The 472,441-nt window shown below is 35.5% G+C and overlaps 20 protein-coding genes across 54 annotated transcripts; 11 read left to right on the top strand and 9 right to left on the bottom strand.

The window, feature by feature from the left end:
• Positions 1-23,514: 23,514 nt before the first annotated feature.
• LOC145940920 (uncharacterized) lies at positions 23,515-29,577 on the bottom strand. The gene is made up of 6 exons (XM_083046569.1): positions 29,452-29,577; positions 27,404-27,679; positions 26,430-26,712; positions 25,771-26,104; positions 25,074-25,440; positions 23,515-24,582 (listed from the first exon to the last, which is right to left on the bottom strand). Exons 1-6 carry the CDS (start codon positions 29,575-29,577, stop codon positions 24,022-24,024), a joined length of 1,947 nt encoding a protein of 648 aa, XP_082902695.1. The 3' UTR covers positions 23,515-24,021.
• A 1,686-nt stretch (positions 29,578-31,263) lies between these two features.
• LOC145940617 (arylsulfatase B) lies at positions 31,264-38,720 on the top strand. Of its 2 annotated transcripts, none has more exons than XM_083045963.1 (8): positions 31,264-31,571; positions 32,112-32,285; positions 33,101-33,313; positions 33,753-34,002; positions 34,196-34,375; positions 37,564-37,833; positions 37,966-38,239; positions 38,356-38,720. In XM_083045963.1, exons 1-8 carry the CDS (start codon positions 31,428-31,430, stop codon positions 38,522-38,524), a joined length of 1,674 nt encoding a protein of 557 aa, XP_082902089.1. In that variant the 5' UTR covers positions 31,264-31,427; the 3' UTR covers positions 38,525-38,720. The 2 variants fall into 2 exon arrangements, with proteins under 2 accessions (XP_082902089.1, XP_082902090.1); XM_083045964.1 differs by having other exon boundaries at positions 31,432-31,590.
• Positions 38,721-38,798: 78 nt separating this feature from the next.
• LOC145940618 (vascular endothelial growth factor A-like) lies at positions 38,799-41,079 on the bottom strand. Its single transcript, XM_083045965.1, has 4 exons — positions 40,832-41,079; positions 39,771-40,026; positions 39,271-39,471; positions 38,799-39,066 (listed from the first exon to the last, which is right to left on the bottom strand). The coding sequence occupies exons 1-4, from the start codon at positions 40,941-40,943 to the stop codon at positions 39,018-39,020; spliced, it is 618 nt and encodes a 205-aa protein (XP_082902091.1). The 5' UTR covers positions 40,944-41,079; the 3' UTR covers positions 38,799-39,017.
• Positions 41,080-41,435: 356 nt separating this feature from the next.
• LOC145940761 (uncharacterized protein KIAA0930 homolog) lies at positions 41,436-49,016 on the bottom strand. Of its 3 annotated transcripts, XM_083046275.1 has the most exons (9): positions 48,370-49,016; positions 46,648-46,967; positions 46,225-46,488; positions 46,040-46,139; positions 45,219-45,521; positions 43,997-44,221; positions 42,965-43,603; positions 41,857-42,006; positions 41,436-41,623 (listed from the first exon to the last, which is right to left on the bottom strand). In XM_083046275.1, the coding sequence occupies exons 1-9, from the start codon at positions 48,491-48,493 to the stop codon at positions 41,583-41,585; spliced, it is 2,166 nt and encodes a 721-aa protein (XP_082902401.1). In that variant the 5' UTR covers positions 48,494-49,016; the 3' UTR covers positions 41,436-41,582. The 3 variants fall into 3 exon arrangements, with proteins under 3 accessions (XP_082902401.1, XP_082902402.1, XP_082902403.1); XM_083046276.1 differs by lacking the exon at positions 42,965-43,603 and having other exon boundaries at positions 41,437-41,623; positions 48,370-49,002; XM_083046277.1 differs by lacking the exons at positions 42,965-43,603; positions 43,997-44,221 and having other exon boundaries at positions 41,438-41,623; positions 48,370-48,954.
• A 449-nt stretch (positions 49,017-49,465) lies between these two features.
• On the top strand, positions 49,466-59,925 carry Fat-spondin (extracellular matrix protein f-spondin). 5 transcript variants are annotated; one of them, XM_083046271.1, is made up of 12 exons: positions 49,466-49,611; positions 55,655-55,842; positions 56,048-56,232; positions 56,340-56,543; positions 56,904-57,190; positions 57,476-57,879; positions 58,090-58,261; positions 58,466-58,715; positions 58,802-58,985; positions 59,197-59,360; positions 59,433-59,615; positions 59,787-59,925. In XM_083046271.1, exons 2-12 carry the CDS (start codon positions 55,665-55,667, stop codon positions 59,871-59,873), a joined length of 2,298 nt encoding a protein of 765 aa, XP_082902397.1. In that variant the 5' UTR covers positions 49,466-49,611; positions 55,655-55,664; the 3' UTR covers positions 59,874-59,925. The 5 variants fall into 5 exon arrangements, with proteins under 5 accessions (XP_082902397.1, XP_082902400.1, XP_082902399.1 ...); XM_083046274.1 differs by lacking the exon at positions 49,466-49,611 and adding an exon at positions 50,343-50,633; XM_083046273.1 differs by lacking the exon at positions 49,466-49,611 and adding an exon at positions 53,229-53,513.
• Positions 59,926-60,990: 1,065 nt separating this feature from the next.
• Positions 60,991-144,777, bottom strand: Trpgamma (Transient receptor potential cation channel gamma). Of its 10 annotated transcripts, XM_083046256.1 has the most exons (22): positions 144,698-144,777; positions 143,488-143,613; positions 142,773-143,169; positions 126,785-126,838; positions 105,623-105,675; positions 87,382-87,671; positions 81,317-81,447; positions 78,871-79,105; positions 77,635-77,783; positions 76,217-76,412; positions 73,644-73,814; positions 72,946-73,180; positions 70,707-70,827; positions 69,635-69,919; positions 68,869-69,002; positions 68,655-68,778; positions 68,189-68,384; positions 67,683-67,877; positions 66,503-66,728; positions 65,148-65,519; positions 64,160-64,657; positions 60,991-63,917 (listed from the first exon to the last, which is right to left on the bottom strand). In XM_083046256.1, exons 5-22 carry the CDS (start codon positions 105,654-105,656, stop codon positions 63,748-63,750), a joined length of 3,762 nt encoding a protein of 1,253 aa, XP_082902382.1. In that variant the 5' UTR covers positions 105,657-105,675; positions 126,785-126,838; positions 142,773-143,169; positions 143,488-143,613; positions 144,698-144,777; the 3' UTR covers positions 60,991-63,747. The 10 variants fall into 10 exon arrangements, with proteins under 10 accessions (XP_082902382.1, XP_082902381.1, XP_082902386.1 ...); XM_083046255.1 differs by lacking the exon at positions 144,698-144,777 and having other exon boundaries at positions 143,488-143,957; XM_083046260.1 differs by lacking the exon at positions 144,698-144,777 and having other exon boundaries at positions 65,148-65,492; positions 143,488-143,957.
• Positions 111,591-114,187, top strand: LOC145940552 (protein THEM6-like). The gene is made up of 3 exons (XM_083045825.1): positions 111,591-111,936; positions 113,024-113,238; positions 113,642-114,187. Exons 1-3 carry the CDS (start codon positions 111,786-111,788, stop codon positions 113,897-113,899), a joined length of 624 nt encoding a protein of 207 aa, XP_082901951.1. The 5' UTR covers positions 111,591-111,785; the 3' UTR covers positions 113,900-114,187.
• On the top strand, positions 143,957-147,064 carry LOC145940762 (uncharacterized). The gene is made up of 7 exons (XM_083046278.1): positions 143,957-144,146; positions 144,551-144,617; positions 144,736-145,219; positions 145,324-146,323; positions 146,426-146,554; positions 146,631-146,855; positions 146,930-147,064. Exons 1-7 carry the CDS (start codon positions 144,103-144,105, stop codon positions 146,958-146,960), a joined length of 1,980 nt encoding a protein of 659 aa, XP_082902404.1. The 5' UTR covers positions 143,957-144,102; the 3' UTR covers positions 146,961-147,064.
• On the bottom strand, positions 146,766-147,881 carry Lsn (vacuolar-sorting protein SNF8). Its single transcript, XM_083046291.1, has one exon. It carries the CDS (start codon positions 147,879-147,881, stop codon positions 147,126-147,128), a length of 756 nt encoding a protein of 251 aa, XP_082902417.1. The 3' UTR covers positions 146,766-147,125.
• A 929-nt stretch (positions 147,882-148,810) lies between these two features.
• On the top strand, positions 148,811-152,005 carry LOC145940771 (ras-related protein Rab-30). The gene is made up of 5 exons (XM_083046293.1): positions 148,811-149,210; positions 149,690-149,773; positions 149,870-150,053; positions 150,141-150,292; positions 150,361-152,005. Exons 1-5 carry the CDS (start codon positions 149,124-149,126, stop codon positions 150,469-150,471), a joined length of 618 nt encoding a protein of 205 aa, XP_082902419.1. The 5' UTR covers positions 148,811-149,123; the 3' UTR covers positions 150,472-152,005.
• Positions 151,903-157,466, bottom strand: LOC145940767 (polyprenol dehydrogenase). Of its 3 annotated transcripts, none has more exons than XM_083046287.1 (8): positions 157,342-157,466; positions 155,033-155,081; positions 154,584-154,904; positions 153,796-153,903; positions 153,430-153,603; positions 153,124-153,337; positions 152,800-152,995; positions 151,903-152,714 (listed from the first exon to the last, which is right to left on the bottom strand). In XM_083046287.1, the coding sequence occupies exons 3-8, from the start codon at positions 154,750-154,752 to the stop codon at positions 152,520-152,522; spliced, it is 1,056 nt and encodes a 351-aa protein (XP_082902413.1). In that variant the 5' UTR covers positions 154,753-154,904; positions 155,033-155,081; positions 157,342-157,466; the 3' UTR covers positions 151,903-152,519. The 3 variants fall into 3 exon arrangements, with proteins under 3 accessions (XP_082902413.1, XP_082902414.1, XP_082902415.1); XM_083046288.1 differs by having other exon boundaries at positions 154,584-154,900; XM_083046289.1 differs by lacking the exon at positions 153,430-153,603.
• Positions 157,465-160,140, top strand: Kr-h2 (transmembrane protein 33-containing Krueppel homolog 2). Its single transcript, XM_083046290.1, has 6 exons — positions 157,465-157,621; positions 158,116-158,295; positions 158,378-158,559; positions 158,667-158,734; positions 158,846-158,979; positions 159,076-160,140. The coding sequence occupies exons 2-6, from the start codon at positions 158,135-158,137 to the stop codon at positions 159,287-159,289; spliced, it is 759 nt and encodes a 252-aa protein (XP_082902416.1). The 5' UTR covers positions 157,465-157,621; positions 158,116-158,134; the 3' UTR covers positions 159,290-160,140.
• A 93-nt stretch (positions 160,141-160,233) lies between these two features.
• On the bottom strand, positions 160,234-161,804 carry Rps3 (ribosomal protein S3). The gene is made up of 4 exons (XM_083046292.1): positions 161,688-161,804; positions 160,877-161,199; positions 160,591-160,778; positions 160,234-160,455 (listed from the first exon to the last, which is right to left on the bottom strand). Exons 1-4 carry the CDS (start codon positions 161,718-161,720, stop codon positions 160,271-160,273), a joined length of 729 nt encoding a protein of 242 aa, XP_082902418.1. The 5' UTR covers positions 161,721-161,804; the 3' UTR covers positions 160,234-160,270.
• Positions 161,805-162,149: 345 nt separating this feature from the next.
• On the top strand, positions 162,150-165,243 carry LOC145940766 (cathepsin O). The gene is made up of 7 exons (XM_083046286.1): positions 162,150-162,368; positions 163,085-163,223; positions 163,548-163,780; positions 164,234-164,379; positions 164,507-164,557; positions 164,762-165,030; positions 165,107-165,243. Exons 1-7 carry the CDS (start codon positions 162,183-162,185, stop codon positions 165,142-165,144), a joined length of 1,062 nt encoding a protein of 353 aa, XP_082902412.1. The 5' UTR covers positions 162,150-162,182; the 3' UTR covers positions 165,145-165,243.
• A 56-nt stretch (positions 165,244-165,299) lies between these two features.
• Positions 165,300-171,158, bottom strand: Vermilion (Tryptophan 2,3-dioxygenase vermilion). 4 transcript variants are annotated; one of them, XM_083046279.1, is made up of 7 exons: positions 170,882-171,158; positions 169,935-170,122; positions 169,354-169,562; positions 167,611-167,970; positions 166,962-167,211; positions 166,397-166,490; positions 165,300-166,056 (listed from the first exon to the last, which is right to left on the bottom strand). In XM_083046279.1, the coding sequence occupies exons 1-7, from the start codon at positions 170,908-170,910 to the stop codon at positions 165,897-165,899; spliced, it is 1,290 nt and encodes a 429-aa protein (XP_082902405.1). In that variant the 5' UTR covers positions 170,911-171,158; the 3' UTR covers positions 165,300-165,896. The 4 variants fall into 4 exon arrangements, with proteins under 4 accessions (XP_082902405.1, XP_082902406.1, XP_082902407.1 ...); XM_083046280.1 differs by having other exon boundaries at positions 169,935-170,113; positions 170,882-171,157; XM_083046281.1 differs by having other exon boundaries at positions 169,935-170,095; positions 170,882-171,157.
• A 9,268-nt stretch (positions 171,159-180,426) lies between these two features.
• Ldd (lipid droplet defective) lies at positions 180,427-215,184 on the top strand. Of its 4 annotated transcripts, none has more exons than XM_083046750.1 (50): positions 180,427-180,922; positions 188,127-188,216; positions 188,297-188,520; positions 188,644-188,786; positions 188,864-188,994; positions 189,176-189,561; positions 189,670-189,990; positions 190,075-190,330; positions 190,461-190,658; positions 190,728-190,942; positions 191,046-191,256; positions 191,372-191,745; positions 191,859-192,147; positions 192,253-192,447; positions 192,570-192,787; positions 193,005-193,189; positions 193,331-193,845; positions 193,966-194,358; positions 194,485-195,117; positions 195,198-195,383; positions 195,514-195,596; positions 195,687-195,849; positions 195,920-196,101; positions 196,189-196,812; positions 197,058-197,188; positions 197,265-197,587; positions 197,661-197,853; positions 197,972-198,112; positions 198,206-198,526; positions 198,618-199,113; positions 199,285-199,405; positions 199,499-199,689; positions 199,801-199,939; positions 200,068-200,275; positions 201,162-201,302; positions 202,241-202,430; positions 202,548-202,748; positions 202,979-203,518; positions 203,901-204,076; positions 204,323-204,590; positions 204,838-204,937; positions 205,047-205,189; positions 205,269-205,472; positions 206,074-206,254; positions 206,361-206,473; positions 206,569-207,394; positions 207,636-207,784; positions 207,934-208,116; positions 209,287-209,530; positions 213,955-215,184. In XM_083046750.1, exons 2-50 carry the CDS (start codon positions 188,154-188,156, stop codon positions 214,084-214,086), a joined length of 12,243 nt encoding a protein of 4,080 aa, XP_082902876.1. In that variant the 5' UTR covers positions 180,427-180,922; positions 188,127-188,153; the 3' UTR covers positions 214,087-215,184. The 4 variants fall into 4 exon arrangements, with proteins under 4 accessions (XP_082902876.1, XP_082902875.1, XP_082902877.1 ...); XM_083046749.1 differs by having other exon boundaries at positions 207,904-208,116; XM_083046751.1 differs by lacking the exon at positions 201,162-201,302 and having other exon boundaries at positions 207,904-208,116.
• Positions 215,185-225,289: 10,105 nt separating this feature from the next.
• Mdr49 (Multi drug resistance 49) lies at positions 225,290-281,937 on the top strand. Of its 6 annotated transcripts, none has more exons than XM_083046250.1 (18): positions 225,290-225,478; positions 234,061-234,185; positions 235,508-235,951; positions 236,847-237,088; positions 261,536-261,672; positions 263,741-263,810; positions 264,438-264,522; positions 265,477-265,670; positions 265,755-266,003; positions 267,174-267,587; positions 268,183-268,606; positions 269,883-270,086; positions 271,676-272,027; positions 272,111-272,338; positions 272,592-273,541; positions 274,769-275,170; positions 275,542-275,688; positions 278,565-281,937. In XM_083046250.1, exons 5-18 carry the CDS (start codon positions 261,558-261,560, stop codon positions 278,766-278,768), a joined length of 4,038 nt encoding a protein of 1,345 aa, XP_082902376.1. In that variant the 5' UTR covers positions 225,290-225,478; positions 234,061-234,185; positions 235,508-235,951; positions 236,847-237,088; positions 261,536-261,557; the 3' UTR covers positions 278,769-281,937. The 6 variants fall into 6 exon arrangements, with proteins under 6 accessions (XP_082902376.1, XP_082902380.1, XP_082902377.1 ...); XM_083046251.1 differs by lacking the exon at positions 225,290-225,478 and adding an exon at positions 230,713-230,846; XM_083046254.1 differs by lacking the exon at positions 263,741-263,810.
• Positions 229,541-455,144, bottom strand: LOC145940774 (uncharacterized). Of its 5 annotated transcripts, none has more exons than XM_083046295.1 (16): positions 454,973-455,144; positions 454,833-454,880; positions 428,624-428,721; positions 418,115-418,194; positions 406,679-406,885; positions 406,037-406,293; positions 404,717-405,122; positions 404,115-404,147; positions 347,332-347,385; positions 327,624-327,780; positions 327,488-327,533; positions 318,658-318,703; positions 301,541-301,697; positions 301,403-301,445; positions 229,688-229,884; positions 229,541-229,585 (listed from the first exon to the last, which is right to left on the bottom strand). In XM_083046295.1, the coding sequence occupies exons 11-15, from the start codon at positions 327,527-327,529 to the stop codon at positions 229,831-229,833; spliced, it is 342 nt and encodes a 113-aa protein (XP_082902421.1). In that variant the 5' UTR covers positions 327,530-327,533; positions 327,624-327,780; positions 347,332-347,385; positions 404,115-404,147; positions 404,717-405,122; positions 406,037-406,293; positions 406,679-406,885; positions 418,115-418,194; positions 428,624-428,721; positions 454,833-454,880; positions 454,973-455,144; the 3' UTR covers positions 229,541-229,585; positions 229,688-229,830. The 5 variants fall into 5 exon arrangements, with proteins under 5 accessions (XP_082902421.1, XP_082902423.1, XP_082902425.1 ...); XM_083046297.1 differs by having other exon boundaries at positions 454,849-454,880; XM_083046299.1 differs by lacking the exon at positions 428,624-428,721 and having other exon boundaries at positions 454,849-454,880.
• Positions 368,710-372,005, top strand: LOC145940911 (uncharacterized). The gene is made up of 2 exons (XM_083046556.1): positions 368,710-368,952; positions 370,566-372,005. Exons 1-2 carry the CDS (start codon positions 368,710-368,712, stop codon positions 372,003-372,005), a joined length of 1,683 nt encoding a protein of 560 aa, XP_082902682.1.
• LOC145940765 (dipeptidase 1) lies at positions 387,217-470,855 on the top strand. 2 transcript variants are annotated; one of them, XM_083046284.1, is made up of 11 exons: positions 387,217-387,367; positions 389,684-391,937; positions 408,442-408,595; positions 418,138-418,270; positions 424,377-424,527; positions 428,639-428,708; positions 445,105-445,281; positions 445,650-445,734; positions 453,512-453,587; positions 464,125-464,260; positions 470,034-470,855. In XM_083046284.1, the coding sequence occupies exons 2-11, from the start codon at positions 391,813-391,815 to the stop codon at positions 470,148-470,150; spliced, it is 1,224 nt and encodes a 407-aa protein (XP_082902410.1). In that variant the 5' UTR covers positions 387,217-387,367; positions 389,684-391,812; the 3' UTR covers positions 470,151-470,855. The 2 variants fall into 2 exon arrangements, with proteins under 2 accessions (XP_082902410.1, XP_082902409.1); XM_083046283.1 differs by having other exon boundaries at positions 387,217-387,444.
• Positions 470,856-472,441: the final 1,586 nt, after the last annotated feature.

Genomic DNA, 472,441 nt, shown 5'->3' with positions numbered 1-472,441 from the left:
CGGAAAATTATATCCGTTTATTTATAGATTTTCTTTCTTTTTTTTTTTAATAAATATTCTTTTTGATGATTTCGAGCTGATCTATGTTCCTGTACAATTTCCAAAGATAAGTGAAGGGTGCTGTTGCTCCGTAGTGCGCTGGCTAAGCAGCACTTAGTTTTGAATAGAAAGTGCTTCTTTTTGTGGTTTTTTTCTAGTTTCTTCTTTTTTCTCACCGTTTGTTTTTTTCTTTTTATAGAGCAAAATGAATGATACACGGAGTTGCGATTTTTGCTATAATTTTATTAAGCTATTATTAATCATCGTTACTGTTATTAATATTATTATTAATATTGATGAGGTATTATTGGCAATTTAACAACTGGCAATGATAATTATTAATTATGAATAATTATTATAATTATTGTATTGATAACAAATAATATAATGATAATAGTAATAGTAACGATGTCACTATTTATACATATATAACACTTATGTTACAAATAATATTGTTATCACATTCTTTTGAGATATTTTTTAATGAGTGAGATAATGCGAAAACACGATGAAGTGAAGCGATGCGTGGAGAAAGAAAATAAAATACGCGCGCCAAAAATGTATATTATTCCTATACTTTCATTACAGAACGAAAGGGTTTCGGGATCGGGCCGATATTGCGTACGCATCTGTAAAGGACCTCGATAGAGAATTTAGTTCGCGCCATTTAATTTAGTCTTCTTAGTCCCTTCCCCCTACCCCCTCTATTACACACCGCTCCGTAACTTGTAAAATATTTATATGTATATATTATTTATATATACATACAATATATATATTGCGTGTATATACATATATATGTTAAAGAGACAAAGCATACACGCACACCCCAAAACGCAATCTTATATATAATTATATGGATTATATCATATATATTATTACATTATTAACAATTACACTGCATTGATAATTATTTTACTATATTGCGTACTATTACTCAATTCTGAATGCAAAAGAAACGTGTTAGCCGCCGCTAAACTCTCCCGTCCATCGCGATTGTGCCAAAAAACAAGAAAATAGAAAAAAATCCGCTTTTAGACAGTCACGGCTATGATACCCGCTATCATTTAGTTGCTTAAAACAAGCCTCTCAGACTAATTAATACGTTATATCTCTTGTCAAAGTCCTCCAAATATACAAGAATAGGTGAGTTCCTTTGATCGCTTTGTCAACGTTGACATTCCGTAAAAGAACTCGGTTTGAAACCTTTCAATTTTTATAATAATAATTTTGTTCAGAAAAAAAATCACAGGTGTAAAATGCCGCGAGAAATGTTACATGTCATTATATATATTTATAAAAATATATAGATTAACTTAATATTATAATTATAATTTATTGGTTAATATTAATCATTAAACCATTATATTTTTTCGATTATTATAATTTAATTATTGTATTATTATTGATTATATTAAATAATATATTGAAAAATTGCATATTTATATTGTGTAATATAAAATTATTGTATTCTTCATTACACCTAATAATTATAAAAATTATGTATTGATGCTATATTTAGATAATTGCGAAAAATTTCACACCGTTCAGCTTTTCCTTGTATTTTCGAGATACATAAAAAAAATCTCTTAAACCGAGCCCATGCAAAAAAAGAAAAATTAAAAAGCAAACCGATGACGCGCGGTGGCTGCAAAGCGAAAGCGAGCGGGCAAAAAAGGGATAGGATAGTTTAACGGCAGCGTATTCCGAAGCAATCGTATCGTTCTGGTTGTAATGAGCAATGCACAAGTAACTCTATTAATTGCGTTGATTGTGTGTGTATATATTTATAACGACGATACGACGACCCATACACGTGGATGACGCGAACTCCGCGTACGACGGCGAGGGTAGAAGCAGCCCCCTTCTCGTCCTCCTAGAAATGATCATTTATCACCTCCGTAGGCTTCCAGACGTGTGCTTGTCACGCTCGGCCTGATTACGAGACGAAATCGAATGACAGTCGCGAGAGACTTTGTTACATGTATATCTTTTTCTAACGTGTTCCGGAGAAAATCTACCCTGCCTTCGTGAAACGTGGAGTTTTAGTCGAGTCGAGCAAGCAATAGATACGCGACAGACGGCCGTCTCTGATTAGCGTTATGACCATACGGTATCATATGTGCTGAGATATATAATATAATATATATATATACATATAGATATATGTATACACAACACATACACAAAACATAGACTTACACATTGACTGACGACATACTTGACGAATTATTTAGTGACAAACTGACATGGAGACGGAAGGATAGATCGGAGAGTTGGGAGGAATATATAATAATCGGCAAGATTAATAAAGGGTCGGAAAAATATATGTGAATGACAAACCGCAGACCAAGGAGAGACCAAATTATATCGCTTAATGAGATATAATTACCTATTTGCTTTTTCTTCTATTTATTTTAATTGTTAATTGTATTTATTGGCGCGGAGGCTGACACATATACACATATGTACTCACAAGAAGATTGATACATGTACACGTAATTTTTGGAATACACACACAAATACATTTAGATACAAAATGAATGTGCTCGGCCGAGTCACACTAGAGATCGATCAGCTGTTTAAAAATAAAAATTACTTGAAACAATTATCGATTTTGCCGGAAATGTAATAAATCGCATTAAAAAGTAACGTGTTAAGATTCAATAACATGTGATTGAAGAAGCATTGTTTTTCGTAGAGTCGTATTAAATACAACTATTGGAAATGTATCAATATTATTGATTGTCGAAATTTTTGCAGCAGAATGCAAATGTTTAATTTATTAATTTGCTGCTGTATGATCGAACTTTACTCGCATATAATTCTATGTATGATTTATGTTAATTACGATAGACATCAACATTTTCGGCCGTGCGTATTATATTATATTCATTGTAGCAATACAACTTCCTCTTAAATTAAATTACGGATTATTAATTTCATCGTTAGTGCACATTTTTTCGATACACATAGCGGAAAGAAGGAAGTACAAAATTTACACGGCGGCCACACACGAAGTGACTTGTAATACTCTCTTATATCCTTCGACGAATGTATCTCGTAAAACGTTCCAGATGCCTCACCTTGTATATCTCAGTGATCAATATAAAAAACGCAAAACTTTATAATAATTACACTATCTCAACCCCTTTTATTACTCACGTTGCCAAAAAGAAGAAAAACCGTGTAAATTGAGATAAAAAAATTAATTTAAACAATACGAATGGTCGTCCTTTAGCCGGCGTGCTCTGTGTTCTCTTTGCTTTCCTTTCGCGTGATCTCGCTTCTTTCATTTTCATCTTTCGATCGCAAGGTGCGAACCGAGGAGCACCTTCATCGGCTTCGTTTTTAATTCTGCCTTTTATGGGACGTTTGATCGGATATGTCTTTCCTCACTTTTTGTGCGCGCTTTGCTTTTCCCCGCAGAAACGCGCCGCGAAACACATGTTTCCTTGACGGATCGACAGCTTTCGACTTACGCTCGTACGCGAGAGGGGTGACAAAACAAAGTAAAAAATAAAAAAAAAAAAAAACGTAAACCACGTGAAAAGATAAAACGGCGACAGGGGAGATAAAACGCGTGGGAGAGAAAGACCCGTGACAATATATACATATACATATATATATCTATATATTTGCGAGATATTTTGTGAAACAGGGCTTTTTTACCTATTTTATAGTAATCTCAGCTTATAAACGGATTGAGGAGAGAGTGGGAGCGAGAGCGCCTTTTATTAAAAATAAAATAAATTAAAGTGAAGTGAGAGAAACGAGGGATGTTGATGAAATGATGTATAAGCGGTTGATTAAGCGGTCTGTAAATGCGTACATACAGTAGCACAAATGCCGTCGTTTAATGGGGACGGTTTCATTATAACGTGTACCCTATATTTTTGTTTATGTTTGCGCCTTATAGATTAGCGTTATTACTATTCTAATTATTTTGATTATTATATTATTATGTTTAGGATTCTTAATTATTATTATTATCATCATTGTGTATATGGTATAAATTGTAAAAAGGAACATATTTACTATATCATATTCATTTTACGGGGAATCTCCCGAATGAACAAATTGTTTAAACTAAAATGAAGGAATAAATAAAATATTGACCAAATTAAGGAGAATATTTTCTCTTCGTACCTCGCTCACATCCCTCCGTCTATTCGTCTCCTGTTTCCTTTTTTCTTTCCTGCTTTTTTCATTTTTGCTTCAATCGATATAACTCCAACTGAAATATAAAGACACCAAAGTTGAAATATAAAAGCCAAATAGCAAGTTATCTTCTTCTTCATCCCACACTCTGAGCAGCGGTATCGGCAATCGCCAATCCGGCCAATCTGAGGTGGGATACACGTTTCACAGGTAAGTTTATCTTTTTTACAGGATGCTACCGAGTGGTGTCTCATTCATCAAAAATTTGTACATGTATTGCGAATTACCGAGAATTCTAAGTAATTCCATGTAATGCGCCATATAATTCTAAGTAATGCGACAGAATGAGCGTAATTCTGTTTAATTTAGTAAGAAAAGTGTAACTAGAATGATTATAAAAAGAAATGTTAAGAAAACTAAATTTATGAGATATTGTAAATCATATAGTACTAATGTATTATATAAAAAATTTTAAATTAATATTGCAAATATTTAGTTGGAACACCTAAATTAAAATATATTATAATACAGATATAACAAAAAGTTACGTGTTCCCAATTATAAGTTTAAAAAGTCTTGTTTTAAACTTTGTGATTAAAAAATTCAGAAATTTTTAAAAATTAACTTAAAAAACCATTTTTAATAAAAATTTCTTTTATATAAACTTGAACACACAAAATACAAATAAAATTAGATTAGATCTGAACAAATTAAATATCAAATATTAATGATTCATAAATTATAATATTAAATAAAATATATGCATATTAAAAAACGTCATAACATTATTTTTACTTTTTAAGACATTTTAATCTTGTCTGGGTTATTATTATTTTATGCTTGTAAATTGTAAATCAATGCGAAGTAATGCGTAATTCCAGAAAAAATGTACATGTATTACTACAGTGAGACACCCCTCGGATGCTACTTACAAGAATTCCGTGGTCCGTCCAGTCTTCTACTCTGCATCCGTACCGCGACCTACCACCGGTCGCATTCCCCCTTCGTTGGCACATGTCGACGCCTCGGCTTCTTCATGCGACGTTCCGCTCGAGAGTTCCGCTGAGTCGACTTTGTTGATGGATTTTTTTGGTTTGCCCGTTTTCGATTTGAATTTGTACTTACGCCTCTTCGCGTTTTTAAATCGACAAACTTCGTCGTCCGAAGTTTCTGAAGATTCTTCTTTGTATGATTGCTTTCCTTTATTTCTAGATAGTTTTGAAATAATTGGAAGACCTTTTGCATCTTTTATTAATTGTTTAAGTTCCTTAGAAACGAATTCCTTGCGAATCTCCTTTTTAATAGGTTTTGATTTTGTTTGTGTTGTTTTTAATTTTTTAATTTGTTGTGTCTGTTTCATTTGCTGTTGTTGTGTCTGTTTTATTTGTTGTTGATTTTTTGTTTGTGTATTTTGCGAATTGCATGATTGTGTTACTTGTGTGTCTTGTGGACTGTATGATTGCGTTATTTGAGTGTTTTGTGCTGGAGTGTGAATTTGTGTGTTTGTGATCCTGTCCATTTGTATTGTTCGATCTTCCGATTGTACTAGATCTTCGGCTTCTTCATTCGTATATCTTTCTGTGGATACAGAATTCGTAGAAAGTTCATCCAAACTTCGGTCTCCGTTGTTTGATGGAATATCTGTTTGATAAGATGTCGAAGGAATATCTACGTTAGGTTGGCTGTTTTCCCTAGCTTTATCATAAATGACGAATTCTTCTCCTTCTTTCTCTCCTGTCATCGGATGCATTACAATCTTCGAAGCCCAGTCCGCACGAATTACTTTATCCGACTGCTGACCAATCACATATTCAATTATTTCGATCGGTTTATAATGTGTCAAGTCCATGCTTTGATTCGATTTGATGTTTGTTGTTGACGTAATTGCAATTCTCGTGCCGTCGGTGTCGTCGTACAGAATGTACTTGCCTGTAAATGATCCGTTCCTTGTTGCATTTTGCATTAAATCGGAAATTTTTTCTTCGCCATCACTGTCCTCGATAACAGGCGCATTACTTAGTAGCTCCACTGTCTCTTCTAGCTTCTTGATGCTCTTCCGTTTTCTCGCGAGGCTTTGAAATGTTTTAACGCGTGTTTTGGCTAGTTCTTCTATTGCATTGTACAGCTCCGCCTCTCTTCTTTCAAGTTCGATTAATTGTGCTTCCATCTCTGGATCCGTGTAGTTGGAGTAGAAAATGTAGTTTTCGGAGCACTACTAATATTGGAGCACTGTACCAATATTGGAGCACTGTATCAATATTGGAGCACTATATCAATATTGGAGCACTGTGCTAATGCTGAAGCACTTTGCAGTGATAAACTTGTCGCTGCGCGTCTCGTTTATATCATCTGCGTTATCCCTTCCTCTTCTGCTCGTTTTTACGGTGGGAGTGTGCACGCAGAGTTGCCAATTTGAGGTCGTGCAACACGCCACTTCGTAGGAGTGAAGGTAGAGTGGGGGGTGTTTCATGGCATCTCGCGCTCATACGTACGCCGCACCATTCCTCTCCAACGACTTGGCGTGTTGCGGGACCTGAAAGTGGCATCACTGGGTTGCGTTTGAAAACATCACACGAGTGTATTTCCTCTCTCTCTCTCTTTCTATCACTTCTCTCTTAGTGTATAGAAAGAGAGGGAGTGTACTCGGGTGACGTTTTCGAACGCAGCCCTGGTCGTATGTCTTTACAATTTTTTGGATTTTTAGATTTATTTTGACCGCCGATTTAGTATGCCGTTCGCTGATGTGAATCTTTCTTCGCTTCTTGACATATAAGGTTCCTCTCGTAGTGTTGCCGAGTTTGAATCTTTTGTGTTAAATATATTTTCGCTTTCTTGATATATTTGCATACGTTATTAAAAAATTTACTCCAGCTCGATTAATTAACTATTTCATATTAGCTATATGTGTCATATTTAAAAAATTATATTATTAAAGCAAATGAGCTGGGAATATTCCAATCGTTTTAATATCTTATTTGGGCAAGAATATATGTAAATTGATTAAAAAATTAACTCCAGCTCGATTATTTAAAAATCTCATATTACCTATATGTGTCATATTTAAAAAATTATGTTATTAAAGCAAATGAGCTGGGATTATTCCAATCGTTTTAATATCTTATTTGGGCAAGAATATATGTATTTTGATTAAAAAATTAACTCCAGCTCGAATATTTATATATCTCATATTTACAATATGTCACATTTAAAACATTTCATTATTAAAACAAATGTGCTGGGATTATTTTATTCATCTTAATTTCTTATTTGAACAAGGATAATGGATTTTGATTCTAAATTAACTCCTGCTTGACTATTTGATTTTTCCATATTTAAGATATGAATCTATCATCTGAATATTTTCAAAATTAAAATAATTAAACTGGTTTTAATCTAATCTTTTTAACTTCTTTTTTGAGCAAAAGTTAATGCATTCTAATTAAAAATTTAACTCCAGCTTAATTATTTGGTTTTTCCATATTTACGATGTGTCACATTTTAATATTTGTATAATTAAAACAAATGAGCTGGAATTATTTTAATCATTTTAATTTCTTATTTGGGCATAAATTAATGCATTTTAATAAAAAATTTAACTCCAGCTGGTCTATTTGATTATTTCATATTTATGATATGTTGTGACCGGACAGATGTCCCAAACGGAAAAGGAAGAGACTTACCGGCCCGCAGACTGCAATACTTTCGCCTTCTTTTGTGGTCGCCAGGTATTTTCACCTCAATAAATATCAAAATAAGTACGATGTACTGTTCCTCTAGTAGTTATCTCGATACTCCTTTTTTCTTTTCAGATCGACCCAGCTGATTGCCGCTGCTGTCCGTCGGGATACGTCGGATAACGCAACATAAAAATTCATCGATTATACATTTTAATAGTACATTGATTACAGAATCTTTTGGTACTAAGCAGACACCAGCGCACAAACTTTTTCATTTGCTATACATAAATTAAGGATGCGTCGCATAGGGTCAGCGGCATAAATGTATCAATTTCTTATATTTTAAGACGAGCCAAAAATTCATCGTTTATACATTTTAATAGTACATTGATTACAGAATCTTTTGGTACCAAGCAGACAACAGCGTACAAACTTCTTCATTTGCTATACATAAATTAAAGATGCGTCGCATAGGGTCAGCGGTAAGAAAGTATAAATTTCTAATATTTCAAGACGAGCCAAAAATTCATCGAATATACATTTTAATAGTACATTGATTACAGAATCTTTTGGTACCATGCAGACACCAGCGTACAAATTTTTTAACTTGATATACATAAAATAAGGTTGCGTCGCATAGGGTCAGCGGTAAAAAAGTATCGATTTCTAATATTTTAAGACGAGCCAAAAATTCATCGATTATACATTTTAATAGTACATTGATTACAGAATTATTTGGTACCATGCAGACACCAGCGTACAAATTTTTTAATACGATAAACATAAAATAAGGATGCGTCGCACAGAGTTCGCGTCAAAAAAGTATCGATTTCTAATATTTTAAGACGAGCCAAAAATTCATCGATTATACATTTTAATAGTACATTGATTACAGAATCTTTTGGTACCAAGCAGACAACAGCGTACAAACTTCTTCATTTGCTATACATAAATAAAGGATGCGTCGCATAGGGTCAGCGGCATAAATGTATCGATTTCTAATATTTAAAGACGAGCCAAAAATTCATCGATAATACATTTTAATAGTACAATGATTACAGAATTATTTGGTACCAAGCAGACACCAGCGTACAAACTTCTTCATTTGCTATACATAAATTAAAGATGCGTCGCATAGGGTCAGCGGTAAGAAAGTATCAATTTCTTATATTTCAAGACGAGCCAAAAATTCATCGATTATACATTTTAATAGTACATTGATTACAGAATATTTTGGTACCATGCAGACACCAGCGTACAAATTTTTTAATATGATATACATAAAATAAGGATGCGTCGCATAGGGTCAGCGGCAAAAAAGTATCCATTTCTAATATTTTAAGACGAGCCAAAAATTCATCGATTATACATTTTAATAGTACATTGATTACAGAATTATTTGGTACCATGCAGACACCAGCGTACAAATTTTTTAATACGATAAACATAGAATAAGGTTGCGTCGCACAGGGTTCGCGTCAAAAAAGTATCGATTTCTAATATTTTAAGACGAGCCAAAAATTCAACGATTATACATTTTACTAATACATTGATTACAGAATCTTTTGGTACCATGCAGACACCAGCGTACAAATTTTTTAATATGATATACATAAAATAAGGATGCGTTGCATAGGGTCAGCGGCAAAATAGTATCCATTTCTAATATTTTAAGACGAGCCAAAAATTCATCGATTATACATTTTACTAATACATTGATTACAGAATCTTTTGGTACCATGCAGACACCAGCGTACAAATATTTTAATATGATATACATAAAATAAGGATGCGTTGCATAGGGTCAGCGGCAAAATAGTATCCATTTCTAATATTTTAAGACGAGCCAAAAATTCATCGATTATACATTTTACTAATACATTGATTACAGAATCTTTTGGTACCATGCAGACACCAGCGTACAAATATTTTAATATGATATACATAAAATGAGGATGCGTCGCATAGGGTCAGCGGCAAAAAAGTATTCATTTCTAATATTTTAAGACGAGCCAAAAATTCATCGATTATACATTTTAATAGTACATTGATTACAGAATCTTTTGGTACGAAGCAGACAACAGCGTACAAACATTTTCATTTGCTATACATAAATTAAGGATGCGTCGCATAGGGTCAGCGGCATAAATGTATCGATTTCTAATATTTAAAGACGAGCCAAAAATTCATCGATAATACATTTTAATAGTACAATGATTACAGAATTATTTGGTACCAAGCAGACACCAGCGTACAAATTTTTTAACTTGATATACATAAAATAAGGTTGCGTCGCATAGGGTCAGCGGTATAAAGGTATCGATTTCTAATATTTTAAGACGAGCCAAAAATTCATCGATTATACATTTTAATAGTACATTGATTACAGAATCATTTGGCACCAAGCAGACACCAGCGTACAAATTTTGTAACTTGATTTACATAAAATAAGGTTGCGTCGCATAGGGTCAGCGGTAAAAAAGTATCGATTTCTAATATTTTAAGACGAGCCAAAAATTCATCGATTATACATTTTAATAGTACATTGATTACAGAATCATTTGGTACCAAACAGACACCAGCGTACAAATTTTGTAACTTGATATACATAAAATAAAGTTGCGTCGCATAGGGTCAGCGGTAAAAAAGTATCGATTTCTAATATTTTAAGACGAGTCAAAAATTCGTCGATTATACATTTTAATAGTACATTGATTACAGAATCATTTGGTACCAAACAGACACCAGCGTACAAATTTTTTAACTTGATATACATAAAATAAGAATGCGTCGCACAGGGTTCGCTTAGAAAAGTATCCATTTCTAATATTTTAAGACGAGCCAAAAATTCATCGATTATACATTTTAATAGTACATTGATTACAGAATCTTTTGGTACCAAGCAGACAACAGCGTACAAACATTTTCATTTGCTATACATAAATTAAGGATGCGTCGCATAGGGTCAGCGGCATAAATGTATCGATTTCTAATATTTAAAGACGAGCCAAAAATTCATCGATAATACATTTTAATAGTACAATGATTACAGAATTATTTGGTACCAAGCAGACACCAGCGTACAAATTTTTTAACTTGATATACATAAAATAAGTTTGCGTCGCATAGGGTCAGCGGTAAAAAAGTATCGATTTCTAATATTTAAAGACGAGCCAAAAATTCATCGATTATACATTTTAATAGTACATTGATTACAGAATCATTTGGTACCAAACAGACAGCAGCGTACAAATTTTTTAACTTGATATACATAAAATGAGGATGCGTCGCACAGGGTTCGCGTCAAAAAAGTATCGATTTCTAATATTTAAAGACGAGCCAAAAATTCATCGATTATACATTTTAATAGTACATTGATTACAGAATCTTTTGGTACCAAGCAGACAACAGCGTACAAACTTCTTCATTTGCTATACATAAATTAAGGATGCGTCGCATAGGGTCAGCGGCATAAATGTATCGATTTCTAATATTTAAAGACGAGCCAAAAATTAATCGATAATACATTTTAATAGTACAATGATTACAGAAATATTTGGTACCAAGCAGACACCAGCGTACAAATTTTTTAACTTGATATACATAAAACAATGTTGCGTCGCATAAGGTCAGCGGTAAAAAAGTATCGATTTCTAATATTTTAAGACGAGCCAAAAATTCATCGATTATACATTTTAATAGTACATTGATTACAGAATCTTTTGGTACCAAGCAGACAACAGCGTACAAACTTCTTCATTTGCTATACATAAATAAAGGATGCGTCGCATAGGGTCAGCGGCATAAATGTATCGATTTCTAATATTTAAAGACGAGCCAAAAATTCATCGATAATACATTTTAATAGTACAATGATTACAGAATCTTTTGGTACCATGCAGACACTAGCGTACAAATTTTTTAACTTGATATACATAAAATAAGGTTGCGTCGCATAGGGTCAGCGGTAAAAAAGTATCGATTTCTAATATTTTAAGACGAGCCAAAAATTCATCGATTATACATTTTAATTGTACATTGATTACAGAATCTTTTGGTACCAAGCAGACAACAGCGTACAAACAATTTCATTTGCTATACATAAATATAGGATGCGTCGCATAGGGTCAGCGGCATAAATGTATCGATTTCTAATATTTAAAGACGAGCCAAAAATTCATCGATAATACATTTTAATAGTACAATGATTACAGAATTATTTGGTACCAAGCAGACACCAGCGTACAAACTTCTTCATTTGCTATACATAAATTAAAGATGCGTCGCATAGGGTCAGCGGTAAGAAAGTATCAATTTCTAATATTTCAAGACGAGCCAAAAATTCATCGATTATACATTTTAATAGTACATTGATTACAGAATTATTTGGTACCATGCAGACACCAGCGTACAAATTTTTTAATACGATAAACATAGAATAAGGTTGTGTCGCACAGGGTTCGCGTCAAAAAAGTATCCATTTCTAATATTTTAAGACGAGCCAAAAATTCAACGATTATACATTTTACTAATACATTGATTACAGAATCTTTTGGTACCATGCAGACACCAGCGTACAAATTTTTTAATATGATATACATAAAATAAGGATGCGTCGCATAGGGTCAGCGGCAAAAAAGTATGCATTTCTAATATTTTAAGACGAGCCAAAAATTCATCGATTATACATTTTAATAGTACATTGATTACAGAATCTTTTGGTACCAAGCAGACAACAGCGTACAAACTTCTTCATTTGCTATACATAAATAAAGGATGCGTCGCATAGGGTCAGCGGCATAAATGTATCGATTTCTAATATTTAAAGACGAGCCAAAAATTCATCGATAATACATTTTAATAGTACAATGATTACAGAATTATTTGGTACCAAGCAGACAACAGCGTACAAACTTCTTCATTTGCTATACATAAATAAAGGATGCGTCGCATAGGGTCAGCGGCATAAATGTATAGATTTCTAATATTTAAAGACGAGCCAAAAATTCATCGATAATACATTTTAATAGTACAATGATTACAGAATTATTTGGTACCAAGCAGACACCAGCGTACACATTTTTAAACTTGATATACATAAAACAATGTTGCGTCGCATAAGGTCAGCGGTAAAAAAGTATCGATTTCTAATATTTTAAGACGAGCCAAAAATTCATCGATTATACATTTTAATAGTACATTGATTACAGAATCTTTTGGTACCAAGCAGACAACAGCGTACAAACTTCTTCATTTGCTATACATAAATAAAGGATGCGTCGCATAGGGTCAGCGGCATAAATGTATCGTTTTCTAATATTTAAAGACGAGCCAAAAATTCATCGATAATACATTTTAATAGTACAATGATTACAGAATCTTTTGGTACCATGCAGACACTAGCGTACAAATTTTTTAACTTGATATACATAAAATAAGGTTGCGTCGCATAGGGTCAGCGGTAAAAAAGTATCGATTTCTAATATTTTAAGACGAGCCAAAAATTCATCGATTATACATTTTAATTGTACATTGATTACAGAATCTTTTGGTACCAAGCAGACAACAGCGTACAAACAATTTCATTTGCTATACATAAATATAGGATGCGTCGCATAGGGTCAGCGGCATAAATGTATCGATTTCTAATATTTAAAGACGAGCCAAAAATTCATCGATTATACATTTTAATAGTACATTGATTACAGAATCATTTGGCACCAAGCAGACACCAGCGTACAAATTTTGTAACTTGATTTACATAAAATAAGGTTGCGTCGCATAGGGTCAGCGGTAAAAAAGTATCGATTTCTAATATTTTAAGACGAGCCAAAAATTCATCGATTATACATTTTAATAGTACATTGATTACAGAATCTTTTGGTACCAAGCAGACAACAGCGTACAAACTTCTTCATTTGCTATACATAAATTAAGGATGCGTCGCATAGGGTCAGCGGCATAAATGTATCGATTTCTAATATTTAAAGACGAGCCAAAAATTAATCGATAATACATTTTAATAGTACAATGATTACAGAAATATTTGGTACCAAGCAGACACCAGCGTACAAATTTTTTAACTTGATATACATAAAACAATGTTGCGTCGCATAAGGTCAGCGGTAAAAAAGTATCGATTTCTAATATTTTAAGACGAGCCAAAAATTCATCGATTATACATTTTAATAGTACATTGATTACAGAATCTTTTGGTACCAAGCAGACAACAGCGTACAAACTTCTTCATTTGCTATACATAAATAAAGGATGCGTCGCATAGGGTCAGCGGCATAAATGTATCGATTTCTAATATTTAAAGACGAGCCAAAAATTCATCGATAATACATTTTAATAGTACAATGATTACAGAATTATTTGGTACCAAGCAGACAACAGCGTACAAACTTCTTCATTTGCTATACATAAATAAAGGATGCGTCGCATAGGGTCAGCGGCATAAATGTATCGATTTCTAATATTTAAAGACGAGCCAAAAATTCATCGATAATACATTTTAATAGTACAATGATTACAGAATTATTTGGTACCAAGCAGACACCAGCGTACAATTTTTTTAACTTGATATACATAAAATAAGGTTGCATCGCATAGGGTCAGCGGTAAAAAAGTATCGATTTCTAATATTTTAAGACGAGCCAAAAATTCATCGATTATACATTTTAATAGTACATTGATTACAAAATCTTTTGGTACCAAGCAGAAAACAGCGTACAAACTTCTTCATTTGCTATACATAAATAAAGGATGCGTCGCATAGGGTCAGCGGTAAGAAAGTATCAATTTCTAATATTTCAAGACGAGCCAAAAATTCATCGATTATACATTTTAATAGTACATTGATTACAGAATCATTTGGTACCAAACAGACAGCAGCGTACAAATTTTTTAACTTGATATACATAAAATAAGTATGCGTCGCACAAGGTTCGCGTCAAAAAAGTATCGATTTCTAATATTTAAAGACGAGCCAAAAATTCATCGATTATACATTTTAATAGTACATTGATTACAGAATCTTTTGGTACCAAGCAGACAACAGCGTACAAACTTCTTCATTTGCTATACATAAATAAAGGATGCGTCGCATAGGGTCAGCGGCATAAATGTTTCGATTTCTAATATTTAAAGACGAGCCAAAAATTCATCGATAATACATTTTAATAGTACAATGATTACAGAATCCTTTGGTACCATGCAGACACCAGCGTACAAATTTTTTAACTTGATATACATAAAATAAGGTTGCGTCGCATAGGGTCAGCGGTAAAAAAGTATCGATTTCTAATATTTTAAGACGAGCCAAAAATTCATCGATTATACATTTTAATTGTACATTGATTACAGAATCTTTTGGTACCAAGCAGACAACAGCGTACAAACAATTTCATTTGCTATACATAAATAAGGGATGCGTCGCATAGGGTCAGCGGCATAAATGTATCGATTTCTAATATTTAAAGACGAGCCAAAAATTCATCGATAATACATTTTAATAGTACATTGATTACAGAAATATTTGGTACCAATCAGACACCAGCGTACAAATTTTTTAACTTGATATACATAAAACAATGTTGCGTCGCATAGGGTCAGCGGTAAAAAAGTATGGATTTCTAATATTTTAAGACGAGCCAAAAATTCATCGATTATACATTTTACTGATACATTGATTACAGAATCTTTTGGTACCATGCAGACACCAGCGTACAAATTTTTTAATATGATATACATAAAATGAGGATGCGTCGCATAGGGTCAGCGGCATAAATGTATCGATTTCTAATATTTAAAGACGAGCCAAAAATTCATCGATTATTCATTTTAATAGTACACTGATTACAGAATCTTTTGGTACCATGCAGACACCAGCGTCCAAATTTTTTAATATGATATACATAAAATAAGGATGCGTCGCATAGGGTCAGCGGCAAAAAAGTATGCATTTCTAATATTTTAAGACGAGCCAAAAATTCATCGATTATACATTTTAATAGTACATTGATTACAGAATCTTTTGGTACCAAGCAGACAACAGCGTACAAACTTCTTCATTTGCTATACATAAATAAAGGATGCGTCGCATAGGGTCAGCGGCATAAATGTATCGATTTCTAATATTTAAAGACGAGCCAAAAATTCATCGATAATACATTTTAATAGTACAATGATTACAGAATTATTTGGTACCAAGCAGACAACAGCGTACAAACTTCTTCATTTGCTATACATAAATAAAGGATGCGTCGCATAGGGTCAGCGGCATAAATGTATCGATTTCTAATATTTAAAGACGAGCCAAAAATTCATCGATAATACATTTTAATAGTACAATGATTACAGAATTATTTGGTACCAAGCAGACACCAGCGTACAATTTTTTTAACTTGATATACATAAAATAAGGTTGCATCGCATAGGATCAGCGGTAAAAAAGTATCGATTTCTAATATTTTAAGACGACCCAAAAATTCATCGATTATACATTTTAATAGTACATTGATTACAGAATCTTTTGGTACCAAGCAGAAAACAGCGTACAAACTTCTTCATTTGCTATACATAAATAAAGGATGCGTCGCATAGGGTCAGCGGCATAAATGTATCGTTTTCCAATATTTAAAGACGAGCCAAAAATTCATCGATAATACATTTTAATAGTACAATGATTACAGAATTATTTGGTACCAAGCAGCCACCAGCGTACAAACTTCTTCATTTGCTATACATAAATTAAAGATGCGTCGCATAGGGTCAGCGGTAAGAAAGTATCAATTTCTAATATTACAAGACGAGCCAAAAATTCATCGATTATACATTTTAATAGTACATTGATTACAGAATCTTTTGGTACCATGCAGACACCAGCGTACAAATTTTTTAATATGATATACATAAAATAGGGATGCGTCGCATAGGGTCAGCGGCAAAACAGTATCCATTTCTAATATTTTGAGACGTGCCAAAAATTCATCGATTATTGATTTTAATAGTACATTGATTACAGAATTATTAGGTACCAAGCAGACACCAGCGTACAAATTTTTTAACTTGATATACATATAATTAGAATGCGTCGCACAGGGTTCGCGTCAAAAAAGTATCGATTTCTAATATTTAAAGACGAGCCAAAAATTCATCGATTATACATTTTAATAGTACATTGATTACAGAATCATTTGGTACCAAACAGACAGCAGCGTACAAATTTTTTAACTTGATATACATAAAATAAGAATGCGTCGCACAGGGTTCGCGTCAAAAAAGTATCGATTTCTAATATTTAAAGACGAGCCAAAAATTCATCGATTATACATTTTAATAGTACATTGATTACAGAATCTTTTGGTACCAAGCAGACAACAGCGTACAAACTTCTTCATTTGCTATACATAAATAAAGGATGCGTCGCATAGGGTCAGCGGCATAAATGTATCGATTTCTAATATTTAAAGACGAGCCAAAAATTCATCGATAATACATTTTAATAGTACAATGATTACAGAATCTTTTGGTACCATGCAGACACCAGCGTACAAATTTTTTAACTTGATATACATAAAATAAGGTTGCGTCGCATAGGGTCAGCGGTAAAAAAGTATCGATTTCTAATATTTTAAGACGAGCCAAAAATTCATCGATTATACATTTTAATTGTACATTGATTACAGAATCTTTTGGTACCAAGCAGACAACAGCGTACAAACAATTTCATTTGCTATACATAAATATAGGATGCGTCGCATAGGGTCAGCGGCATAAATGTATCGATTTCTAATATTTAAAGACGAGCCAAAAATTCATCGATAATACATTTTAATAGTACAATGATTACAGAATTATTTGGTACCAAGCAGACACCAGCGTACAAACTTCTTCATTTGCTATACATAAATTAAAGATGCGTCGCATAGGGTCAGCGGTAAGAAAGTATCAATTTCTAATATTTCAAGACGAGCCAAAAATTCATCGATTATACATTTTAATAGTACATTGATTACAGAATTATTTGGTACCATGCAGACACCAGCGTACAAATTTTTTAATACAATAAACATAGAATAAGGTTGCGTCGCACAGGGTTCGCGTCAAAAAAGTATCGATTTCTAATATTTTAAGACGAGCCAAAAATTCAACGATTATACATTTTACTAATACATTGATTACAGAATCTTTTGGTACCATGCAGATACCAGCGTACAAATTTTTTAATATGATATACATAAAATAAGGATGCGTCGCATAGGGTCAGCGGCAAAAAAGTATGCATTTCTAATATTTTAAGACGAGCCAAAAATTCATCGATTATACATTTTAATAGTACATTGATTACAGAATCTTTTGGTACCAAGCAGACAACAGCGTACAAACTTCTTCATTTGCTATACATAAATAAAGGATGCGTCGCATAGGGTCAGCGGCATAAATGTATCGATTTCTAATATTTAAAGACGAGCCAAAAATTCATCGATAATACATTTTAATAGTACAATGATTACAGAATTATTTGGTACCAAGCAGACAACAGCGTACAAACTTCTTGATTTGCTATACATAAATAAAGGATGCGTCGCATAGGGTCAGCGGTAAAAAAGTATCGATTTCTAATATTTTAAGACGAGCCAAAAATTCATCGATTATACATTTTAATAGTACATTGATTACAGAATCATTTGGTACCAAACAGACACCAGCGTACAAATTTTGTAACTTGATATACATAAAATAAAGTTGCGTCGCATAGGGTCAGCGGTAAAAAAGTATCGATTTCTAATATTTTAAGACGAGCCAAAAATTCATCGATTATACATTTTAATAGTACATTGATTACAGAATCATTTGGCACCAAGCAGACACCAGCGTACAAATTTTGTAACTTGATTTACATAAAATAAGGTTGCGTCGCACAGGGTTCGCTTAGAAAAGTATCCATTTCTAATATTTTAAGACGAGCCAAAAATTCATCGATTATACATTTTAATAGTACATTGATTACAGAATCTTTTGGTACCAAGCAGACAACAGCGTACAAACTTCTTCATTTGCTATACATAAATTAAGGATGCGTCGCATAGGGTCAGCGGCATAAATGTATCGATTTCTAATATTTAAAGACGAGCCAAAAATTAATCGATAATACATTTTAATAGTACAATGATTACAGAAATATTTGGTACCAAGCAGACACCAGCGTACAAACTTCTTCATTTGCTATACATAAATTAAAGATGCGTCGCATAGGGTCAGCGGTAAGAAAGTATCAATTTCTAATATTACAAGACGAGCCAAAAATTCATCGATTATACATTTTAATAGTACATTGATTACAGAATCTTTTGGTACCAAGCAGACAACAGCGTACAAACAATTTCATTTGCTATACATAAATATAGGATGCGTCGCATAGGGTCAGCGGCATAAATGTATCGATTTCTAATATTTAAAGACGAGCCAAAAATTCATCGATAATACATTTTAATAGTACAATGATTACAGAATTATTTGGTACCAAGCAGACACCAGCGTACAAACTTCTTCATTTGCTATACATAAATTAAAGATGCGTCGCATAGGGTCAGCGGTAAGAAAGTATCAATTTCTAATATTTCAAGACGAGCCAAAAATTCATCGATTATACATTTTAATAGTACATTGATTACAGAATTATTTGGTACCATGCAGACACCAGCGTACAAATTTTTTAATACGATAAACATAGAATAAGGTTGTGTCGCACAGGGTTCGCGTCAAAAAAGTATCCATTTCTAATATTTTAAGACGAGCCAAAAATTCAACGATTATACATTTTACTAATACATTGATTACAGAATCTTTTGGTACCATGCAGACACCAGCGTACAAATTTTTTAATATGATATACATAAAATAAGGATGCGTCGCATAGGGTCAGCGGCAAAAAAGTATGCATTTCTAATATTTTAAGACGAGCCAAAAATTCATCGATTATACATTTTAATAGTACATTGATTACAGAATCTTTTGGTACCAAGCAGACAACAGCGTACAAACTTCTTCATTTGCTATACATAAATAAAGGATGCGTCGCATAGGGTCAGCGGCATAAATGTATCGATTTCTAATATTTAAAGACGAGCCAAAAATTCATCGATAATACATTTTAATAGTACAATGATTACAGAATTATTTGGTACCAAGCAGACACCAGCGTACAAATTTTTAAACTTGATATACATAAAACAATGTTGCGTCGCATAAGGTCAGCGGTAAAAAAGTATCGATTTCTAATATTTTAAGACGAGCCAAAAATTCATCGATTATACATTTTAATAGTACATTGATTACATAATCATTTGGCACCAAGCAGACACCAGCGTACAAATTTTGTAACTTGATTTACATAAAATAAGGTTGCGTCGCATAGGGTCAGCGGTAAAAAAGTATCGATTTCTAATATTTTAAGACGAGCCAAAAATTCATCGATTATACATTTTAATAGTACATTGATTACAGAATCATTTGGTACCAAACAGACACCAGCGTACAAATTTTGTAACTTGATATACATAAAATAAAGTTGCGTCGCATAGGGTCAGCGGTAAAAAAGTATCGATTTCTAATATTTTAAGACGAGTCAAAAATTCGTCGATTATACATTTTAATAGTACATTGATTACAGAATCATTTGGTACCAAACAGACACCAGCGTACAAATTTTTTTTAACTTGATATACATAAAATAAGAATGCGTCGCACAGGGTTCGCTTAGAAAAGTATCCATTTCTAATATTTTAAGACGAGCCAAAAATTCATCGATTATACATTTTAATAGTACATTGATTACAGAATCTTTTGGTTCCAAGCAGACAACAGCGTACAAACATTTTCATTTGCTATACATAAATTAAGGATGCGTCGAATAGGGTCAGCGGCATAAATGTATCGATTTCTAATATTTAAAGACGAGCCAAAAATTCATCGATAATACATTTTAATAGTACAATGATTACAGAATTATTTGGTACCAAGCAGACAACAGCGTACAAACTTCTTCATTTGCTATACATAAATAAAGGATGCGTCGCATAGGGTCAGCGGCATAAATGTATCGATTTCTAATATTTAAAGACGAGCCAAAAATTCATCGATAATACATTTTAATAGTACAATGATTACAGAATTATTTGGTACCAAGCAGACACCAGCGTACAATTTTTTTAACTTGATATACATAAAATAAGGTTGCATCGCATAGGGTCAGCGGTAAAAAAGTATCGATTTCTAATATTTTAAGACGACCAAAAAATTCATCGATTATACATTTTAATAGTACATTGATTACAGAATCTTTTGGTACCAAGCAGAAAACAGCGTACAAACTTCTTCATTTGCTATACATAAATAAAGGATGCGTCGCATAGGGTCAGCGGCATAAATGTATCGTTTTCCAATATTTAAAGACGAGCCAAAAATTCATCGATAATACATTTTAATAGTACAATGATTACAGAATTATTTGGTACCAAGCAGCCACCAGCGTACAAACTTCTTCATTTGCTATACATAAATTAAAGATGCGTCGCATAGGGTCAGCGGTAAGAAAGTATCAATTTCTAATATTACAAGACGAGCCAAAAATTCATCGATTATACATTTTAATAGTACATTGATTACAGAATCTTTTGGTACCATGCAGACACCAGCTTACAAATTTTTTAATATGATATACATAAAATAGGGATGCGTCGCATAGGGTCACCGGCAAAACAGTATCCATTTCTAATATTTTGAGACGAGCCAAAAATTCATCGATTATTGATTTTAATAGTACATTGATTACAGAATTATTAGGTACCAAGCAGACACCAGCGTACAAATTTTTTAACTTGATATACATATAATTAGAATGCGTCGCACAGGGTTCGCGTCAAAAAAGTATCGATTTCTAATATTTAAAGACGAGCCAAAAATTCATCGATTATACATTTTAATAGTACATTGATTACAGAATCTTTTGGTACCAAGCAGACAACAGCGTACAAACTTCTTCATTTGCTATACATAAATTAAAGATGCGTCGCATAGGGTCAGCGGTAAGAAAGTATCAATTTCTAATATTTTAAGACGAGCCAAAAATTCATCGATTATACATTTTACTGATACATTGATTACAGAATCTTTTGGTACCATGCAGACACCAGCGTACAAACAATTTCATTTGCTATACATAAATATAGGATGCGTCGCATAGGGTCAGCGGCATAAATGTATCGATTTCTAATATTTAAAGACGAGCCAAAAATTCATCGATAATACATTTTAATAGTACAATGATTACAGAATTATTTGGTACCAAGCAGACACCAGCGTACAAACTTCTTCATTTGCTATACATAAATTAAAGATGCGTCGCATAGAGTCAGCGGTAAGAAAGTATCAATTTCTAATATTTCAAGACGAGCCAAAAATTCATCGATTATACATTTTAATAGTACATTGATTACAGAATCTTTTGGTACCATGCAGACACCAGCGTACAAATTTTTTAATTTGATATACATAAAATAAGGATGCGTCGCATAGGGTCAGCGGCAAAAAAGTATCGATTTCTAATATTTTAAAGCGAGCCAAAAATTCATCGTATATATATTTCAATTGTGTATTGTTTGCAGATTATCTTTGTACCGTAAGCATACCAGCGTACTACCTTTTTGGTTTAATATACGTTATATAAATCTGCGCCGTATGGGATTTGCGGCTTAAAAATTTTAATTTTCGATATTTCAAAACGTGCAAAAAATTAATCTTATATACATTTTAACAGTACATTTTCTGCACATTATTACGAATTATGCGTGACTGCATGCATATATTGCGGTAATATATGTCTAAACTCATTTCTACTGCGCATTCGGAATTCGAATTATATCAAGATTATCGAAAAGTGTCGGACGAAATATATTTGTGATTCTAATTAAGAAAATAATTTTTGTTTTAAAAATTATATCTACGAAACCTTAATTGTAAATTTGTATTCATGTCTCACTTCTATTCTTAACTTAATATATATACTACTTCTTAATTAAATAAATATTTTAGTAAATATTAATATAGTAAGGTAATTAAATTTTAAAATAGTGATATATTATAAAAATTAAAATAGCAATATATTGTAAATAATATGTTGTAATATCTTATCCTCGATTAATATTTTTGTTACAGAAATCAGCTGATTAAAACGTTAATTTTCTAATTAATTTTTAAAATAAGAATATGTTATAACATTTAAAATACTATGTTTTAAATAATGTAATATATAATTCCTTAAACTCGATTAATATTTATAACAGCTATCAGCTGATTTCTGTCAAAAAATATTAATCGAGTTTAAGGAATTATATATTATTTTAATTTTTATAACATATTTTTATTTTAAAATTTAATTGGCAATGTAATGCTTTAATCATCTGATTTCTGTAAAAAAATATTAATGAAGTTTAAACAAACTTTATATAAATACATCATACTTTTTTTAATAAAATCGAGGAATGGCATAACGCGCGCTTGTGTTATTCTAGTTTTTTTTCTAAAAAAGACATATTAAGTCGATTCTCGCAAGTATTGTTGCCTCTTTTCCGCAAAAATATTAATCAAAATTTAAAGTATTATAACATATTATTTAAAACATGTCATTATTTTATTTAATTTTATTTTGGACTAACTGTCAAACTGCTAACTGCTAACCCTCCCGATAACAGCCTCTTCATGCTACAAATATAACACATAAGGCGAATGTCAAAAATATTAATCAAGTTTAAAGTATTATAACATATTATTTAAAACATATTATTATTTTATTTTATTTTATTTTGGACTAACTGTCAAACTGCTAACTGCTAACCCTCGTGATGACAGCCTTTCGATGCTACGAATATAACACACAACGCGAATCGACAGAGAGCCAATCAGCATCGCGGAAAAGCGACAACAATGTCAATAACATGCCTTTTTTAGAAAGGGGAAAATCATTCTTTTATTGTAAAATTGTAAAACGAAAGAATAGCGCGCGCTTGTGTTGTTCTATAGTTTTTTAAATTTTACGCCAAATCGATTTCTTTAATGCCAATAAGTTGATATTGAAAGTTTACTGTTCGTTAGCTTTTTTTTCCTTTCCCGTATCCTTGTCTTTCTGCCTGATCGCTTTCCAATTTTGACATACGGGAACAGAATCACCGATTATCAGCTCCAGCACGAAGATTATAAAGGCGCAAGCGTATCCGAATCCAAGAAAGTAAAAACTAAACGCCAATTGCTTCAGCAGCATCACATTGAAGCTTTTTTTCTTTAAAGCGGTTCTCCTCTTTCTCTCGCGCTGTATCTCCGTGAGAACTTCGTCTCGAGCTTTCCTTATCAAGCCGGCCTGCATCATCTGCTGTATAATATCGTTCACACGTTGATACAGCGGCCAATCCTCGCGGGTGATATACGATTGTATCACTCCACGCAGTATTCTTGATTTAATGAGATCTTGACCTTTGATTCTGTAATACAAGTGATAGCAGTCGCCAACGCATACGGCGGTCGACGAATTTTCGACATGCTCCTTGCAAGCATTGTACGAGGCTATCTTGTAGCGCGATTGAAGTACGGGATCGCCAAGGGTGTCATTGAAGCCCGATGGTCCGTATAAAGTGTAACCAGCATCCTGATAAAAAAAAGGAAGAACTAAATTAATCATGTTTGTCATTCAAAGTATCATTAAATTCATACCATTTCATTATAAACGTGTGATTGGAATTTAAATATAATAACTGCTTTATTTAAAAATAAATATTGTAATTTATATATAATGTAAAGAAGATACTAAGCTTTTCTTAATGACTCTGTGTATTTTGTAAAGTTTATAAAAATATTTTATTTTACTCAATAATATGCAGTATGTCTGATTTAAGTGGATATGGATATTATTTCACAAGCAATATTAAAGATACGAAATATTATAAGTTTATGTGTGCAAGAATTTGTTTGAAAAGTGATGTTATGTGTTAAAAAACTAATACGTATATATATATAATCTCAACTTGTAAATAAAATATTTCTGTATATTTATTTAAATAAGAGTGAAGACACTATACATTTTTATTAATTTAGTGAAACGGTATGAATCTAAGGGAAAAAATGAGACTTTACTATTACCCCGAGACTTTTTATGCTATCGATATCGCGATGATAGACCGGCAAGGTGAGCAAGGATGACAAGTGACTTTGGAAGACAGCATTTATGTTCAGGAACAAAATAAATACCATACATATGAAGATTCTAGTGGAATCGATTTTGGGCAAATGTAAAATTGCTACGCAGATTATGAGTCTTATCACTTCTAGCCCGGCATTTATGTATCCCACGCTTTGCGTAAAAATCACGTAAGTGAGCAGACATATCGCGATTAATCCCACCATTACTTCCGGCGAAAAAAAGATTACTATCTTCATGAACTCAGAGAGCTCTTTCTTTGGTTGCGCAATCACACAGATGCCTGATCTCGTATGGGGATACGTGTATCTGAAAATAAATAAGTATTATTCTTTTTAATTTCGTCTATTCGGTAATTTCGGGTTTTTGTTTATTATGAATATATAGAATAGTTGTTTTTCTTTTTTTTCCTCCCTCTCTCTTTAATTAGATTTATTATTCATATTTTAACATCTAGTTTTTATATAATCTTGTAAAAAGACTTGTGATAAACAATACAATAAGAGATAAGATCTAGCAAATATTATTTTGTAAAAATATTATATTAAGATATCTAGTTTTAAGTCTTTGAAAAATCCTCTTAAAGAATTGGTAGAAATTATTTCTTATTTTCTTAGAAAATAAAAAACCGAGACGTACCTGACCTTCCACAATCCAATCAAATCTCTCGTATTCATGGCTATGTCTATTCTGCCATCGCTCACATGGGCCATCAAACCTTCAAAAGTACCGTTCGGTAGTAGACTACCCAGTTGATAGGTACTGCCATTTGAAAGGCTGACGTGAAGATTGGCATCTAGCTTATATAAGAGTACTTGGATGATCTCACTATTGTCACCGCGAAATTTCTTCTTGTCAGGTAAACTCAAATTGACCTTGACAAACGGTTCCATTTCAATGGCGTTTAATCGAATCTCGTAACCGCTCAGAGTGGTCGTTTTATCGAAATCCAGATTTAAGCATATTTCGCTATCTAAAATATTATAGTGATGATTGTAATTTGATTCAAATCTTGATATTTTTTTTAAGGCTCACGCAAAATTAGTATATTTATATGTTTCATTAGTAATATATTATTGTAACGTTTAAGAAAAGAAAGTATCCCTTTTATGTGTGTGGATGATATTTTATAAAATATTTATACAAATTTTTTTTTTGTATAATAAAACAAAAATAATACTCAAATTAAATTTTTATCTTATATTAAGATAATTGAAAATTAATTCATGCGTTAATTATATGTTTTCTTACATAAAAAAAGGGGAAAGAGAAAAAAAGAGAGAAAAAGAGAAATATACTGTTTATGAATTTCCTCTTCAATATTAACCAAGGATGACCCATTCGTCCGTTGGCATATCCTACTTCGTACCAGTTGTCTGGCGTGCTGTTCGAATACGGATTATACGTGTAAAGAACAGTTTTATCATGCGGATCGAGGCATATAAATATGACCGAGAGCAAGTCATATTCCCAAGCTGTCCAGAGATACGAACGAGCATTTATGCAGCCCCGAGTCTCGGTCTGCCTGTCGATTAGGATATAAAATCCGTCTGAATTTGCCCATGGCGAGTCCTTTATTCTCTATGTAGAAAAAAATAATACGATAAAGTTATGATTTTTATTTAGTAAAAAATTGAGTAATATTATTCAATTAATCATAATATTGATATGTACCGTATTCTTGTAATTTAATCTGTTGTAAACGATAATAAAGTATACGAAGTTTGAAAAACTCTGAGGATCAAAAAATATAATAAACAGAGATTTACATAAATACGTGTTTGAAAAAAATTTTTTTTTTGTATATGATTACAAATAAAAAAGAAACAAAAAAAAACAGTTTTTCAAAGACTAATTTTTATGGCTGCAAATAAATATATAAAAAAATATATATATAAGTTTTTATTTTCCAATTAATTGCCAAGAAATATTAATATTTAATAACCAAGGTATTTAATGTTGGAAATAAAGATATGAAAAAGGAGAACAATAAGTTATTGTCAACAAAGATAAGCTACCAGAACCGATACAAAAGACCAGACATAGTTAAGGGTACGTATCTGATGAATATTCAAAGTTGTTTATTTTAAAAAATAAAATTTCGCGTAACAAGATTTATTCTTTATTTTCGACTTATTTTTTCATTAGAATTATCTTCTTCTCGTTTGTATTATTAGTTCTGAGTCACCCATGGTATCATACATTTAAAAAAAATTAAATTACTTATGTATATATATATGTATATATATAATGCTGTTTTATTATCATTTACCTGTAATAAAGATCGCAGGATAGGTTGAGAAGATGCTACTATCACAAAACGATGTGCCTTTCGAAGAAAATGGACGAAATTGTAACTTTTGAACATTAGATAGGAGTATCTAGTCATGGTAAATTTTTCGAGGGCATTAAATCGAGGATCCGTTTCATTTATCAGCGCTACAGGTACCATATCGAAAAACATTTGTCTAAGAAATTCCTTATAATCTCCGCCCAACACTAAAGTCAATTCGGGCTCCTTTGGTCGACACTTTCGTAAAATTAATACCTATAAAGTTAATATAAGATTCCTATCACTTATAAAAAAAGCGATGTAGACCTGCGCGTTGGAGTCGATATGTATTGCATGTATTGTTGATTCTTTTCCGCGTATGTGATTGGTCGATACCAGCAAAACGAATCTATGGATAATGACAGTTTGTATTGTGTCGACTTCATTTTTCCTCCCATAATTTAAAGCAATAGCGGTGATAATTAATTACTTCATAATTTTAAAGTCGAGTATATCGCTATGTCATGTCATTACTTTTTAAATATTTTTTATTATTGAACGGAGGAACATTTTATCAACATTTACCACCTATATTTTTTAACAGTTAGTTCATTTTTTAAAGAGTTTAAATCATTAGTGACACACAAAATATTATTTGTGTTTAAATAATTATAACATATTATTTGAAACATATTACAATTTTAATTTTTAAAACTTATTATTATTTTAAAATTTAATTTGCTAATTAACGATTTAATCAGCTAATTTCTATCAAAAAAGATTAATAGAATTTAAATAAACGTTATATCACATTATTTAAAAATATTAATTATTTTATATAAAATAAAGAAATCGCGCGCGCAATAGAGCATGTTTGTGTTGTTCTAGTATAAAAAATTGAGCAATATTATTTAATGAATCATGATATTGGTATCTACCGTATTCTTGTAATTTAATCTGTTGTAAATAATTAATAGACTACTTACAATAGAATATTAAAAAAAATTTTTCTATAGTATACTTATAAGTAAAAAAAAATAACTGTTATTAAAATAATATAGTTATGGGATAAACTTTCGAATACGACCCACGCCCGATTGCCATAAATTTTTGTAGAAACACTGTAAATGATGTCAAATGATTGTCCTTAAGCGGATTTTCACGATACAAACATTTAATGCTAAAAATATTAAAATAACTTTCTATATAAATTATTGTCGGTAATTATATAGAATAGGGCTTTTTCACATGAGTATACACACACACACACACGGTGGGGGGTGCAAGGGGGCCTTCGGCCCCCCTCCCGCACCCTCCCTACCGGTAGCCAGGGTGGATCTCGCTTCACGTTGTAAAGTATATGCCTAAACACAGTGAATTCCAATAGACAATCAAGAAAGATATATTCAAATAACATAACACATTTAATACCAAATATATATAAAGCGTCCTAAGATATACAATATACATATATAAAGAGAGAGAATCCTAAGAAATACAAAAATAGAATATCAGAACGAAAACGTCAACAAGAAACAATTTATATTATTCTTTTTTTAGCCAGAATATACATCTTTAATGTCTTCAATTAATTTTTTAAATGGATCTAATTTATATTTTTTTACATCTCGCCTCCACAGAAACTCACATAAATGATCAGCCATATTGTCTTTCGTAATTCGTAAATCGTAAATAGACAATAATTTATACAGAACATTATTTTAATATTTTTAGCATTAAGTGTTTGTATCGGTGAAAATCCACTTAAGGACATTCATTTGACATCATTTACAATGTTTCTACAAAAATTCATAGCAATCGGGCGTGGGTCGTATTCGGAAGTCCACTAGTTATGTTATATATATTCACTGATTTAAAATAATATTGTTATAGAAATGTAATTTGTTATAATAATATAAAACATAATAATATAATAATTAATAATATAAAATAAACGTGTGTGATGCAGGTAGAATCGTTTTTATGATTATAAAAATATATTACATTGGTTTTTATGTCTAATATATATTTTCGGAAAACTAACTTACCGTTGCGAAGACTACATCTTTATAGTAAAACTGTTCGTCCGACAATGTAATATTATCATCAAAAGCAAAAGGAAATACTCCCACGATTAACAACAAAAAGAAAACACAAAGAGACACATTTGACATACTTTCGAAAATTTTACTGTATAATTATACAATGTTGAAGTCTTTAGAATAAAATCTTCCGTACAGAGAGAAAGTCTGTTAACATTGCTGTTTCGTTGAAAAATGATCGAATGTCAGACGTGTCTTACGATCGTACTTTTCAGCATAATTAATCGACTGTTCAGATAAGCGCGCATGTGTATGTGCCACGTTCTAATTTTTATAACACGGTTTTATACTTTCGTCCATTTGGGTAGAAAGATAACGCTCGGGATTGTGTGACATGCTACGATTACAAAAGAAAAGTATTATAATGTCGGAAGAAATATACATATGTGCACTAACATTCTTCTTCGACATATACGACGTGATACGATAAATGAATATGTCGATGTAATAAGCGGGTTAACCATCGATAATAGAGTTTAACACAACGGAACAGACTGAAAGGTATTTGACTTCGCTCGTTATGCACTGTTTTGTTCTGCATTAGTTGCATAATAATATAATTTGCACATTTCTCTTTTTTTTAAATTATTTAATTTTATTTTCTGCGTATATGTACTATTTATTTAATATATATCTAAAAAAGGATTTTACTATTTCTTAACAAAAGTTAGCTTGATTTCAATTTTTCTTCTTTTATAATAAAAAGACTAATTATTTTGTAATACTGTATGCTCAATATTATTAGAGGCAATAATATTTTTATTCAGTTTTATTAACGCTATTGAATATTTTTATGCTTATAAGTAATAATAATTTTTTGAAATATACGTAAATGTATGTATATATGTACATAGATACATACATGTCATATTTTATATATATATATAAATATTATCTTATATATAATGTCTTTTTTCTGAAACAACTGAGTAATCTCGCATTATCGAAAAATTTGTCTTTTTCTGATTAGTTTAGAAGTAAGTATTTCCAACATATTTTTATTAATGATAGTCATTTCTCTTTTTTTTTTACACTAATGTAGTTGTTCCATTATTTTCACAGTAATTGCGTGATAATGTGATGACAAACGCGATTCGCGCATATTGTTGTACTTTCGTATTTTCGTCTATTTCTGATGAAGAAAGATAATGTATATGACATTTTAGTGGGAATATAATTACACATCTGAATGTTATGCTTCCTGAATTATGGGCATGCGAAACGAGATAATATCTTGCTGGAATTAATGGTAACATCATACATATATACATATACATATATACATATATGCATATACATTATATATATATATACACATATATATATATATATATAAAATTCTATATTGTAAACTCGAAAAAGCGTTTGTGGTCTACATTCAAAAAATCGAGAAATTTTTTCTACTAGCGGAAACTTTCGCAAACACCGTTAAATTTTTCTTAGGCACACTCTGTCAAAAATATTTTATCGCCTTACAAATGATTATTAATAAGAGCAATGAACTGATCGTACTTTGCTAGTGCATCAAAGAATTTGCGCAGGATGAGAATCTCTCGTGACGTGACCAATGCATTTCGGAGACGAGCTGATTGCGGAGTTTGCGGAGAAAAGTTCAAAGCGCGACGTATCACGCGGTACCATGCAATTTTAATTCGCAGATAACGCGACCACTTAGCGGCCGGTTGAATGAATTAATGATCGCGGATAAGGAGACGACCGTCGCGCGTTGTGGCGAACGCGCACAAGATGAACGAAGCTGATTGACTTCGAGATGGGAGGAGCGTCCCGCTATCCGCATCATCCCGAAGAAGAAAGACGTCTCGGAAGAGAGAGGAGATCAGTTTGATGCAAGTGGCCGTCGCGTACGCGTCCAAAAAGAGTCCGTTCCGCATTCTCTTGTGAAGGGAACCAGAACTGGTTCCATGGGACACGCTGGTCCAAAAGAATCGAGGAACACGATGCGTCGTTCACTGCAGTGGACATCATCCTTGATCCTGCTACTCGCGGCGGCTCGCGCGACTTCGACGAGGCAACCGCATATCATTTTTATCCTGGCGGACGATTTGGCAAGTTGTCTCCTTCCAGGTTTGCGATAAATTATATCCGGCCAAAAGAGTTCGAAGAAAAAAAAGTATCGAGTAGAAATGCTAAGTTAAGATAAAACACGAGTGCTAAGTTAAGATAAAACACGAGTGCTTCGCGATGAGACAACTTTTGTTCGGTTGTGTATCTTTTTCATGCACTGCTATTTTACATTTTTAAAGATAAAAAAGAACTCTAGATAAAGACTAGAGAATAAAAAATCTGACAGAGATACGTTCGGCATTAAACAAAGTCAAATAATCAAATATATATCTACTCAATAGTGTGAGTTTATATGCAATGGAATATTCTGTAATGTTTTCTACTTTTGTCTACTTTTGTGTTATATAACTTATAACTTGTCGAGAGACGAGCTTTTTTTATATGCAAAATTTATCATGTCACAAAAAACAAGATATAATGGAGAATGTTAATTCAAAATTGAAAAGAATCGTTTTAAAATTCTGTCGAGAGAGAAAAAAAGAGAGAAAGGTTGCATTTAGATTTATTCTTATTCTTATTAGGGGTGGAATGATGTCGGCTTTCATGGTTCCGGTCAGATCCCAACTCCGAATATCGATGCTCTGGCGTACTCCGGATTGCTGCTTGATAGATATTATGTCACTCCGATCTGTACACCATCCAGAAGCGCTCTTATGACCGGCAAATATCCCATTCACACTGGAATGCAGCATGGTGTAAGTGTTGGCGCATCTTACTTTATTAAGTTCTTTTTTATTAATGAAAGAATATAATGAAAGACCAGAAGGGAAGACGCGAACGAATGTCCGCGTATGAATAACAGACAACGAGTGACAATTCTGAAATAAAATTATTATTTAACGGATAATATTTTTTATATTAAATTATATATAGATATATAATATTAAATTATTTAACAACCAAGTTCAATCATTTAAACTTGTGTCTCCTTTAAATATTACTTAAATATTACTTAAAATTGTCATAATCGAGAGATTTATCAGTGTCTTCTAGTTGCTTTTACACCTGTCAATGAATAAATGCAATTGAGAGCTATCAGTTGGCGGAAACGTTATTGTTATATTTGCAGCGGCGTACAAAAGGGAATATTATGCACTTCTGTCGTGTTGACCTGGATAGTTCAATTGGAAATTATCATATCTAGTGATATAGAGAAAGAGAGAGACAGTGTCAGCTTATTTGCGTACACTATGTGTGTGCAAACATATACAAAGCAAACAAAAGACCGTATGGATGATCATATCATGAGTCTCTCTTTTACACAATAGCATCAAATAAAAATATTCTTTTTCACAATTGTTTGACTCGTATATAATGATACATCAAGTGATATCTTTCTTAATAGTGTAAAAATTTCGTAAACTTTTAAAACGTGAGATTAAATGCCTTTATAATGACAATTTAATTAATAAGATAGTAATAAAGTCGATAATTTTTATCGAAAAAATAATAAATAATTATTAATATTTACTATAGCCAATATGATACTCGGATTTTATAAATAATTTAGGTTCTCAAAGGCGCTGAGCCTAGGGGATTGCCACTTCATGAAAAGATTCTACCGGAATATCTGCGAGATCTCGGCTATAGTACGCATATTGTTGGCAAATGGCACTTAGGATTTTACAAAAAGGAGTACACTCCGACTTACAGGGGATTCGACACCCATACTGGCTTCTGGACAGGTCATCACGATTATTACGATCACACAGCCGTTGAAAATGTGAGAGAACATATAGACAGATATAACTCGATTCTCAATATGATAAGAATGACATCTAACATTAAGATAATTCCATAATCCATAATTTTGACGTTTATTCGTTCCAACAAAAAATGCTCTTGTATTGCGAATAAGTAATATGAGAACATTAAATGAAAAGAATATTAAATAAACTAAATATAGAAAATGCAGAAAAAATGTGAAAATATTATCTTTCAAAACTTTCAAATATTACCTTTCAACTTTGGAAAGAATAAAATTAAAAAAAAGTTAAGTTTAAAATATTAAAAATAATATGTTCTGTTTTGCAATTAATTTTTTCCGAAAATGTATGTTATATTATATTAAAAACGTTATACGAAAAATTATTTTATAATCGCTACATGAATGAAAGATTGTATTATAGACAGTGGAAATACATGATCTGAATTTTGTGTAGCCTTATTGGGGCTTAGACATGAGACGGGGTATGGAACCAGCATGGGATCTTCACGGTGAATATTCCACGGACATTTTTACGAAGGAAGCGGTGAGATTGATCGACAATCACAATTCTAGCCAGCCGATGTTCTTGTATCTTGCTCATGCAGCTATGCACTCCGGAAACCCGTATAATCCGCTTCCAGCTCCAGACGAAGAAGTCGCTAAGTTCACTAATATCTTCGATTATAATCGAAGACGGTTCGCAGGTAAAATTTGATAAGTGTGTGAGCAGTTAAACAAAACAAAATTAAAATAAAAATATAAATAATATTGACTCTCCATCGTAGAAAAATATTATGAGATGATTAATTGAGATAATTGAGATTGATTCTTAAAAGATAAATAGAGGAATTATTAACGAGAGGACGGTCAGCCTAATAATTTGAAATTTTGATATAGGTATGCTGAATAAATTGGATGACTCGATAGGTCAAGTAGTTGAGGCTCTGCATAAGAACAACATGTTACGAGATAGTGTCATCGTCTTTTCAACGGACAACGGTGGACCAGCCGCTGGATTTAATTTGAACGCAGCGTCTAATTGGCCGCTGAAAGGCGTCAAAAATACTCTTTGGGAAGGTAATCTTATTCGAGTACGATACTGTGACTATATGTCAGATAATAATGAACATTTTTTAGCCCGATTTTAAGATTTCTTGATGAAGAACGAAAATTTATTGTTATATATTATATATTAATAAGAAAATTATTTATATCTTATATATTAATAAGAAAATTTCTTTGCTATTTTAAGATATCGATGATTGCTACAACGATTTTCTTAATTAGATCCCGTACTTAGTGCTTGCAATTTTCAAACATGAATTATTAGTAACATCTTGTTTTATAATAACATGTTACTTTTTGATAAACCTTATTGCATATATTGTGAGAAAAGGCATATAAACGAAAAGAAATAAAATTAATTTAATAAAAATTAATTTAATAAAATTATATATAATGCAACGTTTATAAATACCAGAACAACACAAGCGCGCGCTACGCGCGCGCCATTCTTCGGTTTTGTATTAAAAAGAATAATATTATTTAAAAAATTAATAATATTTTTTGACAAAATCAGCTGATAACTGTCAAAAAATATTAATCGAGTTTAAAGTACCATAACACATTATTTAAAACATATTATTATTTTAATTTTTAAAACATTATTTAAAAATTTAATTAGCAAATCGACGCTTTCATCAGCTGATATCTGTCAAGAATATTACTAAAGCGTTAATTTACTAATTAAATTTCAAAGTAATAATATATATATGTTATAAAAATTAAAATAGTAATATGTTGTAAATAATATTTTATAATACTATATCCTTGAATAATATTTTTTGACAAAAATCACTTGATAACTGTCAAAAATATTAACCGAGTTTTAAGTAGTTAATTTCTGTTAAAAAATATTAATAAATGTTTTCGTCAATAAAATCATAATTAATCTCGATGTTATGATTTTCTCGATTATCAAAGATTCTTGTAGAAAATACTATTTTTTTGTTTGCACTTTCTGTTTTAGATTTAAATATTAAATTTTTATACATTGCATAATTAATTAATATATTTTTTTATGCACTGATTGCAATGCATGCATAATATGTGAATTAATTATGCAATGCATAAAAATTCATTATTTAAATCTTTAACAGAGAACAAAATAATAAAATTTTCTATAAGAATCTTTGGATCAAAATATCTGCGGTTCTATTATATTCGTGCGTCTGTACACATCCACCACGCTGCACGTCTCGCGCGAGACTGACCGTAAGACTCTGAGCAGCGGTATCACCAAACACAACCTACACGTCCGTCACGTTGCGCGTCTCGCGCGAGACTGAGGATCAGTCTCGCAATCGCAATGTCTCGAGAATCGAGAATCAGTCTCGCGTACGACGCGCAGCGTGGCGGACGTGTAAGCTGCGTTTGGCGATACCGCTGCTCAGAGTCTTGCGGTCAGTCTCGCGCGAGACGTGCAGCGTGGTGGATGTGTACAGACGCACGAATATAATAGAACCGCAGATATTTTGATCCAAAGATTCTTGTAGAAAATTTTATTATTTTGTTCTCTGTTAAAGATTTAAATAATGAATTTTTATGCATTGCATAATTAATTCACATATTATGCATGCATTGCAATCAGTGCATAAAAAAATATATATTAATTAATTATGCAATGCATAAAAATTCAATATTTAAATCTAAAACAAAAAGTGCGAACAAAAAAAATAGAATTTTTTATAAGAATATTTTGATAATCGAGATAATCACAACATCGGGATTAATTATGATGAAAAGATTTATTAATATTTTTTGATAGAAATTAGCTACTTTAAACTCGGTTAATATTTTTGACAGTTATCATATTTCTGTCAAAAAATATTAATCAAGGATAAAGTATTATAACATATTATTTACATGTTACTATTTTAATTTTTATAACATATTATTACTTTGGAATTTAATCAGCAAATTAACGTTTTATTAATATTTCTGTCAACAAATATTAATCAAGTTTAAACAAACTTTATATAAAAATAGCACACTTTTTTATATAAAATCAAGGAATAGCGCGCGCTTGTTTTGTTCTTATTGTTAGTATATAATAAAAATAAATAACTTATATAGAAATTGTATATATACAAGATATATGGTAATAATCGCTCACCCATCATACAGAGTTAGAATATAGAATGGGATAAACCGAGTAAGAAAGAAACCTGTATTGTTTTGCGATCTTCGCAATAAATAATGAAAAATTAATTAAAATTATCAGCGGGCGGATTAATATTATTTTATGTCAATTTTTAACGCTATTTTATTGTCGAAAATTCAAAAAGGATATAAATGATGAATACACATTTATTTTCTAAATTCACACGCACTCGTAGAAAACGTTCGAAATTACATATGACGTAATCGCGTGCGTAACTAAAGAATGAAATAAATGTGTGTGTATGTAAAGCCGAACGATGCCCATTCAAGAGTGCCTTTTAAAAAATAGTAGAGATAAAGTGAGAAGGACGTGAAGAGAATTAGAAAAAGATATGAGAAGAAAGTCTTTTCTATATATTCTTCTCTCTATTTCTCCTTTTTTTCGCATTTTTCTCGCTTTATTTTTAAAAGACATGCTCGAGCGAACACCGCTCGACCGATTGAGATATCATATTACATGTCCGAGTCGCCGACCTTATCGCGATTTAAGATACCATTTAAGACTCACACAAATGTATTTCATTCATTTACTCACATACGCGATTATAACATGTAGTTTCGAGCATTGATTTTCTTCTCGTATTTTTTTTTTAATTTTCTTCGCGCTCACCTTACTTTATCGGTACTTTGATTAAAAAGTACCTTTCTAAAAAAAGGCATATTAAGTCAATTTTCGAAAGTCCCAAAGTATTGTTGCTTCTTTTTTACAATGCTAATTGGCTGTCTCAATTCGCGTTTGCGTTATATTCGTAGCATCGAGATTATCAGCTAATAACTGTCAAAAATATTAACCGAGTTTTAAATATTGTAACATATTATTTAAAACATATTATTATTTTATTTAATTTTATTTTGGACTAACTGTCAAACAGCTAACCCTCGCGATGACAACCTCTCAATGCTGTGAATATAACGTACAACGTAAATCGAGACAGCTAATAATCAACATCGCGAAAAAGAGGCAACAATACTTGCGAGAATCGACTTAACATGCCTTTTTTGGAAAGAAAAAATAATTTTTTTAACTTACGATCAAATCTCAGGCGGCGTCAGGGGTACAGGATTAATATGGTCACCCAGACTAGTGCGTCCTGGCCGAGTTAGCAGACAGATGATGCATATTACTGATTGGCTGCCGACACTTACAACAGCCGCCGGTGGCAATGCGTCGAATTTAACTTCGATCGACGGTATGAATTTATGGGATGCGCTTAGTGAGGACACTGAGTCACCGCGAACAAATATTCTTCACAACATTGACGATATTTACGGCGTGTCCGCTATTACGGTTGGCGACTGGAAACTCATTCAGGGTAAGTGAATTTCAAGAATAAAAAAATCTTTGACATACTACAAATATTTTTTTAAAATTATTTTTTCCTTTCTTAAATTTATTTTAGAACGTAACAAATACCGTTAATTCGATTCAATTTGATTTCTCGTAGGATCTACTTATAACGGAGCATGGGACGGATGGTACGGTCCATCTGGTAGGGAATGGATCTACAATGCGAGTGGTGTGATTAGCAGCATGGCAGCACACGCTGTCTCCAGTGTGGGACTGAGTGTTACCACGGAAATTATCGGGATGTTGCGCGAAAACGCGATGATTAAGTGCCCACCAAGAAACGACAGTCTGCCGATCTGCAAACCGCTAGAAGAGCCGTGTCTCTTCAACGTCTATCAGGATCCTTGCGAGGATAATAATCTCGTCAAGCAGTGAGTGAAATTTTACTTCGTTAAATTTCGATGTTAATTATAAAATTTTATTTTACTTTAATCTGTAAAAATATATGCTCACGCCTAATTACATTTTGTTTCGCGTGTCGTCAAAGGTTCCCCACGATCGTCAGAAAGCTACAGGATGAGCTGAAGAAGTTCAACAACACCGCGATTTTGCCCGGAAATCTTCCGTGGGATAGTAAAGGCGATCCGAATTTGTGGGATCACACTTGGAATAATTTCGGAGATTATATTAATAACGTTATGATGAGCGCTGCTTGATTGATTATAATAAATTTTGTTCTCCTGCTAAATGATATACATGATATAATCCTTACAAGGATTACACTTGAAAATGCTGCCTAATTAGCTTAGATTTTTTTTATTCAAGAAATATCATGTTGCGAAAAAAATTTATAAAATTATAAAAATATAGTTTTTTTATATATGCATTGAATAAAGAAATATATGTCTCAGATATTATAGTAACAATATTTAATTAGGAACGTTATTTTATTTATACAACAGTTGCATGAATTTTTATGTTATTGCTCAATTTGTTAATATTATTTTACAGCAGCGCACGATTTTAATCCAGAAAAAAATTCATGTAAGACTATTACAGACGAGAATGAAATTGAAGTATAAAATGTCTCATGTAAGATATACCTTATGTATTATTTTTACTGCATATTTTTTAAGTCACTATTGAATAATTGTAATATTTAAAAATGTTGAGATAGATTTGCTTCTTATCCTCTACATTATTGTCTTATTATTTTCTGATATCGAAGTACGGTGTTAATTCCATAATCTTGGCGCATCTGAAATGCCAAAGAAAATTTTATATATGTTATTTTAATATATCAATTAAAAAATTAATTACATACTGCACTTTTTCAGTAGCAAATATGTCGTTCATATAATAGATAATTACTGTTCAAAGAAAGGATAAAATAAATAGAAAAGAAAAATAGATAAAGAATTCGATTGCGATTCTCAGCTGCAAATTTGCTTTTCTTGTTTACCCGCAAAGAGAAGGGACCCATTCGAGTCCGCTTGAGCAGATTTCTTCAGGTTTGTTGCAAATGCATTTGCACAATTTTTCGTTCCAAACCATCTGACGTGCTTCATTGCACTTCCTCCTGTTTTTACATTCGCACGCGCAATTATCTTTCGAATATACCTGATAAACGTTGCAATGGCTCTGTTTTACGCTGCATTGGCATCTGAAATTATATTTTCTTAATAAAAGACATGTGAAAAATGCGATATTAATTAGACAATTGCTTCCCTAATCAAAGACGTCCTTTGTTCCTTTAGCCTTTCTGGCCAAATTTATTACGGAATAAAGTAGGACTAAAGTTAGTCGAAATCACAGAATATTTTATCAATAATCGTACGTGTTATTTACAAAATTTTGTATAAAAGCATCTGCATATACAAAATCTTTTTCGAGTGAAGTATTAAGTATATGTACGTCGTATTCGACTGAAGAAAACATAGGTGACACAAAAGGCGATCTTACTTGCACTTGACGTGCTCCTCGACTAATACGTGATAACACTCGGTCGAGTTATAGCCGTCCATTCTTACGACGATCTTTTTGATAGTCTTTCGAATCGGCATACATGACTTGTTAGGGCAAAACCCGCTGCATCTCTTCACGGGAGCGTAATTTGGATAGAAAGTATAGCCCGGTTGCGGTATTAATTTCACCAAGGTATGTCTCGGTACACATGTCACCTCTTTCATCTGATTATACATTCGTTCTCTTCTGCATTCTGTTAACAAATTTGTATAGAATTGGTTTTCGAAGAGAAAATAATTTTATATATTAAAGTGTATACTACACATGTCTCTTACACAAAGTATTTAAAGAAATAATATCAATTGATAAGAAAGTGATGAACACACACAATGCTATTTGCAAGGACAGAAAATGTAAATAGAATTTATCTCAATTCGTCATTAGGTTTTACGTTCAAAATTGCAATAGCATATCTCTATGTACGTTGTGTGAAAAAGTAATTTGCGCAAGTCACAAGAGACAAGCAAGATTTTCCACGTTACATTCATGTTAATGCAGTTCTGATCGTTTGAAAGTACATAATGTATGTCTGGTTTTTTACACCACTTTCATATTTGAAATTCAATTTTCTCAAGAGAATGCAGAATTAAAAAAAAACGTCGATAAAAATGAATGTGTGTTCGCGGAGAAAATATAATAGTAAAAATTATACAATGTAATATTTTTACAATCGTGGAACATATTAACATATAAGAAAAATCACGATATTAATATTCAATAATATTATTTTACAAAGAAGTATTGTAATTATTTGAATATTTTAATGCACAAACAAATGTATAATCGTTAACAAACAATAGAATAAATGCATAATTTAAAATTTTTATAGTAATAAATAACTTAATGTTGTTTTAGTTAAATAATGTTCTAGTTAAATAAATTATAAAAGGGAATATATTTTTCATGTAATTGATACTGTAAAATTTTCTCCGTATCAGAAATTTATACAACAATAAATTTTGGTATATTATTTTGTGAGAGAAGCTTTCAATTAATACCTATCACCTCTCCTTCGTGAGCACGTAGATCATCGTCATCATACCACATGGCCTCGGTGATGTAAATCCTCCAAGCGATCGTTAAAGCACAAATTATCGCGAGAGGTTTCATGATTAGCTTTTGATACACGGTAAACTAGAATCGCTCGTAGCGACACGACGCGTCGTTAAATAATGAGCATAATGAAGTTTCCTTCTCGTTCATTTATAACTGCCGGAGGATGTAGCAGCGACGTGCGGTTTTTAATTTGGCCGCAAACGTTCAACCAAGACGAGGAAGGAAACAGCTGTGCGAAATATTGCGAGTATTTCGCGTAATCATTATTCCGCGAACATGAATACTTAATTTATTGTTGTAATAAAGTGCAAGATCTAATAAGCTTAAATCTCACGTTGAAATTATCAATTTTGATGATTCTCAAAAATGCAAAGAAGAAAAAAATATTCAAATTTCATTTTTGATATATGAAAAAATAGCTTGATTTCAATATTATTTTTCTACTTGTTTTTATATCCGCGTAAACAATCATGCAAATATGATTTGTTTTAACATCGCAAGATGAGACGCAACTGCTTTGCACATACGAGAGAGAGTCATACTGCTGCGTATATGTGTGTAAATAATATTTCTCATTTATTACTTAAACTATACATCATATATTATTCTTTGGGCCACAATCTTAGACGGCATACGTACAAAGTAAAAAAAGGAAAAAGTATCGAAATTAGATAAGATATATTAGATTGTTGGCTAGAACGTTAAAATAGGTCCTTCCCGGTGATCCAAAATATCTGCAATAAAAAATTATCACGATTGAATCCAGCAACTTAAATATCATGATATATTAAGTGTCTCTGAAAATTTAAATCGGCCAAATCGTTGCCAATATATTTATGGATTTATGAGTAGAGACACACAAGAAAAATATGTTTTACATAAATTGGCACAATTTAATTGACAAACTTTCGGACATTATAAATGTGTAGTAGCGAAGATGTGTTACTATAATACTAGAAAATTTTACCTTTGGCTATGCTCCACCATGGCAATGTAATGTATGTCAAAAAAGCATTTAGAGGTACGGACTGTGCTCTCTTCGTCTCTTTCCAGAAATGAAAGGTTTGGGTAAAACCTCGCATCGTCCAGAGCGGATTATACGCTCCATCATCCAGCTCTGAAAGAAAAAGAGTGTTATTAATCTACTATATCGTATCGAACGCTATATTGTAATACATTTTTGATATCCTGTAATGATCATTCAATTGATAGGACGATGAAGTCGTTTTCACGGGACAAACATTCAATCGAGCGATGAAACACAGAATAAGGTACAAGCATAAGATGAAATTAAATGCCATATTTTTATGAAGTTGTTACGAGCCATAGTGGAATGAATGAACGAGTTCGAATGTGATATGATACACAGATCGTGTGTATGTATATGTGTGTGTTTGTGTACAGAGATGCGTGTGCAAGTGCAAACAGAGCGAGGAATACGAGGAAATCTTTTAATTTTCGCTTTTATATTCCAAAGAATGATATATAATGATAAATTTAATTCACGCATTATTTATGCAAGTTACACATAGAAATAGATTCGCAGATTTGCTGAAAGTATAAGAAAAAATTCATATACAGTTGCTTTATATTTACTTTATAAGAAGACTCAGCAACGTTTAATGTATTCTATGAAATTCTGTCGTTGCAGTAAAATTGACACATCGTGTTCATATAAAGCGAACTAGATTAAATCCACCTACTTTCGATGACTATGCTTATTATCGGTGGTGAAATATCCGCGATCAAGAATCGAATTACAAGAATAATTGATCGAAAGTAGCTTTCGAAACAAATATCTCCGATCGTCATCATTTCTCTTCGCAAATCACCACCACTACCATCACTCCCTTCATCGCATCCCCATGCGCGACTCACAGCCATTGTCATTTCACCATCCCATAAACACAGTCATTAATCGCAGTCATGCTTTGGACACACGTCTACATTACACGAATAACGGATCAGTACAATGAAGATGATGATCTCTGGATTGCTTTCGTTGGGAACAGAGGGCATATTTTTTTGGAGATTGATAAACAGGGGGTCGGGGTAGGAGATAGGAAGGAATTTACCCTGTGAGCCGGGGCGGCGCGGGAGCTCGCACCAGTAGTAGATCGCGGTTCCATCAGGTGTGACGCGATGCGGAGGCAGAGGGTTACCCGCGAAGCTGCCCGAGAGCGCCCTTCGACGTCGTCTTCGGGGCAGGGTGGCACTCTGCCGACGAGCGGACGTGATGTCATTGTTGGAGCGCGTCGCGTCATGATGATGGGCGTTCGCGTTTTTGTCCCTGATCTCGTCGTTCTTGTTCTTGATGTTCTGCGTTGTTCCATTGGCGTAGTCCTCGTGATCGGAACCGGCGCTCCGTAGACGACGACGACGTCCGTCGAGCCGTCTCACCCGCAGGAGCTCGTCGTCGCTCAGCCGCCGATGCTCCTCGTCGTCGTTCTCCAAGCCGTTATGATGGTGATTGAACAGATGGCCGGCGCTGTACGGCCGTCGTTTCCGGTTATTGTCCTCCGCCGCGTCGTAGCCCAGCGGCAGTTCCTCCTTTCCGTGGACCAATATCGCGCCCGAGTCTAGCTTCTGCCGGACGTTGTCGTCCGTCAGGCACCGGCCGGCCGGCACTAAGATCTCGCTGCCCACTTCTATGTGTTGGTGCTGGTGGTTTCGCTGATGATGATTGTTGTGCTGATGGTGATTGCGGTGGAAACCTGCCGCGAGAACCACGTCGTCATTTAGACGGCGATTGCACCCGTGTCGCGACTACAAACGATCGTGCTCCCCGGTCTCTTTTCGCGCTTTCTCGTATGTTTTAAATACAAGACTTTACGGAGAAAATATCAATAGATGAGAGACAGCTATTTATATTTCACGCCCCCAAACAAAAACAAAAAAATAAATAAATTGATTGATAATTTGACGTTTCGCTGGAATGTTAGCATACTTTTGTCAAAGCTCATCCCCACAAGAACACGGAACACGATGGCACTTCGGAAAGGAACTACAGAGTTTCTACTAGTCACACAAGAAGCAAGAGCATCGGTCAGAGCAGAGACAGAGGAGAGACCGATCGTTTTTTTCTTAGCGCGAACGAGCACACTCACCGTGTGTCTCGCGATAGATCGCCTCCTTGCGTATCGGCGAGTTCTCATTCGTCCCGGAACGTTCCCGAGCGTTATGTTGTCGTTGCTTGTTGTGGACGGGATGTTGTTGTTGTTGTTGTTGTTGCCGGATCGGCAGATGAGACGATCTTCGTCGACGAGGCGTGCAGGGACTCCTGCGAGTTCCTGGTGAGCCCCGGCCCCCCCAGCTGCTATCCTGTACATCGGCTACAAAGGAAAGAGCCGGCATGGCACGTGTCAATTATTAGAGACAACAAGAAAGAACTCTTTCGTTCGTTAGTTTTTCTCTGTCGGCTTTCTCAATACACGCGACTTCGATCGATCGAACCGGAGAGATTAGTGTGTACTAGTAGTGGTGGTGATGGTGGTAGTGGTGATGGTTGTTAGTGTTGGTGGAGGTAGAGAGAATCTGAATCTGTTCTATTCTCGGTGTATTTCTATTTCTCACACGTTGTTTTAGTTTTTACATAATACTGTGCTATACTAATATTTTAGGAAATTGCGAATCCTGAACGTCGACTAATCTAGATAGAGAAATTAAATAGCGTTCTAATAAGTAATCTAGTATAAATATTAATATTTTATATATTCGAATAAATAAAATCTCGTTATTATACGGCGCACCGAATTGTGCATACACTTTAAACGAAAAAAAAATAAAAATTGTTGAACGTAAATGTGGGACGTGAATTCGTATAGAGAACTCTTTTTAACGTATGCATGCGTTCGTCTTCTAGATCGCGCTAATGCTGTGTTTAAATTCGATCAGGCTCAAGTCTATGCAAAGTTGCCAGCATTAAGAAAGATTTGTCGAGGGACGTCTATATACGCCTCATAACATCAAGACAATTGTGCATCACACAGATACAACGCAGGCGCATGCACAGATCGAGAGTGGATGCGAACGAAATAGGATTGAGAAGAGAAAGATGCTAAGTCCCGCGTCCATATCCCACGTCTAACGCTGTCATAAATACACGTCGTCTGAAATTCAATCAGTTGACATAATAAAAAATAGAAACATATTTAAAAAAAAGTTTAAACTTAAACTGTTGCTTTTAGCGCTGAATGCGGGATATGAATGCCGCAAGTCTAAGAGTGTAAAATTAAAAATCTAGTAAGTATAGCGAGAGAGAAGATCTGTGTTCTTTTTTAGGGGAGGCGGGAGCTTTTTGTGTACGTCGCGCATCATCAAGATAATTACCATCTCGAACGTCACCGGCTTCGATCTCGTTGAGACCATTCGCCATGGAATCGAGACCCTCGTTCTCCGATCTCGCTTTCGTGGCCACCGTGTCCGGTTTCGTTCTCCAGCCGCCGCGCACGAAGTTGTTGAGATTCGCACTAGGATCGGACAGTCTTCGTTGATGGCGATACATAAAGAGCTCTTCAGCATCGTCCCAGTCGGCGTCCCATAAATCGGTCGCGCAGTAACCCGGCTCGGACGTCGGGGTTTCCGCGCCGGAACCCTTTGGTTTCGTGACGGCCATCTCCGCGTGCCCTTTGCCTAAAAGGACCGCGATATTCGTACATACACTGAAATGTCTTGTATCGTGTATTTTTTTCTATTACAACTTTACATCTCGCGTCTTGTACTAATATAGATCTTCTATTTTCCACCTTTCCCGCCTACATCCGCGTTGAATAATAAAGGTGAAACATACCCTCGCATTGACACCTACGTTTGTTGGTTCGTATTGGTCTATTATTACTTTTAATTACTAGATTTTTATAATAAAAAAGCTTTCGATAAAATTATATTTTATAATAATTTCTTTTTGATATCTCTCTTATTTTTGCTTATAAAAATTCTGTCGTATTATTCGTAATTTTTTATTTATTATGTTCAAAAGTTGTTTTATTTGTCAAAACAAAAATTGCGAAAATTAAAATTATAAATAAAAAAAGAAGAAAAAGAAGAAACGCATAAGTCTCGAAAAGAGAGAAAAGAAACAAGTAAAATAATAACTAGATTGATTATTGTTAAAATAATATAAATAAAAAAAAGTAATAAAATTCTCGTACCACGTGGTCCCTTCATTCGTACAAATTCTATTCTTTGGGAGGCCGCGCCGGAGAAGAGGCCGAATGTCATTCGCTGTGCCATTTTGGTGCTCAGGCTCGACTAAAAATAAAAACAATCATTATATATGCATGCAAAGTCTGATGACGCATTTGTGACATCATTATATTTATTATCGGCGACTCACCCTCGCGTCGTAAACCTTTTTTAAAGCGTCATATCTGATCGAGCCGAGAAAAATGACACCCTGGATGGCACCTTCTCGGTCGGAAGCGACTAGTTCCACGCACACCATCTCCCCGTCCCTGACTAAAATATCACAGAAAACTTCGTCGAAATTGTCCACCATGAAGCATATGTGCGGGTATGTCATTTCCTCGAGGTCGCCTTTGGCGTCCATACGCCGTCGACTCGGACTGGCGTATACTTTCTGAGAATGCCTTCGCAGTACCTGAAAAGAATCAAGTTATGTTAATACAGAAATTTAAAGATGAAAAAAATAAATGGCATTATAGCAAATTCTTCAAAAAAATTAACTAAAAAATTTGGAAAGAAAGTATAATCCATCTGAACCACTCTGTATATTTTTGCGATCATCGCCGATTCTCACTTGCAATTCCTTGGGGCTCGTTCTTGTACAGATCGCTAAGGTGAGCGTGTAGTCGAACTGATGAACGACAAGATTCAGGTACACGGTTTCTTCCCAATCGATGTCGGGATCGCCGATCGGCAGTTTTTTGCTGTCCTTACGAAATACGTCGACCTCGGTCTCGAATTTGGGCAGATATCGCGACGAGGTCTTCACATGTTTCTTGCGAACGAAGAAGAGAAGGTCGTCGCCGTCGATAGCGTGCTCCGCTTGAAACAGGAAGTGCCGGACGAACAGGTCTGTCCAGTAAGTTGTGCCTTGAAGTACAACGAATCCAGAATCTAAAAAAGACGAAAAAAAATTACGTGTCTAAAGACGCGGATCGAATATCAAAATTCGGTATGCGGGAACGCGGTTACTTTTTCAAGGACGCCGACTAATATCAAATTCACCCTCAATCGATTCGACATTACGTATGCGAAAGGGTATATTGGGAAGAGGGAGACAATATGATGAGGCGGGAAATATCAAGTAATCGATACTTATATGACGACAGTTATTGATGGAAAAGTCTCACTAAGATATATTTTTAACTGCATCTTTAATATTTTTGTTTTTTTCTTGTTTAAACTTTTAATATTCTAACAAATATGTATATTTTATTTTATGATAATTGTTAATTAATATTTTGACAAATAATAGTTAAGTGTATTTAAATCACGATAACTTCATTTATCTATATAAATACGCTTCAAAGTTTAAAAGAATTAGTGAAATGAAATTATAAGAATGTTTTATGATTAATGAGAATAAATAATGAATGCTATAAAAATATATCAAAAAGCAAAATAATGCAGAACGTAAAGTGACAAAGAGAGTAATAAATAAAGCTTAACATATTATTATTTATTATATTTAACATAAGATAAAAATGACACTGAATGACATTATTTCTGTGTATGATAATTATTTTATAATTTTTATAAATTTTATAAAATATTTTATAAATTTTATTATAATGTGCATATTGTAAACATTTCTTTTGATGAAGTGCTTAATTAAAGTGATTATTAATAATGAGAATCTGTCAATAATGAAAACAAGCGAATAGAATGATTGGCAGTTTCATTATTAAAGTATTTAAAGAACTGAACAATTATTGTATAGCGTCGAACAATTCTCGACATTACAAAAGCAGTTTTCGTATATTGATGAAAGCTGATTTTACATCTCTTCATTTATATTATACGATAAACTTTGAAGGCCAAAGACATTTAAATAAATAGTTATAATAAAATATTTAAATCTATATCTGAATCTATCTTCTTGTATACGCAATACTATTAAAATCTGTAAAAACTAAATGTATAAGTAAAACAAATCAGAAATAGAATATTAAAAGATTCTTTTAATATACCAAAGAAATTCTCATAAAGTCTTATAAAATAATGAAAGACTACAGCAAAAGAAAAAAAAAAGGAAAGAAGATCAGAAACAATTCAGTTTCCTCAAAACACCCTTCAAGCTCAAGCGAGACGGTCCTATTTTTCGGCGGTCAGTTAACTTGATGGAAAGCAAAACCCCTTCATAATTCGTTCGTGTCGAGCACACCCCGAATCGTCCTGCGCACATTCTCACTCCCTTTCCAACGATGCGTGCACGCACACACAGGGGGTGAAAACCCCCTAAGCAAGGAGACAAACAAACAGCCGGCCGCACAGCTTCGGTCGCATATATACAAACCATCCTTGAGCATCTGCCTGAGTTCCTTCGTTCTCTGGAAATTGATCTCCTCGAGTAGCTGCTCTAGCATCGTCGGGGCCCTCGTTAGACCCGCCGATGACGAGCTGCTCGCTAGGCTTGCCATGGCCGACGAATTGCGTGGCCTGGTCTTGACCTTCCTTCCTGGACCGTCCTGTTCCTCTCCTCTTTAACAACCGTCTGTACCGTCTTCCACCTGCGTAGTTGTATTTGACGGGAGCGTCCTTGGCCCCGTCGAATCAGGAGCGGCTTACGCTATGAGTCTGTGATGGTGCCTCTCTCGAGGGACCGGCGCGCTTGAAGAATGCGCTCCAAAGAGATGACGCGGCTCCAAAGAGATGACGGACAGACGGCGACGAGGTCGATGACGAGGTGATTTCACGTCGACTTTCTCATTTCCTAAGTTGAAAGTCACACGAGATCAGGGAAAATGACGAACTGTGCGTCACTTCACAGATGGGCAAGTTGGTTAACAAGCCGACGAGGAGAGAAACGTCAAATCGGAGCTCCTCGCGCGGCGCGGCTCGGCCGCGACTGATCGTGCCAAGTGCGTTTGTCGATAATGCAACGCATGCGTGTCTCTCTTCTTGTATGTGTCGCCGTTGCCAAGGCGCGATATTCGAATGACATTCTACTCTATACAGAAGCTTGCCGACAGGCCGATGTCGGCTCTGGAGTTTGAACTTTCCTATAAAGCGCCTGATCAAAGACAGCGCGACAAAAAAAATATTTTTTCCCAAATATACTTGTTGCCTCTCGTTTTATTTGCCTTCTACTGACATAACTTTTTACATACAATCATATTTATATTTGTCCAACATAGTTTGTGAAGAATAAGAGGCGAATAAGGAAAGTGAAGATCGATTAGTAATCTGGGACGAGAGTCTTGCTTCGAGAAAAGTTGAACTTTCTCCTCGGCGATTATCAAGTCCAACAGAAAAGCGTGGAAAACCGGCAGGAAATTGTACGACTGAAGATTCACTTATATATCTTCAAACTATGAGTGTTTATCGCGAACGTTTCTGCGTTATCTCGAGAACCTGAACCGATATCGAGTGACCTAAAACTGACCCCGTGACTCTCGATAAAACCTCCGGGACCCAGTTGCCAGTCAACTCGAGATCGAGTGTATCGGACGCGTGTAATATGTCAGTCGATCTCCGTTGCTGTCCGTCGAGATTTTATTAGTGAAGATTCGCAGGTATCATCCCGGTGAAGTCGTCAGTGAGTATATCCGCGCGATCTTCATGATCGGTCACGTTCAACGCGTCGCATAAGCGAGTCTGTGTGACTAATCGGTCCATTATTGAAGCTCAGTTGCGTAATTAACTTGTCGAGCGCTCACGCGAACACGTTGATCTTTCTCGTGCATTGAATTCAAATGAGACTCTTGAGACGCCTCGGGCCGATCGCGACATAATTAACTGTGCATTGCGATTAATATAATAATTTTAATATCGTGGTAATTTATTACATATTGCAATTTCGATACGGTTAACATTATGAAATTTGAATTGCAAATCTTCGGGACGCATCCTCTCTAATATCTCTTTAATATACATTCGACCTACTTGCCTCTGAAATGTTTTATATGCAAATAAAATACTTGAATTTATTGTCACAGGTTTTAAAATATTAAAATTTGTATTGCGCTTAATGTTTATTCAATCCTATATTTAATTTTACAGAATTAATACATTTCTATCTATTATAAATATCATAATTTAAAATAAAATAGCGTTATTTTCCTCTCCGGAAACTATCGCCTAATTGCATATGAATAGTTTACCTAATTTGAATAGGATTTAAGGTCGAAGGAAATATCTCACATAAAATCAAATTCAACGGAGATTCTTTTAATTAATTATTAGTTTAATTAGATGATTATCGCGATCGCTCGTTATCGCATTGTGGCTGTTAAGCAATCAGACATAAACTATCAGATTTTGCCTTAGGCGCAAAGCATTCTGAAGTCATAGATAGAGCTCTGTGAAAGGACTAAACGGCGTGATAAAAGAAGCTGCGCTCAGCGATATTCTACCATTCTCTATATGGAATTATGTCCGGCGGAAAATCTACTCGATAATTTGCGCGAGCTTCCGGTTTCCCTTTTGTCGGCAGTACGGATGTAAAGCCTTCTAGAATTTATCATTCGCCTGTGTTTTTCGCGTGTATATTAATCGCACAAAGTGAGCAAATGCGCTTCGTGTCGGACAAACAAGCGGAGGCGGACCGGAAATAACACGGTAAAGTATCCAGCATTGTGATGATGATGAGTTTAATTGACTAACGCTCCAACATAGAGAATTTATTGTTTAAAACAGGCATGTCAAACTCGTTTTGCATTACGGGCCACATGATCTATTTTGTATTAAGCTGAGGGCCGCATGTTTTCAATGTTCCTAGAATAAATAAAATACGATTTTTTAAATTATTATATTTAGTATATTCAATGTATATTATACATAGTCGCTTTATATTTATATCTTATGTTACTTTTTAAAATAAAAATATTTTACGATTTTTTAAATAAAAAAACAAAAATAGAACTATAATAAAAAAGAAACTATAATAAAAAGAAACTATAATAAAAAATATTTTACTTTTTTTTATAAAAAACAAAAATAGAAACTATAATGAAAAATAAACAAAATCACAATTTAATATTATTTTTTAGAAGATATTTGACATCGTTTTTCACAAAACAATTTTTATGAAAAGATTTTCAAGAAGTTTCGGCGGGCCGCAGTTTTTTTGTTGGCGGGCCGCGTGTTTGACATGCCTGGTTTAAAAGAATGAAAGGGAATTATATACGGAGCAACAAAACAAAATAGCTACGGGGCGATATGGATTATCGCCTACCGCGAAATAGTACGAATTAATAAACGCACCGTCAGCAAGCCACGCATATTTGTGTTAAAGCTGCGAATCCAATTTTCACGGTGTCATGTTGACAATAGCTCCCGGACGCTTGGCTAGTTAAAATTTTTAAACTTTGCAAATAAAGGATTAATTTAAATGACTCATTGAATGGCCGTTTCGGTAAATATACGATCACATCGTAACAAAAGCGTACATATTCAAACACAATAAATCAATTGAACCAATCCGATGCAGTCACGCGTGAAAATAATTTCGACGAAATTGCACTGTATAATGAATCATAGGGAGAGTCGCGAGAGCTGTCAAATTATTATGTTTATTTTTATTATGGCTCGTTAAATTTGAAAGATGGCCAAGATGATTATACAGACAGCGAATACAGATGTCACGGAGTAATGGCACATATGCTCACATAATTATTCATAATAACGAGATGTAATTAAATTAAGTACTGTGACTTATGCAAAAAGAACCACCTCAGTTATCACAACAAAATTATAATGATAAAACACAAGAGAGAAAAAACAAAAGAGACAGAGAAAAAGAGAAAAAATCAATATATTAAATATAATTTATATTAATTTTATATTTAATATATTTATAATATAATAATCTGCAAAAGATAAAATGTATTATAGAATTTCTCTAAATGCTTTTAAAAACAACAAAAATATATATTAATTTTATATTTAATATATTTATAATATAATAATCTGCAAAAGATAAAATGTATTATGGAATTTCTCTAAATGCTTTCAAAAACAGCAAAAATTAAAAAGAGAGATGTAAATTAATTATAATTACATATGTTTATAATATATAATTTATATGTTTATAAGATATAATTTGTTAAAGAATTGATGTATTATAAAGCTCCATCGTGCTAATATAGTAAGAAATAAAAATACAAATTCTTTTAATTAAATATGCAGATAAATGTAACTTGTTAAAGATGAGATATGATTGAATGTCATGAAGATAGTAGAAATCTTTCTGCAAATCGTAATCTGTTAATAATTGAGAAGATCTTATCTTGTTAGCGGTACTGTAGAAAATAAAAATTGCGAAGTAATTGACTACACATATTTTTATGATAGACATAATTTGTTAAAGATAAAGTGTAATAAAATCTCCCTGTAAGAAAGAAAAGTACTTTAATTAATCGCATGCATTTTTTGATTTTTTATTGTTTGCTAAGATAGAATACGATAAAGTACGAAGATGCATTGCAAGCCATTTTATCTGCACATTAATTCAGAGAAAATTTCAATGTGCGTTAACAATATATTGCAGGAAATAAAAGTATGGATTATTTTACGATATCCATTTATAGCAAATACACAGCTCACTAAACAAAAATATAATCGAAAAAAATAAATACGCTTCGCTAATCGTTATCTACAAAAATATAGTAATTTAAAAAATCTAATCATACGCTAGAAATACTATATAATAATACTATATAATAAATTATATATAAGTATATATTATAACATATTATATTATTTACAACATATTATTATAATTAAAATAATAATATTTTGTAAGTAATATATGTTATAATACTTTATCCGCGATTAATATCTTTTGACAGAAATCAATTGATTAAATAATTAATTTACTAATTAATTTTTAAAATATAATATGTTATAAAAATTAAAATAATAAGATGTTTAAAATAATATATTATAATTCTTTAAACTCGATTAAAATTTTTGACAATTATCAGCTGATTTCTGTCAAAAAATATTAATCAAGTTTAAACAAACTTTATATAAAAATATCATTCTTTTTTATATAAAATCGAGGAATGGCGCGCGCTTGTGTTGTTCTAGTACATATAATATTAAACATATATAAGAAACAAAAAAAAGTATATGTTAATTAATAAACATATTTTTTAGATTGTTTGACATTTTCTATAGCTAGTTTGCTAAATATGGAATATGATCAAACTGTGCACATATGTATATCGCGGTTTATCGCGTTTAATAACCGAGCTGTTAACAATTAATTATTCCGCTAATTGCGAGCGCGTAAACTCACCCACGCGCGCAATTGTGGGTAGAGGGGTACGATTGAGGATACGAGTTCGACTGTAAGTCGTGTATGCATCAGTTTTCACGCGTGTGTACATGCGAAGCAGCTCTGCCGACTCGGCTCAATAGTTTTCGGGCCAATCGCGTGAAATTTACGATTAATTAATTCGAAACACAAACGTTCGCGGAGTGAAGCCGTGAAAGGTGAACATCGATTACCACATTGATTAAGTGCATGTAAAAGGAAAAAAAAAACAAAAGAGCAATACCGGATACCAGTTGTGATGACTGTTAAATTTTCTTCGGGAAAACACATTCGTCATCGACAAACAAACTTCTTGTCTATTTTTGTATCGCTGAGTAAAACGAAGATCGTATGCGGTAACGATTGATTTTATCGCGAAAATTATATGTTAAGAGCGTACATGATACATGTTTTTTACTTTCGTGATCTTTTTGACGTATCTGTGATCTTTTTACATCGTTTATTATGTTGCGCATCTTCAATCTTTTTTTTTTAGAGAGACATGTACTTTATACTTTTGCACACCCTGTACGTCGCATTTCACGACAGGGTGAACTGCCCCCGCTATCGGAGCGTGATAAATTCACGCCACGTGCCAGAGATGCGTTTTTCGCATTTTGTAATTTCCGTCTCGTTTCTGCCTCGCCAACTAGCGTTCTAGAAACCTATACACCTACCTACGTGCCACCGTAAACGGCGATCTCGAAAGCTGGTTGAAGCGGATTGACAACAGTCTCGACCCAGTTCCCAACTATTCGACCGCATCGGATGCAAATAATGACATCTCGGATGCAGACGTATGGCACGCGTTCCTGTCTTCCCGCATGTGCCTATATTTAATATCTTAAAACTGATTGGGGCAAGACTCGTATATTTCTAAAATTTTTTTTTGATTCTACTAACACGTTTATCACTCGCCAATTTTTCTTCAATTCACTGTTAATTGATTAAACCTTCTTTTTGATTAATTTTAATCTTATAAATTTTGTATTTTATGTGACTTTTCTATATAATTATATTCTTTTATATTTATTACATTCTTTTTTATAATTTTTTTTTTCATATTTATCTTTATGTACGTTCTAACAATTAATAATTAATATGAACTTGTAACAGCTCTATCTTTCTCTAGTGGGGCTTTCTTAGTAACGTTTTTATTGTGAAAGTTCTGTCTAGCATGGCGAAGTCGTTTATTAATTATAGTAATGACAGGTTGTAAACGGTCGTGCATCTTGAGTCGAATCATGAAGTAGATGTTTAATCTCTCACACGCGATCGCATTGATTATCATAAGATTTCACGTCTTATGCGCAGAGATAGTCACGTCGTACGATCGTTAGGTGAGCGAAAAAGAAATGAGAAAAGTTCGTAGAGCGTTGCTCGATTGCAAAGATATCGAAGCGTAATTATGATTATCATTTTTGTTTCGCGGAAATTGGGAGAATCTCGCGAAAAACAATAATTAACATTCCCACGATCTCTTTTCTATCTATCTATTATACGAGATATCAAATAAAAAATTGTTTTTGTTAGCGACGAATTATCTATGCAATTGCTATTATATTATGTCATTAAATTCGCATGATCTTAATTTCTAAACTATCGTGAATGTCAAAGAGCTCTAATCGCGGATCAACTATAAAAAAAAGAACAACGATTTAACTTGTCGGATAAAAATTGTCACCCTTTTTTCAAGTATGAGAATGTCATTTTTATTTTCAAGTGTAAAAAATTCGAATCATATTTTTATTCGAGAAAAATGTAAATTTTCTCCGATTCTTCTTCTCTTGCCGTTCACTCATAATCCGAGGATATTATCGGAGATCGTGAGATTCATTCGTATTATAATCTCCGTTCTCCGTTCTTGTAATTTCGAAATCGCGATTCGCAATCCGTTCGCGATCATTCATCGCCACTTTGTGGCCCTATGTAGCACAAGGTATTCTCCTGCGGCGATCTATCGAATCTAACAATAGTGGTCGAAAGAGATCGCCGGAATTCTCTCATTCATTTTACAACGCGCGCGCTCGTTTTCTACAAACGAATTCCAACAATGATGACACTTAAGAGATCAGCTGGGATTCGCTCGGTTCTCGTCAATTGCAGTAATTCTCTTGGCAGAGCAAGCGAGGCGTGGATTCAAGGACAAGTCGCCGGAATGTCATTTTCGCATTACGAATTTCACGAGGATGTTTTAACTGGCATCATACAATCGTCTAATAATAATGATTAGAGACCAACAGCTTTTATATAATGCTATTATTAAAGACCGAGAATATAAATATGGATCTTACGATATTTATATGTGTGTGTGTTTTAGATTCCTCAAAATGTTATTTTTATTATTCACGGCGTATCTCATCACCGTGACTCATGCCGGATGTCCCATGCGACCGACGGTGGGACAAACTTCCGCAAATAGGACGCAGGGCGATGGTGGTTACAGAATTCTTATCAGCGGTCAGACGGAATACTTTCCCAAAGCGATACATACAATCAGTCTGCAAGGTTTGATTCCCTAAACGATTATTTGAAAGATTAATAAATTGGAAAACCGAAAAGGATACACGATCGCGAAGGATTTCGAAGATCTTTAGCCTTCGATTCTGAAATGCTGTTTTTACGAAAAATTATACTAAATACAATTAAGTGCTGTTTTTGCCAAAAAATATTAAATTATATTAAATAAATAAAAAAGATAAAAAAATTTCAGGATCGCGAACACATGAGAGACTGCAACAATTTACACGTTTCACGCTGACAGTTCACTCTCAACACGCGCCGAATAGTCCTTTGGCGAACGTCGGTTATTTCCAACTGTTCCCGGATTCCCTGACCACCTTTGACGAAGATTGCATTAACACGATCTCCGAATTGACCGACTACCCGAAATCAGAAGTATATACGAGCCTTTTTTTTACAGAGAAATTAATTATTCTTTGATCTAATTACTAATTACCTGTGTGTTTTTATGTTGAAAATCGATAAATATTTTTTCTTGACAGATTCTGGTGATGTGGCGGGCACCGCAGACCGGTTCCGGATGCGTTATCTTCACCGCAATGATTTTGGAGAACAACGTACGATGGTACGCTGAAGATGGTGCCCTTTCTAAGATCGTTTGCGAGTCGAATAGACATGAGTCAGGCACGAATGACGAAAATTCAGATGAGACTGGATGTTGTGCCTGCGATGAAGCCAAGTATTCGGTGAGATATATAAAATCTCTTGAAGAGTTGAATGAAAAGTATGTACTGTAAAAAGCAAAAACTTATACAGTCATGGTTTTAATAGTCAGATATTTGAATTAAAAGATATAATTTTTTGATATTAATTTGCTGATAGATTTGATTTTAGATGTTTCAATTGTCATTTCACTAATAAATAAAAGATATAAAATCCTCTGAAAAAAATTTGAATACCGATATTGAAAATTAATAGTTTTTAAAAGTTCGTAAATAACATTATTCTCTATTTGTTTGTTAAACGGTTCGCGAAAGTTACGATGACAGGCGAATAAAAACGTGTCATCGCAATCACTCGAATCTTGTCGAATCACACTTTTTCAGCTAACTATGGAGGGCATCTGGTCGAACAGAACGCACCCGAAAGACTTCCCCTTTTCCGCTTGGCTGACCCATTTCAGCGACTTAATCGGCGCATCTCACGAGCCCAATTTCTCCTTCTGGGGCAGAGATCACATTGCAACGGATGGTTTTCGACAATTGGCCGAATGGGGCTCCGCGACGGGCGTTGAAGCAGAATTAAGAGATAAATCTAGACACCTCAGAACGCTTATTAAGGCCGCCGGTCTTTGGTATCCTAATGTCAATACCAATACAACGACAAGTTTTAAGTAAATATCTGATATAAATATTTGTAAAATATATATTCCGAAATTTTCCTTGAAATTTTCCTGATGTTGATAATCGATGATATGAGATTTGATCTTTTTTTAATCCTCAGATATTTGAATAAAGACATTACATTTACAACATACTGGATAATCTTTGAATATTTCTACTGAAAAGTAATTTAAAAAAATGTCAATGCGTTATACCTTGTTCTAGGCATATTGTAATCAATAATATAAATCGTTAATAATCCTTTCGTTGAATTTTAATTTTTCATGATTTTTCAGGGTGGACCGAAGACACAATCTTCTCTCGGTAGCTTCCATGCTGGGTCCGTCTCCTGACTGGGTGGTAGGAGTGAGCAAATTGAATCTTTGTCAGAGGGACTGCACATGGACGAAGAGCATGATAATCGATCTTTATCCTTGGGACGCCGGCACCGATAATGGCATTAGTTACATGTCACCGAATTCCGAGACGAAACCGCGCGAGAAGATGAAGCCGATAACGACGCTCTATCCGGAAGACCCGCGATCTCCGTTCTACGATCCGTCTGGTAGACCGATGCATCCGTTGGCCCGATTGTACTTAAATCGAGAAAAGATCATCTCGCGCGGATGTAGCGAGGAACTCCTGCAGCAGCAAGTGGCCGAATTAGAAGTGGCCGAGAACACCGAGGACACATCGAGACGTATGCATTGTTATGCCGTATATAAATATCTTTAATATTTTTTCAAATATTTTTCAAAAGCGTTCTGACATTTAATTACTTAATTCTTTTTAAAGAATTACCGTTCGTGATATTTTAACGATGTCGTCAATCATTAAGGAAAATATTGAGATTACTTGAAGTATATGATTGAAGGATACCAATTAACTTTATCCTGTTCTGATTTTTAAGCCGAGTGTCAAACGACGGATTACTCGCCGTGGTCCTCGTGCTCGGTGACCTGCGGCAAGGGCCTAAGGATGCGCACAAGGTCGTATAGAATGCCGGAAAAAGCCACAATGTTCAATTGCAACAGACAACTGGTCTCGAAGGAGATGTGTGTTGCGTCTATTGCAGAGTGCTCGTGAGTACATTCACAATTTAAGCTAACATTTATATCACCACCTTTGTATAAAGAATTGTATTTTTTTTTAAATGCGAGACTCTCCGTCAAAATTAAGTCACGCGACGAGTTTATCGATACCGACCTTGCATTTTTGCCGCAAAATTTTATCCTTATGCAAATCTAGGCGATCAGAGAAATCTGAGAAATTCTCTTTTTGTTCAGGGGCGAGGAAGAAAATGACGATGACGTGATTTCCTCGCGAAGCAGTGACCCACTTTGCGAGACCACCGAGTGGAGCGAATGGTCCGAGTGTTCCAACACGTGCGGAATAGGGGTGAAAATGCGCACGAGGAGGTTCCGCGATCGTCGTGGCCGTAAACGGTGCCCGCTCGTGTCGCTCATCGAGAAGGACAAGTGTATGGAGCCACCTTGCCAGCCGGGAACGGAAGAGCAGATCGATCCTGTCTGCACAGTACGCGGTTCAAATTCGTCTGCATGTGTCGCGGGACGGATTTTTGCTATAATTTAACAATAACGGCTAATGACGGATGATTTAAGGTTTCGGACTGGACCGACTGGTCACCATGTAGCGCTTCCTGCGGAAAGGGTGTGAAATTGCGGACCAGGTTGCTGATAGTCGATCCGTTTCTGCAGACAGAATGCTCCTCGCGCGTAGAATTGCTTCAGCAACGACCTTGCCTCGTCCAGTCGGACTGTACATTTAACATGGCAACGGCAAAAGGTAAAATATGTTAAAAATATTAAAAAATTTAATATTTTATAAGAGAGAGAAAAAAGGAGGACAAAGAGTCTTTTTTTGATAATATTAATTAAATTATTCCTGTGACATTTGTAATTCTTTTGTTTTATAAGAGAAAGATCTTTCTCTCAAAACGCGATTATTAAATTTTGAAATAGAGATGTTACATTTCCTATCATATTATTCTATACAGTCGTGTGCATGGAGGAGGCAGATCCTGGTCCATGCAGGGGCTACTTCCAGAGATGGGCCTTCATCAAAAGGCAAATGATGTGCGCACCCTTCGCGTACGGCGGATGTCGCGGAAATCGAAATAATTTCTTAACCGCGGACGAGTGCAACAACACGTGTGGCGTCGTAAGCGCAAAAATTTCACGAACACGAACGCAAGATCGAGATGTCATCATGAAATTTTTGTCCCTTGTTTAGGTACAAGCTATTCTTACCGGCAAGTTCCTTAACGGGAGCGTAAACGAAGATCTAATACCTACCGAAACGCTTAATCCACCCCCTGCCCCTCCCGTGGATTGCGTGGTGTCGCGCTGGTCAAATTGGTCACCTTGTAGTGTCACTTGTGGCGTCGGTCACGCAACGAGTTCCCGTTTCATCGAGGTAATGAACTAATGAATCTTGGGTGATTATACAGGCGCGGAATACGTATGTAAATTCGCTGAAATTACATAACTGCTGAGAACAAAATATTCATATTATTATAAAGTTTTAATGACATAATATATATTATAATTTTCTTCCGTTCTGATAATACTTTCTCTTTGTAATTAGCGACTAGCTGCAAATGGAGGTCGTCCTTGTCCGAAGAAATTACATCGCCGTCATCGTTGCGAGCTCGCACCGTGTGAAGAAATATGAATTAAGAAGAAACTATTCTATTGATATACTCGATGGCATTTAATTTAGAATATAGCAAATATTTTAAGGATTAAATATAAAGAAAAGGAATCTATATATCAGAAAGAGATATAATTTTAATTATATCTATAAAGAGATAAATCTCTTTAAATGTTTAATCTTAAAACGTAAATCATACGTATATGTATGAATAGATCATTGTGCCCTGTTTTTGCATGATTGATTTTGCATTTGATTGTGTTTCATGTTTTCTCATTTTCGTGCTATCTTTTTACAACTATAATAAAGAAATACAATTTGATTAAAAAAAAATTGAATTATTAAAATCATTAAATCTCTCTTATCGATTATCGCGTGTATCGAGACTGAAATTATGTTTTTAACAATATTATACAATCTACTGATTCACGTTGAACATTCCAGGATTAATATTAATCAACGCTTTTATGCAAGATCGATGTTACATTATTACGTTTTTGCATGATTGATTTTGCATTTGATTGTTTCATGTTTTCTCATTTTCGTGCTATCTTTTTACAACTATAATAAAGAAATACAATTTGATTAAAAAAAAATTGAATTATTAAAATCATTAAATCTCTCTTATCGATTATCGCGTGTATCGAGACTGAAATTATGTTTTTAACAATATTATACAATCTACTGATTCACGTTGAACATTCCAGGATTAATATTAATCAACGCTTTTATGCAAGATCGATGTTACATTATTACGTTACGGTCCCCATTATTGTGAATTACAGTGCATGCCTGTTTTTAAATTAATCGCGTAATTAAGCTGCGTTTTATATTCGCTATAAAATGTTGGGTGCAAAATAAACGAATTATCAGAATAAATGATATTTTATTAATGGTCATTTCGTGTCGGTGTTGTTCTCTGCTAATTCCCATCGAATTTCAATCGACCCTATAATGCGGCATAATCGCTTTATGTCGGATAATATGTTTGTCTCTCGTAATGCATCTGTTTAATCAAACTCCATCGTTTACATTGCAGCAAATTAATCATCACGCACAAATCAAATGGTTAACCGTAATATATTAAATATTTATGGCATTGCCAGCAAATAGAAAAAAATTAACTTAAAAAAAAACTTTTTTTGCATTCGACATAAAACTTATTCATATTATATCATAAGTATATGTATACATTTGGAAAAAGCAATTAAAATAAAATCCTGAGTTATGAATCTATCCGATTGATCCTCGCTTCTCGCGTTATATTCAATCTTTTTTGCAATCACATTGCGAAACATCGCCTCGAGGAACATACGTTCATTCGAGCTGATTGATAACAAGCGCAATGCTTTAGGTATTGCGTTTGCTATCTTTACGCTTCGATATCATGATTCATGCGCCCATAATTCACTACGGACTTTGAATTGCGATGAGCGCTGTCTTTGGAAAACATCCAAGATTCCGCAGTTTCTCGAGAGATCTTTCGAGACTCTACTACGGTTTTCCATTATCTTTCGCGTAACATGTGCGATTTTACAAGCGAAATCATGGAGGGAACTGTATATGTATGTTCGCGGATAGAAGAATTCCAATATTATATACATCTGCAATCGTGAAAAAATTCGATCGGATTCGCAGGACTAATTATTATTCAAATAATTCTGAGTTTCATCTCGCACTTATTTAAAATCAATTGGTTCCGTGTTGTTCATAGATATTTCTCCTTTTCTTTTCACAATGAACCCTCGCTACTTACCATCAACTGGAGGTCTAGAGCTTCATATAATTACATTAATAATTTCATATGTATATAAATAATACACGTAAGGGGAGGGGAGGGGGAAGGCGATAGGATGACTAAATCACTATACATCTACCAAGAACGTCAAATCGTCCTTTCATGTCCTATTCAAGATCATACAATAGTGTATTCGTTATTAAATAATGTATACCGTTTCATTAAACTTTTTATATCATATACATAATTTTATATTCTTCAAACTCTCTCTTTCTTACTAAAAATTTATATTTCTTTGCCACATTTAATTAATACTATTAATAAATTTGACACTTTATTTAAAATTATTTAAAATAATGTAAATATATAAATGTAATAGTTTTTTGAGATTCTTGGCAGATATATAGCACTTTTTAATAATGACTATATCTCTTTTTGGCGCTATCGAGACCACGGGAAAATCGATGATGAATAGGTAGAGAGAGAGAGAGAGACGAAGCGAGCGATTGGACAGGGCGCTTAAGGCGACTCGCTTCTCGAGAACTTACCTGTGGTACTGATCGCGCGATTCGTTTAACACATTAACAATAGCAATAATAATTATTAACGTACATATAACGTACATCTGTAATATCTAGGAGAAGTAGTAGTACGTAATATCTAGGACTCCCGTTCGTTTAGGCCACTACTCGACTACGTACTACAGTGTGTTTCTTTGGTCGTGCCGTTTGTTCCTGCCTCGTCTGCGAAAAATTTCGATCGGCGAGTCGATTTCGCCCATTTCGATTAACGAAAGATTTCGTAGCTATTATCGTTAGTCTTAAATAGACGGAGAGTACGCACTGGATCATTAAAGATCGCTTTGTTGGCAAACTTGGAATTACGACTGTTTACTGAAACTTTGCAGAAATAAAACTTTTAAGGATCCAACTTTCTCTCTTTCTCACGCAATTCTTTTTATTGCGTATACTTGCGGAAGAATGATTATATAATCATTTCTCTTGACTCATACACTCATACACATAGACACATACACACACATACACATACAGACACGCATTGTTTTCTAAATTATTGTAGAATAAAAAATAATAAAAATCCTCCGTTGGCAATGATTGTATTGATTAGTTCGTGACTAGAGTGAATCTGTGAGGTATATATACAGAAGAAATAAATTGTCGAAGAAACAATCGCTCGAATGGAGCTAGGAGATTATGAGTTTCGTTCTCCAGTAGACCAGCTCTCTGAAGATATGATTTAATTTTATTCACTATATCTGTTTGACGTAATGTAATTCGTCGTCTCTCGAAGTTAACTTAATAATGTAATAATTGTTTTTTTTTTCACCTTTTTGGTTACGATATCTTCTGACTGACTAGTGTTGACTAGGCTATTTGTTGCCGACCCACGTATTTCGCGTTCTGGCAGTAATAGCAATAGTAATAATCCACAGAATACACAATTTACCATCGATCGTCGCTTAAAGTAGTCACGCGAAATCCCACGATCGCGTAAAGAAAAAAATCACGTAGTCTGCTATCAAATTGATATTTCATGTGGTCCTCACTAATTTCAAAATAATTAAACAACAAATGTTGCACATCAAATACGTTTTATGTACAACTGCTATGTTTAATATGTTTAAAATTTTTAAAAATCAGAAATAAAATAAAAAATTTATCCGAATAATCGTTGAAAATCCTTCGCGTCAATAAAATGCATAGAATACGAAAATAAATAAATAAATATGCGTAGATATAATGCAAATAAATTGTTCAATAAATAGAATAATAATTTTTTCAATTCGTTACCTCATCATATCGGACATCGTATGATCAGAAGGAAGCCGCGCTCGTACTAAAAGGATGCTTCGTTCAGATGAAGGAAGGAGAGTGGGTCGACGAGAGAGGATAGGTTTCTCTTCGAGATTCCCGATGTCGCTCTTACGTTTAATCGGCATTGGCGCGTCTTGTCGCGAGAAAGGCATCATTGTGCGTCTGCCGACGTCGAGACGATCGTGTCGCGTGCGTGCGCGATCGTCGTCGGCGTCGTTCTATAGCCTCATGGCCATTGAAAACGAAGCTCGAAGCTGAGTTCCGACTGATGTTTCCTGTGTCAGCTGATCGGCCGCCGCAGCCCGGCGACACGTCGGTTTCCTCAGAGCCAGCCGGTGGACACGTCGTGGCCGGAAATCGGCTCGATGCCGGGAAGACGCAGCTGCGTCGTCGCCGATCCGTTTCGCTTCGCCGTGAACTTCGACGTCGGGACGCTCGTCGCCACGCTCTCCTCGGTGGTCGACGGTGTCAATGGTACTGCGCTGACAACATCTGTAAAATAATCACAACCGTGTCGCAAGAATTTCTCCCTTTCTACATTTCTCTCTAAAAATATCAGAAATTAAAAATTTTAATGCAAAAAAGTCTCAAAATTTTATAAAGAAGTTGAATTAATAAAATTAATAAAAAACTGCACGTAAAACATTCTTTTAAAAATATTGAAGACTCGCCCGCAGCGTTATTCCTGTACACATTCTCGTGAAATAATGTTCTGTGTAATAATATTGACTTACTTTGCTGTTCGCTGATATTGGCGATCTCGACGACGTCGAAGCTGGGCTCCTGGCTCTGCGTAGTTTCGTGCCGTCGAGTCGTTATCGACGATTGCGGAGTTATTTCGGGGCCCCGAGTCGGCACGCTGCTGGCGCGTTGCAGCTGCTTCTTGTAGCAGACCCTGGACGCCAGGACGGTGGCGATCGAGTGCATCGCGCTCGAATCCGGGGGATTCGTGTTGGTGCTGCTGGTCATCGCGGGGGTGGACGATCTCGAGGTCGAGAACTTCTTGCGCTTCCTCCTCAGGGCGGCCAAAGCCGGGCCAAGGCCGTGGCTGAACACGTGATGCGACTCGTGATGGTGCGCGTGATGAGAGTGAGAGTGATGGGGATGCTGCGTACTTTGTACGTCCTGACTTGCCACTTCCAAGGAGGATTTTGAGTCCGACGAGCCCTCGGATCGCGACCCACCGTCCTCGGACGGCGGCGAATACACCGAGTCCTCCGAACGAGATCTACCTGGGGAGAGAAAAAAATTCAAACGTTCGCTTAATTATAAATTGAGCTCTATTATTATCGTTCTATTTTCTATAGAGAAAGTTTCTATTATCTATAGATGAGATAAAATAATAAGTGTTTCTAATAATATCGTCAATCCCTGCAAGATTTATATGAAAAAATGCTAAATTAAGATCCTTATTAACAAACTTAACTAGAATACTTAATTAGAATATCAAATTTCTGAATAAAAAAAGGGGGAAAAGAAAACGAATGATTCGATAAGATATTTTAGCGAATAATAAATAAGTGTTATTTATTTTTTAAAAATATTTTTTCGCAACTTTAATTGAAAAAAATATAATTTTCAATCATATTTCGTACTCTAATAAAGAATCTCGACAATTACATACTCATTCAATGAATGAAAAAGCATGCGAATATTAATCTATGTATTAATTAATTATTATTAATTAGAAACATTAATGCGAAAAAATCTTAATTGACTTACCGATCAGTCTAGAGACTCTTCCGGCTTTCGCAGCCTCAATTAAGGTGCCCCAGCGCTTCTTCCGGGAGCTACCTCTGGTACCGCGACTTTGTTGCGGCCCGGTGACCAGCCCGGGCACGCTATTAGTGCTGGTATGATGTGGGCTCTTCTTCACGCCCGGTCCGAAAATGCCGCTTAGAGTCGAGCCAAATAGATCTTGAGAAGAGTTCTCGTCCTGCGCTTGTTGAAGAGAAGCGATGAACTCGGCCACGGGCGGTAGAGTGCCGCTTCCGCCTGGCTGCGACGCGATGTTGAATCCCTTCATCAAACGCCTCTCCTTCTGGCGATTCTTCTTACCACCCGCACCTAGGGATATCTCTTTAAGGCTACCGTCTACGGAATAAACAGAAAATCGACGAACAGCCTCAAGCAATCTACGAAAAACTTAAAAAAACTTAAACAACTACACAGATAGCTAAGTTCAATAATACGTAATGTAAATAGAGGATAATTAAGGAAATTACAGTGAATAAACAAACCAATGCAATATATACATGTGTTCCGACATAGAATGAAACAGTGTAATAAATACGGAAAAGTAAATAAATAAATATCAGAAAAAAGAACAGAGAAAATGTATATCTTCTAAAATTTGCTGAAGTTTTTAAGCAGCTATAAAGCTTTCAAGAAAGTTTATATAGTATAGTAATAAAAGAGAAATTTTACGTTTACTTTACCAAAAAAACATTAAATAAAATAATAAAATAATTAAAAAAATAAGAAATATATTATAACGCAGGTATTATTTATATTTATTTAAAATTTATGCATTTTTTCGTTTTATAAATAATCGAAGCGGCGCGATACTGAACGGCAGTCGGACAATTACGGTAATTAGCTCTGAAACTCTAGTGATTAATGGCGCCTTCTTTAATTTCAAATTACAGGGAGGGGGATTCCCATTCGGATGACTAATGCGAGCATTACCGCGAGTGAAATAATGATCGGCATTCGCGAGCAGAATCCGCGGGGCTGAATTTAAAGTTTCGACTCTATATACGCGTGACGCGATTAACGATTGTGGATTACCAGAAATTGCACCGTCGCTCATATTGTGATTCCCGTCGTTAATTCGGTAACGCATTCGTTCGTTACCGTGTCGAATGCAATACTTTGTTTTAGAGAATCGAAACGTTGTTTAATTGCACAAAATTAAATCTCGCGATACAATTGCTCCGACTCCATCCCCTAAAAAACGAATTCGTTTATTGAACAAAATTGATCCTCGCGCTCGTACATTCTTTTTACATCGGCGAAAAAAAACACTATCTATGCAAATAAATTGATGCTCATGCGGAATATTTCTCTTTTCTTACCGGTACCGCTGCTCGCTGCGGTAGATGTGTTCATGCCGGAATTCTTAAGTATCTCGATGAGCTCGCAGCGAAATGCGCTGATGTCCTGTTTGATCTCGTTCACGTCGTCCTCCGTGACGCCCTCGTTTTCCGCCTTACGTTGTTCGACGGTGACATATCGTCTTACCAAATTTCTCATGATACTCTGATACCTAAAGTCTCGCTCGGAGGCCTGCTTGACTTTTCGCTGAGACAAGAGAATCAGAAATCGAAACCTTTCAACGTCAGACGTTTTCGTTACAAAGTGCACATTACGCTCTACATAGCGTGTCCCAGATTTGTCAAGCTATTGTATTATTTAGACTCTTTGACTAAAATGCGTATTCTTGAGCTTCTCTTTTAGCGAAAATGTCAAGCGTCACTATAAGTTATTTTCGATTTTGATCAAAAGAAAAGGGTGTATAATATATTAATATTATGCAAAGGGAACATGATACAATCGAAAAGAAGGTGATTCTCTATGCAAAAATTAGTCGAAAGTATAAAATAAAATTTTTTTGTACAAGATTTTTCGAGAAAAAAATGACTTTGAATGTTGTTTGGAAAACTTTTTTATCTTTAATCGTTTATAATTTGAAAAAGTTACGTATCTTTATTATTTTTGTTAAAAATTACCTTTAGACCCTTCGGAGAATCGATAGATAAAAGTTGACGAGTCTGGGAAACTCTGTATATCTAAACCCGAGGTATAAATATGCAGAACGCGTTGTAACTAATAATGACAAAAGTTTTGGATTTAATATCCCCCAAAAGTTCTTAAAAAAATGTGAAAACTTCACTCGTTGGTACTCCAAATATCGGTTTAAAAATATTCTCGCCACTCCTCTCGCATCTAAGAACCGAGTTTTAAAATCTAAAAATGAAGCCGTAGCTTCGAAAAGAAATTCGCAGAAGATCTCTTACGGTAAAATATACATTTTTCAACATCCTTCAATATTCTCTCTGAACTGAATCTCTCGCAATAGTCTATTGACATCTTATTTCACAACTCGCTCTGAATTTCGTGAAGGATTCGGGTTCAAAAGCGATCCTCTCGCGTGCGAGAGGATCGAATCTCCTGAGAATTTTCATCATAAAAAAAAAGAAAAACAAACACTGCTGTTGTTCCAACTATTCGAAAACTCTGCAAACTATCCTTTACCCTAATTGTGCGCATGTGTTCCTTCTTGGCCGCCCTGCTGTGTCCACAGAGCTTCCGATATATCCACTGCACGACATACCAGGCGCTCTTCGGGGTCGCTATGATGTTAAAAGGCGGCGGGACGGTTCCACCCTCTTCGAAATAGCTGATCCAGAGTTTGCTCCTCGCGAATTTCCACTCGACATCGGCGCGTTCCTAATTACGAGCACACCGAATTGTCCCGCTAATTAGCTTTGGCTAATTATAAACGCGAGAAATATGTTTTGCAAAAATTTATTTTTCTCGTTCTAATATTTCCTAGAGAGAGAATCTCGCGTTCATTTTCGTTATATCTCACAAAGTCAAATAAGTATCACTTTTGCTATTTAATGCGACTGAAGTTAACGATTCATTAAAGTTTCTCTCATTTCCTACGTTTCTCTCTAAAGTTCTTGTAACTTGTACGTTCGAAGATCTTGTTATAAATAAAGTTGAAGAGATTCGCGGAGAAGGCGGAATACACTTACCGAGATTAACTGATAGGAATGATTCATCATGGCGATTAGGAGATTCAGGAGAACGACGATGTTGATGACCGAATAAGTGCCGAACATCAACATGCCCCAGAATCTGGTGAACACTTTGATGCCGTCCAATTCGAAGCTTTCGAGGTCCACCAAGCCGAAAACCGCCCAGAAGAGCGTTTGTATTGTCTCAAACAGACTGTCGCGAAAATCATACATCATTCGAAATAAATTTTTAAAAATCTGACAGAGAGAGATAGAATAATAATAAAAAATTCAACTGTAAAATATGAAATACTTTATATAATGTAACTCTAAGATTTAATTTCCGGAGTAAAATATCGATTTTTATCCTTTCTCATCTTTTTTTTTTTACACTTCGAGAATTTGCATGGAAATTGAACTCTTTTGAACTCTACATATTTTTTTTACATGTAAATATTTATCCAAAAAGATTGTCGCTGCATACTTTGCGAATCGGCGCCAAACGACGCACGCGTTGGAGTCGGTAGTCACATTAGCATTGGCCGGATACGCCGTAGGGCATCGTTTCTTCTCCATGTCGGCGTAATACCAGAGAAGTTGATTGAGACCTAACAAGCGTTGTTTTATTTTATTTTTTTTTTTTACATTAATATTTCTTCTGTATACGGACTGTCTTATCATGACTTTATTTTATTTACCGCACGAGAAGGCGAAGAGAACCAGCACGTAGAGAAAAAAGAATTTCATGATGTCCACGACCATTCTCGACAGGGAAACTTGCAGCGGACCGAGGTGAGGATTCACGGAGAATATATAGACGAGCTTTAGCGAACTATAACGTAACATTGTTCGGTATTAGTAGTAGCTTTCTATATTTAACTTTCTTAATTTTTACGTTATATCAAGCAGCACGACTCTCCAATGCAATTCAAAACTCATTCGCATTTTAGACGCGATGCAGTAATTATTCACCCTCAAAATGCATTTTAAATGCAACGCGCTAGTTACATAAATTTCAGAATTGTGAGATCAGAACGCTTCCTCTCTAAAAGGACCATTTTTCCATGAGTTACAATTTTCGACAAAATTTCAGGTAGAACTCTATTTATATTTTTATACGCAACACATCGTAATATATGCGCATTTTATTTCTGCAAATATTTTTTATTTTTATTATACAGAGCATAAAAGTAAAAATAGAATTCTGCGCCGAATTGTATCGCGAGAATTATACATCGTCTAAAGTAAATTTAAAAAATAAAATATCGCATAATACTTATTTATTTATTTTCTTACAAAAAAATTTTAAAAAATCAGACATTTTATACTAAAATTTACTAAAGAAGATTTGCAGAACTAAAAAGCTCAACTTAGTGCTTGCAGTTTATCGCGCGGTCGTTTCGTTCTAAACTTTCCGGCGACAGCAGAGATACACAATCTCCGAGCGCTTGTACGATTTATTACCTGAAGATGTTGGCGGCGGAGAAGAGGCCCTCGGAGATGAGCATCGGATCCCAAGTGTCCCACTGCTCACGCTGAAGCTCGATCAGTGATCCCGGTGCCTGACCCTCGTTCTCCTTTTGCACCCTGTAGTAAGCTACCACTCTGAGCGCGACTGTGGCTACGTACAGCGAGTTCGTTACAAAGTCGATCACATTCCACATGTCGTTCACGTATTCTTCCAGGCCCACGTCCCACAATTGTTTCACCTCCGACCAGATCAACCCCGACACCCAGGCCAATATAATCCTGCGACGCGTCACACACTCTAGTCACCTCGTTTCGATCTTATTAATCTCCTCAAGCGAGAGAAAGAAAAAGGGAGAAAGCGGGAGAGGGTGAGAAGGGGGAGAGAACAAAAAACGCGCATTTCTGTAATTTATTTCATTAACGTCGAGTCTTTTCATTCAATTGATATTGCTCGGAATCGATTTTAGAGTCTCTCTTATAACTAATACCTCTTTAGTTTCTCAATATCTTTTCTCTTTTTACTCATTGTAATTACTTGCGCTTGCCTTTATTTATTATTAATTATTTGCATCGTTAGCGATATCGTATTAACGCGCCAAATTAAATGGAAAATCAATCCTGAAATTTACAATACGACAGGTCTTGATTATCTCATTTCGATCTCGTCACCGTGAGGAAAAGATCCCTCGAGATTGCACGTGTCTCTGGGGCTTTATCTCGTTTACCACCGACTTACTGCATGTAACGCTTCCTGCGTTCCATATTACCGTTTTCCGCACGAACGGAGAGTGTCATAAGCGGTAGATATTAAACGGATTTTACCTGGCTTTTCTTTACTCTTTTCTTATTTCTCGCGTTTCATGGATACTTTTTATTTTCGCAACTTACTATAACGAAAATTGCTTGTACTCTGCGAAGTAAAAGATTTCTCTCAATGATAATTTCTCTCTCTCTCTCGTTCTATTATTCTCAACCGAAATTAAAGAACGCAAACTGCAGCGTTTAAAACTGTGATAACAAACGTGATATAAAAATAATAAAAATGAAATTGAAAAAAGAGTCTTACCATTCCACGATCGTTGGTGCGGCACCGCGTTTCGTCGGCGCTGGTTCATTTTCATCGACGTCGTGTCCCATCCAATTACCGATTACGCTCTCTATCCGCTGACTAGCCAGAATTAACATGACTGCGCAGGCAAAATTATGCGCAATCGTTATTATTAAAAATTCAAAACCTTTTCACGTCGAAGCAGAGACAATAGATGGAATTAATAGATCGTGATTTCTTGATTCAAGTCAAGAAATAGACTTCGGTTCGAGATGAGATTTAATATCTCATTGTCAGACATTTAATGCGGATTAGTTGGAGAGCTGCGAAGAATGAAGAATAGCTTCCCTCTTATGAGACTTATTTCTAAAAATGAAGAACGCATTTCCGAGTTTCGTTCCAAGTTCGTTAAAGAATCTGTTTTGTAATTTTCTCGGATAAGAGAAACTCGGATAGAGAAACATCCGGTATAATTAAGTGGTATTGAATAGCGGAAGCCAAGCTCCGAGGATATATCGTTTGCGGTCTGGCGAACAATTAATCTCGGGGCAATAATGCTTCTTAACCGTCCGAATTCCGTACATTAGTGCACCATTATTATTGGTAGCGGCATCGAAAGGTATTTGTAAACTGTTTGACGTTTACCACGTAGGTGTTTGATCTACCAACGTGCCGGAAAGTTAAATACACCGTAGGAAATGCTGCTCGCGATACGTGTCACTTCCCTTTTTGAACACTTCCGTCGAATGAGTCATACCGAATATCGTTAAACACATGAAATTATTTAGTCATTACATATGAAACATCGAACTTCAAAAGCTCGAAAGATAAACGTCTATTAATAATCAAACGTGTATTACGTACATTTAAAATAACATGGTTCTCTTATAAAAATACGCTTTAATTTTCACCAAATATTTGCAATTCCACAGTTGCACATAATATTGCAAAAACAATTTATGTATTTTACACAAGAGAGAATAAAGAGAATATTAACATAAATAAATGGAGATTAGTAATAAAAATTTAATGCTCGAAATATAAAACTGAAAACATATTTTTTAGGGTTTTTTATCTTTTTCTATTTGATTTTAAAAAATTATTAAAATAATTTTTCTCTTTAAGATACGTGAAAAAATATTGTCTTAATTGCATTTATTTTGTTGCCTTGGAAATTGTGTAAACATTATTAATGCAAAATCGATATTTTATATGCAACGACGCAATAATAATATGTTCGTTCGTGTGCGCACATATACCTACCAGATAAAATTATGTGCTTAATCAAATAATTTCTCTTATTTTCCCTTAATGGAGGAGAAATTTAGCTATACGTAAAAGATTCATATTTCGTTAGCTTCGTGAAAATTTCCCAGCGGAATTATTTGCTCACTATCAGATATTTAGTGTAATCGCGCGAAAATTTGATTGTTTCAGGAAACAAAGTACCGCAGAGAAAAACAGAGCTATTTAAAAAATACAAATGGCCTTGATATTTTACGCATAACTGCTTTAGTAACGTGAATCATCTCGGTAACATGAATCATTTCAAATTGCTTTATTAAGTGGAATGCGCACATATTTCGATTTCCGAATCGATTGTTCCAAGATACGTAGCTAATACGCGAAATCGTATAAATTAAATATATATTGATTGCAATATTGACTTTCCCGGCATCGCGCAAATCGAATAACGTCATTGATTTCGAAATCAGATATTGCGTTGTAACGATTATTTCAGCCAATTTCGATTGGAAATCAGTTATTTCGATTGAGACTAGAAACAATTTCACGCATCAATTTTGGAATCGAATACTGTTTCGGCTGTAAAGCGGACCAAAAATAAGAGGGATGTTTGTAAGAATTGGCGATAGGTATCGAGCTGATTCAACGGTACGACTCTGATATTTCCGGAATGAACCGGATATTTGGGTCACGTTGATCAAGTGTGGCGAACAATCTAGGAAATGGCAGGTTACGGCCAGGATGTCGTGCCAAGTGGATAGATTTAAAGCGCGACATGAAACTACTCCGAGTGTGAAATGATCTGATCTGTTATCGGAGCGTTTCATCTGCTTCGCACGCTTTAGCGTGAAGATTTTTTTTTTATCTTGGCCGCTCCTCTTTATCAGTATAATTAATGGATAAACAGTTGCATAAGCACTTTGCACACAGTATAAAAAAATTGCAACTCATACAACTAGATTTTATCTAAATAAAGTTATGTTGTGCAACTTAATTGTGAAAACGTACTCACATAGAAAAGTGAAATATGATGCGGAGTTACAGATGAATTTGATGAATGGCTTTCTCATAGTCTGACCGACCATGCTATGGGGTGCGATGATATAAGCCACGCTGAAGAACGGGAAAAGAACGCCGATCCTGACAATCTCTAGCGCCTGGAGGAACATGTTCTTCCTTCGAAATCCTGGCAGGCCTTCGTACCAGATCGATGCTAGTAGCTGCTGCACGTTAGGATGCGCCACAAACTGAAAACATCCAGGTAACGCAATATTGACCGACAGCTTCCAGTCATGTGACTATAAGGGAAGGTGACAACACGCGCGCAATCAGAGTTTAAACTGTAATTGCTGTCTAAACTGTCGTCCCTAATTATAACATTAAACTAACGAACCTCCTCGGTCTCTGCTTCACTGTTTAATTGAAGCTCAATTATCTCTGCGTCAATATTTCGGAAGTCGCAGTTGAGTGAATAATTGATGATATAATTGCTAGACATCTTACATGTGCTTGAAAATGTAGAAAATCTTTCCTCATTTTTGAGTTGAAATGATTGCGGTTGTTTAAATATGTACAAAAAAATATATATATATTCAAAGTTGCACGCATCACTTTTATTATATGAATCTAAAAAAAATTTAATTCTATATCTTTTCTATAATGAGATATAATTAAAAATGTATAAGGTGTATGGATCTTTTTCTTGCATACCTTTTTTTGTCTCAGCTTAATGGCTAATTTTAAGCGATTGAGATGCATCCTCTCTCCGTGCTCAAAAGCTGGTCCCGTTGGGTCGTGATTCAGCAGGACTTCGAGCTCGTAAGAACTTCTAGTGTGGTCCAACAAAGCTGTCGCAAAATCTTGGCACTGTCTTCGAAGCTCCTGAAATGATATGTGTTGTCGAGTTAAATTACAAGTACATCGTAATGCAATTTCGAAAACGCTCGTATCCTTCCAAAGCATTTAATTTTCTAAGGTCGTTGCAAATAATTCTCCTAATTTTGCTGGCGAGAATTTCAAACATGGTTCATCGATATTTCTAAAGGAAATTCGACAAATGCCCCGCGCTGCTGCCTCACGTGTCAGAAATTACAAGTCGCGGAGGAATTCTCACGCTTGACAAAGGCAACGGCTGATCGAACTTCCAGGCTTCCTGCAAGGTCGACAAGCATTCGAGATCCCATCCTAATCGCTCGCCAATCTTGCCCCGAGTCCAATCGGATTCTGGTCACGTACTTACGGATATAGCAGCCTCTGCGATGTGTCTCGCATTGTTATCTGACGAATGAAGTCAAGAATCTCCGAAGAAAGTTTTCTTCACTTAATAAAATTGCATAGGAAAATCGTACGGTTATAATTTACTTTTATTAATCGAATAACTGATCAAACAAATGCGATATTGTTTGGCAAGGATTTGTCTGTCAAAGTATTTCATATAGTTTAAAATATGATAGTTTCTCTCTATTTGACGTTATTAAAAAAATTGCTCTTTTAATAGAAGAATTTAAGTTGCCTTAGGTTGTTGTTCGTGTGTGTTATAACTCAATGTATATGGTACTAAAATAGAAGCTGAAGAACAGGCGAGCAGTTAATGTTATTGCGAGATTATATACGGTTTATCTGGGGAAGACCACTGTGTGTTACCCCAAATTGCAATCTGCAATATCGAGTTGCTAATCTTCAATCTCAACGATGTCGTAAACCGAAGTTATCTCGCGGGACGCGAAGTTACTCACACAATGCACGATATTTAACGTATCTCTTTTAATATTATATTTTCGTGTGACGGACAAAAAGGGATAGAGGATATTTCGCTGGAAGATTAATATCAGATCGAGTTAGTATGCGTTCGTTAGAGATGAATAAAAAGTTACGAATAAAATTATCTTTTTTTCTAAATTAGGGACAGAAGGATAATATAGGGATAGGGAACAGAATTGAATGAGAAAGAAATTGAGAAGGGTTGAAGCAATTTATCAAACCCTACTCATTTTCTTCTCATCCTCATCGAGCTGTTTATCATTGACACACTTAAAAGATAAGGAAAGATAAACAACAATGAAGGGGAACGATGTTTTCGAAAGAAAAAATAAGGAGTAACTGAAAAACAAAGATGAAACGAGACTGATGATGACGTTGAAAAGGTTTATAAAAATACTCGATAGTAATGCGTACGGTCGCCGTATTACTGCTGAAAAGCACAATTTATGCGCACAATTTATAAATCAAAAGGTGCCTGAGCATGGCGAGCAGTTAAACTTTCGTCATTTAAGTACAGAGAAAGATGAAAAAGAGATATAGGCTAACGTATAGAGCTTGAGAAACGCGCTTCACTTAAGCTCGAGGAACGAGAAGGAAAACGCGCCGTGTAAACGTACATCTACATGACCGCTAAATTAAGGAAAACACGTGTTAACTCACGTACCGAAGAGCCTTACTGCGAGATAAATTTGTTCCGTGAAATGAGATGCCGCACTACGCAAGAAGGAAACATCACTGCGTAAAGGAAATAATGACTTCAATTTAATTAATTCGAAAAGCGAACGAATTGTTTGTGACTGTTTCGTCATTACATTTATAACATTACGCGCAAAGCACAATTATAATATGCGATTTTAAATTATGTTAAAAATTTAAACGTATATCTGTAACTCCTTCTTCTGTTAATTCAAGATAATCTGTTTATTTTATATAATTATGTATTGTCGCGTATTGCATATTTGCATGAATTAACCACATTATATATATTATATATTGTATGTAACATTTCGTTACAACAATAGAGAGAGAGTAAAAATAAATATATAATAAATATTCTTAATACTTTTCCACGAGTGATAATTAACGACAAATTTATTTTAAAAAATTGTTGCATATAAAATGTTAAAATTTTATACGATTTTAAAAATAAAATTTATAAGAAAATAAGATATCTCTATAATTAAAGAATTTAGTAATGTCTTTCAGAACGAAAAGCTATTTTTGTAATTTTGTTCCGATTAAACTGTAGACAATTTAAAAATAGAATTAGAAATAAAATTTTCAATATTTTTACAAGTTTAATGCATGCTAAAAAATCGTAAACATTTCGCAAAAGCTGAAGCGTTCTTTTTGCGAAAGAGTCGTAGCGCACAATATTTATCAGGCATGACATTTATTTTATTTAAGAGTAGTTCCATACACATAAAGCTGAAACTTTTATTTGCATCTATTGCAACGATCCAATATGACAAACTATGTTATTCGGAAAAAACACACAATTGCAGGAAACATCCATTCTTTACCTGGTACTCGATCTTGAATTCGTGCTCCAAGAACGAGAGTCGTCGAAGTTCCCAAGAGAGCTCAAAGGCAGTCAGGATGGGATCTTTAGACGACAGTGCTATCAAGGATGGCGATGCCAACGCCCGATAGGCGTTTATTCGGCTCCTCGAATGCCTCAGAGAATCCTCCATTCTCGATGTCACGCATTCGTCGCATCTAGCATAAATAACAAATGGCAACAACAAACTTAAGTGAAAACAGCTTGGTAGGTCCCCTGGTGTGAGCGTTTCTCGAATATTTCCCAAGGCGATCGCGTGTATCATGACGTTACATCATCTTTCAGGACAACTGTAGTCTCTTTTATCAACATCTCGACTGTTACGCGACGAGAAATCTAGTTCGAATTGAAAAAAATTTGATTACTAATACTAGAACTTTTTTATTACAAAGCGCTTTTTATTTTTATGCACGAAACGTAATATTTTAATTCTCCGCGCGCGTAAGTTTCGAGCGCGGAGAAGTGCCATTTTTTCAAACAAAAGCTATTCTATAAATAAAGAATGTAAAAAATCCTCTGCTTTTTCAAACTCATAGAAAAAATATTGTCATTCAATATACTATTTCGTGTTTAAAATTCTATTCCATCTCTTCCCTATATCTACAAATGCCATTTATTTAGTATATCTTCATACTCTAAATATAAATACCATGATATTTTCGTGCAATACATGTTATAATATTATAATGTGATATAAAAAGTTCATCTTCTGCTTATCAGTGAAGAATTCGAAGAGTTTTCTATGGTTCCAGTACGAGACAAAGGGTTTATAAAGCTTAATATCATATAATACTATTATCACAGATTAAATTTTCTCTTAGAGAGTGGCGATGGTGGTAACGTGGCGCTCATGTACGCTTAGCCTAATTTAATTAGCTTTTGTCGCGCCCGCACAAAGGGATAAGGCGATAAACCGGTCGAGGGTATTAATTAGTCCCAAAAAGAGTACTCTTACTTATTAAATCAATGACTGCGTACTAAAACACTCATAGAGAGAGAAAGAGTTAATATGTCATTTTGAGAAATTCATTTTTTTCAAAAAAATATCACATGTACATAATTATATAATGCAAATTTTTAATATTCCTACATTAAATTATATTTATATATTTTTTTCTTTATTCTTTATTATCTTCTACTTTATAAAAAGCGTATCTCTTTCAATAAAGTTACATTACTAAAACAATAATTCGAATCTTTTGTTATATGTATAAACATTTTTCGTATGAAATTCTATAAAAGAAAATATTTTAGTTTATAATTTTTGTTTATATATGAGCAATAATTTTCTTTACCCTCGATTGTACCATGAATTGCGTTCAATTCCATATAGTTCTTCCTTGTCGGAAAAGTGGTCAATAAACTTTTGAAGTATCTTACCCACAGCGAACGTCGTGTGGCATCGGCAGAGTGGATCCACGATCCAGAAGGATCTTTATGATTTCGTAGTTGTCCCTATGGGCCGATAGGATCAACGGCGTAATGTCCGGCGTAAACGTGGCTGTGTCAGGAGGTAATGCCTCCCAACTCTAAGAAAGAATTAAACCGCAAGTCATTACTTTCGTAAAAGTCCATTACCCGACAGTTTCTTTCTCTTACGCGAGTACTTTTTCATTTAGTTTCCTTGGTCTAAAATTATTATTATTCGCAAACTGCTTTTTGCAGTTATCTCTCTTCGTGGAGCGTAATAATAGGTGTTTGAATTAATCTCTCTTAGCGAAATAAAATAACACGAAACATCGTAATAATTCTTTATCTAGGGAAATAATAAAGGAATATGACTTAATGGAGAGACACATTTTGTGTCACATAGACAATTGGCAGAAATAATGTCTCTTGATGCGAAGTCGCGCTGTCATTATACCAGCGTAATCGGCTTAATCAGTCATCGTCATGGGCGGTAGACTTTTCTTCACGGGAAACCAATTCTCCACCATATAATGAATTCGTTCGACGCTTTCAGATATCATTCCATCGAACTTCTGTCTAAGCTGATTTCTTGTTAAAGCCGATTAGAGTTCTATTCGGAATTTCGCATTCTTTTACTTCCTTCCTTTGCAATTTGTTTCCGTTTCCCCGAGTTACTCGTTTCCCTTTTTGCTTTCGCGAACGGCTTTTCAATCATTTGCTTTGGTGGAATCGTCTTTATGGCCGGAAGAGGAAGACCGATTGACGGCGGAATAAAGTGCAAAAAAACCGCTTGTAAAGCAAGCGAGACAACGAGTAATCAATTTACGATCCAATTAATTTTTAGAATCTATAGATAATTTATTTATGTATACGACATTTATATTAAAATGCAAAAAATTGAGAGCGATACAATCTGATTATTCAAATTGGATCATAAAAGTTGGATCATAAAAGCGGAATAAGAATATATTTCACGATTATATTTCACGTATGAAAATGTTGTAAAAATATTATTTAATTGAAAATCGCACTTTGTAATTATGACATCAGTGGTTTTAACTAATTGCAACAAGAAACGAGAGACATGACAATATAATTCATATAAGAATAACTTTTAATTTAAAGTTAAAAATATCAAAAACCTATTACGATAAATTATTTTCTATCAAGATTCACGTGTAAAGACCATGCATTATAAAGACTTACATGTGGTTCGCCGTTTCTGTGAAGGGTTTCTTCATGCTCCAAAAGGACCTCCACCGCCTCGACGAATTCCTCGGAGATAGCGTGAAGGAGTGCATCTTTGGTATCGACCTTGTGTTCTATTAAAAGCTCCACCATCTCCAGATTTTCATTATCGATCGCCATGAGCAGGGCCGATCGCCCGAGAGGATCCACACAGTTGATGTTAATGTCGGCCTCGTGGGCTTTTTGGAGCATTCTACAGTGACAGGAGAGTGTTCGGAAGATTGATAAATTGCCGTTTAAAGTTTGTAGGTACAAATACTTTTATACAGGAGTTCCGAAAATTGCATGTTCTTTTTGCTACAACTTTTTACTACAACTTTGGCTAACCTGAAAATATATTTTTATTTTTAAACTAAAAACACGGTTGTTATTCCAATTTTTAACACACTATAAGATACACTGTAAATTATACTCATTACGCATTCAAGGAGTTAAGTATAGATTAAGTCAGACATAGGACGAAATGATGAGATAATTTCGTTGCACGAAAATAATTAGGCGAGAAATTCTTTATATATAGATATATAGATTATATAGATATATAGATTATAGATATATAGATTATATAGATATACACTGTGTTTAACTTTTCAAGTACGATTCTGCAGTGACAGGGGAGTATTTAGAAGATCGATGAATGTCGTTCAAAATTTGTAGATACAAACATATTTTTACAGATTTTAAAAACTAAATGTTCTTTTTGAATGTTTTAGAATTTTTGTGTAGATAATCTGAAAATATATTTTTATTACTAGAAGCGCGATTGTCATTCCAATTTTTAATACTAACGTTAACTTTTCAAGTACGATTTAAATTAAAATTTTATTAAAATCTAGCTACTTAAAATTATCTAAAAATATCTAATTTTATTTTATTCTTTCTTCCGAAACTTAGTTTGCTAAAGATCTCTAATTTTAATCTTGATTTTTGCGTTTAAAAAAAATTTATTTCAAATTATTTAAAATAATAGAAACAAAAAAACATTCAAAAATTTTAGGTCATCTTTTATAACCCCAGATAAATTTTCAACATAATTTTGCGAGGAAGAACATATTTTTTCAGACTGATTCGGCTGCTTTCAAATTAAACACGTAGGTAGCTCATATAGAATCATGTAGCGATATTACATGCTAAGTTACACGCGAGGAATTTCACGAGAGTTAATCATGAGAAGTTAATCATAGGTAATAATCAGTTCTAATTACGCCAACATAAAGAGAAAATTCCTGAAAGTTTTAAAATTATATGAGCAAACTTCGTAAGAGATTCGAATTGAAGAGATTCTTTACCACAACTGGCGAAAGTTTATTCATGTATATTGTATATTTAAAGACGGCAAAATAACACACGCAATAATGAATTGTGTGTGTGTGTGTGCTTCGCAATAATATCAAGGAATAAATATTTTATTAAAGCTATAAATAAAAATTTATTAAGTATAAATGTAGAAAAAGAATAAATTTAGAAATCGCTATATAACTCTATATATATTTTTAAAAAAATTATATACATTTTATATACGTATTTCTAAATGTCAGGAACGATGACAAGATTAAGTTACAAATTGCAAATTTTTTTACAGAATAACTGTGTTGCATAGTTGATAACACACATATTTTTATAGAACACGTATCTTACAATCGAATTAATGTTATTAGTTAGACTGAGATTTATTTATTTTAAAGACTCTAAGTAAAATAAAGTTTTTGAGCAATTTTATAACATAGCGTCACTGAAAAAGTTTATTGTCATTTAGAGTTCTATTCTCTTTTTTCTTTTTGTACGAAAGAAGTTTTATTTCCTCGCAGAATTTCCGTTCGCACGAGATAAGTTTTTTTATTCGATACAGTTATCTATCTTTAGCGGCATGGGCACGTGTATATATGTATTCACAGTTAAGATAACGAGAACGATAATCGTATGCTTAATTCAGGAAGGAATGGAAAGATACGCATGTCGGGAGAATACACGTGTGTTACCAAACACACGTGTACGTAAACAAGACAAAACTTACCAGCGTAAATAAACAAACTTTCTACATAAGTAAATACTCTACATTTCAGAATAAAAGGAATTTTTCTCTTATCTTTTCTCTATCTTATTTTTTATTTTATATATATATATATATATAAGATTATTATATTATATCAGAAATTAATTATATATTATATTATAATATATATATATATGTTTTTTTAAATTGTTAAAAGATAAAAAAAATATTTATTTAGATAATGACGCATTACGAGAATCTCGCAGTGCATCCGTCGACATTGAATGACATGACTGCTAAAAGCATATTAAATTAAACGAGAGATGTATATTCGTTCGTTCTTTATATGCTTTCAATGATATAAAAAGATCAACGGAATTCATAAATGTTTAACCATAAATTTCAACTCGCCTTCTAACGGAAGCCACGTCTCCGCGCTCGACGGCAAGAAGATATTTCTTCTCCTGAAGCGACAGGGTGGCCATTTCCTGATGAGGTCGCACCACGTTTTCTTCCTCCATCATGCCGTGTATGCTGTGTCTCTGTAAATGAATAGTAAGTAACCTTAATAGTAGTAATTTTATCTTACAGATCTAAATGTACATCTAACAATAAGAAAGAATACTTTATGACATATATGATATAAATATATATTATATTGATTGTATTAATTGACTGACAGATCAATTAATCTAGGCAATTAATAACATTCCTCTGAAACCTCGCAAAGTATATTAACGGATTGTTTAGTTATTTCAATGCAAATGCGGATGTTGCTGAGATAACGTTCTTTTTTTTAGACGCTTTCGTTCATCCTTCTCAAAATGTTTTCGCTTCGTTTTATATGTGGTGCATCGCACCGCGACACACGCATTAAGTTGCACATATTTCGTCGACCTAGACGTCTCTCTCCTATTCCGCTTTCCATCATCATTGTAGATTGTAGCTAGCGGCCGTGCAATTCGGCGCTCGCTACGCGATTTCCGCTCGCGAGGAAGTTGCATGCAGAATTTGGTTAGAGCCGAATGTGTCCGCATGCAATGGTAGTTAACGAGGTGAAATGCAGCGGGTTTGAAGATCAATTGCCATCTCTCATGGTAGCATTCGAGGAATGTGTAGTAACATGAATGTAACGTTACATTCCGCACTACGTGCTTTACATTTCAATCGCTCGTTTTTCCCCTTTGATCTCTCGATTCTTTGTAAATTCGAATTTTCATTCAAAATTATTAGTAAAATCAATATTTAATTCACGCATTAAATTCTACGAATTTTTTATAAATATATATTATATGTATGTATTGATATATATGTATATTGTATGTATGTAAAATCGAAAAAATTTTCATTTTAGAACTTCTCTTTTAGATTTTGTATTAGGACTTTCTTTTAGTTGTGCAAAACATAGTAATAGAAGAGAAAACCGTAATAAATCAAAAGTATTGATTAATTTATCTCATTATTGCTGCAAAGAATTATTAAGGTAATAGATTATAAAAAATGAATATATTACGAGATATTTTATATTTGTTGTCAAAATGTGTTAAAATAAAGTTTATAATATCTCGTAATTTATTCATTTTTCGACTGTTCCACTGTAACAATTTTTTACGCCAAATATTACGAGAAATCGATTCATGTAAAAAAATTATGGTGATTCCGTTTAAAAAAAAATGATAACTTTAAAATCTAAAAAATGCCTATGCTTACGACAGGACGCCTCGAAATCTTACAACTTTTGTATAAATCATTTTTTGATGGAGGCATTGGTTTTCGAGAAATTTTAATGCGAAAGTTAAAATAAACTACTCTGTCAAACATTATATATTATTATTAATTGATCGTCAAATTAAGATTCTATTAATATAAAATTTATTTGAAATTAAGCTAGAATTAAATGCAAAATTTTCATGATCTATTTGCGTTCTGAAAATTTAATTTGTCAAAAATCATCTGTCAAAATCAATCTGTTATGCTGTTAAATTATTGGATGCGGGATAATATTTGCGGTTTGAAGTCAATATTAGAATTATAAAGAGCGTGGAAGGTATAATTTTATTACGAAGACATAAAATCGAATTTATACAGTCGTCGACTACACAAATTATGTTTCATCATTCGCGCGTATAAAGTATTCTGTTTGATTCAATTTCACGTAAAGATCTTATAAATATATAAAATGTAAAATGTACTATTTTAATTGTCGTATTGCTCGTATAGACTAATTGTACGTATGACCGTAATCAATTTTACATTATCCTAAACGACGATGCATTGAAACAGATATCAAGCCGTGCGTAATTAACGCCGTTTTATTATCGATTATCGAAAGTTATTGAAACACAATTATTATCGAAACCTGCGCGCATCAGCTAATACCTTCCTTTTCTCTCCACAACAAATTATGTCGTGATATCTGCCGTGATATCTGTCATTCGACGATAACATATGTATTATGTCGCTCGAAACTCGATCCATAAATATCGGACACGTGTATCGCTGAGACACGAGCGTATAACTTGAGCGTAAATCTTGACCCGATGTCTCGCATGATCGCAGGATCTTCACCTTGATGGGATCCACTTTTAAGGGACGAACGCGTGGCAGTTATACGGCGAAAAAGAATCGCGCAGGCCACAGCATGGGCTGTAATGGCATGTGTATGATAGACGGTGTTTGTCGAGGGTGCGCCAGTTCGACAATTAAGGTGCGCCCTTAGCAAACACTTGTTGTCAGTATCGGCCTTCGCGATATTATAGTCTAGCATCCTGAGAGTGCCTCGTCGTATTAGAATACATATTACGCATTCCCTTTTTTACGTCTGTATCTTTCTCTCCGCAGTTTCTTCAACGTTTAGAAATAAATTATAACTCGATTTTTTTGGAATTTATGATCCAAAATCTGAGATGTATGCGTGAGCATATATAATTATATTGACGAGCAGTTATAATTATATTGACAATTCCAGTTATAATTATATTATTATATAATACATATTAATAATACATATTTAAAAAATCAGAAAAAGAAGTTAATTCAATAGTTGAAAAAATAGTTTATTTAGGGTTAAATAAAAAATTGCGCTCTATTTTTATATGTCTTAAATATATATTATATATATATTTATTATTATATTAACTTCTTCTTCTGATTTTTTTTCTTCTCGATAATTTGCAAAGAACTGAGTGAAATGAAAGTGGAATGCAGCCTTTTTATATGCGGCCTAAAGGTACCGAATCCGATTTTCCCCAAATCCTTCTTAGAGTTCTCTCTAAAAGTTTCTTTCTAAAACCTAACCTAACGCTTTCGCGTTTTATGGTACTTTATTGTAAAAATATTAGGGCAAACTCGGAATACACATAGAATAGAACGAGTTCCGTTTCGCGCTTGAATTGTATCGACGACCTCAATCTCGGATATTGATTTCCACTTTACGAAAAGATCCCTCATCGTCGATTTTCGAGACCTCTGTTTCCAAAAGACAACGCGAATTTCGTGAAAGAAAAACCCGCAAGCTAAATCTCTTTTTAGTTTCGCAAGAGGATTCCTTCTCGTCTTTACTACTCGACAAAAAGTTGTTTCCGAAAAGTTTTTTTCTACGAGATGGTTTTACAAACAGAATTAAATCCACCGGTAAAAGGGTGAGGGGGTGGAAGTAAGCGCAGAAACGCTCACCGACCGTGGCATCTCGGATTAAATGCTTTGCTTCAGTGCCCTCGTTATGTTGAACAACTTAAAGGATTTCGAGCCTCAACGAGAGCAGAGGTTGCGCCAAACAGACACCTAACAAGATCCATAAATCCTATGTATATCATTAAGGAATCATTCGGCCTGCAACATATGTGCGGTTCAAGAAGCGATCCGATGCTATGGATTTTATAATCTATAATTCACACGAAATAAAAACTTTATCGAAATTGGAATTTAAATAATAGATTACATTTTAGACCCTTATATAGAAAGATTTACACTTGATATTTTTTACTTTTATTGTATTTTGCACAATTTATAGTTTAGCTACTTGGAAATATCGAAAGCATTGAGATAAATATATTTTTTGGTCTCTTTATGAATATATACGAAATAATTCAATATAAAAAATCTTATTAATAATAATTTGTGGTAATAAATAGAGAGTTTGATCAAGCTTTCATATCGCTTAATTAGCTAATTGAAAAGAGTAATTATTTTTATTTTTTATTTTGATTAGTTTGATTATAGGTGCGTGTTTCTGTTGTCAATCTATTAACCTACTTTATGCATTAAACTGTGATTATATTAATCGTCTTTAATGTCTATCTATCTACTGTCTATCTACTGTCTCTATATTTGGTCTGCATTTCTATTGTTCGCATTTGGCTGTTTTCGCATACACACTGTCTGCACGTGCAGTCTGTATAACTACTGTCTGGGTCTGACTAGACTGTCTGTATCTACTATTTGCGCTTGTGACCTACACATGTGTCGATGAATGTACTCTATATATATATATATATAACATATTATATTCTTGCTGTCTTCGATGCACAATAGTGATCTATTATCAAGATCAACTGTATACTGTCTGTGACTATTTATAAATATTTATAAAGAAACATGAATATAAATAAAAAAGAAACATAAATTAAATTTACAAAATACAAAATTTTCGGAAGAAAAGCACAAATGTTTCTTGAAATTAAAGGCACAATTAATTAGAAATTTCAGGCATACATTATGCAAAAAATGCATTATAAAAATTGCTGGATCAAGCAAAAATTTCTTAACTGTCATAAATAAGAGTTGAAAAGTAATAGCTTGGAATCTTTTGTAAATCTTAATTTCATCAAAAATTGATTTACCGTTATACAAAATTCCACGAAGGTGGCCGCGAGATTCGATTATTATAATACACCGGTGGCAGCGTTTTTGCTGCGCGAGCTCACTCGAGGACATTTACGAGGCACTAAAAGATGAAAGCATCCCGCTCGCGCTAGAGCTTTTCATCCCCGAATAGATTAAACACGTGTGTGTAAAATACGTGTACGATGATAGAGTATTACCAGATACGTAATCGAACGATGATTCTGATCCTGAAAACAAAGTCCTGAAGTCGGAAAAAATCGAGGGCGTTTTTCTTTGTCGTTCTTAGCCTTTACGGAAATCCAACCTACTTGCCCTTTTACGAGACGATAAAAACGAACGAAATTCCCGCCATCAGCTAATACTCAGCACAGAATGTCCGAGAAGGCTCACGAATTTTTATATCTCGCATTTTATTGCGAATATCTTCGAGCCGGGAAAACGATATATTAGAAACGAAAACTAGTTTCCCCAAGTTTGGTACGCTTTCCGCTCTTCTTCAAGATCGAAGATCAACTTTTATATGCTTTACCCTTTACTTTATATCTATTTTCGATTTTTCTCTCTTTTCAACGCGCGAGGAGAATCGCGAGACAATATTATTAATTATTCCATAATGCCGCGGAGTGCGATTTGAAAATCGGATAAAGCTATTTTCAGATCCGTGCCGCATCTAAATAATGCATATAGTAGTCGTAGATAGAATAAACGAGGATTTCGGCCGAGCGCGAGAGGAGTTTAGCCTTATTCGAAGATTAAATATCTGCGCCATCGATCAATCGCAAGCCCGGCATGCTGATATTATACATTCTTCTCCTCATCCTTTATGTAAAAATAAACGTGCTCGGTCTAACGCGCTGTCGTCTACGCTAAACGCGGTTATCGAAATAGCATTAAGATTTAATCTAACTCGACCCGACCGTCACCGACTGCGGCGATTTTCTTCTTCCTGTGTTCGACGAACAGGCGGAAAATCAGGGTGAGGAGAGGCAAATTGCTATCGCGGGGCGAACTTCCGGTGAGAGCCAATAAAGGAACTGTGAAGGAAGAACAGTCATTTCTCTCTTCCTATCCTTTCTTTCCCCTGTGGCCCTTTCTACCCCTTTCTTGTGGTTCGCACGCCAACAGGCCGCGCACAAATTGGATCGACATCGGAACATCGTTATCAGCTACCGCCTTTCCTGTTTCTTCTGCCCCGCTCGTCAAACTCGAGAGTTGGAATTTCCGACGCGGTGCCGAGGGAATTTATGCGAACGGAAACTGCGGCGCTATTTATTTTCAACTCTTGGAATCTACGACCCGATCGTTAAAATCGCGATTTAAATTGATAACAGCTGTTACATTTCGCGTAGATTGATATTTATATATCAAGAAATTAAATCAATATAAAAGACGATAATATTTAAATTAAATAAAGTAAGAACAAGTAGCGATGCTTAACAATAAAAAAAAATTTTTTGTTTGAAAAAAAATATATATATAAGAATATCGATATATTATTTACTTAATTGTATAATGTGCAATGATCTTGATAATAGTTATTGCTTAGAAATTTTGCGTTATTCCGCGTAGATACGCAAGATTTATCGTCGTTCGACGCCAAATAGCGAAAATAAACTTTGTTTGTACGATACCTTGACTTTCTTGTCAATTTCTGGTCGCTCGAGCAGACAGGTTGTCTGATGTTGTGCGATGTACAGCGGCGGTGGAGGTGCCTCGGGGTCGAAGTTCATGTGCTGGCCGGTGCTTCGTAAGAAACCACCGGCGATGCCGGTGATCCGACCCCTTGTTGTGTCGCCCGCCATTCTCAGAGGAAAGCTGTTCATGCCACCTCCGCCTGGACCACCGTCCTCTTCATCGACAACGTCTTCACCAGGAGTTGTGCTGCCCCTGGCGAATTGCTCCTCATCTTCGTACGCGCTTTCTGGAAACATAAAAAAATGTTTTCACATCAGATATTGCGATGAAAGAAGTGTATTTATTACATATTAAACATTGAACTTTAAGAGTTTCGATTTTTATGACACAATCTCATAAAATAAACCTGTTTAAATAATCGAGTATTAATCAAGTTTATGTTACATGAGTGACATTCTTTTGTAAAAATATATTCTTGTTTTTCTATAATATTTTATAATTAATGGAAAATGAATGAAAAGTAAAGTAGTGTCATTTTTCATAAAATCGATTTTCTTAATAGTGAAAATAAAATATACAAATATAAGCGAATATTTTTCAAGTTTGATTAAGTCTTGACAATAAAGAGTTATTCTCGAATTAAAAATTTTACGTCTAAAAATATATATTTTAGTATAAATATATATCTTAGAATTGGAAGAAAAATCTGTAGTATATAATACAGATCTGTATGTATACAGATTTTCTTTGCCTTTCTTTCGTTCTTGTAAAAGAATCGAGCGCATCGTCGACCATGCAAATACTGGATTAGAAGAGCGCAACGATGAACGACGCAATTCTGTCTTCGATGAAACTATTCGAAGGAATGATGGATCGGGGGACGCACTCTCTTTTATTAGCCGTGGGCAAACGCAAACACGAGAGCCGGATAGCTGTGGCCATTGACAGCGGATACACATTGTGTGATTCTTAGAGGATGGTGCAATCGAGAGATACACGCAGTAATGTGCCGATTGCTCGGCATTTTACGTCATCGGACTCGAGGCGGAAAGTGTAATAATATAGTCAACGATTATTATAACGTCGGACAAATGACGCTTCTCTCCCAGATGTAAAGCTGAGGCTTTGAAAGTGTATTAACATCCGAATTGTGTCGAGAGACATTGTAAAATCAGAACTACATTGCTTTTCTTCGCGGATCATCCGCTTGCCCGTACAGAACTGGGCTTTTCTCGCGCGTCAATTGTAAATTATATGTAAATTACATTTGCCAACTGTGTTTCATGAAGTTTCGCGCTGCACGCAAACGTTAATATATCGCTACTGACAAAAGGAAAATATGTAAAGTCTGGAAAAATAGAATGTAAATTTTGAAATTAATGTAAATGAAGGAGACTTTTAATATATGCAAAAAAAATCATGAATAACAAATGGGCCAACAAAAATCAGAATTTTATATTTTGTAATTACAGTATAATTGCAAATAATCTGCTAAAATCAGAAAAGTGCGAAAGAAACATCGGACTAATTTCGGGCTGAAGTTGAAAAAATTCCTTCAGTAAAAATAGTTTAAAAATAAAGAAGAAATCATTGAGAGCGCACTCGCTTTTACTACTCTCCCAGCTTTCAAAAGCTAGGGGATTGCAATAGCATCGAGATAAAACGCTTCATAAAATGATTTATTCATTGCCTCTCGACGAGCGTCTCATAAATCGATTTTAATAAATGGATTCCGCACGATACGCTCGGGGCTAGGCAATCGAAGCTCGTTATCTCGTCGAATCGGCGCGTACCGATTAGTCCGCAGAGAAACAATCCCGTGCGCGCGTTCGCAAAAAATGATGGGGACTATTTATGGAGCACTATAAAGCTGCGTCGTAGCTCGCTCGTAAAATCGGAGCCAATGACTATCGCGTGAGGAGAGAGGGTGAGAAATAAGCACTATAATACCCTTATGCGATTAATGAGCGCGCGGCCGATGGTACTCGAAGGTGCGCTCTTTCATTGCAGCTTGATTCGCAAAAGCGAAATAATTGTACACGTTCCCGTAATTCCGTGTCTCGTAATACGAGCCATCTCTCGATTTCTTTGAACGCTATGTACTAATCTCGTTTGTACACAAACGCGCTCCCTTTACAAAAGGGCAATAAACTACCCCTGTACCCTTCTCCACCCCCCTTTGCGGTCGCGCTATCGCGGAATTATTCGCAAAGCAAGATTATTAAAGACAAATAATTTGCGTAAAGCCGCGGGATCGTGTGCTCCGCAAACAGGATAATGGATTTATACAATTTATTGACCCGCATCTGAATCAATAGAAATGCGAATACACAAACGAGAGCTTTTTAAAGTAAAAAAAATAATAGAGTAAAAAAAAATTTAAAAATGAAAAATCAATTATCCGTGTGTTCCGTTCTACATAAATCGTCAAAAATTAAATAAATAAATAATGGGTATACAAGTAATAATAAAAGGGATATTACATCAGTGTATACCAATCGGATATTTTAAGCATCCAATTGAGGTAACTAGAATTTAAAGGTAAATATTATAGTTTAATATAATTTATATCGATTACAAATTGCATTGATGAATAAATTGTACCGATAGTGCTAATGAGAGATGATATCAAAGTGTAAATGACGATATTGCTAATATCTCGATTGCACAAACACACTTTATGGGAATAATGGCTTTAAATTATAATGCACGGATAAGAGATGAGGAGGAAGGTAACTACGGAGGTATTGATTGCGCTTTAAGTGCAAACGCGGAGACTGAGAAACCTCGTACTGTACGAGCAATTCATTCCACAATATCGAGGCTGCACATAGCTGAGTAATCGCTTAAGGAACTCAATTCTACAAAGGAATAGCATCAAATTATCTGCCTCGCTTCTGGTATGGCTGGAGAAAGCAGATTACCATTGTTCTCTGCGCATAGCTATATGTATTAGTAACAAACCAAGGCTAAAAACTTGAACTTTTCATCCTTGATACGGTCACATGCGAATCAAAGCGCTTACGTTGCCGGAATTCGTGCTTACTTGCTAAAAATGCATGAGAAAGCAAATTAATATTTATGAAAATTATTATCTGATGAAATTATGATCAAATTAAACGTATGTATGTAGTATACATTTATGTATAGACCGCAAAATTGCAAAAATAATTTTTCAAGTTGTAAATTTATCATATTTATACATAATTTATGGTTCACGTTGACCTCATAATGGATGTGAACTCCTGACGGTTTGCTATCTAAGCTTCGTGCTGTATTCGCGAAGACTCCTTGGTTCTAAATTATTGAAGAGATTTCGCGGAAACCTTGTGGCTTGCGTTTGACGTCTTTATCGCGTCTGAATGAGAAATGTGGATGTATTTTCCGAAATAAATAGGAAATGTCGAAATATATCCAGCCAATATTCTGAAATTCGTGGATTTGGATTTTTTTTCTATATCTTTTCGTAATATCAGCGTAAAAATTGAGTTGTAAAACATAAGTTGTAAAAAAAGAATGTTGCAAAAATTTATGTATATATAATTTCTCTCATTATTTATAAAAGGATGATATATGTATTAAAATGTATTATAATAAAAAATATTAAATATATATAAATATTATATTAATATATATGTTAAATATTATATAAAATATTAAAATTTAGACATTAATTTTTGATTTCGATTATCCATTTAACAATACTTATACAATATTATACAGAACACTTAATTGTTCGTATCACAAAGTTGTTGCACATAGAACTAAATTGCACATAAAACTAAAATTTTGAACATGTTTTACCAAGCATATCTTTTTTTTATAAGTAAATAAAATATTTATAATTTCACAGAAGAGGTCAATTCTTAACATTTAGTTTTATATACAAATGAAATATTGATTTCACAGATTTATCAAAAGAGAATCGTTTGGTCGATAAATTACATGCACCGATGGATGGAATAAAACTAGACTTAAGCTTTGCAATTCATATTGACAAGTTAATAATGGAATTATTAGGCCGAGTTTCAAAATCTGTCACTTAAATTTAGAACTGGGATTGCCTGAAATTGCGAGATATAAGATGAATGTATTCATAGTAGATTACGTGATCTACCAGGCATTGTAAGTTCAATCGAGAGCTTGTGAATGGCGAATATATACTATATAAACAAAAATCTCAGAATAATTTTATTCCAAACTAATTTTCATTAATTTTTGAATTTCAGAAAATTCGCTCTTTCTGTGGCCCAATTATATAATTTCTATTTCAACCCATATAATCATAATAGTTAACAAAATTTGAATAATTTTTTTAAATACTTGAGTGCAAATTACTCTACTTTGCATATGTGAATCAAAGCGTGAGACTGAAATAATGCATGAATCTAAAATTTTAGCTGGAACTAGAATTTTAGTGCTATTATGATTTTGACAAGAAACATATGTGTGTGTATGTGCACGCGTGCGTGTATGTATTTATATATATTAAGATTAGTAGAAAATATTTTTTTAATCGATAAATTATTCAACGTCAGTGAACAAGATATATTGTTCAAAACCACATTTCGATTCACGAATAATTGATAATGGAATTACTCTGGACCAAGTTTCGAAATCTGGCCACTTAATCAACGATCAGAAACAAGTAGTAGCCTATGTTGTTGGTCGATCTCTTGTGTATTACACCTGTTGCACAACATCTCATGTCTGATAAATAATTTTACAATATCATCAGCTTATTTACAGTCACATACACATACACACACACTATGTACATGTATAGGCAAAGTATTGAAAAATGATATATTCTAAATTTAATATTAAAATACTTTTTAATATATATACTTTGAGTCTAAATATTCAAAATTAATAAATACTCGTAAGAAGACTTGTGAGAGAATTGCATTGTTTTATAGCAGCTTCAGAAACTTTGAAGAAAATTATTTGATTGAGAAAAATTAATCAAATAAAATTGACATTTTTAATTAGAGCTAAGAATAAATAATATATTTTTAAAAATAAGCAAAAAAATACAATCACAAACTATATACATTTTAAAGAGAAAGGTATATATTGTGTTTGAGCAGGTCATTAACGAAGTTAACTGACAATGAGTTGATCTGCATATGTGGACGCGGATGCTGAGAATAATTTACGATTTGCACGCAAAAAAATTGTTGACATAAGTGATAAGCAAACATTGTTGTTTATGATGATAATGACTGATCAGTCGGTTGATTCTTGTATCGTCAACGTCCGCGCGTTGATTTACGAATTGCGTTAACGAGAAAACCCCCGGAATATGCATTTCGGAATTTCCTTTGCTTTATTGTAAGGGTCGTTATTCATTCTCTCTCTCTCTCTCTCTCTCTCTCTCTCTCTCTCTCTCTCTCTCTCTCTCTCTCTCTCTCTCTCTCTCTCTCTCTCTCTCTCTCTCTTCCCTCTTTTTTTTTCTTTCTCTCTATCTTTTCGCTGTGCTCTGTTTATTTCTTGCTACAGTGAAAACCACGGAATTCGCGTTTTCGTGTACGAGTTTAACTTTGCAGCTTAGACTTTTGGAATTACCCCGTTAATGAGACTTCAAACGAAATCGAGAAAGAGAACAGCAAGAAATTTATCGATGGCGGATTTTTTCTATGTCGATTGACTTTACGGTCGAATTTTTACAGCTCCGCTGCACTGGGATACAGACGGAGTGCAAAACTTTCAATTCGATGAAACAGGAAGAAAGTGCAAAACGTCGTTATTACTTTAGCGAACAACATTTCCAAAGCGGCCAACTACTTTCGATCAATGTAAGTTAGATAGAGGAAAAGAGAGAGAGAGAGAGAGAGAGAGAGAGAGAGAGAGAGAGAGAGAGAGAGAGAGAGAGAGAGAGAGAGAGAGAATACTTGTACTGCTTGTAGTTGTGACATTTATGTAAGTTCATCGTGATGCAGCGAATTTTCACGTTCAAATTAAATTTCGCTGCTGGGATAGAATTGATAGCAGTTCGCAAAAAATAAATTAAATAATAGATATACGAAATAATTCGGAAAGTTATAGCTTATTATATTTTTGAATATGTATATAAATAAATAATAAATAAATAATAACAGAAAGAAAGCACGAATGATCGAATAATATAAAACAAACAGAAGAGAATCATACATATACTTGTATATATTTCAAAACCATAAGTGTAGAGCTTGGAATCAAACTACATATATAGATAATTCATTTTACTTTTCTAGGACAAACTTGACGAGGATATATGCATTCGTGGAAATAAAAGTAGAAGCTTGATGCGAAGGCAATTTATGATTATTTATAATGTAAGATATTCATATAATTAAATTCTCGTGAAACATAAATCGTCTCTACTGCAAAAAATGTAATATTAATTCTCTCTGAACAAAAACTAAATAGGCTTTTAAAATTATTGATACCAAAATCGGATTACTTGTTTGTATATTCTAGTTTCCAGTTCCCTGAGCACATTATAAAGTAATTACATAGAAGTTATAAAGTAATTACATAGAAGTTACTATGATAAAACAGGTCATACGTGTTATGAAAGTGACATAATTTCTTACAGCTATATTTTCGGAGAGAGAAAAGGAGAGAGAAAATATTTGATATAAACAAATTTCAAAATAACCAGTTTGTATATTGTATTTGAATATCTATATACTGAATACCGTATAGAACTAAACATGTAATAATTCTCAATTACACAAAAGAATAACCTGAAAAAATTAATTTTATTTTTTCGCTTATCTTTTTATATAAAATTGTATCGTTACGATTGTATTCCCAATTATGGGCTAATAAAGCTAAAAAGGTCTTTTGTATCAAAAATGGAGATACGTGTCACAAAGACTTTTAGAAACATTTCCACAAAAACTTTTTCGTTAACAGTCCTCGTTATACGGGTTCACCATCCGCGTTTTTATTTTAGCTCTCGATAATGGTGACTGCCACAGATTGCGAATCGTCGTAGAATCGAGGGAAACAATCTTTTTTCTCCGCTATCCTCGGAAATTTCCTCAGGCGGATGAAATATCACCGTGAGATCTGCGAAGTAGACAGATTCGCAGAGGAAACAAGAAAAAAAAAACAAAAAAAGTGTGAGAAAATTAATCGAATGAGAACGCGCCAGGCGAGAATAAACAGACGGCAGCTTAAATATAAAGGGCTTTTACGAGACGACGTTCTTCATCCTATCCAATACCTCCGAGATTGAAAAAAGAAAGTGACGAGGTGTAACGCGACACTGTGAGTAGCACGATCTCTCGAAAGCTTTACTAAAAGATATTCGCAAAAAAATTTCTCGCGCTCGGCTATGAATTTACGCGCGCGACACTTTATCAAGGTTACTGCGGTAATGTTATGCGGATGTGCAGGGTGTTTAAAAACAGAACACCAGAATATGCGACTATACAATAATAATGGTAAGTTTTTAAATTTTTAACTTTCTCTAGTATTTTTACGAATTTATTATATTTAGTCATATTCTCCTTTTCATCCTTTAGAATTTTTTGATATGTATATTGATGTATTGTTGATGACAGTGATATATCTTTTCATACTGAAAGGTTAGAAGAAAAATTTGAAATAGATACGCGACTTTATTGTTAGAAATTTTCTAAATATTGTATTGGCGATAAAAAAATATATGATAAAAAATATAAATAATAATATTTATCAACAATAGTGTTTTTCGTGCATCTATATTGGAATTTACCGTCATAATATCTATGCAATGTCCTTCTCAGATGATTGTATGTGCAACTAATATAACGATAACTTAATAAAAAATTTTAATGTTATAGCTTTCAAAAAACAATTTTGTAATCTTTATATTTAATTTCTAATACATATTTTTGTATTTCTTTTCTCATATATATTTTTCTACAATAAGTAATAATAAAAATATAATGTATGTACATATAGCTAGTCTTTGAATAGTTTAAAAAAATAATACACATAAACACGCTTCTTTTTGTTCATGACTGTAATAAGTTAATCAAGTAACTATAATGTATTATATGTACTTGCATTAAAAAATAATTGATGTAATTTAAGCTGTTATAACTCTATTACAACGCTATTACAGTTTTCAAATTTTGCAACACATTTATATCAAATCATATTCATTTTATTGCACTAATATTATTTTATTATATAAACATTAATTGAATATATTTCACGTATATTCGTGGCGTATTCCACAGTTTTTCTCATCTCAATCGCGTTTTATTTAGCATCGCTGTGAAACACATTGTCAGTGGAAATCCACAAAGACATTCTCGTCGATATCGCATCACGAAAGTTCTATCGCGCGTCCACATCAAACGATATGTGTTCATTCAAAATTGAAATCCTGCCAAGCTGTGAGCTTCAGCACGTTCTGTCATTTTATGGATGAGTATCCCTGATTCCGCGATAACCATTCATACTCGTTCATGTAAGCTCTGTGTTCTTATATCTCTCTCTCTTTCCTCCTCTCTTTCTCTTTCTCTCTCTTTAGTTTATAACTGTTTAATTATAACTCTAACTTTAGTTTATAAAGAAAGTTTATATTCGTTAAATTTAGACAATCTTCAATCTCAAGTGTATGTTGAAAATTATTATAATATGATGAATATATACATATTTAAATTCAAGAAAATATTCTGTAAAACAAAAGAGAATATGTTCTTATCACAACAAATAATGATGAAAGCGAGACGCGTGTTATTAGCTTTTATTATGCTGTCACGAGCAGAAATTGCGTAATAATTTACTTTCCTGAAAAATGAGATTGAGATGTACAACATCCGTATTACGCAAAAAAATCAAGGTTAAGCGTGCAACGTATTAATCACATAGATATATGAGAAACTGTCGATGCATTTGCTTCCCGTATATTGATAAATCACGGTATAGAAAAAAATTAATAGAATATATTATACTTTTTACGTAACAGCGTTCAATTTATTGAAGGCGTTGCCGTAACGGGAATTTCAATGAGGAAGGAGATGAAAGTTAGCCTTTCCTGGGTGACTCATTTGTAAATCAAACGAAAAATCGATATTTATTTAATAAATCAAACTACGTCGAGCGACTGATTTTGCAACATATTCGAGAAAGAAAAATAACAAGAAAGACAGAGAGAGGAGAGGAGAGAGAAAGAAAATGCAATCCTTGACTTGCATATAAAAATTAATCATTTTTTACAACTTTGAAAAATTATATAATATTTTGACATTTCTCAAATTATATTTTTGTCAATCTAATATATATAATCATTTTTTTTATTTCTTTACATGACGTTTGAAATTTGTAGCATTGAACTGAATACACAAAGTGTCCTCCTTGCATCGGACACATTATATCGCGTTATTAATTTCTATCGTGAAATCTCTTTCGCATACGCTGCGTTTATAGATTGTACGAGCCAAAATTAAAATCCCGCCCGCTATAAAGTGCAACGTAATATAGCATGTGCCGACACAAAGCGCGTTTTAAGTGAATCGACGCGGTAATCGAAAAGAGTATAAAGACTATGAATATACGCGCGGTCTTTGATCTTTCGCGCCTCAGCGCGATATTTCGGTGCGCCGTGATTCGCCATAATATAACGAGCGAATGAGAAAACTTAAAATATTGCCAGTCTATGTAAAGTGGATGTAGCTGCACGATATACGAATGCAATTTATTGTTCTCGCTGAATAACGAGCCTCCATTCGTATTCCATGCGAGCAATCTTCTCCTTATCTCCCTTGTTTTCCCATGAAAATTACACGATTAAAAATATTATATTTACATTGTAGGAGAAAACTGATTATATATACTCACTGAAAAAAAAGTTTGTCCCGAAAAATTCATCACTTTCGAAAAGATGACTTTCAATCAAGGCCGAGATGATTAATTTCGTATCAATTTGTAATACATCGCAAAATAGCTGCCGAAAAGTTAGGCAGCATCTATCTCTATTCCGCTCTTTTATACACGTGAAAAAAAATCGGCATAATTAATGACCCACCTAGTAGCCTCAAGAGGAACGTTCGCCGAAACAGGCGAATTTAATTTCGACGATCGAACGAAGCCGTTTATTCCACTGTTTTCTCCCCTTTCCCTCTCCCATTACTGACCTCTCTAATTTTTGTTCTCCCTACGATGATCCGATTGCTTTCGGCATCGACCGAAAAATAGGTCGTTCGAAAAAGAGAGCATAGGAAGGGCGAAGCTGTTCTAGCTTGTGCTGGAAAGATGGGAGACACAAATGCCGCAGAGAATTCCATCGGATTACGAATTTTAAATCCGATCGTTCTGTTAGATGCGCGGGATGACATATCGCGCCTCGTGTCCGAGACACGAGGGTGATAAAGCCTGACAGATTTTTCTGACGCCACTTCCATCCGGCACCGTCGGATTGTGGATCGGACAAATCTTGATCACGAAAAACTTGTGCCGAATAACTTCTGCGCGTGAAATAATTTTCGTGCCGGATTTGTCGACGTTACACGTGACAATTTGAAAAATGTGCCAATTAAAAATAAGGCGATTACGTTCCGTTATTTGATCAGACATTTCGAGAAGATTGCAAAATTTATTACTAAGTTAAAGTCGAAATTTATTTTCTATTTTTCTCAAAAATGAAAAGTATCAGGAATATTTTTTAGAAAAATTAGATCGATGTGAGTAAAACAGTTTTGCCAATAAGAATAATTTTTTTTTATAAAAAACGTTAAATATAAATTCGTAACTATTTTCAATTTTACTTAGTATATGTATATATTGAACAGTTTTTACATTTCCTGATTTATCTCTCGATTTATTTCGATAATAAATCACTCGGTATATGATTCTGTAACAAATTTGTTATCTTTCCACAACAACTTTACTGAATTACAAACTTTAATGAATATATCTCAGAATAAAAGAAAGCTAACTTATACTCCGCTATGTTTTATAACTCTTGATATATCATTATTCACTTTTGCTTTTCTCTCTCTTTTCAAATATTACTTAGCTGCTGCGCAGGATTTATGCTTATTTCCGAGATAGTACTTCGAATGAAGAGCCAGGGTAGTGAAAGAGGTATGATAAGAAATTATGAACGAGCTGCAATGACCGCTCGCGTACAGTAGGTGACAATTTATCGCGTCATAACTATCTGAGTTGCTTTAAAGGAATAAATGCCATCCCGGAATTCCACGGCGAGCAGGAGTTTCTAGCTCGAAATGATCGCAGACGCAAACCCCGACGCGTCCGTCGCCCTCTTTTCACATGACTAGATTCTTCGTGATTCCACACAGGCGGGAAAATAAAAAAGTTATGAGAAATTCCACGCTGACTCTTGTGGTTCGTGTCATTTTTTTCTCTCTTTTTCTGTCTCTCTTTTTCTCTCGGCGAAACTTAATTTTGTTTGTCTCGGCCAAAATGTCGACTGCTTTCGTTTGCGATTTCCACAAATCGGTTAACGTCAAGCCATTGCGACATAATGATTTACAATGAGGAAGCGTAGCTATTTCATTCACAATAGAGAAAATTACAGTAATCAAATGGAAGAAAATTATAGCGAGAAATAACACATTCGAGAAATATGAGAATAATATATCTCTGCGATATTACTCTCGTCAGACTGAATACGAAATAATTTGGAATTATAAATTTTGATTTTTATATATGTATACTCTCTCTTAAATAAACTATAACAAGGATAATATTATTTCAGTTACGCAAGTTTAAATAAATCCACATACAGTTAATTCATTTGTCATTCTAAGCATAACATTTCTCTTCGCCGTGCACGATAGATATATAATTCGTATCGAAAATATATCGAAGAAAATATTCCGAGGTCTAACTTCGTTGGTAAAGATATCGAGAGATGTTTCTTTGAAGACATCGCTATTCATCAGTTTATCCATTTCCGGTAGAGACTACGAAATCCCAACACTTAACATACTTACGGAAGGATGATTTTCTTTTCGAAGATGCAAAGCCTTTGCCAATCGCGGAATAATCTTACTCTCTCGGGGGAAAAGCGTACTTTCGAACTTCTTTGACCGATATTACGTCCTACTACTCAATGTAGATTCGAAGAAAGAAAGTCCGCTCGAAAATTTTCATCAAGAGAAAACAAATAATAACGATAGATTGGTCTCTAAGGATTCTCGCGGATAATAGTTTTTTTTTATATTCGCTGAAATAACGCCGCGATAAATAATAAGCGTAAGCATTTTCACGTATAATCTCGTGCGGCGCATCGATTAGCTTCCTTCTATATGGGCCCTTTCTTTCCCCTAGCCCTAGCTAATTATGTGGATTCACTTATACGAGCCCCGAGATAAATGGATCGTCCGTCAACTGCGACTTGCAACGGATGTTCCTCGCATGTAGGCGCTGAATGTAGGCATTCGTCTGGCGGGAAGCCAAAGTCATGAAACGTCCTTTGTCTGTTCACCGAGAGATATTCAGCAGGCTTGAACGCAGCAGGAGGGCGGCGTTTCGTCTGATCCCAGTCGGTCTTCTACTACTGTGCTTTATGTGCATTATTTTAATATCTGCCTTTTCTTGTGTCAAAGATCTGCATCGCTCTGTGCGTTTAATAGTAGTTTGCAGAGAGCAATCTCTAACTTTTACGTGAATCAAGAAATAATTAAACATCAGAAAAATTTAAAAAATTATTTTCTCTCTCTTTCTTCGTCGCCTCTTATAATAATAGTTTTAAATCGTTATGTGTGTATTAATCTTTATGTAATTTATGTTGATTTTGTTAATTTTATTTTTATAATTGTATTTTATCTTTATACATACTTTAGTTACATATATTTTTTGTGATAATATTAATTAGTATGCTTTGATGTAAAGTTTTTTATTATTATAAAAATAATTTAATAAGATTGAAAAATATTTGAGCCCAATTTTTCTCCCGCAAATTTTCGATCAAAATATTCTACACTTTTTTATTTTATATTATATCGTACATATTATGTAATCTATGAGAACTCTCGATAATGAAATAAAAGCTTGTCAGACGGCGCAGCTGGATGCAGCTCGTACCTGCTGTTCGTAATGAACATCGATGCGTAAATGAACATGGGTCATTAGTACTATAATGAAAATGATTAACAGCATCAAGAGAGATTATGCAAGAATTATCCTTATGTATTGTGAAGCAATATTCATAAATGCACATTTAGAGATACTTTATCTTTTACACATTATAAATTAAATATAAAAAAAGTTATATTTTAACTTTATAAGAAAAAATCTATTCAAATTTATGTATAACAATGTTGTTACAAATCTTTTAAATGTTCAAAATTGTTGAAATATGTATATTTTCCTATTGAAGAATATAGATATTATTTTAAATTATATGATATAATGTGATTAATGGAAATAAGAAAAATACAGGATTAATAGAATTGATATAAAAGATGGAACTTTCATCGGGTTATCCATAAAGACATTATGAGATTGCTCAATGAGCTCGAAAATCGAGAGAGCTGTCTAATATGACGGTAATTCTATCGTAACAGCATGATCTCGCAGTAGTCTCTACGCAATAGTCATCCTATCAGGGATGCCAATAGAGAATGACAAACGAGAATTGTAATAGTGAATTATCCGGCAATTTATAATCGTTTGTACATGCAACATTGAACTTGCTAATGATAATAATAATAATTGTAGATAAATCAATGCAATAATTGCTATGATCAACAATTTGAATTATTCGTGCGATTATTTGTCAATTATTTTTTTTACGAATGCAATTTTTAATTATTTCAAATCAATGTGATACAAATTTGTCGACAGAGAATCGGACGTGGTCAATCTTTAAAATTCCTACAAAAATCCTAAATTTTATGCTAATACAAGTTCAGAAAACGAGCTAATAAGAGCCTCCCCCGTTTCTTCGAATTCGAATTAAATAAAATATTCGAATTAAATAAAGAAGATATTAAAACAAGTCTTTTGCGCTTAGTTCTTATTAGCCCGTTTCCTATCTGAACTTGAATTAGCATAAAATTTGGAATTTTGTGAAATTTGGTATTTTAAAAATTTGATCAGTTCTCCGATTCTTCGCCAACATCTGCGATGTGACACATATAATTGAATCGAATATCGATTATTATATTTTTTCCCCGCACAATTTAAAATTAAAAATTTTTTAATTACAGTCGATGAAAGACTAAATAATTTTTTAAAGTAAAAATGTTTATTCTTAAACATCTAAATAAGAATTGACCAACGGTCCATTTGTTTTTTGCTATACGTGAACTTTTCCAATTAAAATGGCGCATGCAGAAATAGCAGACTCGATTATCTCGTTAACTCGCGAGATAGAACTCGATTTAATCCGATTCAATTTATCATACAATTCATTGTCGTGACTCGACATATATAATATATATAAGGGCGTTTCTCCCCGTTGTTATTTGTCCTACTTTTCATTTCTAGCCTACGATACGAAAACGATACTTGACAATTCTTCGATAGACTTATCTTTTAAGTTAATTTAAAGCCACCAAAACACGATAGAACACAAGAGCGACATCGATGACGTTGCAGTTCACGCTGGAAACCTGCTTCTCCGAATTATGGCCAACCCCATGCGCGGTTAAGCTAATGGCGAAATCGCGTTATGTCGAAAAGGGGACATTGAGAAGCAATGGCAGCATCAATTTCGGGAGTATACGCGCCAGTCAGATCACTGCGGGAAGAACGTGCGCGTCCATCATCGTCTGATGTATCGCGGACCGTATCTACTTGCGACGCGTTTAGCTTTTAAGAAACGACCAGAGTTTGCACTCCTGATAACTCGCAGAATTTACTGCGACGTTTTGCACGATTTTTTATACACTATCACATATAGATCAGTACAAACTAAATAGCTGTTGCTTTTCTTCGTTAAATAAATAACATAGAAATACAAATCTAACATAACTCTGTATAATCATATGCCGTGTGTATAAATATATGTATATATATTGTAAAATATTATATAATATTATATATTATAAAATAAATTCTCAAAAAGTGATTTATAAATCTGTACAGAATTTTAAAATACAATTGTAATATTTTCTAAGAAAAGAAAACATTAATTGATTAAATACTATTGGATAAAAATATATATAAAAATGATTTTCTTAAATATAGTCGAACCTTAATTGTATGACCTATTAATTATAGCTTTAATTGTGATATTTAAAGGTCAATGTCTAGAAATAAACCATTCCGAGAAAATAAGAGATCGATAATGACAATAAATTTCGACACAGCAGGAATTCGGAAACGCGATCTCGACACAGATATTCTTTGTTCTGGAATAATACCGGTCGAAAAAAGTGCATTAACTGCGATGGAAATGATAGGTCGCAGGCGAGTGGAGGAGAGTCGAACATGACCGACTAAATTTTGATCACTAGAAATCCGATAGCCGGATATCTTCCTTTCTCTGAACCGTCGAGTCAGTTTCCCATTACAACCCCATTGATGGACCGGAGAAAAAAATTTCGGGAGATAATGCGCGGGCTAATGTTCGAAGATGGCAGGAATTTCTCGCGCGAATCACGGAAATGTGTATTGGAAAAAGTAGATTTTAGTCCGCGTGACTTTTCCAACAGACTTTCTATCTCGTATTGTGTGACAAGAAAAGCCATAATTGTATTTTTATAAAATAAGTTTATCGAAGCGTAAACATATATACGTATATATATTCAAGGAAGATCATTACGCGTTATAATCATTCGTCTTTCCTTCATTTTTCTTGCGCCGAGTCTTTTTCCAGAGACAAGGAGTCGCGGTACTGCATTAATAACGTGATGTTTTATGCCGAGAGCTATAAGATAAGATATAGCGAAGTTAAACTTTCAAATTCTTACAATATGGTGAAAGCACTATTTCACTATTCGCGAAATTTACGAGCGGCCTTATTGGTGTATTCTTCAAAAATTTTTATTTACTTGTACGAGTCCGCAACAAAACTAATTAATTAACTTTAATAAGTTTTGACAGCTTCGCAAAAAAAAAACGAACCCTTTCGGCAAAAATCCGCGCTTATTTCGTACAATTAATCGTACAATTAAGACTTTAATCACCGTACATGACGTTACAATTAGTGTTCCTGACATTCGCCAGGATCAATTGTATTTGCGCATCGTGGATGCGCAACATCCCTGTGGGAGAGCACAGCAGTTTCAACGTTCCTGTAATACCGGTGCCGTGTTATCCTTACTAACATGGTCGCCCGATATGCAAAATAGCAATTCACATGGCACTACGTAAACAGTCACCGAATACCGGTCAGGGCGTGATCTTTTGGCTTGTTTGTCCGAGTGTTCGCTCCCTGATCCTGCACCGAGAACAAATTAGAAGTCAGCCTCGGGTTATACAAGCCTTGGCTTTAAACCCAAACGAGCAGGTCTATCCGGAAGCCGGCCAAATGATTCAGAGCCATATCGCAAATTCAATATTTCAGAATTCTATTCAAGATTCAATCTGCACATCTGTTTTCACAATGTAATTATGAATTTATCATCTTTTTCTCGATCATGATATTTACATAATGTATACACATCATTATACACACTGTATTAAACAGTATTGAATTCATCTAATTATTCTGTAATTCTATAATTACGTCTTTTGTTATTTTGCCATGAAAATTCTTACTTTATCAGAGAAACTGTGCAATTTTTCTGCATAATTAAATAATATAATTCTAGATTTTATTTTCCATAATTTCATGTACGTATTTTTAACAGAAACTTTTATTTATTCACGTTATGAAGGATCTATCAGTCAAAATAATAAAAATGTTATTATTTTGATATAATTCTTACAAAAACTTTTAGTCATTTTTTGGCAAGAATTTCTTCGCCTTGTTGTCTTATGCGTTCCTTTCTACTCGGTTTTCACTACGTCGCCTCCAATACGTGTTGACGTTTCTGACAGAATATCAGAAATATAATGGGGGACTGCTAGGATACGAGGCAAATGATGCGTGAATAACGAGGACGGTATCGTGGTTGAACGAACCATTGTCAGCTATCGAAGCGCGAATATCCAATGGTTGTGTGTGTATATATATATATATATATATATATATATATATATATATATATATTATATATACGGAGATATTCTTCAATAGCGCATCAAAATTAATAATGTCAGTAATAGTTGAATCTCAAAACGAGTCTTGAAACTACGGATAATGATTTTGAAAAAAAGACGCAAAAGGAAAATAAAACGAAGCGCAACCGCGGAAATAAAGCGCGGTAATTATCTTCGAATGAATGCACTGTAGAATTTCTCCTAACGAGATTCAGACGTGAAAAGCGGCAAAGAAAGATTTTAATAAACGCGCGCGCGCGCGCAACAAGATTCCCGCTAAAATATTTCTCGTCGATATTTTTTCGTCGAATCTTGAAAGTAATTCAAAAATGCTCGATATATCGCTTTATAAATATTTTCGTAAGACGTGGCGGCTACTTCTTCGCGCCTACCCATGCATGAATGATCGTTCACAGTGATCAACGACGTGCGTGAAAAACACAACTGAGTGCCTTCAAAGTTCCTTGGCTAGAGTGAATAAGAATATTGAACCTTCGATGCGTCAGCGGCGATTTATTATGCGCAAAATCTCTCGTGTCGAAACAAAAATATCGAGGATTTTTGCCAGCCGTTATGGAACTTCTCGCGCATTCGCTGTGCAGCGAACGTAAAATTTATGGAGATTGATCACGCGTCAATTAATACCGTAATAATTCCGGAATATGCATGTCGCGCTGCTTTAATTCTATGGCCCGGTTATTTGCAATATATAAAACTGCTTGATGATATTTCTCTAAGTACATTATGCTAATTATATTTGCTGTAACCTATCAATTTTGTATCTATATTTTTTATATATATTACTATATTATTGCAATTATATAATGCAATTATATAATGCAATTGTATATATTAATTATATTATATATAGTCTTAAAAACGCGTAACTTTGTTAAAATTTATTTTTTTGTTAGACTTTCTATTTTCTCGTATTACTATCATTGTTACAGAAAATGCACATAATTTTAACTTGTTTAATTTTATGATAATGAGAATTTGTGAATTTACACATAATAAAATCCTTGAAAATAAGTGTGAAACAATGGAAAACATAATAATTTTATAAAATTGGTCGTAAGAAACGAGGACAATAAACAATAAAAAATCAATAGAAAGGATTGTTTATTCTACCTGTACTCACCGATCTCCGGTATGTTCCTGTCATGATCGCCCTCGGCTGAAAACTGAAACAGAAAAATTTTATACATGATCAGACACACATACATTGATATTATCATATATCTTAATAATGTAGAAAACTCAGATAAAATAAGATATATGATGCAGAAAATTTAACCTTAGACTAAAATTGTATCATAACATTGCACATATATTATAATTTGTAATCATATTTCTTTTGCATTCGTTCTATATGTAGCGCGGTTTCACTTCCGTAGTATAAAATCATTACTTATAACGTCCAACGTTCTGGCAATAATGCAAAATCGCTGATAAAATATGGCATACCACTATTTTTCCAGAAATCTAACAAATATTATTACTTTTGCTTCCTTATCCAACAGATACGAGAGCAAACCGATCCATATTGTGTAACTTTCAAGGAGAACTTTCGCTTTGGCCTGTTAAAAAAAAAAACATTCTATGTCTTTTCTGAACATGCCATATATTCTGTAAAGCAAAAGTTCTCCGTGAAAGTTTAAAGTGCGCAGGATAATGTAACGTATAGATCGATTTATTCGTCGTGTCTGTCAGATAGAGAAGCAAAAATAACAATGGTTGTTAGATTCCTGGGAAAGCAATGGTGTGTCATATTTTACTAGCGATCTTGCATTATTGCCAGAATGTTGAAGTTTTTTTTACCAGATTTTGCCATCGCCGACTGAAAGCATTCTTTTCGGGTGCGCGTTATCTCGCTATCTATCGTTATTTTATTTGATAAAAACAAGGAGTGCTCTTTATAAGCAATCTGTTAAGCATCGAAGCTTGAAAAAACTGTGCAATTCAAATGTGTGTTATTCATTATATCAATTTATAACAATTATCAAAGTCATTTAAGTGGTTTAATGAAATGGTTAATATTTGCGGTAAAATGTGCGGTTAAGCATGCAATTTTAATTATTTAATAAAACTCAAACTATTTCCACACATAGAAATATAAATTAAGTTGATTAAAATTCAAACGTATATTACAAATATGTATGTATTACATTATAAAAGTATAATTTTTATAAAATTGTAAGAATTGTTTTTTTTATAAATTATTTGATAACATCACATACCTGTTCATAATTTTCATTCTTTAATAAATATACCTTTTAGAAGTAAAATGAATGTAATTCTGTGTCACAAAAAACGAAACCCCAAGATAGTTCTCGTTATTATTATTATTAAAATATTATCTTTTGTCATATCAGAGTAAAAACTTATTTCAGTGAACGAATATTCTTCACGTTATGTGTTGCACTCGCATGATAATTGAAAAATCTATACGCCATGCAATTTGTTAAAGTAAAATAGAAAAAATACGCAAATGAGCGTGTCGATGATTAAACAAGATATCTAGCATCGCAAGATATATTAGCGATCTCGATGATTCAATTACGCGACACCGTGAAATAAGCGTCTTGAGTTATACACCTTCGTAAAAAAGAAATGAAACGTATACCAGAAAAAAAAGTCTGCCTATGCGACTCCTATTCTTCAACTTGAGCGGATTGTCGCGATTGCGATCTCCGCGAAATATAAACCGGGTTTATTCAGGAAATCGTGACTTTTCCGACTGATAGAAAACCGACAGGAAGATATCCCGCGGCCCCATCTCTCTTTTACCGCGAGAGAAATTCTCGGTTAACCCTCTTTCGCGAGAGGGAAATGGCGAGAGGTACCTCTCTTGAGAGAGCAGCCTCTTCCTTGCGGGCTAGACCTTCCGGGCTTAGGAAATCGATAATCTACCCTCCCCTGCTATCCCCTTGGCTTCCTGCAATTCTCCTCGATTTAGGGCCCGCGCCGTCTTCGCGCTCCAATGTTCAGGTGTGTCGATCGAGAACCCAATAACGTCGCACGTCGGAGAGGTTGATTGAGGGTATGTTCGCCGATACCTCTCGCTATATCCATGTTATCACATCTTCCGGTTTAACTGATAATCGCCTAATACCGGCGAATTAACACGTTCTAAATTTTGTCTAAATTATGCCAAATTATTATTAATTTATTATTATTATCATTAATATTATTATTATATCACTTATATTATTATTAACTCTAAGAATTCTGTTTTACTTATGTTATTTTTTCTCAAATTTAAATTAAATTGTAATGAAATTTTTCTTTTGCTCTTTTGTATTTGTATAGAATAATTGAAAAACATCTTTTTTTCGTCTTATTAAAGAAAGATTTTATATGTATTATATACAGAGTTATTTATATGTAGAGCATCTCGCAAGCCTTATCACGAGATGCGTTAATCTTTCGAGATGAAAATGGATGCAACGGGGGAGATTCGACGTCGTTGCGATTTATTTTCGCGCCGGTTCGAAATTCGCCGTTTCCATCACGAATGTTTCGTGCAGAATTCCGTTCTAATGGCAGCCCTTTTCTGCTCATAAGTGCTGAGCTTCCGGGACACGTAAGCCACGAGAATTGATGGAAGCTCGTTTCGCTGTCTGCCTGTGAAAACCGAGTTTCACGTGAAATTGATAAATTCACGTGGAATTCGCGGAAATTCGTAATGTGGGACACAAACGACAACCTTGTTCCTGTTTGATAAACTTCTCACTGCGAATTTATGAAGCCAACCTTCAAGAGTTTTCGCTTACATAACATTTCGTGATGTCATGTATACACTGAAAGGAATGAGTGTAAACAGGATGTTTCGTAAAGTTTGCATCTCAAACTTCAAGAACGTACTCGTTGACAAATATGTATCTAAATTTGTCTTTGTTTGAAATTTAATAACAAGATGTTGCAAAATCAAATTAAAGTTGAAAAAAGTTCTCCGCGCGAATTAAGTTTTATGAGTTATATAGGATGTTTTAATTTTACTACATTATTTTATAATTCGTCAGGTAATTTTACTTCAATAGAATTTTATTTGATGACTTACTTGTAAAACGATATGCTGTTAGAAATTGAATGTCAATAAATGACTTTCATTAATATTCTTGTTAAGGAAAAATTAACTTCAAAAAGATAAAAAAATCTGCGATTAAAAAATAATGCGATAGAAATAAAACATCTTGCAGATAACAAAATTTTTATTTAGTAGTCAATGTCAAGTGCAACTTACGCGTAATTTCGAACGAAGCAATAAATAAATAACCATTTCTACATTTTTAAAGCAAACTCCCGCAATCCTTTTATATAGGTTGCGGAGAGAACTGTCCCTTTTACTGTTATCAACCAACGACCGTGAGACCAACAACCAACATAGGCTACCTGGATGGTTCGAATCATACGATGTTTGCCAACTCGTTGAATTTATCTCAATTCCATTAGTCTTCTAAATTTAGACATGAAGATCGACGCTTTACAAGATTGCTCTCTGTAAATCACGGCCGCAACCCTTCTTTTTCGGACGTTAATGAAATCATGATGTTTGACCTTGATGTAATTTTATTCTGCTTAAAGGCTTGTTTACTCCAAACGATTTGTGGCACGAGTAGATTAACTTGTCAAAAATCCGCTCACGTTTCCAAACAACTTATTTTTCTCGACAACACGAAAATGTATTCTTTAATTTTTCTTTGACGAAAAATTAATTTAAAGAAAAAACATTTTTGACCTGCTGGAGAATCGGAAGAAAAAAAAACATGAAAATTCTGTTTTCTCTCAACATGTCCTTTGAGAATCGAAGGCAACTTTTAATTAAATAACTTTTAATAAATATTCGAGTAAAAAAGTGTCGAAAATATAGTAGAGATCATTGCTCATTATAAAAACGTCACAAATACGAATAATATATTTTATATCTTTGTGCGAAAGACATATCAAAAAATTTCAATAAACCTCACACATCGGTCCGTTTAATTAAATATTCTCGATATTTCGCAATCGCAAACTTCTGAAAGGAATATTGAGCGGTGGCTAGGACGTGCATTAAAGAAGCCTGGATTTAATATCTTCAACTAAGTGCTTATTAAACTTGCAGTTGACTTCAAATTAAATATTCCGCGATATTCCAAAGATGAGCACCAAAATGCACTGGAGTGCGAAAAATTTCAATATTGCATTGAAAATACAATCAAATATTAATGACACATGCGCTTATGAAGAATGCCTAAAATAAATCGTAGTGGCAGAAAGTAGCAACAGGAAGCTGTCAAATACAGAAATGTCAAAAAAAAATAAAAAATAAAAAAAGATAACGCTTAAATTGTAAAATACAACTAAAGGTTGTATTTTATTTTAGGTCCCTCGTGCATTTATGAAGCTACCCCAGGATTCTCTGTCGACTTATCTTTTATATCCTATCGATGGCTGCGAACAAAATTGTACTCTCGCAAGGTGACATTCTATAGACCCCTTATCGTTCCTTATCCATCAGCCTGGCATGAGGGAATGGCGTCGATAACGCGGACAAAGAACGCGCGCGAACGAGAGATAAATGAGAGAGACGGCGCAGAATTCGATTTCCTTCGGTTTTGCGCGATCGCCGGAAAGTATGCATGTAACAATGAAATGCGTAACGAGGGAGAGAGGAAGAGAGGAATGCACGGGCGGTGTTTACTTCGTCATTATAGCGATTGAATGGGGACCCCGATTAAATCGCGCCTGGGGCCGCGATTCGCATTGTTTAAAGCGACTACCTATAGGGCTGATGCCAGGCAGAATTTGTGCGTCCGCGAAACCACCTACTCCGATCGAAAATTTTCACATATGAATGTATAAACATCGTCGATCGTGAATCCGAAAGAAGACCCATGACACGTCGAAGCTTTCGTCGATCGATTCGGTCCAATTTTACGAGCGGATGCGTCACGTCGACAAGTTAATTGATGTCACGAGTCCCGTCACGAGTCCGTGGCTTCGCTATCCGTGTCGCTACGATTGTTCAATCGCATCGTCCGACGATATTTGCGAACGACGACCTATGAATTTAGGACAATTCGTTAATTGCTTGGGACGGTTACCCGTTATTGCAACCGGGAATTGAAATCGCGAATTACAATTGTGATGAATTCAAATTTGGATACACAATACAAGCACGAGATTGAACATAATACATATTCATTTCCGACAATCATCATTTAAAACATATAAATTAACTTAAGATGTTTTTTTTTTTTGTAAAAACATCTGCTGAATTCATCTCTTAAATGGAATTTGGCACGTACTATAGTCTAGCATAAATACAATCCTATATCTAACCATTTATAGGATATACCGTTTCTTATATGTATATACCCTTTCTTATATACTTGTGTGACAGAAAAACTCCCGTGAGGATAAATGATGGTGTACATTAAGAGCAAGAGGACCAAATCCCTTGCCGTTCATCGTTTTTCCCGGATATTTTATTTTTTACGTCGCATCGTTTGTTATCAAACTGTCGAGCTCAGTGAGAAGTCCCGATAGTGACGTAAGAATTGATTATCCGCCGTGGATAATTAAGTTTATAAGTTCAAGTAACACGCTCGAGTTTTTCGTTTCGCGATATCATCAATTCGGTGAAAGAAGAAGACGGGCGTGATTTTTCGATGTGAAAAGGAGATGTTGCACTTGAAAATTTATTTTAAAATATATATCAGAAAAATAATTGACTAGTTGCATATCAAACAACATTTTAATAGTATTGAGGAAATAAAATATTTCTTATATTTTGAGTTGTGTGTGACCCAGATAAGTATGATTCCAATATTTAAATCTCTAATCGAAAGACACTTAACATTCTTGTAAATGGCGTCCCGCGTTTTTTTCATTATCAGACAGACCGTGAATGCGTCAGAGTATCATAATTCATAATCAATCGTAAAACTGCTAATCATAAAAATAAGAGGTATTTACATCAAGATCGCGAATCTTTGTATTGTAATTATTTGCTATTTAGATCTCTTATCTTACGTATATTCATGCGGCATTAACACATATACACATATATTTTTTTATACCGACAACTCGCTGAAAAAAATCGACCACGACAGTTCCCTCTCCGATATCGCACTTGCAAACTCTTGGGCGTCGGACAGACGTTCCTGCCTCGTTTAATCAATTATACACGTTTTAAGTTTACGCGAGCAGTCCCTCACGAGAGCCCGAATAAAGAGCGCCTAAGGAAAGTGTTCCTACATTATCATTGTTCAGTGTCAAAAAAAGCCGTACAAATTTATAAATTCTTATGTTTCTGCTATATTTCTATGGCATGGCGATAATCGCCATCCTTTATGTTCTGTTTGACGTGAATTATTTTCTAAAATTTCCTATCCTCATTATTTGGGCAAGATTATTCAAAAGGAAAAGGAAGCTATTGGACACAACTACATTTTACGGTAAGTTAGATCTTGAGTTCGATCAGTGTAAAAAAACTTTATTAAATGTTAATGAGCTATTTATTTATATTTTGTTTTATATAACAAGTTTATCTGCGCGCGCTTCGTAATTGAAGAAAATTAAGTTTCAAAGGAGAGTAATATATAAAAAGTAAACAATCATTGTGTTACATTATTTACGATAATTGGAAGGAAACAGTTGTATAAAAAAGATGAATAAATTTACAGACAAATTATTAAATATTTCATGGAATAATTATAGAAAATAAAATGTGAATACATTAATACATTTGCCTAGTATATAAATTTTGCAAGTAGAATGAATCAAAAATTAAAATAATATACTATAGAGAGTACTAATTTCTCTCTTTCATAGTTTCCAATTTTTATTATCGCTAATACTAATTTATTAATAATCATTGAAATGACACATGATAGCATTATAAATATTTGAATGATAAAAAATGAAGCAATATACTATTTTCCATAAGTGAAAATAAAGTTGGTTTTAAAATTAGAATTTTAGTTGCAATATGTAATCAGTAACAACTAAATTTTGTTATAAGAATACGTTCTTTCAGAGATAATTTTTTTGAGAAAAATATTAATAGAAATATTAAAAATAAAATTTATATAGTTATAAATATTAATAAAATAGTTGAATAACAGTTGCGCAACATCGTACGATATAAACAATTAATTTCGAAATCAATGATACAATCAAGGAACTACTCACTTCATGCTGACAAAGCATAAATATATGTATATATGACAAACAAATAAATTATGTTCGCGATGTGATTTTACATAGACTCTTGACTCTTGACCTTGTTATTAATTTCGAAATTGATTCTTTGCACGCGCAATGTTACGCAAATGCCATTCAATTATTCTCATAATATAATTCTATAATAATTTTAATATTTCTCCCAACATTTTTTCCCGAGACGATTATCTTTAAATTTTCAAACAAAAATTTTTTTTAAATATAAGGTATAAAATTTATTATATCTGAAAAAATGTTATATTAACCATAAAATTTTATATTTTAATGTTTTATGTTAATCATATTTTTTCTTTTTTTCAGGTATCTGTACTACTAAGGATATAGACATAGTTTTAAAGCACAAAAACAATGCAAGGTACTTGCGTGATTCGGATTTTGCGCGTTATTATTATTATGACAGGTCTGGAATTTATAAGGCAATCGCTAAAAGGGGTGGCAATATTGTTCAAACTGCATGTAGCATACGATATCGTCAAGCAATTCCTATTTTTATGCCATACAAGATCACTACAAAGGTGATATTCTTTGCATCTTACAATATTTTGTCTTTTCATAATTAAATCGGTCAATGTTATAAAGATGTAATCTAAAAAACCTGTTTTTTTTCTAAAATGTTTATCTATAAAAATATTAGAAATCTTTGATAAAACTTAAAAAAATTTTAAACAAAATGTAGATTATATAAAAATAAATTATTTTTTATTTTTCCTTCATAAGAAAAATTCTTTCCTACATAAAATAATAAAATATGTAGTTTCCTCTTTTATATTTTGTAAAAACTTTTTGCTTATTAAATTTTGTTTATTAGTAGCTATATTTAGGATTAATCCCTATTTTTTTAATATTGAACGATTTAATTAAATTAATTTCGCATTTTTTTTCTACATAAGAAAAAATAATTTGACATTTAATTTACAGCTTATTTACTGGGAAGGCAAGCACTTTTATATGGAGCAGCATTTCATTAACCTCAAAAATAATTTTATTTATGCCATTATATTAAATAGACAAACTATAATCGGATTGGAAACACCAATACAAGAAATAATTGCCAATACTGAGCCACGAATATGTATACCAAAACTCACTAAAGAATTCAAATTGTGGTTGGAATCTATAAAAGAATCATCTCAAAATCTGAGAGAGCAAGAGGAAATGAGAAAATTGAGTCTTTAATATATATTATTTATCGCATAATTTACTTATTTTTTGGTTTTGTTTTTTGTTAAGTTTGTTTTTCTTTAGATTTTTTTTATATATATGTACAATCTTAGAAAATGAAGAAAAAATTTGATATTTTATTTTTATTAAATATATCGAATTAACATCGAGAAGTTATTTCAATTTCAAAAGAGACTTATGATAAAAGAATATTTCTTATTTTAAACTCTTTTACAACATAAATATATAAGTATATATAAGTATATATTCTTAGTGTATAAGTATATATTTAAAGCCGCAAATATCAAAACAGAAAAAATAAGAATTTGTGTATTGTGTTTCTCTCTGTGTAAATATTTCTTTTACAATATAAAAATTTCAATTCGATTTCAAAATCGTAGAATAATATTATTTCCTACATCTTCTATATATTTCCACAAACTTATTATGATTTTTAAAAAATTGTAAAAATTTCGCAAAACAACCTGAATCATAGTTTTATATAAGAATCATGTCATTTTAATGCAATATGTAATACTTGCGTGATTGACACAGAAGACATATTTATTCCGTAAAATTTTTGAAGAAAGTCGATGCAAAACTGATTTTTCACATGCATATTAAAGTCCGTCGCAGATTAGAAATTGTCGAGTTTTCAAACTAAAAATATCACGTCTTACGTTTACGATAAATTTCACTTTTCATCGATATTGACTCGCGAGCGTATATATCCGCGACAACGACGCGGATTTACGATGAGAAAAAGAATTCGAAATGCAGTGCGAAAAACCGCGGGGGGGAAGCGGAGTCGCGAGATATTCGTCGCAGCTGTCAGGTCATTTTCTGAGATTTGCAGTAAATTTGCTAGTGTAACATGCTGCATGACGTGGTACCGGCAGTCTGCAAATATCGAAAGCATCTTCCGTCGTGCCATCGTGCCCTCCTTTCCCTTCCTCACCCTCCCCTCTCTCTGCATCTTTTATTTCTGCCGTCACCACAAACGAGACGACGATGCCAAGAGCTCTTCAGGAATGGAGGCATCTACGACTCTTAGCGCGGAAACTCGAAGAGATGTTGTCAAGTCGGAGAAAAATATGATCCGTCACAAATTTTGATCAGTGACTGTGCTAGTTTTGCTTAAAACATTACATTGTTTTTGCGTGAAATGAGATTTATTTGTTATACCGTTTGATTTTTTCCAAATTTACCCATTAAATCTTATGTTATTTATTAGTATTTTATATTAGTTTCACAATCTACACACACTTCTAAAAATATCGTGTAACTACGGTAATAAATCTGCTACACAAAAGTACAAAAGTTGAAAGAAAGTTTCACAGAAATTCGTATTCAATTTAATTATCCTCTTAATTTCTCAAAGCAAGTGTCTTTTTGTCAAAAAATACAGAAAGAAATCTTTCTCGTTCTCATTTCTAAATAACGATTGATGATCGCGCTAAAATGAATATTATGGCTATGGATGCGAATAAACGTAATATACTATCGGATGAAGAAAAGAGAGAATGGCTCGACTTAAAAAGACAGATGAAATTAAAACAGGTAGAGTTGATATCACAATTATAATGCAAATCTCCTTAAAATCCGTTTATAACGAAAATGTCGCGTCCGACGCACGAAAAGAGAGTTATTTGCAAATTAAATTTCTAGTCCATCAAGATATAATAACTGAGTATATGTCAATTTTCAAATATTAGTGATAAACTAGTAATAACGGGAGTGACCGAATAAAAGAATTTTTTTTCATATTTCATATAATCATATAAACGAGATTCGTGCGACAAATAGTCCATTGCGACACAATTGTGGTATGAATTAATGATTGTCCAGGAATGAATGCAGCCTCCGGCTAGTTGCAGAAATGAAAAACCGCACATAGAGTGGACGGTAGGGTGTTCCTGACATCCGCGGGGGACCGAACGGACAGGATTGTCGACTAAAGTTAAATGAAACTGTTGGAAAATTGCAGACGTAGGCAGAATGTCGCGTGCAACGAGTGCACATCGTCATTTTTGCATCAGCCGTTACTTGTTATGAACTCGTCGGTCATACATTGTGTCGAACAACGCTTCTCACATGAGTTAACAATTGAATCGTAAATCTAAAGGGAACTTGTACGTCGCAATGTATAATACATATATTCTGAATAAAATCAATCTCTTTTCTAAAAGATCTCGGAAGATTTTGTGAAAGGTCACATCTCCAAAGAGAGATGACTTTTCCAAGAAGAAACTTCAAATAGATGGTATGGTTTTATTTCAATTAATCGATTAAATGTCATTCTACAATTGTCATTCTTTTTCCAGCTAAAATTTCTTTCTTTCACATTCATCTTTCCGGAAGAATTTCGTTTTTTTCTTACTTTTTTTCATTAAATCCGTCCAGTAAACTGAAAGAATTTTTTTGCAGCAAAGGATAAGCTCTGTACATATTGTAAAAATATATATTTTAGAATTATAGACATAATAAAAAAAGTAAAAGTAAGTTGAAGAATTTTTTGCAGCAAAGGATAAACTCTTTATATATCCACGACTGCAAAATTGACAGAGGAGAAATGAGCAATGGCTTTTTAGTCTACTTGTTCGCATCGTGACAATACAACGGACAGACCAGCACATCCTTCATGACTATAAATCACGCATTACCGAAACAATCTGTCGGTCTGAGCCGACAAAGGCAAAGAGAAAGAAAGAGATAGAAAAAGAGAGAAAAACCGAAACCAACCAACAGCGTCATATCGACGCGATGATATTTACCGGAAATGGCAGCATCCGGTTCAAATGGAGAACAAGGCACTTGTTCTCGATGGCGAATCAATCGTGTGCGTTCGCGGCCGAAAAACGATGCCTCTACGCCTCTACGCAAAATGCAAAATCCATCGAGCCCTGGCAAATTATCGATCCGCCAATTTCCGGTTTGAAAATTAATGGTCCTGTTTACACGAAGAGCAACGCTCTCCGGTCTTGCATACGATAAATACGGGGTGTTCCTGAACAACCGATGTTTCCGGTTAAGCTTTTCAGCACTCGAGGTCTCTTTCGCGGAAATTTTCCCCGTTTTAACGTTGTTAAAATATTTATACTACGCAAATAGCAAAAACCTCGAGTCCTGCGAAACTTGTGTGCTGGTTGATGGAAGAGATTTCATCGCTGCGTAAAGGAGCGAACGATGTTACCGCGCGTGAAGCGAAATGACTTTGCTGCATTCGATAAGGTAAGAATAATACATAGTATAAGTATAAGTATGTGTGCAATCCCCCCTTCCCCCTAGCGCGCTCCTCGATAAAATGGATTTTATTGCGCGAAACGGTATGGTGTATTGATTTTCCAAGCTGTAAATTATCCCGATAGGATTTGCCACGTGTCTCCGTTGTTCGCTTCCTACGAGTTCTAATCGCGACGCTGCTTTTTATCGTTGCAGCGATTTATACGAGTAGCAGTTGCTTGCGAAGCTCGGTGTATCTACGTAGAATACACTCGCTTGATTCTTTATTCGCAAACGTTCCGATTGTTCTCGATTGTTAGAAGAAGCCTGTATCATTTCGCTTTTTTATAAAAATTTACATTTACGTAATTTTTATAGTATTTAATTAAATTATTTGTTTTAAGAGGCGTTCAATTTTTCAGTTTTAGCTGTATTAACAGATAAACATATCTTAATACTCGAGAAATAATGATACATCTCCCTTCAATTCCTGTTGCAGTCACAATTTTGTCTTTTCTCGCGACACTCAGAACACAAAGGAGCGCGTAATAAGATATTTATACACATGCCGAACGATTTCTCGCGAAAGGGATGCTCGTAAAGTCCGTCATGGTACGAACAACCTATAATTAAACTCTCGCGAACAGTTGCGGTCGAATTTGCATATAATTGGGATTAAAGCGTTTCTCAGAGACTGGAAAAGGTGGCGAGACGGCACGATAGCTTTTGTATGTCCTATGATAAAATATTCGCCACGTTTCGTCGACGTTGTTCGTCATTTTAAATCAAACGTCAATGTATGTGTCTCTTTATCTTCGCGATAATATGTATGCATCGCTTAATTTTGTATTTCCGCTAATATCAGCTGTTCCTCGTTCCTATATTGATTTATTCAAACTTGATTATATTCGTATTTTCAATATTAATTAAACCACGAGCTATTTTGTTAATATCTTCGTAAAATTGATAATTCTATCTCCACGATATCACTTAATAATGAAATAAAATAAATCGTGACATTTAATAATGAAAGCATTAATAATGAATTTTAACGAATCCCGTACTGGCAGCATTGCTGGCTGCATCGTTGCCAGAACATTTTGTAATTATTCTCGCGCAGTGGTGTTTACTCGTAAATTATCGTCAACGCGATGTAGTGAACAATTTTGTCGATCTGCTTCGAGACATTTACGGAATTCAATTTGGAGAAAGCGATAACACAGACGATAAACAAGCGAAACGTCTGCACTATTTATTCGAGAGCTTTGATTAACACATTCCTATTATAAATAATCTTGACGTGATAACGTAGCAAAATATTATTGTATGTTAATTACACGTATTATTGTTTGATTCACTCACACACAATCCACGTTAAACTTTTTTAAACTTTCTTAAACTTTATCAATTTGTGATTTTATCATTTAAGTATTTCTTATTTATTTATTTTTATTAAACTTTGACAATCTAGCAGGATTAATCGAACAATATATGAATCAATCAAATTTGTAATCGTGCATATTAGAGATTAAAAAGATATTAGTTGTAAAACTTGATTGTACAATGTTCAATTTTCTATAGCTAGCGCGTACAATCGTAAAATATTGCGATACGTGAACCGTGACGAAAATCGAGATAAGAGGTTTATGATAGTTCTTATATTAAAACAACGCTTCGTATCGCTGTGCGATTGTTACAAGAGAAAAGACGAAACGTATTCCGACTATTTATACGTGTGACCGCGGGTCGGTCGACTTTAGAAAGGTTGGCAAATTAGCAGTAAAACAAATATCAAAATACCGATGTCAGTTGTAATACGCGAAAGCTCGCGGCACAGCTCGCGGCGGCGTATGGACCAACTTCTCTTTCATAGCGGTTTATATCAGATTGCATCCGGTATACCGCGTTTAACTGACCTAGACATTTGATGCACGAAATATGAAATAAAATAAAATAAAAAGACAGCGTTTCAAGCGGATTATATGCAGATGGGAGAGAGAGAGAGATGGACCTTTTTATTGCGAAATTTACACGACTGCAACAAGATTACCGGGGGTTTATTTGCGAGATAATCGAGCTTTCAGCATTGTGAGCGATTGTTCATTCTGTCTCTCTCATTCGAGTCGCAAATGAATTTATTTGCGTTAAAGTGCTCGCAATAATATAGCGAAAAAAACAGGGCTAAAGAGAGAAAGAAAAATAGAAAGAGAAATATATATGCATATGCAGAAAAAAAGAGAGAGAGAAAGAGTGCATAATCGTTGACGATTTGGCATGTTATTCGAACATTCATTTACAACATCGAATTTTACAGCTGCATTTGGCAAATCGTATCAGCGTGAGATGTCGATGCTAGTTTTTCAATCGAATCCTCTGGCAAATCGGATTAATGACGTTCTCTATAAGTACTTGAAATTGTTGAGGAATGCTAAAAATTTCGGATTTTGTATGTACGAGGGTAAGTCAAAAAGTAAAGGGACAAATAAAGAAAAACACATTTATTTTAACCTATGTGGAAAATTTACATATCATTTTTCGACATAATCCCCACCAACATCGATACATTTGATCCACTGCTTAACAAGCTTCTGTATTCCATCCTGGAAGAAAGATTTGGGTTGGGTGCGTAGCCGCAGTTATGCACCATTGCAATGACCGTCTCATCCAAAGAAAATTTTTTTCCTCGTAGTATTTCTTTTCTTTTTTTTTTCTTTTTTCTTTTCATCTTTTCGGTTTATTAAAAGAAGCACTACGAGGAAAAAATGTTTCTTCGGATCAGAAGGTCATTACAGTGGTGCATAACTGGCTACACACCCAACCCAAACCTTTCTTCCAGGATGGAATACAGAAGCTTGTTAAGCAGTGGATCAAATGTATCGATGTTGGTGGGGATTATGTCGAAAAATGATATATAAATTTTCCACATAGGTTAAAATAAATGTGTTTTTCTTTATTTGTCCCTTTACTTTTTGACTTACCCTCGTACAATGCTGCTCGACATTTCGCTCGTCTTTACGCGAAACTTCTCATTTCAGGGAAAGTTATAAATAATTTACAGTAGTTGTCATTTTCTTGCTATATTATGTATATGTATAATGAGCTTTATGTAGCATCACGTTTATAACAAATGAGAGGAAAAAGTAGCTTAATTCTCAGCATTATATAACTTGCTTAATTTTTTGCTACAGAGACAAAAATTGTTTCTGCTAATTATAATTCTGAAAAGTACTTACTAAATATTAGCACAGTTAATAAGCGAGGGAAAAAATAATTTAATTTTCAATATTATTTAATTATTTATCGATGGAAGAGAGTTACTTCCAATACGTGTGACAATCTTAAATTTAGCAGAGAAGAGTATAAAATATAAAAATAGAACGTACTATTTTTAGAACCTAAACTTTTTCACATATGAAAGTTTCTGTGAAATGGTTGACGCCAAAAAAATGCGGATATTGCAAATATCGCGAATATTGCGGTCGCGTCCAAAATTACGCTTCTCAGCTCGATTTATGAAAGCGAGGCGAAAAGTGCGAACAAAGTTAACTTCCTGAATCGCTGAAACGATTCTTCGCAACGTTCTCGCGTCATCCCGAAGCTTTGCGAGGAACTTTCCCCGGGGAAGTTCCGTACCTATTCGCAAGCGCAGCTGGGACTTCCGCGAGAGCACGCGTCGCGCAATATTCTTCCCTCGAACGTTTAATATTCACGACGCCCCGTAGAATTGCGCGAATTACAATTTGTTAAGACGTGGCAGAACAATTTGCGCATCTAACTACAAGATTCGTGATTGTGTGTGTGTCTGTTCTAATTGCTAAATGTATCACACGGCATCGCTTAATTATAAATAGATTATACGTTCTTATTAAATATTCTATGCACATATGTATATATCTATAAAATATTATATATTTAATAGAAATTATGCAATATAAATTATATAATATTCAATGACGATGCCTTTCCTTCTAGCGCTAAAACTGAAATATGTTAAAAATATTCGTTCAGAAATAACGCGATCTTTGAGATTTCATCGCGTATTCTTGCTCGGTTAATTTTTTAAAGTATATAAAGTATACAAAAAAGTTATTTCATTATTTAATTTATATATACTGTGCAGAGATATAAATATAAATGTAGATTTATATTGTATATATGTAAGTGTTGGATTTCTCTGCACTGTAACTGAGAATCCCAGAATTTAATGTCTCGGTCTGAATTAATTCTCGCTTCGCTAATATTCGTATTCCCTGTATTGAATGTGCCCGCTTCTCGACAGAATAGCGAATTCGACTATCAACAGCGCGGAAGAGCGATTTCATCAACGAAGTAAGCCGTCCACATTCCCGGTTGTTCCCACGAAAGCGGGGACTTAACAAAAGTTCAATCCGATATCGACGTGCAGAAATAGCCGCGAGGGGCGATAAAAATGTAACCGCGCGGGAAGTATCGGCAAATATCGCGGTCTTTCCTCGTTTCCCGTAACGGTGTGGGACGTGTTAATAAGTAAAAAAAAAAAAAAAAAAAATGCCATCCCGGGAACTCGAGAAGAAACTGTAAACTTGCGCGTTTCCACGTTGCAATCGCACCCTCCTCAAGGGGGCTTTTCGAAAAAGCTCGGTGCGCTTTTGCTTTCACGAGGCTACCGCGGATAAATTGGTGATTCCGAAGAAAATCTCGTTTCAAACCCACTGTAAAAACAAATACAGAACGATACCAGACTCAAATCTTTTTCTGGCTGTCCGTTCTTCGATCTACATGTGTGCGGCTTTTTTATTGACCGGCATACTTATTCAACGTTAGTCTGCGGTTTCGGGTCAATTTCGATCGAAACATTTTTTTACATGTATAGGTGTGTGCACGTGTATAATTATAATTAACAATGCACAAAAAATAAATTCAAATAAATTAAGACAGCATGATAATCATTCACAATTCTTGCATTGACTTCTAAATTGCTTCGTCTTGAAGAAGAAATTTTCGTCTCTTAACCGACACAGCACGGCAAATATAAAAAACATTCGTATAATAATAATTGAATACATATAGATTTATGTAGATAATCGCAATTCAACATCAATAGCAAGCGATTTTGAACAAAATTAAATAAAGAATATTTACTATTGAGAAACTCGTTATAACAGAACTATGTGATCACATGTTTTATATAGTATAAGAATTTAAATCATTTTATTCTGCACACTTTTTTGTGATAGAAAAATATACGAGATCGTATTGGCATCTATTTGCCCTTTAAATTTTTCTAAAAGAAAAAAAGAAAAAACCAATTCAATATTAGTTTATTCTGTCTATATATATTATATAGAAATTTATTTTGTATTATTTAGACCAATAAAATAACTAATTCTGTATTATTTATTATTAAATATTAAAATTTGAAAAATAACTGTGCAGTGATCAATAGATTTATCATAGCAATTATTTTTCAACGTAAATGCGTTCGAACCGATTGCTATGAATAAGGATGATAACAATTCATATAGATGCGTCTTCTGTATATATTATTAAAAGAAAAACTAAAAAAATATACATGGAAGAAAAAATGCGAGACTGTCAATAGAGGATATGAACGAATATAAATAGAAATCTAAATAAAGATATAAATGGGAAATGAAAAAACGGAATAAGATCGATCCGCGAGTATTCTCGAAGTGATACTTACTTAGTTGTATAAACTTTCGTAATAGAAATGGAGTTTACTTAACAAACTTTACTTACTAACGATTATCTTACTTATTATTTAAAAAATAAGTTATATTATTTTAATATACATATCTCTTATATAGATTTAAGAGATATAGAATATCTCTTAAATTTTTCATAACTATTTTTGTATCAACTTTGAAACAGCTTTGTGAAATAAATGTATCATATACATTATTTATACGTCTATATATATATATCTATGTCTATATATAATATAATTAAATAAAATTCGATTTTAAATATATATATATATATATATATATTTAAAATCGAATTTTATTTAATTATACAACTTTTTAGTGATTTGGTTAAATCGTTTATTTCAGAGATTACGAATATAAGTATAAATTGAGTAAAATGATTATTTAGAAATGCTAATGAATGCGGTTCCTTGATTCCAAGTCAGTTCACGTCGTACGCTAAATGTTGTGGAGTTTTCGTCGGAAATGAATCGTATATAAAATTAAGAAACGGCAGAATCTCTGCAGCATCCGATTTGTTTGGACGAAACTATTTCGAGAGCGCGTCAAGAAAGTTAAATTTTTAAGACAAAGCAGATATCTTACTTTTTCTTTTTGTTCGTTTCCTCTTTTATTTTTCCTTCATTTTTAAAAAGCCTTGACCTTTTTATTATTCCATTCTCACACCGACATACAAAAAGAATATTGTCTGTCTAATGTATATACAGTCTGTTTATAATAAGGGACCGTGCAAACTTCTGTTTGAAAACGTTACATCGAATACTTTTGAACGAATAGATAGAAGGGTTCTTCGCTTACGAATACAGAGGGTTATTGTTAGTTATTGTCAGGACTGTCCTTCAAGAAGATAATGACCCAAAACAGCGGCGTCTTTGTTCCTAATGGAAGGAAGAAAATGATGTCGAAACACCTAGACTGTCACCAGATATAAATCCAACTCAAAATAGGATTATGAGGATAATTGATGTGTAGAAAAAAATTGCATGGAAAAAATTGTATACAATGAAACAATTATTTCGACAGATTTGAAACAATTATTTTGACATGGCGATTTTTATCTCGAGAACATACTGGTAAATATTAAGTGGAAAATAAATTAGGCAATCTGTATATAATATTTATAATTGTTTAAATTTGAGAAATTTAATAATAAATTAATAAAATATTTATCAGCAAATTCTAATATTTGATAAGTTAGCGTTATTTTGATATATGAGACAAAAAATAATACATAAAGAACATTTAATAAAATAAAGAAAAAAATAAATTCAAAATAAAAATGAATGACAGCTATATGCTATAATTGTAATGCATTCTACAGGTCAAAATAAAAAAAATAAAATTTTTTACATAATATCGGATATATAACATCGGATGTTAAACAATATCAGATATCTTGAAATTGTATTTCAATATCGATAGTTTCGTAGTTGTCAGAAATTGTAAATAAATAGCTCTCGTGAAATTAAAAAATAAAAAGGTAACAAAATTTTTAGTTTAAATAAATTTGTTTTACCTAAAAGTAGAAGTTTTACTTTTGTAAAGTGGCAAAATAAGGCGACGCGCGTTGAAATCTATTCCGGCTACGTTAAAAACGCGAAACTGACTTAAATCGTAACGTAGTACATAAAATACCGTGAGAGGAGCTTTCAAAACGAGGCATCAAGTGCTTTTACGGATATTCGAATGGCTTCTAGAACTCTATTAAAAATTTTATGAACGCGCTTTCTGCATACGAGTATTCTTATCAATTCTAATCATTCCACCATTCTTCTCTAAACTGACACACTCAAGCTAATCTCGATTAATTCAATTTTTCAAAAAAAGAAAGTAAAAAAATGCTCTTGCTATTTTGTGCTAATATTCGATAGATAAAGTAAATGCAACTCAAAGAAAGAAGGGACATCGGAAACTTATATTGAGAAAGCGCACGATTTTGTTGACACAATCTCGGCGCCAATCGGAATAAATGCAAGACTGAAAACGATTAGGTCGACAGACGATAGAGAAGAAGGGCTTTTAAAGTGTGACGTAAGTGAATGGTCAAGCGGAGTCAATCTCGAATTTTCTCTTTCTCAATCGCGGGAGTAATGTTCGCTTCAATCTAATTCTGCACCCTCCGGTCGCTTCCTTTGTTATCACCATTTTGATGCGAAACGCGTTGTCCTCGAGAGACATTTGCGCGCTTTTCAAACGTTTGCTCACCTTTGTCGCTGTCGCAGTAGACGAAATCACTTACCTCTCGATCGTCTTGCCGACGAAAAAGCGCGAGCAAACATTCGTAAAACTGAGAGGACGCAACTTCAGATATGAAATGTCTCCCTGTGCAAACTATCTTTTATCGTTATACATATATCTCACACAGTCATCTCTTTATATTCTCCCTTCTCGTTTCACTTCATCCTATTTCCTTCAGAACGAATTTCGCATTAATTTCACGTGCCGAGCTCATATTTCCGCGTGTCTCGTGTTTCTCTGCACTCTCGAGAAGATGCTGCATTACGAACGGATGAGGAAACAGGCAAGGGGTTATGAGGAGGGTGGAAGAGGGAAGTTTCTTCCGCTCCTTCACGATGGCGGAAGCAAGAGCAAGCTGGAAATTTACCGTGACCAAGGAACGCCGTGGATGGGTAGTTCGCGTGTAAGTCGATGTAAATATCGTCGCAACACATGGAGCTTAGAACGCATCAAGAGTTCTTAGAGGATGTGTGTGTGTGTGTGTGTGTGTGTGTGTGTTACATGAATGTTGTGGGACAAATGATTGAATTTGTGAAACCTGCATATGTTATATGACATAATGCATTCCCAAGAGACTATCTTGAATCTACATTGCAAATCTAATATATGTACATGTCGCACATATGTACTTTACATTCCAAAACTTATTAACTCATTGTTGTTATAGCTCTACAGAATATTCAATTGTTCTCGTATTATACATAAAGAAAGAGCAAAAATAATATATGGAACAATTTTAAATATTAAAAAAAAGTTTCTAAATCTCTAAGTATTAAAAAAAAATATGAGTTTCAAATCCGGCAATATTGAAAAAATTTCAATGACTTTGAAATCCATACTCTTTAGTGATTTAGTTAAGATTTGCAAAACTCCAAGAGAGATTTTAAATGTATTTGTCTCTATAAATAGGTTTTTGCTGCAGATGCACAATAACTCGATAGATTAAGATTATCGGTGATCGTTGCAAGTGACATTTAACAACGAAGTCGAACAAATCTCCGGAATTCTAGTAAATCGGACAAATTAATTCAAGCGGCAAAATAATTTCGGTTCGCTCGCTGGCAGAAATCGATACGTGCGGCAATAACTTTGAAAAGCGATGGAATTCCTGGGTTCATCGGTGATTCGTGAATCTTTGAGAAAATCCCGCGGAGATTGCCTTAATCCCCCTCGAGACACGATATTAGTAAGCTCAATGTCGCGAACCTTTATACAGCATCGCATTTTTCATAAAATGTAAGCTTCAAGTATAGGACAGAATATGTTCTACATATTATGTAAACAATATTTCGGAAGAATATTTTTCATTTTTGATTTTTTTCGTATCTATAAAATTTAATATTTTCATGTTTTATTAAAATTTAATATATATAATTAGTCAATGCTGTATATTCAATAAAGCATGTTATAGTTTTTTTTTAATTTGATATTAAAGAAAAAGAAGCTTTTAAAATTTATAATTTCTATTAAATACCATCATTCTTTTGCTGTCTTATAATGTGTACATATCTAGTCATTTCTCTGTATCATAGAAACAATTTCACAGAGGCAAAGCGTGAATAAAAAACATTACGCTCACTCCTCGTGTCGTGAGTAAAGAGTTCTGAAAAGAATATTGTCCGAGAAGAATGAGCTTGCGAGATTTTTCGCATTACGGACGCGTTTAAATGGCGAGAATTAATTGCGTCCTTTTTTTCATATTCGTTTGCTCGAAATTATTTCTAGACAATACCTTTGTCAGAGCTCGGCCCCATTCATCGGATCAAACCTCACGTCCTCGCCTCACCTAGAACACAAGAATGTCGTATATCCGTAATTAGTACACAGACCACTTGTGTAATTAAGAGAGTGCGACGGCATGTCACGAAGTAGCCAATTACGTAGATACCATATCGCGTCTGCGTATCTTTCATTACGTGCCATAAAACAGTATAAAACTTAAAAACCAGCGCTACGCTTTTTATGCTTTTCATATTTCACACTTTTCTTTCATCAAGTTGAAAACGTGTGCTCTTGATTTTTCACTTTAAAATTTTTTACATTTAATCAAAATAAGACTACTAAAATGATTCCCTTGGAAAAAGATGTGAAAAGAAATATTAGTAATTTTTTAAATTATGTATATTTTGTTTTTTCAAAAGTGTTATTCAAAATATTGATATAAAACTAATATATTTTAAACACGTCTATAATAATCATAATAAATAAAATTGTAATAAAACTTATCATACTCAATTTCATATCTTTGGTATAAACATTGTTGTTATATAACTTTTTATCGTGTAAAAAATCATTTGTGTAATATGTTCCCAGAACCTGGCACAGAAACATGTAATATCTCGAGAGACACCTTGTATTTACAATTTCTCTCCAGCCGGAATAATGGAGCACGCAAAACGCAAACACGATTTCAAGCTCTGGGGCGCTATTCTATGCACGAATATCTGTCGGTTCGATAAATGTTGTTGCGCATGTTTTTTGATATGTCGAAATACGTGCGCAATGAAATTTACCGAGCCGACAGCTGGTCGGTAGCCGTGTTCGGAATAGCACCCCTGTTCTATGTTCAGTTTCGCAAGCCGCAAGTATCTACATTCACCACCTTGCCAGCTGCAAATTTCCTTGAAGAAACTTCACGGATCGTTTGTATTCATTCGCCAGCATCGGCATACTTAAGATTTCTCGAGTGACCGGACGATCTAGAAAGCATCTCTAAAATGTCGATTCTTTTAAACTTCGCCGATTCGATTGGCCGCGCCGCCTCCGCTATTATGACTTTATTTCCCGCGACAATGGCCTCATCTCCGAGAGACCGAAATTCCGAGCGGAAACGCGTGTATACAAACTCGTGGATTGCTTGCAGCTGTTGCCGGATTCACGAGCAGCGCCAAGGCCACACTTATATATGGGAATTAACCAGGAATTTCCACCAAAATAGTTTCGTTTAGAAATATTGACAGACTACATTGCGCGCAATTTTTGCTCTCTTATCAAAATATTTGAAAATATTTGATTTCTTAACTTATTTTTGCATAGCATTCACGAATCTGTCACTTTTCTCGAAAATTAGTTTTGAATAAGTAATGATTAGAGAAAATATGTCATAAACAAAAAGTATAAAAAAAATAGCTCATAAAATATCTTTAATCGAAAAAAATCAACATAAAATCTATATAAAATATAAATATGTAAATATTAAGTGTTTATATTTTTTTATTCTTTAAAAAATATACTACTAACAAAATATTTGGGTTTGCAGATTTTTATTTTATAAAAAAATAAATCCTCTAATTTGACTTAATAATTGAGAAAAATTTTTATATTTGTTGCGTCCAAATTTGTAATTTTGGAATTATTGATTTCGGATCAACAAGCAAGTGTGTTCAAAGATAAAAACGAACTTTATAAAGAATTGTTTTTTTATCGATGGAAAAGTTGAATCCCCTACGCATTCCTATATGTGCAAGGAACATACAATTTATCGAAGCTTTTAACAGAGAAAAAGAGAGAGAGAGAAAGGGAAAAAGAGGAGAGGGGACAATATTTGTCTGACGAGTTACTTTGTCCAGCTGGGAGAATCCTAGCGTTCACACAACCAAACATTTATATTAGACCGCACAGGGCGCACCGGATCTCATCGTGAGACCCGAAGAACAACCTTGAGGAGAATTCGCCGTCTTTGCTGGCACATACGAGCCTCGTCAATACTCCAAAGTAAATACCTAACTTGAACCGTGTCGTTCATTAGAGCGGAGTACAACAATTACGCGAATCTGGCCGACATACGCAGCCGAGAAACCCCAAGTTCGTCGGATTATCGTGACAAATAAATCATAACTTCTTGTCTCTCTAATGAGTGTAATAATGTGCAAAATCACATCTAGGTCAGAATTCCAACGAACGTGACGCGCGCCTCTGAGCAATCTTTGCGTATAATAAATTATTATGCACATTAAGTGAATTATGACTGTTGAGTGAATTTTGCGCATTCAAAATATTTAAATGTTAGAGCACAAATGTCATAACTTATTTTCCTCGCGACGTTCAACAAGAAAAGTAAAAAATAGTTAAAAAATAAAATAAAAATTACATTCAAAAATATTGAATTGCAACTCATTCAATCTCAATATTTATATTAATAATTGTTTAATTGTTACAGATGGTTTGCAACATAACACGGCACATTAATTTTAATACCGATTAAATTGTAGAAAAGTGAAAAATGAATCACTGAATCGTTGTTTCAGCAATTAAGAAATTTACGTGCTCTTTTATTTGTTCACACCATCATACATCTCTGTTTTAGTTTAGTGTCTGTTTGTTTAGGTCAAGTTCTGCTTCCGAGAATCTTTATGGCAGTTGGAAAGACATATTTTGTAGGGCTACAGGTTCTATTGTAGTTGTAAAACCACTGTAGTCTAAAACAGATGGTTTCACGACTGTCTTTTTGTCAACGGTACAGGGATTATATCCTTCCTGAATGGATATTAAATGAGCGATTACTGTATGGAGATGACGTGGGCGGCGCAAGGTTTATTATTCAACTTCGCTAACGGCATGTCAGCGAGAGACCAACGGCTATTTACACCGACGTCGATATTAAACTTTCTTTTTGCGAATTCGCTCCAGAATCAACTCCAACTGGACGCTAGAATCGATGTTTGATTCCCAGCGGGGCAAAAAAGAAAGTTCCCGCGAGAGACGGATACAATAAAATTCTCCCGTCCTTTTCGTTCGCTTGTCAGTTCCAATCTCATCTAATTATTAGGTCGAGATTAACAGAGGAATAGAGAAAACCGTTGGAAAAAACGGTTCGGGACGAGATATCTAGATTAGACATCGGTTTACGATTTAATTACACGAGTGATAATTCTGTCACTTGTGAAAATTGTCATATTTTTCTTTTTTTCTTTAATGTAGTTTTCTTTAACGACTTTTCATGTATCTTGTCATGTAATATATACATAAATGTTCCTGCACAAGTGTGTGCGGCCGTTCTTCTTTTATTCTAATTCAAGAAAGATAATTTTAACTTTGCATTCATTACGTGATGATTTAATAAAATTAATTTAATAAAAAAAATAAAAGCGAATAGGCTTTTTTATATCGCGGCATCTTATATAAGCGTGACATATATTACATGAAGATACTTTCCTGCGAATTTTCTTTGCATTTCAAATTTTCATTTGCACGAATCAAGCCTTTTATCGCACGTGTAACTCTTGAAATGCACGAGATCAACGGAGAGAATTCAGTTAATATCCGGTACGATCGTATCTCCTTCAACCAAGAACAATCGAGAAAAAGATATCGGGGGGAGGCTGAGAAAATCAAGAGCACATTGCTGCGATCGGATCGCCGAATGAATGTGCAGGAAATTCCTCGTTTCAGCGTTGCTAAATCTTATAACGTTAAAAAAAAAAAAAAAAAAGAAATCTGGATCTTTTAAAATAGATTCACTATATACTAGTTCGCTTCCTCGATTCCTACCTTCAGACCTTTTCGCGATCGCGTACATGTGTTTTACTTCGAGAACACAAGACAATTTGTCGGTTCGTAACCTTTTAATTTTCTTATGTCTTGCGTTACCGGCCCTATTTCTATGCGCCGAAGAGTATAGTCTTTATATTTTATGACGAACGTCGCGACCGCGTTTGCCGCGTTCGACTTCTTTCGCCTCCCTCGTCGATATTTATGCCTCCCCGTGTTGTCGATTCCGATAGGCACACGCATTCACACGGGTGAACAAATGCTGGCGAAAATAGAAACGCGAATCGACGAAACGAGGGATTTCCATTCTCTCTGGATTGAACAGAGGTGCTAGTACATGGAGTTCTTTTTTCTCATCCCTCTTGTGTATCAAAACTGTTTTTGTAGAAAATCAATCGCAATCTTTCGTGTATTGTTAACTAAAATTATATTGTTAAAATAAACGAGTAACATGAAATATCTTTTACTCTCTTACATTTAAATCTACACCTTTTTTTTACAAAAAAAAACGTAATTAAATTATACTGCGCGCGATATTGTATATATTATAGAATCTATTGCAAAATATATAAATGTTTTTAATAAACAGTGACACAAACTTGGAAGTACGTAAATATATATATTTATCCGAAATAATTCTCAAACAATTTAATCGTCTCATTTACGAATGCAATAATCGATTGAACGGATAATCGTGTCATTGGACAGATTTCAGAGCAACAAGTCACGAGCGATTCGTTACATAGACAGACATCGATCGATCAGGAACTTAAAGTTCAATAAACGACCATTAACCCGATCAAGACTCATTTCGCTATTGAAAAAGAAATGCTTAACATTTATAAAGATTTTACTCATAATTTGCATTGAGCTTTAGTAAAGGCGCATGACACACACATGCAGATATAGCTATACGTGCATACATTGCGAATATTACCGTAATAATTTGTATATAATTTTACAAACGAGAAAATAAATAAATAATTAATACAACGGTAAATTGAATTTTTTCCCCATTAAGAATCCTATTATTTAATGTTGCATTATCTCTAAATTTTCGCGATAAAATATGGCAATTATCCGGTGTAATCCGGGACAACAGACAGGCGAGTTTTAATACGGCTGGATTAGACATTTTGCAATGGTAACAGAAGGCATGGTGGACATTCAATTACGACGGGTTTAGAGATTCGGTCATTGCGGCCAGCGGGATACACTAACGCTCGGGCAACTACGAATCCCAGTTCTCATTATAGTGATCGATATCACGGGTCTTGACCTATTATTGTTAACTATGCGAGCGTATGACAAATGTACACGCGATTTGTATTAATTATACTTGAAATCTGAATTTTGATTATGGCCCGTAAAAGATCTTGCTATCGTTTGGAATTCGCATCTATTACCTCGCTCGTGAATCGAACAGGAAATTATGTTAATGAATCATATATAGCCGTGAGAAAGCTTTATCGACGAAGTTCCGAACTTCGAAACACGTGCATCACATTCGTTTGCCGTGTCATTTTATGCTGAATTATCATCTGCATATGAAATCTTGGTTTTATTTTTATTTTAAAACAGTATAACCTTTTCTTTCATATTTTTTTATAACTATATATTTCTAAAGCGTATATTTGAGGGAAATAAAAAAAATGTGCAAAGAAATATATATCAAATGAATTTAAATGTCTAATTTAGATGATAGATAAATCATAATTCTAAAATAATTGTATAAAAAATTATCTTCATAAGCTCATCTCTCTTTCTCGATCAAATGTAAGAAGTTTAAAGATAGTGAGAGTTAAAAATTAAAAACATGTTTTTTTACTTTCATATTTTGCTTGTCAAGTTTCGCATATTAAAATTTATTTTTCTCAATACTCTTCTTAAGCATGCTTTTCATACAATAAATTATTTTTATATAACGTCATATCAAATTTTAAAATCATAAATATTACACAAATTTCCTTTTTTTGCGTTTAAAAAGTCAAAAATATTTTGCAAATATCATATTTCTTTAATATAATTTACAATGCTTGATTATGTATAATATATTGGAAAACATTTATTTTTGTAAAAATGTTCCATAAAAGTAAAACATTCGAAATTCGATATTTTATTTGCGAGAATTATCCATGATGAACTGTAATAAATTCACATAGGTTCTTAATATGATCGACTTTTTATTTTGCTTAAAACTTCTCTTAAACATGTAAAATTGCACCGTTACGATCATTGCAATCCATGTTAAGATCATAAAATTCAAGCACACAAAATAGAAGAAATGCATTAACTTTTATTATTTTTCTGATTTTATTTCGCACAAGTTTAGTTAAATAGAGCCAGTATTTCGGAAAAATATAACCTTCTGGCGAGTTAACTAGCGATTCGTTTTATCTTCGCGCGGTTTTTGCGGATTAAAAAGAAAATATCACAATGTAAAAGAAAAATTACACAATGCGAGAGAGATCGTAACGTCAATAATGACTTCGCGCTGTTATATGCCGTTATATATACGTGATACAGAATTACAACTACATGATGCCAGGCGTAAACCGACAGAGCGGCTTTATATGGCAAATTAAAAAAAAGAATAGCGAGAATCGCGTACAACGATCCTATATCGATCTTTTTTACTCCCTCTCTCTTTTCTTACTCCCTCGCCCTTTCCTCCTCCCTCTCTCTATCTCTCTTATGAGCATTGTTAATATCCGATGAACGTCTGAAACATTATCTGGAACAAGCGACGTGTCGAGCAAGGAGAAACGCGGACCTTGGTGACAGGATCGCTCGGATGAGCGGAGGGAATCAATGAGGATGGCGACGCCCGTCCGGGGCGCCGATGCCCGGCTATGCGTCGCGACGCTCTCCTCGAGTCCCTCACGATGCGCAAACATTCATCGTCTCGTGGAAAAGGAGAGTCGAGAGTCGAGAGATCGAGTCCTCATATATATATATATATATATATATATATATATATATATATATATTGAGTCGATAATTGCGTATCCGTGCGGAATAAAAGTTTCGGACAAACGCGGCTAATTTGCGTACAAAGTAAAATTGACTATGTGAATGGACGCATCGGAGCGTGATGCATTATGATAATCCCATGTATCGCTTATCGAAATTTCTACACATGCACACGCGCATTCACACACGTACCTATATCCAATCTGGCGATATACTTCGCGATATACTTCGCTTATATTTACCATCGAGCCCGTTTCGTTGCGTTCTAATCTGCATTCGCATTGGATCGCGATGCAAATTGCACGCATGCAAATAGCAACAAGATAGCCGTGCCATGTGAGCATATACACACCCGAAGTATATATACAATATCAGTAGCATATAGAAACAGTCTCTTGCATAGAGAAACATGACAGGGTAGATAACGGTAGGTAGATAAATACGCGCTGGACCTATATTACACTTTCATCGGCCGTTGATTGTTTCTGCTAATTGCGACAGCTTGTGCGAATTCCTAATATTCCGTGGACTCCTGCAACGAATATATATATATTTTGTGCAACGCACATCTCTCGCGTATGGTTTAAAGTACAAGAGTCATTCGCAGAATATAATGACAGAATGCATGTGAGAAAATTATATAACTTCAGAAAATCAGTATAACTTGCTCTTCAAGCGATCTATAATTTGTGTGACTGAGATAATTCTATTTACAATTTTATGTGTATGATTCTGTGTATTCTGTGATTCTTCAAATGCTTTCTGTATTATTATTCTGTAATATATATATGTATATTGTATATATATAGTGCAGAATATAATAATATAGAAAGCATTTGAAGAACCATACACACGTTATTAAAGTGGATTTAATTTAATATAAGAGTAAAGAATGAATTATATAAAATATGTAAAAAAAATAAAATCTCTCTTTCCTACGCTTCCCAAAAAATTTGCACTAAATTCTGAAAATAATATATTACACGCAAAATAATTTGAATTAAGAGCAAAAATAAATACAATCGTAGCTCAAAAGATCATAATGTCAAATCCTTAAAAGTGTTAGCTTTAAAATGCAATTTTTTATCAATGAGCTATAATTTCCCTTCTTAACATCTTTTTAACATTTTATTTTGATCAATTTAAAATTCTACTGATAATTTATTTTAATTTAAGCTAATTAAATTTAAATGTAGAACCATTTGATATTCTAAAAGATTTAGCTTTTCGAGTTATAAAATTTTGGTACTAAAGCTTCTGGTTGTTCGTTGAAAATCTAAGCTTGTAAGCTAAGCCGTTCTTGCTTGAAAATAGGAAAAAGCAGCTCTTGCATAAATTTTATTGTAAACGAATATCGCACCGGATGTGATGCAACGGGTTTGTGTAATTAGTTTTACGACACAGTAAGTCCGAGTATGATTGCCTTCTAATATTGCGAAAGGGCTATTTATCGTCGTTGAAATAGCGGGGACGTTTTCGACTCGTTCAACGACACAAAAGCCAGCCCAACAGGGTTTGGATGACCTGAATAATCGAGTGCTCGAATAACCCCGATTTCTCGTTCGTTGAAGAACTATGGAAATAGGATAATAAGAGATTTTCAAGTGACGAGTTTTACGCGGAGAGAGTCACGCGACGTTTAAAAAGGATTTTATAGCGAAAATCCTTCAAAGAAACCTCGTTTTCTGCGCTCAAGTACGGTGAACTTTAATGAGAATTTTAATATCTGCCGAATTTTAATTATCAGGTGGATTTTTAGACTTTTCAAGAAAAAAAGCTTTACAGGCGGCAAAGGTATAATTACGGCAACGCCAATCTTCTTTATTTATTTACCCTGTGTGTTTCTCAGTCTACTTTCCCTATTTTAATTAACATATACTGCTTCTAGTATATTCCCGGTATTTCGCCATTTGTTTTATACTTTTTTTTCCAGAGCAAGTAAGAACAAAGTTTTAATGTGGCATACATTTTCGTCGTTATATCTTAATTTTCCTCATTTTTCGTCCACTCGGAAAGAGTTCACGCTCTGTTACATGGAGCATCGCTTTCTCTGCAGCTTATCCTCCATAACGATTATTTTTAATGAAATTATAAAGTATTAAAGAACGTTTAGTCTTTACAGAAATTAATATCGCACGATTGGATTATACCTATATAGAAATGTGCAGAACAAAATTGATCGTTATTTTACAATTACGACAGATTTTCTTCGGCATCAGTTAATGACATGTAAGATTAAACTTCTAAAGTTTTTCGAAACTTTTTACGAATTAAATTTGTATTTACTAAAACTTTATGTGCGCGCTAAAGGATAATGTGTGTGTGTGTGTGTGTTACTTCAATTGGAAAAATTTTTAAGTAATTTTAGAAAAATATCTCAACCGAATATGGCTCTTTTATTATCCATTTGCATTTTTTCTTAAATTATACTATCATATATTATATTGTCATATTTTGCCTAAATATTAGAAGTGAAACATATTTACATAATTTGTTGAAAAAAAGTTTAAAGAAAAAACTTAAGAAAAATTTCCCAAGCTTAAATGCATCCTTGAATAAAGTGCCTTATTCTATATTTTATAAAGGAAGGAAGAATTCAAGAATAGTCCAGTTTCCCCATAATTAAAAGGGTAGATTCGCTTGTACGAATTATTTTTGAGTTAAATTTTTGAACAAAACGCGAGTTTTTTTTTTAAGGATCTATTACAAGATGTATGATGTAGAACACGTTTTACAATAAGGTTTATAGACGTTATCGAACACACACACACGGCTGCAATGTGGTGGAACGCGAAAAGACGAGGTGATAAAGTCGCAAGAGACTGATGCGTGAAAGCACGTCGCACAGCGACACTCAGGATGCATAAACGCGAGTAGCTTATAGCGCGCATTATTTGCCGGAAGAGAGAGACAGAGAGAGAGAGGGGTAGGCGATTTAGTCATGTCTCAAAGCACAAAAGCAACAAAATGCGCGAAAGTATGTGCGTAAAGGAATACACAAAATATACGCTATTTTATTATTCTGCAATATGTAAATTTAAAAGAGATGTACGCAGAAAATTCTCTATATAAAGTATATAAACATAACTTAAGAATAAACGTGACTAAGCCGTATACGATAATATTTAGAAATAAAAATGGGATAAAATTCTCATAAAAATGTTTATTTTCTGAGCTTGCAAGCGTTTTATCCTTCATAATTATCGTTACAAACTACGAAATTATATGTTTAGAAGAAATGTCAGATAGTATATATGTGCGTGTGTAATATAATGTGTTGGCATTTAATGTAAGACAAATTTATATAAAAATATCGATATCATATTAAATTTAAGCACATCTCTCAATCACGCTACACGTGCGCGTATACGTGTGAAGTTCAAAGGAAGAAAAATTCATAAACGAATCAACACTTTTACCGGAAACGCCCATGCATGGATCCCTTTGGGTTCGGGCAAACATGTCGAAATCGATCAAACGTATCTCCGAAGATTGACGTATGCGTACAAATAAACGAATCGATGCGCGATTCGCTTCGATTATCTTGAGAACGCATTTTCGATAAATCAAGGCTTCGCCGTTCCATTACTCGTATTTTTAGTAGCTTCCGATTTTACTTCCGCGTGATCATGACCGAAATTTTCGCGTATCTTCTACAGAAATATCTTAAGAAATTTAGGATATATATAGAGTTACAAAGAGTGGGATACGAGACGTAAAGATATAGTATAATGATAATAAAATAAAATGAAATATAATAAAACGTTAGCAAAAGAACGTTACAAAAAAAGGAAGATTATATATTCTTTTGTATATTAATGAAAGTAAATAGGTACTTTTCTTTTATCGAGATAAATCCAAAATCTCACTTCATGACAGATCGAAGGTTATAAAGAAGGCAAGTTCTTGTCCGAAAATTTTAAAAAATTGTTCTATTTTATCAAGATTATCTAAAATTACAATTGCTAAATTTAATCATATTAATATTTTAAATAAAATTTAATTCATTAATTCACAAAAAGGTGTTAACTAGAGAATTGATTAAAAATTAAAAGCTTTTGAAAACTTTTTACAAGTATAGGTTACAGAATATTGTTTTCTGATGTCGACTAAATCTTATCTTAACAAAATTTGAACAGATTTAATTTTGAAGTGTAATGATCAAGATAATTGATCACTTACAAAGTAAAAAGTTGCAATGACCAAGCTGAAAACAATAGTCTTTTGTCACCTTTACATTAAGAAAAAGTTGACTTCAAGTTCATCAAAGAATCCGTAGTTGAAAAGTGATACGATAAATCTTTGAACAGTCTATATAGAAAACGCTTTAAGTATCTTACACTTTCCTTCGAGCATTCTTTTAACAATTTTTCTTTAACTAAAGTTTAATTGAACTCTATCTTTGTCCACAAATTTCTAACACATTTAACTCAATTTTAAATATTTTTAAAACTAATTTTCAAGTAAAAAATTCTATAATAGTAGGATATACTTGCATAAATTAACCAAATTATAAGATTTTTTTTGTTTAAGTCTCTAAAATCGAGAAAATGATTAAAATTTTAATCACTTTAGATTTTAAATCTGAAGTGGATTTGCAGATAAAAGAAAGTATGAAAAATCTAGAATACTCTGTACAATTTAAAAAAATAATTAGGGAAATGCTCATTCTGGAAAGCGACTATATTCTCGTTATAATTACAGACTTCGTGAATTTCCCCTCTCTCATTGCATCACGATCCTTATTCGTCGTCTCTCGAGAATGATACATAGGCGTGTAACGGAAGGTGAGATAATTAGATGACAGTGACGTGTGAATTTATGACACTCGCGATTCCCAATGCATGTACACTATATTTTTACCGCTGGGAAATAATATGTCGCATTTGTAAATCGATCCAGATATATAAACAGAGAATGGCAAAATTAGCGTAATTAACGCTCACGGCATTATTGCTCTCTTCATATTTCACATAGATGGAATTCAATTTCAACAATAACTTATGTTAGATATTTTAAGTTATCACGATCTAGGATTTGCTTATAAGAATTTTGCTAAAGATTAGTCAGTTTCTTGACAAACATATTAAAAATCACTTTCATATTATATACTATACATCTTTAATATTTAAAAAAGTATGAATCTAAATGTGTTATATATATTTTGTGTTATTAATTATTATATTTGTTTTTCGTAGAATATAAATGTAAAACTCGAGATATAAGACAGAGTACATATATAAATTAAACATTTTTTTCATATTTGCACGACATTATTTTTATGATATTATTTTCTGAAATATGAAAAATAAATCTTTCATTATCAGGATTATTATATATTTCTTTTCATTTTAATAATTATCATAATAATATTTATGAATAATATATTCCTAATTTAATTTAATTTAATTGAAACCTTTCCTATTTTATTGAATACCATCTTCCATATTAACATCGTTTCACAATCTTGGTCCAGGTATTCGGAACTCAAACTCCTGACAATTTTCATGACAATAAGAGCTAAGGACTATGTAACCGTCGGAAGTTAATTTAACTTTCTCCCCCCGACACTTCGCAGGAGGCACTATTACCGTTAGTTCGATCAATCCCACATAAGAGAATTCTCTCAAAATTCTTCTCTTCGATACATCAAAAGATCGAGAAAACAACGAATGGCGTGAAATCACGGTAAATGGGAAAAAAGGAAAACGGGACAAAAAGAGGTAGAACAGAAATGTATTTATCAAAGCGCAATTTCGTAAGTTGGCTGAAGATGAGCTCTAACTAAGTTGAGCCCCGCAAAATTACCCCTATGACAGAAACTTCGGAAGAACTGCAGTTATGAACGCGCGACCCAGCGATGTTAATCAAGAAGTTGCAACGACGAGATCGTAAACGTCGCGGAGCCGACAATTCTTTTTTGTTTCTTGGTTGTCGCGCATGTGTTGTCCGATAAAATGTATATTCTTAATTAAAGCAGACAAGATAAAAGTTCGCAAAGTGTTGCTGCAAGATTCACGAGGACTTCAAGTATAGTCGCATAAAGTATGAATATGTGATAAGAACACGCGCGCGCCTTGTCGTTTATATTCGCGAATAATTTCAAAATCATATTATTTTTCGAGTCAGAAAAAAATAAAAGATTAGCTTGACTGTCAGTAAGCTTATCAAATACTGTTATTTCAATCCGTATTAACAATGGAATGATTAATTATTCAGATTATCTCATTTGCATCCACAAGCGCACTGATACATATCCGCGCATCTGATGCATAATTATATATTGCTAGATAAAAAACTAGAATTATTATTAAATTTATAAATATTTTTAATTACAAATTTAATATATATATATATTTAAAAGATACTTAAAATAAAATCAAGTAAAATATTTTAATATGTAAATATACTATTGCGTACTATTGCTATTATAATTTGATTGTAATTATAATGTATAATTATAATTAAATTGTATGTAATTATACATATAATTTATATTTTTATAATTAAATTATATGTAATTATACATATAATTTATATTTTTGTAAGATTGTTAATGAATAAATAAATTAAAACCTCAAATAATTATGCTGAATAAATAGCATTATGAATTGGACAAATTTTGTGAAAACTAGTGGTTTACAAATTTAAACAGACTGCAGTTGTGAATGCAAATAAGTTAATATGATTTTGCGGGGCATAATACCTGGAGATTACACGATGAATCCGCAGGGGCTAATAAAACATGATGTAATATCGCGATCGCTGTAGTTACAACCATTAATGACAATATTCTTGATAAATCAAACATTCATTAAAAATGCCTATTAAAAATTTTAAGTAAGCCATTAAAAATTAATATCGTGAAAATTAAACATTTTATTTAATATACGTATATAGAGATATTAATTGTAACGGCAAGTAAATGAAATCGAAGAATAAATCGTAATGTTATTAAAAATTCTCCTAGTGACCCACTTTCTCTCACTTAAACTAACTTTTTGCTCAGAAAGGAACATCTCTTATTTACCATCACTATACATATTTTCTTCGAGAAACGAGGGTATAAAAAAAAGAAAGGCAAGAAAGCTTTTAAATAAAACAATTAATTCTCCTCCAATCCCATTAGAAAAAAACCAGTCAAGATAAATTGATATCTAAAATCTCCATGTATTTCTTATTCCTATTTTATATTTTTTTGTGCTCCAAGAAATATAAAGTAATTTGAAAAAAAATAGCTATTAATTTCTCAGGTCAGTGTGCGCGCGTGTATGCATGTCTGTTATTAATCAATCTACTAATTTTAATTCGAAAACTTCTATTTGCAATAAATATGAAATTCGATTTTGCACACGTGCATGTTGATGGCGAGTGCAAGCAAGCGCGCGTGTTATACCGCGGCCGCGGCATCAGCACTGACCTTGACTTTCCGACATCTCCGGGCAGCGATGGATCTTGACTGTCTCCTGAGCGCCTCCAGAGGAACGCGTTGCCTTCAGGATCCGCGCCGGCGAATGCACCTCCACGACACAGCGAAACCACCACTTCTTTTTCTTTTTTTTTCCCCCCGTTAGCCTCAAACTTAAAAGGTGGCAACCGATCACGGATTCTCACTCTTGCTCGCGTGCAACCGATCGATCGCGATCCCGCGAACGGAGAGGACAATCATTGAGATACGGGAATTACGAAGAATGCAACGATACGAGGGAGATTGCGATCGACGAGGGTTGCGGTGCATTCGACACGTTGCCGCAGAGGAATACGCGGGCGGATGTACTTTTTTTCTTTCTTTCTTTTCGTTTCTTTGACACGCGACACGGCGAATTGCTCGCGACGCGGCTTGGGCGGTGACTGAGCGCGAGGACCGAGGCGTCCCGACGCTCTCTCGGCATTACCTCCCACCCCCATTTTACCCCCCGATATCATGCGGGCGGATAGATAACGCCTTCTAGAATTCCCTCGATCTCCTGGTTCCCATCGTCACCGTCGTGTTCCGACCTACGAGATCCGAAAGTTTTCCTGCTCTCCTGGGGCTACTCTTAATTCCCTTTCAAATCACCCTGATACCGCCCTCGGTACCAAGCAACTTGTGTATTTAACCCTAACAGTATCAAAGAGTTTGTACCTCCCTAACACGTCATATGATATTGTAGTATTAATATTTTACAGATTAAATTAAATAATTTTCTATCTAATAGTTGGTGTAACAAAAAATTGTATAATATAATAATTTTTACACTTCCAAGATAAGTGGAAAAATATAAAATAGTTAAATTTTTATAACTCTTCAAAATTTTGTCTTATAAAAGTTAAGTTTCGGATTACTTTTTCGATTAAAAGAAACGATCATTTTTTTCAGATTTTGATATCACATCATAAGTAATCAAATTTTTAAAGATATTTTTTCAAATATAAAAATATATACTATTATGTGTTCTATTATAACATTATGTGTATTATTATAACATTATTTTACAGTATTTTTTGATAAGAGATAAATTAATGTTGAATGCTAATTATTCAAGTGTATTTTAATGTGTAGTCTAAAACTATTAACATATTATTAAAGCTGAATTAATATAATTAAATTAATTTGATCATCTCACTTTGATGTATAATATTCAATTCTCATATAAATATAGATTGGTATTAATACAAAGATAAATCATGTCAATTAAATATAAATTATAGGCATTTATTTATTCGTTATTAAACTATGGTTGTATTATGTTGTTCATTTTATAATTGCGATATTTGTATTATATATCAAAAATATATAATATTTGTATTAATTATATCAAAAATATATAAGTTATGCATATAATATATGAACTTTCATTATCAATAAATTGAAAGTAATTAAAAATAATTCAAATAACATTCTTTCGTAAATATATTCAATCGTTTATATATTTAATTCTTTATATCAGTAAAGAAATATAAGTTTTTCACTTTGAAAATTAATTCATTTATATTGGGTAAGCCACTGATATTTACATATACATTATGAGTTTCCATGTTCACACACACATTTCTGTTAATCAGTATCATGTGTTATAAAGATCGCTAGATCTAGATTTTCCCATTATCAAATATATGCTTCAAGAATAACACGTAACATAGATATTGACTGCTTTTCATGATTAGTGGTGCGCTCTCCAAGAATATAATCCACAAGATTTTATCATCAAATATCAATATTTCAATAGAAATTTTATACAAATATATATATATATATATATATGTATATTACTCACTTTGATTGCTGTAATCTTCCAATGCCTCGCCCGGATCTCTTTCTCTTCCTCCTCGTCCCCTTTTTGTTCCTCCTCGATCCTTTATGGCACTCACTCGCGAAAACCGCGATTATAATTATGAGATCGCGTGCGCACTAATTATTACAGAATAAAACAATCGCGCGATACTTTACGGCACTCCCGACACGGTACGCAATTTACTATAATACATTACGACAAAAAGAATAACGCGGGAAAAAGGAATTTGCGCGAGCTACGAGCCGCTCGAAAGAATATAACGCGGGAAAAAAGACGCGCGCGAAACTACGAGCCGCTCGATGTCTCGTGAATGAATATAGCGGACATTCGAAACTCGCGCGGCCAATTTCACGTAGCAACCCCCGCGTCGATGCCGCATCTATTAACAGAAAATATATATTTTTTGTTAAAGAATGATTATCACTATCTCTCTCGCATGTATTATATTATGCTATGAAAGTATATAAATATATGAGTTAAAATTAGAGATAGAGAGAGTATCTCGAGCGAAATGTGCAAGATGCGAAATACATATTAGATAGTCGGTTTTGTAGGTTGTTTTTTGTGAATAAATTACGGTCTTGTAATCTCGCAAATTACGAGCTTTATCAAATCATCGACCTATGCCAAACAAATCATCGAACTACATGCTACACGTCTGACCAATATGATAATATGGAACAAGTGTTTTACTTACGAAATGCGTCTCGGGGCAGCGCGGCTCGCAATTGATCCGTTCCGTATCGGCGGCATTTCGCTAATGAACGGAAAGAGGGAAAGAGTCGAGAGAATGGCGGCAACTTCAACTTGATACCGCGCGCTACTACGTGAATCGAATTAACGATTTCGAAATTGTATATTATACCTTGCTCGATAAACAAATCAGATATATTATATTAATGTACATATTATTATATATATTATTTTAATTACATGCATACACATATTATATATTTTACGTATTTTATATATTTTGTTTTGTAGAAAATATTAATCTCGCATCATCGACATAAATAAGAATTATTATAGAAAAATTAAAGTTAATTAAAAATCATAATTAATTAAAATATATTAATCGATATTATTTATCAATTTAAGTCTAAAATACTGATTAATATTTTTGTTTACACAGTCAGCTGTATCATGTTGCCATTGGCAACCCACGCTACACCGCTACACGTGCCTTACAGAATTAAAGGATAAGTGTTTGAATGTGAGAGTGTGTAAATAGATTGAAAATAATTTATATCAAGATTAAATTTTTTATAAATTAATATATTGCTTTTTTATAAAAGTTAATCAATTATTCTATATGAATGATAAAATGTTTGATTCGGAGTACATGTCAAAATCTGGGTATGTACAAAGTTGGAAAATTTCGTGAAAGAATATATATATTTGTTTGCTTTGCTTGCACTCTTTAGAATTGAAAATGAATATTTATTCGGGAAGAGATAAGTGATAAATTTTAGTGTAGAAAAGAAACGTGACTGAAACACGTGGTTCTAACACTAACCTAAAAGATATTAGAAACATGATTTTAATCGATTTCCATTTTAATTTATGCTCTATGGAAGCGTAAAAAGAAAGATTTGAAATTTTTTTACATCAAAATAATAAAATCTAATAAGATTTACAGTAATTATTTTCTCTTATCTTGTGTGTTAATTTATCGAATCAAAGATCTTCAATGTAGCAAGCAAAACAGACAGATTTTCTATTTTGTTGAATAAAGGATAATCTTTTTTTATATTTCTCAGAGAGGAAAATCATGATACTATTCATAATTTGACCAAGGAACTCAAAGAAGAGTTGGAATTATGCAAAGTAAGTTGTATAGGTTACAACCTATTTAATATTAATGTATAACATCTTTTTAAATTGTATTTTGTTTTTTAAATACTCACGTGTATGTAGTGATAACTTTGAGATAAATATTTTGCAGGTAGAACAAAATATTCGTTCCCAGCTACAAGCTCTGTGTAACGAAAGCCAAGATAGCAATAATGCCATGCATAAATATATCTCACATGTACATTTGGAAAAGTGCTGCAATAAAGAGTGTAGTGAGGTGCAAAATGAAGTAATTGCGAATTTAAAACAGCAAATTGGAATTTTGACAACAGAAAAAGATTCTGCACTTCAGCTGTTGCAGGTGAAAGATATAGATGCCTCGGAACAAAATTTAAAAATTAAACAGTTAGAATGGAAATATGCAAAATATTATGAAGAGCAATTGGAAATTGTTAAACAATCACATTCACAAGCTATAATGGCTTTAGAGAGTAAGTTACTTAAAGTTAAAGACGAATTTGCAAAACAACAGTCTCTGTGGATGACAAGTAAAGAGACAATAGAAACATTAAAACAAGAAAAATACAAAATAGAGAATAATTTTCAGGATCTCGAGCGAAATGCTGAACAAAAAGGTTAGTTATTAGATATAATATATAGATTTATAGTGTAATATATATAGATAATTTGGATATGAAATATACAGTATATCAATAATTTTATTTAATTTTATTTACAGATAGAAATAATCAGGATATGGTACAATCATTAACGAAGGAGTTGTCTGCCGCAAAAGCAGAGATAAAGAAGCTAAACGATTTAAATTTACATTTAGAAAAACAATTGTGCGAGAGCAAAAAAGTTGCCAATAATGTAATGGCAAAAAATGAAGAAACGAAATGTAAAATGGCCGAAGCTCTTGATTTAATAGAAATTGCGATAAAAGAGAAAAATGTGGTGCTTGAAAGTAAGGCAAAAGTTATGGAGCAAAATGCCAAGTTGGAAGCTCAATTGGCTTCCATTGCCGAAGAACGTACCATTAAGATGCAGGAGGAGATTGCAAAGTTGAAAGATGCTCATGAGCACAATGTGAAGAAATATTTACTAGAAATTAAAGAGTTGAAGTCAGAATTGCGAGAAAAGGTGACGTTATTGGACCAATCGGAAAGAAACAACAGATTGCTAGAGGTGGAAATGGAGAAAATGCGCCAATATTATGATAATTTACTGGAAAAATCAGCCGACAATATTCTTGGAAATCTACAATTAAAATCTAATATTGACCAAACAGTTAAACATGCAGATCCCGAATGGGACATTTGCAAGTTGCAATATAGTTCCGAAGTGCTACGGTTGCAGGAGAAAATTACTAATTTAGAAGAAAACTTAGCAATTTCGAATGATCAACTAAAACAAATTCAACAACAAAACCTGATATTAAACGAGGAAAAGGACATGTTCAAACATTATAATCATTTAGAGGATCTATTAAATAAAGCTACGAATGATAAGGAATCTCTAACAACAGAATTGAAATCATTGCAGCCGTTTTTCGTTAACAAAGTGAGTAAGAGAGATTACAAACAATGTATATTGAAAGAAATAATCGAAAAATGCGAAATGAATCTTGAAAAGGAAAAATGCACAATGAAGAATGAGTCAGGCACTAGTGTTTCTCCAGTACAAGTTTCCGCTCAACATTGCACAGATACAATTCATAAAGATACTTTGGACATACGGTAAATAATTTTACTCTACTATATATATTTTAATGCATATAGCTATATAAAATAAATAACTTACTTTTTTTTATATATGTGTAACAAATTGATGTTCTCCAGGGTTGAAAATATGGATCCCAAATGGCAGTTGTTGTTGGATGAGAAATTGAAGGAGCAACAAGAAAATTTTGATGAAACAATGAAAAAGATGAAAAATTATATAATAAAGCATGACGAATTAAATAAACGGTAACAAAATTTATCATATAAATTTATCATATCTAAAAAATTTGGTTTATAATAAAATTTGATTTCTGTTTTTAAGCTGGATTCACGAAGCAAGAACTTCATTTCGTCTCATCCAAAAATTTCATGGATATTATAAAGCTACAAATCGTAAAGTTTTAGAACAAAAGGAAATAATACATACATTGGAAACAAAAAATAATGAACTGCAAAATTCACTTGATATAAATAAGAAACTCTTATTCGATATAAATAAGAAAAAAATATATACACCAGATGCTATGTCAAAAGAGCAATTATTTGGGTTTGTATTATAAAATCTTAGAAATAGAATCATAAAAATGGCATATGTTTTATAACTCTCCTTTCTCATTTCAGTTATGTGACATCACTTGAGACTTGCCGATGACAATGTCTTAACTATGGAACAATTACAATGGATCTCACATGCTATAAGTATTATAGAATAATTAATTTTTTATTTGACGAAGACATATACATACAAATCTCAAGCAACATTTAATTTTTTCTTTAAAACATTTCCTACTTATCTGTTAACAATATGTTGATACGTTTATTCTTTGGAAACGATGCAAGCTGTGAATAAACTGGGAAACCAATACAACGTCTCATCCTCGCTTTGCGCATCCAACCAAGCTAGTCCTTCCTTCATCATATGATCCAAAGCCTTTTGCGCTCTGTCCTCTTCCCATCTTAATTCTTTGCACAAAATTGTCTTGGAAACATAAGCGTTTGCAGATAAGCTGGCCTGGCGTAATACTGCAGTGTGGTCCATGCTGAGTTCACCAGGTATTGACTGTACCAAGTGTTTTCCCCTACCGATGGGAACTACGGAGAAGCCATTTCCAAATATCCTCAATTTTTTTGCAGCAGCTAACAGATCTTCATTGGTGATTTCCTGATGTTCCTTTCTGCGTCCTCTGGCTTGAATCAAGCGCGTTCTCAGCTCGTCCAACGATATCAAGCCGCCGTTCTTGTAATTTGTCGCCATGCACACCTCTACGATCTGGACAGCGAGTTCGTAATAAAAGTCACCGATACCCAGCACCGACCAGAATCCTTTGGCGGATGCCAGAGGGTCAACGCCTATCGAAGCGCACATCTCCGTGAATTGACGACGGAAATGCGCGTTCTTCTTGATCTCGTTCTTGTGTTTCGACGCGAACTCCTCCAGATTCACGCGAAACGTCTCCATATGCTTCGCCATCTGCTCGAACTGGTTCTCCTGGATTTCTGTGCCCTTGTCCCGATACTTCTCCTGCTCCAACTTTTGCTTCTGTATCGCACCCACTCCTGCCTTCCGTCTCATTTTTTCTTGATTCGCGTTATCAAAATTAAATTAAGTTTTTCGAGGAAATTATATTGATATTGAATTCTCAAATCATATGTATGTATGTGTGCAAACAACTTTGTTATTCTTCCTTTTGACAGTTCGACTAATCTAATTCTCACTTTGACATATGTCGAGGTTATGCTAAAGTCATTTAAAGTTTCAGTTTAAAATCTTATAAAAAAAGTTATAATTCTCATGACACATTCGAGATAAAAAATTGATTATTTTGAAGTATATATAATTTATATCAGGGAGCAATGAAATATATTCTCTGATGGATCATTTTATCAAAAAAGTAAATAACTCATTATGAGAGTAGGCAAAAGTGGGGTTAAAGGTTAAATGATGTTTCGATGCCAGACAGATAAAATCACATCATCTTCGGCGAGAAAAGGTCCTTTCTACGGTTCGTCTTCGAAAGTTGGAGCAATATTGCACTTCCTGCATTTTAAATAAAATACATATCAATCACTTAATATGTAAATCAGTATTAAGTAAACAAAAAGTTGTTAAATCTATCGTTGCAATAATCGACAAAAATATCCAATTATCTTATATTTTGTTTAAACAATATTTAAAAATCTCTATATCTATATATTTACCTATTTATTTTTATTTTCCACATTGAAGTTCAGTTGACTTAAAAATATTCCCCTGTACAATAAGAAGAAGTATCATTGCTTCCTCGAGAAAAGAAGAATAATATCTTTGAATGCACAAACGCAGCTATAATAATCGTACGTTCAATTGTAAAAGGATATATTCAACAACGTCGGAGGGAGAGGAGGGAAAAGGTAGAGAACGCGAACAACTGAAAGGAGAGAAGAAGGGGACCGAATGACGGAACGAGATGGAACTTTCGCGCCGCGCGCGCGCGCATCCTCGTCCGAGGGAAAACGGGAAGCTCTTGAGTGAGGAGGAATCGTGTGCAGCGGCAAGCAAGCGCGAGCGACGATGTCGAGGTAGTCGTTTTCTCCCCGAGGGTCCCTCCCCGTCCCTCTCCTCCTTCGGCCGCGAAACCGAGAAGGAGAGCACGCGCGCAGCCCGTATCTGTCAACCGGGGTGAACGCCTGCTGAAAGTTCTCTTGTGCCTGAAAAATATATCTCTCTCTCTCTCTCTCTCTCTCGTCCGATCCGATGTGTCGTCCCCGTTGAATAGGAGGAAAACGCGAACGCGCGTTCGTCGGCGAACCCTGGCTTCCCGGTGCTGATGTGAACATGGAGGACTACAAGTTTCTCTTCAAGGTCGTGCTCGTGGGCAACGCCGGCGTGGGCAAGACTTGCCTAGTGCGACGATTTACTCAGGTACGTCATGATGTTTGGATGATTCTTTCGGATTCGGTTGGACGAGTCGAGGGGAAAATAGATCTCGATCTTCTCGCGTGAAGCCACGCCAAGTTCACGCACGGATGCGTTTCCTGGAAGAGTGGAAAGTTCATTATTTATACGGCTGTAGAGATGATGTCATCTACATATTCAGAACATAATGCTTTTTATATTTCTTTCTTCCTATATGTGTTGTAATTTTTTGCCTTTTGTCTTGTGTTATTTCATGGATTACCTGATGTTACGCGCTGTCTTTCTTGCTTGATAACATTTTTAAAAATTTTTGCGTTGTGTGTGTTTATTTAAAAATTTATCATCTTTTATATTATGATAAAAATATTATTGTATGTGAGTTTTTACAAGAAAAATATTTCTGAATAAATGTTTGATCGAGATAATCAGAATTGTACATGCATAGAAGTATATCTATGATTTTATTGAATTTTTAAAACTTGCAGGGTTTATTTCCACCTGGACAAGGTGCGACAATTGGAGTCGATTTTATGATTAAGACCGTTGAAGTAGAAAATGAAAAAGTCAAGGTATATACAGCTTAATATAAGTTTAATATATATATATATATATATATATATATATATGTAAAATATAGTCTAATCTCTCTATTATCTTCTTTTTAGTTGCAAATTTGGGATACTGCAGGTCAGGAAAGATTTCGTTCTATTACTCAGAGTTATTATAGATCAGCACATGCATTGATATTAGTTTATGATATTTCTTGTCAACCAACATTTGACTGTTTACCCGATTGGTTAAGGGAAATTGAAGAATACGCAAGTAATAAAGTTCTTAGGATATTAGTAGGTAAGCTAGAAGATATGAAATAAGAGAAACTCTCATATAAGAATTATGATAAAGTTCTTATGTTAATTATATGTTCTTGAACATTAGGAAATAAAATTGATCGAGAAGATAGAGAAATACCGACACATGTGGGTGAAGATTTTGCCCAAAGACACGGAATGTACTTTTTAGAAACATCCGCCAAAGAGGCGGAAAATGTAGAGAGATTATTTATGGAGATTGCAGCTGAACTTATGGAAGTAAGTGAGCATATTTTGTTTAAAAGTGTTTCATTTATGGTATATTTTGCAATGACTATGTATTTTAGCAAGCACGCAGTAAGGAATTACCTCGATATGAAACGAATACAACTTCAATAAATGGTAAAACAACATCAATTGGTGATAGTAGTAATTGCGGTTGTAGTAGACTTTCTTAATTTTTGTATGTAATATTAAGCACATTTCAGGTATTTTTAGTTTTATATATACACATACAGATGTATGTATGTTTTATATATATATATATATATATATATATATATATATATATAAAAACACACAATACATCTTTTTTTATAGACATGGTGATTGAATATCAAGTGTATCAATATTTGATAACATAGAAAACATCTAATATATCTTTAAGAAAGAGTGATACAGTGTTATTGTTTAGTGTTATATTATATGTTACGTTGCATTATACTATGTTGTAAGATATATTTAATATATAGCAAAGAGACAAGAATTTAAATATATTATTAAGCACTAGCTTTTATAAGACATTAAATTTTTATACATATATATATTTAAATTTTTATAGTGCAATTAATGCTCTATTATCTAATATATATGCTTTATCAATTTTTATTTTATTGAAGTAATACTGCTTGTGTGTGACGTTAAATCGTTTAAGTATTTATTTCCATATGCCGTAGAGAGAAATGCATTTTACATAACTGCAGTATTTTTTGTTACTTTAAAAGTACAAATATCAATTATATCACAATATGGATTTTGGTAATTTTTCTAAAATCTTAATAATAATAATAAGATTTTTACAAGACATTACACAAGCCTACAGTGTATAAAGTTATTTCTAATGTGCAATATTTATATGTATTTATCATACATACACACACATGCTATTTTAGAAATGGCAGCTCACTATATACTCGTAACAGCATATGAAAATATAGATAATATTGTAACTCTCATGCAGTTATATATAATCAATGAAAATTATTTTTTATCTTAATAGATAAATGAATTCTCTGTTCTATAATCTAAAAGATAGAACTGCAAAATGTATATGATATTTTGGTAAAATATCTATATTAATTATCTTTCTGATTTTTATTGTATTTACATTTATGATTATAAGCAATGATTAATTATTAGTTATCTATTTGTATTTCGTGTAATGTTAAAATGTGAAAATGTTATTTTTTATTTGCTTCTACAGAGTAAGATCTTCATTATACATTGCTAGTGCTGTATTAATATTTTAGCACACTCTACTCTAGTCTCTCTTCACGTCATTTTTTATATTTTATACATAATAACACAAGTGTTATAAATGATATGCATATTGCTATAAATTACTTGTCGCTGAAACTTTTTACTAACTTTTATGATAGTTTGTAGCTTTTATTTCTCGATTATTATTTAGATTTTCTCTTTTAGCATTGGATTCTCTTTTGAAATTGATTTCAGCGATAAATGTTCACCTTTTTAAGCAAAATACGATTAATTGTACGAATAATTGAAGAATATGAAACTATTAAATATATCTAATTTTTATTCATTTCTTCATACACAATTGAATTTGTCATTTATATTAATAAACTCTACAATTTTTGAAAAAATACATAACATATTTTGTATATAAAATTAATTGTATTTTATTTCTATTATTAATAATATTTACAATTAAGAACTTAAATTCAGGTAAATTTATATAAACTGTTAAAATTATAATCCAAAGATTTTATGTTATATATACGATAATACTTTTTGTTACAGTTATGTAATGTAGGTTATTAATAATGCATAATATAAATTATAAATTACAAAATTTGTAATAAAAAATCATATTGAGCCTTATATATAATAAATATATTAACTTTTTTTCTTGGAAAGAAATGCGGAATGATAATATTATATCAAATTTGACATTGTGTGAAAAATTATGTATAGATCTAATCTGTATAAATATCTGTGTAAATTACTTCATGTAAAATGCATCCTTTAAACAACGATATTATAAATGCTATTTTTACCTTGTAACATAAAGAACAAGAACCTGGAATACTTGCATGTTTTAGTATATTCAAATATTTTATGTTTAAAGTATTCCACACATTTTCCTCATGAATAGAATTAGAATAAAGCATAATGCATGATTCTTTTGAAAGTAAGAAACATGCTACCTTTTTTATCGCTTTTTTAAAATGTAAATGTAATGTAAAATAATTGTATAGTTTTGTTACAAATGTTGGAAAAAATCGTTTAACCGTACTTGTTTTAAGGACAATTCAAACAGTGGTTTTCGGATTTTCTCTTCTAATGCTACTGAAGGAAGAGCATTTTCTTTGCAATTACTAATAAATATTCCACCTTTCCTTTCAATATCTTTATTCAATCCGGCATATATTATTGGAATAGCTCCTTTCTCAGGTGTCTGTAACAAAAACAAATTAATTTATAACATTAATTTAAACTTTAAACAAGTTAGAAATTTTAATTTTAATTTGTTATATTGTTACCTTCCATCCAATCTTAAGCCAACTGTAACGGCCTAAAAAGGTATCCTTGAACAAATCTGTATTTACTATACCTGGATGCACGCAATATACTAGCACATTTAACGATTTGTCTGTTAATAATTTCTGCAATGTTACCGTAAATATCGTCTGCGCTAATTTACTTTGACCATATGCTGCTTCCGTCAAGAATGTATCCCTGATATAATAAAATAATTATATCGATATCGAAAACAACACATTATATAGAATTAATTAACAAATAATTCTGAAACAATATTTTTGAAAATAGATAAAAATATCACGCATTCTTTTACGTATAATTACTTTGAACTGTTATTGAAGGAAGCAAAGTCTATATCGCCTATATAATGAGCGCACGAACTGACGTTAATGATTCTACTGCAATCATCAGGATGTCCGCCTCGTTTTATTAATGGTAGAAGAAGAGATGTTAGTAAAAAATGTGATAAATAATTTACTGCCCATTGTTCTTCGAAACCATCTTTCGTTTCTCTATATGGGATAAACATAACAGCAGCTGAAAGAAAACGAATATTTTACGTATGAGTTTTTTTTTTACATTTTGTATATCAAAATGAATTATATTTCTTTTCATGCGGTCCGACGTACCATTGTTGATTAATATGTGAATTCTATCATAATCCGTTTTTATTTTCTCTGCGAATTCTCTTACCGATTCGAAAGAGCAATTATCAAGTTTATAAACCTTTGCCCGCCCGCTGGTGATACCAGATTTTCTAATTTCGGAGATAAGCTTTTCACCCACGGTAATTGTTCTACAAGCTAATCAAATTTCGTTGTAGTAATATATGAGTCTCAGAAGTCAAACTGACAATCAATTCTACTTTTTGTAAATTTTTTAATTTTACTATATAGCATTCAAAGCACATAATGAGAGATTTGACTTCTGAGAAGCTCATATTAGAGTACGATAATATTACACCGACAATAATTAAATAAATAACTAATAATCACCGATAATCACTTCCATGTCACATTGTAACAATTTCTTGACTACTTCCGCTCCTATACCTTTAGAACCACCAGTTACAATTGCAATTTTATTCGGTACTGAAGGTAGATCTGAAAAGAAAAATATTGCTGCAGAAATGTACAAATAATATTAACAAAATACTAAAATCATTTTATATATCAATATAATTTCATCTAATTGCATTTTGTAAAATAAAATGCGTTTCTATTTTATTTTGTTTTATTATTCTATTTTCTTATAATTTTGACAAGGCGTGTGTGTCACAACTATAATGAATTAAATAGCCATTATACTACATATATGTCATTGTTATTAGATTATTGTTTTAAGAAATAATTTTCATACTTTCGTAATTTTTGTAAAATTTATTTCATAGAAAAACTATACCGATTGTACAAATAAATCATTGTAATTGCGTTTTTTGATATTTTTAATTATAATATTTTTCCAATATAATTTGTGAGTAATATATTTTCTCTTAAGAATGTATGAAAACTTTAATTTATGTAATTTTATATTTAATTTAATCTATAATAATTTACATCTAATTCTATATTCTATAATATTTCATTGCGAACATAAATAAATTCTTGTAAAAAGTAGTATATATTAATTTTGAAGAGTTATATAGTTTTGTTATTATATAATATTTTTCATTAATTAATATACTTATTATGTGTATAGAGAGTATTGTTTATTTTTTAATAGAGTACAGTATATATTTGATTTATACAAAATAAATCCACATTTCTCTCTTTGTGCTTCTTACCTGTCTTATTATATTTTGCGTTCAATATATCGTCGATGCGATACATTATTCCGATGTAGAAGTATTTTATTTGGTAGATCGAAGTCATACCGATTACATACCACGTTTTCCGAGACACAAAATAAGCGGCGCCGAGCGTAACAAGGATGCAAATCACACTGAATAACATTTTCGTCGAGATATTTAGAAACGTAAAAAAAATCCGTGTGCTAACGTCTTACGAAGAGACTAAACCTCCTGTTCGACCAACCAGTTACCGTTGCATCCACTCTTACTACATCAGAACTTTGCAGTTATATGAACCGTTATGCGTGGCTCTATCTGGGCATGAAGCATATATAAATATATATACATATATGTACATATATATATATATATATATAAAACGTATTTTTTTTTAGAAATTTGTATGTTTGACTTCCACCAACATTTAAATATGATTTACATACCTTTTATATATGAGAGGCATTCATTTTGATCTTAAGTTAGATAATTTATCTGGAAAAAAAAAATATCTTTCAGATTTCTTTAGATCTTTTAAGTATTTATGTCTCTAGAAGGCTTCGTTCTCCTATATCTTATTTTATTTAAAAAATATGTATTATAAAATATTAATATCATAATTATTTTTACGTAACGAAATTTATTCTTACCCGACAAAAATTTAGAATTATGTAATTCCTATAATGTTTTAATGTAATTCTCAAGTAAATAAGTATATATATATATATATATATATAATACAAATTAATACACATTAATTTAACAATTTACGATATTTGATCGAATTGTTAAATAAAAAAAAAGAATCATTCTAGCGAAGTTATTCTATTTTCTTCACTTTTCTTAATTGGACATACTTTGCTTTAAATGGGAAATTTGCTTTATATACTAGAAAAAAAGTTAATTGTAGTATAAGTTATATATCACACATAAATAATATTTATAAACTTATTATCACTTATTATCAATTATTCAAGCTATTATACTGTAATTTGTGAAAAATTTTATTTTTGCACCATTATTGCAATATTTATATTTTATGATATTTTAAATTGTAACTGATGTTTAAAAAAAACAATTACATTGTAATTATTCAATATCATTAATTTTGTGTGACTGTGATATATTTTTATCCAAACCTATATCAATTAAATCCATTTTTCGAAAGATAAGATAAAATATATGTAAATGTATTTAGCTTTTAGCTTTTGTTCTAGAAAAAAAATTAAAAAATTTGTTTTAATTTTATTTTTTGTTGCACATTTCAATACATTTGTTTTTTTAATCATCTCTACACAAACAAATTTGCTATATTTTGCTCAAATCTATTTTATATCTCTCTTATTTACGCGGATAAAATTCTATTTTTTATTTCTTATAACAAAATATCATAAACGTAAAAAAAATAATGATAAAGTCGTGAGAAAAAAATTATAAAATATGATAAACTCCATTTATTTAAAAATATTTAAAAAAAGAATGTATGTACATCGTACATCCCCCTCTTGATTTATATCCCCTTTAATTTTATGAATTCAAAAATTATTTCTCGGTATAAAATTGCTGGTCTTAAATTCGCGCCAATTGAAAATTTTTATATATTACGTATTATATTATTATTTATGAGTTTGAGATTATCTTGTATAAGTAAGCAACTCATTCAGCAGTCACACGCGCACTTTTTCGTATTCTTCAAAATGTCTCTTTAATATTCGACACATTTCTGCAACTTTTCAACTGGGAAATAAACTTGTGACACAAGATATTATACGTACAATGGTTAACAGACTAACAATAGCTGATAACAGCTGATGAGCATATATGTTAATAAATATAAAGATAAAATCAAATATATGTAAATATATATATGCATTTTAAATAAAACAAAGATAGTCCTTTCTATTACAAGTTTTAGCTCTATTTTTAATTTTATAAAAATGAGATTATAAATTGTTTTATTAACGATCTGAATAACGTTTTTAAAGAAGATAATTTAGAATATAAAGATATATATATATATATATATATATATATATATATATTTCCATTTATACAAATTTTTATTTTTTAAAAATAAGATTTCAAAAATTTACTGTTTGATTTTATGTATTTGTGGCCTTCAACTAAAAATATGCTGATGACATATGTAGAAATAGATTAAACTTGTTAAATATTAATTAATGTTAAATTATTATATTAATAATAAAATTTAAGGAAAAAATAACACACACATACACGTAACTTTTTTACTTGAAATAAAAATATAGTATGCATTTTGATAATCTATATAAAGATAAGCTATTCATTTGGATGATCATTTAGATATTTTTACTTTTAGAAAATATTGATTATACGAGTGTGTTTTGCGGACTAAAAGTTGCAGCTAATATATTTCGATAACAACTCTATTTGGATCATCAAAGAATAGAGAAAAGTAAAACATTATTTATCATTTTTGTGAAACACGAAAAATATTTTGTTTACTATTTTCCGAATAAAACTTTGAATTCATATAGCAATCGATATATCTCGAACTTTAATTATAAATTTAAAAGCAACAGAGGAAAAGATATGACAATTCGATGTAATATATATATATAACATATGTTATATGTTATATATATTACATCATATATATATTACAGTATATGTATGTGTAATAAAGTAAGTAAAAATTGAAATCCTTGTATATTATTTATTAAGATATGTTACAATGTTTTGTCAGAATAATTAATGATTAAAATATTGTTCTTACCTAACCTATTCTTTTCTTTCAGCTGCTTCCATCCAGATGACTATCGACCTGAGATGGAGCCACGTCAAAGGTTCCGCGCTACATCTGCAGGTGAGAATGGTGAATCGCTTTAACGAGACTCGGCCAATGTTGCGGAGGTTCTCGATTCTCGATTCTCGGCTCTTTAGACACGTAGATGTCCCGAATAGGTGAACCCGCGCAATTGTTTACTGGTGTTACTGACGTGTAAAATAGAAATCGTTGCATCGCAATTGTGCGTATTGTGCGAAGCGAGTTGCGCGTAAGTAATTTAATATTTGAGGTCAGGGCTTGACAGTTGGCGATGTCATGAAAATGACGATATAATTGTGGCCAAATCGTGCATCGTCGTATTGTAATAATCGCTGCGTATTATAAAAAACTGCTTACGCATGCTGTCCTTTCAATGACTGTAATCGAATTTCTGCAAATCCACGTCTATTTTCAACTTTTGCGTCGCGATTTTTTTCAATCGAAAAGGGATAGCTTTCCCGAGGAAAGTGGTAAACTTTCACTTTAGAAACGCGTGATGTCATGCATATTGCCGATATACGATGTTTTTTTTCATGTGTAATTCTGCATAGTTTAGTAGTTTTTGTATAATTTGCATATGAAATGTAAAAGTCTTTTTTTGGACTTCGCTAAAGAGTACAAATGTTAGTTGAAACAAAGAGACTTGAAAAAAAGTATTACTATTGTTGTAAATAAAGACATTGCTTTTTTATCTTTGCTAAGTAGTTTTTGCTTTGTTTTTAGCTTCAGAACAACACAGAATATGGACAGTACAAGTGGAACGAGTGACTCATCGCCACATGTGGAAAAAGGATGGCCAGCTTTGAAACAGCATATTATAGAAAATAAGATTAAGTTCGGATTGTGGGTTACTAGACTCTTTACCTTAATATTCACCGTTGGTTATATCATTCCTATATTTGGGTTGGTTTTTATTTTTCTGATTTCATAGTTTGAATAATATTTGCAATCGTAAAATATGTTAATGTATCTTGCTCTTTTTCAGGAATCCTTACAATATATACTATAAGGTATTGATGAATAATGCAGCTACCAGTGCATTACGTCTTCACCAAAGAGTGCCCCGTGTTCAACTCACTAGGCAATTTTTAGAGACGTTATTATTGGAAGATTCATGCCATTACTTGTTTTATTCCTTGATATTTTTGTATGCAGCACCAGTTACATGTATCCTTTTTATATTTATTTACATGGTTTATATTAAACATCCTCTATTTCTTAAATTATTATAATATTTTAATAATAACAAGATTGAATCCTTAATCAATATATAGTGGTGCTGACGCCAGTTTTTCTTTTTGCTCTGATGCATTTCGCCAGTTATTCTCTCACCTTGCTAGATGTAAGTAAACAAGTTGATGAGCCCTGTTTCTTATGTGAGAAAATTCTGCATAGTCACATTTTTGCATAATCATTACAAAGTGATTAATGATACAACTTGTTTTTCATGCAGTGTCTAGGACAGAATAGTTGGTGGGGTGCTCGCCTTTTGATATCTCTGGTGGAATTTCAATCACGAAATATCCTTCGCATGTGTGCTTTGTCGGAAATTATCATCTTGCCATTTACAGTCCTCCTAGTATTTACGTATGTATTATATAAGATTGCTGTTTTTATTCGATACACTATAATCATAATTAAGAGGTAGTATGTATTGCTAAATATATTATCTTTCTGTTTTAGGGGACGCGCTGGTCTACTGACACCTTTCATCTATTATCAGTTCCTGAAACTGCGACTTGCGTCGCAAAGAAATCCGTTCACGCGCAATGTATTTTACGAGCTTAGAAACGGATTGAGTTCGGTATCGAAAAAACCGGCGGTACCAGACATAGTTCGAAGAATGATCGACGGTTTGCTGTCTCTGACTCAACAAATGGCACCAGTGCGCCAATAATATTTACAACATTAAGATTAATTTTTTCATATTGTCTCAAGACAGATCTCCTAGGGTTCTAGGGTCCACTCAAGCAACACTTTGATGAATTAGTGTTAGCACAAAATGAGTGCCGACATCAAAATCCATAGTGAATGTATATTGCATAATAATTTGAAGTATCTGTGCAAAACAAAGTATGAATGATTTCTGATTATTAATATAATTATGTTCATTAATTATTGAATATTAAATAAGAAAATATGAGGATACTTTGTATTATTATCACATAGAATTCACTTTAACATTCAATTTAAAAAATTATATGACTCGGTTAATAGATTTGGTTGTAGATATCTTCTATTATATCTCTTTTGCAAAATACTTTATATCTATCATTATATTTAAGAACAAAAATATCTATGCACATATACTAACTTTATTAGTTTCAAATATAATACAAATTTGAAACATGAATTCGTAATAAATAGGTAATGGTACATATAATAGAATTCATAATGTTGATTGTTTGTTAGTTTATTTTCTTTAATCTATAGATTTTATTTTGCACGGTGTTCTCGGTATCATAAACTGTCTAATATATAAAGTGTACAAGATCTAAAATTACTTTTTAATTACAGAATAATCGACTTGCCATCTCTTTGGAATAAGCTTGTTAATTTAACTTACTTGTCACATAAGTTTTTGTGAATTGTTTGCCTTCTAGTGTAATTTTGTCAATCTTCTAACATTTATCATATCCTCAAAAGTAATTTAGAATGGTTTTGTAAATGAAGTTAATTATCAATATGCGGATATGTAGCAAATAATTACAAAACATGGTCAATAAATCTTTCTAAATAAAATGTAAAGATATTTGAAACAAATATTTTTATCTAATACTATATAATTTTTCTTTGAGCTTTTCAGGCATCAAAACGTTGTTACATTTAAAATAAAACACATTTTATTTTCTGTATTAATTTTTTATTCAAATGATCATTACACAGCAAGAGGAGCAGGTAGAGGTAAATCTTTCGATGGTTTTACCTCAGAAATTGGGACCGATGGGGGTACTTCTTCCTTCGGTTCCACAATAGATACGTAATCGGGAAGAGGTTTCTTCGGACCACTCTTGCCATTAGGATCCCAAGGAAGCATGATTTTAACCTTAATTCCTAATACACCTAAAATATGAATAAATATATATATATAATTTTGTAAAATATAATTTGAGTATTTTTGATATCGATAATAAATTGATTTCTATAAACATTATTATTATAATATTAGTTGAAGCAGTCATGGTAATGCAATCATACCTTGGCGGAGGAGTACATGCCGGGTGGCGGTGTTCACATACTCATTAGTCGGCTCACCCGAATGGATCATAAGGCCATCAACAAACTTCATCGATTTTGCTCTCTGACCTCGCAGTTTACCACTGACAACGACCTCGCAACCTTTTGCTCCAGATTCCATGATGAAACGTAGAACACCATAGCACGCTCTGAATATAATTGAGATGTTTAATACAAATTGCAGAAGGTACAATTAATAAAATATTACTATCTACAAAAAATAAATAAGAAAAATAACTAAATTTACCTTCGTACAGCAAGACCTCCAATCAGCTTGTATCGAAGAGACTCTGCTTGTGCAATGGCGCACAGACCACGCGTAGCAACCTTCTCAGCATATAACTCAACATTCTGTGGTTCTTTGAAGTTGAAACGCTTTTGGACCACAGATGTCAGTTCTCTAATTCTGCGTCCTTTCTCACCGAGCACACTCTGCGTATGAGTAGCCAACAAAATAATTTCCGTTCGGTTTGGTGTCACACGGACCTCCACACCCGAATAGCCATCCTCGGCGAGTTCACGAGTCAAGAACTCGTTCAGCTCAGCCCTGAAGACACCGTCTCCTACAAACTAAAGACAAAAAGAATAAATATACATAATATCACACCTTTCTTCTAATGTATTTCCAAAACATTATGTATATAATTATATATATGTATATACGGGTTTTGTGTTATAGGCTTGATTTTTTTTTACATTTTCGTGGACTAATCACATTAATTAGTGCAATCAGGTTAATTTAACCTAGTCTACATTTATTAAACATAACCATGCAATAAAATGTAAAAAATATAGATTTAAAGACACTATAAAAAAAAATCAAAATACACCGGTTAGATTTAGCAGAATTTTGCATATTTTTAACATTTTTTCCATAAACTGGCCACGCGGAATGTAAAATGAAGAAGAGTGACGCTGGAAGTATCCATGTCATCCACGAATTGCAGATATTACGCTCGTTAAATTTTTAATAAAATCTCTTTCCAGCAGCTTCCAGCGTTGCGACAATGAGCATATTTTTATATATTTTTTATTATAAACTCTCGAAAATCACTAACCTTCCTCTTCTTCGATATGGATCGGTTCTCCATGTTTTACGAAAGACCGAAACACTCAACTCGAGAAAAGGAACTGGCGAAACTGACCACGAACTAAGCAACGTTACTAGATGCGTATATACAACCTAACCTGTACATGTGTCTAGAAATTGATTCCGAAGTCAAAATAACATTTAACTCATGATAATCATCTCGGCGAAGATAATACAATAATTATTTCTAGAAAATAAAATCGATTTAATTATATATATATATATATACTAAATTTAATTTTGACAATGTAAAAGACTCTGAATATTTTCCCATTTTTTATCGATTGGTCGATTTCGTATTCGACTGAATATGGCGGAATTAAAGTCCAACTATTCAAACTCTTATTTAAAGGTCTTTAATTAAATTATACAATCATATTCTATCTCTATTAATTAAGTTTATGTCGATGTTATGTGACGAAACGGACACCTCGAGTGCGTCCTGCATCGCGCACGAGACGCGATGGAGTGGCGGACTGTGATGGTGATAGTGTTAGTCGTGAGTCTGTGTTTTTTTATGATACCGATTAAAGTGGAGCCGGACAAAAATGTCGAGGACGCCAAACTGTTCGCGAATTACGTTGAGCAATACAATAAATCTTACAAGAATGATTCTGCAGAACACAAAGAGCGATTCGAACACTTTCAGGTAAACGATATAAATCGATCTATCAGATTTGATCGTACAGTAATCGCGGAATAAAACATAGGCGCGATATAAAAGTATATAAGGATTGCGCAATGATATACATAATTTGTTATGGATTTAATCGTCAGATTTTATTGCTTCACCTGCATACATAATTATGTGAAATTATATAAAAAATTCAAGTTCTTCTAATGAAATGCATAACTATATGAGTCATATTAAATTGTTATGATGCGTGCGATGCTTTAATTAATTTTATCGAGATCAACGGAATGATAAAAGCGATAACAATGTTAAAGTTGTTTGATTTTGTAGACTCTTTATTACGATTTTTCGTGATATTTACTTTTCATTATACCACATTTTCCGCATCTTTTTATTTTGGAAACTTGGTACAAATTGATTCAAAATGTATTATTGTAATTATAGTTATATATTAAATACTGTATCAAACATAAACAAAAATATACACAGAAATTAATGTATATATATATATATATATTTATATTTATATTTATAAGTAAATAATCATTTTTAATTACATTACTATAATTTTAACCATATGTGTATATTATATATCAAATGTGTATATATGCCAAATTATATATAAGTATAATGTAATTAAAATTATTTTTTGGTATTTATTTATATCAATGCTACATATAAATATAATCCTTTTTTACGTAATATTAATTAAAAAATAAAATTAATTGCAGAAATCATTGCGACACATCGAAAAGATGAATAGTTTTCGAACGTCCCAAGAAAGTGCGTATTATGGACTGACGGAATTCTCTGATATATCTGAAGATGAATTCTTACAACGAACTCTACTTCCAGATTTATCTTTACGAGGTAAGTATACTATTGTTTAAGAGCAATCATGATTAACTTTAAAAGATGCGAAAATAGAGCAACAAGATCAACGTATTAATAACTCTCTTATAATTTCGATAATTTTTCTTACAATTAAAGAAATATTGAATTACTCTGTTTTATTTTATTAATACTAAACAACAAAAATCTTAAGCTCTAAGATCTTTAACCTTTCTTTTAAAGTTCAGTTTATGTTATCATTTAAATAAAGAAACAAAATTTTTCTTGAGAAAAGTTCGCAAGAAAAGTTGAATATAAATGTAATACAATTTCTTTGATACGAATACGGAAATTGTTAATTAGGTGAAAAACATATGACAGCATCGTATTATCATCGGCATTTTACGAACTCGGTTCATCGCGTGAAAAGGGTAACGGGCATACCCTCTAAATTCGATTGGCGGGACCAAGGGGTCGTAGGGCCAGTTCAAAACCAGGAGAGTTGCGGTGCTTGTTGGGCATTCAGCACTATCGGGGTGGCCGAATCTATGTACGCCATCAAAAACGGAACTTTGTATCCCTTTAGCGTGCAGGAAGTAGGTCGTTATATTCCTGACACGCTTCTCTGTTTACAGACGAGGGAATTGCTGGAAAGGGCACGTACCTTGTGCAAAATGCAAATTTTCCGAAAATGCCTTTATATATGCATATATATTGTAACGCGTACAAATAAATTTTATCATCGAATAAATTCGTCATATATATTACATACATATCGACTTTCACAGCCGCTCTTTTTTCTTTTTTATTCCAGCAACTCCCTCAATTTTTTAATTTGCAATCTGTTGCTTGTACGTAGGGAACTAAAGAAAAATTTTAAGATTTTAAAAAGACTTGCTGTAGTTCTCCCGATACTAAAAGAAATCAATATAATAATAAAATTAACTATTTCTTGAAAATTTCAAGAATTTTCTTAGATCCCTACACATCTATTCGTCAGCCGAAAAGAATTTAAGCTAATTGATATTTAATTTTTATTTCGTAATCAGATGATCGACTGCATGCCAGGTGATTACGGATGTCAGGGCGGTGACATATGCAGTTTACTCTCGTGGCTGCTGGTGTCAAAAACCAGAATTATTTCCGAGAATTCTTATCCTCTCACATTGCGAACTGATGCATGTAGATTGTCTAAGTAGGTGCAGGCAAGGATATTTGCTGAGCAATATAAAAATATGATTTAATCTATAATCTACAGATTAATATATAATCGTATTAGTTACACAACGGCTTTTAAGCTCTCTAATAATAATAAATTTCAGAACTTCTGCAAAGATCTCGGGAGCTAAAATATCGGATTTCACATGCGATAGGTAATTAATTTTTGTATTTATAAATTATTATTTAGCTTTAACTATTAATTCTTTTATGCGTATAGCGAATATAAGTGTGCACGCACTTCCTGCTATGTATGCCAATTGCATAGTCGTCAATTATATAAATAAACAAAGGCTGTGCGCGAAAGTTTTTGCTGTATGCGTTCAACATCGGTTCTCGAATAATCGAGCTTGTTACAGCTTTGTGAATGCTGAAAGCGAACTTTTGACACTGCTCGTTACTCATGGACCCGTGGCGGCTGCAGTGAATGCCATATCTTGGCAGAATTATTTAGGTGGTGTAATACAGTATCACTGCGATGGTTCATTCAGCAATTTGAATCATGCGGTACAGATAGTGGGATATGATATGTCAGCGAGTATACCGTATTATATTATTAAAAACTCGTGGGGCTCGGCTTTTGGCAATAAAGGTTACATTTACATTGCGATCGGTAAAAATTTATGCGGTAAGACTAATTACGGATAGCTTGCGTCATTTGTGCTAATTAAATTTCAGCAGATAAATAAATCGTGTGTTTGCAGGTATAGCTAATCAAGTCTCGTCGCTCGATATTGTTTAATCGATCACAACATCTTAAATTATATTTCCATTTTTAAGGAAATAGACCGAGAAGCCAAGGCGATCAATTAAATATATATAATATTATATATATATATATATATATCTTTTTTTACAGAAAGTATATTGTAAACAGAAATATGATAAGACTGTAACTTAATAATAAAATGCTTTATTAGGTGCTAAGGTATAGTATTATATTATATTTTCTATACAGCGATACTTGCAGAAATATAAGTAGATATGTGAAACTTACTAAATATGGTTATTTAAATAAAGGCTGATCCAAGAGAAAAATTCAATTTTTCGAAAAGTAGTGAATAATTGCAGACATCTGTAATTATCTAAAATTGGATAGTCATATGAGCATTTTTCCTTATAAATTATATAGTAAAACTCTCGATGTAATAAACTCTCGAAATATTGATCTTTTCTTTTGAAGTCTGTTTAATTAATAATTTATACATAATTATTAAAAATTTCCTGATTTTTTCTTTTAATCTTACATTATAAATTTATTTTAAATTGCACAATAGATTGAAAATCTTTTTAAAGATATCTAGTAATTTGCAATATTCTCTATATTATGTTAAAGATTTAAAGTATTATATTCAATTAATCTAATTGTTATATGCAGCGTGAGTGCATTTTACATTGACTATATGATATTAAGAAAATAAAAACTTGTTAGCTCTTTTTGTTAGAGTTTTATGAGGTCTGCTGTGTCGTGCGTAGAATATTTTAGGAGCTTCTCTAAGAATCTCCCGATTTATTTTGATTCTCTTCCGAGTTCCAATCGTTCCAAGCAATTGATAATTTTATCTTCATTTGCTTCGTCAATGGTGGGATCATATGACGAGGTACCAGAAAGGTTGATAAGTTGAACAAATCGAGAAAGACCTTATATCTATCGCTGTTTATCATATAAAACAAATAAATATAGATATTAAAATTTATCTTTATTTGCAAACACGACTTGTAAATGTAAAAAATTTGACATATTTATAAATTTCCTTAGAGTGATATATTGAATGATCAATTGAAAATAGTTATCTATAAATAATTTTTATCGAACAAATTTTATATTTAGTTTATTGATTTATGATGTAAAATGTTTTTTTCACCGATAACAAGAATTCGCGATAAATAAGAAGTGGAGTATTGCATTTATAATTAATATTAGCGCAATATATCGATATATTTTTTCGCTAAATAAATTATTATTTATTAAATTTATTGAAGCGATTAAATACCTTAGCGTGGATTTCAAATATTGATAACCAGAGGAGCCACCAGTGCCCAATTGTTGAGATCCGATCATTCTTTGTACCATGATAACGTGATTATCTGATAACAAAAATTACATTTTTTTTCAATGCATGTATAAACGGATAAGATTGGGCAATATAATCTTAGCATACCTATATGCAATAGCATGCCAACAATTTGAGGATTAATAACGTAATACATAACAAAGAAAACATTATAAGATATTTTTGTGCATTTTATTTAATTTCTTATATTCCCTGCGTTAATCATTATTTTTAAATTATAAGGAAATTAAAAAATATCAAATATCAGTAATGGAAATATAATAAGATTTCAGAAAAAAAAAGATAAAGAAAAAGAAAGAGAAATTGTAGTTAGCAATATTCATTTTAAAATGAGATTATAAGAAAGAATGGCGATTTAATACAACTTTTATAAGAGAATAATTTCGAATATGAATTAAAGAATTCAGAAAATAAATGAGATATATTAGTCTCGACGTTTTATAATACGTAATATTATGATAATAATAGATGAGCACTTTCTTACACCTCCATTTCGTGATTAATGAGTCGATATCCATTAATGCCATGAGGATTTGATGCGGCTGACTGAATCGCGGTTCGTCCCGATACAAAGTGATCATTATTGCTCCTTGAAAGGCATCGTATGAAAATCTACGTTCCCCGTGTGACACGAGAGCACTGTGAAGCGATTCGTTGAAGATGGTTTCGAAAACCGCTTGCCGTGAGCGCACATTAGCCAATAAGTACTCTTTGATTTGCTGCTTCGGTTGTTTCTGAAATTTGCTTAAATTTTAATATTTCAATAACCGTTCTGTAACTTAAAAGTAAAAAAAAAAAAGAGAACGTTATACATATATTAAAATCTCTTTCACGCGTCTTCTTTATAATTTTCTTCTTTACAGTCTTACAATCTTTAACATTAACTATTTTTTATCGCGCGTATAGTCAAGTTTTAAATTAAATTTCCATTAAATCAATATTCATCTAAAGAATTGATTAAAAGCAAAACTGTTTGTAGAGCTTATTATTGGCTTCTCTCCAGAGAGTTTTCGATCTTAAAATTATTTCGTAATATTTCGCATCAGCTACCGGAATTATTTCTAAGAAAAGCTCCAAAATTGTTAAAAAGATAGTTCGATAATATATATATTATAGAATTGATTAGACATTACGTGTGCGGCTTGTTCTTGCTCGGTCAGCATCTTCTCCACCGATCGCTTGTACTTTCCCCAAAAATCGAAATCATGAGTCTCAAGTCCCGGTGTTCTGCTCAACCATCTTTGAACCAGAATACTGAGACTATGCTCCTCTTCTGACCGCTTGATCGCCTCGGTAGCTTTAGAATCTCTCCCGAAAACCCTTATATAACTCTGATTATATTTGACTCTATGCTCTTGCTTCACGCCCAGTTTGTTCTCCAGTAAACGGAATTGCAGTGATTGGAAACCTGACGCTGGACACAAGTAATCTCGAAATGCCATGAAATCCAACGGCGTCATCGTTTCCAAAATCGTCACTTGATCCACCAATAGCTACAAATTATAATATTTATCTGTAAATTATTATCATCACACTCAGTTTGCATTTTATATAGAAAAACGAGCAAAAATGACAGTAATGACAAGTCAAAACTGACGAGAAATATGTTCATATAATTTTATATATTATGCAATTATTTCGGCATTTAATCGATATTCTATTGATTAACGTGCGCGCTTAAGATTAACAAATTCAGTAAGAAAAAAATGAGTTTTTCTACTGTAATTGTAAAAAATACACAATTAAATAAAACTGGCAAATCTTGTAAGTACAAAGGGACGTGCTTAACACATTCTCATCGATTTGTCAACGCGACCGCGTTCGCATTTCTATGGGTACCAGCGTAAATAAAGGGTGCATAACTACAATGCATCTTTAACACGGTGCATTATACAGGATGCACTAGACAATGAACAAATGTAATCATGTTCTTTAGGAAATGTAGAAAAATGATTTTTCTTAAGAAAAATTTGATCAGTCAATTGAGTTCTTCTTATAATTTGCAAATTTTGCGAATTAATATATTCATACATATTTTGTATGTGTACACAACTATGGATAATTTATTATATTTGCACTTTTAGAACACGTTATTGAGGACTCGTGTGTGATAAGTATCTAGAGTTGATCTCATTTCAATTGTAATTCTGTCTCAAGATATTTGATATTATGTTCTCATGCGTATCTCGAGAACGCTCATGAAGAGATATTTTGTTGAACTTAAATAAGAAAAGAAAATTTGACCACACCTTCGTTCTGCGGTATATTGAAATAGAGTAACAAGTTTGTTACTTAACATAATATTTTTTCTCTTCTCTCTTTATAATGTAAACAAGTGGCAGATATCGCATATCGTCTAGGGATATTATTTTACTCAGCTATCTCTGTAGTTCCCACATTCTTATTCATAATGCCTAAATCGAGAGAGAAAAATGTGTGTCATGCCTTAAATGTGCAAAGAATGAGATGGCATTATTAAAATTTTATTTTTCTCTATATTTACCTATTTTATATTCCCGTAGATTATTATGTTCATTTATAATTTAGATTTACAAGTACCATATATGTTGCAAATTATTCTAGATATCTTTTTAAAACATGCTAAAAGATACAAGTGTCGTGACAGTAAATAGCTTTGTCTGGTGACACAGAAAAATTAACTTATGCTGAAGGAACGCGCGAAGTGTGAGCTAATCGGCTTGTAATTAAGGGCCGTTCACACTTTATCACTGTTTTGTAAAATAAGCAGATTTATCTGTACACATTTAATTAGTTATTATGTTTTCTCTAATTACATTAAATTATTAGATATAAAACTATATTTTATTTTTTTGCATTTAATTTTTTTTTCAAACTAATTTGCTTTTTAAACGTACTTTTAGAATGAGTACAATGCGATTCAATCGCTTCAGAATCTCCAGGGTTTTAGACTCGTTCAAAATATGAGAAATTCCATTATCCTGTTTAGTAGTCGAGTGATTGCTGCAAGATTTATTGGACGCATCATAACTATTGGATTCGGAACTGAAGAGCGTCCTCACAGAATCGAGCTCGAAAATGATTTGTTTGAACCAAAGTTCGTAGGCTACAACAATCGAAATAAATGTAAGCAATTTTTATATATTATATTTCATATATTTCATTTTCATAAAATTGTTTTGCCATTTTTGCCAAGATTAACAAACAATTTGATAATATTCTTTTTTCTCAAAATGTCACTTGATATTTTCAATCTAATGAAAAAACGTCTTATTAATTAAGCAAGTAATTGAGAAAATACTCTTGAGAAAGTACGCTGTTTACTATCAAAGTAAAATTTATGCAGAATATAATGAAGAGATTGATCAATTAATTGCGTATTTTGTTGCCCTTTCAATATTTTTTTATCAACATGGAAGAAATAAGAGATATCTATAAATTTAATTGTCAGATGTCATCAAAAGCTATTAATTAATACCTTGATGAGTGACAATAAAGAGGTGTTCATCATGAACCTCATCGCTATACTCGGCACTGAGAAGTCTTTGTGCAGACAAGATTTTGTCCAAACACAGATATTCGTTATACAGCATCACTGGTCCTTGATTTAATTTGTCTTTATCTTGATCATGATCTTGTCTTCGAAAGATATGTTTGCTATTATCACTTTTTGTTATATAAGATTGCATTATATCAAAAAGAATAATACATATACATCATGAAATCGAACGTTATTGACGTTAATGTAATCCGCTTTGACAAACATTGCGAAACGCTTTTATCATTTAAAAATATAGACTTGAAAAGATGATGAAAATAATACAAAGCTGGATTCCAATGTGTTTGCAAGTTGTTGCATGTAGTTGCAGTTTGTCTTAATAATATTTAATGAAAATTATATTTTAATAAAGACGCAAGTAATTTTTTTTATTACATCAGAATAGTGCATACTGAAATTAAAGAATTAGAATCACTTCGATAAAAAAAAAATCTCGATTAACTTATTTAATTTATTAAATAATGTTTGCATTTTATTAATTATTATTTTGTTAATGTACACTTAAATACACAATTAACATATACATAATAATAAATCAATATTAATACATTTTTTTGTTATTTGACATATGGGGAAAGAAATATTAGAAACGACGAATAATACAGCTAATAATAAAACACTTAGCGTTTTATATAATAGCATCTAGCTGTTGCAATTTTACCAATTAAAATAATCATTGATTAATCGGAATTTGATGGAAGTAGCCTTTAGAGAAAACTTTTGGAAGTAAGCGTGTTTATTTGATACTAATTCTATTCGTGATAATAATTTTCAAGCAATCTTCTTTTATAATTCCCATAATGATAAATGATATCAATATTTCTTTTATATTTAAATATTTCAGATTGAGAGAATATTTTACTTACGAGATATCGCCTGATATTGGACAAGCCATCTTTGAGATATGTCTTTTCACTTTGATGTAAAAAGTGGCTAAAGTAAAATTTTGTAACAAGATGTCTTTGATATTTTTTCTTTTAAATAAACAGAATAATTGCTCTATAGAATAAAGATTGTAAATTAAAATTTTTTCTATCGTAGAAAGTCAATGTGTTGAGATTTTTTGAATGTAACTTATCGAGGTATCACACGCAACACATGTTGTCGAAGAGATGGGTGACGCGCGACTAACGTTCGATTGACTAAAGGTCGATCAGAAACTATCTTCCAACATATAGCAATGTTGCAATATCGAAAAGACATTAACGAAATGGTCTCGCGATAACTGTAACACAGTCATCCTGTTATACATAATTAACTTATCACATTATAAAAATCTTCGAAAAAAATAAACTTGGAATTAATTTTGCTTTTAATAATACACAAAAAAAAATATTTTTGCTTTGATTTATCGTAAACAATAACAAAATGTTTTTTATCGTTCCGGTTCAGTACATAAGTATAACTAATTATTACGTAGAGATTATTTAAATCAAAAATTTAAAAGATAGAATAAAGAATAAACATATTGCCTTCTTTTTTTCACCCCTAATCAATAATAAGTTTTCTTCATGAGTTGTCGATAAATTGCTATCCGTTGCAGAATTCTATAATGTCGGTCGCAAAAATTCCTTCTAATTTTTCCTCTTCACGACAGATATCGGATCATGTATATTTCAGTTGAGTGATAAAATTATTATTAAAAGCAAGAATAGTTCAAATGCGCAAAAGAAGATATTTAAGAAAAATTTTATAAAATAAATCTCAAATATTAAATTTATTGTGATAAGTTATTAATTTTTTATTTTTAATTATATGATATGATTTTTTATTATTAATTATATGATAAATAATAAAAATGAAATATATTGTAATTGTAGAAACACACATGCATGTTAAAATATTAAATTATTTTAAAAATCACGCTTGCCATAATACGTCCTAAAATGTAAACGTTAAATAATATATACTATATACATGTTATATAAAATAATATAATAGAAATTATCTCTCTCTTTCTCTCTCTCACGCGTGCGCCCGAATAAGTATAATGACTATTAATAATAATTACAATAAATATGGTGATACCGGATAACAATGAAACCCGTCCATCATGCACGTTTAATCTCTCACCGGATATGCAATTTCCGGAAATTTTGATAACTCCGCATCGCTGATTAATTTTCTTCGCTGTCAGAACGCTGCTCTTGTTCAGCCACTATTTTCGTTAGTTTCATCTGCATATTATCGGACAATCTAATGCATCTAAAGTCAAATTAACTTCAAGATCTTTCATTTCCACGGTATTGAAAAATTAAATTTTAAAAAGCAAAAAAGGGAGAGTTTTGTTCGAAACGCAGACATTACATATTAATATATTTCTAATAATTAATAATTTTTAATTAAAAATATTATTTTGTGTTTTGAAAAATCTCTATGAGCCTATTCATAAATTTTAAATAAGTGTCAATTATCCATGCGCATACACATATGCGAATAATGATATTCTGTATCCAAAAGATTCAAATAATCCAAATAAAAGAGTCATCTAATTTTGTTCTAATCTTTAATGTTCCAACTTTATGTTGTAAACAAGATAGACTAATTGATTTATAATAAAATGAAAGATTTTGAAAATTTAACATTAAACAATTGCATATGAATTTCTCTCAAAATTTAAACAGTTTGATTTGTAATTTACTAATAAAAAATTGAAATAATACATGTATAAATAGTATTCTTTTTCTTTGTGATAAATAAATTTCCTGATAAACATTCTATGAATGAACTTTATACTCAGTCAGAAATGTTACTAATTTATATAATCTATCTATTTCATATTTTTAATATTTTGGTTATGATATAAATTGCAATCGTGTGTTTCTATTAGATTGAAATATTTTCTCTGCTGCATTGTGAGTTGGTTACAACAAAAAAAAAGTATAATTATGCTAGACTACGTCAATACAAATAATCTTTCATCATTAAACTAATGATTCAATTAAGTAAAAAAGTATAAAACATGATGGAAAGTACCAGTGTTGCATTGAAACGCCGTCATAAAAATAATAAGTTTTAGTTATAATAAAATAAAATAAATTATATATAGATGAATGAACTTTATACTCAGTCAGAAATGTTACTAATTTATATAATCTATCTATTTCATATTTTTAATATTTTAATTATGATATAAATTGCAATCGTGTGTTTCTATTGGATTGAAATATTTTCTCTGCTGCATTGTGAGTTGAAGTTACAACAAAAAGAAAAGTATAATTATGCAAACTACGTCAATGCAAATAATCTTTCATCATTAAACTAATGATTCAATCAAATAAAAAAGTATAAAACGTGATGGAAAGTACTAGTGTTGCATTGAAACGCCGTCATAAAAAAATAATAAGTTTTACATATTTTATTCAAAAGCCGGAACATTTAAGAATATCTTTGATTACATTATGACTCTTGTTTACGTAATTGTGTTTATCCCACCAAGAAGTGTGTGTTTGATCATAATTACCGAGAACAGACATTATATTCATATCAAACGTATTTATCGCTAATTTCTAATATTTCGCCTAACGATCGCGCGTAGTTAGATTACAACCTCTAGTATCTGGCATGGTGATCTTAAGATTGTAAGCAAGTCGACATACACGGAAGTTCGAGTGAACTTTATAATTGCCGTAATACATTCAGCATTTATCATTAGAGAAACGAAATGATATTGAAACAGACGTAATCTTCACGTAATCATTAACATTGAGCTTGACATGATCCTCTGCGTTTCATTACGTTTCTTTTTTTTGTCTTCTCTCGCATTTGCGACATACACACGATAGTTTCTCAGCTGCAATTTGCATAAATTAATACCTCGTCTCCTATCCTGGTTTTCCTGTTTAGCGTTCATTATTACATTTTCTCTCAAGAAACGGATAGAGGTCTGTCTCTGTAACAGTTTCGTATAGGTAACACGTTTCTTATACAAGAGACATGACCTACTTGAATAGCACACTTAAACAAAAAATTAAATATTATAAATGTTTCTGCGAGAAAAAAAAGTATATAGTATATATTATATATATAGAATAAATAAATAGTAGCAATAAAATATGGGCAAAAATATATTTAAAATTTGTATAAATTATCTTTTAAAATCAGCATAAAAAATAATAACATAATACAAGATTGCGCAGTAATAATTAGAGTAAACAATGTATCAAGGCGAAAGCGCGTGGGTAAAAGTCTGAATTACAATGTTGGGATTAAAATAATGATAATTTACTTTGCAACGTTAGCATGCGTGCTTAGTACATACGAGTATACATATATAATATTTGGCCAATTAATTCTTTTCTCGAGCTTGTACAGCCGTACAATCTGCGAAATTTTCTCAGAAGGAGAATTCGTTCTGTCGCAATCGAGTGTAATGACGTAAAAAGAAGATGCACCAGCTAATTATTTGCTAGCAGTTTCGTTACATTATGCCTGTCGGGTCGGGTCGACGCATTGAATCACGCGGAATCCGTTTTACGGATTAAAGTAAGGACCCGGGAAAAAGAGAAGTCGCGCTCTCGATCTCGTATACGCGGTCTTTCCTTTTTCTCACGATTACGATAACCTACTTTTCGCGATAGTTCGTTGTACCGCGGATAGCGAACTTGCTCCTTCCAGTATCCCGTCATCCTCGATCGGGTAGAAGGTTTTCTTGAGGGAGAGGATAAAGCTCACGTATATACATACCTACTACATTCGTACATATTGTGTGTATATATATATATATATATATATATATATATATAATATAAAAGTTTTGAAGAATGAGGAGAGAGACGAAATGCTATACTATAGAGATGCGCTTGTGGATTTATGCAATAAGTTTCCAACATTATCCATCTTGGACGTATCTAATTGCCGTTATGCGATATTCATTAATTGCGACCGGAAAAAACATTTCACAATGCAACCAGAGATCGTTCGAGCCTCGGTGCATCTCCTATACGTTCGTTTTGGCTTCAGCGAAATTTTGCATCGCGATCGTATTTCCTTTCTCAATTGCGCTTGTAATCAGTCAAACGTAAACAATCGATATTACGTTTCTTCTTTGACATATTTCACGATAAAATTCACATTCGCTGTCTATATGGTTTCGTAGAACTATTATTGCGGAAATTATTAAAACTTAAATCTAAGAGAAGCGATAAAAAAATTAATATCTTCGAAAGCAATATATTCAGATCTCTAGCTATCTAATATGCAACCGAGAATATTTATTGCATATTTGCATGTTTTAATGCTTTTTATTTTTTCTCGTGACTTTTCATGCCCCTGTCTGAGAGAAGTGGCTGTAATTTCTGTTACGTTCGCGACGTGACGTAATGTAAATTGATTAAAATTAAAATAACACTATCTTGTTTACAAGACTTTATTTAAGGCAAAGATGTATACTTAACAAGACTTAATTATTCGCGAAAGTGTTATGCTTGAAGGGAAATGTTGCTCTTACGAATGGCAAACAAGAATTTGAATTTTTTAGATTCTCGAGATGAATTTTCGTGTTTAAAAGAAGGATAAATTATCTTCTAAGATAAGGCTCTCAGAATATTAATAGCGAAAATTAAGAAAAAATTTTGGTACTTGAATAGTGGTCGATAGAGAGATATAAGAGAAAAAATTTATTGTAATTCATTTTTGATAGATTTCGGAAGTGTTTATACTGCTCGAAAAAAAGACTGCTCATTTAGAGAAATATATATAGTTTTTAGAATTTGAAATAAAAAAGATTGTGGCACGTAACAAATTTCGCCAGGATGAAACATCAAGAAACAAACTAAAGTGATGGCTCTTACTGTGATGGACAGATTGCTATGGAATTTAGAAAATCATATCTCGCAAAGAAAAAATATCTGTGCTGTAATATATTAAGCAATATCGAAACATTAATCGCGACAAATCGATGTAGCAACTAGAACATCTGACGCCATTGCGGAAGCATGTGAGAAGTTGGTTAAAGAGATACCATTCACTACTCACTACGATTATTCCTCTTATCTTGTTAGTAATTCCTCTGGTTTCCGACCGCGAATCTTTATGAGAAATTCTATGGATACTGCCTTATATAACGTTTGTGGAAATTGATAAGGCACAAAGGTATAAATATAAACATATGTATACATAATATATGTAAGTATATATTTTTATGACATCTTTGATTTGTAGTTTAATTTATTAAATTATTTAATTAATTATTTAGTATCAAAGATTTTGAATATAAAAATAATTTCTTGTATTTTTTATGTACGTGTATGTGTTTATACATATTACACTAATACATTAGTATTATACTGGTATCGCTGTTATTATACTGTTATTTATATAATACTTCTTTCTTGTAGTATATTATGTGTTTATATAAAAGCAAAGACTAATTTTAAATACTGATATGCAAATAATTATATCTTTTTAATGTTACCTTCAGGCTTGTTTGTTGCATGTAATGATTTATTTCTGTTGGTTATTATTTAGTATTTATTATTATAGTAAATATTATATTCAAGCAAACTATATACATTTAAATTATAAATCAGAAGGAATATTGTTACAAAATAAACTCTACATATAAATTAGTCAACTAGCGAGTTTATGTATTTTGATATGATTGAGTGTTATAATGACTGAATTAATTCAGAACGAGCTATATTGCTGCAAAGTAACATTATATAAAAATTAGTTAAATTTTTAAATTTATACACTCTTTATACATACATATATACGAATTCTTGAATTTATACACTCTATAACTATATTGAAAAGAGATATTTAATAGTAAAAATGTGTGTCCCTTGAAAAATTTATATTTTATGAGACACATTCCATTCTCTCTCTCCTAATAGTCGAGTCATTACTGAATCGTCGATAATGCATGGAATAATTATTTATTTACGTATAGTCCCCATGCGTTTCCGTACGCGCGCGATGTAAATGTTACATCTCGCAGCGACTATTACGAAGCAATAAATGGGACCTTGATCATCCAGTAAATTATGTTTGCAATGTTCTCCAACACTATCATAATTAACATTATGCCAATTTACACGTAAACAATTATTACCATCATATAATGTACATATGTAATCTATGCGCTCGCGCGCGCATGTGTGTATGTGTATGTGTTTTGCGAACGCATGTTGAGATACCTTTTCGGTCGCGAAATGCGTCATGCAAATATTGCATTGCTGGCATATGTAGCATAGTGCACGACGCATATATGTATGTAGTCGCGATCCTCAATTTCCATTAAGTTGAATGTGACATTCGGTGTCCAGGTCAACCTCTCGCCAGACGGCTTTTCGCTTTCTTGTATCCTTTTTCAAATACCGCGTACGCCAGCCCTATTTTTAGATGTGCCCTAAAAACGAGGTGGGATTGCCTCTATTCTTTGAATTAGTTACAGGTAGTCGGCATTCCTATTCGTGCGTTTTTATACGCCGCGATCATCCTTGGGTCTGAGAGTAATAGGAAGATTTTATATCTCAGAGTTACACTATTAACACATGTTTTGCAGGAAGTATACAACTTTGTTTTTTAAAACAATTATTCATAATATATATATATATATATATATATATATATATATATATATATATATAACAGATTTTTTGCATTAAAAATAACAGATTTTTTACATTAAAAAAATGTATAATAGTTTGATAAATCTTTTTGCAATGATATTTCTAATTCAAATAAGTCTATTATGTAATGATTGTTTAAAGTTCTTGTCATTGAATGAGTTTTTAAGGCTCCCGGCTCCTTGCCGACCATCTCGAAATCGTGACGTCAGAGGCGAGAAAACACACGCAAAAATTTCTTAGATGCCATTTCGAAATGAAAAAATATTTCGATGAAACAGCACTTCAGATGGCTTTAGCACACTCTTAAAAAACCCCGAAAACTATCCTTTCCCCTTTATAATCAATCAACAGCTGTAAAATGTAATATTATGAAGCTCAGTCCGTCTGGTCTTTGCGCAGTCATTCCGCATGTCAAAGTCTGATATCTCGATCATTTTACAGATGTTGATTAATTATAAAGGGATAGTTTTCGGGGTTTTTTAAGAGTGTGCTAAAGCCATCTGAAGTGCTGTTTGATCGAAATATCTTTTCATTAAAAAATGGCATCTAAGAATTTTTAGCGTGTGCTTTCTCGCCTCTGACGTCACAATCTAATATGGCCGCGGTGAGCACCCAGGAGCCTTAAGTGAAATAATACAGCTTTGTTGTACTGTTTATTTTATTTGAAGAAGAGAGAACTAAAAACACAAATTTAAAAAAATTTTAATATATCTAGTATTTTTATTTTTTACCGATTACAATGATTAATTATATTGGAAATCACTGGAAATACTTATCTTAAAAGTTTTTTTTATACGTATTTGATTGCAAGTGCATGTAGTGCGATGAAACTGACACCGATAACTGAGCTTCGATAACGAATATCCTCTGCGATAGTATCATATACTACTAATGAGCAAGCGAAATAATTATTCTTGACATGATAAAAGTAATAAATTAAAAGAGAAACGCATTAAGAATGTCGCATTATTGCTACGAGAAAATTTAAACAACTGCATTTTTGTTAATTTTGCATATCATAACTAATGAAAAATATATTCTCATTGTTAATTGTGGCTTAATTAAAACACATACACTTAATAAACATTGATATAACAAACATTACAGAATAAAAAAATTATAAAATTTGTGAATTTTTAAATAATTATATATTACACAACACAATGAGGTTTGCATGTTACGTATTATGCATGTTACATATTATGCATATAATTACTATTATAATTAAGTCAATTTTATTTCGGCGACTTAATTAATTATTCATAAAGGTGCTTCGCCTTGACACTGAAAGTTTTCAACAGATATGTTTCATCTTTTTTAAAACGAAATATTTAATATATATCGATAAATCGCTGGTTTAAATATTACATCATCACGAATGACCGGAGTGTCATCAATCGGAAATCGCTGTTACCATTTTTTTTTTCAGTCAATCGAGAGGTCAGTTGGTTGACCCCACGTGTTGGCATTCACTCGATTGTTTGATAAATAGATCAAGTTGTCATTCTTCGTAGTAAACCAAATCTTTTTTTTTTTTATATTCGATCGTCGAGCTAAAGATAAGTTTAATAAATCAAATGTTTGTATTTTTAGGATTAAACTGTTAATCGATTATTGTGATACGAGAGGAAAAAGTCTATGTATAATCATATATAAAAATATAGAATTATATATAAAATACTAGCTATGTATATTTTTATTCTTTTGTAAAATCTTTGTTCCTATATACAGGAAAAATAATAAGAATAATTGAAAAATAATTAAAAAAATAATTTTTACGTTGTTTTTTTTAGAAAAAATAAAATTGAAAAAAATGAGAAAAAAATTGCCCACATACAAAAAGAAAAAATTGTCTATATATAAATATATATGGATAATTTTTTACATTTCTTTAAATTTGACTTTAAAAAAGGAGAGAGAGAATTATTCTTTTAATTATATTTTTCAATTAATGTTCTTATTATTTTCCCTATAAATACAGAGATTATATAAGAGTAAAAAAAAATATATAGACATATATTTTGTATATAATTCTACATAATTATATGTATATAGTGTATATGGATTTTTTTCGGGCACTTGGATCTATTTATTAGACCTACTTATTAGATTAAACGAGATAAATTGATATTGTAAACAGTACCACTGTGAGTACTCTGTACGAGATAGGAATGTAAAGTTATTTTTCTCACGGGATTTTGTGATTTCTCGCACGATTCCGCGCACGTATCGGAGTATGCTCCATTCCGAGATACTTGACAATCTACATTTCTTTCTTCCTCGAGATAATTAAGTTATTGAAATTTTTATATATGCGTGTATCAGTATCAAGGATATATTCTTCTAGATTTAATGAAAAATGCCTACAATCATATATTGAAATTCTTAATAAAAAATGATGATGATTAATGAAATAGTTATATATAATCATGAATTATTAAAATTAATTAAATTCTCGCGTTATAAAAAAAATAAATATTTTTCTGAGATAAAATAGATCATTAATTATTGTTGAACTATAATATAATATAATAGATATATCATTAATTATTGATAAATTGAATAATTAATACAAAAAAATCACTGAATCTTCTTTTCTTGCAACTTTTATACCTGTTTACATTTCTATTTATACTTTGCCGCCATTACCTCGCGGTCAATCGATCCATCAAGAAAACGATTCACGATCATGCGTTCGCACGCTCGCTCGCACACACACAAACACACACACACATACACACATACACAGACACATACATACACATACGTACACACGCACACACACATGAGACAAACAAGTGTAACACACTTCGAAGGTCCACGTGCTCGTGGATCACAGTAGTGGCAACAGTCGTCTCTCGACCGTCGTTCAAGTGTGTATGAACGTCGGTCGACATCTCTGCCGATCGCCGCCGAGACGAGAGTAGTCGAGAAAAACGCGAAACAAGAAAAGAAGCCGAGACAAGTTCGCTTTCGTTCGTGGATCCGCATGAGTCTCGCACGCTGACCGCAATCGGACAGGTTCTGCTCTTCGCCGGTGGCTATCCTTGCTACGGAAGCGGTCTGCCTTCCGATCCATTATTTCGGAGTACACGCAGAATGTGCTCCGAAAAGGTTCGCGAACACCTCGGGGATGCCTGATTCGTGATTTTATGCGAATGCGATTTTACGTGCAATTTATGCATCTTTTTTTTCTAATTGAACGCATAGATTAATGAGGATAAATCACTGATAAATACGCGCAGTGTTCGTTTATATACGTTTTTATACGTATAAACATTACGTTTTTATATATTGTACAGTGGAGACAAGGTGACCATTTGCTTCAAAGCCGTAAGTATGATATAAATCTCTTCTAGTCACATTTGTCAAGAGATAAAGAGAGAGACGGAAAGAAAGAGAAAACTTCGAGATTTATTCGAGATTTTTATTTATTCTATGAGGTTGCAAAAAATTATCGCCTCCGAAGAATATTTTTATTCAACCTTCAATTAATTTAAATTTTTGCTCGATGATTATATTTATGTACGTACTGGAATAGTTTTACAGAAACATGCATCAATAGTAAAATTTTTATTTAAAAATAACAAAAAAAATACGATATGTATTTAAGTATTTTTTCTTTTCAATTTTTTAGATATATTGTATGTGTGGAAATTTAAATCGAAATAGTAGAGAATCTATATCACTTTATGTTTTCTAATTATACTTTTAATATATAAATTATAAACTTTTTATTTTAAACCAAACTTTATTTTAAACTTTATTTAAAGACAAAGAAATTAATTTTCATAATATTTGTCAAATTATATTGTACATGTAGTCTCACTTTCAGTACATAGAAAATATTCTGTTTAACAAAAGACGCGAATATGCGCAAAATGTTTGTACAATTTTATTATATAGTTAAACATCTATATTGTTAATATTATATAAACAAATTAAGTCGGAAGTTCCCAGAAGTATAATTTAATGTTTCGTGGCGCTCAACTTTCTTCATTTGCGTCTCGAAACTACGAAAGTTAACATATATGGTAAAGTGCAATGGAGCCATATATTTAATTTCTACTAGCCCACATTTGTTTCGAATTATATTGTTGTTTATCGAAATGAAATGAAGGTAATTATATTATCTTTAAAAAATATCTTACGTTTCGCGGTCGTAGCAAATATGCGTTTCGGGAATAACAAAGATAGTTTGAGAATAGAGATATGATCAAACTGACATTTTTATCGTCTCATCATTTCCAAGGTGTATGTACATACGAGAAAATTGTTTAGATATTTATCAAATCAGTCACGCAACCCTGGTTGGCGTCTTTGAAAAAGAATCTTATAATTCAACCTTCCGCTACTGATCTGTCCTCTATTTTTTAGGTGCTACTACATGGTTCGCGCATTATTTGTGCGTCCTATCTTGAAAATTCGCTTCTTGAAAATTCAAAACAAGCTTAGTATCATAATGAAGAATTCGCTCTCGCTTTCGGAGAACGAGAGAGAAACCCGTGGAAGAATGCGAGCGAGTTGTTACGCGCCAGATTCCTCTGTTCCATTGCGCTCCTTCGAGGAGGCTCCGGAGATGATCGGGAAACTTGCTCGACCAGCTGCTGCTGACGGTATCATCATTTGAGGTTTCTGAGAAAAGCAAGGATGCAATCCTTCCTGATGCCTCTGTAGTTGTTTTATGTGGTTGCACGCAACCCTGAACTTTCTTGCCCGGGGTAAAGGCTATTTCACGTGATGTGATTCGAGAGTGAAGTTCGCATCTGTCAAACGCAAATGATCGTCGATGGCAATCGATAAAAATTAATGACAAGAGAATGATATCTTTTTTTCGCATTTTATTCCGCTAGTTTTTACATTCCGCTAGGTTTTACATATTTCATCTGCAAGATCTTTTAGTTATGATTTATAATCTTCGTGCTACGCACACATTGGTATGCTAAGAAATCTTCAAGTGTTTTTCTTTTTATTTCCTCATTTGCAATTCCATATATCGCAATTGTTATGATCAATTTTTTTTTTGGACTCAAGAGATACTTCTTTAGCTATCGAAAGTGTGTTCTGTTTTATATATATCGAACGCAACGTACCATCATATTTTATATAACTTTATTTGCAGCCTTGAACTTGTTTCTGTCTCTCTCGTAAAATAACCGACTATGTAATGTTTATGCGGAAGAATTGCGGTCTAGTACTCTAATACATCTCTTGTCATCTATTATCATCTCGTCTCTATTCATGCATCTATTTTATTTACACAATCTTACATATTAGATTTATTAACTTTATTATTTTTCTTATGCTTAATCATTGCGAAAAGATCAGTAGTCAAGAGTGAAGGCAGAAGAAAGAACATGTAGAATTTATTAACTATTTAATAATTTAATAGTCGAGAATAACAAAAAATAAGGAAGTTGTTATATTATATACGCTTGTTTTTTTTTATTATTTCTTTCTTTAAAAAATGTGCTGATATTATTTTGCCATTTTCAATCATAAATCTGTCCTTTCCAATCATAAAACTTTTATTACTTTGTATGAGATTAAATCATTGGAGTTTTCACGTGTCGAGACAATCCCAAGTAAAAATTTCTTATTCATTTTCTATCTCTCATATGCAGCTTTATGTGGTTTGACGTTGTTTGGATAAAGTGCCATCGAATTTTACGCAAAAATCTAGATACACAATGTTAATACTGTTTAGTTTTTAACGATTATATGATCATTACATATCCATGTGAAGATCTAGTTTGCATAACGCATTTTATGACGCATTAATGGCAAATATCTATTCTCTCGTTGTCCTTGCGTTTCACTAAAAGTAGTCTTGAGAAACTTCTCATTCAATAACTTCGCATTTCGACATTAAGGTCAACTTTATGTAAATTTACTCGCTCGGTAGCCGGAGAAAGATTCAGCCGCGCTTAGTTACGTCTCTCGATGTCAGCGACCTTGAACCTTACTCGACCTCAAGATATTTTTGCGCGGAAAACAGGCGGTAATTCGTATGCGTAACGCAAGATAATGATCCAGCAGGATATATAAATCAGAGCGATTTTCTACGAATTAATTAGACACATCAATATTGTACATCTTGTTTTCAAACGCAATGTATTTTACATCGATTCTGATATTTGTCATTTCAATATCAATAAATGTGTAATACACGACGCGAGATATTCTGCCGATGCATCGGCGATAAATATGGAAGGACGCTTACAAAATATACATACAATATCGCTTTGCAGTTGTCGCGGTTATATTGTCGCAACGATGGTCACTGCCGTGTATAATAATTACGTGCCAACGACGCTAGTATATATATTCGGATTGCATGCCGCGTGCCGGGCATATTAATAATCAGATCGCGGATTTTCACCTGTGGAAACGAAACGACGCGTCGCACGCTTAATGAATCTCATTGCCGCGATATCGTTCTCACTCTCGTTTCATTTCACAGGAATATTAACTATAAATTATAATAGCGCGTAATTAAACGGACGTGTCCCGTGTTTTGTTTCTCCGCATATACGCAATAAAGTCTCATTTACTATCGGTGAGTTATTTCATTTTATAGATTGTACAACTGTCACATATTTCGCATGACGGATGGCAGGTATATATACAGTAGTGAAGTGATTATTCCTCGTCAGCGGAATAATTGGCGAATTGAAAAAAAATTGCGATATTTCCACTTTTAATTGATCGCATATCGTGCGCCGGGATGGCGATGCGTTTTAATCGTCGCCCGTGAGAAAGTGAAGATTATTTATCGCGCGAATTTATTCGGATTGTGTATACAGAGAAGCGTAATTAAGTCCACACGTGGCCAACGCGGCGAACTGTTACGAAATGATTCACGTTTATTCGACCGCCGACTCGCATAACTGCACACAGGATCCAGTGAAAGTGCACGTTTGTCCACGGGGTGTGAATAAACGAAGCTCTATAGACCGGAATGCCTCACTTTTTGTTCGACTTTCTGCATAGCAAGAAGTTTCCTCGTGTCAACGATGTAAATGGCAATAATCAGCTCGTGATTCACGGTCATTGAATAAAATATACGAAAGGAAGCGATGATTATCTTATTTTGCAATCAGCAACTATATGCGAAGAGATAAATAAGATAAATAAATTAAATTTTTTTTTTCCCGAAAAAAAAAGGTATCAAAGTCTCATAACATTAATAAGAATATATCGTGTATAGTTACACAATACTTGTATACTATATTTTTGCACATATGTGTGCCAAATGTAGTGCGTCATAAATTATTCTCGATATTCTTCAATGAACTTGGGGAATTTAAACGAATATCGGAAGTTTTTTAAACATGTATTCTGCTATATCACAGACTGCATCTTCTCACTTTTATACAGACAAGATTTTTAGTATTATATAACAAAAAAAAAAAAAACACGCTTTGACAGAAGCACTGTAAGGAAATGTGCTTTTCCTGGAATATACATATACATAACATTGAAGCCCCTCGATTTTAATTTTACTCGCTCATTTATTCGCTGAACTTTTAACGATACTATTGAACTTTATTGCACAAAGTGTTTCTCACATATTTCCGTGTTTGTCTTCCATTAGCAGGAAAACGTATTCGCGTGCATATAATGTTCATTAAATCGCAGCAATATAATCGTCAAAGAGATGATCAAGGAAATCATGAAGAAACAATTAAAAAATGCATTTTTTCCATTGACCGCATAATATATTAAAAAAAAAGAACTTTAAGAAATATTGTTCTTCTCTTCCTTCATGAGAAATCAGTTGTTCGCTGATTATATCAGAATTTACTGGATTCTATGTATATATGTGCGGGATGTAGGTTGCGTTGCAAAATAAATTTAAGACGATACATGCCTGTATTTTCGTGTACGACCATGTAGCTTTCCATAAATATAGTACATCACCTATGATTACGTTAACCATATACTCCAGCACAAAATTTACAAATCAATAATTACTAGGAATCTTTGTTATCTCATGAGAGACTCGTGTAATCGTCTACGAATGACCGGTCGTCATGTATACGACTGCGAATGCTGATTAATTTAAAGGTCATGCGATTAAGAACAAAGAAATCCGCAAGGATTTTCTTAAGCATTAAATCCAATTCTCTTCATTCATAATTTTTAATTCTGTCAAAGTTACTATAGTTTACATCAAATTATTTCAACAATTCACCTTTTAGTTTAATTATGTAATAAGTAACTTTCATAAAAAAAAAGATATACTTGTGTTAGTTTTTTCTTTTGCTCAATACAAATTTATAATTCTTTTCAATATAAATCTATTTCGCGAATGCGCTTTATATTATTATTATGTCAATAATTTCATATCGGATTATTTTGCATCATTCATTTATAAACTGAAATTAGATGCGACTAATAACCGGAAATAAATGATCCTCTTATTTCTTCCGGCTTTTGCGCACGATACTTTGTAATTTCTCCCCGGAAGGAGAGGTTGACGCAGAGACAGAGACATTTATATTTTTCTGATATGCACTTTATCCTTGTACGAGAATCACGCTCAGTTCACTGCTCCATATCTCTATAATGCATCCTGTCGTCGATGCAGCACGCGACAGGGCAGTACGCGTTTCCGGCTGCAACTATATCGACGGATACGTAAATTAGTTACGCTGTTTACAAGTTTGCTTTGAAACTCGTAGTACAAACATTCTCGATACTGGGACGATAAGCGTCTTATTTTTACGAAGCATTCGTAACGTATCATTTCTCCGAAATAACGTAATTGACATCGATCTCGAACTTTAGCTGATAAACCGATATTGAAATATACGGGATAGCGCATTTGCAATTATTATCTTGATTTGTGTCAATATTATTATGTGTAAAAAATGAGTTAAATTAGAATGTCATGGTTTTAGAAAAGAGACATAAAATTGATAAACAAATTTTAAAAAGTTGACCTCTGATTTAAAAAAAAATGGAAATATATATATATAATTAAATTCGTGCAACAAAAATTCTTCTCAAAAGAATTCAGAATTATTTCGTGAGCGCCGAGTAATGCGGCAGTAAGTTTATAGTTTGGCAAACAGGATTAATCGGATCGTGCGTTAGCGAGGAGAATCAGTAGTGCGAATCTCCGACATGAAAAGACAGCAATCAAAATTCCCAAACTTTAATATATTTAAATATCGAATTCTTCTCAAAGTACAAGTAGACGTGACATTTGCTGATGGCTGTTTAAAAAACATACGTGGTGGATCCAAAATTATTATTTTGTAAAATAAATATAAAAACATATATCTTAAATGTGAAAAATATATATATATATATAAAAAAACTAACACAAAATATAAAAAAATAATAGCGTGCAACAGGGCAGAACGTATAATGGACATAAAAATAATTTTTATTGCTGACACAGACAGAACGCAACTTTTGAAATATTTTTACGATATTTTATGATATTCATGATATTATATATTTAGGTAAAATTTCTTAGATAGAATTATAAGACAATCAGCTATTAATAAATCTTTTATATTTTCTTCATTTGTAGTGAGACGATGTTTGAAGTATTTATCTTGTAATGCATTAAGCTCGAGTGTGGAATAATGAAAGTGGATTCTCCGAAATATTATTCGCATAATTATGCCGCTTGGCATATACTACCGTAAGACGCGGATGCAATTCAACGTCATGGTGAAAAATTTTCAGCTTGTTTCTTCATGGCCGCGATAAAATTTTCTGATAGTGAATTCAACCATTCACCGCCAGCATTTCTCCGAGTGCACTCGGTTCAAGTAGATTCCACACATTTCGAGTACTCTAGACGGAAAAGTATACGACGGGGCCGCACGCGAGCTCGCAAAACTTTCCATTGTGCTGCGCGAGATTTTCGGTATAGTTTTTCAGGTGAAAATCTCGGTTCGCCAGCGTCTGCCCCGAGCACCATAACAATTCTAAATGACTTCTTCTAACATAACGATGAGAGAGATTGTATAAAATTCTAAATATTAATTTAAAGAATTATCCGAACACACATTTATTATTCAAACGTTAAAATTCATAATTTATATGAAAGCTATATCATTAATACATATTAATATTATTCGTGTATATTTTGTCTATTATTTTGTTTTTATCTTTCTTATTTAAACGATTTAATAATACCTATGTTATTGTGTACGGATAAAATCAATAATAAATATTGCCTCTTAGCGCCTATTCAGTCAATCAATGTGTCGTTATAAACCAATAATAACAAATATATTGTCTCTTATTATCTGTTCAGTCGATGTCTCATTGTATACTAATAGACAGTATAATTTTGTAAGGTTATCGAGATAAACATATACCTTGATAGTCGCGTGTAAGCAAGATAATTATACATCTACAAAAATACAAATCTAAAAATACTTCCTAAAATAAAGTTTAAAAAAAAAAAAAAAACGTTTTATAAGAAAAGATAGAAAGAGATAATATTATTGAAAATATTGTTGCAAATTATTTCTTTAATTTACTAAATGTTCTTCGAAATAATTTACAGTGTTACAGTTTCTCAGCTCTGTAAAAGATGAAGATCGATCAGCTCGGGCTTCTTCTTTGGAAGAATTATATCGTTCGGAAACGACAACCAGTAAGTTATGATCGATTCAACGAGACGTTTGCTTCCATTTATTCTACTTGGATTCTTATAATCGTATAAATTTCTTTCAGGGAATTTTAGCCTTGATACTTATTTGGCCGATACTGGTTTTCATGATTCTTTACACAGTGCGTGATAATGTCGATCCGGAATATTACCCGACATGTCAATTTCCCGCAAGGTCGATGCCGCAGGACGGGTTTCTGCCTTTTGTGCAGAGTTATATATGTAGCGTTGGAAGTCCTTGCGATCCGTTGTCGGAATACGAGCAAGTGCCATCGTACAAAAATGCCACGTTAGTCTCGCAACTTAATTAATTAAGCGCGTACATGAGATTAATTCGTTACATCTCTGGAAAAAATCCGGAAAAAGTATGACTCATTCTTCTCTTCTCTCTTTTTTTTTTACGTGATAACAGTTTAAGTCCTTTAATCGTGGAACTACAACCGATGCTCAGTAATAAGACTATTATCTCCGCCGTGGAAACATTGCCGCAGAGTATTCAATTGTTGAAGTCGATGGCAGAGATCCTCACCAAGCCGGAAATCAAAGCGCTTTTCGGTATGACTGCATTGAAATCTAATTTGACGTTTGCTCTCGAGTGATTGAGAGAATTGAATATATGAATATATTAATAGATAGAGGAATCCGTTTGGGCGACTTGTTTAAAAATCACGAGGAAATTAAGAATTTATTAAAATCTCAAATGCCGGGAGCCAGAGAGGGTTTGGTTGACGATTTATTCGAATCATCCGTAAAATTAATATACGTAAGTAATTATTCCTATATATTTAAACATATATGTTATTAATTATGCCGAAATTTATCTAATTACTTCTCTTTTCCAATCTTGTATAAATATTATATCAAAAAGTATGCATTATTTTCATATTGCAGTGAATAAAAAAGAGACTATTAATTTTTATTTATTTATAAATTTTCGTCTATAGTTGATCAAAACTTTTGGTTCGTCTGACATCAATGGCGTCGTTTGCTCCGCGAAAAATCTGAAGAAATATTTGATTCTACCTAAAGAGGAGGACTTTGCAGAGATTTCCAATGTTCTCTGCAACATCAACTCGACAGCAATCCCTGACATTTTGGAGACTCTTTCGAAGCATCTGGACTTTACCGGCTTGCTGGAGATGGTCGATCGCGCAATGGCAAAATTTCGCGATTACAACTTTTTCCAGGATTTGAAGCGAGCGGTAGAAACCATCCTCGATCTAAAGACTCCCAAGAAATACATACCCGCGTACTTGAAGGTCCGTGAATGGCTGCCGAAAGTAATCTTGGCCTTCCAAAACGTTACTTTCAAGGAAATCGACTTGGACTTGTGAGTTGGCGCCCATGCGTTTCCTATTTAAAATCCAATTTCTTTAAATTGTAATTCAATATCTCAAAACCATTAATATCCGGAGGAATATAAATGTCGTAATTTCAGCATCAATAAAGCCATCGCGATTTTGGATCCTGTATTTGCATACGAACATGATTGGCCGGTCGCAAGAAGTGGGTTTCTGAAATTAAACAGACTTCTAAAGATGGTGAAAGAAGTCGTGAAGTACCGCAAGCTCAATTCTACCGACGTTGATGATTTCTTCAGTGTGATGGACCGATTGGGAGGAGCAATATCGACTTTCTCCTCGAATTCAGATAATTACGACAATATTACGCAGATATTGGATCTGTCTTTCTTGATCTTGCAGGATGGTTTAAAGCTCACTAACAAGCTTCTCGATCGTCACAAAGATGACTTTGAATTGCAAGTGTTTTCTCTTTTTAAATACAAGTGAACTAATAATATTTATAGCTGTCGGTAATATTTAATTTAATCTTTAATTTTTAGAACTGCTAACATTTTGGATGGACTTAAAAATTTATTTTCCGAAAATATAGTGAATTCAGTGACATATCTTGTGTCATTGACAGATAATATCGTGCAAATGTCTCATCACGTCTCAATTCTTCACGAGGATATTTTGAGAAGATTATACGAGATTTCCAAAAAGCATCAGAATTTAGTACAAAAGATGCTGATAAATTTGCCGCCTGCTGTATACAAAAGAATTATTCATTCTTTTTCGCGATTAGATTTTATAGAGGTTTGCAATATTTATTATATGTATATATTAGGATTATTATTTTTTCCTTTAATTAAAAATATTTTTGATAGCTCTTATCTTTCTTGTAAACTAAGTAAGTCAAATGTAATTTCCTAAATTTTCCTTCTAGCGTCTGGTAGAAGATTTTAAAAAAACGAAACCTCAGGAAGTATTTTGTCGAAAAGAAACAATGAACGAAATATTCGATAATTATATTGAATTTAAGGACAAATCCAACGAAATTGATGAATTATTCTGCAGCGATGACGGAAAAAAATTAATTACCGATGTCTACGACAGTTTCGAATTTAACAACTTTGCAAATATTGTACGCATACAGCAATCAATTGTAATAAAACAGTAATCATGATTCCATAATAAGCAAGGTATTTTTCAGGTGAGCAAAACTTTATCGACCATGGTTATTATGGCGTTCAAGCGACCTGTCAAAATTGAAAATTCAAACTTAACGTCCGTTGTAAGGAACGTAAGAGAATTCGTAACTTATCTCAACACGCGAAAAGTAACATATTTGAATTGGACTATTTTTCAAACCAATGACGAATGGTCGAAAGTTTTCAAAGAGACGCAACCTCAAGCGAGATTGGATATGTGAGTAATCATTTATTTATGCATAAAATAAATTTACATATGTTTTTTTTCGCGCAATACGCACAAATAATTTCACGTATTAACATTCAGTATTTTTCTTTAGTCTGGGAATTCATCTAACAATAGCTAAAATGCTGGGTTCCACTAGTCTATCCTATATGTCAATCAAGCCGGATCTGGAAAATATGGACTTTTTAGCCGAGATGGTTCTGCAAGATCTACGAACTAATCCTACCAACTGGATCGAGGAAGTACGCCGTCGTCAAACTGAGTTGATCGAATCGTTTTATCTCACCGTTACGGATAAAAGAAAGGTGAGTTGGAGCAAAACGTAATTCAAGTTTTCTTTAATCTTAAGATCTTTTGCATAATATAATCAATTTAAAATTTTGTAAATTTTATCGTCTCAATGCGATCTTCGTTAAATAGACATTACAGATCTTGGAGTATTCGAATTTTACGAGAACGTATTGTATCGATCCGAATCCGCCGGCTCTATTAAATTATCCTAAGGAATCGAACAGAACAATTCTGAAGGAGCTGGTGTGCGATCTATCCAAGTTGGTGCAAACGAATCTGGAATTGAACGTGACTAACGTTCAATACGAGGAAACCACGTACAGGCAGAAGGAATTTAATTGGACCGCCTTCAACGAGAAGACAATCGAGATTTACCAGTACATCGATACCCTGGTTCAACAGGACGGTCAGCGATATGATTTAAAGAAATTGGAGAATTTGAAGCAGAACTTTATAACTTCGTGGACGATGGATATAACAACTAAAGACGCATGGGAGATCAGGTAAGAAATATTTTCTTCTGCATCAAGATTAATCTTTCGGAACTTATCGTCATCGATATGTTATAAAATTTTATTGCAAGATTATTAGTGACACATTATACATATGTCTGCAGCGTAGGTTTAATCTGCAAGCTCTTTAACGTGATGGAGAGTCCACTATTTGGAATTCAAACCAAAGAAAATTATAAGGTGATTTACGGATTCGCATGGGCGACCTCGGTGATTTTCGACAACATCGAGAAAATCGTCGATCAGATCCAGAAGAACGATCACGTAGCGAAGATTTCCGATGTTTTGCAGGAAATGCCGCAAACTGAAATGCTTGTCGGTTCGTTCTTGAGCAATTTATCCCCGATCATCCTTGATATAGTTGATATGATAACTTTGAAACCAATTTCTCTAGTAAGTCAATTTTTGCAAATATGTATATACATTTAATTTATTCTAAACAAAATAACATTAAAAAATAATATATCCTGAATATTATGTATATATTTTTGCCATTAGATATCGGTTATTGATGATTATAAAGAACGTGAACAAATGTGGCCTTGTGTCATAAACGATAGCGTTGGCGTTGCCTTAGAATTAAGAAATGGAAGTCGGGAAGTTGTGCGAGCGATTGAAAAGATCGGCTGTAGTCCAGGTCTCTTTATTAAAGAGTGGAGAGAACAACCGGTATTGATGAAGGTCCGAAAAATGGTAAGTTTACATATATCTATTTATTTATTAATTCAGTACTCTAATCTAATTTTAAGAATAAACAACTTTTAATGAATAAATTATAAAAACTATTAATTATTTGTTGTAATAATAATTTTTAGTTCGTCGATGGCGAAAATACAGATTTACCGGCATTCAATTGGACTCGGGGCTACATAAAATTTCGACAATTGATTACAAAACTTGATAATTTGATAAACGATGCTAAAGATGTTGTTTTGGCGGAAGAAACGCAATTGGCCAAGTATTTAAAGACACTTACGGAGGAAGCGGATAATATTGTTGAAGAAAGATTGCCAAGCATGAAAAGTGATTGGAGGTAAAAATTATATTTTACGTTGCATAATAAAAAAATAGTCATTTAGCGTAGTGAAAGGGTGTAATTTAACTTTTAAATTTTTATTCGAGTTATAAGAGAATTTTAATCTTAATTTTTTAAATTGTGTAAAGTATATCTCACTTCTTACTTATACTTGACACAATTATCAATTATCACACATGCACAGTTATTAAAAAAGCCTTAATTTTTGTTGAAGAAATACCTTGGATCATATCGATCTAGAGATCGACAAAGCGATCAAAGCTTTTGGTAGTGAACATTCTGCAAGTGGAATTTGGAAACCATCAGTTAACGCCACTGATCGTATTCTTATTTTTTTGAAATACGTTTCCAATATCGTTCATAAAGGCTCACGTATCATAACAAACATATTGAATAATGGTAAATGCATTTTCGAGTAATATTCATAAGTATATAATTACAATATTAATTCGATATGTATGATATTCTTCAAGATTTGATATTGCTAAATATTTATATAATCGAGTTGATCTTTATGGCATTATTCTTTCTTCTTTTTAGGCGTAGGAAAAATCAGTTTATTAGCCTTGCTAGGATTTGATAATACCTCTCCTATCAGTATTTTTCACGATCAGCTACCTTATATTCTGTCGATGTTGGTAAATGGAATATCCGATCCTGTAATCGACGATCAAATCGTCACGACGCTGAAAAATAATACTGCAATCACGTGTTCGATGATGTTCGATTGGTTGTCCGACGTTAGAGTCAGTTTGACTGCCGAGGATTATATGATCCTGAAAAATTTCACTTGCGATTTCGATCCTGAAAATTTCAACGTCTACACGGATCTTTATATGGCGGAAACGACCATCTGGGAGAAGTCCGTTAGCAAGTATCGATCTTACGTAGCTTCGATGATCGGTGATTTGTACGATCTTGCGAAAAGCATCAGTCTCACAGTGAAAACCAACGTAGTCATCGAGCCGCCCTTCTCTAAGAGATACTTGGATCATACGTTGCAGACATTGAGGGAGACACTAGAGATTAGACACGAAGAGAGCACTTTTCACAAGGTTAATGGCTAATTAATAATTGTTATGCTTAAAGTTATTTTATGGAGGTTTCAACTTTAATCGAATACTCCTGATACAAGCAAGGATACTCCTGACGCAACAAGTGATTATCTTTTTTAGGAATTGAAGTTGGATGAAGAATGGTCGAATTATAGATTACTGGTCGAGGGACTGTCGGAGGTTTTGATGCACATTGGCAACGGTTTGAAGAAAGCCGAGATACATAATTACAATTTAGAGATTTGGGAACTGGCGGAGAACGGCGATACGCGTCAACTGCTAAAGATTCTGGAAGATAATCCCGAAGATACTATCGCTTTAATTGCTACTCTTAGCACGCTCAATTATACGACCGGTAAATTCATGCCCTTCAAAGATATCAGAAGGACTATGTGTACTCTCCACTTTAATTCGAATTACTGGTCCGCGCCGAACAGAACGCGTTTTCTACAGAAGGTCTGCTCGTTCGATCCCTATCAGCTTTTGAAGACCGCTACGAGCGACGAATATCATGTACGTACGCAACAAAAAATATATAATTTAAATAATTTTTTTAATGACGTAATTCAAAATCGTAAATATAAATTGGGGTTATTAAATATTTTTAACAAGTATATTTTTATATGCGTGTCTTTTCAGGATATTATTACTGGTCGGAAAACCACTTTTTCAAGATCAACGCCATTGACCATGTCATTAATAAAATTGTTGGACGATGTCTCGAATTTTACCGCCGCGCTTCCGGGAGTGAGTCTCAAATCGAACATCTTCAACGTGACGACCTGGCAGAATCTTTCCAATGAAACTTGGACCTTGATACTTAAATCTGAGAAGTCCTGGATCCACAATAATCAAAATTCTTCGTTGTACAGATTCCGTGTGAAATCGAGCTTTTTTGCCGACTCCAGCAGATTATTTCAGCTCCTGGAATCCGTGATCGATCTTACGTCAGGCGGGGATATCTGGCAGAAACTTCGCGTCATGCACGAGACGTCGAAGCTCAAGCCTCTGTTAACTCTCGTGGAGGACATGCCTAATCTCCTAATCACTGCTGTCGACACCTTCGTCTCGTCCGAAAGGCTGGACGATTTCATACACAAGTTCCTTCTAGGCCAAGTGCATCCCTGCGATGTTGATCGATATTTGATCCCGCCTAACTATATGAGGAAGAAGGGTTTACTCTCCAGCATTTCGAATTTCTGTCAAAAAATTGTCATGAGCGACAAGTATTTGACATGGACAGACCTATTGCCTTATGAGGGAAAATATAATGTAATGTCCGATTACCATTGATTAATGAGCAATAAGTTTCTTTTGAATAAAATTTTAAATACTTTTAAATTAATTTACAGAATAGCCTTACATCCGATATGTCTGAAACGGCAGATGAAACGCAGTTGATGCAAAGAGTGCATGGATTTCAAACTACTTTAATTCACGTTTTATTAGAGGGCTTCAAGCAATTAAAAATTCCTATTTGGTGGACCTCGTTCAAGGAAGGCACTTTAAAAGACTTTAACGCGGAATATAAGAAAAAGGTATATATATCATCACATCGATTTTATATATATATATAATGTTTACTATACAGATTAATTAAATAAATAAATATCTTGAAAAAATACTATACTTTCTAATTAATTAATATAAAATTAAAAATATCGATAGGACACAAGGGCTGTGGCAGATTTGATGGTGAAGAAGTCAGTGAAGCTTTTGAAGAGTTATTTAGAAACTCAAACTGATGCTAAGTAAGCAAACATGTCGTTAAGTAGTATCAAGATTAATCTGTTAATAATGAAACGAAAGTAATCTATATGCTATTTTTATTGATTTTTTAGCAATTGTACGTGGTGCTTCACGCTTCCGATAGAGATCTTAAATTCCCAGCTGACGCACCACGTCCTCTATTCAAATTTATTCTGTCAAATAAATCGGTTAAATATATCGGACATTCACAACATTTTAATCAATGATTTTAACTGGAATAAAACGGGCAATATGGTAAGAAATAATAACTGCAAATTATACGAAAGAAAGTATACACAAATAATTAATTTAAAAAAATTATTAGATCAGGGATTATAAATTTCTGAATAAGAGAAAGACACTAAACGAGTTTATAACTGCGTTTGAAACTACTTTACATTACGTCGCCGATATTATAATCGAATTCCAAAATGAGACGTATCATGACAAGGTGACCGACTGTTTTTACAAATTCGTTGGCGGTCCTATGTATTCTCGACCAGGATTGTAAGTATCTTTTATCTCTCGTAACGCATTATGCAAAAGATAAATTAATTTTATCAACGATAAAATAATTCGTCGCTACAATTGAAGGTACATCACGCTCCTGTTGAGCGTACTCGACATGTTGGAAAAGAACGTTTACATTCTGGATTCGGCGAGCATCCATGAGAATATCAACAGTTTGACCAGACTATCCGAAAAATACGTACCAATCTGGCAACCGTTGCGCAACGTGGTGAAAAAATCCGAGCTCGCTGACATCGACGCTGCGTTACCGAACGCCACTATCAACGTGAACGCGATGCTGAGCGATCTGAATACGAGTTTGTGCCGGACAAAAATCGACTGTCAGAACGCGACGGTTCTATACAATTTTTTGAGTTCAAAAAGAGCTGGCAAGGTTTTCCGATACGATCCGAGGACGTCCAAGTATCCGTCGGCGTCCGACATTTCAAATCTGTTGGCTCGCAGTCTTGACGTGGACCACATAAATCGGCAGCAGGCCTTCTGGCGTTCCCAGGCCTCCTGGGATCTCATCTGGCTCAAGGAGATCCTGAGCCATCTGTCCTCGATCCTCGGAGAAAGCGGGAATCTGTTGGACGTCGCTAGTAAAATAGATTTCGAGGACGTCTCCAACGTACTCGGGATCCCCGATCTCGCCGATGGCATAGTCAATATATTGAACGATAAAACGGTCGATAAACTGTTCGACGGGTATATATATTTTGATACCATTTGATACCATATTATATATGCTAGAGGATAAAATATATCAATCGATATAAGAAAGTTATATATATATATATTTCCCCCTCGATGATTAACGTTATTAATTTTTCTCACAAAACTCAGATTTATATTGCTGCAATACATCTTAACAATTTATCGTATAATTCATGAAAATTTAATATTGCATTTTGCAAATATAGATGTATACAGATATGTGTGTATTTTTTTAGACTGAAAGACCTTCTCGAGGATGTAATGCCGTTTATAAACGATCGGCAAATAATCGACGATCTACATAGCACGATCACGGCATTGGAGTCGATGGAGATTTTTAAAAATTTAGGACTGCTCAATATGAAATGTAAGATATTATATTCAAATTCCGCATGTTAGATCGCGTTGTGATTTTTTTATTTCTAATAATTTATATTTTACAGATGTGGTCAGAGAAATGTTCGACAATTGGGACGTTGTGAGAGCATTTTTAATCGATAAAATTGGCATAAGTAACGACATCGCGCTCACCTTAAGCCAGGCTAAGATAGACATGATCGCGGTCTTCATGCAAGAACGCGGTGTCATTAGTATGAAAGATACCATTTGTTCGCCTGAGGAACTTGGCGATATGTTATTCTTCAATAATACTCTCACAAATGCCGATGAAGTTAGCTCCGCGCTTTGCCAATTGGAAGATTCGCAGGCGCAAAATATTGTCATCACATTGATGAAGAATTTAAATTTCGAGTATATTTTTAAAAATGTAATTATTGTTTATCATTTTTAATAATATAAATATTACAAGAATTCGAAAAAAATATTTTACCTTATTTCAGTTAATGAGCGCTAATGTAAAAAATATATTGGCTAACGCTAATCTAACCGAAACTGAAGGGAAAGTTATATTGGATAATCTCGGCGTTGCTGCGGAACTATTTCCATTTTTCAGAGACAAGCTATCGACAAGCTTTTCCTTAGGAAATGATACAGAAGAAAGTAATACGGAAGAGGCGGAAGAAAAGCTATCCAGTATGTCAATAATATAGTATATTTAAGCATCACGATATTTAAATCAAATTTTTGAATCAAACTTTGTGAATCAATTTTCCATTTCTTTCATTAAGTTTTACATCTGTATATTTTTCAGGTACGCAATTCTTGAAGACTGGTAGCGAAATGCTCTGCGGCAAAACAATGATTGAAGGCAACGGACAGATTTATAAAATTATCTCTAGTTTGGAAGACATCAATAAGGCATACGATCAAAAGGAACTCGAGTCTCTGCCAAGTAAAGCGATAAAATGAAAAATTTTATAGATTTATTAAATAAAAATCACTATATTTAAATAAATAATTAAATAAATAATTCTTTTAATTGCAGCAAATTTCTGCAGAGAAACATACAAAACTGTGCTCAGTATGCCTGCCGGAAAGATTGTCTGGTCATACGTTAAGCCTTTGTTACGCGGTCAGATTCTTTATGCGCCCGATACCATCGCGATCTCCGAAGTTATGACGTTGGCGAACGAAACTTTCGTGCAGATGGGACACCTCAGCGTACTGGTGAATAGTTTAGAGAAGACTCTGAAGTCTCTGACCAGTCTCTCGGAGATGGGCGATACTTTGAAAGACTTACAGAGTATAATGTCCTCCGATGTCATGAAGGTTGCTGTCAAAACGATGGGTGGTGGCAATTTTGAAGGTACTGTTTAATGTTCAAAACTTTCAAACTTTATTTTTGCTTTAATTTAAAAGTGAAATTAAAAGAAGCCTATGGTTTTTCTCTTATACAGGTGATTTTTCCGAGCTCGATCTCAGCGAGATTGCATGGCGGCTGAAAAAATCAAAGAATTTGATTTCGATGATTGAGGCGTTGAACGACATGATGGGATGCGTGCTGGTGAATAGAACAATAGGATTTTCTTCGGAAGAGGAACTTGAAGTAGCAGCCAGACGCTTGACCGATACAAACGAGTTTCTCGCCGGAGTGATCTTTCTGGATACTACCTCACGTCGTGGGAAGAAATCTCTAGATTATGAATTACCAGACAATATCACCTATAAGATTCGCATGGATGTGGATTATGTGCCATCCACCAAACGATTAAAAAATCAATTTTGGCTTCCTGGACCTGAAAGCAGCTTTCTCGAACATCTCAGGTATCTTCGTGGTTTTATTCAACTTCAGGACTCGGTCGATCGCGCGATCGTGAAGGTAAAGGCTCGAAGGGATCTCAATTGGCAGACACTCACGCAACAAATGCCATATCCGTGTTGGAAGTACATACCGTGAGTAAAAAATCGAAAAAAATAAATTCTATAACTTGTGATAAGAACTTTATAAATATCAAGTAAATAAATTTTTCAAAAGTTATAATTTTTTTTATTAATTATGATCTCCTATTTAATTAATAATTTTTTTACGACTATCTATTGTCTCAAAGAAAATAAATTTTACAGATTTCAAACGACGCTTTATGAGTCTCAAGGTATGCAGGTATGCTTTTTCTTCGCGTTAATGATGTGCGTCGGATCAGCCGTCAGGCATATTGTTTGGGAGAGAGAATCGCAAAATGCCATGGTACGATTACTAATATATGTGTAATGTTTAATTTTTTATCAATATTTATTAAACGTTATCCTCTATAATTATTTGTTGTGATTAATTTTTCAGGTAATGAGCGTAATGGGATTGAAGCCATGGCGAAATACCCTGGCTTGGTTCATAACTTCTTTCGTAGAGCTGTCGATCGTGATGATTTCCATTGCTCTGATTTTACTCGTTGGAAAAATCCTTCCACGATCGGATCCTCTATTAATACTTATTTTACTTTTCGATTACATCTTTTCGATTGTTACTTTTTGGTAAGGAATTACTTTGAATTTCTTTCTACTGTGTGAAATAATTGCATGTATTTGCATACGCGATTATACGTTTTTCCTGCACCGCTGTAAATCTTAAATGCATTTTTTTAGTTACATGATCTCGACGATATTTAGTTCTGCTAGTCTTGCCGCAGTTACCACGGTTGTCATGTTCCTATTAACTTATATGCCGTATGTCATCGTCATCGCTATGGAAGCTGTATTCGGACTTGGATATAAACTTTTCATCGTGAGCAATATTTAGTTACATTGCTTATTTAGTTTTATAAAATAAAAATTAACAATGCGCTAATATAAAAGTATATACTTTTAATAAATAATCTATTGTCAAATGTTACGAAATTATTTATTTTTCAGTGCTTGAGCATGTCCACCAGTTTTTGCTACGGATGTCTGTACGCCGTACGAAAGGAAGTTCAAGGTGTCGGTCTCACTTGGGCAAACGTGTGGGAGGAATCGAGTCCTGGTGATCCAATGTCTTTGGGATTGGTGTTGTTAATGATCGCGTTCGACGGTTGTCTGTACGCCGTAATTGGCTATCTAATCACCAGATACACTAATTCAGGTATATATTCGAAGCACTTCAGATGTTCGGAAATAAACTTTTGACATTTCTGGTGAAGGTTTTAAGCGTGTAGAGATTGACTAATACTGACAATGAGAGAAACATCATTTTTCTTCATAATTTTTAAAAAGCTGAGCGATTGATACTCGCGAATATAATTTTTGGTATAAAATTGACTTTATTAACGAGAGAATTTTTCACAGACTTTTTAATCTTATCGGTGCAGGTGGTATTTCAGAATTGTATATTTACTTTTCTGTGTCTTAATGCCCTATTTTTGTCACAAATCTTCCGTTGATAACAATTACTAAAATTGTCAAAGCCATGCGGCGAGAATTTTTGAAATAAATTGTGGTGATATGTTGTTCAATAATTAAAAGTTAAAACTTTTCATCTTTCAAGATCATACAAATAATTCTTTAACAACTTTTTAATTATATTAAAAGTTATTAAAAATATTTTACAAATCAATTATAAGATACTTTATATTAAGTGTATTAATTAATTTATTTATATTTATTACAGGAAAAATATTTTACAGATATAAGTTATACGGTTATTTTTTATTTGAAATAAAATTTGATAGTATTATTAGTACAAAATATAGAATTTTAATGAATCCTAATAATTTTCTTCGCATGGCTGAAGCACAGAAAAATACTGATTTAATCACGTTTATCATCCTGATATGCGATACTACCACATTTTCTCATAAACTCTGCACACATACTTCTCATGTCCCCATATAAATGCGAAATGCATCTGCCAGAAAAGTCCAGAGGACGAATCCGAGGTGACGAGAGTGCATCGTTTTAGAGAAATCGATGAAGATATATATCTGGTGAGTTATCTTCAAAACGGACGAGCATTATCGATAATTTTCCAGGCAGGGGTTTTCACGGTTTGAGGTGCCGTAGCTTATGGTGGTCCGACACACCTTCTCTCTATGGCAGACCGAGCTACCTCGCCTTCGTCAACAACCTCTATTTCACTAACGACGTTCTCCATCCTTCAGCCGCTTACCAAGGTATCACACTCTCCTACGCGCACACGCATGTCGCGAAAGTTTGTTTTCGACTTGCTTTTCGCGCTCGCATGTCGGCTGGCACGAGGCTAAAAGGAGAACGCTTATGATAGACGCGACGTAAACTGGGTTAAACTTCGTTCCCTTGGAACACAGTCGCGTGGGAAATTATCGTTGAAAAATTTTCATACGGCGTGTATAATCATTTAAAACTTTGACGTTCTTATGAAAATTTTATCGACTTTCGTATTTCTTGAAGACCCGCCGTTATTTGATTACCTACGAAGAAGACATTCCCTCCGAGAAACATTATTAATTCGATCGGCAATATTGTTGTAATATTTGTTGTAATATTTAGAGAAAGTTGATTGTTTTTGTATAGTGAATGCAATATAATTTTTCCCTCTTCATTATTGTCACTTTGCATCTCCGCATCGCGCTTTTTCATATTCTGTTGCATTTTGTGTTCAAACATGTGCACATAAATCGCCTCTGCATGAGCTTTATTATGTGAATGCTGCATATTTTTCGCTCTTATATATTTTAATTATATTAATTATATTTTTATAATTGGCAAGTCGTATTTTAAAGTCAGGTGAGCATTTGTATATTCTATCCTAATTATATCTCTTGAACTTATAGTTTACGCAATATCTGCAATGCACGTCACATGCACACATCGCATGGAATGTAGTTAAAGTTATACATCGTGTTTGTCCTCCGAAATTGACGCGATTCAAGGTATCGGAATTGTGTTCAATGTTCAGAGAGATATTTTATACTTGTTGGTACAGAGTTTACTTCTTTATAGAAGTAATTTAAAAAAACTTGCTTTTCTCAAAATATAGCTATGTGAAATTGGTAAGAGCTTCAATTGTGCAAGTGCGTCATTATCATAAGACTGGATGTAAAAACAAATTATCGCTTGTTGCCGAATGTAGATGACGAGAGCGATATCAGCAGCTTGACGGTGACAGAGAAGCAAATTGGCGTAAAATTCGAAGGTGTCAGGAAAGTTTATCAAACCGAGCAAGGCAATGTTGTGGCTGTGGAAGACTTTACTTTAAAGCTCTGCGAGGGTGAAGTGACAAGTTTACTTGGCAGAAATGGCGCAGGAAAGACGACTATTATGTACGTTAACCGTCTTAATTAAGCTGCGCGTTAATTTCCCGGCTAATTAGACAATTTAATATATTAACACATTTTCGCTAATTACGTTTTTTTTTTTTTTTTTAATTTTATTTGCAGCAAGATGTTGACAGGTATGGTGGCCCCGACCAGCGGCGAGATTCGTCTGAATGGCGAGGAGAATTGCAAGCCTGATATAGGAGTGTGTCCTCAAGAAAATGTGCTCATCGGAACCCTAACGCCGAGAGAGCATATGACTTTTTACTGCAAACTTAAGAAATCTGGCAGTAATAACGCTGACATGCAGAAGAACGTTAACGAGTAAGATACTAAATCAAAAAATAATATAATTAATATTGTATATTTATTTATAATATAATTATATTATATTATAAACAGTTAACAATTTTTTTCTCTCTCGATTAATTACGCGTAATTGAGAAAGAAATATTTATTAATTTTTTTTTCCTTCTAATTTTTGGAAAATCAATAATTTTCCAATTTTTCTCAATGGGAAAGTCAGATTACAAGTTCCTTCGTTCTATATACAGAATGCTGGTTTCGTTGGAGCTCGGGCGTCAAGAACACGAGCCCGTGTCACGTTTATCGGGTGGTACACGACGCCGGCTCTGCGTAGCTCTCGCCTTCCTCGGTTCGCCACGATTAGTGATTCTAGACGAGCCCGGCGCCGGGGTGGATCCCGCGGCTAGACGACGAATCTGGCGATTGATCGACCAACACAGGCTCGGTAGGACCGTGCTCCTTTCGACTCATCATTTGGACGAGGCCGACATGCTGAGCGATACCGTCGTGGTGATGCACAAAGGAAAGATCCTGTGCACCGGCTCGCCACTGTCCTTGAAAATGACGCATGGCAGAGGATACAGATTAAATGTATCCTTCCCGGCCGAGCATTATGCCAACGGAGAAGCGGGGATAGGCGGGATAGGAGAGACGATCGGCAAAAAGGACTTGAAGGCTCTTCGCACGATCGTCGAGGAGATTGTACCAAACGCCACGATGAATGAAATATCCGAGTCGGAGGTCATCGTTACGCTGCCTTTTCAGGGAAAGAATGGCATGAACAACGAGTAAATATCTGACTTATTAATTTTTATTGATATGAATATCGTACGTGAAAATTAATTAATTTTAAACTCAAATTTTTTGAATCATCTTCCATCGTTTTCCAATTCATTTTTTGCGTATAATTCGCGTATTATACTCGCGTATATAATACATTACATAAGGATTGAGAAGAAGATCCTAGATAAAATCTACTCATTTTACAACGATTTACAGTAACGCTACGGACTGCTTGTAATTCATTACGGTTTTATACAAATATTTGACATTTCAAGCCTCGTGATTTATCTTAGGAGAAATTGTTATAATCACAGTCGCGAGTACGCTCGAAACGAAATCGGTTAAACACCTGCGTTTGCTTTTGAGTAAAACCAGCCGGTGTTTCAGCATCGCGCAAGCGGCGAAGTCGTTGGAAGACAATCGTAAGATCTTGGGATTCTCGCACTTCTCATTGGAGTGCGACACTTTGGAAAGAGTCTTCTTGGATCTTTGCACGAGAGCAGACAACAGATCGAGTATTGTCAAAGCGAATGAAGATAATGTCGCCGTAATAGAGCACGTTGGTGAGAAATGTTTTACACAGTGTGTGTAGTTTAGAATTTTCATTGTAATTTCAAAGTTACAACGATCGAAAAACACGAGGAGATACATAAAAAAATAAATAAAATCATTAATTTACTATGCTATTTTAATTTCTCGGGTATTTGATTAAATTGAGATTACAAAAAATTAGATTTACTATGTGTTGCAAATCAAGTTTAATTAACTTTCGACATATACATTTATAGAACAAATGACTTTATGTGCAGAAATTTCCATGTCAAACGATGACATCGATTTAAGTTCTACGGAGATGATAATGAAACCCTCGCCGATACGACAAATGAAGGCCATGATAAAAAAGAAGCTATGGCATTTCGCAAGAGACTGGAGAGCACCGTTGGCAGCGCTCATTTTACCGACCATGTTCGTCGCAGTCGCCATGGGATTTTCTCTAATACGGCCACCATCCGAGGACGAACCAGCTCTGGTTCTGACTCCCAAACTTTATGACACTCATCCGACTTACTTTTACAGGTAGGTAGGAAATTTTAACAAAAAGGAAAAATAAAAACAAAAGTACGATAAAGATCTCTCTGATTAATATCATCTCTCTAATTATAATGTAAAAGTCATATGTCAAAAGTTATATTAACTTTTTATATTTAAATAGAATTTTTAATTATTAAATAGTATTAAATAGAATTTTTAATTATTGAACTCTAAACATATTCCTTTTTTTTCCTAATTTCTCAAATTATTTTTTTGACATTTTTCATTGCAGTATTGATGGCAGTAACGATCCGTTCCTACAACATGTATCAATGCAACTGCACGATCGCTTCGGGGATGATTACGCGGGCGCATGGCAAACTTTACCTAACGTACGAATGCATATCTTTTTGTGCGAAATTAAAAAAAATTTTAATTGATTTAAAAAAAAAATTAAGCAATTTTGTAGGCATTTTTATCTCTCGAATTATTTATTTACAGGATACCGGAACCTGCGAATGTTTGGATGGTCAACAATCTTGTCAAGGTGTTTCTAAAGCCGTCGAAGGTCTCCTTCAGACCTTACCTGGTCGGCCTACTTTGGACTGGATTGTTTCGACGCATCAAGAATACATAGAGAAACGGTAGATTTTTTGTGATGAAAGAATTAGATAAATTAGGAAATTTTGCTCCGAAAATTTTTCAGAAATAACTGGCTTACAGATACGGCGGTTGGTCTCTGTCACACTCTGTTAAAGAGGATCCTCTTTTTGTCATTTGGTACAATAACAAGGGCCACCACTCGTTGCCATCGTATCTGAACGCCCTCAACGAGGCAATCCTGCGAGCATCCGGGGTGCAAGGACACTTAACTACACTCAATCATCCCTTGAAGCTATCGAGCGATCAGCTGAATCGAACTACTTTGTGAGTGTTAACTTTAATGCCGCGATAAATCTGTAATTTTACGGGAAAATCTCCAACAAAAATATTTTTTATCGCGCCACTTTCTCGCCGCAATTGTTGCGTTCGGAGATCAATCAATTATAGATTTTTACATGAATAAAGAGAGAAAGAGAAGGAGGAAGAAGGAGATGCGGGCGGATTCGTTCAAACGGATAAGCGAATATGTTTGCGCGCAGTTAAAGTTTTTGAACTGAATGAGTCGGCGAACGAATCAGCTCACGTCAGCGTAGATGTTTCGTTTACTTTTAATTAACGTACCGTGTCATTTAGTATTCATGTCAATAGCAAGTCGGTCTCAACGCTTCGTCGCAACTTCAGTCGCTTCAGTCTTGCTAGTCTTGCTCTTGCATCATTAATAATATTACTTTCGTTTTCATTTCTTGATTAATATTACGGGTATAATATATAAATAATAATGCATTTCCTACATATAAAAAAGATGTTTGGATATATAATTATTTTCTCCTCTAAATTTTATAAAAATTGAATTAAAAGTTGATCTAGAAATATTTTAAACAATTTTAATAATATTTAGTTTAATAATATTTTATTTCTATGTTAGGTTGCAACATGTGGCAGATGTCGGTGTGGCGGTAGTACTTTTAATAGCGTTTAGTTTAGTTGGAGCTCAGGGAACGAAGGAGTTAGTGAGAGAAAGATTATCAGAGGAAAAGAGAATACTCTATTTGGCTGGAGTTCATCCTATTACATATTGGACGACAGTTTTAATTTGGGATTTCATAGTAAGTTATTATTAAATAAAATGCGCACAAAAATCTTTTCAATATTCTGTTGACTTAATATTTATACGATTTCAAAAAATGCTTTTATAATAATATTTTGTTTTAGGTATTTGGCTGTGCTATTTGCTTGGCGGTAATTGTTTTTGTAATTTTCGGTTTATCAGCCTACATTGCAAAAGATAATCTCCCCGGTATCATTCTTTTATTATTTTTATTCGCGTAAGTATTTGTACGATTAAATTTTTCGTTTCTACGCAAACTCAAAATGAGAGATAAAAAAGATCTTTATAAAATTGATCAATCTCTCTCTTTAGATGGGCGGCAATACCATTTTCGCATCTAGCTGAGAAAGTTTTCGACGAATCGAGTCTGTCCAACATGGTGCTCTTCTGCGTAAATACTTTCATAGGTGTGTCTTGCCTAGCGACAATCTTAGTGCTCGATGTTATCGGTAAAACTAAAACAGCCGAAAACGTGAGAAACATCCTGCATTACGCCTTTATGCTCTTTCCGCAATACACCTTCGGCGACGCGTTAGTCGAAATATCGAAGAACGACATCACCTCCGAATTGCTGCAGAGATTTCACATGGACACTTACAAGTCACCGCTCGGCTGGGATCTTCTCGGTCTTCATTACGTTTTCCTGGCTGTAATCGGCGCGATTCTATTCGCGTTGAATCTGATGATCGAGTGTCGCGTCTTGCCCGACTTAAGAAAACAGAAGGTTAGTTACGAGGTCGTGGAAGAGGACGACGACGTTGCTAGGGAAAGATTGAGAATCGAGGCTGGAATGGTCGATGACACCCTGAAGACCGTGAAGCTGAGAAAGGAATATAAGAGCGTATACGGGACAAATGTCGCGGTGCAAAATTTAAGCTTTGGCGTACAAGCGGGAAAATGCTTCGGCCTCCTAGGGGTGAATGGAGCGGGAAAAAGCACGACGTTCAAAATGCTGACAACGGAAATCATTCCTACGGCCGGGAAGATTATTCTTAAAGGAAGCGAGGTTGGCGCTGGACCTCTATGCAACGGCGAGATTGGCTACTGTCCACAGAGCGACGCTTTGGACGGATTCCTCACTCCCCATCAGTGTCTTACGATTCATGGTGAAGTTTGCGGACTGAATAATGTTCCTAAGGTATTGCAATTATTTTTAATCTTACAAAAAATATTATTTAGATTAGTATTGATTAAAATGTGTTTGCATTAATGATTCGCGATATTTGAAATGTTTAAGAGTTACTGAAGAATTTGCTTAAAAATGACTTCAAATTCTTTTACATACAAGTTTTGCAGAAGAAAAAATCAAGTTTTAGTTCAAAGTTATATTTATAGACATAAAAGCTCGGAATTGAAGTTCATTTCATTTATTATTTTAGGCTGTCGAGACAACGCTGAAGAGATTCGATCTGCTCAAGTATGCTCATCGAAGGATCAGCGGTCTCAGCGGCGGTAATAAAAGGAAGCTGTGCGCCGCTATAAGTGTCATGGCACCTGCGGCAGTTGTTCTCATGGACGAACCCACGAGGTACTTTTCGCTCGTCATAATTTTATAATTATATTTTTTAATTTAATTTAACCATTAATTTAACCGTTAATTAACCATTACATTAACTCTCTATGCAAATGCTTAATTCTTTGTGTTAGTAAAATAATTTTTGTTCGCGCATACATTAGCGGAATGGATCCTGCCACAAAGAGTCTCGTAGCCAGAGCCGTGAGACATGTGACGAAGAATCAAGGATGCGTCATACTGACTTCGCATAGCGTCGCCGAATGCGAAAACCTTTGCACGAGGGTAGGAATCCTCGCCAGGGCCGGTCTCAGGTGTATAGGAACGCCGCAACATTTGAAGCACAAGTAAGATTACATCGAACTTCGTATCTTCGCAGAATAACGCGTTTCTTTTAATTTCGCGACCGGATATTTCCCAGCAGACTCGTAAACCGTATAGCTCGGTGCTTCCAGCATCGGTTTTGATTCTCCATTTTTGTTTGCAACTTTTTATCTCCCGCAGTTTGACTCGAGAACTTATGGGCGTACTTATGTTCTGTAGCTTAACAAAGTTTCCTCAATCGAAGCCTCTTACCTTTCCATCCGTTGAATAATCCTTTTCATGAGAATAGGAGAAGACGATAGATAAAAAGCGACACAAAATGGAGAAGACGATAGGTCCATTAGACAGAATCACTGACTTAGATCTACAAATACTTTTTTTAGCAACAGAAAAATGTATGCCCCCCATAACGGATTTTAATTAGCTCGCGGACAAATTTAATTAAGTCTGAGATCTTTTGTGATAATAGTCTTATGATTGAGAAAGTTAAGCCTTTGCTGATCTACTTAATAAAAAAAAATTGCACGGTATTATGTAAATTAATTAATGTGTCAGCATTATTACAATAATGTGAGAATGGGGGCCTCGTCGGATAGTTACTTCTGATCGAAATCAGTTAGCACACATGTAGAAGAGAAGATCTATCTATCTCAGTTCCTAAACGCGTGCGGTATAGCCTAGTTTGAATAACGTAGAGCGTCGTATATATTAAACTGTTAACAATCCGAAGTGTTCCGAGAAGAATCTCGGAAAATGTTCTCTTTTATCTTCTCTTTCACGCGATGTCTCTCGCCATCTAGGGTAGAATTTACGATTCAGTCTTGTCCACGTTAGTAGCCCATCTTGCAATCCGCTCTCATGTATCGAGGAGAGTACATTGAATGATAAATAATATAGTGAATGCACTTTGTTACAGTATAGAAGACATAGCGGAAGCTTATCTCTCGCGTCTTTTGTCCAGGACAAGACTTTGAAATATAGATCCATGTCCCTTGCGATCGAACGCAACCAGAAAGCGAATAGATTGTGAATATTAGAAAAAAAAAAGAAAAAAAAACCGTAATCTCTCGATGCGCTTTTTTATTCTTACATAATTTTTGCGTCGTTACTTCATCATAATTAATTTAAATATTGCTTTGACGTGTGCGTCAAAAATTTGCCTCGAAAACTGAAAATCTCATTTTGACTTTTAGATTCGGCGAGGGATACGTTATCTTCCTGAGGTTCGGCCAACCAGTTTCCGCTACGGATCTTAGGAGAGCTATCTTGAAATATTTGCCACAGGCGATGATCTCTTCGAGGCAGGCAACGGCTGCCCGACTTTTGCTACCACGGAGCCAAGACACGACGCTCAGCGTGAGCTTCAGCATGGTAAAGCTGTTGGCGGAGGAGCTTAAAGCCACGGACTACACACTCACACAAAGCTCGCTGGATCAGGTCAGTGAATCCAATTCAACAAAGCAGCGTTGTTTCGCGGATCCTCAACAGTTCTGGTTTTCAAGTGCTTCTTTTCGCCTCTCATGAAACTTTGCGACGTATTATTTCGGATACGCTCCCGCGAATTAGTTTATTATACGTATCAAGTTGTGTTAGTTTGAGATCCCTGACTTATTAATATCTCAAAACTATATCGCATCAAATTAAAAATATAAAAATATTTAAAGTACGCGTAATTGCCGCGATCCCCGGTGAATATCCGGCGGATGCGCATTATTCTGAAGCCTTGTCTGCATCAGATGATGCACCGCCGGTATATAACGCCTCCTGCTGTCGTCCGAAGACGAGCCGCGTTTTCGTCCCACCGATCTCGACGGATATTAATGGATCCGCCGTCTCGTAGTTCGCTTACATACAGCCTCGCGATGGTTTACAAGCTGCGAAGGGCTGGCAGGATGCGGGGGTGGGATATTCATCCACACCAGCTGACTGACTCTAAGCTCGCCTAAATGCTTTCCGGATAGCTGTAACGCGCAGCACCGATCCCCTTTCCCTCCTCTCCCCTCTCGACTCTGCGAAAACTGTTGTTAATTAACCGCTCACTCTCTGCCCTGGAAATAGTTCACCGTCCGAATAATGAAGCCCGAATCTTCTCGAGATTGCCGAGTGTAAATCTCATACACGCGATACGTTCCCTTATATTTCGCCTGCATTCTCGAAGCCTTTGCATATCGGGCATTACAACGACGATTGTCTTTCGACGTCGCTTCAATGTGAGGGGGATTGCGCGAGCATTGTCGGCAAATCGGCATATTGTCAGTATATACGTGAGTTAGCGCATCGCGTGTATTTAACAATATCATTCGCCGCGAACACTATAGGACGTTGCGTAATTAATGTGCGATTCAAAAAAATCATGAGTCTATAACTTTTGCACGAACGCGTTATAGGTATAAAAAAAAGAAAGTAATTTGTCATTTTGCTCAAATTTTTCTTTACGCACCTCTTTTTTTTTCGGGCGCCACATTTTTTTGTACGAAATTGTGCAAATTGCCCCTATCTCTTCGCCCTATATATACTCGTAAACTTATAGACGTACATGACGTGGTTTTTTCTCTCTAGCGCATAAAACTCCCGCATTTATGTCCGGGAAATAAAAAAATTTCTAAAACACGATGAACACGCGCGACTGACGTGTAAGTGAGTGACCCGTGTGTTACAACTTACGAATGGATGAATTATACGTACGAGATGCGTCCTGATCGCGACGGCGCCGAGAGGGTTGCACATTTTCTCGGAAGATGCATGCACTCACCACGTGGATAGTCGAAATTTACATTTCGCTTGGTGGTCCCTCTTTCTTACCGCCAAACTTGCGCGTTTTCGCGACTCTTTGCGAAGTTTACCGCGCGTAAAATGGCTACCCGCTTGCATTTGCATAAGGCGGTTAATAAAGAGAAAATTTTTAATTTTGAAATTAATTAAAAAACTTTTTAAATTTTTATAAAGACCGCGATCAAAATGTTAACTTTAATTAACATGCTCTCAAACGCAAGATGTATGTGTGTGTAATGTGTAATGTTGCGATATTAAGCTATTAATTATTTTCATGGCGCAAACTGCAACGCATCTAGGTAGGCAATCTGAAAATTGTAGAATATTCAGCTGCGTCGTACAAAGAGAATTTACGCGCGGGTAACATTACATTAACTTAAAAAGTGGCCATTACAATGACGCATAAAGCTTTTGATGCAATTTCTTGCCTTTCTCTCTGAATTTACCTTTTATATAAAGAAGTCTACAGACTTTCTGACTACAAACAATGAAGAAATTAGAATTAAACTTTATAGCAAGTTGTCTTTTTTTTATGTTTACGTTATATAAAACTATTCATCGTTGTTTTATCTCAATTTACTTGCTGAAATTTATTTCGTGTTAATCCATTTTGTTGGTTCGTTGGTAGGGGAGAAAACTGATTTTTATCGTTTATACACACGCAGAGATTAAGAATTTATCGCGGCAGGTGATAAGCAAATATTCGTAAAATAAAATAAAGCCGTGGAAATGGAATATTAACGATAGACAATTTTTATTAATTTTATATATTTTTTCACAATACATCAATCAGGGCATTTCGCGACTTGGATGCGAGTGAAGATCATAAATCACGCGAGTTACACGACAGCTCAGATTGTCGGTGTGAGTATGTAGATCTTACGGTCCTAAAAGTGTGCGCGCAATCCACTTCCAACTATTCGTCGCGATTCTGCAGCGTCTGAAAACTCGAAGAAACGGCTCGAGATCGAAATGAACCGTCGACGCTTGAGGAAAAGCGGGAATTGAAATCGTCGCTTGAGTGATCGATCGACCGTGATAAAAAAGGCGGGATTTAATTTCCGCGAAACGCGGAGAAATGTGAAACGGCGGCGAAAGGAAGAGAAGAGAGAGGAGTGTTTTTATTTTTTTTAAACTTATTATAAACTATTGTTCTCGCGCGCCTTATTGAAAACTCAGCCGAACGAAAATTCGGCTGAAAAATAAACGTCGTGAATTTACGTAATTTATGGAATTTATTGGGCAACACGTGTGAGACAAAAATAAATACTTACGAATAAAATATCAATATTCCCGAGAATGAATTAAAAATATGAGAAATTCACAGAAGAAGCGCGTCGTCGAATGAATTATGAAAGCTTCATTGATCACTTATAATGTGGCCGGAGTAAGAAAAATTCAGTACTTGAATACGATGAATGGAAGTTTTATAGAACCTTTTTATCATTTTCAGAAATAGAATCGCTTTTCGACAAATAATATATGATCGATCTACCAGCTCGCGACACTTCGCAATTTTTGCGTAATTAGTTCATTCTAAAAATATTGATCCGTCATTTACCGTGCAATTGCGCACTTCGTTCTTTTAAATTTAACGCTTTCGAGATTACCGTTGCTAATTGTTGTTAACGAGAAAGAAGTTTACGCGCGCCATCGCTTTGGAAAGTACCGTCTCTCTTTCTCTCTCTCTCTCTCTCTCTCTCCTCTCCTAGGTGTATTTAAATCGTCGTTAAATATAAACTTGTGTCACGTATTCATCCCTACTTCTTGAAACTTAGTCCGTGCGAACATTAAGGGTTACTATAAACCCCGTTGTTTTGTAAGCTTCTACAGTAACGACAATAGCAACAGCTCAAGTTAGCACGGTTCGGAATATAAATTAAGTTCCAACTACGATATAGTAAACTGGGTCAGGCCGAATCTAAGAAGTTCTAGATTGCTGCAATGCTATTGCTGGAAAACTATTTGCATGTCTTCTTAAAGGTTTCGCAAATGCATGCATTCATCTTTCGAAATATAGAGGGTAAAATATATGAGAAGTGAACCACAAGAATCAATGTTCTTTAAATTATACTTATTGTTAGAAGCTAAATTATGAAAATATCGATTGTGTCGCAATGCCAAAGAATTGTCAGTTATCGAGAATAACTAAGAATAAAAATTGAACCATTTTGATAAATTAAGCCAGAAGATTGTAAAATCTTATATAATAATGCACATTATTTTCTATTTCACTAATAAGAAAATTAATAAAGTACAATTTCTCAAAATAAGTATTTAGAGCCTATATTTTATTCATAAATTTGTGTAATATATTAAAATTTTATATATTATTGTAGCAGCCTTTCTGTTTTATTTAAGTGTTTCATTTATTTTCTCTTGTGTGTCACACAATAATTATAATGCAATATAACGCCAGCGTCAATAGTTTTTAATATTGAACCACTTGAATAATTGAGATTCACGGCGTATATATTTTCCGAAAAAAATCCATTTCAAGCAGTCGCCTGCGACGTCAGGACATTATGTAAATGCATTTCTTGTCGTGATGCAAAGACGGTACGGCAATCTCGCAAACAAAGTGGGAATTTTTTGCAGCATCGCGACGGGCTTGTACGTATAACCAGGCAAACTTGGCCGGTCAGAAAAGTTTTGAGATTTTTATGGGTCTTCACGGCAAGAAGAGTCGCTTCGTCCCGCTTCCGTCTCTTCCGCATCGCTGCAGAAATCGTGCTTCAACGAAAAGCACGCGCGAAACTGCAACCCTTCGATCGAAAGTTCGCACGCATAGTCTTCGCGAAGAAGAACTTCGCGACTCGCAGTCGCGATAATCACAAAACGCGAGCTTTGGTCGGAAATTGCGCGTTGCTACAAAAAAGTGACTTTGCAATAAATATTTATATATAAGATATTGAAAAAAATATCGCAAAGAATTATTTTAATAATCCTAATAATTATTGAAATGTAATTTTCGAATTTTCATCGAATTTTTTCATAGCAAGTGTAAGATAATTTTTTCATAATAATTATTTTATTTAATCAGAGGGAAATTTTTACAATTAATAGTAAAATTTTTTGAATGTGTGCAGGTTCTGGTAAATTTCTCGGAGGAGCTGGACGACGAAGGCGTCGACGCGACCATCTTGGGTCAAAGCAGTAGAAATAGTAGCGTGCCCAACATGTATTCCAGTATGGACACTATACACATGGACACGTTTTAAATGTGCTGTTTAATTAGATCTAAAAATATAAATTCTAGAAAGCTCTCTATATAAAAGTAGCTCTTGCTAAAAATAGACACACACAGATTTAACTAAAGTTTTACGTTTCTACACTCTTGGTAAAGTCTCGCCTGTTCGTCGGATGCGCTCCAGCAATTCCGCGCGATTTTTGTGGCGAATACTGTGATAGTTTGCCTTTACGTTCGACGCCACGACGAAACGCGCGATTTATACGAGTTTTATTTATACAGAAGAAAAAGAGCGCCCCGTATTTCTCACGCGGCTTTTCCGAAGCGAGAGATTTAGATATCCATTCACTTATGAAACCTTTGGATCAAGTTCCTAAAAAGGATCTTTCTTGGAAATTCATGACAACACAATTTTGCTCGGTCTCTGAATTGAATATGTAAATATTATATTTTTGCGGTAATCTTGATTTAGCAATGATTCTCTCTCTCTCTAGAATTATTAGTATTTTTAGTAGAATACACAAAAAATGTATATGTTTGTTTTTAGAATTATAAAATTAAGAAACAATTGAGTGGTTTTAACAATGCGAGACGAAAGTTTTTAGCAGAACGAATGCTTATGAAATAAGAATCAATGCGTGATGAATTATAAAGTGATTTTCTTACTATGTAGGTATGTATGTACATAGATATGAAAAAAAAGAAAATATCAAGAATTGGTGAGGGTAATTAGACCGGGGAATCGAACTAACTTACAGAATTATAATTTTATGTCAGCGATGTTTGTCAATGATAAATATTGATAATTATATTAAGTAGATTAATATGATTTCTCAATATGATTTCTTAATATGATATCAGATAATTATAATAATAATCAGATATTATTACATACGATGCTTATTACGAGTAAAATAGTGATGAACATCGTTGCAGAATATTATTAATACATTGCCAATTGATTAGTTAGCCAATGTCGCTGCCTACATTACAATTAAAATATTTTATACAATCGATATGCAATTACCCGTTGACGGATGTATTACCACAAGATATATATTCCAAAAATAATTGTATGTTATATCCACAATTGAGAAATTTATTAAATAATTGATGAAACTGATTAAAATGCTGCTCTTATACATAATTGAAAGAACGCAATGTAGTTACCTATTTGATTAAAAATATCTATACATAAGTAAATCAATATTATTGACACGAGTAAGAGAAACGAGAACTAGCGTTGACATCGTTGCTTCCGCTCATATTTCGCCGTCGCTCTGACATTGCAATTTCGAAAACAGTGCATTCCACAGGCGACGGTACTCCGCCATCAATTTTCGCCGAAGGCGATTATCGACTAGTACGTTTGACACACTCAAACCGACTGGTTAAATATCGCTTGCGAGAACTCATGTCATATGTACGGGGGTCCGGGGCTTTTATTTGTCGTGCTTGACGACACGATGCCATAGAAACACAAAGATCGATGTGTACACGATCACGAATAGCGCAAAATTGAAAGGGGGTGAAGTAACGATAAAGCGATTGTGGAATCTATTGTCGCGAATGAAGTGGTCCATATATAATCGGTGCATCGATGTGGTGCAAAAACATATACTTTTAGAATAAGATATACAAGGACAGTTTCAAGTTGTGCGCTTTTGATAAGGTTCTTTTAGAATTGAAGTTTTTTTTAGAGACACATACACTAGATGATATATATCTTTTTTATTTCATTTAATCTCACCGAATATAATTAATAATTACGCACGCGAAGCAAAGTTATATTATTCTTTGGATAAGAAAATTTTAAAAATTGCAATGCATACAAAAATATATTAATTAATTATGCAATGTATAAAAATTCAATATTTAAATCTTTAACAAAAAATGCGAACAAAATATAGAATTTAAAAATAGATTAAAATACTTGTGCTTCTATTAAACTCGCGCGTCTCCACATATCCGCCACGCTGCACGTTTCGCGCGAGACTGATGTCCATCAGTGCCCATCACCGACTGCAAGATTCTACGCAGCGGTATGGCCAAATAATGGCGAAACCTAACTTCACAATCAAGAATGAAGAACCAAGCTACAGTATGTGGCCGAACCCGACGAAGACCACTTCGCTTGATTAGACGCAAAGTCTCTTTTTAAGTACCAAATGCCAAAACTTGCTGCTACCTAACTGAGTTTGGAAAATTGCAATATGTATGTATGTACAATGTACACACTAGCGGATCCTGACGTCGATAATGGGGGGGGTTTTGCAAAATTATTTTATTTAATATTTTTGGTTTCATGATTAGCTTTTATTCCAGGATCAACGACGTCGATAGCTCTTTAATGTTTGTTTTTCTTTATTTATATTTTTTAAACAAATTCAGCAAAACTGGTTCTTTTAATTTGCGAAGGGGGCGGGGGTTTAACCCCCCCCCCAGGATCCGCCAGTGTATATATATATTATATAGATATAAAGAATTTCTCGCCTAATTATTTTCATGCAACGAAATTATCTCATCATTTCGTCCTATGTCTGACTTATTCTATACTTAACTGTTTGAATGCGTAATGAGTATAATTTACAATGTATCTTATACATACATATTGTATATATTATATAGATACAAAGAATTTCGCCTAATTATTTTTGTACAACAAAATTATCTCATCATTTCGTCCTATGTCTGACTTAATCTACACTTAACTCCTTGAATGCGTAATGAGTATAATTTACAGTGTATCTTATACATACATATTGTATATATTATATATATATATATATATATAATATATACAATATGTATGTATAAGATACACTGTAAATTATACTCATTACGCATTCAAGGAGTTAAGTGTAGATTAAGTCAGACATAGGACGAAATGATGAGATAATTTTGTTGTACAAAAATAATTAGGCGAAATTCTTTGTATCTATATAATACATATTATATAGATATAATATATATTATATATATATTATATCTATATACCTTATATATATTATATATATATTATATAGATATAAAGAATTTCACCTAATTATTTTCGTGCAACAAAATTATCTCATCATTTCGTCCTATGTCTGACTTAATCTACACTTAACTCTTTGAATGCGTAATGAGTATAATTTATCAGTGTATCTTATACTTTTATACATTAATCAGTGTATCTTATACTTTTATATATATATATATAAGTATAAGATACACTGTAAATTATACTCATTACGCATTCAAGGAGTTAAGTGTAGATTAAGTCAGACATAGGACGAAATGATGAGATAATTTCATGCACGAAAATAATTAGGCGAAATTCTTTATATATATATATATATATATATATATAATATATACAATATGTATGTATAAGATACACTGTAAATTACACTCATTACGCATTCAAGGAGTTAAGTGTAGATTAAGTCAGACATAGGACGAAATGATGAGATAATTTTGTTGTACAAAAATAATTAGGTGAAATTCTTTGTGTCTATATAATACATATTATATAGATATAATATATATTATATATATATTATATCTATATACCTTATATATATTATATATATATTATATAGATATAAAGAATTTCACCTAATTATTTTCGTGCAACAAAATTATCTCATCATTTCGTCCTATGTCTGACTTAATCTACACTTAACTCTTTGAATGCGTAATGAGTATAATTTATCAGTGTATCTTATACTTTTATACATTAATCAGTGTATCTTATACTTTTATATATATATATATAAGTATAAGATACACTGTAAATTATACTCATTACGCATTCAAGGAGTTAAGTGTAGATTAAGTCAGACATAGGACGAAATGATGAGATAATTTCATGCACGAAAATAATTAGGCGAAATTCTTTATATATATATATATATATATATATATATATATAATATATACAATATGTATGTATAAGATACACTGTAAATTACACTCATTACGCATTCAAGGAGTTAAGTGTAGATTAAGTCAGACATAGGACGAAATGATGAGATAATTTTGTTGTACAAAAATAATTAGGTGAAATTCTTTGTGTCTATATAATACATATTATATAGATATAATATATATTATATATATATTATATCTATATACCTTATATATATTATATATATATTATATAGATATAAAGAATTTCACCTAATTATTTTCGTGCAATGAAATTATCTCATCATTTCGTCTATGTCTGACTTAATCTATACTTAACTCCTTGAATGCGTAATGAGTATAATTTACAGTGTATCTTATACTTATATATATACACTATAGCAGATCCTGACGTCGATAGCTCTTTAATGTTTGTTTTTCTTTATTTATATTTTTTAAACAAATTCAGCAAAACTGTTTCTTTTAATTTGCAAGAGGGGGGTTTTAACCCCCCCCCCCCCCGGATCCGCCAGTGAATGTACATACATATAGATACCACACAATAATTATTTATAATAATTATAATTATAATATAATTAAGATAAATTTGTTTAACATAGTTAAAGTGAATTTCAATGCTGCGCGTAAATATTAAATTTTATCTTAATCTTGAAATAATGGAGTTGTGTAAGTTAAAATTAGTGTAAAATATATATAAGATAAGAAATATACTTTTTCAACAATTATAAAAATTTGCGACATGAGATAAAACAGATTAAACGAGTAAAATATTCCATATAATTTATAAGTTCTTAAAACTTTTATTCAAAAATAAATAAAAAATATATGACAATCTTATATGTATTATAACACAGAAGTACTGTATAAATATGATGCAAATTTTTTCATTATAATGTATATAAAAAATTACACAATTCAAAGATAAAATATTCCTCAGCGTAAATGAAAAGAGAAAAACATAAGACACTCTATCAAGTTTTCCTCATTTTCAAGAATTTTCCTCTCAACGAACCTTTCTTTATCTCTCTATCGCGCTCAGCACGTTCTGGATGTTGGTGTTGAATTCTCTACCCAGGATCGTCGGTTGCAACGCGTGGTCGATGGAAATTTCACGCCAAATATATATATGTAGCTTCTAGATAATAAAAGCGAAATTTCATCGCGGATTACAATGGAGAACAGTGTTATTGTACCATTTTCTATGCAAAACTTTCTTACCTACTTTTTCTATGCGAAATCTGCTTTCCTCTCCGTATTAACGGCGTCGCAGCATTCATCCGATTCACGCGGAAGTCGGTGAAAACGATTCGATCGCGTATAGTAAAAAGTGAATAGTCGCGATCCTAAAAAATGTAAGCGCGCAAATATATATTTTGCTGATCACGTCGAACGAATCGGAAAAGTAATTTCTCGCTTAAGAATCAAGAAAATTTATTTGGAAACGGGAATAGTTATTTTGATCGAAATTTCGCGTCTCTGATAGCGAATTATATTGCTCCGAACGCACGACGATATTTCGTTCGAATTAAAAAGTCTAATTACAAAATAAATTTCTAAAATCATCGAAAATATTTTCGACGCTTTCGTAAGGATAGTATGTATCCGTGGATACAAAACACATTAAAGAAAAGTTTAGTCCAATCGTGTCCGGAATAGACACGAGGTTCTGAATCGGCCAGCAGGGCGCGATTGCAGGAAGAAGGAAATAAAGACAGAGATTAAGTTGTCGTAATTTCACCTGGTACGACGGCATGTAATTCTGTCCTTGCCTGAGGGCAGAATCCCTTGCCCAAAGGGCAAAGGCGGAAGGGAAAGGGATCGCAGTCAATTATTCTCCGAGGAGGAATTGTTTCCGGCAATTGATTCCTGACGTTTGGCGAACATCGACGTTTCGGCGTTAATGCAATGAATAAATAAACGAAATATAGAAAAAATTCTATTTCTCCCTCTATTTCACATTATAAGCAAATCGATTTTCGCTTCTCGTGTGAATCGCTATTTTAACATTACACATTAACGTTACATTGTCGTGCATTTAATCTGGATTTTTTTTCGAACTTTATTTTCATTAAATTTTCTCGCTGTGCGCGCGCTTCTGTTTTGCTTGTTAAGCTACTCTCTTAAACCGCATCGGCATAATAATGGAATAAATTTAGGTAACGAAGAGAAAAGACCGACCCGGCTTTGCCAGATACGTGGCGATTATCGCACGTGTGTCTTCCCCTTGCTTGCCTACGAGAGAGGGATCGCCAGAGCGAATTAAGAGGCCGGATACGTTCCGCAGCTTCGGATAAACTTGGAAACAACTGCTGTCATTCGCAGATGCGCGCGGCGACGACGTCGGCAGAATATGCGCCGCTTACTTTAGCGACGAAGGTACAACGAAAGGATGAGCGAGGAAAGCAAGAAGCGGGCGAGTGGATGATACCTGAGGAAAGCTCGCAACCATATCTTTTGTGTGGAACACGTGGAACGCGCCGACTGCGATTCCGCGAGGATTAAATGCGCCGTCTGGTACTAACTGGTGTTTAGGCTTGTTAGCGCGATTATATCCGAGACAGAATAATATAATGCACCGGTTCTCGTATACCTACCTACATATTATCGCGAAAAGTATACACCCGGAATTATATTGTATATATATAAAAAGCGCAATTGACATTTTTTTCATTACTTTTTCTGCGGTTCGTATTAAATTTCGAAATCGCGATTAAATGCCCCGCACATGTAATCGAATTCAACAATTTGCCAATCTCATCGAGACGGAAGCGGATCGTTATTATATAACTGGCCACGAGCAATCGGTGATTGGGCATCTGTTTGCACGAATTCTACCATTTATTTCGAATTACTCGTGTTAATTACGCGCCATTTGTCTTGCAATAACGGGACAGAGTCGCGGTTCCGCCGGGAAATATCTGAAATTCAGCGCGAGATAAATGATGACGGCTGTAGCGACGCGCGTCACGTGGCTACGGTCTCACCTCGGTATCCTTAGCTCGACAGTCATCGGGCAACGCAATGCGCACAATGTGCATTCACGGGAACGTGGCCGAGATAGCTCCCGAGTAACTCGCAGCCATAGCCAAGCTGGCGGTCCCTCCTCGTGAGAATGGAGATCCTTTATCAGCATCATGTCCCTCAAGTGTCTCCGCAAAGATTCCTCTCGGCGGCAGCGGGCGACCGAGAGTGAGTTAGATCGGTGGAAATAAATCGAGAGGGTTAATCTTGGAAGATACGGTGCGGTCGTGCCGTATCTGTCTGCCTGCGATCGCGACCGAGATCCTTCCAACATGGAGATTCAGGATCAATCGTCGGCGAAATTAAGCTCTTCGCTACTTGAGCCGGATAATACCAGGTGAATGGGATAGTTTTTGTATCTGAAGTTTGTATACGCTAGAGAGAGAGAGAAAGAGAGAGTGGATGGAAGTACGAGAATGCCCTACTTTGCAGGAAGTCATTTTGTTCATCCAGTGTAACCGAAGCATACTAACTCGGTTATTCCACTCGAGTTTAATCAACTCATTTTTTAAAGAGATGTTTGCTCGATACCGTTATCAAAATTTTTTTATTTTACAATCTTGTCAATTCTTTCTCACCTTTAAATATTTATAAATATTTGTATAATAAAGATTTATTTTATTAAAATTATGTAGAATATATAGAAAACTCAAACTCGAATGTTGTATATTGTATAAATAAAATACTAAATGTGTACAAAAAAACGAACAAAATACAGCATGATTAAAAAGTAATTTTAAATTTATAATACAAAAAATAATCGATAAGCAATGTATTTTTTTATGTTAATTTGTATTTTCTCACATTAATATTACAGTTTAGAAAATGTTAAATATTAATCGATCTCAGAAATTTATTCTACTAAATTACAGCTACTCTGAAACACTCTGATGCAAATTTAGGTTAATAATGATAAATACGCGATAAAGTTTTTTTTTTTAATAAAACTTATAGCATAGCAATGTTTCTGTAGATAATGGGCGGACAGATATAAAAATTTAATATTTCTGGGATTACTATCTAGATGGGAATGACGTCATTATTTTTGCAGAAAAACTTGTAATATACAGTTATCTTTTTAACAAATTCCTTTTAGATCTCGACCAGAGACCGTTTATTTTTGATAGTAAAATATTCACTGTATGAGAGCTGAGGGCGAGTTTTATCGCATGGAAAATTCGGAGATACGCGATTAAATTCGTTCGCGTGTTGGCGAGCTTACAGCCTGGTGGAAGATAACGATAACACGTCGGCCTGGATGCTCTCGCGTCATTAGCAATGGAAATTTCGAGTTTCCTGCTTTTTGGTTCACCGAACCATAATAATATCGAGTGCGCCGGTAACGAGCGTGAAAAAAAAAAGAGATATGCAGGTATCGAAGATAGCAACGATGAAACTGCAATACGCGGAAATAAACAATGATTATACACCGGACTGCAAATTTCTATTTGCGGATCGTGCAGGCTGTATTTTCGTGCGCGAATATTGATTTATATAGCTTTAATATAAAACACGAATATGGAATATACCAGCCAAATGTGTTAAGAAAATAATAGATAACGCAATAAATATTTTAAGCGCATGCAGAACCGTCGCAATTGAATTTTAATATATGGAAAACTTTTTCAATAGATTTTGCGAGCGAACAGTTTTTTTTATAACGAAATTCGTGTACGTAACGTGAATCTGCACCGCATCAATTCAATTAACACAAATGTTCCTTCCACGTCTTATAACAATTGAGCGAATCTAATTAGTATCGATATTCTACGGAATCCGTCTTGAGATTATATAATCAGGATGCTTATAGACGGCGATCCATCTCTCCAAATTAAATAACTATATTATCTTAGTCCGAGATGTAATTTTGAACTCTTGTGATAGATTATATACCTTGCGTGTCAAAAATATTCAGCAATCAACGTCATTCCGCCTTTTGTATAAAAATGTTGTATATTATACTCGTTAAATTGGCGGATAACAGCCGTATTAATTTAAGGGTAAAAAAATTATGAGAGAAGAAATCGCCATAGTGAGTAACGTTACATAAACAAGCTACGTGTGTAATTTTAAACTCTCGTGTAATTTAGTTTGCGGCATAATGCGAATACTCCGTCGTCGGAGCGCAACACAATTGGAACATGCTGTTGACGCAAATCTGCATACCGCAATTCAATCAGTTCGCATACGCCCAAACATGCGTGCGTGCGTGCGTGCGTTTAATTAGATCGATTCGGATATGCCGAATTCGTCTTGGCGAACTGAGATTGCGTCAAGACGTAACGATCCATCATGGTGCCTCGGTAGGTGTTCGTCATTTAATCCGTTCACGGACGAAGAAGATGGACCTTGGACGAGGGTGTCGCAGCGTTGATCAAGATTAATCGTATGCAAATTACGCGGTCGTCGACTAGAGAATTGTGCGAGAAATTTTGGGGATTTCTACGTCGGAAAGGAAGGCAGGACACGGAGGGAAAGATCGAACGCCCTGTCGAGATCATAGACGGTAATTGAAAAGACATGGGAAATTCTATTAGACTCTTGACTGATAAATAACGGTGGTCTTGACATCGATTTTTCGCGAGCGACGCGATGCTTAATAAATTAGATTCGGAGTGATAATTTTCATGTAGTCTGTTTCTATGTAGTATCTTTTTGCGCAAACAGATTTAGTAATTTTTCATTGTTCTTTGTCTCAATCTTTGAAATATTTTCTTTACGAGAGAGAATATCTATTTTTTTCTTCTTTCGTTCTAAAAATTTTATCTATATGAATGATACATCATAGTCCATTGTAAGAGACTGTAGTATCATGACGTTTCTTTTAAATTCAAGATGCATTTTACGTAATGAGCTTAATTTAAGAAAATAACGGTGAATGTTGTTGAGGAAAATGTGTCCATTACCATAATATAATCGGTTTATGACTACAGATATAGATGTATAACTCTTGTATTTAACAAAAAAAATTTCACTGCAGAAAAATCTTTAATCCGGTTAATCCAGATGTAACTACAGCGCCGTATTTTTTTCGCGCATCCTTTATTCGCATATTTCGCGAAGTTTAATATTTGTAACTGGTCTCTATATTCGCGAGATTAAATTTTGCTTATTCGTGAAGGTGTTGACAAAAGTAATGAAATAGCGGATAAAAATAAAATTTTTTAACGTTTCCTCTCTTTCTAAACCTGGTGGTGTCACAGTAAATGACACTGGTGTTCATTATCACCTCCATTTAAGAGTTCGGTGTACAGTGTTACCTTTCCCAAGTATCTTTCTAAAAAGTTTTAACGTTGCAGAATTCTAGCAATGTCGGACAAAATGAAAAAATTAAAAAAACGCATGTTTTATTTCCTCGTTGTATATTTTTTTCACCAAGCTAAATCTTTCTATATGTCTTTCTATTTTTTATAAAATGGAACTTATAATCCTGCGTATAATCTTGATGTACACATACATAGAATATTATTTCTACATACTTATTTAATCTTGTTTTCTCTTAATTTTTTAAATTATTAGTTTCCAACAATCTTTCACAAATGCTAAAATTCTTATTCATTAGGTTATAATTATTAATTATATTCTTATCAATTATATCTCAGATGCTGTTACACGAATAATGTGCGTGGTTAAAATGATTTTGACAAAAGAATAATTGTTTAATCTTGAGATAGTCAACCCAAATAATATGGCAAGTTTAGACGTTCGACAAAGTATTTCATATCTCTAACGAAGTTTCTTCCAAGTTCTAGAATATCCGGAGATATTATGTTCTTTTTTGGTTTCTTTTAGACGGTCAAAAACATCATATAACTTTTACCTTTTTATTAGATAAAACTTTTTAAAATGTGTATTAAAAATGTAATAGAAATGTTATATAACAAATTACAAAAAAAGATAGAAACTCTTTATCATTTTTAGTATTAAAATATAGAATATTTTTTACTTTGTTATAATGTTACTGTGATTCTATGAATTTGTAACATTAATCAGAATTAATGCACTAACTCGCGAACAACAATACAAATATATGTTATTTATTGAGTCTTTAAAAATTATTTTTTTAAATTGTAGACAAAATTCACATTTGCGTATGAAATCCAAAACTTTTTTATCGGACAAAAACATCTGGTCTGTCAAATCATTGCTGACGTGAGTGCTAAATCTGGCACTTATGTCTGCCAAAGCTTACTCATACATACAAACGACCATATGTATACGTATTCACATGTATACATTCAGTCACGCAATGTGGTAAGTCGTAGACGATATACATAAAGATTCTAGTAGCAAGGGGTCAGTGTAAAACTATCTTCTGATCGTAACGTATCGAGCCGTAGTCGAGTGAACTGTCGAACTGTTCGACAGGAGTCCTTCTTAAAGTGCTCTAAAAGAGACAGTGACGGTTCTTACCTCAGAATTTCTTTATCGCGAGAGAAGTTGTGTTAAACATTAGCCGTCGAAACCTTTTATTCTTTCTGTAAAAGAAAGTAAGTATATGATATAAACGTGAGAATTTTTATAGCGACGATCGATTTTAGCGATCCGGAGCAATTTTAGGAATAAAATTCAATTATATTGTCTGTGATTATCATTTTATCTAATGCTTCTTCAAATATAGAATAGTATAATAAATTTTTTATTCTATTTTTATTAGTAATCTCTCCTCGCTAGATGTTGAATCTTTTTTAAAGATAGATTTGTCGAAATCAACTAAAATTGATAATTAGGTCGTTAAAATAAAATATTTTACATACATATATCGATACTTTGCGGAAAATATACTGTGTAAGAATTTCCTGGGTAGATCAAAAATCAATTCGGTAGAGCATTAAAAGTAAAATTCGATTATACTAACTGTTATTTAATATATGGAATTTCAGTTCATTTTGCGTTGGCGTAATTGATACCTTCTCGCACAAGTCAACTAAGCTTAAGATCGTTAATGGAATATAATCAATACAAATCGTATTAAATGTCTTTGTGTTTATTCTTACCTATGCGTGACCTTTGCGTGACAAATGTAGGTCACGTGGTGCGCGCACGTGGAACATACGAGGAATCATGCGAATTCATGCATACGCAGGGGACGATGCGACGTCGACAACAAATCGCGAGGAGACTTATCGGCTGCTATTATCAAGCGCGATATCGGGATAGAAAATGGATTCGTATGCTATAAATTCGCCGGTCGGGCCTCGTGCGCGCTACACATGAATAAATCAATGCCTGAGCGGCCAGCTTGCGGCAAAAAAAATTCAATCAAATAAACAAACGTGTGCCATCGGACGAATGTGCGAAACGAATAACTCGGCGATGAGCTTACCGAGTTCAATACCGGGGATACTGAACGAGAGCGCATTTGACACTATTAAATTTATAGATCAAAGAAAGAGAGAATGAAAGTAATGTAAAAAAATTATAATCAGCGAAAAAATTCATCAGTACTTAATTCATTTAAATTTTAAATAATTAGAGAAGTTAGAGTATTCCGTCAATTAATTTTTCTATGTCGTAATATGTCATTGACAAGAGTATCTTATTTTATGGTTACATTAGATCTTATAAAAAATATATTATCATTAAAATTTTGTTTTTCAAAGTATTCGTACATATGTTAGCACAAACATCATCTGTGAGATTTATTAGAAATTTTTAAATTTTATTTCAATATATATAAATAGAGCATTTATTATTTTAGCATAATTTTTCTTCACTTTTAATGCAACAAAAAATATATTTGAAAAGCTTAATAAATTTGTAAAATCTTCAAATTTCTAAAATCTGAAAATATTAAATATTATATCCTTACTTTTACAAAATAATTATTACTCAAACCTTCGTGATAAAAATGTAATTTTTGGTCTCTCTTCTTTCGAGACATTTAGTACAACTGTAATTGATACAAAGTTTATTTCTTTATTGAAAATAACTGGACGTTGTGTGCGATGTATTATAATTCCGTTGATGAAAAAACATCACGAGGAATGACTCTGTAATTATTTCTTTGTTCCATTAACCTGCGTCATTCTCGCGTGTCCTTTGTGACTAATGAACAACCGTATTTCTTTCGGAAACGAAGATTTCGCAAATATATAAAAATAGCTTTTCCTATTTTAGCATCATGACCGCATTATGTGTGTGTATACGAGTGAATTTATGACAGCTGTGCTATGTAGACTTAAAATAAACAGCCTTATCTCATGTAAACCTGATAACCGACGTTTTAAATCCATCCATTTTTTTTGCTTTTCTCGTGTACACGCGAGCGATACGCTAGTAAATTGAATTTGTTTCATTAGTAGAGATAGTTTATCTCTCATTTACATTATGCAACGTTTAATTGTGAAAATGCTTCCTACTTCCTAATGAAACCACATTTCAGCCATAATATAACTGGATTAGACATCACATATTAATTAATTGACAGATATAATTGCGCCAGTATTTCATCATATAGAACGCGAAATTGTATAGCAAATCACGCGTGATGTTTCCTCCGCGAAAGTTGATTTGAATTTCATCTTTGCATAATATAATATCTCACAAATTTGTCCGCGATCGTCAATATCAGCAAATATTGATAATCAAAATAAACTATCGGGGCACGACGACATTAATTTCTCTCGCAATTCACCTAAAATTGACTTCAAACGACACGATGCGTCCGAAAATATATATGCACATATATCGATGCTATCGTTGATTCCCGCCGCAATTTATTTACAAAGAACGCAAATGCATTTTTCACGCCGAGGAATCTCGTCGAAAATGCGGTTACACGGACGAGAGAATCTCGCAAAAAAAAAAAAACCGCTAATGAATTTGTTTAATCCACCTGCGTGTATAATCGTTGCGTGTAATTTACCGCGCATCATTCGACAATCGCGCGCACACAAACATCAATCGGACACGAATGCGTCCGTTGCTGTTTATTATGCAATTCTCGCGATCGTGCGTTTACGAAAATGTATCGCGACCATACGACAACATAACGCGCGAATTCTCGTTTCCCTATACGTCGAGCGATGTTTATTCGCCACCATTAGCGTCATTTTGCGAAACGTGTCTAACAATCAGGCGATGTCGTATCCCCTGGAAGAAGAAGATGTCTACAGAGGGATTTCGGGATCCGATCGCGTGACGTTTTGCGACGTCTATATCGCGTCTCTCTTTCCGGATTTGATGCTCCGTAGTTGGCCCTTTCGAGATCTCGGGGAGGACAGGAGAGCGGGAAAACGTGGGATGCATGTGTCGTGTGCGCTTTAGGGGAACCGGGGATCTTATTGAATCTGCTGTAATCTCCCCGGCGCGTTCGATGTATATTCAGATGCTTTTGACAGCGCTCTGCTCTCGCGGCCGGGATCGATTATATGGCGTAATGTCGGTTTTCTCAGAACGATATCGATTTTACAATGCCCCGCCGAAAGCTTTATGGCCACCCTCGATAAGCGAACTTTGATAGTGATGGCATAATTTTGTTGTGCAAATGCTTGGTGTCTACGTAAGAATTGTTGAGTCACTCGCGATTAAATTATTTATTTATGGAAAGAGACAGAAAGAGAAACGTAACGAAAATTTATAATATAATCCTCCTTTCTAAAAAAAAAAGGCATTTTAGGCCGATTCTCGTAAGTATTGTTACCTCTTTTCTGCGATGCTGATTGGCTGTTTCGATTCGCGTTGTGCGTTATATTCGTAGTATCGGCTGTCATCGCGAGGGTTAATAGTTTGACAAATTGTTCAAAATAAAATAAAATAAAATAATATGTTTTAAATAATATGTTATAATACTTTAAACTCGATTAATATTTTTGACAGTTATCAGCTGATTTCTGTCAAAAAATATTTATATCGCGAACAAGATATATTATAACATATTATTTACAACATATTTTAATATTTTTAACATATTATTATTTTTAAATTTAATTAGCAAATTAACGCTTTATTAATATTTTTTTACAGAAGTCAGCTGATTAAAGCGTTAATTTGCTAATTAAATTTTAAAATAATAATATGTTAAGAATATTAAAATAGTAATATGTTGTAAATAATATGTTATAATATACTTTATCCGCGATTAATATTTTTTGACAGAAATCAGCTGATAACTAACAAAAATATTAATCGAGTTTAAAGTATTGTAACATATTATTTAAAACATATTATTTTATTTAATTTTATTTTGAACAAACTGTTAAACTACTAACCCTCGCGATGACAGCCTCTCGATGTTACTAATATAACGCACAATGCGAATCGAAACAATCAATCAGCATCGCGGAAAAAATGCAACAATACTTGCGAGAATCGACTTAACATGTCTTTTTTAGAAAGGGATGTTATAATATTTTAAATTCGATTAATATTCTTGACAATTATCAGCTGATTTTTGTCAAAAAATTTTAATCGCGTATAAGATATTATAACATTATCGCATATAAGATTTTATAACGTTATTTAAAACATGTTACTATTTTAATATTTTCAACATATTATATACACCCCCATTACTATAGAAATATTATAAAATAAACAATTTTCTCACTCACCGATACTTGCAATAGCGGAGTTGTAGTACACAGCACATTGATCTGAAAACAAAATATTCAAATTATGTATATACATATGTGTGTGTCGAATATCTCATACTCATAAACAATGCAGTTTAGAAAAAATATTTTTATTTTGCATACCTCACAGTTGCCCCGCTGTCGCCTGATGCCTTCCCGGGCCTCCTCCTCCTCTTTTGGTCCTTCGTAGCATTCGCGACACTCGCGAAAACACGAATAATTACGATTGTCCGACACTTTACGCGGCACTCCCGACACGCGAAACTTTACAGGGCACTCCCGATACGACGCGTGAATCGCACTGTGTATCGCAATGCTATCTGTAACAAATAAAATACATACATATATTAGAATAATCTTATTATTTTACTTTACAACACAATATAAATATGTAAGCTAGAATATTTAATTAGCAAATTTCCTCTTAAATAATATTTTTGACAGAAATCAACCGATTAAAGCATTAATTTGCTAATTAATTTTTAAAATAATATATTATAAAAATTAAAATAATAATATGTTTTAAATAATATATTATAATACTAAAAAACTCGATTATTACTTTTGACAGTTATCAGCTGATTTCTGTCAAAAAATATTAATCAAGAATAAGGTATTATAACATATTATTTACAACACATATAACTATTTTAATTTTTTACTATATTATTATTTTAAAATTTAATTAGCAAATTAACGCTTTAATCAGCTGATTTCTGTCAAAAAATATTAATCAAGTTTAAACAAACTTATATTTTTTGTTTAAAAATATCATTCTTTTTAACATAAAATTGAAGAATGGCGCGCGCTTGTGTTGTTCTAGTTATTATAAATAATTATTAAAAATTCATTTATATTATATTCGTTGTATATTTGAGCGCATAAATATATACGCGCGATTTTTGGCCAGACCTTAGATTCGCAATTAGCGTGAGTGATCTCAGAACTATCGATCCGTTGAATGGGGACCCGCTCGAGCGTGTTATAATTGCGTGTGTTGTAGGCTTGCTGCAGTATACGGGAAGGGCAAGCCCGTATAATCGCGATATATATGTATATATATATATATATATATATATATATATATATATCTAAGTGGCAACCAAGAAAACAAGTAGGCAGAGTCGCCCACCGAACGAACGACCAGTCAGACCTGTGCATTCGTGCGATTCGTGCTTCGCCGACTTCGAAAAGTTCGTCTCTTCTCGTTTGTTCGAAACTATGGAGAATTTCTCTCGTGACGGGAAACGAGCTATCGATCGTAGCGTCTGCAAGATTTCCGGTAGGTGCGACTGCATCTTTCGAGTCACCAGATATTCCGCGGATTGATAATTTATGTCTCGCATTAGTTTTTTTTATATATTTTTATATTTATTTTTTTTTAATTTTTTACACACTAAATAATAATATTTAGACGCTATGCAATTGTGCTATATAATTATACGGATGTCACACAATTATAAGTTCATTTCACTTGTTTTTATTATCTCGTTTCCTAGTCATTTCGAAATCGAATTTGCATACTCGAATAAAATTAAGGCTAAAGTAAATATTAAAAATACAGTGAAAAAGAACGATTTCTCTATTTGAATAAATATTTAAAAGGAAATTCGAGACTTTAGAGTCGTGATATTTTGCATACTTTAGCTGTCTCACACTAGGGGTTTCTCGTGATGTTATATTCTTGGATTTCTGTAGTATTGATCGATTGCAGATATAATAATGCCCGAGTGCTATGTAATAATAATACTCCGATATGCTATGCTAAAGTACATCGCACCCATCTTCATCGAGTTCTTTGACTTTTAAGGCAAGATCTGTAAATATCGTTTTAGGAATTTAAATTAATAATAAAATATCGTAAAAAATATTATTTTTTCAAATAAATTTCAAATTTTTTCAAATAAATTTTAAATTGACTCATTATTGTATTTTATAATTGATTCATTCAGTGCAAGATAAAATCTTGTAGAGATACTGTAAATTATGCTACTGAATACTTTGACAGTGTTTAACATTTTTACAATAATTAATCAATTGTTTCTCTAATGGAAACAGGCTAGTATGAGAAAACTGTAATTATAAGGTAACTATAAGAGAGGTGTATTAAGGTGTGTATTTAGGAATGTTCAAATAACATTTCTCTACCTCTATAATATTTTGAAGGAATGTAAATATTACATTCATATTTTTATCGTGCGCAATGTTGCGTAAGGTATTTTTGTCATCAACATTTTATACATCAATAAAAATAATCAAATATTTTTATAATTAATATAAATAAAGATAATAGATATATAATTTAATGACACACACATAGATTAATAATTATATAATTTAACAAAATATTTTTATGCTTTACTATTTTTCTAATTTTTTATCTGTGGCTTATTGAACCTAAGACTCGTTATTATTAATATCCATAAGTATTGTCTAGCAAAAAAAAAAATTAATGAGTTATTATATTCATTATAAAGCGTAATAATAACAAACAAAATATTTTATCAAATATTTTTTGAACTCTTTATACAGAAACATCAGAATAGCTGAATTTAAAAAAAAAGATCTTTCAGGAAGAGATGTTCTTGATATATATTTTGCATAAAATCGAGAGCATAAAACGTCACAAATAAAGCGTGATTCTCTTTGAAATTCTACTCGATGTCTAAAAATGCACTTTCTCCGCGAGTTTCGCGATTCTAAAGCGGCATACGAATGCCTCCCTTTTGCAAAAGGGTTGAAACAGGGAAGAGGGAAAACAAGCTCATCGTCTTGCCTCCCACGTTTTCACGAGATATCGTCACGATGAGAAAGAAAGGGAAAATGCGACGGCGTTACGTAGACGTTGATAGGATACTTTCATTGAAAGGGGAATATGACGGTCCGGCAATATCCCCGTGTTCCCTCCATTTCTTTAACCCGTTGACGAGCATTATGAGTTTTACCACTATGGGGGCTTCTTTCATTTTATCCGATAATATCGAACCCGAGCCGTTGCCGCTCAAGCTCGAGCTTTTGTGACGGAAGAACGATGATTAAAGGGCAATGTACGAGCCACCTGCTGATCATGTACGGAGGCTCTATAATTTATGGAGTAAAATAATGATCAAAATTATCAATTTTTATTTAAATAGAAAAAAAAACAACATTGAATCGAAATGTACACGACTAAATAACAGATCTCTCTTGAGAGATTTCCCACGACAACTTCCTCCCGGCCAGTCCGGAGAAAAATTCTGCTCTCTCTCTCTCTCTCTCGCGAGACTTTACTTAATACTACCCAACATCCCATAAGAGGAACGATCAACAATGGCCGCGATACTCATACGAATGAAGCGACGCGACGACAAAGATTAAAAATGCGAAGAATGTCGCAGTGTGTTTTGTCCGTTCGACGAGATTTCTGGTCGCGCGATGCTTAACCGAGATATTCCGAGATAAAGAGGAAGGATCGCTGCTGCGTTCTGCATTTTCTCGCGAAAGGATCCTCGGGTCGTCTAGACGCGCATCCCTCACGTATTTCACGGCCCCGGGGGCGTTTGCGGAATTCTTGTTTGCGACGAGGAGACCGCAAGTAGGAGGGGTGAAGTGGCGGGTAAAATTTGCGCAAGGTAGGAAGGCCGTCGAAGACCCGTCGCCCTTTTCTTCCGCGCAAAAGTTCGGAATACAGCCCGAGGTGGCGAGTAACGGAGATGATTGATAGTAAAGAAAAGGAGGGGCAGGGGGTGGAAAGGGGAGAGGCACCGTGCAGCGTCACGCAACCTCCACAATGGGGGGGACCAGAAATATGAGACCGGAATAAAATTCATAGCTGTTGCCAGGGGAGACGTTAGGCCGCGATTGAGATGCAAATAAGAGCGAGACACCCGGTATAGCAACGACAAAGATGCAACTCCGTGGCATCTTTGTAACTCGTTCCGATGGCGTTTTTTTGCGGAAGAGAATTTTTTTACGAGTTTTGGCAAGTCGCAATCTTAGTCGCGTGTCGAAGTTTCGGGAGCTTTAAACATTTTTCGCGATGGGACACTCGACGAAGGATCTCCCAATTCATATCGTTAATCAACGGTGTATCTTGAAAGTGACGTAAAACATATTTTAGAAAAGCTCGTTTGTATGCGAGATGCATACAAATCGATATGATATGTCGATTTCGCCCTTAATTGACATGCAATATGGGTTTTTAAGGGGATGGAACCTTTCTGTCCTATCTCACTAACATAATTATTCTCATCCTAATAATTATTCCTCGATTTTAATGCAGGGACATAAATTTGCTTTTCTCTTGTAAATAATCACGATGGTCCAACATGTTATTTAATGAGGCATGTTAATTATTCGTTGTTAATTAACGGAATTTTTGAAATTTGAATAATTAAAATTACAAACCAAATATTACATTACTTTCCAAAATGTGACATTACTTTCGCGTGTCATAATGAATATTTATCGCTATAATGAATATTTATGTTGATTATGTGTACTTTTGTTTCTTTCAGACCAGTATCTGATAGCCGTCTATAGGCATCAATATCGTTGGCTGAGAGGCTGTTAGAGATATATTACATACATATACATTATATTCAAACTGCTAGAGTGCAAAGGCGACCCGTACCCGATGAGTGTGAGTATCGTTTCGCTCCGAATATCCGTAATTCCATTAACCGATGTCCGCTCATCATCTAATTACCCGCGATCGTTGTCCGCGAGATTGCCATTATTCTGATCGCTGATATTACATCATCGGTTAATCGCTCGTTTCAAAGCGTGGTTTACGGTGATTTAGATCAGGCGAGAACCGCGAGTTCCGAGCTTCATTTTCCCGCGAAATACGGAGTTTTTCTTCGACTTTATGTATCGCGGTAGCGTCTAACGGAAGAGTATGACTCGTCGAGGTTTTTTTAGGTGATTACGCGCGCCTTTTGTGCGAAACGCTTTGTGCAAATGATTCACGAATGTGGTTGCAAAAGGAGTTCGCGCACAAAGTGGACTCGACACGCGTTTTCCTCTCTTATTATCGCGCGAGACGCGATCGTGTCGAGTCGCGATTCCGCCGGACGAATTAAGTCCATTAATATAACAGCCTGTGTGTACTCGCGTCCTCACCATTACGGTATAAGACAGAGTGCTATACAACTGCTATATAACGGTATGTATGGCGTGTATCTGCTATACGGTTGCACCGCTCGCTCGTACCTTATTGATCGCGCTGCAGGGTTCTAAGCGTCATAAGAAACTACGTAAATTAATCACGAGACGAGGAGACTTCGCCGCAGGCTCTTAAACGGATCACGTCACTCTCCTGGCGATATTAGAAATTAGGGATAATTAGGAAAATCGGGAGAGGATGCGTTTACGCGCGATCTGGATCCGCCGACGATTTATTTATCCTTCCGTTTAACGGGATCTCTCCTTCCCTATTATGTAAGTTCGTGAAAAACTGATTTGGCACATGTGAAAAAAATATGTACATTAATTAAAGCGAACGAAGCAGTCGGCAAGCCTGACGAACCGTCACATCCGAGTCGGACGGCGCCGCAAATTGAACGTGTGGAAAAAATATTGGAGCAAATAGCTTTTCGATAAAATTAACCTTTCGCGAGACACGTGAGGGAATAAAAGACTCGGAGCTATTTTTATCGCGAGAAAAGTGCATGACGAGACAAAATATGTATAGCAATATAAAATTTAAATTATTCATGAGGAAAGGAACATAATTTTAAAAGTCTTTAAATATCTAAATTCAGAAATATAAATGGCTATTATTATCTATATACAATCTTCTTTTAATATTTCAATTTGAAAAGGAATAAGGAAAATAAACACTATTATCATAATTAAGTTAGAGATATCTTAATAAGGCATGAGATAATACAATAGATATATTAATGCAATAATCTTCTCAACATATCGCGATATCTGATAAATCGTTTTTCCGCGTTTCAGATTCGATTGGCAGGTGGTCATATGGTGAAGCAGAGGAGATTTATCGGGAATACCAATAATAAAATGATCAATATACGGGAACATTTATAAATATTTTAGAGAGATAATTTTTAATAGGATTCTAAATGCAGAAAACGTTGCTCTCTCTCTTCACGAGCTAGATGCGAAAGTGAATTTATATGCTCCTGAACGAGATTTATCGAGAATTTCACGGAGCAAGGATTCATGTTGCGGTTGCAAGACGTGTTGTCACGTATTGTAAAGAGAGTTACAGGTTCGACAACGGATCATCGAAATACTTTGACAGGTTTTTATAAGAGCAAGGAGACCAAAAGTGCCTGGGATCCGCGCGGATCTGGATGTGATCGCATTTGTGATTCGATATTTCTTTTTCTATATTTAATCCGGATTTATAGAGGGATTTTAATAAAATTCTTTTATTAGGTAAGTAAAACACGATATACGACTATTATTCGTTCAAATCATTTTATTTATTTATTTTTTTTCCTATCGGAAATTCAGGCAATGAAATCAAGCGAAATCGATATTTCGGCGGAATGTGCATTCGTATTTGCGCAACGTTGTTGAATAGTCGAGAGTCGTGGGTTTCACGAAAAAGGTCGTAGAAAGTTTTCGACGTCGGACATATATAGAATGGAGAAAAGAATATTTTTCGATCGCGTACATGTGTATGTACACCAACATTGCTGTGGAACGTAATTGCAATCCGCAGTGAAAACCGTTTCTGAACAGCAACAATCGAGTTGTATGTTCCAAAAGCTTTATGAAAAAGAAGAATAGACTTAACATTCAATTGCAGTTGCATTTTAAAATTCTAATAATATGGAAACCTAATAATAGAGAATTATTCGATGATAAAAACGTTCGCTATATATAAGAAAAAATATATTCTAACATTTAATATATACTTATATCTTTGCCAAATTTTAATAGAGATGTTTGAAAATGGAAATTTGATAATGACAGATATTCTTTCAAATGGCTGTAAAAAGGTCAACTCGTAATTTAACAAATAAGACGGAATTGTAAGGCAATTTATTATAGTTCAATATAGATCGTCGAAGAAATAGCGAGGCATTTATTTACGGTGATTTGCCACGATAATCGAACAGCAAACAACTTGGTCGAGTTTAACGTGTATAGCCAATATAACAATAATTTGTCAGCATCTCGCGCGCATTTCTGGAGCAAGCTGCTGTCGAACAGTTCATTGAGATTAATCGCTTATTCATTCGCAACCTTTTTTCCCATTCGAACAATTTGAGTTCGAGACATTATAAAAACAATATTAATCTTATTCTCATTTTTCAAATTTTAGATACCATCGTATATTTTTACGAAAGAAGACATATAAGCCAAAGATAATCGAGTATTATACGCAGTATTCATTGATAACTCCGTCGCGGCATATTAATGCAAAGGGAATTAACAAATTTCCATATCAGAATGCCGGACAAACACATGGTCCAATTGCACGAGAACGAACGGTGGCTTAATTTATGAAATCCTATTAATGTTCGACCTCCTGTGCCGCGCTGGGCAGAATTTTTCATCATAATGGTAAGTGATAATCTCTGCATGTATTTTACATAAAGTGATTTGCGCGGATATATAGAATCCGGATGTAAAATTTCATTAATTAAACGATCGTTTCATTAATTAAACGATATTAAATTTCTGTTCGCTTTTGCGTAACGCGAATACCTATAATAACGAAGGAGGACACATACGTAAATGACATTGAGTAAATCGTGTACCGAGTGGCTTCGCCGAGTCGATAACCTTCGTCATGGTCAGCGAGTGAATGTGTTTAGCCACTCCAATTCGAGTTGTCGAACGAATGGAAATTTCCGCTCGATTCCGAGAGATTGCCCCTAAAGATTTATATCCAGAGAGAGAGAGAGAGAAAGAGAGAGAGAGCATCTTGTATATTTTCGAACGCGGAACTCGATTGTCATTCAGGAAAATTTCCCGGTGAGAAAGGGAGGAGGGAGGAAAATTACGTTCCCCCTATTAATCAACGTTTCTCGTTGCACTTAGGAGATCACTTTGCGCACTGGACTGCTCCAACTACGCAATCCAATTTAGATATTTCTCGTGTTTTGAATACGTTAAAATATCCGCGAGCGTCTAATAAGATACGGAGGCTGCATTTCCTTTCTGTCCTCCTGCATTAACCCCTTAATATGCATGCACCGTTGTATGTATATGATCGTGGTATCGCTCATAATTGTATGCCGTTTGCATATGTATCACGAAATGATTTCGCAAGACTGACAATGAAAATTAGCATGTAAAATCGGCCATGTTATGCAGATTAACGCGATCGCGGCGCAACAGGCATACTTCGAAGAGAGCGGTTCCTTTCCGGCGCGAACCAGTTCGCATCGTAGATCGAAGGTGCTACGAAACATTCCGTGGGTTCGTCGACCCTTGTTATATCATCAAATATGAAACGCATTCACGTCGGTCACGTGGAAGGGGTTGGAAATTTCCCATCCGTCTGCGACAAGTTTCGGATTGCGTTACGCTTTATCGGGTAATGTTCCGTAATTATGTGTCTGATAAATATCATCATCTCAATTACATGCAGCAATGTGCTCGGTGGGATTAAAACACGGTGTCGTATTCGAATGATAAGTGGCGCGATAATTATTGCGAGAAATTGCACCGAGTAAATAAACTTTTTTTCTTAAACTTACTTTTAGCATGCTTCATCGTTTATGAATTATCGAATGGTTTAGTAAAATTAAACATAAAAAATTGTAGATTTTATTTTTTTCTTTTCGAACGCTACTCGTTTTCCTTTCCCTCTTTAAAACGAAGCAATCTGGATCGCTCGTCCGATATTTAATCATCGACTTGCGATTGCATTTCGATGTCGATTTCGACGGAGAAGGGCGTTCGCGCGAAAATTCGATTCGGGATCAACGCGGCGGAAAACAAAGAGCGCACTCTCGATTTTCGAGTGGGATCTTCACCGAGGTGAATTGCCCTTGAAGTGGCGCGGCTAAGGATTCGCGCCCTGGGGTTTCCTGCCCCAGGAGTTGATTCACGGGTTAATCAGAACGACCGCGAAATTCCATTGTGAATTCCACTACTGGAGACTCCGCTCTTCTCGGGGTGTCTTATCTCGTTTACTGTCAGAAACTGACGCTGTTCAAATGCCTGCAGCAGCTTCCGATTAATTGACTCTTTTATTATTTTCAATCGATTGCAATTATTGTAAGAAACTTAACCCCGGTGCGCATCATTACGAGCAACCTCGACGATACGTCGATTCTAGCACGGATTGTAAATCACTATTACTCTCCTGAGAGGAAATCTTCGATGCGAAAGAAAGTTTTACGTCCTTTCAGTGTCGTAAAATTTGCACAAAAATAATTGAGCGATTTAGAAAATTTGAATCTTCTCTTATTTTTTAATAATCAATTCAACTAAAATAAAAGTGTTAAAAATCGTGCCCTTAAAAATCTAAGCAATGATAAGGAATAGTTTTTCTTCCGCGGTATATAAAGTACTGGCGTTGATAATCGATGAATCGACAAGTATATTCAAGTATAAAAAATGCTTTATTATCTTCTTGAGGTTACGTGACGCCTGATAAAATTATCGTATACAACGTTCCGAGAAAATAAGAGACCGACAAGCATGTGTGTAACGTAAGATGTGTGCATGACAGGAAAAAAGAAAAAACACACAAAGTAGCTATACTTGACCGAGATTGACCATGACTAAGCTTGGTCGAGCGAAGCCAACCTTGCACCATAACGATGGAATTAATCGCGAACATACGACATATGGTCAATGGTATAACGTGGCAGTGATCGAATCTCTCTTTCCTTTTTCCGCAACAATGTATTTAATCATAACAGAGGAAAAACCGATTAGGTTGAGGCGAAACGCAACGCTCTCTCTCTTTCTCTCTCTTCCGATTCACACGGGATCGCTTAAATGAGTTAGCGTCTGTCTCTTTCTCTTGCCAGTGACGGTTCGTCGTGTCGGTTTAACGCGACCACGTGGAAAGCTCACGTGCGTCAGCGGTTTTCCGTATCTCCGGTTACGGTCCGTGTTTTCCACCGCGCTCGATTAAACGCCCGCGCGCTCCCGTTCGGGAGAATAATTAGTGATAATGGAGAGACAATGAGAAGAGTGGATGGTATCGCGACATCGGCTGTGCCGCGTCATTATTAGAATATTTCATTAAAAGCGATAAAGTAAGCTTTATTTGACGATTAGCGAAGAAAATATTTTGGATATTATAACGCGCTGGTCAAGATCTTTGTCCTGTATTATATATTTGTGACTATATTTATGACTCCATTTATGATTATACATTTAAAAATATATATTATAATTCTCTGAGTAGAAGAGAGAGAGAGAGAAGAGAGACTGTGATCGGCTATTTTGTAATTATTAAACTGCATAATAAGAGCGATAAATCGACATTCATAAATCAACAACGTTTTTCATTGTTAGCAATTCGCGAAAAAATATTCCGTTAGTTGAAGTTATAGTTGTACTATGATTGAATGATCGAATATATCGAAAAATCACATACACGTTATTTATTTTTATGATACATATTCAAGATAAAATCGTTTTTTTTTTCACGTATCACCGCTCGTAACATATGATCATAAAGTGTGGTGAAAACCCTGTTTCGCATTCATGAATTAAAAAATAGTTAGATCAATTGTCATGAATCAGTTATCTGTGAATCACACATACATACACAACTGCTATCTTATAAATCGTTAGATACACAATATATATATATATAGATTAAATTATATATCGTAATTTGAAAGAGAGAATAGCTAAAAAAAGAAACACTTCGGTAGAGAGTTTACCAGTTTATTTTATCATACTAAATAACATGCGAAAAATTTTATTATTTTTTTTTTTTTGACATACAAAATGCAAGAAAATGTTTTGTATAGTTTCTCACTTCTGTCATCATAATAAGATATGGATAGAACAAGTAATCTTAAATACGATAGGAATTTTTTAATTTTTATCGAGATTTTTTCTCGCAGAATAATGCAACTAAGCTAAAAAGTGTTCCTCTTTCATCGCCAATTTAATGAAAATAGTAAAGTGCAGAAAATGCAACATTAAAGTGTCGTAATTTCGTGTTACGCGTTAAAACTGGATTTAAGTGCATTCAAGTTTAGCCGAGTGCAATGTATCGTATCGCGTGTTGGAATTGAAACAAGCGTATATACGGCAGGCTTATTGTTGGTTTTAAGTTTATTACGTGAGATCGAACCTCAAGTCTCCTGACGTCATCGACCTCCGTAGATGCGTAGAGATATTCTGGTTGAAACGAGGAACTTCGCGATATCATGTTTACTATTTTTATCAGTGAAGTTCTATTGACACACTCGTATAATGACTACGCGATTATCGAAGTCATCATGAAGATTTGCGATCGTTTTGGTGGGTAATGATTTGTGTAGAACGATCCTATTCGACGAGTCGACGTAACAATTTGCATTGTTAATTGGAGATTCGCTGATAGGCTGTGTAATGAACTCAGAGAGTTCGTTATACAATAAAATCCATATGTGTTTAATCGGGGTAATTGCGACGCTGGGGTAAACGCAATATTTTGCACTATGTACTCGCCATGTTATTCAAACAGACCACGTTTTTGTGATAACAATGTCCCGTGAGTGAGATAGAGAGAGAAAAGAAAAGAGAGAGAGAGAGAGAGAGAAATAGATAAAGAATCCATTCGTATCCGTTCGTTTTTTTCCAATACATATATTTTTTTATAATAATATATATAGACATTACTGTAATGTATAACTGTCTCACCTAAAGCAGTATAACTGTCTCGCATAAAGCAGAAATCTCACGGTTTTTAGCTTGTTTAAGACTAGCTATTATAGATTAAATAAAATTAAGATACATGAAATTTCGCGCCGCGGCGACCGATGCGTCGACGACACAATGCCCCATCGATTGGTCGATCTCGCGACATCGCGAGGCACGTTTCGAATTAGCTTATCGATTTTTAATTTCGTGAGCGACCACGACCGGCATTCGACAGTAATGAGTTTGACACGTGGCTGACGTACATCTTAAATTTCCTTCCATTCGAGAAAAAAGCGTTCGAACCGAAAAGTTGTGAGTGCGATCATCAGGGCTACAAAACTGCTCCGCGAGAAAGGGAGAAACTGAAGACAACTGGTTGCTCCGATTTGTTATGCGATTACCATCGCCAGACCAATAAATAATCAGAATCGTGGTCTGCTCTCACTTTAATCAACCGGCGACTGTTCTACACTCTTTCCAGTCTCGCGCTGCTAAGATGACTATTATATTTAAGTTACGTTTATCAGCTGCAAGAGCAATAATCGTGGTGAACATTTATAGAGATATATTGTTATTTGTGAAATATAAAGCAAAAACGAGTTTGATAAACTCAGAGGCCAGCGGTGCTCGATCTCTCCTTCAATTTCCGGAATCTCATTGTTCGTCTATCGAGAAATTTACCAGGACCGATTCGGTACTAGATTACGGCCGACTCGCATTTTCATCTCTATACTACAGTTTAGCCGAATTGATAATTCCGCCAAAGACAAACATAGCTTTTCATCGTCGTGACGAGGAAAGGATCTTGTCTCCGTGAACTTCGCGGGAAGAGAAAGGAAGAGACATCTCGTCGCGAGCGAGTTTTTCTCGCTGTAGCTCTGTTTACGTTTTCGCATCATCCGTTTTCATTTCCTTAATTTTCTTCCGCATTACTCGAGCGGCGGGAATTTAAACGAGGTCGGATAACGCGTCGCGCTCGCGCTCAAAGGAAGGAACGCGAAAATTTTCCCGTTCTTTCCGCGGCGCATTTCCGGCGCGCCGCGCCTTCCCCAGAGCATTCTCGACCATTTCCACAGGGTCGGCAACCTTTTTATTTGCCTCTTGCGCATCCCGGCGCCTCATCCTACTAGAATATGTGTGTGTATATGTATATGTATGTATGTGTATATGCAGGTGCTTCCTTTATGATTCGCGTTGACGCCCACGAACTGCAATTCCTCGTAAGAACTAACGTAGAAAGAAAAAAATCGTGGGATTATATGCTTGAGTTCAAATCAAATGCTACAGTCAAGTCGCGAGAATTAATTATCGATTTATGTGGTTAATTTTGATCAGTTTTCCGGTTCTATAATGACTTAAATTGTGACGATTCTTCTGCTTGACATTACTGTTTCGTGGCTTTTAAGAAATGAAGAAAATTATGGAATATATCTTTTTTTACCTTTTCAGATTACGATATTAATATAGACATGAACCTGTCCGTAGTAATAATTCTCTCTCTCGAAAAAAAAATTTTTAAACCCACATCGTCCCCGTAAAATTTGAAAAATTTTGGTACCGATTTCAAGAAAATTCGCGACAGACAGACAGACGGTACTTATATATATAATTATTTAATTATTGATAATAATGGCAATACAAATAATCATCGTGTTATTGCCTTCGAAAATAAGGCGAGTATTTATCGACAATAGTTTTAGAGAATGCAAAATGTATTACTAATTCAAGTTTTCGTGTTGCATAATGAATGTTGCGCAATATTCGCGTTTATCAAGCTATATTAACTTCTCTAATCGTTTCCACGTGCATGTTCGTCAGTTAGTTTGAAAGGTCAGTTCAATTTTATATATATATATATATATATATATATATATATATATATATTCTACGCAATGCGAAAAAAAGACGCGTCCTCTACGCTTTGCATTATATATTATATTAAATAAGTCTGTACACTAATCTATTTTTAAAATGCTGATTTAGCATATCTATATTTTAATCGAAAGTCGAATTTCTACACGAGGATGATCAAAGTTGTTAATAAGATAATTAAAGTCTCTTTTTCACTAGTTTGGACTTTGACTTCAAACTCTTGTACGCAGAACGAATAAATAATTACAGATACTAATATTTCAATGTAATAACTTTTTCCCTATTCTTTTTTAAATAATTTCTATGAACAATAAATACAATTAATATTTCGTACAAAAATGTAAGAAAGAAGATCTTTAAAAGACTGTCCATCACCAATTTTTCTACACCAGTTAAGAATTAATTTCATCTTCATAATGTGTTAATATTTATTTCATTTTGCAATGTACTTGTAATGTCCTTTCTCAGTTTTAAACATCTCTTTAACATTTCCTGTATATCCTGTTCCCTTGAAAATTATTTGGAAATCGATACAAAGTACAATTTCATGTGCAATGCATTTTTCCTCGCGATAGAACGTTACCGGTTGCAATAGATCCTCGAATTAGCTGAAGCGATTTCGTAAAAATGCCGGCGATAACAATAAAGAGACTCCGCCTCGTAATAATTCGTCGTGTAAAATCCCGATCCACCGTAATCCGGTCCACGTATCTCGCGCGCGATATTTTAATTAAGAACGGTATAGTGTTGCTATTATACGTGCATACATATACGCTTACTATAATTCAATAACGACGTCCATTTTTATGACATCGGGAGGTGTACTCGTGCGTCGTAATTGTATCGCGCGCAAAATTTATGATCGCCACCCGGATACGTATTTACGGCATAAATATCTATGCGCTTATGAAGTCGTGATAAAAATACAGCTCCGAAAGAAACGCTCGCGTCGGATGCGAGACTATAAATAATGGTTGCCCGCACACGTTGCAATGGATTTTCTCTTTTGAGATTCAAAACGATATATTTCTCCCCTCTTCTCTTTTTTTTCTCACTCCCTGCAATCATATCGTATATTCCGCGGAGAGATTAAACGGTAATGAGTTTTATTCATATTCAGAGGGGATATAAAGAAGCGGATAAACGTTCGTTTGATGGCAACCAGATTGAAATTTTCGAGTTTAACGGATTTTTCCTCATCACAGATTTATCCTTCTTACTTTGTTGAAGTACCTGTGGACTTTTCGAAAAGTGTTACCGCTTTTGCATCGGTCTGCAAAAAGAAAAAGAGGATCGTTTGACGAGCATTTTATTTATTTGAACGTGTTCGCGTATACTCGAATCACTGACACTAATTTCTATTGACAATCGACAAATCGATGGGAGAGAGACATCGTTACATTTAGCATTGGCCATCGCATGCATTTAAGTGCGAAGCGGTTCCAGAATATTCGCACACGCTCGGCGGGACTCTAATCCGCGGCTGATTGCGAAACGCGGCTTGTATCGTCAGCGGATCCTTCATTACCGTTTTGTGTTTGATTTGGATTCAACGGCTACTTGGCACCAGCAGTCGCGACATGTTTGCTCGCCGGCTTTACTGAAAATATGACGCGCACGCGAGATTTTCCATGGATCACAGCAACGTGAATGGTTTAACCACGACAACGCGAAACACGAGCAATAAAATAGAATGCAATATTATAATCGGGAAGTAATTCCCTATAAAGAAAAGAAAACATTAAGAAAAAATTATAATATGCTTTAGAGAGAGAAAATAGCAAATATTAACATCAAAGAGGATTTATTTATATCTGCTCACATGATGTTCCAGCGATTTTTAAACTGTAAGCATCGCGATTTAAAATTATTATTATAATATACGTAATAAATATATACGATTTACAATATACATATTATATAATATATATTTATATGATATATTGCAATTAAATATTGCAGTTGTATCATAAATAACTGTTATTTCGTGCGACAAGAATTTCGTTACATGAATTGCAAGTTCAGATAAACTCGTAACAAGTAAATTCTCTCTCTCCGGATCGATTCATCGACGAGTCGCGAGTCATGAATGCGTTAACGATACCTATACATAGATGCGTCGAAACTATGCATCGAAACACGCATTGAAATATAAGGTCACGCGTCATATCTACGTTAACAAAGTGAGTTAGAACGACAGTGAGCGAACTACGTACATACAATGGCAAATCAATCGCTAACGGATTGTTCCCGGGTGGATTGTTCTCCAGCGAATCGCACCAATGATTTTACTTACAGACGCGCAGCGCGATCGTAAAGCTGAAGAAAGCTTTTTTTATTTTTTTTTTTTACTCTCGCTCTCTCTCTCTTTTTATTCATTGGACGCGAATCGATCAGGAAATGAATCTAACGAGATAAAAATCATCCAGCGTCATATTCGCGTCTCGAGAGAGATCGGGATAGAGATAGAGATGAGAGATATTAAACCCGTGAGTTCTCCCGCGTCACGATTCACCTTCAATTTCAACGTTCGCTTTCTTCCCGCGCAGCGATCTGATTTCCCGTCGAATGGCCCGTCCTCGGCAGATCCGTCCTATTTTCTTGCACGAACGGGCAACGATACACAGGGGAGCGTGAAATAATCGCGGGATCGAGGAAACGACGACGTACATCTGGGTGAGCATGGGCGTAGTAGGTCCTATTAGCGACTTGCGCTTGATGTGCGAACGATCTCATAATCTCGCTCTTTTATATCGTCGCACTTAGATAAAACGCGAAATAAATGCGAAATTCGGAAATTGCGTTTAACTGTGTGAGTACACGAAACGTGCTCCCGGAAACTTAACATGGATTTACTAACTTGACGTAATTCGATTTCTAACATCAACAGAGAGATGTAAACCCGCTCAGGTCTCGCACGACCTGAGATGAATTTCTGTCGACGCCTTTGCTTGCAAAATCCTGTGCCAGGCGAAGAGCTTGCACGAGATTCGATTGCATCGCGATTATATCGAGACAATCGTGTCATTAAAAATTATTAGTGAAAGAAACGCTATTTCTCTCTCTCTCTCTCTCTCGTTTCCTCTCGCAGCTCCAAGTTTTCGTTTTCACTCAAGCGAGTTCAATCTGATGTTTTTTTTTAGCAGGCAATAGGAATTAATTAATGAATTCTGTGCCTCTGATGGAAGATATTTCCGATGTTAATAGATTTCAGCAAGTCACCCTTTGCTAAACATTTTTATTATTAATATAATGGAAAGAAAAAAACAATCATATTTTGCATAGCTTGTATACAGGCAAAAATAAATGTTTATCAATCGCGATTTTCCTAATTGAATGAAAAATATTATAATTACTATATTATAATAAGTAAAATTAATTGCGACAATAAAAAGTATAAGTATATATGTATATTTTATCCTATATGCATTTTTATTTAATTGAATCATTACATGAACATTATTGCGTCATTTTTAATCACATCTTCCACAATCTATCAACCTTCAACATAAGTAATAGGTAATAGTTTCTGATAAGTGCTTGATTTCTCAAATAAATCCAGCTGAATTATTACAATCTGATCCAAAGACGAGCTAAGTAGTTCTTTAGACTCTTAATGCTTTCTTTCGATCAAATGGAAAAAGAAGGGGTGGGAGGACGATTGAAGAATCGATACAATCGAGAAGTTATTTTAGCGGAAAAGTAGAGAGAATGGCCGTTAAGTCTCCGGATTTTTTCAATTCACGGCGACTCGAGAAAAGTTATGTTTCAATAACGGATCAACTATTAAGCCAGAGCCAAGATTTTGACAACCGCGCGATTATTTACGGATACCTTGATCGTTTATGTAATTTCACTTCTCACTGCTCTTTAGCTTCTCACAAATCGAGAGAGTGACGATCCGAATCTGTTCGAACATATCTCGCCTAAAATACACACACACACACACGCGCGCGCGCGCATATGTATATACATATCTATGTACGGTTTCGGTGTCCACGATAGCCCGGGGGTTGGTTCAAAGGTCTCTTTGCCACGCTCATAACTGCCAGCGGGCGGCAATTGCGGCACCAGGTTATATTCCAGCTGTTGCGGTAACCACGAACTGAGAAGGCTCCGTTTCCTAGTTTCTCCATCCGCTCGCGATCGTCCCCTTTGTCATTCGAAATTCTCTATCCATCTGCACTCGGAAACCACGATACTCGTTACACCCTATCCGCATGACTGTTATAATCCCAAATCAGGATTGGATGTGAGAGACGGACCTTATTAAAATCGTGTAAATAAAGCGCGCTCATTGACCCGATTCTCAAGAAGTGAGAAAACTTGAAAAGTAAAACTCTTCACTACTTCGATACTATAGCTACTTCTCTTTCCTAAAAGAAAATCAATTTTTATATTTCTGCAAATTTTATGACGTGACAAGGATTTTTCTGATCTCGCTCTCTTAATTTTCGAAAACAAACAATCGGGATTTCATTGTCGCGCCTGCAATTCACGTGAACGGGCAAATAAAAACAGCCTAGGAAATTCCGGCACTCGGGCGTTATCGTTATCGTTGCATTTATCGGAGTCTCGCATCGAACATTTCATCACATATATATATATATAGATATTATCGCGGCTCACTTGACGGATTGCTTCGTGAATTTTAATTTTACATCGCTGCCTCCGGACGCGTCTTCACGCCCGAGTGACACCGTCGGCGGTGTGCGACGACGTGTCGCGTGTTGCGTGTGACAGGCAGCAGCGGCTTCTGTCACTGACAAATCACTCGCGGTTCGCACGCACGTAATAATACGATAATTCTGGAGAGAGCACGACGAAATACGCAACGAGAGGGCCTAGTATGTACGCTACGAGCGCTTTGGTAAAACGTACACGCGGGACGGGCGGAGTTTAAATGCATCCGACATGCGAATTCGACGATGTGGCCAATTCAAATTTCGCGTTGCTCGAAATAGATAAAAACCGGTTGTAGCTGCGTTGTAGCTGCGCAAGTGCGTGTAAAATGGCACGGATATTATCTCGTAATACATTCCCGACGGATCAATTCGTGCGCGAATCGTTTACGCAACAAGTGATTCCACGATGATTAAACAGAGAAATAAAACAAAACACAGCGTTTCGCGCGCAGTAACATTATATGTGACCGTGTTTACGGAAACAATCGGAGAGACATCGCAATTATTTTGTATTGTACAATAAATATAACCGGGCGGATATTTTGTTTCTGTCAATTCGAAAGTTGGTATTGTTTTTGAAAGAGATCAAGGAGCTGAAAGAAACGAGGGAACGGGGATCGTTCTATCATTTCGGATGGATTTTCCTCAGTCATCTTGTGCAGGTGTCCTATTGCAGCTCTGGGATCGCTCTGTCTATGTCGCGTGTAATATACCGCAGAAATAATCGATTCGTTCCGTTTTGACGAATGCGACGCTGTCATCTATCTGTCTTCCTTTGAAATCTTTAGATGGATTTGGATAGGGTTTATCTTATCGATGCCGCCGCGATTTATAGCCGATTCGGAAAACGGAGGACTGATTACAATGCGTTTCGGCTCTATCCATTCATGAGTCTAGCTATAGAGTATTGTGTACCAGCCACCCATATTTACGACAGCCAAGTCCACTCCGCTTTAATTTTTTCAGTTAACCGTGATTTGCCTTGTTGCGCCGTTAAATACGCTGTTTATTAATTATTTCGAGAAAAAAGTCTGGTTTTTTTTTACATATTCTATTAAATTTAGTGTCGCAAGACATGGCAAAAAATTGTTTTATTCATAATATTTCATTATTTCCTTATAATTAGTATAAATCAATGATCAGTAATAATCTCACAGCTAATTTATATATCAGTCATATTAAAAGCTGTTTACAATTATAAAAGAAAACATTATATAGTATATTCACCGTTATGCTGTCTTAATTCACTGATAACATCATGATCGGTTAAAACATATAAAAAAATTAGATGCATTTTGTCGCGATGGATGCTATCGCCCATTCTTGGCGAGCATCAAAATGCAAAGTTAATTCATTCATGAAATTTCTCTCTATGTTCGTTCAATCCGTACTGGTTACGACTGGTTCAATTCTATCTCAACGATGCAGACGTCGGTCTCGGAAAAGGAGGGACCAAGATGTTGTCGTCATGGTCGTCGTCGTCGTCGACGTTGCGTAGCGTCTCGACGTCGAGGCGTCGCGGCGTCAGTTGTTCGAAAACGCTAGGGATCACGGTACGCGAAAAGACTGCCAACCATTCAGACGTTTTCTCACAATCGTCTCCGAGGTCGGCATCGCCGATAGAAGTGTCACTGTCAAAGTCAGCTGTAGCTCAGAATTGCGCGGCTCGCAAATCTCGTTTTCCTCCGCGAAACGCTCGACGAATTAGACCCGACCTCGCGGTTACAGAAATCAAGGTCAATGTTCTGTCAGACTGACAGAAACACGCTTGGCTGTTAGCGCAGGCGCCACGCTGATTGTTTGGAAGTCCGATGCTTCCGGAATGCGGGATAAGAAAATGCGGTGTCACTCGTGAACCGCCTTAGAACTATGATATGCATACGAATGTGCCATTGAATCATTATTATTATTTCAATCTAATGATCGGCGCGGTTATTTTTAGTATGTATTTCTTGCGATTCGAGATTAATCGAAAAAAGGCGAAAAATTATATCATTTTTTCTCTAGATTAAAGAATTTATATTTTACACGAAAATAATTTTAGTTTTGATAATATCTTTAAGAATCAGATGAAACAAATGAATCCATTTAAATTCTAGATATTATTCTGAGAACGAACTTTTAAATGCTGCTATGAATCTTTGATTGAGTTAACAGTTGAATTATTTCTGTTGACAAATTTTTTAAATTTGATTAATATGTTATACGCAATAATGGAAATTATTATTTTTAAATTCTAAATAAAATGGCAATAAGTAATAATTGCAAACTTAGATGCGATAACTGCTAAGCGTCGTAATAAATTTTGTGAGTGTTCTCCTTTAAAGTGTCTTGTTGCTCTTCTCCCTTGAATTCTTTTGCGATCTTCCCTTGCGGAATTTTCGTACTTCCGGTAATTTACACGATGCAAAGAGAAAGAACGTTCGCAAACAGTTCGTTCCTCTAAAGGACGTGATTAAATTAATGCAATGCTAAAGGAAACTTATTCAATTACCAGACCATTCGACCTTTTTAGAAATTACTCGATTTAATTTAGTAAATACACGACAAATTCATTAATTAATTTCATTGCAAGCCGAGAATTACAATCCGGATTATAAAAACAGATTTTAAAGCTTCACATAATATTTAATTATAATTCCAGCAGTAAAATTATCATATGCATGTAGGAATTTTACAATATTTTCCTTGTGTCATTTTATTATGTCGTAAAGACCACTCCTAAATTGCAGCTAAATTGTAGTTTTCTATAATTAAATCACATAAGAAAAAGACGAAGTAAATGAAAGTCGCATCTTTCGACACAAAGTTTTCTGTATGTGGTTGCTAATTTTAACATTCTAGGAAATTTTTAATTTTAGGTCTGACGTGAGGTCATGAGTTTACCTTTGTAAAAATATCACTTATTTTTACATTTGCTTGTAATCACATGTGAATTTAAATATTATTGCTCGATATGCAACGTTTAATTTTTAAAGGAAGAAACAAATCACCCAGACTTGTCTAAATCGTTATTATAAATCATATTCTAGATAACAGAAGAGATTGCACCGTTGTACATATTTGCAAAAGAGAGTGATTAATGATTGAAAATCATAGAGTTCCGTCTCGGTTTGAGCTCAGTTCAAATATATTTCGTATTAGTTTGAGTTTATGAAATTGAGTTTAATCATTTTCGGAGCGATTCAAACGCGCTTTTCATCAAAGATACTATCAATAAATGGAATTTATGTTACAAAGCAGAAAACTACAAAAGATATCCCGTTACGCTTTGCGTATCAATGTTTAATAGCAAGTTAATTAATATGAGATTGATATTTTCTTAATGTGAAAATATCCAGGCACTAATAATTTTCAAATAATTAATAAACGGAAATAAGGGAATTCTTATAAACTATGCTCAAAATTCTTCCATTGCGTTTATTTACGAAATAATCTTAAGTAGATTTTTTAATACAATTTTTAATTTAAACTTTTAGTTATAAAAATATATATCTTGAAAGATAGGAAAGCTATAATACATATAATCTTCCTTGATAATAATGATAATAAATGTTCTTTGACAGTTTTGCTAATTCAAAATGAAATTAAAGAATTTTTTTTTTTTTTTTTACCATTAATATAAGAATAGCAAAGAAAACATATACATTTTATTTTACATGTAAAAAAATTCTGTATTATTCTTTAAAATATAATGTATTTACGTCTTGTATAATACGTCTTTTGATCAATATTTATTTCCCAAATTATAATAATAATATTAAAATAACGAATATTATAATAATAATAATGTTATCTTTATAGATTTAGAGTACAACAATAAAATACAATCACTATTTTACATTTAAAAAGAATGTATATGAAATTATGTAGAGACAGTGTACATGAATTTTATAAAAGAAACAATTCATACATTATAATTTTTTCTGACTTGAAAATCTCTATGTAGTCTTTTATTAGTAACAGAGACAAACGTATCTCATCTCCAAAACAAGATAATCTCGATCGAGATTACGCATGTTCGTCGTCTCAAACGCGCAAATTGGCATCTTGCGTGAATTTTTCATCATACATGACGCGCAATTGACCGCGAAGCGTCGATCCTCGTCTGCCCGCGACAGGAAAACTTCCCCGAACAATCGCAACCTGTATCAGTCAATCCGCAGTCTTATCTAAGCGTTTCCCGCGCCTATAAAAGACAAGCGTCTTCGAACGACGCTTAGTGATTCATGACTATAGCAATTGAACGCGCCGTGACCTTTTCTCGTTCATCGTTCTTCTAAAGCTCGTCGTGTCTTATCTAGTAGAAGCAGTGCCTATTCTGTATTTCGTACATCGCGATTAAGGTGTATCTCCCCTTCCGAACGAGTCGTGCTGTGCTACGTGATACATTCGAAGGGATAAGGATCAAACGAAGAAATAGCGAAGGGTCTTGGTGGGACCAGAGAGTCACATACAGGTGTTGTGCTTGCGAGGGACACTTATGACGGGGTCCAGGCGAAACCCATCGTCGAGCACGTCAGATATATTTGGGATATCGATTGGAAGCAGTAGAGAAGAGAAGGTGAGTTTTCTCCTGCTCGTCGCGGACCATTAGGAATATCGCGAGGATATTCGCGTTGATTAGATCGAACCGAATGGCAGATTGGATCGGCAGTCGATCAAATATTTTCGAGCTTCACCTGGAAGGGTTCGGCATTCGTCCGGAATATCGCGACGAATACGAATGAGAAGAATGTCTCTTGGACGATTCGTTCATTCGAAGGGACTTGAACGGGATCATCAGAGGGATCGTTTGTATCGGACGTGATCGAATCTAGATTTCATCATTATCACTGATGCTTGCATCGTCAGAATTGATTCGATATCGCGCGATTAAAATAACTAACTGTCATCATAGTTTAGAAAAGCAAAGTTTCTATACATATATACTTGGCGCGTATCTCTGTTTATTTTTATTCTCGATATCTCTATTTATTTTGCATTTATCGAATTATCGTCAAAGCTCATCTGTCGATTGCCTAGTTTCTTTGCTTTGTTTCAGTTAAAGAATTCGTATTATAGTGACTTTATGTATACTCATGTTTCCTCCTTTTATCTCGTCTCTCATATCTGTCGCATGCGCGAATAAATTATTCGTTTTTCAATATTAAAATTTAAATATCTCGACAAGAAATGGTAATATTCTTCTGCATATGAGATATTTTGGGTACTTCATGCGAGACGTAATTATGAGTTACGATGTTATATGTTACGTGAGCAAACAAGACCGTACGCGTAACAGAAGTAGATGTAATAGAAAATCGAGAGCAGCATCAAAGACCAATGTGTCTGCCTACAGGCTATAATCTGTAGTCACGTTAAATTAGTTACCTTTGATATCACTCGCAATGCGTTCATCGCGTGTGCGTAGCATATAAATTATGTCGAACCGAAGCGCTGCGTATAAAGTTGAGAGCCGTATTATCGTTGATCGAGAGCAGTCGATATCAAATGCTCTCGCTCGCAAACTCGCCGCAAATTCGCAAACGATCCACGATCGTTACTAAAGATTACGTTTATAATCACTCCTCATTATCACTTTTTATATCCGATTATGAATTTTCGCGATTATTCGAACGAGGACCATTTTCCTTCATCTCTCGCAATAAAGTCTGGCTATGCTAGATGACCCGAATCGATCTATTTTTATCGCGTCGCTTGCTCGACGAAGAAACCGACGATCTTTTAAGCATCGTTGCCAAGTTTTTCGACAAAGTTTTCAATTGAATCCGCTTGACAACACTCACCCGCCTTCTTCTTGTTTTTGTATCAGAAATAAGTTTCAAAAAGCGGAGACCAATTGGCTTCCAAAAATAAGCTCATCGATTCGGGCGTCGATAAGCTTATTATTATTGATTTATCGTGCGCGCTCTGGGATAAATCCCTTCAAGCTCTTATAAGCCGATTAATTATAAAAATTATAAAATATATAATTCGATACAGGAAAAGTCTAAAGCATGGATTAATTAAAGTTCCGTTTTAATAGACATCATAAAAGCAATGTTAAAAATTATCAAAATTGTTTAACGTATGTGAAAGAGAAGAAAAGAGATTTAGTTTTAAAATAACTTCTGAAAATCTGCTGAAAATTTGAATCTAATGTTTGAACAAGATAGACATTTTTATTTCATAGAGATGTTTTTGACTTCTCGCTTAAAATTTCCGTAAATTGTTTCGAACGTTATAAGGTGAAAAAATTAATATATCAATAAAATATAGCCTTCTAATTTTAATTAAAACTAAAACACATACTATAATAAAATGTGTGTGTGTGTGTTTATGATCAATTTTTAATTAAAATATCTATTTTAAATCTCTTTTTACTTGTATCTCTTTCTGCTTTTTTGATAGTGTTACTTGAAGCGTTAGCATAAATATTATATACTGCGAAATGATATAAGATTGCGCAATATTACATACGTTGATTCAACAAAGAATTTGATATTTAGATATATACAAGTTTTCATTTCTGAAATGTTTTTACGATGTTAATAATATAAAAATAATAAACATTTTTAATATATATTTACGCGCACGCGACATACATTACATAACAAAAAAAATTTCCTCGCGATTTTCGCGGATTGTATTTGTGAGGCTATTGAAAATGATACGTCAAATATTGCGGCGAGTAAAAATAGCAACATCATCGATTGCAATTGTAGTTGATTGTGAAATGTTATCAAGAAACAGTTGTATGGCGTCATATTGTACAAATGTTATCGAATGCACGATTTTGCAAATTGATAAATTAATTTCATTACCTCTTATCATGAAACTGGTGATTCTTCTTTTTATCAAAAAGATATATAAATAATATTTTCATCATAATAAATTCAGTTATATATACATAGTAATCAAATCTTCAAGCAACGGCTGCTATAACTCCATCATTATTTTAATCGCAAGCATATTTTGAACCTACAATTATCTATTGAATATTTCAATTGTATAATATATAAACGATTATGAAAACTCTCACGAACAATGATTTCAATAATGTAACTTTCATAAAATATTTCTTCATACAAAGTTCTCGATGAATTGTTTATAATTTATTAATAATTTGTAAACATCATAACATTTGCATTAATCTGATAATTTCAGATTCTTTGATGATTTTGAAGTATTAATCCTCTTTTCATTGATAAAACAACTGCATCAATCAGTTTATACATTTCACGTTTACTTTCAATTGAGCAAAATTTTGATAACGTAAGATAACACAGATGAAACCACACAGAATAATTTTTCAACCATACAGAATTTTCTAACCATACAGAATAGTTATTGGACAGTGTTTTTCCAGTTTTTTGTTATCAATCAGTTTATACTTGCCTGTTATGATAACTTGATAATTTCATATGAGGTTCTTTCTTTTTATATCTTTTTATTAATATTATGTAAAATGTGAGTTTTGCATATAAATACAGATATTTTTCTCTTATGAGAGATTTCAAATAAAAGAAAAATAGTCTAATAAATTTTTATTAAAAGTTCTAAAAATAAAATTACATTTTACGCATCTGTCAAAAAATACGATAGTCTCGATAAGGAAGCAATTCACATGTCTGATAAATCATGATTACAATCTTATTGATCAAGTTTCTTGTCTAATAAGAAATTTACACCAAATTGCGCCAATTAAAATATCGATCGAGGATATCAAAATGACTCGTCAAAAATACGATGCACTATCAATAAATACATACTCGACATTCTTTTGATAGCTGCCAATAAGAGATTTTTTTTATTATAAGAAAAAGAATCTCACTTTTCTACATTAAAAGCTATTTTTATCTTGCTATTATTATTTTCTTTGTTTAATTATATCTTATTTATAATTTATTTTTATTACAATATATATGGAACGCGCTCTCTTTTTCTTTCTCTCTCTCTCAATCTCTTTATGTCTTTTGCGTACTCGCTTTGTTGGAATTACTAGAGGAAACTCGATGTTAGATGTTCCATAAAGATAACGTTCAGACTAATAGCGTGAAACGGAGAAGATTTCTGCGGACACGTCTGTTTCGCGTTGATTCTTGCAACAGTATTAAACCAGAAACTCTCGTAACGGGATTGAACGGTCGACGAGTCAAGGAGTCACTTAGTCAGTTGCGAATGTTTGGACGAGGATTTTAAGCTTTGTTACTGACGAGACACTGTGTACGCTCTAATTCTCTTCATTAAGCGAGCGCTTTAATTTCAATGCCATGATTGCAATCGTCGCGGTTTAGTTTATCGTTAAAAATTGAGCATAATAATGTAAAACAACAGAAGACTTTAAATCGACACGATCGCTTTCATTCTTCACCTCATTTAATTAATTAATCCAATAGATTGATTTATACTGTCATAATTTAAAGATCACTACCATCTATTTTTTTCTTTTATCAAATTAAATAATAAATTTGCACATTAAATAATGAATGTTACAGAATTTACAAGAAAACTTTACGCAAGTTTGAAAATATATACATATATTTATTTTGCGGTCAAACGCAGAAACGAGAAACAATTGCGTTGCAATTGTATCGTCCGAAATAGCTGTAATCGGAATAAAAGGACGGACGGACGTTACTTCTCGAATATCTCACTATTTTCATCGATTTTCACGCGAATTCATTCTGTTCCCGCATCCGACGGCTGACCCGTACGCGTTAGAACTACTGAGAGAACTCGTTCTACGACTTTTCTCTCCATCGTATTTTCGAGGCGCGATGTCTCCTGGGGTAAAGTCAGTTGTTCCTTTCGCAGGTTACATCGAGATACTCGGCGAATCCCGGTGGATAAAACCTCGTCTTAGTAGGGATGATCCTGCGAAATGGCCCCACAGTGGCCACGAATCGATTAGCTTCTGAAAGAACGTTGCCCCGGCACAAACCAAATTTTCCACCCCGTTTTATCTCGTTATTTCGAAATACTAAACTTTGCCGCGCGTCTCGCCGTGACGTACGTTTTGAAAACTCAGAGAGAAAGAGAGAGAAACAGAGGGGAATGAAAAGTCTCGAAAATACTTTCGAGGATGTCGTTCCTTCGTATTATTAATGTAGAATTATAATGCATGTATAGACGCGATAAAATTATGAGTGACTTCGATGCGCGTAACAATTTAATTAGTCTTTTGTTTACGTAGTTAGAGAGAGGACAGAGAGAAAGCTTAAGTTAGCAAATTAAGTTAGGAAATTAATCATTATCCCCTGTGTATTCAGCGACCCGCCCAATTTCATAGCTGACAGCGGGAAGTCTGTTGCGTCATTCGAATCGATTCGTATTACTTCTTCCTTGTTGCGGAAGAAAATTTTCTCAACTTTCCGTCACGCTTCGACATTAGTTAACAAAGTTCGTTCGGAGCTTCTTTTTTTTGTTCGCTCACGGAAGTTCGCGTCTGTCGAGGATATCAAATCTTGGATTAATTTCTGACATGATATATTGCGAAGTCATCGATCTTCCCTCGGCTTTCGCGAATTGCAACATCTGCGAGGATATTATAAGCAAAAAAGATTCCGAAGATCGATATAATTCATGACTCCTGTATTCGTCGTAAAAAATTTCCAACATTGAAAGTTATTTATTAGCCTTGTTATCAGATCGTCGATTATTCATAGGTCTTATTGTTTTTTCACACTTGAAAGTCAAACGTTCAATTATAAACGATAACGATGAGTTCGTTTCATAATTGCGTTTCATTGCTTTACAACAGAGGAAAATTGAGTCTAATCTTATCTCACTTAACCGATCGCTACTATCTGATTATTACTTATTAAGAAGCGCCGGATTAACATTCTGATAACTGAGTCCCCCGCGACTCAATTCAAGCAGGAATAATACGTCGTTTATTCACATATGAATTTTAACTTTTCGCCGAAAGAAATTTGATTTAGCGCGTATTTATAATTCTTGAAATATCCGACATACATATATTAAAGATTAAACAGTCGAAACGTACTGTACGGCATTTTTCATAAACTTTTTCGCCAAGAAAAATTTGAATTCATCCAAAAACGAAGGCGCAGCTTGCTGAACTTGGTTTAAAGGTATCCGAGAAATCGTACCGGAAAGAGAGAGATCCGGGGGAGAGATGCTGGGTCCCGCATATTTCACTTGTACTATTCATACGATCTCATTTTGCAAAAGTCATATTACACAAGAATGTTTTCTACGACTTGTGTTACATTTAATTTATTCCTCGCCGGAAGGGGAGAGGCGCGTAAAGTGTACGCGAACCGAATAAGTATGTCGCGCTTTTCCCTCCTTGGTGCTTCCTTTCAACATCCGTATTTTCCGCTCTCTCCTCCCTCCCGCATGCCTTCTCAACGCGTCATCATTTTTCATTTGGGAAAGAGAGGGGTATCGTCCGACGAAAACGGATGCGGAACCGCGGCCGTGAATCGCCGCATTCGCGCAAGAATTGCAGCCCGGGGGAGGGCTTGAAAGTATGATGGAAATTAATTTGCCGAGCTTAACGAACCCCGAGGCTCACAAAGCAGCGGGAGGTACTGACGGAACGTCGTGTTAATTACATTGAGACCAGCAAGAGAGTAGACGGAGCGAAGACGGATTTTTATTTTCACGAGCGAGAAAACACTCGCGATTTGTATTCGTATTTCTTGATATATTCATAGATTTTCGCTTTTTTTTTTCGCGAAAATAAATGCGGATGAAAAATATCAAGCGTTGTATGTAGGTATCTTTCACGTGTGAAATATAGGTGTGACTCGTGTAAATAACAAGCTTGTTCAGCTAATTGAAGCAAATATGCGTGTGGCGGCGAATAAATAATTGAAAATAACCATGAAATATTCAAGGTAATTTATATATGACACGCTGTTTTACGATTCTTGAATTTACTTCGTAATGTGTACTCAATCTTTGAAAAGAGGAGAATATTTCTCTCTTATTAGAATAATAATTTAATCAAACATTAATAATTTCGTCTTTTCCCGTGTTCTTTGCAAGATCAATTGTCATCTTTATTTCCTGTCGTCTTCCTAGAGGGAAGTTAATTTTTGTAACAAAAATTAATAGAGATCATCCTCAGCGTACGAGAGAGAGAGAGAGAGACGTAAAATAATAAATCGCCGATTCCCCGGACACGTGTCTCGAGAGCCGCAGACCACCGAGGATTACGAGACGGAGGTCGGCTGGGAAATTAGTTTCAGAGCTTAATAGAGTTTCGCGAGCGCGAAAGATGGGCAGCATGCCGGAGGCGACGACTACTAAAGCTCACCCCCGAAAGTTTTCAGCAACTTTGGCAATTTTTTCAATTAGCCGCGATTTTTCAGCGATGCGACGGAGCAGACCTCGATGGATGCAGATTGCGCGAGATTGCCCTCCCTGCCCCCTTCCCCCCGTGTTTGTTGTTGGACTCTACTTCCGCTCTACTTTGTGATTTCCCGACGTCCTCTAACGACGTTTTACGCGTATATTAAGAAAGTCAACGCGACGTTATGAAAGCGCGTTTCTTAGCAGCTCCAAGGCGCGCGCGAAACTTCTTTATTCCGAGAATATAGATCCCGCGGGGTCCATTCTTCTCCTCGACAATATATCCTTTATGTCATTAATGAGTCCGTATTGTGTATTACGCTATATCGCGGCCCGATGAAACGCGGCAAATGCGTCTCGCTATCTCGGTGACAGCTATTTCCGTCCGACTTCCGGTTTGATCGCATCGATGATTTACGAGCTCTGAAAGGAACCCTGAAAGGGTTGATATCGATGCGGTTAATTTTAAAGCTGCATTTTCGCACGCGAGTCAACTGCAACTTGCGGTTGTTGACATCTTTTCATTCTGTCGTTCGATACAATTCTTTTATTTTGATTCGAGAGAGAAGAGAGAGAAATATATCTATAAATGTGTATCCTGCACACGAACGAGAATTGTAAGATACTCCGCTATTGATTTCGTACGTTACTTTAAGATTTCCGAAGGGTTGCAACAGTTTTGGAGGAAGGAGCAGACGCGAAAGAAGGGCGGATTGCACGAGGGAGACAATTTATTTGTCGAAGCCGATAGGTCGGTCGTGTTAGATCAACCGGAACGAGGGGAAAATTTTATAAACTCGTTCGTGTGTCAGATTCAACAGTGGGAAAAAAAGGAGACTCTTCGAAGAGCGGGTCGACGGCTTATTGAAGGCTGGGAAACAAATGAAATCGGAAAATCCTGCCGTGAAATAGGATAATCTGAAACCGTGCTACTCCATTCAACATTTAAATACCCTTGACGTTTCGATATCGAAACGAGACGAGAGAGGATTCGGAAAAATCGAGACGCAGTTTTTCTTTAGACGCGACAAATTTGGCGATTACTTTTCGATTTTAACGTTAGATAATTCTCAGTCGTGTATCATTCTTTGCATCTAGTACGAATAAGCTTCAGATTTTATCGACTCGATACGATGTGATTTAGTTTACGAAACTTGGCAAAGTGATGAGAAGATTATCGCGAAGTAATTGGAGATGGAGATAAGTCACACGATAGCGGAAGTTACATCGTTCAAAGAGCATAAGAGTAATTACACGGGGCCCTTATGTTGTTCTAATTTTGAACGTGATACAACGAACTTCTAGTCTACCATGTAGCTAAGCAAACTAAATATCAGAATTACACAGAGTCTATCGAGAGCAGAGAGAATCACTGATTAATTTGTCTACCTTTAAAGATGCAAAAAAGGGGTAGGGAACAATTTGTATAATTTCGAAAAAATATTGACTCAATCGCAATCGTAATCGCGCGTTCTCGTACACTCATCCGCTCTTTTACGTAATCAAACACATCCAGCATCCATCGTCGGATCGGAAAGGGCCACGTGAAACGCCCCTCGTCAGTACCTTTTTTCCCTGGTCTAACGAAGTCTTGTTCGTTGGCGCTTTTCATCGCGCGTTCTTAAGAGCATCGACCGAGCGAATTTTAGCGTCCTTTCTGACCGATCCCCTTTCACCGCCTGTAGCCGCCCGATCGCTCTTAACATCAAGGAACGCGATATCGCATTTGCATATCGCTAAAGTCGTCGATCCGTCGCGACGGTCTGGATAAAGTTTCCTTCTCCCCGACGTATCGGAGAGACGGTTTCCCTTCCCCGGGAAACGCGCGAGAAACGCATACGAGGTGAACAAGACATCTCGTTAATAGCCTAGAACGTAGAGTGAACTCGCTGTTGCTGTTAATGTAGCTCGTAGCGGTCGATCGATTAATTAACGTGGCTACCGCAGTATCTAATCATTGTTTAAATTGGGTATTTCGACGCGCAAACATATGATATAGTAGATAATGGCGAGAGTAAATAGGGGCGCCATTTGCGTCGCAACATGACTAACTGCGTGAAACGCGTTCGATTCGAGCGAATTGCTCGTTTCCGAGGCCGATATCTTGATGACGAGGACTTTTGCCCTTGGCTCTTCGACGCTTCGCGAATTTTGTATGCAAGATAAAACGTTGAGAGTGAGATGCGAGACGTAAATTTGAAAAAATACAAGTATTTAAATAAATTAAAAATTAATCAAACATTTTTCTTCGACTTTTATTTAATTAAATTGCACAGGTTTCACTGATGTAACTTTTTATCTTCCTTTTTTATGATTGCAGAGTCTTTAATTGAGAATGCACGATGACGCAGCGAATATATCCGTTGTCCACGAACCCTCGCGAAAGTTCACCGGATATTCAAATGGAGACGCTCAAATCAAATCACTCCCCCCACCGGGAAAAGATGTTCTCGAGATGTAAGTATTGATATCGTCAATGATTGCGTTTGCTTGTTCGAAAATTAGCTCTCTAGAGAGATTTTCATCGCATGATTTGACGTGGAATTAAGGTACAATAGATAATACACAGTTGGATTTATGAACACATAGCAGTTTTTTTTTAATTAATTCGAAATTCGACGAAATGTTATCTAATTCCATGTCGTGATGATCAAGCTCGAATAATTCGATTAATTCGAGTTACTTAAGAATTTGTTGTTAATGTTATGTGTTTCGTTGGCTTTAATAATGTTTGCACGAACTTGTATGATTTCGTTTTCTTCGACTTGAACGATTACGATTACCGATCGGAATGCAGAACGATTTAGTTATTATCACGTATATATGTAATTGCAAACTGAATATAATAATCACGTGTAGTGATATAAATATCACTGGTTGTGATCAACGCAAATCGATCATTCCTGATAGGAATATTAGACATACATCAGATTGCGAGCATGTGAATAGGCAGTAAATGATTATTGCTGGATAAGAGAGAAACGAATTGTTTTAATAAGTTATAAAAAAAAATTTCAAATTATTATACTTTCCATTATATGATCATATAGGGAAAGATGTAATAAAGCGTTATTAAATTTATTCTTGTGTATATCGCGCATTTTCGTGACGAGTTATAAATAATAAACCGCCCTTTAGAATAATAACATCGTAGAAGAAGTTTGCATTGATGACAATTATTTTATCAGCTTTACTTTTAAGCGAATAAATTAATAATGAGCGCAAGTTCAGGGGATTTCATTTGAGTTACACGATAAAAGTGGGCAACGAATTATTCAATTAACTTACAACTTGTGACGAGAATGTATTAAGAGGTACTAAATGTCTCACTTGAAATTTCGAGCAAAGACCGCCATTCGTTTTAGTTACTTCCACGGGAGCCGCGACTAAGAAAGTTTTCCTGAGAGGCGATCGGTTACACAGGTCTTGCAAAGTATATAGGACTTACCAGTGCCGTACGCGAATTTTCGAATTACAATCGTAATTAAAAGACAAAAATTATTTTTATCATTTTTTAGTCCGCAAAAAATTCAGTAAAATATTTTTAAAAGAATATATACATATATATATTTCTTAAAAAAAAAAAGAAGACATAAAGAAATACAATGATAATCATGTTTTCTATCATATTTTCTAAAGTGACATTATGCTACTCATTTTCTACTGATTATTTCCATAAAGCCTTATTTCTCAGATTTTTGTACTCGATAAATCGTAAGATCATCGTTGATGAAATTTACGCGAAAATTTAGGCTGATTATTTATCGTCTTCGAGCATGTGTCTATCGGAGTATGCGTGGCATGCTACGGCACTGTTATTACTTCAGGTGGTAAAGCTTCCTATATTCCGCGCCGATCGTAGATTTGTCGAGGGAGTTTCTAACAGCAATTACGTCGCTAATGGAGCCCCCACGGAGAGATGCCGGCCGACTTTTGCCAAAGTCTCTCATCCAGGGCTGCTCTTCGGGTTCCTGGGCTTTGCGACGACGACGACGACGACGTCGAAACTTCTCGCAGATCCTAGTTAGTTTTTTGCGCTCTCTCTCTTTCTCTCTCTTGCCGAGTTACCCAAAAGCTCCCTGCATTCTCGTCGATCTTTGAATTGGCAATTTACGAACGTTCCTATGTTCGATTTACGATCTCTAACCAAGACAGCATTTTTATAAGGCCATTTTTCGAATTAGATGATCTCAAGACGATATCAAGATGACATCTATCGTCACATTGATAACAATTTCATATGCGATTACGAATTATATGTGATAATAGCTTTATCATTTCTTGGTGGAAAACACTAATCCAACTACACAACGCGCATGATATACAATTAGTAATAAAATATGTAAAAATGTTTCATAGATTCATTTTAATCCTCTCGTTATTATCGTTTTATCTCAAGATCAAACTGCAATAAATGCAATCAACCGACGTTGACAGATAGATTATTTTCAGCACGCTTTGCATTTAATAGTGTCAGAATTTTGTACGTGTACGGTGTACGTGTATGTTATATATTTCATTTCAGACACACAACAAGACAAGGAGAAGGATAAATATGAAGTCGAATATATGCTAGAGGAAAATGGCAAAGCAATGTACGAATGAGCTTGTTACAGATTGTGACATACATATATATCTAGAAATAAATACGAGAGAAACTGAATAATGGATCGTTGCTCGCTGGCTTATTAACGTCTTGATACAGCCAGAGGAGACTAGCATAGAACTTTTACACAGACTATACACAGTTTTGTATATAAGACAAACGTATGCTTTTACGAGGATGCTTTCGGTATCGAAACTTCGTCCCTTTTATCACTCCGTAAAAGTAACCGCGTCGTTTGTTTAACGCCTCTATTCTTTCCGTAATCGCGATTCCGTGAAATATCCTCTAAAACGCTGATTCGTAATCTTGTGGATTCGTAAATTTTTTAAATATATAAAATTCTTAAAATATGTAAAATTCTGAAAATACTTTCACGTTTAAAAAATTTGGCTTGTTATTTTACCTATAAACAGCAAAAATCACTAAAAGTAACAGCGTTTCTTCGCGCATTTTTTCGACAAATTAATGTAACATGTCGTATCTTTGATTGAGAACTTTGTGTTATCTAAATGAGCTGCGTAGAAAAGCGTAGACAGAGCGACTGATTCGTTCAGAATAGTCGAACTTTAATCGCAAGATTCTCGGTTAACAATCGATCTGCACTTTATGTTCGCAGGGAATTTGTGCCACCGCAAACGAAGGAGGAGGATAAGTCAGCCTCACAGAAGTTATCGCTGCCACCCGTGCCTTACTACAAACTCGTGAGTTTTTCCTGCGAATAGTTTGAGATAACGCATGAGAAATCTTCTGATAGATTTCGCAAATAACGCGATATTCCTGCGGTGAAAGTCGGAACATTTGAGGAATCGAGATTATTACGGATGTCTCTTAATACTTTTTTTTTTTTTTTTTAAATAGATTTTTCATCGAAAATGTAGAGTCGCTTTTCCAAATTTTTATTTCTCAAAAAATGTTAACGGTTCGATGTTTCTTCCAAGGAAAAAATTAATTCTAATGAAGTGGATGAAGCAATCATGAAAAATTTGACACACTTAATACATATTTTTTCCTGCAAAATTGTACTTTAAACGACATAGGAACACGCATTCTCGAGTAATTCGCTGACGAAATCGTTAAAAGTGTCACTTTTCTCTCGATCGCATCAACGTGATCGTGAAAAGATTGTTGAATAAGCAATGTACTTTCTGTATAAACGACAACTGATGTCTCATCGCGGGATAGATACATTTGTAAAATGTTCTACATTACATCTCAATAGATTGTGGACTCTTTTGTATTTAAAAATTAAGTTTGAACGAAACTTTTTACAACGTTATTTTACAAAATTTAAATACTTTTTCGGTTAATTATGATCGTTCTTGGTAAAAATAGAATTGGTCTCATTCTCGTTAATCACATTGTTAGTCAGGTAAATTAATTTTGCAAGTTAAATCTTTCGGAAGCCGCAAATTCGCGCTGCTGAATCATTCAAGTACGAGCAAACTCACCGCTGCTGAATCACTCGAAAACAGCATTTGCGTAACTTTCGAACATTTTTCTTGCCCTAATATAATATATATTATGTTCTTTCTATATTAATAATTTTAATAATTTCCACGTTAAATAAGATAGTTGTGCTATTTATAAATCATAAACTACAATACTTACAATATCTGCGATGTAAATTAATCATGTAATTGTTTCAAACTTATCAGTTTCGATTTGCAACCTGCGGCGAGTTGACGCTGACCGTCTTAGGCTTAATATTAGGCTGCTTAGTAGGGCTATCTGTGCCAGTCATTACGATTCAATATGGTGAATTCAGTTCGCTGTTAGTGGACCGTAATACGGAAAATCACGTGACCACGCCAACCATCATGCTGCCATGGTTCGGAGGTGGAAAAATTTTGTAAGTAACACTCACAATCAGAGTCATGCCAAACCAAGCGCAAACATCGGATTGCGGAAACAAAGTATTATCTCGTCATTTTAGGCCAGCTAATGCGACCCACGAAGAGAAAATGGACGCTTTGTACGACGATTCTATTGCTTACGGCGTCTCTTGCGCGATGTTATCGGCGATTCAATTCGTCCTTGCCATATTGATGGTCGACTTGCTCAATATCGCCGCCTCGAGACAAATCTCGAAGGTGCGCAAGATGTTCCTGAAAGCCGTCCTAAGACAGGATATGGCATGGTATGACACGAACACGTCGACCAACTTCGCCAGTAGGATTACCGAGTAAGTTTTCTTCCCCTTATCATTATGTAGATGCGTCGCGCAGGTGGAAGCTCTCGATTTCGAGTGCGAGATAACGAGATCATTTTCGACTAAATTCTATCTTGATCGAAAATTCGCCGCGATAAGCAATTTTAACGCCTCCCGCCGACAGATATTAGTCAGCGTCTGTAAAAGTCTGTGACATCAGAAATAAAATTAATCTTTTGCTCGTATATTTATATAAGAAAAAAAATTAAGTATGAAAATTTTTCGTTTGTTCGAGATTTCAAATATTTCGAAGATTTAAGTCGATCTCTCAAATGAGAATTTCATGGAGATTAACAATTTTGGCGATATGCGCTCTCTCTCTCTCTCTCTCTCGCGGAATAATTTCAACGCGGATAATATTCAGTATATTCACGCGCCGGTGCGCCTTCAAAGGGAAGCGTTATACCTTCGATTTTCGAGACCGTCGATGTAAACGTCGGGGAAGCGGACAGCAAAGTTCAGGAGGCGAGAACCGGTGTGTTCATCAACAGGTGGGCGTTTGCGAAACTCGAAAAGCCTGCTCCCACACTGCCTCTCTGCTTTCGCTCGCATTACATCGTATAGTAATTGAACGAGGGACTCGTAGTAAAAGTTATATAGTCGCGTGAATCGCGAAGATATTGGTTGATGGAAGTTGTAACTTTTATCTCAGGATAATCGATATCTCAATATAATTTGCAGTATAATTCTTCGTGTCTTTCTACGTCGTAAAGATAAGGGAGAATTAATAAGAGATTAAAAGAGATTATTGCGCTGCGCGATATGCCGTCATCTGCAAATCGAACACAATCAGCATGATGCAGCAATATATCGCGCAGTATATGTCATATCTTGTGAGAACTTCTTTACTATTTTCAATGATGGATAGCAAAAATATGAGATAGCGATAATGCCGATAACACGCGCTGATAATTAATCTCATTCAAAAAAAACCTTGTTAAAAATAGTCCGAGCTTCAAGTGCATGTTACTTACTCGCGTTTTGTAAAAATTGAGCCTCGTTATTGGTGATCCTGACTATAAATTAAGTAAACGAGAACCCTAGAGATAAAACGAAAGAGATTATACGAAATATCAGAGTACTTATAATCTTAGTTAATTGCGTTAATGAGTAGAGGCAATATATTATCCGTCTTCTTGGCAGGGATTTGGACAAGATGAAGGAGGGAATAGGGGAGAAGGTCGGCATATTCACGTATTTGACGACCTCGTTCGTTTCTTCCATCATCATTTCATTCGTGTACGGTTGGAAATTAACCCTGGTGGTGCTGAGCTGCGCGCCAATCATAATAATTGCCACCGCTGTGGTCGCCAAGGTGCAAAGTTCCCTGACAGCCCTGGAACTCGCGGCCTACGGTCAGGCCGGTAGCGTCGCCGAGGAAGTTCTAGCCGCGATTAGGACCGTCGTGGCGTTCAATGGCGAGCAGAAAGAGGTGGAGAGGTATTCAGAGAAGCTAGTGCCCGCGGAAAAAACTGGCATTAAGAGGAGCATGTGGTCCGGAATCGGCGGCGGAGTTATGTGGCTGATCATATATTTCAGCTACGCGCTGGCATTCTGGTGAGATGCACATTATTTTGTCTATCTAGGAGGATAGACGCCGCAATATTTATTTTTGTACTTCGCGTTTTGTAAAAATTTAATTTAAGTATTGTGCGTACCATAATTAAAAATCTAGTGATGTGAGATTTTTGAAAAAAATATTATTTTCGCAAGATAATGAGCTATAAATCAGAAATGCAAATTCATTACTGTTATTATTATATTTCGTAATTATTTCTTGCAAATTAAATTTTCATAAAATCAGCAAACATCGTGTGTGTAATAATTGAAAATCGAATTGTCATTCGATAAAGTTGTTGTGATAAAATACGATTGTTTTCATGCTATAATAAAAACACGCGGAAATTAATTATCCCAATATTATTATTTCTCAACGTAAACATTTGATTTTGATTTTATTTGATCTTCTTTAACAATACGAGCACAAAGTAACCTTTCTTTCGAGTACGAAAACCACGAGATGGATAATTGGGCATTTACGTTTAAGAGTACCGGTCGGCTTTCGTTTACACAGCATCCGACAAAAAGGTGTTAACTTTAGAGGACGTGTCGCGTTCCGGCAAAAAAATAGGATCTCTCTTTTCCGCTGCAGGTACGGCGTGCAATTAATTCTGGACGATCGCCCGAAGGAGGTGAAGGAATACACGCCGGCCATATTGGTGATCGTGTTATTCGGCGTCCTTTCCGGGGCGCAAAACATGGGCCTAACTTCGCCGCATCTTGAGGCGTTCGCGATGGCGAGGGGATCCGCGGCCGCGATCTTCCAACTTCTCGATCGCGTGCCGACGATCGACAGTCTAAGCAAGAGCGGCAGGAAGCTCGAGTCCGTCAACGGCGAGATCGAATTCAAGAATGTCAAATTCTGTTATCCGGCGCGGAAGGATGTTCAAGTGTTGCAAGGCCTGAACCTGAAGATCAATCGCGGCGAAACGGTGGCGCTTGTCGGCGGTTCCGGATGCGGCAAATCAACCTGTATACAGCTCATTCAGCGTCTCTACGATCCGCAAGGCGGAGTGGTCGGTAGCGAATTCATTTGGATAAATTCGTCTTTCGCCGAGAGATATTTAGAATTCTTTTTTGACAGATTTAAAGGTCTCGGAATTTTCGATATCGTATTTTTCTCTCCTCTTTGTACGAAAGATTTACTTTCAACTGGTTTACGAACAGTTTGAAGATGACGGTACACAGACATAGTTTTGCTCGATGTGTGTTGTTATATATAGAGAGCAAAGCCGTGCGTATAGGGTCGTAAATGTTCTGGGGATGTTTATACTCCTCGCGAAATTACAGTGACGTCTAAGAATAAATGATGAGACATAATCACGATAATTAATTTGTCATCGAGAGAATAATTGTTTTACAGCAATCGCGACCTCGTATTATAATTTTCCATTATATCGACGCGGGATCGTCGAACGTCGTCTTCGAGCGTCATCTTATCTCGGTATCAGTTCACTTATCCTGTTTATATCTTCACAACGGAACATAAAATTTTCACGATGAAAAACTGCTGCATTGGCGCGAAAAAAGGATCGGATATCGCTAAATTACTGCCGTTCGAATGGAATCGAGCGCGTTGTGCGGCGAACGGATGTCCTAGCCGTTTTATTGTTAACGCGAGCGCGATTTTTATGATGGCGAAGTAGTTGCGGATACAATAAACATTCGAATGCGAACACGCTGTATATTCATGTAATAAACATTTTTTACACGTTCTGACTTTTTTACCGCGCTCTACTCCATGAAACTGTCTCACGCTCTCACGTACATTCAATATAAATTCTTACAGAAAAGTCTTTTAGTGTTGTTTAATATTAAAATGCCGCGCAATACAATACATTTTTCTATAACTCGATATAGAATTCCTTCCTGCATATAAATACAAAAATACAATAACAGCAACTATTCTGTTAACTCTTACACATTTTCACAAAAAATATATACATTTATTTGATGCTTTTTTTAAAATTTTGTTCATTCTTTACTAGTTTCTGTATATTATACATATATGTCTGTAATTTATTTTAACCTTATCACACTATTGTGTAATTGCGAGATCTGACACGTATATAAAGCAACAACATTAATTAACTAAAGAAAGAGATATACTTTAATTATAAGGAATTATTCTTAGAAATTATGGTAATTAAGAGAGAGGTCTGTTTTAATATAAACACGACTCTCTTTTTATCGTCGCTCGACTATCGATTCTCGATTTTGCCCGTGTGTGTGTGTATATATTGTACACGCGCGAGAGACAATTTCCAAGAGTTTCCGTATTTTTCTTCGCAGGTGTTTCTGGATGAGGTCGATGTGTCGACGTTGAACGTTCAATGGTTGCGCTCGCACATCGGCGTAGTCGGTCAGGAGCCGGTGCTCTTTGATACGACGATACGGGAGAATATCCGCTACGGAAATGACAGCATTACCGAAGAGGAGATGATCAAAGCCGCGAAGGAAGCGAACGCTCACGACTTCATCAGCAAACTGCCGGAGGTGAGGCGCCGCCGCCCTTTTCTCGTATTCCAACCGCGCCCTTTGCCCACCCGGAATTATAGTTTCCTTTTAGTCCCACGAGTTCGATTGATTCAGCTAGTTTCAGCGGGAGGAAGTTACAAAATCAACGGACACGTCATCCGATTGAAAATATCCGACGAAAATATTGTCCATTCCATTAAAAAAGCTTTTTTTTCGATTATGTTACATTTGCCATTCAACTTCTTCTACTTAGATCAAAATGCAATTGCCAGAGAAAGAGTTGTTATTTCCAAGTCACACTTCAATAATCCCTTACCTAAAATTTTGACAATTTGTAAAAACGATAATGATTATCATTGTGAGAGATTACGCGATTTTATTTATTCGATGGAACTTTTTCGGACACGCGTAAGTTTCAACGATTTACCGAGCGCAATTAAATGTAAAAAACGGAATAAAACGATACATAACGACCGACGCGAAATGATTTTCCAGTTACGAGAATAATTTCCTGACCGGATACTGCGCGCGCGTTTCGCAATGTGTTAACAATAGTCTCAGGTGTGCCTGGCAGTTCGCATGGTACGCGCGCAAACAGGCGATAAAACACGCGTGTTGAACCGTGCAGCACGGGGGCAAATAACATTATCCGAGATTACGCCTATGTCAACGATTAGGCGTTTATTAGCGGATTATCGGTGGGTGAATTCGATACTCGCGACGGTTCCGTTCGATCGCTGCCGCGTTTGCATTTAGAGCTTACATCTACACGCGCGCGATTATACGATTTAACCGTGCACCTCCTGCATATACGGTTGCAAAAATGAGTGGGATGAGTAAGTTTATCATTGTTGGTTGTAATATAACTGATCGGCGAGGCCACGTGTCGCCGCGATAATATCTATATTAACGTTCGAATTATTTCATTAAATTGCACCGGATGCAAATGGTCAACTTCGTCGGGTAGGATTCTTTTTATTAATGAGAAATTCTTCGAGTTCATTTTTTTTTTTTTGTTAAATCTTATACAGGCTATATAGACTCGAGAATGTTGTTATGAACAAACGTGTCGCAGCTTGCAAAATTATTAAACCGCGCGTTCCATATGCACCGCAGGTGTGACACGCTGTTTCGCCTTTGATTAAATAACCATTATTTCAAACCGCAAATCGCTCGAAAACTGCCCTCGAGCAATTGACGGCCCGATACCACGATCGATATTGCCTCATATCTACAAACCCGCGGACGATATAATTCACTTTTATGAGTTTAAATAAAGGTAATATATCAAAAAAATTGTCCAAAAGATTTCGTCGCATGCGTTTTCCATTTAATTATTTGTGCCACAACTTTTTAATTAAAATTGAAGAGCGCAAAAATCTATTATATGTATGTATTAGTAAAGAATTTAAAGAAATTTAATTATTTTCTTAGTTGAGAATTTCTTAGGTTCTCAATTTAAATTTCACAGAAGGTTAGAAATTTCTTCGAAAAATTTCTCTTCAAGACACCCTCGTTCTTTTCGTCAAGCTGTGTCCTCTAATAAAATCGACTCGATCCTAGCGTATGAGAGAATCGGAATAATAATATGGTCGATCTCGATTTAGGGATACGACAGTCCAGTGGGCGAGAGAGGCTCTCAACTATCGGGCGGACAAAAGCAAAGAATCGCTATCGCGCGTGCGTTAGTGAGAAATCCGGCGATCCTTTTACTGGACGAGGCAACGTCCGCTTTGGATGTTCACAGCGAGGCGACCGTGCAAAAAGCTCTCGACGTTGCTGCAAAGGGAAGAACGACGATTATAGTCAGCCACAGACTCTCCACGATCACGAATGTCGATAGGATCGTGTTTATTAAGGACGGAGTGGTCGTCGAGCAAGGTACCCACGAAGAATTGATGGCGCTCAAGCAACATTACTACGGATTGCATTCCACTCACGCGAATGTTCGAACTCAAGGTATATTTGTATGATAATTGTGTACGCGCGCGCGTATCGATATTATTATGAATTGTTAATTGTTTGGTTATTTGACTTTATAGATAAAGCTGCCGCTAAGGCCGCAGTAACAAGCCCGATGATGAAGATGAAGATAAAGCCGCAGCTGAATAAGCAGTTTTCGACCATATCCTTGCATTCTCATCGTTTATCTCTCGCGAGATCCTCCAAATTCTCGCAGGAGGAACTCGAAGAGCAGGAGAAACCTTATGACGCCCCCTTAACGAGGATATTCGCGCTTAACAAACCGGAATGGTTATATAATATAATCGGTAATTTCTAGCTGACGAGAATAATTACTAGTAGCTAATAGCTAAAGGCTTTATCAGCCTTTTGAGAGAAAATATACAAAGCAAATAATATCGAGCAATAAAAAATATTCATAATGTAATAGAAAAGAAAGAGAAGAAGAAATATAATCCTAATGCTTCCTCTTCTTAAAATCTTTTCTCTCCCATATAGCAATTCGAACAATTGATTATTCGCGTCCTTCACAAAATAATACTCGTACGATTCCTTTCGCAGGATGTCTCGCGGCAGCAACGGTAGGTGCGTCATTTCCGGCCTTTGCCGTGCTATTCGGAGAAGTATACTACGCCTTAAGTCTCCAAGATCCCGACGACATCATCAGGAGGACCATCAATTTCTCGATATTATTCATCATCATCGGCATACTGACGGGTATCTGCACCTTCCTGCAGATGTACTTGTTCGGCTTGGCCGGCGTGCGTATGACGACGCGAATAAGGAAGATGGCGTTCGGCGCAATGATCAAGCAAGACATGGGCTGGTACGACGAGGACGCGAACAGCGTGGGTGCACTTTGCGCGAGGCTGTCATCGGACGCCGGTGCTATTCAGGGTGCGACCGGAACTCGCGTCGGCGCGATGCTACAGGGCTTCTCGACCCTCGTCATCGGAATCGGACTGTCCATGTACTACACGTGGAAGATGACGCTGGTCTCGGCGGTGTCGATTCCCCTGGTGCTCGGCGCGGTCTTCTTCGAAGCGAGGGTGATGGGCGGCCAGGGTATGCAGGAGAAGAAGAAGATGGAGGCGGCCACGCGAATCGCCGTAGAGGCGATCAGCAACATTCGCACGGTCGCCAGCCTCAACAAGGAGGAGCGCTTCTTCGACAGATACTGCGTGGAACTGGACCACGTCGCCAAGGCGACCAGGATCAAGAATAGATTGAGGGGTGTCGTGTATTCGTGCGGGCAGACCGCGCCCTTCTTCGGATACGCCATCAGCCTTTATTACGGCGGCTACCTGGTGGCCCGGGAGGGACTGAGTTATGAGAACGTCATCAAGGTGTCGGAAGCATTGATCTTCGGCTCGTGGATGCTCGGCCAGGCTCTCGCCTTCGCGCCCAACTTCAACACGGCCAAAATCTCGGCCGGCAGGATCTTTCGGCTGCTCGACAGAGAGCCGGAAATAAGTTCGCCACCGGAATCGGAGGGGAAGGATCTGGACTGGGTGAGACTTCATCTCGATTTTATATTTGGCGAATGTAAATTCGTTGTATGTATATATGTAAGCCGCAAATAGCACAGCATTTCGGGAATCGCGCATGCACTTTCACTTCATTGCGCGTGTGTACCTATGTATTTAACGCTGACCATTAAACAAATAATATTTGCGATTCAATTGCAAATTCAAATTGCGGTCGGCTCGTTGAACCGCTAAAATGTTTAATATCGATTAATAATGAAACTACGCGAAATATGAGACGTCTAATTAATTCTCGACAAAGACAAATAGAAAATTCGCTAAAGAATGCAAAGTCACGATGAAACAGAGATTTAGTTTAGAGAGAATTAGTTTTAACTTTAATTAGTTTCTTACAATTTTAATTAAAACTTGCGCGACATTGAACACGGCATTTAAATTCGCTATAAAATCATAAAATCGTAGAATCATTAGTCTTCGGGATTTACGTTAATGCACGAATTAATCAATTATGTGATATCCGAGATGATTCTTCTCATTGTCTAATAATTTCTTTTGAATAATGAGATAAATTCTATCGAATAATTGAAACACATATTAAACTTAAATTAAAAGCGAAGAAATCCTTGAATATATTATGTATGGAAAAAAAAACACTTTTTATGAATTTTTCTCCTTCTATATCGGAAAATATAATATAAAAAAAAAATATTGTCCCTATTATAGATAGTTCCCTAAAGCGCGCATAAATTAATCTAATGATTAGCGCAATGCCTTAGACATCGCTGATTGCCGCGGATAGGCTTCGAACCTTAGTTTTCTATTTCGTTTGTAGTGCAACATGTTTACACTTCCTGAAATTGAAATGCTTGTGCAAATGATGTAATATCTATTAGAAATTTACAGCTGTTTGATAGCACAGCCGCAAGCAGTGTCTCGTTAATTAACGCGGAACTCTGATTGATTCTGTCAAATCGACATCGTATTTCCAAAAATATTTGAATGAAGTAATAACTCGTTATAAATATCTCCAAATAATGAGTCACTCAATCGCACGATTACATCAATCTTTTCCAATTATTTTAAAAAAGAATTAAAAAATTCCTCTCTTTTAATTTTTCTCTATTTATCATATTTTTCATATACAAAATTTAGAAACGTTAAAGAGACAAGCAGCGAATAAACGTACGAGATTCAACGTGTGAAATCTTCTCTCGGGTAATTAACGGATCGCTTTATGTTTTTGCTTTGCAGAAGTCGGACGGTTTCATCCAATTCTCGAAAGTCGACTTTCACTATCCGACGCGACCGGAGATGTCGGTGCTCAAAGGACTGGATTTAATTGTAAAGTCGGGTCAGATGGTGGCTCTCGTGGGTCAGAGTGGTTGCGGAAAGTCCACTTGTATTCAGTTGCTACAGCGTCTCTACGATCCGTTCGCCGGCATCGTGACGCTGGACCGGCGAGACATCGCGTCGGTCTCGCTGACCACGCTCAGATCACAACTAGGCGTCGTGGGACAAGAACCGGTGCTCTTCGATAGAACGATAGCCGAGAATATTGCCTATGGCGACAACAGCCGACAGGCGACCATGGATGAGATCATCGAGGCCGCCAAGAAGTCCAACATCCATAGCTTCGTGGCTTCGCTGCCCTTGGTTAGTCAATGTCACTTTTATAATATTCGTTACGCAAAAAAAAACGCATAAAAGAATAAATTTAAATACAAGAAATAATAAAAAATGAGAATGATTAAAGAAAATATACAAACTCTTGGTTCTTCGTGTCTTTAAATATTTATATGATATTTTTTACATGTAACGAAATACCATACGAATATTAAATTTAATATACTAAAATTACATAAAATTAAGAGATTTTGCATTAAATATAAATATAGATTAGAATTATAATCAGCCAAAATTTTAAAAAAATCGCGTTTAATAAAAAAAAAATTGTCTGTAGACAGTACATTAATATATTTTAATTATTTTTCATATATAAAAATTTATTCTTCTGACTTGTTCAGGGTTATGACACGAGATTGGGAACGAAAGGCACTCAACTTAGTGGTGGACAGAAACAAAGAATAGCGATCGCACGAGCACTACTGAGGAATCCTCGAGTTTTGTTATTAGATGAAGCAACTTCAGCCCTCGATACTCAAAGTGAACAGGTAAGAAGCCACAATATTCTCCTGAAGAAAATAACTCGTGAATAATTTTGAGGATAATTTTTCCTTTTTTTCCCTCCTCGATATCAAGTATTAAGCAAGTATTTGCCTCGGATTATGATTGTCCGCTCTCAGAAATATATCGTAAGAAAGAAACAATGCAGGCGCTCATTTTTCAAATAAATGTATCTGTAGATTGTTGCGTAATATTTGCAGAAAGTTATTTATATTAATCAAATGAAGCGCTTTCTGCGAGATTTGCGATGTAGAAGGATCTTAGTTCGAAATGAAACGTATCTCTGCGGCTTCGTCTCTTACATAACATATACATCCTATCAATATTAATAGTGTATATATACCTATATTATATATTTTATATATTTTTTTATATTATATATAATTATATACATTTTCATATAATTATATATATTTTTATATATTTTTAAAAATTTTATATATTATATATTTTATGTTATTTTCTTATAATGTATATATGTATACATATATATCATATATATCATAAGTTTCGACCCGCTAGTGGAGACGAAGATAGACGCGATCGAATGGATCCGATTGAAAATCGAAGGACACGTAATAGAGAACGTTATCGTTCTCGCGAGGGTATCGGACCGGTGACAGTCAATCAAGTTAACAGCCGTAGAAAGCAAAGGCGAAACTTCCACGGGCACCATCCCACGGATTGTTTTCGCAAATTCCGCCGGCGGAATCGCGATACGCTTCATAATGCCGTCGCTGTAGTCGTTAAGAAAGTCTGTTGCATTTTTGCCGCGCGAGTTTACGCCTGCTTTAATTGACGAAAGCAAGAGAAGATATGCTCGTACGCGCGGAAGAACTTGTTCCTTCTTTTATTGCGGTTGCTTCTGAGTTCCGAGCAACGAGTCAGCAACGAGTTCTTAGGTCCGTTTGTTTTAGCTGCACTTTTCTTTACTTTATACCAAGCGAATGTATATTCGCGCTTTGGACGGAAGAGGAGAAAAAAAAAGAACCGCGATGTAGAAAGTATAAATGGAACAGTCTTTTTTATATTGCAAAGAGAAAAGTCTGAATTTTCTTCGTAAGTTTCTTTCAACGCAGCCATAAATATTAGTCCTAAAACCCCCCCTAAGACCCGAAGAAAAGTATTATTAAAATTAGTGGCAAGATGAAAAATGCGAAGGCAACGAATAAGTTTGTTCGATTAATCTTCCTATTTCGAGTCTAATCGAAATGATTCGCTTCGCGATTTTTGACGAAGGGAAATAAACTATTGAAATAAACCCCGTGTACCCCGTAAATATCTCGAAACTATGTTGCAAACGGAACTATTTCCGATAAGCAATAATGGGCGCGATAGTCGGCGGCGTTGGATAATAAATATCTGAGTATTTACGGTATCGGATATGTGCGCTTGACTATCGACTATGCGGACCGCGAACGATTTCGCGGTGATCTAAACTATCGCATGAACCGGCGCGATGAATATTAATGATAATCGATAGATCCTGATAAAAAGTATCGGAGAAAGAGCGAATCAAATGATCAATAATATGCGGCGAAATAATACGCGCTTGCGATGTATTATTATATTAAGCAGCTATAAATGCGCCTTGGTAATTATGATAATTATAATTATGATTATTTTATTAAAATATATATATATATATATATATTTAACATTAATCATTTTCGATAAAAACTGATGTGGGTAATTTTTGATGAAACTCGATAATATTGGGGTATGATGCAAATTGCATAATCGCGCAATCGCATCTTCTTATTCTCGATTTTTCGATTTCCGTAAAAGGGAAAGACCGCGATAATCCCGCGAGAAGATCTCCGGCAACATACCAGGTAAATATTTATTTTTTAAAAATATTTCCTCTCGTCTCTGTGTTGAAATTACCGGCTGCAACGGCATTGACGATATTATCGGCGCTAACAATCGGAAATTCCTGGTTTTACGAGCAAGCAGTTGTTACGCTCCTCCGGTCGGGAAACGGCTCGTCGCGACAAAATGAATTTCACGGCAACATTGTTTTGCACCCCCCGGACTCTCCCTCTCGGAAGCATAATACACGTGTGCGCCATCATCCCTCTTTTCGTGCATTGTCGATCCGTGAAACGGAAAAGTGTTTATACGTTCGATTAGCTCCCTCGATTTCAGCTGCGCTTCGCATTAACACTGGCCGCTCTGTATTAATTTTGTTTCACGTTTTACGAAATTAATTTTGGAAAGTGTACCGAGGAAAATAATTTATATTACTCTCCGGGAAACACAAGAGACACACACGCGCGACGTTGTATTATTAATGTTAATTGTTTTTAACTCTTTCACTACCGCGTGACGTTTCGCTCCGTGTAACGAATCGGCATCATACATATGCAATGTATGACGCAGTATACGTTTAAGTTAACATTTATATTACGCTGTTTTGAATATCAATGGCATAAACAGTTAATAATTTTTCGACAATCGGATGTAGATTAGATAAGTAGAAAAAATTCAAAGAGAAGGATTTTAATTAATCTCTCAAAACTCATCGCAGAGTATATCTCTCTGAAATATATCTCTGGAAAAAATTCCAATACACGTATAAAAGTTTGTATTAAAAAAACAGAACATTTTTTTAAGTAGCAGTTATTCAAACAATTTTACGCGAGCGCGACAACTCGCGCACCGGTTGTAATATTCCTCGCAACACGTAACGGGCGTATAAAAACTCCGTCTTCGATGATTAAGATGTATAAGGCGAAGATGTAATAGTCGACTTAACGACGGTCGTTTAACGTTTTCATTTCCGTCGTCGCGCGCTTACGATCCCGTTCCCGAGAGAGAGAGTCCCCGCCATCGCCTTTATCCGTCTATTTTCTGCGCGCAGATCGTGCAGGCGGCCCTGGACAAAGCCATGCAGGGTAGAACGTGCATCACCATCGCCCACCGTCTGGCCACCATAAGAAACGCCGACGTGATCTGCGTGCTGGACCGTGGCACCGTGGCCGAGATGGGCACCCACGACGACCTGATGTCAGCTGATGGCCTCTACGCTCACTTGCACGATCGCCAGGAAGCTTCCGTACAGTAAAGGGAGAACAGATTACCGCTTTTTCCTTTCATCGCGCGCGATTCGCCCGTCGATGGTGTTCCATTTGGAGACGAGAAGTAATTCAATTCGAAAACCCGCGGAAGAAAGCGCGAGACTTTTGTTCCGCAAAGGGGAAAGCGAATGGTCGCCGGACTATCGCCGGAAGAATCGTTGAGATATATCACTAGCGATAGCTAAACATTCGAAAGGATGGACGTGTCGGACGAGACAGATTTTACTTTCTATCGCCGATCCGTCCTTGTGGCGAAATCAGTATCGCGAATCGAGTATCGATTTATATTTGACATTTTACTTCTATACCATTCTTTGCGTCTCTCAAATCGATTTCTTTAACTAGTGATACGGGGATATTGAATGATCCTATATCGAACTGTAATGATAGTTTCCCCATTCATCTTCCATTGATTCATTTACATATACAGATCAATGAGAGCATGAATAGAAATAGATTTTACGATAATAATGTCGAAATTTCTTGAGAAATATGAAATTTGTATAATATTTACAAATTTTATTAAATTTTATGATTTGTATACCCTGGACAATAAATTCTCGTCTTGATGTCGATTTCATCTCTTTTTCTCTATATCATTCTTACTCGTACTTATCGCTTCTTCTTCCCTAATTCTGTACAAAATATTTGCGGCTGAGTAGACTAAAGTGCTTCTTTATCGAAATTGTGTATTGCTTCTCGCGACGGTCGCGTCACTTCGTTAGGCAACGTACTTTGCGTAATCTACGTAAGGATACATCTTTTTAGACGTAGCGAAACGAGACATTATCCGTAATGGCAGACGACGTAATAAACTTTACCATTTCTGCGCCCCGCCACGTCATTCGTATGCGTCGACTTTTCTCCGTAGCGCTTTCTCAGGTGATAATATTTCTCACGTACACGCACACGTGCATACACATACCCACGTACGCGAAGCTCTTACGATCTTCATGCTTCGCGATGAGTGCTGGAAAATTTGACTATCTTTTTGCCAGAAAAAAAAAAATTCAATCGGTTGAGCAAAAAGAGTCCCTTCGATATTGTTACTCTCTCAAAGAACTCAATTGTTTACTGATACAATTCGCTACGACAACCTGAGCTGTATTATTGGACGAAAGTCGGTACGAGGCAGCATCAATAGACAATTAGCGTAATTAATGTTATCGATCTACGTCCCTCGCATCCCACTAAGATTAGATAGATGGAATAACGTCGAATCGATTGGTTTGCGGGACGTAATTCGTGTAACAAGGCGTACAAATGGTGACAGGTGTTCGAAGCTGGAATGGAACGGCATGGCGTAAAAGTATTTCCCCGTCCTCGTAATTTCGTGGCGCTCTAACAATATAATATGAAAAATATATAAATATCTCTCTCAGAATAGTGTGTAATTCGTGGGAGACCTTCTCACGCGTTTCTTCATTTCTTCTCTTTTATCTGAAAAATTCAAATGTTCATCTCTATCCCCTCGCGCGGAAAGAGAAAGAGAGAGAAATTTCTTCCTCTCATTCGGATATATACATATACCCGTAAAATCTAACGAATTCACCCGCGAGACAAAATTTCGTATATACCACGAGGACGTGATAAATCGTCGTCGGCTTCTATTCACCGGTGCCTTAATAATTAGATGTTAATTTAGCGCCGTCACGTTACGAAGAAGATATAACAAAGAGACGATGAAAAAAGGATACATTTTTGGCACATTTATTTACGTCCAAGGAAAAAATACTCTTCTTCGCCGGGGGGGAAAGACAAATATACGTATCTGCGAGCATGTGCTGAATTCGATCGAAGAAAATTATGTAAAGTAATGCTCGTGTATGAATAAACCGAAATTTATTACCGCAATAACGGTTATGTGTATACGGTGGGGAATAAATAAAATGGAATAGGAAATCGTATATTTACGAGAGAAGACGATTCGGAGTCTAATAAGAATCCTGGTTTCCTTTGTATGTACGTCGAAACGACTTCCCCCTGCGCGAAACGAAAATCGATAATCGCAAAACAATCGACGATTCTCGCAACTGAACGGCAATTGACTTTTCAAACGCACTTTTGTAAATTACGACTCGCCATACATTTCTCGTAAATTACACCTCGCGACTGAATCATCTCGCGATTATATTCTATACCGATATATACATATGTTTCGTGCCTTCTCTCTCCTTTAGCCTTAAAATGAGATTCGCCGACATGCGGAGGCTTATCGGATTTAGCGATGATATAATACATTCGACGGCGAAGGGAGTGCGTGTAAAAAAGATCGATTTTTCAGAATTTGCGCTCTCGGCTTAAGGGAACTGTGTCGTGTGTAAAACGTCGTCGCGATTCATTTACCAAGAGATAATACTACGCAAACACCGTCGCGGTTGAATGTAAAAGAGCGACTGTTTTATACTAATCGAGATACATCCGAGGTACAATTCATCGAAATGATAACTGTTAATTGTAGAGATCGAACATTCATTAATTTTATTAATACTTTCGAGAGAAATTCCGTAGAAAAATTTGTATCGATTTAAAGCGAATTTAACTATTCTTTTGACATATTTACAAAAAAAATATAATCAATTTCTATAGAATATAAAAAATCAAACTTAAATAATTAATAACTAAATGTGGTTCTTAAATTCGGCCAATAAATAATTAAATTCACTTTAAATCGATACGGATAATCATTTAAAATTATAAATAATCATTTAAAATTATAAATAATAAATTATATATAATGAAACATATATTATTAATTATACTTTAAGAAATAATTAATAATATTGTTCTCTCTCTCTCTCTCTCGTTCACCAAAAAAATGGTTGAATCGGAAAAGACGACAAGATACATCTCGTAATTCTTTTTTGATCGATTGTCGTTATTTATATTTAATATTGCGGCCATCAATTAAGGACAGAACTTAAGAATAAAGATCTTGTACTAATTTACAACGAACGAAGATAAATTCTCGTTTGGATCTATAAAAAAACTCGAAAATTAGCGTAATTTACACGAGCGATCGATTAGCGATTAGATCTGCATGCCGAACTGTGTACTTACAACATGATATTGATGTGGAGGGTGAAATACTACAGTTTTTGTAAAAAGAGAAATATGATTGTAACATAATAATAAAGAATGATATAGCGGAAAGAATGATAGGGCGGAAAAAACGCAATCTATAATTACATTAATTCCTTTCTTCTATTATATTTGCTGACGTTTTTTTCTTTCTCCAACATTCTGCTCCAGCATTATTGTTCGAGAAAGTATTAATTAATCATGGAAATGACGTTTGTAAAGAATGTAATGGACATGGCTGGCTCATCCTTTATAATTCCGCGACAAACTCGGAATCAACAGAAAAAATTTTATGGAAAATACCTAATTATATTTAATTGGAAAATCTAACGAGAACATTTAAAAACTTTAAAAAATTAAAGAGCTTCCCTCTGACAAATAATAATTCTTTACGATAAGATAAATTATCGGATAAATCTTAAATAGCGTTTTTTACTTCGAGAGGCAGTCATAACTTTTTATATCGCAGTATACATACTTGGCGCAAAAAATATATTACGTGACAAAGAAAATATATCTTTATCTCGTCGTCTATCGCTCTTCCGTCGCGTCGTAAGAATACTTATATTACTAAACTTATTTTTATCACATCTTTATTTATATCATGAATATCTATGTCAATATGAGAAAGGGGAGGAATATGAATGAGGCAAATTACCGATTAATGAGAGTTTTCTCCCCCCTCTCCCTCCTTTCATCATATTACACTTCGAACATCAGTAACATTTCGAGATAAAATTCATCAGAAATTCAATTATCGTATCCCTTCGATTATCATTTCCCTTGGGGTTCGAAACTCGACATTTTTTATTTCAACGACATCCTCTATAAAATTCGCCTGTCATAAAAAAAGTCTGTAAACTCTTGCGCGGAAATGGAAAGAAAAACGAGCATATCTATGTTATCACCACTGTCAAAGAATTGAAGGAAGCTATAGGAGGTTTAAGGATTCGGGAAGAATAGGCAAAGATAGCTGGCGAACGGACAAGAAGTGAATACCAAGTTCAACGGACGACGGTTCGACTCGAGGGGCAGGTATGGAAAGAAGGAGAGAAAAGGGGAGAGTTCTTCAAAGCTAGGGTAAATTTGCAAAGTTACGGGACTCTGCGGTGACTGCAATGGACGATGGAGTTTTAAGCAAACTTCAGCTGATGTTGCAAATGCCGTAGGGAAATAAATCGCAACAATGATGTTCGTGATCACACATTCGGTCCATTTTATTTCACGTTAATCCAAAGTTAAATTGATACAAAGTAAATTAAAATTTATTTACAAAGTATATCAAATAACGGTTTATTTTATTTTGGACCGAATGTGCGTTAACACACATTGGTTAGTAATATACAATTTAATTAATAACGACATATTAATTACTAAATTGCCGGCTGATAAATCTGACCATCTCACTGTGCGCGGAAATTGTATACTACAATTTAATATTATTTAATATTACAAAGAGACAAATAATTTCGCAGTATAACTAAGATATTAAGCTATTAATTGTGCTATTCTCTGATCACCTTTGACATTTAAAATTTAATACGGTAACTTTGGAATAATAATTTGTCCAATTTAATAATGAAAATTTCAATACAGAATGTTACCATGTTTGTTTGCTTTATTCTTTACTATAATATTTTGATTTGCATTTATAAAATCTTGCATCTAGTTTTAAAAGTACAAAACACTCAGAATAAAATTTCACATCTCAAGACATTGTGATCTTTCTTTACAAAAATTCGTAAGATTATTAATTAATTATTTACAATTGTCTATTTATTATTTAAGAGTGTTCAATTATTACCTAATTTTATTTTGAAAAATCACCAATTTTCTTTAATATAAAAAAATTATACTATTGTTTTCAGGATCATAAACTAATAAAGTCTCCAAAGTATATATATTTACAATCTTTAGAATCAATTGTTATATCTGCAATAGCTTTACTATCAGCCGTTGCAAAAGCGGAAAGATATAAGCTTGATATTATATATGCATAAATTTTTATGTCATTAACACATAAAATAATATATTAAAATAAAAAATAATCATTCTGCTTTAAAAATTATAATTATCTTTTTCGTTAATAATTCCTGCTCAGAGGACCTATATTAATTCGACAAATTGGCAGCAAGGCTAATACTGCGCGACATTGAGCTAATAATAATGCTTAGCAGCACGACGCAGACGAAATTTTGGGACAGAATTTAGCACGGGTCGCGTTGTGGTTGGGTGTCAATTAGCATTCAGTGAGGAACGTCGTCCTTTGTCGTATGTACCGGGCGAACTGGTCCGAGCGTTTCACAGGAAACAGGGGATCGTGCCAACTAGGTGGATGGCGTAGAAATGACGGTCGAGGAATGGTCGCCGGGGGTGCAGACGCGTTTGAATAAGCGGGACCGAAGAAGGGATCGTGTAAACAGATATCCTCTATCTCCGGCAGAACGAAGATACGAGTGGACCAACCTATTTTCACTACTTATCGTTGGAACCGCGTAAACGTGTGTGACAACTTTATCATCATTAAAGATTATTTAACGGCACGAGAGTTCTTCCTCGCTTTTAGCAAAGGAGAAAACAGCGAAAAACACTTCCCCCTAGTAAGAAAACCGGCGAAAAACAATACATGTGAGAGAATGGAGTTAATAAAAAATACAATACTACCATCGGTGTTTATGAATTTTTTTTCCACATCATAGAGGTATTTTTCATGAGAGCTCAGGCGAGATTGTTTTTTTCATGAATGCATACTTCGACGTGTAAAACGAGAGGAAAACAAATCTGATAAAAATACTGGCGTTATTTAATGTTTCGTATAAAAGAGGTAAATGGTGAAAAAAACGAAGTTCGACAATAATTCGTTAATGGACGGTGTTAGTTTTCACAAGAATCTAACCAACCTCGCGCGAGAAAATATCATAATGTATAAGTGATATATAATTAGAAAAAACAATATACAAATAAATCAATATATTCATATATAGAGAGAGATAAAGAGAAGGAGAGGAAGAGGAAGATAGAGACGAAACAACCGCGGGTTGAGAGCACCGTTGTATGTAAGTTCCTTCTGTGTGCAAGCCGTCGCGCATATAAATCAGCATAAATTGCAAGGCAGGGATTCCGTAGTCGCGGCATGTATCGTCTGCGTTTCGTACGTACTGCGTTTAGCAGTAGCACAGGTGCGATATTCATGCGGGATGCTAGCCATGCGACCAGCAACCTACCTAGCCTCGTTGATTCGTCGTAATGACGAAATAATTTACAGCGAGATCATTTTCTTCAACCCATGCAAATATCTTATTTCTTGTCAATTATACCATATTCGCTAAGCAAAATAATTGTACATCTAAATTAAATATTCATTAATTAATTCATTTATTACCACTATTATCTATTTTGACACACAGATACGAACGGCATCTTTGAGCTCGAAATCATATATTATTTAAAAATTAATTGATAGAATGTGAATTTTACTTTTCATATGCTTCTCATATATTAATTGTTATTCATTGTTATTCATGAAAAAAATATTATGCGTAATGGATTACATTTCAGAAAAAGTCTGTGCTGCTAGACATATTAAATATACCATTTTTTATACATTTATACTTAGCAAATATAATTTAAAAAAAGTAAGCGTAAAAGGATTGCGCAGCAAATCCGTCGTGCGTATCCCATTTAAAACGAAATGCTTTCTCGAATTGACGTGGCATTTACTTAATAATATAAAAATGCAAGCTGTAATTTCGCATATAGAAAGTCTTGAACATCGATCATGAATAATGTCAATATTTGGTGTGTGCGAAGTTGTCGCGAAAATGTTTTTCCTGAACAAACCTACGAGACGGCGGGGCGGAGGTATTGCGTTTTCAACGTCGCGACTGAATCAGCCTTACGGATTTTCGTTTAACTTGGCGACTTTAGAGCGGCTTTGCTGCCACGCCGTAAGATACTTTTATCCTCCGACGCGTTTTCTCAATGGCGAAACCGTACCGCGAGACTTTTCATAACTCGGATTTCTGTCGCGATAGATCCAGAATCGCCCGAGATCTTCCGCCTGTGGATATCCGGTTGTCTATATATCTCACGTCCAGTCTATCCAATATCGCAATTCCGATGAAAATCTTGGCCATCCAACCACACGCCTCATACAATTTTTTTTTCTTTTTCCGGCATTTTCTATTCGGCGAAAGTGACGATGTGGTCATTGAAAAATTTAAAAGGAAGATAATTCAGGAAACTCTGATTTCAAACGAATTTTCCGATATTTTTGATACTTTGAGGAGAGGAGAAGTTTTCTTCCTTTTTATCGCTTGTCCAATAATTTTATTTAAGCGTTTATACTCAGCGTGAAAAAATTCTTCGTACATTCCTACGGTTATAGTAACTTATCTAATAAAATGTGACAAAAAATATGCATCTATATACAGCGTTATATTAAATCAATATTTTTATATCATATTAGAAATTTCAAATTTATAATATTGAAGAACCGAACATATTTTACTCGCCGACATAGGCAATGCAATAACAAACGAACTGGCTGGAATGTCGTAAATATTTCAACGCGCATTCGAAAGCGAGGGCTCTTGAATCACGGCTGCGGTATCGAGCTGTCGTAACGACGTATCTCTGGGAAACGGACAGATTTTCGTTATCATGATATCGATTCCCCACATGCGGTGACGAATTCGAATTTATAATCAGATTCCGTCGTACGGTTTCGCGACGCTTATTGCGATCTCTATATGTCGCGCAGAAAGAAGGGCAAGAAAAATACGACGCGAAGGAAGATACAGGAGCGTACCGATAACTTTGACAATTTTATGATGCACTTATTGATATCACCGTTTATATATCGTGGCGAAAATATATGTCTAAAGTACACGTCTGCCACATGCGTGTGTGGATAAGGGCAAAAATTCATTGAATCATCGCCGGCACGAGCATGCCGAAGAAGGAGACGAGCCTGATGGAAATTGCATACGAGATCCCACCGCCGGGTGCAACGTAAATTTATGAGCTTACATCGCTAGCCGGAAACGAGCTCGTAATTCTTCGGTTCGAGCTGAAGGACGTTGGTACGCCCCGGTTGTCCCGATCCTCCTGGAGGGAACGACATATGCAAAAAGATGCTGTGACACTTTTTCCCTCATCGGATCGAACACGTCACAACGTAAATTATTTACGTGCATTTAAGTCAATTTTATTTCCTGGTGATCTTTTGTAAAATTTAATTATTGAAATTATTTTATGATTTACGCTCGTATTTTTAACCGTCAATTTTATTATTTTACTATACGAAAACACATAAGTAATAAAAACATAATAGTGCATAAAAATGAAGATAATAGAATATGATCTCGGATAAAAATTTCCGCGTCAAAGATGTCGATATTTCATATTTTATTAACTGATGGAGCATATTGTTGTTATTATAACTCCTCTAATTGATTGTAATAATTAACAGGATGTGCGTTTGAACATATTGGTCTGCGAAAATTCTCTTGTCAATCAAACACGATAAATTAATTTGTAGATGATACATTTGATGTAATAACATAACATAACATAACAATAATTATACTGAGAAAGATTCAATATATTGTTAGGACATTTTACATATTTACTATAATGATTTTTCCGTTTTATACAATTGTGATAGAGAGTCTTTCAGTATCGAGATATCGAATAATAATCTAACATTGTGATTATAAATATAGCAATCCATATAAATAGATAAAGATTTTATACAAATTGCAAAATGTACCCTTTGCTTTGTCTCAAAAATATTGATTATTTTCTTAAAACTGAAGTTATAGTTGTGCAGAGAAAATTATTTTATATTATTTACTTATAATTTATTGAAGAGTTCAAAATTTCTTTCTTATAATTCAATCGACTGATTCGTGACGCGTAGAAATAAATTATCCGAGATTCTCCCGAGAAGCCAAGAAAGTAAGAACGGACGGTTCACGATTCGTTTAAAGCATCGAAGATACTTCCGAGCGACAGATCTATCGGAGAATAGATCCGACGATGAGTTATTTATTTCGCTGTCGATCGGAAATCCGATTTTGCCTGCGGAACCCGCCCGCATTGTAAAGCTATGTGTATGTATGCAACGCTGTTGTCTCACGTATTTCCGCCGTTATATTTGCGTCACGCTGCACCTCACGATGCAGGCACGAGTACACGAACATGTACATAGACAACGGTGCTCCCTTAATGGCACTCTAATTTTAATGAACGCGTCGACCGATAGTTGAATCTTCTACAGGACTTATCTCTCACGCGATATTTTCTCTTCAACATTCCCTTTCTTGAAATTTTTCCTACTTTTTCGCGAAACGGATCTTTTATATTCCTCGCGTGCTACGACAATGTGGGTCGTTATCTTTTTGTATTTCTTATATCTTCTATAATCTTATTGGTATTATCCGTGTAATTTGCTCGTGGAAAACGGGAAATGCACGCAACTAATAGTTGCAATTGTAATTGGTGCGCTACGTGCGAAGCAAAGATATCGCGTGGGATTCATGTTTCACAAAATAATAACGTAGAAACACGAGGCAAACACTTGAATGTTGTTTGCTTTTACATAAATAAAAGTAAATTGTGAGTTTCAAAAATTAATTGATAAAATAAATTATATATATATAATCTATTTTGCCTTATATATATATATATATATATTTAATATTATTTTTGCCTTATATATATTTTTTGCCATATATATATATATACACACATATATATATATAATTCAAATAAAATCTAAATAAAATCGTTTTAATAAAATCTTTAAATGCGCGTTGTTTTAAAAATTAAACAACGTTCAGTACGTCGAAAAATTTAATAATAAAAACCTTGTCCGCAATAATTAATTGATATTTTTGTTCAAAAGCACCGCCGTCGCTAATTAATAGCATTCAACGAACGGGACAATAGTCGAATTTAAATTGACGGATTTCAACGCTGCCAGAGAATACATCGATCGCGAATGCACCCGACTACGAGGATTATAAACATCGAAATATGATAAACGATGTTAATAATTTTATCTATTTCAGAAAAGTACGGCCGATTAATGCCGCCTCTCCGTCACGATTCTCATCATTAGATTTTGTATGCCATAAAGCGTAATATGGATGCGTGAAACGGACGGTAATTATCGTGAAATAATTGCACGCAATCGAATGCAAGTCGCGTACTATGAAATGTATGTATTTTATTTCACTAATCAAGCACTAATGATATTGATGATTAACGACGAACTGATTGAACTTATCGCGTAATGTAAAAATCAATTCGTCAAAACGCCCCCGCGGTTTACAGAAGCTTGAATTATCGTCAATCGAACATATTTGTTTATCTTGCCGTAACAAATATATCCTGTAAATTTAATGCCTCAATGCATCTTGCGAATAATCTACATTACGATTTGATTTATTATTCGATAAATTAATGTTCAAACAATACATATTTCCAACAAGTTACGTAGTTATTACTTTTTCATTTACATTTTACAACAACCGCCAATTTTATCATTACCGTCACGTTTACTCCGTTCGCTATATTTTCACCCCGATTTTTATCCCCGCGTCACGTTAAAGACACATTAGACTTTGAAACGCGAATTGCGTGACTTAATTACGATACTAACGATAATATTAAGAGTAACACGCGAATGCGCACGTACACACGTATATGTAATAGTTAATAGGAATATGCACAATCTACAATCGTTATACCAGCGTGTACACGAAGTTACTATCGGACTATGTATACGAGACGTGTTTCTGGAACACGTTGGCATTCGCGACTCGTGAAGCCGTACACGCGATTTCCACGCCGACGATACGACTATACTACTACGTAGGAGAAACATCCCCCGGAGCCGGAGAGAGGAGCAGAGACACGCATTCCGAACGGAATTCCAATACGCGATGCGACACACCAACTCGGCGCGATATTTCCGTAACGCCGTAACAATGGCGCGCCACGAAGAGAGAGAGTTCTCTCCCTGTGTAATTGTCGCGCGAATTTCGGAGATCTCGCGAGGGACCCGGCAAGTATCGCGGCAAGCCCAATATATAACGAATATATGCGGCACAATCCAATAAATGCGGACGCGGGGCCTCTGTACGTTAAATTAACTGTCCAAGTTGTCAAAGGTGAGAGGAGGTCGGCCCGATCTCTACCTATCCCGGGACGGAAACTTTCAAAGGTTTCGTCGACTATTGTTTCCAGCACGCGTAGCATGATCGCGTCGCCGACCGAGCAACGCCGAAGTTGAACAACGTTGGCGACTTCCGGGCGCGTCTACTACGCGAGATTGAAATTCTCCGCGTATGTTCCAAGAGGGGGAGGGAGGGAAGATCGCTGTGCGCGCTCCTCGCCTAAAATATTTCCAGAGTCGCGATAACGATCCTCTCTCGTCAAGAAATGGGACGCATTTTAGTCCAATACCTCCCTGATACGTCTTCCTTTATATGAAAATATGAAAAACTTTTGCGCTTGAAATAAGCTTGGGAAAAAAGAAGGGATGTGTAAAAATATATAATGTATTCCGAGTGAAATATATATGAATTTCAAAGAAGAGAGCTCCATTTTTGGTCAAACCGAATTAAACTCATTTCATGAAATATAAGAAACATCCTGCTTCTAAAATTTTTAAAATATATATGTGATGTTGAAAAAAAAAAAGAACATTAAATGTTTCGATATATTCTCAGAGAATGTTAAAAATCATTTATGTATTTAATTTGAAGCATAGAACTTAAATATTTTAATCATAATGTTCAATTTATAATTATTAATTATTATTGATGAAAAAGAATGACAATTTCTCGAAATGATATTATATTAAATTGATACAAACGCACATTGATGAATACATTATAAATTAAATTAATTAGATAGCATGTTAGAATAATATTAATTAACATGACGGTCGACTATATGCAAATGTGCGTTTATTTTAATTAATTTTGTTGCGATTAATTAATGTCCAGCACAAGTTATTAGTAAGAGCTTGCCAGTAAAGGGTGACTAAAATACACGTGAATAATTTATGTCGCCCTCTGCATAATAGAATGGGCGGTGTAAGGATCTCTGTGCTCTGTAATGTACCTCATTGCTTAACAACATTAAGCTCAAACTATATTAAGAAATACGCATATATATATTCCGGCATATACAGCAATAATGTCAATTAAAATCAGCTTAACCAAAACAAAATTTAGGTTGGGAGTTATAGTACGTGCGATTATACATTTAAAGGAATATTCATAATTGAAGAAACTTTAATAAAAAAAATACAACGTAACATAAACGATGCTTAAAGCTTTACTAAATGTTCGCCAGCAGCAATCGATGTTCTTACGCGAGAATACACTCCACCGTAATCGTCCGTGAAATGAAGAAAAGGAGCCGGGCGACGATTGACGGAGAGGAAGCAAGACGAAAGCTGCGCGTGATGAAGATTCGCCGAAGAAATCCCGGGATTTCTCTGGAGGAACGCCAAGTGAGTAAAACATAACGAAAACCAGTTTTGCGGCTCGCCGTTAACTCCCTTCCCTCTGCCCTCCGTCCGACTAATGAAAATGTTCGGATGTGGTTCGTTCCCTTTACAGGAGCGCGCTTTTTCATATTCCGTCAATTAGCGTTAATTTTTTAAACGAGCAATGGATATATAAGAAAGACTGAGAGAGAAAACTTGGCCCCGGGTTGATCTCGAAATGGAAAACGCGCCTGCCTTCACCGATGCCTGGATATTTCGTGAGAGCGGTAAGCTCAACTTCCTGAATTCGATTACTATCTTACCCTACGAGGCTGGCAAAATCCTCGCCGTGCAACTACCGGCTCGCTGCGAGCTAAACGTCCGTCAGATTTGCGAAATTAATCGTACAATTACGCTCGAGGCGACGTAAACCTCTCCGTCCGAGAGCCGAATGACCTGAATTATTTCTGCGAATAAATTCAAAAACATCTAGAAAGTATCCGGTTTTAGGAGGACGCGAGGTTTCGCGAGAAAGAACCGCTTAATTTATTACCTCCTCGTTTGCGTCCAGAGAGACGACGGCACAATTACACGTGCATTATGCAGATTGATTGCGTTTCGGGCTAATTGAAACTGCAACGAGTTACGACGCGCCAGTTATTGCGCAACACGCAATTGTTTTGATTCCGGACGGGTAAGTGGGTTAATATCTTCGCCAGCTTGAATAATAGGTCTCCTCGATACCCGGGACGAAAACATTTTCCCGAGGTAACGAAATTTCATGGAGCGCCGAGTACGGTCGAGTTGGCAAAAGTTCCTCTCGCTTAAATTCCAGGACCTATCTTGGAATTGCAAACTTCTCCGCGAAAAGGAATGGAGGTGATTGCGCGAACGATTACGTCATTTTTGATACAAATACAGATTTCGTTCGGAATTCATTCGAGTCGAGTTATCGAGCCAAATCTCCGGATGTACCTCGCGCCTTCGTAAAAATGTATCAAGATTTTGGAAATTTATTTCGATATCTCGCGTCTTCCGACAAAATGACAAACGGAATGATCTATTACGGCGCGCATATCGATAGCAAAATTGGAAGCGCAAATGGAAGTCATCACTAATAATGGAAATGGCCGCAAATCGTAATGCATTTGTCGACGCATCGAAGGAAATTTAATTGGGCCGGGTTATCGACGAGCTTGATATATATCCATCATCGGTCTTCAGCGAGCCCTCTATATCGAAAATTCGCGTAATCGATTTCCGTTCAAGTAACATATATCTGCAGACATGTATCTACGCTAAAAGGCAGTTTATAAAAGACTTCATTCTTATATATGATATATATCCTCACAATTTCCTCTCTTCACTCGGGATATATCTGATATATATTCGCTAAGCTAATTTTGTCGCCCTCATTAGCCACGCGATTGTTTAATAAAAATAAACTTTTATCGTTGCGTACCTTCGCAGAAGTGCGAGCGGGTAGTTAGCAAAAATGGAAGGTACACACAAAATTAGCGACGAGGCATTTTGCCTACCTCTTCTTCTCTCCCCTCTCATCTCGTCCCTCCCGCAAATTTGTTCGGGTCGCTTGTTCGCGACTTAAAATCGCGTTATCCGCTTAGAAAGACCGATCGACACAATCGCGGATACCGCGGGGGTTAATTCGCAGCGCAAAGTTTTCCCACCTGCTCGGCGTCCGTCCGTTCGCCCGTTAAATTGCTCGTCAATTAATTGAATTACTGGCGGCAGCCAGTGCCGCTAAGTGCGATTTGCCACGGGAAAAGCAAGGGACGAAGTCGCCATGCGCTTTCATTTTCTCCGCTCGTTTCACCTCCTATACCTTTTCCTACCCGAGACCATCACCCTCATCATCCGCGTTTCTCGCCCCATCCGCGCGTCCGCCCCGTGTCTCTTCCTTCCGCTTCCTCTGCTCCCTCCCGTACCTCTAATGCGAATCCCCGTTAAAAGCACAGATATATAAGTAGACGGGAGCTTTGCACGGGAAATGTATTTAAGCTGCGTTTTCACATTCGTCCGACTACGTCATCTCTGGAGACACGCGAGCGCGAACTTCCGTTCCGCGCAACAAGGAAAATATCCCTCGGTGTTATTTCATAACGCGACGTCTATGTGGGTCATCCGACGCTTTTAACCGGCGACGCCGAGCTTCCGTCCCCCCCGTCGCGTTCGATCCGGGATTACTTCGCCATCGCACCTCTCAACCCCCGAAAACGATGCGGCTCGTTTATGTTTTCGCTCGCCACTGTCTGTTGCCATATCCGCATTTGGCGTGTGTCAAGTCACACGGTAATGGATTTGCATAGCGTACAGTGCAACGTTTGTGTAGCGAAATTCTAAATTATTATAGTGTAGTGTGTATAGTGGTGGTTCGATTCTCTCTGATATTTTAAAGCATTAATAAAAGTTTGTGAGAAATAATCCACAAACGAAAGAAAAAAATATATATATATTTCGGCACAGTGCTCGGTAAAAAAATTCCTCGAATTACGGGAGAGGCAGGAAAAAACAGCAAATTCGCCGACTAAACTGGAAGCGATTTTTTTTTTAGCAAAAATGTCAAGAGATTATTTTTGATAAAATTAATTTTTTCATATATTTGTATAATTAAGTTTTAAAATTATAATTATTAAAGTATACTTTTATTTGAAATTAATTGAAAAAATAGTTTTGTTAATTTTTTAATCCTTAACAAAACAGAATTTACGAAAAACTCTTCTTTTTCAATCGCTTGTAAATAGGGAACTATTGACACCTCGAAATTTTTGTTAAGCAAATATCATCTCCAAATTGATCAGAGAATCTGCTGTCAAAAGAATATTTTTTCGAGACACTGTGTAAATATATACTAGTAAAGTGGAATCGTACGCTTTCAACATTTTATTTTTTATTTTATTCTTCTGCACGCGCTATCGCACACGTAAATATTTTTTTCTCTATCGAATTAATGCAATAGCTGTTATGCGTATACTTGTTACACAGGAAACAGGAAATCTCCCTTGCGGAAAATAGGAAGTATCGCTGGAAACTGGGTTACGATCATGTAGCAATAAATCGGGAATGCTAAAATGAAATTCCTCGCACCGCGACTCGATAACCCGCGATTTTACAATGTTCGAGCATACCGGAGGAGGATTCGACCGCGAAAAAATGGACGGCGATATCGAAATGTCATCTCCGCGGAATCCGCGGCGAAATCGGACGACTCGTTCGAGCCATTGAGAAACTTTCCGAAGTGTCAAGAAAGTTGTCCCAGGCGGAATAATAACGCGCGTTTCCCCTCTTCTCCCGCCTCTCTCTTCCGAGGCCCGTCCGCGAGAATTTCGGCTCGGTTTCGCGGTTGGGGCGCGGCGCCGGTCGGTAAACAAATAAATCAGCGACTTTCTGTGGTAGCACCGTTGCACGCTGATTTTGCAGTTTTCTTTCGTTCCCCGTTATCCCGCGCTGAGTCGGAATGAGGAAGATGTATATATATACGTGTCATGATTTATCAATCTGAATTGGGTCGGTAAAATTCGTAGAAGTGTTTAGAAAAAGAATTCCTTTCCGTCGTGATGAAAAACGTAACGGATCTATTATTATCGAACACATAAAGTTGAGTCAAGCTTACTCCGAGAATAGATCTTTTATGGAAAATTCAACGAAATTTGAGTAAAAATGTTAAAACGAAAATGTGTGTAAAGACAAAAATAATTGCGGCGAAGCGGAGTGTAAGCAGAGAATTGGAGATCCTCAAAAATGAAAAAATTGACGGACGAGCGAAAGAACGTTTTAACGTAATGAGAGACCGTGTAACCGAGAAAAAAGGCAAGCTGTAATTCAGATATTAATAAAAGAAGAAGCCCGTGTGTGGGAGAGATTTATACCGTCTTAGTGTCTGGACGTTTAATAAGAATGGCTGACCACACGATACGCATTTACCACTGTATCTCTCCCTAAATACAACGGAAGCGCATTTGTGTTTGCGCGCGCGGGATTTCACGAAAGTGGCGCGGATAATAAAATGCGACGTTTACAAGAAGTATATAAACTGTGCGACGACAATAATGCTTCCATTTAACGAGAGTGCATTACATTCCGGCAAAACGGCGAAAGAAAATTATACCGAAGAAAGAGGAGAGAGAGACTTCGGGTAAAAGCGGCGCAACTTGTGAGAGAGTTCCACTGCAGAATCTCGAGAGTGCGCGCGGAAGTAAGGTCGAAAAATAAAATCGACGGTAGACGACGGTGATCAAATAGAAAAATATGTTCCTAGGAAAGAGACTGATGTTCGAGATAAAGAGGCAGGCGGAGAGAGAGAGATCGGGCAAAGTAGCGAGAGAAAAGAAGATCAGATAACACGCTCGCACGAGTTTTCGCGCTGACGTAACAATGTGGAATTTGGTTCGATCTTTATAGTTGTTCGCACAAAATCCATCTACTACCGTTACAGCATAAAAGCCAAAGCGCACGCAAGAATAAAGTAAAAAATAAAATATTAAAAACGCGCGCGTCCAGTTAGTGAATATATATGTATTTACAGTATCTCAAAAAAATATCCTTTCACTACGCAGATTCTCTGATCAATTTGGAGATGATGTTTGCTTAACAAAAATGTCGAGGCATCAATAGTTTCCTATTTACAAGCGATTGAAAAAAGAGTTTCGCAAACTATATTTTGTGGAGTTAAAAAGTTAACAAAATTATATTTTCCAATGAATTTCAAGTAGAGTACATTTTAATAAAATTTTAATTTTAAAACTTAATTATACAAATATATACAAAAAAAATAAACTTACAAAAAATAATGTCCTCCCTTGACATTTTCGATAAGAAAAAAGCAACTGCGGATTGATCAGTGAATCTGCTGTTAAAAAGGCATCCAGAAATTTTGAGACACTATGTACATTTTTTTTTCTCTTACATTCGCACTTTGTAAAATGTAACGTTATGACATTCAAGCGAAAATATGAGGACGTTTGGCATCCTCGTCGCACGAATTCCGCCAACGCTTGTAAAATTGTCCGACCGAATTCTTTTTCCGCTGCGTGCTGCGAAATCCATTCCTCTTCCCGTCGGTCGTAATATCCATCCTTCTGACGCCACTGACCAGCAAAGGGATGAAAAGATAGAGGGATCTGAGCTGGTCTTAGGCAGGCAGAATCAGGACATCCGCGCGGTGGATAATCCGCTGGATTTATTCCGGCACTACTTTTTCACTAAGCCACCCTACGCGAGGGAGCCGTCTTAAAGCAGAAACGCATAGTGGACTCCGGGGAGTTACATTTTTGCCACTTTGCCCTTCTCTCGTAGGATCGTATACGTATTCGTAAAATTGGTTCCTAGTTTTGCGCGGACTCGAGATTCGCTTCTGTGTATTAAATCGCCGCGTATGAAATGTCAGTTTTTCAACCATTTTTCAGTGACTTTCAAAAAAACAAAGTACATAGTTGGAAAAACTTAATATTTTATTTTGGATGTGATCTTATTTTAATTAAATGTGAAAAGTATTTTAAAAAACTGTAAAGAAGATTAAAAATCAAAAGTGTATATATTTTCCAATCAATATTCCAGAGATATTTTCTATACGATAATATTTTTTTGCACGCGATTTAATACACATCAACAGTAATTTATCAATTTTTTTCATATTAATATAATTATTTCTGAATGTAGTAAAAATTACTCTTTCAGTTCTTTTACGTTTACTATAGATCAAAAAACAAACATTTCAGAAAAATTAAAGCCCATTTTTGTAGAGAGTTATGTCGCTTTTCTGACATAATATGTAATACTTTTTTATAAGAAAATGTTTAATATTTCAAGAACGTTTCACAAAATTCTAATAAAACTAAAACTTTCGAAATTTGAAATTTCTAACGCAACAACTTAGTAATTCACTTTTTTTCATTGGCAGTGAGAAAAAGATTCTAAATCGTCGTGGAAAAGCTAATTGGATTTTTGGGAAGCGTTTAGACGTTCAATGAGAGAGAGAGAGTATGCAGTAGCTGCGATCAAATGAAGGGAAAAATTTCTTTAGACGCGGAAAGAGGAATTTTTTTGCCCGTTTTCCGATAAATTCTCCAACGTGAGATCCGAACGAGAAGTACTCTCTCAATTAATTACCGCGATCGCATTTTATCGTCGAACGCGACCGTGTTATACCGGTATACTGGAAACCGGTACGAAATCCTCCTTCACCTAATTAATTGCGCGTAGTACCTTTATTCGCGCGATTAAAAAAGAATTCTCAGACACGTCGTGAAAGCAGCGAGAGAGAGGAGAGAGTTTGAAGCGCCGAGATATACGGGAATAATTAAAGTCTATTAAATTCGCTGCATATAGGATTATATCTCCGGTTCCGGGATGATGATGAAATAATCGGTTTAAACCGAACCCGGGATCAGAGTGAAAATCACCGTGCGAACGATCAAATTTTAGAAATATTATTCGTGTTGGATTATTCTCCGTCCCCGCACGCGCGTATTTTCGTGGATATAGCAATGCTGTCCCTCCTAGGTAGGAGGGGGAGAGATATTATTTACTAGAAAACACTCGGCGTGTTTTCACGACAGTTTTCATGCGCGCTTTGACGTACTGCCGACGTGAAAGGTCGCACAAGGGAAAAATCACGCGGACTGCACGCTCGTAAAAATTTCCTATGGGCGCGTCCCGTTGTATTTTCTCGCGTGAATATGGATTTCGCTTTGTATATGTGTGCACTGCTCCCTCCGGCCTCTCCCGGGACGATACTGTAGAACAGTTCATCCGCCACCTTCGATTGTGCCACCGGAGTCACGTATACTTTGAATTTTATAGATTGTTGCATCGATGTATATATAGGACCGCATTGAATATTCCCTAGGATTATCGATACGTGGATTATGCGTATCGTATTTCAATTTGGTTAAACCTTTCACCGCCGTGCCTTTATTCCGATGAGGGAAAAATCTGAATTTTTTAAGAATTGTTTCTGCGCGAACTTTTCGCGAACACAATTTCAAAATAGTTAAATAATATTTCGCGACACTACTAACTCCTGATTTGTCCAAGTACGCTGTATTTTTACTGAAAAATAAATTCGTCCGTGTTTCGGGCGCACAATAATGTCTTTGGCTGTTTAAAAATATATTATCGTATATAAAAACAGACATACTAATACTAATATACCCGGTATGGTACTGCATATGTATATCACCTGTGTGCATTTTGTTCCACATATTCTAATAAAAGTAGAGCGAAAATAATGATAAAAAAAATCTGACATTTTGTGCCACTTTTCCATATAAAAATACACAATGCTTATACAAAAATAATAACGCGAGCCTCGCGAAAACCGCAGCTTTGTTACAGTTTTACAGGTTGTTCAATCATTCATCGTGTTTCATTATATCGCGAGCGTAAATCGCGACGGTTACCCGTCAACGATTAATCGCGTTCGATGGCGAAAAAGCTCGTCGAGGGCGTCGATCTTCCTAAAAGCACTTGTCGGAGCGCGTTCTAGCCCCTTTCTCCGTCCGAGCTTTATCGAAACCCGTCGCTATATTGTTCCAGACGGCGCGCGACGAACGTATGTATGTACGTACCGCCTCTCGCCATTGTCGCGGACGATGTACGCGACAGCTCGAGAGAGAGGGAGAGAGAGGAAGAAAAAGATGGATCCGCCAATATAAACTCGAAGAGCGCAATTTCTTGGCAACTCGGTCGCAGCTCGATACGCCAGGGTGTTTTCGGCGTTTCTGCACGTTCGCGAGCTTTCCGCGTGATGTGTCGACGAGGTTTTCCACCACAACGACGTTCGAGGATACACTATCGAGAGAGGGAAGAGTCCTAAATGGGGCAGCGTTTCCGAGAGATGCGAAGTCGGACGCGCGAAAGCGGAGATAAAGTAAACCATGTCATTTACCGAAACTACTTGAACTTTTACCAGACAATGCTGCATTTATGTCAATCGACTATTAACAAATTTTTCTATCTAACGTAATTTCTTTCTGTATTTATCTTGATTTTCTGTTATTAATTGTCATATAATTATTTTCTTTTTAAAAGGTTTGGACATTTTATAAAGAATTGAGAACGCGCAAAGTAAACACGAACTGAGCTGCTACTATGCATTTTATTCTATTAACTCCACCAGTTTGACCTCTCTTCTGGCAGATACAAAATTTTCCTTTGAATTAACGAAGGGAGGGATTTTACGAGACGGTGAATTTTAAAATTTTCCTCTACGACTTCTCTCGACGACGCGTGCGAAAAAGTGTCTAGCAAAACGGAATTTTCTGAAGGCCGAGAGTTCGTTCCTTTTACTTCTGTTCATTCGTTTCCTTTCCTAACTCTTAGCTGAGACGATATCGTTTGTACAATGTAGAATTGTACAGCAACGGGTTTACGTTTGTGCACGGAATTTTTGCTACGATCGAATTTCTCGCACCAGATTTTTCAAGTTTCACTTATTACGACAAATATTTGAAATCTCTTTTCTCAAATCCTTAAAATAAAAGGTATTTCAGAAACTTTTGATATCGACATTTTCGAAAACGAAACTATTGTTGATCATAAATGACATACAGCTGATCATAAAATAACGTTAACGATCGATTTTCATTTTGTATCCTCGTTCTTGTAAATTTTAAAGAATCCAGATTACAGAGTCAATTTCTGATTTACCGTAAACTCAAACACACACACTCATACACGTTACTGGTATATTTACATATTAGCAATAACGTATCTGCACATTGCGTCAGGCAGATTTATGCTACAGTAGTAAAGAACGACGCGGATGGAAGTATTCTTCTGTATGCGAAGAATTATTGCGCGTTCACTTGGGAAGACATTCTTCACTTTTGTAAATGCGGAAATTCGCGAGGGCCACTTTCGTTGCATGAGCAATATTGCTATATATATAAAACCGCATTTATATAACGTAATATATGTCCCATATCATTTATCATCCTATCCATAGCTTGTCAAACGTAGAATAATTTTTTTGATATAAAAATTATTTACTCTTATAAAAGTAAGATCCTATTTTTTTATTATTTCTTCTTTCTTTACTTTTATATTTTTCGTTTCATCGTCTGAGAAGAAAATTCCATCAAATTTCGCAGAATCCCAGAGTTCCCTGTTTTGCTCGCTTGTTTGTTCGGATATATCACGCAGAAACGATCGAATTGATTTTTGCGACACAAACTTGGAGCATATCTTACGATCAAAAATCAACTTGAAACTTATTGATATAGAATTACATGTCGCATCAAAAATTTATTCCGCGGAAAATACGGATCCTAGTTCGGTAACACCGCTTATCGTTGATCTTATCAAAATTACAAAAACTTGTAAAAAATTTTTTTTATCTGTTTTTTTTTTTTTTCTAAAAAAGATATGTAAAGTCGATATATCGAAGTTTATTGTTGTCGCTTTCCCACGATGCTCATTGGCTGTCAAGAAGCATTGTGCGTTATATTCGTAGCATCGAGAGACTGTAATCGCGAGGGTTAGCAGTTTGACAGTTTGTTCAAAATAAAATTAAATAAAATAATAATATTAGTTTTAAATAATATGTTATAATACTTTATACTCGATTAATATTTTTGACAGTTATCAGCTGATTTCTTTCAAAAAATATTAATCGCGGATAAAGTATTATAACATATTATTTCAAACATATTATTTTATTTAATTTTATTTTGAACAAACTGTTAAACTACTAACTCCTCGCGATGACAGCCTCTCGATGTTACGAATATAACGCACAATGCAAATCGAAACAGTCAATCAGCATTGCGAAAAAAATGCAACAATACTCGCGAGAATCGACTTAACATGCTTTTTTTTAGAAAGAGATGTTATAATATTTTAAATTTAATTAATATTTTTGACAATTATCAGCTGATTTTTGTCAAAAAATATTAATCGCAGATAAAATATCATAACATATTATTTAAAACATATTTTAATATTTTTATACATATTATATACACCCCTATTACCGCAACAGAAATGTTATAAAATAAACAATTTCTCACTCACCGATACGTGCAATAGCCAGAGTTGTAGTACACAGCACATTGATCTGAAAACAAAATATTCAAATTATGTTTATACATATATGTGTGTCGAATATCTCATAAACAATGCAGTTTAGAAGAAATGTTTTATTTCGCATACCTCGCAGTTGCTCCGCTGTCGCCTGATGCCTCCCCGGGCCTCCTCCTCCTCTCTTGGTCCATGGTAGCACTCACGACACTCGCGAAAATACGAATAATTACGATTATCCGACACTTTACACGGCACTCCCGACACGATGCGTGAACCGCACTGCTACCTGTAACAAATAAAATACATATACATATATTAGAATAATCTTATTATTTCGCATTATAACATACACAATATAAATATTCAAGCTAGAATTAACGATAGATATATCCACGGGTCGCAACACATTCGCGCGCGCGAAAACAGATTAAGTTGGGTTATGTTGGCAAGAGATTTTGCATCCAATTTTTCGTGAAATATACGTTTCGAACAATTACGACTACATATTAACGTTGAAATTATGATATGCGATTGATAAATATTACAATACAAAGATTAGAAATCATTTCTAACGATTATGCTTACTAATTAATCACAGCGGGACGCAGCTCTAACTGCCTGATACTCGCGCGGCGTTTCGGTAATGGCCGCTATTCTACAAACATCGGCAACTTCATTCTAATAGCGCGCGCGCGATACTATATACATGACTTAATAATAATTAATTAAAACTCGAAGGAGATTCGTTCGAAAAGATATAGCTTTAGAAAGAAAAAATATTAATCGAGAATAAGGTATTATAACATATTATTTACAACATATTACTGTTTTATAACTTTTACAATATTATTATTTTAAAATTTAATTGGCAAATTATAACATACACAATATAAATATAAATATGTAAGCTAAAATATTTAATTAGCAAATTTATGCTTTATTAATATTTTTGACAGAAATCAGCTGATTAAAGCGCAAACTAAAATAATATAATATGTTTTCAATAATATGGTATAATACTTTACACTCAATTAATATTTTTGACAGTTATCAGCTGATTTCTGTCAAAAAATATTATAATCAAGAATAAGATATTATAACATATTATTTACAATATATTACTATTTTAATTTTTTAACATATTATTTTAAAATTTAATTTGCAAATTAACGCTTTAATAGCTAATTTCTGTGAAAAAATATTAATCGAGTTTAAACAAACTTTATATTATTTTTTTTCAAATATCATTTCTTTTTAACATAAAACCGAAGAATGGCGCGCGTTTGTGTTGTTCTAGTATTACGAAAATTATACTAAAGAATCTCGATATTTTGCAGATGCGTAATTCATATTATTGCGCGAAAGCGCAAAATGTTTTAAACTTCGTAAATCCAAATCCTTCCGACCATGCACCACGAGATAAGAGTGGTCGCCGGGATAAGAGAATTCAAAATCGCCGTGCCAACACGGCACTTTTGGTCTTACGAGGGCACGTATATATCCTCCCCCGTATGTGCACATGCCGGCGAATATTTATGCGTTTTTCAAGCGTTCGCCTACGACTGCATAAACCACAGCACGGTCACTTTCCTGCCGCGGCGCGGCGCGAATGCATAAAGCATCGGGACACGCGCGTGTTTTTACGTTCGTCGATTTCGGAACGCATATGTTCCTCCCGGGAACGATACCTGCCTCCGTTATACGGACTTTACATTCGAATCTCGTATACCAGAGCGAAATGCAAGGGATTTGCGCGAATGTATTCTTCGATGCATTAGTGAACGAACGAACTTCTTGCGGAGAAAGAGAGTATAAGAGAGGAAAAAGTATTAAAGAAACATTTAATTAGTTACGGAGTCATTGAAGGTACGAGACTTCGGGCGGACAAGATAACAGGAAAAACGGCTTTTATTGCAAGCGAATTTTATTCGGAGCTGTCGATAGATATTCTGTGTTGCTTCCTCTCAACTTCTGTCGATAATAAGTCACATTGGTCACGACCGGAAGAACGATCGGAGTTGCCAAAGGGGAGCCTTTCATTTTTCTAATGCAGGCCCGCCTCCGTCCCGCCTCGTTCCCTTCGATCGATCGATCGATCGTAGTTATTAAGTAATACCGAGAGATTTCGCCGGACGGCTCGATGCGTCGATAAAATTTTCATTTCGCGGTTCGCTGCTCATGCTCGAGCCAGCCCGACGAAATCCGTCTTTTCGAAAGCCATCCTCCACCCTATCTCGCGAACTCTTTTCATGCCGTTGGACATATTTCTCTATGAATTAGGCAAACTCTGATTTGTCAATCGTGATTTGTGAATTGTTAAATTAATTGAAATAAACTTTGAAATCGCGATGATTCTTTATTGCGTCTCCGTGAGAAAAAGCAAATAAAATATAAAGAAGATAAAAAAGTACCTTCTAATTAAATAACATATATACGAAAAGATTTTAAATAAATAAATTAGAGTAAATAAATTTTAAAGAAATAGTTTAGTTGCGAAAAATATATACAAATCTCCTATTATAGAAGCAATTGAAAAAGCATTTGCTTCTTTAGATACAAAGTTTCGTTCTCGAGAACGTGATTGTTTTCTTTAAAATCGCGAATCCTCATTAGTCTTTCGCCTTACAAAGCGACATTTAATTTAACGGTTTCATAAAAAGGATAACGCACGGTCGGTCGGCAATAACTCACGAGAAATGTGCTTTTAACGATCGAACAATATTTAATCGCGATAGAAAAACGATGTTAGGATGCGCGACTCGTTAAATATAATCCTGCATTTTTGAACATTAAACCATTTTTAATTTTCACATTTTACGGTGCATGGTGTTAAAACACGCGTTGCAATATGCACGCGAGATAATTGTGTTCATTTAGAGAGCATGTTTTTATTATTTGTATATACTTTAATATCTCTTTGTTAAATATACATTGCGTTAAAATTTTTCTAGCTTTTTTTATAAATATACATGCAATAAAATTTTTTACTATATTATTCCGTGTTTCTCTCAATTCAAAATTAAATTTACCTCTTTTAGATACTTTTGTTTCTAAATTAACTTTTCGAACGCACATTTAATTTTTTTACAAAATTACATTACATTGAATAAATAAAACTAATGATAAGATTAATGATAAAAAATTAATGCATATTGGAGCTAAAAAGAAAAAAAAATGTTGGCGAATACTGACATAATTGAAATAATTGAATTAAAGAACAAATGGTAGACCGCAAATTATTGGTTTATTCGTAATAAAATTTCAACAATAATGTGAAATCATTTCTCATATTTTTGTATCTCTGCATTGCCAATAAAGTAATCAAAAACATTCGCGATACGTTTAGTTGCGCGTTTTATTGGAAAATACAATTGTCCAGTTAGAAAGGCATTCTCTTGCTTTCACGTGAAAAAACAGAGTTTTACTCTCAGGAGTCTACCTTGTAAATTGATTGAAATGCCAACGTATTTTTTCATCATTTTTTTTTCATTTTGTTGTGCACGCGCGCGTCAGCGCAGACGAAAAACGAAAATTTCTCGCGAGAATTTTATTTTCCGCGCGTTTCCCGACCGATTCGCGCGCCTGGTCAAGGGAAACTGCATAACTTCTGCCTGAAAATAGGCGCATAGGCTGTATATAATACGCTTGAAAAAATAGCAAAACGGTAAACCCTTATCGGTAAACTCCAGTCGAAACCGCATACGGGAATAATAAACAAAGGGTCCTCGCGTGTTTCAATGCGCGCCCTAAATCTTTGGAGAAGAGCTAGTTACGGTTGATCAGTCGTTGCGCCAAACGGGGCAACGCATGTCCGAACTTAACAAAGGCCTAATGATCCAATTAAAAGGAGATTGCCCTGATTGGAACCCTAGTTGGAATCCGATCAGAATCGTTCCGACCGGTAACGACCGGGATGGTATACCATTTCGACCTGTACGTACATAATCAGCCCTCCGGATATTCGCGGTTATCCGCGGAGCGGCCTGGTGTTTCCTATTCTCTGTAAACGAGAATTCGCTCGTCGCTCGTAGAAATATTCTCGGACGCTAAAAAGAGACGTTTCCGTCCGTCGTCGAGAGTCGCGGATTTTTTCGCCGGCGAGGATTAAACTTTTCATCCCTTACGTTCCATCAGTCTGCTATTTAAGCGATCCTGTCGCGCGCCCTGTGAGAGCCCTTGCTCTAATCTCCGGAGGATTAAACGGATATAAACGGTTTCTACCGGGCGTCTAGAGCTCTTTATCGTGTGATTTCACGCCTTGCGCCCTCATAAATGCAAAGTTTATCGCTCTCTCCCGCGAAGATACGCGGTAGACACAAGTGCCGGCGGTTTCGCAGGATGGGATCTCGAATTTCGAGAGAGAAGAGGCGAAACAGAACTCCATCATCGCCGGCGGCCAATTACGAGAGACGGAAACTGCCAGCCGTTATAAAGGCCGTTCGTACTATATCCCGATCAACGCCCTTTTTTCGCGCGCGCTCGCTTCGACGAGCGGGTTAATTGCGATCTGATAGTTTCACAATGACGTCGACTGCGTTAAACGCGTACACGATCGCGAGAAATATCGATCCTACCCATTACGAATCACGGCGCGCAAACAAGGCAGTCGAATCGAGCGGGATTTCGATCCGCTTAATTCGCGCGGATCCGCTCGGCGAGAGAGAAATGTGCCGGGTAAAGAGTTCCGAACGTCATTAACGCGTCCCGCTCGCGACGTGTTAAACACGTGCTCACCCCGAAAGGTGAGCAGCGCACCGATCGGAATCAATTTGCCTCCATTTCAAGTTCTACATTCCCTAGACTTGGCGCCGACGAGTCTTACCTCGCTTAATGAATTTCGTTAATTAAACGCGATTCGCGTCACGCGAGCGGCAAAGGGTGAAAGATGTGTTTCGCGTTGACAGCGAGCTTTAATGAAATTCATTTTCCTCCCCTTAATAAAGATACAGTATTTTATCAAACCTCACAATGTACAATTACAAAAATTAACTTCTATACGATAACTGCTCTTGTTTCTTTTGCCGAATGCAAAAAACTTCTCTCTCGAAATTTCCATATCTTCCAGTTTGAAAGTTTTACCCATGAATATTTTTCTTCCTCGACCACCAAAGCGTCGACTTTGACTACACAAATTCTATTTGCGCGGAAAAAAGACGGACAATTTGTTTTCCCCGGCTTCGCGGAAGTCGGTTTGGCGCGCGGTTTGGAATATTTCGCCGAGCACTCGTTTCCGCCATGTCTGTCGCGCTGCACTTTACTCGAGAAGCTTTCGATTCAAGTGGAAATCCAATCAAGGGTCGCTGAGTGTAGCGAATAACGAGTTCGATGAAATTACCGCGCCTTTTTGTGTACCCGTTTCCCGGCCGATCGGCCGGTCGGGCCGGTTACCCGAGTCGAGCGTTGCACAAGATCGTTTCGCACCGGCTGGGAATCGATAACGCATTGTGCGCGCGTAATCCCGTTTACCCGTGATAAAATTCATCACCGTATATGTTTACGTATTATAATACGTATCACGCGAAAGAGCAATAAAGCGCATGTCGCACGCCGCTTGTCTGTCTCGTACATTCTATATCCGATTTACCGTGGCATTATACTTAACGCTGTTATTAATGAAAATGTTCGCAGCTTAATGCTTCGCTGTCTTTCACGGAAGATTAGCGGAATTATGATAAGCAATTTGGAACAATGAAACATGAGTCGTATATTAGGAGATAAATATTCTAGAAATATTTTTTTATTTTTCTTTTAAATTAATATATAAGTCTATCTCTTCGAGATTGTTATAGATTTTATGTGAGAGATTACACATGAGATTTCACGTGAAATTGAAACTTAGAAAATAATAATAAATTAGAAAATAAAGGATATTTGATAGATTGGCAGCTTTAATTTCTATGAGAAAAGTTGGTTCAGAAACTAAAAACTAACTATTCAATATTAAATGTTTGGATTACTTATTTGAATAAAGGAGATAAGTTAATTCGCGGATCTTTGATTAATATAATGTACGTAAAAAAAGTGATAAATATTTTTTTCCGTAGAGACGATCTTTAAATAATATTTATGATAAAACCTGATAAAATTGTGTTGTGTTTAGAATATATGCGAGATCTGTACTGCGCTTTCAAACTAATTAAAGATTAGCAATTACCGTCGGCGCGAAGGTCTTCCCCGGCGATTTACAAGTATCAGGAGTCAGCCAGTTTGGCGCAGGTGGTTCTTAACATAAATTCGAAGTGCCGAGAGAGAGAACGGCATAAATTCTTGCGAACGAGAGACCCTGCGAGAGACTGCATATGTACGTACACATGCGCGTGCGCTTTATTTAAGTGAAGTTTAAGCGACGCGGTCGACTCTTGCGCTCGCGGCTGCACCTGCTCGTAATTGTCCTGATATTTGCCGTGCTTCTCCCGTCTACCCGAGCTCGCCGCGACCCATCTGGAGCTTATTTATTAATCGGCTCTAAATTCAAGCACCAAAGTGCATCCCGCCGTACACACGCGCACATACGCACGCATATGTCATACACCGCGGAAATGGAGCGTTTACAGAATAGTTGCGAATTGCCATCAAATTGTACATCCGACGCGATGGCGTTTTTTTTTTTTACGGACCGCGGATGTATCGAGATGACTTTCTCATGGACGTTCATTCGAATTAAAATAAAAAAAAGAAAATAATTCATCCCGCGGGCGAAATTAAGCTGCTGAAAGGGCGCGCACTCGTTATTTCCTGAATAACTCGTATTTTCGTATTAATTACAATATTGCCCTTTGTTACATTTTTAAATATTGCTCTCATTTTCGCCAATTTTGCAGTGACAACGATACAGTATACAGTACGAACCAAGTAAATAAATAAATTTTACGGTCATTAGATTTAAGCCAATGATTTCCTTTTTTTCGTCATTTCTCGTCAAAAATCGACCCGATACGCGAGATAATAAAAGAAGATTATGCAACGACGAAGATAAAGAGCGGAATAGAGATTCGACATTGGTCTATCCGAATCAATTTTGATTCAGATAGATTCGCACGTATTGATAAGTTCAAACATGTACCGGCTCCCCGTGAATAGTGACGATGGAAAATAGATCTCGCCGCGTCCGCAATGTATATCAATATCGTTCACTTGCAAAATGTATTCAAGCTAAGTTTTTGTTCGAAAGATTATTCCCGGATAAATTGTACATTTTGCATAAAAGGCTCTCATATTTTCTCTCGGTTGTCGGAGTCTTTGACAAATTTTAAATCAATTCCTCCTTGACGTAAATTCGACGGGAACTTGTCGTTTATCATAATTTCTTACTTCTCAACTTTAAGATCTCTATTTAGTTTGTAACCTGCGTTCGAGAGCAAAATGTAATGATGCTCTACATATACAGGATACTGCAAAATTTTTCGATAATAACGCTCCACGCATTTTTAAACTCATAAAAGAGTTTAATTTATAATATTCACTTTTTATATTTATATTTAATTGTAATAATTAAAATATTAAAGCGGGAATATTCTTGATGTTATTCTATTTTAATATATCCGACTACATATATATATATATATAATCGCAATTTATTGAAACACATTAGCGTGATATTTTATACACGTCGTAGAAATATTTAATAATAATGATAAACACGACTTTGTAAAATTATATTTTAATATTTTAATTTATTTTAATTTTTGTTACATTAAAGTAAAACGAATTATTATATTCAGATGTCGTCCTAATTAATAACACCCGAATAACACCGCAATTTAGCCCACCACGAGCGTCAGACTATTTGGATATTTAATTAAATGTCTCCGGCGACGGGAATGTTTTTAAAGCAGATTAAATTCCGAAAGGAGAACGAAAAGAAAATCGTTTATGTTGGGCGCGCCAAGGTGCTTAAATATAAAGAAGAATTTACGTCGGCGATCGTATTCCCGCGGGCGGAAGCCCGTGTAAACGGCATTATCTGCCATCCCCCGAGGGAAAGAGGAGTTATCGTCCCTTCATTCCGTAAGATTCGTTTGCTCGTTAGACCGAACCTCTCACCCTTCCACGCCGAGAACCTCTGGGCAATGATGACCGGAATCAGGGATCGAGTAGAACTCGTTACCAGGTATCTCGCGAGTTTGCGCTTCCTAATTCGCAGTTTACTCCCGCGTTTGCTCAACAAATCATTCCGATAGATATTTTTGAACGTTTCGAAACCACGTTCTCTCCTCTCTCTCTCTCTCTCTTTGCTCGGTTTTATCATGGTCTGACCGACTCCAAAAATATTTACTCATTAAACAAAACCTCTTTTCCCTATCTACGTGTTTATCGAGGGGAGAAAAAAAAAGATGATACACATAGTAAGAAATTATAGCACAGAGTTAAAATATTACGAGCGAAATGGTGTATCCCCGGCACGACTTTAATTTTCTCGGTTCCTAGTTTTCATTAGACTTTATTTCGTTCCGTACAGATTTCGCGACAAAATGACAACACACGCGTATAATACGCTCTTCGTACCCCTGTTTGTAAGATGGTAGGGAATATGCAGTTTTGCGTGACAATGGAGAGAACGAAGCCCACGGGTGAGGATCAATAAGCAATAACGTGCGATCACGTAATGATGTATCGGGGCCCCATTGTACCGTCGCTTTAAGAGTCCGGATCTCGGCTGTCGCGAAACGGCGACTAAGATCTATTATCCTTGTGTACACGGTGTCACGTGTGCCCGCGAACAATTCCCGCCCGGCTTCCATTGTCTCTCGACGGCGTAGCAATCACGGTTCAAAGGATTCTAATCGAGTTCGTCCAGTGGATCCGCGCGCGCGATCCGTCATCGCGCGCAGCCCGATTCGGGTTATCCCGCACGCACGAGCACTTTCGATAATCGCGGCGGTGCGGGACACCGTTGTTTGCGCAAGAGAGCATAGCGCCGGGCGAGAGAGGGATCATCCTGGTTGCGTGAACGCGCAATCGATTCCGCTAAATCGATTTCGGACCGACTGCGGCCACCCATTTCGGAGAACCATCCGGCCGAAAGATGTACCATGATTCCGATGAATGGACGAATGCCGCTGAAGCGAATAATGCTCGAATCGATGAAATTCTACTTTTTTTTTTTTTTTTAATTATTCAAAGTCTGCTGTTTCGTGGATGAAATTCGTGGAGGCAATACATTCAGGCTCAGCTTGTAATCACTTTTATTTCTTCTTTTTTTTTTGCGCGTGAAAAACACATGGACTGAACGCTTTTGGACGAAAACTTAATGAATCGATGTTATTAAGCGCATTATTTAAGATTGCACTGTCGTCTTAGTCCGTAAAGAATAAAAATATTCTATCGAAAAATGTAGTACGAACGAACAACCATAACGCAGCGTTCAATTCAATCTCCATTCGACGCAGCGATCGATTCCCTTAAGAATGAGTCGAGTGGGTATTTACGAGCTCCATATACAATCGTAATCTCGTGAAGTGTGTTTCTCTGTTTGCATCGTGCTACGAGCGAGTCCGTGCGTTCAAGAGGGCCTCTCTTCTCTCGGAGAAGAGGAAGCAAGAGCGGATGATAATGCTGCAGCAAGGCGTAGTTGCATTACCATGTCGACGAGTAGTTATGATACGATTGAATCAGATGCTGCGCCCCCACAACAGAACGGTTTCCATATCCAGGAAAGGCATCCTGCGCTTCTGCAGGGAGGGTAAATCCGCGGTTCGCAGAATTTCATCTCTGCGCTCGCAGTAGCATGCAAATATTTGGCCTCCCGTAGCGCGGTTATATAAAATTCGTTTTCCGCGTTGAAATTTTTACGTCTCTCCCGAATGTTCCCGGCGACGTTTCCTTTGACGCATTAGCGTTACGCATCTGCGAAGGGATTGTATAGGAAGCGGTATAACTCTAGAAGCTGCAAATTGGAATATCACGAAGTAAGGCCGCATGCAGACACGCGCAAATGTCACTCGGAATTTCCTACATTCTACGGTAATCTTCCTCGTTCGCAAGCTCCTCTGTCTCGTTTGGTAACACTCTTGCAACTATTGTCAGTAAAATTATTATCTCAAGGTCAAATCCCTTGCAATTGCTGTTCGCAAGCACTGTATTCTCGATATATTCTTTTTCTGTCACACGTATATAACACGACACGTTATTTGCGTCAAAGCATGTGTTACTGGCACGAAATTTTCTCATGGCACGTGTGAACGCTTCAATCTTTCGCGTCGCTCGATAACACGTAGATCATAAATTTCTATACGCCGCGCCGGAGGTGCAGCTGAAAAACACCTCTCGGGGATATCCGGATTCGTCCGTGCTGACGCGAAAAAGGGGGCGGAAGAAGCGCGATACTCGCGTGAGATGATGCGCATCGAGAGCAAACGGAAGTAGTGTCTTGACACTCAATTTCGAATCTGTCTCTCTGAACTGGAAAACTCCTGATTACATTAAATTTATAACTAATTCTGATTTTAGAAAAAAAATATCAAACGATGAAAGATATAAGCCACGCGAGAGAGAAAAAATTGGTTTACTCTAATTCATTTTTAAATTATATTTTAATCGATATAAGAAATAAAAAATTCAAGAATTGTACAAATTATTCTACATGTGTGCGAAATTTTAAAAGAAAATCTCTGGACTTTCCTTGTAAATTTAGCTGAAAAATTTTATCACAAATTTTTTTATGACTGTTTTATATAGCCTTGTTCAGCGGTTTGCGTATATAATTTACTTTAACGACGCAATTTAACGTATTATTATTACCTTCAGTTGTGCGTGCTTTATATGTCAAAATTTATTTCTATATAGGTACTCTTGTCATTTCCCGAGATTTTCACCCCAATCGCAATAGGGGGCTGTCGTAAGTTTCGAGAGAACGTAGCTTTTTCGAAACAAAGAAATTGAAGGGGGATAAAATTGCGCTGTACTTTCGCGCCGTCAACCGCTCTTAATGCCACGATACAGAAAACTTTGTCGGTCCTATTCGGTGCTTTCTTATCCTCGCGTCCTCCATCGTTTTTCCTCCCTTCCTTCTCTCCGCCTAACACGCCTATCCTGTCCGAGTGGGCACACACACAGTCAAAGCTTTCAACTACGTGGAAATAATATAAGAAAAAGGATACGAGGTCCTTCAGAGTTTCCGATATCGGAGGAACGAGGCAAAAGAGAGGACGGATCTCCGCCACGGTTGTAACTTTCTCTCGGTGTGCGCGCGAGAGTTATCGGTAAACAACGTTTATTTCCTCCGTCCCCCGGGTTGTTTCCTTTTTCTTCCCACGGGAGGAAAAGCACCTTTGTCCCGGAAATTTAATTACGCGCCGCATCAGCGCGCACGAGCGTGTGGCAGCTGTTTTTCCGGCTCGTCCGTCTTTCTTTTTCATAATAAATCACGCGAAAATTTATACGCGGCGAAGTTTCACAGTCTACGGCGCAGACTCAATGGAAATTAAATGTTTAGATCCACTACCGCCGCTCGCAAAATCAAATTCTTCGTCATTAAAATTTCTCACGTTAATATAAAGAGACTCGTGAAAATTTGAAAACTTTCTCGAAAAAATTTTTTTCACGTGCGTATAGTTTCCTCAAAATCGTAACTTGAGCGCGAATATAATCAAAGTTAACATCTCTGCCGAGTAATATACATATAAATTTCTCTTCGTGAAGAAAAATTTATAATGTTGCAAACAATTTTCCAAAACTGTCGCCAACTAGTAAAATAATTGTCGAACTTAGCGTGAGACAATTCGACTATAAAATCAAAATATATTTAATTAGACACGCGCGTTTTATTTTCGCGTAAATCTACAACGACCCATGTATTTTCCTACAATTAACTTTCTTAACATCGGCGCTCGATACTCGTTTAGAGTTTCCCGTTCCGTCCAGAGAAGGATACAACGGGATGAATTCTCCAAACAGCAATTGCTCGCCTCCGGCGATGGTCGCGAGAGTGTCCGAGTCGCAACACAACTGGGTCTGTATCCTTTTCTCCCGAAACCGCAGAAGCAGCGAGCGCGATAGATCGTTTCGCTGGTGAAAACTTTTCAATTCCGGAGCTCGTAAGCGCGCAAACGGGGTAACAGATATATAGTGCACATCTCTCTGTCCTTCTTATCGGGCGGGACCTCTCGTCTCGTCTCGTACGGAATCAATTATCCGAAGCCGCATGTCGTAGCTCGAGGACACTCGGGGGGAATCGGCCAGGCGTTACACGCGAGTGTCCCGGCCATACGCGAGTGTCAGTGCCATCCAATTTGCGCGTTGCAACAGCTGCCGTATCCGGCAGCATCTCGTGAGAGCCAGTCGATGCATTCGCACGCGAGGTAGGGAAGAAGGATGACAGCCGTATGTACGTGTGTATATACGAAACGCCGAATGGCGAGTATCGGGTAACAATTAACGATGTTTGACACCTATAGCAACGTCGAATGACGGTAAAGTTCCTCTCGCGCGGATACATCGGATGGCTGCCTGCTTTCCCTTTTAAATCGCTCTTCGATGACAATTTCCGATACAAAAGGAGAGGTTTGAAGATCGAAAGAGTTTATAAACCGCTTTTCAAGCGATCTTTTCCTCTTTATATATCAGCCACCTACCTTGTTCGCCGTGTTCAAAGGACACCGTAATTGGTAAAGAGGGCCGTTTCGCAATTGACTCGATGCAAATGTCGATCGAGTTTACATCCGTGTAAACCTTCCGGCAACGTGCGCGGAGCCCCGAATAGCATAGCCCGCGTGCACGTAATTTTGATTACAACTTGTACGTGAACGGGGTCGGCGCCGGAGCGGGACAGAGGCATTCATCGGGGGTAGAAGGGAGAAAGGGATATGGTACACTGGTACCATCGATGAAGAGGGGTGGTTGCGCGCACGGGGGAGAGATCGCGTGTAATAACCGACCAAATCCCACGTTCCTGTTAACGTTGCACGCTCGCGGCTCTCTGTCAACGGTCGAGCCTATATACGAGCAAATACAACGCTACCAGACAATACGCCGCCTGATACCGCAATTGCGACATTCGCGCGACACGGCGCGATGCACCGCTCCGGACCGTTTCGTTCTCGCCTTGCCGAATGTGCAGCGAGGACATCAATATGCGCGTGTCAAAATGTCGCGACAAGATGGATGCGCGTTCGCCGACCTGAAAGTGCAAAGAGCATCTGAACCAATGTAACGAATAAAAAAAAAAAAAAAAGACCATGTTGGTGCAAAAAAATATCATATTGTATAAAGAGTGTATTAAAACTCACATTTCGACAAGAACGAAGAAAATTTACGAGAGAGGACCGAGAATTTTTATCGCTTGTATAATTTAAAATATTGCAAAATTATGAAATTATATAATAAACGAATATATAACAATCCTTTCAAATTTACGTATCTTTGATACGTTTATAATTTTGCAGCATTCCTCTGTAATATCGAGTTGTATTTAATATATATGTAACTGCGATCCACAACCCAGGCTTTCATATCCGCAAGCTCTTGTTTTCATTGGAAAAAAAATACCGATTCTTTTTTTGATTAAAATATCGCAATCCTTTCACACGCGTCGAATAAAAATGAGTTTTTATTCGATCCCGAATGTGAAATACCGACTCTTTGATTTTTTTGCGGGACTTTGTACGTATTTCGCGTTACATGTCATTTGTGCGGCCGGTGCGCTATTGATCAATCTTGCGCAAATATGCGTCGGCGACGATTGAATAATGCATGAATAATGCATGAATTTTTTGGGGAAGAAAAAATTTATATTCGCGCGTTTAACATTTAACATCTTTATGATTGCGTCCTCCTTTTTGCAAGCGTATCGCGTTTCGTTGTTACGGCAAAAGTACTTGCAGATAAATAGCATACGAATGGATAACATGCGCGTGCACTAGATTCTTAATTGCACTGACCGCGTGACATGTTTCTGCGTGTTATGCGCGTTCCGTGTGTATGTGGTATACTGGTGCAATGTGCCAACGCACCTTTTTCCAATTACGCGAATGTAACGATTCTGTCGAGAAGAAAAATAACACATTGGCACAATTAACATACAAATGATCGTCAAATTCATTCATAGAAATAACAAACGCCACCCGAGCCTTCAACTGCTCGTTACCTTTAAATTTGTAAACAAGAACTCATTATCATGTACCATTTGTACCATCAATAATGCTTAATTAAATTTGACCCAATAATCAACTCAATGCATCGACAGTGGCATTAATTACCGAAAACGGACGGATCCGTCCGGCATTAAATATTTATTTTTAATAATGACGCTCTGTTGCGCACGCACGCTCGATCAGTCCATATGTATATACGCTTCGCAAGATTGATTGATTAAAATTTTAAGTATAAACAGCGCGTGATCCTGATTTGCGAAAAACAACGAAATTATATGTTGACGTATCGCGCGGCTCTGTTCTCTCTCTCTCTCACCGTCGCATACAAGAGCCAGGCTTCATTCGGCATTACAAGCGAAACGGTCGGCATTTCACAGCGTAAACGCCGTGTTTATTCATTCCGGTTGAACGCAACGAGTATATGTGTTTGGGACTTGTGATTCGAAGTCAGCAGCAGCGGGGAATGTTTTTGGACAATGGTCCAATGCGGCATGTAGTGTAGCATGTAGTGTTTGAGAGCGTACGTTGTATTTTGCACGCGGCGCCCCGTGTAATTATTACGTCCAGGCAAACGTCAAAATTCGCGTGCGCAAAAATGCCGAAAATAAACATGTCGTTATGTTCGGGAAACGCGCGAAAAATTACGTGAAATGCTATACGCATTTCGTTTGGCGGGAAACCGCAGGACTCTTGTTGCACTCGTTTGTAAAACGATTCTTTAGCCGTTTTATCATCTTCTTCTTTCGATGATGAACGAGAGTATCTGCATGAAACGCGTCGATTAATTATTACGCGTGTGAAATTATTTAGAGGTGTTCATTAGCATATCCTGCAAAACTGCTGCGACCCGCGCGCATTTGTTAGGATTAGTTTCCAGAGTTTGGTGAGGCAATTAACTTAAACTATCGCTCTCGAAATACCATTGTAAACAGCCGCTGCATTGACCACACGACCTTTACACTGTTCCGTTCGTTACTATGGGCAAGATACAACATGCAAATTTCTTGATCCTTTGAAGTTTGCGGGATGTTAGGTGCACCTAACACGGTCCTGAATTATCCCTGATTCTAACGCGTTTGAAGTAAAAATAATGACCTTATTAGATCTAATTCAATGATCGCCATTTCTTGCAGAATATCGTGCATCAATCTCTATGATCTTTTATAAATCGACATATTTTATGACTTAATATCTGGTTTTCATTTTTCATTTAAATATCACATATGCTTCATGGCAACTATTTTATTAATGCCGGATAATGCGCACGTTAGATATAGATATGTATCGAGTTGCGAAAATTAAAAGATTACCGATGCAATTAATTCTGATAAACTACAATTATTCGGGATTGATTCAATCAATATGCCATGCGAAATGAATATAAATATCTGAGCGACCCTTGATATTACAATTATTTAATGTTTCAATAAAATATTATATATGATGCGAAATAATAATCAAACAATAACAATAAAATATGAAGACAGGTAATAATAGATTTCAGATCCATTTCATCGAGTGTGTAATGTAAACGTGGAATGTGGTATTTATTATTTTATTATTATTAACGTTTATAATCAACGTAACTGATTTCATTACCAACGATTATATTTCACAGACCACAATGACTACGGTAATCAATGATTCAAGTTAATTTCTTCCTTCTAGACCCTTGTTCACGGGAGCACAGTGTCATCTTTAGTGTGAATAATGAGATGCCACTGCACACTCAATTAAAGCTACGATCTATCGTCCAACATATTCTGCAGAAACGAGGACCGGCTGGGTTATGATGACCGACGATGTCGTAGACAAGATGAAGGATGCAAATTCCTTAATCGTTCATCGTCAAAGTTTGTTAAGATCGGTCGGTGTGATAGGCAGTTTGACACACTTCGGGTATCGCCATATCGTTCGTCCAATGAAGATGAAAACGCTTTTACAACTCGGTGCTAATTATTAACCGTAGCATCCAGCAAGTATGACGAGTTGGTTATTCGAAGGAACGCAGTTTCAACACATGTCATCTATCAGGGACAAGTTGGCGGGTTTCGATCGAGCAGTACTTGGTTGAACTTATAAACGTGCCTGGTAATGTCCAAAACAAAAAAACGTAACCGAACTTCCCGAGAGTCAGAAAAAAAATCTTGGAATTCTTAAGACGCTCCTACAGTTATATCGAGTAAACCTCTATTATTAAGAAAAACGCGAATTCTTAAACTTGTTAAATGTTAAATATTAAATAAAAATGTTAAATATATTATTTGTTATCTTTGTGCAATAAAACATATTGCTTAACGTTATTCTAATAATATATTTTCCATTCGTTAAACCTTGCGAATCGCGTAAATCCTGCATTAATTATTTTAAAGAAGGTAAATATTTCAACGGAGAAGACTTTCCTCTTGCTGAATAAGAGAGCGGAAATAAAGGAGAGAACGGCGATGTTGATCTTATGACTTATTGTTTTCATTTTCAGTCCGAAATTCCGAGAATGTGATGGACTTTCTCGGCACGACGATGTAATTAAGCCAAAGCCCCCGTTTATACAGTAAATGTACGCGCTTTTATGAGAATTATTAATTTAATGCGACAATAGCCAATGAAACGTGTAAGCGTGTTCGCGAATGTAAATTTCGTTCCGCGTTTTATCATGGAAATCGCGATATAACATACCAGTTAATACATGTGTTGGTATAATTGTTTATACACGCATACAGACATTTGAAAATATTATGCAAAGACAAAATTGGATGCGGCCGGTAATTTTGCGCATCACAGAATTAAGTAACAATATTTGCCGCGTCCTCGGAATAAAAATAATGTAAACGTTATTGTGAAAAAAATTTCAATTAATTAATGATAACTGTAGCAAAAAGTGAACTCTTTCAAAGATCGTATATTCAATGTGTGGTTTTTTCGTTATCTTTTATCTACCTTTTATCAGCGTCTCACTTCTCATTTATATTAATTCTCAAATATATATTAATATTTTTGACAATTATCAGTTGATTTTTGTCAAAAAATATTAATCGCGGATAAGATATTATAATAACATATTATTTAAAATATATTACTATTTTAATATTTTCAACATATTATATATACACCCCTATTACTATAGAAATATTATAAAATAAACAATTTCTCACTCACCGATACGTACAATAGCCGGAGTTGTAGCATTGCTCAGCAAATTGATCTGAAAACAAAATATTCAAATTATGTATATAATTAAATGTATATATAATTAAACTCGATTAATATTTTTGATAGTTCTCAGCTGATTTCTGTCAAAAAATATTAATCGAATTTAAAGTATTATAACATATTATTTACAACATATTACTATTTTAATATTTTTAACATATTATTTTAAAATTTAATTAGCAAATTAACGCTTTAGCTAATTTCTGTGAAAAAATATTAATCGAGTTTAAATAAACTTTATATTATTTTTTTTTATTTATTTTTTTAACATAAAATCGAAGAATGTCGCGCGCGTAGCGCGCGCTTGTGTTGTTTTAGTGTAATAAAAGAGTTATTTAAAATTTGTAATAAATATAGAGAAATGTAAAAAATACAATATTTTTCGCTATATTAAACAGAAATTTTGTGTAAAATAATACTTTTAAAAATACAGAAAACAATATCTGTTACATTTGCTTTATATTTTAATTATGAGTAATCAACAATGAAAAATTATCAAGTATCAGTAATTAACAGTTTTTTAAATCATAATGACTAGCACAATTTGACAATGAATGACATATGAATATATGTACAGATTCGTTCAGATACAATAGAACGCGTTACCAATTACTGTACGTTAATGACATCGCGGTGTTTTCGAGTTTGATGTGAAAACTGTAGAAACCGAAATTCACGTTTGCATGATATGCCATTTTACGCAACGCGACATATATCGAGTCGCATAGCCATTGTCGAAAACTTCTCTTTCTCTCTCTCTCTCTCTTCCTCTCTTTCTCTTCCCCTCCCCCCTCTCTCTCTCACTCATTTACTCAAAGTGCAACAGATAACAAACAGAGCGCAAACTTAGTTTATGCAAGCCTGTTTAATGTATATAAACTTGGGCGGATATGTGACAAACTAATTATAAGTTTCGTCGCCGCCAATGTCCAAAATAATGCAAGCGTATACGCATTCGGATAAGATAATCTGATTCTCCTTTTGTGAGGAAAAGTTGCTCTTTTGCAGCGAACAATAGACTCACACCTCACTAGTGTTATTATAAAATAGTTAATTTTTTTAAAAATTATTCTTTTAACTTTTTCAAAGAGAATATCTCGGCAAAGATGTGTATATATACATATATTAGAATGCAAATTTATCTCAGTTGACGCGCGAGAGCTCGAAACGCATCCACGGCTTCGCGTATTCATCAATGTCGTTTGCTCGCGATACGTGTAGCGCGACGACGACTCTTGTTGTTGAATCAACCACCGGAGCTTAAATCTTTTTCACGACACGGTTCATGCCTCGGATCCATGCTTTCAGGAGCGCGGGGGTTGATGGTACCGCGTGTCTCGACAATTTTCTCGATTCCCGAAAAATAAACGCCCAAGGTCGAATTTTCCTACCACCCCGACGCTTTTGTCTGCCGCGATATTTATCGATGCGCGAAATCGACGTGGTGGACGACGACATCGCGATGTCGATGAACGTGTATTCGACGTTTGCGTTACGCGCAGACTCGCGTAACGAGAAGCAACAAGACATTATTCCGTGGAAAATTGATGCTACGAGATATCGTGTCGGAAAACGCAGCGGAACCGCAGCGGAAGTTAATTGGCGTGTAAACATTTAATTAGAATTTACGCATATTTAACTTATATTTGTAATAATATTTCACTTCGAATAAAAATATTAAAGATACAATAATGCAGGTATTTCTGCTTTAAATACGCATCTCTTGCACGTTTACACATACATGTATAAGCATATATACACGCTTTTTTACTAGCTACTAACATGCTGCGCTAGCAGCTAATAAAATTAAAATATTTTAATTTTATTAGCGTGCTACTTGGAGAGAAAAAAAAACATGCAAGTTTACTAGCGTTTTGAAATATACGTATAAATCGCGCTTTATATGTATTTTGTTGGATTAAAAAATATATAATTAACAAAATAAAATAATTACAAGATAATTTCATGTAATTGGTATCTGGTGGCATCTATGTATGTACACAAGTTACGGGCCAAGGATTAATTGTATTCTCTCAAAATAAGCTGCATACCTGTTAAGAGAAAGATTCCTTTTTTTCCAATCCACTACAAAGTACATATTACACGTGTATTTTAAAGTAGAAACAGCTGCACACAAGGCAAGCGAGTGCAGTCAGACATTGCGTAAGTATAGAGAAAATGTATTAAAAAAAAAAAAAAAACTCGCGGAAAAACCGACATAAATCTCACTTACGAGAAAATGAGTGAGAACGAACATAGACCGAGAGAAAGAGAAAGAGAAAGAGAGAGAGAAAGAAAGGAAAGCATAAAGATTTATCGCGCATTCAAGTGTCGAGTGTACCCGTGAAAAGATATAAAATCTCGTGTAATTGCTTGCTTCGAAAGTGCTGCGCGAGATGCAGTAAAATGTGATTATCAACGGCGTCTCGTGGTTCCTGGATCATGCAATCCGTGTGTAGTAAAGAAACGCACGATAAAATACGCTCCCGCTAATCAATATTTCTCGCAGTTATTTTCTAAAACGGATCTTCCCCGGATTACTAATCGTTTTACCATAAACTCATTAAATTCTGCCGCGGCAACAATTCTTTTTTTGTCCGAGATATTATCCCATCCGTTAACAGCCACAAATTTTCTTAATTAATTTTTTTAATGCACGCGAACCCGATGTTTCCCACGCACAGGAGAATCCGGAATTTATGAGGGTCAGTAATAGGGGGAAAGGAATGCAGAGGCACAAGCGGCGTTTTCGCGTATGCGAGTGCTCATTTCTACGACTGATTTATTGCAAATGTCAAGAGAAGCTCTTGTACATTACAAAATATTTTAACCTTTTCGCTATAATTGCCTAGTATCGATCGATTTAATTTTTCACATTTTTTGAAAAACTATTATTTTCAAACCCAAATGCTTATTTCTTAAAAAATTATATGTTATACAATTTTCTATAAATTTTTACATAATTTTCATTTCATTTTAAATATGGATTTAAAGCAGGAAATAATCTCTTCCTTTAAAAATTCCAAATATTTTTCTTGTATCAGCAGAATATTGGTTTTTTAGAAGAATGTTTCTCCATCAACCTTAATGGATAGCTGGAAGGTTGATACGTTAACCGTTTCGGTTCTTCGGTGCCGAATCGTTCTCTGTCGTTACAAGCGCTTCTACATCCCTTCGCTGCCGGCTGTGTTTAACCCTTCGTTCCACTACGCGCCCACATCTCCCATTCCCCGCTGTTCGAAAAGCACCGGACCTTGTTTAAGCTTTCTGTTTTATCACTCCGTCCTGATACGAGACCCTATATATATCTATCTCATCTTTCATCGAATTTCCGACCCCAGCACGTCCAGTCGGAATCGAGTTTTCGCTACTAGCGCGTAAATGCCTTGATTTTACATTTTAAATTCAAGTTAGCGTTACATGATTTTTCAATTATACAAATTAATTTTCAATTATACAAACTATATATGAAGACAGTATATAATTAAAATTTTTTTACAAAAAATTCAAGACAAGCTTTTAATATAAATACAAACAACAGCGATAAATCTTTGACTTGTATTCATGTGTAATTGGAAATACCATGTATATCGCAATTCCGTGATTATGTAAAATAGAATTTAATTTGTCAGAATATGTATGTGCATATACACATATGTATATCAATGTCAAATATCATAATATTATACTCATATGTCAAGATTTTCTCTCTAAATATACCGTAAATCTACTCTTGTCAGTGACGTAAAGTCGAATTATCGATATTATCGGTGAATTATCGATATTATCGGTGACGTTACATATCGCTTTCGATCACTCGCTCGAAATGCAACGGTCGCGAATATATATATATGTATGCATGATGGAAAAAGGCATCCCGGCATCGCGAATATACGCTCTCTTTTTAAATCGCGACGTCGGGAAATTTTTCGTGCTTTCGTACCTCTCTATAGAATTTGTCTCGCCTAGACGTGAAAGCCAACCAAGTGTATTGAGTCATTCGCTTGAGCTCTGATTTCTGTGGTCGCTCGGGGACCAAAAAAAAAGGGAACAAAAACAAGCCGGAAAAAAGAGAGGAAATCGTTGGACGCGGCATGTGCGCGCGGGTTATATCCCGAAAAACCTGTAACGTAACGTGTCATTTCATGATATGTATACACGCGTGCAGAAACGACACGACGCGGCGATGACTAATTTTTGTTCGCGTTTTGATTCCTTTTGCAGTCATACCGATGAATCGACAGAACCGAGAGAGAGAACGTATAAAAAAGAGATGTCGCGTGTAAATATCATCGCATTCGTTTCGCGTTATCTCATTCGCAAGCGTTGGACCACGAATTTCATTTGTCAGGTAGAAATATCCTTCTTTTTCCGAATAAAAAAAAAATACGCGCCGAGAGAAATCGGCACTGTTGCGTTCTCATTTTTACGTCCTTATTTTTTTCTTTCGCTAGATTAATGCCAAGTACTGAAAACTTCGTTGTAAAAAAATGACCACCTACTTATACAAATTCTCGAACAATATCTGCAATTATTTAATATGTGATTTATCGTAATGCATGAATCATCAAAGCGAAATGGCAAACGAAGGCGAAAATCCTATCGTCAAATATTACAAATCAATTTACGCGATATCTCTCGACTTGGTTTATTCATCATGCAATCAAAATACGAGCTGTTAAGGCAGTTGTGCGCCGAAACTATTTTGCATAATGAGTTGCAACGATAACATTACGAATGATAACATTACGGATGCAGACGAGATAGCCGGTGTATAGAGTAGAGATGGTTGCATTACCGATTGAAGAAACCGAAGCAGATTGGAAATCGGTCGCGCCTCATTATGAATGCGAAACCGATATATTACGCGCGCGGAGAAATTAGGGTTTATTAGAACGTAATTAGGTAAAAGCTATTAAACTGTGAATTACGATTTGACTCGATGGCAGGAAGAGAACAAACTGGAAATCGGGCGCGCGAGAACCAATTGCAGAAATAAATCGAGTACCTTCAGATTGTTTCGCATTATGCGCATTCTCGTAAATATCCTCCTTTGGCAAATCGCCTTCGCAAACCGAAGCGGCACAAGCACAAAGCCGCTGGAGAAGTCTGGAAAAGGACGGCGAAGGAACCTTTGGCAATCGAGCCCGGAAAAGCCCTCTCTTTAATGCTCGAACAATATGCAGACTGTTTACTTCTAGAATACATCCGACAATGGAGGAGGACTCGGGAGCAATATGGCGCAAGAAAAAAAGCAAGTCTGGCTTTTCTCTGTGCGCGGATCTCTCTATTTTCCCTCGCTTCTTTCTTTTTTTTCTGATGAACGCGAATTCGCATATACTTGTCGCAGAGGACTTTACAATGCATTTAATAGAAATTCAATCTTGCTATTATTCTGTCTTATTTTATTATCGTTTTATAATATACAGAAAGATTGATTGTCTTCTATGTGCATTTCATATTTCTTAAGTAAGATGAAAAGAATGCCTTCTAAATAAAGAAAGAGCTTATATCTCTTGCGGAATGCCACAGAATAATGCAATCTTCTTTTGAATAATAATTAATGAAACAAAAGAGTGCACAAAGTAACAAGAAATCTTATGGAAAAAGAAATTAAAGAGTATGGAAAATTATTAATTAATAATTAAATAAAAAATACTTAGCAGAGTTACAAAACATCAGGGATCAGTTTGTTCAAGTTTTCGAGTCACGTTTACCCCTTCGAAAATCTACGTGAGAAAGGATTAAAATAAAATCGCGCGTCTCAGTGACATCGATACGGAAGCAATCATTCACGGTTCTAAATCTGGCGCGAGTACATTTGTTATTCAACAGTATATATCGTGCAGAAGGAAAGTTCTATTTCTGCGGCCGATTTTTCCGTGACACGTAACGTAACGGAAAAAGATGGCGAAAACGTCACGATGGTAAAATTCGACACGGTACGAAGTGCATCGGCCACCGGGAATGCTCGGTTGTCGGGGCCGATGATGGCCGCAGGATGGATATTTCTCTCGCTCCGTTGGGATCTGAAGGCGTCACTCGTCGCCAGATTTCCCGTGGCGATCGTACTTCATCCGAAATTACCTGCGAGCCACGTCCGGTTGATTCATCTAAAGCCCTCTCTGGTCAGTCTCTACCGCGAATGCACAACTAAGTTCGAGCAAACATTAACCATTTAACATTTGTAAACAACGTTTGCCAGCAGTTTCATGCTATGAAGCATATTTAATATTACTCTACGCATAATTAGCAACGTATACATAATTATAATTACATACATTGATTTATTAATTAAGTTTTATGAGAATTATTTGATAATTGTATAATATATAATATATATATATTTTTTGTTATTTAACAATTAATATATCGAGAAGCGTATCTATCTATTAATAAAAGATTCAGATAAAAATTCAGCATATTAAACTATGTTCAAAATACGTTGTAATTATTATTATGTCGTGTTTGCAAGCCTGAGTAACAAAATCCAAGTAGCTAAGAAGATAAGACGGGACTATAAAAAGTATATTACGTAGCATCCACGTGAAATGAAAACGAATGCAACGGTGACGCGCGTCCTCTCCGTCTTTATTTCTCGAAAAGATTTCCCTTATCATGCCCTCTTCCCGTCACAGCGTATCGGATGTAACTGTGATTCATTATTGCGGGCCTCCTCTAATGCAAATGCGCAAATAAATATTTATTACGGCCGGCACAAAGTTCTCCGGATATTAAGATTGCCTTGCGAAGATATTCCCAGGGAATTATTATGCAACATCTGGCATTTCAAATTTAAATTTTACAAAGTATTACAAGAGATCTCGGTCTCGGACATCGCGGAACTTTCTCGATGCCTCTCGGAAGGTGAAATGCGCGCAATCCGTAAATATCGCGTTTTATTATGCCGCAGCCCTTTATTGCGCGTTGTTGAATTTATAAAACGTGGGAGAGAGAAGAACACCCGCGGATCGACGACCGTCGCTCAACTACGTCCGTTTCCGGTATGTGTGTACACACATCGTGACCAGGATCTCGGACCTTCTTCTCCAGGGAACAACAAAGGGAACGGCGAAAAGTTTATCGCGCCGTGAAAGAAAGGAAGAATGGAGAGAATGCGGAAAAGTAGTAGCGATCTCGGAACGATCCTCCGTCTTTCCACGGGGAATGGAAACGGAGCGGAAGCGGAAAAAAGTGTGGCGGGTACCGAATGCAGATGAATGGTCGATTTTTCCGATCGAATCGAATGGCTTCATCTTCGTGATGTCGGCGGTTCCCCGAGATAGCGAGATCGAAAGAAATCGGATCGCTGCGCGAGACGAGGTTACGAGTCCTCCGTATGTCTCTCGCGATTGAAAAATGAAAAAAAAATAGAACGAATATACAAATCGATAACGTCTCCGTTGCATTTCGAGAGGCACGGCGAATCTTATCGCTGTAAAATATCAATATATCAATATGATGATGATAAAAGCACTGATTCATCTTGAGAAAAAAAGCACATCTTAAAAATAACCGTGTCGTATACATCGACAAAATTTATCAATTTTATGATGCACACTTTGATTCTGAAAGGCAGATAAAAAAAGTGATGTTACAAAACATTTTTGCTACAAAGACTTTTATATCATGCTACTCGAGACTCGTGCGAGAGTATCTATGCGATAAAAAGATAAAGAGACGCGCGCGAAACACAGAACACAATGTCCGACGGGCCAATAAATTTTAACAAGGGAAGAGCGATAGGAGGGAAACCAGGGAAAAAACGCGGAAACATAAACGAGGCCGCATGCGAATCGTTCGATTTTTCCCGGTCAATCCGCAGTCGGTTTTTCGCGATGCATTTTCCCTCGATGCGTCGATATCGCGGAAAATGAACGACGGAAGCTATCGAAGCATCGTTTGTAGATGTACCAACAGCAGTATATATATATCTTGGGCCCCGATGATGAGAAGAGAGAAGGAAAATAGAGAAGAGGGACCGCGGGCAACTTAATCAAGAAGAAACGAAAGGATCTCTCTCCACCTTTTCTCTCCTTTCTGCGCATCTTACTTTTCGATCCCGGCGTACTTTCCAACGGAAAATAACGAATGATGCGGGATGAGGCTCAGATGGGGGCAACAAGACTAGAGAGAGAGAAGAAAAAGACAGTAATAACACAGCGAGGAAAGAGGGAAGAGACTCGGAAGAAATGAACCTGGTGTGCTGTGATCTAAGACGAACCATGGCTCTATTCTCTTCTTCAAGGTTCACTTCGCTATCATGTTCGTTACCTTCCCTTATCTTAAGTTGCTTCAAAAAGTACTCATCGATATCTTATCTTTATCGTCTAATCTAAAATCTTTTTTCAATATTCCCTTTCTTTTAAATTGAATTTGCAATCGAGATCGCATGAATCACGAAAATATCTTGTATAATTTTTGTATAATAAAAATAGCTTGTATATTTATGTATAAGTTCCTAAATCCCTTTCTAAAAAAGACATGTTATGTTGATTCTCGCAAGTATTGTTGCCTCTTCTCCGCGGAAAAGCTGCAAAAATACTTGCGAGAATCGACTTAACATACCTTTTTTTAGAAAGGAATGTTATAATATTTTAAAATCGATTAATATTTTTGACAAGAATCAGCTGATTTTTGTCAAAAAATATTAATCGCGGATAAAATATTATAACATATTATTTTAAACATGTTACTATTTTAATATTTTCAACATATTATATACACCGACATTACCGCTAAAGAAATATTATAAAATAAACCATTTTTCACTCACCGATACACCGATCCAATAGCGAAGTTGTAGTACACAGCACATTGATCTGAAAACAAAATATTCAAATTATGTATATATACATATATGTGTGTATCTCATAAACAATGCAATTTAGAAATGTTTTCATTTTGCATACCTCACAGTTGCCCCGCAGTCGCCCGATGCCTCCCCGGGCCTCCTCCTCCTCTCTTGGTCCTTCGTAGCACTCACGACACTCGCGAAAACACGAATAATTACGATCGCCCGATACTTTACACGGCACTCCCGACACGATGCGTGAATCGCACTGCTACCTGTAACAAATAAAATACATACATATATTAGAATAATCTTATTATTTCGCATTATAACATACACAATATAAATATATGTAAACTAGAATTAACGATAAATATATCCACGGATCGCAACACATTCGCGCGCGCGAAAACAGATTAAGTTGGGTTATGTTGGCAAGAGATTTTGCATCGAATTTTTCGCGAAATATGCGTTTCCAACAATTACGACTACATGTTAACGTTGAAATTATGATATGCGATTGATAAATATTACAATACAAAGGTTAGAAATCGTTTCTAACGATTATGCTTACTAATTAATCACAGCGGGACGCAGCTCCAACTACCTGATACTCGCGGCGTTTCGGTAATGGCCGCTATTCTACAAACATCGGCAACTTCATTCTAATAGCGCGCGCGCGATACTATATACATGACTTAATAATAATTAATTAAAACTCGAAGGAGATTCGTTCGAAAAGATATAGCTTTAGAAAGCAAAAATATTAATAGAGAATAAGGTATTATAACATATTATTTACAACATATTACTATTTTATAACTTTTACCATATTAATATTTTAAAATTTAATTGGCAAATTATAACATACACAATATAAATATAAATATGTAAGCTAGAATATTTAATTAGCAAATTTTCGCTTTATTAATTTTTTTGACAGCTGATTAAAACGTTAATTTGCTAATTAATTTTTAAAATAACAATATATTATAAAAATTAAAATAATAATATGTTATAATACATAAGAGTATTTTTGTGTCGCCAGTGAAGAATAAAATTAAGCAATTATTGTAAACGGCCGAACTGGCTTAATTGATCTTTATTAATTCGATATCATATATAAATATACAGACTACGTTTCGACCTTTGGTTCAGGTCCTTATCAAGTCTAAAATTAAAGGATAATATTATATAGAAGGAATCATTATATATATTTACATGACTTTAAATGGACAACCTTTAATATTTCGTGAAACACATACTGGGAAAAGAGAGATAGCTGAAATGTTTTATATAAAAAAATTTAACAACACGATTAACCTACATAAAGACACAGAGAATAATAAAGGATGTCTAACTTAGTTCGTTTTTTACCATCTATACGAAACGTTCAGTACACAAAGAATTGTAACATGTTGAAAAAAGAAAAAATTTTAAGTAAGGTATGTTTTAATCATTTACTTTATAATAATTGTTGTTTTACTTGGTTTGCCCTATGCTTTTATAAAATGATTCCTTCTATATAGTATTATCCTTTAATTTTAGACTTGATAAGGACCTGAACCAAAGGTCGAAACGTAGTCTGTATATTTATATATGATATCGAATTAATAAAGATCAATTAAGCCAGTTGGGTCGTTTACAATAATTGCTTAATGTTATAATACTTTAAACTCGATTAATATTTTTGACAGTTATCAGCTGATTTCTATCAAAAAATATTAATCGAGAATAAGATATTATAACACGTTATTTAAAACTTATTACTATTTTAATTTTGTAACATATTATTATAAAATTTAATTAGCAAATTAATGCTTTAATCAGCTAATTTCTGTGAAAAAAATATTAATCGAATTTAAACAAACTTTATATTATTTTTTTTTAATATCATTCTTTTTAACATAAAATCGAAGAATGGCGCGCGTGTATCGCGCGCTTGTGTTGTTCTATAGTATTTTTAAAAAAGATGTGGATATTAATACACCTTTAAATGTAAACATAAATTTTGTCGAGATATTCTTAATATTCTTAACTCTTCTCTCTAACGATATGGAAACGATATAGAAGCCCAAAATGAGCGCTTGAGTATGATCGAAATAATTGCATAATGGAGTTAAGCCCAGCAAATTAATTTTATGATTGCACCGGCTATTATTAAAATTTAAAGAGGATCCTCTCTTCTTCCTGTAGGTGAAGTCTCTTTTCCAGACTTTCCTTACTTATGGAATTGGATCGTCGGATGTATAATGTACGAAGGCGCCAAGCGAAAACTATCGCGCGCTCATTAGTAGATTAGAACCAGGATGAAAATCGCGCTGCCATATACTTTTCCGAAGAGAACCGACCGATCGATGCGAGACCTTTATTATTGCAATTTTCTCGCGAAAATTGCTAATTGCTTTCTAATTTCTTCTTCCTTCGTAATTCGTATCGCGCGAAACTCGGTAAATCAAGTTAAATAACTCGTTTAATTTATCCAAGTCAAGTGTCACAATTTAAGTCTGGAATAGAGAACATCGTTTGAGAAGAATGTATTACATTTAAATTCTCCACCTTATTTTCACTGTTATCCGCCGCCACGTGTCATCGTTATACCCGTTGCGACCTTTTTTAATTTCGCCTGGAGGGGAAAGAACTTCTATCGCAAAAGTTGGTCGCGATATAGTTTAAAGGAAGCGACCGACGGCGGTTTGCGGCGCGGTGTCGTTTTGCTGCCGCCATTTTTCCCCGACCTTTTTCCCCGTTGCGAGTTGCGAGATCCGCAGAAAAGTCTCAGGAGCGCCCTTAATACGTACGTTTCACGCTCCCGCGGCCGTCATAAATACAAACGAACGAGTTTCCCCAACTGCTACGGCACGACCGCGGCTAGGATTTCTTCGAAACAAACTTGGGAAACTAACCGCTCGTAATATCGAGCGCCGCGCGCGCGAATAGCGCCGATGAAAAGCAGAGATTAAAATTTCACTCGTTTACTGGCACGCCGTTTTCGCCAGTCGTCCGATGATGAAGTGCTTACTTTGGCACGTGGCCGTTGTGAATTTCGTGTGTGGAATTTATGGCGCTTGTTGGCTCGCGCGCGAGTATATCATACTAAGCATTTCCCGCTGGGAGGTGAGAAATGACGTTTCGAGTCGATTCATATAATATGACACTAGCAATCATAGATCATGATCTTGTAATATTGATTAATGGCGTGTAGAGCGCCAGTAATGCGTTATGCGCACGCTTGACCTTTATAAAATTATACTGCAATGTGATCTATATCTCACGTTTATTCAAATACATCCAAGTTATAACGAGATAAAATTTTCACGCATTTTTTTTTTTTTTTTTTAGATCGCACATTATTAATAGGATTTTATATTACACTTTAAAGTTATCTAATTCGTACATTTCTCTCGGTTTCTGTACAAAAATTCCTCGATTTTTTAAGAAAAATGTTATATTAAATTAGAGTGTGCATTTCTGCGCACAGAGTCGTTTATATAGGAAAAACCTAACATACAAAGTAGTAAGAGTCAACTTTTACGGCGGCGCGTCGTAAGTATGGTAGGAAGCGGAAAGTCCGTCGCATTATTAAAGCTCAAGTAGGTTAATTAAAATTTTAATTATAAATACGGTTGCCGTCGTAAAATACAAAGAAGGAAACATGAAGTAAAATAATATACATGTACTATGATTTTTATCCAAAAATATCTACGTATACTTTGACATTGTTTCTTCTCAACATTGTTTTTAGTTGCTTAGCTATTAAGCGGAAAACCTGCCCGCATGGAGATTGCTTAGTAAAAGTTATACCGGCGAATTTACCTAGTCGGCAGTGTGTACCTGGACTAATGACGTGACTGCGGACATTTGTACGTGTCAGCTGCAGCTTCCGCGGCGAAACTATCGGCCCCGTGCATTAATAATCCACCGGTGGCTTCCGGTCGACGGACATAAATTGGCCCGCGATCGTCGTAGGTACCTCGTCGAGCGATTCCTCTGCATATTTCATCGTGACCCGAACAGAAATCGAGAGGCCCGTAAGTAGAATGGGGGAGACCGATCGTCTTTTTTATTCCGCGCCGAGATCGATGTCTGTCGGTGCAGCGACTGACACTCACTACTTAAGCGAGCCTTCGACAAGCTTTCTTCTACTTACAATTAGTCTTATAAGCGACATAAAAACAGCGTTTGAAAATAGATGTAAATATATTTTTGGATGAAAATCGCAATGATAATTAATTGATAATTATGTATATTATTTTGTCTCGTTTCACATTTACATCTTATAATGGCAACCGTATATATTTGCAGCTGAAATTTTAAGTCTCACTTAAACTTCAATAATTAATACAGTTACAGCTATTATTATCTGGCTGATGTTGTTCTTAGTTCTCTTCACAGTTGACATTTATTGAATATTATTCGCTTATTATACATATATACTCGATAATCTGGATATCGATATACTTTTGGGTGAAAATCACAATTAATAATTATGTATATTATTTTGTCTCGTTTCACATTTCCATCTTATAATGGCAATCGTATATATACATATATTTGCAGGTAAAGCTTTAATTGACTCTCAATCAAATTTCAATAATTAATACAATTATGGCCATTATTATATAGCTAATGTTTTTTCTCACTCTCTTCACGGTTAACGTTTATTGAATATTACTGACTTATTATATTACTCGATAATCTGGATTAAATTTCTTTTATTTATCTATCAATACCCCCCTATAAAGATAAATAGAAATACAATAATTAAAATCTACATCATCAATCTTGTTCAGTAATTCGTCATTGATAATATCACAGATAAATGAATAATATGTCACGTTTTAATATCGCTTTGCATACATTCTTGTTTAATTCGTTCCGTTAATCACTTGCTTATCAGAACTTCATTATTGGCAATTAATTAATTAGTAATTATAAATATAGCATATATTTTACAAGCCGCTATTTCGTTGGACAATTAAAAAATAATTTATCAAAACGACTATAATTACAACAATAAATGTTTCGTTCAGTTCCAAAAGGTATCGATCTGATTTTATTTTGACAAGATTTATTATCTGAACGGAGAAAGAGCAATAAACTGGCGATGTCATTAGCAGAAGTCGCTATACGTTCAAGTGCGGTGACACAATAACAGCGATAAAATAGAGGTTATATAGAATACAATCCAAGGGGTCAGAGACAGCGATAGTAACGTCAAGCAACAACCAAGAGTCCGGGTGAAGGACTCAAAATGGAGACAATGCCAAGGATGCGAACAAAAGGATGAATGCCAAGCTCGATTGCGGACCAGACCCTCGAAGGGTTAGAGGTCACTGACGCGTTGATGTGTCGTGCGGTTCCCCCGCGAGGATCGTTAATACCATCTGGGTGTGCAACGGCAATTTAGGTCCGAACACGTTGGATAATCTACATATACGACGTGGTATTATCGCGAGATACGTGGAATCGATAATTATTCGCTCGTATAACGGAAATATAGAATCAATTTATGAAACAACAATTGAATTAGGATTAATTCGAATGACAATAATGAATATATCCGTTACTGAAAAGTCGGAAAGCAACGTTACAACCAAGTTTAATGTACGTGCTCTACGAGAAGAGAGCCGTATAGGTTCCGGCAATAACTTCCATTACTGTATCGATACGCACGCTTGTAACTTATCTCAGTTTCGTATTACCGCAGCGGTATCACGGAGTTTGCCTGTTCCAGATCCAGGCGCCAATTTTATCCCATTCTGCTCACCGATAAAGAGTCCCGTCGTACGAGGCGCATTTCGATGCCAGGACGAGACGCTGTTTTCGGTGCCACTGAGAAAATCGCGCCACTAGAATCTCCTGTCTCACGATCTTACCCTGATCTCGCACAGCCAGAGATCGCGACAGCGACAATAATTATTTTGACGATTGAATTCCAAGATAAATTTTTATTTAAATAGAGATAGAATTTAAAATTGAGATATATCTTGTCGATTCTGTTGTTTCTTGTACATTTTTCCCGTGTGTTTAAATAAACATTCATTTTTATACGACAATCAAAGATATTTATTTTTGATCCTACATTTCAAACATTCAAGACGTGATAATTTTAAAAAGCGATTCTAAATAATTTCACAAAACATATAATATAGTTTAAAGAATTGAAATCCTAAATATACTAATGTGAACAATATAATATGCTGACAATAATCACTAGTGTAAAAATTATAAAATATTCACGAGATTGAAAAATTGATGAAGCCATGAGAGAGGTGACTTAAATTTCAAAAATTACCAAAAATTTTTAAAAACCGCATCCTTCTTGGAACGATCCCCAACGCCTTGGCAGAGCAGAAGAGCCGAGCATTACTTTCACGACATTTCACGTAACATTCCCAATCTCGTTTTCTACGTGCTCGAAAATAAAATCCGCGCGGTTATTCGGTATCGCGAAAGCTCAAGCAGCCGTGCGAGTGGAAAATTGGCTTCCGTCGAATTAAGCGACGTCGAGAAGGGCGTAGTTTCCCCGGGAAAACTACGGCTGGTCGGCTGGTCGGTCGGTCGGTCGGTCGGTCACCCGGCGACATCCCGACGAACGATCCCGGGAACGTTCCTTCGGGCGTTCCGCTGGCTGAAGCGCCAGAACGTCGACCGATAAATCTACCCGGCGGCGGTGGACGACTTTACGAACCGACGACGACGTCATGAAAACGCGTCCCTGGCCGACACGAGGAGACGATTGAGCGACGCGATGGGTGCGTTTCGTGTCTTCTTACACTCGATAAAAATTCGCGCACACACGCAAGAACGAACAAACGGGGAAGAGGGGAAGGAGGGAGGGAGAAATGACGCGCACCCTTCCGTCGCTCCAACCGGAAGCGGGAGGTCGTTTACGCTCGTATCGCGCGCGCCCCATATGGGGTGAGCGAAACGGGATGGGATACGATCGCACGGATGGAACAAGAGCGACCCCACGACGTTTATGGAAAGCGGTATGTTTATAGATGATAACGCGATTTCGCCGCTCAGTGTGCTCGGGATAATTTACTCTCATAACGTCGTATACTATAAACGCGAGCGCGAGACTAAAAAACGCACGTATATTTTTGGCAAATTTAAATTATATATATATGTGTAATTTTGTGGTAATTTATGATGCACACGCACTGGCGGATCCTGGGAGGGGGGGTTAACCCCCCCTTGCAAATTAAAAGAAACAGCTTGCTGAATTTGTTTAAAAAATATAAATAAAGAAAAACAAACATTAAAGAGCTATCGACGTCAGGATCCGCTAGTGTATATATATAAGTATAAGATACACTGTAAATTATACTCATTACGCATTCAAGGAGTTAAGTTTAGATTAAGTCAGACATAGGACGAAATAATGAGATAATTTCATTGCACGAAAATAATTAGGTGAAATTCTTTATATCTATATAATATATATATAATATATATTATATCTATATAATATATATTATATAGATACAAAGAATTTCGCCTAATTATTTTCGTACAACAAAATTATCTCATCATTTCGTCCTATGTCTGACTTAATCTATACTTAATTTCTTAAATGTGTAATGAGTATAATTTACAGTGTATCTTATACATACATATTGTATATATTATATAGATATAAAGAATTTCGCCTAATTATTTTTGTGCAACGAAATTATCTCATTATTTCGTCCTATGTCTGACTTAATCTATACTTAACTCCTTGAATGCGTAATGAGTATAATTTTCAGTGTATCTTATATATACATATTGTATATATATTATATAGATATAAAGAATTTCGCCTAATTATTTTCGTGCAACGAAATTATCTCATCATTTCGTCCTATGTCTGACTTAATCTATACTTAACTCCTTGAATGCGTAATGAGTATAATTTACAGTGTATCTTATACTTTTATATATATATATTTTATATATATTATATATATATACTATATAAAAGTATAAGATACACTGTAAATTATACTTATTACGCATTCAAGGAATTAAGTATAGATTAAGTCAGACATACGACGAAATGATGAGATAATTTCGTTGCATGAAAATAATTAGGCGAAATTCTTTATATATATATACATATATATATATATATATATATATATATATATAAGTGTAAGATACACTGTAAATTAGACTCATTACACATTTAAGGAGTTAAGTGTAGATTAAGTCAGACATAGGACGAAATAATGAGATAATTTCATTGCACGAAAATAATTAGGCGAAATTCTTTATATCTATATAATATATACAATATGTATGTATAAGATACATTGTAAATTATACTCATTACGCATTCAAGGAGTTAAGTTTAGATTAAGTCAGACATAGGACGAAACAATGAGATAATTTCGTTGCATGAAAATAATTAGACGAGAAATTCTTTATATCTATATAATATATATATACACTGGCGGATCCTGGGTGGGGTTAACCCCCCCCCCCTTGCAAATTAAAAGAAACAGTTTTGCTGAATTTGTTTACAAAATATAAATAAAGAAAAACAAACATTAAAGAGCTATCGACGTCGTTGATCCTGGAATAAAAGCTAGTCATAAAACCAAAAATATTAAAAAAAATAATTTTGCAACCCCCCCCCCCATTATCGACGTCAGGATCCGCTTGTGTGCACACGTATACGCGAATTTAACGTTTCCGAAACTTGCTGTCGTGCGAAAGCAAGTCAAGAATACATGTGCAATTACTGAAATATCCAGATATAATCGCATAGCGTGGAAGAATATATTCTCTTCGCGATTCATTTATTTCTGAGAATATACTATGTTGTCGGAAAAATTAGTATTAAGATGTTCTTAATATAGCTTGCGCTCGTGCTAACTCGTAAGAAGAAACAGAAAATCGTAAGCATTATGAATGAATATCCTTCTTATACATATATCCCGGATAATTGTAAGTTAGTGTTAAGTCGAGAATAAACGTGATAAATTAAAGGTTATTCCGAGCTAGAAATTTCAGGATCCGGCTTAGTCAATTGTCGTTTATCAACCGTTGTGCCGGACAAACTCCTCTTAAGCTTGGCTGGACTTGTTTCCGCATCTTACGGTAAGTTTCATATACAGTAGTCCCCCCGAGAATCAACCGCACGAACCATAGGCTGTCCAATTATGTTGTTGCTTTATCGTGTCGAGATGGCTTTGTCTCCTTATAATATTCCCTTATTTATCCAGAGCATAAAACAATGAATTTGGCGATAATTCTCGGCAAAATATTTAATGTGTATCAAGCTGGCGTATTATTTTTTAGATACTCATAAATCATTCATAGTTTTGGCTTTATTTCTAATAATTTTGTAGTCTTTGATAAAAAAAATATAATAAATAAATAATTCTAAACGTTAAGTCAAATAAAATGTTTCAAAATAAACTAAGACGCCAAGCTAACATAGCGTCTCATTTTGTTTTTTGCGAAATTTTCCTTATCATTTTTCATCTTTAAACATTACAACTTTACATAAGTTCTATAACAAGTTTTAGTTTCATAAATGAAAAAATATGGTTCTAGAAAACTGTAATAAAATAGACAGATGACTCGACAATCGATCAGCGTCTCATATAGATATATTATATAAATTTGTTAGAAATGTAAAGAGGGGACGTATGTTCTTAATAAGCGAGATAGATTAATGTGTGAAAAAATTAATTAAAACAGCTAATGATTAGAATTCTTTAAAAAGTACAAAGATACTCAATACTATACGAAAACTAATTTTAGAATATCAATCAGCATATAGATATATGCTATATTTTTTGAAAAATAAATAAAATTATTAAAATAAATAAATTATTTAAAATAAATTAATTAAAATTAAAATCTAAAATAAATTACTTAAAAAATATTTTAAACGCTACCATATCGCGGAAGAAATTAACGAGAAGTAAAACAGGTATTGTCGTTCTGTCCAACAGCGACAATACCAGTATTATTTAAATTTGAGGACCAAAATTAAAAGTTTTGAGTTTTTCCGTCGAGTAATAACTGCAAGAATTAATAATCCTGACGGGATGTAGACAAAAGAGTGACGATACTCGAGAGGATAAAAAAGTTCTGTTACGTCTTGAAGACGTAATCTTTCCTACAGTGTCGTAGGTTAAGGAGTTTACGGGAAGTATTGCAAGATAAATGGGACGCGAACGAACGAGAGCGAGTCGATCTAGCGAGGGCGCGAGTTAGAGACTCGGTCGGTCTCGAGCCGCGCTCATTATAATGAAGTCATTTGCGTGTTCCTCGAGGTGAATCCGGTAGGAATGGAGCACGCTGCGTGCTCGTAGGGGTTTGTCAAGACGGCGTAAGGGGGACGGAAGAAATGGGGTTGCCGGCGGAACGACGACTAATTTCACCCGCCGCTTCGCTTATAACAAACAACCGAGAGAGCATAGCGTCGTTCCCATACTTGAGAAAACTCACTTCCGCCCGCACGGAGAAAGAGAAGGCGGGTATAGAGATGTTATACTCTACGCTCTACGGCATGAAAGGATGGGAAAAGGGGGGCTATCCTAGTGTCGCGTCGACACCTGCGGCTTTCACGGTGTACGGTTTCCGCAACGAGAGTCCTTGCCTCTCCCGATTAGATTCCCATGATCCGATTTGTAGAAGTAGAAGCACATTGTGGAAAGCTTCATGAGATAATTGAACTGGTTATTCCCGAAATTAAATCCTGTATCCGCTTGCTCTTAATAAAAAAGTAAACCAAACTAATTCGCACTTATTTTTGTTTTAAATTGATTAATTATTAATTAATCAAAATAATTAATCAAACAAAGTGTTTATAATCTCGCAATTTATCTTTCATCCACGGATTTTTTGAATGTCTTAACAAAAATGACAAAGTAAACTTCTCATTTAGCAAATTTAACAGGTCGATGTTAAATTTGTTATCCATTTAAAGAGATAAAAGGTTCTTATCCATCTGTACTTTTGAAAATATTAGAAAACAACCTAAAATTTCAATTGCTTGTAACTTAGAAATTATTAATCTCTCGGCGTTTTTCTTCAGGAAAAATCGAGTCTAAAGTAATTAGGATATGTATATGTAAAAGCGGATTTAATACGTCTGAATTTGTAGATAATTTATTAGCGCGAGGGAATTTTGAAAGCCTCAAGTTCCGTAGATTTCAAGTAATATGTCGATGGGTAACCGCTCCAAGGAAGCACGCGCCAATGAATGTAGTTCGTCGGTAGTTGCAATTCCCAAATACGTTGTCGGGGAGGGATCCTACAGACCTCGATATCCTGACCGAAAGATCTCGATACAACGATAATCCGATGTTAAGACACGGTCGGGACCGCAGCAAAGGAGCCGTGATAGAAACGACTGTTTCGGGAGTTGCGGGAGCTGCCGAGGCGCAGACAGCGAACTTCATCGCTTAATAGTATTAAGTCGTAACGTGATAAGATGCCGTGTTTCGCGTAAATTTAATTTCAGGACGAGAGCGCGATGATACGACGCTCTGCCCTGCGGTCGCTTAAAATTAGAAGGTACGGAAACGAGTAATAGTATTCAGTACAGTAGAATGCGTCGTTAATATAAAACCGCAAAAAAGCGTTTTGTTTCTATTAAAATCTCGTTTATTGTATCACATTGTTAATAACCATTCGTAAAATTTATAGCCTTTTCTACGTATCATTTTTTTCCATTTTTTTTTTTTGCCAACCAACCCATACATTTTTTTTCCCTCGGCACAAGCTAATTGCCATTCTCCCCTATATATAGCACGCAAATAACATTTCCATACATTAAAGTACTTTGCGATTTACAGAATTTTTCATTCGTCAACGGTGAAAAAAAATTTCGTTTCAATTTACGCGCTCGCGAAATAATCGTGCAAAATCTGAATTGGCCGTGTGTCGAGAATTTTGATGGCGCGCATTTAGGCGCGAATAATTTCGCACCTCAATTACGCGTATCAGCGCGAGCGATTCGCAGTGCGACTTGATAAACGGGTCCATCTCGCGGTAGATGGAAATCCTTATCAACAATGAAGATAACGGGAATTGTAGTGTCGAATTTACATTCCGGACCTGTCTCGTTCGACTGACATTTGCGGAAATGTCGGAAACGGAAGATATCTCGAGAGACATCGGGGCGGTGCTTAAAGTCCCTCTGGTCAAATGATCTCCTCTAACGATTAGTATTTCGCCAGATATCCACCGTGTTCTAATCAAACCGTACATTTTCTACGCGAGATAAGACCGAGATATAGATTATAAAAAGAACTCTTTGTGATTGATTGAAACGTTAGAGACGTTCACGCATGAAATATAAACAATGAGAGATACACAGGAGAAAAAAAAAAGGATCGATTCGCGTCAATCAGGAGCGATAATAATGCAAACAATTTCGCATTTCCGATATCACGGGACACGCGACGAACATCATGACGAAGATAAGCATATCCGCTTGAATGTCAGCGCGTAGATTAAGAGCTTAGCTCCCGCGAGCCGGTAGATTAACGTGGAGTTAATTCAGTTAATTGCACGAAGAGGAAAAAAACGTACAACGGATTAATACAGTATTAATCAGAGTAATAGCATAGGCGGTGTCACGTCGCCGCAAAATTACGCGACGGAATCTCGCGACATGCTTTTTTTATATAACACGCCCCGCCGGATCGCGATGATGTATTTTCTTTTCGCGTGACGAATATGTGGACGCCTTCGACTTTCACACTCTGCGTTTTTTTTTTTCCTTTACTTCTTTCCTTTCCATTTTTTTCCTCGCGTCCGTCGCCGACAGAGACGCGATCCGCGAAGTACTAGGCTATTACGAGGTATCGATTCGCGACGGATATCGCGCTATTTATAATCGCGTATCCCCCGAGAGCCGAGAGAAAATGTAACGAAATCGACGGGGTCATTTCGCGGAATACCTGAGGAAGATCGATCAATTCATTAGCGGTGTAAACTAAACCTCGCCGTACAATGGATGAACTAGCGGCCCTTCTCGCTGATCGAATATCGGTAATATTTCATAATGTTTGTATTTAACGATCGCGTGCTTTAAATGGACTGAGAAAATCAACGGTTGCATGCAACAGCGAGTTCGTTCAAACGAAGGATCAATATGTTCGATTTATATGTACATAATTAATACATCAAGCGGCTTTGACGGCAATAATCGTCACGGCCGATAGGCATCTTGCTTGAGATCCTGTTAGTTATAGTGGCCATAATGGTTACAGTTACGCGTCAATTAATTATCATTAATGTAAATAGTAAATATTAAATATTAAAAATATTATAAAAATTATTAAATAGTAAATATTATAAATATGCACGGAAAATATTCTCCAAATGCGGTGTTTGCTAGAGCAAAATGTAATTCCATCTTCGAGCCATTTCGTCTCACCTTTAAGACGTTTAAGATTTATGAATAAAAAATTTACGTAATAAAATCTTAAAATTATTTTAAGCTTGCAAAAGAATTTGCAATCGCGATGTCGAATTAATGCTAATATATGCAAAAAAGGTGTAAGAACGTGTAACAGAGAGCGAGCATGCAGATTTAGGAGCGCGACATAAGCCGCGTGTCCCTCTTAAGTTTTAGCATATTCGAAAAATTACAACGTCTCCCGACTCTGTTCTCGAAACTCTCGGCAAGCATACTTTATTGCTCCAACTTCGCCACTTAAGCGGGGATATAAGAACGCGAATTTATCGCACAGGTCTGGGGATTCTGGCGAACGTAGTGGCAACACGAAAGAATGAACATGTGACCGCGTATGTCGTCACTCTCGATTGTATCGAGAGTGCAAAAACTAACGTAACCGCCACGAGAGATATTCCTTATCAATGTTCTTATCGTAGATAAGATCGTGTAGCTTGAAAGTACTTAACAAATTTCGCGACGTGACATCTCTATCTTCCTCTCTTCGTCGTCTTTCTTCGTCGTCGAAACGAAGAAGAAATCGTGACTGAAAGTAGTAAGAGGTAAAACTTTTCAGCCAGAGAATCGAGAACCTCGGTACTAAAGGGGACATTTCCTCCTGCAAAGCGCTAAAACAAACAGGCCGTAATGACGCGGCTAATTTTTCACATCCTTTTTCCCTTATTGTCGTATCTCATAAATGAATATCGCAACATTCAACAAGACACGCGTTAGGAATCAATCCTCTCTAGAGATATCCTACGCGATGTAATAGCGAGCGATCATATATACGTCGAAATAGGAGAATTTCCGAGCTCGCGAGATTGATGATCCGTTGTTCATTTAAAACGCGACTCATTGTACGTACAATTTCATTATTATTAACGCAATGAGACGACGCTCTCTCTTTCTCTCTCTGCCGCGCTGCGGCACAATTTGCGCGTCTAAAGTTCTGCAGCATTCCGCAGAACTTGCGAAACAGCTGATTGCGATGATTATAATCTCGCGGAGACGATTACCGTTACCGTGAAATTGCCAGGCTAAATACAGTCGGTCAATGCGAACCGCCGTCTGCGATACCTCTCTCGTCCTGCCGTTGCTAATTAGAGTTGAGACGGATCCGACTTTAACGAGTGATACAAGGGTACGGAGGGGAGTTAATGCGCCAGACTGTAAATGGAACCGTTAATTTCTGTCACTGCCTGTCACGCTGACACGCCACGTTGCGCCTCGACGAATTACAGAGTCGTCTCTTGCCGCCACTAGAGACACACCATATAGTGATAGTCATTAAACGTAAAATGAGAAATGTATTATATAATTGGATGTTTTTATCGCTTCGCGATCCGCGGCTGAAATCACAACGATGAAGAAAAAAATAACATTGCGCGATTATCGTGAACCTCTACCGAGAAAACCGTATAAAATCGATACGCTTATATTAATAAAAAAACTGTACTGACCCGCATACGTTTTGCCAGAATAATTCACAATTTTCATTAATAATTCATGCAGACGAGAGTAAAATATTAATTGTATCTATCAATGTGAAAAAAAAAGAAATTTAAGTATAAAATCTATGCACTTTATGCGAATTCTGTAGAATTTAGCGAAACTCAGCCTTTCAAAATTGCCGGAGTCATTGTACACGTTAAGCTACAAGTATTAATTCGATGCAAAGAGCAGTAGTTATAGTAACAGTTTGAAGTTGCTCGATAAACAGGCCAACTCGATAGAGAATAACGCGCTGAATTTCGTTCTCTCGTTTTCCCTCCGGGATGCATGAGTAGCAAACTGAGAGAGAAAAAGACGAGGAGGAGAATGCATAACACGATTAAAGTGTTTCCCGTCGGGAAAAAGCGGCGATGATCGGTCGGTTCTCCGGAAATGGGTCAGCTTCCTGGAGCAAAAGTATATATACACCGCTTGACGATATATCCATCTTGCGATTTCGACATTCACTTTACGCGGAGAAAACAGTAGAGGTTTATAGGGGCGCGAGAGAGGTGTACCGAGTAAAAAGCCGACCAGATGCGGGTGTCAAATGGGGATGGGGGGAGATGTGGGAGAGACGCGGGTAACTGGATCGCGTCGGAGAAAAATTACGGTCAGCCGCGGCGAAATAAACAACAAGCCGGGGCAAATCTATCCTTATAAATCACGTGGCAGCCGATGTCGTCCTTCGTGTCCCCTTCTTCTCTCTCTTTCTCTCCGCGAACCGGAATCCACGAAGCGGGAATCTTTATCGCAGCCGTTGCCCTCGCGCGTGAGCTATCGGGATTCAGAAAGCTCGTAAGGATCGTGATCCTTTGCTTTGCGGGACGTGCACCGTGAAATATTTCCCCGGAATCCTCGTGATCGATAGAATAAGTGAGAGGTACCGAGGAGCCTCGGAAATAATTCAGGCAACTTGGTTCGGGAACATTGTAACACTATCTGACACTTTGCGCGTGCGTTTTGGTCAATTCGCGGTCGAATTCGGTGTATTAATTTGAAGCACGCTTACGTCGGGTCTCTCTCCGTACACGTTAAATATTAACGGCAAGATTTATACGACACGGCGCGGTCATAAGGGATCAAAGAAATCAACGAGAGTGTATATTCCCATTCTCCAAATCTAGGGCCATTCCTCCACCAGCTCGTACTCGAATAATAAATATTTTATCGTTGAAATAACCGCGCGAGATACGACTGCGAGGACCATTGGTCCATCGCGACCCCGATGACTGCCCCATATTTGTTCGTTCCTCGGCAAGTGGAACGAGCAAGTGGCAATTTTCCATGTCGATGGCTCAAATCTCCGTAAATCCTATTACATATTCGTCAAGATATATATTACATGCTCCAAAAATCATTAAGAATTTTAATTAAGAAAAACAGTAATAAAATATATTTAATATTATTTGAATTTATTGTATACATATATAGGTTTAGTTAAATATTACTTCAAATTGATTAATTTTAGATACTTCAGCTACTATCTTTATCACTTTTAAATGGATCACGTTATAAGAAAATTAATCATCCAGCTGGCTATGAGCCGGCAAGCATTTTAACCGACTTGATGCGTGCTTTCAAAAGGGAAGTAATGGAAGAGGTAAAATACGAGTTTAGGGCTCCATAAAAAAATCTTTATAGCGAAACATACGATACGACGGCGGGCGACTTTTTATAAGCCGCCGAGTGTCACTCTTTAAGATTTATTATTTATTACACGCAGTCTCCATTGTCGTAACACCTAAGATTGAAGTTGAATCTTCGTTTCTCGCCGTTTCCTTCCGTTTCATAAAATAGAAGGGAACCCTTACGTACCTTACGACCCCTCGACAAGGCAAAGAAGGAAGATGCCGCGAGCTATTCGATCCATTCCTCGTAAAGACTGCCCTTTTATCCGCGACCCTTTGAAAGAGCCGATCGTGCGTCCGGCTCTTAAAACCTAGACGACATTCGAGAGAATCGATTGGCTCCTACCGTCTAATAATCGAGCCTCCGGGCCAGTCGACTGATCGAACGGAGCGTACAAATGACGGATACATTGAGTTACTCTTGTAAAAAAAGAGATGGCAAACACGATAAAAATGCACGTAATGAAGGGGAGAAAGCGCGAAGTTATGCAGGACGAAGCGATGAGGAGAGTCAACCGATAACAGGACTCCTGAGAGAAAGCGTCGGATCGTTGTCGGATTATTCTAGCGTGACTCGTTTGCCGGGACGAATACGATTAAAAGTTGCAAATTACGTCGGATCTGCAGCGCTCGTTGATTTATGCGCAATAATAGCTGCGATCACTTTTCGAGAAAGGGAGACGATAACTCTTCGCGCGAGGTGAGTTTATTAATTCATTAATATTGTAATCATTTTGAACGGACGCTTCGATCGCCGTCGATATTGGCATCGGAAAATGTAATAACTTACGTATATAATCTAGATCTATGTACGCGCGCATCTACATATATCACACTTATAGAAATTTTCGCGCTGTCGCCGTTTAATTTAAAATAATTCCACCGCGTTAACTCGATGAATCCGGCATATATCGATTGCTCCGTCGAGTTTTCCCAAGCGTCCTTTTCTCGCGAAATAAATGTTGCATTGTGCAGTCGCGCCGCAACCGCCGTCGCAGTTGCTGCTACATCATCCACGTAACGGAAGCGTCCGTCAACACCGTCGGCCGAAACCCGAGTATCGGACAAAGCGAAATTCGAGCCATGCATTTTGCAACGAGTTGAATTATGCCCGGGTAGCAGCATCCAAGATGCCGTGCGACCGCAAGCGAAATCGAATTTTGCATATCTTAGTAGCGACATAACTAGTCGATCGTAGTTAGCGAATAGACGATGGACGTCGAATAAACGGACCTACATACCTTACATTGGATTATAAACCGCTTACACGGAGTGCTCTGTAATTACAACATATATCTACTTGCAACCATTCATCATTTTAGAAAATTGATAGCGGAAACTTGTCTTCTTTAATAAATATTCGATCTCGCTGAAAATTCGTTGCAAATTTTAAATAAGCATTAAATATTTCTGATAAAATATAAGAATATTTTTTTTTTTTTTTTCATTAATTCTGCGAATTTAATCCTTTTATTGCATTAGGCGATTTTGCACATTTATCTCCGTCTATATACAGGGTGTTTCATTTTAATTGACGCATTGAAATAAGTGGAGAAAGACACGTGGGATTGAAAAACGTTTGAGACAAAAGTTGTATGGTTCGGAGGGGGAAATAAGATGGCTATATCAGATTTTGTATCCAAGGTCATTCGAAGGTCACAGGAATGTCACCAAGAATTTTTATAATGGAAATTACTATGTTTTATCACATATTCTTCTAGCTGAGATCAGGGCGTTTTCGAAACACTGGTCATCAACCTTGCTAAGTTGAGAACATCCCAAGATATGACACTTCGAAATAATGCTCACGAATCGTAAATTGCGCGGCTCCCCTCGCCTCTCACGTGTTTTCGGCGGATAGCCATCTTATTTCCCCCTCCGAACCATATAACTTTTGTCTCAAACGTTTTTCAATCCCACGTGTCTTTCTCCACTTATTTCAATGCGTCAATTAAAATGAAACACCCTGTATATACTTGAATTCTTCAATTTTTACGAGCAATTAAAAGGTTTTCCTAATATTATGATTATATTGAGAAAAAGGGGAAGCGGGTCTCTGTGATCTGCAAAGCTAAAATCAGTTACCAACGAACAGCGATTCATCGGATAATTGCGTTTCCATCGTGGATCGGTGGTTAAAGCAAAAACCCGGCTAGAAACCAATTGGCGAGGAAGGAACGTTTTTCGCCGACTTAGCAATTAAACTTCCGGTGAATCTCGGCGTTATTCGACGCGTTATTAAATGTTTTCTCGCGCTAGAGGCCAACTATGATTACGTTGTAACAGCCATTTTCGGAAACTATCGCTCGCGCAAGAACGCCGATTTGGAAACAATTAGATCAGCGATTTCTACAATGATACTTTATTGGCGCCGCTCCGGTGATATAATTGGCAAAACACGAGTAATCTCAGTAGGCGGCTGTTTTTGCAAAAGATGTCCGAGATAGAGAAAATTATTACTGCTTAATTTACAATTCTATCCTCATATCTGTCGAATAGAATTTCTTGTCATACGATTAGAAACGATGAGATACGATAAGATTATTGCTACTATAAATCACGTAATTTTCGATCAATTATATGAATTCATAAACAGAATGATTTTTTATTTATACTATTCCTTTTCTAAAAAAGATATGTAAAGTCGATACTCGCATAAATCAAAATTTACTGTTGTCGCTTTTCCGCGATGCTCATTGGCTGTCAAGATTTGCGTTGTACGTTATATTCGTAGCATCAAGAGGCTGTCATCACGAGGGTTAGCAGTTTGACAGTTTGTTCAAAATAAAATTAAATAAAATAATATTAGTTTTAAATAATATGTTATAATACTTTAAACTCAATTATAATATTTTTGACAGTTATCAGCTGATTTCTGTCAAAAAAATATTAATTGCGGATAGAGTATCATAACATATTATTTCAAGCATATTATTTTATTTAATTTTATTTTGAACAAATTGTTACACTACTAATCCTCGCGATGACAACCTCTCGATGCTACGAATATAACGCACAATGCAAATCGAAACAGCATCGCGGAAAAGATGCAACAATACTCGCAAGAATCGACTTAACATGCTTTTTTTAGAAAGAAATGTTATAATATTTTTAATTCGATTAATATTTTGGACAATTATCAGCTGATTTTAATCAAAAAATATTAATCGCAGATAAGATATTATAACATATTACATAAAACATATTAATATTTTCATATTTTCATACATATACACATCCCCATTACCGCTACAGAAATGTTATAAAATAAACAATTTCTCACTCACCGATATGTACATACAATAGCCGGAGTTGTATAGCATTGCTCACAGCACATTGATCTGAAAACAAAATATTCAAATTATGTGGTTACATATATGTGTGTCGAATATCTCATAAACAATGCAGTTTAGAAAAATATAAATATAAATATATATATAAGCTAGAATATTTAATTAGCAAATTTTAAACTCGATTAATATTTTTGACAGTTATCAGCTGATTTCTGTCAAAAAATATTAATCAAGAATAAGATATTATAACATATTATTTACAATATATTACTATTTTAATTTTTTAACATATTATTTTAAAATTTAATTAGCAAATTAACGCTTTAATCAGCTAATTTCTGTGAAAAAATATTAATCGAGTTTAAACAAACTTTATATTATATTTTTTTAAATATTATTTTTTTAACATAAAACCGAAGAATGGCGTGCGCGTAGCGCGCGCTTGTGTTATTCTAGTATAAAAAAAACATATTTATTTCATTACAAAAATAATGTGCATAAAATTTTAAAAGTTATATGAGCATTTTTAACTCAATTATTTTACAGAGAATAAAATTGTTGCACAGAATCTTTTTTGATGCATTTTTATTTATATATTAATAATTAAAAGAGAGTTAAATATAGCAAAGTGCTAAAAATATCGGTGTTCTGAAAAATGTACTCGATAATTTCGCGATTGTAGTATCTCATGAATCAGTATATAATTTTCAATCTCGTTGCATGCCGCGTCGATCAAGAGAATCTGGCGGTTTTGGGCGTGTTTCCAATCTACAGTTCATTTATCGCGAATGATAGTAATTTGGTAACTGCGAGATATATCGATGATTTATCCGTCATCGCTTATAAATGGATAATCACTTATAGAATGAAATTTACAATGAAATTCTTTCTATATAATGGTCTCGTCAATCGTCAACATCTCGAAAAACATTTGTCTCGATATTCGAGAAAATGTTTTGACAATCAACGTTTTGTATTACAATAATCCGTTGAATTAAATGATCAGGGAAAATATACACGTGGGTAAACGAGCTTAATAAGAGTGTGTCTTCATTAGATGCGATATTTCACGGACGTTTACACGTTCATTACGCGACAACCATAATTTCGTTTTCGCAGCTGTTAAATCCAGGCTCATAATCAGTCATAACTCGTACTGTGATTTCCGGCTGTCCGACAGCTTTCTTTTAGACCAGACTTGACGATACGATACAGACTATTTGCAAATATTTCCGTAGAGCCTTCATACAGAGGTATAAACTATCAATAAACGACATTGCGCGTTTCGAGCGAATGTATACGTCGACATGACCAAAAAATCGAATAAACTCCTGTCCGACTGGCTCAACAAATTTCAGTCTCACATGCCGAGAATTTCGTATTTACGTGACCAGCGTACACTATCGTCGGCTACCTCAAATCTTCCGACAACCGCCCCGGGCGCGCAAGTGTTCCAGCATCGTGTCACCCGCATTAATCTCGCTATTGGAAATGTTTCGCGCAGCGTTGTACTTCGTACACTATGTAAACGCGAAAAGATAAAGAGAATAAAGAACGACCAAAAAATAAAACGTTCACACAATTCGCAAAATGTAATATCAATATAAATTCTACGATTCGAATAAATAAAAGAACTGTAGTGTAACATTTATAGAAAATTTAACCGAGTTTGCGACTTAGATATTTGCGTTACTTGACTTAATGGATTTACATGAATATTTAGTATTTGTGAGCTCGCGCGCGTACGTGCTTCTAAAATATTCCTTCTCACGTCTACAGAATGTGTACCGTCCCTTGTAAAAATATCTCTAGAGAATCTATACGCAGAAAGTACGTATGCTCGCGATATTTTAACGATTCCTCCTGTCTGGCTGCTGCCAACGGCATCGTTTGAGCGAAAGAAAAATCCATACGGGGGGAAACTTTAAAGAAACAAAAGCGACTACGGAGGCTACGAGGCTGCATTCTGTTTTCAGAGACTCCAGCGAGGGGCCAGACTGCAATGTGCCTCTAGTAAAATAGTATTTACCTCGTATAAACAGACGGCTCGTATTTAATCATCCCCGTTTCTGCACGATAGCAACTGTCGCGTACAATACGCGTTGACGTCTGCACTTTGATTGCGATATTTGTTCAGGTTGCCGGGGACAGAGAGAAGATGGCTTCAAAGAGTAACGCAAAATTCCTTCAAACACAAGATTGGAACGCGACATTCGCTAATAATCGAAAACGGAGAGATGTCGGGGACACTTGGACCGCGAGAGAACGCAAACAGGAAGTTTTCTAGAGACATTAATTCGCGACGCAAAGAGACGAGCGGTTATTGAGAGAAAATGACTTCGTTAATGAATGCCTTTGTGATATCGCGATTCTAGAAAGATCGGAACTTGAACGAATAACTCGGGTCGAATAAAACGAAGCTCTTGGTGAAAACTTCCGTTCGAAAGAGGAAAACTTTCGAGCCATTGAGAAAGAAAAAAAAAAAAAGAAAGAACGTGAGGTACGAATCGATGAAGCCTTTTTAAGGATACCGCAAAGGTAAGGTGAGGAAAAAAGTGACCAAGACTCAGAAGCCAAAAACGAGACAAGAAAAAGGAGGACGGAGAAGTTCAGTAGGCTCACGGAAGAAGCGAATTATGCAAATCTTCGACGACACGGTGCTAAAGCATGGAAGGAGATAGCGCTGATAAAAAGTTTGCCCTCAGGTGAAAGTAAGTACTAGTCGGAGATATCAGTAATTGGGTTTAACGGACTTATATTATCCTAGGGAATCTCGCAGACCTTGAGGCATTTTGTTGAAGCGGCTTTAAACCGCGTGGATTACAGTGTTACACAGAGTGAAGAAGAATAAGAACTATTTATCACGCGTGTCCAAAACTGTACTACTTATAAACATATTACGTCGAACGCGTGAAATGTTTTAAATTCAATTTTATCACCTGACAATGATCGATACGGGAGAATAATGGATCGCTTAATATCTGATATAATAAAATTAAAGAGAAAAGAGATAATATCAATAAGCTTTCTCGAACAAATAAATACGCGTATAAGAGATATAATTCATCCATTATTAATCTCGCGTGCTAAACTTTACCCGTTATCTCGTAAATTTTCGTACATCGAAGTTGTTACCACAAGCGTTCCATTCTTTGCTCCGCACATTCTCTCTATCTTTCGCTCATATCTCCTCGCACTCCTCCTCACCTTCTTCTTCGCCAACACTAGTTACAAGGTGCGCGTCCGCAACTTTGATAACTTCGTCGACGACCAAGAGTATCGTAGTTGCGGGGCCATAATTTATTTCTCTCTGCTTCTTGTTAGGGTAAAAGGGGAGCGATTAACTTTGTCAAAGTGTCGGTACAAGGCAAATTCACCGAAAGACTCTTAACAAAGGAGTGGACCAAAAGTGAAGAACGTTGTACATTACTGTTCATTTCGAAAGTCCATTCTATTTCATGCCAAGTATGGGGAATTAAGGCAAGATAGAAAACGAGAACATTTCCGGAATAATTAAAAAAAAAAAATGTTTTTATATGACATACTATCGATATTATTTAAGTTATAAATAACTAAGAATTAATTTTAAAAATTAAAATTATATTAAAATATAAAGATAGATAAAAGTCACACACAGAGTTTTATTTTTTGCGCTTAAGTTAAGATAAAATAGAGTTTTTTATGAAGTAAAATTTTTCACCATCTCGCTACTGCTCTAGAAAATGTTGTGGTGAAACTGATGGAATATAGGCAGAAGGTAAAGGATGAACAAAGGGATCAGAAAGCTGAAACGGATGGCGCTAAGGTTCGCGTAGCTTCGTAAAAGCGAGGTCCCCGGGATAGAATACGTAATCGCAGCCTCTTATAAGTGGTGCAGCCTTGTAGCCGGGGATTTTTCTCTCTCGGAAATCCGTGGAGCGAGACTTGCGTGACACCAACGACGTGAGAAGGATCTAAACGATTTAAACGGAGCACGTGATTCCGATACCTTCGCAGTTTCGCAAACGGGATCGATTCCCCATTTAGAGAAACTATCTTTGCCCATAAATCAATGTGCTTTAATAATTAATTTTCTATCGGCATTTCCTAAGTAATAAAATTTGACCATTCAATGTTATCTCGTCAAAAGAAGAAGCATTTTACTTTTTAAAAATATAAATGTATGTATGTGTATTGTACATATATGATTAACAGTTTTTGTCATAATAATTTGAATAAAAAGACTTACAAATAGTCTGATATATATTTTTCATATTATGAAACTTAAAAATAGTTACAATGCATTTACATACAAGATGAAGATCGCGATTCGATTTGTCAGCCAAGGGGAGATTCCTTAACCTTACGATCCGAAGGCTAAACAGTTTCTAACATCGTGATGCATAAAAATGCATCACGATGTTAGAAACTGTTTAGCCTTCGGATCGTAAGGTTAAGGAATCTCCCCTTTTGAGATCCTCGGGGCAAACCTGCGTGACACCAGCGACGTGAGAGGGATTTAAAGAACGCGCATCCTTCCATTCACCGGTTGTCTCGATAAACGGATTTGAGATTCTGTCGCAAGACTATCGAGAGGAAAAATATTATGATCGCGCGACGATGTCGTGTTTTATAAGCGATTTAAACCCTCCTCTACATCTGTACCGTTATCGTTCGTCATGTTTCGCCTGGCATTTTCTCTAATATCGTGCGGCGGGAGCGTTCTCGCGGAAAACGCTATAAATTTGTCAGCGACGATTCCTTAACGGGAAAATACGGTTGCGCACTATAAGGAAAGCCGAAAAGGTTTGATTTCGCCAGACTAAATTCGCTCTCGTCTCGCTTCGCCAGACGAGACGAGACGGAAGCGTCGCCTCGCGAAATTGTACGTCCGCGACCTCGTTTGCACTAACTACAAACTAGAACGTCGCGCGATATTGCCATTTCCGGCCGCGGAAAAACAAATAATGTAGATGCACCGAGGGCAGATGTTATTTGGACCGCAACCGCGCGCACGGATTGTAACGAGATTTTCTCGGGAGGCCGCGAATTTTCCTGCTCCTGAAATATGAAAATTTATTGAAGAGGAAAACACGCCACGAGAAACGTCATTAATATCGTCAACGATCTTGAAAGAAACTTTTTGCAATTGCGCGGCCGCTTGAGCGTCCGGGGTAATAAGAAATTTTCGTAATTTAATAAAATGCGAATTTAATTTGCGATGAAACTTATAAATCCAAGCACATACGAAGTTACAGTAATTTTACCACTTGGAGAATCAGAGACGCGATCTCTTGAAGTTGCAACAACGTCGCTTATAAAGTCTACCCTCGTCACTCGCGAGAATTAAAGTTGTGACGCTTATTAAGAGGCTGCTTGTTAACGGCGTATGGATAATGAATATTTACTCGTCAGCGCGTTTCTTCGCAATAAGAATATTCAAGCAGTATAAAAGCTGCTGCATTTTAAGCAGCGGAAGAATAAAAGAAGTCCCCCAAAGGGGAAGGACATAAATCACAATTTATCATTCGATATTACTATTTCCTCGAGATATATTTCCCAAAATATATTAAACTGCAGATAAATAATTTTAACTATAGTTTCTCAAATAGGAATGAATAGATAAACAAATAATTTAGTTTTTGTTAAAGTAAAGCTAATACAATTATTATAAAGATAATTTATAATAATTATTATATACAATTCAAAAACTGAAAAAAATATTATATTATTATATCGAAAAGAAATTGAAGCGACGCGAAAAACAGCGAGTTAAATAAATATTACGTTTGTATGTTTGTTACGGATATTTGCGATAAAAAAAGACGTAACAGAAAATTCAAAAACGAAATTATTTACCGTCATGAAAATCACCCGAAGCGTTTATTACGGTTTCTCTACTTTGCGCCGCAATTTTTGCGCGGTGGAAGTGCGTTATTTCACTCCGACGGGACGCACGAAAACAGTATGCATGCGCGATTAGCATTTCTGAACTGCCTCCACCGCTGCTTCATATTCAACTTGCCGGAGCCAATCAGCACCGTACTCTCGGTATGTGAATGAAAGATTCAGCGGCGTCGGCAAGCGTTTCAACACTTGTCTTGCGTATAATCCGCGGCAGGCAAATGATATTCAGTTCTCACAGCCCCCCGGGGATCAAAAAGCTAAACTAGTTTCGCGTTTCTAATTTTCTCCGCGAATTTGTCCTGAATTAATTTAAATTAAACTGCACCGTCTGAAACGATAATCGGGACGAAATTTACCGCACTTCTGAGAGTGTTAGATAAGTCAAGGGCATCAGGAGAAATGAGTGTATATGAGCAGTTTACCAACATTTAATCCCGACGCCAATTTTAGCTGCAATAAATCAACATGACATCCGCGGATAATTACAATTTACATTTTCAGAGAGCTTTGATACAAATACGTGTATTTATCATGGATAAATAAAGACCACTAAATTTACGCATAAGCGATATCATATATCCACTACACTTGAAGGATTCTCGTCAACATGCAATTATTATCCGCTGCATAAGCGAATAAAGTGATTATATTTGCCTCGATATTGTGCGCTTCAACACAATGTTGTAACACTTCACAATTTAGTTAATTATCAAAAAAGCATTAATATACATATTTACTCATCAAAAATCGATAAAACGTAAAATTGACCATATGTGAACAAATAGGTATTACATTCGAGCGTTATATTCATTCATTAGATTAAAATCACATATAATCGATGATACTCGGAGATTGATAGTTGTAATTGTTAATTACAGAGACTTCTATCGCCAAGATAACCGTGGGAGAATCGACAACGCCGGCTGGATTCTTTTATTTTATAAAAAGCGTAATTGAGAACAGAAGGAAAAAAGGAGGAGATCGCACCGAAAGGAGGAGTAAAACTAACCCGACGCGTAATCGAGTTGCCGGACGAAAAGGCAGGCGAACGGCAATCGTTTCTCGTACAATGGACGGTGGAAAATCCTACAGTTGGATAAAATACCGAGCAATCGCGTCTCGCAAACGTCTCGCAAAGCCGGCACTCGGCTGAGAGAGAGAATGTAATTACCGATTTAATTAATTGGACTTACAGGCGACATGGAACAAAGTGGCTAGCACTTTCCCGGCCTCCCCGAGCCAGCCATGCCGAGTTACCTCCAAGTGGACACTGTTTGGCGATGATAACAATGAAAGTGTATCAATTATGAGCACACGCGCGTATTGTCGCCTATACACGCTCGTACCACTGCTCTCTCGTAAGTAATTCCATTGTATCATCGAAACCCTGACAGAGAGAAGATCAGTTGCCATTTATGTATTGTATCTAACGACCAGCGCGGCTATAATGGTTAAATCGCAACAATTCCGATTTAAATGTGTAACTTTTGTACATCTGTCGCGATAAAATAATTATATGAAGCGCGATGAGCTTAACATTTTTTTTATTCTTTCATCCGTGAAAAACATTGCGGTTAAATATTTCATTTACTTTGTAAAAATTCACGATTTGTAAATAACGTTATCGTTGTTTGTCGGTGTTTTTGTTATTTTCGAGTATAATCGCTGAATATCGAGTAGTACCAAAAGCTGTAATGAAACGAAGATTTAACATTCCAAAAAGCAAGCAGAGAGATTGAACAATTTTTATGATATACAAGTAACTTCGATGGGAAACATGTTATGTTTATATTAGCATATTTTTTTCATGCGTTTTTCGAAAAACGCGCGTAAAATCGCCGCGTAACTTTCCGTTTTTTTTTATGAATTTATTCATTGTAGAGAATGATCGCGAAAATCTATAAATAACACTTAAAAATCTATATACGCGAGATTTTTTTTTTCGCGACAAAGAGAATTTTTTTATGATGACATAGGAAAACTCCATCATTTTCTGTATTTTTTTTTTTTCATCGAGGAAAAAAAACGCTAGCTCAATTTTTCACCCTTGACACGCACGAAACCAAGTACCGACAGCGACTAGGGCGGCTCTCGGATAATATTGACACACGAAGGATTGGATGTGTATGTGTGTGTGTATGTGTGTGAGTGTATGAGAGAGAGAAACAGTGAGAAGGGGGAAAAGAGGGGGAAGGACAGGAGGATGAAACGAACGAGCTACGCGAACATGTTTCGTGCATGTATTTCACACGGAGGTGTTTACATCGAGTTGCTTCAATGTCCTTCCCGTGGCCGTGAATTAATGTTGATGTACACGAAACGCGGAGAACGCGGGCGCATCTACGTTTCATTAATAAAAACTATCAGGCCGGAGATTAATTATTATGGAAATCTACTTTTAATTAGTTTTACGTCCGCGCGAATGCGTCGCCGATGTATAATTTTTCTCTCACCTGTGACGGGCGTAGTTGTGATGGGAAATCTGCCAATCCGTGAGAGAAAATATTAACGGGATGGCAAAACAAATTAATCGATTATTTGGGTTACGAATTAAAGCGATGCGCCCGTCGTCGTTTCCAATGACATTCAAGTGTTGTAAATGTCAAGAGGGAAATTAATTCTGCTCGATACATCGATTATATAGTTATTACAAATCGCAGATAATTAATGCGATCAAATAATCGGACATTATTAATGGTCAATCTCTCTATAATTAGGTATTCCGTGTACGCGTAAATTCCATATTAATTTAATGGCTCCGAAGTGTCAGGTATTATCTCGCGTATCCTAGATCGCCGCCGCTCGAGATCCTTCAAGTGGTAACCGAATAATACCGATAATTACGTCTCGAACATACGCGGGTCGGTCTATAAAGGCATTGACCTAACCAAACCGCGTTTAATCATCGTCCATTGTATATCCCCACCTTTATCCGACTCGTCATTTAATTACGAAGAGCAACGCTCGTTCTCTCTCTTCGAAATCGATTTGACTTTACTAAATATCTCATCTCGAAGGACATAATAACGGAAGGCTCGACGGAAGACAAAGGCATTTTGCTTGTTCACGGCGGCGAATATAAGAGGTAGCCTTTTGTCTTGAAGAGGAGGATTCTCTGATAATATTAACATTGGACAGAGAGAGGGTTCGTCATAGACGGACGAGCGACGTATAATTCACGAGCAGGGATCACTGTTTACGTCGCGGATGCTTCTCGCTAACGACATTCGCACCCCCGGCTTTAACAAGTCGACGAATAATTCAGTGCTTTAATTAACGACGTATGTCCCGAGGGCAGCTCAATATTGCAAGCGGCACGGCGCCTGTCGGTAATGCGCTTCTTCATTGTCGGTTAAGCGTGTGTGTGTACACACACACACACACTTATACATATCCTATATGTGTATGTATGTACGTAGATACTGATAGATTTGTGTTCGGTGAGAGATCTGTCAAGAACATTCGTTCTAACTTTTCCTATTCTTTAACCCCCGCTCTCTCCACTTCGTTCCTCGCTTTATCAAAATTGCTCGATACGAATTGACTCGAGGATTGCGAGAAATATCGTCTCCAGGATTGAGAGCGCACTGTTTCCGTCGATATGTTTCAGAAAGCACGACGCAAGCCAGATATTTTCTTTACGAAACAAATAAGTATCTACAAAATATCCAAGCTCGATATTAAAAGACTTAGAGAGAGAACAATGCTCTTCATAATTTCAATATCTCGGACGTACGGTCGAGATTCCATTCGCGATGAAATATTGCAGTAGCAATAAGCAAACGCTCATTCTTACACACATATTTAAATAGCCTTGATACACAGCCAAAAGTCGGCGTATCGTAATTTCTCGACTAAATAGAGGGAAATTTCGACGGCACGTCATAATTCTCGAATCTTTCACCGGAAACGCTCGTAAATTCGGCATTTGGCCGTTTTATCCGATGTACCTCATTATTGTACAGTCATTATTTATTTAGACGGCACTTTAATAAGCACAAAGGCCTTACCCACCCTTATTAAGAATCGTTATTTAAAGTCCATAAGATTTTCAGTTTGCGTGTCTAATGCCACGATAATCGATAAGTACAATATATACTAGAAAGATATATATACGATGACAACTTGTAAGATTACTTTAACTTTTCTTTCATCTTTTTCTCGATATCCTTTTATTCCCTTCGTGTTGGCGTGAAAGCATCATCTGCATAATCTATATTTTTTAACGCAACCGATATATCGATTCTTACATAAACCTAATCCTTTTAAACTTAATAAATATCCGGCAAGAAATTTGAGCATGGCATCGAAACGAGGAAAAAAAAAAGATTAAACTTTGCTGTTCATCGATATTCTTGACGCTGGAATTACACAACCTGTCGATACAGCTTCCGTTCTGTAAATCCACGCGAGTCGTCTGCCTCTTTTTTTTGCCGACCATCCAATTATTCTCGATGGAGTGGATAAAATACGCGATCGCCGCATTGCTCGTTGAAAACGATCCTGCTCTATGGCATTATATTGCATCCTAAAAAGAGCGCTCAAAAAAGAGAGTCGATTGAATCCAGACACTTTGGCAGCGGCGAAGAAAATTCTAAGAAAACTCCGAAAAGAATAAAATATCTAAAGGAAAGACGAGCGCGGCGCGTTCGAATCACGAATAAAAGTCAAACATTATCGTTATTTCAATTTTCTACGATAATGAAAAAAGTAATGAAGAAGACACGTTCAATTTTCAAATAAAACAGAGATATTTCAAATAACGCCATCGTTATACATAAAATGCCGTAGAAGTCTCGGTTTTATGAAATGTTCTTATCACATAAATGTCTTCTTATAAAAGATGACATGATCCTACAAAATTATACTTCCATTGTTAACGAAACATTTGTAATTTACATTATAGTAAAATTTCGCGTACTCAATATAAAAATAAAAATTACAATTAAGAAACTATAATAAATTCAAGAAACGTACATGGAGTTATTTAAACACACACAATTACACACAATCATTACTCTTCTTCTTCCTTTTCCCCGCAACACTTTTCATTTTATCGCAAGGAAGAAGAAGAGTAATGATTGCAATTGTGTTTCTCCATTCTTTATCACGTTTGAAGCTGAGCCACGTAAAGCCGCGAGCTGTCTACATACGCCGTTCAATCATTCGCGATCGATCGAACACGCTCGTCGTCGCTCGCGGAAAATGGTTCCGCGCTGCGCGTCGCACAACAAAACCTTCGCCAAATCCTGATTTGAATCTACACGGTCTGCAAAGTTCATTAGATTTAAATATTTATGAGACGAGGTGGCGCGGGAGCACCAGACTCCGGGTCAATTTGGTGGCGTAGAGAAAACGACTTCGATTCTTTATTCCCGCGGGGGAAGAAGAACCCCCCCGCGATTGCAGCGGGTTCTTCCTCAAGAAGAAAAGTTTCCCGATCGTATGGATTACGAAAGGAAAAACGACGACCATCCCTCCCCCTCAGAAGACAAATGGCGAATTTAATTGGCCGAACCAGCGTTCCGCGAATTGAAAATCTTGTCGAGAGTCGCGCTAAACACAACCAGCACCGTCGTCGGATAGGTTGCATAATGCGCGGATTTTACTTTTAGATCGCATTGTTTATTCCTCCCTTCTTCGCGTTTTTCCGCAACGCGCGTGATACTTTTCTCCTACTTTGCACGAGGCCTATCGATGATAAGCCCACTTCTCGAGATAATGCGGTGATCGAATTCCAAAGTCGGTACCTCGCGATGCGGCGTCGCGGAATAACTTTAATCGAAATACCGCGTTCGGAAATGTCGTTACTTTTCCAATTCCCGGCGAATAATAATGAATACATAATAATGATATTTATAGATTATTATATAAATGCCAGTCGACAGTCGAATCGTCGACAATCGAGAGGGACTTCACGAAGAACAAACGAAGGACGATACGAAAAGTCCTACAAAAGCAAAATTTTCATCTCTCGTACGACGTTCCCCAGTAATACGAATAGTGTTTACGACCAATCCGAAAATAAGGTCCAAATAGAATAAATATGAAACGACAAAGGAGAGAGAGTAGTCGTATTTACTTATGATCGAACCGGACATAAATTTGTCTCCATTCGGGGATTAAGCGCGGCTTTTCCACGACTTCGTGGATTTCGCGAGAGACTACGACTCGTGAATTCCTACGTCCGAGAAAGCCTCCGGCGAGGTGTCTCCTGCGGGATTTGATCGCTGGCGAGGAGCGATTTGATGGACGGGGGCGATAAAACTTTGGCAGCGACGTAAATCGAGCGAGACGGGAATTCGGAGGATTCCGGCGCGGAGGACCTAACGTATAGGAGAACCTTACCGGGTTAGGACGACGCGATGGTCAGGCCCTACAACGAGCGAGTGCCGTTTCGCGTGAGAAATCAGTCCGGAACCATAGATCTCTTTAGGCTTCTCGCCCGTGGGACTCGCGTTCCAATTTCACGGGGTCGTCGTCGGTCAGATAAAAGATTTCGGAATTTACTGCCGCGAATTACGGGAAAATATATAATATGATTATCTTAGAACTCTTATCTTAAGATGATACGCGCCTTACAAAGTATGCAAGGGTGTTACTATCAGCGCTATATAATAATTATTATCATTGTCATTAATCATTATCATTGTGTCAGCTTTTTTAAAACTTTTATTATTTTATATTTATTACTTTTTTATTATATTAATATTTATTTTAGTGTTTTATATTTATTTATTGTGCTACTCGAGTTTAAATTGAAAAATAATATTTCAAAGGAGAATAAACAAGTATATTTTTATATTTTGATAATAATTGTTGCGCGAAATATGTTTTCTAACAATAAGTTATTTATTAATAATTTTATAAATTATTTAAAATAAATAAATAAATTTTTATAAATTAAAATTTGATTAATAAGAAATATATATATATTAGGCATCTATCTTTGTTTCTAATGTTACTAAATAATTAACCTACTATTTGTTGATAATTTTGAATGGAAAAAGTTTCTTTATCTCTTTGAATATATTGAACTATATGAATGTATATGTACTAAGAATATTTTATCACGTTTAAATCGTAATATAATATTAAATCATATAGAATATTAAATAAATATTAAAGAATATTATATAGTGCTATTAAAATATACATTAAGTAATTAGATTTTTTTTTTATATTGAAAAAATTTACACACAATGGAAAGAGCTCGGACAGATTCATATGATGATTTCAAAGTTTATCTATAGAAACGATATAAGAATTGTTAGATATCAGCTTTTCGCTGTCATGTTGCCGTCATATGCGAATACTGAGAATTTTGAAAGTTTTGAGTTATTATCTTTCTCCGAGTCTTGCATAAAACTCATTCAAGCGAGAGGAGAGCGTTGTCGAAACAAGAGAGACTGATTTCATGGCTGAAATTCTAAGGCGATAACTTTGACGATCGCTATTCGACACACTTTTGCATGGATATTGACGTAGAAACTAGTTGAATTGTTCGGAGCTTTTTGTATCACAGTGACGTTATATGAACCTTCCGTAAATAATGAAAAATAAGGAAAGACGAGGTGAAAGCTAATTCCATCTTAAAAATAATTGTCAAACTGTGTTAAGCATATAAACAAAATATAAAATCATAATTTTTTTATTATAAAGTTTATAATAAAATATCTGACGCGCTGAAACTAAAATTAATAAATTAGAAAATTACTTTTAATATTCATAATTTTTTACAGCTATAGTATTGGATTGAATTTTAGCAACTTTTTTAGCTAAGACCATCTGTATTTTATTAAAAATCATGATATATAATTATCCTATAAGTATCAATGATAACAGAGTATAAGCTTAAAGATGGCAGACTTTTCATCACCTAGATAACAATATTAGAAGTAACCAACCGTACTACTCTGTGATTACAAAGAGGAAGAAAAAAAGAGGAGCGAGCGACCGAGAGGAGGTACGAAAAATGTGCGTTATGAGGGAAACAGTGTCGGTAGGATTGGTAGTAACTTCCGCCTCTACTGAGAAGGAAAGAAAGAAAGAAGGACGTAAAAGTACGGAACGCGAGAGAAACCGGAGGACGGTCAACGGTGGCAAATGAAAAGGGAAGATTGTGGATGAGGAAGATTGTGGATCCAGGATAAGAGGAAGAAAAGGATAACGATCACGCGCCTTTGCGGACGTGTACGGACTGTCGCCCCTTGCCAATAAGCCCGCCAGAATTCGAGCGGAATGAAATCCAGCATTCCGGCGGAAACGCTCCCGACTATCTTTCCGGGTCCGTCCGTGAATGGGGAAGAGAGAGAGGGCAGAGGGGGATGAAATTTCCATGCTACGAGAGTGGCTAATGGTTTTAAAGACGGTCCGTAATCAGCACCAACACTCGCTGTTAGTACAATGGCCGCTAAACAACGGCCGGCTTATGTATTTCCCTGTCCTCCGGGGTACATACATATGCGTATTTAAACGCACGTTTTTAACGTTTACGGATAGAACGCGAGCGCGACAAAATACCGCATGTCGACGTGCTTCACGAAGTATAAAAGAAAAGGACAAAGGCCCGGTAAGTACCTTCGCACGAGATGGAAACTGGAATTGAATACGCCCGCGGCGAGCGAATATGAGGGAGAAATAGAGATATTCGTCGTGCGCATCGTACAGCCGTGAATGATGCTTGTTGGACCAGGGACCGAATTTATGACGCCGGCCAGTAAGTCGGGATTTAGGAAGAAAAATGCTGCCGAGACGCGTATGATTGCGGGCCGCGCGTTTAATCACGCGCGCGCAAACGGCCGAATTTTTCTTCCCAAAGCGGATTAGTTAGTTACGGATACACCGGCGGTAATTATCGCGTGACTAGCGATGTATAGTGGCTTATTATTGTGTAATACGAATGAACTTCGCGACTCGTGAATTATTCGGATTAAAATCGTAATTCTGCGGCAATCAAAACTCGACGAATTAGTAAGAATTTCCGAGTGTATATATGTTTTGCCAACTACAATAAATATTTAACTTATGCTTCGCATAATCATGAGGAAAATATCTTTCTTTTATTCAAGTTCCAAGATTTTCAAGAAATAATAAGTAGGTATATAGTATAGATAATAATAATAAAATATTCTATCTTATTACATATATAAATATATTTTTTACTCTTAATTTTCAATTTAGATTTATTTAGATATATTTTTTATGCACTCTCTCGTCAGATTTTAAATAATTCTCGCGAGAAAACGATTGCTTCGCAAAGCGATAGAGCCAATTCTTAAATTCCAAAGCATCTACAATTTGTCGGACGTTCTTCCTGCGCGACTCGTTTCGAACTCGCAGCATTCATTCGCCAAAGAGAGAATGAACTAATTGTTCCGAGCTCAAGGTAAAGCGCCGCATCTTTAGAATGCAAATTCTACCTTTCGAGATACGGCGAAGGCGTTTATAATTTAAGCCGATTCTTAATTCGTAAGAGGTCGTTGAGACAACGGGCTGCTAAACTTCGAGCTTGCGCCTTGTTCCGCGAGTCGGAGCCGAAAAGAGATGAACGGGAAGCCTGAAGTGACGGAAGGACGGGAGATAGAACTCTCATTATCGTCTCTGATTAAGAGCGTTCTTCTCGCTATTGCCAATTTAATATTACCTAAAAAGATAATAGTGAGAGTACGCTGAATAAAACTCTTCATTTTTCTTGTTGCAATAATGCTAATGACGCGACTTCACACCAACGATATTTTTATTCATATTATTTATTCATTCTTGAACGAGTTTGTACTATTTTCTTTGTTCTCGTATTATTACCGCGATATCCCTACCTACAATGTGTTAATAATCCGTATCTAATTCTCAAAGTCCCGGAATTTACCGAGGCATAATATCTATCTGCTGCAACAAAGAACAAAATTACGCTGCGACCGAGAGCACAAAAAAATCGTAATTTTCTCAAATGCATTCTACGAGTGCATTCTACGAGTATTTCTCGCTACTATCGTCCGTAAGAAACGGTCTAGGCAACGTTATAAAGCATGCAATTATCTCAGTTTCCCACTAATATACCCGTTAGCGATTAGCTGAAGGAAAAGGAAATTATTATAATAATTATTATACGTATTAAAAAAACGCGAACAAATTTCTACCGGTCATGGACAAATCATGTTTAGTTTTTCATCGATCTGTTGCTCGCGAAAACGACGACGGGACGCGAGATGAGCGAGAAGGTTGGAGAAACGACGAGCTTCCGTGTCAGTTGTTTTACGAGGGTGTATCTCTAGCGTCTACTTTTTATCTCTGCCACCGTCGCTTCTTCCCTCTCGCTTTCACTGCCCATCCCGACTTCTTTACTCATGCCTCTTACTGCTGTTCCTGCCACGGATGAAGAATAAATGATGTTGTAAGGCATGACGTCCCGACGCGGACGCTGTCGTTTTTCACCGGATATTTTCGCGTTGGAGCGTCGTCCGTTTCCGATTAACTCGTCGCTATTTTTGACACCCGCGCGATTCTCCGCCTTCCGACTCATTATGTCTAGCACAATAACGCGCGTGTATATAACACGTTATTATTTCAGTTTACACGATGCTATGAATATAAAGCAATAAATGGCAATACATATCTCTTGCGTGAAAGTTGACCCATGTATATACAGGGTCAAACGTTTTCAGATCAACTTGATTTATGCTTGTTTACCATGCTTCGCATCGATTATGTTTACCACTCAGCTGATTCACATTTGTTGACAATGATGTATGAGCAATTAATTTCTGAAATATTTAGAACAATGCCCTGATCATTATCGGCGATATATGGCGACGCTTATAATACTAAAATAACGCTTTGACCAAAAATATGTTAATACGGAATGAAATAATATGAAATAAATTTTTTTAATTATAAAGTTGACAATTTAAAATCACGCAAATGATGACTTGAATGAGATTATCAGCAGAATGTAAAAAATTATCATTATTTTATATATATATTATTATTATTATTTATAAATATAAAGAATAAAAATGCAAAATATGTGCATGCAAAAAAGATCGTTGTTAAAAGGTAAACGTACATTTTTTTTTCATTTCGTATCAGTTTGGTATGAAATACGAGTTATAAAATTTTAAATGATATATAATAAATCGTTGTACGACTATTTCGTTGGCACAAATGCAACGAGCTCGCTTTGTACTCTCGACACTCGTTAGCGAACTTCTTGCTGATTATTCAGAATTCTTCATCACGTACTAGCTTTCTTCTTCGTCTTTTCACCTCACCGTCTAAGACGTTAACAAGTAGGCGGCTTTGTACGCGTTACACGATGGCGCATTATTAACGATAGTCGCCGCAATTCGTGACCATTCGCAGACGCGACAAAAACACGGTCGCCAATCTTCACTGGCAGCACGAAAGAATAGTCATTTTATTGTTTTTTATGTCTCTCAAAAAAAGACATTCGCGGACCACATTGTGACAGCGCATCAAGTTTTTTTCTGTTATAAAAAAATAGCGTGCCGTTTATATACAGAATAATCTAAAAGAGCTGAAAAATTTAGGGACATTAAATATTTGCAAAGAAAATATACATTTAATTCATATAGACAAAGCGAAACAAAGATAAATCTTCATTTTTCGAATTAAATTTGTATTTTTACATCTTCTACAATAGATGCTCTATCTGTGTCTGGCTTTTGATTTAATCCAAATTTTTTTTCTAATTTTTTTTGCAATAAAAATTATATAAATAAAAATCCATATCAAAATCAGCCTATCTCTATCTTTATTTCGTTTTAATATCCGTCAAAAATTTTCGGCTTTTTTTTCGTGAACACTATACATGCTATTTTTAAATCAGTCTGTGTATTTACTTAATTACATATTAAATTATTCACCTTCTATCCGCTGCGAAAATAAAGTAATAAAAATTTCCATCAAAAAACCAAATTCGCTAAACGCGCAAAACGAGCTTCACGTGCCTCTAATTTTTGCAGCACAATGCAAATATTTTTTTATTTTATTGCTCGATGCTGCAACGCGACGTTCGTTGCCTTGAAAAATTCAGGACATCAACGAGACATGACAGATAACGGGTGTAAAAAAAAAAAGGAAAGATAGTGCCGACGAAGGAAATTCAAAAGCCGCGAAATGCAAAATTGCCGGCGATGCATATCACATGAACTGCAATACTGTCATTATTATCATCGTGTTTGCAGTCACGATTATTGCATGCTGACTGAGTAATTTCCCTATTTTCTATAGACATTGCCATTTCGTTCGAAAACACACAATGGATGCAGTCGACTAATCACGCATTTTAAATAAATGAATAGTCGGGAAGAATGACACGAACGGGAAGTATTGAAAATTAATCTTGCAGATAGAATTGTATGTCGAAAGGCACATTACAGTAATTGAACAAGAAGGAAAAACCGGCGGTGCTTAAAAGATAGTATCGGACCATCATTTAACAACCGACACACTGATGGCATAAAGCCGATAGTGCACATAAACGGTTGTTCTATTATCACAGCGGGGGACGCTAATGTTTAAATCAATAATGTCTCGACGGCGAAAAAAAGACGTTAAATCGAAAAATTTCTTTCGCAAACAGTTCTGTCGTGCGCCGCGTAATTACTTCTGCTATCGCGTAATTGTAAAGAATATTGAGAATTGCGAGAGCGAAACTATAACGTCCCGATCGATTCAGAGATCTCGTTTGTTTCCTAAATTTCGACGCGACGCCATATCGCCGGGAAAATCGTGCGGAAATAATTACCAAGTTACTACGATAATGTTGCAGCATCGAAGATGGAGAGAAGACAGTAGATAGGGATAAACTTGCGGCTCGACTAATAATGTCTCTCATACCCTACGGCTTTGCTGCGAGCCTTTTTCTCGTTCTCTACCGTTCGCTATCTGGCTGCGCATTAAACAAATATTACGGTTCCCTCTAATCAGGACATCGGTTGTACTAAAAGCCCAGAGAAGTTTCTCTACTAAGTCGAAATCGCGTATATAATCTAAATCTACGACAATATCTCGTAGAGCTACATCGGTTTATATAACAGATATATATCATTTTTAATCTATAGACCAAGTGAAAGACACAAAAGTTTAGAGACTGTTAACTTTGAGATGTATAATATAAATATAAGCACTAACAATAAGATTTTTTCTTCGACTATACAAATGTAGACATCCGGAGAAGATAAAAAATCTCGCGATAGAGTTGAGCCTAAAGTGCTATCGTTATTCAACAGAACTGTATTACCATATATTACATAAGTAGAGAAAGGTTTATAAATTATGTATATCTTTTTTATTATATTTTAATTTTTGAATTGTATGTAAATAAAATAAGATATAATACAATATTTATAGAAAACGAATGAAATATTACAAAAGAACAAAAATAAAAAAGATCATGAAAATTTAACTGATAAAAAGTGTAGATATAAAATTAAAAATAACACTCTTATAAAAATTAGAGCACGTGAAAGGAGAATCACTATAATAATCTTTAGCGTCAGACAATTGAATGTAGAATGACGAAATGAAGACTATGGAAACAGGAAAGAGGCAGATATGAATAATAAGCAAAATGAGCTACTACGGAACTCGGTAGCGAATAAGTGTTTTACGAGAGAAGTATAGAGTATGGCGGCAGCTATCGCTATGTCGAGCGTTTATCTTTATCGCTGTTTCATGAGAACATTTTACCCTGGCACTCACCGAATGCTGACAATCTCTAGACTATCGGTGAATTCTAATGCTCTCCGCTCTCAGCTCGCGGTTATATGACTGGTAACAATATTTTCTCAACGAGATATCTAGAAACTACTCTCGAAATTCATCGCTTATTTGTACAGATTATTTGGTGCTAATAACGATATCGTTAAGTGTAATCGGCACAAATACCTTAATTATATATTACCCCAATAAACCACGCGCGAAATATTGAGTTATCGTTCTCACATTAATTCCAATAAATTCTGTAACAGTTAATTCTACATATGTTGTCTTACTGTAATAAATGTTAGATCAATATAAACGATGTAATTTTATGTAATATTATCCTCTTTATATAATGGAAAATAAATATACTTTTAATATATTTTGTCACTGTATAAATATGTTTTTAATTAATTTTATCGATAACTCAAGATAAAATTTGCTCAATCATTCATCATGTCGAAGTTATCCGATGCATTAATGTTAATAATTATTTCATGCAGTTGTGTTAATGTACGTATGTACGTGGTTAATGTACGTGAGAGCGCTGTAGGAAGACGTCACAGAATTCACCTTATTGAGTAAACGTTACTAATTTAGCTCGGTCGTACGCATCGCTTGCTTCATTTCTGGCTGATCGCGCAGCACATGTGCTTAATACGCGTATTGAATAGTCTATATACGCGAGCGCGCTGTCATTGCCCTCAAGGGACGTGGACGGATATGAAAGTGACGTGAAAGCGGAAAATTCGATTATTATTATACAGAAACGAATAAAATTACGACAATCGCCGACAATAATAGATCCTTGAAATACCTTCGGTCGCCGTCTCGTCTCATTCCTTTCCGGTAATTAAGAGTTACTGTTTCTTTTTATAATAGGGAAGATAATAAACGCCGCTATAATTTTTATCCTGTTACGCCGCGGGGAAATAAATTTTTATATACATGAGAGATAAATATCGCCCAAAATTTAAATGCCCGCGAACCATATTTATTTATATATGCATTCTCGTTTACGCCGTGCGTTTTATTACCGTTGCGCAAAAATAGTGCATTAAAATTCATAGAAGTTATACAATTACTTTTATAAGTACGGAAAAAATATAATAATGCTCTTTAAAAAACGAGATCAATTCTAAAAAAATGTATCGTATCATATCAAAAAAAGATTGTCAATAGACGGGAAGTGTCAATCGATAATTCCGCATCGGCTCGATATCGTCGAGTAGAAGATATGCGATCGGTGCTTCCTCGATTTTTTTTTAACATAGAGGAAATAGATTTGATAGAACAATCATTAGCTACGAATGCATTTCAACGATTGCGATAGCGATCAATATTGGTCGCGGTCCAACGAGCATTATGATGATAATTAAAATATTAGATCTCGTCGTAAACGACACTGGTGCATGCGGAAGAAAGTGAGTTAGGTAGCTCTCTATAAAAGTACGTAGTCACTCAGTTTTGATATCCAGTATTGTTTTCTGTGCTGGCTGCACCCAGTGAAATAACGCCGACATGATTACGTGGGTAAGTTTTGCTCGCCGTTTTAATTGAAAAATAAAAAGCCGAGTGAATAAAAGTTCATAAACGTTTTTTCACGTTTCTGCATAAAAATAATACAGCGACACGTAAGAAAATTGATATCTACGAGAATAAATCGTCTTGGTAAAGGTAAAAATCCGCTTTCCCTCATACACTTGCTCCCCTTTCGACTACTCTGATTAATACACACATTACTCAGCTTGTAATGCCGCGATGGGTCACTGCGTAATACAAGGCGCAAGATTTATCGTTGGCATCAGTCTAGATTTAAGACCCGGACATATTCGGCGCGAGTTTGCGGACAGTCGTGATGTACAAGTGTCACAAATAAAAGTTATTAAGGCTATTTGTTATTGGCGTGGCCGAGATATTTGCGCGCAGCTGATGAGCGTTCCGAAATTTTCGTCCGAAAACTCGATCGTGTTCCTCCGCGTTAACCCTGCTATAAACGCCGAAGTTCGTAATGAAAAAAAAGGAAGGTGGGTCTCGCCACTCGCGTACAAAACACGTCTCGCCGTCTTTTATTTTCGTCGTCGATCGCGTCCAGCGACGTCGTCAGCGCCCGGAATCTTTTGTATAAATTGGTTTGTCGCTGATTAAATCCCGGAGTTATTAAACGGAACATTTGCATTTCACGAAGAATATATCAGCGCTTCGCGTAGACGCCAGCTTGCTGCAGTCGCGGCTACTGCGAGCGAGGAAATTAGCGGCGGTGGCGGCGTCGTGACGCCATAGAATGAGATATTGCGGAAGAAGAAATGATGAAGAGCTCCGGAGGGAAACCGAGATCCTCCGATTTTCTAAAGTTCCTTCAATAGAAATCTTTCGATTCAAATTGAATCCAGCGTTTAATTGTCTCTGCGTCAAAATTGAAAGTGTTGAATAATCGTCGTAAGAACTCTTTTTTATATCATTCTTTATTGCAACTGACATATATTCCGCGATATTATGACATTTCTTGAGTTTAAATTAAATTCTTCAAAGAATACGATTTACTGGATATTTGTGTCAGTTCTGAAGATAACTACATTTTATCGCGACTTTATCTCTTTCCGAGATACTTTACTTTCGAAAATATATATCGGGTCACGGATTTGATATTGTATATATAATTTGACAGTACAAAATCCAAAAGTAATATCAGCCATATAAAATTATCTGTTGTTGAAATAGCGCGGTATGATCTTTAAATAAAACAGATTAAGGAAATATATAATCACCTAACCTAGTTTTTAATTTTGACTCTACGAATCCGTGATATTGAAAAAAGTGACAATGGTTTATTTAAAACTGTGATGTATAAGAAGCCTCGTTCGAACGATTCGATTAAATAAACCTGAAGAGGATAATGCGCGAAATCGCATCATAGATTCAATCTACTTTCGTCGCATTCGATTAGGAGTGAATCGTACAAAAGCGGATCTCTAAGAATATAATTTGATATCGTCATCTTCTGCTGATTCCTAATGCCTACGCTTTTCCTAGCGGAAATTCGGAAATAAATCACCGGCGCCGATTATATTCGAGCGTGATTAATTGATTTCTTGCGGCAAACATGCCGTCAGCTGACCACGCTGATTTTTCTAACCGACTCGAGATGCGATTTCGCTTCTCGTTAGCCGAGCGATCTCTCCCTTCTTTCCTTCGGGAAATCCCCGGCAAGAAGGTTGAAGCGTGATAAAACGACTCCTCGACTTTACTAGATATTATTATCTCCGACTTTTCCGCTCGAACGTGCCCGCATACATATGTGTGCGATAAAAGTGTATACCTGATACGACACGCGCCTTGCGTCTACTGAAAGTTAAACACTCATTATTCGTGTCTTTTCTTTGAGAAGACTGTCTATTTTAAATGAGAATAGATAATAGAAGATAGGAGCTTCACTATCTAAATTATATTTATTATGGAATATAATAATAAGTCCAAGTGTATTCCCGCCCATTATAATTATAATACTATAATAAATAATCAAAATTCAATGTTAATTACACAAGTTGCTAAAAGATTAACGATCCAAAAGACAACGCGATTTTACGAACAAATTTCATTTCCGACTATCATTCTAGGCGTGGCTTCCGGTCGTCGCTCTGTTACTGACAGTAGCTACTGGCCAGGAACCTGCAACGCGAGATGAGATTCGACCGCAAGTGTCGGCAGTCAAGCAGGGACTGGTCGACTCCATCAGGCTGTCGCGACAATTGCAGTCGCTGCGACCGCTCGTGCGTCATAACCTGTCAGGTCAAATTATCGCGACAGTCGAAAGAAACCAGAAGAAACGACAGCTGGGCGATCTCGGGATGAACTTTCCTCAGCCGTTGTCATCGCTGAACGATCAGAGCCCGCTTCCGTTCGTCGGAACGACTTTCGGCGCAGGTCTCGGTATCGTTTCACAAATCCCTCCGCAACCGAGGCAGATCATCAGCACGCGGATAACCGAGACCTCGCCAGCGGGTGATCGCGTTACCATCGAGACCCCATCAATCATTGAATCGCAGCGCAGAATTCACGATTTCGATAGATCATTTCACAGATCGCATTCTTTCCATCACAAACATGGGCATGACGACCATCATGATCATCATACCAAGCACCATCATGGACATAAACATCATCATGAGCATAGTCATGATCATCACGAAGAGCATAAACACGGTCATGGTCACCATCACGGACACCATCATGGACACGAACATAAGCATGAACATGGTCACAAGCACGATCACAAGCATGATCACGAGCATAAACATCATGGAGAGCATAAGCACCATCATGGACATCATCATCATTCGAAACATGAGCATCACGAAGAACACAAACACCATTCAGAGCATCATCACCATCATAAGCATCACCACCATAATGAACACCATCATCATCATGATCATCATCATGTTAACGAACATCATCATCACCATACTCACAAGGAAACCGAGAATCATCATCATCATCATGGACACGAACACAAAGAACATCATAAGCATGGACACAAAGAAGATCATAAGCATCATCACGGACACGAGCACCATCACGGCCATCACGAGGATCATCATCATTCTCACCATCAAGATCATAAGCATCACCATCATGAATCTCACAAGCATGAGCACGAGCATAAGGAGGAACATAAGCATGGTCATGATCATAAGCATAATCACGATCATCACGAACATCATCATCACCACGAGGAACATAAACATCACGAAGAACACGATCATAAAAATAGCCATAAACATAAAGAAGACCATGAACATCACGAGGATCACCATCACGGACATAATCATCATCATAAGCATCACGAGGACCATAATCATCATACATTAGAAAGACACGATCACGGACATTACAAAAGTTTCGTCCATCAGTTCGAATCCACGCCCGTTCATGAAGAATACGCATTTCCGGAAGAAAGCGTAACGATTCCTGTGACGCCATCGGCACAGAATGTTCTAAAGATTACGCAACCACCAGAAATAAGAGAGTCTGCGAAGCACGTAGAGGTCGTATAAGTTTAGTGGATGAATTATGACACAAACGCGACTACGGGGTTAAAACGTCTAAATTAAATCATTTATATATAAACATGTTCGTCAAAATTAAAAAAAAATTTAATACCACCGAATTAGATAAAATATTTAATAGCACGATATCATTGCTATTACTTTTACTATATATATTTTAATTTTATTGTTATTGGACTTCTCCTTGAAATACCGTTTTAACGCATTAAAAACATCTTGTTTTATGCACAATTATGCATTGTATTAATTTATATTTTCATATTTTAATTTGTCCTTTCAATAATTGCACACACATTACAAAAAGTTGCATTTAATAAGCATCTTGAAAAAGTTTATTATTACATAAAAATAAATATATTAAAAAAGGTTACACAAAAAATGCTATTACTTTTACTATATATATTTTAATTTTATTGTTATTGGATTTCTCCTTGAAATACCGTTTTAACGCATTAAAAATATCTTGTTTTATGCACAATTATGCATTGTATTAATTTATATTTTCATATTTTAATTTGTCCTTTCAATAATTGCACACACATTACAAAAAGTTGCATTTAATAAGCATCTTGAAAAAGTTTATTATTACATAAAAATAAATATATTAAAAAAGGTTATACAAAAAAATAAATTACCTATTTAATTTGAAAATGAGTATATTATATTATTTTAGTCACATAATATGAATTACAAGACTCTGTAGTAATTAGGAGATTAAATTTTGTTGTATAATTATTATTTTTAAACTTCTCTAATTACAATTGTTTATCTAAAGAAGACTATGATTCTAAAGAAGACTGCGCAAGCGGATTTGCGATATCTTTAAAATTAACAAATTTACCTCTTGGACGAATAAACAATTGTTTATAACTTTTGAACCGCTCAACTACAAACGAAAGGAAAATCATTACAAACAACTACAAACGATTCTAAAGAAGACTGCGCAAGCGAATTTAAGAATTGAATAAACAATTGTTTATAACTTTTGAACCGCTCAACTACAAACGAAAGGAAAATCACTACAAACAACTACAAACGATTATAAAGAAGACTGCGCAAGCGGATTTGCGATATCTCAATGTCGGATGCGAGTCATTAAAAAAATTTCTTTTATTTATTAATTGATAAAACTACAAACAAAATTATTGTTACTACAAACAACTACAAATGAAATGCTATTATTTTCCGTTTTAAAAAATTAATTTTTAAAAAGTCGGGTGCTGGGTTCACATAGCTCATCCGTGTGCGAATATTTTATTACTTTATCAATAGAATTTATTATTTAAATATTTGTAAATAAAATTTTTTAAAAATTGTAAAAAATGATAACATTATTAATGCTATTATCGCGATATTTGTCGAAATTATTCGAACGAGGAATGAAAAGAGTTCGGACGCGTTACTATTGTCGCTTATATCAGACGGATAATCACTGAAATCGGCTGACCAGTGCTACTTTCTATCCCTGATTAATCGCCAGACTCGAAAAAAATCACTTTCTCATTATTATTGCATATGTACATTATATTGCATATTATATGCGAGTATAATATGACTCATTCGAGCGAGATTTGTTAAATAATTTTCTCGAAACGCTCATATATACATGATGTTATATGATATAAAACTTTCTGTTTTTTTTCCCCGATTTCAAACATCAAACGGTAAGAGTTTTATACGTCGCGTGCGAATAATATTTTATTACTTCATTAATAGAGTTTATTATTTAAATGTTTGTAAAAAAAATTGTTGTAAGAAATGATAACGTTATTAATGCTATTATCGCGATATTCGTCAAAATTATTCGAACGAGGAATAAAAGCGTGCAGGAATGAAAAGAGTTCGGACGCGTTACTATTGTCGCTTATATCGGACGGATAATCACTGAAATCGGCTGACCAGTGCTACTTTCTATCCCTGATTAATCGCCAGACTCGGAAAAAATCACTTTCTCATTATTATTGCATATGTACATTATATTGCATATTATATGCGAGTATAATATGACTCATTCGAGCGAGATTTGTTAAATAATTTTCTCGAAACGCTCATATATACATGATGTTATATGATATAAAACTTTCTGTTTTTTTTCCCCGATTTCAAACATCAAACGGTAAGAGTTTTATACGTCGCGTGCGAATAATATTTTATTACTTCATTAATAGAGTTTATTATTTAAATGTTTGTAAAAAAAATTGTTGTAAGAAATGATAACATTATTAATGCTATTATCGCGATATTCGTCAAAATTATTCGAACGAGGAATAAAAGCGTGCAGGAATGAAAAGAGTTCGGACGCGTTACTATTGTCGCTTATATCGGACGGATAATCACTGAAATCGGCTGACCAGTGCTACTTTCTATCCCTGATTAATCGCCAGACTCGGAAAAAATCACTTTCTCATTATTATTGCATATGTACATTATATTGCATATTATATGCGAGTATAATATGACTCATTCGAGCGAGATTTGTTAAATAATTTTGTCGAAACGCTCATATATACATGATGTTATATGATATAAAACTTTCTGTTTTTTTTCCCCGATTTCAAACATCAAACGGTAAGAGTTTTATACGTCGCGTGCGAATAATATTTTATTACTTCATTAATAGAGTTTATTATTTAAATGTTTGTAAAAAAAATTGTTGTAAGAAATGATAATATTATTAATGCTATTATCGCGATATTCGTCAAAATTATTCGAACGAGGAATAAAAGCGTGCAGGGATGAAAAGAGTTCGGACGCGTTACTATTGTCGCTTATATCGGACGGATAATCACTGAAATCGGCTGACCAGTGCTACTTTCTATCCCTGATTAATCGCCAGACTCGGAAAAAATCACTTTCTCATTATTATTGCATATGTACATTATATTGCATATTATATGTGAGTATAATATGACTCATTCGAGCGAGATTTGTTAAATAATTTTGTCGAAACGCTCATATATACATGATGTTATATGATATAAACTTTCTGCTTTTTTTCCCCGATTTCAAACATCAAACGATAAGAGTTTTATACGTCGTGTGAGCTATGTAAACCTAGCACTCGACTTTTAAAAAATTAATTTTTTAAAACGGAAAATCATAGCATTTTGTTTGTAGTTGTTTGTAGTAACAATAATTTCGTTTGTAGTTTTATCAATTAATAAATAAAAAAAAAATGTTTTAATGACGCACCCGACATTGTGATATCGCAAATCCGCTTGCGCAGTCTTCTTTAGAATCGTTTGTAGTTGTTTGTAGTGATTTTCCTTTCGTTTGTAGTTGAGCGGTTCAAAAGTTATAAACAATTTTGTTAACATATATAAACAAAATTGTTTATAACTTTTGAACTGCTCAACTACAAACGAAAAGAAAATCACTACAAACAACTACAAACGATTCTAAAGAAGACTGCGCAAGCGGATTTGCTATATCTTTAAAATTAACAAATTTACCTCTTGGACGAATAAACAATTGTTTGCTAATTAAATATTCTTTAATATTTTTATTCTTTTAAAATTATTTGATCATTTTCAAATTTAATAGATAAGCATTAATTGTGCATTACTTTACTTAAATTCGATCTCTCACAAAATGTAATATGTGCTGCTTTCGAATTAAACGATGCATATAATCAACAAAAGTCATGTTTAACATTAAACCGTATTCTACAATCCGGACGTAGGAAACCACCCAACTGAATACCGTTCTACATTATCTGCTTTGTTTTTTCTCGGTGATAGCATCGTTCAAAAAAACGATTACGGTTCGATCGTAGTACAGGCTCGCGAATATCTTGTTAAGCGTTGTTTCTCGTTAGTCAAACATTACTCGAGCGTTGTTGACACCTTTGAAATATAAAGTTTTCACCACTTTACGATCCTTTCATTTTTCCACCGCCCTGGTCTCTTAGTATAAAGCTGAGATAAACGATGGCTGGTTTTTTTCACGGAAGAGAGACAATATTTAAATTTTATAGCAAAGAGCATATTTTTATGCCATTGCAAAAAATTTTATACACGAGAATACCAGAACAAATGACGAAAAGTGAAAATTAAAATACAAACATAATATAATCGTGTCAAAGTGATGATATCAACGCGTTAATATAAAAAAAGTTCAACAAAAGGAATTATATAGCAACGATTATTTTAACAAGAAAACATTCTATAGGAATAATAAATACCAGTTTAGAAGAGAACTCAAAGAGGGACTTCCGACTAATATAATTTTTTTTGCATCGAGAAAAGATTGTAATCTCTCTGTGTGTAATTCTTTGACTTAAGAATAATTTACAGACGATAATCTTTTCCGACAAACTGGGCGATTTATGAGAGTGATTTTGTCGATAGATAGATAGCGAAGATTAGGAAATTGTGCCAAGGATCCTTCCTAGATTCGACATACACCGGAAGCCATGCACATAATATCTCGCACGATAATAATAGATAGATAATAGGTTGACTATTCAATGAGAATTGATTTAGCTTTGGACGTGAGCACGCGTAATCCCTTAATGCCATCAAGGATCTTCGCGTCAGGGTTGTAAGTCGCTCGACAACTTATCACGTTAAACGTTATAATCCCGACTTTCAATTCGTTATATTGCTCGAAACTTTTCGACAGCCTAATAGAATAGAAAGCGGAAAACGCCACAGATCGAACAATGGTGACTTCTTCTAGATAAGCATCATTTCCACAAAATAAAAGAAAAAAAAGAAGAAAACGCTTTGGTAATCTTTAAAAGCGTCTCTTTATCGTAGAGTCTTTTCACGCGATAAGAAAATCGAGGCAGACGAGAGAGATCTATGGGAAGAGGCAGAGAGTAGATGGACGATAAATCCCGTTTGTGAATTAAATTGACGTCTCTATCGTTCTCACGGCACTCTTCGCTTAAAAGATGTTGCCATACTTTGAGATAAAAAAACGGATATGCCTCTCCCCTTGCTTCAAGTAACGCGGTAAATTCAGAAGAAAAAGGATTGAGTAATTTAAAAAAAATTGCAAAAATGTCAACAAATTAATGCGCAACGTTATAAAAATAATATGTGCACGAAATGTGTTATTGCTCAGAATCTTAGAAAATGAAAGTCATTTAAAATATGTCCATCAATAAATCGTCTTTTAACGTGATAAGTGAATTAAAGAGCAAAAAGAGATCCAAGGCTAAAAAAAGCAACAGACGGACGGAAAGAGAAGAAGAAAGGAAATAAATTGTATGTGCGAATCGAATTACCAGTCCCATCTTCCTTTGTCGCTCCGCATAACTTTGGATGTGAAAATGTTATATCTTTGAGATCTCAGCCTCATGATTGTAGATATAAAAATACAATAAAAATTATACAAATTTATATAATTCAAACTTATTTTGTAATTTTGAAAATTGAGTTTCTGTTAAATGTTTTTCAAGCGTTCAATTTAGATGCACGCTTTAAACAACACGTAAGTTACTTTGAAGTTACTTTAAAGTTTCGAGGGACATTGCGGGGCGAATGAAACATTTTGGGAATGCTCGTCCATCAGGAAATTGTCTCTCTGTTGGACGCGGGAATCAGGCGAAAGACAAAGAGAGGGTGCAAGAGACAAAATGAGGATACGCGAAACGGGCGAGCGAAGATAAATCCTGTTTGCGGATTGAATAGCTTGCCTCGACGTCCCCATCGTGTTCAACTTTGACCTAGAGCAACTTCCGTCTTTCCACAACCGCAAACTTGTTACCGTAATGTGCCTGTAAGTTGGTCTCACCGGTAGCTGCCGTAGTTAATTAATTAATACAATTAAGCGCCGACGGTTTCCGATATAAAGCTGTCTTCGAGTGGCGCACAAAATATACCGAGGCGATGAATAGAATAACAATGGATATTTCAAGAAAGTGTCTCTGCAAAAGACGATAAAGACACAAGACCCCAGAGTAATCGCGCGCGCAAGTTGCTCCTCCATTAGAGAATTATCCTGTCGTCGTGCGAGGAAAACAACGAAAGAATTGAATGCAACAATACGATAGGGAAGCGGAAGATGACGTGTTTACGCGAATTAGAACGTTGGTCACATCGTGATGCTAATGCAATTGTTCTGCTTTCGAGGTAGCTGCGCGATAAGGAAACTGACGACAATGACCATCCAATCAAGGAAGAGTGCATTTGTATAAAGTATGTTTCCGTACAAAAGAGTAGTAAATGCAATTGTTTATGCGATGCGACAATCAACTCTAAAAGCTCTCTCAGTCAAAAAATGGCGAGAAACGTATAGATCAACTACGCTTACGAACTGAATCCGTAAGTTGATTGCAAATGTTAATTTCCTTACGCTAAACAAACCATCTTCTCATGACGATAAATAGGTTAACGTAATACAACTACGGGTTAGCGAGACACACACAACCGCATAAGTAACTAATAAAATTATATGAAACTTCGTGGTTAGTTTACAACACCGAGAACGTGCTCGATTTACACTTGCATGCAAGCTGAAAATTACTTTTGCTATACTATTTACACGAACCGTAAAGTTTGTCGAGATTCATAATATTTTTCCATTATCGCTTCGTCTTTCTTACAAATATCACAGTATGCGCACCGCAATGTGTTTGATAAATTTCTGTATAATAATATTTGCTGCTGCTCTTAAATATTAACGGAAATTTGTAATCTATTTTTACGAAATAATTTATAATTTTCCGTATCGATCGTATTCTTAAGTTAAAAACAATATCTGCTGGCTTAAAAAGTTGTAAAATTATTAATATAATAAAGATATAAGTCTTGAGAAAGTAAAAGAAAAAATATTTTCAATACGGATAGAACTGTTGCGTCTTTATTCATAAGTTTCGATAATAATTTTTAATGAGGAAGAGTGTTATGTTGTCAGTAACATTAATTATGCTGGGCCGCTTATTCGAGAGTACTTTCAGCTGCCATTTTAATACGCCTTTACTTTAACGACGCCAGTCTTTTATTCATTGACGCAAACTCTACTAATGAGGACAGTAATAGACAGAAATACAATGGGTATTAATATATTTTTGTCGGTGTTTTACGATGCTGAACGAATTTTCAAGCCATAAGAAGTATACATAGCGAAATAGTTTTTCAAGTAACGTAATATTCTATTATCAGCCGCAGTCGGAAATCTTTTATAAAAATTTATCATACACTCTTACAATCGTAATAAAATGCATGGCGAAATACGCAACAAAAATATTATTTCTATCCGAGTACTGCCGAGACTGCTACCGCGAACGATCCATCAGATCCCAAATATTCTCGCTAGGAAAATGGTCGGATCGCAATCACGAGAGCCGCGAGAGTATACGAAGGCTCGTTCCAGCGCGGAAAGTTATCGGTATCTATCTCGACGAAATCCTCAAAGTTCGCAATGTCTGCTCGTGAAATGGGTTAATAAATCGTCGAGCGTGATGCATTTAAACCGCGGCCGGAGGAATTGTTGCAACACGAAGAATGATCCAGGATCGAAAGAGCACAGGCTCCGAAGAGCGGTGGAAAAGACCGCCGCCGCCGGATGCCGTCACGGGATTTAAATTCGTCCGAAGGTTTATCAGCATGCATTGGCCAGCGCGCGAAAACGCTATTTCTATCTTTCGTTCTCGTTTTCTTCCCTCTGAGACGCGCGGGGAGATGCGGGAGATAAGCCGCGGCAAAAAGAATCGGCGAAAACCCGGAGGAATCTCGTGCATGCGAAGTGGATGAAATGTGGACGCTGCAAGACGAAAGGAAACGGAAGGGAGGAGAGAGAGATGAGATGATCATAACTCACGACGTCGAATCTGACAAATGGATCTATCGTCTTTCGCGGTGATACGATATCATCATTATGTAGTTATAGTGCAAGAGCTGATATCGTATCGAAGCCGATTTGATTGAGAGTTACGTACGGATCCAATATCAGGGATTATTAAGGATTTATCTTCCTTACGGATTCTTAAAATTGCATTCTCGATGGAGGAATTTTTATATCTGCGGAAAATCGAAGATCATGCGCGCGTATTCTCTTCACAGCTGCACTAATATGCCTTTTAGCGTCTCTTGAATTTTCATTTAAAGCTATTTCCAATTTGAAACGGAGGAAATAGCCTTATCTACTCAGGTGCAGTTTAAAGATGATAACGAGAAGAACGTAAAAGGTCGGGAGAAACAGCATTTAACAATTAGGAACAATTTCTGCTCGCTCGTAGAACTTGTTCGCCAGCGGCGTCGTTGACTATTTAGGTCAAAGTTGAACAAAAAAAAGTGAAAAGATAGAACTTTACGAAAGAAAAGAACGAACATTTTATTTCGGCCATACGCGAATTTCGTTTCATTTAGAAAAAAAGAAGAGAAGTCTTATTGTTGCGCGCGAATCGTTGTAGCAAATAAAAGTTTTTCCTCTTACACACACATCTGCCTGTAAGTCTCTCTATATACGATGACTAATTCTTTTAAAAAACGCACACTGACACATGAACCAGCCAAATATTTCGTTAATAATTTTTATCTATTTTTTTGGCGAATAATCAAACATTTTTTAGTGCGAAAAATATCAAACTCGTCCCATTTTGTGAAAATATTATATTTTCATATTTTTTCCATATTAAGATATATTCTAAATCTCCTTTTCTCATATATACAAGATACAAGAATCAATTCCACCAGTTCTGTCTTCATTTCAAATAATTAAACGAGAAATTTTCTCTGCCATAAGTAAAAGTTGATGTTTCAGCGCGCAAAGAGAGAAAGAGGGAGAAAGAGAGAAGTGAAATTTTTCGCAGCGTAAAGAAAATCTATAAATCGTCGCGCGGGTATATTTTTCTCTCCCGTTGTGTTAAGTGACTGGAAAGAATCCAGTCGGCTGCCATGTGAAATGTCGGCACCCTTCGGCTAGCTAACACTCCCCAACCCTGAAGAGAATTCATATAACGATCGAGAACATCGGGAACGGTTCGCCAGCGATTTATCGATAATTGATCGCGCATTGCATCCGTAAATTGCATTATAATGCTGTTCGACGTAAATCCTACGGATCATAGGATTTTGGTTTATTCAAGCGTATTGTTGAAATAGAATTCTCAATTTACAAGATTAGTAATGCACAAAATGACATAAAAGCATGAATTAAATTTTACAGAATTCAGAATGCATTATTTATCTCTTCTGCATATTGAATAAAATTTTTACTGTAAACGACTCGCTCGTAATTGTAGCATCTATCGGAATAAGAAACAAATAAAAGAATCATTCGCATTCGGAAAGTAGTGTAATGAGACTTGGCGTTTTTATCAACTCGATTACGCGGCGACTCACAATAAATATTGTTAAGGGGAGACTCGCCCATTTATTACGATTTATTACGATTTTCCAAGATGCATCTATCTCCGCGTCGAAGATGGTTACGACAGCGCCAGGCCGTTAATCGGAGCTGAAGAGGCCGCGTCTAACAATCAGACCATCGGGAACATTCCACGAGGCATTTATCGATAATCGATCGTAGTAGACCCCCGAATCGCAGACGGTTCCATTCTCGTTCCCGCCTCTCACTCATCCCTCCCGCCATCGAGCGAGTCCTCTCCTCGGTCTACCCCGAGAGTACAGGTAAAGGTGCATTCACAAGGGCCTGTGCGTGCGCGCGCGTGAGACGGCGACGGCATTTAAGCCGTTAGACTCAAGAAGGATCTTGTTTCGGGCTTCCACGTAGCTGTCACGAGCACCTTGCAAGGGCTTCACGGGCAAGGCGTCGACTTGTACACGGCCACGGAGCTATGCACAAGGGAGTCCCGTGTACAACGCCACGCGTATGTATGGAAATGCATCGTTAGACAGGTGCTTGAGAGCCGCATGCCATACGGCAATTTCTCATAGGTGCGACACGTCGACTCTAGGCAGCGACCCAATCTGCCACCTGCAATGCTTCGCATCTCTATATGGGGATTTGTGTTGTAACCGAGGAAATAAACGCATCGCACCTTTGTGTAAATAAACATGTCGTATCCGAATAAACTTTTCCTTAAAAAAAAAAAAAAAATAATTCGAGATTTCCAACAATAAACCGATGAAACAAAATCACCGATAATTACACAGGATGAAAATATGAAAATGAATATGAAATATGTAATCTTTGTAAAATCGTAAAAAAAAATTTCCAAAGAGAGCCTTTATTTTCGATAATTCGGTCGAGTCACGAACAAAACTTGGGCCATTAATTTATTACAGCATTATTTAATGGCAAATATCGATTTAAGCGCGGATAATTTTTCGGGCGAGCTATTGCGTTCTCGGCTGACATCATCGCGGAAAGGATATCAATCTTTATTTTTCTCTCGTTAAAAGGTCAAAATAGAAAAGAATACCGCGAAATATTTCGTGCCGCGCGGCACCACACCATTACGTCACCAGCTATCTCGTGTTACCGCATTTTTTACCACGAATATCCATTAAAAAATGTTTCGCGAATATCTTCACACAAAAATATTTCGCGTCACATACGCGAACAACGACGCGAGACGGGACGAATCTTCCCAAAACTGTCTGCCTTAAAAGTATTCGAGATTCCGGGTTACATTCATTCGGAACATTTTCATCGCCGACGGTCCCGCGACTTTTTTTACGTCTATCATGACCAATGAATAATTCACGTGCAGAGAGAGGCATGAAAAATCGGCGCCTTGTATTTTTAGCTACAATCGTGTCTCTCCCTCATAGAATTTATCGAATACTCTCTTCCTTCTAGCCGCGGCGCACGCGGCGGGTCAACGGAATCGATATTCGACCGATGAGGCTAATAGGTAGGTATCGCGTAACGCCCGACTGATGTCGTTATTACATCGAGATCGCCACTTTGGGCGTGGGCCCAATTATAAAGAGATAGTCGTGTATTATGAATCATGAAAACGATCTGTATCACAATTCGTTTCATCGTCGCGTATTATTTTATCAATAACTGAGTGAGCAAATAACGCTTTTTTATTTTCGAGCATATTATGCATCAAAATATGGATTTTTCTAAAATTAAATAATTTAATATATTGTTAATCGATACAAATTTATTTATATATATATATATATATATATACGTTTTATAATTACAAATTTTTGCAATTATATATTGCATATTATATTGCAATCATATATTGCAATTATATTGCATATTATCTAACGATAACATCATGAAGAGTCTTTAAGATGAAAAAAAATTATCCTAGAACAAATTTGCCAATACATTTACGCCTTTTATAATAAACTGCATAATTTCGTACGCCACTTGACAATCAATGCAAAACGTCTTTTATGTAACGACGCTTCCCGATCTTTATTGCGATAGATTCTAATTACAATCGAATACTCGAAAATATCCCGATAATACCTAGCAAACGGCTGCACAATCCCATATAGGTGTGATGCGATATATACTCGGCTTTATTTCATATTTCTCACGCTATTTCTCCCAATAATCGAGTGTCGCCCTATCGCGAACAGTTATTCCAACATAATAGACGACAGCTTATAACGATACCTTACATCACAATCGCGCGTTAGAGAAAGTGCTATTTACTTGCTATAATTGAGTAACGTTTGCAAAGTACGTATATGAAGAAATTGTTTTAAGAAAAATAAAATTGAGATTTCTTATAAAATTTAATATATTAATGAGGCTAATAAAACTTTTGACAATTTAATGTGTTCTTAAAAATCTTTATTTAAAAAAAGAAGATTTATTAAAATAAGAAGAAACTTATGTCTACTAGATCTTGAAACTTTGCTAATAAATCAGTTTCTATATATGTATATAATATATTTTTATTTTTGAAAAAAAAATAAGTTTAAATATTAGTACTTTAGCACTATTAGCACTTCAATTAATACTGTTGCTACCCATTGTCAGATAGGTTCAACATCTCTATTATTGGATTTCTTAAAGAGTATTCAAATAAAATTATAAACGATCCTACAAGCTTTCTATCTGAAATAAAATAGTTTTTAAAAAAATTTAATGTATACACCTCTATATAGTTGTAAATAAAAGAAATCAAACGCCCCGTTATACGACTGCTTTTTTAGGATTTTTATCGCGTCTTTTTTCCTGCAAGTGCCTCGATTACAATGGCCCAATATTCGTCGTCGCTTTTATTCTTCGCTAAAATTGAGTTCGATCCGATAATGTCCACAACCATTGTATAGTTCCGCACGAAATAAACGCAGCGCCGATCGAAATCCAGCAAGAGATACCTCGTACCAGGCGGAATTTCTTGCCGGTTGCATTATATTCCGACATCCTTTATCTATACTTCTCACGCTATTTCCTCCAATAATCGAGTGTCGCCCTGCATTGCGCGCAGTTATTCCGGATCGTGGCCAGTTCCGACTCTGTCGCGCGTCAACGGAATATTGCGTTTGCCGGCTGACGCCAAATCGAGCGGGAAAACTATAAGAGGGAAATGACTGGAGAATAAGACAATTTTTGTCAAAGAAAAAGGAAAGAACGTTGCAACGTAACGACCAAAAATGCGTGTTCTTTTTTTAGGATCAATAAGGGAATCTTTTTCCCAAAAATATACTAAAAATGCGAGTTCTTAATTCTGTAAAATTTTATCATTTTTGTTAAACAATATTTATTACTGAATTTACAGTTGTTTAGTGCAACGTAGGGAAGATATTAAAGTTATAGCGAATGCTTTTCTCGATGTTTCAAACAAATATACGTGTTTTAAATACATTCCGTTATTTTTGTCAATTTTTAAACGTAAACTGATGAGATCATTAAAAAACGAAACGAGTGACCTAACAATCCCAACCGCAGTGACGTGACATAGTCGAAGCGCGAAGCGACTATTTCAGTCATTGCATAATTGCAATGGTAAAACCGAAATCGCGGCAAATGCTCAAGCGTAAAAGAGGTCAGCTTGACGAAGGTCGTGATGACAACGCCTGTTCTACGTGTGTGATGTGCACGCCTCCGGGTAACCGATGGACGAAGCTGGATAACGTTAACCTGATTTACGGGTAGAGCCGAAGGCTTTTCGAAATTTGCATTGCACCAGTGAGAGATGAATGAATATGCTCGTATGAGAGAGAAAGAAAGTGAAAGTATGTGTCGGAAGAACATTGTGGAAAATACTGTTATAAGGGTTTGGTAGGAGATCAAGAAAGAGTGAGATGATAGGCCAGTTAATGGAATCAAGGATAACTCGATAGAGATGGCAGGATGACTCGAGTAAAGTTCCGAGCCATCCTATCCACCCCTACCTTTCAGGTGGATCAGTTTATCATCGTGGTACACGCGAAATTAGATCCGTCCTCTGCAAACACTTCGTTTGGTTCGTTTTACGGATTTTCGACCGATCGTTCGCATAATCTCGGTATTCTTATTGGAATCCTCTCCTCTCCCTTTCTATCTCTCTCGCTCTCTCGCTTTCTCTCCCTAGAAATGCAGTTTGAAAACGTTTGACGCTGTCCTATGAAAAATCAATAAATTATTAACTCGTTTATTCGCGTTAAAATATTTAACAGTTTTTCTCTTCGTATGCAACGTGAAATTTGATCTACATATATGTATATGTTTTCAAATATAATTTTAGCTAATCTCTTTTTCCTCTCGAAAACTGAATAAATAAAAAAATATCGCACAATACATTTTCTCTCTCTTTCCTCTCCCTCGATATAAAAATTTCCTTCATCGTTGCCTGTGTTACAAAAACAACGTTTCTCGTGCATTAATTTTAATACCTTAAAGTAATTTACGAAATTGCAGTCTGCGATATTCTCACGGAGACATCCCAATATCTTTGTTTTTTCGCCTCTATTCCTTTTCGCAGGCGCTTTATTCCCAAGACTGATCATTTTGTCACTGACGTAGATACCGATGCGAAATACGACGCAGGCACGCGGAAGGAAAAGCAAAGGGAATATCGAAATCTCGTAACCGCCACGGCAATGTTTTATAGCTGCGAGATACGAGTCGAGTGTTCCCTGAGTGGAAAAACTTGACGGTCCTCGTCTTGCGAGGCATTCGAAGAGGCAACACAGCGAGGCAAAGTAAGATAGGAATGTGAAACGTCGAAGAGGATATTCACTTCGCAAAAGACACGCGCCCGCGTGTGTGCTCCTTAAAGTGAAAGAGGAAACTGCGCGTGCAAGTAAAGGTAAAAGTAGCACGACCATTGGCGAAACAATATATTACGGCGCACTTACCGTGTCGGAAGTCCAAGTAAGATACGATATAAAGTTGTCGCATGATACATAACAATGGCGCAAAGATAACTTTCCTTACAGAAGAACTTTCCGAGCAATAATTCCCCACGCGCCCGTTGTCCGGAGGGAACGTAGCGAATAGCATGCGGCTGTCAAATAGCATCCTCGATACCGACATCGCGCATTTCGACGTAGAGCCAAGTGTAAAAATAAGAGCGAGCTGTAACTTACGAATGCGTTCTGCATTCTTCTGCATTTAATTAGAGACCCCAGTTTCCACGAATAAAAGTTTTCTCTTTGACGGGTCGATATAAAATTGCCAAATTATAGACCTATCTTCGGGAATGTCGGTAATTCTACCAAGGGAAGGAAACCAGATATAGCCCGACATAAGGACGCTGCCGCGCGCGCTACCTTTTTTCACTACTTTACACGAACGGATAAGTCTGTACACTGTAAATTTCGTATGTATAGGGTACAAGTTTGATGTGTTCGTGCGCGGGGAAAAAAATTTAATTTCGTTCGATCTCAAATAATTGTCAAGAAAATTTAGTAACATATCTGTGTGTGTGCACATACCTTTATACTTTAAATATATACATTATATATTTTTTCAATATTATTTTTATTGCAAATATATTATTTTTCAAATAGCATTTGTAAAAATGCATATATGTATATAAAGTAAAATTTGGAGAGATACACGGAGCGAAGCAGAATTAAACATGTTGTACAAAGTTACCCGTTCGGGTAAACCATAGAATCGTGTATGTGTTGTCCGCATATGTACAGAGTTGCAGTTCAAGAGAGCTAGCGGAAAAGGAGAAGGTAGCGCGTGACCGCCCTAAGGTCGAAACGCGCAATGTCGAAGAGGACAGCGACACTTTGGAAAGCACCACCGGTACAGGAACGGGGCCAGCTTTCGTGCAACGGGAGAAGATCACAGAGCGGAGAGACGCGGAGGCGCCTGCGCCCTCGGGTATGCCGGAGTTCCTGCGTGCGTTTCCATCAGTCGGGTCTTCAACTCCGGACCGCGAGCAACGGCAACGGTTTGCGCCGTCGTCCGCGTCGCGACGCATCCTCCCCGACGAGGTTCCACCCCTTCGGTCGTAATCGCGCCGACCTATCCCACTGAACGACCAGAGAGAAGAGAGAAGGAGCAAAGTAGAGAATCACGTACGAAATTTCGAAGGCACGCCGCACCTCGCCGAAACGATTTCTTCTCTGTTATCCTGCTTCGTCCTGCTTCATCTGTACGTCCGTAAATTCGCGATCTCGTAGTCTCGTACTCTACTTGTATAAGGTCGAAACTTACGCCGAGAAGCTCGAGCAAAGTTTTGCGCGAGCGACCGCGAAGAAAATCCGCGCGGAAAAAATTACTTATATCGGTCAGCACACTTTCTCTGGAATTTATGAGCGGAACAGATGCGCCCTGACCCGCGCGCAGATTTTTATGGAACGTGAACCTGTCCGCGGAATGACAACCGAAATTTTCGGAAGAACGGAAGGGTGGAGAGAGAATGCTCGCGAAAAAATCGCGTTTATTAAAATCAGATATCCTTCGTTGTAAATAAATAATATATAATATAAGAATTCTCTTTACATAAAAAAATGAAATTTTTTTATATATTATATACAAGTAGTGATAAGTTGAGAAAAAAAATAGTTAAAGATTATTCTTGCTTATTACAAAAAAATAGATGATGAATTGCGTGATTTCACTGAATAACAGTAATCGCTGCAATATTTTTTGCAACATTGTGTTTCGTTCATATTTGAGAGAAAAGTTTAATTAAGTTCTGCATTAAGTGGAAAAGTGGAATAAAATTTCTTTATAAGAACCCAAGTTTTGTCGGAAACAATTCCGACAAACTGCGCGGCGATTCGATACAATTGTTGAAAAGCACGATCAAAATGTTTACCGTAAAACGCAGCTGTCAGATGCATCTGTACCGATTCGCGTGTTCGTTCCGAGAAAAAGTCAACTATCAGCGATAGTCGTATATCTTGCAGGTCGCTAAATTAACTTGTCAACTTTTCCACGTCACGCTAAAATATGGGCGTTCGCGCGCATCTTCGAATATTAAACTAACAACGTCGACGAAGTTTCCTCCGCGCCAATTAACGTCCTTTAATATGCGCGTTCGTGAAAAAAATGTCAAACGATGAATAAAAAAATGTAAATCGCCGAGACGACTTGTGTTTGATAAGGGAAGGGAAATTATGCATTTCCGTGAGTGACATAAATTTTGTTTTACCGTAAATTCGAACAAACACCTGATTTGATATATAAAGCAATGATAATATATCCGCAGTTATTTCAAGCTTTACACTATATATTCATATCTTAAAAATATTACTAAATTAAACATACACGCACATTGACTGTAATGTACGAAAAATATATTAATACACAATTATTTAATATTTATATTACATTTTTGCATCGATCGATATTTAGCAGCTTTTGAAATAATGCGTTCGCGGATAAATATTCCAGAATACTTCGCGGAAAAAAAACAGGAAAGATACGGTATTTCATTTTTCAGTTAAAGAGCACATACATATACATGAGCGTGTACAAACATATGCTCTACCGCAGCGGTTGAAAAGGCGCGGTCGTCAGCGCTAATTAATCATCGGTATGCAGATAAATGCTGTGTATCATGGCGATAACCGGGCGTGAGAGCGGGCGGCCGCGTCTGCCGATAATTATGAACAAGCTAACTCATTAGTCGCAGTCGACGTTAACGGCCTCGTTGTTGCACGCCATCGCTCGCCACGGGTTTGTCCGATCTTCTATAAGCTGTCGAATTACTAACCACGCTCGCGTTAAGAAGATTACGCATCCGACGTGACGGGCACAATGAGATTATGTGTCAGAAAGAGAGCGCGCATAGACAGGATAATTATAGGGAATTATCCCTGTGATGTTCAACGTTTATGATAACTCGAAATATAAACACTGACGAACGGATTACAGACATCAATTATACCTGAGATCGTGCACCAATTCGATCGCCTTTCCATAATCCGATACGACGCTAACTAATCTGGTCTTCATTATGTTGACGAGAGTAAAACTTTAACGCAGGAGATAAAAATCAAGAGACGAAGAATTTTACTCGTTCCGCGCAAAAAAAAATTCCAAATAACATTATTTTTCCGCAATATATAATCGCTTCTAGCGAATATATGCAATGTATAAGCTGATTATTGCCATGGATATTAATTTTTAATTATAAGTCACTTTGTATGATGCACTAATACGGTTTATTATAATATGAGCTATTGTGTAGCGCGTTAACGAATTAATTTAAAATCCAAATCGAACTCGAGCACCCAGTAATATATTTATGCGTATTTTAATCTCGCAATAATTACATCGACCTCTCGCAATTCGATTCATCGGACTAATATATTTCTCATTAAAGATTCTTCCGCGATAATTCTTCCGGTCTACAAATTACGAAAATCCACCTCTCTTTACAGGTCAGCGGAAGTTAGAAAATATCCGAGTCGACCGCAGCACGGCGATCCATTACCAAGTGACGTCGAAGCGTCGGCCGCGAGATCCATCTCGCCGTTTTTCGAGTGCGTATACAATTAAACGCGGAACTTAATCGAGTGCGTCGAATTCATCGCGACAGATTTACGAGCCGCGTTTTGTGACAGTGCCGCGTGACATTCGCGGACACGATTATGAAACGCCGTCGCCGATGCGAGTGATTTAGTAATAGTAATAGAGAGAGAGAGAGAGAAAAGAGAGCCACACCCCCGAAGCTGCCGAGAGAAAGAGAAAGAGCCGTGCGTCGCGCACGAAGGATACCGGAAGATGGATCGCGTATCAGAAAACATCCGGGAACACTGATCACCGACCGCAGGAATAAAGAGAAAAACCAGGGAAGATATTTTCGCACGTTCGGGTAGCAGGACGCCTTCGACTCTCGCCGGTCTAATTAATCTTCGGGACGTAACGAGCGGGGCTGCCTATGGGATTCCCATAGCACGACATCCCACAGAAGGGGACTTCCCCGGAGGTACCTCTTGTGAAACTCTCAGCTGCAAGTGGCACGAGCTACGTAAGTAGCGCGAGAGCCGATTTATCGGACTGCGAGTGAAAGATTCGATATTTTTGAAATGTCAACTTAATATGCAGAGCATTTTGACCAAACGAGAAGTTTTAATTTCCTTAAAATATACCTAAATAGCGCGCGATCAAAGCGCGTCAGAACACAAGCTCAAGGTCGACGCCGACGTAAATTAAAGACCATCGACATCGATAACCTTGCTTAAGTGGTTTCAACCAGCAGCACTTTACATTGGCGAGAATCGTGGAAGGCGATGTGTCTTCGATTACCGAGTGACTTTAGATCTCTCGAGCGCTGGCGAAGAAATCGATAAGGGTCGCTATTCGGGAGAAAGGACCTTCGATCCTTAAAGGCTAGTAGAAGGACGACACAGAAGCTGGAGAAAGCTCTGAAAACCTGTCCCTGAGCAAACTATCAAAGCAAATCCCTGAAGCGACTCTGTGCTTCGACAGTCATCTTCGCCCTCGAAGAAGTTGCAGCGGATGGGATCAAAGTGAGAGAAGCACAAGAAATACATTTCGCAAATGATTAAGTATAGTTCGATCGAGGAAGTGCTCATCAGGCAATTGATTTCTCAATCGATGAGAATGAATGCCGACGAAGAATCAAACCGCAAACGTTCGAACGAGTAGCAACAGTGATAAGCGGCGCATTCGGAGTAGCATACTTCGGAAGATTAATTCCGCAAGTGGCCCAAAGAATTTTGAATTACGATAGCAATTGAATGAATCGATCGAAATGCGCTGCAATTTCAAAGATCGACGGTTGCATTAAGAGGGACGTTGATTTTGCCGCACGAAGATATTAAGTGGCGGAACGAGCGCAAAGAGGGATATCCCGGCTGGAGAGACAAGAAATCGGAAGAGACACAACCAGACGGAATAAGAAGCGCGGAGGCAGCAGCTGCATCGGACAGAGTCTATGGCAATGAGGACGAAAGGTTAATCTAGAAGGTTGGGTAGAACGAAGGGGAAAGGAGGGCTCGAAGTAGCTATCGCGGCGGTAAAAAGAGTAGACCTTCGGACCGGCTGAATGTGAGAAATTGGGGTGGGCTCGAGGATGTGCGAAGACGAATGCGCTAAAGATAAGAGCCGGTTCTGAAGAGGTGGGCAAACGCTGATCCTTGAACTCTGTTATCCTAGTGAGGGAAAAGAGAAATCGACCTCCACGTGCGCGGTGATAAAATCGAGTGCGTAATTCGAGAGATCTTATCAGTGAAAAACATTACCGGTGCGATCTCGATCCCCAAGAGCTATTAAGATCTTGAAGAATCGAGTCTGAGAGTTTTTGAAAAAATTTCGGAAGATTGCAATAAATCGTCGCCGCGCCGAAAAATTCATCTTAAGGCTAGCCGAAGAATGATCGCGTTAAATAATCTTTTCGACAAAATTAACTAGACACGCGATCGGGACGAAGGATCAGGTCCTGTTACGTTCGGTCATCCTGCAACCCGGTTGAAGAAAGTGCTGCGGTGGGTTAATGGCATGAGGACATTAGTAAGGACGTGCTACGGGTCTAGCGAGGAGGAGGATGAGGATGGTGGTGGGCGTGATGGTCCTTGGTCAGCTACTGACGAGGATCCTGCTCGCGGCCCACGCAGGGGATCGCCTCGCAGCAGCTCGCAGAATTCTCAGGGACGTGCCACTGATAGATGGGTAAGTTAAGTCTTACGTACAAACCGAACACGTTTCAAAAAAATCGCAGTACATTCAACGTATCACTTAATATATAGATTCTTCTCTTAAAATATCTTCTGAATATTTTTAAATTAATTTTATTGTGCAGTATAATTACTTAAGCAAGGTTATTAATTTCGATGGTCTTTAATTGCGGTGAAATAATGTCGTCTAGAATTTAATAATTGTCTTAATCTCTTAATCTAAACGCAAATGTTTGAATTGCAATAAACATAAAATAATTTTATTTTATGTTATTGTTTTTTTTTGTTTTTGTTTTTTTTAATTTATCTGTGCTCGCGAATGTGGATGGTGAATTTGTTATTATATATTACGCCTACAGCCATTTTTGTTCCGCAATATTTCACAAAGCACTTACAAACGGGAAATATATGTGCTAAACTAGTGTAATTCGCGTCCGCGAGGAAAATAGAGAGGAAAACTTTCACAGATATATGAAAAACTGAAATATTAAAAAGCTGCCATTTTTAATTAACGTAATTAATATTAATTTTAAAACAATACGCGTTTGTAACGACGCAATCGTACAAATTTAAAATGTCAATGTCGCTGTATTTTGTAAAAATTTCTGACGCCAGATCAAAAATAATCAAGTTATGCAGCAAAATAATCGCGTCGTGTTTCAAATGCAACAAATGCAAATGCAACAAAAGTTCGCGCGAAAACTTCCGCCATAAAATTCTGACGAAAGTTAATAGAATGGCGCGCCTCTCGTCTGTTCTTTCACGTATCCCGTTCGTCCCTTTGTAACGTTGACGAGCGACCAAAAACGCAAAGTCGAAAATCCAACGAATAACGTGAATTCTATCGTATAATCGTTGGCCGTGGTACAACGAGATGCGAATTTATAGTCGGCGAGAACAATGTCATCGTAACGACGGTCGACATTGTATAGCCAGGCGTGATTCTAATTACACCAGGAATTAGACTTCAAAGGAACGTCTTGTCCGATTTGCTATGACGTGTTACATCTGTATGTGTCTTTACTACCAACAATTCTATTACGCGAACGTTCTATTGACCGACCCTTTATTACTTGAAAGTAAAATTGTTATTGTCATGTTCAACGGGAGTAAAAGTAAATTATCTTTAGTATTTAATATGATAATCAAGAGAAACTCGCGAGATTGGAGTAAGAAATTTATATATATAAATGAGTAATAAGTCAAAAAAGTGATAATAATTATTAAAAAATTAATATAAAATACTTTTCGGCGTGAACACGTTGTGACATATAATGCATTTAATATTTTTATAATTATTATTATTCCATTTTCGATTTATATACGTTAATCCACAGAAGTTATTTATTCAACAAAAAATGTTTCAACTATTCTAATGCGGACTATGTACACGACATTAAAATATTTAAAAATTTCCTAGACAAAGTTCGAAACTTCTTCGCAGTCTTGCAATATTTACCGTGTAATGTTCGAAATTGGAGAGCAATGCCGCTTGGTATTCTATGAACCAACGATACCAATTCCACAAAGAAGGAACGTACGAAAAACAAAAATAAGATCAAACTTGAGAATGCAAGGAGAATTAAAAATAACCAGACAGCACTGCGCAAATAGGATTCGTCAGTCTATCGGGGCCACCACCAGAATCGCTTCTTTATTCGAAACAAAAAAAAAAGAACCAATTGAATCATACCAGTCTTAGAAAGAGAGTCGCGCATTTTCGCTGAGATAATGAGAAAGTTTTGCGAGCGCAGAAAAGAAAGGACGTTAATGGAAAGGAGAGAATAAAAAAGAAACTCGAGAGAATGGAGTAGAAGGTGCATCGGTAGGAGACGGTAGGAGGATGAAATTTACTCGGGAGAGTGGCCCGTGGCTGTTGGCCTTCGGGTTTCTCGGGTTACCGGAGGTAGATACGAATTTCCGGTTCTCTTATGCTGCTACAAACTCGTGTGTGTGTCTCTTCCATCTATTTCCGTATATTTCTACTTCGCCCGCGTGTCCATATACAAATATGTACACTCGCGTGTATTCGCCATGGGAGTATTTATATCGATATATCTAATACACGACATGTATGTTCATAGAGAGTTTCAAATCTACCATATGTTTATAAGTAAGTATAATATAATTTGAAGAATTATATTTCGGCACGGTATACATGTGCACAGCAATATCGGTAAAATCAACTCCCCCCAACTAAGTAAACTTTAAGTAATAATCAGCATTCGCCGCTGCGAAACACGTCTTTCCTCCGGAAATCCGAACTCCGATTCCGCTCTGGACATTCTCGGAGCAAACTCCGTGAAACTCTCGAAAGTGATTCCGATAAAAGACACCGGGGAAGAGGCGCGCCAACGATTTCCCCGATGTCGGCTAGCCGAAGGCAACTCGTTACCGATAACGAGTGAAAGCCTTGTCGGACGCATTGTGCGCCAAATAATAGTTCGTCCCTCTTGCGTGAAAAAAAAAGAAGTTGCCGCGGGCAACGAGCGCCACGTGTCGTATTGGTAAAAGGTAAAATCGAGAAAAATTGTACGCCAAGTTTCCGAGAGATTGGAAGGAGGATACCGAGCTTGAGTTTTATCCAAACAAACGACGGACAAATGCGATAGATAAGACCGGCTCTCGATTGTACTTCAAGTGCGCGATTATCTCGATCCAATATTAACGCTTAAAGATCCGCGCAAATGGATGTTGAATGGATACGGAATGCAGAGATACAGGACGCAGAAGCCGGTAACGTGCCGTACAACGATTGCGAAGCAATCGGTGCGCATTTATCCTCCCATCTGCACGCATTACGGATTCGCGCGTCGGCTCCCGCGAAGCTCAACTCTCAAGATGTATATTTGATACTCTATGTGAATCGAATTTTCATTCGATCCAAACTATTCATGTAATTTTTGTAAATAATCGACGAAGAAAAACGTGTAATTCTCTTAAAAATTTTACTAGATCCCTTCACTTCATCGATGCGACTAAAATTTATTAATAATCTAGAGAAGAACAACAATAACGGAAAATTATACACGGAAAAAAAATATTAGTAACTAAATTTTAGGTATCCCTATATCTGAAATTTAGTTAGCATGCCTAAATTTTAGCTATGGTAACTAGTATTTCTAAGCTATAGTTTAATAGAGAATTTCTCATTAAATTATAGTTAAAAATATTAATTACCATAGCTAAAATTTAGACATGACAACTAAATTTCAGATGCAATTAAGCTAATATCTTTTTTCTCCTGTAAAACGCATAGAAGAAAATGAGCGAAAATTACAAGAATTGCACTCTTGTTCTAAGAACAAGAAACGCGGTTTTTAATCCTGTCGGCACCGTCAAATTAGTATATTCGGTCTGTAATTGAAATAGCTTAATGCGGCGTCGCTGGATAATTAAACCGACGATGAGCTTTCCGCATCGGAAGGAGCATTTCGCGACCGACAGTCTCAAAGATCTGGGAAGTAACGCTTTCGTAAACCTGATAACCACGATGGACCAACGGCCATAATAACCTTGTTACACCACCGCTGTTTATGGCTTTCGTCGCTCGTCGCGGAAATATTTAATTACCCTCTTCGTAATTCTCTCTCGGTTAAACCGAACCGAGCGGAGTTGATGGGATCGTGAGTTAAAGGGCGGAAAGGTATATACGGTTCAACGAAGGGTGGTTTCCAACACGTTGCCGTAACACGAAAGACTTCCGGGTGACGCTACCGCAGGAAAGAATTGCGGGAACCGGTCCCGATGTTAACAGCATGCTCCGACTATTCAGCTCGACCGTAACATTCTCGAGACTTCTTCGGGATGGCGGTCGTGAGAATGTCCCGAGTGCTTTTAATTATTTGCAATTACGTTTCTTTTTTCTTTTCGCGTTCTTTCATCGCGCCACGACAGACATTACGCGCGATGAGCAATTTCACGCCTTCCTAAACACGCAGAAAATTTCAAGTCCCGAAATGTGATCTATATTTAATGGAAATGTTACCCCCTTTTTTTAGTCGAGCGGCGCATTCGTGGAAAGTAGGACGCGCGTTTGTACCATAATTAGACGCATATTATGCTCTCGGTAGCAAAATTGGCGTAATGTCGTCGAAATAATGAAAATGCAAACCATTTTAACCGGTCTATACCCGTTGAGGAAAATTTCGCGATATTAAGCGAAATGCTGATGTAAGCTTCTTCGTTCTGCAAAAAGCGGAAGTAACATAGAGAAAGAAATACGAAGACATGAAATGAGAAAATAGCTTTGACATAGACAAAATTTTCAAAACTCCATGGAAACTACATACACGACCCGTCTCCTTTAAATTGACAAAACGATACACACACACTCTTCCTCAAATATAACAAATTATAAAAACAACTTTTCTCGTACTGTAAAGTTTGTTTTGCTGATGTAAAGAATACGTTATTTTACTTTCATTGTACGCGAATTTCCGATTGACTGCTCTCAAGAAAATATCATACTTAGAAAACTATTGTATTCCTCACATGTGGCAAGATATAAAACCGTCAAACGCGGAGAGATCAATGGAACGTTGTCATACGCACGTTTCCTCACGTCAAAGACACTCAATAGGATCGTAACTTTCTTTCCGGAATCGAACACATTCTAAAGAATCATCACGATCGCAATACTCGTAAAACTTCGTCATCGACGCTGCACTCGAAACTAAACGTACAATATCTGATTATTCCATCTCGAAGACTTTTTGGAAAATATGAAAACGGTTGCTATAGGAAACTATATTTTTACATATAGCGAAGTCTTAGCTCTGCTCCTTCGTCTGACTGTGTTGTAACATTTGTATACGAAAATAAAAATCAGAAAAACCGCAAGGCATTTTCAATTTACTTGGAATCTATTTCGTCGTACGATTGCAGGCGATTTCATCGAACGCAATCGAATCCGCTCCGCTTTCGCGGATATGGACGGGGGTGAGAAGTAATGGCATTCTCCTTTTCGATCTCTACCTGCATCGAGATAAGAGGAAGATCGGAAACAGGAGCTATAGAACAGGTAGCTGAGTTAACGATGTATCGTTCATTAAAAAAAAGATACTTTAAAAGAGGATTTCCAGAAGTCGTATATTTTCTCTTTTATGTTATTCCTATTATTTTCTTGGCTTATCATTAAAATCTAAAGATGTAAGAGTAACACAATCTTTCTTTTATGCCAAAAATCATTCTAATCTAATTAAATTATTTTAGAAGCAAGTGAAAAAAATTGAATTTTTTTATATTCACATAAAGAATTAAATCTTTGAAGTATTATTAATATTACTCACAGTAGAGTCTTTCTTATGTTTTCTTATGATAAAATAGCATGAAAAAAGAAAAATATTTAAATATTACTTTAGAAAAGAGGGTGGTGTCTTGCGAAACTAATGAGCAGTAGTAGCCCGAACGCAAAGTTCGATATCGGGTTCGTTAATCTAAAATTTTCACGAACATCTTCAAACGACTTTGCTAATTTTTTGCCGCCTTTGGTTATAATTGATTTTATTAACGAGCTGCGAAGTCGTCAGACTTGCGGAACTTGGATGGGAGCTTTCGTCGGACGTTCGTTAACAGCGCGGCGAGATAGAAAGGAGACCCTCTGTCTGATAACGATCGAGATCCCATCTTCTCGTATCCTTCCGTTTTTAAATCCGCCATTGTACCAAGTAATTCAAGGGAAGAAGAATGGAAACGAATTATTGGCACCGTCCACTAAATCCATTTGTAAGAAACGGAAGAATTGTGAGGGGCCGGTCACCGTGAGATCGCATTATAACGCAACGGACGGAGAGGAGTCTCGCTCGCTACGGGATTTACGTGATCGATTGATGGCTGGCCCCGACGTTGCTTTAAAAGTCATTCTCGTAGGAACTACGTATCAATTTCGCGCTACGTCGATTACAAAATGATACAATGGCAGAGCCGCCGTTGCGGATTCAATCAAATAATCAAAAAATTGGGAGCAAGAGCGGAGGGGGGAGATATATCGTCGATGTGTGTCCTTCGTGCGCGGTGTCGAATGCAGAAAAAAATTGTGTATTAATCAAAATCAGTCAACGTTATAATTAATTAAGTTTCTTCCGAAAGATGTTTCCAAGCCGCAAATTTCGCATGGGAGGGAAGACAGATGGCGGCGTTCATATCGGGGGCATCTCGAAATTCGGACAAAAACACGCTAGGTACTAATCCGGGATCTCATTCGGCCAACGCTCGCGTAGTAGACGGATTAACGAAGTAATTTTCAGTGCATAGGAAATGCCGAGAGTAAACGATAAACCGACCAGGAGACAGGAAGGCGAAAATAGATACGGTTGACAGATTAGCGCATAAAAGCGATTCAGTCGGTATGTATATGAAAGAAATTAACTTATACAAACAACGTGAAAGAGAGAAAATATTTGCAGCTTTAACCATCTACACAGATGGAATAAAAAATCAAAGAAAGTAAATGGATGTAAAAGAACGTAGGGAAAGAGCAAGAGATATTCATAGCTAGAAGATCATGAAAGATCGAGATAAGCAAATAGAGGCGAGCAAATTCACGAGAAATATCTGTCCTGACAAATATCCGGAAAGGAAGACAAATCTTCGTAGCTAGGACGGTGATCGTCGACGGCAAATGCGGTAAGGCTAATTTTCGGCACTATGCGCGCTCACCGTCTACGATATATATGTGTACGCGGCAGGAACCGACAGAGACATCAACTTCCGGTGGAGTTAATGTAGCAGCAACGCATAACTCGATTTCATGGAGTTGCTCGGACGCGTTCGGCGCTCTTGGGGATCTCTCGGGGATGCGATCCTGTTCTCTGAAATCGGATCTGGATCTTGAGTCCAGAAACGTGACTGAAAATTCCCGAATAAGGTCCGAGAATCAGGGCGAAACGACGGGATACGCGCGCACAGACAAAAATCAAGCGACGCAAACTTTTGCGGAACAACTGTCACGAAATTTCATTGATTCCGTTCCCGACCACTGGTTCGAATGGTAAATTGAGAAAATTTGCTTACCTCGCTTATTTCATTAAAGTAGCCAAAGTTCGCATTCCGCGCAAATGTCATATTGACAGAACTTAATTTTCACATCATGATATTCTAACTTGTATTACTTGACGGAAAATTGCGAGGGACAAGAGATTTGAAAATGTGCAAAAGCGCGAAATATAATAAAAAGTGATCCAATAAAAATAATAATTTATGCGTAAATGTTTCGTCACATAAAAAAAAATATATATATATATATATTTATTTATTTATGATTACTGCTTTTAATAATTAATTTAATTTAATACAACCTTCGAATACATAATAAAATGGTCGGACGTGATAAAACGGTAGACAACGGTAGATACGTTTAAAATTTTTTAATCTTTTACTCCATAATGTAACATAGCCCTCGCGAGTTTCATGAATATTTGAATATATGAGGCAGTAACGTTTGCGTATGCTGGTAGGGTTAATAAAAAAAAAGTTAATAATGTGTAATAGAGACGTAGCACGCAAATAAAGTGGGGGACTACAAAATAAATTGTCACTGTTACGGGAAGTATTAGCCTTAAAATGTTGCAAGTTAGTTTCCTGAGAGAAGGGGAGAAACTTTAAAGAGGTACTAACGAAGTTTACTAGCGACTCTGCGGTTAGAGTATGGTGTGGATTAGATTTTATGAATCAAATAGAAGCGACCGCGAATGTATCACAAAAGTGATACATTGCAAAGTAAATGGCGGCGAACAAGTTAAAACGTTAAGAAAGAAAAACGTTTTTCGCATAATATATAATGCCCATTTATTCCCCTCTATTATAATCAATTTCTATTAAATATTTATATTGAATATCACGGTGAAAAAAAAGGATAGTTTCACGTTACCCGACATGTTTGCAATGTTGACTGACATTTATTGATAGCGCATCCGTGAGATATTTCCCGAAGCCAGCAAAACCAGCGCTGTTTCGTTAAAGTCGTGGAAAAAAAATCGGTCGACAAATAATCTCGATACACCGATATGTATGCTCAGCCACGATCGATGTCTCCAAAAAGAGATACACGTTCGAAACGATTTGTCAAGCAAACGTATTTCGAAAACAGGAAAAATCGAAAGATACGAGAGTTGCGTGCATCCGCGGCGGAAACAGCGGTGTAAAGCTAAAACGCGCACGGGCGGACGTGGATCTTTATTGAAATTACTTTTAATGGCCACTTTAAAGCGAAAAGCGGTCGCTCGAATCAGCCATGGGAAACCTCCGGGAAACGATCGTGCCGCTAAACTCCTCCCCGTTCGTTCTGCAAAGGCGATGGCTCCGAATCGCGTCGGCACCCAAGACCGGAAAACTTATTTGCATGCCGAGTAACGTAACCGCAGCCGGCAAGCGGAATATACTCGCCATTCATATGCATATATGGGGACCAGCCACCTTATCGCGCTTTGCCAATTAACCACTGCTCACACCACCCACCGCCCCTTTAACCGGTGATCTCGACGGTAACTCTCGTCGCTTTGGCAAACGGTGAAAATTCGTCGGTAGTTTGGCGAAATCGACACCGGAGCTATCTCGGCTCTTAGACACGCGTTGCATCCCCTAAATATGCATGAGAAGATCACGAAGAGAGGAAATTTAAAAGTACGGGAGATACATTCGCAATTATTAATTACGCTATTTAGCTCGACTTGGTTATTTGCGGCAACTTGAGATTTAAGTAGTAATGCTTAGAAAGTGCCCGGCACTTTAAGCGCGATAATTTATAAATCGCGCTGCATTTCTCATTTTCATTATCGCTTTTAACGTTTACTTGTTTTCAATTAATTATTTTTCAAGAAATATAGATATTTAACAATTAAATGTCAAGCTGTCAATACAGAATTTATACAATGCGTATTTACGTACACGAGATACACAATTGACGATCAATTATTATCGCGGAAAAACAATAATTGTGAAATAAATCGACATTATATCTTTAAAATTTGATAACTAAATTAACTCGAAATTGGATAGAAACAATTTATATTTATGGGGTGTACTCTGTAAATATTTCTCTAATAAATTTATTATTTTATATTACTTGTCAAATAAGACAATTTTAAAGTTTCTGTAATTTTCTACTTTTATACAGAAGTTTTGGTACCATAAATCCAAATACCAAAATTCATGTCGGATATATCTCGCCTCTTAGACACGCCCTCTGCTGAATATGTATGAAGTGTTAACGGAAACGTACTTTAATAGCATGGAAATACCTTCATAATTATTATTGCACTAACGTTTTAACTGAATAGTAACGTGCGCTACCGTAAATCATGTATTATTCCTCTAGCCTATACATTCAAAATTAAATTAAAACCGAGTGTTTATAATTTGCAATTATAAGATAATGATTATATTAGATTTGCAATGATAATTTAGATCATGAATTTGTAATCATCTAATATTCTGTATACGCTAGGTAAATTTGTCTCATGTGTATTCTGACAGATGCCTCGTTCTATGATAAATAAATTAGATCGCGAATAAATTAAGAGCCAAATTGCTAATAAGCTTATCTTACATAAATAACCAACTTTTATAATTCTATTAAATAAATAAGAGATATAATAAATCGTTTGCGGCTAAAACGAATAAGCTGATTTCCACGATGTTCTTTTATCGACAAATGCAAACACGATTTTGGCCATGGGCCAAATTCCACGCAGGGCACTTTTATGAATTACTAAAAATTTCCTATGTGTTGTTAATGGCCGTCCCGAAAAAAAGATTCGTGCCAAATGACGATTACACCGTCGTACCGAAATTCTCTGCAGTATAATGCAGGATATGATAGAAGTAAATCACTAGACGCGCGCGCGCGGAACAACGTCGATTAAAGGATTAATTATACTCGGAGCTCGGAATTACACGTGGAGTTATACGTACTTTGTTGAAATACATTTTATTGGATATTCTCGCGAACACTTCTCACACAATATAGTTTGAATGTCTCGAGACTCTCTGCGTGTGTGGTAGCCCACATGAAACAAAGGACTTTACCGGCGTTTGGTCACACTATCCTGCATGGGCGATCCAATGGACAAAAGGACTCGGGATCTCTCTCTCTCCCTCTATTATATATATATATATATATATATATATATATATATATATATATATAATCCATATGCATGTACACAGGAAGTCTCCATTGTATCTGTTTAGCCAACCAGTGTACATATACATTTATAGGCTTAGCAGCTCTCAAACAGTCTATTCTATCCCTCTTTCAACTCGAAATTATTTTCACTTTTGGCAAGTATTCTTCTCTCAAAAATAAAACTTTTCGGATAAACAAAGTTAACAACTTGACGTTAATTCAGGAGTGCACCGCAGACGCACAAAACGAACGTATGAAACAAACGCGGTCTGTGTTTATGCTCTGATAATAAAATTATTCGATCCTCCATAAAGCTAAGCACGCATTCAGACGCTGTCGGACAGAATGGCACGCGCATCCTTGATATTTAAATTAAGTCGGATATTCGCGCGCTCTCTACCTCGCATATTCTCCAAAATGATCGAACTATTATTCGTAGAGCAAGGGAGAGGAGAAGGAGGAAGCCGACGCGCTATGTACGCGAAATGCTCGTTTGGTTATCTAATTCTGCTGGAAGTTAGGCGCCTATCGCTCCGCATGCAAAGTGCATTCGAGAGGGTACGGTGCGGTTAGTTACAAACGGACGGCAGATCCATCGCTGATTCGGAGCAGATTTGTTGGGGTAACAATGTACGTACATATCCGCGCAAGTGGCGCGCATCTCTTCGTTGTCGGGGTGTGTCTGTGTGTCTGTGTACATGGAGTACCGAAAATTCCTTTACGTTAAACTATGCCGCTGTCTGCTGACTTACGATTAGAGTAAATTCCGGAAATGCAAAGAATATTTCGCGTTTCAGCAAGACGAGTCTGTCAATTTTGCGTCTTAAGCTAATTAAGGTAATTATTGCTCCCTCAGCGATTGTTACAACACGAAGAAAGACGAGAAATTTTCATTTCTCAGAAAAAGACATGTATCTGCCGTTCGATTAGATTAAGGATTAGCGAAATTTAGCGAAATTTAATAAAATTTAATTTAACGCACTTTATAGATATACATCCTAAAGTTTAGATTATCGAAAATTAGATATAAAATAGAGATTATAGACTTATCCAATTATCACAGAATATATAAGTTACCTAGGAAAAATATGTGAATACACGCACGGCTTTATGAAAATTGCAACGCATTAATGCTTCCGAAAAAAATAGAACTAATTTATTATGCAATAAATGCAAGTTATAACAACAAAGCATTTGTCAGAATGCAAACCATATGCATTAAAAAAAGAAAGTATATAGTAATGCCCAAAGTTACAAAATGTATAGAAATTCACATATGAATAACGCGTAAAAAAACTATTTAATGTAATAGTCTACATATTTCAATTATATTAAAATGTATACATATTCAATATATCAGAATAAATGAGAAAAAATTAATTTTAAAACATATTTCTAAAATATCAAATTTTATCATTTCATATAAAACTAAATAATAGATTTAACATAAACACATACATGAAAACCTAAATGCAATTTATAATATTTTATTGTCAACAAATTAAATTAATATGCAAATTATATTAATATGGAAAATGTGTTTATATTTAGTCAATTTCAGCTAGAAAATGATATATAGAAAGAGATTATTCTTCTCTAGTCTTTTTCTCATCATTTCATGTTATCAGTTTTGCTCTTCATTATTCATCCAAAATTTTACAAGTTTATTTTCTGCAAATTATTCTTTATTTTATATAACTTAGAACATTAAAATTTTAATTATCAATTTATATCTTATATATGTTTTATTTAAATTTAATATATGTATTTCGCTATTAATAATTTTAATATCAAAATTGGAGAAATACGATACACATGTTTCAGATTATGTATATAATTAAAAGAGAAAATATATTCAGATTATATATATATAATTTAATTATGGATTTCCATCAGATATAGTTTTCGATATCATTTGTATATATTCGTATTTATATGTATTCGGATAAAACGGTATTGTGCAAATTCGGGCATTATTATACATACATAAATATATGTACATACATTAAGTATATATATGTACAGATGACAGATAAATTCACTCACCAAGTTACATCGGCATCGTGCTACATGCTGCACCTGGAACAATATTCATACAAATTGTTATAATGTAATTCATACATATACATAATATCTTCTATATATATACTATATATATATTTTTTTTTCTTATTCTATATTTTTAATTTAAAATATAAATAGAAACAGAGTAATAGAGGATCAATCAAATTAATTATAATTTTATTTCCAAGAACTATTTATTATTAATTTTATTTATTATTAAAATTATTATTTTTTTGTAATTAAATATATAAATATACAATATAATTTTTTATAATTAAATATATAAATTTTTATAATTAAATGTATGAATATTTTTTTAATTAAAAATATAAATAACTTTTTGTAATTAAATATATAAATTAAATACATAAATATTGTATATATTTTTATAATTAAATATATAAATCAAAGTTATTCTCAATTAATATTTCAAAATAATATTTCAAAACTTTTCAAAAAAAAAAATTATAGATGAAAAACTGATTTTTTATATTTCTGTATCATAAATAAATATCAATTATAAAAGATAAGTAATTCTAACAACAAATATTTAAACTAAATTTATATCAAACAAGTTTATTTACCAGCCAATATTCGTTGTCCAGCTTCACCAGCTTCTGGAATCAAGTTGACATCCGGTTGAGAAGAAATTCGAAGAAACTTGAATACACTTGAATCGTTCGGAAAAGTAAAACTAATTAAGATCACGTGAAATAATTAAATTAATGTCATTTGTCCGACACATTCCGATCACGATTTTCAACACTTTCGATTTTCGGCACTCCCGATTTCCGACTTTTAACATTTTCGACGCTTCCGATTTTAAGAATTTTCGACACTCCCGGTTTTCGGCACTCCCGATTTCCGATTTTAAACATTTATCTCGATTTTCGATATTTCAGATTTTCGACACTCTCGATATTCCTTTATGATGTTCATATTCGCCAATTATTCAGACTCGGTTTAGCACATATCCGCCATCGGCACAACCTAAATTAACATATAATAACAATTGTACAACTATTATACATGAAGCGATTAATGTGAAATGGATGAAAGAAATTTCGTTGTCGCGCATCAAAACGCAATAGCGATAGATTACGAACATTGAGAGAGATTAATTACAATCACGTGCATTACTTATTACCTTGTTACGATTACTGTCCGTGGCAAAAATAAGCAATTTCGATGATACGCATATCACGCACGCATTATAATAAATTACAAATTTTCGATGATGAATATTCACACCGACGTACACTGACAGATTGCCGAAGGTCGTGTCGCTGTGTGTGTATGTGTTGTGTCGCGTCGAGCAAGCACGCACTACACATTCCTTCGCACCGAGCAAAGGTAAATAGATCCTTACGAGACCGCTACGATTACAATAGCGCATTCATCAATGTAGTATTCGATCGTAATTCTCTCTCGATACTTCGAACTCATCGTAACATGTCACTATTATGCCCCGACGATATTTCCTTCATTCATTTCACAATCTCGCTCTACAAAGAGGATAAAAAATATGAAATAACTTGTACGAGTAATTATCTATATATAATTGTCTATGTAGAATGCACATTAGATTAATTTTTTAGATGTACATACATGCATAAATATCGTACGTACACGCGCGTTCAAGAATTGAGGCATTTACCATAAAAATGAATAAACTTTTATACGTAAATATAATCGACCAAAACTTTCCGCTGTGAATTTATACATCTTATTATATGATAATTAATATACAGAAATAAACGAATAAGATAGTAAGATAGTAATTGTGCTTTGTGCTCACGAACAAGATAGTAATTGTGCTCACGAATCGTTGAGGTTAGATTAGGTGTCTCTGTTATGAATTCTCAAAATATTGTTACAAACATTGAAAATGTACGAATACTTACAATAATTCAGTCTATTTGATACTGCAATCGACTCTTCCGATGTTTTCAACCGCGAGTCGCTCTTTTTTTACGTACAAAATCACGAAAAATATACGAATTTCGAGTGCTTGACGCTAACTCTTCGCGCGATACAGCAACAACAGTACAGCAGCTGTAGTCTGCTCGACCGAACTATCGATTCGATATATCGGCGGCCATCATGAGATTCCATATCGATGCATCGCGCATCTATCTTCTCGGTACATACACTCGGAAACCTTTATCGTTTAAAATGCATTTGTTAATTTCGTTATTGAAATATATTTATATGCACTGCTGGCCATTAAAAATTGCACACACACACACACACACACACACACACACACACACACACACACTATACACACATTTATATATATTATATTATATATATTTATATTATATTATACGTACATTTATATTATATTATATTTATATTTTATTAATATTATATATTATATTATATAGTAATGCAATTTTAATGACCAGCAGTATATATATTTTACGATTTATTATATTTATTATATATATATATTTTTTATATGTGTCTCTACACAGTCATATCGCATCGTTCGATAAATTCTCCAGTATTGTTATAAACATTGAAAATACACGGTCACTTACGATAATTCGCTATGTACAGCGCTGTAGTGGACACTCCCAATATTTGTTTCCGGTCGCGAGTTTCATTCTTTGCATAAAAATATGAAAAATATTCGGAGCAATTTCGGCACGTCTTGACGCTGATCGTTCGCGACACGTAATGACGTATGACGTATGACGTCGCGTGACGCATCGTTTTCCCGCGCGATTCGCATCCGTTCCTCCCTCCTAAAAAAACATTTATATTATATATTACCATTTATAGATGTTGACATATATGATTCATTAATTGATAGTGCCATATTTCTTCTTGGCATTCTCTTATCATTATACGCGATAAAAGAAAATTAAAAATACCTTGTAATTAAAACGCGCGAAAGAGAATAACAGCGACACAGTAAGCAATAATTTCACAAAAGTGACGCAGTGGTACCAACGTTTGATGTTTAAATGCACACCTTAGGGCCAATTTCATCAAGCCTCGTTTAGATGAACCAATCATCGACATTCATTCATGTCGATGGAACCAATGATTAGCAGAGTGACCAAACTCAAGTATTCACATCTATGAATTTCATGAATACTTTCATCTATTGACTATCTTGCTAATTTTAATCATCGGTTCATCTAACCGGACTTGGTGAAATTGGTCCTTAGCTGTACATCTATCATTAAATGCAATTTTGCAATAAAAATTTCGTAGAAGACATGATAATGAAGGTATAATTATATATATTATATCACTACATATAGATAAATGCAATAATGTCACGTCTGACATTCTCGGTGACAAAATCGATCGAAATAAAAAGCAATTTTTCTACAATTAATGTATTTCTTGTATCATTTTTTAAAATAAATTATGCAAATTATTTTTTTATATCTCTCGAGTGTCATTATTATACACAAATTAAATCAATCTTAAAGAGTACGAGCTATTTCCTTCTTGATCATCTTTGTTTTATATGCAGAATATATTTATTCTATTTATTTATTCTATAATATATTGATGTCATTCCGCGCGTGTATAAAATTTATATTTTCCGAGAAAATAAAAGTTATACAATACTTATGCTTATCTTGGAAAAAGAAACTTAATATGCAACATGTCAGTGAATTGATTTCATGTCTCATTTCAGCAAAAATGCAGACACATTTCTTATTTATATGAAGCATCCCTTGTAACTTTATGGAAAATAAGTTTGATACAACAGCTACCGAGTCTACCGCAAGTTGTACATCACGTAATGCTGTTGTAAAGACCAAACTTTAGCTATCTAGAGTTCCTTTGGTTACATTATAGAATGGAATTACAGGACATCGAATATTCTTGCTGCAATTAATGCTTTATATGATTCATAGTAATTAATTGATAGTACCTTATTTAGAAAGAAACAATTACACTTTAAATACAAACTCCATCAAATAATGAAAAATAATATAAATGCATTTAGTATAATAGCTAATATTTTTCACAAAATCATTTGAAATATTCTGTCATTAGCAAGTTATGTTGATTGCTCTTTCTTTTTAAGAATTGCCCTGCTTTTTTCTCTGGAAAAATTACGAAAATATTCGTGTAACTTAGTAAAACAATTTTATTGGAAACAGATATTTGATAGAACTTTCAAACGCAAAATGTATTCCTTATCATGCGTAAAAAATGCGTGTTTCACCGGAATAAATTTATCCAACTGTTTGACACAGAGTAATATGCCATATTTAGTTTAAAGAGCATAAAAATCACGAACGCATATCAATCGATATTTTTCCTTTTTCTTCAGGCACAACGACCTACCCTGGAACATACGGAAGTTTCTGAAGAACCAGCTAAGGGAGTTCAGGTTTGATGACCTGAGGGACACTCATCCTTGGTCACGAAGCGCCTGGAGCCACACAGATCTCAAGAGATTAAAGGAAGGCATGGTTGCAGCGCAGGTGAGTTTAATAATAACGGCAATAACAAGAGTTCCCCAAAGTTATTACTTCAGCTAAAGTTCGTCGAACCAATCGCCGAATTGATTGAATGTTTCGAAAATTTTCCATTCAATTTCAAGCATTCAATTTTACTACAATTAATTGCTTTTAATATTTACATCGCGAAAAGGCGACTTACACAGAGAGAATTTTCTCTTCGAATTTTCCACGAAAATCATGGTAATCATGAGATGGTATGAAAAGAATTTTATGAGAATTTCTCTGATTATTATCTAATTATGTTTGATAAGCGCAGCTTTACAATAATTTATTCAAGAATTTAATTGTATTGCATGTAAGTATTATTTATACTTATACATAACTTATTCAATTCCATATAACATCATATAAGTATTCAATGATATATTATTATAAAGTCGAGTTACCAACAATCTTAAAGTATTATTGGATTTTTTCAAAATCTACACACAAACAGAAAGAATTTTTTCTTAGAATTTACCCTGAAAATCATGGTAATCGTGGGACAATATGGTATGGAAAGAATTTTATTAGAATTTCTCTGATTAATATTTATCACGATAAAAACTAATAATATCTATCACAATAAAATATAAAATATGTTTGATTAATTTTACTATACATATATAGTTTAGTAAAATTTTACTATATAGGTTAGTAAAATCAATCAAGCATATTTTATATTTTATTGTGATAGATATCATTATTTTTTATTGTGATAAATATTAATCAGAGAAATTCTCATAAAATTTTTTCCATATCATATTGTCCCACGATTACCTGGTAATTTTTAGAGTAAATTCTAGAAAAAAATTCTCTCTGTGTAGATTTTGAAAATAGTCCAATAATACTTTAAGATTTTCGGTAACTCAACTTTATAATAATATATCATTGAATACTTATATGCACTGGCGGATCCTGGGAAGGGGGGGGGTTAAAACCCCCCCTTGCAAATTAAAAGAAACAGTTTTGCTGAATTTGTTTAAAAAATATAAATAAAGAAAAACAAACATTAAAGAGCTATCGACGTCAGGATCCGCTAGTGTATATATATAAGTATAAGATATGTCGTCCTATGTCTGACTTAATCTATACTTAATTCCTTGAATGCGTAATGAGTATAATTTGCAGTGTATTTATACATACATATTATATATATTATATAGATATAAAGAATTTCGCCTAATTATTTTCGTGCAACGAAATTATCTCATCATTTCGTCCTATGTCTGACTTAATCTATACCTAACTCCTTGAATGCGTAATGAGTATAATTTACACAGTGTATCTTATACTTTTATATATATATACATATATATATGTATAATATGTATAATATATGTATAAAATATATATAAAATATATATATATATAAAAGTATAAGATACACTGTAAATTATACTCATTACGTATTCAAGGAGTTAAGTGTAGATTAAGTCAGACATAGGACGAAATGATGAGATAATTTCGTTGCATGAAAATAATTAGGCGAAATTCTTTATATATATACAATATATATGTATAAGATACACTGTAAATTATACTCATTACGCATTCAAGGAGTTAAGTGTAGATTAAGTCAGACATAGGACGAAATGATGAGATAATTTCGTTGCATGAAAATAATTAGACGAGAAATTATTTATATCTATATAATATATATATATATATACATATATATACACTGGCGGATCCGGGGGGGGTTAACCCCCCCCCCCCTTGCAAATTAAAAGAAACAGTTTTGCTGAATTTGTTTAAAAAATATAAATAAAGAAAAACAAACATTAAAGAGCTATCGACGTCGTTGATCCTGGAATAAAAGCTAATCATGAAACTAAAAATATTAAATAAAATAATTTTGCAAAACCCCCTCCATTATCGAGGTCAGGATCCGCTAGTGACTTATATGATATTATATGGAATTGAATAAGTTAATAAGTATAAATAATATTTATATACAATACAATTAAATTCTTAAAAAAGTTATTGTAAAGCTGCGCTTATCAAACATAATTGTTAACTTTTAGATAAAATTTTAATTGCGTTAATTATATATATTATGCTCACGAGTTCAACGATTTCTATCATTTTTAAGACTATAATTTTACATTAGAGGTATAAATTTATAAATATATTATAATTATATTAATTTTTAGCAATAAAAATATGTATCGCATAATACCACGAAAAGAAATTAAGAAAAAAAGTACTCTTATCGCGAAATAATTTTAATTTTCCTGAATTTTCATAAACAAACCTGGCAATTAGTCGAGCTTAATATGCTATTTTCACCAACTTCATCGTAGCTCGTGAGTGAAAATTAAATCTACGCGAATGAGGGAATCGCATGTCGCCTCGAAGCTACAGTACCGCCAAATTGCAATTAAATGTTCGCACGTAGGATTCGACCTGCAGAATCATCGACAATTATAACTAATTTAAAGTCATGTTAATGCAGTCTGATTTAAATTTAAGCGGTTGCCGACTCTCAGAATCGCGTGCAATTGGCCGTTCAATGAAATGTACGTCATATTCTGTGATGCCTGTTTTGTTCATGCCAAGCATGGGATTATTAATTTATGGCGTGCTGTGTACGTAACTCGGCCATAAATCAAACAGCAATGGTGCCGCGCCTAATAGCAATTAATCGATTTTGCGAAGATTTCGTATCTATGTTTAGTCAAACGCGTAACGCTTGCAAGCTTGGAAATATCCCAATGCCCGAGTTTACGCAAATATCTCGTAATTTCTATCCCAACAGATATGATAAAATTTACATCACAAAAGAGGATTACGTGCTATGAAATGTGAAATGCCACGGTAATAAAAAAAGCTATTATCGAACATATTGACACAGTGACGGAAGAATTAATTATCTATCGCGTTACATCGCCCGAAACAATTCCGTGGGCGAAAATTTTCCGATAAATACGAACTTATCCGGAATTACCAGCGGACTCCCCATCTCTTTTTTCGAAACTCGGAATTTAACGAATATAAATTCGGTCTTTCCGATCGCGCAGTTAAAGCTTTCGCGCGCGCGCTCCGACCGAGCGATCGTTAATAATCAGGGATTAATCTAAAATCGCAATTAAGATCTGACCATAAAAAATCGCTTCTTGGTTCAATTAACGGCGGAAACGGCTCTTTAACGACCCGAGGAAAATCGAGGCAAACTTGGGCAATTAATTTCCTTCGGTTGCTCTCGCCGTGCTTCACGCGCCGCCGAAAATTTACCACGACACGATCCCCTTCCTCTCTTTGCCCCGAAATACCTTCGATTAATCCCGCGAAAATCCTTCTCGTGCGGCTCTCGGTATCGTTTCGAATAAACTTCGACATAGCGCGCGAAACTTTGCACGGAGAATGTCTATCGAGAACGGCTTCAGACTACATCTAAGAGGTTGTCTAAAATAATTCGCTACGAAAAACTGAAAAGTTGGAAGATCGGGTAAACAGAATTATAAAAAAGATTTTGATATACTGACAATATTAAATGCGACTTTTTCAGAAGAAAATAAATATAAGGAAGTACAAAACTAATCTAAGAATAAAAAAATAAAAAATTTATGTTTGTTATTCGATACCAAATATTAACGATCAAAGTACATCGCGAATAATTATGAATATAATACGAATATATTCGCGGCAGAATGCTGTACGAATTCTTTTCAATGATGAGATTTCCTACAATTCCAAGCGTTTTCATTATCAAAAATTACTCCCCTTTGTACGTATCGCGAGTTTATTGCGTTTAAAGCAACTCTCAAAGACGAGCAGAAGCGGGAAATTTATTTACGGTACTTGAAACGCGCGCGGCCGTGTCTCTGAAGAGTCCGTGAAGTATATAGTCGAGAGTTAACATAAAAGAAGAGAGGGAAAGAGATAAAGACAAGACGCGAGCACATACACACACATACAGTCGCAAAGTAGCCCCTGATAGAAAGTTTTGAGGGAGAAAATGCGTGCGAGGATACAAAAATATTCCTTCGCGAAAAACGTGTTCGAACGTCGAATTTGATGGAGCGTGCTGCATATATGTAAATCGTCGGCGTATAGCCCGCGGTACATTCAAACGAGGATCTTGGCTCGTATTAAATAAGCAATGCGACTCGATAGCACGGTAATAGCGCGGGTATACCGGTCACAGACCCGTTACGAGTTTCGATATAGCGCGGAATCCATTTAAGAGAGAAACCGATATCGAACCGGGCGCGGAAATGCAGCGTGTACGGTAGCGCGATATATTCTTAAATGCATTGAATCTCGGATTAAATCGGAGGGAGGATTAGAGGATTTCGGTTTCTCTCGATATTCATTTTCGAGGATGCCGCGCGCATCCCGCGCGTAAATCCGCGCTCTTTCAAACGAGAGAGATTCGAGGCCCCTCGTGCGGGGATATGTGCCATGATGCACGCGAGATCCGCATTACGAATTAACGCGAACGCGTTATCCGCGTCGCTCGTGCCGGTGTCGTGACTGGTAAAGATAAATAATACATCGCGCGGAGGTTACATCGACATGAAACTTTCAGTTACAATGGAACTTCGACGCGCGGCGGGATGCACAGAAATTGAACGTTTCCGAGCGGTGTCGGATAAAAGCGCAATATCGGAAATCATCCCCGATATTATTTCCTCCCGTCGATGAGAAGCAAAATTTCTCGAGAGACCTTGGAAGGATCAGCGTTCTCGTTAAAAAGACAACCTCGGCGTGATTCAGCTGTTCTAAGAGCCGATCTAGACGCATGACACTTATGGTAGCTATGAACGAAGTGTAGTGTACCATGATAAAAAGGGAGTCGGCGCGATCTGAAAAGTCCGACCCTCGTGAAAGCGTAAAGATGGAACGAGAGTCCTTTGAAAAAAATCGAGGTCTTACTTAGTCGCTCACCTTAACGTTGAGATATTCACTTGCACCGTCAAACAAATGGGAAAAGGGAAGAGCCAAACGAGCATCCACCGCTAATGGGAAGACGTGTAAATGCGCGCCATTTACCGTCACTATGTAATGAAATCATTAATGTTATTAAATGGAATATTAATCTGATGCATAATGACGTAGTAGAGCGCATAGCCGTGTTTACCGTGCGTTGCATCGTAGCACTGTGCGTTACGAGCAATTTTTCATAATTAATGTCAATCTGTGATCGCGCGAGAGATGTGCAAGCGTGCAAGCTACAGTAATTGCGAAAAAAAATTGTGAAGACGAGAACGCAACGCACAATGGTCGGATAATTGCGCGAATTTTTCTTTTAATAAATATCACATTTATACGCGAATCATTAATAATGCGATTAATATTGGAACGCGAGAATTTTGTAATTAAACTGAATAAAAGCGCGCAAGGTGATATCATACATAGAAGACCGTATATAATAATAATAAAGCCATGCGTAATGATTATAATTGTTCACTCAAATCTAGATATAAATTCCATTTAATTTTCATCCATCATTTTTAATTTTTTCGTTAATAACAAAATTTTTCTAAAAACGCGATTGGTTATTTGAAAATATTGACGAACGTAGCAATACTAGGGGAAAACATCAAAGAAGGGAAAGAGCAAAACCTGAAAGTATCTCATACGGACTATATATATTTTGGATTATGTTCCGATCTCGACAGATCCCTTAAGGTATCCAGTCTGCCGACGTCAGGACGAAAGGATAACCACTCGGTTATGTCCATTGGGACGAACGCACATACACACATCTGCACATAATACGTATACGTAGCGCATACACCATATGTATACAGTAACCAAACCGAGGCCCGCCTCGATCTATCACTGTCCTGGTTAATTCAGACGGGCTGACTGGTATCCACTGTGGAAGGTTACTCCATTGATCGCGTGCTGTCGACTTACATACGATCTTACACAACGTCGCGACGTGAACAAGATTTTCCCATGTAACGATTCTTTCTTTACAATCGTACAGGCTTTCTCAAACGAACGCGCACAACAGAATAGAGTATAATATAATAGTATAAATACATACAACAAAATTGTGCTATTATATAAAATATTAATAAATTATATTATATAAAAAAATATCTAAAATTTATTTTAATTTTTTTGAATACGATATTTTTTAATAATTTTCTCGAAAACATATATTTTATTTTTATTTAGTCAAAATCTAGTATAAAAGAGAGCCAAAACATTTCCCCACCATATTCTCACGCATAGTATGAAACGTACTAACGCGTCGCAAAATCCAAAGAATACTTGAAGAATCGATACAAGTACTTTCGTTGAACCCCCTCGGGCTGTCTATCCGCTAGATTCTCGGCATTTCCGGCACATCACAAATCACGAAAGTGCATTCCAACTTGAGATGAGCCGAAGCTACTCGATTTATCGCGTCTCTCGATGGGAATTTGCGTTACACCTTCGGCGACTTCGCAGCAAGAGAAGCAATTCGGGGTAAGACGGGAGAAAATTTACGTCTCGCGCAGTTGTTTCGGAATTTTAGATACATCGCAAAAAGACTGATGGAAGATGAAACGCCAGCGGCGGGACACGTTTTTTTTTATTTCTCTTTTTTGACAACTGTTATCAAATTGAATTTCCATTATCTTTCCCATTGTTCGTTATATATTTTCACATGCAATAACTAAACGAGTAGCAAAAATAAAAGTGCAATTTTATCGATCGAATAGACGAATGATTTCAGTACCAATAAATTCGCTGACAAATAATAAGTAAAAGACTACTTTCACTTTTTGTAAAAAATTAATTATTTAAAAATATTTATTTCCTTTCCATATAGTTCGCGCCATTGTGTTTTCAATAAAATAGGAAATAGTAGTTTATTCTAATATATTACGAGAAACTCGTAAGAGAAATCAGTATATGACAACACAATGCGAAATACACGGTTTAAAATGTACACGGCGCCAGATGCGAGGATTAATAAAATAACATTAAAAAAAGCAATTCTTTAAATCGATTTTCACGTGCGCGGTTCTTCGCGAAGTGATCTCCGCGAGTTAAAACGGTCGTCTTAATAGCCAGTTTGCATTGCGCGGCTACAAAATTGCTAAAACTTATCTCGTATCGCGGCGAGACAGACAAAGAGAGAGAAAAAGAAAAAAAAAAGAAAGCATGGGGGTCCTTATAACCACAGCTCGCCTTTAAGTAGAATCGCAGATACGACACGTTGTATACACGAGGAGAGGAGAGTATTTTTACGAACGTCTGACCTAAAACTCGCCATGACTACTGCTCGTTCTTGCGCGCGGTTGAGCTAGAAAGGTGCGGAAGGAAAAAGAGGAACTTCGCACACGTACAACATACACACGTATACACATACGGAGACACGTTCTGTGAATGTCTGACCTGAAATGCTGCGGTAACTGCCTCCTTACAGTATCGTGAAGAGGGATACGAGGGGACGATTGTATCACTAATACAGACGTCGGTACATTTCGCTTTAATATCCCTGCATTTTCCCCGATGCGAGATTACGTAGCGCTGTTCATCTTTTGAAATCAAATTTCTTCCGCCGTGACGTTTGAAATTAAGATCTCGCATCTAGAATTGGGATTGTTGATAGCGCGAATGCAATTACGAACCCGCGATAGTGCCTTTTTTTGCATACGAACATGTATTTCTCGATATAATTATCGTAAGAAACAATGAAAAAAGCCATTAATGGCGAATAATATTTTATTCATTGATAATCGCATGCATAGTTCCTGTAATTTCAAATAATGTAGTGGCGAACATGTGAGCGAAATACATTTGGCATGAAATATGTCATTGCTGACACGATAATGCGCTCGTTAAATAAATACCGCGCGTATACTCGATAACGTTGAGTCTACACGTTTTTTTTTTTTTTTTTTTTTCGACGGCTGTACCGCCGCAAGTAATCATCCAGGTATATGTACAGGAGCAATTACGAGTTAAAAGTTTTTCCCGTCTTGCGCCGTTTCCGTTTGGCCACACCGACATTCAACTACAAGCGTAGACTAAACTTTCCGCTCTCTCTCTCTCTGCCGTTGAATTATTTACGCGTCGCAATTAGCCGTCTCGTGGCAAAAGTCACCGAAGTACTCGAAATACAGACGTCCCGAACATAATTACAGTGGTTGGCATCGCGCGCGATTAAAGTCGTCACTATTAGCGGCTAAAGTCACACTATGGGCGGCTTCGCGATTCGCGATGGTATGCAATTCCTGTCAACCGCAGACCGAAAAGCGATACTGGAAGAAAAACCGGAAGAAAGGGTCCCCTCGCGCCTTTCCGTCCGTTGATTTACGGCGCCGCGACGGTAACTTCACGCCTCGGGCATAAATTTCTTCCGCATTGTTGAATAAAACTTCTCGCCGACGCGATGCGCGCACTTGTGCATAATATAATGCGAAAAATTTGCGCTGAAGTAAGACACCCCCGTCCTCGTTTCGATTACAAAAAACATGAACTTAATGTCTCTCATGTCCAAGTTGCGAGAGGATGTCACCTAACGAGATATATCAACTGCTTCTCTCTTGATGAAAATTTATTAACTCTGTGTATAATCATATTTTCCTGTTTTCTTTGAGAAAAAGTATATTTAAGAACATAATGAAGCGCAGCAAAGAAAGAAATCTAATAGCGGGGTTGTGTTTGAATTACGGGCTATGAGGATAACCGGCTAAAGTATGCGCATAAATTCTGTAATGTCAAACGGATGTCGTAACGAGTAAAAGAACTAATTATATCGCCGCGCGACAATCTCGCGTGACGGCTAAAAACAGAAATCGCGATCTCCGCATCGCGTGCCTTTTTGAAGTCGAGTTGATTTTTTTTTTCTCTTTGTAATGCCATGTACATGCATAGAGCGTAATCTTAAAAGACGGTACATTCAGAGCCAAATTATTCCATAAACCGGGCCGGTTGTATGCTTGCTTTTGAATGCATTACGCAAAGGGACTCTTCAAGTTTCTGTTATTTACGATCGCCGCCGATACCCGGTTATTTAAAATGCAAATTATTCCTGTGTGTTTGTAAACTATCGTAATGTGCATTTAATTATATATTCCTAACGCTATCAGATGCTGGATTAAAACGGAGCATTATATTATATGTGTCAGAAATATCTCGTAATTAGAATACGAATGAGATTAACGTTATTGTATTTTAAATCAGAATAAACCCATGAGCCAATATTGAATAAAAGTAATCCTTTGTAATAAATCGCAACATTTTTATCGATTTTAGCTTTAGCATGAGAATAGCTTATTTTACATTTCAGTATCGTCATAATATATCCATTAATGTGATGAATTTTCGATAGAGCTCATCGATATAAAATTTACGTATCTTTTACATAATTAAATAATAATCAATTTCATTTACATTCGCTTGTTGTATATGGAACAGAGTGAAATATATATCGGCGTATTATACGCGATTTTTGTATTAAAAATTTTTTTTTAAATAAAAAAAAATTAGGAACATCAACATTATCGTAAATTAAGCAATCAAATATAAATTGAATAATTAACTCACGTATTTCCATCTTACTGTTGCAGTTCTGGTCCGCATATGTACCCTGCTCATCGCAGCATCTTGACTCGGTGCAGTTGGCCCTGGAACAAATAGACCTTATTCGCCGATTGGTTAACAAACATCAAGAAAATATGGTCCTCGTTACTACAGCGGAAGGTTTGTAGTTTTTATTTTCCGCGCACTTATGAGCTCGCGAGCGCAACGAAATAAAATCGGGAATGCATGAGCTATATTAGCTCGAAACATTTGCAAAAGCATCGCGACTTGCGAGAATGAAAATTCGCCTCGCAATGTATATTTGGCGTACGGCCAGCTCGAATCGACCTCGACTTCGTTCAGTATTTCTTCAAATATTTTCCATTGAATACTCGCTCGGTCGACACTCAGCCTCCGAGAAAAATATGTGACCGAAGGTCCGCAGGAGAACTTTCGAGAGCCGATCAATTTAAAATACTCGCTATTTTTCATTCGACAGAGAATTTATTATACCGCGGATTTATAATACAACGAATATTCCACTTAACCCTTTAATGCGGACGTATTACTTGATAATCCGAGTTTCGTCCGGAAATTAATGCGTTACTCAGCGTGGGATCAATCTTGCATAATTGCTCGCTATATCAATTTACTCTCTACAGACCTGGCGATGTTTAAAATTACAGAGATACCGTCGATGGGATGGGATTTCTCCACGTTCGAGCAAACAGATTTTTGAATCCCCCCGCCTATGAAATTGTTTTCCCAGCCGTTATATATCCGCACACGTCCCGCATTCCTCCTGTAATCTCCGTGTCTCGCGTTTTTCGCATGTTGATGAATATTCGCGAAAATAAAAGCACAACTGAAACGCGGTCCGCGGAAACGTGTCGTCCGCAGCGCGTGTCCATTGCCTGGAAGCGACGAAATTCGCTATAGCATTAAATTTTCATTATCGAATCGGGTTATCTATTTGCTCGAGTCCTCGACACATTTCAGATCCTTTGGCATTGTGTCAGTGAGAATTGTCGTTCCCCGTCCTTCGTCATTTTCGTTATGGACTTTCCTTTCAAGAATTTAGAATGCATTTTAGATAGTGAAGAGGAAGCGCGAACCGGAAAACGAGCAATCGCTTCTTCAACGTAAGGAGCATCTTTCGAATGTCTTCTGAAGTGTCTTTCGACCTCGTCGAATCCATTTCGGGACGATCCGCTGGAACAGTCGAGTTTCCCAGGTGCGAAGTTCCACAAAAGGATTAGAAAAAAAGCGAGAGTGTAATAAGATCGATTCAAGGGAGATGCTTCCCTCTCGCATCAGTTCTTTTCTATTTTTAGAAGAGAAATTCTTACACGGAAGAGACGGGGCTCTTACGCATATCACCGCGTTGAAGAAACGAAAAGATGTCTGCGCGAGAAATGACATTCATTCATTCATTTCATGAAAAATTTAGAGAGAAAGAGAGAAAGAGAGAAAGAGAAAGAAAGAGAGAGAGTAAGAGAGTGAGAGAGTGAGTGAAAAAGAGAATTACGGCGGTCCAATTTTGTTTATTGATAAAAATATGCCAAAGCAATATCATATCAATAATTCATTTTCATAGTGTATTTTATACAAAGAGATTATTACATTTATAAATAAATATAAATTCATACATCACTTTGCTCCATATTCATCAATAACAAAATTGTTATAGTTTTCGAAATTGTCATTTTCCATTTTGTAGTTGCTTTTCAATAAATTAGATTGGGTAATGATATTAACACACTTTAAAAAAAAAAAATTATCCCACTAAAATTTCAATAAAATTGTCATAAGATAATCAAATAATCTGAAAGTCTGTATAGGATAGTGAAAATTATTTACACATTTTTACAAGTTTCTTTCCTTTCTCTTTTTCTCTTCAGAAACTTTTACTTTAGATGATTTTCAAATATTTATATGCCATCTAAATTGTCTCCATTCTTATCATAAATTAATAATATTTCCTCTAAATTAATTCATTGAAAAAAACTGCAATGAAGATGGTCAATGTTATATTAATTTCTATAACTATATAATAAACGTAACGTTTAGACATAAATAAGGATAAATAAATCGTAAATGTAAAAGACTTCGAGAGATTTTTCCTCAAGGGAGAAAGAAACATTAAATCGGTAAAAGAAAAGACAGAAAAAGGCGATGACAACGAGTACAATGTAATGAATGTACGACATCGAGAAAATGAGAAAAAGAACAAAAACAGTCTCGGTAAATAATCTTATAGCTTTATCGATTAACTTTCGTTTGAGGTATGCATTTCTTCAGACCGATTCGCGTTACAAAAACAGTTCAAAATTAATACTGCGGTAAATAGCTGCTGTATTTCTTTTTCTGCAAACAGTGTAAAAATAAATTGCAGCTTTGGTACGAATGGAATGAGTATATAAAATACAAAAATAGCGACACAATATCGAGTGTTATTACATTGTCAAGAATTTTATGATATTTATATGTATAATATGAAACTACTGACAGAGTTATGTAGAGAAATCATAAACAGAGAAGATTCAAGTGCATTTTACTAAATATAGATCGGAAATTCTTTGATGGAAAATTCCTTAACAGATTCCTGAACTTTATTGAAATATGTCAAATTCTTTTCCCCATTTTTAATAAACAACATCAAATTCCCGTCATACTTCTTAACCGCGTCTCAATTATTATTGTTTCTCTTAATATTTCATAACTTTATGCATATTTCCCTCTCTTCCTATTATTTTTAATACATATCTCGCGAGGATGTATACGCGCCAGGAATTTTTAGAAAATATTCCTATATTTGGCGAGCAAATATTTGCCGTTGGATTTCGTTGTCCCGCTGTCACAATACGCGCTGTCTAAGCGTAACGCAAATCCGATGGGAAGATGATGGAACGCGAGAAAGATGCGCCGGATGGTAAATTCCAACCGGAATGGAAAAATGTCGTTCCGATGTGCCGACCGATATACTTCGTTCGATAACCCCGAACGTCGACGTCTGCATGTCGCCGCTCACATGCATATGTAAATAAACATCAAATACGCATACGTACGTATGTACATTCATCCATACGGACATCTGATTGTACCAAACCGACAGACCCATATTCTCTCCTGTCGCGACTTTCTCTCCGCTGATTAAAAGGCCAAGGTATTTCAGAGACAACATAGAGATATTTCGCTGTAATTTTCGCGGTACATTGTTGCACGCTTTCGATATTTTGAGAGTGTCAAACGTATCTCGCGAATGACATTCCTGAAAAAAAAATATTTCTCTCTCGGTGCGTATTATCTATATAAATCTATCTTTTCTATTCAATGTATCTATCTGAATCTCGAAAAAAGTTACATTTAATTTTCGGGCGGTATTTTCTGCGTATGAAAAAGAAAATCACCGTACTCCAGTTTACGCGCATAATTCAGTCTTTATTCATATTTTTCGAAGTATCGCGTTCACCACTTTATTCATAGCGCATTACATGTGAGTGTTGATAAGAAGACAAACGATCATATGTCACCGTAAAGGAAACCGCGTGCCCGTCTTTTTAAAATTATATGCAAATTTTATGCACATCGGTGGCGCGTTATCTCTTGACTGGAAAAAGGGAGTCGCGCGAAGAGAGTACGCAGCTTGCACGCGCGCGAGGAGTACAAAATATAGCACTTTGAGGAAGCAATCTGCCAGATGGAAGAAAGGGCGCCGGTAGAACGCGGAAGATGAGAAATTCCACGAGGAATGGAAGAATGTTCTGAAACCATGGAGCTCGCCGTAGCTCCCTCCGATAATGTCGAAGAACACTCGCCTCAATATATATACATATATATACGTGCGAGAGCGCATACATGCATTCGCATGCACGTACAGATATGGATACACATGCACAGAATGTATCCGTATATAGCGAGAGCATATACGCGAACCGATACATTCGCAGGGGCAAATGTATCAGCGTTACAGGGCGAGCGAGTGCAAAAGTATAAATCGCGAGGCGTACTAAATCAAGGACCCATCGACAGCGCGCGTTTTATTCGCGTCGCTCCTTTTTCGTCCATTCGTCCATTAGAAGCCGTAATACAACGTAATCGCCGCCCACGTCAGCGGGAAAAATTAAAGCCACCGCGCCGCGACAAATGACATTTGCGCTGTGACGTGCGTTCGATTTGATTTAGGAGATTCAGCGGAGAGAAAAAGGGCGCATTGTTAAACTTTTTAACGTTTCACAGACAGGGAAAGAAGAAGTGACTTTTCGAGGGACCGAGGATCGAGGGATCCTGGATTTAAAATGACTTAAATAGACATGTCGGAAGTTTTTTCATACAAGGCTATTGAAAGATAGCTGCCGCGATCCTTCGTCGTAAAACGGGATTATACATTTAAAAAGTATGCAAATTTTAGTACAGACACTCTTCTACTTATAAACTTTCGTTTTACGAACTTTCGCAAGTAGGAACAAAATTATGATTCGCCAGTGCCAGAGCGTCGTGCCACTTATATCAAGAAGAAGAATGTAAAACAATTCGGTTACAGTTTCTCTCTCTTATGTAACATAATTTGTTCTCTATTTTTTAACAAAAAATTTAAATAATAATTTCGACTTGCAGATAGTCGATTTGAAAAATACCGCGTCTAGAAATTGTAAAATTGAAGTTATTTCTAAAAACGTTTACACTATAATTCAAGAGTTCTGCAATGAGCTTTCAATCATCTATGCACACATGAACTCTGCAATTATCGATCGTGGACCAGTACGCGAGTGATACATATAGACATTTATTAATATGTGAGAGAAACGTATTAAAAATATATATACCAGAATATACATATATTGTAACGATGCAACATACAGGACATATTCCGGTTTACTGCTTTTGTGTGTGAGATATTACCTTGCTCCGGAATGATATTTTTAGAAGCGCGGTGTGTAATCCGTTGACGTCAAGTGTATTACTTCCGCCTAGCTGCCGTGAATTCTTTGTAATTGGATGATAAATTACAGCGCGTTGCTTTTTCTCCTTTTTTATCAAATTCATCCGTAAATCGATGCTGAAAGATTCGCTCGGGCGGGCAATAAGAATTTGCACGGAAAAACGATAAAACTATACGCTATTCGCTATGCGAAACGTATTGGCGGCAAGACGCTTCCTAATCCGACGTATCCAATAAGGAATTTAATCAAATCCGCATAATGCATACCGCGAAATTGAATTCCTCGATACCGTCGACCGGATCTTGCGCCGGCGAATTTGGTTAAGTGATTAAACGTCGCAAATCGAATTCGCGGAATGACATAATGCCCGATTACCCGTTGATTAAGAGCACCGACTCCGCACTCCTCCTCCGCTGAGTTTTCTTCGATCGATTCCGGATTTTGGATTTTAGTGGCACCACCGAGAGCATCGTCAGCTTAATTAACTTCTATTTATACTTTGTAATTAACGATCGTCGCGCGGATGTAACATTCGATAAACGACAGGCAATTTGAAAGATTTAATTAATCCAAAGAGATCGGAGACGTCGGATAAGCTCGCTTAATTATAACCCACGTGCGTCGCGCATTGTGCTCGTCGTAATTGAATTTTACACTCGTATTGTTTATACGTTCTCGGTCTCGCGCGGAAATAAGAGGGGTACGCGCCCCCCTAAAATATCGCGCTTAAAATGCGCTAAAGTATTTTTCTTCGACGTATATTTCGTCAGTTCCGGAACAATTTCAAAGCATACGTACGTATGTCCGTCGAAAATGTTGTTTCAGCGCGACTCCGTCGTTGTTTTCCGATGTCGTGCGCAAACAGAATTTGCAAACTTTCCCAGATCCATTTACCATCGGCATTACTTATCGGGAGCACGGCCGGAACTTTGTAACGGCGTTCCAACCATTATTTGACATCACGCGTCACTCGCGTCACGTGCGCGAAGGATCGCGGAAATGAGATTATTCTTTCGACGGCGTAAAAAAAAATTAATGAACAAAATACAAATTCGGCTCAATGTTAACGCGAACGTCGAGGAGTTAAAACACATACATATATCGTCGGAATTTATCTATCTGAACGCACGCGCACGTCTGGAACATATCTCCCCGGCTTACTGGTTTTGCGTGGCACGTGTGATACAAATCCACCGCCACTCTGTGTCAGAGAATAATGGCCCGTAATAGTGACGGGGTGGCTCACAGTTCTAAATAAGCTTCAAAGTTACGCCGTTCTGAATAAGAGCGACGAGCAGACGGGGATATACGCGAAGTAAATTATATATAATGTATGATTTCAGGTATCGAGAAGGCGCACAAAGAGGGTAGATTAGCGAGTCTGATAGGGGTCGAGGGGGGCCACGCCGTCGGAGCGAGTCTGGCGGTCCTGAGGATGCTGTACGAGCTGGGCGCCAGGTATCTCACCCTCACGCACACGTGCAACACGCCTTGGTGAGTGTGCCAACGCAGAAATGCGTTGTATATAAAGAACCATAAGAATGCGTCGCGCTGTCTTGTAAAGCGAGGAACCATAAGAATAGCAAAAGCGAAACGCGTTACACCCGGCGTCCCGTTACACTCGCACGAGATACGTACGAGCTGCAATCTCGTTATGTGGTCGTCGCCATTATACATTTGCGACACACATACACACGTACACAGACTCGTACTCTAATCACGTTAAGTTTCACAAAGTGCACGCGCACAGCGCGCTATGGCAAGTCTATTTCGCTTAAATCGAGGCGTTAAACGCTCTAAATGCGATCTCGTTAAGATACAAAATTGCGCGTATGATTTTTCAATGATTTAACTAATTTATCAAATCTCGAATATATTATATACATATATATATATATATATATATAATATAATTTTTCGCATCGGAAATATAAGTTTGAGAAAGTTTGCCATTGTTGCGCTGTTCGGAAAGATCGAGAGACCGAGTGAACGCTTTTGCGTTTAAATACGGTGTCCGCGAGAGCGTATACGATAGGTCAAACGACCGAGAAAGTCGTCAGAAGTCAAAATAAAAATTGATTATTCGAGGCGCGTTGGTGCGCGTAAATAGCGATTACCGGCGTAGAAGTTTATCGTCCGGTTGCTGAAAATGGGCCGCAAACCGCGCAATAACGTCGGGCAGGCGTGCAATCACCGATGCCTTTACAGCTGGGACTTTTCATCCGCGCTCTGCCTGGAGTGAAATACCCTGGTCGACGGTAGTAGTAATTCGAAGCCGTACACAGTTTCGTTCATTTCTCGTGCATTAAAAGCTATCGCTTTGAACGCGAGCGGTAAAACGTTTAACGTAAACGGATTAAAGTTCCCATAATAGTTCGTGCGCGAACCATAAGATCAACGTGTTACCACAGTGTGTATGTGTGTGTATGTGTGCGTATGCGCATCTGTAATCCGCAAAATTCGTAGTTTTGGCCTTTTAGAGATCGAATTGAAAAGGATGGCGATTGCAGTATCGAAAGATTATGTAGGATCGTGTTATTTGGATTATATAGATTATATAGAACTTTATATAGATTAATATATCCGTTGCATTTCTAAAATATTTTGGCTATTTCGTAAAATTTTAATTCTCTACTAAAATTGCTTAATAAAAAAAGGAGCCGTTATATATTTAAGTCAATTATTCTAGAGAGGACATTATTCCAAAATCCTTATTTCTCAGGGAACATGAAAACATGCAACAGTATTAATCTATCTTTAGAAAAAGCATTCTCATTCTATTATATTTCACACAATTAATGATTTACTTTAATTTTTATATATATAAATATGTGTTACATATAGAGAGATTACTACCTCTATATGAAAGGATTTTTATTACATATGTATAATAAAAAATAAAAACGTATTTTTTTCGTTAATTTTAGAGAATAAAGTCCTTTCTAAAAGTAAGTAATTCAATTATATCGCGTCATCCCAGGTAAAGTGTGAAATTTCCCGGTGTAATCCACAGCGGTCTTTCTTTTATACGTCGAGTTGTTTTGTTTCGAGATAGAAAGAGTATCGAGCGAGTACTACGGGGTGAAGATCGCAGGTCGTCTGCTCCAGCTGATGCCGCGGCAGATCGTAGAAATATTATTACGCGCGACAAACAATGAACAAATTCGCGAGTGCCGGCCTATTTTTACGAGACTTCTTTCGGAGACGGCTCCAAGAAACACAATATAAAACTTTCCGAGCGAATTGACGGATATATATCGCGAAACATCGAGCATTCTGACGCCTTCCTTGTACGAGATGAACTCCTATTTATCTGTCTCCTTAAATTTTGTCTCCTTAAATTTCTATAGTATTATTTTACGACATTCTAGAGTTAAAAATCGGTGCTCTATTATAAATCGATTTTATCACGTTGTTGTATTTATGATCAAGATGAATTTATATTACTCTTTCAAACTTTCGCCATTTATCTCATGAAACTTTTCGATGAAGATGTTTATTCAGGTCGATAAAGAATACAAATTTATGTCTGATTAATATTGGACGAATTCCCTCGCGAAATTCACTTTGCGACCTAATACTGTTATTTAAAAGTCACTTCTAGATTAGAATTTCCGTTTCACTTAAATTAAACAGTGTATTATTACATCGAGTTAGAATTATCCCGAGGAGAAAATGACCTAAAACGCTGCTTTTTAAAACGTCTTCGATATATCTCGTTCAACTGAGAATAAAAGAGAATTTCAGGTTATTTCGCTGAATAATGCCAACCTACCTCTCGTCATTACGAACGCTGTATTACGCGATGTATAATGAGAAACACGCAAGACGGCGATCAACTCGCTCAGTTCATTTATGAGTATATTTAGCCCAGCCTAAGGATATCCCGTCGGGAGAAAATGCGCGGAAAGCCGCATCGATAAAAATTGTTAACAATAGACACGTTTTGCCGGCGATCGACCTCCAGCGCGATTTATTTCCACGGCGGACGGAACACGATGGTCGACATATTTCATGCATCCCTGCCCGTTGCTTTGTAATTAAATCTCGCGTGTAACATGATAAATCCCCCGCGCGGATTAATGTATATTGTAACAATATTATACGTGTCCGGCAAACGCATTCGGCACATTTTACGACTACAATAGATAGGGCGATTACGATGCGTGGCCAAACAAAAATGCCGCCTCTCTAGGCGCGCGCGATATCATAAATTCGTGAAATCGCGCTCGCGCGATTTAACTTCGATTCGACGAAACGTCGATACGCAGCTTCGATCCGCTTCACTCTGAAAGCACAGGGAAAGCCGCGACAGATCGGTGATTTAACGGTGGCTGTCTATCGTTGGCAATTAAATCCGACAATGCGGCTGGAACTTCAAATCAGTCTCGAGTCGAGGATTAATACGTACGACGATCGATGATTATCGATTATCGCTATCATTACTATCGCCGCATCATTGCTCTATTCGCGATAGCTTAGAGGATATCGGCACTAATGCGCGCGATTGTCAACGTGGTATTACCTCCAAGTCCTCGAGCTGACGCCTAAAGCACGTCGTATGTCTCGCATAATCCTATCTACATAAGATATTTAACCCCTTTCACTCCGCCCCTCGTCGCCAATTGTTATCGCGGTTAAATGTGGGCGGAGCGTGCCGTAGAGAATTGGAATGCATTACGCGATGCAATACGCGATTAAAAGATACATATGTCGTAGAGGAAGGAGAATTACTTGTATAAAACATTAGAGAAATCTATTTCTCAGTGTTGACACAGAAACTGGTCAATTTCTTTCACATACAAGCCATCCAATTCAACGAAATGTCATTTACTTGCACGTTACATGACAGGATCCAATTAACAATATATCAAGCTGTAGGAAAATACACTATCGATCCTATCAATGGCCATAGAGAAACGTTCTCGTAATTATCTCGAAATAAAACTCGGCAAATTGCGGATAAAATAATCACTTAAATTTTTTACTACACGGGTTTGTCATATCCAATAGGAGTATTTTACAGGCGCAACCTATCCCAATTTTTATATATCTAAATCCGGAAGGCGATTAAATTTTTCGTGAAACTTTGAACTGCTTCGCGTTTAACTTAATCGGCTTTTAAAAAAAATGTAAAAAATTGAAAGACGCGTGTAACATTTTTATCTAGTGGCTTGCGACCATTTCGATATGTTTCGTGTAGAAAAAAAAAAATTCTCCCAGTTTTTTCCGAGATTGTAAAAAATTGAAATGTAAATTTAAAAGCTAAAAGTAGGTACTAATATTGAAATATTTATAGATTTACTTCGCAAACATACATATTGAAACTAATGAACATTACATTGTAATATAAATTTAATGAAGTCGCATATACTAGAATATTCTCGAGATTATTCGGAATAGAGACGAGTTAGTTGCGATATGATTGCGAGTTATTCATTGTGTGTGTATATGTGTGATTCGGTGCAAGCTACTGTCCTGTGAATAATACTATTGCCGTTATCGTTGGCATTACGAGAGCGTGGAAACCTGTGATTAGAGAGGATTCTATCGCAATAACGTTCACGATTGTCGCTACTGAGTTACTGACCTGTTGGTTCGTTAGGGCAGACTGCAGCACGGCGGATGAACCCGGTCAAGTGCCTCAAATCGGTGGTCTCTCGAATTTCGGCAAGGTGAGTACGAAATCTAAATAGAAATTCATATATTACTCCAATCTGCGCGTTATAAAACAAATTTTCTTATATTTGCAAAGATTATGAAAATATAACACGACATGCATAAAAGTGCATATATTATTCATATAGCAATGTAACTATTTCATTCCTTTTGAATTCGTCGCAAAGCTAAAACGCGCTCGTGAGATTTTGTAAAATTAAAATTTCACATTCACGATTATGGCATCGAGAACACGCTTTTATAAAACATACTTATATATCTGCAATCTATAAAATTTTATTTGTACAAAAATATCGTATATGTGCATCTATCGCTATCGTACGCTTGGTATTATTTATAAAATAGCGAATAGAATATAGGAAAAAAATAACATGAATATGTTGCACATTGAAATATGTACAATATATTATAATCCGATGTGTTTCTTTTTCAAAACAAATCCCTCGAAATTTTCTGAACTAACAGTTTCAGAGCTCGATTATGGTGTCAAATGGAATTAAAATGCGCATTCTCTTCCGTATTCGTTGTGACAGAATGACCGAGTTTGACCGCGTCAGCCATATTCAACTGTGTTTAATCGTAAATCTGGTATGTTCTATGCCGTTTGTATCGACGTGTCGTCCATAAATATACGGATTTCGATGAGAATTTAAACGAAAAATGGTTTCGCCAAAGTGGAACCGAAATGTTTTTGGTCCAATCGGAGATCCATTGGGAACAGTGATATCGAATTTATTACCGCAGTGATTCCGCGAGGGTTTATGCGTATGCATCAGAAAAGCTGACGCTATAACATCAAAGTAATAGCATCAAACGTTATAATACAATTTTTTTCATTGCTTCGCATTTTGGTTGTAAAAATAGCGAAATTATGTTAGTGTACAGGTGTCGTATCACACACTGTTGTTTTCAAGTACTCTGAAAATCTCTGTTCTCTAACAGGGAATCGGATATCAACCACAAGTAGCTTGACACGTAATATTAGAGCTCACATTACTAACAAAACGAAATTATACATTTCATATAATTAACGAATAAATCCAGCTATTTTCGACATTTTAAAAGAGTCGTCCTTGTAGGACCACGAAACTAAATTTCTAGCAATCTGCAATCTACCAATCGAGCTGATCCTCTGAAAACTACTAAAATGGATAGAACATGTTACGAAGTTCTACAGCTCTATTGTTCACTTACATGACAAAGGACGGTTAGTCCAACGGATTAGTGGTCGTTTCCAAATTCCCTTCAACTCTCTGATGCGCCAGTTCTGTCCATTACCGGTAAAGTAGCTACTTTACTTTTAATATGTAAGTTTCATCGTTGAAAGCTTCAAGAACATCTAAAGAATGTTCTTTTCCGCATAAAGGACGAAAAATATTTTTAAAAATATAGGTACTTTAAACAAACTCGAGATTTATTAAAATATTTTATAAAATGTAGGGAAGAAAAACTTATGATTAGAAATAATTTTCATAGAATTTATTTTCATGACAGCGAAGTAAAATCTAAAGAAAATTAAACAATGATTAAAGCAATGACAACTTTGGCAACTAATGGCGCGTGCGATGATACAAGATCCCATATTGATTTTAGCGCAAACTTCGAATACCACTCTATTCGCAAACGAGAGAGAGCCGTTTCTAAGCAATCACTTAAGGGTAATGCCGCCTCTCACCTTTCAAGGATATATCTTCTACTTGTCAAACTGTAAGTTTCCCCGCGAAAGTGTCACGTAGAAGAGTCGTTGCGAAACTTTACGTTAGGGAGTAGTGTGAGCAACAGAACTGTCACTCGACAGACTTCATTGATCGGAATGAGCTTAGGAAACAGCGACAATAAACTTTTCTCGGTCATTTTCAAGTTGTGAAATTGCAATAATTGATTCAATTCCATTGACGCTATTAATGTTGTATCTTAAATGCTCATTGAATTTACTTTAATTATTCAAGTAAATGAAATTTCCTCGAAAAGTAGCGTTGTAGATTCGATTTAAGCAAGTATAAAGTTCTATGTATTTCTCTCATTTTTATATCTTTATGCCCTTAATTATTTCAATATCTATTTAGCTCGTTTGAAGCACTTTCGCGTGGGTTTCCAATTAATCGATTTCTACGTAGACGTTAACCATCGTAGATGTTCCGTAACAGAAATTTTGATTGTGTTTGCAACAGTGGTATGGTTAAGTCCTCGCCGATCAAGGAGGAATTGAATTTGCACCACGGTACTGCTTCGAGCTGTTAGTTGCACGCTCAAACAGAACTCTAAGAACTTCACCGTCTTCAATGCAGGGAACCACCTAAAGTCTTGTTCCATTATCGATGGGATCGTGTTAAGGGTGACGGGGGTTTAACTAAATTCAAGTAACAATAGGTACTTGTGTATTCGCCTGTTTTTGTTTCCGCTATGCTTTAAAAATATTGTGTACTTCTATACATAATTTATATTTCATTTTCGAATCGTTTTAACTCGCATTTAGAACGAAGCTAATTGAAAGATTTTATTCGCAACAAAACGCTTCTTTATATTGATGAGAAACAAGATAATATACATATACATATATAAACATATAGGTACATATATGTATAAATATAAAATATTTTCATGAAAAAACAGCTAATATTATCTTGCATATAATATTTATTATATGTATTAGATAGAAGCTATTGTTGAAAGTATTGAGCAAATTATTTATTTCTATTCATGCCGATGCATCGACGTCGCGACTACACAAGTACACGGTGCAAACGGCGGCGAAGGAATTTTCCCGAGATCTTCCTGCGAGATGCACTTAGTAAGCTCATTCATATTTTATGGGTAGAGTAAGACCGGGGGGTCGTTCTCGCTGCGCGTTTATCCGTCTGTACTGACGGATATCACCCGCCGTTCTTCAATGCGCGGCAAATGGTCAGAAGCAGGAAATAGAGAGAGTGGCAGATCCCAGGAGCGTTTTCGACGACCGAAGACGCATATAAACGACTTTAGGGATGTAGTACAAATGTAAGCCATCTGCGGACGTAGAAATTGCTCAAATATTCAGTGAAAATGGCGTGACGGTGCGCCGGTTGCTTATCTTTTTGGGACAAAGAGAGATTTATTTTGTGTCGCGTTTAACTCCTGTCAAATAAGTCAAGCGCCTTGGTAAAGTTTTTTTTCAATATATGTACAATAGTTTTCATTTTATATAATGCCAAAAATTGTTTTAATAATCGATTATAACTCTAAATCTAATACAGTTAGAAACAAAGATAAGATTTTAAAAAACAGGCGTAAGATATATCGACACACATGTATATATATATTTTTTTTCATTTGCCTTTTAAATTTACCCTACGCACTGTAGGGTAAATTTCGTCCAATTTGTTGGAAACGAAAAAGGATTGCTAACTATGACAGATGTTGCGATTATCTAACAAATATACTCTTGATTCTTCTGCAATGAGTATTTCGTGTCACGTTTTCATGATGCTTTAACGGCATTCTGTAGATTCGCATCTTATTCCACGTACAGAACATAAGGTAGAAAATCCCGGATTCCGGTAGGCGATTCCGCAGACGTGCACGATTAAAAATTCATAGAAAATCTTCGTGTCGGTACGATTTTACGGAATCTTGGATTTACCCGAGCTTCCGGAGAAGTTTGATTGCATTAGTCCGATTGTGTATTGGTATGGGAATCGCTTAAAACTTTCGTGATCGCCCAGAAATCGTCTCGATATACCCGATATACTCGATAAAAATGAATATAAATTATTTAAAGAAGAAATACCTTATATATTTTTTTTCAAAAATTTTAAAAAATAAAAAGATTCTATTATGTCTGTTACTGTAAAATTAAATATCTTTCCTTTATGGAATTTTAAAAACGCAAAAGAATTATCACGATACTTTCTGGGCATTCAAATGTATTATCGCATTGAAAGGATTAAAATGCAATTGCATGTAACTTTCTCGTGGATTACAGCTGAAATTTACAATTATTAATGTACACGAGAGAGGAAACGTTAACCGTGACGAATTCTCTTTTGTTCCTAAAAAGCCCGCCGCTTCTAACGACCGAAGCCACTTTCGTTCTGCCATTCGGGAAAATACCAAACGACGTGCTTTCCAGACGTTCACCGAAAGCCACAGCATGCTTTCGCAGGGAGGAGAAGAGGTCAGAAGGGAGGGCTATGCAACTGCAGCTGAAACGGAGCACTTCCGTCGACGCGTGGAATTTACATCGCTCGCATATTCGCGACTCGTCGTCGGTTCTCGTAGTTGCCAATAGAACCGGAACATCGCGACAAGACAAGAACGACTCGATTTAGCGACGATAGCGATAACGTGAAACGAACTATGGATGAATTTCGATTTGGCAATCCTTTTTCAGGAAATAGAACAAATGATAAATAAAATCTCCAATTATTTTACAATCGCACAATATGCAAAATAAATTGTAATTAGTTAATACTTTTAATTAATACTATAAAAGAGATTAATTAATTAATACTTTTAATTAATACTTAATACTATAAAAGAGAAATAAGTACTGCGTCATATAATATGTTAATGCGTTTAATTAAAATATCAGTAAAATCATGTAGAGGAAATTTTTATTCGCTAAAAAAAAATATAAAATTGCATTTTTAAAACAGAGATTAAATTAGATTAAATTTTTGCGAGAGATTCCTCGGAAATTCATTTAATTACACACTCTTTGGATTACTTATTGTGCAACTGAAAAGGGAAACTTGACTGCGGGCAGCGTTCGTGATTTTTGCGCGGAGAGTTGTAATATTCTCGTAATACTTGAAGAAAATATGCAAACGACTGTCACGACACCTCCTTTATTTCTCAGAGATTTGCAATTCAAAATCTGAACAATTAACTTTTGCTTTTAACTTATAAACAGATATAAACTATGCTTGCTTTTCATCGTCAAACATTAACTAATAATAATCAAATAAATTTATAAAAATCTAGATATTTCGCGACGCGCGTTTAAAATTTAATAATACTTTAAATTATTTTTTTATTGTCGACAACAAATAGCATCGTAACTCATGTTTCGCGTCCAATATCGACACGACGTCAACAAGGTGGAAGGATTTCGAGACGAGAGCTCCTGCCCGCACCAATACTTACTTAGTGACTGACTTCGATCTTCGATACTCCCAAGTATCGACTGCAATTGGCCGAACAAATTTGTGCGCTATTCGAGCGATTCTACCTGTTTCTGACACGTCAGCTATTTATGTTCACGGATCCCCTGACTTCATCCCTCTTTCCGCTTCCCAGGGGCCTCTCCAATTTCTACCCTCCATTGTCTTAGGCACTTCTTATTTCCCTCGGGGATAACGTTTTTGACACACTGAGAAATTTCACGGGGAAGTTTTATGAATTTCTACTGTTAAATCTGCCGCGAGGCACGAAAAGACGAATTGCGAAATGATTCCAAGATGAAACAAGCAGCGTGTGTGCTACCAAAAAGATCAATTTACAATCTTAAGCATCTCTCCCTTCACGAGAATCAGATCTTGATTTTTTTTAGACGGTACATCATAAATAAATATTTTTCTATACGTATGTACACGCGCGATGAAACAAAATATTGTTAGATTTTCATTTTGCAGATTTAACGACACGCATGTTCGTTTCGTTGCGTTCGCAATTCAATGAACCACGGACTTTCCATCATTTTTCACTCGCAACATGTTCGGGTGCGAAAAACCAGACTTGAAACTTCTGTTATCGACAGGTCGAATTTTTAATATCGTGCTCTTGTACTTCGTAAATTTCAAACTGCAAAAATAATTGCGTTAGTTCAATTTTCTATACGCGCTCAGACTTTCCGGTAAATTTTGAATATATAAATAACACTGAAATAATTTGAGCGAAAAAAATATATTATCGGAGCAATTTACTTTAAACTATATTTTTGAAAGAGACAGTAAGATTTTTCGAATAAAGATATTACCGAAAATACATCGTAAACTCAAATTTAAACAAATATAAAGCTTTATCATGTTTAAAAAAAATAGCAATACTTTTTTACATATATTTTTAATTTCACAAAATCGTTTTGCATTTCGCTGAATTGATGTACAGTATCTTGTTTTATTTCTGCTTTCTTTCCTCGCCGTTCTATTTCGTTCTTTTCCTTTTTTTTCATCTGTTTCTTATACCATCACTCCTTACAAGTGGTGACATCGCAAAAGTAGCGAGACCAGTGGAAGCCATTTCCGTGGCGGTGCCATAATTTACGTAACTGCATAATTCTTCTTGTTTCCACTTATGCAATAGGAACAACGGCTATGCCAGGCTCGTAAAGATAAAAAATTGTCACCAAGCTCCCGAGATTGCCGGGCGTCCGCAGTAGTATTTCACTTTTACGGAGTCTCTTCATGCGCGGCTAACCCGTGCGATTCGCTCTCTTTTACCCTTCTTTCCTATCCTCGTCCCTTTCGTTCTCCCTTCGCAACCTTCGGGTCCTTTTTCGCGAGATTCGACGCGGCACCGATTAAGATCTAAAGAGGTCCCTCGACGTGTTTCCATTTCCTCCGAAGGAAATTTCCGCGAGTACCGCGAGTACTCTATCCCCTCCCCTTTACATGATCCACATATACAGCTAGCTTAAATCAGACAACCACTTCCGACCGGCTGTTTGCCGAGCGGCATCAGTAGCGAAATCGTGTAACATGGTAATCGCGTAGCGCGGCACGTATATCCATTGTACTAGAGCTAGAGGAAATGACGATACCAAACTACCTTCGGGGACGATTCGCACAATAACCATGCTGGTGCGCGCGCATTTCTCGGCAGAAGCCGGGCAGACAATCGGCGGGATAAAGAATTCCGATCGATTTCGGCCTTCCAATAACGACTCTACCGATCGTGATTTTATTTCAAAAATTGCAACCTCTCGCCGAACGCAGAGGCAACGCACGGCTCGAAGTTGATCTGAAAGTTGTTCGTTTCACGCTTGTAGAACGGATGAAGGAAAAAGTTTAATAGGAACTCGTGAAACACGGGCGTCGATTACAGGCAGATAGCGAGTTATTATACTGAGGCCAAGCATAAATAAAAAAAATTATTTTATTAGCCTCCTATAGCTAGATAAAGAGAAAGATAATAACAATTGCTCTCATCTAAAATCTTTTGTTATAACTTGACATCTTTTTAATCAATAGATGTGCTTTTTTTATAAGACCTCAAAATAAATAGTTAAAGCCGTGATTGATTCAATATATTTCAAGCTGAACGGCTGCATTCGGATCCGAGAATAATCGAGTAACCTGTCGAATTAATTAGTCGATCATTAGAAGTTCTGGCAATCGCAGTTACGACTTCATTTATACACAAGTCTCTAGAACTTCACACAATTTCGAGTACGGTCCGTCGCGAATGAACAGTTTGAGCTCGTCGGGCATCAATAACCGATGTAAGCTTTATATCGATCCGAGTGTCGAAACATCTGGTTAAGCAAACGTTCAAAACTTCCATTCGTTGAACACGAACGATCTCTGTCAAGAGGCAAACTCGTCAGTGATACGATTCGGTACTCGATATAGGTGAGGGATCCTTTCTCTCTCTCTCTCTCTCTCTCTCTCTCTCTCCAACTTAGCAACAATTTCGATGCAATCAATTCGGTTAGTTGGTTGGCTTAACTGCCCCAATATTCCGTCATCTGGGCCAGTGTCGAGTCGACGTGTCTCTGTTCGAAACAATCAAACTGGCGCGATTTAATCTATCGAATTTGTCAACGAAACTGTCGTCGTCGCATTCAACGCTATAAATGATATATCCTCGACATTAAACTGCGGAAATCCGAAATTACGTAAAAGTTTTTCATTTATCATTGCTGCGAAAAAAAATATCTTAATCTTTCAATCGTGCTTTTCCCATGCATATTTAAATAGAACGTCCCGATTTGTACCGCATTATTTCTGATGACAAATTAGAATCTGTCACTAATAAATAATGCGGTGGAATCGCGGACACCTTACGTATTTAACTATATGTATCGAATTGTATCTTATAAATATTCGAAACGCTCGCGAATATTCAAAACGAGACGACTTCTCTGAATATTCAAGTACTCGAGAATTCGTCGACCTCTCCCAGTTTCCACCGCGGTACTTCCGGCTTCTTGACGAGATGAAAAAGAAATCGACCTAACTGCACGCTGGCTAACTGTGCCTCCGGTGAACCGAGAGAGAATCGGGACATTATAAATCTTCGCGTACCATGAAACCAGCCGACACGCTACTAAAACCGTGAGAGGTGATGCGCATTATCTGCGAAACTACGACAGATTTTACCGGTCTACTCTTTTCTCTTTCTCTCTCTCGTGCGACCCATTTACGTCGTGTTCGTCTTACTTACGTATCGACGCGATTTCGAGTAAATAAGCCGACGTTCTGCTCGCCAGTGGAAAAGGAATCGGGCGTTTCCCGCTTCGAGTCACGGATTACAGAAAGCACGGAGGATCCGCTCGACCGTAAAAAAGCTCGCGATCAAGATGGATGGATGAAGTAGAATGTTTTCCAGAGAGTTTCCATTTGGAAATCTACCGGAATAATTCAAACGTAACTTTTATGACGCGAAAAAACAGTCATTTCGCAACAATACGAAGCACGAGAACACGGTGTACAGCGTGTTCAAGAAAATTTTTTTCATATTTTAAAAAAGAAAATATATAGAATGCATTAACGCAAATCATAAACGATTAATTATCCACATTTAAATCCATATATCTCATTTGCATATTCTACTTGTATATTTGTGTGATCAATAATTTTATATATCTATTTAAAAGCATGAGATACATATATTGAAAATGAATACATTTATGTACCCTGTTCATTTCTACGTGATTTCATGTAATAACGTTTGACATTATGATTATATGTATATGTATATAGATATATACGAATCCGTATGCCCTTCGTGTAACAATCCAGAAAGAATGTACTCTTTTTCCGCTTCGTTGCCACCCATATTGCAGTACCCGTTTTGCGATAGAGGCTTTATATATGATCCCTCGCTTTTTCTTTTATGCCTCGAACGATATCCGCATCATTTCTCACCTACACCTGAGCAATAAACAGCTCTTCAAGCACTCGCTGAAAATTCTCGGCGATATAGAAGAACTAAAGTTTCAAAAGAGAAGCCGTCACACAGATCTCCTTACCTCGATGCCATAAAAGAACGTACCCTTCGTTTTAACGAGCGTTCCTCCGATCCCTTTGATGTATACATTAAACTTTCTCAACATTACTTTAAAATCATTATTTGGCTCTCGCGTTATGATGAAAAGCCCTTATTGTAGAATACACTCTCGTAACTAGTTGTCGTCGTTTCCTATTATATTTATGTTCTGCAATGTCTTAATTGTCTTGAAATGAAAATTCCTCTAAGAATTATTAACTTTCCTTTGTCATTCAATTCCGAGATATTTTCATAATATTATCATTGTTTTATTGCAATAGAAATAAGATAATCTTTATACATTTTTTTCTTCTCATATAAAGATATTAAAAGAAACACTTGTGCGCTATAATATCAAAGCCTTGCTCGTCTAGCGAGCAATGAAGCAGTCGTGTGTACGGAAGCAGCCTTTTACGAGAAAAGTACCAGGATCCGATACCTGGACCGTTTCATCCCATTCCCTTCCAGTCCATTCCCCTCGACCAAGATGATCGTTCTAGTGGGAAAACTTTCGTAAAAGAAAAACGCGGTTATCACGACTCGCGTCGCAATAGTGTAACGAAATATGTAAATAAGTGTCGAATTGTAAAAGAGAAGAGAGAAAAAAGAGGAACTGTGATATTGAGAATATGCACAAGTATTGTATTTTATCGATTATTTAAAATGGAACAGTGTAATTTGCAAATCCTTTATTGATCTTTCTAATAGTTATCTAGAATCTCTCCAAACAAACCGCGTCTCACTAAAGTGTCAGATTCTGCTTCGCATAAAATAAATTTTTTTTAAGAATAAGTACAAATAAATAAGTACGTGCAGAAGTCATGTGCAGAAATTTTATTTATTTTTAAAAATGTAAGCAACATTCTTCCACATCTTTAAAAAAATCTCTTTAAATAATGTTCACGCGCGAATTTTGTCACACTTTTTTGCTTCTAACATCACCCTTAAAAAAAAAAATTATTTGCAACCGCAAACAATAAAAAGAAATATATGTATATATATTAAATGAGCGTCAAATAAGATAAATGTCTGTAAAGATGTAGAAAATAAATACCTTGAAACCAGATAAAATCTTAAAATTAGAATTAGTACGCGCCTTTGTTGATTATACCAAGCATTTTTGTAATTTGCATTTTACGATGAGAGAATGCCGAAAATTGGAAATGCGAATGCTCAACCAAGTGAAGAACGAAGCAAATATCGCTGATGCGTTAAATTGCATTTCACCTGTAGTATTCAAAATTAACTTGACTTAATACGTAACATAAAAAGTATGATCATGAGTTTATCAAATCGAAATGAACTTGCATAATTCTTTGTATATGAATGAATTCGCCGAAAGAAGAAATTAAATTAAAAGGTCCTAGTTTTATATTCTTCTTTAATAGTTGTAAACTAATAATCGCGCGAAAATATAGAAAAGATTCCTTAAAATAAAATCACAGCAATACAAAAAAAGACATTATGAAGACTTTTAGTATTGTAAATTGAAAGGAGACGGTCTCAAAGACAAATTAAGCATATTTTAACTGTTTTTAAATTGTTTTTAAATTAAATATCTACCCTATTTTTTGCATCTATATTTATATTATTATTTTTTTATATAATTGAATCAACGTTGATTTTACGCGATATTTTCACATCTCAGGGAATGACGCGACGATACTTAGGTTATTTGATTTTGAATTGTCTATATATCGTATCAAAACGAGTTGAATCAGCGCTTTAATCAGGCATCTACAACAGCATTTTCGAAAGAAGATAAAGGACTACTATCGCGCTTCCATGATCTGCCACGTACGAGAAAAGCGGAAGATAGCTTCGCTCTCGGTATCACAAGGCATACCTCTTTCCCTTATATCCCGAAGCTACGTTTTCCAACCTTCTACGTGATTCTTTGTATCGATGCGACGTGTGCGCATTTCCCGACGTGCGCTTATATAGGCGCGCACACGTTAGAAAGTGATCCGTTGAATACGATATGCATCTCGCGTGCATGCGCACACGAAAAGTGGCCGATATCTACGGATCGTTGCTGCCTCTCGCGCTAAAAGCACACTCAGTCACACCCTGATGCTCTCGCTTAATTGCTTCGGCAAAGCCCTTAGAGCGCAGACTAAAATCACGGAAAAGGAGCAAGGTGCAGGAAGATCACAGGCCCAAAGTAGGGCGAGTAATTCTTTTTGCGCGTCGTTCAATCTCGATCTGAATGCATTTAAGAGCGAATATACGCTTGTTCCGATAAATAATATGCAAAATAAGATTCAACATTAAACAATATATAATGATTCCCTACGTAGAACACTTTATTGAATGCGGATAAGATTTCGCTCTTCGATGTACGTTTCTGTTGAAACACAACTTTACTTCTTCTATGATTAATCGCTTCGTAGAGCTTCGATGGAATCGAATGGGATTGTAATAAACAGGATAAAAACTTCCGTAAAAGTAAAAGGAAAGGAGAAAGGATAAAAGAAGAGAGAGAGAAAAAAAGGAGAGAAAGCGAGCGAGCTGTAGAAGGGTGATTTATTATGCCGCACTATCCCAGACACTTCCGAGGACAATAGGTTAATATTTCGTGAAAAAAGGATAAGAGTTAGAAGAAATGGGTTATACGTGTGAGGAATAGTCGATATTTCTTTCGCGGGATCATTTCTCAGGGGCTTCGACGTAAGAGCATTAATCGCGCCATCGAAATACTTGTCTCGCATCCGAGAAAGAGCCTTGCGCAGACTGGTATTAACTACTTATCACGGTCGACTTCGCGACGTTATCAATATTGCAGCCTTCCTTTAATTTCATAAAGTTCGCGAAGCGTTTTCGCGCATTAACGTTCTCGCGAGCTATATTGAGGCTCTTTAAAACTGCATTATCGTTTCCTCTCGGAAGGTCCACTCGGTCTTAAATCCCGAGATTCGCGGACCATCTCGTAGTCCGCTAAACTTTCATACACACTGGCCCTTTATTAACTTTCCCGCTTTTTACCTCTTGTCCCTCATCCCCATGCCGCGGACACGTTCCTTTCTTACCCATCGGCAAACTTTAGTGAGCTGCTACCAAAATCGATTTTCATTCTCGCCGAAGTCGCTCGAGATACAGATAAGACTTAATTCATTTTAGCATAACGGTGAATTCGGTTCTCCGAATTTAATAACTGCAATGTTATATTGAAATATTATCGGAAGTCTGGAATAGAGAGAGCTACTCGCGCGCACTTCTTTTTCAAATCGGAAATAAATAATTTGTTGCAAATAAAAAGGCCAGTGAAAAAAGCTTATTTACTATTATATTCATTTTGTAATATTTTCTTTAGTAAAAATATAATATAAACAGCGTCTTTTCATACTGTAAACTAGAATAAGAATTATGGAAACTGCACAAAACATCCGACCAATATATAGCGAGCCGTATAAGTCGATTTATGCGGAATCAATTTTCGCAATCCGAGTCCGAAGGAAAGCTGCGACAGTTTCCGCAACAGTTTGTGAATTAATTCGTCGCAGCCAAATACCGAAAGAGCAACGCGGATGTTCACAAAGACGCAATATGGCAGTACAGCTGGCCAATAAGTTTCTGAAAGCGTTATGGGTTGACCGGCCGCGTCCTTTTGAGACCAGATGCGATAGCTTGTTCTAGGAGTTCGCGTCTAAATAGTCGGTAGGGCGTCGACAGTTTCGCAAACTGAAGTTGGACGATAACGGCGGTCGTAGGTGTTGACGGTAAAGCGCGGCTGTGTTGCAGACGTGGTAAGTTTTACCATCGGGAAAGAGCAGGATGACCGGCCATCCTGGCGTCGCCGTCAACTTGAATCAATCAAAGCGAGAACGTTTCACGAGCATGTATATATGTATATATATATATATATATACCCGCGGGGCGAACAGAGGCGTATTTTCGGTCCGACTTGCTCTCGACTCCGATTCCACCCATCCCGGAAAAACTTTCGACATTTCAAACTGTGCAATTTCCTATGCGACCAAGGCGAAATGTCACCCGCTGATCCTTTGTCTCTCCGCGGAAGCGATCCGCACTGAAATCTTGTCCGAGATTTAGCTAGTCCGCTTCGATCGGGCGGACCTCTCGAGTGGAAAATGCATCCCCCGGAAAGCGACATTGGAATTGTGGGGATTGAAACCAGTATAATTTCAGGAAGTTCAATTTTGGATGTCAGATTTGGAAAATGTACATGGGTTAATCGGAGTAATTGTGTGTAACGTCATATTTCTTAATGATATCATCGAAATCGTAATAGTTGCTAGATAGATAATCGTTATTAAACTTATTTTATTAAAAAAAATAATTTTAAAATTATTTTCGAAAAATTTTAGAACATTTATTATTAGTAATGAGAGAAAGATTTTTTAATTAAAATTTTTATCTTAAAAATTTTTAAGAAATTTGAAATTTTTGTTAAGTTCTATTTTATAAAAAAAGAAAGTAAATAAAAAATTGTTGAGTTGCTAAATTCTGTTCTATAAAAATCTCAATTTAGTCTCTATTCAAAAATCTCTATTTAAAAATGTCTTAAATCAAATGTATATAAAATGTTTCTAATATACTCATTTAAATTTAAATTGAATTTATAAGAAGAAAGTTTTAATGAAATTTAAATTGAAGCAATTAAACATGTTCCATATAAAATAAAATTTTACTTCTATTATATTGAATAATATTATAAATGGAAAAAATCAATTTTACAATATTTCTGATCGAAGTGAATTAGCTTCGCCTCAGGGTCAAAAGTAAAAAAAATTAAACACAGGGGTGAAAAGGAAATGAATAAACGTCCCGATCCCTTCTTCGATTTTCGCTCCAAAAAATACCTGAGGGAGCAATGAATGAAAGAACGTATCTATGATACGAGTGGATACCTTTCAAAAGGACTCATGGGAGAATGAAGCTTATTCGTCATCCTGTCGGCCGATAGGTCGCACCTAACCACCACCATTGCGCCACCTTAACACACCCCGGAGATTCTAGAGGGTAAACTCTTCCAATAACCAGAAAAAATATGTATTATCATCCTCCAAAAGAAATAAATTTACTATGAATGTGCTGGGGGAGCAAGCTCATAGATTAGGGCAATAATGTCTCCTAAAAGAGACTCCCCTTCTCTTCATCAATCAAATGTTTATGTACAGATATATTCTATCTACGATGGCATGATGATTTCATTTCCTGATGTCTAAATGATCTTATAAATTGATCTTATAAATTGCATTCTTGCGCGCGGATAAAAAAATGTTTCATTATAAAATCAATACAATAAAATAAACCATCCACTTTGCCGGAGTAGAAACAGAACTGCAAATAAATTAATCAATTATTTCTTGTTCTGGTCTTCGTTAGTTTTCGAATTCCATTAAAATTTACCGTTTCTAGATAAAGGGGAGGTAAACGGAGTGAAAAGTCTGGTTAGATCGCAAACACATGAGATGCCTCTTCAGAAAATAAATTGCTTGAATAATGGAAAAGAATCGCTTGAGCCAGGCTTACGCATTTCTCTCTCTCTCTCTCCCTCTTTCCCTCTCTTTCTCTCTTTCTCTCGTTCCTCTTTCTCTCCTTTTCATCAAAGCTTCTGTGACCAGCAAAACCATCCTATCGCGTGTCACTCGCACGTATCCAATCTCAACCGCACTCTTCTTTTGCGACGATTTTATGCAATGAAATTATTCGCTAACTTTCTCTAATTCCTAAAAATTTGTTCAAATCTTGTTATAAAGAGACGCGCATTTTAATTTTCTGAAAAATAGTCTATAAGGACTATAAAGACATCTCAATAAAAATAATTAAAAAAACAAAAACGTTCATCGCGATCAACAATTTGACTTAAATTTTTAACAAGAAATTTATGTATTTCTTATTATATAGTCTCCATTTAACACGTCACTCAATCTGTTACAAGATTCCCCCGCACGCACATACGTTGAGATATTCTTTATTTATCTGTCGACATTGCGAGAGAATTCCGTCTCGTTGCCTCGTACTTGAAGCATCCACAATGAAAACGAGACGAAAGTCACGCTAAGAATTCGTCACGACTTACGAGAGAAAAAAAAAGAACAGAAGCACACACAACTATGGCAAAACTGTGGGGAATAAGAAAGCCGAGAAGGAATCCTTAGACGTTCAGTTTATCACGTTGCCAGTTTAACAAAGCATTCTCGTTTAACGGAGATAACGTTCTCCGTACAGGAAAGAAATCGGAATTCGTGCAACAACTTGGCTCCTAACAAGGAGCTCCTAACATAACTCTTCCGTGCCAAAGCGTTTAGCGAGTTTTAATTTTGGTTTCAAAAAATATAAATACTATTGTTAATAACACACATGTATTTTAAAAAAATACCTCTCTCTAACGCTAATACTTCGTTTACAGAGGTCCTATTATAATTTTGTGAATCTGTTTTTAATATAAAACCATTCCAAAAGATCTTTGAGATTTTAATATTTTTAATAAATTAAATTATTAAAATAAAATCTTACTTTTACTACAAGGCCATTTTATATTAGAGTTTTTAAAAAAATATCACATTATTAATATTCTGTAATAAAAACTGCAAGAACTTTGTTCTATAAATCTTACATGATATTGTTATCTCTTAAACGTATTGATTACTGGACACTAGAAAATCCGACATTTCGATCTATTCAACGGCCACTATCTCTCGCATTGGCATTCTCCTCGGGATTGTAGCTCTAGAAAGAATTCGTTCTAAACTTCAATCCGATTCGCGCAATAAGTGTCACTGACCTAACGTGCGTGGACTATAAACTAGTCCATTCGCTTCACTACCAATGCGAAATTTAATTCGGAAAGTAACCCGACAGATACGTAACTAACCTTCTGTCAGTCTGACCTTAATCTTAAGGAAGCCGTATAAATAAACAAGGGAAGATACTCTCGAATAGATCACTCGAAATTTATCAAGACTATAAAAAAGTCGTAAAAGAAAGGATTGATAAAAGGTTGCATGACTACACTGTCGTCGAGATGACACAGTGAATCCCTTCGATCCGCTTTATATATATAATATAATCTGGATTAGTGTCACTCTATCGCAAAAATATTCTAAAGATGTATCTTGTCTTTCTCAACGTTGAAGCCGCGATATTCTTCGAAGTATTTTAATCCGCGGTGTCTCGATGCCATATCGCGAAAATTCGCGAATATCGAAACTATTTAACGTCGGAGGGATTTTTCAGAGTGTCGTGTTGGAGATGAATCGACTTGGGATGATGGTGGACCTCTCCCACGTCTCGGTACCCACGATGCTGGCCGCCATGGCAACATCGAGAGCGCCGGTGATTTTCAGTCACAGCAGCGCTCACGCCCTTTGCAATTCCTCGCGAAATGTACCTGACCACGCGCTTCAACTTTTGGTAAGTATCTCTAGATAGCGAAAGTCGAAGATAAATGCATGTAAAGTTTTAATTATGCGAAACAAATTTATATATAATTGCTTTAGAGGCTTAATGATTCCATATCTGTTTTTGCTCTGTAAATATTGTATATAATAATTAATTTATCTTACATGAACTCTAGATTTCATCAATTATATTAATAGTCTCTCTCATACTAGAGTATTTTATATATTATATATTTTATATAATTTTTGATATATATATTTTTTTTGCTTATAAAGAATTATCTTATCCAAATAAATATAAGTAAATTATTTTTTCATAGTTTATTTAATTCAGAGATCACGATATTTAATTTAAAAAAAACATGAATGTTTTGTTCACAGGCGCGGACCGGTGGTATAGTTATGGTATCCTTCTACCCCCATTTTATCAGCTGTGGCGAAAAATCGACGCTCGAGGATGTAGCAGGTGAGTGATAAGAATTATTCAATTTTAATTATTGATACTTTCATATTTGCGTAAAACCTAATATCGGAACAACGTAACAATGGATATTACAATTGGCTTGCACAGCGCACGATAATAAAATTTTCGAAAATAAACTCCAATTATCCAGGTAGATATTATACATGCTTAAAACGCGCGATATTTGTTTACCGAAATATGCCATTATCACGGTATTTTGAAAGTAAAACATAACACGCGCATGCAATACGATCAGACATCTGATGGAATTGGTTATTATTTCTCACATTTATATTTTTCCACCTGTATTTCGAAATGAGATAAAATTGGAGCATTGAATAAAATTTTCTTCATTAATTTCTCTCTGTAATCAACGTTACTTTGACGCGCTTTTATCTTCTGTAGCTTTGAGCAGGCGATAACAATCGCCCGCTCTTATATTTCACAGTAAAGGTTAATTGAAAAGATTATCGCACTTAGTTTTCTTTTTTCACGACTGACATGGTTTTCGCGACTAAGCCACCTAGTCTTTCAAAATCACCGTTGACGTCGCAAAAGCGAACCTTTCCCAGAGCTCTTTCTTTGCTAAAGCGGCTAGATGAGCGTTAGGTTGCCAATTCCAAACAGATTGCTATCTTATTTGCATTATTGTAGAGCGGCTTGAAGTTTCGAAGGCATTAACATTTGAGGCCACATTGGTAATGTAAATCAACTCTGTGTGTGTATATATCTGTATGTGTGTGTATAGTATATATTGTATATAATACAATTAAATATAGAGATGTAGAAACGGAATTTTAATCGAGAGCATGTAACTCCGATATACTCTGAGATTCAATTGAAACAAAATATCATATTTCTCGTTCGAAATACGAGTCGATTTAAATTATTAATTTAGACAGTCAAGCAACCTGAAAAAAATAAAATTCTATTCCATTGTAGTAATAATATTGTAACTTTTCTCGTGGCATTTCAAGTATGCCGCTTCTGATAAATTTAACTCTATACTTTCGAACGAGATCGATTGCGAAAGCCGAGAACGTTGTGTGTGTGTGTGTGTGTGTGTGTGTGTGTGCGCCGTAATCCAAAGTTCACACTTTGCGCGGCTGAACCGCGGTTCCAAATGCATTTTGCAAAAACCCGGAGCGTTTCCGCAGGCAAATGTGACAAAAAAGTGACGTTTTCCCGCGGGTACAGCCAATTCCGTTCCGCGGTATTGCCAAGCGGCGTCAGTTTGTACATAGGGAACATGAATTTTCCAGATCTACAAGAAGGAGGAATGAGATCGACACACACACACAGAGCGTTTACCTTCCTCCTCTCTCTCTCTCTCTCCGTTAAATTGGAGTCGGGGAAACGCGTTAGGAGAATGCCATAATTCTTAATCCACGAAGATAATAGACGCGAGATAATAAATTCTTTAATTTCGTCCATTTTTCTTGCGCTAATCTCCCGGGGATCTCGCGGGATGCAAACTCGGAGAACCCCGCAAGATTTGTAGTTTTACTAGGATCGTAATAATCCCATGTCGCCATTTCCTACTGTCTCCATGCACTTTCCGTAAGAATAAGCAGATGCAACGTGTATAATATCGCATCGAGATACAGGACGCATCTCGTCCTCGAATATGAGGATCGCTGTGAATTTCTCTCGCGCGGTATCGAAATGTCAAATTGCTGCGCGCATCTCGGAAAACGCGCGACAAAAGAAAGAAAGAAAGAACGAATGAATGAATGAATACCACCGACCCGAATAATAATAATAATCGCTATCCCGGATGGGTTGCGCATCGGATGCATAATCCGGCGTGGTGCGGGTGCCTGAATAATCGTTTCCTTCCGCGGGCGGCATCTCTAATTGCTTTACATCGACTGTTACAGAGCTGCGGAGAGAAAATTATGTCCGCCGAGGGGAAAAGGGGGCGAAGAAAATTATGGACGGGAAATGTGTGCGTTATATACCAAGTACACAATTATAATTTCGGGACTGCGAGTCGATTTCGCGCGCGCGTTTCGTCGGATTGGCCATTCGCATAGCGGTATTACGCTTATGATTGATTCTCACCACCTCTCGCCGTTTTCCTCCCTCTCGTTTTCCGCATCCCGATTTGCATCGCCTCGCCCTCGCGTTGCTCATTCAGCGGAGCACAGCTGATCCCATAGTCGCGCGCCGGTTAATAATAACGCGATATCGCAGCTCGCAATTCTCCGCATTACGTTTGCCGAATGACTGCTTCTTTGTTTACAGTGCGAATGCAATTTTCTCGATTCGTGCGTCGCTCGCAGTCTGCGCCCGCGAAAAGAGTATCTATCTGTCATTCTCCGGCGAATTCACGATTGTGGAAAGTACCTTCGATCCCCATATGGTCTATTTTATTTAACTTGTGCGATACGTAATTCTATTTGCTTCCTTAATTACACGATTTCCGAATTATATATTGCAGAAGTTTTACAAATATTGCAATGTAAATTATATTTATATAATTATAATTTATTCTCATCGAAATCACTTTCGATCCATTGATAAAATAATATATTTAATAGGAAATTTTTAATTATGCATAATGTAACATTGACCTCTTCTCGTATTATTAAATATATAGTAATATTGCGTTTCGTGAGCAATGTTTATACATTATTTACACAAGCGCGGTGTTTCTTCGTTCTCGCTTCGCATGACTATATTCTATGCATGTTTCTCCCGCGAAACATCAAAATACACCTACGTTGTATCTCGAGAGACATTCGCACGTTATTCTGCCCAAACAAACGTCAACGTGCTGTTTACATCGTACATGCAAATCGAAAGATCTCACGGCAACCTGCTAATGGCATAACTGTTACGATACACGAGATGCAATGCAAATGCAATTCCCTCCGTTTATGACAACATGCACCAGTCGTGCCGCAAAGTCGTTCGTTTCTTTAAGGGTGAAACATTCTGAAATCTTTATACAAACCTTCATATTTCTCCCTTATCCTTTTAGCCGTGTTTACAGCTAAGATTATATGATACAAATAATTTCTTAATTTCGATAAAAATACGTGACAGATCTAAAAAAAAATATCTAAATATTCAGATATATGCAGAATTTCTCATTTTATTATTAAAATCAGAATTTTTGATGCTGTGCTGGGTTATCTGCTGGTTTCAGCATCGTACCCCGCGTTACGTAATTTTGAGCTAATGCTCGATAACGACATGACTCGACGAATAATGATCAATTTTGAAAGACCGTCCCACATTACGCCGAGCCGTTCGACATATAATTTACGATATAATGGAGATAACGCGCGAGAACAACGCGGGGCGCAAACACGAAAATCGAAATCTATGACGTTTCTGATATGTTCCGCTTCGCAGAAACTCGAGCTCGAATAAAATTACGGTGCAATGGTGCACGCCGTTATTCTACAGTCTGATCGACTATGAATTATGTCATTTATTCGATTGATTATGCATGTTGCGTTCGTGCAAAATACACGTATGCCATTATCTATTACGTACTTTGAAGCTAAATGAGGCGAGCTTTCATAAATGCCTTAATATTCATTAGATAAACATTTTTCTGTACGTGTGCGTGTGTTAGAGATAAAAAAATAGCTCAAAAATAGATCATGATTGTTAGGTAGCTTATATTGTTAAAACGTTAAGTTTTATAAAATTCAAACAATATTTGAATATTATTCGTCCATCTTAAATTTTGACGAGAGATTTACTAATGCAACAAATGATATTTGCAAAGATTAATAAAACCACATCGACGTTCAATTATATCAAATATATAAAAATAGCATTTTTTAATAAAAAAAGAATAATCTTATTTAGTACACTTTAAAATACTATTACTAAAAATATAACAAATTGTTTCCTTTTCTATAATAACTCTGTCGCGATGACAAGTAATGCAATTTGTTGAATTAGCTGAGATGTGAAATTTGCTCATAATTCTGATGAAAGTATAAAATTATTTTTTGAATTTTGTGTTTTTCGCCCAATGTAATTATACTCGTGATGTATTAGGTCACCGAGATGTAAATTATATGTACACGTGTGCGCATGTAATTCCCGAGTTAACAATAACATCCGTGTGACGGATATGCAAATTTTCATTGTTTATGCGTGCATTCGCGATTTCATTATACCTGTTCAAATTATTATTCGATTTTATCCATCCTCGTCGCGGGCGCGCGAGAGAAGTATACTTTGAAAATTATCTAGTGGTGGAAATTGTATTTACAAACGTGATTACAAAGCTAGCAGTAAGCAGAGCATAATTTGCTTCAATCCCGCTCGCCGGATATATCAATTGAAAATTGCTAGCGCGTTTCTTTGAATTTATCTTCTTACTCTTTTTTTTTTGCAATTCAATCACAGTAATTGTTAATTAATTTACCATTTCTTGCAACTTACATAAACAGGAAGATGAGTCTGCGCTCAACGAATTACTTATTCAATTTGCACAAGCGCAATATTCTCTTATATTCAAAGCGAATTTATTATGCGCCTCGCGCTGTATTATGATTAACAACAACGGTAACGTGGATACGAATGCAGCTGCGGAGGAGAGAACGTTGTACATCAAATCGCGTAAAAATACATTGCCCGAGCGGACGCAACAATGGAAACGAATGAAACGTGTAAGTGTAGGTAATTTTCTTTGTGGCTCTCGAGAAAAAGTGACGCGGTATATTAATCGTCATTGAAAAATCGTCGTCCTGTTTTCTGCCAAACCTTTCGCGTTTATTTATTCGCGCTATCCGAGACGACAGACGCGGGAGATTAAGTCTCAAGTAATAACGTCAGCGATAAGTCAGACATCTCGGTATACGCATGAGACACTTCGATAAAGCAATCTTGAAATGAATAAAATTTTATAAAAAGATTATGCCAAACCTTTCGCGTTTATTTATTCGCGCTATCCGAGACGACAGATACAGGACATTAGGTCTCAAGTAGTAACGTCAGCGATAAGTCAGACGTCTCGATATACGTATGAGATACTTCGATAAAGCGATCTTGGAGTGAATTAAATTTTATAAAAAGATCATGCCAAACCTTTCGCGTTTATTTATTCTTGCCATCCGAGACGATAGACACGGGAGATTAAGTCTCAAGTTGTAACGTCAGCGATAAGTCAGACATATTTCGGTATATGTATAAAATACTTTGAAAAAACGATCTTGAAATTAATAAAATTTTATAAAAATATTATGCCAAACCTTTCGCGTTTATTTATTCGCGCTATTCGAGACGACAGACGCAGGAGAGATGTCTGACTTATCGCTGACGTTATTACTTGAGACATAATCTCCTGCGTCTGTCGTCTCGGATAGCGTGAATAAATAAACGCGAAAGGTTTGGCATGATTTTTTTATAAAATTTTATTAATTTTAAGATCGTTTTTTCAAAGTATTTTATACATATACAGAGATGTCTGCCTTATCGCTGACGTTACTACTTAAGAATTAATCTCCCACGTCTGTCGTCTCGGATAACGCGAATAAATAAACGCGAAAGGTTTGGAATGATCTTTTTATAAAATTTTATTAATTTCAAGATCGTTTTTTCAAAGTATTTTATACATATACTGAGATGTCTGCCTTATCGCTGACGTTACTACTTGAGACTTAATCTCCCGCGTCTGTCGTCTCGGATAGCACGAATAAATAAACGCGAAAGGTTCGCCATGATCTTTTTATAAAATTTTATTTATTTCAAGATTGCTTTATCGAAGTGTCTCATACGTATACCGAGATGTCTGACTTATCGCTGACGTTACTACTTGAGACTTAATCTTCCGCGTCTGTCGTCTCGGATGACACGAATAAATAAACGCGAAAGGTTTGGCATGATCTTTTTATAAAATTTAATTCACTCCAAGATCGTTTTTTCAAAGTATTTTATACATATACAGAGATGTCTGCCTTATCGCTGACGTTACTACTTAAGAATTAATCTCCCACGTCTGTCGTCTCGGATAACGCGAATAAATAAACGCGAAAGGTTTGGAATGATCTTTTTATAAAATTTTATTAATTTCAAGATCGTTTTTTCAAAGTATTTTATACATATACTGAGATGTCTGCCTTATCGCTGACGTTACTACTTGAGACTTAATCTCCCGCGTCTGTCGTCTCGGATAGCACGAATAAATAAACGCGAAAGGTTCGCCATGATCTTTTTATAAAATTTTATTTATTTCAAGATTGCTTTATCGAAGTGTCTCATACGTATACCGAGATGTCTGACTTATCGCTGACGTTACTACTTGAGACTTAATCTCCTGCGTCTGTCGTCTCGGATAGCGCGAATAAATAAACGCGAAAGGTTTGGCATGATCCTTTTATAAAATTTAATTCACTCCAAGATCGCTTTATCGAAGTATCTCATACGTATACCGAGATGTCTGACTTATCGCTGACGTTACTACTTGAGACTTAATCTCCTGCGTCTGTCGTCTCGGATAGCGCGAATAAATAAACGCGAAAGGCTTGGCATGATCCTTTTATAAAATTTTATTCATTTCAAGATCGTTTTTTCAAAGTATCTCATACGTATACCGAGATGTTTGACTTATCGCTGACGTTACTACTTGAGACTTAATCTCCCGCGTCTGTCGTCTCGGATGACACGAATAAATAAACGCGAAAGGTTTGGCATGATCTTTTTATAAAATTTAATTCACTCCAAGATCGCTTTATCGAAGTATCTCATACGTATACCGAGATGTCTGACTTATCGCTGATGTTACTACTTGAGACTTAATCTCCTGCGTCTGTCGTCTCGGATAGCGCAAATAAATAAACGCGAAAGGTTTGGCATTATTTTTTTATAAAATTTTATTAATGTCAAGATCGCTTTATCGAAGTGTCTCATGCGTATACCCGAGATGTTTGACTTATCGCTGACGTTATTACTTGAGACCTAATGTCCTGCGTCTGTCGTCTCGGATAGCGCGAATAAATAAACGCGAAAGGTTTAGCATAATTTTTTTATAAAATTTTATTAATTTCAAGATCGTTTTTTCAAAGTATTTTATACATATACCGAGATGTCTGATTTAACGCTGATGTTACTACGTGAGACTTACTATCTCCCGTGTTTGTCGTCTCGGATAGCGCGAATAAATAAACGCGGAAGGTTTGAGTAAAAATTTCGAATATGTATACTTTTTAGTTTGTTTCATAAACCACACTAAAAAAATTGTTTTTTTCTTAAGATATAATAGCTATCAACATTTCTTAAAATTTACAATTAGAGATATCATTTACGAAAAATGTATTGATATTGCTTTTCTGCCTAATATAATGCATGTTTCTGAAAAATGCTATTATAGTATAAATAGTTTTGTCATTATAAAATTATAAAATAATTTTTATTGTTTCAATTAATATCACTTACAAGATCTTTTTATAAAATTTGATTCACTTCAAGATCGCTTTTTCAAAGTATCTCATACGTATACCGAGGTGTCGGACATAACGCTGACGTTACCACTTGAGACTTAATCTCCCGCGTTTGCCGCGCGATTTTCGACGCGATGATGAACACTTGAGTGCCGCCATACTATTGCCACGAAAGAAGCCAATTCGCAAGTTGGAAACTTGGACGGAAGAGGATTCTCTGTCTGCATTCAGCAAGCGGTAGTTCGCGGTTAGGGTGGCGAATGTAATTCTCCTCGTTACATGGCAAATGAGTTCCGTATATCGCAGTACGCTAAGCGCAGCGGACATTACGACGATTACGTAATACGTGCAATTTTCGTGATATGTTACAGCACACATCAATCACGTGCGGAAAATCGCCGGGGTGGATCACGTAGGCATCGGAGCCGGATACGACGGGATCAATTTGTAAGTATAATTATACGTTTGAAGTATATAATTATACATCAAAAATGCGATGATAAACGCGACAATAATGGAAGAGATGGATGGTTTCCAAAATGTGATAAGGATAAAGGAGAATAACAAAAAACTTTTTTTATGTTCTATCAAGTGTCGCAATTAATTAAAGAAAATAATTAAAATAATAAGATAATCACAATTCGAACCGATAAAGATAATCAATTTAACAGTAATTATTTATGTGTGTACGATCATTCGTATGAAAGTAACCATTTTCCTTTTCTAAAAAAGATATGTAAAGTAGATACTCGCATATATCGAAGTTTAGTGTTGTCGCTTTTCCGCGATGTTCATTGACTGTCGAGATTCGCGTTGTGCGTTATATTCATAGCATCAAGAGGCTGTCATCGCAAGGGTTAGTTTGACAGTTGACAGTTTGACAGTTTGTTCAAAATAAAATTAAATAAAATAATAACATCAGTTTTAAATAATATGTTGTAATACTTTAAACTCGATTAATATTCTTGACAATTATCAGCTGATTTCTGTCAAAAAATATAATTAATCGGGGATAAAGTATTATAACATATTATTTACAATATATTACTATTTTAATATTTTTAGCATATTATTATTTAAAAATTTAATTAGTAAATTAACGCTTTATTAATATTTTTTGACAGAAATCAGTTGATTAAAGCGTTAATTTGCTAATTAAATTTAAAAATAATAATATGTTAAAAATATTAAAATAGCAATATGTTGTAAATAATATGTTATAATATACTTTATCCGCGATTAATATTTTTTGACAGAAATCAGCTGATAACTATCAAAAATATTAATCGAGTTTAAAGCATTATAAACATATTATTTAAAACATATTATTTTATTTTATTTTATTTTGAATAAACTGTTAAACTACTAACCCTCGCGCCGACAGCCTCTTGATGCTACAAATATAACGCACAATGCGAATCGAAACAGTCAATCAGCATCACGGAAAAGATGCAACAATAAAAATTGCGAAAATGGACTTAACATGCCTTTTTTAAAAAGGGATGTTATAATATTTTAAATTCGATTAATATTTTTGACAATTATCAGCTGATTTTTGTCAAAAAATATTAATCGCGGATAAGATATTATAACATATTATTTAAAACATTATTATTTTAATATTTTCAATATACTCTATACACCCCCATTACCGCTATAGAAATGTTATAAAAAAAATAATTTCTCACTCACCGATACCCATACGTACAATAGCGGAGTTGTAGTACACAGCACATTGATCTGAAAACAAAATATTCAAATTATGTATATACATATACATATGTGTGTGTCGAATATCTCATAAACAATGCAAATGTTTTTATTTCGCATACCTCACAGTTGCTCCGCTGTCGCCCGATGGCTCCCCGGGCCTCCTCCTCCTCCTCTCTTGGTCCTTCGTAGCACTCACGACATTTGCGAAAACACGAATAATTACGATTGTTCAATACTTTACGCGGCACTCTCGACACGCGAAACTTTACACGGCACTCCCGACGCGCGACACTTTACACGGCACTCCCGACACGACGTGTGTATCGCAATGCTACCTGTAACAAATAAAATACATACATATATTAGAATAATCTTATTATTTCGCATTATAACATACACAATATAAATATAAATATGCAAGCGAGAATATTTAATTAGCAAATTTTCGTTTTATTAATATTTTTTGACAGAAATCAGCTTTAAAAAAACTTAATATTATTTTTTTTAAATATCATTTTTTTAAACATAAAACCGAAAAATGGCGCGTAGCGCACGCTTGTGTTATTTTAGTAATATCAAATAGCAGTTGTATTGTTCGCACTAACATAAATACAATTTTTTTTTTTTTTGCAAAATGGGAGCAATGCAAACTCATATAAGAGCGTTTCTCTCTGCGTATCAGTTCCGTCGAGCTGATTGTAAATTAGTGCAAACGTAGGAAAGTTTTCGGTTACCTTTGGATATAGGTCGGGGTGTAAATCAATACGTACCGCGCTACCAATCATTTGTGAGACTCGGAGATAGTTAAGTCCCCAAAATTTATGAGAAGAGAAGAGATTACTGGTTTCGATTTCGGATAGATATTCAGACTATTCGGCTCCGATACATCTCGCTTATCCGAAAGTAAGATGGGAATGGAGGGAAAATAATGCGTACATGAAAGATGTTTAGTCAAGATGACTTCATAAATATCGTTCCAAGTCTATTTATTTCTCCCGAACGTTGCGAGGAGAAGAAAATTATTGTACAGATGCATTTTTAAAGAATTCCATATATAAAATCGTTCTCGCGAGATACCCGATGCGGTATTCAGCCGTTTGTTACCGAACGGCCGACATTATTTCCGTCCATTATTCCCGCCTTTGTTACGCTTCTCACGCCTTTTCTCAGTCTGTTCGGTGCAGAAACAATTCGCAGAGTTCTTCTTTGCCGTGATAACTCGAGATGGAAGTACATACACGAAGCCTGTTAAATAACTGTGAAAATCGAGTAAACACGTGACCAACTCTCTTTTGTTAAAAAATGCCGATCTCTTGAAGCGCGAGCATCGCTGAAATCGCAGCCCCTACCATTAATTTTCACGAAAAAATTGAGAGAGCATGAAAAAGCAGAAGAAAGAGAGAGAGAGATGAATAAAGAAAAACAGCTCTAACTATAAGTAAATTGAGGGCGATAGAGGATGACTAAAAAGTTGTTGAGTTCCCGGGATCCGCATAAAAAACACACGTGATTGTGTCTGATGTATATGGTAGAGGATTGAAAAACAGCGTGGATGCATCGAAGCGTGATTTGCAGACCAAACGATAAAGAAGAAAAACGATGTAAAAGGTACGCCGCTGATCGAACCGTCGCGATATACGGTTTTTCCCGTATTTTTGTGCGATAATATCGAATACAAATGTGGGAAATCGGAAAAGTAAATATGTGCAAAAGCAAATATAACGGTATTTACAAATATAATTTATAAATATACTTGAACTTAAGAACTTATATTTTATTTAAATTCGAATCTAAAATGCTAATTTTCGATATAACGAGATAGGCGTAACGCAAAAATAAAAAAAAAGTACGTGTCCTCATTTTAAATATATTTATTATATGTATATGTATTTATTATATTATATGTATTTATTATATTATATGTATTTATTATATTATATGTATTTAGTATATATGTGAGCTTCCATTTATGTTTCTCACGAGCAAATAAATTGAATCGAAGCGTGAAATTCAGAGAAAAACTGCAAAACAGGCAAACGAAGTTTAATAAATGAATATAAATCATTAATTACTGATGTATTGGAAAATACATATTCTACCCAAAATTTTATTTTACACAAATTATTTTTACTGTTTTCATATAAATATTCCATTACCGCGACTTTAAAATAAAAACATGGATACTTGATATTAAATCGTGTTTTAAATTAACGATATTTTTACATGTAAATATCTGTAAATTAATTTTTAATATTTATTAATAATTTTAGAGATGGGAGAATGTTTTTAAAACAGCATGGAAATGCAACATTTGTAATTATAATTAATTGCATTCAGTTAACAGAAATGGGAACTAAATTTTATTAAACCAACTTTATTGGAAAGAAATGTTTAAATTCCACGTTATAAATATATTTCCAATTTTTTAAATCTTTGATTGATATTGTGCAGTCGTATAAAATTTATCAACTTTAAATGCGAAACAATCCACACAACTCGATATTGTTTCATTTAAATTCAATTTATTTGCGGTAAGAGTGCTGGATAAATCAAAACTTTATTAAAGCGGTTTCACATCCAATCACACACATAGCAAATCAAAATTGATAATATGAATACGTCACCGCATCCGACACGAGGCGCGACGTTGCATCTTTTATTTCTTTTATTGCAAAATCTACGTAAAGATTATTTTCACGCTCATTCTTAAACATGTCACGGTTTCCTCGCAAAGTCTGAGATCCCTGAATGCGACGGTTTCAAGAAGAACGACGCGAATAACAAGAATGTACTTTGGTGGCTATACGAACGACCGGAATCTCGAGAAAGATGTCGCATCGGAATGAAAACAATGCTTGTTTCCTCCATCCCATGTTTCCAGCTTTTCGCCCTACGAAGGAAGGAAGTTTAATATCTGCCGCGGCAACTCGGGATTTAAAGTGTTACACTCGTCGTGATAGAAAAAAAAGGAAGCTATCAACCTTCTCGCGCGCGTAACACATTTACGCGTTTGATAGTAAAAATTATACGATAGAAGAGAGCAAAATATAAAGGCGTCGCGTATGGAAACTCGGGGAAAAAAAGAGAAAAGCGCCATTCTTCCTCGTTTACTATTTTCCTCCCTTCAAACCTTCCGTAGTGAGTTTACGTTGAAAATTGGAAATCCTGGGAACATTGATAATATATATATTTTCTAGCGAACACGTGAAAAGTAAAATGATCGATCGAATTTTTTAGGACGAAGCGCATTTCATCCGTCGACAGACTTTTATTCGTATTCGCGGCGAACCCGCCGCAAATAAATTCGATAACGTGCTTTCATTGCAGACAAAAACTGTTCTCGCAAGTATATTTAATTTCGAAGGTAGAACCGCGCGTTATTTTTGGTCAGAACGATCACGTACGGCGAATCGTACGATGAAGCGTTCTGGCTGACACAATTCGTGGTTAAAATTTCAACGTGCTAATCGTAATAGCCGATACGAGCAGAGACCAATGAATAGCTTCCCATATAAAACATTTTTTTCTGGAAATATTCTCTGACAGGCCGTAATATGAAATTTGCGTAAATTTGCATAATTTCTTCCCTTCATAATTCCCTGCATAACCTCTCTTCATTTATTACAAATATTTTCTATAAGTACAAAACAATATAAAGGATATTTTTTGTATTTTTCAAAAAGAAATAAAATTTTTAAAATTGGGCAAAAAATCCACGGAAATATTCGAGAAGATTAAAAAAAAAAGACTATAATTTTTCTCTAAAAAAAATTGGTCAGCATAATTATAAACTAAGCGAAGATATCGCCGTAATGATGAAATGTAATAATAATAAAACAATCCGAGATGAAGAGTTGCCGGTAATAAAATACAGCAACTATTTGCCAAATTAATCAGCAATTTGTCCCGGAAACGAATCGCGTAGTCCCTCAGTTTCATGCACAGGCCATACTGGGCACTGCATTAGAAACAGTCGCGTTGAATCCGCACGACAGAAACGCCGCGTTCTTAATTGCACGTTAAATTAACCCCACCGGTTGACAGCGCGTGGTTAAAATTTCAACGAGCTAATCGCGGGAAGCATTTCACATGGGAACCCTCGATCCCATGCGTAACATCCGCATGTGCGGCTCGCGGCTCATTGCCTTCACATAGGAAATTGGTCCGGAATTTATGAAAGCCGGAAGCACGATTGCTATTTATTCTTCAACGATTAATTCGTTTATTGTTACGCTCGTTGCATTTTTACCTCAATCGTTTCAATCCGCAAATCGTTTCGTTCACGTCCGTTGCTGCATATAGCTGCAAATAATTCCGCACGGGTAATGCAAGATCGAAATGCGTAGCCGACAAATAGATATCTTATTTGAAAATCTCAATTGATTGACAATGTTAATGCGTTAATTTTAAAAATGCCAGCTTTTATTAAATCGAACTCAATAAGAAATTTATGCTTCAGAAATGCTACGAAAATTCTGTTCTGATATTTTAGCCAAAACATAAATAAAAGTTATACATTCCGTTTAATATTTAAAAAAAATTGTGTGGCGCTGCTATAGTCAAAAACAAAGAAAAATCGTCTGAATTAGTGAGTGAGTCATTAAAATTTCAGCCGACTAATCGCAGGAGATATTCGTTTCATTGGCTACGTACACGAACCGGATAACGCACACGTGGCGCGAAAAGCAACACTAATATTCGTACGAGATGGGTCGGAAAAAGCGTCGGAGGATGTATTTAATTATTTCTAAAGGTAGAAAAAAGTGGGTTACGCGGAAATAGACGGCAGGACGTGCAGGAAGCGCGAAAACGAGGAGGTTAAAACTGGCAGGACGTGGCACCGCTAGTTCTGCCGGCCAATAAGCTTTTACGCTAGATTAAAATTCATATCGAGGGTCCTTCGTCGAGTTTCCAGACCGGTTATAGTAGCGTCGTTTGGAGCGGTTGTTTATAGACGAGCGCAAAGAATTTAGAACCGTCTTACTACAGTTCTCGCGTTGTGCATAGACGTCACGTTAAAACAAAGACGGTATATCAAGTTTAAAGTTTTAGGAGGAAGTCTATACAGAGAGAAAGAGAGGATGATGAAAGACCTACATGTGCACAGTTTGAAACTGTGTTGAAGAAAAATGTAAAAAGATAGTTCTCGTAAACACAAAGAGAGAAAAGAAGACATTGAAAAGATTCTCCCCTTAAATTATAAATGATTGAGAATGAACGATCTTTGGAAAATAAATAAAAAAAATAGACAATAAATCCTCATTCTTCGTTTAATTTAAAGCAGATTGCATTTCAACTCGATTTATATGCAATGTGAAATTTTTAAACTTGTAAAAAAATGAGTAATTATCATCTATTTCTTCCTAAGAAAAAAAATTGGCGTTGAATAAAAGAAATATTAATTAAATCATACAGCATAATACATAGATATATGGTGCTTGATATAAAAAGTTAATTGTTCTATCTAAAGTCTTATCGTCGCTTGACATCCACGTCACGCTCGCGAAAAAGGACAAAACATCGATGGACACTTTCTCGGTTTTCCCTAGGGGAATCGGGATCCGCGTGTCGCTTCTTCCACGAAACGATCCACCGGAGCTTCGCGCTTTTCAGCCTCGCCCATAAATCACTGTCACTGGGTTTGAGCGAAACGTATTTTCCCGTGGAAACGGCATTTTTGAATTCGATTCGGTCGTACTGACGGGCAAATAGACGAGATAGTACGAGAGCAAGACGGGAGAGGAAAAAGAGCCCGCACGTCCCGAGAAAGGGCGGATCGATGTCCGGTAACCGCGTTGTCGTTGCTCTCGATAGCGGATTTTTACAAGGTCCGCGTGCGCACGTACATTTTTATACCACGGAGATTCAGCCCGCCGGGTATCTCGCCACGGCGAGAAGTATTTGCGTGTGCGCGAGAACGCGAACACGAACGCTTTCCGCGTACATGGTCGACTCAATCCTCGTCGACGTGGAGAGAGACGACCAACAGAATTGGGAATTTCGTGAATAACAGTTTACGAATAACATTCGTGACCGTGATCAGCCGACAACTCTCTACAACAGTACTGCGGATTCTCGGTTCGACGGGCGACACCTGCGTCGAGTAGTTTCGCGACAGGTCAATATTTTCAACAACAATCGCGCACCCCGGAGTTTAATTATTTATCTCTGTAACTGTCGTTACAAAACAATCTTTATATATCTGACGTCAAGTTGATTTATAGCAAATAATTTAGCTTTAATTTCATCATCATCGTTTTCATTCATTTTCGTGGACATTTTCTGCGAACGGATATGGAAAAATCTACATTAAAGACCAAAATATTGCAAAAATATAATGCAAATCAATCATATTAGATGTATTATTTAAACATAATATTCTCAATTGTTTTTTCAACCATGGTCGAAACATATGAGTTATGAGTTCTGTACCTTTTAAAACTTCTAGATAAAATACTCTTAATCTGTGCTTCACAGAGCCCCAGAGGATCCATGTACAAGTTTTATTGCGTACGCAAAAAAAAAAAAAAACAAATTTCAAATAAGTTCATAAATTCTTGAACGTAATACATATAAGCCAAATGTCTATTGATGCATTGGATATTCTCGAAAAGTGCTCAAGAAAAATAAAAAATCAAATACAATCGTCATTTTAAGTGAATATTATAATATCACAAGAACAACATCTCTCTCCGATTTCATACCAATTTCACAGACATATTTTCACAAAATTCTTCTAGTTTTATATTTTCATGTATTATATTTCTATACAATATATCAGACAAAAATGAAACATAATGGATAAGCGTACAATGCCCCCTCTCTTGAATCGCGCGCGCGTTTATCCCGCGTTTACAGTCAGTTTATGATGATGGACACGCCCGATTTGGAAATTTCCGAGAATAGAATAACGGCCCTCTGGATGCGGTCGGCCGATGTGCGTACAGTATACAATTGCATAACTGCCAGTTTCAGCTAGGGCACGACGCGCCGTGAATAAGTCTCTAACCGCTCTTGTTGGTCCATTGTCAGTCTCTTCCCCTTTCTCCATCCCATCCCCTGTTGTCATCGGGTCTTATACAAACTCTCGTTATGATGTCCCTAATGAGAACGTCGAAATTCATTTTAAAGCCCTTTTATCGGGTTCCCACTCGTCGTCCGCGTCGCGATTCAACATACCTTCATGAGAAAGATATCGATATGTTCGCGTAACGATTCCAAAGATAAATTAACAAAATATAGACAATTGTGAGAATAAGGATGGTATTCGATGTTCTTAAATTATTTCAGTAAGCCTAAATATAAAGTAGACAATATTTTCGAATTTCTAAGAAATATATAAATCTCTCTTCCTTGCTATGATCTAAAAAATTGATAATTTTTTTTTATTATCTCAGACAGCAGATAGTTTGCAAAATGATCGTGGAATTCTTGAATCTTTTTTTAAATAAAGAAAATGGCAATATAAAAGTAAAATTTAAAGAGCAATATATTTTTGAAACGATCTCTCTTTTTGGTTAAAAAGTAGAGAGAGACTTATTATTTTTTACGATTTTAATTCCAGAAATATTTTTACAAGGAATATTTTTTCATGCGAGATATATTCTTTTCTGCATTCTAGCATTAAATTGGCTCGAGAATTTCAGTCTAATAACACATTTCTACCCTAAGATTTATGAGTATAAGGATCGCGTAAGGTAAAAGCAGTTGTTTTCTCGACATGTCTTTCTTAGCGGTAAAGTAAGTTCACCCGCAGTCACCCAGCGTACTGGTAATTAAAGTAATGAAGGATAAACCGCCCGAAGTAACTCGTGTAATTTATCCGCGACTGCTTCCCGACTAGCTCATTATTGTACTTTGACCTTCTTCCGTGCGGATTCACCTTTCTTCTGCCCGATGCCTCAGTACGTACATTTCGATTTTTATAACGGTGATAGTCTGCAAATAATTGTTCTAGAACGAAACAGTTGAAAGCAGAGAATTCTCATGTCGTGAAACGCGAGAATTTCGCCCGAGTACTTTGCAAAATAATTCAAACTAAACATTTGTTCGGGAGAAACGTATCCGAGAGAGAATATAGGAAAGATTTTGAATAAACGATATTTAATCAATAATAAACATCACAAAGAGGCTTAACGTGATTATTTCTAGGATTTTTTAAAGAAGGATCTATCGGCAAAAATTGTCTCCGTGAAAAGTCACTATCTCCAAAAAATCACGGTAAAAATATAATAAAAGTCGCATCATTAATCTCGTACAGACACACATATTAATTAAGTTTTTTATTTTATATCACTCTCTTTCTCTTTCTGCATGCATAATAGATGAGAGCTTTTTACAGAGAGACCGCGCATCAAGGTCGCATCTATACGCACTGAATAATGCAAAAATGCGAACGAAAATAATTCACCGCACCTCAGTATATATGTAATAGATAGTAGAATCGCCACAAAGAATTGTGCGCGCAGTAAAATTAAGATAATACGGAAATACGCAAAGTACGAAGGTGGACCCCATAAAAGTTTCAAGCAGTTTTCTAATTTAAACTCCCGGAGCTTTCTGCTTCATTAAAGCCCTATCTTATCGAGCAGAAATATTCATGTAAATTGTGGTCTTAGGTGCGCCGTACGTTCACAAGCTGGGCGCTTTACCGAACGGACATTATTTCCATATCGACTTTTATGGTGGCGCAGTCGAGCGCCCGACGACGAAAATTTATCGCGATGGATGCAGTGTTTTAAAACAATATTTTCAGAGATGAAGGGGGAGAGAGATGAAATTATTTTCGCCCCGTATCTTTCTATTAGCATTTGCAGCTATAGGTCACCGCGGGTTGACAGGTTACCGGTTATCATTTCACCGCCAGAAAATTTGTTCGGTTTTTTATAGCTCATATATTAATAGTATAAAAATGACCCCAAATTTTTAATCCAATTTAATATTAATTCATTTATTACAGCAAAATAAAAATGATCATTTTAATAATATTATTAAATATGTATATCAGAACTTTGTATTAAAAAACCAAAAATATTAAAAGCTTAATGTTAACAATGCGAATCTCGAGAGAATAATTAAATATTGTTAGAATTATGTGTTTCGAAAATGCATTTAATGTCTCGAGTTTTCTAAATTTTCACGCCTCGAAAGAAAATGCAACTCGATCTATTGCGATTTTATCTTAATTACAATCACGTCGTAGCCTTATCTACGAATCTCAATAAGATCTCATCATAATGAAGGCTAAATCATCGTAAATTCTTTGCCTCAGGACGCCAACGGGTCTGGAGGATGTCAGCAAGTATCCGGAGCTCTTTGCGGAATTGCTAGCGCGTGGCTGGTCGGAGGGAGACATCCAGAAACTAGCTGGTCTGAATCTTATACGGGTGTTCAAGGCAGTGGAACAGGTAAATTACTCTTTCCAGAGTCTCGCGAAAAAGAGAAAAGAATAAGAGACAATTCTTTGCCGCGCATTCGGCTTCTCGGTTGATGAAAAAAAGAAACGGACGCGTGTCGAAGGTGAAAAAGTCGCTGCGACGTGAAGAAAGAGAATGGAGAAAGGAGCGCTCGTTTCCGCCGCGAAATAACCGATGGCCTGGTTCGGGCTACCCGAATCGACCAATATCGGATTTAATAAAGCACACAAATCATGCATCCGGCGTGGCGCGCGTGGTGCATCGTCAGATGAAAGAGAGAAAGAGAGAGAGAGAACTCGGTCGAGCGGACCGCGATTTTTGCTCCCTTGGAGCCCTGCCAGTCGTAGAAGACCAGCTGGCAGGATCTACTAACCTATCCAATGGTGTGTGTGCTCTCCTTTCTCTTTCTTTCTTTCTTTCTTTCTCCCTTGTAAGCGCCGCACACGTATATATAGCCACGACTACATATGACGTGTGTATTAAACGATCCTGAAGTATCGTTCAACATCGCTCAACACACTGACGCTTTATAATATTTCGCGAAAGATAAGCTTGAACGTTCAAGGGAGAGTTGTTGCATCTGGAACCCTTTTGCTCGTTGACGCTTATTTAATTAAAATTTAACGCTCGAACCACATTCTCTTGCAAAGTTACGAGAATTATTAGTATTTACGGTTTAACAAAATGATGAAAGTAATCAAATAAATTGATAAAATCAAAGTAATCGAAGAAAATAATCAAAGAAAATGATAAAATTATTCTTTTCTCTACCTAGTTTTCTGTAGAAAAAAAATAACAGCTATCGATACTAATGCGAGGAATTAAAACTGCAGCGCTCAAAGAATTAAAAATCATAATTAGTCTTCTATCTCTTCTGTTTGCATTCGTTCATCTCATTATTTATAGCATTGACAAAACTCGCTAATTAAAACGTATCGTTAAAATTCACCCCGTCATTCTCTAATGTGTTTAACTGTGTAAATTAAATTAAATTTTCTCTAATTGAATTCTACTTGTACATTTTCGACTCGATTAATGGTCCCGTATATTTCAACATTAAATGCCCGGTTTTGCGAAGTGCAGTCGAATGCAGATCGTCCTACGAGAATTTCGTCGCCCCTGAAAATGTTTCAGTCCAGATATTACCCGGTGGTACACGCCCCGACAGGAATGATGTGAGAAATTATGTGTGCCGGATGTTCCGGATGTTTGAGGACACTCAGGATGGCCGTTGTTGAAATTACTGTGATAATTTAATTGCGGTGCGGTGTGGTCAACGGAACCCGCGGTTATTTGTCCGGCAAGAGTCATTTATTATATTTAGAGAAGAATGTGTATTACACGTTCGGATTGTAACATAATAAACGCGCCGCGGTAAATTACGCTCTAAAGCGTGAATTTCGCATTCGCCTAACAATTCTCGGGGTCGTCGGCTTCCCGTAAGAACAAAGATTCGACCGCCTGATATATAACTGGCGAATTAAAATTATGCTCTGAATTCTTCGGGGGATGATTTATTTTATCGTCGTACCGCGCAAAAAATTCGCGCTCGCGACTTCGAGGGATGAGGCGTCGCGCGAAAAAATCGCGCTCTTTCAAAATTATTCTCAATTTAATTCGACGCGTGCAACTTTCGTGCAGATCCGGCTCCAAAGAATATTATTTGATTATCGGAATATGAAAATGTGATTTACTTTATTCACGCGGGGAGGAATTTTAATTTGTAGCACGTGAAAATTCCACGTTTATCGAATCGAGTTTCTTCTAACCGAGAGACGGCAAGTGGCCATTAATTCTCAATGTGCAAATTCGCGGAGAAATCATCATACCTTCTTATCTGAAACACATACACACGTGCCACACACACAAAACACACGTACATATACAATCATACATTTACTTGCTCTTCGCTTTCCGCTCGTCGCAATAAAGTCGGCGAGGTTCAGCGAAGAGCAAATCCTTTGAGCAATTTCGACTCATCTCATCGCCGTTTTCCACTGCCGACGATGGCGGTCCGGGTTACACGGCAGGCGAGAAACGTCGTAATTGCTGAAATAATGGCCATGCCTACGGCGCGATGTGGTGAACAAAATGATGGCGATTACGTTACCTTGAAATTCAATTTCGCTATTGTTCTTCGTATACGGGGAACGGAATTCGTAGGAACTTTGATACTATTTCGTAAGACCGCGCGACGCCTCCGCCGAACGCTCCCTGCAAGAAGTCGCCCGGAAACAGCGGTGGAAATTCCTCGGGCGTAATGCAATCAGTGTCGTACACACTCGCATTATGTAAATCACCATGCCATTTCGAAACAGGCTAATGGAGAACAAAGCTCTTTTCTACAGTTTCTCTTCTCTGTCTAATTTTCTAAGATAAATTATAATTATAATATAAATTATAATTATAATAACTGATTCTTCAGCTTAAAAAGGAATTTGTTTGAAAAATGTTGCAAAAATTTCAACTAAAAATATCGAAACAATAATATATACGTATATCGACAAATGTGATGACTATCATTTATAAAAATATCTATTTTCAAGAAATACAAAGCCACAATATAGATTAGCATATAACTATATCATGTAATATTACTATACTTTATATGTATATAATCTCTTGCATATAAAGTATATTAATATATTATATAATATAATTATATGCTAATTTATATTTTAGTTTTGTATTTTTTGAAAACAGATACTTTTACTATGATAAAATGCATCACATTTGTCGATATATATTTTACGTATTTCGATACTTATGGTACGTAAAATTATAAGCGAGGTAAAATGCGGACGAATGAGAAAAAATTTAGGTAAAATATTTATATATTATATCATAATATAATCTTTCATGCTTTCATTAATATTAAAGTTTAAATATTAAATATAGAAAATATATTTAGTTCAATGCAACAGTTTAAAAAAAGTTTTAATTTTATTATCTTTTTAATTTTAAGAAGAGAGATTGCTGTGGTCTTCAACTTCATGTAATTCAGATAGGAATATAAACTATAACAAGACTGTCTATGCATTTATGAGCAAAAGCACTTCAATGTCCATTAATATCTCAATCTCACATTTTGCATAATTCTCGTTCGTGAAAATGTCGTTTGAAAACACAGAAGCTCTAATATACAATCATATCACATATATAATTTTTCATACAAATGTGAAACTTGAATATCAAAATTTTGCAATTAAAAAAGCCTACAGAATTTCTATTCCACAATATGTAATTTTTAGAATGGAGCTTTATATGCAACTCAATTTGGGAAAGTATGAATAGAAGAGACTTGCCCATGCATTTATAAGGGAAACCTTTCAACGTCCATTAACGCTTAAAGTTTCAGTCAATAGTTTCTTCGAGCATATACATGCCCAAAAGAAAAAAAGTTCAATTTTAGAGCAGAATATATGCGGAGCAGTTTACGAAGAGAAAGCTATTAGACTCCTGCGAGACGTTCATATCACTGGAGTTTATAACGTAAATACCGTAACATTACATGTAGAACGCGTGAACGCGACAATAAAGTGGATTTGATTAGACTTGTCGACGTCCTCCTATATCGTCCACTTATTTTCTTTTCTTATTTTGTCGCTGATGCACGCCATCATTTCTCTCTGTACTCGTTTAATTTGAAATCCAAACAGGGACAGCAAAATGAAACTTTATGTACATAGTATTATTTAGTATTAAGAAAAGTTTACATTTGTAAATGCTCAAAAAATAACATATGTCCAATTTTTTAAAACTATTTCTCTTGATTATAAACCTTATGTGAACATATACATAATAAAAAAAAACATTTAAAAATGAGCTAAACATAATAACTGCAAGTTTCATCTCATGCTATAATAAAATTATCTTTAATATCTCTTAAAATTCTTATATTTTTATTTTTACTGATGAAAAATTAAATTCAACAATTTTTATACACACACACACACACACACACAAAGTTTTTGCGCGCGCATAAATACACAAAAACAATTTATTTATAAAAATTATTTTAGAAAAATTGCTCTCGCGTTTCTTATATGTGTATATATTAATCCAATTCTCTTTGATGTGCAGTATTGATTTCTCGCAGCGCAGGTCAATCAATGACCGAAAAATTGCAGTTGCGTCTCCATGATAAATATTTGCGATAGCGTGCTGTGTCTTGCTGTAGCGCTCTGTTTAATTGAAAAAAACTACAAGGTAGATTTTAGGTGAGAATGAAATTTACGCTGCGCTGCTCTAATATGTAATCCGCCGAAATTGACCCGGATTGCGGAGAACATCGTTTTCTTATTTTATGAAAACGAAATAAATTTTACAAAGCGTAGAAAAAAGCGCGGCCAGTATTTCTGAATCAATAAAAACCCTTTATATTCCGGCGTTGCACCGAATTATTTTCGTACGAATCAGAAAAAGACTTTCTCTCTCTCTTCGCGCTATAAAAAAGTTTTACTCCGCGAAGCGCCGGAAAAAAAGCATAGAAAAGATTTTAAATTCGATGACGGTTTTTATATCTCTCGCTTCTCTCGCGAAACATTTGTTTCTTTCGTTCGTTTCGAATGTCGTAAATGCAACATTATCAATCTTCGTATCTGTTTAATTAAAACGTATTATACATCTCTACTCACAATATTATCAAACTTTATAAAATTATTTAATTAACGAATCCTGAATATATTAGCTGAAGAAGATAAAGTATAGCAAATATCAAATTAAAAGAGAAATCGCTCAAAATTTTTTTAAGCTTAAAACTTTCTTTTGAATTTATATAATCATCAATTTCTCTCGTTATCGTATAAAATTCATATCGATATATATAGTAAATTAAAAGTACGTTAATCTCTTCTCGCGAGGAGAATTATATATGTATTCAAAAATACATATTATGTATGTACATATATATCATTATACATGTATGACTTCTGACTGGCCTCGCGGCGATTTTTCGTCATCACATAGTGACAGAAGTCGCGCGTCGCGAGCATAGCTGAAATGCTTTCGTCAACCGTCGAAAGCTTCGTTTTCGAGCAAAGCCTCCGTGGGAGGTTAATGGGCTTCACCGAAAATTGATGGGCACCGTGCATGTGCTCGTGTGAAATACGCGCGGACCGCGCGATTTTTTTTTTCCCTTGCGCGCGCGCGCTAGTCTTTGCCTTTCATCGTAGCCCATCTCGGGGTGGGCGCCTTTTTTATCTCCTCGCTTCTCCTACGTCTGGCGATTTTTCCCGAGAACACATTTGCGACGTGCGGCAAGGTCTTCCATCTTCGCCGCACCCTTCGGAAGCCCGGCGCGACGTCAAAATTCATCGGCTTTTTTTCACCAGCTTTACCGGAATGCAACGGAAGAAAAATGGGGAGAATTGGGTTCCAAGCACGCGATGAGCGCTTTGTAAATATATCGATTCACTCACTGATCCATAGGTATGCGTTTGTGTGTGTATGTGTGAGCAAATTTAATCTCCTTAATATCTAACCGCTCCGAAATTCTCCATAATTTCTAATCCAGAAGTATTGTCGTGATCGCGGACTATCGATCCACTTATGGCGAATTCATAGATGCGTACGCGGATTACAATAAATGATCGACGACTGTAAACCGTGATTGGTAGCATTGTTCCACGAGGGTGCACGATGGACGTCGACGACGCTATGTAGCGCGTATTAAAGGGCTAAACCGTATAAATCACCGTAAGCTAAGCTTTAGCAGTCAATAAATCACATTTACCATATCGTAGCATTCTCTGTGTGTGCGCAGATTCGCGATAACCTGGCCTTGGAGGGTATGGAGCCGCTGGAGGAGGAGATCCCGCACGAGGACATAATCGGTCGCGATTACTGCCGTTATAACATAAAACGTCTGATGGCGCCTTAAGCTGTCAGAATCCTCTCGACGAAAATGCAAACGATCGAATGATCGGAGCGGAAACAAAGAGGAAGAGAGGACAAAAAAGAGAAAGAGAGAGAGAGAGAAAAGAAGGAAAAAGCTCACTGCCCCAGCAAAAGTAAAACTCACCCTTTACATCTTTACCTCCACCCCCCCCCCCCAAATTTTGCGATCTACCAAGGACGATGTCCACTGCACAAACATGTATGCACAATCCTCCCTCTCTCTCTCTCTCAATCTTTTCGATCCTTCTCGACGTTACCCAAGATTCTCATCTTTGTACGTAAGTAGGTAGATAAACTCGATTTCCGCCAAAGATCCCAGATCTGTGAGATGCGAGTGTTCGCGAAAGATATCGAGACGGCCAGTGAAACGTTTAGTACCGTGACTAAAGGCATCGAGCCGCGAATATAAGAATTGCAATTAGATCAATCAAACATTGTTATTTTTTTATAGATAAACAAAATTCTAACTTGCAAGTTTTACTTTTGTCTTTTAGCTTCTATCGATCGATCTCTGTTTCACGCGTCTAAAAATAGTGTGTCTATTATAATTTTTAATAAATATTTATATTTATATTAAAAGTATTTCGTGTCGCCAGTGAAGAAAAATTAAAAGGTGAAATATTAAAACGACCCAACTGGCTAAGATGATCTTTATTAATTCGACATAAAACAAGACTACGTTTCTACCTTTGGTTCAGGTCCTTTTCAAATCTAAAATTAAATAAATTAATGTTCAAAATATGAAAAATAACGGACAAAAATAATTATAATTTTGTAATTTTTTTATAGAAAATAGCGCAAACCTCAATTATATTTCAACAAGCATACCTTAATTAAGAACAAAAACTTTTTTCCGACATAATCACACACAAGTTGATTGAATGTGTCTAAACGTTTCGTCGGGGATGAAAAACAAACAATGCTAAACAACTTTAATAATTTTATCATAAATAGGATTTAAACTCTCAGTGTCTTTTTGTAGGTTAATCGTTTACTATAGTACCACGTACGGAAATCGACACCATTCTGACTACTTTTAATAGTTACCATCAACGTTTACAATTTACCCATGAAATCGAAACGAATAACATGATTAATTTTTTGGACACAACGGTTATTAGAAGCGAAAGAAAACTCTTGACTAATTGGTACCAAAAATCTACTTCCTCAGGTAGATATTTAAACTATTATTCAAATCATCCGTTCAAATACAAAGTTAACACTATTAACAATTTAGTTGATCACGCTATTTTGTTATCTGATGATCGTTATCACACTAAGAATCTACATATTGTTAAAAGAATCTTATCTAATAATTGTTTCCCTACGGAAATTATAGAGCATTATATCGATAAGAGAATTTGTTCTTTAAGAAGTGTTCAGAGTGGTGTTGACAGAAATAAGGAATTTGATATTTCTTCTTGTATCTTAATGCCGTATATTAAAAACTTAAGTGATAATATCACAAGAATTATCAAGAAAACAGGTTTAAAAGTAATTTACATCATACCGAAAAAACTAGACACAGTAATTAAACGGGGAAAGGACAAATTACCTTTGACAAATACGACTGAAATTGTATACAGGATTGACTGTAATGAGTGTGACGCTAAATATATAGGGCAAACCAAAAGACACCTTAATACTCGAATGAAAGAACACATGAACAACATAAAAATGCATGTTAGTAACCATAACGTAATAAGCAAACATAGAAGTCAATATATACATGATTTTAAATGGACAACTCCTAGCATTTTACATCGTGAAACACAAACTAGGAAGAGAGAGATAGCGGAAATGTTTTTTATAAAAAAACTTAACAACACGATTAACCTACAAAAAGACACTGAGAGTTTAAATCCTATTTGTGATAAAATTATTAAAGCTGTTTAGCATTGTTTGTTTTCATCCCCGACGAAACGTTTAAAAAAGTTTTTGTTCTTAATTAAAGTATGCTTGTTGAAATATAATTGAGGTTTGCGCTATTTTCTATAAAAAAATTACAAAATTATAATTATTTTTGTCCGTTATTTTTCATATTTTGAAAATTTGATTAATTTATTTAATTTTAGACTTGAAAAGGACCTGAACCAAAGGTCGAAACGTAGTCTTGTTTTATGTCGAATTAATAAAGATCATCTTAGCCAGTTGGGTCGTTCTAATATTTCACCTTTTAATTTATATTTATATGTGTAATTTAGATTATCGCGAGATTATATATTATATATAATCTTTTATATTATACATTATCTGGTAATATATTTATCAGTA

This window comes from Prenolepis imparis, unplaced genomic scaffold (genome assembly GCF_030444845.1).
Source record: "Prenolepis imparis isolate NDT839.2.m4 unplaced genomic scaffold, iyPreImpa1.0 SCAF_9, whole genome shotgun sequence".
Taxonomy (NCBI): domain Eukaryota; kingdom Metazoa; phylum Arthropoda; class Insecta; order Hymenoptera; family Formicidae; genus Prenolepis; species Prenolepis imparis.
This window is presented reverse-complemented; position numbering and strand designations above follow the sequence as displayed.

Coding starts and splice junctions, on each gene's coding strand:
- LOC145940761 (XM_083046275.1), bottom strand. CDS start 48,493: ATGGCAAGCCTAGCGAGCAGCTCGTCATCGGCGGGTCTAACGAGGGCC. Junction 46,140..46,224: donor AAAAGGTTTACGACGCGAGG/GTGAGTCGCCGA, acceptor TTTTATTTTTAG/TCGAGCCTGAGCACCAAAAT. Junction 41,624..41,856: donor ATGGTGGAGCATAGCCAAAG/GTAAAATTTTCT, acceptor TTTTTATTGCAG/ATATTTTGGATCACCGGGAA.
- LOC145940920 (XM_083046569.1), bottom strand. CDS start 29,577: ATGTCAAATGTGTCTCTTTGTGTTTTCTTTTTGTTGTTAATCGTGGGA. Junction 25,441..25,770: donor ATTGGATTGTGGAAGGTCAG/GTACGTCTCGGT, acceptor ATTTATTTTCAG/ATACACGTATCCCCATACGA. Junction 24,583..25,073: donor ATAGCATAAAAAGTCTCGGG/GTAATAGTAAAG, acceptor TTTTTTTATCAG/GATGCTGGTTACACTTTATA.
- LOC145940771 (XM_083046293.1), top strand. CDS start 149,124: ATGGAGGACTACAAGTTTCTCTTCAAGGTCGTGCTCGTGGGCAACGCC. Junction 149,774..149,869: donor TAGAAAATGAAAAAGTCAAG/GTATATACAGCT, acceptor TCTTCTTTTTAG/TTGCAAATTTGGGATACTGC. Junction 150,293..150,360: donor TTGCAGCTGAACTTATGGAA/GTAAGTGAGCAT, acceptor TATGTATTTTAG/CAAGCACGCAGTAAGGAATT.
- Vermilion (XM_083046279.1), bottom strand. CDS start 170,910: ATGGCTTGTCCAATATCAGGCGATATCTC. Junction 170,123..170,881: donor CCAATATCAGGCGATATCTC/GTAAGTAAAATA, acceptor TATAACAAAAAG/TGATAATAGCAAACATATCT. Junction 169,563..169,934: donor CTTTATTGTCACTCATCAAG/GTATTAATTAAT, acceptor CGATTGTTGTAG/CCTACGAACTTTGGTTCAAA.
- LOC145940762 (XM_083046278.1), top strand. CDS start 144,103: ATGAATGATAAAATGTTTGATTCGGAGTACATGTCAAAATCTGG. Junction 144,618..144,735: donor AAGAGTTGGAATTATGCAAA/GTAAGTTGTATA, acceptor AATATTTTGCAG/GTAGAACAAAATATTCGTTC. Junction 146,555..146,630: donor CATGACGAATTAAATAAACG/GTAACAAAATTT, acceptor TCTGTTTTTAAG/CTGGATTCACGAAGCAAGAA.
- LOC145940765 (XM_083046284.1), top strand. CDS start 391,813: ATGAGGATGGTGGTGGGCGTGATGGTCCTTGGTCAGCTACTGACGAGG. Junction 391,938..408,441: donor GACGTGCCACTGATAGATGG/GTAAGTTAAGTC, acceptor CTTTTTCTTCAG/GCACAACGACCTACCCTGGA. Junction 428,709..445,104: donor GTCTCTCGAATTTCGGCAAG/GTGAGTACGAAA, acceptor GGGATTTTTCAG/AGTGTCGTGTTGGAGATGAA.
- Mdr49 (XM_083046250.1), top strand. CDS start 261,558: ATGACGCAGCGAATATATCCGTTGTCCACGAACCCTCGCGAAAGTTCA. Junction 266,004..267,173: donor TTCGCCAGTAGGATTACCGA/GTAAGTTTTCTT, acceptor TCTTCTTGGCAG/GGATTTGGACAAGATGAAGG. Junction 273,542..274,768: donor AGGGGAAGGATCTGGACTGG/GTGAGACTTCAT, acceptor TTTGCTTTGCAG/AAGTCGGACGGTTTCATCCA.
- Ldd (XM_083046749.1), top strand. CDS start 188,154: ATGAAGATCGATCAGCTCGGGCTTCTTCTTTGGAAGAATTATATCGTT. Junction 188,787..188,863: donor GGAAATCAAAGCGCTTTTCG/GTATGACTGCAT, acceptor ATATATTAATAG/ATAGAGGAATCCGTTTGGGC. Junction 201,303..202,240: donor TCCTTCAGCCGCTTACCAAG/GTATCACACTCT, acceptor TGCCGAATGTAG/ATGACGAGAGCGATATCAGC.
- LOC145940552 (XM_083045825.1), top strand. CDS start 111,786: ATGTTTCTGCTATATTTCTATGGCATGGCGATAATCGCCATCCTTTAT. Junction 111,937..113,023: donor GGACACAACTACATTTTACG/GTAAGTTAGATC, acceptor TCTTTTTTTCAG/GTATCTGTACTACTAAGGAT. Junction 113,239..113,641: donor CATACAAGATCACTACAAAG/GTGATATTCTTT, acceptor TTTAATTTACAG/CTTATTTACTGGGAAGGCAA.
- Rps3 (XM_083046292.1), bottom strand. CDS start 161,720: ATGGAGAACCGATCCATATCGAAGAAGAGGAAG. Junction 160,779..160,876: donor GGAGGTCTTGCTGTACGAAG/GTAAATTTAGTT, acceptor AATTATATTCAG/AGCGTGCTATGGTGTTCTAC. Junction 160,456..160,590: donor GCATGTACTCCTCCGCCAAG/GTATGATTGCAT, acceptor TTCATATTTTAG/GTGTATTAGGAATTAAGGTT.
- LOC145940617 (XM_083045963.1), top strand. CDS start 31,428: ATGGGACACGCTGGTCCAAAAGAATCGAGGAACACGATGCGTCGTTCA. Junction 33,314..33,752: donor ATCACACAGCCGTTGAAAAT/GTGAGAGAACAT, acceptor AATTTTGTGTAG/CCTTATTGGGGCTTAGACAT. Junction 37,834..37,965: donor CGACTGGAAACTCATTCAGG/GTAAGTGAATTT, acceptor GATTTCTCGTAG/GATCTACTTATAACGGAGCA.
- Lsn (XM_083046291.1), bottom strand. CDS start 147,881: ATGAGACGGAAGGCAGGAGTGGGTGCGATACAGAAGCAAAAGTTGGAG.
- LOC145940618 (XM_083045965.1), bottom strand. CDS start 40,943: ATGAAACCTCTCGCGATAATTTGTGCTTTAACGATCGCTTGGAGGATT. Junction 40,027..40,831: donor TCACGAAGGAGAGGTGATAG/GTATTAATTGAA, acceptor ATTTGTTAACAG/AATGCAGAAGAGAACGAATG. Junction 39,067..39,270: donor TGGGTCCCTTCTCTTTGCGG/GTAAACAAGAAA, acceptor TTGGCATTTCAG/ATGCGCCAAGATTATGGAAT.
- LOC145940767 (XM_083046287.1), bottom strand. CDS start 154,752: ATGTTATTCAGTGTGATTTGCATCCTTGTTACGCTCGGCGCCGCTTAT. Junction 153,904..154,583: donor CGCAAAATATAATAAGACAG/GTAAGAAGCACA, acceptor TTTTCTTTTCAG/ATCTACCTTCAGTACCGAAT. Junction 153,338..153,429: donor TCACATATTAATCAACAATG/GTACGTCGGACC, acceptor GTTTTCTTTCAG/CTGCTGTTATGTTTATCCCA.
- Fat-spondin (XM_083046269.1), top strand. CDS start 54,103: ATGCAAATAATGACATCTCGGATGCAGAC. Junction 54,132..55,654: donor ATGACATCTCGGATGCAGAC/GTATGGCACGCG, acceptor TGTGTGTTTTAG/ATTCCTCAAAATGTTATTTT. Junction 58,986..59,196: donor TAACATGGCAACGGCAAAAG/GTAAAATATGTT, acceptor TATTCTATACAG/TCGTGTGCATGGAGGAGGCA.
- LOC145940774 (XM_083046295.1), bottom strand. CDS start 327,529: ATGTGCTGTGTACTACAACTTCGCTATTGGATCGGTGTATCG. Junction 318,704..327,487: donor GCTATTGGATCGGTGTATCG/GTGAGTGAAAAA, acceptor TTTTGTTTTCAG/ATCAATTTGCTGAGCAATGC. Junction 301,446..301,540: donor GACAGCGGAGCAACTGCGAG/GTATGCGAAATA, acceptor TTTTGTTTTCAG/ATCAATGTGCTGTGTACTAC.
- LOC145940766 (XM_083046286.1), top strand. CDS start 162,183: ATGGAGTGGCGGACTGTGATGGTGATAGTGTTAGTCGTGAGTCTGTGT. Junction 163,224..163,547: donor TCCAGATTTATCTTTACGAG/GTAAGTATACTA, acceptor ATTGTTAATTAG/GTGAAAAACATATGACAGCA. Junction 164,380..164,506: donor GATGCATGTAGATTGTCTAA/GTAGGTGCAGGC, acceptor AATAAATTTCAG/AACTTCTGCAAAGATCTCGG.
- LOC145940911 (XM_083046556.1), top strand. CDS start 368,710: ATGGGTCACTGCGTAATACAAGGCGCAAGATTTATCGTTGGCATCAGT. Junction 368,953..370,565: donor ACCCTGCTATAAACGCCGAA/GTTCGTAATGAA, acceptor CTATCATTCTAG/GCGTGGCTTCCGGTCGTCGC.
- Trpgamma (XM_083046256.1), bottom strand. CDS start 105,656: ATGACAGGAACATACCGGAGATCGGTGAGTACAG. Junction 69,920..70,706: donor GCACCAACGATCGTGGAATG/GTAAGACTCTTT, acceptor GACGCGTCGCAG/GATTATATTGGCCTGGGTGT. Junction 68,385..68,654: donor GTTTGGCGCCGATTCGCAAA/GTATGCAGCGAC, acceptor TTTTCGCGACAG/TCTGTTTGAGACAATACAAA.
- Kr-h2 (XM_083046290.1), top strand. CDS start 158,135: ATGGACAGTACAAGTGGAACGAGTGACTCATCGCCACATGTGGAAAAA. Junction 158,735..158,845: donor ATTCTCTCACCTTGCTAGAT/GTAAGTAAACAA, acceptor TTTTTCATGCAG/TGTCTAGGACAGAATAGTTG. Junction 158,980..159,075: donor ACAGTCCTCCTAGTATTTAC/GTATGTATTATA, acceptor TTTCTGTTTTAG/GGGACGCGCTGGTCTACTGA.